This window comes from Chrysemys picta, chromosome 11, assembly GCF_011386835.1.
Source record: "Chrysemys picta bellii isolate R12L10 chromosome 11, ASM1138683v2, whole genome shotgun sequence".
NCBI lineage: Eukaryota > Metazoa > Chordata > Testudines > Emydidae > Chrysemys > Chrysemys picta.
The window spans coordinates 46,100,355-46,659,521 of NC_088801.1; the positions used below are offsets into that span (position 1 = coordinate 46,100,355).

Consider the following 559,167-nt stretch of genomic DNA (forward strand, 5'->3'; position numbering starts at 1 on the left):
ACATTTCTGGCAGGATTCGAGGTGTTGGAATCACCTGAACTAGAGGGATTCAGCATTTACCAAAGTCAAAATTAATATAGACCTTGTGAAAGAGGCTGGGATTGATGAAATCCTTTCACTTTTCAATAGTTAAAAGACAAATTTGGCCCACCAAAGTGCCTCAACTTTTGTCTGAAGGAATCATTTCTCTGGGCACATCAGGCCATGTCTACACTACAGGCTAAATCGGCACTGCTGCAATCCATGCAGCAGTATTGATTTAGTGGGTCTGGTGAAAACACACGAAGTCGATGGCAGAGCACTCTCCTGTCGACTTTTGTACTCCAGCTCCCTGAGAAGAGTAAGGTAAGTTGGCGGGAGAGTGTCTCCCGTCGACACAGCACAGTGTAGACACCACTGTGAGTCGACCTAAGCTACATCGACTTCAGCTATGTAACTTACATAACTGAAGTAGCGTAACTTAGGTCGACTTACAGCTTCAGTATAGAGCAGCCCTCAGTCTCCATTCCCATTCAATTTTCTCTGTTGTCAGTACCTAAGAGCCCAATACTGTATTTGTCATGTACTGAACTTTAAAAATACGTTAATGAGATTTCTGTGCACAGAGGTCTTGCCAGATTGGGCCCTGGGACTGCAACAAGATTCCTGTTTAGTACAAAATATGACATTCATTTGTGATTTGGACTGCTGCTCAGTGGGAGCTCATTGTGGTACCTCCCTCAGATTAATTCACATAAGCCACCAAAGATCTATAAGACAACAATGATTCTCGGTTAGTACTGGATCAGACTAGATTGTAACCTCTCCACTAGAGAAATAGACTGTATGCTGAACTATCCAGTCTCCATTTATAAACATTTTAAAACTACGATATGTACCTGTTAGACTGGAATGTCTCTGATGGAGCTACACCAGTCTGACCAGTAAGTACCTATTATTAAAAAATACATTTGAAAAGCACAGTGACTCCTAAAGGAGTGCTTACATGGGCTATTGTGTAAATAAATCCTTCTTCAGAGATTATTGATCAGTGCAGAAGAGATCATGATGTCATGAAATAAAAGCTTTTATTTCTTGAAGCAGTTAAAAAAAATTCAGTTATATTAGTATTTACTATGGTTGCACTTGAAAGAAGTTACCATGTATCTAATCGGGTTAAAATGATTTTATTCTCTTTAATTGAGAATGCAACATAAACAGTGATACAATTTTCTTCCATCCCCTGTTTTGCACATTCTGCACATTCCAGCCTCTTGCTGGCCAGGAATTGGTCAGAAGTGTGTGTGTGTGGGAGGGAGGGAGAGATTCCAAATCTAACTCTCCCCCCACATCAAGGTCTTCCAGCTAGCTCTCCATCACAGAACATTGTGCCTTTCTGTGCCAGTGGCTCACTCTTAATATGCAAAACGTTTTTGTTCCACTATAGCTCATTCCAGCACTTTCTTATTTTTAATAAAATGTAGAATAGATATGAATTGCACAATATTGTTGCATGCATCTTTTATTTATATAATACTTGCGAAGTTACATTTAATGTGGTGATTCTCCACCCTCCCTGGCTTTTTGTATATGATAATATGATACCTCTGCTGATGCCATTAAATCAACTCTATCATCACATCTGGAATTTCCTATACTTCCCATGAAAGAAAAGTATTAATTTTAATTTTAGAGATGAGTCAGACACAAGATGGAATTGGCATAGAATGGAAAGGTAAATATAGCTGATACCACCTTTTTATAGCTAACATTGAGTATGTGCAGCCAGTAAGGCAATTTCAGATGATGGCCAAGGGACTGATCTTATGAGCACACCCAACTCCGGTTGACTTCACTTGGGACTGTGAGTAGTCCACAATTCTCAGGAATGTTTTTAAAGTTATGCCTATGTCAGGATATCCAGCCAACAGATTTCTAAAAAAAAATTTCAGGAAATACAGGGTGATATCCTGGTTAGAACACAGCCCTGGATTTCCTGGTTCTGTTCCTGCCTCTGCCTTTGGGACAATTCACTTAACCACAGTGGAATATATAAAACCAGGCTACTGATATCTACCTCACAGGCATGTTGTTGTAAGGCTTAATTCATTGAAGTCTGTCAGTTTTGCCATTAACTTCAAGGGGTGCAGAGGTGGGATTCATCATATTGCTAAAGTGCTCTGAGATCCTCCTATGAAAGGTGCAATAAAAGGGCAATGTATTCTTAGGGCAAATAATTATCTTGATTTCTCTTTATCTTCCACATATAGTTTCAAGTAGGTTCTTTGTTACCCATGTGGAGCAATACCAGAAATTAATAAATCAGAGCAGTAATTATCTTTATATATGAAAGGATGTAGTTAATACTTAAAACCTAAGAATTTTGTAATTAAGCCTACAAAGCAAAGTGCTTTACAATCCTACATATTTATCAGGAAACAATTAAAAACAGTAGTTTTTTAATTAATGGTTAATTAATTAAAAAAAATTAACCACTTAAAAAAATGGTTCTTGCAGCACACATACCAAGCAAATGACTTGCCTTTCCTTAGTATTTTGTATTCCTTAGTATTCTCCCTCTGTAACATATGGATTATAGAACTCTACAGAATACTGTGTGTGGGTGCATTAACAAGGTATTATACTAGACTGGCAGCCTCATAAGTACAGGTATCCAGATAACCAATTACACTGAGAAAACTTATTGGAGATTGGGAGATGAAACAGAAATAGAACCTCAAATTAAGAGGAAAGACAGCTAAGTGAAAGCAAGAGACATAAAAAATAAGAAAAAGAAAAGACCAAGAAAATAATTTTCAGAAAAGATTGACCGTGTTGAGGAAAGTAAAAAAGAATAATTTGGGATCTGACAACGTTGAAATGAACCATATTGGCTTAGTTTCCTTCTGCCTGCAACTTCTTTCTTATACATCTTTCTTGGCAGAGATCATAATGTCCTCAGAAATTACAGCTATCTGCTGACATGAGTGCATTTACATTTAGGGAGATTGAAAGCCTCTTTTACTCTCTCTTTCTTTATGGTATTTGTTTTATTACATTGCTGTGTGCTGGTCTTAGCTTTTTCTATCTGATCTGGTGGTGCAGCTGTAATCCACTTGAATACAGATATCCGGCTCTTCCTTTAGAAACTTCCTTTTCAAACAAGCGATGCTATAGTTCTTGTAAACGCCCTGAAGGAAGTGGGTTTTTTCCTCCTTCCTCCTCCAGCCAGAGGTCCTAGAAATACAAACCATTTTCTTAAAACCAAGAAAAATTCGATTAGAAAATAGCCCTACAAGTTCTACTGTTTTGAATGATAATGCATTGTTTTCCTATCTTATAAAAAAAAGTGCTTGTCATTAATCCACTGAAACAATTTGCTAGAAAAGCCATAGAGACTGTCCCCTAACACTTAAATTTGTTAGAGCGAAACTGGCAGATTATTTTCCATCCACTCTTCTCCATATATTTGAGAGAGAACATCTGTCTTACAATACTGACAGATCCAGCTCAGGCATGCTTCTCTGCTCTGGTTAGGGGAAGAGGTAGGTATACTCCGAATGTGATTATCCTTTTGCTTTCAGCTTTTATTTTAAAAGCGAACTTCAATAGCTAGAAGAAATTAACATATACATTTTTATTATAATATTTTTATAGTGTCTAAAGGTGTAGTAGGTATTTCATATAATGCAAAGAAAGATGCAGTGTGTGTCTCAACAATACAATTATCAGATTAGGCTGTTGCTGATTGTGATGATTCAATGAAGGTGGTTTTTAAAAAAATATGTACTCCAAAAAGATAACGATGACAGAGGTATAAAATGGTGGGTATTCTCTACTTGCTAATTGTGGACATTCTGAAACAGGGGAGTTTTCATGAGGGCCTCAAAAGATCAGTGGTGGCCTGGCAGACCAAAGTGAGTGAGGGTTTTCAAAGCACAGGGAGCAGTATGGAGATGCTTGTGGGAGAAAGATGCCAATTTCTCATACATCTTTGACAGAGTGGAGTGGCCAGGGCAATGTGACAAGGGATAAGGCTGAAGAAATTAGGAGGATCCGTTATGTATGAGTGTGAGAATCAGAACAAGATGTCCTAAATTTTGACCTGATAGAGAAGAGGAGAGATCAAAAAAGAGGTGATGTGGTCTGAGTGACAGGTTAGAATGGTATTCTCTCTGTCTCTGAGTTCTGATTACAAAACCAATAAGATATGTGAAAACTTGTTTTTGAATTATGTGGCAACTTAATTCATCCCTTGTTTAACTGTGTGAAGCTTGGACTTCAAGGAAGTTACCGTTGCTTACACAGGGATGAATTTGACCCTATAATGTAACAGAATGCTGTTCGCTGAAAATTGACTGTTAAATTATGATTTGAATACTTAAAACAATTTTGAAAAAAGTATGTCTGATTTTAAAAATCCATATAACTGATAGGATTTTATTAGTTAAAAAGATGTTCTTTAACTTATAACTGAAAATCACTTGTGTTTATTTTTTAAATGAAAAATTCTGCTGTTATATCCAAAATATAGATTATTACTTAAAGTAATCAATCAATCAAAAAATTCACCTAGCTATTTGCCTTTGGAAAATATCTACTGCATATAGGACCTGATCCTGCAATCATTAATCAGATGAAGTCAGAGAATGCAAAACTGGGTCCATAAACTGGGTCCATAAGTAGTACTGACTTGCCATAATGATTTTTGACTCCATAAAGCTATTGTATGAGCTACAGTTCAAATGCTCTCTGAGTATTTGTTGACAGAACAGACAAGCCATTATAGATAATCAAGCTAGTAATTTGTCAGTTATGGACTCTAAGTATGTATTGACATTATGGACTTGTAAGAATTTTCATGCTGATGATCTGTTACAAACTCGGATGTGTGTGTTACTTCATGGAAGCTATTGTCTTCCCAAAAAAGTGTAACAATTGTGATTTTCCACATTTCCCAGTGATTTTGTAACATCTCATATGATATTGCAATCTCAATGATTCATTTTTGAAACAAAGTGTATCTCCAAAATACACTAAAGTAATGTTATGCTTGTTCCTTATTAACAAAATCAAGGAAAATCAGATTTAAGGCCCTGATCCTTCAAATACTACTGGTGGGTGATTTTACTCAAGTGTCTAGTCTTATGCACATGTGTGTTTGCAGGATCGGGGCCTTAGCCTGTATCCATCAACTCATCTCCTTGTTCTACTTAAGTCACAGAACAATGCATGATGGCTATATTAGCTGAGCAAAACAGATGACAGAAGCCTATAATGTCGTTGCAGTTATCTGGATTTTGATGATTAAAAGAGAATTTCCAAATGTAGCTTTGGTTGTGTCAGGCTGCTTTTTTATGTCTTTTTATAATAAATAGCCCAATCTCAAAACATAAATAGGCTATTGTGATAAAATATTTTAAAAAAAAATTAGATTAGATACACCTTCACTTCAATTTTTTTTTTTTGTTTTTAATCACAGTACATTGAAAAATGAAGATTTACCCTTCTTCCCCCTCTCCCCAATGGTTTATAGCATAAGGGGAAAATAATCTTAGAAAGACATATATACAGTATCAGATGCAATGGGGACTGAAACTTGTTTTATTCATGGAAAAAAGACACTTTAGCTTTAAAAAAAAAATAGAAACTTCTAGAAAGGTGAAAATGAGAAATGAGACCATATTGCTATGATCTCTCAACTACAGCAGGAAATATGTTTGTTTATCATGACCCTGATACTTCCATAGGCAGATTAGTTTTTAAATAAAAGGTCTCTATTCTGTTTGTCTACAAAAACTAAAACCAGGGTTGATGACAGGCCTGCCACACTTGTATTTACAGAGGACCCTGGCCTCAGGAGATCGTTCCTATCAACACTGAGAGGTCTAGCCCCTCTTTCTGAAGGTATCTGTGGGACAGACCTGGTTTTTAAAAAGTTTTTCTGATGATTCTCACCTCTCCTGGCTGCTGCTGCTGCTTTTACAGCCATGCCCTGTTTTAATCAGGGGTGGATTCTTGAGCTTTTCTGAGTAGTTAATCTCCCAATGTTCTGATCTTGCACATTTTGTTAAAATACCAGGGGCAGGAGGTGGGGACTTGGATGTATTTGTGCCAGCCCTAAGCACTTCCCACTATGGAAGGTAATTCCCTAAGCTCTCTAGTGGAACATGGATAATAGGGGCTAGCATGGACTCGATGACCTTTCAAGGTCCCTTCCAGTTCTAGGAGATAGGATATCTCCATTAATTATTAATTATTATTATTATTATATCCAGGGTCTAAAATACGACTCTTTAGAAATCTGAACATTTTAGGCTCTGACTCTGCCATGAGTTCCGTATAGATGGACCACTATAAAAACCAGTGAGGCTTCACACAGGTGCAACAGTTTACCCACAGGGATCCAATTGCCGGATAATGATATACCAGCGTAGTCCTTAGGAGTTTTACCATTAACTTTAATGGAGCCAGGATTTCACCCCTAAAGCCCTTCACATTCTCTGGTATGTGCAGTGACTTCTTAGGCACTGGTTTGTTCCCGGACATTGAGTCTCCATTCTTCCCAGATTATATTGTTTGTTGGATTTTCAGGAAACACTAGATGCTTTAATCTTCCTAGAAGCAAATTTAAGGATTATAAAGACTTCAAGTGAATTTAAATAAGATTTTAAAAGGCTTCCTCGCTCTCGCCAGTATTCCTGTGCTAAGTCAGAAAGAGGATTACTAAAGTTTAGACTCTTAGAAATGAAAGTTTTGAGTATGGTGGACTCGGCATGACCACTATTGCTCTTCTTACTCCCCAGGACTAAATTTACCTATGAAAAATCACACAGCTTTTTATGTGGAGTCACTGCCCCATCTATGTTGTGTCTTATCTTCAACTACATTGTGCTTTTAGATGGAAGGGGTGGGAAGAAGGAAACATTACTGGGCTAATGGCTTGTCACCTCTCTGGTAAGAAAACGAGAGTGATCTATAGCCTCCACAGTGTTAGCTCTGGGAAGATGGGGTCAAGCCTCTTCACCTAAACTCAGGACTACTTTCCTGATTTCAGCAGACATAACCGAGCTACTGTTAAAACAGATTCAAACTACTTTATAATGTAATATAACCTAGATTGTTAGCTCTTTGGGGCCAGGTGCTCTCTTTTTGTTCTGTGTTTGTCAGTCTAAGCACAATGGGACCCTCCCTGGTCCATGACATGATAATAGAAATTAATAATAATACCTTCAGAATGCTGAATGTTCTCGTCTTTCTCTTCCTATCATCCACCTCTCCCTTTCCCTTTATCCTTTCTTCCTTCCTCTGTATGTTTTCCACACTCACTTTTCTACACTCTCTTATTCATTCGCTCTTCTCTAGCTAGTTCTCTAAGCCATGTTTCCCGGTGTGCCCTTTCTCACTCTTTATTTGAGCTCTTAATATCTTCTGCCTGTCCTCTCCCCAGCCTCCCTCTTGATGTGTTTGTGAGCTGGACCAGCTCACCCTCCCAAGCAGGTGCGGACAATGTGGTGTGAGAGCGGATGGGCTGCCACGAGCCTTTTTAGTGGGTTCAGTAAACTTTTGCTCCCCAGCAAGATCGCGTCGATTTTCCAATTGCTCCTTTTCCTGCTCCGTTAGGGACACCCCACTCCCCCGTTTAAAAATCCACTGGCACTGCAGGAGGATTTTACTGTGGATTTCAAGGAGACCGACAACAATCGCCCCCCCCCCATGTCTTTTATCTGCACTGTCATCTGCCCACTAGCCTCTAGACACGCCACTGGGGGGAGCGGGTGACTGGCTACCCTGGCCCCAGGGGGGAGATGCAGAAAGGGGAAGCCGGTCCCTGCAGCAGGACGCTCCCCCGCGTGCAGCCGGCTGTGCCCGGGCAGGAGGAGAACGCGCGGCTTTGCTTGGGTCCCATCACGTGGGCAGCAAACTTTTCTCCCAGCAGCGGTATGAGGAAGTTCAGAGGGACGCTGCTGCAATCTCCAGCCTAGGCGGGTGAATCCTCCTCCCCCGGGCCCGCTATGTGAGTATGGCTCACCCCGCAGCAAGCGGCTCCTCTCCCCCCGGCACGCAGGGTGGCTGCGGGGCTTGGCTTGGTCCTCCCCGGGACCCCGCCGCTGGCTGCGGGGCAGGGGCCCGATCCGGCCCCGCAGACTGCTGCCCACTCCCCAGGGAGGGAAGCGGTTTGAGGAACACCCCGATGGATTAAGTTCTCGGGTTGCCGTTCGGCTCCCACGGCTCGGGCGGGCGCCTCCCGGTTTGTTGGTTACTTTTTGCTGCGGCCGCTCGAGCTGCACTCCCGGCTGGAAGCCGCACTTGGGGGGGAGCGGAGGTGACGGTCTCCAGCTGTGGGGAGGCGTGGGAGGGGAGCGAGCTGCAGCGAAGCCCGGGCGGCCGGGGGCGGCCAAACGTAGAATCGTTTTCAGGGCGGACCTGGAGGCCGCTCCAGTGTTGCAACAGTGAGCGAGGCGAGAGTCGCCTGTGCGCGCGGGGCCGGCCGGGGGCGATGCTGAGCGCGGGGCGCGCCGGGCTGCTGCTCCTCTGCCGCGGCGGCGCTGCCGGAGCCTGGGGCGGACGTTAGGTGACTCGGGCGCTGCTGCTGGTTCCCAGCTGGGCTGCGCGGGAGCCCGTCCCGCGGGCTGCAGCCGGCGCCTCGCGTGGGAAACTCGCTGCCGCCCTCACTTCCCGTCCCGCGAGTCTGAGCCGGGCTCCGCGCGCTCAACCCGGCTCGCGTGTGCCTGGCAGGTTGCGTTGCTGCGGTCGCCTTGTGAAGTGAAGCTGCAGGAGCCGCGGTCCTGATGGAGGAGCCGCCGGGGGCAGAGGAGTGGCCGGGGGCTAGCCAGAAGAGAAAGGCCTGGGCTAAGAGCAGAGACTCCTGGCAGGCATCCGAGGCGGAGGATCTCTCGGCAGAAGCAGCTGAGCTGGCCCGGCAGGAGGACCATCTCACCGTCGGAAAACTGCTCCTGGCTGCAGAAGGAGGTCTGTCCTGTCCGGTTGTCTCCACTAAGGCAGGGAAGGGGGGAAATCAGTGATTGGAATCGCCCCGTTCATTAGCCCTGCTTGATGAACGCATTACGGGGTTGCACCATATGTGAGACATGCAGGCTGTGTTTAAAAGTATTTTTAATTCTCATATTTTTGGCCTGCCGTTGAGTTTATTCTTATTTCTTTTGTTTATTATTGTCTTTTTTGTTGTTGCTCTTGTCAGCAGTCTTGTTTGTGTGGCAGTAGTGTAAGTGGTGTTTAAAAGGCACCATTCGTCTTTCTTCATGAGACGTCTGGAATGCACAGAGCATCAATTACAACTCTGTTTTTCTACCTCCTTCCCTTTCTTTTCTCCCAAAGGTAATATTCCAAACGAAAAGATCGCCATATGGCTTAAAGATTGCAGGTAAGTACTTCTGCAAACCAGAAGTTCCAGTACTGCTCTAAATAGTTACATATGTCTAAGTAGTAGTGTCCACAATTCTTTATTAGCTAAAGGACCTGAACTTACAACCTCTACTTATGTGAATGTGAGTTGAAGGATTGGGCTCTCAAAGCATGTAGGAGGTGAGAAAAATTAGTTATTAGTTTTACTTTCACCTCTCTCTGTAGTGTGCTTTCTCTTATTAGGGAACAGTTGAAGTTCTTCTTTGAGAATAAATGTACCATTAATAAGTTACTAGAGTAGTAATGCATGTATTAGTGTGGCTGTCTGGCAAACAGTTGATTTCTCCCCCCCCCCAATCTTCTCTCTGTCATGTAACAGTGGTAAAGCATTACAGAGTCACTTTCTTCTAATACTGAGCCAAGACTAAGGAAAACAGTGTTATGCCTAAATCTACTCTCTCTCTCTCCCTGATTGACTGCAGGGCTCTTCTTAAAACCTTCCCTATCCTCATCTTGACTGGCTTCCTGTTACACTTCTAAGGAAACAGTGCACAGCCCTTTATCTCCTCCCCTTTATTACTAAACATTTAGCAACAGATTGAGTCATCAGCTTTACCATTCTCCCACATATAGTCACCTTCTGGCCCTGAGGATCCTTTTTCTCTGATTAGATGTATTTAATCTCAAATAGATAGACTCCTGTCCATTAGGCTTGGACTTCCCTAAAGGATTATCTCTAGGACCCTATCAAATTCACACCATGAAAAAGGCATCATGGACCATGAAATCTGGTCCTTTGTGTACTTTTACCCTATACTATACAGATTTCATGGGTAAACTAGTGGGTATACTATACAGATTTCATGGGAAACTAGTGTTTCTCAAACTGGGGGTCCCAGCACAAACAAAGGTTGTGGGGCTGTCACAAGGCTATTGTAGGGGGGTCATGGTATTGCCACCTTTACTTCTGCGGTGGCTTCAGGGCTGGGTGGCTGGAGAGTGGAGGATGCTGGCTAGCTACCCAGCTTGAAAGCAGCACCTGAGCCGGCAACAGCGCAGAAGTAATGGTAGCAATATCCTGCCATGACACCCTTATTTCTGCGCTACTGCTGGTAGTGGTGCTGTCTTCAGAGCTGGGCTCCCAGCCTGCAGCTGTAGAGCTTCCTGAAGTTGGGGGCGGTTCCTGGAAGTGTCTGACCTGGCCCTGGGAGCGGCCCCTGCAGGGGAAGAGGAAGTCCCATCCCTCACTAGCCCGGCAAGGACCAGCAGCTGGAACCTGGCATACAGTAGGAGTCCTTGGCCTTGGGCCCCCAGCCTTGTCCCGTCCTGGTGCTCAGGGGTTAAACAGACCTTGGGTTGGCTGTGTGTGTAGAGAGGGCGACCACAGACTCCCGTAACTACATACCATGCCACCCTCATTTTTGCACTGCTACTGGTGGCGGTGCTGCCCTCAGAGCTGGGTGCCTGGCCAGCAGACGCTCATGTCCAGCTGCCCAGCTCTGACGGCAATGCTGCCACCAGCAACAGCGCAGAAGTAAGGGTGGCAATATTGTGACTCCTCTACAATAGCCTTCTAACCCCCTCTCCCCGTGACTTCCTTTTGGGTTGGGAAACCCAGGGTTACAACACAGTGAAATTTACAGTTTTTAAAATTCTATGACCATGAAATTGACCAAACTCAACTGTGAATTTGGTAGGGCCCTAATTATGTCCCTTCACTAAGACTGTAATGAATACCACTGTTGCTATTGTCACAAAACAGTTCAGTTGGATTTAGAAAAAGCTTTTTCTTCAGTCTCCACCATATAGTATTTTGGGGTTCAGCTGTAGCCAGTGACAATAGCTGATCTTGTCCAATATTTTTCTTCTTTCAATTTTATCAGGGATAGTTGTCCTTGTTTAAGGTTAGGTGAGCTTTTGGTGGCATCCCAATAGTTAAAGAAAGTTTAGGACCTCCTATATTTATCTTTCACTGTCATCCTTTAGACATAGCAGTTTATGGTGAAAATTTACTTTAAAGGATGGCAGTGCTAGTCTGATTTGTTGACCCAGTGAGCAACTCGGCTGGGCTTACTCTAGAGACTGATGAATGTGTTACCGTACAGCTCAGCAGAGCTAATATAGTGTCTTTGTTGTAGAAGTCTCTGTACAGTCTAGGTCACCTGTTCCGTTGTGGGAGGAGAGGGCTGGTGACATACTCTATCCCAAAAACTTGGAATTCACGTCTGACAAATTGTGGTCCATTGTCAGTGACTATTTTTTTTTCAGCCTGCCAAAATGAGAGAAGATGCCTTAACTTTTATATGACCTAATTACTTGTGGGTCTTGTAAGAAATAGAATTTCAACAAATCTTGGTAAATAGTCAGTGGCTACCAAATCAGTATGTTCCTTTTCTTGACACCTGTGCTAAACTAGAAGCTTTACTAGAATGGGCGGGGGGGAGAGGGAGGGAGATTCTTCCTAAAGCTAGTCTGTCTCTATTCACAGAGTTTCTGTCTAGAATCTTCTCCTTTCTTAGCTTCTTGGTACAGGTTTAAAGGAATTGTACATATATTCATACAGTGACAATATGCACACTTAATAACTAAAGTCACAAATCTATATAATAATAATAATAATAAAATTGAATATCATGCGGGATAGAAGACTTATGAAGCAGTAGTGTCTGTTGATTAGATCAGAGTATTGGAAGCCAGAATTCCTGGCTTTCGTTCACGCCATTGCTACTGACTGACTGCGTGACCTTGAGCAAGCCACATAAATAGGTGTTTTCCTTATTTTACAGCTGAGGAAAGCAAGGCACAAAAAGGTTGATTAACAGGGATGTTGCAAGGTTTAGTTAATGGATGTTTGTAAAGCCCTCTGTGATCCTTGCATAAAAGATCCTGTACAAGTGTAAATGTACTGTTTGTAAATGTTGTTGCTGACCAGTTCTATACTTTATACTAAAAAAATAAATTTGCCTCTGTTGTAGAGTTGGCAAATCCTACTTTGACACTGTTCCTTTAGTTTTCATGTATTACATAAAAATGTTGCACACTCTGTAGTCTTAAATGCATAGACATTCCACCCTGGGACTTAGTGATATCCACACACTATTCAAACTTTGCTCTTGTGGCTGGCTTTTGCAAAGCTCATGTGATTTGTTAATATCAGTGGTTCTCTGAGATGGAAATACAGTCCATCCTGCATCCATTGAAGTCAATGGGAAAAACTCCCACTGACTTCATTGGAGCAGGATCAGTCCAGTAGGCATTTAGGATCTGATTCTGTGATGTGCTGAGTGCCAACAACTACCAGTAATGTCTGTGGGAGCCGGGAATTCTCAGCACTTTGGATAAGTGCTCAGCTCCTCATTGGATTATACTCTCAAGACCAGGGCTTTGGAGTGGAGCCCAGAGCTGGAGCAGCTCCGGAGCAGTGAAGCTGCAGGTTTTTGCCTGGAGCTGGAGCGGAGCCGGAGCACAGCTCCAAAGCCCTGCTCAAGACTATAGGTAGTACACAGTTAAATTTGTATGTAAAATGTATATTTTTGTCTATTATAGGTGGTGTGAGAGAATAATCTAATTTACTTTTTGACAAGGCATCTGCTACTCTCTCTCTGCGTACGTGCATGCATAATCAAAGTTCTTCTAGCCCTTGATGATCCTTGGTGGTTTTCCTCTTTTTCTGTCCACATTGCTGGTTAAAGACAATATCAAAAATCTTGAACATATTTTACATTGTATTGTTAAAAATAACACCTACATTACAGGTACTATCTTCCTGGATTGTAACTGCATTTCTTGTAACAATCTAATGCACTTTTCACTATACTGTTGCATAATCTGGACTTCTCCAAGTGTGTACAACAAAAATAGACTGATTTTATTTCTGTTTCTAGTCAATTACATGTCCTGGCTCTCAGGAGTTAGCAAAATGCCTTGTTGTTTGGCGTGTAAAAACACCAAAAATACTTTCCCCATAGGAATGAATGAATACATTTCTATTGTTTTTAGGTTTATATGACATTTTAGAAAATGTAAATGTAGGATCAAACTTGATTGGCCAGTCTTACTTTCAGTTTTGCAGTGGTATTAGTTCAAGTGAAGTGGCATCAACATTCTTGGTAATGAGCTCTGCTTGTAAGATTTATTTGTTTCAAAAGACTATCCACAATGTTGTAGTTGTAAAGAAAATGGACTTACTAGATGGCTATTTCTGTGGTATGCATTAGCAGTTTGGGACTGTAACCACTCCACATTGAAATTTCTCATCTGTCGTACAGTAGTTCATGGCTATGCAGAAGTCTCCACATAACTCCAGGCTCCACTATTTATATAAATATATATATTTTACCTCTGTTTAGCTATTGGGGTAGAAAAGCACTCATCACATTATGGCAATATTCATAGAGGCCTAAGAAACATCCCACTTCTGCTCCATTTCATGGAATTATCACCCCTGTAGGAAAGTCTTCCTTCATTTCTCTCAATTTTGCCAGTGTTTTGAAATGATTAAAAGAGTTTAGTGCATTTACTAAGGCTGTTTAAGATAAAGGTAAAAAATCATCTGTTTGCCCATCTTACATTGAAACAGAAAGGAGGAAATCCTCCATTTGAACTCAAGGATGGTTTTTATTTTTTGAATTTGAGTGTTTTGTTTGGCCAAAATGTCTTCTGTAATAACAACAACATAGTTTACTCTGTTGGAAAGTGTTTAGGAACTTTCTCATGTAGAATATTCAGGAAAGAGGAGGTTTTGAAATGTGACGAGAAGATATTTTTTGTTTTGAGTTTTTGAGGCACAGTGGACACACTATTTAATTGCACTCTGGCTGCCAAACTATGATTTTTAACAGCCAAAGTTTTAACTGCTTCTAAAACACAATGCAAGATCTTCATTAATTGTTAAAGTTTTCCTACAATAACCAATACCGGGTCAAACAAACCCAACAGAAATTTTCTACAACATGGGGAAGATGAAAAGCAGAATTCTCAGTGAAGTCCACTATGGGCACACCCATGTGTATCTAATCTATCTGATCAGTACATAGAGCCTTCAGCGATGGGCACTATGGGTGGAAAGAGGGGGGTAAATGTTTGGGGAGGTGTTGAGTAGCAGATCCCAGAGAATCCAGCATGGCATGCCCCCCACTCTTCCTGACTGTACCTAGAATGTTTGGGAGATGTCTTGTCATCTCTCTGAGGGATCTAACTCACGTTGGTTCCTTGATTCCAGTGCAAGTCAAGACTTTTATGAAGCCCTGCATTCCAGATTGTCTTTGATTTTCCATTTGTCCTTGCCCTATCTGCTCCACACTCGTGCTACTTTACTTAGGGCTGTGAAAGCAGGCAGCTTCTTCAGAGTCTGCCGTAGCTGTATGGTATCCACCCCCAGTGTACAGTGTGCCTTTTCTTGAGTATGAGGATATATTGAAAGATCTCTAAAATCTCCTGTTTAGCAGCATAATGTACTTGAAAGCAAACCTGAATCAGCTGACTTATGAGCCATGCTGCTGAAAATATTCCCTTAAAAACATATCCCAGTTGCTTTGCTGTTGTTCAAAGGGCTTCCATCGTTCTTATGCTCTTCTCTTTTTAAATGTACAATTTTTCAATGGAATGGACTATAAAGTGGTTGTGTATGTGTAGAAATTCAAGCAGGGATGCAGACAGATTGCTTGCCAAAGTTTCTTTTCTAGTAGCTGTTAACAGGCTGCCGAGGTGACAGGCTTAATTTTTGAGGGAGAATGCCAGTTTTGCTGCTTGCTTTTTACCATTCTCTGCCAGCCAGTGCATGCACACTACTGGCGTCAACTGAGGAAGTTGCTGCCAGCAACTTTGTCTAGCTAAAAAATAAGACATGCTGAAGTGGCCGCCAAGGAAGGAGAGGGAGAATAGAAATGTAGCCATTAAAACCGGGATATAAACAATAGGCATGGTTGTTAATTCAGAACATAAGACTTGCTGTAACTTGAATAGATTTAATAAAAAACCTAGTCACTTGAAGCCCTATTTATTCCCATGAGAGACCCAAAATTCCAGGAGATTTTAGTTTCTAAAGGCTTATTCTGTCACCTAGCTGAGTGAATATCACTCATACTGTCATTATTTTAATTGGCATGTCACTGTAACAAGTTATTTTTAAAGAGTCATTGTCAAAGCTTTGTGGCTTATTCCATATCAAAGGGCAACGTGTAGCAACGGTAAACTGTTCCAGAGGAACAATTTGCATTGTAAAATAAAGGGTGTGTTAGGAAACAAATACATGCTTTTCATTCCAGAATTTAGTTTTGGAACCAGAACAAATACTGTATCATGTCTTTGTTTATTTCATAGTAACTTTGGGCATTTTTCTCTGCTTGTCTAATGAAAAACCTTCACATGCCCATATATGAAGTATTCATGATGTAAACACTTAAGTCATCTGATTTGTCTTTCTTTAATCATATTTTACTTTATTTTGTGTCTTGGGTTTGTACCAAGCTGCTTTACTGCATAGCAGGTTCTTGTTAACCATTGTTTGTCTACATTAGTGGAAGCTCTGCATTAATATTTGGTCTGTTTAAAGAGCTTATGCACTGAATTAGTTTACACAAGATGAGTAATACTAACTCCATTAGGGTCCAATCCTGCTGTCAGTGGGAGTTTTGCTGTTGACTTCAAAGACCGCAGGATTGGGCCCTTCAACAAGCCTCTTTCCATTCTTGAAATAGTGATTACATCTGCCCTAGAACAAAAGTTAAAGAATTTGATCCAGTATCCGAGCTAGCAAATGTCTTGACAGATATTTTAGGTCTCAGATTGTTCTTGTTTCTGATTAGACTTTGTATTATTATTATTATTATTTATTACTATTACTTATTTTTTGTATTACAGTAGTGCCTGGTGGTCCTAGTCATGGACCAGGACCCCATTGTATTGCGCCTAATACAAACACAGAACAAAAAGACAGTCACTGACCAAAAGAATTTATAATCTGCGGGGAGAAGGGGAAGGGATGTGTGTGTGTGTGTGTGTGTGTGTGTGTGTCTGCCTTTCATTCCCGTACTCACCTATCCTTAGGGTTTCAGTGTAGGAAAAACAGGTGTCAACTTTTAAAGTGTAAATGAGTTTAAAATGAATTCACTCCTGCATAGTGCCACCCCCAGCGCTCCCTATTCATTCTTGTTGGTAGTGTGGGCACAATATAACACATAATATTTTCTTTGACAACCTACAGAATGCCTGTGGCCTTCTTAACTTTTGCCTTAATCCTGATTCCTGTGTTAGTGTTCATAGGTGTGAGTGCTGCCAGTTTTATCGACCTGTTTTTTTCACAAGTGTTTATTCAGGGGGTTGGGGATTGTTTAGTAAGTTATTGTCAGTCCCTATGCGTTTGTGCAGGCTTTCTGGGGGAGGAAGGCGGAAGGAGGCACAACTGCTGTTATCACAAGCTGGTTATAGCTCTTAAAGAAGGACATGAAGAAGCAACATTTTAAACTAGCGTTAACCTTTTCTGTGGTTTCAGAACGCCTCTGGGAGCCTCCCTGGATGAGCAAAGCAATCCTACATTGAAGGGTAAGAAAAAGATCTGTGCTCTTGGATAGTTGCTTTTATTATGAACTTTTCTGCTTTCTTAGTTTATGCTTTTAAAATCAATGTATGTTAGCCAGATGCATATGTTATGGCTATCTTGATCTTGCTAAGATATTAGTATTCCTATGCAGTTGAGGGAGAAGTTTAGGGGAGGGGGAAAGGGTCAGAATTTTTTTTCAAGAGCTGAAGTCTTTAAAAAGACTACTTCTGTGCTTCAGCTTATATATAAATGCAAAATCTCTGCAGAAGCAGTGTATGTGTGTGTGCGTGTGCATGTGTGTTTAGGAAAGGGGAAGCTAGTTAATGCACAGTCTTAGAACTAGGTCAGCTTTCGTGCTGTCTTTCTTTGCTAGCTCTAACTGAAATAGCCACACCTGAAAAAATTACTATCTGAGCAGGACAAAATTTGAAAGTTCAAAGTACAACAAGAATCTGCAGGTAGTTGCAGAGCATATAAAAAGAACTCTCAGTATATACTGGTGGAAGAAAGGGGATGACTGGACTAATTTATTAACCCTGAAGCTCTGTGGTAAAATGTCTGGAGTGTAACTTAACATCCAGTGTAGGGTACTTACATTAGGTATGATACTAGGGGGTAGGTAGTTATGATTAATTAGCTTGCAATTTGACATGGAGTTGTTCTTCATCTGGCCCCTCTAATAGCTTTAGAGCCCCCTCTCACTCTTTTATCTCTTCTTTTAAAATAATCTTTTTTGTGATGTGAATAGTAACTTCAAAATACCATAGGCTTCATCTGTACATTATCAGAGTGTAAATGATAAAAGATCTGTAAAGATGTTTTGAGTAAATCCTACAGCATTAACTCTAAGTGTTTAAACTAAAAATATTGTATGAGCTTTTGGAAAGAAAACATTACAGCACTATATAGGCGTTGAACTGCCAAATGTACATTTTCAGGCATGCTGGTGAGAAATGGAGGAAGTTTTGAAGATGACTTATCCCTGGGAGCGGAAGGTGGGTGTGGCAGGGTTATTTGACTATTAAAGCAAGTTTTTATTATTATTATTATTTAAGTAACATTCAAGAGTTTGAATTTATTTTGAAAAGTCAGTATTTCCAATCTGGTCGAAGCCTGATGGTAAAGCTGTCTGGAAAGCAAGAGGGAAGATGAGACATTTTTGGGTTTTTTGCAACAAACCTATTTATGTATTTTCTTTCATCAAAACTTTATTTCTTTATTTTTGTCAACTTGTTGTGACCTGGCCTTTCTGCAGGGCAGAGCCAGCCTTGAAAGGGGCCTGTGTAATGAAGGGAGCAGGTGTCTGCTGCTACTTCATGTGCTTTGGTGCAAACAGCAATGAAACAGTCCAAAATACTGGTGGAAGGAGTGCAAGCAATGAGAAAAATGACTGCGTTAATGCTTGTGCTCTCTTCGTATGGGCCAGATATGGAGGTCAGAGACGTGTGCCAGTTCCATTGAAACCAGTGGGAGTGGCATGCGAGGGTTTTCTGACGGCCAAATTTGGCCTCAAGTGTTCAGCTAATAGCTGATAGTTAAGGAGGAAGGAAAGAGAAAGAATTAAATAAACCTGGAAATAAAAACTGGTAGATAAGTGTTTAAACCAACACCCACCAAACAAAATAAAGCAAAGGGGAAGGCGGTTTAGATTTTCTGTCTGTTATGACACTTTTCCCCCTTGTATCTCCAGCTGTTGCTTTACTGTTTGTTCTGCTTGTTCCCACTAGTTCTTCTTTCCCCCTCTTTCTTTTGGAGGAGGAAGAGAGGTGGCCCCTCAGAGCAGGCTTTTTATTTTATTTTATTTTATTTAACCTCTTGACCTCAAAAATGGTGGCCTGCACAGCCTTTTGGTGATTTGAATGTTTTAAATTGCCAGAGAGATCCCCAGCTGAGTAGCTGATCTGCATTGAGGGTCCAGTGCTGAGATCTGCCAAACGTGCTCAAGTTCCATACGTGCAGAGGGTGATCAGCACTTCATAGACTGGGTTCTGCTTGTCCAGCTATCCTGTGCGTACATGCAGGATCAGGGGCATACAATAAGTTGACAACAATTTTTGCAATTCTAAAAAGTGTTTGAGAAATGTCAGATCTGATCTGGTATAAAAGCCCAATCCTGTTCTTATTGGAGTCAATCAGAGTCTTGCCATCAACACCACAGAAGGAGAGTTGGGCCTTGAAGGAGGAAATCATTCTCTTTTTTTTTCTTTTTTTTTTTTTAAGTCTTTTAAAAATAACGAGGAAAGCAATTTATTGACAGTTGACTTGATGTGATTAATTTAGTCCATATCACTTACTGACTTAGAGTAAGTGGGATTAAAAAGATTCCTCCTAATAGACTTTTCATTTGTTATACCGCCTGCCATACAAAGGACTTGTTAGAGAAGTGTTTTCCCTTTGTTTTAAATAACAATCCAAGCTCTGGTCATATGACTGAAAGGGAAAAGGACAAAGCTGTTAGAGCTGGCTGAAAAATTTCAAACGTCAAAATTTTCTGAAGGTGGCAGGCAGAAAAAATGGAAACATATTTTTCAAAAAACTTTTGATCAGCTCTAAAAGGGTAGATATGGTTAATTGTGTGTGTGTATGATTTTCTTATAAACACATACCCTGAATACAATAGATTAAAATCTTAGTGTAACAAAAAGATAGAATCAACTAACACCTATTATTACAAATGTGTATACATACTGATTGTACACTTTTATGTGTAAAGAATGGACTCTGGGAGGTGGAGTGGCATCTACAAACATATGTTGTTGGAGTCATATGTTGTTGGCTACCATTTCTTATAAATTATAAGTGCTGTTTTGCCAAAGAGCTTTATGTACAATTAATTCCTTTATTTTCCTGCAGCTAATCATCTACATCAAAGTGATGCAAAAATGGAAACATGGTAAGTATCTCATTTTTGTTTTGTTTTAGGGAAATATTGAAATAAAATGATATGAACTATGAGGTAAAGGTAAACGAGGCAGTCCCAGTACTAAAACCATTCCATGCAGAAGAGTTTATTCCTACAAAGAAGACGTCACTAATAATATGGGGAAAAAAGACTTTAATACTCGCAAAAATGTATTCCATAAATATGTTCCTTTACTTCTATCACATTTAATCTGGAGTTTCAAGTAAAAGGGGGAAATCTCTGAACACAAAGCAACACTTCTGCAAGAGATAAGTGGCTTACTTCAGTTCCCTCACCCGCCACTCAAATGCCCGATCTATTTCTGGACAGTGTCAGGGGAAAACCGCTCCTTGTTTCAACCTTTGAGATGGAAGCTTGGCTAGAAAAAGCCTCTTTTTTGGGGAGTAAGGGGGGCAGGTGACTGTACTGGGAGAAAGCCTCTAGGGAATGGCCTCCTACTTACCCCCAGAGTAATGCTCTAAGTGCAGTCAGAGCCCAGCTACACAACAAGTAGACTCAGGCTACATCTACGCTACAGCCGGGATTGACGCTCTGAGATTGATCCACTGGCGGTCGATTTAGCGGGTCTAGTGAAGATCCGCCAGATTGACAGCAGATTGCTCTCCAGTCGACCCTGTACTCTACCCCTGATGAGAAGAGTAAGACAAATCAGCGGGAAGATTTCTCCTGTTGACATCCCGGGGTAACTCGACCTAAGGTACGTCAACTCCAGCTACGTTATTCATGTAGCTGGAGTTGCGTAGTGTAGGTCTACTTCCCGAGGTAGTGTAGACATAGCCTAAGACCTTTTGCTACTTCATCTCAGTTAGGCCCAGTAACATCCCTTATATAAATGGACCCAGCTGCTCTGTGTTCCCTTAGCTCCTGAGGTGACTATTCTGCCAGATTGCTTGCAAGTGAAACTCCCATTGTCTAATGGTTAAAAATCTACATTTCTAAAAAGGGTGGTGATGCTGATGCAGGGAAAGTAATTTAGTCTGTACGACACTGGAAAATGCTGAGCCAGCACCAGTTGCTGGGGATGTAGGGAGGAGATAGTCTGGGACTGGGGAGGAGAAATAAGGGTGGAAGTCTTGGTTCGAGCTAGTCCCATTCCATTTCCCCCAATTTGGAAGCACAACCAATTCCCAGGCTTGTCTGGGAGGCTTCCCCTGCTTCATGCAGCTCGTGGACCGCAATCCATGCCTTGCACCAGGAAGCAGCAGGGGTTAGGCAGTTGGAATCAGCATCTGAGAGGTGAGGTAACACAAGCAGCAAGCCGAGGCCAGTTCCAGTGTGAAGAGGCGGTCCCATGGGGGAGGTAAGAGAGTGGAGAACATAAGCCTACTGAAGTAAGAGATACTTTTGACACTTCTGGGTGGGCTTAAAGGAGGGTGAGAGCAGGAAGGGAGATGGGACTGTTTTGTAGGAGATTGCAGTGGTGTTTTATCAGTTTGTATCTCTTGCTTTAGGATTCTCAGGGTGTATATACCTTTTTTATTAAGGGGCTAAGGATTAATTATTTCAGTGTATTTATAAAATGAGACCTAGCTACTGTAAACCAGATAATACTGAACAGGAAAAGAAATTCTCTGAGAGTGGAGATTTAGGTTTTCCTTAAAGACTGAGAATTGAATCACTGCAAGGAACCAGTTCATCATGTCAGTATTGTCCATTTGTATGACAGCAATGGTATGTTGGCTAAGGAGAGGAGACATCAGTTCCACCAGAAGGGGAGAAGTATGAATTCCACTGGTTCTGGGAGAAGCAGTGCGACGGTTTCAAGGTAAAAGAACTATACTTTGGAGGATATGGCAAAGTTCAGTGGGATTTATCATTCTTTTTCTTCCAATAGTTACTTCTTCTATCCCTAAAATAGATGGACTTGGCTTGATTTATATGTATTATTGTGCTTAGTAGCAAAAGAGGGATTATTAATTTGGTTATTTGAAAGAACTTGACATTTCTTTCCAGTTGTGGCTCTCAGAAAATAAGGACACTTCGGCCAGAACCCTGGAAATGCCTGAACTTTAGAAGCATTTCAGATTTCAAGACCTTTGGGTTAAGGGTTGGATTTATAAATAAATATATAAAACATTTGGATCTGAACATTGACTGGGTTCATCTCTCTAATGGCTTGAACAGAAATGCCAGGTGAAACACCTCCAAAACTTGTGACTTGGGCCCATTGCACTAAGCTGCAGGAGACACAATTTCAGTAGGGCACAGATTGGGGGGCTGAAATAGCAACCAGACTGAAGGGATCATGTCCTGAAGAGAGCCATTGTGTAGAAAAATCTCTTGTTTTTCATTTGTCTAGTGTTTCTGAATTACTGGATCTTTATGAGGAAGACCCTGAAGAAGTACTCTATAACCTTGGATTTGGAAGAGATGAACCAGATATTGCTTCTAAAATCCCACCAAGATTTTTTAATTCATCATCGTTTGCCAGAGGGATTGATATCAAAGTGTTTTTGAATGCCCAAATGCAGCGCATGGAAGTGGAAAATCCAAATTTTGCTTTAACAAGTAAGTATACTTTTAAAGTGAAGGTTGAGTTAAGCTTTTAAAATTTTGTAAACAACCAGAAAAGGGAACCCATAGACCGGTATTCTGTAACGCTTTTATAGTCTCAGGGCCCAATTTTGGTCCTATTGAGACTCAACAGTAAAACTCCAGTTTAATTGTAACTATTCCAAGATGTGATGTGTACGTGTTTGGGCAGGTTTTTGGGGTGGGGAAGGAAGGTGCCCCATCATTATCCTTCACCTTCTGAGTTGTATGTTGGTCTTTTTGTGAGTCTCTTTCATTTCAATTTTAAAGCCCTGAAACAAGCTACAACAAAAACATTCTAAGAGCCTTTTCTTGTCCTGTAGATACTTAAGGTGAGATTTTAAAAAGTGCTCTGTGTTGACCTAATTCTGTTCCCATTGAAGGCAGTGGTAAAACTCCTATTGACTTCACTGGCAGCACAGTTAGGCCAAAGCTGAGCCTTCTGAGAACCCCGCCATTGGTGTGCAGCGCATCAAAATAGTATTGAAAGAGGGTGGGGAAAATAGAGTAATTGAGGCACTCTATTACAGCAGTACTTGGAGTGGGAAAAGCTGACTAAGTGTTGTCAGTATTCACAATTTTATTTTACCTGTGTTTCTGTACTTAATGTATTTATAAGGGCTCTCCCTACCTTTCTCTTTGTGCAGTTATAAAGTGCTCTTACAAACTTCCAATTGTTAAGGGTCAAGGGATCACTTGTGGTTTTCAGTACAAGGCAGCATTATAACTCTTGAGAGTCCTTGATAATTTCAGAAAGAGGCATGTCGGGGTTGCCCTTTTATAATATCATGAAGACAGCCTATATTTCTAGGTAACTCTTAATGTTCTTAAACTAGCATTTACATACCATGTCATACAAAGAATCAATACCTCTTTATACCACAAGACTCTAAATTTAATGTGTAGAGGCCAAGCTTATACATAAATAAAATATTGTCTATACATTTTTAAAATTTTGACCTTAGAAATCAGCTTTGATATAAGTGTGTATTATAATACATTCCTAACGTGTTGCTAATATACTCTTGAAATCATATATCAGGACAGGTGATCTCACTTTTACGAAAGTCTCAGAACATAGACCTGAATAAAAATGGATGATCATAAAGATGAGGGTTCACAACATCCAAAGTGAATTTTGATGTTAATTTTAGATAAGGGAGAGAGATGTTCTTTGGATAATGCAGATATTTGGGGTTCAGAAATCTGGCTTTACCTGTGCACTGTAAGTTGTGGTTGTTTTGTTTACTCATTCCAGAGAGAAGAATTAGTTGCAAGTCCTAAGACATTCTTAGTTAGACTGTACAAATATTAGACACAATACCATCAATTGTTCTCTCAAAAATTTAACTTGTGCTTTGTTCTTGTGCTTCAGGTCGTTTTCGTCAGATTGAAGTGCTTACTACTGTGGCCAATGCTTTTTCTTCCTTATATTCCCAAGTTTCTGGGACTCCTTTGCAGAAAATTGGCAGCATGAATTCAGTGTCTTCCAACAAAGAGACCTCCAACCCTGCTCCTTTAAATCGAAGCAATACTGCAAGTCGTTTAATGAAGACCCTATCAAAACTCAGTCTGTGTATACCCCAGCAGGCAGGCGAAAGTAGCAGCTGCACAACTCCCCCAGCTGTTGAAAAAGGGAAAATGTCACCTGACCAAGAGACTGAAGAAAAAGATGTAAAAAATGAATCTAAATTACCAAAACACTTAAAAAAGAAAGATTCTCCATCTCTGGCTACAGTAAAAGAGGAGATACCTAGTAATCAGACCAATATTATAGACATACTTAATGACACAACTCTTTCTGCTGGAATTAGTGACAAACAAGGAACTCAGGATGATAATGTGCCTCATACAGATGAACAAAAGAATGACTCTCCAAGTCACCAGAATAGATTGTCTGAAGAATCTGGTATTGTGGACTCCTCCAATCTGAGTAGCGATGCTAATATATCTACGAATAATGAGCTTGAAAATAGCACTGAGCTGCAAAATCCATCTACATCAACTCCAGATAAAGAACCTTGTGCTCCCATAGCATCTCCATCCATAACTATTCTAAAGCTACCGCAGAAGGACTCCTTTGAGATGGAAGAGGTAGGTGGAAAGAAATGACCTTATTTTGCACCGAGTTGACATAACCTTTGTTGTTCCCTACACTGACACAGGAAACATTGAGACAAGACAGTCCTTAAACCAAACAAACCCAAAAGGCTGGTAAAATAGAAGGTTGTTTGACGTGCAGCTCCATGCCAGGAAAATATATTCTTTTAAACTGATTTTTGATTTTGCATGCAGTGTTTTTGTGGGTGTTTTTAGCTAAGCTTCTAGTTTTTCCTCTATCATTTTAATTACTGTTTTTCTTTTAAAAAGGCTAACTTCTTTAAAAAAATCTAATTTTCTCTCTATTTAGTAACCACTTACAATTTGAGTAGTAGTATCAGTTTAAAGCTGAACTGAAATAGATATTAAAAAAACGCCTAAAAATTGTTAGCTATTATACCCTTCAACAGAATACATAGGTTAGAAAAATGGTCTGAAACAGTAAGGCAAAAACCTCAGCTGGTATAAGCTGACATAGCTCCATTGATGTCAATGAAACTAGACTGACTTACAGCAGGCCTGGTTTTAGCCTAGTTCCTCCATTTATTTGCCTGCTGTGATTTGAGTTAGTTGTTCTGAGTTTGCTCTACTAGTAGTGGAAGCAACATAGCTCCCTGCTCTGCTGAGTGTTAGTGATATCACGTGTTCTAGGAGAGTTAGGAACATTAGCTTACATCTTAACAGGCGATAAAACCTTTCACTTCCATGTTAGTGAAATGATCTTTTTTACATTTTGGAAAGGGAGAACTGCTCACAGTAATTAGAGGTTGCAGAATCCCATTAGGTCATCTCACTCAGTGGTTCTCAACCTTTTTTCATTTGCGGACACCTAACAATTTTGAATAGAGGTGCAGACTCTTTTGGAAATCTTAGACATAGTCTGTGGTCCCCCAGGGGGCTGCACACCACAGGTTGAAAACCACTGTTCTATGGTAACAGCAGTCTTTCGCGGACCCCTTAGTTGTCGTCTGAGGACCCCCAGAGGTCTGCAGACCGTAGGTTGAAAGCCACTGATCTAACTCACTCTCCACCGTGCAGGAATTTCCCCTCCAATATAGTCTACAGTGGTCTGTCAGGTGACCCTTTTAAATGCCCCAGAATGATGGGGCCCGCACCATTTTCCTCAGGAGACTATTCTAATGGATTTCACTGTTGGGAAGTGACTTTTTCTGATAATCAATTTAAATTGTCTTTATTTTTCATTTCTTTGAATTCAGGTAGCTTGCAGTCCCTGGCAAAGCTTACCACTTCTGCATTCCAAACAATTCCTTCCTGTCAGAAAGAACTAGATGGTTTATTCTCTGACCGGACTGTATACTTTTTGGATCAAGTCCTTTAACTCATAACTTACAGGCCCCCAAAGTTTCCACTTACAAATTCCTCAAGAAAAATATTGCTTGATTACCAAATTTTCATTTAGTATGATCTAAAAATGATGCCGTATAATGAAGTATCCTGCCTCCAGCAGTGGACTAGTCCCTTTATTACCCCCATAAAAACTCTAGCAAAATATTTCAGTGATGGTTGTCCTGGAGGGATATTCTGTCCCAGTTCCCTGTATGTGGTCTTTTAGACTCATGAGGTTTGTGTTGTAATCCAGTGAATGCAGAAACTAATCATCACACTGGAGATAACAATACTGCATGGACTTCCTACTCATACTAGTAATTATAAGATTTGTCTACTGAGTTATGGATTAACAGATGTTTTGTGAGAGCTTTTCAGTGGACACTGTCAAGTAGCTTAGTCTCCAAATTTGACCTATTTTAAGTTGTCATTTCTAGTGACGATGAAAATCCTTCAGAATTTAAATGTAATATCTTTGTTGATGTGATTTAAAAAAACAAACAAACAAAAAATCTCCCATCCTCTGGATTGAAAAACACAAACAGCATATAACAAGGATTGTGTGTCTTCTTTTCAAGTAGGACTTAACAAATTCTATGTCTGCTGCTATGTTGGCACTGGAAAAGCGTGAAGCTTTTGTAACATAACCAAGGAAAACTTGGCCGTTGTTAGGTTTTATTACACAAATGAAGATCAGATTGTATTCGCAAATCTGAGATGATTTTTTTTTTCTTTTGCAATTCTGGGCCAATATAGGAGGATAGGGTGAAATGACACAAAACTTGGTGTCTTCCACTGAATTTTCCTTTGAGTTGGACTCGAAGGAAAACATGACCCAAAACTGAAAAAGGGACAGCTAAAACCTCTGCAACCCAAAACTGATGAGTTTGTGCAGCTCTAGTTAACATTGCAACCTGTGTCACCAGTGCATAAACACAGCTGTTTTAGCATGATGAAGTACAATGTAGGATGGGGTTGTGGTGAGTTTTTGTTTATACAGTAAGAGTATATACATTTCAACTGCTTTCTAATCCCCAGGAGGGATTCTTATTTTTCTTCAGCAAATCTGAACGTTATCTGGTAGTTTTAATTTTATTTTCCTGCATTTTAAAGAGGGTACAATGAACAATAAACAATATTAGAAGCAATGAAAATAACTCTTCACCCACTGTTTCCTAAGCTTTGTTTGGAATGTATTCCTACACATAAGAAAGATGACAAATCTATTAAGGAAGCTCTTCCCATGCTTTCTAATGCTTAGTTGGTCAGCTCCATTAGGAATGCTGTCGCTGTAAAGCTAGCCAGAGTGGGAGTTTTTCAGAGCAGGATTTCCCTCAAGCAACCTCTCTTCAGTTTGCCAATTAGATTCACTAAGGTCTGTCTCATGCTTCAATATTGGCTAAAGAGGTTGGAAGGAGTAATGGGCTTGTTTTGCGAGGCAGCACACTTGGATTGCAAACACAACTCTGATCCAGTAGCACAGCCAAGGTCAGGAGGTGGAAGGCATTTAAGATGAAAAGGAGATTGGCAGTTGAAAGGCAGAGCCTAGCCATCAGAAACAAAGAGAGGGAAAGAGAACCAAGATGTCTTTCCTGGAAGACCAGTGCAATCAAAGGGCCTGTAAGACTGACTTTTGTCAATTTTTTAAAAAAAAGTAAACCAATTTAATTAAAATATTTATTTCCTGCTATGTAACTTGTCTTAAACAAGTAGCTGTGTTTTGCAAAATACCAGGAATTGTGTTGAATCAGTCTTACTCTTTCTTTGAGGGGGTGGAATCGGGGCCCATGATGCTAGATTTAGGCTTCTACTATGCTAGGGGCACATGCAACAAAAGTCCTTGCTACAAAGAATTTATTATCTAAGTACGGATTATACCTAATCAAAGTATAAAATGAGAGATAACAGGTGGATAAAACCAAGAGACGAGTAAGAGTGAGGTTGGTTATGATTAGTGCAGTAAACAGCAGCCATGCCTTACATGCATTACTGCAATGTCCCTCACTCAAACCGTTCTGGATGTTCCCTCCCATAGAGGTTAGACTGTTCGAAAGGATTGCTGAGCTCTGCTTCAGTGAATCACTTCTCATTCCCAAAGCTGCCAAGAAAGATACTAGAAATGATCAGTTACTGATAATTAATAACTGGTAGCTGATTGTGAGCTAATTGAGCCCAATGAGTTTTGAAGAAATAGCTTTTCTTGTATCTCATTCTCATGGTCTTATAACTGGAATTTTACAAACTGCCTTTCCAGCAGATGAAAACATCAGCTATTGTGCAAGTTGTGTTGCATTCATTTTTTCCTATAAGGCACTCTTTAAAACACTTCATATCTAAATTTTAAATGGCATTGTTCAGTTTAAAGTAAATAGAGTTGCACTTGCTTACATTGGGGTTAAAGTGGCCTAAAATTTTGCTGAGCAAAAATATTAAATGCACAGGACTTGGACCTGCAGTCCTCAGGCAAGAAGTCATGTCGTGAGCTGAATAAAGCATTTTAGGTCCCGTGCTGCATTGAAGATGCTCAGCAGTCTTCAGATCTTAAGATCTTTGACAAAGGTAGAACAAAGTGTTTTGAATCTTTTTTTTCCCCTGAAGCACATTATATCTTTGATATAATTTATCAGTTTCTGTTTTCTCATAAGTAAAGCTCAAACTGCTCCTGCTTGTTTAATTTGTGTCCTATGTTATTTTAAATGCTATAATTAAGCAAAGAGCCAGTCTTTCACCTCATGCTTTGAGAAATCTCCATGTTCCTTTTAAGAAGTCCTTTTGACACTGGAAGTTTCCATTTTAATAAATTGGAGTTTCATAAGACATGCTCTGATTTTAATAGAAAACAGAAACAAGGCAATTTTATCAGTACTTAACATCTTAAGTCTCCACGTCAAACTGTGAAAGTTGAGAAGTGGGTGAACTCGGGTCAAGTGCGAACAAAGATCTCCTTTATTTAAAAAAGACACTTCAGTGGCTGACTTTTTTTTCCCCCAGTAAAATATAATATAAATATTTCAATGTGGAATATCATGAGTTAAAGTAATCTGTGAAACTATAAAGGAATCAAATGCTCTTCAAAAAAAAATTGTTTTCTCTTCTTGGCACTCTTATTTCCAACATGGTGCAACAGTGATAGCAGAGATTATAGCTTGAATACGTTAAAATGTAACTATTTTAGTTACTGAAGAATATATAGTAGCTTCTGTGATCATATTATTATCTTTTTCATTCTAAGATTTATTTTTTTTCCTCTTGACGTTGCAGCTGGATGTACTTTAGACAGCCATAAATTCTCTTAGTGATGTGGTCATGGATTCTACCCAGCCAACTTAATTAACAAATAGAGGAAAGTTGTTCTTTGAGGAATTGATTATAGCAGGAGATTGCAATCCCAATTCCTCATTTAAGGACAACTAGAGGATTTGAAAATTCCTCCCAAGGATGAGTTCCTTTGGAATCGCTACTTTACTCTAACTAATCTTTTGTGGAATAGTTTGTGTGGTAATTTTAAATATGTTATATCCATTTTCATATTACAGCCTGAACTTCTTTTTCAGTAGCCTGTATTTTGAGAAGACGATTATTTTACCTCTTGGGACAGTCTACACAGTCAGGAGGAACAGATCTGATGCTGTTCTTAATGTAGAGTTTAATCCCATTTGAAGTCAGTAGGAGCTGCTATCTTTTTCCCACTGAAGTCAAGGGCAGACCCATAGACTGAGTACTTCCTGAATCTCCTGTACTTGAGAAAATGTATTTAGCATTTTGCTTTATTCTTGCAGCAAAGATCATGTCAGTGTAAATATATTTTTTGCTTTTGACAAACACATTTCAAAAATGAGCAAAATGCCAATTTGTATGTGAAATATGGGTGGATATATATGTATTTAGCTGAATCTAGCTACAGATGCAGTTGGAAGTTTCTCTCCTTGTTAATTTTGAATTTAGTTAAACTAGTACATTAGTGTGGGTTTTTATTTTTACAGTCTAGCCTTGCATGCGAACTAATGGATCTTTTGTTACATACAAAAAAGAAAATGTATTAGGGCTTTCAAACAAAACAAAGGCCTTTCTGTTGAGATTTTAAACATATTCTTTTCATTGTTTGAACGGTCGTCTGAGAACTGTTTACTTAACAATAAGTTTTACTGTTTTGCAAAAGGACTAAGCAGTAGGATTAATTTTCCATGGTATGTAATTTGAAGTTTCCCATTTGGAATCTTCATGATTTACAACACGCTATCTTCCATTTTATGTGCTGGGAAACACAAGAAGCATTTCTACAAATAATAATCTAGCTAAGTATGGCTGCAATCCCAACAGGAGCTGAACTCTTCCTAAGAAGAACTCATTAAACTCATGTTGCAGTGAAATACTCATCACCTTGCAAGATGACACTAGGCAGTGTGTTTACTTCAAGATGGCCACTTGTTTCACTACTCTAAATGTATTTTATTCACACATCATGCTTCTTATTCATGCAAGGGACTAAAAATAACTGCATTTCCCAATGGGGATGAAATAATGTGAATGGAAAGAGCAATTTACCATGGTAAAGATAGAATTACATTACTATTTTAGTCTTATGTCAAAGACTAATAAGATTCTCAATATTGACAGAATATTGTCACAGGATGGTGACCTAGTGTTTATGGGAATTAATGTAAGGTGAGGCAGAGGCATTATTTTGCAAAACTGGAGGCATTGTTACAGTTATCTTAAATGCTAAATTAAGAATATTTTAATTTGCAAGATAAGATACATTAGAATAACTGTTTCTACCTGTCATTGCAGACCTGGTGGATAAAAAAAGATTGCCTGAAACTGTATATACTGTACACAATCTGAGGTGCAGGAACACGTTCCACTGGTATAACTAAATCTACAAATCTCCTCTCCTCTAGATTCAAAGCACAGAGGGAGAAACACCACATGTTCCAACTTCTTACCAGTTACACTTGAACAAATCAAGAAGAGGTGAGTAGACTTCCAGTTCTCGAAGCCAGTGCAATCCTAAGAGTGTCTCTGAATCTTGAAGCGCTGACTCGGGGATTTAAAACTACTTAAGTAGTAATCCTTCCCCCCCCCCCCCCCCAAAAAAAAGCGGAGGGGGGGAGGGGGAGGGAATGCTTTTCAACTAAGTTTAAAATCACAGAAGAAAATTGCAAAGTGGCACCCTAAAATTACAGGAGATGAGGCAGCTCTATAACCTCAATTAATGTTATGACTTTTGTACCATTCATGATGGTGCAGCGAAACTGAAATGATAATTCAGGTTGTAGGGTTTTTCCTATCCAGATCTTGTAATTTAAGATTCCCATTTAAATTAAAATTATATTGTTTTAAACCTAAATTGTATGGTATTTCCAGCTTTTTACTATTTGCTATGCTACAGCTGCATTTTGACTACACAAAGGGCCAAAATGAATGCACTAGGTGGAAGTCCTAGTTCTTCAGATGGCAAACTCCCTGAACCGGATTATGTAGCAAATTTGTTGCACGCTTTCATCTTGAATGACGTTATTTTATATTTTGGGCGGGGAGAAGGGCAAGGCAGAGGTTTAAATTCATTTTATCATTGTTATTGCTTCTCATGAAAAGCTGGCAAATGAAGTTTAGTCTCCAGCTGATGCATGTGTAACTAATGAAAGACTAGACCCTGATGTATTAAGTGAATGGTTCTTTTAGGGACTGTATATATGGACACCTGATCACGCCCCAGCAAAAGCTAAAGAGAGACAGAAATCTGTTTAAAGCAACAATTTAAGAGATTAACAAATTTAAGTTGTATAAAATGAGGTGGTCTTCTAACAGCTGTAGACGTGCATTCAGTATGTTTGAGGATACCTTGAAGTGAACTCTGAAGATTGAAAACCTAATAAGAATGGTTTCCTGTATAGGTACTGCAGTATTTCCCATAATACATGTTCAGTTGCATTGACTACTACTCCTCCGTTGTGAAAGGTAGGACAGGAAGAGAGAAGGTGACAGAAGTTCTGTCAGTAACCAACCTTTTCACAGCATCCCCATCTTGATTGATTTTTTCCTCAGGATTGTACACATGTATGGTATACCTGTCTTTAGGTACATTTGATATTTGTCCCCAGGTAAAAAGCTCTGTGCAGTTTGTATGGTAAAAATCTGATTTTTTGAAAGGGTTTCCTGTTTGTCAGGTCTTTACCAACATTGAAGGAAGTTCAAAGCCTTGGGTACCTGCACTTTTTCCACCCAAAACAAAGTCTTCTATTTCTAACTAAAGGTGTGTTATATAGACCTCCACCCACCTCAGGAAAAAAAAACGTGCCCAAAGCCCTGCATAAACTTGGTGCTCATGAAAGGTGCCAGACAGCCCTGGCAATGAAAAACTTCTGCATAGCCACAGAACTGGTATAATTGGCAACAGCAGTACATGCTTTCCCATATTGCCCCTCCACTGTGCTTCAACTCAGTTCTGGGAACACCTGCATAGAAGTGAAAGAATGGTGAATTTTCCAAGCCTATGCACATTATCGGCTGAATCTACCAAGAAGGGTGCTAATTGTGATGGGGACAGCTACTATCTGCTAGAAAGTAGTCTGAGCCCAAATATTTATTTCACATAGGACACAAAATAACTGCCAAACCACAGCAGACTTTGTGTCATTATCGTACTGCAAGCCATGTACTTCCCTGTTTTGTTAAACATTTACCTTTCTTGATCGTTGGGTCAGTTCTATTTATCTTCTCTATTACAATGTTAGCAAAACTGTCACCTAAACATAAAAGTTGAGACTATTCCCAAACATTAGTTTCTTAGTGTAAGAATCTTACAAGACCATACCAATTTAGTGAAGCTCCAAGAAGAGAAGCATTTTAGGTGACTAGTGATTTTTGGGTGCTCAAATTGAGACAAGGGGTCTGATTTCAGAGGGCAAGTGCTCAATAAATATGGAGGCACCAAAAACTACTAGTTGTGTTGGAAAAAATCTTGGCTACTGTTTCTGAACAAGAGTCGTAGCCTTGCTAGGGATCCCTTAACTCAGTTCAGCTCTGAGTGGAAACCCTAATTGGTGTTACAACGTATTTGCTGTTAAGTATTTTAACATACACTAACCTGTTTCAGTGGCATGGTTCTATTATACATAAGGACCCAAACCAGAAATACATATTTCACATGCACTCTTCACAGATGCAGGCCTGTGTCTGTTTTTGGAAGGATATTTCACTATCCACACCAGAGTGGTGCTGTTCAGAACCGAATGTTATGAATTTATGGGATATAAAAGGAGAAGATACTTATAATGACATTGTACTTCTAAAAGGAGGACTGTGGCTGCTTTCTCTGACTTGTTTGTTGTACTTTGCAAAACATTTTTAAGAGGGTCTGCAGTAAAATGTACAATATTTAAACTAAAATGGGTGGTTATTTTTCTCTCCATTGAAATAGGCTGGAGATTATTAAAACATGCCTAAGCAATGCTGAGTTCTACAGCAGCCAGTGTCACCCATTAGCACACATTTTTCATTTTTAAATTAATGTTTTTTTAAAGTGACTTGCAAATTATTAAGAACATGAGAACGGCCATACTGGGTCAGACCTAAGGTCCATCTAGCCCAGTATCCTGTCTTCTGATAGTGGCCAATGCCAGGTGCCCCAGAGGGAATGAACAGAACAGGTAATCATCAGGTGATCCATTCCTTTTTGCCCATTTCCAGCTTCTGGCAAACAGAGGCTAGGGACACCATCCCTCCCCCCCCCCATCCTGGCTAATAGCCATTGATGGACCTATCCTCCATGAATTTATTTAGTTCTTTTTTTGAATCCTGTTATAGTCTTGGCCTTCACAACATCTTCTGGCAAGGAGTTCCACAGGTTGACTGTGCATTGTGTGAAAAAATACTTCCTTTTGTTTGTTTTTAAACCTGCTGCCTATTAATTTAATTTGGTGACCCCTAGTTCTTGTGTTATGAGAAGGAGTAAATAACACTTCCTTATTTACTTTCTCCACACCAGTCATGATTTTATAGACCTCTATCATATCCCCCCATAGTCTTCTCTTTTTCAAGCTGAAAAGTCCCAGTCTTATTAATCTCTCCTCACATGGCAGCCATTCCATACCCCTAATAATTTTTGTTGCCCTTTTCGGAACCTTTTCCAATTCCAATATATCTTTTTTTGAGATGTGGCAATCACATCTGCATACAGAATTCAAGATTTGGGCTTACCATGGATTTATATAGAGGCAATATGATATTTTCTGTCTTATTATCTATCCCTTTTTTAATGATTCCCAACATTGTGTTCGCTTTTTTGACGGCCGCTGCACATTGATGTTTTTAGAGAACTATCCACAATGACTCCAAGATCTTTTTCTTGAGTGGTAACAACTAATTTAGACCCCATCATTTTATATGTATAGTTGGGATTATGTTTTCCAATGTGCACTACTTTGCATTTATCAACATTTAATTTCATCTGCCATTTTGTTGCCCAGTCACCCAGTTTTGAGAGATTCCTTTTGTAGCTCTTCGCAGTCTGCCTGGGACTTAACTATCCTGAGTGCTGTTGTGTTGTGTTGTGTTGTGTTGTTTTGCTATTAGTGTTTGTCAAACACTGCATTGAGACTGCTAAGTATCCCTTAACATGGTAAGACCAGCTTGCTGTACTTTTTAGGTCATGTCTTGTAAATGGCACTGAACTAGTTTATCCAGTATGCTCAGAACTGGCATTTGTTATTACATAACTCAAATGTAGCTATGTTTTGCTTGTGGGGTTTTTGTAGGAAGACTGTAGAGAGAAATGAAGAGCTTCAGTTGCTTTGTGCTGTAAACATAAAGTGCTGCTAAATGTCCAGTATAAAAAGTTATTGCAAAGTTAGATGGAAGGAAGCTTTTGTTAGCTGGAAAACAAAGTTCTTCATTTAATGATGACTTGCATTTATGCAACAGCGACTTCTTTCCGGCACCTTCTGAATAGAGCTTCACAAATACAGGCTGTACATCTGTGGTGTAAAAGACATAGCCCTATGTTTTCAGTGTCTAGTGATTTTTGAATACCCAGCTTGTGGTTCCTTAGGAGTGCCTGACTTTCAGAAGTTGAGCAGCCAGCTGCCAAAAATCAGACCCCTTCAAGATGTCTCAAGTTTGGTAGGCAAAATCAGGAGTCACTCTTGAAAATGAAAGCTATAGTAATGGGCTAGTATTACACATTACTGGCAACACCACCGTTAATTCCAGTTGATATTTACTGCTCCAGGTAGGGCAGGTGGGAGTGTACACACATGTACGTATCTCTGTACATATCTACAGAAAGAGGCCTGAAATTAGCCAGATATTTGGGGGGGTTCACGCTCATGCCCTCCACATGCTGTGATGCCCCTTCACTTTTCTTGAGGGAAGACTTGTCAGGGCTTATTGTAGCCGTGTCCTCTGCTGTCACGGTTTTGTTACAGACAGTGATCTGATCTCCTCTCCCAGGCTGCGTTCTCCACTGGCAACTATTACAGGAAGTGTTAGAAGTATGCGCAGAGCACAAAAGCATTTGGAAAGAGGGTGGTCATTTTATTTGTGCACATATATTCCACAACAGCCTTTGGAGTTGATCCTGCTGAAATGTATCTTGAAAGGGCTTTCAGTTCATTACCTAAATCACTCGCATCAATATCGCGCATATCATCATGTGTCAACACTGTCTCTAGTGTCCTGCATTGCTGATGTAGGTCTTCTTCAGGTATAGTGAGGAGTTTTGGAATATCATACGACATCCCAAATATACTGCTGTGTTCCTTGAGCTGCATGAAACGTTCTTCAACTGACTGTATTGCACAGTCTAGCACCTGGTTAAAGAATTCAACTTTGAATTGTTGTTTGGGGTCTCTTATGGGATTATCCCGTGCCTCATAATCAAAATGTCCTCTTCGGTGACTCTTGTATTCTTGAATGGGTGGGAAAATAGCTTCGGTGTGAAGCTTCTGTGCACTCTTCAAAACGTTTTGAAATCCCTCATCCTACCAGTAAGACTGTAGGTATGACATTGCTTTGTCCAGTTGTTCCATTGCTCTAGATATATCAAGGTCAACACCTTGGAGTCTCTTGCTTACAACATTTATTTCAAACAGTATGTCCTGCCACAACACTAAGACACACAGAAATTTGAAGTTATGTATGTTACTGGTGATTCCATTTCACTCTGCCACTGTTCTCCCACAAACAGTTCCTGTCATACCATTATCCTTTATAATGGCAACTATGGCATCATCTATCTTCCCAATTTGGTGTTTGATAGGCTTTATCGCCTCCACTCTACTTTCCCATCGTGTGGCACTCAGTGGTTTCAGTGTCAGAAAGGATGTTCTCAGATGTTGCTTCAAAATTTGCCATCAATGAGTCGATGCAGAGAAAAATACATAGATGCTTTGAATTACATTAAAAAATTCAGCAACCTCACTAGAAGCTGATGCTGCATCACTGACCCCCAACTTCAATGAATGAGAACTGCATGGGGAAAAAAAGCTCGAGGGTTTAACTCTCGGATCTGTGTTTGCACTCCTCTGTTCCTTCCTTTCATGTTAGCACCATTATCGTAGCCCTGACCTCTCAGGTCAGCTATCACAATTCCCATATCTTCCAGTTTTTTAAGAAGCACATTTGTCATACCAGCTCCTGTAGTATCATCAATGTCAATGAAAACTAGAAAATGCTCTGACAGTCACCATTACAGGGACATTTTCACTAGGTTTTGTTGTTGTTACAAAACGCACCATTAAAGTCATTTGTTCCGTATGGCTGATGTCAGGTGTTCAGTCCAGAATAACAGAGTAATATCTTGCCGACTTCAGATCTGCCACAGTCTTCTGTTTGACTTTTGTTGCCAGTAACTGTATGATCTCATTTTGAATTGTTTTTCCAAGATAGTGGTGTATGTACATTTCTTGGGTGGGAACTCTTCTTAGATGCTCCTGGAGTACAGCGTCAAACTCAGCCATCAGTTCCACAGTTTTAAGGAAGTTTCCATTGTTTGGCACATAGAGCTGATCTGAAGTGCCACGCAGTACTAGGTTTTGGGTAGCAAGGATTCTCACAATGGCAATGAGCCTTTTCATAACATTTTGCCAGTAAAGAGACTCTGATGCAATCTTCTCTTGATGCTGATCATCTATGGTGGCCTTTAACCTTAGTCTTCATCTCAAGCTCTTTCCATCTATGGAATGCTCTCTGGTGATTTGCTGCCTTCTCATGGCATGCCAGATTTTTCCAGTCCTTTGTTCCTGTAGAACCCACTGTGGCTGGAACATTAGATTGGAAGAGTTTGCAACAAAAACAGTATGCAGCATTCTGGGTTTTTGAGTACATAAGCCATGGCCTCTCCACTTTGTCACCATTGGGGATTTCACACCAGTATTGTGTTGGATGGAAACTTCTATTTTCATTGTCTTTGGGGAACATGAAGTTTTTCACTTGCTGTGGCCCATGCAGTACAAGGAAGTCCCTCAAGCTACTGATCAAGTGGGTCCACAGTCCTGGATCATCTAGACCAGTGGTTCTCAAACTAGGGCCGCCGCTTGTTCAGGGAAAGCCCCTGGCGGGACTGGCCAGTTTGTTTACCTGCCATGTCCACAGGTTCGGCCGATCGCAGCTCCCAGTGGCTGCGGTTCGCTGCTTCAGGCCAATGGGGGCCACGGGAAGCAGTGGCCAGTACGTCCCTTGGCCCACGCCGCTTCCTGCAGCTCCCATTCGCCTGGAGTGGCAAACCGAGGCCACTGGGAGCTGCGATAGGCCGAACGTGCGGCCGCGGCCGGTAAACAAACCGACCTGGCCCGCCAAGGGCTTTCCCTGAACAAGCGGCGGCCCTAGTTTGAGAACCACTGATCTAGACTTAAGGAACTAAACTCAGCAGCAGCTGTTTCTTGCACCTCCACCACACTCTTCTGATCATTTTTCTTCAGGAATGTGCATGGTTACATCCATTTGAGCTGGAGATATGGATGCTGCAGTAGCTGCCAGGTCACTTGCACTCTGACTAACTGGAAGATCAGGCATCTCCTCACCACTCACATCCTCACTGGGCCTGGAAGGCTCACGTGAAGATTTGTGTCTGTGTATCTCAGGAGAGCTCCTTCCTGCTTAAATAGAAAAGCTTCCTTTGTTTGCTTTCTTTTTTCACTCATGACTGCTGTTCTGTGCCAGCTAAAGTGGCTCTCTTCACTCAATTGAAGGGGACAAATAAGCAGGCTGGTAGCAGGGCCTGAGTGAGGGACGATATCAGCGTCTTAAAGGCCTAACTGTCTCCTACTACTTCAGTTGACTGCCTGTTCTCCTCAAGTGGGTTCAGGGAAGCAGCAGAAAACAGGAAGGTCCCTGAGAAGCTGGTGTTAATCAGTCCAGGCTCCTGGAGGTGCTAGAGAGGTACATAAGAGGCGGCTCCTCTCTCTCTCCCTGCAGCTCCTGCTGTTTTCTGTTATTCCCTCTCACCTTTTCTCCTGGCTGCCTGTTATGTCTCTTGTGCCCTCCTTCCTCCAGCACAGCACTCCACCATCTCTGTGCATCTGGAGCAGAGAGAATACATATGCACCAGCAGCAGCCATAATTTTCTACACTCTGGGTCCTAGTGGCGCTCCCTTCCCCCACAGTCTGGCACCTGAGGCAGCTGCCTTAGTTCGCCTCATGGTAAGGCCAGCTCTGTACTGAGGTGAGAGTACTCTTAGGTCCCCATAACTAGGCACCTCCCACCCAGATCTGGAATACTGATATAAAAGCTTATTGCATTTGGGTTCATTAGTATCCATAATGCAAAACATTGCAGCAAATAACCCAAATATTGCTAGATGTTAATGAACAGATTCAATGCACTTCTTCCTCTTTTCTCTACCAGAAGCACAAACTCAGGCAGATGATAGCAGAAACACTATTCCGATATTTAGGTAAGCTGCCTTTAGTTGACTGGAATGTTGGAATGATGAGAATCCTACTTGGTTGAGAGCTAAGTAGGGTAAAGTAGAGTATAGTTAGTTATTCCACTATTTGTTAATTACCGTGCCATGCACCCATCAAATGCAGACATGCTTATAAATCGGGGACTCCTATATTCTCTTTTCTTCAGAGTTTTGTCAGCCTAAATGTTTTTGAATGCATAAATTCCACTGGCATATTTTGAATATTTTAATGGTTTAATTGGTTGTGTTTTTTAGTATCACACCTACCACGCAGCGCAGGGAGAGTGCATTCATTCCTTTCCTAGTTTAGTTGGACCTTGTGTTAACTGTTCCACTTTATCTGTTCATCTTGGTTGGCTGCTGCTCTTCCCAGTTTCCCTTTCATAATCCCCTTATGGCCTCTTGCAATCTACTGGGGAAGAGGTCCTTGTCAGACTTTTTGACGAGATGATGCTTATGGTACAGTGCAAACAGTGGAGATGCAATGGGCTTGATTGACTTCCTCTGGCTGGTACAAATTACACCAATCTAAATGTATGGGAGGCCACTGAACCCAGAGGCCACTGAACACTGGGTGAACTGCCATGCTCCCTGGTGTTCTGTGATGGAAGGTAGCTTTAAATTAAGCTTTATAACAGAGGCAGTGCACATTTTCCACATCCAGGCATGCCCTTCATAAGCTAGCACTGCCCTTTTTGGGGGCTGAGTTGGACACCTGCAGTCCGATTGTGGAATGTGGGTTGTAGGCACCTTATAAGATTGTCCCTCTTCCAGGAAAACTCACCACTGCCTGGGGTCGGTGCCATTTTATCCATAATTTATCTAGCTCAGTGTGTCCTTTGCACCTCTTTCTAACCTGTATGAGCCAAACATGTGCTCCAAAATGTTGGAAAGGGAGGAGAGTCTCTGAATCTGTATCCGAAACCCATATGCAGTTGTGTGGAGGATACTATTGTATATCTGCATAGCCCAGCATAGTAGCTGATACATTATTTTGACTCCATAATAGAAATATTAACTCCAATACTAAAGGAATATCAACAGCACTCTTTCTTAATACCTTTACTGCATACACAGTATGGCAGATGGGTGTTTTTGGTACATAAAGGGAATATAGATAAGGTGTGGTGTTTTAGTGTAAGGAAAAGTAGGGTAGGAGCACTGATTCACACTTGGATAAAAGTTATCCTGTCTATTAAAAATGCCTTGCCTGATTAACCTCAAAATGTCCTCCCAAAATTAAATAAATCTGTGAAATTGTTAACACAGGTGAAATTTGGAAAAGAGGTGTGTTTCCCCCCCCCCCCCCAAAGTAGTAGTTGCTGAGGGATGTTGAGGCAGATGCAAAAATGTGACACAACAGAAAGCGAATTAAATTACTAACTGGCTTTAGCAATGTGCCCCTCTAGTAAGCAGAATTAGGCTTTGAGGGTCATAAAGATTTATTGTCATGAGAAGTAAATATTCTTGAGAGGCAATAAAACTTCATGAAACAAGAAACCAGTTCACATATTGGTGAATGTCTTTATCTGAAATATTAGGAATCAATGCACTATATCTCTGAAGGTCATAAGCAGCTTTATAAGAACGGCCATACTGGGCCAGACCAATGGTCTATCTAGCCCAGTATCCTGTCTCCTGACAAAAAGAACAGGAGTACTTGTGGCACCTTAGAGGCTAACAAATTTATTAGAGCATAAGCTTTTGTGGACTACAGCCCACTTCTTCGGATGCATATATGCATATGTGCCACAAGTACTCCTGTTCTTTTTGCGGATACAGACTAACACGGCTGCTACTCTGAAACCTGTCTCCTGACAATGGCCAATGCCAGGTGCTTCAGAGGGAATGAACAGAACAGGCAATCATCAAGTGATCCATCCCCTGTTGCCCATTCCCATCTTCTAGCAACAGAGGCTAGGGACACTTCAGAGCATGGTTTCGCATCCGCACCCATCCTGGCTAATAGCCATTGATGGACCTATCCTCCATTAATTTATCTCGTTAATTTTTGCACCTGTTGTTGTCTTGGCCTTCACACATCCCCTGGCAAAGAGTACTGTGTAGGTTAACTGTGCATTGTGTGAAGAGATACTTCCTCTTGTTTCTTTTAAAGCTGCTGCCCATTAATTTCATTTGGTGACCCCTAGTTCTTGTGTTATGAGAAGGAGTAAATAACACTTCCTTATTTACTTTCTTCACACCAGTTATAATTTTATAGACCTCCATCATACCCCCCCCCCCCGTCATCTCTTTTCCAAGCTGAAAAGTCCCAGTTTTATTAATATCTCTTCATATGGAAGTTGTTCAATGCCCCTAATCATTTTTGTTGCCCTTTTCTGTACCTTTTCCAATTCCAGTATATCTTTTTTGATATGGGGCAAACAGAACTGCATGCAGTATTCAAGGTGTGGGCGTACCATGGATTTATATAGAGGCAATATATTTTCTGTCTTATCTATGCCTTTCCTAATGATTCCCAACATTGTTAGCTTTTTTGCCTGATGCTGCACATTGCACTGATGTTTTCAGAGAACTATCCACAATGACTCCAAGATCTCTTTCTTGAGTGGTAACAGCTAATTTAGACCCCATCATTTTATATGTATAGTTGGGATTGTTTTCCAATGTGCATTGCTTTGCATTTATCAACATTGTATTTCATCTGCCATTTTGTTGCCCAGTCACCCAGTTTTGTGAGATCCCTTTGTAACTCTTCGCAGTCTGCTTTGGATTTAACTATCTTGACTATAGTCAATCAGGATGCTTCATTTGCATATGGAGTCTGATTTGATGTATATTTTCTCTTGTAGGCAACAATGAATAATAGTTATTGTTAGCTAACTAGTCTTGTGTAATTATGTTTCAGCATGTTTTGAACACTGTTTTACAGATAGAAGAATGCAGGAGCATTCCTTCCTTACTGAATGTTTTGGGGAAAATATGTCAATTAGCAATACTGCTGTCTGGTCCTGCAAAAAGTTTTTACTATATATGTATTATATATGTCTACATCTTAGGAAGCATGACTTCATAGATGTATAAAGTTCTGTACTATAGAAGTGTTATTGTGAAATGTACAATGGGTGTCTGCTGCAAAACTTGCAGTTATAAGTTACTACTCCCCTCTTTGTATACATCTTATCTGAACCAGGAAGACTTCATTGTAATCTTACATTTTTAAGATTAGATAGCATGATTCCATGCAACAATAAAAGACAGATTTTGTATTGTGTCTTTTATAGCTTTAAAAAAGTGTAATTAGATGGTAACTTGAGGGAACTTTAAAAGAAAGTTTTAACTGTATCCTGGACTCAAAGAGAGCTCAATCCAATTCTGAACAAAGTCAACTGAGAGTCTTTCTGTTGTCTTTGGGAGTTGGGTTGGGTTTTCTGTCCTGAGGTGGCAAGTAGTTCATCATTCCTGGGTAAGGTGGTTACCAAGTTAACAGGGAGTGCCTTTGGGTTGTGCAGATGTTGTAGGAACTGTGTGAAACATTTGATGCAAAAGTAAAAAAAGCATTTCGCCTGTTTTCTAGTTCATGGAGCTTCTGTGCACATGCTGTTGTGTTTAGTTATTTATTTTTGCATTAGTAAAATTTTGGTTAAAATTAGTATAAAATATTGTGCTTGTTTGGGCATCCAGCAGTTTAGAAGCTGCTTTCATAATGTGTTTTAGTGTTGTTTTCAACTGGATTTTGTTCTACGATGGCAGTTGAATAGTTGAAGTCACAGGGGGTGAGATTCTGTTCTCTACCTCCTAAGGGTTCATCTACGCTGGAATAAAAGACTCATGGCATGGTCATGGCTGGCTCAGGTCAGCTGACTTGGGCTTGGACTGTGGGGATAAAAATTGCTGTGTAGATGTTTGGGCTTGGACTGGAGCCTAGGCTTTGGGAGCCAGCCCCTCATGGGGTCTGAGAGTTCACGCCCAAATATTTACACAGCAATTTTACAGCTCCGCAGTCCAAGTCCCGCAAGCCTGAGGCAGCTGACCCAGGCCAGCCACCAGTGTTTTATTGCTGTGTAGACAATACCTGAAGAAGCACGGTACTGAACTCTCAGCCCATGGGACAGCGTAGGAGCTATAGTATATTAAGGCACACTTGCACATCCTGGATTTCTCCAAGGGCTAAAGAGGCCTATGGGCCTGCCTAAGTTACAGTGGTCTCTTCAGAATGCCCACTGGGCACTGTTGCTACCTGAAATTTCTGTAGTATCTCATGCTGCAAGCCTGCAGTCAGCATCTGCCCCCAAAACATCTCAACTGCTAGGGCTTGTGAAGGTATCCTTGGCAAGCAGCCTTATGGCTGCCTTTGCAGTTCCTGCACCCGGAGAATCTTTCCATGGGTGGAACCAGGGCTTTTAGAACCCCCTTTATGCTATTCCAGCCCTCTTACCTAGAGCAAAAGAAATGGGGATGAGGCAAGGGAACAGGGATGAGGATCTCACTCTTTGTGCTTAGACTGATCTCCTAAATGTCATGTTTTCTGGGGCATTTTCTCAGACTACATTTTGCATGTGCACTCTGAGCCTGTCAGGGATAAAAACAAAATCTAATGTCTCTGACAACCACTTGCAAAGGCCGTGTGTGTGTGTGTGTGTGTGTGTGTGTGTGTGTGTGGCCTTTTCTGATCCTTGCTGTAATGTGAAGTTATGACTGCTTATTGCCCTCAGCTCCCTGCAGTCTGGTCTAGACTGGGAGATAGGCTGGCAGAGGCTAGTGGTCTCATGTGGTGTCCCCCTTCCCCCCTCACTGGAGGAAGGAACAGACCTGCCATCTGCTGCAGCTGTTGGGTGGGAGGGGGGAAGTGCAGCAAACCACTGGAGCACTAACTGCATGTGTATCTGAGTGGCCACTGGCTCAGCTTTGGGGAAGGAACCTTGGAGGAAGTAAGGGGTTAGTAGCAGCAGCATAATGCATTTTTCTCTCCCCACCCTCGAACACATGTAAGAGAAATGTAAAAGATGGCCAGTATCCCACGGCTAGTCAACATTTCCCAAGTAGGACATTTTGAGAGAGCCTTTTGTACTTTCTCATGATTCAAAGCAACCCCCGACGACCCCCCTCCCCCCCAAAAAAAACCCACACGCCCCCAAATTTTGCTTTTTGTGATGCATGATTTGGAAACGGGACCATTCTGTTTCCAGTTTTCAAAGGCATCTGTTGTCTTGGTATCTCAGCATAGCATAGACTTTGATTTAAAAGTCTCCGTATATAAACTTTGTCACAGTTCCCTTCTCTGTGGTCCAGCAAGGACACCCGCTCTAGGCTCCTGGCTCCTTAGCCATCACCTCCCTTGGGCAGAAACCTGCATCTTTCTTCCTCCTGATTGGGGTGTGAAGGCTGCACAGTTCTCTGGCTACCCTGTGATATTCCCAGCAAGCCAGAATGCCTAGACAGGACAGGCTCCCCAACTCCAACAAGGGCTCTGTCAGGAGTTAGTCTTTCAGACCCCACAAAGGGTTTTTTCTGTGGCTTACCAGCTCAGAATAAGCACACCCATGAATAGATTAGTCTTTCCTTTAGACAGTTTGAGCCTTTGATCTTGAAATTCCATAATAGGCAGACAGTGATCCTCTCCTCAGGGCATAGCTTCAAAAGGCTGGGTTTTTGCATAACCAGAGGATGGTGGGGAATTTGCAGTCACCTCCCTCTAGAAATTCCCAAGAAAAGCACTTGACCCTGTTTGTCCCCAAAACCCATTCTTGTCTGGCACATTGTTCAATATCTTTTGACATTTATACCACTTCCCAGGGTTCACACCCCATCTCCCTCCTAGAGAGATTAAATACAATCCAAGCCCACAATGGTACATAAACCATTCATTTAATACAATGGACCCCAAAAGAGAATTACATTTAATTCAATTAAATCTCCCAAGGATATTGCAGGAAATTTGCCAAATCTGTCTCAAACATCTTATAGTCTCCTTGTTATTTTCCTTTACAGACCATCTGTTCCGAACTGCTAGTCAGCATTCTGATAGCAGTGGCTTTGCTGAAGATTCGTCTACAGATTGCTGTTCGCTTCAGGTAAGCTGCTCGTTGATTCTAGCACAATGAGTTCCTGGCCCATGACTAGGGATTTGAGGGTATATCTACACAGCTCACGGCAGTGAGCCTCCAAGCCTGGGTCAGCAGACTTGGACTTGTGGAGCTCACTAAAAATAGCTGTGTAGGTAGGCATTGTGGCTTGGGCTCTGAAGGCTAGGGAAGGGGATGCCTACACAGCTATTTTTCGTGCCGTAGTGCGAGCCCAAGTCTGTTGAGCCAAGCTGGGAAGCTCACTGCTGTGGGCTGCCGCTAGCTGTGTCGATGTATTGTGGTTGGAGAAGTAGCTGATTATTGTGATACTGTTTTTGTTTTGTTTATCAGTCCTGGATCCTGACAGGATTTTCCATTTCAGGACTGGACTTGTCTGGTCTCCCTTTGTAGCTTTGCATCGACTTTTTAAAGTCTTCTAGATGGATGATCTGACCTGAATGATTTGAGACTTGGAATAAGCTTTAAGTTCAATATTTCCTGTTCACTGATTTTTGGTAAACCTTTGCTCACTGGCTGAGCCTTTAAAACTGCTTCCTCTTCTTTCATAATATCCAGTGAGCAAAGATTAATATAAATGGGACAATACGTTTTTTCTGCTAATCATTCAGTTTTCATATATTGATGTCTGTTTTTCCCCCTCACTGGGGTAAATCAAGAGTAAATTGACTGAAGTCAATGCTTTTATGTTAGAGTAAGAGTAGAATCATTCCCTGATCCGTGCTGGTCTTCAAACTAGTTATAAAACCTGTCTAAGGTCCCATGTACTCTGCTAAATAAAACCATAAATTCTTAGTGGCTTAGATAGGCCCCAGTAATGATGGTTGTCTGTGTTCATTAGGAAAACACACTATATTTTTATTGCAATTTTACTTGTTTTAATGGGTACATCAAGAAATTATGGTGAACAAGGCAGTATTGGTTTGTGCTATGGAATATTTAGACTGTTGTCTTCATGGTTTCATTTCAACCAAGTACATAGTTGAATGAAAAAATGTGGGTGAGTGGTTAGGCTAATATAAGAAGAAAGTGAGAGCTTGGCAGCTAGGGGAGAGGACTTGGGAAAAAGTCTCAAGGAATAAAAATGGGTATAGATTGTTTTCTAAAATCATGGTAAATTAGTGCCATCTACTGTTAAATAACTTACTCTAACAGCTCCTTTGAAATACAAGAGCAAACTGAAAAAATTGGAGCTGCCAATACATCTCCCACTCCTCCAAATTCTAAAATAAAGATTTCTGAAGCAGATGTTGTGTTCTTTTGGGTTGTTTTGAAGGGGGATATCAAGGATTTCCTCTATCAAGGGGAAATTGGAGGAATTCTCCCTCCAACAATTTTGAGATTGTGGCGATGACTTGTGGATGAATAAGGTATAACAGTACCCAGACAGCTCTGTAAACTTTGTAAATTACATTAGTTTACATGAGGTATTTCACTAAAATATTAACATCTTTTGGAGGTGGGAAAACATTGGACATGCTAATTTCCTTTGGCATTCCATGTTACTTCAGCCTTCCAAACTTATTTGTGATAGTTGTGCAGTGTTAACAGAAGCAACAAAGAGATTAATACCTATGAGTATGAAGCTCATGGCTGAAAATTTTGTTCAGGGCGAAGTAGAGATGGAGATTATTGCCTAATATACTCCATAAATGATCTAGTAAGAGTAAACAAATTGATAGAATCTTTACGGTGATGCAGAGCAATAGAAATTAGAGATGGAATAAACTTCCTGGATCTTCTAATGCCACTGCCATGGCAAGCCCCTGATTGTACCCTATGCACATTTGTCCTAATATCTTGTCCAATCTAGCTTTTAAATGTAGAAGCCCCATTGTCTGGTATCACTTCCCCAGGGGAACCATTCTACAGTCGAATAGAACTCACCCTCAGGAAACTTTTCCTGCTATTCCTTTTTATTATTTTTGTTTATATTACAGTAGTGTCCAAAGGTCCTAGTTAGGATTGGGAGCCCCCATTGTACCTATGCTCTGTTCAAATGCACATGCAGAGACAGATCCTGCCATGAAAAGCTTACAATCTAATTTAAGACAGGACTCAAAAGTGAGCATGATTGAACAGTGGGAGAGAGAGGAAGGCAGGATAACAGTGGTAAATTCCCAAGAGTTACATAGGCTAGCACAGGGGTGGGGCCACATCTGGGCATGAAAATTGTATGGTGGGCCATGAATGCTCACGAAATTGGGGGTTGGGGTGTGGGAAGGGGTGAGGGCTCCGGCTGGAGGTGCGGGCTCTGGGGTGGGGCAGGGATGAGGAGTTTGGGGTGCAGAAGGAAGCTGGGGGTGGAGCAGAGGGATTTGGAGTATGGGAAGGGGCTCCGGGCTGAGGCAAGGGGTTGGGGAGTGGCATGGGGCACGGGCTCTGGACTGGGGGTGTGGGTTCCAGGGTGGGGGCAGAAATGAGGGGTTCTGGGTGCAGGAGGGGGCTCCGGGCTGGAGCAGGATGTTGGGGTGTGTGGTAGGGGTGAGGGCTCCGGCTGGGGGTGTGGGCTCTGGGGTGGGGCTGGGGATGAGGGGTTTGGGGTGCAGGAGGGTGTTCCCGGCTGGGATCGAAGAGTTTGGAGGGTGGGAAGGGGATCAGGGCTGGAGGGCAGAGTGCAGGCTCCAGGCAGCACTTAATGGAAGCAGCAGCATGTCCCCCCTCTGGCTTCTATGCGGAGGTGCGGCACTGGCTAGGCAGCTCTGCGCACCACCCCGTGAGCAGGCGCCACCCCTGCAGCTCCCATTGGCCAGGAACAACGGCCAATAGAAGCTGCAATGCCAGCGCTTGGGCTGGGGGCAGCATGCAGAGCCCCCTGGCTGCCCCTACGTGTAGGAGCCGGAGGGGAGACATGCCACTGCTTCCGGGAGTTATGCGGAGCGGGGCAAGCCCACGACCCCACTCCCCGGCTGGAGCGGGGTAAGCCCCTAACCCTGTTCCAGGGAGTTCCAGGGTCGGATTAAAAGGTCTGATGGGCCGGACACGGCCCATGGCCCACAGTTTGCCCACCACTGAGCTAGTAACGTGGAACTTGATGATTCCAAGTCATGTAACAGTACTGGGATTTTGTGTGTGTTTTTAAATAAATGAAATATGTGTTCAGCCTAAATTTTCCCATTCTTAATTTCATCCCATACCTGGAAGTGACACCAAGTGCACTAATCTAATAATTCCTCTCACTCCTTGGTGTTCACCCCTTCTATATACCTAGATATTTCCAAGACAATTATCACCTTAATGTATTGGTGTTGAATAAGAACCTTCAGATACTGGTGATATCATATCTGGACACCGCGTTCCCCCTTATTCATCATCTACCCAAAATATATATATTTGCTATGTTCTAATATATTTCTTTATAAGTCCCTGAAGCCCTCAAATTACTTTGCTCTTTCTCTCTGATCTACTTCCATTTTATCTTTCTGGCAATGAGGTATCTAGAATGGAACCTAATATTATAAAGTTGTATAGAAAGGACCCTGGATCACATGCTTTGTAACATGTATTTTATTGTATTTGCCTTGGCCTGTTTCAGTGTCCCATCTCATTACATATTCCTATTTAACTTTCCCTCCAATATACTTCTTTCAGCATTAGAGATTCCCAGATTTCTCTCTCCCATTGAATACCTGTATTTAGGATTATTTTCCCCCAGAAGTATGGACTTTCTCTGTTGCTAGCCTGAATTTTATTAAGGTAGAAGTTGTATTCTTAGTGTTCTCTCACTTCCTTTGGCATTTCTCCCATCTCTGCTTTGCCTTTCACAGGTTCATGGCATGGGAAGCAGCGCTGACAGCTGTGACAGTGAAACAACAGTGAAGTCGCTTGGTGAGGAGATTAAGACGCCAATAGCCAAAGAACAGACGAATTTCAATAAGTTTGAGGAAAAGGAATTTCTCCTCACAGAAGTGGAAGTACCTTCTAAGAACAGAACAGGAGATGTTGAGAAAATCGTGGAATGTATATCTGATGAGAGCCAAGGTAGTAAAAGCAAGCAGACTCCGACCTCAGATACGGATCAGGGGGATTTCAGTACAGAAAGTGAAGAGGTTTCCATTCAGCAGAAGGAATCTGAATTACTAGAAGAAGAAGGCAGTGATGAGAGTGATCTGGACAAGAGCAGTGAATGCGAGTTTCCTCAGTACCAAACACACCATATTCTCAGATCAATGGCATCCATTGAAAGCAGCAGTTCATCATCTTCCCCTGTGGATAGGGTTAATGTTGCTTTGCAAAGAGCCCAGACGAAGATCAGCAGCACTTCTGATTCCAGACTAGGGCGCACTTTACTCACGTCAAAAGATTTCCTCCTGTTAAAGCAGAGGCACCAGTTTGCTGGATCAGGTTATCCTCTGAGGCGGTCCCAATCCCTCCCTACTACATTACTGAATCCTGTGAGAGTTGTGTCTTCTGTAAATGTCCGGTTATCTCCAGGAAAAGAGACTTTGTGCAGTCCCCCTTCTTTCACCTACAAGTATACACCCGAAGGGGAAGAGAAACTGGTGGATGAGGACAAGAAATCAGTGACCGAGACAAATGACAGTACACCTACATGTAAATCCACGCTGTTCATTGCCCCTTCATCCATGAAAAAAGAAACTTCCCAGAGTGAGCTGAACAGGTCGGTGGATGAATCCAGTCAGAGCAGACTACAGAGCTGCCCATTGTCCATACCAGCACACATATCTCAGTCAACATGTTCTCTGCACTCTATTCCTTCTGATTGGCAAGACAGGCCTTTGTGTGAACATATGAGAACACTGAGCAACCATAGCATCCCAAGCGTCTCAGGATCTTCCTGCAGTGCACTAGCTTCTGTTTTTGGATGCCCCTACTCCCCAAGGCATGCTGGATATCCTCATCGGCCTCATGCTATTAACCCACCCTCTACTGTTGAAATGCAGTTGCGCAGAGTCCTGCATGATATCCGCAACTCTCTGCAGAATCTCTCTCAGGTAAGAGGAAACCAAATTCAGAGCTGCAGTCAAAAGGGGGTTTTTTTGGTTGGTGTTGCTGTTGAAGTCAATGCAAAATGTTAATCTAGTCTTAAATGTGATCTGGATTTATCCCATGTGTGTTCTGTCAAATAAATCAAGTTGTAACATGATGACTCCAAAATGTGACATTTTGTGCAGGGTTAATTTGATGTTAATTATGAGCTTCTGCATAAGATCATCTCTCCAACCACCAAGTGGCTTTGCTTTTACTGGCTTTCCTTAATGCAATTGACACAATGATGATTGTACTTTGTGAAATTGTGGAAAAAATGAACTGTGTTGTCTAACTTAGACTTGCTCAGATTTTTTTTTTACACGTTATTGTCCTCACCTTCAAGGATCTGCTTAATTCCCTCTTCTCCACTCCATGCCTTCAGTTAGCCAACGTTTTCTTTTTTACATTCTCCATCCTTTCTGCCCTACCAGCCTCAATACCCCATTAGTCCCTGTATCCCACAAACATCTTTATCTGTCCATTTGTGCCATCCCTGTACATGGAACACTGTTCCATTCCCCAGCTGATCCACAACATGCTTCACTCTTTCCATTCAAGTCCCTGGTTAAGACCCACTTTTGCCATAATGCATACGTGAAACTAGCCAGCTTGGACATCTGATTACTCAGAATAAATACATTAAAATGTAAAATCCACTCTTTACCAAGTTATGCCAGGCACTAGCCTTTCCTGATTAATCTCATAGTTTTATTGATATCCTTCCTTCTCCACCTTCTCTCTGGCTTGATATCCTCTTAGCTGGCTAATTTTGGCTCTGATCCTGTATGCTGCTCTGCCTGGGCATATGGGTCTACGTGGTCAGAGCAGTTGCAAGATCAGGATGTTGGAGCCCAATCCTGTCATGTGATGTTTGTGGGTGGATTCCTATGCCCTTGTGGAGCCCCATTCATTTTGATGGGTTTGATGCGGGGCAGGACATCAACTTGCACGCACACTGTTGCAGGTCCAGGACCTCAGTCTGTATGCTTTTGTGGTGTTTGCCACTTGTCAAAATTTAGCATTCAGTCTTGGCATAGGGCTGACTATACTGACTTTGAAACCACTGGGACTGCTTAGGGCTCTAGGCACTGTGCTGGTAGTAAGTGTTTTCAGACTCTGACCTCATGTCTAGATTGAGAATTTTACAAGGAAATTCCTTCCAGTGGAAGCATGTATAGACAAGGCTATGGAAACTTTACAGTCTTTTCACCATCATGTTAACTAAACTTGGTGAAGAAGAAGCCACTCGATCCATGTCTGTAGCAGGATTCTTACTGGTGAGAACACCAGGTCAGCTGATGGAAATGAGCATTGGTGGGAATAATTTTTGTAAAATATCCTAATGTAGACAGAGCCTGACACCCACACATCCCAATCCCGCACCAAGCATATTCTCAGCCAGGTCAGAGTCTCTATCCTGTTTACTACATTTCACTCCATCAGTATTATTACCGGAGATGTTTGCATGATAATTTATCTGCTTTTCTTTATTCTTTGTACAAAGTTGTCCTCTGTCATATGACAAGCAATTGCTGCAAAGATGACTGAAAAGTTCCAAACACTAGATTGCAACTTCAGGTCAGGGATAAAGAAGAACAGATAAATTCCCAGAGGGTGGGGAAGAGAGGGACTAAAACCTTATAAAGCTCATGTTTAAGCAAACCTCCTCTTACAGTGTATTTCAATTTTTTTATGGCATGTCAGTTGCCCTTTGAACTCTCTCAGAATTACATTGGACAAACCACATTTTTCTCAAATATTTCAGCTATGTGCAATTGTTTTCAACTGCAACATGTGTGTACGTGTAACACTTTGCAAATTCTGCCTTGCTGCACCATTCCTGGATACAGCAAAACAAAGAGAAGCAGTTTTCTGAAAAATTATGAAGGCAGGGACCTTTGGATGCAGGCAACAGATTTACATAAAATACAAAAAGGGCAAATCTGCACAGTAAAGGTGTATGTGACCATGAGGTGAAAGTGGTGCCCTGTTTTTGTTTGTTTATACAAATCCTTTTAGCAGTCCTAGAGGTGGTGGTTGCTTGTATTCCATTTTTATGTTGCATTAGCAGGGTAGTCAGAATTACTGAAATGTCAAAGACGTTAAACAAATGGTATAGGCCCAAACATATCCTTCTTTCCTGTTTCCTCCAGCCGACATGATAACTTCTAAATGGTTATTTTTCTATCTCAAGTTTTAATTCAATGCTTTGCTGGTACTGAGCCTACAGGAGAGCATGCTTCAATGATGTCCTGTCTCCCTTCTCTGTGAAGGCTGTTCTGCATGCCCCTCCTCACATCAAAACCCCCTCTCCTCCTAATTATATCCATTGTAGAGCACATACTGCCACCAACGCGTTATTGTTTGACTGGTGCTGCATGTTTTAGTTTCCTTATCAAACTTCGCACAGCTGACCTTCTCTTCTAGGGTTCTGTACTGCTGCCCGTCACCGTAGTGTCTGAGTGCATGAGGATTGATTTGTAAAATGGTCTTATTGGCTTTTTCAATTACAGTGGTTTGTCTTTTTATTTATTTATTTATTTATTTATTTATTTATTTATTTTAGTACCCTGCGATGAGAGGACACGATCTTGCTGTTGGCTCCTACAGTACTCACAGATCATCCATTCTACCTCTGTATGAAGTAAGGGACAGTACATTTGTTTTTATTAGTAACTAGTAATATTTCAGTAGTACCCGGAATGTGCTGTGTACTGTACAGACACAAGTCACCAGGGCCTGATGAAATACATCCTAGAATACTCAAGGAGCTGAGTGAAGAAATATCTGAGCCATAAGTGATTATCTTTAAAAATCATGGAAGATGGATGAAAGTCCAGAGGACTGGAAAAGGGCAAATATAGTGCCAATCTGTCAAAAGGGAAATAAGGACAATCCCGAGTAGTTATAGACCAGTCAGCTTAACTTCAGTACCTGGAAAGATAATCAAGCAAATAATTAAGCAATCAATTTGCAGACACCTAGAAGATAATAAGGTGATAAGTAACAATCAGCATGGATATGTCGAGAACATATTGTGTCAAACCAACTTAATTGCTTTCTTTGACAGGGTAACAAGCCTTGTGGATAGTGAGGAAGCAATAGATGTGGTATATCTTGGCTTTAGCAAGGCTTTTGATACTGTCTTGCATGACCTTATCATAAACAAAGTAGGGAAATACAATCTAGATGGAGCTACTATAAGCTGGTTGGAAAATCATTCCCAGAGGGTAGTTATCAGTGGTTCACAATCAAGCTGGAAGGGGCTATCGAGTAGGGTTCTGTAGGGATTGGTCCTTGATCCGGTTCTGTTCAATATCTTCATCAGTGATTTCGATAATGCCATAACATTTGTGGATAATACCGAGCTGGGAGGGGTTACAAATGCCTTCAAGGATAGGATTAAAATTCAAAATGATCTGGACAAACTGGAGAAATGGTCTGAAGTAAACAGGATGAAAGTCCATAAAGACAAATGCAAAGTACTCCACTTAGGAAGGAACAATCAGTTGCACACATACAAATTGGGAAATGACTGCCTAGGAAGGAGTACTGCGGAAAGGGATCTGGGGGTCATATGGATCACAAGTTAAATATAAGTCAACAGTGTGACACTGTTGCAAAAAAAGCAAACATCATTCTGGGATGTATTAGCAAGAGTGTTGTAAGCAAGACACAAGAAGTAATTCTTCCCCCCTGCACCGCTCTGATTAGGCCTCAACTGGAGTATTGTGTCCAGTTCTAGGCACCAAGTTTCAGGAAGATGTGGACAAATTGGAGAAAGTCCATAGAAGAGCAACAAAAATTATTAAAGGTCTAGAAAACATGACCTATGAGGGAAGATTGAAAAAATTGGGTTTTAGTCTGGAGAAGAGAAGACTGAGAGGGGACATGATAACAGTTTTTCAAATAAGGCCCCAATCTCACAAACACTCATGTATGTAATATTTTAAAAACGAGTAGTCTTACTCATGAGTGGAACTAACTTCATGTTGAAAGTTATTGATAGGAGTGAGTGTCTGCAGGGTAAGACACTAAAAGTTAAGCCCAAATCTCCGTAGTTTTTTAAACTGGCTGCTTTTTCTGTGTCTTAACTACTTCAGCCTGTGACTCCAGTCATGTAATCTGTGAGTGGGCCTTTGTGTGAAAGTCAGTGGAGCTCTGCATGCGGGTGGAGGTCCACTTGTGTGGACCCAATTGTAGGATCGGGGCCTATAAACAAAATTCTGTGTTTGACACTTCTTGTTCATACCTTTCTAGAATACTTTCCAGGAACTACAGGTTGTGAGGCGGAGTCTAAACTTGTTTAGAACACAAATGATGGATTTGGAATTGACTATGTTACGTCAGCAAACAACAGTTTATCAGCACATGAGTGAAGAAGAAAGGTAAATGTCATTGTGTATGGTTTTCTTTTTAAAAAAAGAGAGAAAATAAGCACATATCTAAACTTATTTGGTCCAACAAAAATTATTATATAAGGGACCTGCTCCTGTTCCCATTCAAGTTAAAGGCAATTTGCTCATTGACTTGCCATTCAGCAGGACGAGGCCTGAATTTTCTCTCACATTTTGGTTACTATCTCCCCCCAGCTGCAACGTGCAGTTTAAAAATGGCACTCATTATTTTGGCTATGTTTAACTCCTCTGACCATGGATTTCAGTAAGAGCTTCATCCAGATGATCTGGAACAGTTTTAAATATTGCTCATCTACTTCTTACATTTAAAGCAGCTCTTGACTTGCCTAATTCAAAACTAATTAAATTCACAAGCAGTTTGCCTGTTCATAATGGCCTCTTGACCCTGTGCTACCACTGCTTGTGAAGAGAGAACAAGGCAGGAGAAATAAATTTTGATCATGATGTTGCTGTTGATTTTCTTTAAATGGATTCATTTTAAAATTTTAGAAATGTATATAAATGTCTAAACTCCATATGCTTGACTATATTGAATTTAATTTTAAACTTGTGGAACACATTCCCTGTTATGCAGAAAAGGAATGTGGCAACCAACCCCCTTCCCTTTTACAGACAGCCACTGACATAAGTTTTCTCTTTGAACATATCCCCTCCACCCTACCCCACCTCCTTAAAAAGAGATGGAGTTCACCTTTTGCTCCCTTCCCCTTCACTAATGCTCAGGTGGCAGCAGGTTTCTTGTGAAAGAGCATCATTCAGTCCTGAGGTACACCATGGACTCTGTTGTCCTTGCTGCCACGGTGCTTCATAGAATGTGATGGATTATGGCTCTTTGCTAACAGAATACTGTTGTTCTTTATAATTTACTTGCATATAGATACGAAGCTGATCAGCTCCAGAGTTTGAGAAAATCGGTCCGCATGGAGCTACAGGAGCTAGAAATGCAGTTAGAGGAACGTCTACTTGCTCTGGAGGAACAGCTTAGAACTTTACATACGTCTTCACCTTACAGACCTCAGACGCTCACAGTGCGTGTTGCTCTGCAATAAGTATTCAGATATCTGAGCAGCTTGTTTACTTTAATTGCATGCTGAAGTAAGCCATAAGGTCTCCCTTACAGTGCAGAAAACACCAACTTGGAAATCAAAATAGTCTCCAACCAAAGCTTTGAATATTTTCCTTGACTAGTTGGGAAAATAATTTGTTGAATCTTGGAGATGTGTTTTTAATTTAGTGCAAAAGTGACACTTCATTGTTTTCTGTCAGGGGGTCTTTCAAATGTGAAGAGGAAGTCCAAGCTCAGGGAAAACAAACTAAAATACAGTGTTCCCCACTTTGATGCTAAACTGTTTACACCTAGCTGTGCAGATCTTGTTCTCTCACCCTGGGATTTCACACCTCTTTTCTTCTGCCTTTCTTCTCTTTCTCCTGTTTTCTTCAATCCCCACCCAAGAAATCTACCTAGGCTCCCACAACCTTAACCATCATGCATCACTGCAGCTCTAGGGCCTGGAGGTGTTCCCTCAGGAGCTCATCCATGCTGCTCCTTTTGCTAGCCAAAGGTCATTGTAGAGAGCTACAGGAGGTGGAAATGCCTCAAATAGGTCGAATGTGCTACCTCCAGTGTTGCCTACCCAGTGAATGAAGGACTGGACATAGATCCAAATTCGTCTCTGCTTTTCATTGTCCCATCTTTCTTCAGGTTTCCTTCGCCTTCTCTGTCTCTGCTTTGCTTCCTTTTTTTTGCTCCTCTTTTGCTACCACCCTACAAATTATGTATGTGCCCCTGCTAAACAATTAAGGAAGCACTAGTAACACAAACATTCCCCTAGGAAAGAAAAGAGACATACACGTGTGTATGTCAGTGGAGTAGGAGAGAAACCATTTTATGTCTCTTCTTTTTTTCCCCCCTCTCCTTCTTCCACCACCCTCTCAACAAAGTACTGCTCTTGTGTGTCTGCTTCTGCCGCTCCATCTCAGACCATGGCACTGATGAGAATGACATAGTCTCTGACCATTTCTCTTACCTCTCCCAGCCAATATTGTTATAGAAGTTCTGTGTGCAGGAGCAGGAGGGACACAGGCCAGATCCTCCTCTGTGGGACTCTGTCACGGAGAAATGTTTGAAGTGCAGGAAGAACAGCAAAATCTGAGATTACTGTGATCCAAAGCCAAATTTAAAGTCTTGGAGTATTATAAATATACATATATTTTAAAACCTCTCATAGAAAAAGGCCTGCTTCTAAAATGACTGAAATAGACCCTATTTGACCAGCTGATTTCCATGTCCTGATTTCCATGTTTTTACTTCTTCAGAATGTTTCCTACTACACAATATATTATTTATTAACATTTGACAGCTTAAAAAACCAAACCTCAACACACTAATTTTGCTTACTATTCCAGGGCATGTATGGTAGCAGAAGCACTGATAATCTATCATGCCTTTCTCCACTGAACGTAATGGAACCAGTAAGTAATTTTGTTTTAAACATTGTTAGAAAAGGCTTTCTTAGGAAAGGCGGGACAGGTTTAGTATTTATTAGAGGCCTGATCCTGCAAGCACTTACCCAGGTGAGTAGTCCTGTTGAAAACAGTGACACTGCTCACGTGATCAAAGAAACCCATATACATAAGTATTTGCATGATCTAGTTTATGTTTTAGGAGACGTGTGGAGGGCAGGTGTTGCTTGGGACTGGTTGGCTATTGTTGGTACGTGGTGAGGTTGTTGCAGTACTTCTCAGTACTGGTCAGTTATTTGCAGTTCCAGGAGCTGTGGATAAGTACCTTTTTGTCATTAATTTATTTAGATTTAGACAAATAGAACTATAACAGACTTCATAAAAAAAGCTGGCCAGAATTTGCAGAAACACAGGCAGCTTTCAGTTGCTTTACTAGGGGGAGAAACAATTCAAGACTTAGGGATCGTTTTCATCAGCTTTGACTGGGTGCATCCATTGTTACAAAAGTCAGTGGTTTGCAGCACTGCAGTCATTTTTATTTAATTTGGCTTTAAATAAAAGATTATTCCTTATGATCCTTGGTTGCAGTCACAAAGGCAAAGCATATACATATCATGGAATGACTAAGTGACTGAATACATAAGAAAAATAGGGAGAGTCCTGTCTGCACATGACTTATATGCTTCTGCAGAACAGTGTGAATTTGCTTTGGCCGTGAGGTGCACAGGCAAAGCACCACGGAGTACCATTTTTCTAGCTGTTGTCATCTTAAGTCATTATAGAAAATACAAGGGGAAATAAGGGAAACTGGTTTCTTTACACTCCTAGGTCTCTGAACTTATTCGAGAGCAGTCGTTTCTGAAGTCAGAGTTGGGACTGGGATTGGGAGAGTTTGGTTTGGAAACTCTTCCAGCAGAAGGATCAGAGTCAGTGTTCTCTCATGGAAACTCGGATTCTTCTTCGGTGTGCTCCAGTCACACAAGTAGAAAAGCTGCTGTAAATTCATCTGAGCTGACTGGAAAATCCAAGACCCAAAGCAAGAGGTTATACCGAGCATGTGTTGCCTTAACGCCCACCCCGCCGGCAAGAGCAGGCACTGAGCAGCAAGCTGAGTGCTCTGAGGAGTCTGGAGACTCCAGATCAGAGGTGGAACAAAAACCTGAAAAAGTCCCTCTTGTGCCTTCAGTTGATGACATTCACAGAAGTGTGGAGAACGAGGAGCTGCAGCAAGTCATACGGGAGGTGAGAAAAGATGGTCAGTCTACTGGGGTCCTGGATTTTTAAAATGTTGCTTAATTGAGGTTGTAGTTGTACTGCACTTAACTCTTTGATACTGAGAAGCAGGATCCTCTCCCCCTGCCCTCCCTGCAAACTCACTGGAGCCTGCAGCAGTGGACCTGCTGTCAGCCACCGATGGGTTGAACCATAATTGTTTGTTATATCTGAGCAAAACAGTTAGCACATAAAGGATAACTGGTTAGTACCATGGGGATGGTAGGGAAGAGCCCTCCAGCGCCTCTGCTTGGTAGCATGAAAGCATATCAGACTTCAAACTAAAATTACACTGGAAGGTGTTTCTCTCTGAAGTTCATCTGGCGGTAAGGGCTATTTGGGGTTAATTTATTGATGAAACATTGTATACAAAAGGTCTCCACAGTAAATTTTAAGGAGATTACTCGCCACCTCTTTCCCTGCCCCTCCCCCCAAATCATTGCTGGTTCTAGGAGTTTGACTGGAGTGAGCCATGGTCAGAACAGAAGTGACTCCAGCTCTTCTGAACCACTATAGTGATCCTTATCTGTGTGTATGTATTTGGACCCGTTATCTGCTGTCTGTGAAAGAAAGGGGGGGTTGGTTGCTACATTCTTCTGCAGGTTTGGTTTTAAAATAGGACAGTGACACATTTTCTTAATTGCATGTAACTGACCATGATAATTTAAACTTCATGACACCCAAAATACCAGGGAAAAGGAAATCAAAGATTTTTCTCCTGGAAGTTCTCCTGTGAGAATGTGGACTTTTCGCTCTGTGCACTGAGCACAGGAATGGGAACCAGAAAGTTTTAATCCCAGCTCTGAAAATGACTCACTGGCCTTCAGCAGGTCACTTAAGGCTCAATTGTGGCTTTGCCGTGAACCCTGAGAAAGGGCAGCGTGCAGTTGTGCTGTCCCAGGAGCACACCACGACCAAATTGTGACTCTCTGAGCCTCAGTCTAATACCTGGCCCCAAGTTGCTCCAGGATGTTGGGGGTGGGCAAGTAGTCTGATCCAGCTCTATACATAGTACAGTTGTACAAATTATTTTCTCTGGCAGGCCAGTTTATCTCCCTCTACCTGTGTGGAAGAAAAAGTAGCAGCCCTAGGGAGATTGCCTTCTACCACCCTCCTTCCCCTGTGTTGCCACCCACAGTGCAGATAGCCTATATAAGTAGGAATAAGGGGGGGCCTCATGCTCCTTTTATCCTCCCTGCTCCCTCCCAAAGTCTAGTAGCATAGCTAGGATTGCAGTGTGACCCCACTTCTCTGTCTGTTTCTCCACCTGTAAAATGGGAATATTATTTACTTGCCTGCTTCATAATGGTGGTGTGAAGGATATTTAATATTTGCACAGTGCTTTGAAGATGTAAAGCGATCTAACAGTGCTAAGTTCTGAGCTCCCTCAGTTCTCCACAAAAGTACTGAAACTTTGTGCTCTGGTAGAAAAACTAAACAATGAAAATAAAAAATTCTTGAAGTTTTCAAACACCCAGATTTTTTCTGTGCCATTAAACTTAGATGGGTAGGAATGCTTACACTGTAAAATGGAGCACAGAATGGTAAATAATATGATACAAGTTCTTGAGAGCATGACTTCTAGTTTGAGAAGAGACTGAAGGAATTTAATCTGTTTAGATCTGGGTAACTGCCTAACTAGACAAAGAAAAGAGAGAGAAAACTGCAGTACAATGACTGGACACCATGGTTAAAACTGATTGAAGTACTAATGTTACAGCAGGATACATCTAGCTTGGCTATTATGGAAAACACTTGGCAGTGTAGTCAAACAAACGGGTCCAGCTTTCAATACCCATGCTCACCTTACACCATGAGTAGCCCACTGAAGTAACTGGGACTATTTGTAAAGTGTGACCCTATGCAATGTGTGTAAGGGTTTCCCAATGTGGCTGTTAGTGAGGTACACCTGGAGTGATTGCATCATTGTTTCTGTGATCAGCACTAAGTAGACATTCGCTATCTGCCATTGCACTGGAGGGGGAGGAGGGGTTTGAGATTCCACCATTTACCCCTCCACATAGAATAGAAAGTAACTGAAGTGACTGTGTGGTAAATGGTTTTGTTTGTTTGTTTGTTTGTTTTAATGGCATCCAGTAGAGTAGCTCAAGGAAAGGTGAGAGAAGTTCCAGAAATTGCCTACTTGATTCAGGTGACGTGACCAGGTAGACCAAGACATCCCAAATTCTCCTATTCTCTGATCTGTTTCCTTTTAATCCCTTTTGAAGAGCCTCTTGCTACTTGTGCTATTTGCTGAGGCCATTTCATGACATGTTCAAGAGATCTCTCTCTTGCAGCCCATTTTACCATTCTACATTGGTCTTCCAAAGAAGTCCTAATGTTGCATTTGTGACATCTCTATGGTTCTTTTGGCAACAGACTGTAATGTCATATGTGGGATTACGGAGTCAAAGTATGCTGTTATTTCAGGAAATGTTCTTTTCAAATTTACTTCAGTGTGAAAGTTTCTCTTTAAACCTTTTAGGTGCTAGCAAATAAAAAAAGATGTGCACTCTGAAGAGAGATTCATGACATTTGTCTGAGTTTTCTGAGGCTTCTGTACAATCAGTGCAATAGCCTTTTAGCCCCAAAGACTGGGATTCAAATATGTTGACTTAGTTGACCTGGACTCACTCCACAGGTGATGTTTGAACACATAACTTAGGCTTGGTCTACACTACTCCCCTAATTCGAACTAAGGTACGCAACTTCAGCTACGTGAATAACGTAGCTGAAGTCGAAGTACCTTAGTTTGAACTTACCTTGGTCCAGACTCGGCAGGCAGGCTCCCCCGTCGACTCCGCGGTACTCCTCTCGCCGAGCTGGAGTACCGCAGTCGACGGCGAGCACTTCCGGGTTCGACTTATCGTGACCAGACTAGACGCGATAAGTCGAACCCAGAAGTTCGATTTCCAGCCATCGAACTAGCGGGTAAGTGTAGCCAAGGCCTAAGTTGCCACACAGTTTAACTGTTCTAGCAGCCTACTCAGGAGAGATTCAGGCCCAAAATAGGAACTGTTTTGAAGGTCAGGATTTAAGTGAATTGGCATAGGGGTGTCTGGAAGTTGTTTGCAGAGTCTGTAAATGCTACTGAATACTATTCCTGAGAATCTTTCCATTTCATAAGCATTAAAATTACCACAAACTGAAGTGTGTCATCCTTGTGTAACTCCATTGTTAGCACTGGAATTCTTTTTTTTTTTTTTTTTTTTTTTTTTTTGGAGAAGGAAAGGAAATCTATTAGTATGCATTCTTGATATATGCCTTCACAAATCCTAAACCCCATTGTTTATTAAATAATGCCTCCCCTTCTGTATAGCCACATGATCTCATGCTGGGGAAGGAGAAAGTATGTAGTGCTTAAGAATATGCTTGGGTGGACTGTGGTGTATGGGAGCTTTGACCAATAACTATTTACTGGTTTAAAAAAAAAACAAAAACCAAAACCTTAACTGCTAGCTCTCAGAGTAAATGAACTCACTCCCACAGAAGGGAATTCAGCAATGTTAAATGTCAAAGTACTGGACACTGCTCGTTTTGTTTGATGAAAGTACAGTCTTGCCTCCATTGAAATATCACATACAATGCTTGCTTCTTGACTCTTAGATCACAGCATTGCAAGAAGTGCAACTGGGTCCTTTATTATTCTGCATGTTGTTTAACAAAATTAAAGAAGCTGGTTTTTAGGATGGTGATTATTTGACCATACCCTGGTGTGGGAGAATCTTAATGAAATTGTACTTTAATGAAGTTTATGACATCCTATAAGCACCCTTTTTGAATGAATGGAATATTAGTACATTAGCTGGCTCAAGGAATTGACTGGTTATGTGAGATGGATTCTTTCCCTTCTGTGTCTCCTGTTTAAATCCAGCTCAGTTTGGTAGTGACCAAAAACTGTTGCAACCTTTTAGCTATTCGGTAACTTGTGAGAGACAAATATGGTTACCTCAGTACACCGCTACCTCGATATAATGCCCCCCGATATAACACGAATTCGGATATGACGCGGTAAAGCAGTGCTCTGGTGGATCAAAGCAAGTTCAATATAACGCAGTTTCACCTATAATGCGGTAAGATTTTTTTGGCTCCCGAGGACCGCGTTATATCTGGGTAGAGGTGTACATAAAAATGTACATAGAAATGCAAGGCTAGGAGGGACCTACACTTTCCTTCATCTTTCTTTTATTCCTAATGTATTTATAGAATATCTTCTTTTTGCCTTTTATGTCCTTCATAACTCATGTAACTCATTTTGTGCTATAGCCTGTCTGATTCTGTCCCTACATGCTTGCGTATTATATCATATAAAATTGTCACTACTATTGGTACTAGTGAGTAGTCTCAGTAAAGGCACCAAGCGATTAACTGGCATGGAGACTAAGCCTTTCAGTCTTTAAAGGATGTTCTTCCAGGACAGGGTTACAGGGCAGTGGGGGGAAGCTTCTATTCATATTCTACATCTTCTGTAGATAAATGGAAGACTTTAATCTGCCAGGGTTGTCAGTTTGGCACTTGTCACACCAGCAAGAAATTCATTGTTAACTGGTGGTTGCTTTTAGAGGGTGAGGGGGAATTAATACTTTATAAATGACCCACCTCCCTGGCAGGATCCTAGGACACAGGTCCTGAATTTTAGCTGACCCAAAACAGATTTCTTTATGGATGGAAAGGGGACTATGGCTCAGACCCGAGTCAGGGACTGGGGTAAGTGTGACGTGTAGACGTACCCCTAGGGGTCTGAAAGATGAGAGGTTGATTGCTTGAAAACACTGGGATTGAAATGGCATCCCTGGCAGTCTGGAAGAGGGGCCTATGGAAGGGAGTAGGGGATAAATACAAAGGGAGTATTGGGATGCAATGAAGGAAATAAATATTGATGGAAGCTGAAACAGGGTTCTACAGAGCCTCGAAGATGAGGACCAGGAGATTAAACTTGATGCAGAAGGCAAGAGGAAGGTGAGTGGAAAGTTAATCTTATAGCTGAGGCACTGATTAGGGACTCAGGAGATCTGGATTTAGTTCCCCACTGTGCTGCAGACTCGGGGCAAGTCTCTCCATGTCTCTGTTCCCCATCTGTAAAATGGTGACAATACTGCCCTTTCTCACAGGGTAAATATGCTAATGACTGTGAGGCACTCAGACATCAGGAAGTCGGGGAAAGTCATAAGGTGAAAGGTCAGTAATTGGGAGGGAATTTAGTTAAAGAGGGATGGAGAGACACCTCAGGATCAGAGACTGGAACTAAGGTAGAGGAGCTGAGAGTAGCAGTCGCTCTTTGTTAGGTGTCCATGTCTTATCAGTAAACGTCAAATGTTGTTTCAAACAAGTGCTTCTGGTTTGTTTTTATTTTTATTTCCTTTAAGGACATAATCAGGAGTAATTTAGGGAATCGCTCACATTCAGGGAAGTGTGGTGATGTGCAATCCTCAAGCACTATATTGATGAGCTTTAAGCTGGGGATCTCAGTGATTTACAACTGTTAGCAAATGTAGCCCCTGGGAGGTGGATACGTTTTATTATCCCAGTTGGGGGAGACAGGACTAGCATGATATGCCAAGGTCACACAGGAAGCCTGTGGCAGAGTTAGGATTAGAACAGGAAAAGCCTGACTCCCAGTCCTATTCCTTACCACAAGACCATCTTTCCTCCTAGCCCGTTAGCTGTGCTAATTTGGGCAGGCTTTATCAGTTTATTTTCGAAATCAGCCTTTATTTTTATTTACCCTATTAGAGAGAGGGCACAGAATGTATATTTTGGAATGCACCCTGGGACCCATATTACTATAGAAGAAAAATGGCTAGAAGTGCAGTGTGTCCTATTCTGACAGCTGTAACTGTAGTCAAGGGAACCTCAGTGTTAGTAGCACACTGGCCCTAGACAGCCATTTACCTACTGTGCCTTCCCCACCAAGTTTAACATGTGTGCATCTGATTACCTGAAGGAAGAGAGACTCTAAAACCAGACGGGCACCTATCAGATTAACAGCTGCCCCAAATTCTGGTGTGTGTTTGCGTGCACATATCTCTGTGAGGTTTGTGGTTATTAGTGACGCTGCCCTGTGAAGGTTTTACTAATCGATGAGTAGAGTTTTTCTGTCTTACCAGTTAACAATGCACAAAGTCGGCAAACTGTCCCGATGAAAAACTATTCCTGAATAATATTTTTAGGGCCTGCATTTCTGCTTGGCATGGATTGCTAATCAAGTTATGCGCTTTTGCCACTAACGGTTCAAGACTTGAATTATTACCAAAGAAGAACAAGAGATAAGTAGTCTTGGGATAGCCTTGCTGACTTGGTCACTTAATCTCCTTAGCATGCAAGGAAAAAGGACACTGTATTCCTTAAGAGAGAGAAGAAGAATTTTGAGACAGTAATAGTGAGCTTTACCTTGAAAGGGTTAGACAAACATCACAACACCCCTAGCAGGTCGGCTTAAGCAAATGTTGCCCCCACTTAAGGATGGGGGATCACGGAGAGATTCTGAAACTAACAAAGTCAGGATTAGGGATTTTCCAGGCTTCTAATTCATATTCATTAAAACGAAACTACACAAACTCTACCACATTTGAAAAGAATATTTATCAACCTACAATATGAACAGTTTTTTTTAAGTCTAGGATTTACTAATCATGCCAGGAAGTGGTGTGGTTTTGTGTTTTAAAAAAAAATAAGAAATAACTCCTTTTTATTCTGACTGAGATGGAATATATTGGTAATGTTACTGACAGGTGATATCCTTTGATTTCTAATAGCCTTCATTCCTCTACCAGGATTTGATGGTCCTTTCCTATTTTATACTCATGCCACACATCAAATCTGTTAAGTGCAACAAAGGCGAAGAGCATCTAAATCTGCCTTGGCTCGTGAAGTTCTCCCAGACTTGCTAGTAGCTCATCATTTCTTTTTCTTCATGTCAGATCAGTGCAATACACTGCTGTAGTGCCACCTTGTCTGCTGCTTTTTCTTTACTGAAGCCTGTAGCGATCTGTTCATTCTCTGCTCCTCCCCATCTCCAACTAGGATCTTACTTGAATTAAATCACCTTTAAATTTTTATATGTAAGCCTAATTAACAGATTTTAATAGAAATTATGTGAAATAGCCTTTGCCAGCATAAGTAGTATTCCAATGGCAAACTGGTAACGTGAGTGGGCAGGTGTTTTTCTGCTAAAAAATAAACCCTCATGAATATTGTAAATTTGTTTCCTTGATTTGTATTAAATCGTGGTCCTATCCAAAATCCCACCCACCATTTAGATGAACTGCTTAATGAATTGGAGTGGGGATCGGGGATAGAGATGTCTTTAGGTCCTGCGGACCTTCTCCAGAGATCTATTCACACTGTAAAGGTTGCTCCATTTAGGGTGTTTTCAGTGCATATTTGCTAAAATTCTGTTCTCACAATTGTAGGTGGTCAGCATTTTATCAGTTTTTAACCTAAAACTGGTAACCCTAGATATAAACAAATATAAATATAAACAGTCTGGAAAGCTATTTAGTTTACGACGCCATGATTTTTCAGAGTCTTTAAATTCAGATAGTCTTAATTTGCAATAGAGACTCTTTTCCATCTGTATTTTTTAAAACATTCATTGCTACTATGACTCCTAGGACATGCAGCTAATATCTAATATGTCTACTATACTGTGCAATTTTACCCTCTGCAGAGTTGTGTATAACTTAATGACCTTATAACTCCATTTAATCTTTTTTTTAGATCAAAGAATCTATTGTTGGTGAAATCAGACGGGAAATAGTAAGTGGATTGTTAGCAGCTGTATCATCCCCAAGTAGATCTGCTAATGCAAAGCAAGATATGCAGCCATGAAACAGGTACTACAGGTAATTATTATGAATTTTGTGGATTGATTAATTTAACTTACTGAAACGGAACAACTGGCTGCAGAAGAATTTTTCATTGTATAGAATATTTGTATTTGAAAGAGTTAGATTCACTTTTAAGGATTCTTGCATAGTTAAAATATAAAAGCCTTTTATACAGCCACAAGAAAGTCAAGTCTTACATTGCTCTTCTCCCCTGAAACCTAAACTACATCAGCTCTGTTGAAGTTTAATTAAAATTAATGAAAGATGTATGCCTAAATCTGTTAGATGGCTTTGAAAACTCCAGCCATCTGACAGTGATGGCCCTTAAACCTGCCAATTTTACTTAATATGTAACATCCTTACTTCAGGATCTACAGTGCTCCCCTATGTAGCTGTATTTTCACTGTAGAGCTTATCTTGGATACTGCAAATATCAAGGCTATCTAAATAAAAATACATGTTTAGTTATCTAAGCAACTGGCAAGTTTTAAAGGGACAACCCTGTGTCACGCTCCTTCATGAATCTAGTCTTGCTCTTAAATGGTAGATGTTTCATTGCCTTTTCTTTCTCCAAAGTGTAGGCATGTGGACCAGCAAAGCTGTGGAATTCTGCTCTTGGATGACGTACACTGGTGACAGCATAAAATTATGTACTTGGGCTTCACTACAGCTGCTGAGATAGGCTACTGTATACAATGCTTAGTTCTATGATGCATTCCTTATTATTTCTTCTTGAGTCCATATATAATGATTTAGACACTCTGCTTAGTTTACTACTTTCCATAAACCATCCAGAAAAGTATGGCCCTTTGAAAGACCTAATATTTATTTGTATGTCCCTATTGTTAATTTGTGTGTAGTTTATTTCTTTGTGGAGAGGTGTGTCATGAAACTTAATCTAACCAATTTATAAATAACATACATATTCAGCCTAGCTTTTTTTAATAAAAAACACTGACCTCTATGAGGTATTTACTGTGCAATAACTGATTCACTTTGAGAGCTTGAAACAACCAATAATTGTTTCCACTGCTGTTACTTAGTGCCACTTCAAAAGAAAAAAAAATTCTGTTGTAAAAATTTCTAGGAATTCTTGGGGAGGTTACTATTAGCAGAGTGGTAGAATGATATGAGGTTACCTAAAACTACTTAAAGTTCTTACACTGAAAGCTTTATCTTTGTGCAGAAGATAACTTTAATTTTATTTTGCTTCCTTACTAGTCCTCCCACTCCTTGGAAATGTGCCTTATGTTAAACATTGTCTAGGTGTATGTGTTGACTACTTCTCGGTTATATCAAGAGAAGTTCTTTACTGTCTTTTATTAAACAAAATACAATAAAAAGACTGCTCTTGGAAAAGTAATGGGGATGTGTGACTTGGAGTGGGTGGGTGACCTTGGTTGTATTATGGGGAGATTAAAGTCAATTAACCCCCCCACCACCACCCCTCATTGGTTGTATTGTAGCTTAAGCCAATGCAAATGTATTTGTTCCAATGGATAAAATTGGAAGTAAATGGGGTTCATATATGGGGTGTTTTTGTGTGTGTGTGTGTGTGTGTGTGTGGTCAGACAGAAATTTAGTGGGTGTGTAACACAATGTCTGAATGTTGCTGGGATTCTCTTTTGTGCCTTTGTCATTTCCAGCTATTAAAAATGTTTATATTGTGTCAAAGTCTCAATCAAAGAATACTTAAGGTATAACAATATTCTATAAAAAGGCTTATCTGAAAGATTTATAAATGTGTTTGGAAGACACAGCTAAGGGCTGATTTCTAAAAACAGGAATTAAACCAATAAAGTATTTATTTTGCCTACATACCTGTCTTTGCCAGTGTTTTTTTACATTGATGCAGTCGGGTATATTTTTTCATGACATTTTGTGCATTCTACTTTTTTGCTTAAAAATATCAATTTTAGATCAAATGACAGTCCTCCTTAGAAAATGAGGACATGTGGACCAGAAGAGTAGCATAACAATGGATAACTTAAGTCTGGGGGCTGCAGAAGGCCTCATATGCTGAATTTACCGGACACTTAAGAAATGCGTGAGGTAAATCTAAGGGCACCAAGAACAAGATTTTAAAAGAAGTTCCTCACCCTGCAATTCCCATTTGCTCTCAATGGAAACTGCTGGGGGCTAAGCTTTTTTGAAATTTGGCCCTACTTATGGATGCAGAGCATTCTTGAAAAGCCCCCCTAGATGTTACATGTTGAAATATAAATGGGTTTGCATAAATGCTGCCGAAGGGAGTTAGCGTAAGGATATAACTTGCAGTAAGGGGGCTCTGCTTTAATTCATAACCTGCATGCCCAAATACTCTATTTATATTTCAAAACTCCATCCCAAAGAACATCCAGCCAGAGCTTTGTGCACCCTTGATGTCAGTTTAAAAACACAAGAAAGTAAATTTACCCAAGCAATCGGAATAGAAGTGGACCACCTTCTTCCCCTTCCCTGCATCACTCCAACTACATCTGACTATTCAGTAGACCCAATATAAATTAAAATTCCCACATCACACTCTTCCCCCAAACCAAATTCCCACCCCCAGCTGCACCAATCTCTTTCCAATGCTGCTTAAATGGCAGCATGCCTGGAATGTCAACAAGTTTGAGCTATTTCAGACCAGGGTGGAGGAGAGTGCTCCAAAGGAAAGGGGCTCTCAGAACATTCTGCCAGCAGCCCCCTCGCTTGGTAGGACAGTGTGATCTCTGCTGTGGGAGCAGGTCAAGGAGAGAGTGCTGGTCCTTCAGCTAGGAAGAACCCAGACTACTTAGGGTTTGTAGGTCAGCACCTATACGAACGTGGGATCTCACGCGTATAGAATGTGCTGTTTAATATTTGCTGGAAGAAAGTACCAATTTTTCATTCTGTTGACAGAAGCCAGATTAGTGAGGTTCTGGTGCAATTTAAAATAGATATACTATACTAAACTACACAAAAACTAACAGACAAGTAAACTGCTCAGCTGCCTATAATCCTGATGGTACTGCCTTGAGTACAGGGGACTGGACTAGAAGACCTCTTGAGGTCCCTTCCAGTCCTATGTTCCAAAAAAAATCTAGATTAATTCATGGAGGATAGGTCCATCAATGGCTATTAGCCAGGATGGGCAAGGATGGTGTCCCTAACCTCTGTTTGCCAGAAGCTGGGAATGGACAACAGGGGATGGAACATTTGATGATTACCTGTTCTGTTCATTCCCTTTGGGGCACTTGGCATTGGTCACTGTTGGAAGACAGGATACTGGGCTAGATGGACCTTTGGTCTGACCCAGTATGGCCATTCTTATGTTCTTATGATTCTATGAACTTCACCCTCTTTTAGGGCTATTGATCATTTAATGTTTTCCAGTTCAATGGAGTTTTTTAATAGTCATAAAACTCACCACTGCTGTCACACAAATTAATCCTAACTCGTGTATCAATTTTTTCTGACAACTTCTGCATATGTCTTAAAAACAGCTGTCATTTATTACAGGAAACATCCTTTGCTTTGGTGCATTACCCAGTGGTAATGCCACTTCAAATGTAATGAAAAACCCTAACTTTATGAGGGAGGATGCATGTTATTTTGTCTAAATGATTGAAATAGCTCCCATTCATCACAAATCGATGTTGTCTTTTCCTGCCAGTCTCACAATCTGATATGAATCATGTGCTGAGTGACACAATTGTATTAATGGTTAGTGAATTTTCACCAGTTAAATTCACTGTGAATAAATTTGTAATAACTATCAAAGATCATTTCCAAAGCTTCCCTGTGATAGTGGAGTGATGACTGCTAGTCAGCAGAGAAATAAAACCAAGGGCTAATTTTTGCAAAACCACCTTAGGGATTTGGATGGGAACTGGGCAGCTGAATTTGTAAGGTGACTGCAAATCTTGGCCAAGAACTTTAGAGCACAGCAACTGCTACAGACTGGCGAGTGCTAGTGAAAAGACTATCTTAAGGCATAGCCATGATAGGTTAGGGCCCCAGCTTCTGGAGTCACCGAGTTACATCAGAATCTTGTCTTCCATTTTAATAAAGTATGTTTCTAGCCCTCTTGGTTGCAAAAGCTTTAAGACGTGACCAGAGATCAATTGATGCAATGATGTATGTCTGAGTATTCAAACAGCCAGAAACAATAGCTCAAAAAGATGTGAACTGTCCTGGGTCTGTCTTCTCTGGGATGTTAAAAACCAAGACCCAGTGCTTGGGGAGTACTGCCAACACCAATCCAGCAGAGGAGACTGTGTGTGGCCAGAGGAGGAAGAGGAAGCTGGACTTAGCCGCCCCCACCCCACAAGTAGCTATATCTGAGGTAAACACTGCGAGGGGCTGTCTACTGACATTTCTGGTGCCTCTCTGTGCGGGAGAGGAGGTGCCCCTGATGCTGCTAAGTGGGGGAAGAGGAGCCTGCTGCTGTTTCTGCCATTGCTTATAGTGGGAAGACTGTGCCATTCTGTTGCACCCCACTATGCCCAAAGAGAAGTGGTGGCAGGCTCCTCAGCAGCTTAGTGGTAGGTTCTTTTGTGGGCTGGCTCTTAATACTGTAGAGTTGGACACAATGAGAGGCAGGGCCAAAAGAGGTGCCCCATGTCATGATGTGTCTAGAAGCCTGGGTTGCTTTAAGCCAATCCTGGTTGGTGTCTCTTCTGACAAGAGAAATTAACTTAGATCCTCAGTGTCCTAGTTCAGCCATTGACAAGTGCGAATCAATTTAGCCTTCTGGGGCATGGTCTGTCTCTTCCAATGGCTTTTGTGAACTGCCAATCAAATGGCTACTGCTCAAAAATCTACAGCTGGTCAAAACATTTTTGATTAAATGAAATTAATCTAAATGTGTGATTTCATTGAAACATAATGAAATTTCCATTGGGATGGTGTTTGAGATTCAGGGCTCTCTGGTCACTGCTGACCAATTCCAATAAAAAAAACTAGGTTTTTCAGGCTAAAATCATCCATTTCAATGCAATTCTGTTTGGAGAAAACTTTTGAAAGCTTTTGTTTCATTCCAATGTGGAATAAGAACAAATTTTGAAACTGCAAAAGTTGGCACAAAATGGCACTGTCCTCATCCAGCTGTCTAGAGTACAATATAACATGTATAGTTTTGTCTATTGTTTTCAGCACTCTAAGCAAGCAAAACAACAAACAAAACGATAGCATAATATTGGACCCCCAGTGAAAGCTGACAACCAGGTTTTACTCCAGATTGACATTGGTATAATGGAATTCAGAATATGGCCCTTAGAATGTAACTCAATCCAGTTAACAGTGTAAAATAAACCCCAGCCACAGTAGTGTAATGGTAAGCACCATGGCATCATTTTAAAAAGAGGAGGAGCAAGGAGTTGGCAGTCTGAAAGTAATTATTTGCTGCTTCCCTAAAAATGAGTTTATTTTTCAAAATGTTGCTGCTATCCCGAAGTGTCTTGCTATGACTCATTTGTGTATTCTGCAGTTATTCTGTTTTATTTTTCTATAAAAATACACAGTCATTTCCATGCTTTTATCTGGACATAGTAGAGGAACGGAAAATGGTTTGGGAGGGAAATATCTTGTGCTGGAGATTAGACAGTGACTAGGCTAATTCTAGTTTAAGAACAACCTATTTTAAATATGTGTAATTAACACAAGGCTTGCCTTTTTCTTTGCAGTGGACAAATGCTTACCTACACAAGCATACCTTCATATGCTGACACTCTGATCATGACAAAATACAAACAATGTAGCTGATTTATTCTTCTTAGAGAGTGCAGCAAGTGTTTGTAAAACTGCACCCATTCACAAACAAAGACTGGTACCATGAAAAGCAGAGCAAGGAGATGTGATTTTCATAGCAATGTTTAAAACTCTTGGGTTTTGAATTTTGTAAAGCTCTAGAATTTGAATTGGGGAGAAGAGCTGGGTTGATTGTAGTACATGCTTTTCATTACAGTTAATGGGAATATAGGCTATTAAAAACTGGCAAGTAATGTTGCTAAGAGTTTGGGATTTCTGCCTCCATTCTTCAAATTTCTTCCAAACTGTACAGGCCCACAGCTTGAGACTTGATCCTGCACGTTGTAGGTGAGGAGCATGAATACATTTTAAAAAAACAATACAGCAGCCTGGAAGTGCTGTCTTGTCAGAGTCAAATGGAACTGAGATCTCAAAAGTTCCAATGGTTTTTAAATGGCTTCAGAATTTGGTACCCTATTGTTTGTAGACTGTATATTCCAGTTTAAACTCTGAAATTGTGGTACTTTCTCCCTTGTAATATTTATTTGCCTGTTGTATTTTAACCTTAATATCCTAAAAAAAAAAAAAAAAAATTGAAAATAACAACGGGAGCTTAGTTTTGTATCTTCATTGTTTAACATAAAGAGACCATGTAAAATTGTGTATTAATGATTTAGTATGGACTGGAGGTAATATGACTTCATTTTAAGTCTGCATTGACTGTCAACGTGGGTTTTGTTTAGTGGAAAATACATTAGGTTTACTATTTTCTCACTAATGGACCGAAATCTATCATGATTTCCTGCTGAAATAAATATACAAAACTAAATTACCAATATGTTAATCTCTGCAATGTTGAAATATAGTCCATAGTAGACATGAGTCTTTTGGTTGCCTAATGAGTCTGCATCTCGTTTATCTAGCTCATTTCCTATAACCTGGCCTTGCTGATTCTACAGACAACAGCAGAAAGCATCTATCAGTAAATGTTTGTATATTACCTGACAGCCTGGTGAGCTGTTAATCCCAGTAAAATGACTTTAATTTAAAAACATAATTGATAATTAAGAATTGATACTAACATAACTGTAAAGCTGATTATTATTTGTACTCTCCTAGGTATTATTCACCTTCACCCAAAGACATTTAATAAGTAGAAATAGTAGTTTATGAAATGAAATTTCTATTAGGCTAACACATGAATCCATGTACTCATGTGGCACACAGGTATGTGTGAACACTGTAGTATAATGGAGAAATACTGGAGAAGGAAAGACGTGTTTCAGGAGAGACCCAACCAAGCTGCTACTGGACAAACAAAAGCCTCTTGGCATGTTACACTGGCCTCTGTGTATGCTCAATACAGATTTCTGTCCTACAACTTTGCCGGCCTGCTGCAGCATTTATTGCTGCCAAAACAGATGCCATCTGCTCTACATTCTCACTTCTTCAGAGTTTAAATCCTTTGTTTTTTCCACAGTGTTTCCAAAGTGTGATTGGGAACAAGCCTGAGTGTTTAGCTTTTATTTTTTTTAATATATTTGTGTCTGTTTAGTGATTATGAAAATGCCAGATTGAGAGCTCTGAAGTATGAAATCTGTTTATTCACCAGCCAGGTACAACATAGGTAGCAGTACAGCAGGCTTTCCTGCCCCATGCTGCCAACATGTCCCCACACCTAGAGGGATCATCTGTAGGGGTGAGTACGTAATTTATTCTCCATGTTCAGTCCCTAGCTAACAAAGGAGGGGGTTGTGTTGTGGCTATCCAGGCATTAAAGTAAGGCTCCAGACTCATATCACAGGAACATTTCTTTATTTGTTAATACAATGTTTGGATGAGTCATTAGAATAGGACACAAGGAGAGAGAGAGCATAAGGCTTTACAAAGCCAGCATAGGCCCTAGCCAAATGCCCCCAAACCTCCTATGGTGGGAGTTTGCAGCTGTGCAAAATGGCTACAGCTTTCCATGCACTGGGGAGCTGCATTAGGGGTCCAACATGGACCCAAAGTGGATAGTTCTAGGTATGACGAGAGCGTGGTCAGAGTACGTGACTAGGAAACGGATTCACCACCTCTTTGCAAGGGCTCCCACTAATGGAGCTGCTACCAAGCTACAAAGCTGTCCTCTGACCAGAAGCCCGAGAGAAGGTAAGTGCAAACAACACCCGCCCTTCCTTAAGCTGAATCCTCCCTGCAGAACAAAAGACCTTGGAGGTTCACAGAAGTGTAACTTACACTTCCCTGCATTGGTTTCAGAGAAATTGGATCATGCTCCCTGGAGGTGAAGCCTTGAGGACTGTAATTTTCAAAGTGGTCCTTGCTGGTGCCACTTACATGGGGCTCCGACAGCCAGAGAGAGCCCCTCCTCCGCTTCCCCTGCAGCAGAGATCACTCCCTCCCTCCCTGCATTCGCAGATTGCCTCCGGCAGTCTGGAGCTCCTCCCCCGCTCCTCCTCCATTGCTGCCCCGCCTGCCGGGACGAACGGCTCAGGCCGTTCCTGAGCAAGTTCACAGAGACGTTAGGCGAAGGCCAACAACAAGGGGGCCAGGGGTTCGGAGAAGGGGCAGGGAGGTTTTGGAGGGGGCAGTCAAGAGACGGGAGGGTCGGGAGTTCAGGGGGGAGTGGATAAGGTTTTGGGCAGTCAGGGTACAGGTAGGGGGTAGGGTCCTGGGGGGCAGTTAGGGTGGGGGGGTCTTAGGAGGGGGCAGTTAGGGGACAAGGAACAGGGAGGCTTAGGTAGGGGGTGGGGTTCTGGAGGGCAATTAGGAGCAGGGGTCCCAGGAGGGGGCAGTCAGGGGACAAGGAGCAGGGGGCTGTTTGGGAGTTCTGGGGGGGGCTGTCAGGGGGCAGGGGTGGGGTGAGGGATCGGAGCAGTCAGGGGACATGGAGCAGAGGGGTTTAGATGGGTCGGGAGCTCTGAGGGGGGCTGTCAGGGGGTAGGGAGTGGTTGGATGGGGCGTGGGAGTCCCAGGGGTCTGTCTGGGGGTGGGGGTATGGATAAGGGTTGGGGCAGTCAGGGTACAGGTAAGGGGTAGGGTCCTAGGGGGCCAGTTAGGATGGGAGGAGGGTATCAGGAGGGGGCAGTCAGGGGACAAGAGGCAGGGAGGCTTAGGTAGGGGGTGGAGTTGTGGGGGGCAGTTAGGGGCAGGGGTCCCAGGAGGGGGCAGTCAGGGGACAAAGAGCGGGGGGAGGGTTGGTTGTTCTGAGGGGGGCGGGAAGTGGGAGGGGCAGGGGCGGGACTAGGACAGGGCGGGGGCGGGGTTAGGGCGGGGCTCCTCCCATCTTTTTTGCTTGCTGAAATATGGTAACCCTACAAAAAAGTCACATCCAGTATGCAGGTTCACAGCCTCAGTGCAGACAGGGAAATATCCTTAAACTAAATGGTGATTTTTGATTATTGCAAATTTGTTTTTTCTTTTCCTGGCAGTTTTAGCTGAATCATGAAGGAAACTAAAACAGTAAACAGCAAAGTGTAGCTTGAGTACTAAAAACAGCAGTCAGCTGATGAGCTAAAAGATTGGGCAGTGCTTACCTATACTTTCAGCTATACTCCAGGATACCATGCAGGCCATAGAAAATGCAAGTCCTCTTTGTGTGGAGACTAAGGGCCTGCCTGTGATCTCACTGACAGTGCTATAAATTACGGGTAACACATGAAGCCAAGGGGTTACACAGGTATATAAGAGCTCAGAGTCAGGTCTCCCTACTGTTTTGAATGCTGGTATGAATGTTTCCTTTTGATAAACTCTATGCTAACTGGCTTAGGGCTGCTATTGTATGTTCTTTTTCTTGAAAACCCCACTAAGGTCCATTTAAACTCTTAATTTATAACAAACACATTATGCTGCAACATGCAATAAACCTAGATCCTAAGAATAAGCTTAGAGAGAGGGAGCACTACACTGGAAAATTACTGAAGGGGTGTGATAGGGGAAAATGGCAATATCATATTTAGGTAAGAGGTTTGAGTCATTTAGATGATAATAATTTTGAGATGTGGTCAAAACCCCCAAAATGTACTTGACAAATTTACTTCACCAGGAGAGATGAACACAGACCTCAGGCTCTGTTGCTCACTTCTCCTTCAGTCTCACAAATGTAACTGATTGGCCTTTTTTTAAAGTGAACATAGAAATTGCCATACTGAATCAGATTGGTCTCCTGCAGCGGCCCCTATCAGACGTTAGAAGATACTAGATCTCTCTTACTGTCATTCTGAATGCCAGTGTTTTTAAAAATGAAATAGTGGTTTATCAGATATCGGGGTGTGTTGGTTAATCACAGGATAACTGTGAGCCACCTATGTGATGCAGCTGCAAAAAAGGCAAATGCAATCCGAGCATGATTAAGGAAAGGCATTTCCAGTAGAGAGAGAGAAGTATTAATGCCTTAATACAAGGCACTGGCATGACCTCATTTGCAATACTGTGTACAGTTCTGTGTTCATGTTCAAGAAAGTTTAATTCAAATGGAACAAGTACAGAGAAGAGCTACTAGGGTGGTTAGTTGAATGGGGAGGGGTCTATATTATGAGAGGAGAGTGGAAGAATTTGCCTTGTTTAGCCCAGGAAAACAAAGACTCACAGGGGATTTGATTGCTGTCTATAAAGACGTGTGTGTGCATGTGCGTGTGTCTGTGTGTAAACACCAGAGGAGGGTGAAAAGCTATTTAAGTTAAAGGACAATGTTGTCCCAAAAACACATGAGTACAAACTGGTCATGAATAAGTTCAGGCTGGAAATTAGAAGGAGGTTTCTAGACATCAGAGGAGTGAGGCTTAATAGATTCCAAGGCCAAATGGAACCATTGTGATCATCTGGTTTGGCCTCCTATATAACACATGTCATAGAACTTCCCAAAATAGAACAGTCTCCCTATAGGAGTTTTGGGGGCAAACAACTTACTTAGTTTTAAGAAAGAGATGGACAAATTTATGAGTGGAATTGTTTGATGGGGTTGCTTGTGATGATGGGGAAGGACTGGGCAGCCCTGGAGGTCCCTTCTCATTCATGTCTGATATTCCTAAACTCTTATGATTCAGGGCTTCAGGGGTTGGCTTCAGGGGTTAGCGAGGAAGTTTTCCCCCCCAGTGTATTCTGGGTTTTTTGTCTCCTTCCTATGAAGCATCAAGAGATGGCCACAGATGGAGATGGGACACTAGGCGGGGAGGCCCAGGGCTCTGAGGTGGCTCTGAGCATTCTCTCTCTCGGATGTTTGGCTGGCTTGTTCTTATTCACATTCTATGGGTTTATGGCCCAGATCCACAAAGGTATTTAGGCTTGAAATCAATGGAAGTTAGGAGTCTAAATACCTTTGTGGAACTGAATGCCATATATGGGGTCAGAATGGAATTTTCCTCCAGATGAGATTGGTAATGTGTGACCCTTAGAACTCCTCAATGCCAACAGGTAAAGGGGATTACAAGAATCCCCTGATTCTGGCATGTACATTCTAGTTCACGAAAGAAGGGGCCATGTGAGGTCTTTAATAAAAGCTTATGTCATATTGATCCTCATAATTGTCACGTGATGTGTGTACAGATATACACAGCTCCTTAAATATATGAACTGCCTGTCACCAACCAAAGAGGAAAACAGCTTTCTTCCATGTAGGTGGTAAGAAATGGCAATTTCTGACAAATGCTAATCATGATCCCTCAATGGCTCTTTGTCAACACCTGTTGTAAACTGCAACCACTTAGTATGTTTTTAAACATGACTTGTCCCTGTCTACACTAGGTGCAGATTGGAATCTAGCAGAGTGCTAATTAAAATGTGTTATTTACCATGTTTGCTAACATTTTCACATTGTAGATAAAGCCATGCTCAGAAACTCCTGTAATACCTGCATATTATAAAGTGGAGTTTCTGCTGTCATTGTGAATTGCCTTGATTTCATTAACCTTCCAATCAACCACGTATATTCTTGCTCCTATATTGTTTCTAGGGAACTCATGCCTACTTACCTAACAAATGTGAGTATTTGTCTATATAATAATAGCTAGCACTTTTAATCAGTAGATCTCAAAATACTTCACAATCTTTAATGTATGTATCCTCACAACAACACTGTGAGGAAGGGAAGTACTGTTATCCCCATTTTTGAGATGGAAAACTGAGGCACGGAGAGACTAAGTGACTTGCCCAAGGTCATGCAAGAAGAGCAGGGAATTGAACCCATTTTTAATTAATGCCCTAACCACTGGGGCCTCCATCATTACTTTCCTGCTTGAGGTAAAAATCTAAATACATGGCCAAGGTATGCAGTTACTGCATTGTCACTTCAATACATCTAAGCCAAACAGATGGTCCATTCCTGACTTTCTGATTTACAATTGTGTTTAAGGATAGTATGGTTTTTGGTTACTTCTAGTTCTCTTCATATTTTCTGTATGTTCTAACTCTGCTCCATTGAAATCAATAGTAACATGCCCATTGACTTACATAGGAATAGAGTTAGGCTAATGAAGCATGCTTTTGAAATTCCCAGCTGTGGTGTTAAAACCCACTATCACAGCTCCAAGCACCTCTAAATTTTGGTGATGTTCAAATGCAGCTGAACTCTACAGCTTCCCGCATCTCTATTTCAGTCCATTACCTCAGATCTGAATGCTGTTAAACTAGGGGAAAGTTTGCAGTACAGACCTACCTTTGGTTAAAAATTAAATTCCTTTAATCCTTGGCTTGAACTAAATTGTTTCCTCACTTCATCTTGCACGGTCACTCTCCTTCCTTATCCAAATCTTCACTGTCACTCCATGTAACTAATCTAACTGTCCTTCATTCATTCTCAAGCCCTAAATTACATTAATCTTCATCGTAGCTAAAGTTGTTCCAGTATATCTCTGTGCCTGTCTGTCTTCTTTAAACTGTTGTTCATTCCTCATCTCACTCGCTCTTTCTCCCTAGTTGGTGGCTACATGCCACAGAAGACTGACTGCATCATTTTCAGCTGCAGGCTCACACCCACTCCTTTGCTCCATGACCTGTCAGTGGGAGGCTCTGGCCATAGCTGCAGTTTTTAGCCCAGGAAACATTGCAGCAGCTGCAGCACACCTCCATTCAGAGGTCACATAATCCAAGCAAAGTGGATAGCTCTGGTCACTGATTTCTGAATATGCTCCTCTACTGTTTTTGTATGCTGGTGAAATGCAGAGTAAAAACAAATTAGATTCACAAGGAATTATTATTGCTATTATTTATCAAGCTCCTGCTAGATGCAAGGTGCTCTGTAAGCGTAGAGGAAGGCACAGTCCTCGCTCCAAAGAGCGTACAATCCGAAAGCTGAGACTAACAATATGGGGCTAGCCCACATAATCCATCAGCTAAAGGTTCAGGATCAAAGAAGTGGAGCTGTTTACGTAGAATTATCACTGAAAAGCTTCCTGGGAGAAGCATGTTTTAAAGAGGGATGCACAAGAAGAGGGAGGCATTCTGTAACTAGTATAAAAGAGATGGAATTATTGCATCCCACCCAGCACTATTGCTACCTCCACCCCCAAAATCGCAAAACTTCCCGATTTGTGTTCATCAATAATTAAGGACCCATCAGCAATACTCAGAGGGAGCTTACGTTGCATTTTTGAGCAGCCAGTTAGTAATGTACCGTGGATAGATCCTCTTTTTCAAATCCCAGGACACCAGGCCATGCAAGGCTAGTATTGCATTTTCAATTAGCTTCTGAGTGAATGCTTGGCATATGTAGAAGTGACCTGCTACACAATTAGATTATTGTTCTTTCAGCTTTGTGTGGAGAGGATCTGAAGGATTGGAAGGAGGGGGGGAAAAGAGCCAGCCAGAGGCATCACTGTGGATATGGAATAAGGGATTGCTCAGCTCCTGCAGATTCACTTGCTAACTCGGGAGTTACAGCTGTTATTAGGAAGCATTCAGTGTGGCTTTAGGGAGTGCGCCAGGGGATAATCACTTAAACGACTCTCTGATTTCTTGTAGTCTGGGCTCTTTTCTCTTCTGAGTCTCCTCATCATTATTATGGAGCCAAACAGTCCTAAAAAGATCCAATTTGCTGTGCCACTATTTCAGAGTCAAATAGATCCTGAAGCAGCTGAACAGGTAAGGAAGACAGATATCTTTCACTACTTGGGGGACTGGGTGTGGGATGAGAATAGGTAATATTCATGGCCTAAATTCTTCTCCAGTTTACGCTGGTGTAAATTTAGATTAAATCCATGGAAATCAATGTAGTTATGCTGGAATAGCCAATATAACACGGGGCAGGATTTGTCCTATTGTGAGAATGCACATTTTAACTCTCACAGGTTTTTCTAAGTATATATTAGCTGTCTGACTTTATTCTTTTAACATGTTTTGCACAAGAGATAAGCACACTTTATCTGAATACATAATTTCAAGCTGAATCAATATGGGAAAATTAGCTGAAATGTATTGTTTCATATACACCAAAATATACATTTTATAATTTGTATTGAAGGGAAATATTGCAGAGCCTGGTTAGGAGATAGCCCACTTGCAATTTATTTTGGAGTTGGAGCAACTCATTTAAATGTTACAAGATAGTAACTTACTGAGTTATTCCCCCACATTTTAAGAATTCTTTACATCACTGTTACTGTTTGCTAAGTATTTCATGCATAGGTATGTGGATGTGGCTATATGTGTGACTATATATACATACGCACACTCAAAAATATAGATATGCAGTACATATATATATATGACAGACGAATCTGACTCGCCTGTAAATTTATATACTGTCCAATCCTGCATTTCTTACCAGCTGACCTCTCATTAGTTATATCTATCTATCTATCTATATATAGATATATAGATGTGTAGAGCTACTTCTATATATAAGGAATGATAACCATAAAATCTTAGAAGACAGAGGTGGATAATACCTGTTAGTTGGTCTAGTCCATCATTGTTACTATATCATTGTTCCCTGTTGTACATTTACTGTTGTTTTGATACGTCTAGTTTTAAATGATACCAAAGATGTAATAGGGCTTTGACAATTCCACTGTAGAGTGATGGCAGTGTAATCGTTTACATCTGGAGGACAGACATCTTTTTCCTTATCTGCTGATGTAATGTCTCCTAAGGGGAGGCGGGCTTTGCCAGGAAGAGATGAGTTGTTGTTGGCAGCCATGGAGAAAGGGGAGATGGGGAAGGGGGGGTACAAAGAACTTCTTGCAGCCTTCAACCTGCCCAGAGATGGTTTTACTAAAATATATTTATAATTTTGAGAATGATCCTTCTATTAACTTTTGCAAGACCTGGCCCACCACCTTTTGAAACCAATGAAAGTTATTGCCTTCAAGGACTGCAGAATTGGGCTCGTAATTAAATCCCTATGGGCTATAAAATATTATGAGCCAAGTTCTGCCCTACATTTATGGGAAGCCCTTTTGATTATGTTGCACTTTTAATTTATGGGCTAGGTGCTCTATAGTTTTATTTTAGATGTTTGAAGAAATTACATCAATACAATCTGGAGTAAATGTCTGAACCTGACTGAGTTACTGTGGATTTCCCCCACTGAGAGCAGAATTGGTCCCTAGATATCCACAGATGTTGCCTAAGCAATTAAAAAAGGGCCAACACGTTGACAGAGAGATTGTCTCAAAATGGTGTCTGGGTTAAATATTCTTGCGCATACTATTATATTCTGCTGCATAAGTGCCAATAGCCTGGGGGCTGTGATATAAAGTTTAGAAAAGCTTTCTTCACAAATATGGCCATTATTGGAGACTATTCCAACATCATGTTAGTTAATTGTCTAACATTCCTATTGGATGTTAATGGAACCATAAAACCACGAGCGAACTTGTGAAGATTTTAAATAAAAAGAAACCCATACAATGGCGATTCACATTTACATATATAAACAGCTGCCATATAGCATGCTTAAGAAATTTCCGTTTGGAAATATTAATAAAAGGGTTTTTTTTTAATTGCTTGGAAATAGATTGATAGGAATTTTTTTAATGTTCCTGTATTCACTGACATTATTTATCTAGTTATTATTTCTTTGCTCTGCTTATATGCTTCACAGTCAGAGCAACGTCAATGATAGAAAGAGAGATTTAAAAAAGATATTTCAGTTAATCATTGTTGGTGATAACTATGGTAGTGCTAGAAATCCATGCTCACATAGCAACTTAAGAACAACAAGGAGTCTGGTGGCACCTTAAAGCCCAAATAAATCTGTTAGTTTTTAAGGTGCCACCAGACTCCTTGTTGTTTTTGTAGATACAGACTAACACGGCTACCCCCTGATACCTGATAGCAACTTAAGTTCTTTCCCAGAAGTACAGATAAGGGGTTATGTTTTCAAAAGGACCTCAGACTATGTCTATGCTGCAAATCACTTGTGGTGGCAGGGCCTGTGTAGCTGCATAACACAGTGAAAAGCAGACTTTGTCCACACTGCAGTGTGGAACTACGCACATCAGTGAAAAACTCTGATGGGGAAGGCAGGGGGGAAAGGCTTGGCAGCTGCTGGAGCCTTTCCCTGCTGCCTTCCCTCTGCCAGAGCCTTTCCCCACTCCCAGAGCCTTTCCTTGTGGCCTGCAAAAACTCCAGCAGAAGGGATGCAGCAGGACACTATACTGGTACAAATAGTTGTGTAGATGGGAGAGTTATTTGGTGAGTAGAGAGTCGTGCCTGAACCCATAGGGTTCAGGCATGGCATATCTTTATTCTACTTGCCTAACCAGTGCCTCATCATCTACACTCTCTTTATACCCATGCTAGTGGGGTATGTACTGCCTGTACTCTACATGCTGCTGAAAGGAGTGTGTAGCATGGACATACCTTAAGTGACTCAGGTGACTTGGTCTTTCCCTGGGGTTTATACTCCTAAATCACATAGGGATTTTTGAAAATCCTACCCAGTGACACTGATCCTGCAGTATGTTGTACCTGAATTGATTCTGATCATTATTACACTCACAGTTATTAAGACAATATTTTGAAAGCTGTTTTCTGTGTGCCTACTTTTGCCATTGACATTGTTCAATAAGACTCCTGACGACTTGTACTTTGTTTTGGATGTAGGGTGGTGGGTATCTTTAATGACTCTGCTTGGGCCTGTGTTTTTCACAGATCAGGAAAAGAAGGCCCACACCAGCATCACTAGTTATTATGAATGAACACTCACCCCCAGGTAAGTAAAAATGTATCTTCTAAATCACAAGACTGGTGTATGGGAACAAAAGGCCTGTCTTTTGCAATATGGTTTTAGGAAATAAGTGCATTCAAAGAAAAGAAAATCAGCATTAAGTTCACAGCACTAAATGCCAGATCATGGGCCATACATTTGTTCACGGAAAAGAACTATGAATCTATACAAATCCTGTATAGCATAACTCCCATTGACTTCAGTAGGGCCAGCAATCCATCCTACATGTGAATCTCCTTGATGTACATGGAATGAGGGCTCAGTTGCTTCTGGGCATTGGGGGTGGTCCCAGCTGCCCCTTCCACACACCCTCTCCTTCACCAATGGGATGTTGTGGGGGAATCTGTGGAGTTAAGTTAAACTAACAGAGTTCTTGGTCCTCCAGTTCCTAGAGGGAACCAGGTCAGTTGCAGTGCAGAACTTTAAAACTAGGGGCTTCCGGGTAGGAGGGCCATTCTCTAGTTCTCTGCTGAAGCATATAGTGTCTGTTCTCTCTCTGCTCTGATAACAAAATCTTTGTGGGGCTTGTGCTCTCACCAAAGACTCCCCTCAGAAGTTTTCCTGGGAGAGTTCATGATGATTTGGGGTCAGGACATGCTTAGTCACATATCTATGCCTCCACAAGGCTGCTAAAGCAAATCTGGAGTTTCTAGACCAAGCCATTTTGGAGACACAATGAGCTAAAGAAAGCACTAGAATTATTTTTAAAGAGTAAATCTCAGAAAAATCTTCAAAATATCATAATTTAAAACCCTTTATCTGTTTTTATTTAACCAAACTTCCCTGAAAAATAGCCTTGGGGTGAGATGCAGCATGCACAATTTCAGGATAATCAGTTTCTTTTCTCCTCTGAGGTGGGGATTGAAAATCAAGCTTATAATGGAGAGCTACCAAACTATGGAGAGATTAGTACCACTCCATAATAAAGGCCTGTCAATAGAGTGAGTGATCCAAGATTAGCTCAGTTTACTGTTACTGTGCCATTCATGTAATGCAGTTGACAAATTTCCCAATCAGTTTTCACTACTGCTCTTTTAAAAGCTTTTTTGAAAGACTCCAGTCCATTTACAAAAGTTCATTTCCAAATTTCTATAAATGTAACTTTGCATTATTCCTGCTGACAAATTTTATGCTGCAATTTACAGATTAGTTTTATATAGGCGTGTGTTTAATTTTCCATTTAATGACAGAGGGCCCAGTTACCATCTTTGCTAACAATGAATAGTTCTTTACTCTGTAAGAAATCCCACTGATCTCAATAGAACTATCTGGGGGTCTGGAACTACTCGACATGAATAAGGGTAGCAGAATTGGGCCCATGCGTAACATATATACAAGAAAAAGAAATGGTTCTCCTAAAAGTGATACCTGGCTTCTAGTGAGCTATAATTCCACCTCCTGCAATGCCATTTCTGGAGATAACACTTCGTGAGTAAGTAGCAAATTAGTCCCAATATAAATAAGGATAATAACAGATCCTCTATACCAGGGGTCGGCAACCTACGGCATGTCGTGCCAATTTTGAGTGGCACGATGCCTGCCCGGTGAGAGGAGGAGGAGGAGGGGCTGGAAAGCGCCACTCTGGGGGAAGAAGCGGGGGAGAGGGGAAGCTTGGCTGCCACAGGACCAAGCTTCTGCCTCCTGCCCCGGCAGGGGAGAGCGGCCCCCTGCCCCACTCACCCCCCCCCCCCCACCGCTCTCCCCTGCGGGGGCAGGAGGCAGAAGCTTGGTCCTGCGGCAGCCAAGCTTCCCCACTTCCCCGCTTCTTCTCATAGCGTGGTGCATTCCGACCCCTCCTCCTCCCTCTCCCTCTCCCTGCCGGCGATGGCCCTTGTGAGGGGGAGGGGGAGCAGAGCAGAGCGGCAGCATGCACACAGCTCCGTAGAGGAGGCAGAGAGAGGTAGGGATGGGCCTTGGGGAAGGGGGTGGAACAGGGCATATCCCTCCCAGCCCCCTGCCATGAGCCGCTCAGGGCAGGGAGCACCCCCACGAGCCGAGCACCCCAGCCCTCTGCCCTGACCTCCCCCCCACACACTCAGCCTTCTGCCCTGCACCTCCACACACACCCCAGCCCTCTGCCCTGACCTCAAGTCACCCCCAACACCCAGCCCTCTGCCCTGCACCCCCCACACCCCCAAGCCCTCTGCCCTGAAACCCCCACACACCCAGCCTTCTGCCCTGCATCTCCACACCCCCCAGCCCTCTGCCCTGACTTCGAGTCGCCCCCAACACCCAGCCATCTGCCCTGCACCCCCACACCCCCCAGCCCTCTGCCTTGAACCCCCCCACACACCCAGCCTTCTGCCCTGCACCCCCTACACCCCCCAGCCCTCTGCCCTGAACCCCCCCAACACCCAGCCTTCTGCCCAGTACCCCCCCACACCCCCAGCCCTCTGCCCTTACCCCTGAACCCCCCACACATCCAGCCTTCTGCCCTGCACCCCCACACCCACCAGCCTTCTGCCCTGACCCCTGAATCCCCCCCACACACCCAGCCTTCTGCCCTGCACCCTCTGCCCTGACCCCTGAACCCCCCCCCCCAGGTCTGGGGTCCCAGCTGCTGGCCCGTTGCCAGCCGGCGTCCCGGCCACAGGCCCTGCTCAGCCCGCTGCAGGCCTAGGTGAACAGAACCCCAGGCTGGAAGCGGGCTGAGTAGGCTGGCAGCGTAAGATCAGCATTTTAATTTAATTTTAAATGAAGTTTCTTAAACATTTTGAAAACCTTGTTTACTTTACATACAACAATAGTTTAGTTATATAATATAGACTTAGAGAGAGACACCTTCTAAAATATGTGAACATGTATTACAGGCACGCAAAACCTTAAATTAAAGTGAATAAATGAAGACTCGGCACACCACTTCTGAAAGGTTGCCTACCCCTGCTCTATACCAACTGGGATCATAAAGGCCATAGTTCTGGCCACTGGTTCTACAATCCACAGGGTAGGAGGAGCAAATAAGAACCTAATCAAAGATCAATGGGTATTCTCCTCTCTGGAACCACACAAATGAATTGGTGGGAAGGGTTTGTTAGACAAATTTAGACAAACATGGAATCATAAGAGTCTAGAAAAAAAGCAGCTGGATCTCTTTTCACTTTTTGTGTTACCAGTCCCCTGAATATTATTTCCTATTTTAAATGGAGGGAAATCGCCTTGAGCACGTTTTAAAAATAATTCAGATTTGTTCTCATTGCCCTAATAGGTTGTTTGGTTTCTATACTTAGAATTTTTTTCCTTAGAGACTAGCTCTATCTCGGTTCTTTTAGGGTTCAATCTTTCAAGGTTCTGAGCACTTCCTGAGAGGTGCTGAGCACCTTCAGTTCCCATTAACATCAATGGTAGTTGAGGGATGATCCTTCCAGAGCTGTACACATAGGGATTAAAGCCAGAATACGTTGGCTGCACAGCTCATAGTAGCCACACTACACAGAAGGATCTGGCTCTCAGTCTCTAACCTTTCCCTAACTCAGTGGCACACACCACATCAGGGTTGCTAGGCCTTAATTTAAAACAAACTCACCTTGACTGCTGTTCCATATTGCAGTTCGTTCTAAATAGGCTCGTATTTCCTTTTGTAAACAGAGCCCTGTTGCAGCACTAAATCAAAAACAAACAGAGACTAAAGACACCTCTCTGATTTACAGAAATTTTTATTGTAAACAAATTGGTGCATGCCTGTTATCTCTCTTCATACAATGCTTACAATACAACTCCACATAAATCATTTTTATTACTATTTAGTACTGCAGCAAGTATCAGTGAAATGTTAACCATGCCATGGAAAGAACATTGACACATTCAAATAATTGGTACATGAGATCATAGCACTTGGCTCATTCTTTGGTTAAAGTGGGCATGTATCTTATTTATTTCTGAATTTTTTGCAAAGTTAGAATTATTTTCAAAAATGAAGTCTTAAAGCTTTGCCAGAAACGGTATGTCTTGGTAAAATTGTGTGTGTGTGTGAATATATTTACATGTGAATGCTTGATGTGTGCACGTGTATAGTGGTGTGTGTGCACATGTGTATGATTTATGTATGTGTGTTTGCGTATATATATATATAGAGAGAGAGAGACTTCTTATATATACGGATGTGAGTGTGTATATGTGCAATTGTACATCCCCTCCCTCCTTATTTTTATATAGAAGCTTCACTATTTGGTTTGGGGGAAGGGTGCTTCTAAGGATTAGGTGTTCAGATTTGGATGTGCTTTTAAAGGTTGAGATGCCTCAACAAAGTTTATTCAGACTTTCAACCCCTTGAAAAAAATGAGGTATAAATCTTGTAAGAACAGGCTCTCCTGCACGATTTCTGGTGTATCTGCTCCCAGAGGCAGCTGATCAGAGCACAGCTTTTGTGGTATTTTGGCATGTCTTGTTGCAGCCCCTTCTGGAAACTAGAGAGAAACAAAACTTATTTGAACCTTGCCGAACTTTATAATAAATTCAATCTGAGTTGTGCTGTACAAATGGTTCAAGGTCAGAATGGCTTTTTTCTTTCCTGAGCCATTTCATCCATCCCTTATGTCTCCTACAAATTCCAGTACAAAACCAGGAATCTATCTGCACTGACGTAAGTAGAGGTCATCCTGCTTTCAGGATAAATAATTTTGAACTAATGGTACTTTCTCAGAAACTATAAGACAAGTCTGTTTGGCTTCCTCAAAATTTACATCAAAGGAGACTGAACACCATACCACACTAAATGATTTAAAGGCTGTTTGTGGATCTGGCTTCAAGAGATACATACAGCATAGGGGAGCATTGATTTGTGTATTTCCCCCTGCACATAGTGTTGGAACCATCAGATGGCCACATATAACTGCAGTAATAATTTGCAAAGGAGAAGATTTAAATTCTCAACAGCTACAGAACTTCCTGTAGAGGACAAAACATCACTTTAAAACAAAATGAAAGTTAAAAAAAACCCCACTCAGCATCATCTACATCCATCCTGGAGACATCTTTTTGATGGGGGGCATTCTGCCAATATTATGACTGTGATGGGAAGTTACCAATAATAAACCCAAATTGACCTATGGCTTCAAAGGAGTTACGTTTTTCATTGACACCAGCTGAGGATCTGGCACATTATTGTATTTATTATGCATTTAAATGTATTTTTGTTTTTAATTTTGGGATAAATGTGATGTTTATGAAAGCAAAGAGCTAATGCCACTGGAGAGAGCTATGCACAATATAGGCCAGTCCTATGCAAAGTTTCCTTCACAGCTAAACTCCCTTTGCTGACATCAGAATTTCAGCCTCCAAAGTTTTCTCCTTTGTTATATATAGTTGACATATTTTGTATGGTTGTAGTTAGATGTTTACAGCTGCTAACAGTGTTGGGTTTTTTTTTCACCATATACTTTGAATGTCAGTATTATAATTATTCTTTTAGTTGCCTCTCTCCATAATTTTGAAACTCTATTTAGATGTTCCACAGTCTACACAGGAGCAGGGTCCCTATGGTTGTAGTACATGGGACATAACCATCCTCTCACAACTGGCTCTGTCCTCAGATCCACTTCCTCCCCTCCTTTCCCCACTTCAGAGCATGTCTCTGGGGACAGCTTGGCTTCCTTGCAAGCTATCCCCATTAGTGTCTACCCTCAGTCCTGCTCTTTCCTTGCTAGTGAGGCTCCTGGAAGGGGGCCGGAGGGCTATGAGAATCACATCAGTTTAGGTTCAATACACATTTAAGAGCCCAGGCTGACAATCTTTTATTGATTCTTAGTATTAATTATTTACCTTATTATTTTATTACTAAACATCGTATTCTTTCTTTGAAATACATTTTTAGCATAAAATTAATTAAAAAAGAAAAAGGGAGCTATGGAATATGCTGCAGTGAAAATAAAATGATACTGTCCAAGCAATTCAGGCCCTGATTCAGCTAAACACTTCAAGAGGTACCTAAGTGCTTCACTGAACGGAGAGGGATTTTAGCATGTGCTTACAGTTAAACACACACTCAAGTACTTTGCTAAATTAGGGCCTCAGCTGAGATTAGGCACAGCTCTCTTGATTCTTCTTTGGGTATCTTGTGACAATGTTGCTGAAAGCAACAGAAACCAGAACCTACCCTCCCTGTATACAACCTGCTTTAACAACCAGGGCATAATCATGAACTATTCTCTACTTATCATGCCCGGGCTGTTAAAAAGCAGAATAAATCACTGCCGTTTGAAATGAAAATATACCAAAGCTGCGTACTAGCAGAGTGTCATGTTGCAATGGCTCAGGAAAAAGCTGGTAACTATGGGGGAAAAATGACTCTTCATGGCAAAACCATTTCAGATCACAGCTCAGATTTATATTTATTGAGATTCACTTTGATCAGAATATGACACCTATTTCTTTGTGTACTGGCTTTGTCTCTGAGTCACTATAACATCAAATGGTCTGCCGGCACAATCTGCCCAGGTTGTGTCCAAAGTGTGTAGGGAGTTTGAAGCCATGCTAGGAATTGGGAGTCCTACTGGATCCTAAAGCCTTCAACATAACTCTAAATATTCAGGTAAAAATCTCCCTTTCTAAACTCTTTTTGTTTCCTGTTTCTAAATCTTTTTTCCTCTGTTGCACTTCTGGGTTTCTTAGCCCTGCATGTGAATGCTACTCAGGGCTCGAAATGAGGGACTATGTAGTACCACAACATGCTAGCACCTCCCGTAACCTGTCGTCTTGTTCTCCAGGACCTCTGTTTTCATTTAAAAACAAATATAAGTCTGTGGTTCTGATTGTTGCAAAGATAACTTCAGAAATGGGAACCAAGAGCAAACCCATGTAACCCATGTAAACCCGTCTGCCTGAGTTTTCAGAGAGTCTGAAACAATAGCTCTGAGGTGTGGGGAAAAAACCCATTCATCTCAGTAGATGTTAAATCAGAGGCCAGTGATGATACTTTACATGTCAACATTGCTAACTATTTCACTGCTCATCAAAGTGTGTAAGAAAGCGGAGGAAGTATACTGTACTACTCTGAAGATGCATGTCATTTACTCTGAGTGACAGCTCAACTCATTTTGGCATCGGGAGTGGCTTGGGTTTGGGAAAACACTAGCCCTTATCGGCTCAATCAAGAAGGAGCCAAGCAGAGCCCAACAGGACATCTGAGCCCCAGCAAAGGGAAACCATACCTGAGGAGCCAAGCAGAGATCTTGGGTATATTTTAACTTCTCACAGGGGATCTCAAACTCCAGGAGGCTAGCAGAGTCCAGCTGAGGGCCTGTTATTATATTTTGAACATCTGTGCAATCTACTGAAAGAGATGTCTCACTTTTGCTTCCCAAATAGGTGGAGCTTATTTTGTGGGTGGACCTTGCAAGAATACTTCTATCTTATTCCTTTTTTTCCAGTATGACCCCTGATGCTAATTCCTAGGGATGGACAGACGTCCGTCTCTCTGGCAAAGTCCCATTTGTCACATGTGGAAGTCTGGGAACTGCTATCTGATGAGCCATTAAAAATATGCACTATATCCCAAATGTCCCAGCAAAAACAATTGGTTCACTGGGCTAAATTAGGTCACATTCTGAGAATTGTGTGGAAAGCAACCAGTCCCCCACCCATACAAAGGGATCATCCTCTACTCCATAACCATAGGAGCCTCAGTCCAGGCCCATCTCTCCCTCACACTGAAAATGCTGGGTAATGGTGTAACACGGGTCGGCAACGTTTGGCACGCGGCTCGCCAGGGTAAGCACCCTAGCGGGCCGGGCCAGTTTATTTACCTGCTGACGTGGCAGGTTCGGTCGATCGCGGCCCCCACTGGCTGCGGTTCGCCGTCCCGGGCCAATGGGGGCGGCGGGAAGCGGCGGCCAGCACATCCCTCGGCCCGCGCCGCTTCCCGCCGCCCCCATTGGCCCGGGACGGCGAACCGCGGCGAGTGGGGTCCGCGATCGGCCGAACCTGCCGCGTCAGCAGGTAAATAAACTGGCCCGGCCCACTAGGGTGCTTATCCTGGCGAGCCGCGTGCCGAACGTTGCCGACCCCTGGTGTAGCATTATAGCTGTTGTGACTCCTCTGGCTTCTCCTAAGAAAAGAGACGAGAGTGAGTTCCCTGTCCCTCTGGAGTAGCTCTGCATGTTCCATCTGCTAAGAACCCTTTCAGAATAGATGCTAGCTACTAGAGCAGGTAGAGAAGTAAATTTTTTCCCCTGTGACAATTTTTTTTTTTTGTCTGAATTTGTGCGTGGTGGTGGTGGTGGTGGTTTTGTGAGTTAGCATCTGTTGGGCCTTAGCCAGATTCTCCTTCAGATGGCCCCTTTCCCCCAATTAATTCTCAAGTTGAGCACACTAAGCAGGCCAGCCTTCCCCTGCTGGTGTCTGCCCTGCTATGAGGAAGGAGGCAGCATATATGATGGTCCCCTTCTCTCAGATTATCCCCAACTGGTTGAGTGAGAGAGGAGCCTTGCCCCACCCATTCTGCAAGGCTTCTGGCCCTAGGCTCTTAAAGACATAGTGATTAGCTTTCCTCCCAGCACTATTCATTCCTGGACAACTTTATCTCTACCAATATCTCCTAGGTCCATGTATATATATCAGACCTTTCAACATCTTAAAGGGCCGTGCCACATGACGGGGTGGGCTGATCCCTAGGTACCACTACCCTTAAGGGACAGACTACCCCATCACACCTACCTATTACAAAAAATGGACTAATATTTATTAGATTACACATTTTAATAAATGGATTTAGTTTGTCGAATATCGTTTAAATTTCACCTTAGACAAAATATGTAGCAGTAAATAAGAACTGTGTCAGGTGCCCTGTGGGAGACAGACATCATGTATATTTGTATGCAGTTATAAGGCCAGTCCTACAGTCCTTATTCAGGTAAAACTCTCACTGAAACCTAAATAAGGACTGAAATCTTGGGCCCACAATTTGTGCTCTGACATTTTTTCAAATGTATGCAGTGTTGCTGTAGCCGTGTGGGTCCCAGGATATTGGAGAGACAAGGTAGGTGAGGGAATATCTTTTATTGGACCAACTTCTGTTGGTGAGAGAGAGAAGCTTTTGAGCTTACCCAGCAATAGACTTCTGGCTGCCTAGGCCCTAACTTCTCACTGTTCAGGAAGCTGAAAATGAGTAAGCCAATAACAGCTGTTTTCAATTGCAAATTTGAGCTTCTAACTTGGTTATAAAATACTCAGAAAAGCAGTAAATCACTAAAAACTGCCATTAACAACTACTGTTTACTTTATTTTTTTATTTAAGTCAGAGCAATTGGCTTTGCTCTATGCTATATGTGAATACCATTTAAGTTGGCTCTGCTTTCAGTTTAACTCTGTGACTTTAGGAACAGATGAAAAGAGCAATGAAAATGAACAGTTCCCCCTCCCTCCCCCCCCCACCCCCCATTGCTAATAGTGGTGCATTTCCAATCATGTTAGCAATACTAGGAGCACTGGTACAGATACGGCATTGGCAGCCACTGCTGGTTTTACAACTGTGTCGTGCAGACCTGTTTTAGCAGGGCCGGGTGGCACAGTGACATTGGTGAAAACTAGAGAAGAACAAATATATGTCAAAGGGATTTTCAGAATGAAGAAGAAAAATCCTACAGTTGAGAATATCCTACTGTTAGTGCACTTGTATAGCTACTTCTAATAGGAGCAAAATGTTCACAGTGGTAAAATGTCCCATTTCCCTATCTATGTATTAGATGACAGCTTATGTTCAGATTACTTACCTGACCCTTATACTATGCAAGGCTTTGTTAAGCAAGTAATCAGTGGGACAACCCATAGAGGAAGATCCAATTCAATGTAAGGGTGACAGAATCTGGCTCTTACAAAACAGCTCCGCAATGCTTTCCAACAAATTCAGGAAAGCTGCATTTGAGCTGGGTTTAGTACAGCCCAGAAAGGAAATATTTCTAAACAGCTAACGCGTTCCAAACATTAGCAACAAAGCGCCGGCATGAAAAGCTTTCTCTTTGCTGAGTACTTGTGCAAAAGCAGACGCTCCCAGAGTTACACGTGCAGGAAGTACATTCAATCTTTTGATGAGAGTGAGGATTTTATACTTCTGGCACATTTTCTGCTCCGTGGCAAACACAGGGAGGCGATTTGCATTTGGGATGAGTGAGCCACAGCAGCAGTTGAATTTTGGACCATCACAGGGGGGCTCAGTTACCATGGTGTTGGGTGCAGTGTAAGTAGCTGCTAGTTAAGTAAGATATTACAGAAGCTATTTTAAATGTCCCCCTTTGCTGATCTCAAGAGTGGATTTAACCTTCAAGAATATTGCATTGGATTCTCTTTTGCAGTCACAGGGCCTGACCCAACTCCTACTGAGCTCAATGGAATTTGAGTCTGACCCTCAAAACATTGCCTGGGTGTTTGCCAGGAAGTACATGCAATGACAAATGGAAATAAAGACAGAGGCTAGCTGTGCTCTGATGCTTCAGTGATGGCTTCTGTAGAAGTGAGGTTTGACATCTCAGCAGGGCTACCTCTCTGAAATCAAAAGTAAGTGGGTCCCCCTCACCCTTGAATTTTTATAGAGTTTTGTCAAATGTAATTACCCAGTGGCTGGCTGGCTGGCTGCTTGTGGAAGCCTTAGTGCCTCTTACTGACTTATCCTCAATTTCAATGTATAGCCTGTAATTTACTTATCTTTCTTAGTAATTGGGTGAGGGAAGCTCCAATACCTCCGTATTATTCCTTGAGATCACAAATGGATTAGTTCGGAATGTAAACGTGGCTTTTTAGCCTTTATGGAACACGTATCATTGGGTTCATTATTTATATAGTAAAAAGTCTGCTGTTTGTGCTGAAGATGAGAAGGAGACCAGGGCCTCAGATCCTCAGCTGCATCACAGCCACTTTGCACAACTCCAGCACCACAACTAGCAACTTAACTGGCCCAGGGAAGAGCCCTGTGTAGAGGGATCCTTGGAGGGCATAGAGCCAGTATAATGCCTCCTATGCCGTCCTTGAAGGTGGTGTACAGGGCATGATGGGTAGCTGCTGTAACACTCCTTTGCAGTGACAGGTAGCCAGTATACAGCTTTCTCTGACTTGCATGGGGGGCTGGCTCAGCACACAGCCCCAGGATAGCTTAATGCTGCCTTTGCACTCCTCTCCTGAGATGCAGTGTGTGTGCCTCTGCTGAGCCGAGGCTCAGGTCCAAGATCTTTGCCTAAAAGAGCTTCTAATCTAAGTTTCTGAACCTTGCTGGGTATACAACACAATATCTCTGTTGAGAAGTGACATGCCCTCAAATCATCACTGGGCCTGTATAAAAGTGGGGCATTGATAGGAGGGAGTGAAACAAATGATGCATACATGCAAAAGATTATGGTAGACCTTACTGCTTCATCTAATTCCTACTGCACAACATTGTCTGATGGTAACTAGAGGCCATATTTCTTCTTATCAGCTCTATAATGCTGGTGTCCATTCCATGCGTCCATTCCATCCGTGTCCCAGGGTACAGGGATGCCTTACTGCAGCACTGAACTCGGACAGAATATCTGTGGAGGTCCTTCCCTTGAGTGCAGAAGTTCAGAGGAGGCTCCTCCAACAGCAGCGATAGATGCTCCAGTAGAAAAGCAAACACACGCTCCTTGCACCGAGCATGCACACTCCTCCGTAGCTCTCATCCTCCTCAACCAGGCCTTAAACACCCTTTGAACACCAGCTCTTCTTGAATACAATCTAAAGGCCAAACCCCGAGAGATGCTGAAAACCTGCAACTCCCACCAACTGCACTGAGTGTGCAAGTACCTAGCACCTCTCAGGATTAGTCCCTTCATGTGTCACTAAAAATAAAGTATCAAATATCAAAGCTATTCACACTCGTATATCGAGTGACCTCTCCTGGCTGATTCAGACCCTTCCCATATGCACAATCATGCTACGAAGTGTGGCCTGATTTGATCTCAAAACTGTAATACAGATCTCTGTGTGTCTTGTAACTTCAAGAAGAAAGCATGTGATTTATTTTTCTGTTTATTTTTAATCAGTTCCCATCAGTTAAGTCATCTCAACCTCACACAGCCATGAAATATGGGATCTCGGCAATAGTTCAAAGCCTATTGGAGATAGAAAAGAGGAGAGATCTTTGCGGAGGGCCAAAGCCCAAGTGATGCATTGAGGTCAAGGAGCTCAACTGCGTCCCCCAAGTCTGAGTAACAGAAAGCAAGATTGGACCCTAATGCTCTCAGCAGTGATAACTAATGTGACTAACGAACACTGGACAAAGCTGGAGGTGGATATTCAATTGTTATATGCAGCTTGGAATTTCATTGTAGTTTTATAACTCACCTGATACAAGAAAGGAAACAATATCTCATGACATAGGCAAGTAGCTTACATGCTGAATTTGCAAATTGTGAATTTTACTGTGAAATATACAATATACTTTCAGTGAATATTTGAGCTCAAATACTTTTTGAAAGTATTTATGTTGTTAAAGCTGGGCTGATTGGGAATGAACACACAGAGGTGGTGAGCATGGGCCAATCAGAATTCACTTCTTAATCTAAATGAGCATTCATGGACATTTTTATCACTATTTGCTCAACTGTAATGATTAACTAAAGCTTATACTAGCAATCAAAATTTTGTCATAGGAACAGTTTGCATGACACGTGACACTTTTTAACCTGATTTTTGATGGTGGTAGCTGGATGTAGTCATTAACTGTGTAGTCCAACACTCCCACCCCAGTAGACATGCACTCAAACCAGCCCCCAGCTCTGAAAAATGTTTGCAGTCTCTGGGGAGGGGAAGTCTGGAATCCAAGCCTATTTCTGAATCCAAATTTTGCAGCTAACTGCGAACTATGTAAAGGGCTGACCCAAACCCTCAGAACCAACATGCATGTTTGGGTGCTATCATGCAGATCTGAAATTTCTGTTTCTGGTAAGTGTCGTGACGCTGTCTGTTCGCACTTTGATTGGCTTCAACGCAAATGGAGCTATCGGAAAGTAAAGGAAATAATTTTAGAACTGAACCTTGTACCCTTCGTTTGTTTTCCTCAATCTTATACAACAGCACCATAGAAACAGCCTTCTTCAATCCTAGGGGATTATTTGCATGCCATTTTTTAATATATATGGCTTCATATTACAACTCTCCAGCTGCTTTATAATTTAGTGTCAGGGACTGATGATCTTTGACTATTTATTTCTGTTATCATCTGGGTGCATTATTAACATGACTAATAGCAGTGTCATTTCAGAGAGATAACAGTAGCATGCACAGTGACAGAACAGTGGCAGGGGTGAGAAAGTTACTTTGATAACAACCATTCACCTCTTTACCCTCACAGAATTTAATATTTTATCCCAAGATCCTAGGAGAATCCTAATTGATTTCAAAGGGGACTTCTACAACAAAAAAGGGATGGTACAATATGGCCTAGCTGTAACTAGCTAGCTCTTCTAATCAAAGTATTTGTATTATATTTAGTGCGTAACTAGGCACTCACGGATACCATGGTGACAAGTGCAGAATAAAACCGCAGATAGGTAGATAATGTGGATAAATGACCAGCTTTTAGCATTAACCTCGGTTTTTGTACTTTAGGAATCAGTCAAGACAGATCCATTTGTTGAGCTTCCTGAGAGAAAGATTGTGTTTTTTATATACATTAACAGTACTTGAAGCTAGGCTTTGAAATAAATGGAGAGTAGGAATTTAATACAGCTGAATTAAATTCAGAGACTCTGGACAAAAATGTAAAATTGCCTGATGATAAAACTTGCCATCAGCTATACAGGACCAGATGCTTGGCTGTGGCTGAGGAATGCAGAGTGCAACTCAGGAGGTGACAGGACACATATGCAAAGATGATGTATTATTGACCTTTGCACCCCCTGATCCTGCACTGGCTGTAACCTGGTCTGGTCTCCCAGTGCAAATTAGAGCAGCCTGGATGCTAGGTCACAACACTATGCCAGCCAAGCCTCCAGCTGCCACATTCAGGGCTGCTTTGGAGCAAGGTTAGGGCTTGTGTCTATCAGATACTGCTCCGATTTCCACCCCTAGCTGTTCACACATCTCCTCCAGTATTCTTTTACTGCAAATAGCTTCAGCATTGAAAACAATAGAACAGAGTGTGACGAAGACTGCATAGAGGTTCTGTTATTACCCTTGTTTTGTGTTTTCATTAATGTTTGGAATGCACCCGTGCTATAACTAATCAACAAGTGCCTCACTATTCTAGAGCTTACCTTACCAAAATGTATTTTTGAAAGCCTGTGAGTGGTGCTAGGAATCTTAATGTGCTTTCAGAAAGACACGTCCTTTATTGAGGGTCATATTCCCCACTCTGTTATCACAAGCAGAGAAGAGGCAGGCTCAATAGAACCTTCTAGGGAGGACCTAGTCAGGTGAAGAGTCAATTAAGGCAGGGAGCTCCATGATACATTCCACTCTTACCCTGATCCCGTGGAAGCCTCTCAGTAGGAACCGTTCAGTGACATAGGAAAGACTGGTTCAGCATGTTGCAAGCATTGCTTGTGAACCTTGCTGAGGTCCTGTCACTTACTGTATATCTGCGCTGCAATAGAGGTGTTATTGCAGCTTTGGGTAGGTATACCCACATTAGCTTTAATCTAACTAGTGTGGATAAAAATAGCAGTGAAGATGTGATAGCATGGGCTTCAGTTAGGACTGTACAAGCACGCCAAGGACACTGGACACATACTCACACAGCTGTTAGCCTGTGCTGAAGTCTGTGCTGCTGCATCTTTACGGCTATTTTTGTGTGAAGAGGTTGGCTGATGGAGTCACAGCGCTATTGATCCGACCTTTCTCTAGGCTTGGCTAAGCCCAGCCTGTAGATACATCTCTTTGGGAATGCAGATGGAGCTCTCATGGGTGTAGTTCAATAGCATTCTGGGGATGAGGATCCAATGGGCAAGAGATCTACACCAATCCTGTTGTCTATTGGCACTTTCTGAATCCCTGGGATGGCCATGTGGAAAGGATTTGTTGAACACTTTTAGGAAAAGGCTTGTAGCGAGATCATTTGTCCAGTCAGTAGGTCTAGTGGTCTGGTCCTCCGACTCTAATCTCTCTTTCGGTTCAATGTGTTCTAGACCTACTGGATGGGGTCTATCTGGGTTGCCTTCCTTGCCAGTAACTTATAGTCCTGCCTGTCCCAGGGCTAGGAGTAGGGCAATCAGTGATGGGTAGGGGGACCAGGTCCTCCTGCTCCACCGGGTCACAGCCCAGGCCCCTGAAAGTGAAACAGCATGTGATGGCCTGGGTTCAGCCCACCGCCTGCTCATCTTCCCCTGGGCTACTGCCTACCATACCCGATGCCTCCATTTGGGGCATGCCTGCCATTGGGTAGAGTCTTTTGCTTCACATTCCCACAATCTAGGGGCTGATGCAGGTGACCCTTTGGTGCTCCTTACATGGTTCTTCTTCCCCTCCTGCTGCATAGCAGTGCTACTAAAGGAAATGGCTTCTCTTTCCCCATCTTGCCTGGACTGCTGGAGTTCTTGTTATATTGACCTTTTCCCCAGGAGCATGCTTGGCAGTGCCTGAGGGGAGGAACTTTCCTTGCCCAGTACTGCTCCAACCCTTCCCCATCTCAGCCTTAATGTGGGGTCTGTAAACCCCATCACAGGACACTAGACTCTTTTGCTGGTTATATCTTGCAAAAATACATATTGTGCAATTTCCATAGGGTTTGTCTTGAAGTAATCTGTTGATGTCACTAAATAGTTTTAAATCTATTCATTACTGGAATGGTGAGAGCTACTTCTTGATGATCTAGAAACTGATCTAGGAAAACATAAACCATGGGCCACCTTGATTACATCAAACTCATTAGCACTACAAAAGTGATTTTTCCTTCCTTCCTTGTCAACTGTTGAGAATAGCCCACTTCCACCTTGATTGAATTGGCTCGTTAACACTGAACCTCCCACTTGATAAGGCAACTCCCATCTTTTCATATGCTGTCTATTTATACCCTACTGTATTTTCCACTCCATGCATCTGATGAATTTTAAATAGGATATCTCCATTAATTTATTTTATCTCCTAGAACTGGAAAGGACCTTGAAAGGTCATCAAGTCTAGCCCCCTGCCTTCAGTAGCAGGACTAAGTACTGATTTTTGCCCCAGATCCCTAAGTGGCCCCCTCAAGGATTGAACTCACAACGCTGGGTGTAGCAGGCCAATGTGCAAACCACTGAGCTATCTCTTCCCCCTGTGGCATTTAGCCCATGAAAGCTTATGTCCAAATAAATGTGTTAGTCTCTAAGGTGCCACAAGGACTCCTCGTTGTTTTTGCTGATACAGAATAACATGGCTATCACTCTGTAACCTATAAACCATCCTGAATCTCAACCCAAATCTTAAAAATCTTGACCCAGACATTCTGAGGTTCACCAAGCATTAATTTTGATCATCTTCATGTAACACACAGTAGGTCAAAGAGATATATGTGCTTAGATAACCCACTGTCAAGAACCCAGAAATGTCAATGTCAGTGTGTGATTTAGGAATGAATAAATATAGCATATCATGTTAGTGGAGTGGGACAACTCATTCCATGTGAATCACAGTGACATGTTCCTGCTCATGTTGTTACAGATGCCGGCATAAAGAAATACAGGGTCATTTCTGAAGCATAACCTTTCCAATCTCTGGTATTAGTGAGATTAGTCAAGATTCAATCTTAGGAAATCACAGACTGTTTTAGTTTAAATTAACAGATTAACGTCTTGTCATTTCCTAAATCCATCCAGTTTGGTCACGTTCATATTGCCAATGGGATTATGGAGCCTCAACTTGTTGACTCTGAACACACCTACATACAGAAATGAGAAATTAATTTAAGTAACTTACATTTCTCTCCTCTTTCTGTAGCAGGAACCTCAAAGCCAAAGAGTTTTACTAGTAAGAACTTGCTTGGTGCATTGTTGATACAGGCATTTGAGGAGCTTAATGTGCAAAATTTATTATCATAAGAATTGAGAGAGTAGCTGGCAAGGGCTAGCTATAAAATGAGTTGTTACTGGAATACTTGTAGTATTATTTAAAAAGGAGGAAAGGTACAAAAGTTCCAATAATGGCTAAAGCTCAAACCACTGGCTATTGTTATGATATGTATTTGTTTTCTTTTTCCACAGCAAATTCTCATCTCTCTCCAAAATATATAATGTTCTGTTATTCAGCTTCAAATGTATTTTTTATGGTTCTATGAGCCATAGTATGATGTGAACAATTTTGACTTTTTTTGTTTTTTTAGTTTAGAGGTTGGAATACTCATACAGTTCAGAGAAAAGAATGAAATAGCTCACAATGATGGTTATTACAGCTGTGACTCCAATACAAAGATTGCCAGCCCTGTGCCAATTGTAAGCCATTTTTCATCACAATTGATTCTTGTATACTATGCTGCTAGGAAATGGTTCAAAATGTACATCGTGGGGTCCAGCTGGTATGGTATTTATGTTAGCAATTCATTTTTTTGTGTTGCCTCACTGGTATTTATATATATATTTCAAACTGCCTATAAGACATTTAAATTAGATCCAACAGAAGATCTTTTTCTTTAAAGTAAGCAGTGTGGAAAGGATTAACTATTATTATTATTTCATTATTATAACTGAGCACATAACTCTGAGGGAATAATTTTTCAGTTAGTTCAGCCTCTTTTGAAAAAAATATTGATTATCAAAAATATTACAGTTTTCTCGCATGGGTTCATTATTAAAAATTATTTGTTGCAATGGATTCATTTATTTACAATTATTTCATGGTTCACAAGCCACTAGTTTAATAAGCAAAATTTGAAGGTCAAGCTGTGTCAATGTTTTGACTGGTCACATTGATCTCATGGTGGTGTTTCTGGTCCCTGAATATAACTCTTAGAATCAGGAATCCAGTGTGATTTTTTTAAAAGATTAAAATCTGTTTCTGAGAATAGTCTCTAGTAGTCACTTAGGGTATGTCTTCACTGCAATTAAAAACCTGTGGCTAACCCGTGCCAGTGGACTCGGGCTTGTGGGGTTGTTTCATTGCAGGGTAGACTCCTGGGCTTGGGTTGCAGCCCATGCTCTGGGACCCTCCCACCATGCAGGGTCCTAGAGCCCAAGCCTGGAAGAGTCCTGCAGGCTAAGCCCCGGTGAGTTTTTAGTTACAGTGTAGACATACCCTTCAACTGACAATGGTCCCAGCACAGGTTGTAGAATATCAGCCTTGATGATCACCATGCAGCTCACACCCCATTTCCCTCATGTGCAGCCTAGGGTATCTGTCATATGCAGGTGAAATTATACAGCCTTGTTGCATGTGTGGTTGTTTTCTAATTGAACGTAATGCATGGTAGCTGCTGCTGCTCCTGCACATTCCAGAGCCAAACGGGGCTCTATGCAATATAACCATTATGACTGACTGACTTGTCCTCATGGTCCATACATAAATTCACTTTCAGATGCCATACTCTGTCTTGGCTTGTTCTCCTTGCACCTGGCCTTAACACATTGCCTAGTCTCTATGATCTTCTTCACCCCTCCAAGGTTGTCTCTTGCTCCTCCTTGGCTCTATAGTCCTGCCTGGAACAGATAATTAAAGCACACTAGCAATTTGACTTCCTCTACTGGCCCAAAGCTGGCATTCTTCCCCTGCACAGCAGGAAGTCAATGGCAATATACATCAACTACATAAGATATGCTGATTACCTAGTTTGCATTGCTTTGAATATGGAAGAACTTCAGAACTTGCTTATTGCTGTGAACAGTGTCAATAAGAAATATGGAATGACGATCAATGTTAGAAAGGCAAAAGGTATGAAACAGTGATGCATAAGGTGGGCAACACCTATACCTTGATGATGGAACAAGTGAATGGAACAAGTGAATAAGTTCCCCTATTTGGGGAGTCTAACAATAGACAGAAGATGCGATGAAGAAATCAAGTGAAGAATTCATCTTGCAAAAAATGTTTTCAACAACTTTCAAATACTTCTGTGTTGTCAAATGCTAAAACTGCACATAGACATCTCTCCTGTAGGGATGTGAGAGCTGGACACTTCAAAAGGACACGAGAGAAGACTCAGAGCTTTTAAGTTTTGGTTTTATTGAATGTTAAAAACTACGAATGAAGAGGTGATGAGAAGGATGAATTTAAAAGAGCATAATTACACACGACCCTAAGTAAAAGAATAATATCTTTTTGTGGACACATAGCTCATCGATTGCAGAGCAACTCACTTCCAGCATTCAAACTACCAAACAAGATTGCAGGAAAACCAGGAAGAGGGAGGTAGGACAGCCAGTTATGTTACAAACATCATCTGATTGACTGGTAGCCAAAGGAGAGTGGAAGTTTTATAACTCTGACATGACTGTGGGAGATAGACATTGGTGGTCGACATCCTCCTCATTGGAGACATCACTTGAAGAAGACTGCTTGGAGCTAGAGCTGGGACATTTCTCATACAGTGCTTTTTTCGGTGAAATTAAAATTGCAGATTAGGCAACACCAAAATGTTCTTTGAATTTATGTCAATTTTGCCAAATTGTTTGGTCAAAACAAACAAAATGGAACATTTCCTTTTGACGTTTTCATTGTTTGTTTCAAAATTTCCTTTAATTTTATTTTTAAAGTGCTTAGAAATGGCCAAAATCAAAACTAAATATTTAAATTTTGTTGAAACAAAGCATTGTGTTTGGCCCAAAACAATTTTTTTTAACTTTTCAGTTTTCCAAAAATTTCTAAGAATGTTATTTTTGGTTCACCCCAAAACAAATTTTGTTTTAGATTTTTTTGGATTTTTCAGCAAACTGAAAAATCCGTTATTCACCCAGTTCTACTTGGAGTTCCCTAAAAGCTAACCTCAAAAACATTGAAGATGCTCTAATTTTCTGTTATAACTCAATCCACAAGGTACAAAACATTTCTAAGGATTCTCTGATGATGGTTGATGTTCATTATCTCAAATGAATGTTCATAAATAAGCATATAAAAGGGAAGACATAGGTCAATATATAAGTTTTTGAGTCAGGCTGTCTCTAAATAGTAGCCAAACTACAGGCTAATAAGCCTGGGAAATAAGATGCTAAGATAAAGAAGAATCAGTTTCAGCAGTTTCCTGCAATTAGTTACATGTATTCTTTTTTAGGTGCATGAATTAACCTGGATCTTTCAAGTTAAGTGAATACTAATGTTACATCAGGGGTGAAAGTAACTTAAAGGACTTACTGGTGCGCCGGAGTCCTGAGCAGGAGGCATGGCCTCAACTGGAAAAGGCGGGGCCTTTACATCAAGATTTAAAGGCCCAGGGCTGCGGCTGCGGCTGGGAGCCCCGAGCCCTTTAAAGCACCCCCAGAGCTACCAGCTGCAGAGACAGCTGGGACCCCAGGGCTCCAGCAGGGGGGCTTGGGCGGTGCTTGGGCGGTGCAGCTGGAGCTCCTGGGCCTTTAAATCTTGATTTAAGGGGCTTGGGTATTTAAAGGCCCTGCTTCTTCAGGTCGAGGACACGCCCCCTGCTCAGGACTCCGACGTACCAGTAAGTCCTTTAAGTTACTTTCACCCCAATGTAATATTAGTATTTACTTAACTTGAAAGATCCAGGTTAATTCATGAACCTAAAGAAGAATACATGTAACTAATTGCAGGAATACATGTAACTAAATCGCCACCAGAGCCCTGCTGCCACTACCCCGGGGCTCCGGCAGCGGGGCTCGGGCAGCACTTTAAAGGGCCTGGAACTCCCCACAGCGGCCGGAGCCCTGGGCCCTTTAAATCACTGCCGGAGCCCTGCCGCTGCTACCCCAGGGCTCCGGCAGCAGGGCTCAGGCGGTGATTTAAAGGGCCCAGGGCTCTGGCCGCTGCAGGGAGCCCCAGGCCCTTTAAATCACCAGCCTGGGGAAGCTGTACCAGCTTACTTTCCCCTCTGTGTTACATCATTATTTAGTCAGCCTTACTCAAGCTCAGTAGAAGTTTTCCTGATTAAACACTCAGTTGGAAGCTGCTAAGAGAGTGGTCATAGAAAAGCCAAAATCTTACTTCAGTGAAAAGATGAATGATCTATTCATGCTTCAATTACAGTTGGATATATAGGCCAAGATTTTCAGATGTAGTAGCCTGCATTTAGGCTCCTAAATCTTGGCCAAGACACTAATTACTGACTAATGAACATTCATGGCATGGTAATGTCTCTCTCCTTAGAGGTTTAGGGCCACATTAATACTCAGGTAAGGTGTGCATTACACCAGATGTGATTCCATTCATTGAAACGGGCCTACTTGTGCAGTAATGTAATATTCAGAAAATTAGAATCTAGTCCATAATTAGTAGAATTCAACAATATAGACCTAGGCACAGCTTGAATACCTTGACCTCTCAAAGTGCTTTATTATACAGAACTGATGAACATCTGTCATTTGGTAGACACCCAGCTATCATTCCATGCCAGCATACTCCATAACAGCTTTCCTGATACTGAAGTCAAGTTTCTTGTTGGTGGTTTTCTGCAGAGTAGTTTGGCGGTATAGAAATCTATTCCTCTGATAAGTCAAAACCACAAGACAAACCTGTTATCAGAAACACTTAAACAGTCTTCTTAAACATGGTTTTAACAGTAAAGGTTGCCAAAGAAACATGCATTTTGCTCTCTGTAATTTAGATTTCATACTGAAATTTCAGTAAAATGCATGTCCCTAATTTGCCAAAGCACTTAAGCACCTGCTTAAATTTAAGTATACGTGCAAATACTTTCCTGAATGAAGATCCTTCCCTGCATTTGCTGTGGTTAGAATATACTCAATTTAACTAGTAAAATACCACCCAAGGGCCAGATTCTGTCACTTTTACTCTCACTGAGTCGAAGATTCATAGATTTTTATGGACACTGTGATTAGCTATAAAATTTCCTTTAGTAATTACTGCATCAAGTCCAAGCAGTGAAATCAGTAGGACTAGTTGTGGAATAAAGTCCTAGTCAATGTGAGTAAAGGTGGAAAAATCTGTCCCTAAATGTTTAGATTAGATATAGATAGGAAGAAACATAACCTTATTTATGGAGCTATAGCTCTGTGTTTTACTGTATGTTTAGTACCATATACATTATGCTTTACAAAGATCAGTAATGAAATGATTCAGTGAACGAGAATAATAGATGAATAAAAGGTTAGGAATAAATCCTTCTTCTAAAAGGGCATGTACAAAACCACATAATAAATATATCCCAGAGGAAAAACTTGAAATGACAAGTCCACACATCTGCTAATCCATTAATTTAGTGCAAAGTTTAGGTATCTTTAAGGTTTATCTAGCATTCAGACTCTAGAACAGAGTGTCCAGGGTGGAGAGATCAGAACTCTGTAAAAAAACATTAAAACATCAAAGGGATTTTCAGTCCAACACAAAGTTAGAAGGAAATTAACAGTAACAGTTGTTGGCTATATTCCATCTTCAGATATAAATGTTGTGGCATGCACAATATTTTTAATCAGAGCTGTACCTTCATATTGTATATGAAGAGTTGGACAGAACTTCTTACAAAAATGTGATTTAATCTAGGGGGTGAAAAAATAAATTTAAAAATAAGCACACCCATTATATATCTACAAGGTGTTCTGCCAATGAGCTAGCTTGATTAACTAAATGCTACAATGCCCCTTAAAGAAACATTTTAAATTCCATACATATAAAACTCATATGGATTAATCTAGGGAAATGGAATCCTTGCACTTCTGTAGGTCTAGGGACTTTTCTGTAGCAACCTGCACGGAACTTGAAGGGAGCAGCACAGGCTGTAGAATGGAAGGGTCTAGGGACAGAGGCAGGAAGTCATTCTGTGAGCATATAGCTGCAATTGAAGCATCCCTGTAAACAGTTCTCTAAAGAAAGAGCCAGTTTCATTTTACAAGCATGAAGTCCTTATGTGTTATTATCCAGCACATGGGACACAAAACACTTTCTTACACTGGATGAAATCCTGACTATTGAAGTCAATAGCAAAGCTTCCATTGACTTTGGGGAAGCCAAGATTTCATTTATATTTATATGTTTATATTTCTTGCTCCCCTCACATGGGCAGGGAGCAGAGAATTCTTGTTTGTTTGTTTTTGTTTTGCTGATGCAGGCCTTAAGTGCCAGTCTCTTTCTTAAGCTTTTCTAGGTATTCAAGATGCAATAGACATTGGTACGGAGTTGGCATATGTGAAACATTGAGGGGCTATGATTAAACTTAACTTTTGTTGTGTTGGAAACAGGAAAAATGTGTTTGTCTCTAAACTGATATTCTTTCAGAATGAAATAATTAGACAGCTATACAGCAACTCTCTGTTAGACATTGAAATGCACCTTCTGTACACAGTGACATCTTGTGGTTTTCTCATGGACTTCTCCCTTCTGTAAGTCTGAAGAATTCTCTTTACTTGACCAATTGCAAATTCTGTGGGAGGAAGTTTCTCTCTAAATTATGCCTGATGTTTCAATGAATTATTTAGCCGTGATAATTTATTTCTGCTAGTAAGACATTTTAAACTGTATCCTGCACACAGCATGATAGTTAGAGACATGAAAAGAAAAACACTTTCACTTATTCCAGTTTCACTCATTTATCACTCGCTAACTGAAAGGCAATTGCCTTTATTTCACACCGAGGGAGATTGTGGTGCTAAGAGGCCTTAAATTCAAATTAACAGTGTTTACATTGTGACTTAAAGCCAATCTCTACATCAATTATTACAACAGGAGATTTATTTTAAAATAGTGTCTCCCCTCACCCCCCAAGTTGAACTCTTCCTCTCATAAGAATTACCAAGCCTGTAATTGCTCCCATATGACTGATTAGTGACTTTATGTCAGGAGACTGCTCTTATATTTGAAAAATCTTCTAAAGATACAAGCTTTGCCAACAGTCTTTCTGAATGAGGCTCATTCTATTGTAATTAGAGCTGACCAAAAATTGGCAAAAATAAAACTGAAAACATTCCATCAATTGTTTTTGCCATTTTTTGTGAGAAATTTTTATTACGATTTTTGTTGCCATTTCAATTTTTTTTTGACTAACTCCAATTCTGATGCACATCTGTTAAGCATCCTAGAGGACTCTATGACCCCAGTGTTCATAGTCTTAATAATCCTTAAAACAAACTTTCTGCTGTTTTGAGCAGAGACTAAAAAATGTTGCCCCTTGCTCTCCTCTACTTGAGAGCCAAAATCTAGCTCTTCCCCCTCTGATCTAAAGTAAATTAAAAAACTTATATTTAAAACAATGAGCAGATAGAGGGGGTGAAACCCTGATCCTACCACATAGAAACATTTGGTAAAAGGCTGGCCTATCAGTTTAAAGAGATTAACAAGGGAAGAGTTGGATTACCAGCAGAGGGGGTCACAAAGTGGGCAAGAGAGACCACCAGAAGATTCTCACTGTTATATCACCATTTCTCTCCATGTTTAGGACTCCAAGCCTCCCACCTCTAGAGGGACTGAATGAGGTATATCACTGGGACTACTTGTATGAGTATATGCTCGCCAATGCCAGTAGGGATTGCTCAACATAAGTTCAGTGCAAAGCAAGGTCTTTCCTGTACCAATGCATGTATGTGTGCGTGCTTCCTGACTGTGCATTTTTAAGAAACTCTTAATGTACAAAGTGGTTAGTAAAATAGGTAAAACACAGAAGTTGTGCGTAGGCTGTAGAGTACAATCTAGAGTGTCCAGGATGGTAGGTAGACTCTTGGGGTGGCATTAAGTAGATGGCAAAACATAAAGAAGTGGAGAGGAGAGTGAAAAAGCCCAGGGTCAAATGCTCATTTTAGTTACACCAGAAGAAATCTGAGGTAATTCCACTGATTATGGGAATTATCCTGGATTTACTCCAGTGTAACGGATCAAAGTTTGGCCCATCTGGGGAAGAATTAGAAGATGACAACAAAAAGCACAGAAAGAAGATGACATTTTTGTACCTATTATAATAAGTCATCTGTGTGTGTGTGGGGGGGGGGTAAACTGTGGGCCTGATTCACCACTGTGATATTCCAGTTTTATGCCAGTGTAACTCCATTGATTTCCATGAGCTACGCTAAAATAGAGCTGGAATAACACAGTGGTGAACCAGGCACTATGACTTCTTTCTGAGGGTCTCATTTTATAAATAAATGCATCAAGATTTACTTTTGAGATTTAAGATGGCTCCATATTCCCTTGAGGAAAATTACAGTCTCAGTATGTACGTCTTACGGGAATGTTGATCCTTGTAAATTATGAAAGAGGGTTTCGTTTCATGTCCAGAATTATTATGCAGTCATCAGAATTATTATGGGTCGCTAGGTATTGCTGCCCCTCTTATGCAGCCAGCACTCCTACCAGATTTTGTAGTGAGACTCGCTCCCATGGGGCTGTCTTTGCAGCAGACACTAGCATGTCTAGAGGAAATGGCTCTATTGTATTTTTTTGTTTTAAAGTTCATTTTAAAAATTGCTATTAGATGGGATTTATTCTAACAAAGAGCATGGTTGCTCCTGGTTGGCACTGCTAATGTTTACTCCTTAATCACTGATGCCGGAAATGCAGAACTAGGCAAACATGATCAGGCTAATTTATCTGGAGGTAAAGCTTTTAAATGGGCAACCAGCTGATCCATTTGACCTATGGCATTCCTGGTGTTAATGGGTCTTAGAAACCACCTGGCAGGGATAAAAAGCCAGGAGGTTCTGGAGTTATATGCTGTACAAAGTGGGGCTGTGCTGAGGTTGATTAGGTTTGGGGACACTTCAGCCAACTGTGTTTGGGCTGGTGTCTGTTGTGCAGAGTAATATGTAAATATTAGAGCTAAATTAACAATACACCAGGGCACATCCATTTCTCTCACATACAGCCTGAGTCATCAGGCTATATGATGGAGAAGTGCAGGTAGACTAGGGAAATGAAATCTAGCCTCCAGCCTGGGATTAGGGCATGAGATCGCAATGCAGAGCCCCTCCATGCCACTTGATCTGTGCCAACTCAGATTCAAGGGTCCATCCCCTGGCCTGCCCCTGTGCAGCCCTCCACAGTAGCTTATGTCAGACTTTCAATGGAGGCCCCTTCCTCAGTATTCAAGGAGTGTGCTAGCACCATTACGTTGCAGCTCTTCCTGCAGGTCCCAACAGTTTTTGCCTTATGGAAAAGTCTTACAGAATTTAATAGAAAATTGTACATTTTTTCAATCGGCTTTTGGACCATCCGAAATTATTGAAGAGAGAATTCTATCCCTGGCGTAGAATTCTATAATATGGTAAAAACTGTGTAGAAAGAGTGTAATTCTCTGTGGGCTGGTAACGGGGGTATTTCAGTTTTATGCTGAAATCAACCCCATTGAAGTTACATTGACATAAAGCTGGAGAATCCTCTCCTACAAGTAGTAAATTCTGTAAAACACAGGTAGATGTCTGTGGGTTCAGGAGTAGGGGGTCTAGTTTAAATACATTACTTTACAGCAGTGCCTGGATTTAATTTGAGTCATTAAGTATGTTGTAACTATTTTTATTTTAAGTAAGGCATTCAGAGGCCTTGGTACCTAATACATAAGGAATATTTATTATTATTTATTTTAGAACAGGCAGCCTCGTCACTAGCTTAGAAAATCCATGGCATGTAACTTTGTATTAGATTCTAGTGTCATGACTTTTTTAAAGGCCACAAACAGTGATATACTTTATTCAATTTATTAAAGCAATACTGATTAAGGCCCTGACCCTGGAAAGTGATAAATCCTTGCGGAATCTCATTGGTTCCAGCGGGGCTCAGTACAGGCGTAAGTGTTCATACAAGTCAAGCTCTTTGCAGGATAAAGGCCTAAAAATGACAGGCAAAATGGGTGACTTAGTTCTTAGCATTAATCAGCCAACTGTGCCACTATGTTACTTACTCTGTTCTCTCAGATTAACATTATTATGCTCTAGAAATCCCTTGTGCACACAAGGCATTGATCCATTCAGTCTATCCTAGCCTAAACTCCAGGAGCTCCATTGGTGAAGGTGCCTGACTCAACACGCTACAGTAGGTTTCATATGCTACTAACCTACCAACAGCACATTGTAGAAGAAGCCAGGGAAGAATGGCCTGGGCTGGTGCTTCTACCCTATTTTTTATTAATATTTCCTGTACAAATCGTGTTATTAGGGTTCCCTGTAAGACCAAGCAATAATTTAGATGCTGATTAGAGTATGAAATACAGTGGAACTGTAAAATACTTACTCTCTTGTCAGCCCTAGAATAACGGCGGAAAAAACTGCCTCCAGCTACACTTACCCTGGCAGCTGGGATACTGTAGTTTAATGAGGCACTTTTTCAGTGCAGAGGTTTACAGAGGCACACACTAATGCTCAGCAGGATTGGCCGTATTTCTTAGTAATTAAATGAAATTACATACGCCTCAGCAGTAGAGTTTTCCTGGAGAGACATAGACAAAAGGAAACCAGACAATTCACTTTGTCAAAGTGTTTCACATGTTTGCCTGACTAGATATTTTTCAATTTCTTAGCTCAGTCACGCAACAAGATAGCTTGAGAAGTGGTTAGAGCAGTGTGGAAAATCCTCACTACAGGATAAAAGCAGAGAATGTAACGTTTTTGAAATTGGCTTGATTTTTTTGTTGTGTGGAAAATAAAGGGGGGCAGAAAATAAATAATACTAAGACATTGAATTTCTAAGCTACATTCCATCTGAAATGCTTTCTGAACACCAGTTAATGTAGCTGCATAACATCCCCTCGAAACAGGTAGGTAGGTATCACTCATTGAGGAGGAAACTGAGGCACACAAAGGAAAGCGAACATTTTCCGAAAATTGCACATTCATCTGCTCCCATAGATGGCACAAGAAATTACCAATTATGTCAGAAACTAGTCATTTGCTCATGCAGTTACTGAGATTATATGTTTAACTGCAGCTATTGTCTGTACAATTTCGGTGCACAATTGCAGATGCAGTTTTCTGAAAACATGGGCCTAAGGGACTTTCATAAAGTTACACAGAAAATCCAAACAGAGCATGTCCACTGAGTGCCTGAATCAAGGCCTTCCATGTACCCTAGTGAAAAAAGTTTCCTTTGCCTCATTCACACCCCAAGATGGTCATATTGACATACAGAACTAAGAAGAACTGAATCTTTTTTTTTTCCACCTAAGAAAATGATAAAATTTCAGCACAAGTCAAATTCACAGACATCAGCATTTGGTCCATTTATTTCACATAAAAATAACCAATTCATATTTGCTGATAGACATGGCATTATTTTGCTAGAAAGAAATTTTGACATGTGAATATTAATGAAACAAAAACTGGTTGAACGAGTTTCCAGGAGTAGTAACCTTTGATTTCTCTCTAGTTTAAGCTTTAAAATCCCTTCCAATGTAACGTTTCACATAATAAGCCAGATTCCTGGCTCTGTTCCACCTGCTTTGCTTGTTCCAGTGTCACAAAGTAGCAGAGCTGGCACTAGGCATAAGCAGACTATACAATTGCTTAGGGCTCTGAGCAGCTCAAGGGGGGCCCCTATTAATTATTAGTATGTGTTGTGTGTGTATATGGGGGAGGGAGTATTTCTGCTGAGGGCCCCCAATGGGCTAGCACCGGCATTGCAAAGAAGCCAGAAACCCTCCAGCTGATGATTCTCCCAGCCCTATTGAAAAGCGGGCATATCTGGAGGAGGATCGAAGGACGGCACCACAGACTGGTGGCTGAGCCTCTTGTCCATGTGGCAGTGGAGGGATGTGCATGTAAAAAGGGCTTGAGGGATGCTCCAGACCATTAGCACCATATCCATTGTGCACCCAAACCAGCCATCAGCTATCCAGACCCATTTCCCTGGGGCTCCATCACTTTGTTTAGCTCCACTGTGTCTTTTCTTGCAGAAGTAGTGTATACAGGCACTTCTCACTGCATGGACAGTGAAAAGGGAAAAGCCAAGACCAAAATGGAGGGGTAGTGCAGTAGGAATGCAGCTGCTTCAGAAGCAAACAGACAGACGATTGGAGCTGCTCAGAAAATTTTCCTGTGGACAATTTTGACCTTTTAGTGAAAACAAAAAACAAAACAAAACAAAATTCAGCCCAAAAGTGAAAGGTTTTGTTTTTCAGCCTAAAAGTGCTTTATTTTCCACTTCGTTTCACTCTTTCACGCCTTTCCTTTTTCTAATGGGAAAAGGGTGTTGAAATTAAAAAAGTAAGAGAGTACGATTTTAATCTCCAAAGTAAAACAAATGAACCCAACCAAAATTAAATGAAAATTTTTGAAATATGAAAATTTTTCACTGGGGGTGAACTAGTGAAACCAGCTCAACTCCTGAGTCCCTGTCCAGTGTCATAATAGCAAATTTATCCTTCCTCTCTGCTATTTTATAAACAGTTGGGCTGCCCAGGCTGAACCCAGGGCAGAAATTGATCCTTTGTTGTACAGGAATATTGCAAGGGGCAAGGTTGCTGGGAGAGTCTAGTGTGACCCAATTGTGCCTCCTAGTGGAGTAGAGTGAACTGCAGGGTTTTTTCTGAGCACACACACACATTTCTCAGCAATTGTACCTGCCACTCACTGAGCTTTTTCTGTGCTGGCAACTGCTCTCTGCAACCTGTTCTGCCTTCCCTGTGCCCAACTGAAAACTGGAGCAGAGGTTTTTATTTGTTCTTACGACTGGAGGAGGAAGCAGATTACTTAGTCTGACGAGATATGATTTTGCAGGATGACTCCATTGGGAAGCCCACTGGTGAGATCAGAGGCCAAGTCATTTAAAATATGTCACCTTGTGCCCTGCACAGTTGCCATGAGTGCATTTAAGTCTATCCGATGGGAGAAGAAGGAAGGGAGGCAGATGTGTAATGCTCATGTTTCCTGTCTCCATTCTCATTCTAAAGAGACCACATTGCTCTCTGCACAATATGGTCATATTTCTTTGCAAAACTAATAGGGATTTGCTGGGAAACTGATAATCAAATAGAGCTGTGGTCGTTCTGACTGCCACCCAGAGCATGGCCAGCTTCTGACTTCTTTTATAACAGGGTGACTCTGGTGTAACTCAACTAACTGCATGCTGATGTGGGTATGAGGATATGTCTGTGCTAACAAGCATTATAAATTGATCTGCACTGAAGACTTTCAGTAAAAGAATGTGTCTCCCTCCATTTTGCAGAAATGTCACTGGGCCAAATCTTGCACCTTTCCCTCAAATGCCAGTGAAAGTGAGTGGGAGTTTGCAATGAGCAAGACTCTGATCCTGAAATGGGATCTGGGCAGCCAGACTCCTGTATCTGGCTGGACCTCCCTTGATTTCAATGGAGCTCCACAAAGTGCAGAGATCTACCTCCATGAATTTCACTTCAGGATCAGGCCTCATGTAAGACTGTTATTTATGTAGATAGACTGATAAAAGTGCCCATCCCAGGGCTTCAGGATTGAGCCCTGGGTTTATAAAAATGGAACACTGCTCTTTCTGAAACCACTGAGCAAAGTGAAGCCCTATATTTGAAGTCTTTGTTTACTCTGCCAGAGACTGAGCTTTACTTAATTCACATGGATTTAGAATCCCTTGAGCTTCAAATGTTATTAAGAGTCGACAAACTTTTCCCACCTTTCTTCAGCACAGGTGTGGTAAAATCAAATCAAACCTTCACCACTAATTTCGAGTGCATCTGCTTTAAAATATCTTGGGTACATACAAGTCTGTTCCCAGCTATCCAAATCCATTTCTAATATGCCACATTAAAATCCAGTATGGAAAAATGCCATATGTTCAGATTTAAAATGTAATAAAATGATGTATAGTTGTATGATGGAAGAACATGGAGTGATACAAAAAATACTTACAAATAACAGAGTGTGATGAAATCTGTAAGGGAAATTATAGCAGGTGTAAATAGCCTGAATTTCAATTCATAAAAGTCTGGCCAAAATAATTTTCATTCTTAATGAGGTAATTGTCAGGGTATTAAATGTGAGTCCAAATAAATGTCTCTTTTTCTGTATAATCATAACAGACCTTGGGTGCAATCCTGGCCCCACTGTAGTTTTGTCATTAACCTCAGTGGGACCAGGATTTCTCCTTTCATTATTAATCAGCTCCAATATTTATGACTTGTTTTAAATCATTCCTTGAACTCTCTCAAGGGGAGATAGCACCCAAAGAGCAATTTAGTAATGATATCAAGCTACCCACTCTTAACTGAGTTCATGGGGATTTAGCAATTAATACCAAGTCACCATAACAACCCACAATATATTGAATTCTGTCATTCACTTGGCTTTTTATTAAGGAGACAGAGATGCCTGGTTCAGTTAGTTCACAAAGATCATACTCTTCCCCTTCCTGCTTGCCTTTTCTTCCATTTCTCTAATGACTCGGGTCTTTTCTGTATGGGGGAATTTCCTGACAGGACTATACCAGCATAATTGTACCACTATAGTTACACCAGTAAAATTCACCATGTAGACACTCTTAATCGGGACGACAAGTGCCTTCTTCCCAATACCGCTTCTACTGCTTTCAAAGCAACACAAGCTAACTCAGAAAAAGGCACTCATTCTTAAATCAACTGTCTCCATGTAGGTATAACTATAGCACTATAATTACACGGGTATACTTCTGCTGGTTAATTTCCCCATGTAGATAGCCCTCAGTTGTTAGTTCACTCCACTTCACTCTCCACTCTTTGCTGTTCTTTCTCACCAAAAAAATCCATCCTTTCACCCCTGGCTCACTCTCACTGTCCACTTCCTCTGCTCCTAGTGTCATGCAGCTGAACACATTTGTGGGAAATCCAAACACAATGTGGACATCAGGCTGCATGTTGACCAGGCCTTATCCGCTCGTCCCTCTACTACCTCTACTATACATTTGTTTTCCCCTTCTTCAGATCTTCCGTATTCCTTGCCAAACAGCTCCATTTCTCCAGCTGCATTGATTCTTTCACCCACAACTCCAGCCTCTTTCCTATACCTTCAGCATCCCCATAATATCTTCTGCCCCATCCTTCCTCTCTGAGTACAATCTCACTGACTGAGATTGACCAGATCCATTGTAACTTCTCTCCCCCCCGCCCCTTTTTTCTCCCTTACACAAGGGCTAAAGTTTATGGTCTACTCTCTTCCACCAAACTGTCCATCTGTCCCATTGATCTCAACTCCTCCTGGCAACTAATCTCCATCACCACTGCCTCTCCAACCATCGCTCCCTCTTCTTTCTTCCCTTCACCTCTCAACTCATTGAATGCACTGTTTGTAACTGCTGCTCCAAGCCTGTCTCCTTTAGCTCTAAGCTGGATCACCTCCTTTCTGTTTCCTGATCTCCCCACTCTACTGAAATTGCAAACACAATCAGTCATATGATTTCAGTGACTTAATTAAAAAATAATTGAATGGATTTTGTTCATTCCCAGATTTTCACAGAGGTGCAATGCTGGATATTTGGTGCTGATTGCATTAGAGCAACTTAAGTGGCTTTTTCTAAACCCACACATGGTCAAATCCTGTTCATGTTTCTGACTTCAGTGTAAGTGCTACTGTGAGTAAGGTGAACAGGCTGGTTTAGCAGCAATGTCCATTGCTGATAGGTGTAATGTGACCCTGCTGAAAAGAACGGCAAAACTGCAGGCTCTGTTGAGTAGAGCTGTGCAACCTTAAGTAATGAAACTTGAAACCAGACAAAATTTTACTGATTGCAGGTTTTGTTCCCAGCCCAAGGTTCAGCTCAAGTTTTGTTGCGAAATTCACAATCCTGAGCAGATTTAAGATGGAATGTCACCAAACTCAGCTTTCACTGACCTTTGTTCTGAGCTTTGGATTAATTCAAACTCCAGCTCAAAATGAAACATGGGGTCCTGATCATGAAAATCCTTGACACTCTCAATTCCCATTGAAATCAAATGTCTCTCTTACCCACATTAATGATTTCCTATTTAGTGATTCAATCTTTAGCTCTCCAAGTGCTTTACGAAGAAGTGTAAATATCACTATCCCCATTTTATAGATAGTTAACTGAAAAATAACTTACCCAGGTCACACAACCGGCCAATGGCAGGAACAGGCCCCATGACTCTAAGCCTAGCACCCTATCTGCTGGCCCAAGGCTGCCCCCTTCTTTAGTAATGAACTCTAATATTTAGGGCCTGTTTTAATTCACCCTTTATACAGTGGAATATCAGTACTTTTAATGCATGTCTTATGCAGTCATATGTGGAGGAATTGCAATTAATCAGTTAATGTTTGTGCGGTTCTCAGATACCAAAGAGATGAGCACCATAGAAAACACTACAAATAAATTAATTAAATATATTCTTCCTGGCTCTGATACAATAATCTCTCTCTCACTGGACCCTATTTTCTCTTCAGGTATGCATGCACAAATTCACCAAACTTTAGTGGGAAGTGCACAGGGGCATCTTAGGATGGAAGATCTTAGGGTGGGGCCCATGTGTCATTTTGGTGAGAGATTTGTTGCACTATATTTTAATGTCACTTTATTTTAGAGCTCTATAATTATGTGGCATCAAAGGTCTTGCCCAGTAGATAGTGTAGTAATTGGCGAATCATCCTTGAGGATTGACGACTTACTTTTTGACCAATTGATTGCAACTAGGTGTTAGGATGCAATTGACCTCCTATCCCAGGCACAGCATTGTACAGTGTAACAGATAAATTATAGGAGGTATTTACTTTCTTTAGAAGTACTAAATTTAGGTCATTGATGGAGACAGTGTATACCATGTAAATTAACCAACAGCACTATGTAATAACAAGAAACACTCTGTGGTCACTTCTGACCCTAAACCAGTGTGCTATCATGAAACTTTTAAACTGTAAATTTAGAAATAATTATATTTAGAATTGCTAATTTTATGTATAATTATATGGTACTCTTCAGTGATGTCATTTTGCTGTTATATTAACAATTTAACAGCTTGTAGCTGGTATGAATGATTATTAATTAATTTCTATTTGTACCCATAAACTACTAGGTGTTTTGCAAACATAAAAGAAGGTGAAGTTCCTGTCCCAAGGGCTTGCAATCTAAGGGACAGATTTTCAAAAGAGCTCATCATCGCCTATTGTTCTGAACAGGAGCTGTTGAGTGCCGAGTACTTCTGGAAATCTGGCCAAAGCACTTATATGTTTAGAGGGTGTTGATCTCTTTGACCTACAGGACAGACAAAGGCTAGGTGAAACTTGTAAATCAGTGGAGTTATTCCTTATTTACAGTGGAAATACTATTGAGATCAGAATACAGTCCACAATATTTACCCTGGAAAAAACAAGTTTTTGGTACTCCCTTTTCTCTAATTGAATCTTTTCCCTTTTATAGAAATAGATGAGAAGAGAAAGAACAACTCACAAGGAGAAGTAAGTTAGTTACATTTTTTGAATAGTGGGCTATTGTTTAACAACCATTTTGAAATATATTAATTCTTGTTTTGCTGGTTTATACAATTGTTTATATTATCCGGCTTCCGTAACTGACACAGCTTTTAATGGATGAAGCTTCTAGATAAATGGCTTTGTACAAATACCTGTTGCTCCTTTAGTTCTGGTCAATTTCTCCATTAGTCTCTATTCAGGTTAATGAGCACAACAAACGTCATTCAGTAGTACAGGGGAGATTAGGGATTGCAAGCTTCCTTTCTAATTCTGTATGAAGGCCAGAACTAGTGCTCACTGAAATCAATTAATCTTTCCATTGACTTCAGTGGACGTTAGCTCAAGTATTACGTTTGCAATGAAGTCTAAGGTTAGTTCCCCCAGTCCCATATCTCTCTCCCCAAACTCTCCCACCTCCCTTCAATCTCTTTCTCTTGTTCTGGTGTTTTAAGGAGGCAAGCACTGCTTTAAATAGCAATGGGCAGTATTGTTTCAGACTTAGATCCAAATACAGACTTCTGAAGCCTTGCTGTGGTGAGGATCAACGGCATGTCACACACTGAGTGTCAATAGCTCTCTTTGAATACAACAAATGTTTTATTCATAAACAGCATCTTTCCATCCGTTATGATACAATAGGATAATAGTATTGGCCATATTTATGTGAAAGTGTTTTTCCTAAGAGCCAACTTAAATTAATGTCTGTTGAAAGACTAGATCTGTTAGAAAATACACTGACAGTGTACTAATCTCAAACACGCAGAGAAACATAAAGAGGCCTTTCAAGTGAATATTTAAGAAAATGATGAATTTCCATTGCATCACTATGATAAAATACAATAGGAAATTGATAAGATGAAAGAATAGTTCTCTTAGGCCTTGTCTACCCCGTTTTTGTACCTCTATAATTGTTTTGGTCAGTGATGTGACATTTTATGAAACTATTATACCTTGTACAACTCCTAATATAGATGTAGTTATGCCATTTAAAGGGGGCTTATACCAGTATAGCTTAGTCCCCTTCCCATACAGAATAAAATAGATGGTTATAGACACTTTTATACCTGTATAATTACATCCACACAATAGCTTTAGCTATTCAGGTATAGTTACATATTAGTTAGATACTGGTATAGTACAACCTTTGAGTGTAGACAAGGCCTTAGTGTTGTACCAAACTTAAATGTGTCAGCAGAATTCCCTTACATCAAGCCCAACTAAAAGCATATAATTTGAATGTTTAAACTATTTATTATTTTAGGAGAGTTTCAATAAGAACATAAGAACAGCCATACTGGGTCAGACCAATGGTCCTTCTAGCCCAGTATCCTGTCTTCCAACAGTGGCCAATGCCAGATGATTCAGAAGGGATGAACAAAATAGGACAACTATTGAGTGAGCCATCCCCTGTTGTCCAGTCCCAGCTTCTAGCAGTCAGAGGCTTAAGGAAATCCAAAGCATGGGATTGCATCCCTGATTTTCTTGGCTAATAGCCATTGCTGGACCTATCCTCCATTAACTTATCTAATTATTTTTTTAATCCAGTTATACTTTTATCCTTCACAACATTCCCGGCAATGAGTTTGACTGTGCATTGTGTGAAGAAATACTTTCTTTTGTTTGTTTTAAATCTGCTGCCTAATAATTTCATTGCATGACCTCTGATTCTTGTGTTATGTGAAGGGGTAAATAATACTTCCTTATGCATTTTCTTCACTACATTCATGATTTTAGAGACATCTATCATATTGCCCCTTAGTTGTCTTTTTTCCAAGATGAAGAGTCCCAATCTTTTAAATTTCTCCTCATATGGAAGTTGTTCCATACCCCTAATCATTTTTGTTGCCCTTCTCTGTACCTTTTCCAATTCTAATATATCTTTTTTGAGATGATACAACCAGAATTGCACACAGTATTCAAGATGTGGACATACCATGGATTTATATGGTGGCATTATCATATTTACTGTGTTTTTATCTATCCCTTTCCTAAAGGTTCCTATCATACTGTTAGATTTTTTTACTTCCACTGCACATTGAGTGGATGTTTTCAGAGAACTATCCAAAATGACTCCAAGATATTTCTTGAGGGGTAACAGCTAATTTGGACCCCATCATTCTGTATGTATAATTGGGATTATATTTTCCAATGTGCATTACTTTGCATTTCTCAACACAGAATTTCATCTGCCATTTTGTTGCCCAGTCACCCAGTGACAATCAGTTGGAAAAAAAGAGGTCTCGACAGTTTGATTGTGCACTTTTATGAATGTCAGTATTTCTTTAATTATTCTAGAATTGAACATGTGAAAATTACTTTTTTGGAGGCTTTTTTCTTTTGGATTATCACTTCTACTATCTATTTATTTATTTGGTTGCACTATGTCTTTTACTGAATGATGATGAAAATAAACCTTTCATTCTTTCAATTCATGTAAATTTATATTTCCCATATGGGTAGCAATTTTATATGGAATGTTAGTTGTATACGATACTTTATTTTAATGCTGAAAAACACTTCTTTATATCCAGGCTTGTTTTAAAACAAAGTTGGGCTTATTTTACGCAAGAACCAAAAGAACTGCCTGAGGCCTTGTCTATACTACCGGGGTAAGTTGACCCAAGTTATGTGGCGTAGGCCGACTTACCGCAGTGTCTACACCATGTTGTGTAGACCGAAGGTGCTCTCCCATCAACTTCCCTTATTCTTCTCATAGAGATGGAGTACTGGAGTCGACCAGAGAGTGCTCTGCCATTGATTTAGTGGGTCTTCATTAGACCCGCTAAATCAACGCCCGCTGCATCAATTGCAGCAGTGCCAGTCGGTAAGTGTAGACAAGGTCTTAGACACAACTCTTTGTATCTAATCATGGCTTTTCATATAGGTAGGTGGCATCCCAGGAACTGGGATCTGATTCATACAACATGCCTTCTTTATGAAGAACTCTTACCATTGATACAGTTACCTTTGTGAATTCTGAGCAATTGTACGGTGTAAAGGTGCTTTAGTTCTGGATAGCAACAAAGGCTACAAAGTTTGTAGATGTAGGTGGGTATGTATTCAGATTCTGGAGGTTACTTCAGACCCATATCTACTGTAGGGTTGGCTGCGATCAGGTGAAAGGGGAACAATATATATTCCACAAGGCAAGAAAAGTGTTCCCAAAATTGCAAATCTCCCAGTTTGTTTTCCAAGTAACATGGATATTTCTCTATTAGAAGTGCAAATGCCTTATTCAAGAGGGCGTGCTACATGAAATATTACTGTAACACACGTGAAGCATATCCGGAATAATCACACCACCATATTAAATAATAATTGTCTGGACTGTCTACCACTGACTGAAGCAGAACTAATAGGAACTCAGAGGGAAAACAGGGCTATGTGAACAATACAAGCCATGTTGGGAAAAGAGGCAATGTAGAAAGACTGAATAACTGATAACTAGCAGACTTGATTCCCCCCACCTCCCCAGGAAATGGTCTGACATGGTTTGACACTTTCCTTCTATGTTTATTTAACCTCTTTCTCTTATTCCTAGTCACAGAATGCCTCCCCTAAGCAGAGGAAGCAGAGTGTGTACGCTCCTCCTGCCATCAAAGGTACTGTTCAGGTACTGTTTCTTGTTATGCTAATGCATGTTTTGTTTCTGCCCACTGATTTTCCACCATCTCTCTAGAATAAAAATCAACAACTAGATAAACAATGAGTACATTTGCCCATGGATAACTCAACCCAGGAATGGTTGGTTGCTTTAATTCTTATCTACCTGTGCATCTTATCTATGCATTTTCATACTTTGAATTAATTTCCCTCCACTTTTTCCTCTTGAGGTATCCTAGCAGCACTGGTATAAAGCAGTCATTACTTCTCAACTTCTAAATGCTATCACCAGCCTGTGGTAACACGTGCTTAGATCCCAATCGTTCAGACCAGTACTTATGCTTTAAATGGAACTACTTGCATGAGTAAGTGTTTGCAGGATCTGGCTCATACAGTTCACTCATTCTTATTTAGAGCATTCCTTGGTGTTGTATCTTGCCTTTTGGGCATCTGCTAAAAGGATGGAAGGCCAAAGCTGCACACTGACGATCTGATCCTATGAGGTATAGAGCTCTTAGGCTGATATCATGAGGAATTGAGAATTCTCAGCATCTCCTGGGAGGGGGTTGGCCCAGATTCTCTAATATATTTAGGTGTCTAACTCCCATTGATTTCAAGTGAAGTTAACCCTAAATACCTTTAAGGATCTAGTCCTTAGAGATTTTCAGAATTTGGACCTGAATATGAGCAACAGGAGTGGAAGTAGTGATCAGGACTCGTGAACTTAGCCATGGTTTCTGAAATGATGCTGAACAGTGTTTGTCCTTGGCCACATTTGCAGCTAAGTATGTTCAGAACTCACTTTCACCTTTGATTGACACTTATTGCCAGCACTGGGTCATTTTCATAGTGCAGGCAAGGGTCCATTCTTGCAAGGTAGAAAATGTCTCCTGCCAGGTGCTGAGTGTCCTCAACTACTATTGCTTCTAATAAATGTAAGTGATCACATAGTAAAGAAGTAGAATGACTTTAAGTTAGCACTATTTCCTATAAAGCTACTAAATAATTATGAAATACCCCATACTATAATATGGTAGTTTAGCCTATAACCCAGGTACACATAACTTGTTCCATAATTTGAAATCTCCAGCTCTGCTCACAGTAGTAGCTATAATGATATTACCCATGTGCATGGGAATTATGTACCACGTTGGGGGTAATTATTTACTGCTATGGTTAAAATTTCATTTACTGGATATTAGAAATATATTGCTCTATCCAATTATATTGATTCTCTAAAAGAAACAGTCTCGGTATGGGAATAATGTCTATTAACCTCACATTGTCTTGCTGTACACTAAGTTCAAACTAAAAGCTGTGTAAAAAAGTTCTGGGTGTATGCAAAAGTTCAATTTCTGTATTTCCTCATGATGATCTTGGTTGTCATAGGCCCACAAGCTTTAATATCCTCTTGGGGTATCAGGTTCATTTAGAAACTAGACTTGCTTACTCGTTCTTTAGGATAGATGTAGGAATGGCTAATTTCTATTGAGATCCTCACTGCAGAGTGACAGATTTTCTAGTTAAAAATTATACGGTTTTCTCTGAGGTAGAAGAGCTCACAGCTGGGCTGAAATGGTTTGTAAATAAAACAAAGCAAAACACCACACGGCCACAAAGTTATCCCTAGATACTACAGACCAGATACTGCTCCCAGTCACATCCCTGTGAACCTGAACAACTTATCAAGTAAATGAATTACTTTAATGTGAACCAAGAATCTTTTAGTTCATGCACCCAATGTTCAAACAGGGGAGTTACAGTGCAGCACTTTGGTGTGCACTGCTCTTCACACCTGAATAGTCCAAACAGTGGGGCAGCATAGAATCATAGAACCATGGGGATAGAAGGGACTGCAAGAGTCATCTAGTCTAACCTCCTCCCAAGATGCAGGATTTGTTGGGTCTCAACCATCCAAAGACAGATGGTTATTCAGCCTCCTTTTGAAAACCTCTACTGAAGGAACTTCCATGAACTCCCTGTTCCATGGTTCTATTGTTCTTACAGTTAGGAACTTTTTCCTGAGATTTAATCTACATCTGCTTTGCTGTACTTTGAACCCATTGCCTCTTGTCCTGCCCTCCGTGGCAACAATGAACAACTTTTCTCCATCTTTTTTATGGCAACCTTTCAAGTATTTGAATACTGCTATCATGTTCCCCCTTAATCACCTCTTTTCCAAACTCCTCTTTTCAAGTTCTTCAGCCTTTGCTCATATGGCTTGCATTCTGTCCCTTTGATCATCTTTGTTGCTTGCCTCTGGATCCTTTCAAGTTTCTTCACATCCTTTCTATATATTGGTGACCAAAATTAGCTGCGGCCTAACCAGTGCCAAGTAGAGCAGTACTATCACCTCCCGTGACTTGCACGCTATGCCTCTATTAATGCAACCTAAAATTGCATTTGCCTTTTTTTTTTTTTTTTTTTGCAACAGCATCGCACCGTTGACTCTTGTTGAGGTTGTGATCCACCACAACTCCCAGATCCTTCTCAGCAATGCTGCTGCCAAACCAGTTATCCCCCATTCTGTATTTGTGCATTTGGTTTTTTTTCCCCTAAGTGTAGCACCTTACATTTATATTTATTGAATTTCATTTTATTGTCTATAGCCCAACTCTCCAATTTATCAAGATCCCTTTGAATTTTAGCTCTATCCTCCAAAGTGTTTGCAACCTCCTCCCCCCGCTCCCCTGAGCTTTGTGTCATTTGCAAATTTGATCAGCATGCTCTCTATTCCTACATCCAGGTCATTAATAAAGATGTTAAATAACACCAGACCCAAAACAGATCCCTGTGCAACCCCACTTGAGACCTCCCTCCAATCTGATACCATTCCATTGATAGTTATTTGTTTGTGGTTGTTTAACCAATTATGTATCCATGTAATGGTAGTTCCACAGAGCCTGCATTTCTCCAGCTTACTTATCAGAATGTCATGTGAGACTATGTCAAAAGCCTTGCTAAAGTCCAAGTATATTAGGTCCACTGCATTCCCCCCATCCACCAAACCAGTTACTCTGTCAAAGATGGAAATCAAGCTGGTTTGGTATGATTTGTAAATCCATGCTGGCTGCTAATGATTACCCTTTCTTCATCCCAAATTGAATGTTTTATACATTGCTCTAATAGCTTCCCAGGTATTGAGGTCAGGCTGACTGGTCTTTACTTCCCCAACTCCTCCTTTCCCCCCTTTTTAAAGACGGGCACTCCATTAGGCCTTCTCCTTCCAGGACTTCTCCTGTCATACATGAGTTTGCAAATATTATTGCCGGTGGCTCTGAGATTTCTTCAGCTAATTCCTTCAGCACTCTGGGGTGAATAGCATCAGGCCCTGTTGACTTGAATTTGTTCAAATTAGTCAGACAATCTCTGATTTGTTGTTTTACTTATCCTGATCTGCATCCCTTCCTCTTTATTGCCTATGGTAACTTCACTAGTGATCCGGTCACGTATTATTTCTTGTGAGAAGACTGAAACAAAGTAGGCATTGAGCAGCTCTGCCTTCCTATCATCTTCTGTTACCAGCTCATCTTCTCCAGTGAGCAGCAGGCCTACACCATCAATGATCTTTCGTTTTTGTCTGACATATTTGTAGAACCCCTTCTTGTTGTGTCTAACATTTATTGCCAGCTGTAACTCATTCTTTGTCTTGGCTTTCCGGATTTTGTCCCAACACGCTTGCGTTATTCCCATGTATACTTCCTTGGTGACATGCCCCTCCTTCCATTTCCTGTATGTATCCCTTTAGGTTTTTAGATAGCTAAAAAGCTACTTTTGCAGCCAGATTGGCCTCCTGTGGCTCTTATCTTTCCTCTGCATAGGAATTGCTTGATGATGAGCCTCTAATATTACATCTTTTAGGAACTGCCAGCCCCTTCGACTCCTTTTCTTCCTAATTGGTCTTTCCATGCCTACTATTTCTGTGAGTTGGTTGAAATCCGCCTTTCTGAAGTCCAATGTCCTTGTTCTGCTGTTTCATGTCCTCTTTTCCATAGGATCTTGAATTCCATCAAATCATGATCACTTCCTCCCAAGTTCCTGACCACCTTCACATTTGCATTAATTTATCCCTGTTGGTCAACACCAGATCCAAAATGGATGACCCCCTGTTGTTTCCTCAACTTTCTGAATCAGAAAATTGTCCCCTACACAAGCTGAGAACTTGCAGCACAAATTATGCTTTGCTGTAATAGTCTTCCAACAGATATCGGAGAAGTTAAATTTCCCCATTAATACTAGCTTATGTGTGTTAGCTAATCTTGTTACCTGCTTTTGAATGCCCCATTCACTTCCTTTTCTTGATTTGGTGGTCTATAATAGACCTCCACCATAACAAGAACAGGAGTACTTGTGGCACCTTAGAGACTAACAAATTTATTAGAGCATAAGCTTTCGTGGACTGCAGTCCACTTCTTCGGATGCATATGAAGAAGTGGGCTGCAGTCCACGAAAGCTTATGCTCTAATAAATTTGTTAGTCTCTAAGGTGCCACAAGTACTCCTGTTCTTTTTGCAGATACAGATTAACACGGCTGCTACTCTGAAACCTCTCCACCATAACATCGCTACTACTATTTTCTCTTTTTATCCTCACCCTAAACTCTCAGTAGGTCTGCCACTCACTTCCTCTTGGACCTGAGAGCAAGTGTTTACATTCTTGACATACAGCATGATGCCTCCTCCTTTTTCCCCATACTTATCCTTCTGGAACAAACTATATCCCTCAGTGCTGGTACTTCAATCATGGAAGTAGTCATATTAAGTCATAATTGTCTTCATATACCATGACTATTTTACTGTCTTCTTGTTTTTCTTCTTGCCTCTTTAATGCAGTTGTGGTTCCTAGTCCCTTTTCCAGAATTTAGCCCCTTCCCCTTGACTTCATTGCTTGAGCCTAGATGCACATTGGATGGATTTTTGTCACCATCCTCCATAAGACCTAGTTTATAGCTCTTCTTATCAGGTTATCCAGACGATGTCCAAAGATGCCCTTCCCAGTATTTGATAGATGGATCCCATCCCAGCACAGTAATCCTCTTTCCTGGAACATTAGCTCATTGTTGAAGACACCAAAGCCCTCTCACCAATGCCACCTGTGTAGTCATGCTTTTACTTCCACGATTTAATAGTCCCTTCCCAGGCCTTTTCCTTCAACAGGGAGCATGGATGAGAATACCACTTGTGCCCCAAATTCTCCGTCTTCTCAGAACCATGTAATCTGTAGTGATCCGCTCAAGGTCATTCTTGGCAGTATTGTTGGTGCTCCTGTGGATAAGTAGGAAGCGGTAGTGGTATGAGGGCTTGATGAGGCTTGGCAGACTCTCCATCACATTCTGAATTCTAGCTCCAAGCAAGCAGCACACTTCTCAGGATTCCTGGTCCGGACGGCAGATTGATGACTCTGTCCCTCGTAGGAGGGAGTCCCTAACCACCACTACCTGTCTCCTCCTCTTGGGAGTGGTGGTCGTGGAACTCCCATTCCTAGGACAATGCATCCTATGCCATCCGGTTGACAGTCTCCTTCTGACCCCTAGCCTCAGATGACTCTTCCAAGGCACTCTCAGCAGTAGTACCTGTGCAGAGAGCCTGAATGCAGGTGCTTACGTCTATCTGTGTTGTGGGTATACTGATTCTCTTCTTCCTTCTTCTGGAGGTCATGTGCTGCCAATTTTCTTCCCAGTTCTTCAGTTCCCCCTGCACTACCCTCTCTGATTTTTTGGCACGCTCTACCCAGAGTACCAAATCCTGACTTCTGTCCAGGAAGTCTTCATTTTCTCTCATGCAACGCAGAGTCGAGACTTGAACCTCCAGTCCTTTAACCTTCTTCCAGTACAGAGACCTGCTTCGTACAGACCCTGTCGCTTCTATCCTCCAGGAGAAAGACAAACATGGCACATCCTGTGCAGGTCACAACAGCTAATCCCTCACTATCCATATTTTCTTCCTTGTAATGTATCAAGAGCCTGATCAGACAATGTATTTACTGTTCCCAAAAGCCTGAATTCAAATTCTCTGTGGAAACTCTCCTTAGGTGACCTCTCAGGCAAACTCCCTCTGTTTACTTCTCCTTCTGTTCGCTGCTCAGTAGGTTCACCATTGGCTGCCTTTTTATAAGGCTGCTGGCTCAAAGCAGTTGCCCCCGCTCAAAGCCTCCCTTGCTTCACACTTCAATCAACCACTCCAAGCCCATGTAGCCTAGATTACTCCAGATTTACAATGGTGTATATGATGACAAAATATGACCCAACTTGCTTAATATTTGCCACTAATAGGAAAACTCATAGGACACAAATCCATTCATGTCTTCCTCTGTTCATTTGTTATGACAACATGCATGTTATTTAGTATCGGCAAAGGGAGTAAAAAGCAAAGAAGTATAATAAAAATGGATATTGAAATACATAGGCCTATGAAAGGCAGAATTCTGTAAAGAGCTAGGAATAATTTAGATTGTTCTGTTTTAGAAGCTGTTAAAGATCCTTTTTAGCAACGTGTTGATAATATTAGGGCCCATAACTATAAATTACTCTCAAAACATTTGCACGTTTTGCTTTCCACTGGGACCAGTTTATTAATTTGTTCTCCAATTGACTTAGAAAATCTACTTCACAATGCAAAAGAGAATGAGATTTTGGATGCTGGACTACCCACAAAAGGCCGCTGGACACAGTCTGCTCTATATTCTCTATTGCTGTTATTAATGAATAATCTTGGGAGATGGGACAGGAATACATTCTGTACCTTCACATTCCGAGATGAGGATAGTAATAAATCTCAGTTCCTTCCCCAAGCCTTAAAATAGCACTACTACTGGAAAAGAGCAATAAACACTACCATTTGCTATATTGCACTGGCGTTTTAACATTGACTTCTCAGATAACCCCAAGCCCACAATAATTATGCAAACATATGAGTGCAAAGGCTGGAAGCACAGTGCAGCAGTAGACACTGAGGCACTGTGAGAAAGATATATTGTAATGGAGGGTAGGATTTATCTTGTGTCTTCAATAGAAAAGTGTCCTAAAGAAACAACAGAGAAGAACCCAAGAAGATTTATACTTAAGTCTGACTCAAGACCTCTAATTTGTTTCCTTGGGCTATTTTTTTTTTTGCAAGCCCCTCAGTGTATCTCTAGCAAGTTTCTTGAAATGAATATGAAATTCCAAGACAGAGAGAGATTACTAATGTACTGATTTCATGACATTTAATGGAGTGGGCATTTAGGGCTGCAGTTGAAGGGAGAGAAAACAAGAGTAAATTAAGTTGAGACAAGATGGATGAGGTAGTATCTTTTACTGGACCAACATCGGTTGGTGAGGGAGACACTAGCTTTCAAGCCACACATAGCTCTTCTTCAGGTTTGGGAAAGGTACTCCAAGTGCCACAGCTAAATGCAAAATGGAAAAGATTGTTTAGCAGATGTAGTTAACACATTTTTAGAGAACATTCAAGATGGTTAACACCTCTGAAGTCGTAGGACAAAAAGAGGGGTTAGTGGGTTACAGATTGTAGTAATAAGTCATAAATCCAGTGTCTCTGTTCAGTCCATCATTGTCACTGTCTAGCAGAGTTATTAATTTAAGCTTCCAGGCTTTGAAAGTATTCGGCAGGTTTCCTTTAAAGATGAGGACTGATAGGTCAGACACTGAGTGATCGCTTTGTGAAAAGACCAATAGAAATTGGTCTAATAAAAGATACTACCTCACCTACCTTGTCTCTCTGACATCCTGGGACTGCCACGGCTACAACTACACTGCATACAGTAAATTAAGTTGTCCTTTGTGATACCAAATTAAAACATATTGTTAATTTATTAGATTAAAAAGATGGTAAGCAAAAGGTACCTCAGGCAACAGTAACTTGTGATCAATAGGCCATGCAGCATCCTGGTTAAACTATAGCAGAAGTTGCAGGAGCCCAAAGGGCCCACCTATCAGTGCTGATGTGTTGGGATCATCATGGACTACATCCAGCTCATGACGGTTAAGTGGGGCCTCACTTGCTGCCTGCAGCAGGTACCTAAATTGCACTACACAGCTTTTCCAGTATGGCTTCTGTGGATTTTGGCTCTGTCCGGTTATTGGCTCCACTGTACCCACTGTAGTCTGTAAATTGCAACATGCTGGTTTGTGAGTTGTGACAAATTCCAAAATTATATGATGGTACAACTGACAGGTTCATTATTTGCAAATATTTGTGTATATTTTGGCTTCTTCTGGATATTTTTTCCTAAATGAAAGAGCATCAAAGAGCCTCTAGGGTAGGAAATAGCTGACTCATCCTAGGTTGTGAGGTTTTGTTTTTTGCTTTTTACTGGAATGCAGTATGATGGAAAAATCAATGTGAGTGCTATTGATTTAAGAAGATATCTGCAGAGTGAATCAGACAGCAGACCAGATAACAGTTCCGTACGCTATCCTCGTTAGTATTATATTACTGTGCTTAATGGACGTCAAGAGACATTTTCCATTTTGCTGTCGAAAATGTCTCTCTTTTTTTCGCCTCTCCTTTGACGGTTGCTAATTCAGTGCTAATACTGTAGTTTATATGTTTAGCAATTCAGACTCTGAAGACACTGTTCCTGTTGCACCAAATTGTGTTTTACCTGAATATTTTCAGCATGTTATAGTTTTACTTTATCTCGACACATCATTCTTTTGATATATCCACCACTTCCCCTTCCTAACTCATAATACTACCAATAATGAATAATATACTGCAAACAGGGAAGGGTGAAATTGTTTTGTCTAATTTCAAACCCACTCATAGCATGGGCCAAATCCTCAGATGACATAAATCAACATAGCTCCCTTGACTTCAGAAGACCTGTATGGATTTACACCTGATAAGGATCTGGTCCTCTGTGTTCAAAAGTCCACTGATTTTTTATTAATTATTATTGTTTACTGATTTATTTATTTATTAAATGTATTTGCCCAACTCCACTTACACTCCTGCCTATCTCCCCCAACCAGCACCCTCCCACACACCGCACACACCTCACTCACTCCTGGGCCCTCTTCTCCCCACTCTGCATGCTGCTCCCACTCTCTACACTCACATACACACCAGTCCTGATCCCCCCCACATCTACTCCCTTCATTCTTGAGCCCTGTCTGTTCACATCCGCAGGGTTGCATCTTCCTGTGATGAACAGGATACTGGCAGCCAGAGAGAGGGTTCTGGACTAAGTGGACCATAGGTCTGATCCAATATGGCAAAGTCACAGGGTGGCTGGCCCTTAAGAAGAGATGAGTCTCAGCCCCACCTGTGACATCACCAACTTTCCTTGACAGGTAGGAAAAGGCAGATGGTCATGTGACCCAATCAGGCCTCTGGGGTAGATAACGGAGATGCCTGGGAGAGACTTTGGGTGAAGCAGAGGACAGAGCTGGAGGACCCGCAGGAAGTAGGAAGGCAGGGGACACACTAGAGGGGACAGGTCAGGGGAGGAAGGACTGAGGTGGGGTGACCTGACCTCCAACCTGTGGAGGAAGGCTAGACGATCACACAAGAGCAGAGAAGCCCTCAAGCAAAGGATTTTATTATGAAGGTTTTGTTTTGAGTTTTGTTTCTTAAAAGACTGTGTTGCCAGTCTGGTTGGAACTGATGGAGGGCAATTTAAAGGGATTAAGGAGAAACTGAGCGCAAGCCCTGCGTAATTATGTAGCCAAGAGGGAAGGGATTGGGCCTTCCACCAGAAACTGGTATAACGATTCAATAAATTAGACCCTAGGTATCTTGTTTTAAATACTTTGGATTGTGGAAAGTCTCTGGGAGACCTAAGAGGGTGCTGAGGGTAGTGTGCCTGCACAGCTACCTCATGCCATGAGTGGTGCTCTGGAGATGGTGACCGTACTACAGGTAACCATGGGCCAGATTTTTAATAGTATTTAGGGGCCTAGCTCCTATTGAAATGTCCCTGTTTGGGTCCTGCTGGTCCCACTGAATGACCCAGTATTGCTTGGGTCCTGCTCCCCACATCTGCCAATCCACTCTTCTCCCTGTAGGATCTCACAGTATAGAAAAGCAAGGAAGGATCTTCATTTCCCTTTGGCATGGGCTCAGGGTCTGCCAGGAACCAAAAGGAGAGGAGAAGTATTGTTCTCCACCCCTCCCTGCCTCTCTAAATCCAAATCAGGGAGAGCTAAAGTGATCCAGGAGCTATATTGGGAGATCTAAATTTGCCCTTCCCAGGAAAGGGAAGCAAGTGGGAATGTGAGTCTTTAGGGTATCTTCACACTCCTGCCTGTGGGCAGAGGAAAGGGGGCCATTGGGAACCACATGGGACATTCTTCCTCCTCCTCTTGAACCACAGAGAAGTCATAGGTGGTAATGGTGTTCCCATATGGGTAGGGACGTCTGTGGGAAGAGACTTTAAGCTGCCAGTGCAGATGGCAGACTGCACTTACCCATGCAGTAATGCTCCCTTAGTGCATCTTACCAATGTAGAACGAAAAGAGCACATGTACAGTCTTAGGGCTGCTATGTGTGACTGCTCATCCCCACACCTGACTCTACACCCAGCTAGGCTTCCCTTTACCTAGAGAAATGGGTGTGGCTTTGTACGAGTCCTCCCCGAAAGGAAACCTGGGTTTAAATGACGGGAAATATTGTGTGAGGTGTTCACAAACCCCAGACTCACCAGAGTTCACCTATCTCTGTTATCTACAGTCTATCGTTATCAGTACTACCAGCCATTTAAACACCAAAAAGCCCTTCCATTCTACAAGATCCCAAAGCACTATACAGACTTCACCAACGATGGGTCAAATTATGGCTAACCTGTGTGGATATGCTAGAGGGTCAGGACAATAGGAATTCTTCATTTGCTCTGATGCTCCCGCCCAAGAAACTACCATAGGATCTGATCCAAAAGCAATTGAAGTCAATGCAAAAATTCCCACTAACTTCCGGATCAAGCCTATAGAGTTGCTCTTTTTGTTTGCTGAGTCATCATTGCCATTAGCCATCAACAACCCAAAATTAATCTCTTTACGCAGAGTCAGAAGGTGACTTTGGCTCCATTGTCCCTCTTTGAGTTTTATGGCAGCTCAGGTTTTATTCCTCTATACACAGCACTGGTTAGTGTGACAGGTTTTCATGGTTTCATTAAAAACTCCAGGAAAATAGTTGATTTAATTACCCCTTTTAATGTATTTTTGGTTTGCTTAGGAATAAAGGTATGTTCTAGAGATGGACCCAAGCTACTAGGTTTCTAACTGGATTGACTCTGAACTTTCTCAAAGCCATGGGATGTTTAGAGATAGGATTTTGGTTTGGCCTATTATAGATCTAGGATCCCTTTGTGACGTCTGGCATCAGAGCCATATTTGAACTCTTCCAGTTCAAGCGGTGTTCAGCAGAGCTGGTTGAAAACTTTTAGTCTAAACAGTTTTCCATAAGAAAATGCAGTTTTGATTAAACCCAAAAGACCCTGTGAAATTGTACTGATTTTTGACAAAATCTCAGTTTGAAAAAAAATCATCTGAAACATGTCAAAACACAACATTTCAGGAAGTTGGAAATGGAAACTTCTCCATTTCAAAATGGCTTTGTTAAAAAATTCACTTTATATACACACACACACACACACACACACACACACACACACACACACACATATATATATAAACTTCAAAAATGGTTGAAATCAAAACACATTTTGAATGTACTGATTAGAAACAATTTTTCCCTTTTGAATTTCTCTGCAAAAATTTTCAAAATTTTGGCATTTTTGTCCAGATTCAGGATTTTTTTAAAAAATTGAAATTTTCCAGAGGACAGAAAATCTGTTTTCCATCAAGTTCTAGTGTTCAGATACAGGGAGTTGATGCATGAACAGCTCTAGCATTTACAGTGATGGTTGACTGAGCTCATTTTGTGAAATTCCTGCTTGCTCTTTCCTCTAAAGGAACCAACATGCAGCATAAATCATTAAAAACATGATGTCCCTCCTGAAATATGTTATTTATTAGAAGCAATTAATACAATATGTTGCCACGAGCCAAATCTGGAACCCGTTAGGCCAACTGGAAGGTGACTGATGCATCTCATTACTTTGTGACTGCAGGTTAACAAGTTATGTGGATGTGGCCTGGCTAGATGGTTGGGACTGCTCTGCAAAGGCTTCAGTGGCCTAAGTAGTGTCCACCGGCCCTTACCTAACCCTCTTATGGAGCAGGTGGTGAATGGGAAGAGCCATGTTACAGTAGCAGCATCCCTCTCTTAGCTCACTGACCCCTCACTTCCTGCATGCTGCTGCTGCTGTACCACTTGCATTGCCTTCCACACCCAGTCCCCTCCCTTTGTGCAACCGCATTACCCTGATTCAGCTCTGGGGCTCTCCATGGCAACAGAAGAGGAGGCAAGGATTTGCCTTGCTGTGCTGGGATTGGTGTGCCTCACTCACTTAATATTAATGCACTGTGGCACTGCACCATCAGCGTGCTGTGTTTCTTCATGTGTGTAACTTCCTGTGATGCCAGTGTGAGCTACATATGTAAATCCTGAAGCACCGAGAGAGGAGAATTCACCCTGTAGTCTTGTACCTTTATGGGGTTTTCTTTTGCTAAGTGAGCAGCTTAAGTGTATCACAAAATGTATATTCAGATTTAGTTTCAATGAGTCTGATGTTATTTTGGCTCACACTCCCATACCTGCTTTGGGTTTGTTTATGTTCATCATCAGTGTTTCACTCAGAATGCACAAGAACCATGGTGCACATTTCTCACTGCACCACGGCCTTGTCCAAGCTTCCCTGAGAAATCCCATCTAATGTACTGGAACAAGCAACCGAGCTTCCTCTAATGCTATTATAGCAAATGACAGGATGTTCCTGTGTATTCTTTGTAAAGATGCTACACCTCCGGTGTCCTTGTTCTCCCCCTCCCCCTGTCCCAACTTGCAGGAGAATGACTCAAAGATACAATTAAAAATAATTTGAGTTAAATTAATTAGTGAGTCACTGAATTAGTGAACGGGCTACATTACCACCTCAAGTTCAATTGGCAGCCACCACTCTGCTTCTGGCTGCAAAATTGGCAGACACTGCTGTAGCCTGTATTTAATTTCCGACCATTGGCAGCCTTGAGCACATTTCATTTCACACAGCTGGCAGCTTCTGCTTCAAAATGGCTCCGGCCTTGGCTGCAATAAATACCAAGTTACTGTTAGAACGAGGTGTTCAGTTGAGATTAAGCTTGATATCTGTGATACAGCAAAATGAGGATGTTTGTGTTAGCTTGCTATCTGCCTCTATTACCTGGCATGTGGATATAAAAAAGATTGTACCGTTTACTACTATCAGTCCCTAAACTTCCATAGGTAGTTTAAGGGCCTAATCCAATGCACACTGTAGTCGATGGGAATCTTCAGCTCAGCTGTAAATCCACAAGACTGGTACTTTCGCAGATAATAACAGCTAATGTGGTTTCTTTTCAACTGTGTAACTTTACTCTTTGCTAGAAGGAGGATAAGTTTTAAAAAAAATGTTTGTCTACACATCAGCATTTACAGCTTGTGAATAATTAACATTATTGAGTATTCGTTATCTGAGACCTAGAGAAACAATGTAAACACTACTGTGACATTATTTGCTTGTAAGCAGTAAACAGCAACATTAAAAAAGTAACTTTTTCCAGAGGTAATGGCATAAGAATTAAAATGTGGGAGAGTCAGTACTTTATTTAATATATAAACTAGAAAGTGCAGGAAGAACTGGCTGTGTTGTTCTAGTTACTTGGGGTATGTCTGGCGGGTAGGGTTCGATGTATGGGGGGATCGATTTATTGCATCTATTCCTGAATCGATGCCTGTACTCCACCTCGACAGGAGGAGTAAGCGGAGTCGACGGGGGAGCCATGGTGGTTGATTCGACGCCGTGAGGACGGCCAGATAAGTCGAACTAAGATACTTCGATTTCAGCTACGTGAATAGCGTAGTTGAAGTTGCATATCTTAGTTCAAACCTCCCCCCACTAGTGTAGCCCAGGCCTTGGTCGTGAAATGTACAGAACTTACAAATTCCAAGAACTTTTGCAATGTTACAAAATTAATTAATTAAAAATTTGTTCAAGAGCTCAATTAAAACAGCTTGTGAACAAAAGGTGATCTTTCTGTATAAGAAGATGTAACAGACTCCACTGCAGCCACTCATTTGGCAAGATTACACTGGTCTACAATTTTTGAGAAGTCGTCTGCTTCAGAGATAAAATGCGCTATTTATTATGTATTTTGATGGGCTGAATTCAAATATGACAATTAAAACAACTGATTGGCTACTGTTTCTAAGATATTTAAGTTTTTACATTTTATGTCTATGTATATTGTGTAGATAGTAGAGTTTTAATCATAAATTGTAAACCTAGGTCTTTTCATGTGTTTATGGTTGCTTTACATGATAATATTTCACCTGTCCTGTTTATGTAACACTTTAAAAATCAGCAAAAGGGTTATATAAATACAATTTATTATGAAACAAAAGGCAAAAAACTATTATGTACATAGTTTAGTCCTATTCAGTGTCTACTCGGCGCTTCTTGGCTTGTCTCTTGTATTCATTAAATGGAGCATCTCTTGTCACTGTCCAGCAATAGTCTGCAAGCATTGATGGGCTCCATTTGCCCTGATAGCGTTTCTCCATTGTTGCAATGTCCTGGTGAAATGGCTCGCCATGCTCGTCGCTCACTGCTCTGCAGTTCGGTGGGAAAAAAATCTAGATGAGAGTGCAAAAAATGTATCTTGTGTGACATGTTGCAACCAAGGCTTTTGTATGCCTTGAGGAGGTTTTCCACCAACAACCTGTAGTTATCTGCCTTGTTGTTTCCGAGAAAATTTATTGCCACTAACTGGAAGGCTTTCCATGCCGTCTTTTCCTTGCCACGCAGTGCATGGTCAAATGCATCATCTCAAAGAAGTTCACGAATCTGAGGACCAACAAAGACACCTTCCTTTATCTTAGCTTCACTTAACCTTGGAAATTTTCTACGGAGGTACTTGAAAGCTGCTTGTGTTTTGTCAATGGCCTTGACAAAGTTCTTCATCAGACCCAGCTTGATGTGTAAGGGTGGTAACAAAATCTTCCTTGATTCAACAAGTGGTGGATGCTGAACACTTTTCCTCCCAGGCTCCAATGACTGTCGGAGTAGCCAATCTTTCTTGATGTAGTGGGAATCTCTTGCACGACTATCCCATTCGCAGAGAAAACAGCAGTACTTTGTGTATCCAGTCTGCAGACCAAGCAAGAGAGCAACAACCTTCAAATCACCACAAAGCTGCCACTGATGTTGGTCATAGTTTATGTACCTCAAAAGTTGTTTCATGTTGTCATAGGTTTCCTTCATATGGACTGCATGACCAACTGGAATTGATGGCAAAGCATTGCCATTATGCAGTAAAACAGCTTTAAGACTCGTCTTCGATGAATCAATGAACAGTCTCCACTCATCTGGATCGTGAACAGAGTTGAGAGCTGCCATCACACCATCGATGTTGTTGCAGGCTACAAGATCACCTTCCATAAAGAAGAATGGGACAAGATCCTTTTGACGGTCACGGAACATGGAAACCCTAACATCACCTGCCAGGAGATTCCACTGCTGTAGTCTGGAGCCTAACAGCTCTGCCTTACTCTTGGGTAGTTCCAAATCCCTGACAAGGTCATTCAGTTCACCTTGTGTTATGAGGTGTGGTTCAGAGGAGGAGGATGGGAGAAAATGTGGATCCTGTGACATTGATGGTTCAGGACCAGAAGTTTCATCCTCTTCCTCTTTCTCGTCTGACTCAAGTGAGAATGATTCTGGTGCATCCGGAACCGGCAGTCCTTCTCCGTGGGGTACTGGGAGCTGATGGAATGTTTGGATAATGCACAGTCCACTTTTTCTTCTTTGACACACCTTTCCCAACTGGAGGCACCATGCAGAAGTAACAATTGCTGGTATGATCTGTTGGCTCTCTCCAAATCATTGGCACTGCAAAAGGCATAGATTTCCTTTTCCTATTCAACCACTGGTGAAGATTTGTTGCACAAGTGTTGCAGCATATGTGTGGGGCCCACCTCTTGCCCTGATCTCCAATTTTGCAGCCAAAATAAAGGTGATAGGCTTTCTTAACCATAGTGGTTATACTGCGCTTTTGTGATGCAAAAGTCACTTCACCACAAACATAGCAGAAGTAATCTGCACTGTTCACACAAGTATGAGGCATCTCTGCTCACTTTGGCTAAACAGAAATGTGTCCCTTTGCAAAATCAAACACCGACAAATAAGAGAGCACGACACTGTATGATTTCTAGAGCTGATATAGGGCAATTTGTTCAGCAGAGTGATGTAAGCTTCGTTATGATTGCATCATCCATGATATGATGCAATTCATATCATGTATGATGCAATTCCAGCTTCAGATTGCATCATTCATTATTTTGCCTAAAAAGCAAGTACTGTCCAAACTCAGTCATAGATTTATTCATAGATCCAATCAAAGATGTATTTTAGTCATTTCTGGTTTAAATTGAGATCCCTTCCCTTTATAACTGACCCAATAGCATATCTTGAAAACTAGAGCCCATCAACAATTTTAAGCATCATTTTCATTCTCAGTGACCCAGAATTAGTAAAGTTTGACTACATTTATTTCAGAAGCATTTTGGCCGTAGAGCAGAGTTATTAATCTTTATTTCCTGTCATCAATCATCTGACTAAGGTCAAAGGTTAATATCCATATTACATGACAGACGCCAGTATCCCCTGACTCCAGTGATAACTTGCTTTACAAGCACTATGTGGGTAAGCTTTTCAGTGATTTACGAGTTCATCTCATTTAAAATAACTCCTAGTCCCTTAGGTGTTTTTGAAAATCCCTCCCCCCCCATATATAGATCTATATAGAGTTTTATTTTAATTGTGGAAATCTCCAGTTTCCAAAAGTAAAACTGTGTAAAGACAACTTGGAAATCGTGAGTACTGTCTAAGGACCATATTGAGCTTTGTATGCTCCCTGTTACATCAACTTTTGTTGAGTGCATGTGTGCAGTGAGTGACAGAGCAAAATTGCCCCAGTTAAGAGTGTAACCTTAGTAAGGCTTTTAAGTAGCTCGCTCTCTCTTTCTTTTAAGAAAACATACCTTTAAACCCAGTCCTTCAACTTTTAATGTCAACTTCATTAACTTCATTTGGGATCAGGATTAGGGCCTTCTAAAAAAACCCAATGATTTTGAGGCAGGGCTTTTGAAAAAGTGTGTTTCACATAAGAAACTGTCATGACTCCATGTAAATAGTCATGTGAGTATGTACAGCAGGAGACAGTGATGGGGTTCTTCTGTACAACTTGAATAAAACCAAGCAGGATTCCAGAGAGGAGTTGATGTCCGTTATATTGTTCTTTCTGGAATGGTGCCTCAAGATTATTTATCTTGATTTTTCCCATCTGGTTTCTCTCTGATCTGAGCAAGTGTCCAAGTTAAATACTAGGCTTGTGATTGTTCTAGCTTTCGAGGGCTACGTCTACACTACATACCACTGATGGCGATGTGCAGTGTAGCTATCTGCAGCAGTGAAAAGTAGGCTGCCTCCACATTGTCCAGGAAGGTGTGGTTATCCAGGAACCCTATGAACCCTACATAGCTATCAACTCTATGAACCCTACAGTAGCTCAATTTTTCCAGTAATGACAAATTGAGCAAAGCCTGCATGGCCCATAAAAAAAGGTTTAAATTCTTCTAAATTTCCCTTTATCATCTACTATTCCCTATCCTGCTCTTTTTTTCCTGAGAGAGTCTAAGTGCCTGTGGCTTTTCCCAGTGAACCATCAGAATACTGTGTGAATTATATGGCCAATCACAATGAACCAGTGCAGCTTGACTATGAATCCTGAAAATGACCTGTTTGTGATCAAGCTGCTGAGTAAATATTTTTTTCAGAAAGGTGAGTAATGACTAATTTCAAGGAAGTTGTGAACTCATGACTATCCAGAAGCAGAAAAAGAGGCTAGATTGTTTGCTGTAAATACTTCACTCACCTCTAATGTTCACCTTTGCTAGGCACTGGGGGCACAGGAAGAAGTCTATGCAAGCGGAGTGCTGAGGCTGATGAGGTGAAATCTAGCCCAGGGCCAAGATACAGGACACTGTTCAGTTGAAGGTTTCACCAGGGTTATTCCAATTGACAGGAATAGCAACTTCTTGACTATATAAGACACCTAACTGTCTGTAAGGTACTTGGATCTGAGCACCTCATAATCATTGTAATATATTTATTAGAGCTGGTTGGAAACTTTTCAATCAAACCTCTTTCTGCAGAAAAATGCAGTTTAGTGAAAACCTAAATGTTCTATGGAAATGTATTGATTTCAACAGTCCAGATTGGAATTGAGAGACCTCTCAGATTAACTAATAGTTTTGTGATTAGAGCACTCATCAGGGATCGGGGAGAGCTAAGTTTAAGACCCCGCTCGGAATCAGGCAGACCAGGGACTTGATCCTGAGTCTCCAAGATCCCAGCCCTCACCATCAGGCTCTTCTAGGAGGTGTCTCTGCCAGAACTTTTTTGAAAAGCATTGTTTTCATTCTGCACTAGAACAAAACCACATTTTGAAACTTGTACATTTTTTGAAAAACAGAATTGTTGTTTTCCAGCCAACCCTAGTATTTATCATCACAACCCCCCTGTGAAAGAGGGCAGCAATATCCCCACTTTACAGATGGGGAACTGATGCACTGAGAAACTCTGGGCAGGTCTACACTAGAAGTGCTAAATTGGGGCATCTGCAGCGCATCTGGTGAAGATGCTCTATGCTGACGGGAGAGCGTCTCCTGTCAGCATAATTACTCCACCACAGCAAGAGGCAGAAGCTATGTTGGCGGGAGAGTGTGGTGTGGACAGCGCTTAGGTCGCTGTAACTTGTGTTGCTGGGGGGGGGGAGGGGTTGGTTTGTCTTTTTCACACCCCTGAGTAACATAAATTAGATTGACTTAAGCAGTAATGTAGGCCTGCCCTATGTAACTTGTTCAAGTTCACACAGGAAGTCTGTAGTACAGCAGGGACTTAAATCTGTGTTTCCCAGATGCAAGGTCAGCACCCTAACCATTATCCCTTCTCCCTGACACCACGTCTGAAGCCAGATAGATGCCATTCTCCGTCTGGGGGGGAGACCAGGCTATGATTGATTGTTATGAATATGAAAAGCTGAAGTATAAACATGAAATGCTTTTTAAGTTACCAAAATGTTTTTTGGCATCAATGCTCCCCCTAGTGGCTCTTACGTGGTTTTTATTATTATTATTTCTGATCAGTTACTAAATTCAATTTGTAAAGGAATCATAGTAACAATTTTAAAGCATAGAAAAGAAGAGTTATAACAGAAAAGAGAGAAGTGATTTTAAAGACTACAGAACTGCTTTGTCTGATGTCTCAACATTATCTTGTCTAGTTTGACAGCAATTACTAATCACTTACACATAACTATTTCCCCAAGTCCTAGGAATATTTGGGTCCTGGGATATGGGTCAAGCTCATTTCTAATTAGAACCTTGTTAAGTATAACAGAGTTCAAACCCAGCTGCAGACAGTACAGTTCTCATATCAGTGTGTTCAGGGTCTGAAAAATCTGGGTGTGTTTGCAGGTGCACTGAATTTTTGTTTTTATGCTTTGCAGAGAAAACTAGTAAACTGATATTTGCTCACACAGGTTGCTGTTTGTTTTTACCTGAAAAATTCAGTATAATCCACAGTGGTTTCTTTCAGGCTCTAGCTATTAATGTAAGTGCCAAATAATGTGTTTCCACAATTAAATTCTGGTTGTTCTGAGTGCTGCTGCAGGGTATTTTGCTACCTTAGGCCAACTGGAAAATGTATGTCTCTCACAGCATTCAGTCACCCACACTATAAAGAGTCATTACAGATTTTGCTCCCCCTAATGTTTTGCTGCCCTTGGCAACTTGCCTGCTCAATCTGTACAGTAGAGTGGGACCTGGTTGTATCCAGTGCAGTTCAAATACTTGGTAGCTATGGTATTTTCTGATGCTTGAATAGTAAGGTGATATGCTTTAAGGAAAATTGACTTGAATGTCTGTTTCAGGTAAGTAAAACCATTGATATTAAAACAATAGCACCAACCCAGCATGTTTTTGTTTGATGTATTTTCATTTGATTGAAGTATGCATTACTTTTACTTTCTTAGTACACTTCTGGAAAACCTGTATCTTATAGCAAAGTGGTCCTATGCCCTAGCTAAATTTAAGTCAACACTTCAGTTGCTAACCCTGTAAATATAGGAGGAAGAAAATAGGGCTGGTTAAAGTGCTGACTTGACAAAATCAAAGCATTTCACAGGAACATGCCTATTCCATCAAAACTCTCAACAGAAGCCAGGCATGGACACACCTGGTTGCCTGCCAGGCAGCAGGGCTGCCCAACTCCTTGGCTTTGTGGGCTCCCAGACAGCCCAACTGGTAGGCTACTTGGGCAACTGTGCATTCCACCTCCTTGGGATTTGCAGCTCCCAACTCTGCCCAGGTCCCTGGCAGCTTACGTGGCCCTGGTCTGTCTGGCTCTCTTGGCTGGTTGGCTTCGCAGCTTCCTGGGCTATTCTGCTCCCCACCTGTCAAGGTTTCTGTACTACCTGGCCTCTGCAGAGCTCTAGAAAAGAACGTAAACCTAGTTTTCACAGCTGGGCAGGAGAATCATCATGGAAACAGAAAGTATTTTTAAACTGACGATGGGAGGCTTGATTCTTATGCTGATATATATTCCAAGACTCATAATACTTATTCCCAGGCTGTGACATTAACATAAAGCCTTGGTGCAGAACCACACCAGCCCCAGGGGAGCTTTGGGAAGCAGTATCCCTTAAGAAGAGCTCTTGTGGAGTTTAGAAGCATTCAGTAATCTGTGCTGTTTCTTTACGTCTGTAGCAGGAAGCCATGCAGATGTGGAATTTTCTGGGCAGAAGCTCAACAGGGAATCAGAGAAGCTTTGTAGATTACCGTTTTCCTAGAGTGAGCTCCCTCAATGGCCAGCCAGCCATTGGACTGCCTTGTCCCTATCCTTTTGAGAAGCTTAGTTCTCATGGGGCACTAGCTTGTCTATTGAGGTAGTTCTAAGTCTCAGGTTGTGGCCAGCCTCTCTGCAGCAAATAAGGAGGAAGTTCCTTGTATCCTATTTCCCTTTTTGAACTCACAATTGGGCCTTTCTTTTCTGATATACGCATCATCATCATTAATAATAATAGCACCTCACTCTGAAGGATACCAAAGCCCTTCACAAATTGTTTACATAAATAAATCTAACACTTCCAAGGAGGGCAGCAGCGAAGAGGCCATTTGACACACAAATGGGGGTGCTGAGCCGACAGGAAGGGAAAATGTTAGTCCAGGCTATTGTGGCTAACTGCTGCTGTTTTAAAAAAGAAAAAAATATCATGAGATTTTCAGTGTTCATGGAAAGCAGGATATTGTTTGCTTTCCCCTCCCCCACATCCACTAGGAACTGATATAATACCCAATTTATCTATGTCACGTGGTTGAAGGCTTGGCCTCTCTGAGATTTGACTCCATGCTTGCAGGCAATCAGGATAATTCAAAACTGATGTGTACACTGCTTAGTCTTTCAATGCTGCTTCTAAGATTGTTATGGTTACTGAACAAGATCAGTATATCCAATGATCATTCATGCGAGATTCTGTTAGGCAATAGGGCTGTACCTGCCTGTAATGAGGGCTGAATTTAAAAACAATGGGGTTGCAGAGGTGTCGCTGAGGAACAATAGGATTGAGCAGGTGTTAGGGAGAGTTTAATTTAGCCTACAGAACCTTTATTACTGGTGATGGAGGAAATTACTGCCTAGCAAAGCAGGCAGAAAGATTTGCAATTTAACTTGCAAATACAGCAACTTCCTTATAAATATGAATGATCTCAGGCCTGGTTAAGACATGAGGAGCTTGCATTAAACAATTACATTGTTTGTATTTAAACATATTCAAACAGATGGAGACACCGCAGCCACTAATATAGTCTGTTTTGCCCCCTGCTGTCTGGAATTCTGCCTTTCAAAATGGAGGATGACCTCCAGTTTCTGCCACCAGACCCACAGCCTTATATAACAGTAGCAGCTCCCCACACACACACAAAAAGGTGTGTTCTTAACATGGGTCCATTGTAATCATCAGCAGGACTTGAATGTGGGCCTATAGGGCTACCAAGCAACCAACATCCCCACACTGCCACCCAGCAGCAGCTGTAACTTGTCTGCTCCCTGTGACCACAATCCTCAGAGCCTGCCCACCATGGGAAGTTCCACCTCAAGATATCTGACTGACAATTGTCTTGGTGATCCCTGATTCGCTCCTTGATCCTAAATATAACCATGGGGTGTAACAGGAAGTGGCCAGGCAACAGTGTGGATTCCTATTTAGCTGTGATGACTGCCATGCTCCTGAAATTGACTCAGAGACTCTCGCTAGGATTCTAACTCTCAGGATCCCAACACAGCTCCAGGTACCTGATATTGACCTTCAGCCTGATTCTTGACTTTGACTCCAGCTTGACCCTCAGCTTGACTGTTTAACCCTGACATTGGCTTTAACTCCTGCCTTCAGATCCTACCACTAGTCCTGCCTACCTTTGCCCAGGATCCTGACATAGAATCATAGAATATCAGGGTTGGAAGGGACCTCAGGAGGTCATCTAGTCCAACCCCCTGCTCAAAGCAGGACCAATCCCCAACTAAATCATCCCACATAGGGAACCCTGTTAGCGAACATAGGTTAAAATAGCAGTGAAGAGGCAGCAATTCAAGTTATCAGCTTGAGTTAACCCCAGGTTCCTGTGTCTTCACTACAATTTTTAACTCCAGTTAGCTAGTGTGGGTAGCTAACCCAAGTTAAGAACATGCTCTTTCTTTGCATTGTAGGCATACGTCAGTCAGCAGCTGGGTGATGCAGCATCTTTAGCTGACAGTGATTAGGATTTCTCTAATGCAAATCCAGGATGTATTAGCATTTAGCACGAAGAAAGCCTTATCCTCAGTACTGAGGGGTTAATAAAACCATGATGGCTGGCTTTGCCCTTGTAACGATAACCTAGAATACCTGGAATAGTTCAGTAGACCTGGTTAACTCGGATTGTAAACTGTGGTTTGGCTAAGTAGAATATCAGTTACAGAGAGGAGAGGAGAAACATTCAAGCATATGTTCATCTGGAGTCAGATTATTCTGAAATGGATCCGAGCTGTTTAGATGATCTCAACAAACCCCAGACAAGTAAGTAGTGAAAATTAAAAGACTTGCTCTTCCTGGCAGATTTCTGCTTAGGTACAAAAACTACAACTACAGTAAGTATATTGTAAAGAAAATGGCATGCGCCTGCTACTTGAAGACCACCCAAACCACAGGTGTAATGTGGATAATTTGACTGCAGATATATTTGCAAGCTGGCCCATCAATTTTGTTTCCAATTGCCACACTGATTGCCTCATTTGTTACATATGTAGAAAAGAGCACATCCCCCCTGTTACTGATTTATCAATGTCTGATTGTGTGAGTACCAAGAATGGTGTTTCTCCTTTGCCATCACATCCTTGATAGCAACATTATAATAAAGATAATCATCCTTGCTCACTGAAGGTCTGAGCAGCAAATTTAACAGCTAAGCACAAACAATTCAGATTTTTGACATAAGACAAGTAAACTGGATCAATTAATCTGAAACTCGCAGTACATGGGATTTGCAGAAGATGAAAGCAGTTAGCTTATTGACTGAACACATATTTGAATTTTCTAGTGAAGATTTTGGTGCCACTTTGGGTTTAAAAAGTCCACCTTACCAAAGTGCTTTCTGACTACTCCTGCTGAATTCAGGAAGAATGAGTTTCTTTTCTAAAGAGACCAACCTCAGACGTTGTGTGGCCAGGGCAGTAATGATAGCTTTAGAGCTCCCATTAATGAATCTTGTTGATGTACCTCACGATGCAGAAGAAAAATGGTCTTTTTGGTCACTTTGCTCAAAACACTGTGGAGAACCTGTGCTAGAAGTTGTGGAAAGTAAGGCAAAGATGGGGAAAAATAAAAAGAATGAAGGCAAATGAAAAGACCAAGCCCAAGAGAAGGAAAAGGGGAAGGATAATGCCCATGAAAAGAACAGCAAAGGAGAAAATGAAGAAAGCCAAGAAGAAGGATTTTGATGCCATGCAGAAACTTGGGGAAGCTGAGAGAGGAGTTAGAATAGTAAAAGCTCTACTGAAGAAGACATGCAGGGGAAAGAGAGGTCTCATCTTCAATTATTCTCTGCCTCCCCATGTATCTCTCTCTCTCTCTGTCCCTCTCCTCAGCTGCCTATTGCCTTCCTGTCAAATACTTTCTGAACTCAAGATGTGGCAATTCCTTTCCTCCCCTGTTTGAGGTTTCACAGCCTCTGGCATATGCCAGGAAGTGAGATGGTAGCGTCACAGTGCAACTTTCCAAGAAGAGGACAGCAGTTGGGGAATTCCAGCTGCATTGTGAACCGCAGACACTGGAATCGGATTTGCCCACCAAAGGGGGATTGAGAAGAGCTCATCAAAAAAATTTTCAGTGGAACAGTTTTCCATTAAAAATGCAAGCTACACAGAAAGTGCAATGTTTTATGGGACTGTGACAATTTCAGCAGGAAAAGGTCAAATCCCTTCAGTAAATTTCAATTTGATGTTTATATTAAAGTATTAATTTTAATATATTATATCAGACGTAGCCAAACTTACTGACCTTCTGAGCCACATATGATAATTTTCAGAAGTTTGAGAGCCCCGACCAGGCATGCCTCGCAGAGTAGAAGCCACGACCCTCCCATTCCCGCAGGGCAGAAGCCCCTAGCCCCACCACCTCACCGGAGGGCAGAAGACCCAAGCTCCCCCCTCCCCTCCAAGTTTGGTAGTTGGATAATGGTGGGGGGGGGGTCCGTGAGCCACACTATACTGTAAAAGGCTCGTGAGCCATGGTTTGGCCATGCCTGTATTATATGTGACACATACCATACATACATTTTATAGAAGTCTAAATGCATTGAATCAACATAACATTGAAAAGAAATATTCTGACACTATCAAAACCAAACACTTCAGTGGTCCTGAATTGACATTTTTTTTTATTTTGATTTCACAGGGAATTTTAAAATTTTGTTTTTCATTCTTGAATAGAAGGGTTTTTTTCTGACTATCCTGTAGAATGGAAATACCAGCTCTAGAATTGAGGATGACACATGGATTGGTGGGCCAGCTTTGTGCATGTGGTATGAAGTCCCTGGAAAAGTGGAGCTCTGTGCAGCTGCAAAAAACGGAGTCCTCGGACTGCCATATCATTTTTTATGAGCACTATGTGCACTTTTAAAATCCAGATGCCCCATCTGATACGGTACACTAACAGTGTTGTGCATTGCCACAGATGTCACCTCCATGGGGACAGCAAAAGAAAAGACACTTAGTGTTACTTTTATACAAAGTCTGTTATTATTAGAATTAGGGGAATATTTGAGGTTTATTTTTCACTTCAGAATGAAACAAAGATTTCACATTCAGAGCTCTTAAATAATTCTGCACTAAATTACAGCCATGTTACCCCATTGAAGTCAATGGGACTCCAGTGGGCATTCAGCACATTGTATGTTTCAGCAAAACATCTGTATAGAAAAGGGCCCCAACCCAAACTTTTGGTGAAATTTGGATCCAGATTCTGATCCAGATCAGAACTTAACAACTGCCCCTGTTTAATGAGCTGAACCAAACCTCAGTTTATAAGCAGTCTTTAATTTAGAGAGAGTTTGAATTTGGCTCCGGACTTTGCGGTGTAAGTCCATCTCTGCAACTTCACCAGAGTTTCTCAGTGTGTAAATCAGTGCAAAAACTGTCCCTGTGTATAATAGTTTTAGCCTAAAGTTCAAACTCCTCCATATTCCTAGTCTTTCCTTTTCCTACATAGCCTGGGCCAAATTCTGCCTTCGGTGTAACCTTATTGAAGCTAGTGGGGTTGTATGGGGTGAAAATCTTCACAATATTTGTCTCCCTGAGAATAAAAGATTTGCCTGTGTGCAAACATAGCTATCAGGAGAGAGTCCCTGTAACAGGGTGGCTGGCCCATTAAAAGAAACTGGCTCAGCTCTCCTGCACCAGTCCAGATGCTGCCAATGAGGTCAAGTAAGAGGGCAAGGGGGAGCTATAAAAGATGAGAGTGAGAGCCCACTTGGTCAGTCAGGAAGAGCAGGAGATGAGTGTGGCCAGAAAGAGGAGGTGGTTCCTGGGAAAGGTCTGAAGGCAGGACAGTAGCAAGAGGGGTTTGCTGGCTGGTGTCCCCAAGCCAGAGAGCTGACGGTTGGAGGAACAGCAACAGTGGGTGAGTCCTGCTAGCTCTATATGGGAGAGCTGGATCCAAGGGCCAGAGAGGGCTGAAGAAAGGAGGGGCAGTGGAGGGGCTTACCACCTAGCAGCTCCTTGCCGGAGAGCTGGGCCCCAGAGAAACCAAGAGAGGCTCCGAGCAGTGATGCCGTGGGGGTTCCTGTTGCGAAAAGCGAGGCTGTGCCCCAGCAGGTAGGGGCAGAGGAACAAAATAGGACTGATAAGGAGTATGGTGGAAGACTCTGGACTGGTGATTAAAGCCCCTGGACAAATACTTGATAGTGGGGTTTTTTTGACAGTTGTGAGACTGACAGTCATCTGATTGTAAATAGTTTTGTCTTTAAAGGTAGTTAAAAGACCTTGGGTAGATTCACAAAGGGATTTAGGTGCCTACCTGCCACTTCAGGTGCATATGTCCAAAACTTGAACACAAAGAGAGGTTTCCCAGTTGTCAACCCCAAGTGGAGATAAATACCTCCCTCTGCCTGGAATTAGGCACCTAACTTCCTTTGAGGGGTGGAGCTTAGGCCTCTACCCTTCCTCAGCATTGCCTACTGGCTAGCTTAGGTGCTCCCTACTCAGTGTGCTGGCTTTTTTGAATTCCATTTCTGCCCCAGGAATTGAATAGGGAGCCTGGGCACCTAACTAAGAGCAGAGGATTTCACTGGGCAACAGAGCACCTAAAGTTAAACATTGAAATGCAGAACTGAAAGGCTTGTCTGCATGGTCAGATAGTGTGCGGTAACCAGGATGTAAATCTATAGCACCTTAGCCTGCCATGCATTAACTGGCCATGTGGATCCTGCTGCCCTGTACTAAAAGGTCTGTAGCAGAATCTAGAGGGCCAGTTCATATGCAGCAGGCTAGAGCACTGTACAGTCACACCCGTGGCTTGCTCTGTGGACAAGCCCTATGTCTCCTCTGTGGATTTAGTCCCTTGATTTTCTTATTCTTAAAGGTTAACACGTCACAAAGTGAACAATTGGTCTTAGAACATCTCCGCTCATAGGTGCAATTCCGATTATGTACTTAGCATGATTTTCAGCGTCCCTGTGGGCACAGCACCTTTGAGAAGCTGTCTCTACTGATTTAATTTAAGCACACTAGCTGTCAGCTATTATGCGATTATGGGTAACTGAGATGACAAAACGTCAGCCAGAAAACTCCAACTCACACGCAAACCCAGACATCCAACCTCTGCTGCCGACCTCTCAAGCAAGTGCCTGTAAAGAGTAAAGAGATGAGTGTTGCACATATATGAGAAACTATCATATATGTGCAAGGTCTAGTTGAAGTTGTTGGAATATTGGCCCGAGAACCTTCTTACATAAAGATCAGTTGAGAACTGGGTCTTGCTTTCAGCAGGCTAAATTGAAGGCAAGTGGAGCGTATTATAAGCTGAAACATCTATTTGGCTGACTGCGGGGGCTTCTGCTTATTATCTGACGTCTTAAGACTGGCTGACTTGTGCAGTGGGAAGGCTAGTGGGGGTGTTAGGGAATCAGCAAAATGAGATGTTTACATACTAGTAAGAGCTGCTTGGAGCTATGAAAGCCTTAACTTTTACACTTTTAGAGGCTGTCAGGGAGAGATGTATACTAGTCAGTAACAAGGTAAACTGACCTCAATCTCTAGTACATGCTTTATTCAATCTGTGGAGGATTTACAACAGCATTTTTGTGTTGAGGCTGCTGCTTTGTGCTAATCATATCATGCTAATGCTGCTTAAAGAAACATTTAAATGCAGGGAGAGGAAAGGGAATAGAAAGTGCAACTTGAGAGAATAAAATGGAAAACAGCCAAACACGTGTAATGTGCATGTATTGGCCACTTATATTGCTGGTTGTGGCAGCAATGACGAGGGGCATATTGATTTTAGTGAGGGGAGGATTAAGCCCAGATTTTTGTAATTTAAGACTTAACAGGAGCTAAGTGGGCAGTTTGGTGACACTTAACAGGCATTTAGCAAATGAGTTCATTCCTGTTGCATGATTGCTGAATGACCATTTGTGATGGTTTATGGGGTTATGGTGCACTGCTGGGTATGGTGATGATATTCTAGAGATGCTACTCCAGCTGTGACCCACATAAAACTGTCATGTTTGCCAGTAGTTTATTTTATTTGTTTATTGTCGCTGTATATAACACAGTGGTGGACGAAATAGAAAGCTTAGATTGTGTTACTGAATAATTTCTTTTGGTTGCATGACTTCATTTCTTCCCCATGCACCTGTGGATAGACAGGGAACAACCACCCCATATTATACTAACCCTACATTTTTTTTGTCACTGAATTACAATGCACTAAAACATTAACATGCTTAAAGCTGGCACTCTTTCCTTATCCACTGTTGTAAACTCTTGTTGGTAATAATGCCATGGAATCCATAGCACGTGCTGTAATCTGTAGGCACACCAACACCTGTTAAGGAATGAGCCTTAAGTTTGCATTTCCTTAATTACTTTAAATCAGAATGACCATAATGCAGGTTTTGTATGCAGGGCCGATGAGGGTGGGGGGGGGGAAGCCAGTACAAATTACCGGGGCCCAGCAGTCCGGAAGGGGGCCCGGGGCCCCGCTTCCTCCACCCCTCTCGTCACCTTACCGGGGTCCGGAAGGGAGCCCGGGGCCCGGCTTCCCCTCCCCCCTCTCGTCGGCCCTGTTTAGCCGGTCCGCCCTTGCTGGGGGGCCCGAAAAAAAATTTTCACTGGGGCCCGAACCTGCTCTCGGCAGCCCTGTTTGTATGTCAATGAACCACACAGTTGTGCCTTTTAACTCTAATTTTGGGGCCCGATGCATTGTTAGCATCGTCTTTGATATTTTACACAGATTTATTGTAAGTAAACTGCAGCTGTTTGAAATCGATTTCTAATTGTAACTGAAAATTAAAATCAAGTACTGTATAGACTTCATCCTCTTTCCAGTGAAGAAAATGACAAAACTCCCATTGACCTCAATAGGAGCTGGCTCAAGCCCTGTATTTTAAACAGTGTAACAACCCTGGTTGTGTTCATGCAGCCCATTGACTCACTCGAGTAAGGGTGGCATGACTACGGTCTGCATCATGGGCCAAAACCTGAAGTTCTTGATTATTACAGTACTTTGTCCTTTCTCAGGCAAAACTCCCATTGACTCAGCGGGCCAAAGCTAGCAGGAGGGACATATCTTATTTAGGGTTCAATTGTGATACCACCATAGAGCACAGAGTAGGAGATGATGTGATATTGCCCTGCCTCTAGGAGAGCTCCTGGAAGCATTGTGCTTTAGACAGCTACACTGCCTTCAGGAGCATCTGCGGAGCACATCTGCTGTGCCTGCCTTGAAGAAGGGCCCATGTGTGCTTCCCCAGAATGGGGCCAACTCTGCCTGGCACAGAAAGTGAGTAGGGGCATAAGCACACAACCTGTGAGGCATCAGATGCTGGCAGTGGCACTAGACTCAAGCCATCCTTGTACTCAGAGGAGGAAGGGAGGGCACAAGGGGAAGTTCCTTTAGCGTCCTCCCTTCACACCTGCACAGTTATAACCTGGCACTCAGCACTGAGTCAATCTCCCATTGACTATGCTACCCTCAACTGAGCTCTGACTACAGTGGCAGTTTGCCTGAACAAGGCGATTAAGTGAAAATGAATAAACCTTGCAGAACAATCCCTTGATACAGATTGCAAGTCACTTATGCAAAGGGAAAAGAAGAAAGCCCAAAATAGGCACTTGGGAAACTCTATCACTTCCCTTCTTGCTGCCTGATTTACTGTTTTACAACTGCCTGGGTCTCTTTCTTCAGTACATCTTAAACTATTTAAGGACTTAATATAGCTAGGATAAAACTTAAACTGTTTAGTCAGAGGAGTTTTGATTAATAAGGTTAAAGGGCTTAGGGTATATTTTTCCACTGTGGTGTGTGGGAAATTAACTAAACATTTTCCATGAACCATAATGAGATGAGAGTTGTGCTTCTTAAATCTTTGTCATATGAAAAAAATTAAGTACAATAATGCATATTTGGCATCTAAATTATATTGAACCTGGCCAACATATACAGTGTAATATAGCCTACAGTGTGTGTATGTATGTATGTAAAATATTTGGAAGAGTAGACAAGTATATGGAACTATTATGAATTTTATGTATGTGGAATTAAAATGATTTCCAATGTGTTATAGGGATTTTATTGGAATGTGAAATTGGGACTTTTTTGCACATCACGTATATTTTACATTTATATACAGAACATTTGAATCTTTGTTTAAAAAATAATTCAATGATGTACATCATGCTGAAAATGCTTCCACTCTCTGAAAAATTAAAATAAACAGTGCCAACTGTTTGGCCAGTAGCATTGACTTTCTGGGACAGCATCTTGGCTGGTGTCACTGTCATAGGTCTATTGATTTCATTGAAGCTGAGTTCAATGGAGTTATGCCAATATACACCAGCTGAGCATCTGCCCCTATATGCTTGCTGACCTTTAGAGGAGTAGTGGAAATGAACTGAACCACCAGGTAGCTGAAGGCAGTAATCCACACATTATCTCTTCCTGAATTCTTACTGGAGTAGGGCGAATGGACGATAGTTAAGCAGCAAGAGCTGGAGCCTACAGGCTGCTGAGCTGAGGAAAGATGTGGAGAGGGAGCGTGCTTGTCGCATGCTTTGCACCTGTGAAAGGAGGCTTGTATATAGTGGGCCTGATCCCGTAAAATGCTGAGTGCCATCAACTTTCACTGAAGTCAACAACAGAGGAAGGTGTTTTACACCTGGCACGATTGGGCCTGGTGTACAGAAATGTGCAGCAGGTTGAGCAACGTGACTAACCTCTGTACCTAAGAAGGTGTAGCCAGGACAGAGATGCTTGAGCACAGTCGAGTGACAGCACTGCTATGCTTAGCCACCATTTTGTAGACGTTTCAGTCACTCCTCCTGCCAATCCGGAGTAATGGCTCATTCATGTGTGCCTAAGAGGTGCACTTAGTAGAAACTGAAAACAAGGGCAGCTGTGAGGGGCTTGGTCCTGACCATAGCCCAGAAATGCACTTGATGATCGTAAGAAAGCAATAGCTCTCCTAGTGAGAGGCTCCGTGTCTCCTGCCCTATGCTGGGTACAGTTCCTGCAGGCCCCCACCACACTGCAGCACCCGCTCCTCCCAACTTACTGGATCGCAGCTTTCAAAACACCATGTATAGCAGCCCTCAGCATTGTTCCCCCTCATCTGACCCCGGCAAGACAGAGGCCTAAGAGATTGAGTTTGCTGCTGGGTTAATACACCTCTACCTCGATATAACGCTGTCCTGGGGGGCCAAAACATCTTACCGCGTTATAGGTGAAACTGCGTTATATCAAACTTGCTTTGCTCCGCCGGAGTGCGCAGCCCCGCCCCCCCGGAGCACTGTTTTACCGCGTTATATCAGAATTCGTGTTATATCGGGTCGCATTATATTGGGGTAGAGGTGTATATGCTTGGGTCTAAAAGCTGAGCTCTATCAGTGCATGTAAACAGCCTCACATGCTGCTTCAAGTGTCATCTCGTGATTAGAAAACAGTTTAAAAAATACAAATAAGGGAACTAATGGTCTGATCCTACAAGAACTCCCAGTGCAGTTCACTCATTAAAGTAGAAGGGCATTGTGGGTATGTGGAGCTCTTAGCAGATGAAGCCCTAAGTCAACTTTCACAGCCTTTAATAAAACCCAACTATTTCTGATATTTTTCATTTTCTAATATAATTTTGTTTAAAATATCCATGCAGGTTGTGCATTAATGGTTCAGAACAGATCTTTGTATAGAGATGTCAACATTTTCCAAAGGCACGTGTGCTTTTGTGACCGTCCATTTCTCAGTGCTCTACCTCAAACACCACAAAGGGGCCTAATTTTCAGAAAGTGCAGCACACTGACCCTCTGAAAATCAGGCCTAAAAGGGGACTCAGGGAGGGCAGCAAAAATTAGCCATTTTGGAAAACTTAGGTTGAGACATTTTGTCAAGTCCTGAAGGTTTGTCACTTTTATTGTGTATATACACATAACAGAGCAAAAAGCAATTTCTTTCATAACAGGAGTGCGTAGGTTTTTGTTTTTATTACTATGTTTTTAAATCTGTTACATCTGCAGGCAGTGAACAGGCAGATTCTATTAAATGTAATGGTAATCACCACTCCTCAGGCACCATACAGCAGCAGAGAGTAACTGAGGCAGATGATCAGCTTATGAAACCAAGGCGGAAAGATACACCATTTCAGCACCAAGCACCGTTTGTTCCAGGTAGGGCGCTTCAAGATGGACAATAGACTTTTAGATAGAGAAAGCCTTATCCAAATTCTCATTGACATTGATGAGCCTTTCTTTTGACTTTTATGGGAGTTGGAATAGGCACTACGAAATGAAGACTAAGAATGTAATGGGGCTTTTGTGTGAGTTTCTGTTGCTGGGCCTTTCTGAGAGGAATGAGGGATGTGCCACGTTGGCATTCAGGTGTTGCGATGCTCCCGCCCGCCCCTCCCCTCCTTTCCCAGTGTAAACCATTTGTGTTCTCCTGTTCGTGGATACTGCGTGGTACTTGGGGGTAGGAGTGTGGGATACAAATCTTTGGCAAGGTATGAGGGGCCAGATCCTTACCTGGTGTAAATTGGCATAGTTTCACTGAAGTCAGTAGAGTGATGCCAATTTATGACAGCGGAGGACCTGGCCCATTCTTTCTCTAGACTGGTATTCAGAGGGGTGGAATGAACCCAGAGACCAAGTACATCACCACTATGAGGCACTTGGTGTTCACTGTGCTCCCAAGACTCATTCCTTGGCCACGTGGTATCCATTTTAATTTTCTTTTATAAACTGTGTTTAAAAAACTCATGCACACAAACACACACTCACACACACAAAACCTCCACTTCTGAGACACGAAGTGGCACCATGTGAATGAGCATGCTCCAGCCAATATAATGATGTATAAAACTGAGTTTATTACTAATAAGGGACTTGATCGTGTGTGTGTGTATATTCTTTGAACATATTGGTAACTAGCCCTCTGAAGATCTATTAAAACATAGAAAATCAAAAAGATTAAGATGATATTTCTAGAACACTTGTTTTTCTGTCTCTAAATTATTTTCCATAAAACAGAAGCGTCTTCTATTCAGATACTAGAAATCCTAATTCCTGTTGGAACACTAGAAATCCCATTGTACTACTGGCATCAGTTGCGTCCTGTGCAATCATGTAGTGGAATAAAGGGATGTAATTCCAACAGCCTTTGGGCGTCCATGCAGAACTGTCTTGGATTGCAACCCCGGGCACAGAAGGTTGGGGAGAAAAGTGGCAGGGCACGCCAGAGGGGGTAGCCTCGTTGGAAGCAGTACATTGTTTCCACGTGGGGAAGAGTTACTTTCAAGAGGGGAAGCAAAGAAGGAGTTGTGACTCTCTTTCAGTGTTCCCCTTGACGTGGCCAGCTACACACCACCTCATGCTCAGAGCTGAGTTTAAAGGCTCCACTTAGCCCTATTTGACATTGGACCAAGTCAGTTAACCTGTGTGTGCCTCAGTTTTCTTCCTGTATTGTTCACTATGCTGTACAGAAGTGCCTGCCTTAATTGTAAGTTATTTTATTTTAGGGGTCAGAGCAAACCTCAGCTGTACACTGTGGTGGAGATATGGGGCCATTTTTTTAAGCAAAATAAAATAAGAAAATGAATTCCACATCCTTCAAAGGCATCAATGAGTTGTGTCATGTGTGCTCCATTTGCCTCAAATAACCATTGTTTTTGTCAAAAATAAATGAACTAACATATTAAAAAGTGATTTTGGGGGTGCCTCCATTTTTGAATGTCCAACTAGAGACAATTTAAAGAAACGTGATTTTTCAAAGGACTGAGCATCTGCCCTCTGAAAATTTTGGCCACTTCAAAATGTCTCATGTTGGGGATTCAAATCAGTAGTCGTTTCTGAAAATCTTGGCCTGCGTGTTTCTCGTAGAGATGGGCCCAAACCCAAAACTTCATATCCAAACACCCCTCTATACACTAGGGCGTTCAAAACACGAACTCAGATCTAAATCTGAGTTTTGCAAATAGCCATTATATGTCTAATGTGCCACAGTGTAATCCAAACATGTCTGGGCTTTGTGGGTGGGGACTGGGGAGGAGGCAGGGTACACAATGTTAATTCAGGCTCACATTATTAAATCAGTCCCAGATCTTATCTCCAATTTTTAGAACAGATGTAATTACAGTAACATTTGGTAATTTCACATCTTGTGCTACCGATTAACCTTCTAAACTGGTGTTTTGATCAGGTGGATAAAAGCAAAAGTCAAGCTGTTGATTAACCACCGCAGATTTTATGATGTGACCATGGAAATGTCATAAAGTTGCTTCATTTGCGCTCATAAATTATCAGGAATCCACAAATATGCTTTGAGGCAGTGATTTCATCTAAAATGCATTACCAGTTCAAAGTGTATTAGTGCACGCTTGCTGCAAATGGTTTGGCATTCCGTCTTTTTTCATCAGCATTAATTGGATTAAATTATCTGCAGTGAAATCTGAGCCTTTGATTAACACTTCTTGGCCTGATGGGGTTAAGAAAGCAAGACAAGAAAAAGGGAAGGCTCCAGGTAAAATAAAAAGCAGTGCTTATGCGGTCTTTCTTTTAGCGTGGGCTAGAGAATGAGTTTGAGCAAAGTAATTTTAAAGCACAGCCGCCTAAAGACACCAACTGATTGTTGGGTTGGGGAAGCAGGAGAGAAATAAGGGGCAAGGGAAATCAGAACGACAAGTGGAACTGAGAAGTAGTGCTGTAGAACTGATGGTGGAAGAGCAAAACCACCTACAAGAAGTGAGGTTTCAGAGTAGAATTTAAAACCTGAGCACAGGGACTGCGGAGTAGCAAATGAACAGAGCAAATGCAATGGAGCAAGAAGAGTGTGAACAGAGTGACCTTAGGGCATCCAGAGTAGAAGCAGAACAGAACATCCTCTGAGTAAGCAACCTCAGGGCAGAGTGTCAACAGAGCAAAGAGTGAGAGGGGTGAAGCAAACTGAGAAGTGGCTCAGGGCAGAGCATATTGTGAAAGCAAAATAACCTTAGGGCAGAATATAAGCAGAACTGATCGAGAGCATGAGTGTAAAGATGAACTCACAAGATTATTTGCAGTCTGAAAAAACAGATATTTGGGGGCAAGGGAGACTCATTTATGGATCAGCACTCAGACATATCGCATTACAATTATTATTATGAAATCTATAACTGTATATGTTGATCTTAGCTCTCTCACATGTACAGAGCAACATCTGCTGCCTAGAATTTTGCCCATTACATTAATATTGTATTGTTTTTTTCTGAGTGATATTTTAGAGTCTATATTTGTGGTTTGACCTTGGTAAACTCTTGTATTGATGGATATAGATAAACCCTGAACAGCAGCTGCTCTTGTACCTCTTTCTTACTATTAAAAAAGGGCACCGGGTATGGCGTACATTGCTAATGTAACATGCATTAGGATCAGAATGAGAGAGGATAAGAAGAGTTTAGTTTTGTCTTTCCAGTTTTGTTTTCTACTTAATTAACACGGCTATGGAATCAGTTGTGAAGACTGTGATGGTGACCAAGGTTACAAAACTTTTATCTTAGTATCACGGAATAGATGATTGTTTAGTAAACAATTTAGATACTTCTAAATAAAAGGGTATTGGGTACAGATATGGGCACAACTCAGAGATTGGCCCAACTAGTTCAGAAAACTTAAAGTGCATTATCTCTAGCAATGTAGGATATTATTTTATTATCTGCTTATCGCTGGCTTACTGCTGAGTCAGCTAGTTCAAACCACATAATCTAAAAAGCCCTAGAAAGTGAACTTGGAGAGGCTTTAAAGGCTGTCTGTCTGTCTGTCATAGTATCTCTTTGGCCTTGTCATAACATTTTGTACCATTGCTGCCACTATGGGGAATGTTGGGAGATCTTAGAGGTCTAGCGTAGGCACAGCTTTGTGACTTCCTGCATTTTTGCAGTCACGGATGTTCATTGCAGATTAGGTGAAAAAGCTAGAATTTTGTCCTGGTGGATTAAGCGGCTCCACCATGTGGTGCTTTAGAAGCATCCTAAGACAGTAAAGAAGTCATGTAACTTCCATCAAGGCTGAACAACAACAACAAAAGCTTTCACCTCTGAAAATACACAACAACATGAAAGCAAAAAGTCCCAGTTAAGTGAATTTATTTCTTTAAACATTTGTAAACATTTATTGGGGTGCAACAATCCCAAACTTTTCCCAACAATATCTGGCTCGCTTATGTAAGTTAATGCTGACAATGTCAGTAGGACTTTTGCCTGCTTATGGACTGCCCGGTGTCAGAATTGTTGTGAGTAAGCAGTGGGCCAGTTAGCTGCTGGACACTGGTGGTTTCTGTGTTGCAGCAAGAAAATCTGACACCCAGTGCATAGAGTATAACTTGGGGCATGGGAGGGGGAAGCAGCTGTTTATTAAACATGGTTAGATGTTATCAGGTGTTTCGCCATCTGCACATCGTTACACTCTAGGTTGTTTTACTTCGTAGCTAGGTGACACGTTCCGTAATACCACTGATCATATGGGCTTGCCTTCATTTTGGAAAACTGCAGTGCAATAGTTTGGAGCTTACTGTGTAATATGATGAGGCTTGTGACAAAGGTGATGGTGGGCTGTAGGTCGGGGAGATCAGTACATAACACTGATTGTTTCCTTACGAAAAACACAGGTTTACATGAGAAACAAAAAGTTCAGTGTGCAATGCTCACTCAATAGCGTAACTCCCACTTTGGAATTGCACCCTAAAAAATAAACTTCACTCTTACCAAAATGTCATTCCATGGAACTACATCATACTGGTCTTATGTCCTGTGTCCTCCCCTTTAGCCGTAGCTCTTGTTTCATCTCCTAAAAAACCCCAACTCTTCAATATGAAATATTCTGGCTCCTAGCAATTTCTGATTGATCTTTTTATTTCGTGTTCATTAAACAGGTACAGCAAATGTGCATATATAGCTTCTCCAGTGAGAAACAACAAGAGATGAATTTGCAGAGCCATCACATTGTTTTGAGTTGAATGCTCATAAACCTACATTTGTGGGGAATTAGAACACAAGTATTTCTCTTCTTTAAAGCCATTACCTAAAGCACTTGTCCCTGTTGTATGTGGGCACCCAAAATATTTGGTTGTTTTTTTTTCCACTTCTCACAGTTATGCAGTCTGATGCAAGTGGTTTAAAACATACTAGATAAAGCAGAACTGCGTTGAAGGAGCTGGATTAATTTTGGGCATTTTTAGACGTGCTGTGATGCTGCTAAGCCAGTGAAGAGGCCCATAATTTGCCTGCTTGATTTAAATCTGAATAACTGTTTGCCAGTGATTTGGGTGCTGTAATTCTTGACAGTAACAGGAGATGACAACACAGTATGGAGCACTGATTGACAATATTAGAGACAGGGCTGACAGCACTGCCTATTAAGGTTTCCTGACACCCCTTACAAGACCCTGTTTTAAGTTGTTTACAACTTTGCCAAATTTTAACTTTTGGGGATAATTTTTTTTTTCATGTCGAGTGTCTGCCTCACGCTGATCATTTTGGAACAATTTCAGCTAAAAAGGTTTAGTTGTTTCTCAGAACGATGCTGGGAGGAAATACATTGTTTTGCAAGGCTAGAAAATTCTTCTCTTTGGGAGACTGTTTTAATCCATGTGTTAGAGCAGGGGCTTGAAATTTGGCAAGGGGATGGCCTTTGTGTCAGGGATATGCCTCTTGCTTTTCCTGTGAAATTAAGCCCACACTTGGCCAATTTATAACCTCTTTGAAAAATCTTTTTGCACATGCTCAGTAGAGACATTTTACAGTTTAGTAATTAATATCTTCAAAGATTCCACTGAGCATGCGCTATCTCCTCACAGTTCCTATGTATTACAAGAGGAGGGTCTGGTGAGACTGGGACTGGTGTGGGGCGAGAGAGAAACTGTGATGGGGAGTTGGTGGGGAGAAGTAGGAACCAGGAAGGGAGACCGGGCCTGGTTGGACAGGGGACTGGGTGCTAGGGGGAGACTGGAACTGCCCGGGCATGGAGACTGGGACTGGGGAGAGAGTGGAACTCAGATGGGGAGCTTGGAGGAGGAAACTTAGGCCTGGCTGTGCAAGGAGATTGGGATGAAAAGCCTAAAGAGTGGAGATTGGGCCTGGTTAGATAAGGAGAATGGGACTGGGGCTAGGAGTCAGGGGTGGGGAAGAGGCAGGACAGGGACAGGTTGGAGTGGATGAAGCAGAAGGGATCAAACTTGGAAGGAACAGGCAGAGGACATGGAGAACACTCTATGTCACAGCCTGCAACTGAACTCAAGACTTCTGAGTCTCACCCTTCCTCAGTTGTCAGCAAATATCTGTGACACTCACTGCCAAATGATGTGTCCCATCTACCTCTAGTGCTGGTCCGCATAGAGGATAAGAACCTACTATTGCTATCAGTAACTATTTGAGCTCAAGTGACAGAGGTCGGTATGGTAGATCTAATGGTTCCAACCCTGCTGATGAACGTAGGTGGTCAATTTGATGCCACGTTATATTTATTTTTTTCTGGCTTTTTAAAAAAACCATAGGAAATTACCCTCAAAAATTACATTAAAAAGTCAATCACTAAAAAAATTAGGAAATGTCAGACTTAAGGTTGCCTGTGAAATCTGAATATTTACCTATACAGGATTGAGTGCACATGATTATCAGGTTCAGAACCATGGGCTAGATTCTGATCTCAGGTATGCCCTGTATAGTCCACTGAAATTAATAAAGTTACTCCAGATTTCTGTCAATGTAAGTGTGACAAGTATCTGTCCCCATGTTTTTTAAGGAGGCAAATTACCATAACTGTGTTTCTCATAGAACACATTAGGTTATTGAAACTGAATAAGTGCCATTGACTGTAATTGGCTGCTCTTCATGCAACCCATACAAATTTAACCCTTACGCTTCAGAAAAACAACCACTCTAGTGTAGTAATAGACTAGAACTGGTTGGTTTCATATAGTACCACATGCTAAGAGAATTACCATGACATTGTCTGCCATTGTTGATGGATAGAGCTGGGCAGAAACTGGATTTTTAATTTCTCAGGGAATACCACAATGTCACATTTTTTTCTGTTATGAAACTGAACAAATGTAAAAAATTAAGTTTCCTGCCAAATGAAATTCTGGGGAAAAAATAATTTGGGGTCCATTTAAACATTTTGTTTTGATAATAGTGAACCATTTCATTCTGATTTTGATTTTTTTTAAATATATATATATATATATATATATATATATATATTCTAGTATGTAATATAAAATAAGATTGAAATGAAAAGTCATTTTGAAAAAGAAAATCTAAATGTTCCATTCTGACCTTATCAAAACACTTTTTAAAAAAAAAGTTTTCCTTTGAAACAAAATTTTCATTGAAATTGACACATTTCTGCAAAACATTTTGCTTTTGATAAATCAGAATTTTCCATTGGAAAAAACGTTCCATCAGAAACTTTCCAACCAGCTCTATGGCACTGACAATACTACTAGGCTTTTGTGAGCTGCTCTCTTTCACTTTGGTATCTCTGGCATGTGTGACAGGGCACACTCTGGATTGCCACATGCTATGAAAGGGAAATCAAGTCCCAGCTTGGAATAGAAGCAGTGACAGATTAAGGGTAAAGCACTAGAGCTCGCCTTTCTGCGCCTCATATTGTCAAAGGGTCTCAGTATGAAGCTTTTCCATTGTGACACAAATACTGATCTGAGCCTATTATAGGCTTAATACATCCCTTTGATAGAGTTCATTATGCTCCACCAAGTTTTATATGACAATAGCCAAGATTTTCAGAAGTGACTAGGCATTTGGGGACTTTTTGTTTTGTTTTGTTTTTTGTGGGAGGGGGACACTTCCATTTTTGGGTGTCCAGCTTGAGCCATTGATTTTCAGAAGGCAGGTCCTTAACACTTTCTGAAAAGTGTCCCCTTTTAGGTGTCTCAAGCTTGGGTGCCAAAAAATTGAGGAAAATCTTGTGAGTTCTTCAGAGGGCACTTCAGAAAATCTTGGCCTCTAAGGCTATGTCTATACTTACGATGATGTGTGGAGTACAGACCCTGCATGGGTATAAATAGCAGCATAGACCGAGGCATTGCTCAGCCAAGTAGTGTACAGACACACAAGAACCTTAGGGTATATACCCTACATGCCCAAGCAGTGCCTCCCACATCTGCAGTGCTATTTTTAGCAGTGTAACACCTTGCTGCCTCACCCTTATCAGCTCCTTTCACTGCTGCCTGAAGCTACGCAGTCCAGTGTGTAGCTACACATCTCCTACATGCGGCTGCCAGCGTAGACAAGGTCTAAAGCTTATAACAATGGGATGTCTACAAATCAGACACGGTTATTTTGGGATGCTGAGGTGGCAAATGAAAGTATGCATGACTAGTACGGAAAAACACATTTGTGCTCTTGGAACAACTGCTGAAGAAAATTTTGTTTAAGCAAACATTTTATTCTTTGTATCACTGCCGGTCATGTCAGTTTTGATTATTGGTTACATGTCTGCATGGCAAGTGAGTTAGACTAAGTCAGAAACTAAATACAGTCCCAGCCATATAGTGACTACACATTGTGGGCTGTGGAGGTGGTGCTGAGACCTGGTCATAGAGGCCTTTTATGTTTGTTTTGGACCAGGAGTAATTTCAGAGATGAATAATCGGCATGAAATTTGAGGTCACATTTTCCCCCTTTGACTAAAACAATGGGAGGGCTGGGTTTTCAAGCTAGTCTCAAAACTAAATCACAGCACTATGAGGGTTATTGACTCTTCTTGCCTGGGTTCTACCTGCTACAGAGACACAATAAACTCCAATGTTCTTACTCCCTGTGGTCTCAAATCTGCAAGTCCACTCAATCTATTCTCCATGAGGCATGTCAGGTGCCTCATTCCCCACATGGTGTCACCCATCTTTGCTCCTACCGTACCGTCTGTTTGGCCAATCCTGTGCTGTTTGAGAAACCTCTGACTAGCTGTAGCAGCTGCCCTGCTGTTTACAAAATTCTTCTTAAGCGATCAGTGGAGCAGATATTAATTTGAAAGTGAGGTGATTAGGTTGTATGTGAAGATTGGCCTGGTGGTTTGATGGGATGCTTACTTAGTAAATTCCCTCTCAGGCAGCTACTGGTGCTCATCAGATGCTGGGTCGTGCAAAACTAGCGATAACAACATAATATAGTAACCAGCAGTCGGGGAAACAGAAGGAATAACAGCACATTGGGTGCACTACTCACCTTTAGAATTGTGCTTTAATTCATTGATCCCAGAACTGCCAGTGTCAAACCTTTCTAGCACAGAGGCTAGATACAAGGAAGAGCCAGGGACTGCTATGTTTACATTTTTGGAGGGGTATTTGTGGGCCTACCAAATTTCCCAGGGTGAACCATCATCTCATTGTTTTGTGGCTGAGCGGAATGCTATCCACTTCACATTTGCCTTTGTATTCACCCCCAGGGTATTTTAACAGTGGACAAAGTGTGCTTTGCTGATAGTCTAGGAAGGGCTCTGTGAACGTTTCAGGTGAAAGGTGCTATTTAGAAGACATGAAATCAATCGGAATGTGATTTATCCAGTTTTTGTTTCCCAAAGCATGCTTTGGGTTGTATTCAGATATGACTAATGATAAAGCACGTCACTAGGACCATAGCGTGCAAAAGTCCATTGCAAAACTCCTGTTGACTTGCCTGGAAGTGACACATTTGTAGCAGTGGCAAGATGCAGTTCCCAGAGTAGTTATGTTCTAGTTTTGTGGATGTTGCAAGGGATGAGTAACCTGTACAATCTTCTAATTAATTTACACAAAAGGTGAATTCATTTAGGAGAGGGGCCTGAGACCAAGAGTACAAGATTCGGGCTCTGTGTCTGCACTGCGTCTCTTCTCCAAGAGATGCGTTTCAGAGCTCGCAATTAGACAGATGTTCTAAATTCCGATGGTCAAAAACCCACAGCCATCTGCCATTATTTTAGCTTTTCAGGTGCTTAACTTGAGTGAGTGTGATATTGCTAGTCCAATCCAGGGGTGCTGTTGGGAATCCTGGAATGGAAGGAAATACGGTTCTATCACAAAAGGTGTAATATGTAATGCTTGTATGAATTGAAAGGTTATGAAAGACAGCACCAATGAGGTCACTTAAAAAAACTTTCCATTGTTTAGTGGGATTTTTGATTTAAACAGCCAGTCTGATTTGAATAAATGTGTCTTTAAATACGATCTTTATATTTGCAGGGGTTAAACATCTGAAAAGTCAGAATGACTCAGCATTCCCAGAGGAGGAAGAGGGTGTCAATGAAAGAGAAGAAGAATGGGACCATTAATTAGCATTGGGCTTGTGTAAGAAAGGTTATTGTGAATAACTGAACTGCTAAACTTTCCATACTTAACGTGGAATTCCATTGCTTGTGTTTCTGAAACATTCTTCATCGCACCACTCCAGGCACACATAGCAGGATGCTTTCCGGGGAGCATTCCTTGACTGGATTTTACAGCACTCTGCAAACTTGTCCTGTGATACTTGTAACTGAAGATAAACATTTATTTTACAGTCATTTTTCTTTCCTTTTTTATGACTTAAAAATGTAATTGGCAAACATGTTAGTAATCTAATTTCAGTACTGCCAGAGCTTAATTACTGAATGTGATCTGTACTCCAAGACTTATTGTAAATAGTACCAATTTAAAAGTTACAAATAAATACTAAATTCATTTAGACATGATTTTATGTCGTGCTGTGCTTCTGTCTAACTTGAAGAGAAATTTTTAGGTAAGGTGAGTCTTTAGACCAGGAGCATCTTTTCGCATATTAGGGTTACACTTAGTAACATACTTCAAACCCAAGCTAAAGCAGAGATGCCTGCTTAATTCTGCACTGCATTAGTTCTTTGTAGTTTTCAGTGTATGTACTGCATATAACAGTTCACCACTTCTTGCTTTCCATAAAGGTATGTATCTGATACTGCGCAGTCATTCAGTGATACATTAACTGATTTTTCCTTTTTACTACTGAAGACAATCATATGAGAACATTAGGAAAATCTTTGATTTGGTGGAGACTGGCTGCCTCAAAATATTGGCGATAGGCTGCAGAACCTTTCCACTCTAAGAGAGCTGGTTCAATTTTGGCGTGGTTCAATAGTGCTGTTACCATTTGACAGCTCATGTCAAGTTCTGTGAGTGCTGAACATCAGGAAAGCTTATGAAGGAGCAGAAAATGAGATGGGGTGGACAAATCATACTTCTTTAAAGTTGTATTTAACATATTGTTCCCTATTTTTAATGGTCCATCTTTAAACCAAGGACAATCTTTCACAACCTGTAGAACTGTGGTAGCTAAGGTTGTCCTTGGTATAAAGACTCATTTTGAATTTAGCCTTTCATCCCCTTGAGTCCCACTTGATAAGCCAAGCTACTGAAAGTAGATGGACAGGAAAACACAGACTCTTTTGTCAATGCCTTGAGTGCTCATTTGGCTCACATGTAAGCAGACGCTGTGCTGAGAAGACCTAGCATTCATAGGGTCTGTAACAAGTGTTTCTTTGTTTGGCAGCCATATCTTTCTCTGTATATGAGTATATCTGTATATGAGTTCTTTATTGCAGCTCCAGTCACAGACATTCCAAGTGATATTTATGGCTATAATTGAATGAAGAGCTGACTAATAGAAGAAATCTTCAGTTGTGCTGTAGACACAGTGCTAAACTGAGGTTTCTTTATAATACAACCAAAGAGGAAGCTTCCCTTCATAAAATATTTGAATGAAAAAAAGTTGAGGCATTGGCCTGGAACCAAGAAGAGGTGGGTTCATTTCTCAGCACTGCCACAGATTTTGGGTGTGACCAACTTATTTACTTTGGGCAACTCACTTAATCATTCTGTGCCCCAGTTTGCCATCTGTGACATGGCGCTAATTTCTTTCTTCCACCACTTATTTGTCTTGCTGCTTTAGATTTTAAGCTTTTCAGGATATGGATTGGCTTTTAGTGCCTATGTACAGCATGTAGAACAGGGGTGCTGGAACAATTTTTATAAACCCATTGAACCAAACAGTAAGCCCTGTATATGAGGGAAATCGCTTCAAGCCAGGAGATGCTGCCGCACCCCCATCATCCCTATTTCCAGCACCTATGTGTAGCACATTAGGCAGCTAACAGTTTATATCAATTAACTAGGAAACGCAGAATCATGCTTCAGTAACGCCATTACATACATAAGACTTAAGATAATAATTACACTTGTGTATATATACAGCTTATTAGAGTGCATCAGAACTAGTATAGGTGCGTATTGTCACTAGAGCTGACCACAGAAAGACACTGCTGTTTTGTGGCAACTCTCAACATTTCAAAACCTTTAGAACAGTGGTCCACAAAATTTCAGGGTCGTGCCTTCCTCCTTACCCATGTCTGTGCCTCTTCCCCGCTGCCCTGGGAGCCAGGGCCAGGAGCAGGGCTGTGGCTCCAAGGAGGAGGGGGGAGAAGGTGGGTCAAGGCCATGCCTGCAGCTGGGGGCGGGTCTGAGGCTGGGAATGGAGCTGCGGCCAGGGGCTGAGCCTGGGGGTGGGGCTGGGGCCGGTAGTGAAGCCCTGGCTGGGGCAAAGGCAGGGACAGGGATGGGGATGCAGCTGGGGGGCAGAGTGGGGCTTGTGGCGCTCCCTCCCTGACCTCTATTGGGGCTGGCCTGGACTTGCCATCCCCCCACCCCCAATGTCCCTCCACGCCTCCCCTAGGGGGCTGTGCCCTCACAGTTTGGGGACCACTCCTTTAGAATGTTTTCACAAAACTGGAAATGTTCATTTTTGGATCAAAATCTAAGGGGAGTGGAGGCAGGGGAGTGTGTAGTGGTCCCAGGTTCAAGTCTCTACTTCCCTTCCTGATTCAGAGCAGAGCTTTTCATCCCAGATCACTCCAAATCTGCCAGAGCTTGAACCTGTGTCTCTCACATCCTAGGCCAGTACAGTGAATACCAGGCACTAGAGCATAAGTCTCTGGCTCTCTTCCCCTTGCCCCACAACAAACTTTGTGATAACACAGCATGTTTTGAGAAAACACGTGTTCTAACAGTGCTAACTGTTGCCCAACTTTCTCTCTCAAGCATTGCCCTTGTCCTCTCCCCAAGTGTAATTACACCCTCTCCTTACCAAGTCCTATCTCTCACCAACTAGAATTGCTTCCTATTCCTATTGTCATCTTAGTTTGCAAGGCCCACATGGTAGCCTAGACGGCATAGTCTTTGTGATGAGATTTTTCTGATTGGTAGGTACTGCAGCATATTCTGGGTCCTACCAAAATTAAAAAAAAAAAATAATCCCAACTGCCCTGCCTCAGTTTCTTTTCTGTGCTGTAACTAGTTAGATGGGGCTAAAATACTGATACACTCCAGAAAGCTTTCTGGGATATGTTGGCACTGCTGCCAATAGGTAGCAGCTAGAAAGAAGCCCTGGAGTTTTGCTGACTGGTGAAGCTGCAGGCAGGGAGACACTAGCAAATAAACACAACTAAACAGCAAGAAAGGGTGATGCGCAGTGTTTGTGCATTTCAGTAGGGCAAGCACAGGTTTGGTTGCTCCCCCCATCTCCCCCGGCCTCTGCCAATGGTGTCTGTATAGTTTTTCCCTTTGAGTGGGACAGATTTGTTTCAGGGCCCTCACAAAACTGGAATGACAACATATTTTCCTACTTATTAGTTATGCAACCTTTACTGTATTTGCAGTGTGCTGTAAGCACTAGGATCAAAGCGGTAAGACACATAGACGTGCGCACTGAAATGTGACTACCCCTTTCAAATCCATGAATCATTTGCAGAGGCAGGGGAGCAATTGTTCTCCAACGCTTGATTTGGGAACGGGGACGGCTTGAAAAACCAAGCTACTCTGTGACATAAGCCAGATTTTAAAGGGCCAGAAACAATGGTTCCTCCTGAGTTATCAAAGGCGCTATCAAATTTCCCAATCCCAAGAGATGCCCGCAGGAGGAATTTAGTGGGAGAAAGGCTTCTCTGCCTCTCCACTACATCTCAGAAAGAAGCAGGAAGCAGAAGTGGACCTTCTGGCTGCTCTCCTGAGAGCCCAGATAAGGGATTACCAGTCACTCTCAGAAGACATCAGACCTGGGCGGCAAGTTGCAGGTCCTCCCACAGAAAGAGCATGTTAGATAAGGGGAAGGGCTAAAGAGATGGGAATTTGTATGAGGAGAGAGGCCTAGAGGGTAAATTGTGAGGAGCAAGACAGAAGTGATTTGGGAGAAGCTCCACAGTAGGATATGATCTTCAGTTACCACGCTATTTGGATACATCGCTGAATGAAACCCTTATTGGTTCCCCCCCCCCCCCCCCGACCCCATCTCTAAATGTTGCCACTGTGTTTCATCATTTTTAAAAGCCTCTTTCTTTTCTTTCCTGAACCAGCAACAGGCTGGCGCCTCCTGCCAAAAGCCTCATCTTGCCCGTGGTCATTACTCAGACTCCCCCCAGCATTATTGGGGCGGGGGGGAGGAATGCCCAGCTACAGGGCTACACACAGCTTTTTAGATACGGATCAAGTCAAAATAGGAAAGTTAAGCCCATCCCAGTCACTCTGTGTCCCCCCTTGTGCCACATAGCCTAAGAGGAGATCAAACCTAGAATATGCTCGTAAATGTGCAGCCCGCAATCATAGAGAAGCTTGTCAAGAGCCAAAGTGGGAAACATTGCTGTAAACTGGGGTGAAACTCATGAGGGAAATGACTGCAGTCGCAGACAGCGGCCAGGTGCTCAGCTGTTGTAGACTGGCACATCTTCATTGGCTTCAGTGGAACTATGCCAGCTTAGTGCCAGCGCCCTTGCTTTTAGAGCTGTGTGTTAAAAGAACTGGGTAATTTTACCACCATTAATGCCACTTTGGAGTTCTGCTATTAAAGGTAACAATACAAGTAATTAAACTACATGCTTCAAAGCATACAATGGTCCTCTCTAGGGGTTATCCTTCTGCACAGACACACACCATATCCAGTATTGCACACATGGCTGGATGGAGTTAGGGAGGGGGCGTTTTGCATGCCTCTGAAATGTCAGATGTTGGAGACAGGACACAGGCATGGCTGGATCAAGGATTTAGTTTGGGACAACTGGGCTGTTCCTTTGTTCCTATGCACTTAAAAATATTAATCATTCTACTTAGCACTCATATAGTCTTTTTCATCTGAGGAGCTTCCAGACAGAGCAGGGGCCCTGATTCACTGCAGAGAAGAGCCCAATATTGCAGCCTACTGGCACGGCCAGTAATACAGAAAAATATGTGGGCAGCTGAATGTACAGAGGCATCAGAACTCAAAGAGCAACAGGTGCAAGTCCATTTCCTGTATACATACACTAGAGCAGTGGTTCCCAAACTTGTTCCACCGCTTGTGGAGGGAAAGCCCCTGGTGGGCCGGGCTGGTTTGTTTACCTGCCGCATCCACAGGTTCGGCCGATCACGGCTCCCGCTGGCTGCGGTTTGCTGCTCCAGGCCAATGGGAGCCGCTGGAAGTGGCGGCCAGTACGTCCCTTGGCCCGCGCTGCTTCCAGCAGCTCCCATTGGCCTGGAGCAGCGAACCTTGGCCTGCAGGAGCCTGCGTACGCAGCAGGTAAACAAATCGGCCCGGCCCGCCAGAGGCTTTCCCTGCACAAGCGGTGGAACAAGTTTGGGAGCCACTGCACTAGAACAAGGCGGTAATTTCAAGTAGCTATTTTAGTTTGGGGGAGGGAGAGCATTTGTTACTCTGATCAAAAAATGTACAAAGGCCCTATTTTCTTCAATTGTCCGAGTGTCTTTTGAAGATTAGGCAATGTCCTTTCCTAGATTAAGTGGCTGAAGTCAGTAAAAATGGAAAGGAGTGTTAGTTTCACAGCTAACATGAAAAGCATGGAATAAAAAAATTCCATGGCTTTACATAATGAGCGAATGAGTGAGGGGAAAGGAGATTGAGTAAGCAGGTAAACAGTTGCACAGCATAGGTGTGTGCACGGGGTGTGCCCGGGCACACCCTAATGCCCATGGGTCAGATCCGGATCTGGCCCCTCAGGGCTTTGGATCCGGCCCGTGGGATTTGCCCCCCGTGGTGCTGCAGGCCCCGTGCTGCTTTCAGAAGCAGCCATCAGGGCACCATGTCTCTGGGGCCAGGGGGGTTGCTCCAGGCATCGCCTCCCAAAGCTCCGATTGGCCGGGAACGGGGAACCGCGGCCAATGGGAACTTCAGGGGAGGTACCTGGAGGCCTGGCAAGGGCAGCGTGCAGAGCCCTGTGCCGCCCCTCCCCTCCCCGGGGCTGCACGGGGACGTGGTGAGCGGCGCGGCATGGGGCCCTGGCAGGCAGGGAGTGTGGCTGCGGGTAAGTGGCGCCGGGTCGGAGCCCGCACCCCTCCTGCACCCCCCCCCCACCCTGAGCCCCTGGCCTGCACCCTGTTGAGCTGGGCTCCCCTTTCCCAAGGCCAGGCTGGCTGCTCTAACAGCCCCATGTGCTCGATGGCAGTCTCCCACCCAGCAGCACCAACACAGCCGCTTAAGGTGGCCCGCGGGGGTGCTGCCACAGCCTCCCCCACAGGCAACTGCCCCCTCCAGCGCCCGGGGCCCCAAACCCGCCTGCTGCTCCCCGCGCTGGCCAAGGGCCCAGGCACCACCCGGGGGGGGGGGTCAGGCCGCCCCTGAGCCCAGCCCACCTTAAGTGGGGCCCGGGAGCCAGCAGGCCCGGGGCAGGGGGCAAGCCCGGTCCACAGGCCTCCCCCCCCCCGCAGCCCAGCTGCGAGCTCAGCTCCCCAGCGCTGTTTGGGGGCTCCGGCCTGGCACCCTCGGCCTTGAGTCCAGCCCTGGGAGCAGCCCGGCCCCTCTGCGATCCACCCCGGCCCTGCTGCGATCCGCCCCGGCTGCCTCTGCCCGGCCTGGCTCCAAGCGCCCAGCCCGCCCCCTCTGCCTGGCCCCCAAGCCTGCCTGCCGGGACGGGGGAGCCCAGATCCCCAGCCTCGGGCCTGCCTGCAAACAGCCTACCCTCCTGCCCCACAACTCCCTGCCCTGAGCCCCCTGCCTGCACTTCGCACCCCAACCCCCTGCCCCACAACTCCCTGCCCTGAGCCCCCTGCCTGCACCCTGTCCCCCAATTCCGTGCCCTGAGCCCCCTGCCTGCACCTTGCACCCCAACCCCCAGCCCCACAACTCCCTGCCTGCACCCTATACCCCTCCTGCACCCCAACTCCCTGTCCTAAGACCCCTGCCACACCCTGCACCCCAATCCCCTGCCCTGAGCCCCCTCCTGCACCCTGACCCCCTTCCCTGAGCCCCCTCATACACCCCACACCCCTCCTCTGTCCCAATCCCTTGCCCTGAGCCCCTTCCTGCACACTGCACCCCTCCTAAACCCCAGTCCCCTGCCACACCCTGCACCCCAACCCCCTTTCCTGAGCCCCCTCATACACTCCACACCCCTCCTCTGCCCCAATCCCTTGCCCGAGCCCCTTCCTGCACACGGCACCCCCTCCCACACCCCGCCCTTTATGATGTTCGCCTTTAAAAAAAAAATTCCCTGGGTGCACACCCTAATGAAATGTGCTGCGCATGCCTATGTTGCACAGACTAGGAGGGTCTTAAGTGAATAGCACAAGAGGCAGGTAGCGATTAAAGCATCTGTTGTGGTATGTCCCCCTCCAAAGAACACCATCCTCCCAATTTCAAGTGCTTCCTCCCAGGAGCTCCCCACAGGTTTTGGAGGAGCTGGAAGGTGGGTGCAACATTTGCAGGCCAGGATGCCTCTCAAGGTGTATTTTCTTCAGTCTACTGCTGTGCCAAGTCGGAAGCCTGAATTTGGCCTTCTGTATTTAGAAAGAAAGCAAAAAGAAAATAAACTGATTTCCTTTTCAGTGTACTCTATCCACATCTTCCAGTATCCCTTAACTCATTATTCACAACACAGTTTATAGGCTTTGCTATTTTTACATTACCCAGTCCTGCTCCCTTGTTACGTAACACTTAACACCCCCCCAACCCCACCCCTTTAGAGAGAGATTTACTGAGGCAAACAAATTCTTTAGGAAAATTCCACTGCTTGGCCTACAGCCTGGTATGTGGTGTTTATTCTCCAGGTACAAAACCAGATAATATTTCAATAGAACTAAAGCCTAAAGATCTGTGCAGTAAGGGCAAGACCTATAGTTCTTGTTAAGACATAATTCCCACTAAAGGCAAAGGAACTTTGCCTGAGAACGGCTCCAGGATTTGGCCATTGGTGTATTTTCTCTTGGGAAAACCAGATTCATAATGTAAGCAGTGCTGGAACACTTTCTGCAATGCTGCTATCAATTTATGCATTCAAAGTGGGGGCTATTCTCCAGCAATTGCCTCTATTTGCCCTTTAATAGGTGCTATAAAAAAACCCCTAAGAAAGATTAAAAGGACACACATCTCCCTACCCACCACCTTTCCACAATAATTTATGTCATTATTAGTCTATTAATGTAAGTGAAAATACTCTTGACTTTACTAGCGCCCCACTGAAGAGCATCAATATTTCTTGGAGACCATCTACATTAGGCAAAATGCCCATCTCACTAGCCACAGTGTGTCTTTGATGGGTCCAGGAGCAATGGATCAGAGGGTGGGGGGATCTCAAGCAGATGTGGCTGGCACAGTGCTACAGCCTCTCCCACTCCTGCTGGCCTATACCATGTGGGAGGGGGAGGATGATGTGTCTTTTGTGTTTCCTTCCCCCATGTTGTGAGGCCAAAGGGGGATATCTCATACAGCATCCAGGTACTGAAACTTGTTCTGCTCCCTCCTGCTGCCATTGGACAGTAGGGAGTCATGATGGGCCAGCTGATTCGCTCTCACCTGCTGGGACTAGGGAAGTTTGCTTCTGCTGACTGCTGACAGGTAGCCATTTTGGGCTCTCTTCCAGCCCTACCCATGCCTCGTTGCTGGATCTCCTATGATGCAGAGGACGAGGCTGGTCACCAAATTTATTTGGGGTTTGCAAGGGATTTTTCCATAGGGTGAAGCTGGCAAACTGCTGCCTGGGCTATTCACCTTCTCTCTGGCATCTGAGAGGTCGCTTCTGGAGAGGTTTAAATTACATTCTCACAACTAAAGAGGCTCTGATGCGAGGTCGCTGTAGCCCAATGGCATGCTGAGGCATGGAACCAGAGCACAACATTGGACAGTGAAGGGTTTACCTGCCTGCCTTGCACAGCGAGTGGCTCTTTCATCCCCTCTGGCCTATCTCGTGTGTGGAGAAGGTTGGAATTCTGGTTTCCAGGCAGAATTCCTCGGCAGGGCTGAGAGGATACAGGGGGTATTGCCCTCCTACCTGTCTTCAGATTTGTAGAACTCGGGGGGCATTGATGCCTAGTTGAAATCCATCCTACAACAGCCCTGCCAGATACTTCAGGGAGTGATTCCTGGCTGGTTGCTTTAATAAAGTTGCAGTCTCCACATTTAATCATACTATAGCCTACATGTCTCATTGTTTGTATGCCTGCAGCAAAATACTAGCTTCCTGCCTACCTCAAAAGCACCTCAAGCCCAGGTCTTTGATCTAGGCGAGCGATGGTTAGTGCAGGTCCAGAGAGAGGAGCATTATAGATTTTCAGATATTTCTTGATCCCAAAGCCTGAGGCTGGCTGCTCTAACACCTCACTCTCCCTGGCCATTGCTGGCTTCTCAGGATAGCCACAGTGGAGAGGCTTTCCTGCCCAGGCCTGCGACATAAGGGAAATCCCCAGCTTCCACTTTATGCTCGTAGCCTAGCTCCGTGGTACCAAGAGAGTGGAGCAAAGCAGATGGTGGGAGGGACATAGTGTGGTCCCACATGTCCATACTGAGTCCATGCATTGCTAGCAGTAGCGGGTTCACTCCATCTTGGAAGTCTTTACCCTGCCTCGACCTGCAGCTGTGCATTGTTAGACTAGTGCCCAGTCAGAGAGTATGGGAACACACATGCCTTTTAGCTGCACTGGTGTAACAGGCACTCTCAATTCTATTGCACGTTGCTGTGCCCTGCCTCTCAGTGACCACTGTGAGCTCAGTCCACTGCCACTCTCCCTTCTTGACAGTCCTAACAGTAGCTCAGGCATTTACTTAGCTGATCTCAGCTGGGCCTGGAACTCCCATGGTTGCCTTCAGTGCCCATTAACTTTACTGACATCACAAGCATAAAAAAGTCCAATAGGAAAAATTCAAGTGATCACAGGGGTGAGCACTTTGTTACTAGGGGGAATCTTCATCCTGGAGTTGGCTCAGTAGCATCTGCCAAGCTATAGGCACCCCAGAAAGAGAGAGCAGGAAAAGGCACAGTACTGAAATGACATCACAGGTACAAATGTGTTCACTAGGCAAAGCGACCTCCTGATCCCCAGCTGCGGATTATGGGATAACTAAATCTCAAACCACAAATTTACTGTCCCATGATACTTCACACAATGTTTGTTTCCCTTCACTTTTAGGAGGAATAATACAGACCACTTGATGGATGACACTGCCAGAGGTCGGCAGGAAGGCCGACCCTAAGTGCAGTGACTCTCCTGGAGCACCCAACTCCCTCTGGGCACTGGCCCAGACCACGTCTGCTTCGCGGTCTTTGAGAAAACAAGAGAGAAACCTGTCAGCTCAGCTGAAAAACAATAGAATTCAAACCCCATAAAAATGGGCCATCTTTGAATGAAGAAAAAGCCCACTCTCACCTGCCAACTCAACAAGCAGGAAAGGTCGTTTTTGCTGTTGTAGTCTAGTGCATAAATGTCATTTTAAATCCTGAATATCAATTGAATCCTATCGTACTTTTCTACTTTTTCAGGCTCCAGAGAGCTGCAGATTATGGGATAAGTGACTCAGGCATCCCACAACGGAACAGCTGGAGAGAGTGGTATGAGGAAGGGGCATTCCCGTTTTCCAAAGACCTGTGTTTTTACTGTGCAGTTTTGTACCACTAGAAGGACAAATAGTACATCGTTTGTCTGCAGTTGTGCACTTACCTAGTCTAGACTGACCCTTAGTGGTAAACTGGAAATATCAGCACAGTTCAAATTTCAAAACAGTGCTTTTCCATAATCTAATTATTTGGAAAGGGGTAGATACATATGCTGTATGTCACAGTACATGTAAATAGTCCCTGTAACTGTCAGAAGTATAAATAATACCAGTGCTATCAAAATAATGATTACATGTGAAGAATGCAAAATGAAAATTGTGATGTCAAGACACACTATATTACAAGGAACAAATAAGAAGCCTGTATTGGGCACTAACAAATACCTCAAGCTAACTATGGAATATGTATTAATTAGGTCTCCAAAATACCATCTTTCTGAAAAGCAGCGTATGTGTAATATTCCAACTTATTAATCAAAGCAATGGGACAATGTGAAATCTGCAAAAAATGAATGGATTGCAGATGATTGCCTACCTCTTTAATAATGACAGAGGAACACACCAGCTTCAAATGCCAGTGACTCTCAGTCTTCTTTTTTTAAGCAGCCCATATTTTCAGTTCTCAAGGCAGTGAGGTAGATATGTTGGTTTCTTATTGCATTTTTTCCTGCAGCATTAATTCAATTGATGTTCTTCCCTAATCATGCTAATTATACTGCCATATGTTGCTCTCATCCTTCTTTTTCTGTCCTAATGGGACATAGATTCCCTCTTTTAAATATGTAATTTATTTAGTACATGTATTGAGGGTTTTAACATTATATGAGTCTTTTAATTGCTTTTTTAAACACTCAGCAGACTGAATATTAAAAAATTGACATGAAGGTCAATTATAAATAATATTTGAATTGCATGTGTGGGGTTTTGTCTTTTTCTGTAAATCTCTAATTTGGAAGCATCAAGTTTATAGGAATTATTCACATGACAACACACACAGAATCATAGAAATGTAGGGCTGGAATAGCATTTGAGAGGTTATCTAGTCCATCTCCTAGTACATAGGCCATCCCTGACCTGTGTTTGTCAAACCTATTGTTAAAAACCTTCAGTTACGGTGATTCCACAACCTACTTTGGTAACTTATTCCAGTACTTAAATATCCTTATAGTTAGAAAGTTTTCCCTGACATCACATTTAAATCTCCCTTGCTGCAAACTAAGCCAATTACTTCTGGTCCTACCTACACTGGACATGGAGAACAACTGATCCCCATCCTCTTTATAAACAGCCCTTAACATACTGGAGACCATTATCAGGTCCCCATTCAGTCTTCGTTCTCAAGAAGAAAGACAAAGAAATACAGAAAAAGAAAGACCCACTCGAGACCAATTCCATCTGTTTAATAGCACCCTCCATTTAACTCCCCATTTTTCTGCTCTAACAAAAGCTACCTTATAAAAGCTATGGTGCTTACTGGTGCTATAATGCAGATGCATATTGCCTAAAACAGATATTTTCTAGATCAATAAAAATGTACTTGCTGTAAAAGATAAACACTAATATTCAAATGAGATAAAGGTAATCTGAATAGCTCTATTTGTATAGAGCTGTTTAGGTTTCCCAATTAACAGCCCAAGCCCATGAAGTGCAGAGTACACCCATCAATAGGGTAGTTGAATGTGACTTGATGTCATGCAGTGCCTCTCACCAGCCATTAGTACCTCACAGGACTGGCCATACTAGTATAGAAAATAACCAATAATATAATCGAATAATAGAGAAAGTCAATAGGATGAACACATCCTTCGTATCGTATCACTGGCTGCAATAATGTTAGCTCAAGGATGAATTTGACCTCTTGTGTTCTTGAATTTGGCCCAGGAGATCAATCCATTTATTCTTCAAGTAATAAAATAATTTACATTTTTATGGGATTTGAAATGATTGCTCATGACATTCTGAGTAGAGGTAAACTGAAAAAAAATCTGAATATATATATATATATATATATATATATATATATTGGGTTGACCCCTAATGGAATTTTTAAATTTTTCTTTCTGAAATGAAAAACTTGAAAAAAATTCAACTGGGGTTGAATGAAAAGTTTTGTTGGACCCGAAACTAATTTTTGTGGTTATAGTTTTTTAGTTATGTTTAGGGTTTTTTTTATACTTTTTGTTTAAATAAATGTAGATACGTTTTGACACAAGCCATCATTTTTAAGCAAAAAAAAAAAAAAAAAAATCAAAACATTTTGTTAGCCCATAAGACCAGCAATGCTGGGTCAGATCTATCATTCCTCTAGGGATCAAGAGCACAAGTGATATTTAAAAGACAAAAGCAGCTTTATCAGCATCTCCTGTTTTTCCAACCCCTTTATGTTTTCTTTCCGTTTTGTCAGTCTTTATGCATCACTTGAATATTAATTAGTTAATTACATCACTTGAGTAAATGACAGGTGGTAATGAACTAAAATGTGGGCTATTTGATCTCTGTTGGAGGGCTGTAGTGTTGGCCAAGCTCTTCTGATGGCAGCATCAGTTTCATTGGAATAAAGATACTATAACCAAAGTAGCTGCCTAATCAAAATCAGAACTTTTTTGCAAGGGTGTTCAGCCTAAAATGACTAAGGTGCCGGTCCTGCAATGATTTACACACATATTTAACTTTATGAACATGAATAGTTTGATTGACCTCAGTAGGATGTAAGATGACTCACATGTGAAAGATTTTGTAGGGTCAGAGCCTAAGTAATTACAACTCTTCACTCATACCAGATTCAGCACACTTAGGCATGAGAAAAGCACCTTTACAATGTTGTTTTGAGCCCTGCTAAATAAATAAATGAGCAGGAAAGTTAAATCAAATCCCAGAGAAATGAAATGTCCCAAATATTTTTCCCATAATGCAGCTTATATAAAGCAGCTATACATTTTTAAAATGTTGTTTTACTTAAAAATAAATTAAAGCCACCACATTCCATCAGAGGTCAATATTTTACTTAGCTTGGTTTTCTAAGGATGTGATTTTTAAAAGTCAATGGGAGTTCAAAGTCAGTGGGAGTCGGATGCCTAAATCCTTTAGGTGCATTTGAAAATCCCAGTGTAAAACATGACAAGTCAAATTTTGCCCTCAGCTAAATCAGTGTAAATCCAAATCCTGACTTACCCTTTTGGTGTCTATGGAATTCTACAGGATTTACACCCACAGAAGTGAAAACAGATTTTGGCTTAACACTGTTGCATGGGTTCCATCTGATAATATTAATTAAATACCAAATGGCACATTAGCTATAAGGACCCTCAGAAAAAGAATTAGATAGGACACTTACATACTGTGATTTTACTTGAAAGTTGCAGTTGAACATTTGTTTTGTATTTAATTCTCTCTCTTGCTGTCATTGGCTATCACTACACACCAATATTCAATTAAAATACACGACTAAATATCTATTGTTAAACCCTTACCACTGAAGTCTTGAATATCATTGTTTATTTTAAATTATTTATTATTTCTATAGTGCCTTGCATGGCATTTTACAACCTTACAAAAAGACAAGAAACCTGCCCTGTGGAGCTCACAGTCTAAAGTAGACATAGTCCAGACAAATAAAGAGGGATGGGATATAATAGAGAAAATCTGTTGATTTTGTTTATCTCCCCTTGTAAATTTCATATTGATTTCAATGGGAGTTGGATGGGAACCAGGTATTCTGATCTATAGTCCATAGCAGTCAATGAGAGACTTTCCATCTACTTCAATAGGCTTTGGATTAAGCCCTTTGCTCCAGATGTGGGTGCAATCTTGCAAACCCTTACTCACCCTAATAGCCCCATTGACTTCTATGGAACCAATCACCTTGGTCAGGGTTTGCAAGATCCCATGTTTAGCTGGTTATGTTTTCCTTAATGTGAGTAATATTTAGGGGGACAAGCCCAAGTCTGAACATAAATGCAAAGGTTAACTGTGGCAGGCCAGCTAAAAAAACTTAATTTCAAGATGGCCTCGAGGAGAGCAAAATTGCTTGGCAAATAGGAGGCGGCATGAAAAAAGTGCAGAGTCACAAAAGGGAGAAGGATTTGGTAAAATCCATTTATGCTGTGTCATTTTTTCCAAAGACAATCCATATGCAAATGATCAAACATGCTTCAGTAAAGCAAAATTGTATTGATACTCAAATGTTTCACAATCCTTGCCCTCAAATATGATTTATTTAGCAATATTATCATAGGAAATACAGACACGTACAGCAGAATAAAAACACAAGAGTTGTAGGTTGAGAATTAAATAAAAATACTGGCTAAATCATAATCCATAACTATATTACAGGATATATTCGTCAGATAATTCCAGATAAAAATACAAAATGAAACTTTTGAGGACTATGCCTATCTATGGTGCTCTGGGAGTGCATTTCCATAGTGCAGTGGTTCCAACCTTTTCTCTGCTGCGGCACATCTTGATACCTTGTTATTTTGAGGCACACCACCATATTGTCTCCAAATGAACTCACCCTCTTATCCCCTCGGTTTAAGCAGTTTACCACCCTTGCCATTTACAGTCTGTACAATACAGTTAATGATGCTAGAATCTAACATCATTAACAGTATTGCACAGACTGTGACAAGTATTTTCAGTTGACTCACACCAGCAAGACCCCAGTTCTGCCCCACCCCCACCCAGGCCCCACCAGTTCTGCTCCCCATCTCCCCAGCCCCCACCTCACACCAATTCTGCCTTCCCAGATCCCCCATCCAGCCCCGCCCGCCAGATCCTCCACCCCAACAGTTATGCCCCCCCAGCTCCCCCAACCCCACCCCCCAGTTCAGCCCCCCATCTCTGCTCCTCCTGGTGTTCTTCCCCCCTTCCAACCCTGGAGTGCTGCAGCAGGGTTCACACTCCACTTGCAAACTGGGGTGGGTGGCTCCAGGGGCCCTTCCCCCCACACTCAGCCAGCGGCTGCAGTAAGGAGTGGGAGGGACAGAGGAGCTGACCCGTTGCTCCCAGGTGGGGAGGAGGGAGGGAGATTGAGCTCTGATTGGTTGCTTTGCCTCTGGAGGAGGCAGGGCAGTGAGGCAGATGGCCAATGAGAAGGTGGCTTCCCCCTTTCTTTCTCCCTCCTCCGCTACCCCTCCACAAGAGTCAAATTTGCTATCTTAACCTCGCTTTGGGGAATGGAATGTGACACATGCATAATATTTGAAAGGAGCTTTTTCCCAGACAGCAAACTTACAGAATGCGATCCAGCTCTGACGCTAATTAAAATACATGGGAAGGTTTTTTGTTCTTACATGGAGTTTTTCAAAAAATTCTGTGGCACACCTGTTCAGGCCTGACAGCACACCAGTTGAGAAACACTGCCCTAATGCTCATGGGGAGATGCATACACAAACCCCATTCCTTATGGCCCCAAGCAATAGTGTGTTAGTGCATCCTCAAATGTTTAAGGGGGAAATTCATCCTCCTACAGAGGCCTCAGCACAAGGTCTATACACCATTTAAGTCCCCCTTATGCTATATTTTGAATCAGTTGGCGCATAGGTCTCAAGTTGGTTCTCTCCAGTGAGGTAAATTTCACCTCTATAGATAACCCAGGATGTGGGTCAAACACTGGCACAATCTTACTGCAAAGAAAGAAAGAAACTTAACTGATGTTAATTAGAAGACATACTTGAGAAAATGGTGTATCCTTCTTCACTATTTCAATGCAGTCCATCACAGTGCTTAAAAATTTAATACAAACTGGCAAGTCAGGTTATTTATACAGAAGACACATTTGCAGATTAATGATCCAGTCATGGAAGGTGCCAAATACCTCCTATGAGGTGTATAGCTCGCTTACCTCCCAGCCAAGGAGTTGCGGTTGCTCAATATGAGTGGAGCGTGCTGAACACCTCACACAAGGCACACAGTGCCTTGCAGATTCTGGAGTGAATTCTTCTGGTAAATACATTTTCAGTAACAAATGTCTGCTGTGTGTAAATCACTACTGCAAATAGATATAGCAGAGAGGTCAAATTAATTCTGAAAAAAGGCAAACGTTGAAATGTGTGGGTCAAACTTTTCATGCATTTGTGCAAAGCTTTTAGTCTCTGTGAATCATGAACAGCACGTTTGGAAAACACTGGTACTCTCTCGTAACACTAAGATTTCATTGACTTCATTTGCAAAGATGCCAAGCATCTGCAGCTCCTACCAACTTCAGTGTGAGCTGCGGATGCTCAGCACATCTGAAAAATCTAGCCCCCTGTTTTTCCACACGGCAAAAATCCCAAAGTTCTGACTCCACTCTTACTGAGGCAAATCTTCATTGAATTCAAAGGAAGCTTTGCCACAGTACCTAGTCGGCTCAGAATCTACAAAATTACTTCTGATATGACCATACTGTCTTTTCCGTTGTCAGAATGGCTCTACGGAACCATCAGATTATTTATAGTATATTATAAGAGGAGGTGAAAACCATTCAATGAAAGAATGAGGCGGTACAATTGAGTGATCCAGGTAACTAATGATCTGCCCAAACTCTAGCAGAGTATATATAAATCCTTAACTCAGCAAAAACAAAAAACAAAAAAAACACCCCCACCCCGCAAAAAAACAGTTATGTTATAATGTATATAATACAATTTCATGTTAACATTTCATTTGTTATTTGCACTGTACAGAAAGTCCATGCTATATACAAGCTCTGGACCAGATTCAAAAACATTTTAAATGCACTTTTTACACCCTCTATGCACAAATATTTCTTAAATTAAAACTATGCACACTAAATATGCATAGTGAATATATGGCTTATGTGTTGAATGACATGAGTTCCGCCTTTTGGTAGTCCTTTAACCCCAATATCGAGAGTTTGAAATATACCCAGTTCAATCACAATTGCCCAGGTGTGTGCAGGCCAAAAAAGAGGCAGAGTCAACAAATATAGACACATAAGTGAGAATCGACATAATTGTGATTATTGCATTAGTCCTTATTCAACCTGGGTGAAATTCACCCATGCTGAGGACCAGTATGAGGCCTATGCTCCACTTTAGTCCCATTTAGGATCCCAAAATAAACAGCACAGGTCTTATTTTGGTCATCTAAACAGGAGTGAATTTCACACCCACTGAATAATGTTGTGAAAGGGGCTATTGGCTGCTTATGAAGGGTTGTTGGTCAAGGAGGTCACCACCCAAAGGCCTGTTAAAGGAGTATTGTAAGTTTAATGGCCTAAGCCACCTGGTCAGAACATGCAACCCAGAGGGCAGTGGGAGCTACAGGGTTTCCCTTTAGATTCCAGATGCCGGGGTGAGCAGTTGATTGCAGGCTATGTGGGTTAGCGGGAGTGAGCCAGGAGAAGTAGTCATGTGTGACCCTGGAAGGAAGCTGAGGCAGGGAGGGAGCCACTCCTTGGGCACTGTGCTGGCTGGAAACTAACTGCCTGATTGCTATACGTTTCTACTGCTGCTCGGGGAAACAGGATTGTGTGAATATTTATGTAAATAAACCAAATACAGCATGGATTATCCTGACTCCATGTCACCGAGTTTTCATATGAACAGAATCACCCACAAGGCCCCAAATTTTCCCTTCCTGCTCAGTCTAAGGGGCTACAATACCATCTGCAGACTATTTATACATGGTTTTGCTTAAGTGAAGCCAAAGTGTCACTTGAACATTCTTGTATCTATTTCCTCTGCCCTGATCTCGAACAATATACACCTAACTCCATGGCAGGCATGACTTCACTGCCAAGGTCTTACTGAACACCATAGGACATGGTATTAGAACATTTTGATCTTAGCATTGACAATTATTTAACAGGTTTTCAATCGATATTTCAAAGGCTGGTTTCATTAAACACCAAGTTTTCTCCAAATTGCAGCCACAGCATCAGGATACATGGATTGTTCACATGGGCTGCTTAGTACAACACTAACATTTCTCTGTACAGTCTACATTCTAATTTGTTTCCAAAGATTTTAAGAAATCTGACAAGTGGGACTTAAATATCATTTTGCAGTGTGAATGCATAAACAATTGTCTGTGCCAGTTTCAGTTTGGCTTTCCATTTCCGTTGGATGTAGATCAAGGTTACCAGCAGTTTTACAGCAAACCAGTGCAAATGATAAGTGCCTTATATATTAACACGTATCTCATGCTCATTTGGCAACGACTGGTTTCAGTGATGCAAATAAAATGAAGTCCAAGTTTTGGCTGAAAAAGTACTCTGGCTAGGTTTAAGAAGGCAAAATAGAAGAGGAAATAAACCAGTTACAAATGCATCTGAAACCTTGAGAGTTATTAAGTGCCTCGAGTTACCAGCTCAGGATTTTATGGTTTTTAACTATCATTATTTTGTCCAATGGTTGTCCATAAAAATGGCATGGTCCGAGAACGAGTACATAGAGGAGATGATAGCCTCACAGAAAGCTGAATTAGGAACTTGTAGTGCTGTTCTGTTTTTCCTGCAAACAGAATTAAAATGAAAATACATGATGTGACATATGCTCTACCATGAAACTTCAAGTATTTACAATTCTTATAGTGATACATTTCAGATAGATTATTTAGCCTGGAAAAGAGAAGAATTCAAAGAAACTTAAGGTACGGTTTTAATCAGTCTTTCCCTCTTCTACTCTGTCCCACTTCTTAAGGAGATGCTGTAGCGTCAGTTGGCCCCACAAATTAGTAAAAAAACCTACAAGTAACAGAAATGTTTCTATGTTTTTTTTAAAATGCCACTGGAAATAATTTTTCTAATACTACAAATCAATTAATATCCCCCTGCAATGCTTACAACCAAAACTTACAGAATTATGACATGGTAAAAATGGTAAAATTACCTCTCATGACTAAAATGTCAGAAGCCTTTAAGAAGTAGCAAATCTAGTTGTGTATCACAGCATGTTTTTGTTCAGTGGCTTTTATTATATCTTCTGATTTTTGACAGTGTTTAGGCTCACCTGAAAAACACACAAATGGGAATGTACCTTAAGACATTAATCAACTCAACAGAATGTGCTTACGTTTTCATACATAATATGAACCTGTCTTGTGGATAACACATTGTAGTATTACATCTGAGTAGGACATTTTTCCTTCTTTTTCCAAAGGTTGCCTATCTTATACTTACATTTCAATCATTACTTCCTTTTCAGAGTGAATATGTGGGATTGAGTTTAATCATTTTCATTTACTCATGTAGAAAGACACAGAATGAAAGCACTGGATCAGAACATTAATTGAGACAAATATAAAGCAATTTTTATTAGTCTATTGTTAATGAAGCATTAGAAAAAAGATAAATATATTTTCTGTACAAATTTCAACTGCTTCTTGGGGGGACTTCACCCCTCCGAAGATGGCTACTTAAATTCACTTTGGGGGTGAGTTTTACCTGGAAAAAGAATGATACTGTAAATTTGCAATCGAAGCCTAATTTTAAGAGTTCCATTTGTCCAGTCTGCTAACTGAAACAATACCACGTGACTTATGTATTAATTCAAAACTAAGCAACACAGCTTGAATTTCAGTTCTTGAATAGTCACAATTAACAGTATTTAGATCACAAAAATTATTTGTGAATATTTTTGAATATAGAAAATTAAAAACTGTGGACAATTTGCCACTACAGAAAGAGGTGAAATATGTCAAATACATTGAATATAAGTTTGCTGCTCAGTTCTAAACAATCAAATGCATGTTGTGGTCACTAATTTGCACCAATAAAACCTACAGCCGGTTTGCAGATTGTGGAGGAAGGAAAGCAAGGAAAAACAGAAGGACAGGGAAGTAGAGGGAAAACAGATGGGGAGATAGAGAAAGGCAGGGGAAGATGTTTGAAAGAGGAAGGAAGCACTATTAGAAGCTAAGAATTAAAGTAGAGGAAGAGTTTTTAAAGGAGGACAAACAATAGTTTGTAAGTGGGAGGAAACAAAAGGAAGAGGAATTTAGCTTGAAAACAGAATGATTAGTAGAGAAGTGTCCGAGGAAGAGTATACCAAAGAGGGAAGGAGATGGAAGAGGAGAAAAAGCATTGAATTCACTATGGGTTTGAAATCTTAGTGCCACTGAAGACAGTGGTAGTTTTGCCATTTACTTCAGTGGGGCCAGGATTTCACCCCTGCTCTCAGTCCCTTGCAGTTTCACATATCTGAACGCCATGCTCTAGTATTTGGAAAGCTAGGTCAGCCCCCCTCTGCCTGCCTTTCTAAAGATGTTTATCAGAGCTGTGTGAAGGATGGAAGTTCCATTTCGCAAAGGATTTCAAGATTTCTGAATCTGGCCTCATTCTAAACTGAAATAAAAACTGAGAATTTCAAAATTTTCCATGAAGTAAAATTCTGAAAAGAAATGTTCATTTTGGGTCACACAACCTATTTCAGTTTGATTTCAACTTTTTATAGTTCATATTATACGCTATAATGAAAAATTAAAAAAAAAAGTTTCAGAACAAGAAATTGAAATGTTTGTTCCTACAATCTCAAAATGGGACAGCTGGACATAGTTGGAACTTCTCCCCTCCATTTTCCCTTCCAAGTTGAATTCCAGCAAAGTTGATCTGATTTTGTGAAATGTTTTGATTTTGATGGAACTGCATATTCCAAAGGAGTATGGGTCAGGCAAGGTTTCTCTGAGCAGCATTTTGATCAAAGCTCAATTGCTTTGTTCTTTGATCTTACCTTATTCTTTATGCACATCAGCATATGTTTTTCTCCTAATTATGATTTAAGGGTCAGTGCCCTGATTCAGCATTGCTTTGCACCCTGTTTAGCCCCTTACACCAGCATCAAAGTAGATTAAAATACTACCAAATACCCCTTTGCACTGATGTAAATAATTACACCTGGTGCAAGGAAAAGTATGAAATGGGGTTCAGGAATCTACCATGTCTCCTTTGACTGACACTTATATGCCAGAGAGTGATCAACTGATGTAATCTGAGCCAACATAAATTATATTGCCACATTGCTGATTTGGATTTTCCTGCTGCTATTCTATCTGGTTATGCTCCAGGAGGCTTTGAGTGATCAATTGATACTGCCCATGTGTGTTTTATACTACTGGTAGTTACTGGATAGTCCTCTACTGTCACAGAGATTGATGCTATAGTCAGTCATTTTTAATCACAGATTCACTGGCTTCTTAAATGTTGGTATTTCTTGACACATTAAGGATAAGTTGTTTTTCAGGAGGTGTTTCCTTGGAAACTTTTGATGGTCAGTTTTGCATGAATGCTGGCCTGAGCAGGAATCAGGTTTGGTTAATGAACTAGGAGTGCCCTCAAGAGTTAAATCTCAGAGTAGGTGCTAGGACAGCAGATCCCAAGTTTTGCCATCGCATGCACCTCCTCTTAGTAGATATAGGGTGTCAAGGACCATCCCCCCTCTCTGTGTGCAGGCATGGTGACACCACCTTGCCCTGCATTTACAATCCCTTCACATCTTTGTAGCGACTGCAGTAGTTGCTTACTCATTTCCATTAGGAAAATTATGTATTTTAGTTGTCTTTAAAGCATTGTGTTTTATCCTATTAAAAAAATTAATCATGCTGTCTCCCTTTGCTCGTCATTTACTCTCCCCTCACATCTGTTCTGGTCTTCTCAGCATAAAACAAGAAGCCCCTGTGCCATCTCTCCACAGAGCACCAGCAAGTGCTCCATAGACCACTGTTTGGAAACTGTTGGCATGGGAGCTGGCACTTGGTGGGCAGATACTATGGTGATGGGTAGCACATTAGTACATGCAAAAATGTCTGAGAAACTGAGAGATGCTTGTTGGAGCAACTAACTCTGGGTTGGATCAGAAGCCAAATTTGCCCAGGAATGAAAAGAAAAAGGCTATAATCACCCAGGAGAGATAAGCCCTCCCTGCTAGCACACCCAAAGGAGGTGGTCCCAGAAGTGCAAAGGGAACACTAGGGTGGTGCACACCCATCCAAAAGGAGCATGTCAGTGTGGGTGGGGGCATAGTCAGGGCCCCACTCTGCATACAAAATGGCTGGTAACTTAAAGGCCATCACCGGAGAGAAGGGGTGTACCTTTTACCCAGGGGTCCCAAGAACCATGGTGGAGTTTGCCTCCTTCATCTTTTCTGGAGGCATTATACCTCCCTGTGATAAAAAGGCATAATGTGGTACAAACTGATCACCAGTCCATTCTCTCCCTATACTCCTCTCCCCAACACTGCACTGGCTTTAAGAGCCAAACCTTACCCCATATTCTAGGGCACCGGGGTTACAGATATATGGTAGACATTCCTTGCTTGAATAAGTAGAAGCTAGTCCAGCCCCAAAAAGGCCAGTTCACACCAGAACAGTAGCTTTTACACAATCATGTCCCCCAACATAAAAGACCCCTAATATCTAAAAACACTTTCCATTATTCACATGTTACAGAGGAGAGATGCCTTTGCACAATTTGTGCCAGTGTAGTCAGATGAAACCCATGCCCAAGAGTCCAAGCAGAATGTATATTCTTTTTCTTACTTATTTCCATTGGGTTAGCAATATGTGTTTTTGCTCTGCAGCTTAAGAGGTTTCAGTAAATGGTACAACTGAATCTGTGCACATGTGCCTAACTTTAAATGAGCAACTGTACTATTTATAAGTAGCAGTTCTCAAATTGCTTTTCCTTGCATGAGAGATATGCATGGGTACTCTGGAAGCACATTGGAATTAGCAGATGAAATGAACACTCTCTTCCCAGTTCAGAGTGAGGATGTTGATAGTGCCCTACTATAATGTCTCTCTTGTTTGCTGAGTGTTACTACATCACTTCTACACCAGACACTTGCTCTCACTGTATCGAAGACCCAACCCTTTGGGTATCACAGATAAACTGCACGGTTCTATGGACTTTTATTGTAAATGTGATGAGAGCACCATTTACTCTCTGGAAGTCTCAGCTGAAGAGCGAAATAGTGTTTGCTTTCTTGAAAATGAATGGCAAAATGTATGAACAAGGCATAGTGATGTTCAGAGATCATTCCATTATTTATACCAAGGTCCTAAGAATTGTAATATATACAGGGAATTTTATTATTCCACAACCAACTTGCTTTAGATAGTTTATGTTTTTCATAGAGCACCAGGCCTCTGTAGAACCAATTGCTCATGATCTCTTTCATTGTATTCTATAGTCATCTTCTCAGCATATTTTGGTTTGCTTTCTCTATACTAGCTGATGCCCTTTATCCTGAAGGATCCAGGCTATTTTAAAGACTGTGAGGACAGTTTTTTTAAACTAGGTGACTATCATATGATAACCATTTACCCTTTTGGCTATTCACATCAACACAAGACATCTGTAACAAGGTGGGAGAGTATCTGTTGATCCATGTTGTCAGCAGGTGCTAGGGACCCTGCCTAAAGCTCTTGATGTTCTACAGACTCATTGCATCAGATATGGCAATGTGCAAAGTTCTTATTCCATGTTTAGGAGAAGAGGTGATTTAATGGAAAATGGCATCTTCTTAAAATACATTGGTATAACAGCTTCAGATCCTTTGCTCCAATAGTATAAGAGGCAGGAAATGCCTGAAGGATGTTAAGCACTAGTATAGAATTCATCTCTCGTTATATGTTCATCTGCATTTTTTTCTATTTTTAAAATCCCAAACAAACCCTGTTCTATAGAAATATTTACAGAATTTTATGAAAATATAAAATACTAGTTCTTATACAGAGCATAAAACCTTGAGTGGACTTACAGGACAAATGTATTTAAGGGTATTCCATCCAACTCTTTCCTTTACCACAGCACTTTTTAAGTCATTTTTAGTTTTACATTGTGTATAGTCTCCTTTTTTGCACAGCAAGTGTGGTTTCCTCTCAATGGTTATATAAAGCAAAGGTTCTGTCACTCTGTCTGTATCCCTCTGTTGTCTCATTTTGTACTAAGATGGTAAGATCTATGATGCATGGACTCTCTTTTCATTCTGTGTTTGTGCAGCACCTAGCACAATGAGGTCTATGACTGGGACTTCTAGGCACTATGGGAATACAAATAATAATAATGTGTTCTTCTTTGTTATTGATGGTTAGATAGTAAAGACAATGAATACCATGGCAAGTTTACAAGTTTTACATTGTTAAGTTAAATGAAAAAGTACTTGCTGCCTTATGAGGAGGATGGATGGATGGATACCATGTTCAATGGTAACAACAGATACTTGAGAAGATTGAAACTATATTTCACTTTCACTGCTGGCATAATTTATTCATTCATGACTCCCTGGAGCCCTCAACAGGTAGCTTTTCTCAACTACCTCGGTTTTCACTTCTATGGTCACCTGTTCCTGCTCACAGAGATCCCATTGTCCTCTTCCACATCTGACTCTTAATTAACTCATTGACTTGCTTTTCCCTCAACCCTCCCTTTCCACCCAAGGAGAAAACATTTTTAGCAGGAAGCAAATATTGATTCTTTTGATGGCATGGCGTGCCTTACAATCACGTTTGTCCAGTGGGACTAAAGAGTTTACATGAGCTGCAGGAGGAAACAACACAACTGTCTTCCTTTCTCTTTGGTACACTCTGTAATTCTATTCTGTACTCAAACATTATTTGTCTCTTGCACTTTTGTCACCTAAGAGTGTACAAAAGTCAGCATGATACACCACAAACTGCAATAAACACTTGTTCTGTACTGCTGTGACTTATATCTTACTATTTGACTGACACTTGCACTAATACCAGTAACTTGGACATGATTACAGCTGGCTGGAAAACAGAATTTCCATCCCAGGGAAATTCAGATATATTGACATTAGTTTTACATTCTGAATTGGGAGGAAAAGTCAGAATATCAAAAATTTTCACAGAACTAAATGTTCCAAAAAATTGCAGTTCGGAAATGTGAAAGCAAGAGGTGTATATATTTTGACTCAAACATTTTAAAATAAAACACATTGTTTTGAATTGTTATTTTGACTTAAAATGACATTTTTAAGGCAACCATTTCAAAACAAAATTTTCATTTAGTTTCAAAATTTCATCTTAAAAGAAATGTTTTTGTTTTGACTATCTGAATAGAAAATTAAAATATTTTGACAAAACTGGCATTTTCCCAAGAAAACATAGACTTTGATGAAACCACATTTTCCAGTGAGGAAAATTTTCAATAAACTCTAGATATGATATACACCAAGAAAGTGGAAAATGAGTTGCTTTAGAAAGTTGTTCATTTGCCCACTTAAAATAGTCTTGATGATGGATTATATTAGTTTATATAGCGAATCAATTTCTAAAAGACTTTTTTGTAAAGGATTACGCTATCTCCTCCCTTTTAAATGGTTACATTTTGTATTCCATTAAGGCAGTGGTTCTTAACCTGGGGTGCACGCACCTCCTAGGGGTGCAAGATACCCTTTCTGGGGGTGCGAGACAGGGCCAGTTTTGGCTTTTTTGCCGCCCCAGGCAAAAAAGCCTCCCGCCACCCCCATCCCCCCCCGCCAGCGCGGCAGGGGAGGGCGCCGAGCCCAGCCGCGGGCCGCTCTCCCCAACCGGCCAGAGCGCTGTGGGGAGGGCGGCGAGCCCGCCGCGGCTCCGCTGGCAGCTGGAGCCCCGGGAAGAGGGCGCAGAGCCCGGCCGGGGCTCCGCTCTCCCCGGCGTCCAGAGCGCCGGGAGGAGGGCGGAGAGCCCAGCCAGGGCTCCGCTCTCCCCGGCGGCCGGAGCGCCGGGGGGAGGGCAGAGAGCCCGGCCGGGGCTCTGCTCCCCCCGGTGGCTGGAGCGCTGGGGGGAGGGCGGCGAGCCCGCCGTGGCTCCGCTGGTGGCCGGAGCCCCGGGAGGAGGATGGAGAGCCCGGCCGGGGCTCCGCTCTCCCCGGCGGCTGGAGGCGGCTAGCACGCCACGGCTCTGCTCTCCCCGGCGGCCAGAGCGCCAGGGGAGAGCGGCGAGCCCACTGCAGCTCCGCTCTCCCCGGCGGTCGGAGCCGGAGCGCCGCGCCGCCCCACTCCAGGTGCCGCCCCACGCACAAGCTTGGTGGGCTGGTGCCTGGAGCCGGCCCTCGTGCGAGACATGCCAGATTTTTTTAGAAGGTAAATCATTGAAAACATAAATTAAGCACAAGCACATAAGTACAACTACTTTGTTTCATCACACCTATGTATTTATTAACATTATACATTTTTAACGATTACTGTAATATACAAACAAAAATATATCTAGGTTTAAGGGGTGTGATAACATATTTTTTAGGTTTACGGGGTGCGAGAACATATTTTGTTTTTTGATAACGGGGGTGAGAACATATTTTGAGAACCAAAGGGGTGCAGGCTGCAGTAAAGGTTAAGAACCACTGCCTTAAGGCTTCCTTCTAGAATCACTTAGCACAATTTTAATCAACAATGCTTTGAAATACAACAGTGACCCAACACATTGTGGGTATTATAGATCAAGCTTTTATTTTATTTTATATTTTTGCGCTAAATACTTGGTTAGAGGGTGTGACAGGATAAGTAATTCACCCCAGTTAGAATGGATTTATTGTAGGCTGGTCTACTAGTTTTAATGTGCAGAGGTTATTTGAAATTATGATAGTTTTGAAATGGAAATGCAAAGTATTTTATTTTTAAGGCTGGGATTTCCCTTTGGTATTGGATGTTGCAAATTCATTTAATCTTAATTTAATTGCGCAGACTGGAGTTTTGCACATTGCCTATTTTCTGGATAGCAGAATGTTATCCAGAAAATAACAATGTTACACACAATGTTACACACTCTATGTGGGTAAGTACACAGGTAACATCATTCTTTAATTCTCAAAGGGCGGGGTCTGCCTCTTGCTATGTGTTTGTGCAATGCGTAGCACAAGGGAGCCATGACCTCAGTTGGGGCTTCCAGACACTACTGTAATGCAATTAACAACAATATAAATGTAAAATTAGACTGCTACAAAGAAATTCAAACCTGGGTTTATTTAATTCTATCATCTATGGCACCTCTGTAGGTATATAACTGACTTCAGCTAATCTCAGTAAAATGTAATATGTTTTCCACATCGCAATAGCGATTAGCAAAGAACTTCATGTAGAAACTTTTTGACCTGCTATAGCACACTGCTAAACTCTACCAGATTAAAAGGAGCTGTAACATCCAAGCACGGTGACTAAGGCTTTGTCTACACTGCCCCACAGTTCAGAAAAAGGGGGTGTTAATAAGCTGCACTGTAGCTCCCCCATGTGGGCACGAACTTAAAGGTCCCTAAAAGGACTACATTAGTGCAAACTAGGGACCTTTAAATTCATGTCCACAGTGTTCACATGGGGGAATTACAGCGCAGCACTTTAGTGTGTACTGCAATTCATACCCTCATAATCCAAATTGTAGAGCAGTGTAGACATGGCCTTAGTCAAGAATTACACCAGATCCCTCCTGTTTATTAGATTCACAAAACTGAAAATATTGGAATTGGCCAGGAAAATTTCTAAACTACAAATGGTAGAGTCAGATTGATTTACTGTTGAGATCAGAACAACTGCCCATAGTAAAGAAAGACTAAAGGAGGTGCTGAAGTGATTTCTTTCCCAAACTAATGGTTTAGTAGGTGTATCAAACACATTTCTGAAGTGAGAATGGCAGTCAAAATACCTAACCTGCTGAATCTGCAGGCTACTCAGTCTGGGCAGAACCAATTCATTTTATATCTGGCAAACAGTGGTTGTAACTGACTGGAACAGTTTGTACTTCTGATAGATTTTAATTCTTGGTTTCCTTTTCGAAAGAAAAAATATAAATATGAAATATTAAATGTACCAAATAAATCAGACTACCATGATCAGAAAACAAATAAAATTCAAATACTACCTAGGGTGAAAACATCCTTTAACTTCAATCCAGCCGGGAGCTCACCCACAGAATATACATTATCTGACTTCAGCCTTTGATAGCTTGCTTAAGGCAACAAGAATATTTCGTATAACTTAGTAATTTCTGATAAAGTTAATGGGAACTGAGCATCCAAATGCATTATGAGCCTTGAAAATCTCACTCGTTTTCTTGATTTATTCACTAATCTCAAATAGGCACACAAACATTAGATCCATTTGAAACAGATAGTGCTGTCGAATTATGGATTTCCTTCTATTTCATATGTGACTTTACTTTAATGATTTGCTAATATCCAATATTCCTTCTTAATTAAGAAAATTAGAAACTCTCCATTCCATAGTGTGATTTGTATCTATGTTGGAAAATGGAGGCAAGCAATCACTGAAGCAGATGGTTGAGACTAAATTCAACATCGATCAATGAAAGGAAGTCTCACAGTATGATGCCTGCAGCTGATCACTCATTAAACTTGGATACAAAAATGCCTCCTATACAAATAAATAAATAAATAAATAAATAAATGCATTTAAAAAAAAATTTAAGCTACAGCTAAATGCAGTTTAAGTGACTGTCCAGATTCCTTATAATGTATCATCCTACTGCATAATCTCGTGGCCCAGTTAGTCTGAAAATAGCTCTAGATGCACATTCTAGATGCACAAAAGACAAATCAGAGTAATCTAGATTGTAAGATCCTGGGAGCAGGGAACTTGTTTTATAGCTGTATAAAATGATGTTTCCACCAGTAGCTCAATATGAATTAATGAATAAATAAGCAAACACATTCATACAGTGTATCAGGCCCACAGACATGGCCATGGGGGGGAAAGGGGACAATTGCCCAGGGGCCCAGGTGATTTAAAAGGGCTCGGGGGCCCCCAGCCACCGCTGGCACAGCTGGGCTAAGGTAGGCTTCCTGCCTGCCCTTGCTCTGTGCCACTCCCGGAAGGGGCTGGCATGTCCCTGCGGGCCTTGGGGGCAGTGGCAGGGGGTGTCTGCCAGCTGCCCCCACCCCAAGCGCTGTCTCCACAGCTCCCATTGACCAGGAACCGCTGGGCCTCCCACCTAGGAGCCGCTGCAAGAGGGATGTATCGGTCGCTTTCGGGAGCTGCCTGAGGTAAGCGCCGCCCCCCCCCCACTCCTGCACCCTAACCCCCTGCACCAGCCCAGAACCCACACCCCAGACCCAAGCTCCCTCCTAGAGCCTGACCCCATAATCCTTCCCGCACCCAAACTCCCTCCCAGAGCCTGCACCCCGCACCCTAATCCCCTGCCCTAGCCTGGTGAAAGTGAGTGAAGGTGGGGGAAAGTGAGTGACGGAGGGAGGGGGAATGGAGTGAACAGGGGGGAGGGCCTCAGAGAAGGGGCGGGCCAGGGATGTGGTCTCAGGGAGGGGGTGGGGCAAAGGGCTTTGGGTTGGCGCAATTAGACAGTTGGCAAGCCTACCAGGTGGGCATGTGGAAGCCCTGGCCATGCTGGAAGAGTGTGCCCAGCAGCGCAGCCAGCAGCTCGCTGGGCACCAGCTAGTACAGGTGCAGTACTGCCCAAATGTCAGGCGGACCATGTCCGCACAGCTTGTGCATGTGTGGGGGCCCATTGACTGTTCTGCCAGGGGGCCCGGAATTGCTGTCGGCCGGCCTGCATTGTATCTGGGATGAATAGTTTCAAATGAAGTAGAAGTTAGTTTCAGAACTCAGAATGGCACCAAAATAATTATAGTTAGCATGTTGTCTTTCAACAGCATGCCCAGCAATGAGCAATACCCTTTATATGTTCCCATCATTGCTAACGGGATGACGATTAACTGTTGGTGGCAGTCTTGGATATGAGCCCTTTTCCATTTCACTTAGTTGCCAAAGTCACCTTCATAGCAATTCAGCTATTATCTCAAAATCTGTAGTGAATCTAACATACTATGGTTGAGCCTCCTGTAGCAGCAGCACTAGCCCTGATGTTTGCTCCAGCCAGACATTTAACTGTGAAGGCTCAGGTGCATCACTGTTAGATAAATTAGAGGAGACACAATTGATGTTTTGGACCATAAATCAATCTCTGGAGGTGACCTGGACCTTAAAAAGGTGGAGTGATTACTGCTGCTACAGTCTAATAATAGGATAAGTTAAACCTGCTACTGCCATGACAGACTTTAGGCTTACAAGTCCCTACCTTGTATGTGGGGGAGGCGGGGCAGAGGGAGAAGGGAGCAAGCGGGTCCATGAAATGGAGTGGGGTAACATATTCCTCCCTCAGAACAAGGGGAAAGTAGGGGATGAATTGTAGCGTTCAGAGCCCCAATTCATTCTCTAGTGTCTCCTGGGGCAATGCAGTCACGTGTTGCCTCTTACTCAGGATGGATTGAGAACACGCAATCTAGCCCATCATAAGCCCTTGAGCTTGTGGGGGTGTAGGTGTGGGGAAGGATGTACAATACACCAGGAGAGAGAGTTGGATCTTCATGGCTCATGCAAAGATGTGAAGGATCCTCAGCCCACAAGGAGGAGTTAGAGGTAAGACTTTCTTCTCAACATCCCATTCTTTTAAAGCTTACTTTATCATCAATTTCAGTAGGATTTGTAAGTTAAAATGGAATATCACACAGTACCTTCCTTCTACTTAGATCAAGTTCCACCGTCACTTGGACACCTTGACACTGGTGATCATATGATCACCAGAGTGCAGACCACAGCCTATGTCAATAAAACCCTTTTCATTTTCATCATATTGCATCATCATGGGTCTTTGACTATTCCATCCCCTTCCCCCTCAACATTCCAAATTTTCACCTTTCTTGTTAATGAAATGGCAACTTTTTATACTTATTTTAATGATCAAATTACACCTGCTTAAAGTGATCAAAATAAATGGGGGAAGTTGTATTCATTTTTATTACAAATTATTTGATTCATGAAGTTCTGATCATAAGTGCCTACAATAAGTGAGAAGCCTTGTAATAGCCAAAGCAGAATTACCTAGTCAAAAAGAAAATGACAAGCGGTTTCTACAGAGTTCATGTAATTTCCCAGTAACTTAAACTTCTATAGTTGCAAATACATATCTAAAATAATTTTGAAATTATGAGTTCAACTGTCATATTTTTGGTATTTTAAGCCAAATAAGTTACTATTAAATATCAAATACTTAATATCAAAAAGGTTAAATTTATTCAGGTCAAATGTTTTTTATTTGATGACACTTCAGTTTCTACATATGCCTGAGGAAGGGCCATTCCTAAACTGCAGGCTCGAACAACTACTTAATTGGACATTTTATGGATATCAAAGCTTAATAGGGATGTAACAGACACGGCGGCAGCTCCACCCTGCACCACTTCGTTAGACTGATGTGTGTTTTGTGATGAGATATTACCATTCAATGGGTCAGTGGGCTGTGTTTCTTGCTGTGCCTCGGTGGGATCTTTCTGGTTTGGATCAGAGTTAGTGAATTTCTCCGAGCTGGATGCGCTAGGAGGACAGTCGAAAGTTATAACTTGTAGGACGAAGGAACTGGGAGTGGAGCTTCTTGGTAAAGGCGTGTCATCACTTCCCTGACTACTCTCATTTTGTGTCCTGGTTGTTTCCTCCTGTAATTGTGCATCTGCAGGTTTTCTGCTTTGGTCTTTTTGCTGTTCACCAACATTTCTCACAAGTTCTTCTACAGAAAGGGAACAAAATATGTAAATTAGATATGAAATATATGCTGCAGTTGCTTTGATTTCTTAGCAATGGCTGTGTCCTAGAGCTGGACTTGGAAACATTGTGCACATGGGAATTCTTTGTCACTTTTAGTGTTAATACATGTGCACTGGTTTGTTTAAAGTGGATTAAGTTCTGATCTCAGTTACACAGGTGCAACAGAAGTGGTGGTGACTGGATTTGGTGTTTGATCTTTAATCAGTACTTCCATCTGCAGCTGGAGTGGCAAGCATTCCAGGAAAAGCCATGTGCACATGGGAAGGGAAAGGGTGGAAACAGGATGAGATCACTGCCGAGTGCTGTTCCATTTAGCAATGCTGTTTATGGCAGCAATGCTAGAGGGAGCAGAGCTCAGGAGCTCCCGAGACAGGTAGACAGGGAGGGCCTTGCAGAAAGAAGGGAGTGAAGAGAGCTGTGGCAGCTCTGGAGGAGAAGAAATGAACCCTGGAGGGAGGAAGAGGATATCAGAGCAAAAGAAAGAGAACCCAGGATGGAGAGAGCTTTAGGAGGTTACACATTTGTGCTACAACAATAACAGCAGCAACAGTGGGGAGGGGACAAATCTCAAAGAAATAGTACTTCAGAGGGACAGACAGTGAGGGAAGGGAGAGACTGATCCAGGAGGCCAAAGCTCAGTTGCAAGAAGAGAACTGGAGGTAGAGAAAGAAAGGTTGGGGGGATGGCACGGAACTGAGAAAAGGGAAGTTCAGGAGGACATAATTTGAGTGCGGGAGAGAGAGTTTGGTAGGAGGAGCTGGAGGATAGAAAGAGCAGGGGATGGAGAAGACTTGTATGGGAGGGGATAGAGAGCACACTTTGGTGGTGGGGATGGAAGGGTTGACAAGAAGAGGGCCAAATGGCAGATGATGGCTGTTTTCCCTGTTATTAGAACACCTGCCTTTTCCTATCTCTTAGGTTCAGCTTTCAGATCCCTTGATACTCCCATGACAGATATAAAATATCCCCAGTTTTATAAAACGATGAGCATTAGAATTTGAACTGTAACTCCACAAACTCTCTGGGGATTATTGTGTGATTTCCCAAGCCCCCAGTTTTCACTGCTATTAAAGGAGGAAAGCAGGCCCAACAATATTGTTCCTGTTCTGCTAGCATGATATTGCTAGCTTGACTGAGAACAAACTTCAGTTCTGTGAATGTCCAACCTAAATCCAGGCCAAAACTGATCATGTAGTATTATGGAGAGGTAGAAGCATCTCGGCAGCACAGGTTGTAACCACATTACCATTCTAAGCAGAATTTATCCCCTCCATACTACTCTCCTGAATCCTCAGGGCATGTACTTTTGGACAGCAATTTGGCCTAGGAGGTGGGAGGTAGAAGAAACATTCCCTCTAAATCTGAGACAAGTTCACTAAATGTTTCTAATATATGGAAGCTTGGACAATTAGGTGCTTTCCCTTCTTTGTCAGTTCTTATGATTTTTTTAGCCAGTTATAGCTTTAAAAAAGGGAGGAACTTCACATTTGGTTTATTGATCCAAACTGCTTACAAACATTAGAGAAACAGGAAATTTCTCCTGGATTCTATAACTGAGGGGACTTTTGATCTCTTCATAGCTATTACTTCCTCTAGGGACCTGCTACAGAACTGCTAGGCAGAACTGGCTGCGTTAAAAGACATTACAAAATCTGTAGGTGTAGTTTGGAAGATATTTTCATGCAGTTCTACCAAGTTGTATTAATTAAAGCAGATGTCATTCATGGAATAATCTACCTACGGCTTTTGTCCCAAAGAAACTAATTTACATATCATATTTGCTGGTGAATATATGCTTCCATATGGTAGAGCTACAAGCATTTTCCTTGACTTTATCAGAAAGTCAAGGAAATTCCAAGGCAAAAAACCAATGTTTAAGTTGTATCACTAAATTGAATTAAAAGAATCTTGAACTATAAAACAAAACAGAAAATGGAAAGAATGGAAATTATAAATTAACGTAATACTTAAAAAATTAAAATAAAAAAGCTATTAGAAAGTATGTACCATTTTAACATCATTCAAACAATCTTAGCCTGTCCTCACTGTGAACAAACAGTAACTGGGGATAATCCTCTGTTTATAACTAGGGCTGTCAAGTGATTAAAAACATTAATCACAATTAATCGCATGATTAAAAAAATAATCTTGATTAATCGCACTGTTAATAATGGAATACCATTTATTTAAATATTTTTGATGTTTTCTACATTTTCAAATATATTGATTTCAATTACAACACAGAATACAAAGTGTTCAGTGCTCACTTTATATTTATTTTTTATTACAAATAATTGCTCTGTAAAAAACAAAATAGTATTTTTCAATTCACCTAATACAAGTACTGTAGTGCAATCTCTTTATCATGAAAGTTGAACTTATAAATGTAGAATTATGTACAAAAAAACTGCATTCAAAAACAAAACAATATAAATCTTTAGAGCCTACAAGTCCACTCAGTCCTACTACTTGTTCAGCCAATCGATCAAACAAGTTTGTTTATATTTGTAGGAGATAATCCTGCCCTCTTCTTGTTTACATCACATGAAAGTGAGAACAGGCATTCACATGACACTGTTGTAGCCAGTGTCGCAAGATATTTACATACCAGATGTGTTAAAGATTCATATGTCCCTTCATGCTTCAACCACCATCCCAGAGGACATACATTTATGCTGATGAAGGGTTCAGCTTGATAACAATCCAAAGCAGTGCGGACTGACACATGTTCATTTTCATTATCTGAGTTGATTTTCTTTTTTAGTGGTTCGGATTCTGTAGTTTCCGCATCAGAGTGTTGCTCTTTTAAGACTTTTGAAAGCATGCTCCACACCTCCCCTCTCTCAGATTTTGGATGGCACTTCAGATTCTTAAACCTTGGCTCGAGTGCTGTAGCTCTCTTTAGAAATCTCACATTGGTACCTTCTTTGAGTTTTGTCAAATTTGCAGTGTAAAGTGTTCTTAAAATCAACAACATGTGCTGGGTCATCATCCGAGACTAGTATAACATAAAATATATGGCAGAATGCGGGTAAAACACAGCAGGACACATACAATTATCCCCCCAAGGAGTTCAGTCACTAAGTAATTATCCTTTTTTTTATTATTTTATTTAACGAGCATCATCAGCATGGAAGCATGTCCTCTGGAATGGTGGCCGAAGCACGAAGGGGCATACAAATGTTTAGCATATCTGGCACATAAATACCTTGCAATGCAGCTACAAAAATGCCATGCGAATGCCTGTTCGTACTTTCAGGTGACATTGTAAATAAGAAGCGGGCAGCATTATCTCCTGTAAATGTAAACAAACTTGTTTCTCTTTGCGATTGGCTGAACAAGAAGTAGGACTGAGTGGACTTGTAGGCGCTAAAGTTTTACATTGTTTTGTTTTTTAGTTGAGTTATGTAACAAAAAAATCTACATTTGTAAGTTTCATTTTCACAATAAAGAGATCGCATGACTGTACTTGTATGAGGTGAATTGAAAAATACTATTTCTTTTGTTTATCATTTTTACAGTGCAAATACATGTAATGAAAAATAATAAAATAAAGTGATCATTATACACTTTGTATTCTGTGTTGTAATTGAAATCAATATATTTAAAAATGTAGAAAAACATCCAAAATATTTAATACATTTCAATTGGTATTCTACTGTTTAACAGTGTAATTAAAACTGTGATTAATCATGATTAATTTTTTTAATCACGATTAATTTTTTTGAGTTAATTGTGTGAGTTAACTGTGATGAATTGACAGCCCTATTTATAACAAAGTATGGGAGCAGAGTTAAGGTTAAGTGTTCTTAAAAATACATTTCAATACTTTCCATTTTTAAGTTCACATTAATCTAAGATTTCTAGTTTTGAGGATGTTATATTCCAATATTATTTTAAGACGTTTCCCATTTAAATTTCTACTACTCTAAAGAAGGAATACTTTTTCTACTGAGGGTTAAGAAAGTTTTCTGCCGGGAAAAAGATGAAATGCAGTTTTTGCAGACCTGAGATGGTATTTCAGGAAAACTTCAGAACAGAATTTTATTTTGCTATGGTACAACTGACGGCTGTACTGCTCAAGTTCACATCAGAAGTAAATCTTTTGAAATATTCTCACATCTCTAGATCTTTTGAAATATTGTCACCTCCAATACTCTCACACATCTCAGTCTGTACAATGAAAAATTGAGCATCTTAAAATTGGTCTTGGAAAAAAGTCATTTATGTTCTTCCAAAACTTGGGCTGACAAAGGAAAATTAGCATTTTCATCTGAATAGTACTGAAGGCCTGTTCTAGATTATTATTGTACTGGGCCCTTCTTTCTAAAAGTGCCTCTGACTGGTTGAGATCATTTATCTATTTAGCTAAATGTTTACACCATGCTCATCACAGGTTGAGTGAGTGCCTATGATAGGACAGCTAGTGTGTGGCTGTTTACCTCTGTTACTAATGGCTTGTCTACACGCAGACGTTACCTAGTTTTATACCGATTTAAGATTGTCCACATGCCACCTTAATTAAATTGGGGAAACATCACTCACTGGTGTAACTTTGTGCGTAGACCAGGCCGAACAGATGTTGGTAAATTGGAATATGGGAAAACTTATTATTTTCAATTCTAGGAATGTGAACATACAGTGGAATTTTGGATACTGTGCAGCAAAAACTGTAGGTAAATGTTGGACTTTCTATGGCAACCACTGTATGTCTGCTCAGGCTGATAGCCAGAACAAGTCTGGTATTCTTATCTCAACAAGCATAAAATTATTTGATTATCACCACAAATTGTTTGGGTTCTGACTGTACTATTACCCATTAGCAGCTAACTTGCTAACTTAACTTACACAGTAAATTTGATAGGAACGGGACTGTAACTAATGGCAGAACTACCATTGGCTTCAGTGACACCTAGAGCAAGCTGATAGCATATCCATCCCTGCAAAGCCTGAGTGTGCTACATGTATTTTTTCCACCAAGATTTATGCTACAACTATTGCTTAATCAGTCTTGAAATCTGAATAGTGATTACCATTCCACAGTGATAAAATCTCCATGTCACTCTTAGTTAAATCTGCCTGAAAAAAAGAAAAGTTAGTGGTGTGTTCTTGAAAAGTTTTAGCAGGGTAATCACAGGGATGGGTTAATGGTTGGGATTCAGGATAGTCAGGTATATATTCCTCAATGATGATATCATCGCTCTCATTAGGACCCAGACTCCTTGTTCTTGGTATCATGTCTCTCATCTCTTGTATATCTGACTCTGTGTCCCGACCCTCCTTACTCCATGCAGGTTCATTCCCTATGAAATCCTCTGCAAAACAGGAATAGAAAGAGAGAAATAAAACTAGGAATTCTTAGCTGATAGAATAGCTCAGCTGTTCATGGGTTATGTTGTGTGCTAGATAGAAAATATCCATAACAATTAAAAACATATCCCTTTATTATATAAGAGCTATATATTATATTGGGGGACTAGCAAGAAAATATGATCTGTGGTATCTGCTGCATGCTGCTGGTACCCAGCTCACTGACTCTGCCTTGTCCGATCCCAGTGCTATGATGGATGTAGTGGTTTCTAAATGAGGATGGGGCTGGGACTGGGGCTATTGGGTGACTCAACCCAGACAAGACCGAGGTAGCATTGGTACTAGGACAAGAGAAGTAGGCTGACCCACTATATCTTCAGGGAGGATACTGCAACCTCTAAAATGGGTTGTTTTGAAAATAAGATATTAAAACATCCCAACCGGTTTTCAATTAAATTGCACAGTGTTTTATCAAGGGCCTTCACTTAAATGAAGCTGGCAGCAGACTCACCTATTGCTGGTTACAGCAAAAGGAACCCTTAGCCCAATCCTTTATTGAAGGTCATTAATCCCAGAGGTAAAAATAGGCTGTAACTTGGCTATTTCACTGAAATCTTGCAACTTCATTCTTGCATTGGTGTTCGCAGTGAGTAGAAGCAGTCAACTCACTTGATCATTGTGGAGGAATCAAAAGAATCAACAAGTATTACAGACCATCTGGCATCCTACTCTGCTCTTAAAGCAAAGCTATAGGAAAATATGAATTCCCTTCAGAAGCTAGATCCCTCCAGGAACTAATACCCACTCACATTTATGCAGAAACACAACATCTGTCTCTAGCTTTATTAGCATTCGATCCATGTGGGAATGTGGTTAATGACTATGGATTACCATATGATTCTGTGGTCTCCATAATATCACTGTCCTGTGGCTGTAGAAGCTCTGAGTCTGCATTATAAACTAAAAAGTTGATTTCCATTGGCTCAGCTGTGTTACTATCAGGGTACTGTAGTACAGAACCAGTGGGAACATTTGGTAATGGAGTTGAGACAGGACAGGATTTACTAGACAGTACAAAATCTTCTCTACGTCTTGATGCTTTCTCCTGTATTCCTACATCTGCTCTTTTACTGTCTTGGGCTTTACTTCTGTTACTTTCTTTTCCTGATAGGTCTGTAGGAAGGTGAATGAAAGAGAGAAGTAAACTTGTAACCACTCATCTGTAGAATAATTGTCTTATATGTATAAGATGCATTTCTGGTTCAAGTTACTGTACCGTTAGAGTGTCTACTAACAAATGTTGGTGAGTGCATAAGGGGAAAATAAAAAATTTAAATTGCAGTAAAGCAGTACATCAAGATGCAGCCTACACTGCAACTACTTACAGATAATTAAAATTCTATAGTGCAAAACTCCAATAAATAAAATCTTTGATGAATCGAATTATTGTTTCTTTACTTATAGATAAACTAAAATAATGAAATTTGTTTACGTAATATCACTGAAGCAATTTAAAGCTAATAGTTTACCAAATTGGAGAGAGAAAACAAATCTATCTTCAGTATGAACAATATCTATTAATGTCCCTCCTGACCTCTATCAATCGGAAGGGAACCGGGTTTACAGTTGGTCTCTACAAAACCTTGCATATTTATGTTTTATCTTTCTAGAATCACCATTGCGTGGGCTCACATTTTTTGCAGGCCTCCGAACAGCTGTATGTCAAAAATTTGTGAACTAGAATCATCACTGTCAATATGACAAATGTCTTACTAGAACAGAGAAAAGCTATAGATGTTTGCATTAATGACATTTTTATTAACATATTTTTTCTTGAAATTACATCACAGTGAATCACCTCCACTCAACTTCTCCATGACAGATAACATGAAGCTCGTGGCCAAGTAAAACATTTTTTTAGGAAACCTACAACTCCATTCTAGGGTCTTCATATTCCTCTTCTCCATACAGTTCTGTCTTTTGGGCTCACAAAAACTTGCCATTGTCTACACAAACCCCATGGAAACTGGTGGTTAGGAGGTCTGTGAAACTTGAACTGATTAACTACAACCTCATGTCTGCCAATGGTCAATTAATACTTTCTGCAAACTTTTTTTACTTGTTATGGATAAGAGCAAATTAGATAGATAGATGGATAGCTCTTGTCCATGGTATATTTTAATAATCTGGCCCACATTAATTAAAGAACATTGGACAAAACAATGGAATTTTCTAGGACAGTCCCTAGTAAAATTTCCAAGAAAAACTCCAATGACATTTCTGCAAATGGGTGCAAACACTTGAAACCCAAACTTTGTCTATGGTTTGGTGAAACGATTTGACATAGGTACAATAGTTGTGTTTGAACACAGTCTTCTTCAAAATTCAGGGCCTGTACACCCGTGCAAACTGGTTCTGATAAGGAAAAAGAATCCCTGGAAACAACTATATCACTTCTATGTAGTTAGTTTGTCCACAAGTAATTTATCTGGTATACAAAAAAGGCCTATTTCCAAATTGTTTTAAAAATTGTTTTTTTTTTCAAATTGTGATTTATTATCGTAACATACTTAATAAATACACAGCCAAAATACTTAAAAAAATTAAATAATATTTTTTAACAAACTGCAACATCCTCCATTGCCACTGAGATTCTAATCCTATTATCCCACAATCAAAGCAATTCTGATGGAAGTGTTGACTTGCACTGCTGTCAAACATGAAGAAAGGTGAGAAAAATACCTACAACAATTCTTTCCGACAGAAATCACTGAAATGACATTGCAAGCAATAACATAATATTCTCTCTATGTAGGCTGACCAATAAGTAATTCTATATGCTATATATTCATACAAAATGAAAATCAAGGGATAAATCATAAGACATAAAGTAAATTCCAGAGGAATTTAACCTAACAAGCTTAATTTCCTGAAAGTATATCATAGTGCAGTCATTCTGACTGACTTTCTGCCACTTTTAATGCTAGCAATAAATGTCAGTATCTCATAGCTATTTATAGCTTCCCACTTCCAGGTTATGAAACAAGTTTAATCACAGTATATGACATCACAAATGCCATAAATTCAACTGCAACCTGCGTAAGCCATGGTGCTTTCGATGTCACAGCATAGCATTATATATTTAGGGATACCTTCAGTAAGCCTGGAAGTTCCAAGGATTTCATAGACGGACAAAATATTTGTTAAGGGTTAGTTAACACTTATTTGCGTATTGAATGCCCTCCGAGTTTGGTTATCATTATTATTTATTACTCTAGCACCGCAGGCAGAGACTCCCATTGCACTAGATGCTGTACAGACACAGAACAAAAATCCAGTCCCAGTCTCAAGTAGTTTACGATCTGAGAATAGACAAAAGACAATAAATGGATACAAATACACCCCCGGGTGAGTACAAGAAAACAAGAAGACACATTGGTCCATGTGATGGGCTGTGGTCTCAGCACCCCAGCAACCTAACTATTGTCAAGTTTTCTGTAGGAATCATGTCAAAGGAGAGTTTTGAGGAGGGTTTTGGAGGAGAATAATGACTTTGTTTTTTGGATGTTTACAGGGAGCTTGTCCCATGCGTGAGGAGCAGCTTGATTAACAGAGGCATTCAGCACAGAAAGCTGGGCTTAATTCTGCTTTTATTTTTGCTTTACTTTTGAGTTTTAAAGTGGCAGTTGATTAAAAAGCCCAAGCAGCTCATAATAATTTATAAAGTAGAAGAAATATTTAATAAGGAGCATATCTGGGAAATAGTTGTCTGTTGCCACATAATTATGCATATGGAATGGTATATTTTCCAGTTTAATAACAATGATCTATAAATTATGGTTTACAACACTCAGAATGACAATGGACATGTCTATAACCTGTCAGCAAAGATCACACAGGGCAGGTTTCCTCTAGGATGGCAAAGAGATGTTAAAAAACACTCCTCATAATCAAGCTAACAGGATGGTCAAATGAGAATCATTAATAACAGATTAATAATTTTGCTGAGATCATTATTAGGGCTGCTTGATGAAAATTTTCCATGAAAACTGATTTTTATAGAAAATTGGGTTTTTAACCAACTAAATTTTTTCACAATAAAGGTCTGCTTTGTGAAGAAAATTTTGATTTTTTTTTTAAACAAAATGAATGTCCAAAAATTTAAAAGCTTTTGGTTTTCAGTTTTCATCTGAAAACCAAAATATTTCAGCTGAAAATTTTCCATTTGGATACGTGGCTATAGTGTCTCATGGGAGTTGAGTCTGATTGCCTCATGTTCCTACTTGCTTTTATGGGCTGGGCTTCTGTACCTCAAAGTAGCACCCTGGAGCCCCCATATTCACCATGGCGATGTTACTATGCCATATTTTGTACAAAATATAGTCTCGATCTGTTGAACAATAATATCCTGTTGGACTGTATGTACTATCATTGTATGTGAAATTATGAAGAATTACTATGTGTTACTGAAATATGTTGCGAGGTTGGGAACACCCACAACCAATCTTTCAGTTACAACAAAACTGTAGCAATCAATAGCCAGGCAGCGTTAATGGCTCATCAACACACAATCCACTATCCTAAAGTCTTCTTGGAGAAAAAAAAAAGGACAAAAAAAAAAAAAAAAAGCTGTTTTGCAGGTGCTGGGGGAATTAGCAGGCCCTGGCTGTGCCATGGCCACTGCCCCCCCCCCCCCCCAGGGCCCCGGGCACATGTGGCACGTCCCGCCACCCCGTGGGGAAGGAGCCGCTGGAGCGAGAGGCGCGGGGTTCCGGACCCCGGCAGCAGCGAGGGAGAGCGGCTTAGGGCCGCGCAAGTGGCCACATAAAGTTTATCAGCTGGGGGGGGACCCCGGCGGCTCCTCACCCTGCCCTGTAGGGGGTAGCATCCCCGCCCCGCGCCAGCATGTGTCGCCGGCTGCCGCAGGCCAGGTAAGGAGCCGAGCCCCTCCCTCCCCCCTCGCCCTGGCTCCTCAGCTGAGCGGCATTCCTCCTCCCTCCAGGGTTGCAGCTGGAATGCCAGCGCAAGCCTGGAGGGAGGGGGTGGTGGTCGGCTTCCAGTTCCTGGAGCTGGTGAGTACGGGCACCGGGCAGGCAAAGGGGGCTGGCAAGGGGGCTGCTCGGCTGCTCCCCCAGGAGGGCGACGGGGGGGGGGGCTCAGCTGAGGAGCCAGGACCAGGGGGGAGGGGGCAACTTAGCTCCTTACCTGGCCTGCGGTGGTCGGCGCAACATGCTGGCACGGGGCGGGGATGCTACCCCCCTACAGGGGGGAGGAGCCGGCCAGGTTCCGCTCCAAGCCGATAAACTTTACATGGCCACTCGTGCGGCCCCGAGCCGCTCTCCCTCGCTGCTGCCAGGGTCCGGAGCCCCCCTGTCTACCTCCTGGGAGAGCAGTCCCCTTGCCTGCCTGGTGCCCATACTCACCAGCTCCAGGAACTGGAAGCCAGCCACCACCCCCACCCTCCAGGCTTGCCCCGCCATTACAGCAGCAAGCCTTGGAGGGAGGAGGAATGCCACATGCTTGGGGAAGAGGCGGGGCCAGGGCAGGGATTTGGAGAGGGAGCCAATGGGGGAAGGAGGGGGCGGAGTCGGGGGGGGCGAGAGCCCTTCCGGGAGGGCAAAATTGCTTGTTTGTCCAGTGTCCTGACCGCACATCGGTCGGGACGCGGGACAAACAAGCAAAAATCGGGACAGTCCCGATAAAATCGGGACATCTGGTCACCCTAGGGCTGCCTAACCCCCCACATAGAATTATAGGACTGGAAGGGACCTTGAGAGGTCATCTAGTCCAGTGGTTCTCAAAGCCAGTCTGCTGCTTGTTCAGGGAAAGCCCCTGGCAGGCCGGGCCGGTTTGTTTACCTGCCACGTCCGCAGGTTCAGCCAATCGCAGCTCCCACTGGCCGCAGTTCTCCGATCCAGGCCAATAGGGGCTGCGGGAAGTGGCGCGGGCCAAGGGATGTGCTGACCGCCGCCCCCATTGGCCTGGATCGGAGAACTGCGGCCAGTGGGAGCTGCGATTGGCTGAACCTGCGGACGCGGCAGGTAAACAAACCGGCCCGGCCCGCCAGGGGCTTTCCCTGAACAAGCAGCGGACCAGCTTTGAGAACCACTGATCTAGTCCAGTCCCCTGGATCACATCAAAGATCTTTCCAGCAAGCTGGAAGAAAATATAAGCGAGAGACAGTGGCATCATCACTTGGCCTCTCTCCAGCCCAGCCCCTGACTCAACACCTGGAGGAATATCTGGAGGACAAAGACTTTGAACTGGAAGGTAGTCCCGGTCTGTGTATTGAGGGTCTGTAACCTTCTTGTACCATCTGTCAGGGTAAGACACTGCTTGATTCAAATTGTGTTTAGTTTGTAGAACTTAGGCTGCACATTTATTTTTATTTCTTACGTAACCAACTTTGATCTCTACGCTTGCTACTTACAATAACTTAAAATCCATCTTTCTGTCGTTAATAAACCTATTTTACCTAAAACAGTGTGTTTTGGCTGAAGTGCTTGGGAAATCTCAGCTTCGTTTACAAAGGCTAGTGTTTGTGCACTCCACATTGAGGGAATGGAGAACTGAATAATGAACTTACACTGGCCAGGCTTCTGACCAGTGCAAGACAGTACAGTTCTGAGGTAAAAGACTGGGGAGCTGGGGGGAATTGGCTGGAGTCTCTCTATTGTTGGTTCATGAGTGGCTAGGAGAGCATTCATGTAACTCAGTTGAGTGTGTCCCTGCCCATGGATGGCTCTGTAAGTGCAGTATCTGCCAGAGGTATATAACTTGACATCAGCATCACAGTGTGAGGACCAGCCCAGGTTGGTGGGACGGAGGGCTCAGCTTTCTCACAGTGCAGGTTGCACCCCAGGGACTCCTTCAGAGCTTCTCAACCAGACTTTATCTCCCACAATACAGGATGGTCATGGAACTCCCATGACACACCACTTTCTCTCACCAATGATGCATTGTGTACCCTATGGAGAATAATGGGAGCACGGAGCACCCAAGTTACAACTCCCATGAGGCAGCATGCCATTATTTCAAAATCAAAATATTTCAGTTTTCATTTTTTTTGCTGAAAAGCCAATTGTCTGTGAGGGGGGAAAAAAGCATTTTCTGACCAGTTCTAATTACTATACAACATCTTTTGTGAACAATTATCACGTCTTGATACTTCCATTTCAATGACATTGTCCTTCTTTTAAAATAATATGTCTTCTAGCTACTGTTTTCTATATAATCATATTTTATAGAATATATTTTCTTAATTAAAGTACAGGAATGTAGGAAATAAGGCACTACTTCAGTGGAAGTACACACTGTGGAGTATGAATTGAAACCTCCAACAATTCAGTAGCATGCATGGCAGAGGAGTGTTTCTTAAAAAAAATTAGAGTAGACTGATAGAGTTCAGTGGAGTTACACCATCAGGGAATCTGGACCAACATGTTAATTTAGTGTCCATAAAAGACTGAATTCCTTGGAGAATGAAGTCTTCCGTCCTCCACTGCAAAGGAACTATACTAAGACTGGCAGCTGTGCAAAGTTCCCTGTACTGCCGAACTCATGTTCCTTACTCTGATCAGTTCATTCAGAAGGTGTGAAACAGCAGCATGCTGCAGTAGAGAAGACACTGAACCGGATCTATTCCAAATTCTTCCATTGACTCACTATGTGACCGAAGGCAAGTCGCTTAACCTCACTGTGCCTCAGTTTGCTATCTGCACAATGCAGATAATTGTTTGCAGTGATGGTCTCAAGATATCAGAGACAGAAGTTGGGTGAGGTAATACCTTTCATTGGATCAACTTTTATTGGTGAAAGAGACAAGCTCGGTGTAGCTCAAAAACTTGTCTTTCACTAACAGAAGTTGGTCCAATAAAAGATATCACCTCACCTATCTTTCCCTTCAGATGCAGATAATGATACTTAAGCACCATTGTGCTTTTTGATCTAGGGATGAAAAGTGCTATGCAGGTGCTAGGTATGATTATTTTTGTGGAACTGTATATTCAGTTGAAAATAACCGATTCCACCAATCACTGACCGTTTTTACTAATAAGCCTTAAATCCAAAAACCTTAAAAGGAAAAATGTCAACTTACAATTTACTTTTTATGTGAAAACCTCTGTGTTTCAACTTCTTTGTCCTGAGGAAAGCTACATTATATGAGCGATCTTATTTAGTAGTTTTAACCTTTTGTCATAACATTTGTGTTATAGCGTGCTTTCTCAATAGATCAATAACTCCCAGTCCCTAAAATCAATTTAGAGATTATTTACTCTAACGAAGCAACCTATAAAACTTGTCGGGGTGTCTTTACAGTCAAATTGTTATCGAGTATCACCGCTGCAATTATCAGCTGCCATCACTGCTATCTGTTGAAATATGCACAAGATTGAACAGTCTCTATTATAAAAGTGCTGAAGTGAACAAAGACAGATTATATAGTTACTAGGGGTTTGGAATATTAATTAAACATCAGGACTTTCAAATTAGAATCCCAGATGTTTGATCATTATGATAATCCACTGTTAACTGCATCCCCTTAAAGGCCTCAAAAACATTCCACTAATCCTCCAGTGATGAAAGGTTGAAGACCCTTAGGCTATAGAGCACTGAGCTCCTATGCCATCAATTATACAAGACATGGCCCTTTTAGCAAAATAGAGTCATTCATGTAGTGGGCCTTCTGTTAAGGAAGCTCTTGAACAATTGTCTAAGTAGGTTGTGTGTAAACACTTTCCTTACCAACAGGGGTCCTTTGCAAGATAAAACACTTTGCTTTCCACACAAGCTGTTTACTCTGAATCAATATTCTAGAGAGTTAGTAACTATCTCTTCACAATGGGGCAGCGCAAACAGCCCTGACTACGGATAGATCTTCATGCAAGCTGCCCATGACAACACCACCACCCACTGGGCCTGGATACCCTGCTCTGTTCTGCCCAGCCCAGGTACGCAAGGGACACTATCAGCCCCAAAACCTGGGCAGAGTTGCATCCCAGCAAGTGCTATAGTTTTCAAGATAACGTATCAGCCTGGTAGAGGGCAAGAGTTCAACTCCTACTCAGGAATTTTTAATTTCCTTCCTTTTTTAAAATTTAATTTAATTTGTACCTGTTTGTTATTATTTTTAAGAGAGGCCATTCCTCCCAAGCCCATGGAACTGAGTTGGCAGTGTGGAAAGCAGTGTCCTGTGTGTGCAGTCTACAGGCAGGAGTGCAGACGACCCTTTTCAGCAGCAGACGTGCTACTGTCACAGTCAACTTGGGAAGCACGTATGAAGATCTCTGCTAACAGCAGGAATGGCTGCTAGCACAGATCTTCCATGATAATAGATATAGTCTTCTTACATCCAGCTCTTTATGGTTTCTAATAAATTATCCAGCTGAGAAGGACAGTGGCAATGGAACACCCCTGTTGCCTGCTAGTGATTTACTGACAGTATTTCCTTCCTCACTACATGCTAAAGTTAATATATGGATAAGACTCAACTTCAGTAGTAAACCCAGAGCAACCTCAGAACTTCACAAGAAGCAACAGAGATAGAGACAGCAGCATAAGATCTAAAAGTGCCATAGATCACACCACAAACAGCAGAAGTTTGAAGAATGCAGGTAGACCTTTAACTAGGCCGAGGTTGAGGTAAAAGAAGACGCGTCTGAATAGTCACCTAAAGCTCAAGTCAAACTTGTGTGGAGTCTGAAAGGAATTTAGTTAACTTTTTTTTTCTTTTTTCCCCACACAACTGTCCTTCTGGATTCCAGGCAAGTACAATGGGCCCAACCCAACTCGCACTGAAGTCAACAGACAAACTTACATTCACTCCAATGGGGCTTGTCTGGGGCCTAAATGAGTAGCATCAAAGCACTATTTTATGATACTATAACTGCTTGTGACATTTGCAGCCCAACCAGAAGCAGAAAATATTGGAAGAATGAATGACATGTGGCAGATGTTGGTTACATCTCTTAATGCCCTCATGGAATGTGCTTAGATACTACAGTGAGGAAAGCAATATAATAACCTGTGTAAAGCAGAAGTCTCACAAGAAAGCTAGTTCTTGCAAGATTTTTGAGTCTGGTTTTGGAGGCCCAAGAGCACCATGTAAGTTGACTTGGTTCTTTTCTTTGGTGCTTGAGATGGGGTGTGCACCCCACATCAGCCCTGGTAAGGTAAATGAGGGTTTGAGAGGCCAGTTAGGTCACCTGGCATCACAGGAGAGAAGAAGGGCCAGGGCCAACGGATAATGAAGCCCAGCTGGGAAAGGGTTGGGAAAGCACTACAAAACCAGGAGGCTGAAAGCAGAATGGGGTTACAGGGACAGTTACAGTGAAGCCTCCAGGAACAAGGAGGAAGTCCAGGGGAAGAGTAAGTCCTGGGATATTGTCCAGGAATAGCCCAAGGAGGGGCTGAATATTGTCCAGAGAAGGTGTCTGGACAGTGGTCCTGTAGGACTTCATAATCCCAGAAGGGGTGGACTAAACAGTGACCTGGCCAGAGGGCCAAGTTACCAAAAGAAAGATCATCACAGAGTGAGCAATGAGCAGCAAGAGGGATGCACCAATGATGCAAAGGATTCCCAAACCTAAATGCAAGGAGAAGCACTAGCGGTAAGTGGTAACCCCCTTGCAGTAACTTTCACTTGTGTACCAGAATTTAAGCTTCCATTTTAAAAACATTAAGTCCCCAACCCTTACAGCTGTGAAGATAACCCTGAGCAGTGCAAAGGGTTTGGACTATAAAGCAAAATCTGGTCAATGGTCTTTAAACACCTTTTCTCTCCTCTAAAGAGAAAGAAAATAGGGCCTTTAAACTGTCTGCAAGCAAAATAGCACCAACCCCTCCCCCCCCCTGAGATTTATGCTGAAGATATTAGCACTGCCTCTGCGAGGAGCCAAACCTCTCCAATAAAGCCATTACATGCTCATTTCCCATTCCCCTTGCTGCTAGCTTGCACTTCCTTTTTATGTGGCTCCAGGCTGGAGACTCAGGTTCTAGCTGTTTTGCAGTTCTGCTGGGTAACCCTTGCCTCTTTCTGTATAGCACCCCAAGGTTATCTAACCCAGATACCCTCTTGCCCTTTCCAAGATGCAGATGGATACTATAGCCTGTCACAACAGCTACCAATCCTCATCATGGAATCAAGTATATCATGTTCAACCATCTAACATGTATCCACTTTGTGCCTACCAATACACAACATGAGACTCAGCGGACCCATATGTTTTCTACAAATGTTACAGTGAAACTCCAGTACACATTTCAATAGACTAAGCACTCTATTGAGATGACATTTGCAGGGTGTTTATTCATAGTAGTAGTTAGTAAATATCATGAGCCATTTCAGTTTACTTAAATTCCCTGTAAACTTGGCTTAAGGACCATGCATGCTAAACTGTCAATTTCTGTTCAGAAGGATTAAAGTGCATGATAGCACAGATGGTGTTCAGCTGAGAGGTTTCGATTTCAGCCTATCCGAAGAAGTAGTGACATGTAAGCATGTAATTGTTCAAAGCAGAGGTAGAAGCCATAAAAAGAGTATTCAGAGGCTTGGTTACAAATACTAAGGGCTTTTATGACTTCAGTATTGTGGCACAAGTACTGTTCCAATACGACATTCTTCCTATATAGGGCACCTTTAATATTTATCTGCTACAATTCTTAGATAGTGAACTACACCCCTGTGCAGAAGGCCAGCATAAGATATATAGACCATTAAATTCCCATTTAAACAGTTCAGGCCTTAAAAAGGCCTTGTGCTGCCACTCTGCACAGAGGAATTCCAGCCAGAAACAGTAATAGGTATACTCCAAAATATGTTAAATCTAAGCCCATATACATGTTTACTGAGTATGACTCATTCATTCATAGTTTGTAATATTCTTTCTTAATTTTATTTTTAAAAAGGTGAACAGAGACAATGACTGCAACACTCAAACATAATAACTGATTTAATAGCTCTGTAATGCAATCTAATTCCAAATATGCTTAGCAAAACAAGTAAGCAAGAAAACAAACTTCCAACCCTCAGACAGGACGAAAGATTACAAAAACAGGGCACAATACCTTCTCAACTGGGGAGACCATGCTATATATTAAACATCAGATTATCAAACAGACAACAACCATAACCACCTCAGCATGAAACTGAGTAGTGAACGATGACCCCAATCACAGCATAATGAGGATTCTGCATATAGTTCAAACTGAAACAGTTCAGCAAATCTATTCATAAATCTGTTTAGCCTTTTACATATGACTTCTGCATATCTAGCTATTTTTAATGAACTGTTACTCCAGTGATTTATAATGAAGAGGCTTTTTTCTATGATCAGAATAACCTTGCAGCAGAGTGGCTCTAAGGAGCGTAGCTTATTGTAGTGACAAGCTGTACTAGGAAGGTACTCTAGCCCAAATACATTATGTCTGATTCAAATTCCACCTTGAGCTCATCTGTCAAAACAGCATTTATTCCGGAGAAGACAACTAATCAAAACTGAAGAACCATTGGCTAATCCTATAACTGAGTGACTTATTTTTTTACACTTTCAGCAGACAGCTAAAGGGTCATTTTTCAACCTTGTTGGGGTCTGGTGCATTCTGTGACTGCCCAGATGTTTAGATCTATAGATCCACTTAAATGATTTTTAGAGTGGTATCCCAAGTAGACTGAAATACTACATTTTGCTTCCCACAACAAACAAAGCCACTTTTAATCCTGCATCTTTACTTCTAAGTTTCTTAAGATTTATAGCCTGATCCTCCATTACTTTGAGCACAAAGCTTCCATTAACATTGTGGCCCTGTTAAATATAATCACATCGTTGTAACAATCTGCAATAAAAAATTTTGGACAATGGAGTACCAAGGTACGCAGCACATTTCCTATACTGCAGCTTATAAAAGTCTTCCCAATTCATATTTAATCTTGCCATGGCAGTCACAGACTACTTTGAACCTGTGATTTTGGCTAATACAGTATGTATTCAAAGTGGACAGCAGTCTGAACGTTATAATTGAATGTAGGACATTGCATAATTTCCCCTCCCCCTCAGCCCTTTTCTAAATGGCACCTTCTGAAGAAGTGGCTGTTGAAGCACAGTGCTTTACTATGGAGTGTCTGGCATTTCTTCTCCTCCCCCGCTCACACAAATCTATTTGTGTTTCACAGGACAAAACAAACAAACAGGATTAGTATTGCACAGAAAGAATTGCAAACATATGTAATAAGCTGAAAAGCGAAGCCACCACTGCAAACATTATAAATAAGAAATATGCACGTAAGATAAAATGAACATGTGCTGTAGGTAGAGGAGGGTTTCGGGAATAACTTAGAGGCTATTCCCCATGGGTTTATCGTACCTTGCACAGCTAACTCTTTCCATCTTTCTTTGTTTTCTTGAATGATCTGCACCAAGTTGTCCTTAAAGCTTGATAGGTCTACCGTTGCTAAAGAATTGTCTGTGGAAGTCCCTCCAGCACTTGTAGTACTTTTAACACTGGGTCTTCTTTGTACATCAGCATTGCTTACTGCTCCCAAGCTATGCTGGCTAGAGAAATAAGAAAACTCTACATTATGAAAAGAGTTGAGGGTCTCCATTACATAAAAATAGCTCGTTCACATTGATTCCTTAGGATCTATATGTAAATCACTAACTAGAAAACTGGCCTTAGTCAAGGAAAGTATAAGACACATTTCCTTATGAAATAAGTTGTTTCCTGTGAACAATTCTTAATGCAACATTTTAAGGAAATTACTACGAAAACGGAGCAGTGCTCCAACCTCCTGGCTAAGTACTTGGAAGAATTTTAACATACCAAGTTTGGTAGCACCTTTCTCTTCAACCCTTTGAAATGAGTGGGGCTGTTCTGGAGAGACATCTGTTGCTGATCCATGCCGGAAAAGCAATACATAACAGAGCAAATTCTGCTTTCAGATGCATGTGGTTGGCTCCAATTGCAAACATACCACAGGAGCTCTGTGCATGTTATCTAAAGGCAGGATTTGGTTCATTACCTTCAACCCCACTGCTTCAAAACACACCAGTAAAGCAGGACTAAGTGTTAAGAAATGTGTTGAAATATTAACATCAAAATTTGGCATTATCTGCCACGCAACAGTTAGTGCATCAGGTCAGAGAGTGTGTGTGTGTGTACATGTGAGAAATTGATATATTCAAAATTAATTCTTTTAACACCAAAGGGTGGGGCCTATTTTGTGGCCATGCCCCAACTCATGTCATACCAGTTTTTGTTTTCCACATAATGCTGCTTGCCTAATATGATCTCAAAGATTTAGCACAAAAGAGTAAATGCCTGTATGCACATAAATGGGCTCCAATTTTCCCAGCAAAGAAAAAGTACAGTTACAAGTAACATTTCATTGAAAGTATAAGTACAGTGTAAGGAACTGCAAATTAGAACTTCCCTGTGCCCCAGAGGTGTTAAATGGAAAGGACATGGTGTATTTCTAATGTTTTTTTCAGTCAACAACTTAAAATGTACTCCATATGTAATGCCGACAGATCCCGGTCGTCGGCGGGTGGGATCGAACCTGGGACCTCTGGTTGCATGAGCCTCTACTGCATGAGCTAAAAACCAACTGACTGTTAGCTAAAGCTGTAGAAAAGACTCATTTTCTCTCTCTCTTTAAGTGGTCTCAGTGCCACTAGATAGGACAGAACACCACACCCAGAAGGTGTATGGGCTACACATACATTAGTGGTTTCCAGCTACTGGTATATGTGCATCAATGCTGGTACAGACTTCAGTGTATAATATTCTAGGCTCCCCATTCCTTCTATAGGGCCTTCTTCTGCATCCCTTATTTAAGCCAATCTCCCTTTGCAGTTAGTGGGAGTTTTGTGCAAACAAGGCCTGCCGGATCAGGTGCCTAATGTTGAACCTCTGTGCAAGCCCCAGTAGAATGCCTCTGCTCACCTCTCATTCAGCTATGCTCACTAATGTGAAACTGGGGTTTGAAGCTGCCTGAACTCCAATTGGAGTAAAAGTGAGCAGTTAAATAGTAGGTGACCCCACCAATGTCTTAGTCTAGCACAGTTGCCCAAAGTGGTTGGGAACACTGCCCGCAACAGAAACGCACAAAGAATAAGTTAAACCTAAAAAAGCAGGTATAGCCACATCATTCTGACACTACCAAATCTAACCAATACACTAAGGAATTATTGCACTGCAGGGTTTTTATAGTGGTATGCTACAGGGAAGGGTTAAATCCACACATTAAAAAGAAAATGTGATAATAGACACTTCCTGGGTTTTGCTTTAAGAAGAAATGGCCCAGTATCTTTTATGATGGAAGCGAACCAGCAAACATTTTCTTTTTGTATGTCCAGAAGAAAATTCAACTTCAAGTCCTTAGAGGTGGGTACTTTGTTCTTTATTGTGTTTTTTGCCCTTCCAGGCACATAGTGTCCTTGTCCAGTACAGGACATAGTAGACAGCTGCAATTACAAGATATTGCCACTAGGTGGTAACACAGTATAACTATTCACATCAGACGTCTGCAAATATGAACAGATTAGAAAATAATTATGCTGCTGTTGCTAATGCTTAGTTACAAAGAAACACAAAGTAAAAGGAGAAAATGTTCAAACCTGGGTGCCCCAAAGGCAGAACTTTCAGACTTTGAAGCTTCCTCTATAAGAGGAATAATAATTTTCTCCATTGAGTCCGTTAGAAGAGAAAACGTGGGCTCTACTATGAAATCAATGAAACCTGAAAAGCAGAACGAGATTAATTCAGGTTGTACACTTTTCTGGGTCTCAAAGCCAACGACTAGTCTCTGTCTTTATTCACAAACTGGCTCCAACTTCAGAAACCACAGATTAGCAGAGAGAAAGCAAAGGGGTGGCCGTGTTAGTCTGGATCTGTAAAAGCAGCAAAGAGTCCTGTGGCACCTTATAGACTAACATACGTATTGGAGCATGAGCTTTCGTGGGTGAATACCCTCTTCTTCGGATGCATGTAGTGGAAATTTCATACCTACCCCTGGAAATTTCCACTACATGCATCCGAAGAAGTGGGTATTCACCCACGAAAGCTCATGCTTCTATACGTCTGTTAGTCTATAAGGTGCCACAGGACTCTTTGCTGCTTCTAAAGAGAAATGTCACCCAATGATATCCATAATGTCTGATCAAGTCAGAAAAAATTGGACTTCTAGGTTTTAATATCAGGATAATATTCTGAATACAAATGCAATCCAGATTCAATATACTTGAGATCATTTTTCTCTCTCAGTGTAATTTCCATAGTTATTAGTCTGCTGAGGAAAACAAAAATACACCTGGAGAGGTACAGAAGTAACTAAATGCTAAAATTTACAGTTTTTCACTCCTGTCTTCACTGAACCCTGTGCATTTCACAATAAGCTTTTCATTGGAGATTGGGATTAATTACTGAATAAAAGGGAAGCCATGACAGAGCCAATGGGCAAGAAGTCAGTCTACCAATGTTACCATTCAGCGCCTCATGCCAATGAGTCAATATTCCAAATTGCTGTTTATTATTCTGTGGAAGTAAAGTGTTATTTCACAGTGTGTAGGAGTGTTCTGTCAAATCAGTGAAGAGAACAAGTAATATCCCTGGGAGACAGCATTCATCCCACAGCTCTAAGATGTCAGCACTGAACAATGTATTTTACATTTTAAAGTGCTCATCAAGGTAGAGAATGACATAGCTAGAGAGAATAGGCATTATCCTCTGCTGAGCACTTAACAGACAAAATTTAGGTAGAACATGAGATTTGCTATGGATTTCACACTTTAACTAATGTGCCACAGCACAAAGGTGAGCAACAGGTATAAGCTCAAGTACATTGCCACTTGAGTGTGGCTGGAAATGGAATGGGAGATGTATTAAATTACAAGATAATACTGGAGGATACTGTTCAGTTCAAGGATATGACATCTTAACATATAGGGTCTCCCAGTCCCAGGATTATTTGAGGGTGGGGGGGACACGTTGACATTTGTGAAAGGCACTTTTCAAGGCATACTTTCCTCAGCAAACTTTTAGAGTTCATACCTGTTATTGGCCCCATAAAACTTTAAAGTAATTATTTTTATCCCTATTTTACAGATGATGGGGAAAGGCAAGGGCCTGCATTTCACCTTTGAAAAATCAGGCCCTAATTCGCTGTCCCAAGGCTACACATTAAGGCTCTTTACTTTGAATGTAGGCTCTTCAGGGACGATACTATCTTTTCTTTAGGTGTTTATACGAGATCATGATCTTTGATTGGGGCCCTTAAGTGGTACTGAAATACAAATGATTATTATCTAATCACAATAGGTCCTAACCAGGCAAACACCTACAGTAACTCCTCACTTAACGTCCTAATTACGTTATTGAAAAATGCAACTTTAAGCAAAACGATGTTAAATGACTCCAATATCCCCATAAAAATTAATGTAAATAGGGGAGCTTAGGTTCCAGAAAATTTTTTTCCCGAGACAAAAGACATTATATACATACACTGTATACGTTTTAAATAATTTTAAGCAAACAATTTAATACTGCACTCACCAGTGATGATTGTAAAGTTTGGTTGAGGCAGGGGTGTAGCAGGGTTGGGGTGCGGGGGCTTGCCCCGCTCCGCCCACTGGGCGTTCCAGCTGGAGAATGGTGTCGGGGCGCCAGGGCTTGCCCACTCTGCCCACCCAGCATTCCAGCCAGGGAGCGGGCAAGCCCCGGCACCTCGACCCCGCTCCCCGGCGGGGGGGGGGGGGGGGAAGGGGGCGGGGAGTCAAACAGCGTTATAAGGGAACATTGCAGGACTTTAAAGGGGTATGCCAAGAGCTTGTTTGAAGGGCCTTTTGAAAACAGTGAGTTACTTGTATCCAGCCAGCTTGACTCTATGGGTATATCTATGCTGCGATAGGGATGGTCTCAGAGCCTGGCCTGAGCCTGAATGTCTACACTGCAATTTTATAGCCCAAGTCAGCTGACCCAGGCCAGCCACAGGGTACATCTGCACTGCAATAAGACCTTTGTGACTCTGAGTAGGTGACAACTTCTCCATGCTTTGCATTACCAAATTCTAAAATGTCTATAGTAATAGCTGGACCCCAAGAGTGCAGATTTCCAGTACCCTGATCTAACCACTAAACATACTGTCCCATATGCCATGTTGAAAGAGCTTAATGTCCCTTTTGACAACAGCATGTCACTAGTGTAATATGCTCTGATTTCTGTAAGTAAATGTGTAAGAAGAAATGTGTTGTTTATAGTAGTATCTACAGCTTTTTGAAAACATTGTGTGCAGTGTGAGAATGGAGGATGACAACACTACATGCTCCTACATTTATGAGAAAAAGAAAACAGCACTGATCATTACCTATTTGGGACTGAGCCACCATGGTAGATTTGCGGTCACAGAGTGGGGAAAATGGTAGCCCTAAAGCAGCCTCCTTGTCTCCCTGGAAAAAGCAATGTTTCATATTATAAGTATACATATACAAAGGAGAAAGCCTGAACACTGCTCTCTGACCAATTACTTCTACAATTCACTTCTTTTCCTAAATTAAAACAAGCTGTGGGTAAAATAAATCTAATATTTTTTTTAAATGAAAAAGAGAGAAGAAAAGGAAAAGTCAGCATTATAACTTAATTTTAATAATTTGCATTGAAAAGAATATGCTGAAAGCAAAGATCTTGTCAAGACCAAAGCATCTGCCACTGTGACTTAGTATTTGTCAGGGAAGGAAAATAAAAAGCATGTTTTATAAGGAGACCTTCTGCAGCCTCACAGCTTGGACTTGGAGCACCCAGACATCATTCAACTTAACTTCTCTTGAAGAGACAGTGGGGGAGAGAAGGGGAAGCCGACCATTCTGATATTTTCCCAACTATATAACTACATTTAAGAATACAGGGATCTCCACATCTGCCTGGAAATTCATTGATAAATTTGTAATTGTAGAATTAAGTCCTTTTGCAGGTGCCTTTAAAATATAGACCTTTGATATTCTTATCATTTAGCACTGAATGATAATAAGGAGCGGATGTAAGAAAAACATAGAAAAATAATTTCAATATAACTGCTTAAAAACAGCCTCACAGATAGAAGAATGTGCTTCAATTAGAAATGGAGGGTTTCACCACTTCTTCCCTTAAAGTCCAATTGAATTCCACACCTAAGTGAAGCTATGGATAGATATCTAGAGCTGGAGGAAGAAAGAGAGAAAATATAAAAAAATCTATCGGTGGCCATACATATAGAATGGGCCCAGAGAGAAAGAAAAGAGACAGAGGACCAAATTATGGCTGACCTTGTGCTTTATGCCTGAAATGGGTAGAGTGCCCAGAGACCCCTTCCCTCACCCTGCCCTCATAGAAGGTACCCATAATTTGACTATAGGGAACAGAAGAGAGCAGGAGCAGGTAGTATTACCAAAAGGAGCTAATGGTCCCCAGAAGTGAACGACATGAATATAAATGAAGGCGATCCACTGATTTCATCTAGCTGAGGATTTGGTTCCATGGGCTTCTACTGCACTAAAGGTTTTATTAAAAAAAAATTGAGCTAACCAACCTGGCTTTGCTTTCATGGCTTAAGATCAGGGCCGGCACAACCTATTAGGTGACCTAGGTGGTCGCCTAGGGCGCTAGCATTTGGGGGGCGGCATTTTCTTCAGTGGCAACTGTGGCGGCCGGAGCTTCAGCCTCCCTGGTTGTCGTCGGCATTTAAGCAGAGGGAGCTGGGGCAGGGAGGCGCGGGGAGGGCTGCCTCCAGCAAGTAACAGGGGGGGGGGTGGCACGCAGGGGAACTCCCCGCCCCAGCTCACCTCTGCTCCGCTCCTCCCCTGAGAACGCCGCCCCGCTCTGCTTCTCTCCCTCCCAGGCTTGCAAGCCTGGGAGGCGTGAGAAGTGGAGCAGCGACGGCGTGCTCGGGAAGGAGGCAGAGCAGAGGTGAGCTGGGGTGGGGAGCTGCCACAGGGGGGGCACCTCAGGGTGGAGGGGGGAAGCTGCCATGGGGGGGGCACCTCAGGGCGGGGGGGGGGGGGGTTGGGAGTTGCCGCAGGGCTCGGGGAGCGGGGAGGGCGCAAGGTAGAAGTTTCGTCTAGGGCGCGAAACATCCTTGCACTGGCCCTGCTTAAGATGCCTCTAGAACTCCTCATTGGAATTGTGGCCTGAATATCTAACATCAGGAGCATATTACTTACATTAACATTGTTTTTTTTTTGCCAGGATAAAATAACATTGCATTTGAGAACTCAAAAGTCAGGAAATTCCATGCAAGAGTTAAAATCACAGAACTAAAAATCTAAAAACTTAACTCTCTTGAGCTTATGCCTTAAAATACTTCTTTACTGGATTATGTATTTTTGACATTTCATACAATATATAATGAAAACTGTAATTTCTTATGCAATTTATATATTGTAAATTGCAGTACATGACACAGCCTTAAGATTTGACATGATCTTTAATTCTCATGAGCTATAAAAGTTAAGTACGCTAAGTTTGAAGAAAATCAATTAAACGACTTAAAAATTATTATTTGAAAGTTGAAATTTTATTTGCTTGTTTTTAAATAAACTCAAACCTAGAGCAGAATGCTGTCAGGGCTGGGTGGTTGTTTGAGGGACCTCAGCTTTATGTTTCTTTATCATTATGCATTTGAGATGGGTGGGTGTGGTTTGTGTTTGTTTTTTTTTAAGTGAAAACAACTTTTTTTATGATAATGTTCTAAGGCTTTGCCCTTGAAATTATTACTGATACGTATTTTAAATCTTAGTGCCAGTTGAATAAAGTTTTCTGTCTAAGATAATGTCCATTTTCCATCTGTGCCCACTTTTAAAACTGCATATTAAAAACTGCTATGTTCTCAGAAACTCTCAGTTTCTGCTGCTTTTGTCTGCATTGCAGGGTAAGCAGGTAAATGACATTTTTTTTAAATTTAAGTTCCAAAGCCTTGAAATGTCTTTATCATACTTAGTTCTTCTAACATGAACATTGTTTTACTATTTGGAAATTAACCTTTTTGACTGACCAACGTAGTACAGAATGCAACAAACATACAATAAGTAAGTTTCCAATTCCTTGTCAGTCCTAATGTATCAACATCATTATTATCACATATTTTATAAGACAGGTTGGTTAACAGACATCAAGCTGGATGTCAGAGCTCAAGCTCTTCATATTACATTTCAAGTACTGCTTTTATTACATCCATTTAATTTATCAAACCAGTTTCAGTTAAAACAAAGTATTAAGCCTTCACGTGAAACTCAAACTGAATCTTGTTCAGAAACTGTAAGTTTAAGTTTTATTTTATTACTTTTTTTTTTTATGGCTTTGCACTTTCTGGCTTTGGCCGAGACCAGAACCAGACAAACCAAACTAGTGTGAAATAGCTATTATCATCTAATTCCCAGTCTGGATGGAAAAAGGAAATGCAATTCCAGCACATTTTCTACTTTGCATGGGCTCTGAGTTCAGCTAAATGTTATAACCCGATCCTGCAGTTCTTATACAGGCACCGAAGTCAATGGGTGGGAGTTTGGGCTGTATACAGACTGCAAGACTAGACACTCCCCGTATTTCTCCCCTTCCCTCCCTCCCCTCTCGACTGCTTGTCTGCAACGTATTTTAGAAGCTTTGGAGATTCATCTCTCACGAACATTAACCAGAACTGTTCATATTAGAGATATGTGCAGCTTATATCCTGTCTCGACTGACCCCTTCCAGGTTAATGTAGGACTACTCCTGTTTGAAAGCCACAAAATACAACATAGCAAAAGGACAATCTAGATGGGCCAGGCAGCCAATATCTATCTTTCCTTCTGTGCTTTGTCAAAGATGTAATTACTGAAGGTGCTATGATATTACCTAAATTAGGTTTTGATCAGGTTTTTTTATGGCTCTTTTTGTGACAACATTGCTGCTTCTCTCTGGGCCACTAGGTCCAATTTTAATTTAATCATTGTTGTTTTAAAGCTTTGTCCATGGCCCAGACTCACAAGGATGGGCGCTATATCCCAAATACAGGGGGATAGTTGCTTTAGTTACTTTGCTGACTCAGGAAGACACTGAAGTATCTATATGCTCAACTTTCTTTTCCTTTTGTAAGGATATATTTTAATTTAAAATAATTATGGTGCTCTAAAATGAACTATTCAAATGCTGTACAGAACAGTGGGGAAATGCCTCTTACCCCTTTGGTGATCACCTTATGCCCACCCCACTAAAAGCTACCCATTTAAAAGCAAGTTAATTTCAATGTTAATCTCTTCCTAAGAAGTGTCTAGAATATTCTACCAAGTGCTATTTCTCCCATAGTGCTTTAATACTGAGGGCATAGCATAGTTGCATAGACTAAAATTGAGCATTAGGAAAATACAGGAGACAGCAAAATGCATTTTTCTAAAATGTCCCCACCAGGGCCGGCTCTAGGGTTTTTGCCGCCCCAAGCAGCCAAAAAAAAAAGCTGTGATCGTGATCTGCAGCACTTCCGCCGCCACTCTACTGCTGCCACTTCATTCTTCAGCGGCAATTCGGCGGCAGGTCCTTCCCGCTGAGAGGGACCAAAGGACCCGCTGCTGAAGAGCCAGACGTGCCGCCCCCTTCCATGTGCCGCCCCAAGCACCAGCTTGCCATGCTGGTGCCCGGAGCCGGCCCTGGTCCCCACTATAAAATTACCTATTTTTCCCATTCCACTATTGCTTCTTTTGTTACCATTTTAAGGGCCCATATCAAAATGATGCTCAATATTGAGATAAATAAAAAGGAGGGGTTAGAATATATTTTTCTCTTATTTCAAGCAATTTCTAAATCCCGAACACAACAGAAAGCAAAAATCACTCACTCAAAGTTAATTGGTAAAGTGATCACAGGTGGTCTTTTTATCGAGACAAACCCTGTTTTTCACATGATGTCCTAGGATCCTAGACAATTCTTGAAAGACACCTGAAATGTCCTGGTTTTTTCATTTCACCACTTGAAATGTTTGCTTTTCTCCCCTAACTACACAATGTTTGCTCAGTGGTATTGCTAGACAGTAGAATTTGCTCTGCATTTACAAGCAAGGAGTGTTTGGAGTGACTAGAAAGCTAGAAACAAAGTAAACATTGTCAAAGCCCTTCCTCTTTACTTAAAATTAGCATTAATTGCACTTGCTCAGTGATTCAAGATAAACTCATTGTTTGTTACTAGAAAAGATTCTCCACTCTGTGAAATAAACATGTTGCTATTGAATCAGAAGTTGGCAATAGTACACCACACATTTTTTTAAAAGTGCATTTTGTCTTTTGTACGACTATTTCACCACCACAAAAAATACTGCCACATTGCTGTTTCACTGTGTTTGATTCCAAAATTATGGCCACATTATCAATAGAAAGACTCCCATTGACTTGAGTGGTCTCCAGATCAGCCCACATTGGGCATGAAAGGAAAATTCCATCATCCCTATGTGGGATACGCACTAGCTCACAACAAGGGAGAAAGGGAAGACTTATGTAATATGATATGGATACAACATTCATCTGCCTTCTTTGCTGAACACACATCCTTCACATATCCAGGTACTCCCTCCTACCCAATGCCTCTTTTTAGTTCAGAGTGTATACAGATCTCTGTCTAAAGAATGAAATCAGCTTGACAAATTATAATACTTTTAGAGAAGAAAAAAAGCTAAAGCTTTGGAGCCTGCCATCAGCTGAAATTGATATTAACCAACATCCTATTCATCTTACTCACATGAGTAGTTGTACTGAAGACAGTGGGACTACTTCTGAGAGTAAGGCAAGCACGATTCTGATCACTCTACTAAACGATAACTGACAGTATTCTCGCAGGTGGAATTATAAAATATCTAACAGTGTAACTAATACTTTAACTATGTTAACAGATTTTGAAAATGGCACCTGTCGAAAAAATTCTTCCATCAGTGCCGTTGTCCACCGGTAGTGCAGTTCCCAAGATTTTGCTGGATGGCTTATGTCTGCTGCATGTAGAATCAAAGACATGGCTTTGGCTTTGTCTATCCTGTCAAATCAAGGACATGCTCCAATTATCTCAGAACAAAAGCAACTATTTAAAGTCTTTTCTTGTGCATGAACTCATTTAAAACTTCTAAAGAACAGAATGGAAAATAACCTACCCCTCTGTCTGCTGCAGAGTATGTCGCATTGTTTTAATTTGCTGGAAATGTCCTGACATATCTGTTGACAAGACCATCTCAATGACCAGGCTACGCAGTTCCCTAAAAGCAATCAAAAGCAAAGTTACTAATTACAATTCATTTATTCTGTTTACGGAACATTTGCTTGAGAAGCACTGGTTAATTCATATCTTTCTAAACAAAAATGAACACTTTTTTTAATTAAAAAAAGCACTTCAAGACATGATTAGCAACTGGAACCTTATGTCCCTAAGGGGATTCTGTGGCAGCAGCATACTTCACAAAATCAGCTCTGCAATTATTATTTCAGAGTCGTGCTGTTTTGTGATTCCTCTTTTCTAGTGCATAAACTATAATTAAGTGCAATCCTGGCTATAACTCTTCTGCTTATTTCACCCCAGTACTAGGATCATTACATTCAGAAAGAGGTGGGACCAATTAGACCGTTGGGTCCACTACAACAGCAGGAGGATATAAACTTCCAACTTAGTGTACAACAGATACAACACTAATATTAGCTAATATCAGGAGCCATTTACGAGACCAAGAAGTGTCAAGTCTAAAATGTTCCTCTTTATTCTTTTCCACTTTTTCAAGTTTGGTCAGAACAGCACCAGTGTCCAATACCCCATGAGCTTAACACTATGGACCAAAGTGGTACAAATTAGAACAGTTCTACATTTTATCTACAGCTTGTACATATTTCTTTCAAAGACAAAGGTTTGTCTGTCAACCTTCTATTCAATAAACACATATATGCATATATAGTATAAATCATTAACTCCCATCACTAGCAATTGCTGATTTGGTAACAAGTGCTTCTTCATTCACTGACTTATTGACATGCTCTATACATACCCCATTAGGGTGAAAGGGAGCTGCAGGTAGGTAGGAGGATGTAGGGGAGAATACATAACCTTAAATGTGTGTTTATGAAGCATGCAACCTTATGCATACTTCTGTGATCTTAAAATTCTTTCTTCCGTAATACTGAGACCTTGGACTCTACTGCTAATCACTGATAATGCAGCTTATGAAGGGCCCAGTATCAGACCTTTCAGTGGGAACTCACTGTTGAAAAACAGCAGCGTCAATTAGATCAAAGACATGTAGGAGATGGTATGACACTACACCCCATATTTATCATGGGGGTACGATTATGATATGATTATGATGTAATCAGTGGGAAATTATGATTTGCTGAATATGATTATCCTATTTGTATCCATGTATCCTTTTTGGATCTGAAGTTATGAATATTGACTATGTATCTGAGTTTCAAATGTGGTTACACCTGGGTGACATCCATTACGCAAAATGCTTTCTGCTTAGACAGCTGGTGGGGAAGGGCCTATTCAGGGTAATGGGCCATTAGGAAAAACAATAGGCCTTAGGACAGGGGTTCCCAAGCTTGGTTTGCGGCTTGTTCAGGGTAAGCCCTTGGCGGGCCGCGAGACACTTTGTTTACCTGAACGTCCACAGGTACGGCTGCTCGCAGCTCCCGGTGCCCGCGGTTCGCTGTTCCCGGCCAATGGGAGCTGTGGGAAGTGGTGCGGGCGGGGCCACTGCTTTCCGCAGATTCCATTGGCCGGGAATGGCAAACTGCAGCCACTGGGAGCTGCGAGCAGCCGTATCAGGTAAACAAAGCATCTCGCGGCCTCCAGGGGCTCACCCTGAACAAGCCGCAAACCAAGTTTGGGAACCCCTGCCTTACGAGAAGCTTATCTCCCACCTGGTGAGCCTTCCTGAGATCGCTCCAGACAGCCTGTAAATAATGGCTACTATGACTCAGCAGGGCATGCAAGGGTATGTGACCAGACCACATAACACTGATCTCCATTTTGGGTACCTGTCTTTTTCCACAAACTGGGCTGGGAACTGTTTTTTGGAACAAAGGGTTCCCAACATAGGCAGGGAGTGACATCATCTATTGTTCTTCACTCCCCCACAACTCAACACCTGGAGAAGCTCTGAAAGAAAAGGACTTGGAATGGGGGTGGGGATCCCAAGTTGCAAAGCAAGTGCAGCTTGTGCCTTGAGAATCTGCAAGCCTGCTTGTATCATCAGTCAGGGTGAGAAATTGCTAATTCATATCCAATCTTTCTAGTATTATTAGGCTTAGTTTGCGGTTTTGTTTATTTACTAGGTAATCTGCTTTGATCTGTTTGCTATCACTTAAAATCTGTCTTTTTGTAGTTAATAAACTTTGTTTTAATCTAAACCAGTGTGCCTTTGAACTGAAGTGTCTGGGGAAAATCTCAGCTTGGTTTAACAGAAGTGTACTGTGCATATTCCTCTCCACATTGAGGGAGAGGAGAACTGAGTAATAAATTCGTACTGGTCGGGGTTTTGACCAGGGCAGGATGGCACAGCTATGGGATCCTAGACTGGGAAGCTGGGGGTTATCTTGGCTGTAGCCTCTCTATTGTTGGTTCATGCAGCGGCTGGCCCAAAGCCTGCACGCAACTGCAGTTGGGTGTGTTCCTCCCTGTGTGAATGCTGGTGGGAGTGTAGGACCGGGAGCGGTCTATAGCCAGTTACAGCAGCACAGTCGGGAGGGCTCTCAGTTACTACAGAGAATTCTTTCCCAGGTGTCTGCCTGGTGGGTCTTTCCAACATGCTCAGGGTCTAACTCATCGCCATACATGTGGTTGGGAAGAAATTTTCCCCAGGTGAGATTGGCAGAGACCCTGTGGGTTGGATTTTTTTTTACCTTCTTCTGCAGCATGGGGCACAGGTTACTTGCAGGTTTCAACTACTGTAAATGGTGGATTCCCTGTATCTTGAAGTCTTTAAACCATGATTTGAGGACTTGAGTAACTCAGCCAGCAGTTAGGAGTCTATTACAGGAGTGGGTAGGTGAGGTTCTGTGGCCTGCAATGTGGAAGAGGTCAGACTAGATGATGATGGCCCCTTGTGACCTTAAAGTCTGAGTCTGTGAGTAAAATGTGGTATTCAGGGGGTTCTAGAACAAACCTTGTTAAACATTAGTGTGAAATTCTATGTTTATGCTTTTAAGATATGAGTTAATTACAATTCTGTTTAGAGGAGATGTGATGGTTTATTAAAAGTTTTGAGACTGAGCTCCCTCAACAGTAGGTTTAAGCTGGTGTCACTCATTAATTTCAATGGATTTACTACTGATTTGCACTGGTGTAACTGAGTGGAGATTCAGGCATTCCCTTTGTTATTCAAATAATGATGTGCAACCATGGCAACCTTGCCTGACCTTGTGATATGACACTAATTAACCTGCATCCCAACTGTTCCTCCTGCACATTGCTTTGAACTTGTACCCTTCAAATGAAGCAAGTCAATTTTTGTAAGAAACAGGCAGAAGTTGCATGGAAACTGAGGGGTTTATATTAGTTACACTCTACTGTTTTGGGGGGAAATAGGAAAGAAAAAAAACCTAACACAAACCTGAAACAAACTTCTACTCCCTGTTTCTACAGATTTTTCTTTCCTTTGAACTTGCAATTCTTGAGATCACTTTTAAGAGTAATCCCTGAGCCCCCGCTCAGCACAAGGCCCTATCCCCTGCTCGTCCTCTTTCCCTCAAGGCTTGTCCCTGGCCAGACTGGAAGCCTGAGCTAGGCCGTGGTAAGGGCTGCCCAGGGGGTCTGGACCACTGTGGGGAGCCCCAGACCCTCCCCTTGCCTTGGGTGGAACATCCAAGGAGGTGGGTATACAGGCTGGAGGTTGCTCTCGGGCACCCCAGCCCCCTGCCCAGGGCAGGTGGAAGGGCCAGGGCTCCCTGGGTGGTTCTTACCACAGCCTGGCTCTGGCTTCCAGCCAGGCCAGGGGGCGAGGCCTCGTGGGGAAGAGGAGGACCAGGGGGTGGAGGATTGAGGGAAGAGGAGGGGCAAGAGGTGAGGCCATGGAGGGGGTGGGGTTCCTGCATGTGTCCTGTGTTTGCTTTTTGAAAAGGTGGTCACCCTACCCGACACCCAGAGGTTGCAGGACAAGATGTCTACCACTGCCAGCAAAGACCACAGGGCACCCATTTGCCAGCACTGCTGCTGCTGTGTGAGCCACTTAGAAGAGTACCCCTGTACTGCTGGGGAGCTGGAAGCATGGCGGATCAAAGGATAATGGCTAGTGTGGAAAGGGAGACCAAATTCTGCTCACAATAATACCTGCACAATCCAATTGTCTTCGAGGAGTTGCATGATGTGAGAGCACAATTTAGTCCACCATGTACATAAAGCTGCAGTACTGGCCCAGACAGAAGCCTCTCTGTGTAACATCTTCTTAATTTGCATGTATTCGTTTATTTCCTCTTTGAAAGGAGGGTGAAAGGATTGCTGGATTGTTTGGGGAGGGGAGGTAGGTAAGGGAGAAGAGTATGGAAAGAATGGATTTTGTGTGGGGGTGGGTGGGTGAGGTTTGGTTGAGGGAAAGAGTGAGGAATGACTATACTACTTGGGGAATGTCACATGTATTAACCTCTGACAAAGCCCTTGTTACAATGTTGGCAGCACTTCACTGATTCAGACCCAAACCTTGTGTTTAAAGTTAATTGAGGCCGACAATTTATTAGCACATTCTCCCTGATGTTAAGAGGTAGAAAAAATGGTAATGCAAAAAAAAAAAAAAATCTCAATCACTTTTCTTTATCTTGATGAAATAATTAGCAAAGCCATAGTTTAACCAGGCATGGGCATTAAAAAAAATCAGTACAACTGAAGAAAACAGGTCTGACAGTACTTAAGAAATGAATCAGACAGGAAGTGTGTTGAAAAAGTCGAACAAATTATCATTTCAATTTACTGCCAATTTGCTTTATTGTAAGCTTCAAAGCTATTTTAATGGCATGAATTTCAATAAAGAGAATCAAAAAAAGTTCATTCTATTAATAATTAAAAAAACTGAAGTGCTTCTTTCAAGTGGCTAAATGGATTTTCCACTGTGCTATTGAACCACTGCAAACAATAACAGGGAAACAAGAATATTTTTGAACTTACAAAATGAATACCAGGCGATCATAATTTTCCAACCTGACCCTCAAAATGAGGTCAACCAGTTCCACAAATTGAGTGGGTATTCAAATCAATACTTAGGCACGCACAGATTTATTAGAGGTACCAATATTAAGTGCTGATTTATGTGACCAAATAGAGAATTGGGTGCCCTACTTTAGCTCAGGTAAGTAAATCCATTTATTCATGTTTGAGTATCGGTGATAACATAGCAGAATTTTCAGAAGTCTTCACAATTAATGATATCTACCTACATGTAGAGGCTTCCTGCCTCTATTAAATAAATATATTATACTCTCATTAAGGGGCCAAATTTCTGCCCCCTATGGCTGCCATGCTTGCTGACTTCACGTGGGTTGGACGAGTATAACAGAGAGCACAATCTGGGCGCTGTGTAACCATTCCATATAAAGAAATTCTGATACAAATATCTATACTAAAATACAGAATAGGTCATAATAAAAGGTATTTCAATAGCTAGTGCAAGCACAATTGGAGAATAGTTGAACAACTTCTGAAAGAGCATACTAAATTACCACTAAAGCAAAGAGAAATGTAAGAGGAAGAGACAGAGAGCACCACTGAAAGAGAGGTGCCACTTTGTGTACAGTCCAGCATAAAAAAGAAGGAAAGTCAGTATGAAGATTGATCAGTCTTGGTAGAAAAGACTATTTTAGAAATACATGTATATGCTACAAAAACTACACTATTACAGTCCAGATCCTGAGACCTGCTCTGCTCCAGTCTCCCAGCAGCGTGGAGCTCACAGATCTGGGCACTGGAGGCTTCTCCCAGCACTGGGAAATCCTCTGCTGTCATAGGGACTCCTGTTCTGTTCCTATCTCCCCTCCCCCAGCCACCTGAGGAAGGAGGAGTGGCTGGGATGCACTGGGTCCTGTTGATCCCAGGCTGCTAGTGTGGCCTCTGGGGGCAGCTGGGTGTAGATTCAGTCAGTGCCCAAATTGCACTGATTTATGTTGGGGACTAGTCCTTGATGACCCCAAGATCAGGGAAGCTGGACCAGATTCTAGTCCTATATATCTTAAGGCACTTGGATAACATGTTAATGAGTGTGACAAACATCTAGCTAGGAAAAAATATCTATGGAAAAAAATAAAGAGAAAAAGTTTAACTACTGACTCCACACCTCCATGTAAGTGGTATAAAGATTCAGAATCTTTCACCCTCTAAGTGACACAAACTGCTGGGGATTGAAAGGTATCAGCACCTGAAAGTTATCTGCTGGCTCTTCTAGGTCCCCAAAACACTATCACTTTCTTCATACTCAGTGGCAGTCTAAGCAAAGGAATCACAGAGATGGAACTATCCTTTCAATCCTCAGAAGGTAGAAGCCTCCAGAACAATGTTAAGTCATACTGGTAGAGGCAGTGTGGGTAAGAGAATACTCTCATAGCGCAAATTTAAAATCAGTTTTCAGAGCTATTGATCCAGAACTAAATTCATTTAAAGAATTTAAGGACAATGAATGAGAGTAAGTGTGCCCTGAAAAAAAAATAAAGTCAAAAACATGTAGCAGTCTGCCTCAATCGTAGAGATGAAAAAAATATTTTATGTATGAGGTGTGCTGCAACAATTAAGGGTAATTAATGGATTAAAAAGCAATAGGTTTTAACTCCCTGTATTGTTAAATATTAACACCCTGATTGTCTATAAGCCAGTTTTACATATTCCATCTCTGAATTCAGCTACATGCAACTGAATTGTCTAACGATGGTCTGATTCCAAAGAGGAAATAAACGAATACATGCAAACAAGAAGGTGTTATACAAAGAGGCTTCTGTCTGGGCCAGTACTGCAGCTTTATGTACATGATGGGCCAAATTTGCAACTCCTCTGAAGACAATTGGATTGTGCAGGTTCAGTATTATTGTGAGCAGAATTTGGCGCTCTGTCTTTAGGGACACCATTCCCAGAAGCACACCTGCCAGTAACACTGCAATACAGCTATTGGTTAGATATTTTAGGGGTACTTGAATGATAACAGCTCTACCAATAGTAACACAGGAAGGCTTGTGATTTGAGTTCTTTGCATGCACTGTTGTACACCATAGCAACTTTCTTAATAATGGAAGACCTCAAGGCAGTCTCAACAATTATCATTTATGATATTGTGGCTCAAGTTATTGTGAAATGTCAATTACGATTCTGATCATCTTTTTTAATGCCCACTTAAGTTCCAATTGCTCTTACATGCTTCCTTTCCAAGGCTTCTTCAGTTTCAGCTAGAACTCAAAGGGCATGTCTACACTTCAGGCTAGTGGTATGATTCTCAGCTTCAGGAGACATACTTGCTCTAGCTCTCAGAATTAGCGTGCTAAAAATAGAACATAGCCATGAAAGTGGGATGGAATCGTTGCCTTTAGTACATGCTTAGGGTCTTGGATGGGTACATACACGGAGTGGCTAGCCCATTGTGCTGCCAGGACTACATTCTATTTTAGTGCACTAGCTCAAAGAGAGTTAACATGAGTATGTCACCTCCAATTCAAAGTGTACATATATCCAAAATGAGGTGCAAAGGAGAAGACCTACCCTTTTTATTTATTGGAATAATCCTTAATGTCCCAATAGATCTTACCTCCAGTCATCTTTGGTTAAATTTGCCAGAATGTTCATCTCTTCCTCTTGCATAAGTCTGTAAGCAGCACTCACATGATGATTTTCAAGAACAGAACGATCATTGTACAAAATTGCAACGTCTGACCTAGGTATAAAAAATGTGTGATTAGCAACAGGACACTGATGTTAGCATAATAGAGAGAAAGGGGCTCTGTTGCCATTAAAGGGTCTGTTGATTTAGTTTGACATGATATTTATTTCGTCCTAGAAGATAAAGATCTGAAAAGAAAACCTCACAGATAATGCCTCATAATAAAAAAAAAGTGCAGCTATGCCGGTAATTGAACTTACTTGCCATATTAGCTACTGTAAAGGGCAAGGACCAGATTTTGAATGTATCATTGTTTTCTCTTTATAATATGTAATTAATACATCAGAGAAATTAATTTGTGAGGAAAATCCTGAAAAAATGAAATTAAGAAAAAAATAATATCCTCAAACAATATTACTCCTTCTTCCACCTGTCTCACAAGCGTTTGGACCAGGTACATCCAGTGGTATCAAAGGGGCCTTCTTTCATGTTTGTACCTGTTACATCATTTAGCAATAAAACAGCTAATTCATGAGGTATACAAGATAAGGGTCCAATCCTATAGTATTTACACAAAGAAAACTTTCATTGAATTTAAAGGCAGTTTTGCCTGAGTCCTAAGAAAAGATTGCAAAATCAGGCTCGCTCTGACTAAAAAAAATTATAATAATACAACGTATATGATATTATATGTGGGGCAAGGAGTGAGATCTGTACTTCAAGTTGTCTGACAGTTCCCACTATAAAACCCTGTTTTCAATTGCTTATAACTTTCTTGAATTTCAACCATTTGGGCTAAATCCATGCTAGATATCTACCTCAGGCTGATTTTATTTTAGAATGAGGAGTTAGGAAGAGGTGGGGGGAATTTCAGCAAAAATGGTTCCGGTATTTCTCAGAATGGAGTTAGGGGAAATATATGTTCCTCCCATGTGAAAAAATTCTAAACACCATTTCACAGAGAAGTTCTTGAGCCTCCATGCTTTGGAGTGGGGATTTGAAATGTGCCAGATGGGGGTAACCTTGATGTAAGGGGTTTGACCTGTGGAAATCAATCTGAATTTGACCAAGTTATTAGCCTCTGAAAATCTCAGTTCACACATGATCTGTAGAGACTTTTTAGAGTTTAGCAGTTACATTCACTGAAGATTCCACCCATGATAAGCATGCTCCAGTCCAGGGTTATAGTGCCCAAGCAGGCCTCTTCCTGCAATTGCTCCTCCCAGCTGCTTGGGGCAGCTATGGCACCAGGGATGAGAACTGATCTTTCTTTTAATGTCAATGCCCTCCTCCCCCCAAGCTGGTGCCACAGAGTTCCTGTGTGATGTCGGGCAAGTCATTTAAACCAAACTTTTTGCAAGTGGCTTCTGTGTGTTCTCCATTTTCTGGAAGCTCAACCTGAGATGTGCACAGGGGCCTGTACTCTTAAGTTGACTATTCCTCTCATCTCCACTTATGGAGGGCCTTAAAAACCAACTTTGTTGGGGAATTATGATGCCAGTTGGGCTAGAAGGAATATGCCCTTGCCATCAGGGCTGCCTCCTTGTCATTTCCTGGGACTCCAGAAACCACGAGGACACTGCTGGGACTTCATCCCATTCCTGAAAGGTGTCCTGACCAGACCAGACCAGACCAGACAGAGGGAACCTCATAACATTGCTACCTCTCCTGGCTTTGGCTAAATCCTGAACACCAACAGGAATAGAGGGTCCTGTGGCACCTTTAAGACTTAACAGAAGTATTGGAGCATAAGCTTTCGTGGGTGAATGCCCACTTCATCAGACGCATTCACCCACGAAAGCTTATGCTCCAATACTTCTGTTAGTCTTAAAGGTGCCACAGGACCTCTGTTGCTTTTTACAGATTCAGACTAACACGGCTACCCCTCTGACACTTGATACCAACAGGAATGAGACTTGGGTTCCTGCTGTCACCTCCTCCCTCAAGTGTCATTTTCCCTTCCCACCTTATTTATTCTCTTTCCTCTCTTTCTCTCTTTTTTGCCTTCTGTTTTAGAAGTGTCCTGCTTAGCCGGCCAAGACTGCATATTTTGCTTTGAGTCTGTGATTAGAGGCAGCTAAAAGCAATGCCTTAAACTGCCTGATGCTAGCTCAGATTTGCCAGGTCTCAGACAGAAGCTGCATTCTCTAACTTTATTATTCATTTCTGTCTTCTCTTGTGTGTGTTTGGTGTGTTTTGTCTTTAAAAAAAAAGACTGGATTGGATTCAGCAGCAGCAGCTCCAGCCAATCTGAACGAAATGTTTGAATAGTGGGTAGTGAATAAGGCCTGGGGCCGCATGTTGAATGACTAAGGATAAAATTAAGTATTTTGTAGCTGCTCATTCACAGTGCAACATCCATCCTGTGCACTGAATGAGGAAGGTGTCCTATGGAAAAAATAGTATATGTGATCATATAATTAATTAGCAACTGTATCATAATGAATAAAGGGGCTGAATTAAGGTTGCACAAGCAACCATAATTCTGGCATTTCCCAAATTTTGAATGCTTGACTTTGAAACTTGACCATTCCTTTATTGTAGTGTTTTTGAATGTCATACTATATCAAATAAGAGGAGAGGTACTAATCTAGCAAGCAGAAGTACTCAAAATCAAGCTATTCAAACTACTCATGTGCAGTAGAAGATAATATTGTAATGCATTCACCAACAGGGGGAGCTTTGCGACTGAAAAGTTGATAAATAATATGTAGCTTCTATTCTGAGAAAGGTCTGCTTTGATTACCTTGTATAAAGAGAGCTCTAAATATTATTTTTAAAGAGTTATGACCAGTGGCGGCTCTATGTATTTTGGCGACCCAAGCACGGCAGTGAGGCAGCCTTGGGCGGCATGCCTGCGGGTGGTCCACCTGTCCCGCACCTTCGGCGTACCCGTCGCTGAATTGCTGCCAAAGCCACAGGACCAGCAGACCTCCCGCAGACATGCCGCCCAAGGCAGCCTGACTGCCGCCCTCATGGCGACCAGCAGGCCGCCCCCGCAGCTTGCCACCCCAGGCACGCGCTTGGTGCGCTGGTGCCTGGAGCCACCCCTGGTTATGACCTTGCTATCACTAGTTATCATTAGTGGTAATTTGTTAAGTCACAACAGTGTGCTTGACAATATGACCTCTTCCTGCATCCCAACTATTTCTGATTTGGGGACAATTTATACCTTCAAGTTAGTGGCACTGCTATGGGTACCCACATGGCCCCACAATATGCCAACATTTTTATGGCTGACTTAGAAAAACGCTTCCTCAGCTCTTGTCCCCTAGCACCCCTACTCTACTTGCAGTACATTGATGACATCTTCATCATCTGGACCCATGGGAAGGAGGCCCTTGAGGAATTCACCAGGATTTCAACAATTTCCACCCCACCATCATCTTCAGCCTGGACCAGTCCACACAAGAGATCCACTTTCTGGACACTACTGTGCAAATAAGCAATGGTCACATAAACACCACCCTATATCGGAAACCTACTGACCGCTATACTTACCTACATGCCTCCAGCTTTCATCCAGACGACATCACACAATCCATTGTCTACAGCCAAGCTCTAAGACACAATCGCATTTGCTCCAATCCCTCAGACAGAGACAAACACCTACAGGATCTCTATCAAGCATTTTTAAAACTACAATACCCACCTGGTGAAGTGAAGAAACAGATTGACAGAGCCAGAAGGGTACCCAGAAGTCACCTACTACAGGACAGACCCAACAAAGAAAGTAACTGAACACCACTAGCCGTCACCTACAGCCCCCAACTAAAACCTCTGTAACGCATCGTCAGGGATCTACAACCTATCCTGAAGGATGATCCCTCCCTCTCACAGACCTTGGGAGACAGGCCAGTCCTCACTTACAGACAGCCTCCCAACCTGAAGCAAATACTCACCAGCAACTACACACCCCACAACAAAAACACTAACCCAGGAACCAATCCCTGCAACAAACCCCATTGCCAACTCTGTCCACATATCTATTCAAGGAACACCATCATAGGACCTAACCACATCAGCAACACCATCAGGGGCTGGTTCACCTGCACATCTACCAATGTGATATATACCATCATGTGCCAGCAATGCCCCTCTGCCATGTACATTGGCCAAACCTGACAGTCTCTATGCAAAAAAATAAATGGACACAAATCAGACATCAAGAATTGTGACACATTCAAAAACTAGTAGGAGAGCACTTCAATCTCCCTGGACACTCAGTAACAGACTTAAAAGTGGCAATTCTTCAACAACAAAACTTCAAAAACAGATTTCAATGAGAAACTGCAGAACTGGAATTAATTTGCAAACTGGACACCATCAAATTAAGCCTGAATAAAGACTGGGAGTGGATGGGTCACTACAAAGTGTAATTTTCCCTCTCCTGATACTCATACCTTCTTGTCAACTGTTGGAAATGGGCGACGTCCACCTTGATTACATTGGCATCCTTAGCAGTACAAAAGTAATTTCCCCTCTCTTGATATTCACCCCTTCTTGTCAACTGTTGAGAATAGGCCACTGCCACCTTAATTGAATTGGCCTCATTAGCACTGACCCCCCACTTGTAAGGCAACTCCCATCTTTTCATGTGCTGTGATATATATATATATATATACTGCTTACTGTATTTTTCACTCCATGCATCTGATGAAGTGGTTTTTAACCCATGACAAATTATGCCCAAATAAATTTGTTAGTCTCTAAGGTGCCACAAGGACTCCTCATTGTTTTTGCTGATACAGACTAACACGGCGACCCCTCTGAAACCTGTTCTAAAGTGCTTTGTGATGATTTCACTACTCAGCTAGCTCTGCTGTTAGTTAGGTGGAAATGTACCCTTGAAACAATGAGTACTATTAAAAAATTCAAACTAACCACTCACGTGTATGGTATGGTACCAGGGAAACTACAGAAGTAAAGCAGGATTGGAAAGTTTGTTTATTAAGTGAACAAAGCATATCCTATCTAAATAATGGCAGTGTTTCTGTCCAGTCTCTTATTAATATGGGAAAATCTATGATTTGCCAATCAGGTATTTTGGTGAAGCACACTTTTTTTGATCCACATAGCTAATCATGGTTGTTTTTAATCAGTGCAGAAATTTGACATGACTCTGAGGGCAATTTCTTCTACCTTTTTGAAGCAATAGAAACATGGATGAAAGGCGAATAGCTCTCTTTTTTTAGGGTCAGATTCAATATGTACTAGTAAGTACTTAACTGTAAAACTCAGAGTTTAACAGCTTAATTTATTTTCCACTTTTGCAGTATTTCAAACCAAAATATAAAAGCCTAAAATAGAAAAGCAGTTTAAACTTAGAACAACTGATTGAAGTGATACAACAATTTATTTTTAGCCGGACTGTGTGAATGCACCAGTATATTGAAAAGGAAAGGGCTTTTGCTGATAATCTAGCTGCAGACATGGAATTTGTTCATCATCAGATTTATCAAACCATATGTCCCAAAGTACATGAACTGATTAACCTGTATGCAGTCCTTACAGCGTTTAAAGCGTACCACTGGCAGGCAGTATAACCTCAGGTAAGTGGAAGAACTTCTGTTCTCGTTTATGAAGAGAGGTTTTCTTGCCAAAATAATTGTTCAGTATTTCAGTACGGCTGAGGAGGGGGTGCAAAGGTACTTGATGAGCCACTCTGCACTAGACTGATCCCTAGTTCCACAATCTAACTCTCATTCAAGGGTGGGGCATTGTGTCCCAATGATGCCTGGCTGCTCTAACTCATACCGACTGTATCTATGGGCAAGGGGTCATTATGGAAGCCAGTGATATCTGACGTACGGAGTCCTGCCCACACCTCTTTCCCAAACTTCAGTGATAGAGACAGCACCACCAGATGTTCCCCTACTCTGGGCAATCTCAGGGCAGCAGTGGGTCAGGATCTGCCCTACAGTATTTAAAGAAAAAAAGATAGCTTTTTCTATAGTTAAAACAAAGCAATCCCTGCCCAACATACTTTTAAATGATATAGTCATTTCAGCAAAAATATACTTAAGTCAATTATTAATTATTATTAAATGTCTCCATATGCCATATCATGAGAGGCCCAACCCCACCCGCACTTCTGGATTAAGGAAGAAAGGGCATGCTATGCGTTTTATACCTTTTTTTCTACTGCAATAGCATTAAATTTCCACTTACAGTGTTTTTCATTTGTAGCTCTCAAAACATTTTTAAAAGCTGGGTAAATATCACCCCCATTTTACAGGGAGGGAACTTGAGGGAAAGAGACTTTCATAGCAAGGCAGTGGCAGCGCCCAGACAAGAACACAGGGCTTCTGATTCTCAGTCCAGTGCTCTCTCCATTGGACTACACAGTACACAGTATAGATGCTCTCAAAATAGGCAGAGAAAGGCACCTCAGACTCCCCCCACCCCCACCCCCACCCGTCTAACTGCCATTTGTGTCTTTGAAAATGTCCTCCTGTCCCAAGGATCTTGCAACTTAATACAAACAAATACGACACCCCAAATAACAGTTCAGGTGGGTTTGGAGACATTGCTGGAGGGGAAGCAGCATTTAAGGAGGGATATGGAGGACAGCAGGGAGGGTGTCTGGGGACTGGGAGGCCGACTTCAAATAGATGACCTAATGGGATACTATAAGAAGGTACTAAGCCAGAAATAAAATGAGTGGGTACAAAGGATAATGAGAAGAGAGAACGCTCAGAAATATTCTGTACAACTGGCATCCTTGTCAGTCAGTGTTCCAAGCATTTTGCCATGACATCTCACATATCAATGAGTGACCAACGTGAAGATTTCACTTTAAAGATATGCGACCAGATCCTGTGATCCTTATTCTCACATGTTGTCCTTGCTCACATGAGTAATCTCATTAGCTGTATCAAAGCCAAGGAGGCTACTCACATGAGCAAGGATGACATAGGTAAGTAAGGGCTGCAAAGCTGACTGCCGTCTGTGTCCAAAGAAGTAAAACATTTTAGGAAGCAGAACTTTAATGTTCACAGCCAGGCCAACTTTTGAGAAATTGCTGGTCAGGTGAAGCATTTCCCGCTGAATGAGTGCCAAGAATCTCCTCTTCAATGTACTAAGGTACTATCTTGACCACAGCCAGTGGCACTGAGCCTTGCAGCTGTGATCCATAGGGTATGAACCTCAGATCTATGCCACTAAACTGCCTTCCTTTTTCTCCTAGATCGTGCTGCAACAGCTGCACTCAGACAAGCTATCACAAGATGAAGCACACTTACCTTGTCTGGATATGGAAATTGTTTGTGGTCCCAGTATGCTCATAATCATGGACTGCAGCTGCGAAGATCATAGCTAAAATTTCCAGTTCTGTGAGCCAGTGCTAGTGAATAAAAGCAAAAACCAGTCACATTTTGTACAACAACTTAACTGTGATATTACATTATTGAAAATGTTTCTACATGTAGCTTAATTAAACCTTACTTTTCTTTTTCTACTGAGTCATAAAATCTTGAACATTGCTAAATACTGTACACTACAAGAGTCTCCTTCAGCTTCTGTTGACTTCATTGGGACCAGGATGGACCATTTATGTGCAACAGCAAAGTAAAACTTGTATGTTAAAAAAATTAAGTAAATTGTTATTATTTGATAAAAGCTTGTGTGATAAATTTGGCAGAGGTTTTGAACATGAGGTCTTTTGTCAGCCAGCCAATGTTTGTCTCTTGCGAAATTAATTACACGTAAAACTTAGTATTAAGTTACAATTGTAATTTCCCACTTATTGTAAGATCTGACCCTCAGACGAACAACGCACAGTGTTTTTCCAAGTACATCATCAACATTAAACATAGACTTTACCAATCCTGCAATATGGAAACTGGGTTATTTTTTTCTTCTTATAGTTAAATTACTGCCATTTTAGAAGAGTAGTTTTGCATAAAACTGAGGTCTGCTTGGTACACTTGTGACACAATTTTATATTTTTTTTACTTGCTATCTGATACTATTCCATGCTGCTGCATTTCTAAAGACACATGATACGAGTTCTATTGTCTTGCATAACACATTTACTCAGTCTAGATGACATATATTCCATCTAAGAGTGAACCCAGTACAAATCTAGTAACAACCACAAATTAACCACACATAGTCATATGCCTGGTTTTGCCGAAAATGTCTTACGCCCATTTTGTAATTTTCATTAAATTGAAGGTCTCTTTGGATTTGATACATACCATACTCACCCACCCACTATCATGATTATTATTATGGCACCAGGTTCATATCATACAAGGTACAAGTGCAACAAGGAGTCTGGTGGCACCTTAAAGACTAACAGATTTATTTGGGCATAAGCTTTTGTGAGTTAAAACCTCACTTCTTCGGATGCAAATTATTATGGTGTTACACAGGACAAGGAATAGCTATGAAGCCTAGGAGTGTGGGACAGAACTCAATACACCCAAGTGCATTCTGGGTACTGATATGCAAATACCCAATAGCAAGGATTCTAATGTGCAATGTATTCCTCTGTCCAGCGTTCAGAGATATACTCTGGGTATCATTGAACTCTGTAGGCTGAAGTCAAATTTCAGTATTAGGGCTTTCTTCTTCTAGTCTTCATATTTATATAGTGGTAATAGTTTGCTAGGCTCTTTACAGGCATGTATTAACTAATCACTCAGGGTGAGACTTGAAGTCATTGCTCCCAGTGACACCAGTGGGAATTGTGTCTAAGAAAAGACTGCAGAATTTGACCCTCACTTTGTAAGAAGCACTATAGTTAACATTTACAGTATTAAAATTAAATGCCTGATACTTTAGACACTTTTCTAGAAAGAAAATCAAAATTGCCTAGAATACTAAGACCAAATTCTACATTGTCATTGGGCTTGATCCTTTTCCCATTGCCAATCAATGAGGAAATATCAGGCACCTATATTACAGGTAACCCCAGTGATTTAAACTGTGTACAATGTGTATATCAGGGCATAACTTGAAAACCCGTAGAGCCAACTGTAAACTTGCCATTTTCACAAGTGCTTTGTACTCTACTGTCTTACAAACAGAAGTCATACAATATATTATTACCACTTCCGTCCTCGTTCTCTGTCTTTTAAAACACAATGTTCACACTCAGGACTAAACAGTGTCCCGAAAGGTAATTGACAGATGAAACATGAATTCTGAGTCAGGACTAACAAGTGTCTAACTAGCCAAATTTGTAGTGTGGAGATTCCTTACTGAAGCCATGTCAAAGGGCAATAGTATAAACATTGCAAGTTAGGATGAGTGTATGTACCTGCTTCAGCTGCCAAAGGCAAGACAAACGGAAGCATTGGGACATTGTAGCAGTACAAAGCAATCTCCTGGCTGCCACAGGCTCTATGAGGAGCAAGTGAGCTCAGGGTGTTCAAGGGTGTAAGGATAAGGCCTTTTCCTGTAGCCATATTGTAAGGCCTAAAGCCTAAGTCCTTTGTCTGCAGCCATATTAGGAGAGCAGCAGTCATTAGATGAGAAGCAGGAAGTAACATCCTCACATTCCATCTAAATTACATTAAAACATTGTAATATCAGGCTGTTGAGAAGGAGATCCATCCTAATAGTACCCACCATCACCAGATAAAGAAACAGATCTTAAGCTGGTTAAAGAAAATTTAGTGTGATAGCATTCTGTCTGGCAAGAAACCAGTTATCAAAAGTTGTGGTTGTGAAATCCCCATTTCTTTATTGCTTTGTCTTTATGGTCCCCGCTTCTCTATTGTTTGACTGTATGATCTCTGTCTCATTCTTCGATTGTTTCTGTCTGTTACATAATTAATTTTGCTAGGTGTAAATCAATTACGGTGGTGGGGTAGGATTGGTTGGAGAATTTTGTTACCGTATGTTAGGATTGGTTAGTAAAATTTTAGTATAATGATTGGTTAAGGTACAGTTAAGCAGGACTCATGTTTCACTATATAAACTGGGGTCCAAAAGGAAGTTCTTTGGGAACCAACTCCAGGACACAACCCTATCAGAGCTGCCAGACCTCAGAACTCTGCCAATGACACTGTGCAGAAACTGGAGTCCCCCAGTTGGACCTGATCCTGACTGACCATCAAGAAAAGTTCGTCTGTTTTATTGGGACTGGGAGTGGTGAGCACTGTATGTGTAGTGTGGGCTGGTTTTGATGATTGTTAATAGATAGAGGATCAGGATAAGGATATTACTGTGTAAACTCTTTCATTGGTAAAAGGTCCTGCAAACCTGCACAAAATTATGCCCTGAGCCTAGGAATTGAGTAAGGGTGGGTACTTAAATTGACAGGGATATGCCTGAGCCCTAGGAACAGGGTAAGGGTGGGTGCCTAATTTAAGAGGGTTATGCCTTGAACCCTAGGAACTTGGTGTAATGGGGCGGGACTCACCCCTGCGGCGCCTCCTGCTGGTCCTCCAGAGAATTAGCTCTTCCAGCCTCCGGCACGCCCTCTGCAGGCCAGTGTCCCGCTTGCCGCTGGGCCCGAGTCCCTCCTGGACCCCGGTGCCCCTTTCAGGCTGGGGTGCTGCCCCTGGCAGTACCCCCACAGTCTCAGGGTCTCCCCATCCAAGGGAACCCCAACCCTCTATCCCCACCTCTCCTCAGTCATGGGCTACTGACAGTCACCATCTAGCCCCCGCTCACTGGGGCAGACTGCAGTGTAAAAGCCACTCATCATAGACAAGGGGGTTTTGGACCTGCTGCCTCTGCCTATTTGTGGGTTGCCCCCTGCAACCCCACTACCTAATTGGCCTTCCATTAGGCCACAGCCTTGGGGGTTTCCAGGCCAGAGCTCCCCAGCTCCCTTGACCTTCCCCCAGCCCTGCTCCACTCCAGGTACCTTCTCTCAGCTCCCTGCAGCCAGGTCCCTCCCTCTCGAAGCTAGAGAGAGTCTCTCTCTGGCTTCTGGCCCCAGCCCTCTTATAAAGGCCAGTTGGGCCCTCATTAAGCCAGCCTCGGCCTGATTGGGGCATGGCCCCAAGCTGAGGCTGCTTTCCCCTATCAGCCCTGCTTTTCCTTCCCTGCCACAGCCCTCTCCCCGGGCTGTTTTAAGCCTTTTAAGGCAGGAGCGGGTGACCACTTCGCTACACTTGGTAAAGGTGGGTGACCCTAGAGTGTGTGAGTAGTAGAGAATTTTGTGCGGGTAACAAGGGATGCACTGGTTCCGTGCAGTCCCTTACCTGCAGAGCCCTCAGCAGAGATTAAAGCTGCAAAACCTTCAGGGTAAGGGGCTGGTAATAGAAACAACACTTGCCCATCCTTGTGGATGTATACCCCTCTAGGTCACTAGGACACTCTAATCACTTCCAGGGATGATCAAGGGAAAATTAAGAGAAGACTCTCTCTAAAGCCTTTTTGGTTATGTAGGGAGAATCATCCGCATATTATAACCCATTTTCCTTCGCTGAGTTCTAAGAAGAAAGGAAAATGAATAGGCTGCCTCATCCACATGTTCAATGTCTACTTCTAAACTACACTATTGTTCCCTGGGGAGAGAATCCCCCATGGCTAGAAACGGCCCCACACCCAGAACCCCAGATCCTGATTGAGATTTGTATCACAGTATGCATCTCAAATCTGTCTGCAGAATGGATCACACACCAAATCTAAGTATCAGAAATTTGAGAAAGCTCTCATTTAGATTGAGTGTCCCCAATTTTGGTTGTGATTATAGCTGTGATTTTCATGCAACCTCTATAGAGACATGCGGTTCAGAGCCAGTTCCCGAGTTTGGGCCCATCTCTAGATAAAGCCCCCTTTAAAATTATTGACATCTGTAGCACCAGTAAGCCTGCATATAGATACCCATGTAGATACCTATATAACGGTGAGTTTGAGAAACTAAAGTGACTGAGTTCTGTAGTACTTCTTACCATGATACCAGTATGAAGCATTATGTAATGCACAGTTTGAGTAACATCAGCTGCATGGATCAGATTGTGGTATGGATTTTTGTACTTGCTGTAACCAACCTCCAAAGCTTCTGCAAATGAAATAAGACTGGGCACAGGGATCTGTGAGAAGCAAACATTAGAATAATAAGCTATGTTTCTCTTGCAACAGCTACAAAGTCAATGGTGTAATAAATAAAACATAAATTAACACACAGTGCAACTCTGATACACCAGTTCACAAATATCAAGGTGATGGGACAAATTACTAAAATGTAAAGGACTAGAACCTGATCTGCACTGAAGGAATTCACAGACTGCTCTGCTCCTGTTCCCCTTAGGAGACACATTCCTCTGCTTACACTACGTGCAATGTGGGACTAGCATATAAGGGGGAATGGACTGTACCCAGAAAGGTGCAGTAGGGGAGCACTCCCCGTGAATGCCTAGGAACTCATGAGGCATTCATGTAACAAAGGTATGACACATAGGATTACTAATAGAAGATTGATCTTTATATCCTGGCCCCAATCACCTAACCAGGAGGTCAGGGTTACAAATGGTGTTCCCTGACTTCAATAGCCTCACGCTCCCTCAATGTGGGCCTCACACTGTGCACAAGGAAGGACTGTGAAGTACATGCACAATCTAGCTCTATATTTTTTTAGGCAGTTAAATAATAAGTTTTTCCTAAGACAAGACTCCTAGCGATTTTGTGTGATAAACTGAAAACTGGGTTTCCACAATGACAGTGAAACTTGAGTTCAATATCATAAAAATGATAAATAATAAAGTATTGCGCACTTTGATAGCACTCTCTAGGTGAGCATCTCAAAGTGCTTTACAAATATGAAATAGTTAAGTCATACAATATCCCTCAGACAGCACTGTAATGTATCTTCCTCTAGGGTGGCACGTGGCAGGTGTTTAACACTATGCCATTAAAACAATTTAGAACAGGAAGAGGAAGTGAAAAATATAGTACTCAGCTGAAATCCTAGTGAGGATTTAGGTCCACAGATTGTGATCTAAGCTATCTCAAGTGCTCAGGACCAAAGTTTGTGTGTCTACCAGCACAGTGTCTCCTTCCCAAGTCTGGGACATGGGCTCGGTACTAACTCATAAGGAAGCAAGCTACCTGTGCACTTTTTGCATCACTCTGCTGTGCACTGGGGACCTCCCATCCAAAAAGCTGAAGGCCTGCTTAGCTTTCAATCTTTGTCAGGATCTCAACAGCAGCAGAATGACTATAGACAACATTAGGTGGAACTTTATTGTTATTACAATGAATATAGTCTGATGTCCTGTATGTGATGTCTTTTAAACATTGCAATTCTGTACTTCATTTGTTCAATAAAATATAATTTTAAACATAATCCCATTTTTTAATATTTTAGTCTTATTTTTATATTTGAATTTTGTGTGATGCTTCTGACCTTGAAACGGCTTATAAGGTCATATCTGGTGAACAGCTCATACATCATGAATTTCAGACTGTGCTCTCCACTTGCTTCATTTAGGGCAAACACATCAAATGACCATTTATCAACATCCTGCAGATTAAAAAAAATAACACTTTCATATGTTTAAATAGGTCCCAGCTAATACATGGAAAAGTTTAAAACAATATCTATTTCCCCAAAGTAACAGGTTCCTTTTACTTCATGTTATTCATACTAATGGTTATTCTAATACTAATAATAAACCTAGTTAGGAAAATTATTAGAAAAAAAACTTGTATCCTGAGTTATATAATTGTAGGATAAACTGCTAGCTGTTTTGTATGCTCACAGTCTAAGGCCCTGATCTTTTAAACACACAAATAGCTTTACACACATAAATTGTTCCACACAGAGTTCAGTGGAACTACTTGTGTGCTCTTTTGCATAGACTATGTCATAAATACTTTAAGAAAATCATGGTAAACACTATAACATTTGTCTTTTATGGAAACAGGTTACATACTACCTTCTTGCTTAAGAAATAGTATTGTCGATTGTATGTTGTAGCTATATACAACATGATTACTCTTCCCCCCCATCCCAAAAGAGTAAAGACACGCTGCTCTCTGAGACACTGGATTTCTATTATAATTTGGCGCTGATAAAATCATGACAGGTAAATTTTATAAAGCAATTTTCTACTCAAATTTATCCTCTTGCTCTAATGATATCTAAATGAAATCATAATGAAATTGAGGTATAATAAATATAATCATATGCTATTTATGAATTTTTCAATATGGCTTTTATCTCTTATGCATATTCATTTCTACAGTACCATATAGGGCCATAATACTTTCAGAAAAAGCACCCTAATTTCATCCTAAAAAAATAATTAGCACACATACAAATATATTAAATTACACAATGATTGAACTGATTTCACCTTAAATGTTACTATCACTTCTGCTGGGTATGCCAAACCAACCATGTTAGAGGTCCTTCGGTACATCCTAAAAGAACAAATGCATTATTTATTAGGTGGTACTTATGCCATTTTAAAACATTTCTTTTTTCAGTTTCTCTTTTATAATTTCTGAATTAAGGGCCTAATCCAAAACCCATTTAACTCAGTTGGAGTCTTTCTATGAGCTTCATGGGCTTTGAAGAAGGATCCTGTGTACTACAAAGTGTGACTTTCTGGTCTAATAATACATTGCTAGGAATACTTCTTGCTCCTCTAAGTAATTGTTGTAGCTATTCATATCACTTAATGTGAATAAAGAAAATATGCTATTTTAGTTTAGTATTGTCATCAGTACCATTACCACAGATTCACCTGCTTTGTCTCCTAACAAAAGGATGGCCTACATGTGGGCCTCAGGTATTAAAATATTCAGGCACAGATCCTCAGCTGGTGTAAGACGGTGCTGCTCAATTAATTTTAGTATGAAACCATGAGTATCAAATATAACTAAATTAACTGTTTTATTACTTAAGTAAATGTGGAGTTGCCAAAGATAGATCATTTAAATTGTTTGGAATAGAGATTTGGATACACAACTATCTCTGACCCATTGGAATACAATTTATATAATGTAAAAAAAGCAACTATAGACCTGAGACTATGGCTTATTCACCAAAAGACACTTTTGCAAATATTCTGGTCCACACATAAGTAATGGTCCTCATAAATGCTGTTGGAAATGTAACTCCCTTTGTGCTACTTTAGCCCATATATTTTGGCAGCCCTCCTGTATCAAGAATTTCTGATGGGAGGTGTGTGTGTCAAAGGACCAATTTCATATTGGATGCTAAGTTGGAGTTTAATTGAAGTTTCACTCTTGGATATATTCCTGATACCTGGAAATTACCTGGTAACAAGGCAGCGTGGTTCCAGAGTGCAGCTTTGGCTGCAAAAAAATGAATCCTGCAAAAATGGAAAAGTTAATCCCCACCAAATATTGATGCCTAGCTCAGGGATATGGCTGATGTCGCAGCGAATGAACAACTGGCATTTCGCAGAAAGGGAAAGCCGGAAAAATTCAAAGCAATTTGGGCTGACTTTTAGAGGTCTATGATTAATGTAGACCCTGAAGATAGTTATGTCACTTCCCTCCCCTCCCTTTTTCCTAACCTTCTTTATTTACTTTGGGTATTCTGATCAATCTGGTATTTTGGTATATTTGTTGTATTTGAAAAAAACAATACAAAATCATAAATAAAAAAGTAAATGTTGAGTCTTTGGCACATTTTGGTGTAGGTAGGTCTAAGTCATGGAGTTTGGGTCCAGAACTTTCCGAAATTCAAGAGGATTGGTATCTAGGGGTTTCATTTAGAACTCAGGACAGACCATTAGAGAGATGGGGCGAGGATGGCATTCAGATGTAGCTCTGAACTTTCCCAGATATTTGGTTCAGGCTCATCTCCAATTTTGGTATGCATTCTGGCCCCACTTGTTGGATAGCACCACTGTGGTTAAACATGTTATCTGCTATCACACTAAAATCCACAATCACCTTTCTACAAATATCCCAGCCTGTACAGCATGTACGATGCTTCGAAATTTTGGCTTTTCTTCGGGTCTCCTTTTCGTCATCCCCATTTTCCTCGTGAAGGTAGAAGCCAGCCAGTCCCGTACTTCCAGTGGGACTGAATCGGATTGGATGTCAGAAAGTTCATCTTCAGTATCCAAAAGTCTCCTACAAAAGATATGAATAACTGAGAATCAGGCAAACTGAAGCAACGAGGTGGGAGTAAGTGACCAGCTGATAACATACAGTTTTAATGGCAGTTAGACTAGTTTGTAACATTGTCTCTGGGTCACTAAATGCTTACCCTGCTCATGGGGGAAGGGCTTTGATAGGGCTTGGAGCACTGGAAACACCCTTTGGGGTGGGGGAGGATGGGAGGGAAGGAGGAAGGGGGCAAGGGAGCTCAACAGGGAGCAGTTGTGACAGCATTCTACATGCCTCCTATTCCTTCCTTCCTTCCACCCATCTTTGCCATCAGCATGTGGGAACAGCTTCTAATCTCACCTCTTTCCCCCACCTCTCACCCCGTTCGCTTCCTACACTGTAGGGTGTGGGAAGATCACATGCTGTCCAACCCACCACATCTGGTTTTTGGTGTTTAAGTTACAATTCTTGCAAGTGCGGCAGGTTCCAGTGTGGTTGGTGGGTTAGGTAGGGTCTGACTGAGGTCTCTATGACTTAGTCGGCTGCTTAGGCATTGGTCTGTATAGGCCAGTAAAGAAGGAAGTTTGAGGGCAGGCCAGGTACAGTGGCTGGGTGCACAGTAACTTGAATGCAATGGTCATACCCATCTGCTGGGAGTGTGTGCAGGGTTTGCAGTCCCAACCATTTACAGAAAAGTCCAACAGAATGTCATAGCAAATGGAAATTTTTCTGTAGATTTTTTGAACCATCAAAACCTGGCAAGGTGGGCATTTGCCTCTATGTCTAGAACAGCTTGTGCCTCTCCTCATTTCATCTCTCCAACCTCAAGCATGGAAGAGGGAAGATTATTGAGAGTCTGGCATAAAATAGAGCGTCCACGTTTGACTATATTATGGTGCCTGTGTTTCATTGTTTCTGGGTCCATTTCAAAAAAAAGTTTTCCTTTCTGTACCGGAGTGATAACTGTCTAAAAGCTCTAGACACAATACTATGCCTCTAGAAAGTCAACATTTTTTCCTCAGAACATCTGAACAATTTCAAACTACTACAGCTCTGAGTGTGGCATCTGTTGGTAATAGCACAAAAATTGCACATCCATTATGCATCATTAACAAATTACTCAAGAATTATATAAATGACTGATGAAGCTAAATTTGGAATATTTGCTGTGCACAGGTCTGAACAACCTATTATAAGGGAAAAAACAGTAGTGGTGGAAAAGGTGTTGTACCACAAAGGATAACAATAACTTGGGCACTCAAGGCTCTCAGTTAATCAAAAAGGTTAGAAAAGGTAATCCTATGTTCTTTAAAAAAAGATATAGGAAATGAGGTTCGCTGGGATAGCAGAGTTGGGTTGGAACCAGAAAGAGTTTCCCTTGCTTGTGTCTTCAGGGGAAGCCAGTGATTAAGAACCTGGGATTAATCCCAGCTTCACACTGCCTCCAGTTAGGGCTGGTCTTCACTATGGGGTGATCGATGCATCAGGGATCGATTTAGCAGGTCTAGTGAAGACCCGCTAACTCAATGGCAGAGCGCTCTCCAGTCGACTCCAGTACTCCAGCTCCCCGAGAAGAGTAAGGGAATTCGACCGGAGCGCATCTCCCGTTGACGCAGCGCAGTGAAGACACCGTTGTAAATTGACCTAAGCTACGTCGACTCCAGCTACGTTATTCACATAACTGGAGTACTGTAATTTAGGTCAACTTGCCCCCATCGTGAAGACAAGCCCGTAGGCACCTAAATCCAGCTCAGCATCTCTGAAAGTAACAGATGCCTCAATATGGATTTTGCTATATGCACACGTATGAATATTTAGGCCCTAACTTTCTGTGCCTCCATTTCCATATCTGTAAAATAGGGATGATAATACTTACCTACCTCTCACACAGGGCTGACCTTAGGCATGGGCAAATTGGATGAAAACCCAGGGAGCCTTTATAAACGGGGCGCCTCTGGAACAGGTGTGCCCCTCCCCCTGGCCCTGGGTTGAAGGCACAAATTGATCTTGTTCCCCAAATTTAAACTACAGTGTAATCCACATAAATCCTCAATAGTTCACCTTTATTATAAAACATCTTTGGGGCGATTGCAATGTTTATAATCCTATTTGGCATTTGATATATGTATTATCTAACCAGGGAAAAAATCTTATAATCCCTCAATCATTTTATAAGTGTTCAAAATATTTCTCAAATGGGATGCAATTCACCTGCAATGTAACAGTTGTAGAAGGTACTTCAGTATAACACAATCTTAAACTGCATGGGAATTAGACTGCTGCAGAACAGGCACACACCCATGTATGGTGCAGCTGGTCCTTTGTTTTTGGTTTTTATTTTGTTTAAAGTTTCCTGGGAATCAGTAAAAACTAAAATGAAGAGCCAGCAGCCAGAGTGGTGAGGGCTACCTGGTATGCACGGAAGATGATGGCGGAGTTGGGGTAATGTGGGTCTTCCGTTCTTTGCAGGCTTGTCACTGCAGTGGTCAAGTGGTCTCTGCTGCCAGACCCCAACTCCTTGCCCATCCTGCTCCGCCACGATGCAGCAGCAGCTGCCAATGGAAATTACCTGAGGCGGGACCAGGTCAGGAGAGTGCAAGCGTTTTCAAAATTTGGGTTAAAAAAGTGGGTAAAACCTGACTGTTTTTTCAAAACCTGGAAATTTTTCTGGGAAATTTGGTAAAAACCAAAAATGAAGAGTTTTGTGTATAGGCTAGTGCAGAAGAGTTTGAGAGCAGGCCAGGAGCATGGTGGGTGGGAGCACATTAACTTGAAACCAATGGCCAGAGCCATGTATTGAGAGTGTCCAGGGTATGGAGTCCTCATCCTTTACCCAGAAGTCCTATCGAATTTCATAGAAAATAACTTTTCTATAGATTTTTGGACCATCAAAAGCTATTGAATTTAATACTTAATTTTGTACCTGCTATAGAATTCTTATGGATAGCCCCCAAATCCTATATTCTCTATTAAAGTCTACAGAGTTAGAAAGTAATTTCTCTAGAACCCTCTTGGCTTGAGTCCTCTGGGTTTCATTCATATTAACTTTTCCAGTCCTTTTCCACAATGGATTCCAGCCCAAGGAATGGTGAAGCCGCATTAAAAGGGCTCCTCCAGGCTGGATAATTGAATACTTTCCAAATTCTTCATAGCCACCACATAGAAACCCATTTTCTCTGACATTGTGAGTGGGATGGGGGAGCTTGCTATTTTTCATCTGAAAGGAGATTAAAAACTAGAAACTGGTTATAAATTTAATTTTCTCTGGCCATTTTTACTATTCCCTCACTAAGATAGGGCCTAGTCTGCCTGTGATGGATGTTAACTGGAATTTCTATATAAACACAGAGCAGGAACAGGAGAAAATTGCCTTTTTAACCAAGTTGTTTCTTTTTACTGTATAGTTTCCCCCTCCTTCTTTCAAGGCACATTCCCGCAATTCTCATGGGACCCCTTCATGAGAGATACCCGGGTGGCAATTTACATGCAAGAGACAGTTTGACGGTACACCTAAACTGCATGCTTGTTTTGGAGGCATGTTAAGTACATACCTGCTCTCAGGATGGGTATAAACAGCAGCGTAAGCAATGAGGCACAGCTTAGGCAAGTAGAGTAAGGACACACCTGAAGGGAGTGAGTATATAGGTGAGTAAATACCATTCACACTCTACTCACCCCAAGCTGTGCCTCCCTATCTACACTGCTATTTTTAGTGTAGATAGGGAGGCAGCTGTGGTTTAGCTGTGTGGGGCTGTGCTGCCTCCCGGTGCTGGTGCCTTTCCCCACTGCAGGAAAAGACTCCCCCCAGCGGGGAAAGGCTCTGGAACAGGGGAGACAGAGGGAAAAGGCTCTGCCAGCTCCCTGTTGCTCGAGCCTTTCCCTGCAGCAGCGAAAGGCTCTGGCAGGGAGATGCTGAAGCCCTTCCAGACTGCCAGCCCTTTGCCAGAGCCTTTCACTGACACATGTAGCTACACTCCAAAGTGTGAATGCAGTCTGCTTTTCACTGTAGCATGTAGATACCTAGACCTTACACGCTGCCACCAGTGGCGTGTAGAGTAAACATATCCTAAATGGCTCTCATTCCTGCTTAACAAACTAGGAAACCAATTGCTGCAATACAGACATTGTACAGTGGGCCAGATCCTCAGCTATTATAAATTGGTACAGCTCCCTTCCTGGGATATCTAAGAGGACAGTAAAATATCAGTAAGTTTTCCTAATGCATTATTAGTTTCTTTAAAGAACCCAACTGAATGAACATTTTAAACGAGTGTTTTGAAAGGCATCAGTCATTCATATATATGTTACCTTCAATATCTACCATTACTGTCTGGAGTTCCTCTCCTCCAATTCCATCCTAAACCCCTCTCCAATCATGCTTTCACCCATTGCACTCAACCGAAACTGCTCTTGTCAAAGTCTCCAAAGGCCTCTTCCTAACCAAAAAGGAGGGCAACAAAAATGATTAAGGGGCTGGAGCACATGACTTATGAGGAGAGGCTGAGGGAATTGAGATTGTTTAGTCTGCAGAAGAGAAGAATGAGGGGGGATTTGATAGCTGTTTTCAACTACCTGAAAGGGGGTTCCAAAGAGGATGGATCTAGACTGTTTTCAGTGTTACCAGATGACAGAACAAGGAGTAATGGTTTCAAGTTGCAGTGGGGGAGGTTTAGGTTGGATATTAGGAAAAACTTTTTCACTGGGAGGGTGGTGAAGCACTGGAATGGGTTACCTAGGGAGGTGGTGGAATCTCCTTCCTTAGAAGTTTTTAAGGTCAGGCTTGACAGAGCCCTGGCTGGGATGATTTAGTTGGGGATTGGTCCTGCTTTGAGCAGGGGTTGGACTAGATGACCTCCTGTGGTCCCTTCCAACCCTGAGATTCTATGAAAGTTCAGAACCAGTAATTTGCTCTGTCAGCTGCCTTTGACACCATTAACCATGTTCTTTTTGAAATCTTGTGCTCCCTTGACTTCCATGGCTCTGTCCTCTCTTCATTCTTCTCCGACCTCTCTAATCCCTTCTTCAGCAGGTCCCCTTGGAGGATCTTCTTCATCTGCCCTCCAACTTTCTGTGAGGGTTCACAGGGTTCTATCCTTGGTCCTCTTTTCTTCTCCTTCTAAATCTTACTTATGAGTAATCTCATCTGCAAACATAAATTCAACTACCATCTTCTACGCTGTTGACTCAAAGATCTACCTCTCTACTCCAGACCTGTCTTTCCATCCAAACCAGGATCTTAGCCAAACTTTTTGACATCTCCTCATGGATCTAGCTGTCAACTCAACATGGCTAAAACAGAGCTCTTAAACTTTCCTCCCAAGCTCTTCCCCAACTCCTTTCTCAGCCACTGTGACCACCACAGGCCTGTAATCTAGGCATCATCTTCAACTCCGACCTCTCAACAGATCCTCACACCCAGGCTTTGCCTAAATCTTACATTTTTTTTCCTGCAGAACATGTCTAAGGTGTGGCCTTTCATATCTAATCACACAGCTAAAACTCCTCCAGGCTGTCATTGTCTTGCACCTGACCAGGACAATGATGGTGATGATGAAATGCTAAGGGAGATTAGAGAGGCTATCAAAATAAAGAACTCAATAATAGTGGGGGATTTCAATTATCCCCATATTGACTGGGAACATGTCACCTCAGGATGAAATGCAGAGACAAAATTTCTCAATACTTTAAATGACTGCTTCTTGGAGCAGCTGGTACAGGAACCCACAAGGGGAGAGGCAATGCTAGATTTAGTCCTGAGTGGAGCGTAGGAGCTGGTCCAAGAGGTAACTATAACAGGACCGCTTGGAAATAGTGACCATAATATAATAACATTTAACATCCCGGTGGTGGGAAGAACATCTCAACAGCCCAACACTGTGGCATTTAATTTCAAAAAGGGGAACTATGCAAAAATGAGGGGGTTAAACAGAAATTAAAAGGTACAGTGACTAAAGTGAAATCCCTTCAAGCTGCATGGACGCCTTTTAAACACACCATAATAGAGGCCCAACTTAAATGGGCCCAACTTACCGCAAATTAAGAAACACAGTAAAAGAACTAAAAAAGAGCCACTGTGGCTTAACCACCATGTAAAAGGAGCAGTGAGAGATAAAAAGGCATCTTTTAAAAAGTGGAAGTCAAATCCTAGTGAGGTAAATAGAAAGGCGCATAAACACTGCCAAATTAAGTGTAAAAATGTAATAAGAAAAGCCAAAAAGGAGTTTGAAGAACGGCTAGCCAAAAACTCAAAAGTTAATAACAAAATGTTTTTTAAGTACATCAGAAGCAGGAAGTCTGCTAATCAACCAGTAGGGCCCCTGGATGATCGAGATACAAAAGGAGCGCTTAAAGACGATAAAATCATTGCGGAGAAACTAAATGGATTCTTTGCTTCAATCTTCACGGATGAGGATGTTAGGGAGATTCCCAAACCTGAGCCAGCTTTTGTAGGTGACAAATCTGAGGAACTGTCACAGACTGAAGTGTCACTAGAGGAGGTTTTGGAATTAATTGATAAACTCAACATTAACAAGTCACCGGGACCAGATGGCATTCACCCAAGAGTTCTGAAAGAACTCAAATGTGAAGTTGTGGAACTATTAACTATGGTTTTTAACCTGTCCTTTAAATCGGCTTCTGTACCCAATGACTGGAAGATAGCTAATGTAACGCCAATATTTAAAAAGGGCTCTAGAGGTGATCCTGGCAATTACAGACCGGTAAGTCTAAGATCAGTACCGGGCAAATTAGTTGAAACAATAGAAAGAATAAAATTGTCAGACACATAGAAGAACATAAATTGTTGGGCAAAAGTCATCATGGTTTCTGTAAAGGGAAATCATATCTTATTAATCTATTAGAGTTCTTTGAAAGGGTCAACAAACATGTGGACAAGGGGGATCCAGTGGACATAGTGTACTTAGATTTCCAGAAAGCCTTTGACAAGGTCCCTCGCCAAAGGCTCTTACGTAAATTAAGTTGTCATGGGATAAAAAGGAAGGTCCTTTCATGGATTGAGAACTGGTTAAAAGACAGGGAACAAAGGGTAGGAATAAATGGTAAATTCTCAGAATGGAGAGGGGTGACTAGTGGTGTTCCCCAAGGGTCAGTCCTAAGACCAATCCTATTCAACTTATTCATAAATGATCTGGAGAAAGGGGTAAAAAGTGAGGTGGCAAAGTTTGCAGATGATACTAAACTGCTCAAGATAGTTAAGACCAAAGCAGACTGTGAAGAACTTCAAAAAGATCTCACCAAACTAAGTGATTGGGCAACAAAATGGCAAATGAAATTTAATGTGGATAAGTGTAAAGTAACACACTGGAAAAAATAACCGCAACTATACATACAATATGATGGGGGCTAATTTAGCTACAACAAATCAGGAAAAAGATCTTGGCGTCATCATGGATAGTTCTCTGAAGACATCCATGCAGTGTGCAGGGGTAGTCAAAAAAGCAAACAGGATGTTAGGAATCATTAAAAAGGGGATAGAGAATAAGATGGAGAATATATTATTGCCCTTATATAAATCGATGGTACGCCCACATCTTGAATACTGCATACAGATGTGGTCTCCTCATCTCAAAAAAGATATACTGGCACTAGAAAAGGTTCATAGAAGGGCAACTAAAATGATTAGGGGTTTGGATAGGGTCCCATATGAGGAGAGATTAAAGAGGCTAGGACTTTTCAGCTTGGAAAAGAGAAAACTAAGGGGGGATATGATAGAGGTATATAAAATCATGAGTGATGTGGAGAAAGTAAATAAGGAAAAGTAATACAAGAACTAGGGGCCACCAAATGAAATTAATGGGCAGCAAGTTTAAAACAAATAAAAGGAAGTTCTTCACACAGCGCACAGTCAACTTGTGGAACTCCTTGCCTGAGGAGGTTGTGAAGGCTAGGACTATAACAGCGTTTAAAAGAGAACTGGATAAATTCATGGAGGTTAAGTCCATTAATGGCTATTAGCCAGGTTGAGTAAGGAATGGTGTCCCTAGCCTGTGTTTGTCAGATGGTGGAGATGGATGGCAGGAGAGAGATCACTTGATCATTACCTGTTAGGTTCACTCCCTCTGGGGCACCTGGCATTGGCCACTGTCGGTAGACAGGATACTGGGGTAGCTGGACCTTTGGTCTGACCCAGTACGGCCATTCTTATGTTCTTATATCTCAATTATTGCAACATACTTTTCTTTGACCTTGACAATCTTGAACCACTCATATCCATTCAGAAAGCTGCTGCAAAGATCATATCCCTAGCCCATCACTTTGACCATGTCACACCTCTCTCTGAATCTTTTCATTGGCTCCCCCATCTCTAACACATCAAACATAAGCTACTTATCTTCCCTGTTAACACTTTTCATAGTCTATGCCCACCCTATCTCTCATTTACTATCAAGATGTTAACTCCTGCCTCTGATTGGTGCAGTCTCCCTTGCCCACTTGTTAAATTTTCAAACAAGCACCTTTGTGCTTTTTCCTGTGCTGCTCCTCTTGGTAGGGAGGAACTCCCTGTAAACATCTGCAAAGCTACTTCATTATCCTCCTTCAAATTGCTCCTTAAAAACTCTCCTTTGCTGTAATGCCTATAAAAACAAACAAACAAAACCTTGATAATGTTTAGGTTACTGGTGCATTTGATACCACTGCCTATCATGCTAACTCATATTATTTCATTGTTTCCTTGTACTCCCATCAATCTGCATCAATCTGTCATCTCTTGACTTATTCTTAGGGCTTGTCTTCACTACCCGCCTGGATTGACGGGTAGAAATTGATCTCTTGGGGATCGATTTATCGTGTCTCGTCGGGATGCGATAATCGATCCCCAAATCGACGCGTGTACTCCACCAGCCCAGGTAGGAGTAAGCGCCGTCGGCAGGGGAGCCGCAGCGGTGGATTTGCCGCCGTCCTCACAGTGGGGTAAGTCGGATCAGATACGTCAAATTAAGCTACGCTGTTCCCGTAGCTGAATTTGCATATCTGAAATCGATCCCCCCCGTAGTGTAGACATAGCCTTAGATTGTAAGCTCTTTGGGGCAGAGATATTTTTTGTTCTTTGTTTGTATAGCACCTAATATAGTGGGGTCCTGGTCTCTGAGGAGGGTCTTCCCTCCTATGTTCTATGGTAATAGCAAGTAGTTTCATTCATATTTCTATATATATACATTAATATCCTTAATTTATTTGTCTTATGATTTGTTACAGCTTATGTTACTTGTATTCTAGCCCAAAACTGAAACAAAAGTAAAAGAAAAACAAAAACAAAATTAAAAGTTTCTCAGCAGTATAAATCTTTGAAGCTCAGACTGCCTTTTCTTCACCCACATCCATTTTAATATAATAATAATAAATAATATCATACATCCTTCACTCCAAAGGCCCCCAAAGTGTTTTCCAAGCTGTTTATACAAGGATCACTCTCCCACCACTAAAAAGCTGTCACCTAGAGGATGATGATAACACTGAATTACTGTGCACAGCAACACTACTCAAATGTTAAGAGGGATCTTCAATAGCCACAAATGGTTAGGTTGAAGTCAATGGGAGTCTTAATTTTAGGCCTTATCTTAAACATATAATCTTCAGCAAAGCTGTATGCTTTATCACCATGTTGAGGCATTTGTTCAGTACCAACCATACAATTTTATTTTGGATATCATCTTTCATACAAAGATTCCCTGAGAAGTGAAAGAGCTACAGCTATATCAACACCATTTCCTGCAACAAAAATACTAATACTAATATAAATGGACTCTTTATTATGTCTGAAGGTTTTTGCCTTTGTTTACAAAAACACTTCTCTTCTCTCAGACTTTACAGGCAACCATGTGAGTTGAAGTGCGTGCTCTGAGGAAATAAGCCACAGAACTACATGTGGCACAAACTAACAATATCAACTGTGATTACAACTGGTGCTGGGCACAACTTTTGGGACTAAACTTTTTGTCAGCCCAAAAATGCAGATTCTGGTCAACCAAAATATTTTGCAAATGTGTATCTAATTTGTCAAATTGCTTCAGCTGAAAAAAAACCTCCCAAACAGGAAAAATTCTGAAAAAAATCTAAATGTTTTGTTTGACATTTTCAAAATGAATTTTTGTTTTTAAGTAAAAAATATTTTTAAAAAACCCCTCACAAACAAAACAAAACATTTCATTTCACATTGGACAAAGTGTTTTGTTTGAGCTGAAACCATTTTTTTGTTTGCTTTTCAGTTGACAGAAAAAAATGATTTTTTTTTGTTTCAAGTTGGCCCTAAACTTCCTCTCCCCCCTTCACCTCAGTTCACCCTCTGAAACAAAAATTTGGTTATTCACAAAGCTGTAATTACAGCAGTACATGCACTACAAACTGTTTTTTTCTAAGTGTTTGAGAGAGACACCTAAGACTTTGGGGAAATAAGGTTTTGTAGAGTAGGGAATTGTGCAGATTGTACATTGGTGATGGAAATATGAATGGCCTTTGGTTAAATTCATTAATGATTATGAGGCACTGAGGTACTACAGTAAAGAGAGCCATATAAGAATCTAGATACCTAGCTGACTGGATATACTGATAAATAAACAAACATATACATTTGAGTTAACCCAAGGAAAACTAAATAAGTTACATACTGCACAATAGAAGTAGGTAGCCTTACTCTAACAAGTAGATTATTCATTGTAATTCACCTATACCTATTACATAAAATACACAACCCTTGTCTAATAAAACCTGTTATTTTTGTCTACTTCCAAATCTATTCACTAGGTCATGCTAATGAACGATATCTAATTACATTTATATAGGTAAATACCCTACCATTAGTTAGTTATAGGACTCTGGAAATGTATATGCTATAACATACAGATCTTATGACTCGTGAATATGCATTAAAGTAAACATTTCACTTCACTTTCACAGTACAGACATTTATGAACATTGAAAATTGCCCAAATTGAAACATACTTCCCAAGTCATAAAAATCTCATTAAAGCATATTATAAACAACTTTAGATTGTCTTAAGTATTATTCACAAAATGCACTTAAGTACAAATGTGATTTAATTGGGATACAAGGAACAACCGAACAGACGTGTGCATCAACTAGAAATATTAATATAGTACTTACATAACAGTGGATGAAATTTTCTTTTTGACCTTCTGGCTGTCCGTTTTTGATTTGGCTGAGCTGCAATTTGTTTTGATACCAATTTTGTCTTTTTTATCCTGGGTCATTTTGTAGCTGCTTTTTGTTCCCTAACCCACTGCAGTAAATCACTACATTAAATATATTAAGTAAATTGTACGGCCCCTTCTCCTAAGTACAGGTCATTCTTACTATTACTACTGTTGCTCTGAACACAGCAGTAACAACAACAGTGCGGTTCTAGAGCAGCTGTATTATGAGGTCACTCTGATGTAATTACTGATCACTGTAATGTAATCGCTGATCTATGTAATCTTTATGGTATACCCATGTGGATGGCATCATTTAACATACAAAAAATTCACACTAAAGAGCATTTTTACTTGTAATCTCCAATTACACTGGTCTACCATTTTTGAGAAGTCGTCTGCTTCAGAGATAAAATATGCTATTTATTATGTATTTTGATGTGCTGAATTCAAATATGACAATTAAAACAACTGATTGGCTACTGTTTCTAAGATACTTAAGTTTTTACATTTTATGTCTATGTATATTGTGTAGATAGTAGAGTTTTAATCATAAATTGTAAACCTAGGTCTTTTCATGTGTTTATGGTTGCTTTACATGATAATATTTCACCTGTCCTGTTTATGTAACGCTTTAAAAATCAGCAAAAGGGTTATATAAATAAAATTAATTATGAAACAAAAGGCAAAAAACTATAATGTACATAGTTTAGTCCTATTCAGTGTCTACTCGGCGCTTCTTGGCTTGTCTCTTGTATTCATTAAATGGAGCATCTCTTGTCACTGTCCAGCAATAGTCTGCAAGCATTGATGGGCTCCATTTGCCCTGATAGCGTTTCTCCATTGTTGCAATGTCCTGTGAAATCGCTCGCTGCTCCGCAGTTCGGTGGAAAAAAATCTAGATGAGAGTGCAAAAAATGTATCTTTAGTGACATGTTGCAACCAAGGCTTTTGTATGTCTTGAGGAGGTTTTCCACCAACAACCTGTAGTTGTCTGCCTTGTTGTTTCCGAGAAAATTTATTGCCACTAACTGGAAGGCTTTCCATGCCATCTTTTCCTTGCCACGCAGTGCATGGTCAAATGCATCATCTCGAAGAAGTTCACGAATCTGAGGACCAACAAAGACACCTTCCTTTATCTCAGCTTCACTTAACCTTGGAAATTTTCCACGGAGGTACTTGAAAGCTGCTTGTGTTTTGTCAATGGCCTTGACAAAGTTCTTCATCAGACCCAGCTTGATGTGTAAGGGTGGTAACAAAATCTTCCTTGATTCAACAAGTGGTGGATGCTGAACACTTTTCCTCCCAGGCTCCAATGACTGTCGGAGTGGCCAATCTTTCTTGATGTAGTGGGAATCTCTTGCACGACTATCCCATTCGCAGAGAAAACAGCAGTACTTTGTGTATCCAGTCTGCAGACCAAGCAAGAGAGCAACAACCTTCAAATCACCACAAAGCTGCCACTGATGTTGGTCAGAGTTTATGCACCTCAAAAGCTGTTTCATGTTGTCATAGGTTTCCTTCATATGGACTGCATGACCAACTGGAATTGATGGCAAAGCATTGCCATTATGCAGTAAAACAGCTTTAAGACTCGTCTTCGATGAATCAATGAACAGTCTCCACTCATCTGGATTGTGAACGATGTTGAGGGCTGCCATCACACCATCGATGTTGTTGCAGGCTACAAGATCACCTTCCATGAAGAAGAATGGGACAAGATCCTTTTGACGGTCATGGAACATGGAAACCCTAACATCACCTGCCAGGAGATTCCACTGCTGTAGTTTGGAGCCCAACAGCTCTGCCTTACTCTTGGGTAGTTCCAAATCCCTGACAAGGTCATTCAGTTCACCTTGTGTTATGAGGTGTGGTTCAGAGGAGGAGGATGGGAGAAAATGTGGGTCCTGTGACATTGATGGTTCAGGACCAGAAGTTTCATCCTCTTCCTCTTCCTCGTCTGACTCAAGCGAGAATGATTCTGGTGCATCAGGAACCGGCAGTCCTTCTCCGTGGGGTACTGGGAGCTGATGGAATGTTTGGATAATGCACAGTCCACTTTTTCTTCTTCGACACACCTTTCCCAACTGGAGGCACCATGCAGAAGTAACAATTGCTGGTATGATCTGTTGGCACTCTCCAAATCATTGGCACTGCAAAAGGCATAGATTTCCTTTTCCTGTTCAACCACTGGCGAAGATTTTTTGCACAAGTGTTGCAGCATATGTATGGGTCCCACCTCTTGTCCTGATCTCTAATTTTGCAGCCAAAATAAAGGTGATAGGCTTTCTTAACCATAGTGGTTATACTGCGCTTTTGTGATGCAAAAGTCACTTCACCACAAACATAGCAGAAGTTATCTGCACTGTTCACACAAGTACGAGGCATCTCTGCTCACTTTGGCTAAACAGAAATGTGTCCCTTTGCAAAATCAAACACTGACAAATAAGAGAGCATGACACTGTATGATTTCTAGAGCTGATATAGGGCAATTTGTTCAGCAGAGTGATGTAAGCTTCGTTATGATTGCATCATCCATGACTTCTAGGAATAACATGATGCAATTCATATCATGTATGATGCAATACCAGCTTCAGATTGCATCATTCATTGTTTTGCCTGAAAAGCAAGTGCTGTCCAAACCCAGTCATAGATTTATTCATAGATCCAGTCAAAGATGTATTTTAGTCATTTCTGGTTTAAATTGAGATCCCTTCCCTTTATAACTCACTTATCCTCCGCCATTCCCAAGTCGAGGGTCGTATATATTGACCCAATATCATATCTTGAAAACTAGAGCCAATCAACAATTTTAAGCATCATTTTCGTTCTCAGTGACCCAGAATTAGTAAAGTTTGACTACATTTATTTCAGAAGCATTTTGGCTGTCAGAGCAGTGTTACCTATACACTTCAAATCTCCATTTCCTTACAAAACTTCAATAAAAGAACAAGGAATTATTGATTTTTTCCAATGAAAGTTATTACTGTCCAGATAAGCGGAACTCATGTTAATTAAGACCAGGATTGGCTATATATTAATTGGAAAGCCTCACGGACATTCATATTATTTCCCCTTCTTGATACTCCTGCACATTTAACAGTTACATTTGACACACAGGCCTTGTCTATTCTAGGGAATTTACCTGCTGCTGAGAGATCGAGTACAGCTGAACTAATGCTGAACAGGGTTTAATTGCAAGTAGTGGAGCAAGAGGAAGGACTGTTCAGTGGTTAGGGCACCAGATTACAACTTTGGAGACTTGGGTTCAAGAGCCTGCTCCACCACAGACTTCCTGTATTACTCTAGGCAAGTCAGTGTCTATCTGTACCTTAGTTTCCCATCTGTACAATGAGGATAATAGTATTCCACTACCTCACAGAGAGATTTAAGACTCAGACACACACATGAAAGATTATAATGGGGCCATCTAAGTATTTAACACCTTTGCCGCAAATATGGTTAAACACTGCAGGTGAAGAGAGCACGCCAGCCAGATCTGCCTCCAAACCCGTCTCCCTGTAGGATTTAAGCATGATTTCTTAAGTCATGCTAAACACAGTTTGCCCTGGTTTACACTTGCAGCTAAACTGTGTTTAGCATCAGTTCAGCTGTACCTGTGACTTTCTCCTGCAGGTTGTTCAGCAGGAGGCCCTCGGTGTAATGCAAAATTCAGAATTGCCAGATAGTAACTTTATACATAAGACTACTTCAAAGACATTATGCGTGTTGGAGATGAAAGATCTTTCAACTAAGCTAGAAGTACAATCCCTTGAAAAGACAACATCAAACTAGTACAGTATCATCACATACAATAGTACCTACAATCAAAGAAAACATGAAGAACTGGGCAACACTGAGAACAGAACCATGGAACTGTATCATACGCACAACAAAATGAGGAAATAGAAAACCTCAGTTGTACTAGAGTTGTCGAGATCAAAGAGCTTAAAGCAAAAGATTTTTTCATGGTCTGATTCTGAAGGAGTTAAGACATTATATAAATAATAAGCAGGAAAAAACAGAACCAGCATTAATCCCTAGAGCTGTCAACTTTATTCTCAACACCCCTGCAGTCACAAGAGAAGACAGAGACAAAGAAATATTATTCAGAATGAATTCTAGGAGACAGGATTCAAAGCACATGGCTTAGCTATGTGTGTGCAAAAAGAGTATTTACAAAGTGGAGATAGAAAGAAGTAATGACTGTTAAAAGAAAAGATTAAGACAGAACATAGGTTTTGTGAGTTAAAATTTGGCAGGACTTTGTGCATCTGTTCCTAATTTCCTGAAAAAAATCTCCTTTGGGGCTGAAACTTTCCAGGTTCATTCACAAAGTAGAGGTGATGACTTTCATTTGTTTTGATTTGAGGAAAATCCTTGCAGCTGTTTTTGAGTTACTGGAAAGTGAAAGGGGAAAACACTACTACTACAAAAATTGTTTTTAGACTTTTTTCACTTATCAATAACTCAAAGTTACTCAGGAAAAACCTCCACATTTTGCTTGGAACAAGTGAGGACCAGCAGGGCCGGCTCTAGGATTTTTGCCACCCAAAGCAAAAACCATTTTGGCCGCCCTCGGGTCTTTAATTACCCCACCCCCGGCCCCGCCTCAACTCCGCCCCTTCCCCAAATCCCCAGCCCTGCCTCCTCCCCCCAGGCTCTCAAGCCTAGGAGGAAGGGAGGGGGAGCAGCGGCGTGCGAAACAGCTGTTTCGCGCGCTGCGGCCGCTCGGGATCTCCCCCTCCCTCCCAGGTTTGAGAGCCTGGGAGGGAGGGCGAGTAGCGGCGCGCGAATCAGCTGTTTCGCGTGCCTTGGCAGCAGCAGCGGCGGTGAGCTAGGGCGGCCGGGGCACATTTTTAGGGGCGGCATTCTGGCGCCGGCCATGCCGCCCCTAAAAATGTGCCACCCCAAGCACCAGCTTGTTTTGCTGGTGCCTAGAGCTGGCCCTGAGGACCAGGCTCTTTACTACTTATGAAAAGAAAAAAAAATTACAAATCAGAAAGTTAGATCAAACTGAACAATCACTTCTGAGCATGTTTGTTTAAAATTTTCATTTCACGTTCATTTAAAATCATGCTAAAAATTAGCTGATCTTAATGAAAGCCTTAGGCTTTTTTGGGGGGGTTGTGTGTATGTTTACACATGTGCATGCTACTTTCCTGGCCTCAAAGACCCAGAGACTGATGCTGGGATGATCTGCAGGAGAGTGACCATAAAACATGCATCATCAACCTCCATATTAAGGCTCAGATTCTGCAAGCATACACACATTACTTAAGGAGACATGTGAGAAGACCCTTGAGTAGAACCAGGCAAACGAAGTTTGTTGGCAATTTTGAAAAGTTGAAAAAAAAAATAGTTTCAGGTCAGACCAAAAACAATTTTTGAAATTTTCAGAAAATCAAAAAGTAAAAAAGTAAATATATATATATGAAATATTTTGTTTTGATTTCAACCACTTATATGTTTCTGAACTTTAAAAAAAAATAAATTAAAGAAAATTTTGAAATGAAAAGTTGTTTCATAGAAAAAAATCAAAACATTTTGATTTTTTCTTAATTTATTATTCTTTCCCCCCTTAAATAGCCAACTTGGTGACATCATAATGATTCTCAAAACATTTCATTGTTGCCAAATATGCATTTTTCATGGAAAAAAAAGTTTTGGCCCAAAATTTTTCCCCAGCTGTACCCTTGACTTTGCTCAATGGGAATACTCATATGCATAAGCATTTGCAGAATAGGGAATCAAATGTCTCACTGTTTCAGTTATGCAACTGTCTTGTAAAGTCAGCCTTGCAGAAAAATGTATCCAGTCAAATAACTGCAGCACCCAGCCCTCAGCTCCCTTCTATCCTGTTCACCTCACTAAGTTGTTTACTCTGCTCCCCAGAATCCTATAAATATCTGGGAGGTGTGAACTTCAAAGCCTAGTTGAAATTATTTAAATTTTAGTATGCATGGACAGGTATTTTCTCTACTTAAAAACTAAACAATATGAAAAACTAACCAAAAATCCCCTATATTAATGTAACATTAAATTAGCTAAACACAAAAAGTCAGGAAATGCTAAATCCAAGATTTATTTTATTGATGTAACATTAATTCTTTGGCACTGCACATATATATTATCTTATATTAAATATATCTAGTATGTGGAATGTGGGTGTGTTAAGATTTTGCATTTAATTATATTCATTCCCTGGGTGGCACTCCCATTGACAGTAGTGGGAATGATGTGCAAAAACTGAGTATAGAATATGGCCCAGAGCACTTAAAACGTACTGTAAAACTGAGAGACAAATTAATATTGTACTTAGAATAACTAACAACTTGATCTATTTGTCATGGTAGAATGCTTTTTACAGAGTGTAACTCTTCAAACTCCAAGTATTGCTAATTTCCAGCCTTTTCATTTAATTAGAATTTTAAATATAATAATGGAATAGTCAGAAGTGCATTTCTTCTCCCTTAGGAATACATAAAATGTACTATGGAGGAGAGGAGAGATAAGAAAATGAGTCCAAATTTAAACCACTTAAAATTATCTGATGGTGAAAAAATAAACTCTTACTGCTGATCTGTCATACCGCCTGTGAAGATACTGAAGTTCTAATTCAACAAAATATATTTTGTGGCTTCCACAGCACCCAATGTTATATATAGTGGGGGGAAATTGGCTCTTCAACTCAGTCAACTGATTAAGCCAGGAATCAACCCCTGGAAACAGTTTATAAAATAAAGTGCTTTTCATACAGAGAACTGAAGAACCCACGGGAAGATAGTACTTATAGTCCAAAAGGCCAATTCATTCACATTTTTAACCACCATCCATGACCTTTCATAAATTTTACTGGCTTAACTGTTCTCTCCCTAAATTAACTTACACAGTTGTATCCAATTCTCGAATACTTCATATCTGCCTCCTCTAGGTCCCTATCCTAGGTCAACTGAAAAACTCTCATTTACTTCCATTGAAGTTGGATCAAATACAACAGTGGTTGAGGTCCATCTTGAGCAAAAATAGGACTTTCTTGCCCAAGCAAAAAACGTATCAGTCTTACAGGGAAGAGTCCACCTCCATATTAGCCTCTCAAGGGTATTAAGGTGCATGCTTAGAAGAGTTGTCCTGACATTATTGGCAGTAACTTAATTGCAATAAATGGTAAAGACGATATGGAGAACTACAGGCACTGTGGTGATAGAGTAGTGGTGGGACACAAAATGTCTAATTCTGGATTTCATTGCTACAGAAGTTAGTGAAAAATGACCCTCCCTCTTTCAGCCGCCTTTTCTGTTCAGAAGTGTAGATCTATAGCCCAAATTTTCCCAACGGCCCAGGAGGGTTGTATCTGGTGTCTGGCCCAGGGCCATCTCTGATTAAAAAGCTCATTTCACAGAAGATAAGGCTGAAGGTTTCCAAAATGCAAATATTTGAATGTTCTATCAAACTGCCTTTTTTTGACTCCCACAAGATTTTGGAAAGAAGGGAAGACAAGGAAGATCTTTGGAGGCAGTATGCAAGGGTGGTGAGAGGAGAACAGGTAAGTGAAAGATATTATAAAAGAGACTGAGGGTTATTTTTAATTAGGACAAGACTGAAAAATCTAAAAAATCGGTAATAATGTTCAGTTAGTAAAAATCAGTAACTACTTGAAAATGGCATGATCAGTTTACTAAACATCGTATATGAACTGGGAGGAGAGGAGGGAAATTTGCTGAATTTTAGCCAAAATCCCATAGATTTGCAGTTATTTTAGAGGTGTTTCATATCCCCAGTAATTGTGCTAAACTCACCTTTCAGAAAAACCTGCAGCTTATTACAAAAGATCTTTTAAAAAGGGTTGGGTTTTTTTTATTTTTTTGTAAAGCTAAGAAGGCTTGAAAGCTTTTTGACAACACAAGGTTCTTTAATAGCAGTGTTCACAGAAGTATCTTTTGTGAATTCTCTTGATGGATGCACAGAATCATTTTCTTTGAATGAAGCACTTATGGCTGGCAAGGCTACTTCTGGTAGAATACATTCAACCATGTCACATGATGGAGCCTGACTGAGAATAGTACTGTGAAGTCATGGCAAACTCAGCTGAACTGTAGTTTCAAATTACATTATCAAACTTAAGTAGATCAACATTTTAATTTTTTGTTTATGGAATCATCACATTCTATTACCCATCTGTCAGGTCCAAGTACAAAGAGGAGTCATCTAGTTTATATTTCGCCATTTGGACAATAAATGCCAGACCGGGCGTCCTTCCCTCAGTGGACTCACAGTAAACATCTGTTTCAGATATTTGCTCATCCTTGTTGAAATCTCAGATAGATTTATTTCTCTAGGTATTTCATAATTTAAAACACAATTTGCTTGAATATATTACCCATCTCCTCTAAAATGAATTGTGTCACCTGCTGAACACTCACCCTTCTTATTTTCCATGGATAGGTACTGCGCCATGTAATACACATTGTTTTCTTGATTTAGAAATGAATGACTTAATCGGTCAACCTATTGGGGTGGAGGGATTGGGGCAGTATCATTTTTAAATTTAAATGAATATCTAAATCTATTTTAGATATTAAGATTTCACCAATCCTGCAAAGAGATATACTAATGTAGATCACTATACTGATGACCTCATAGAGGGTTCAGTACCAGCACATCTGTTTTTGCATGGTCAGGACCTAAGAGTCTATGAAAATGCATCACTTTGTTTTCAGGATAAAATCAGTTGTTTTATAGCTTAGAGAGTCAACTGGACTTCACAATTTATATGTTCTGTGAAAATAGAGACTGTAAATGCCCCATAATATCAGGTGATGAACTAGAGCTGTGCAGATTTTTCAGTTCATTAGCAGTTTTGAAAAGGTTTTTAAAAAATTGTTTCAGGTTGGCCTGAAAACAAAAATTTTCAAAAATTTCTGCAAATAAGAAGGCTAAAAGTTTAATTTCAGGTTGAAAGAAAATATTTCTTTTAGACAAAAATCAAAATGTTTCGTTTTGATTTTTAACATTTTTAACACTTCTGATTTTTACAAAAAAAGGGAAATTTTGAAAATTAAAATGATTTCATACAAAAAAATTAAATGTTGCATTTTCAAAATGCCAAAAGTTTGACTTTTTTCAGCTTTTGTTTTTTTCAAAATGAACAAGTTTGATGAAACCAACAAATTCGAAAAACATTTTAGAGTCAGCAAATCTGCATTTTTCATCGAAAAAGGTTTTGGTCAAAAAAATTTCACTCAGCACTATGATGAACTCCTCCTATGAGGTGCTTTCAATAGGAGCTTAGGACCTCAGAGGAGGAAATAAAATAAAAATTTCAGCAAAAGTCTTCACTGAACCTTGTTACTCAAACAAACACTGGTGACATAGGAATGCAAAATTATGCATGTAGGTGTCTAACTTTAGGTAAACAAAACGTAACATTTTATTTTGAGTCAAACAAAACATTTATTAAAAGAAAAAATTCCTCACAGATTTCCACCACAACATTTGTTGAAATATATATCTATATTTCAACAAAACATGAAACAGAATGAACTTCCCGAACACCATAATGAGCTTCAACAATGGAACCCTACAGACAACTATATACAAAAAATCCACAGATCGCCACACTGACCTTCACAGATCCCATAAACATCCCAAACACACTAAGAAATCTGTTATCTACAGTGAGGTCCTCAGATAGCAGAGAATGTTCTCTAAGGAGAAAGTCTTGGATACACGCCGTCACCCACTTCAAGCCACCTCCACCAAACAAGGACACTCCACTAGAGAAGTAGATCACATCATGGAACAGGCCATCCAAATACCCTGAGAGAACCTGCTTCAATACAGAAAAAAACTCTTCAACTTCGCACCTCTAGTTGTAACCTACCACTCCAAACTGGAAACCATGTGGGGTATCATTAAACAATAACAACCCATACTTGATGGGAACCACATCCTGAAAGAAATCTTTCCCAAACACCTTCTTCTGGCCTTCAAAGAATATCCCTCCCACACACCTCGCTAACACCATCATCAGAAGCAAGCTCCCGACAGCTCAGCATACACCAACTAAAAGCAGCACCAGACTCTGCCAGAACATATGCAAAACCTGTAAACATATCTCCAGTGCTACAATGAACAATACTTTCCATAACACACCTTTCAAGATCCTTGGATTCTACATATGCTTATCACAACATATCGTATATGTCATCCATTGCACTAAATGCCCCAACAACTATGGGAGTGAAACCAATCACTATACTCGCACAGAACTATGATAAGCCAAAATCATTATATCATCCATTGGCAAACACTTTTCACAAAATGACCACTCCACATCTGAGCTCTCAGTCCTCATCCCCCAAGGAAACCTGCACAAACACCTTCAAAAGACAAGCCTGGAAGGTTAAATTCATAACTTTGCTAGACATTAAAAATCATGATCTTAATAAAGACACTGGATTTATGGCTTATTACCACAATCTGAAACCCACTAACCTCCCTTCTTTGTCCTATTATTGCAGGAATGTTAACAGACCACTTCACTTTGAATGATCCCATAGAATGTGTGTTAACTACTTATGCTAAACAAGCTGTTCAACCTTGTATTTAGCTGGGACACAGAGTACCTTTCCCAGACCTGAAGAAGAGCTCTGAGTAGTTCGAAAGCTTGTTTCTCTCACCCACCGAAGTTGGTCCAATAAAAGGTATCACCACACCCACCTTTTCTCTCTAACTTTAGATTCTTCAGTTACAAGAAACTGGCCACAGTAATTAAGGCAGCCATGCTTTACAGAGAGAGGGATGTGGAAAATAATATCAGTAAAAGGCACAGGAGCTCCACCGAGGGTAGGGGTGACAAATGTGACTCCAAGTCATCTTTGTAGTTGTCTCATCCAGGTTAGCCTCTCCATTCAGCTTTTTGTGCAATCTGGAGCAGCTCCAGGGCTGCTCTGAGTTGAACTAGATGCAATGGACACAAAGGGGCTGTTATAGTAGCAGGGGATCATAGGAGCACAGAGCAGCTCTAGGCCAACACACCCCATCCCCGGGGCTAAAGACTGCCAGAGAGTTGGTCTAGAGCAGGCTATACTGGCTGTACTGCACCTGGGGATCCCTCTGATTCTGGTTGTTTCAGCTGATGTTATGCTCCATTTGCCCTGCTGCAGCAGTTCAAGAAACCCTTGCATGGGGCACGATCTGGCCCAAAAATTATATAAAAGCTGAAAAAATTCTGAAATATTTTTTCTGTAATATATGTGGCATATTCAGACTGCATGACTGCGTGGTGGTATACAGATTTTACCACCACCTGGTTGGGATGGAATGCAGTAACTCACGTATGCCTCCACCACCCGTGAGAGATGTGATCACATCCCAAACTCTTATTTCACTTTAGCTTCAAATTTTAAGATTTTAAAAAATGATTAGGATGATAGCTGCATCACCTGTTAATGTGCAGGTGGTTGAAAGTGGGTGGTAAGTGCATTCAGTTACCAAAAATATACATTGAACATTTATGACCCAGGGTGGTTGTTACAGCACTAATCACAAAGTGTGTGACATTATTGCCCTTCATTTCTTCAGGCTCATCTGTATTATTAATTTTAACACCGACCTTCTTTTCAGAAGGGAATGTGTGCAAGATTATTTAGTATATCACTGAGTTATCCTGCATTATTTCAAGACCTCTAAAGCACATAGTGATTCCATCTTTAGTTATAACTGTAGCAAGCAACTGTCAGTTCTCAGCTTCAAAATACAAAAACTTATGTATGTAGTTCCTTTCATAGAAAGAACCAACAGCGCCCAAACTAATTACTAACTACATGCAAACTAACCTACTACTTCATCCACCTCTGAAACACAGACACCTCTGAGGTAAAAGGTCTTAGAGATTGCAACCTTCAAAAGGACACTAGACAACAATTCAACACAAAGTCAAGAATAATTTATTCAACTGAAGCCACTGGGTTAGACAGGCAGAATAGAATGTATTTATTTACAGGCATTTCTATGGCTCCCATTGTAGTAGAATCTGAAAACAATGTGGAATTCAGCTAGAACACCAGGATTATCTCTGGTCTTGCAAAACATGTCATGGATCTAGTAGTAAGGACTAGAGCCAGGTGAATAATGATTTTTCATTTTGGTGGCTGAACCAAAAAAATAAGCCGCAACCCTGAACGACATAAATTATATCAACCTAAGTGCCGGTGTAGACAGCGCAATATCAGCACGAGCTTCTCCCACCGACATAGCTACCACCACTGGCAGAGGCAGGTATTATTAAGCCGACAAGAGAACTCTCTTCTATCGACTTTCAGTGTCTCTGCCACAAGTGATGTACCTGCGCTGCTGTAAGTGCTGTAGTGCAGATGTAGCCTTAGTGGGTGGGATTGGGAAGGTGAATGGAAAGTTAAGTTGTAAACAGAGGCATAACAAGCAGTATGCTGGAGTCAGAATGTCTGTGCTAGCTAAGATAAGCAGGAACTCCTTAATGCTAGGCAGGGCCGCCCAGAGGATTCAGGGAGCCTGGGGCAAAGCGGGAGAGCTTGTACTCACTGGGCGGCACTCTGAGTCTGCGGCGGCAGCATTTCAGCGGTGGGGAGGCCCTTCAGTCACTCCGTGTCTTCAGCAGCACTGAAGTGGCCCCCCCCCCCCGCTGCCGAAATGCCGCCAAAGACCTGGAGCGACTGAAGTGCCCCCGACGACGACGACTCAGAACGCCGCCGGGTGAGGAAAGGGATTCTCAACCACGGCTCGCGGGGCGGCCCAAATTGCCCCACTTGCCCCCCCCCGGGCGACCCTGATGCTAGGGATAATGGACAACAAACCTGGAATGTAAAGATCAGACTCCACATGGAAAATACATGGGCAGAGCATGCTGTGCAGGGATTCGTTCCTTTAAAGTAACCAAGCCAGTCCCAAACCGTGTGATGCAATGTATAGTAAATGCAATGTACTGTGAAAATATATATAAAGAGGTTTTCTGTCTACCTTTGGATGTGTGGTACGTCCTATATCCACCACCTACGCTTAAGTCTGATCACCTCAGTATAGCTTTACTGTATGCCAAATAAAGGAACTTTAGTGACAAAATCTGGATTCGAACTGAGTTTTTAGATCCCAGAGAACTGGATGAAGTATTCTCCCACAATTGGAAAAGATGTTCTGGATAAGCCAAGTGGAAAAGGTCTCAGATGGAATCCCAGCAAAAACATGTTTTAATGGCAGCAGAATCAGATCCTATGTCTTCCCTGAAAAATAAAGTCTCCAGTGCTCCCTCACGCTCTCCTGGGGCATTGGTTAAGTACTAACCAAGAGAGACCTCACGAATAACCAGCACTACTTTTTGTAGCGCCTGAGGCCTGTTTAACATGAGACATGTGTTGACATCAGAGTACAAAATGGCAATTTCATGGGAGCATTGTTGAATTTGTATTCTCAGCAGATAATTAAGACTGCAACTCTTTTATTCAATTACTGACCTTTTCATTTCTCATTAAAAAAGAAACTTTTTCAGCAACTTCTAATGATCAAGAATAGCAAAAATCAGCAAACTTAAACAGGTATCACTACAAAATGATGGTGACTTTAAGAAACTTACTTTCATTGTTATGCTTTTCATTTCCCATTTGGATATTAAAAGAGTAACATAGGAATATTTAAAATTGAGTGGCAGACTACGAAACTCATAATAAACCAGCTTTCCTATCATGCACATGTCCTTGACACATTCTGACTTCTTTTTGCTTTAAGATTTCTCACTCACTCAGGAACTGTCAAAAGCCTCCTTTGAAGATTGAAGGCTTCAGCTTTTTTAATGAGACATTTACAATGACTGCCCAAAAGGAAAACATAATTTCACATCGCTCTGGAAGGCTTTCCCAACTGCCAGGCTACTTTCTAAGATGATTACCTTCAGCACTTCGTAAATGAAGTTGTTAGCATATTCCTTGGAAAAGGATAGTAAAATCTTAAAAGGAATAATTTTCTACAACATTCTCAGATGATATGATAGAGTGTAGAGCAACACATAACCAGACGGAAGGAAAACAGGAGAACCTGAAAGATTTCCTTCTTACTGTATTAAACAGCTTAATTCTAAACCCGAGTTTCAATATGCATTGCATCCTGTAAATAAACCAACAAGGCTCTGGCAATTTTACTTACGGAAATATACATCCAACTTTTCTGTGCAGACCCAGTCTTCTCCTCTGACTCGAATGAAGTATAATGTACAAATATTGATAGCAATAGCTCCTTAAGTCATAGCATAAACAGGCTGGCAGTATTAATCCAAAACACCCCATCCTGTTAGCATGTGTTGATTCTGCTTGGAAAGGATTGGGTGGGTTTTGCTGGCTTATGTAACAGGTGGCTTATTACCGCATTTGGATATGAGAGGTAAGAGTGGCTCTTACAGAGGATATAGGGTGTGGGATGAGCAGTCTGGAGGGAGGAACCCTAGGAGCAGTGAAGTCTTGGACAAAAAGTTTGCACTGAACCTTATGGGGCTTATCTTGTAATGTGTAGCACACAGGAGGAATATCGGGCATGCAGAGCCCCACTGATTTCAGTTGTGCTCTGTGTAAGAGCAGCAGGTTGACTACATGTTACATAGTTGCAGGATCAAGGCCTACATTATTTTATTGTAAGTTTTTCTGTTAATAAATGAAATGCCAGGAAGGGACTGAGTTTGGATTCAACACAACGTGTATGAAAACAGGCTGATAAAGGTACCTGCTGACAAATAGCCACTAAGTAAAGTAGTGCTAATTAAAGAACACTCTGCTGCAGTCCTTAAGTAAGCAAATCTCTTGCTGAAGTCAATTTGAGTTTTGCATTATTAAGAAATGTATATTCCGGCTCAAAATATCTGCGACTAAATGCTTCCAGAGTACTATGAGGAGGAGGGATTAACCCATCCTTTGATGATCTAGGCTATTATTTTTAATCTACTAATAGATAAATGTAATTCCATTCCAAATTTTCATTGGAGAAACGCTGTGTGGAACAAAGCACCTGCTTTCCTCTTGGATGGGTAGTAACTGTGACCACACACAATTATTTCTTCCTACTTCATTCACTGGGACTAAATATTTTATCATTCCTGCCAAATGACAGATTTCCTCCCCAAAGACTGGAGAGAATTTGTCTATGGATTATACCTAAAAACTTTATACTGGGGATTTGGAACAGAGTTTACCATTAAGGCTGATTAAAATGCAGTTACCTTTTCTGCATTACCCCTGGCAGAGTGCTATGTAAAAGAGCTAGTATTATTATGCATACATTATAATGGAGATTTCAGTTCCCTGTGCTGAACAATAGCTCTTTTAATTTCCAAATTGATTTCAGTGGTGCAGAATCAAGACTTTAAGGAGCACCAGAGAGAATATTTTGTAAATATAAGGCTGTGAACTGACTCAGGGTTGGGCAGCAGATTGTGTACCCATCATGGGTCAAACTGTCTCTGTCTCTCTCTCTCACACACGCAATAAGTAAACAAATAACAAATGATTAAAAGTACATTTCATTTTTAAAATTATTTCCGTTTTTATTATTTAACAAGCTACTAGTAACATAGATAAGTAAAGCTGTTATATGTATTTGTTTGCGTATAATACAAAATACTGGTAGGGCCACTTTACAGCTGGGTATCCATTTATAAAAGGGAATGCTGCCAGAACTTAGTGGGTTTGTGAACTGAGGTCAGCACTCATTTTGAAGTTGCATTTGAGAATAAAAATTATCAGTAGAGTAAAAAAGAAAGAAAAATATCTCGGGTTTCTTTCAATTTTGTGCTGTGAAAAATGAGATTACCCTACAGGGAATTGTTTTAAGAATAAATGTTGCTTTGCATAAGGTAAGAGAAGAGCGAAAAGTCCTTTATTCAAAGATTTAGTTACAGTTCGTGAAAATATTTTAATAGTCTCAGGACATAAAACTAGTCTCCTTAGGAAAGTAGCCTGTGGGGAATGGGAATTTTCCAAACCAGTGTGAAATTACATATGTTTGTTCTTATTTGGGCAATCAAAATAAGCCTGCTAGCCCCCTAATGGTGACTAACTCATTTGAGGATTTGCTCACACTAAGGGTACGTCTATACTTACCTCCGGGTTCAGCGGTAAGCAATCGATCTTCTGGGATCGATTTATCGCGTCTTGTCTAGACGCGATAAATCGATCCCGGAAGTGCTCACCGTCGACGCCGGTACTCCTGCTCCGCGAGAGGAGTACGCGGAGTCGAGGGGGGGCCTGCCTGCCGCGTGTGGACCTGCGGTAAGTACCTTGTAGTTCGAACTAAGGTACTTCGACTTCAGCTACGTTATTCACGTAGCTGAAGTTGCGTATCTTAGTTCGAACTGGGGGGTTAGTGTGGACCAGCCCTAAATGTAATGCACCTGTTCCATCCACAGAATATGTTTGTGTGGCATTTTATCCTGCTGTTTGTATGAAATTCTACCTGCTGGCTATCATGGGCGCTTAGACCTGTTCAGTAATGTCCTTCCACCCAAAGCCATAAAAGCCTGGATATTTCATTATAATGGCTCTGTTCATATCCGCACAGTACCCCATGTTTGAGAGGAGCCAAAACTCACATTATGTACATAGTCATGGAACTGGGTTAGGAATGGTACATCCCTCTAACCACAGTGTTTGAGAAGTGGATGGAGAGAATACTTTCCCCGCACCAGCAGTGCTTTATGCCTTTGTCTACAGCTGACTATGCTGAAATCTATTTAACATATCTCCCATTATTACTAATGGGAATTACATGGGTTTTTTTGGCCATGTAGCAATAGAAGAACCAATCACTATGAACTGCATGGTCCCTTTTGAAGTAAAACGGTAAAGAACATTCTAAAGGTTCCTGGGGAAGTGAACTGTGCAGGCAATCATGAGAAAATAATTGTTTATAACTGGCAGTGGACACGGCATACTGGAGAGATTTAAAAAACAAAATTTTCTGTCCTGGGGAAAATGAGCAGCATTGCAATATTACAGCAACTATTACAGGGGTTCTCAAACTGGGGGTCGGGACCCCTCAGGGGGTCACAAGGTTATTACATGGGGGGTTGCGAGCTGTCAGCCTCCACCCTAAACCCTGCTTTGCCTCCAACATTTATAATAGTGTTAAATATAAAAGGTGTTTTTAATTTATAAGGGGGGCTGCACTCAGTGGCTTGCTATGTGAAAGGGGTCACCAGTACAAAAGTTTGAGAACCACTGATTTATTATCAGGAAAGGCACAATCCAAAGAAATGTGCAGCATACTTTTCTGAGGGCTTGTTCACCTGAGGAACCCCCCAGGCTAAAGGGTGTGATTTTTAAACAGCCTTCATTAAACCAAAAGCCTTGAGTGGACACTCAGTTCACTTTAAAGCAGGTTTATTTTGGTTTAGCTTTAGTCAATTAGGAACTGATTTAAGATAAAATGTCCACAATGGGGTTTGCACCAGTTTAACTAAATCGGGATAAAATGAATTAAATTAAACTGGTGTAGCTTTCTCATGTAGACAAGGCCTGAGCCTCAAGCCTTCTACCTTAGCATCTTTGCAGATGGTTGGTCAGTAGTAGCTCTAGGGTCAGCATTTCAGGTTGGGCACTGGAACTTGTCTTAGCTCTGTATATGCTCATTACATCTCCAAGTCAGCTAAATATTTAAGCACATACCTAACTTAAAAGCACAATGTTCCTTAGAGCACATGGACAGAGGTCAACGAGATTCCTAATGTGCTTTACGTTATGTCCTGTGCTTAAGTAACTTGCTGAACTGGGGACATTCAGGACACTTTTGAAAGTGTCTCTCAGGGCTATCTAATGGCGGACAGCAACAGAGGGTCCTGTGGCACCTTTGAGACTAACAGAAGTATTGGGAGCATAAGCTTTCGTGGGTAAGAACCTCACTTCTTCAGATGCAAGCACATAATGGTGGACAGGCTACTCAGTAAAGTTCTTCTGGTGCTGCAGCTTTGCAACTCCTTACAGGAATATGCACATGCTAAGGACAGGAATAGGGCACTGCAGCAGCTGATCCTGCCTGGCTCCTTCTGATGCAAGAATTAGTCTGTGATGTGAACTACTGTGAATGGTGCACAGACTGCTGCTGAAGGTCAATTTATTTTGCAGTGATTTCATTTTCTCATTTTTCAGAGTGGCGCGAGCCCCACAATCCCCCCATGGGAGAGCCTTCAAAATTATAGATGCTTGGTATGTGAAGGTTTCACATTAAAGGAAAGGGAACAGAAATACGACATGAGTATTTCCATCCATCTTTCTAAATGTAGAAGCTATTCTATTCTATAAAGGTTCTAATGCTACACTCATCACCATAGTATCTGAGCGCCTTCCAATAGCGCACTAAGCACACTGAGATGAGTTAGGTCCTTGAAATGATTATTAAAAGGTCAGGCATTCTTAAATTGAATAAGGAAACAGGAGCAGACACATATTGGACATCCAAACAATATTGGAGAAGCTTTGACAGGCATTCTTGGAAGCACATTCAGTTCAGGAGAAAACTTTAAAAGGTCAGCACGGTGAAATATAAGACCTAGGGAAACACCAGAAAGTTGCCTTATAGTTAGTTTAACTTCAATTACAGGCCAAGTCTTAGAATTATTTGAAGAAATCAAATATAGGAATATTTAGAATTTACAGCCTCATTAAAGTCAAACCATTTAAAAAAATAATTGCAAGTAATAGTTCTAGTAACAATCATCAAGTTTTTATATTTGTAAAAAATAGAATAAAACAAATCCTAGTTTTTCATAAAGCTCTTTATTGTGGGCCAGATTATGAGTCTCAGATTTAGCTTCATTAGCATTTCACTTGACAACAACTCTCCTTCTCTTCAACAGACATGTTCGTGCTGTAAAGTACCCCTCACAATGATGAAGAGTATCAGAATCTGGCTGCTGGATTTTTCAGTTACACCCATTCATAAATTCTCATGATATAGGATTGTGCTTCACCTACTTTCCCATTGAAGTAAATGGGAACTGAGCAAGCTCTCCAGAAGGTGACATTTGATCCCCTGAATCTTAAATTCCTTCGCTTACTCTTAAGCCACAAGAGCCATATTCTATCCTTATGTCTTCTGCTGAGCACTAGCTGATGTCAGCTGGAATTAAGAGCAAACACCAATGGTAGAATATAAGTCCCCATCATGAAACTCTTGTTTTTCCCCCTTGAAGACTTACCTGGTTTCATCAATATAAACTGCTTCCAACACAGATGCTGCATATTCAATATTCTTTTTTAAATCCACCACATTAACATCACCTTTCTCCAGTTGCTTGACCAGGCATCTTAATCTGTAAAAAAAAAAATATATATATAAACATCATTGTATGTTCTGGGATTCATAAAAATCTAGTAACTATTTTAGTAGCTGTATTCTATTTGGAGTTTAGGAAATAATACAGTTGTCCACAGTGCAAGCAGGAAACCTTTATCTTGTCTCTTTTCTATTAAAAAGCACCTGTTTTTAGAACACAGATAGTAGTACTGAGCAGTGCATTTTTACAACTTTATGAAATTGTAACATATTAAGATGAGATAATTAAGATAACTTCAGTAAAATCAGAGGAGCTCAATAATTATTAGCACAAATATATTTTTTTAAAAAATATGATTATAGCTATGAAGGTTGTATCTCTAATTTATACATAACTAACGATATTAGCAAGAAGTTGATTTAGTTCTAAAAACTGCCTTTAAAAACAATCATCTGTCAACAAGATGCAGTGAAATGTTAGTCATAGCTTCAAATCCTGTTTTCATTTTTATTTTCTCCTCCAATACATTTTAGCCTCAGATTTTGCTTTTGTTATTAAACTAAAGTTAAGCTCTATTGCTTTCATTTGTTTAGAGAGGATTCATTGTTTTTGCCAGATGCAAGGTGGTAACTATAGCATTAGAAAAATCCAAACATATTCCCCTGTGTGTTTTTTGGTATTGGTTTTGAGAACATGCTTATGCATTATAAACGTGGATACGCCCAAAAGTTAAATGCTTCCATTTAAGTGTCCAGGGCAATCAATTTATGCTACTAAGCTATTAGATCATCAGATTCCACCCATTCCCATTGATGGGGGAAACTCAGTTCTGAGCTTGCTTAAGTTAACCATATAAAGCAATGAAACTTCAGTCCTATCAATGACAGTTCACTGTTGTCCCAGACATACAGGAAGAAAAGTAAGAACAAGGGATGTAGTTTAATTAGGCCACAACTTTATTAACTGAACTCCTCTGAGAACTACCTGGCAATAACTTGTACACTACATGTCATCATTCCTTCCTTAATCATTTGCACCTATTGGGTGAAGGCTGTTATCAGGGCTCCCCTTTCCCCCAGCTGTCCCCAGACTGTTGCTGGGATCCCACCACACTCCCTTCATATAAGGGTAAAGGGACTTGTCTCCTCACAGTGCCAGATATTAGAAGCCCTAACCCTGTTCCCCAGATTCTTTAGGGAATGCCTTCCCCTAAGTCCACTTCCCATTCCAGTTTATCAGGGAACTGGACCCACTATGGAATGAGTACCTGCACTGGGCACCTGCCAAGTTGTGACAATTTGAACCATTCCTCCTAACCTATCTAGGCAAGTCCTGGAGCTGTTGTGGGGAAGGTGAAAACAAAACAAAAAATCCTGCTCCAGCCAATCTGGAAGTGAGGGGAAAATTCCTTACTAGTCTCCAAAGAGGTGATTGGTGGCTTGGCCACAGGAGATCACAAAAATCTGGCCCACTGCAATCCCATGCATGGGAGCAACTGATATGGGAGAGGACTCTGTCTGGCAGAACAGGACATATATGGTCCACAGAGAACCACGGGCTTACCTGAGCTCCTCCTTCCAGCCCGTAGCTCAGAGGATGCCCCCTCCCCAGCCCCAAAGAGGTAGTGAACCATTAAAGGAGCCATAATCCTTTTCTTCCTACTTGACTAGACAAAACCGTTGAGACTAATGGGGAAAAATTAATCCCCTGAAAAAAGTTGTACAAGTTTTTCAAAGATGCATTTTCCTTTTTTGAATACGGCAATTTATTTTCTTTCAATGCTGAAGTGAACCACAGGATTATATGACATGACAAAAGCATATCTTTAAAATGAAATATGCCAATTCATTCCTTTTAATATAATTTTATTAAAACTATTATCTTGACTTTTTTCAAGCTAATGTAGAAGTGCAAGCTTTTGGCTGAAGAAGTGCATTAAAATCTCCCTTCAGAAATAATTTCATATTTGTGCCCCTTTTGTGAAAAAGTAGTTATATTTCCTATCCCTGTGGTTCCAATGAGACATTAAGATAAAGGTTAATTAATTAAATGTAATGTGGAGCCAACGTCCATTCATTATGATTTTTATTAGACCTGTACTCACTATTGGATCACTCTTGATTACAATTTATGGACTTAAAATTAAAATGCTATTTGCAGCAAAACTCTTACAATAAATGTAAAGTATAAAAGCACCATATTATCATCACCAGCATCGTGGTTCAGGCATGGACCAGGACTGCATTGTGCTACGCGCGCTACAGACACAGAACAAAAAGACAGTCTCTGTCTCAAAGAGTTTACAATCCAAGTAATCAACCATAGAAACCAAGCTATTTCCCCTCTATATTGTTCTGACATGAGTACAGATATGTCCTGGTCTCAGCTAGGGTTGCCAATCCTCCAGGGTTGTCCTGGAGTCTCCAGAAATTAAAGATTATTCTTTAACTAAAAAGGATGTCATGTGATGAAATCTCCCAGAATATGTCCAACCAAAATTGGTAACCCTAGTCTCAGCCTTCCTTGCAGAAAGCAGGCCCTTGGGGATATTCTTGATAAGCAATGTTTTTAAAGGACCAGTACTGCTCCGCTGAAGTCATCAACAGTTGTGCGACTGATGTCAATAACAGCTGGAGCAGGCTACATGTTCGCCTGCAGCTCTTTGCGGAAGTAGATATTAACCACCTGCATTTTTTAAACTGGCTTCACAAGGATTCTGAGGTTAGGTCAGGATTGCCTTCAGGGGTTGCTGATTTTTCAGCAAAAACAGTCTGGCATTCATAAACTGTTGATTTACATCATGTGTGGATACCAGAATTTTTGAGGTTCATGACACATCTGGGTTTTCAATCTGTTTCACACCAGGGTAACCCCCTTGATTTCAACTCCTGATTTACATTTGGGTAAGTAAGAGCAGAATCAGGCCCAATGTTATGTACTGTAACATATATATATAATGTGATACTCTGTTGTACCAAACTAGTCTTTTACACCCTTCCCCCGAAAATTAAAGTGATCAGTTCTGACTTCACCAACATTACAAGAAAATGAACAGCTCAGTTAGGTTTAAATTATTTCAGCTCTGTCTGCAGCTATCTGGATAGATCAGTCCAGGGCCATATATAAATACATACATATTTTAATGCCCCAATGCCTTCCACCTGTTCCTGGTTGGAATACTGAAATCTGCTTTCTTTTGCACTTGCATTTCTATTAGCTGAGTGGGTGGTTTAATTTTTTTTATCTCAAGTACAGATTCTAATTTAGAGTAGAAAAAGCAAAAAATTAAACCTTAAGTAATAAACCACTAGGAGATCCATTACACTTTCCCAAAAGACATGAAGTCATAACTAGTTCAGGCAGAATGATGTGCAGTGAGCCCACTTTAACCTTCACAGCTCGGAAGGGACTCTGTATAAATTAGTAATAATCAGGGCACACACTAGACCAAATTCTGCCCCGCTATAAGCAGCTGCAACTCCTCAGAAGCTAATGGAATTGTGCCTCACTACACAAGAGATTAATTTGTATGTATGTATGTATGTATGTATAAAGAAGGGAAAGAAGAGTCAAAATAACAGTGCTATATTATTTAAATAACTGATACGCAGTTTGACTTGCTTATTTGTTCAAGTAAAGAATAAATATCTAGAAGCAGAAGCTCATGTAGTTAAATGGATGTTAGTAATCTGCAGGAAGCGACTGAGTGGCTCTTATTATTGAAAGAGAATCATCATATGCCAAAGTACCAAGCACTTATAGTTCATCAGTATGTGTTTACTCAAACATTTTAAAGAGTTCCCTGCTGTATTTTAATGAGTGCAGGGGGCACAGAGCATCAGTGAAGATATAAATATGGGGCTTTATTAAAGACCCTGAGATGGAGAACTTAAAAGAACATGAAAAATCACATTTGTTTGATTTTTTTTTACCACTATAATTACAAGGAATCCCTAAAATTACTCTAATAGAAACTTAATAAGAAATAATGTTCTTCTGTCTCTCTCCCCACTTCCCCCCCCCCCCCCACTCTGTTTATTTTGTGCACTTGTCAGCCCTTTGCATATTGTCAGTTTCATGGTTTTGCTGAGGGAAAGGTGCACATGTCACCTAGACTAACATGATGACAATGACTCTCGTGGACTGCTGGTCTGGGGAGCTCACTCTGGTTCTGCAAAAGGGTCTTCCTCAGTAAAAGCAGCAGAAAAGCTTGGGTCAGAAGAGTCTCCTTTTCCTATGATCTCCACAAGGAGCTGGGGAATAGCAGGTGCTGTAATAGCCTTCTGGATGAGCCCCCTTTCTTCACACATTAGAATCTTGCATAGGAGTAGAGAGAACGAGAAGCTTGGTGGGGCAGGGAATCCCCTCCATGGAGGCTGGCGAATAACTAAAACCTGGAGAACCAAGGGAGAGTAGTTCTTTCCTCCTCAGTGCCCTGCACAGAACAGGGAAGCAATGGAAACCTGGAGAGTTTCCACCCCAGGCCTCAGTAAGGGGCCAAAGGCCCATGGCAATAGGGTGATAGGAACAGTGAGGGGGATGATTCTTCCCTCACGGGAGTCCTCTACAAGTCCACGGAGGAGTTTGAAAGATAAGAGACTTTACCTCAACACTTGATGCTGCCTGCTGAAGAGACAAGCAGGAAGATGCACAGAGTGAGAGGGCGGGGCCTGAGCACCTTTTGTGGTATTTCTCTCAGACCCGCCCTGTAGAAAAATACCCTTACAAAACAGAAAAACCCTTAAAACTTCTTTTGGAAAAGGAATTTTAAAATACAGACAGAATCTGGGGGGTAGGGAACTGTGTACCAGGACGGGAAGTGTGGGAATGCAGCCTGAGGGAAGGTGTGATATTTTGTGTGTCCTTCACTGCGGGAAGGGAAGGGAATGACACAATTTAGGTGCTCTTCAAAATGTGCTCCACACTGCAGCCCCTAGCCTTCCCTGTAAGAAACCTGTTCTAGCTAAAAATCACCCTACTGAGAGAATACATTGGGCACTGCTTCTACTCTCCCAATTCCTGATCTGACATGGGCAGGACTTAGCCCATACAGGACAAACAGAAACAGGAGACATAATGTCTTTTTATTATTGTTACAACTAAACCATCATATCTGCAGTTATAGTGGCATACTGCTATAGTCACATGAAGTGTTGGAATGAGAAATCAGCATTCCATTTTCAAATGAACCTTGTCTGGTGCCAAGTTCATCCTCATCATAAAAACGGGGCATGGGTTTTCTGAAAGAAAAAATCCTATTGTCCTATTCTGAAAGTTAAAGATTAGGAAATAAAATCCAAATGAGTGTCTATAATTTAAAGAGATGCTTTACAGGCAGAATGACAAAACATCTAATTTAAAACCTGCATTATTTTTGTATTTTTGGCTCTTATGCAGAAAATATACAGTAGCCAGCCCAGGGTCACGAAGGTGATGGGGAGATAACCGCAAACAGTTCAATAGGACGGCAAATACAATGAATGACTGTGATCTGATTGTGTGAATAACTAAAAGAGACTACAGTCAAATGTAAACATGAAAATTATCAGACCAGTAGGTGGAAAGTCCTCTTTCAACTCAGATTAGCAGAGGAAATGATAGGAATAGTGTTCTTTTTTAAGTCATCTTAATTAACTGGTCATTTACCCATTGAACTGTATATCACAGAAGATAACCTAGCAATGGAAGCTTTAGAAGTAAAGCCTTTCAAGCCAGAGAAGCATGGTGTGTGGGCTGAGGGAAGAGAAGAAATGAAGACCAACACAAGGTGCACATGTTTAGGGGGAGCTGCTTGAGACATTGTGTCTGAACTAGGTGTGGTTCCTGGGGGAGAACTGGCTGCTGCTGCACCCTCTTAGAGAGTGCAGAACCAGATCTGCGGCTGTTTCACAGGACCACCAAGAACCACCCCTCCTATCGCAGGTCTGGATAGGGCACAACATTACCACAGTACCTGCCAACTGTACTGTAGGGCTAACCCCTTAGGACTAGGAATGTTTCTGGCCCCGGCACAGAGGCATAAAGGGGAAGGAGGCAGTTCTTGTGCTCTCTTCCTCCCTTGTGGAAACATAATCTGTCTGACAGCACTACGTATGCTCTCAAATTACTTTAAAGATTTCCCCATTTGGATCCTCACACAAATGCTAGTAAAACCAGGGCAATTCAGTTTAAAAGCACAGAATCTGATTTAGGCCACAGTCCTGAAAAGTGAAAGCTGTGGGTTGATCTCTGCACTCACTTGGAGCCCCACTGAAGTCAATGCTGCTCTTTGCAAGATCAGGGCTTTGGACTGTAAGTTCTAGGCCAGGGACTGTGTCATCCCGTGTTTCTGACAGTGGTGAACTCACTGTGTTCAACAAATAAATATCAATAATTGTTTTTTTCTTGACACTGTCTCCACTATTTCTCCACCTCCTTTCTTTTCCTGTATTATTCTATCCCTTCTTCCCCTTTATTTTCATTTTCTCATTCCTTCTTTCTAATCTTCCTTAGTATTTTCTTCCTCTTCTCCCTTTTCTTCTGTCTTCTCACTCTTTTCTAACCATCCCTGTGTCTCTCTTCTAATTTTCACTTTTGAACTTCTCAGCCTCTCCTTAACCACTGCACCTCAATCTCTCCTTCATCCATACCACACTCTACCCTGTACACCACTCACAAATGCTGCTGCCCCGTCATTCACATACAGACACGCAGAGAGGCCTCCCACATGGAGACGGAGATGGACCTAGATGTCCACACAGATGTCTATCCTCCACTCCCCCTCCAAGAGATCCTGTTCCCCACAATGAAAACCAGTAACTTAGAGATGCCTGCATCCTCATCCCTTCCCAGCCCCCCTGCCGCCACCACCCTTTGCACATACAGAGTATCTGCCTAACACTAATATCACAAGGTCTAGGGGCAGGGACTCTCTTTTTTCCCCTCAGACGAGATTGGCACACCACTGACAATACTTCATGTTGTGGTTCTCCAGTAGGCCAAGCTGGCTCAATACTTGGTCTGCCATGTGCACTGCTCCCTCAGTGTTTGAATTTGTTATGTTGCCATGGCATGCCCTGTAGGGAATCTCAGATCACAGCATAGAATGTTAAATTAAAAATACAATAGGCAGCAGAGGTGAGCAAGGTCAAGCCCTCCTAGTATCCCCCATCCTAGCTCCTAGCCCCACTCTTTTCCACTGGTGCATCCCACCCCACATAGATGGATCTAAATTTTGTTGAGGCATGCCAAGATTGGATATGGATTAATGCTTAAATTGCCACCCAGTGGAGGGGTTCTATGGGGAGCCTATAAATCCTGGGGCCTTCTGGGAAATCTGCCTGTCAGCCACATTGACCCTACAATATAATATTACAAAGATAGCAGTGTATTGAAACAGTTTGCCTTCTTCAACAGGGTTACTAGCCTAGTGGATGGGAGGGAAGCAGTAGACAGGATATATCTTGATTTCAGTAAGGCTCCGACATGGTCCCACTAGCATTCTCATAAGCAAACTAGGGAAATGTGATCTAGATGAAATTACTATAAGGTGGGTGCACAACTGGTTGAAAGACTGCACTCAGAATAGTTTGCTGTCAAACTGGGAGCATGTATCTAGTGGGATCTCACAGAGGTCTGTCCTGGGTCCAGTACAATTCAATATTTTCATTAATGACTTTGGGAATGAAGTGGAGAGTATGCTTATAAAATTTGTGAATGATGACACCAAGCTAGAAGGCAAATTGGAGAATTGGTCTGAAAACAAGATGATGAAATTCAATAAAGACAAGTGCAAAGTACTCCACTTAGGAAGAAGAAAATCAAATGCACAAATACAAAATGGAGAATAACTGCCTAGGCAGTCATACTGCTGAAAAGGATCAGTTGGTTATAGTGGGTCACAAATTGATTACAAGTCAACAATGTAATGCAGCTAAGAAAAAGGCTAATATTCTGGGGTGTATTAACAGGAGTGTTGTATGTAAGACACAGGAGGTAACTGTGTCACTCTGTTTGGCCCTGGTTAGGCCTCAGCCTGAGTACTGTGTCCATGATTGGGTGCTGCGATAAGAAAGATGTGTGTGACAAAGTGGAGAGAGTCCAGAGGAGAGCAACAAAAATGAGAAAACCTGACCTATGAGAAAAGGTTAAAGAAACTGGGGATGTTTAGTCTTGAGAAAAGAAGACTGGGGGGAGGGGGAGGGGATGAAAACATTCTTCAAATATATTAAGGGCTGTTACAAAAAGGGGGGTGGTGATCAATTGTTCTTCATGTCTACTGAAGGTAGGATAAGTAGTAATAAGCTTACTCTGTAGCAAGGGAGATTTAGGTTAGATATTAGGGGAAACTTTCTTACTATAAAGATAGCTAAGCTCTGGAGTAGGCTTCCAAGGTGGAATCTCTATTTCTGGAGGTTTTTAAGTCCAGGTTAGACAAACATCTTTTCAGGGATGGTCAAGGTATACTTAGTCCTGCCACAGTGCAGGGGACTGGACAAGATGACCTCTTGACATCTCTTCCAGCCTGATATTTCTATGAATTAGAATCATGGCTCATATTTGTGTAGGGAAGGTAGAGCCAGACAGAAGCTTCAGCTGTTGACAGTATGCCACAAGGCAACGTCTAAGAGATTCAGAATGGGCCAGGCAATCACAAAAGGACAGAGGATGTACAATTAAATGATAACAAGTGGGTACTGATGGCACTTTTGTCTCCTGCATTAAGAAGCCTGGTGGAGTGTGTGGAGCTGATTCAGAGCAGGCAGAGTAGGACACTCCATAGGGAAAATCTGTCTGATTATAATTACCTGGAACACAGCAAAGGTTACAGAATGATTTCCCTCAGCAGCCAAACTAATTAAATGGGTGAGCATGGCATGTGAACTGTCAGTAGATAGTTACTCAATGTTGCCTAAAAGCAAAATATCCACAGAGATTAAGGCAGAAGAGCTGACAGATTTAGTAGAGAGATCAAATGCTTGAGGTAACAGTAAATATGCCAATTAATGAGACAAAGTAACAAGTAGTTACAACACACTTGGCCCAAAACATCAAGAAACAAAGGAAATTATAGGAACAAAGAGGAAAGTTCCTAAACTGAATGATTGTTCCAGTTGTACTGGATTTTTTTCCTCTGTTAACAGAGTTAGTTTGCCTTTGAATTAAGTGTGGTAAATGGAAAGGAAATATGAGACAAATCATTAGGCAAATACACAGACATGAATGCAGTTACCTCTTTCTCAGAGGTGGAGATTTATGGCCAGCGAACTGCATTGCTAACAAATAACAAACAATAATGATAATAAAACTGAAGGAAGGGGGCCATAGTAATAAAATAAGAAAAATGAATTATTATGAAATTAGGACAAAAAAGGAGGCAGAGTTATTGATGCATCATGCAAAAGAAATTCTTGGCTAGATTTGTGGACAACAAAGCATTATCTTCTTAGGAGAATCAGTAACCTCCTTCCAAAACTAGCAATTGTGGTTTGCAAGGATGAATCTGGATGAGGAGGACATCTGCAATTGGTAAACTGTGTGGGAAGAGACCCCCTCTTGCGGCACATTTTGTTCGACTGAAGTTGGGTGCTTGCTGAGCACCAGTACCATGGCTGGGTAACAAGCTTAACCTACCAATAGGCAACTTAGACAAAGGGAAACTGGGGTTTATTATTATCATTTAACACTTCTACTGCAGTAATTCCCAGGACTAGTTGAGATAATCCTTGTGTGCAAAATGTATGAATCCTTTGAAAAATAAAATTGGTAAATACTTCTTTGTTTAGTGGAGTAAGGGCACTTGCTAATGTTTATTTTAGTGTATAATTGCATGTTTTATTTAGAAATTTTAATATTGAGCTACTGTCTAGAAAAGTAAATAACCTCTCATAACTATGAAAATATGGGTATTTGATCCCTTCAAAGGAACTTTTAAAGACCTAAAAAGGGAATAATCTGCATCTTAGAATTGAAAGTTGGGGGAGGAGGGTAGCTATTCTGATAATGTGGTTAGTGATGATTTGTTCTTTACAAGTCTCTAGTAACTTTAGTAAGATTGTAATTTTCCTCAAATTGCCTAGCCCTCAAATTGGAAACCAATTTTACCACCTGTAGGCGACACTTGCAATAACCTGTAAAATAATATTCACAATTGACAGAACCCATGACTCACCCAATAATTCCCCAACTTCCAAAGGCAGCAAATATATCATTATTCAAAACATTGCCACCATGAGCAAGGGGTCAATGTCCCATCAGTTATAAGAACTCACCATCCCACTGCACTAAAAAAATTGTTTCAAACAATCCCCTGTCCCCCCGCAAAACAAACCCAAGATGGCTGAACCCATATCAGTTCTGAGCTCAGGTAGCTGCACAAAATACTTCAGGCATTTAGAGGAGAACCAAGAAATAGGACTATAATAACCCAATATCAGAACAGTCATACCAGCTAAACAAATTAGCCTATTTCTCTTTTGACTTCTAAAATTCCCTATAAAAATAATCTTTTCCTCCCTCCCACAAGTGTCTCAAAAACAGCTGAACTTTATACTTTACTAGGAGGAATATCTATTTATTATTTAATTGCATTCCTAAAACAACAAAAGGCACATATCTGAATAGTATGGTGCTTCTGACAAAAATACAAAAATACCATACATCGAAAAATATCAGAGGAACAGAAATCATATAGCACATAGTACTAAACAACCAGATAGTGCGCCTACACACAAAACCTGAATTCCCTACTTTCTTTAGTCATCATTGCTAAAAATAATATTATTTGTGTCTAAAAATCTTTTTGCATCTTAACAAAAGAAATAATGGCCTTATGGATGTTTTTGCTGGATGCAAAATAAATATTGCACGTGAAAAATGAAGACCAGAGATGTACTGTATCACAGTGGTTCTCAAACTGTGGGTTGGGACCCCAAAGTGGGTCATGACCCCATTTTAATGGGGTTGCCAGGGCTGGCGTTAGACTGGCTGGGGCCCAGGGCCAAAGCCGAAGCCTGAGCCCCACCATCCGGGACTCAGGCTTTGGCCTCAGCCCAGGGCAGTGGTGCTTAGGTTACAGGCCTCCGGCCCAGGGATGAAGCCCTTGGGCTTTGGCTTTTCGCTCCCCTGCCCAGGGTGGTGGAGTTTGGGTTTTGCCCGCCCACCCCCACCCCGGAGCAGCAGGGCTCGGGAAGGCTCAGGCTTCAATCCCCCCTCCTGGGGCCGTGTAGTAATTTTTGTTGTCAGAAGGAGGTGGTGGTACAATGAAGTTTGAGAATCACTCCTGTATCATATAAAACGATGCAATGTCAGGCCTGATCACATACCTGGATGAGAGACCTCAAAGAAAGATCAAGGAAATGCTAATATAGATTCAGTAGATGTGTGTTTTCCTTTTGAGTCAGTATTAAACTAATGTCTCAGAATAGCATTAATAGTGCCTAGGCTACGACACGGCCAGATAACATAGCTTCAAGCACGTTAGCCTTGCAGGGCTTTTCAATCATGTTAAGCTACCAAGACAGAAAAACATCCATTTTGACAGTCAAGACAAGGCCTGTATGTCAATGGCAGAGCCAGACTAAGATCTCCTGATTCTTACTCCACTGTCCCAACTTGAAAAACACTCTTTTCTTACTGATTATCTCACATTTTCTTTCTATTTTTTGGGCAGCATCTCCCACTGTCTCCTGATACTATGAAATGCAAGAAGGATATTTCTTAACATGTAAAAAATATCACATTTTAAGGGCAGCAAATGGGTTTTGTGATATTATTTTTGAGGCTCTCCTCTAACTGAGCATATGCTCAGGAAACATTGTTGTTGCTAAGGGTTTCAAGAATCACATCTATTTCACTGTTATTTTAAGCACCACCAGTGGTACACTCTGATCTGTAATTATGATTCAGTCATTAGGAAATAAATATTCAATATGCTGTAAATTCAGCTGATGTTCTGATATACTGAAACTACCCCATACTGGAGGATTAAACTGCAAATTTTGGCCTCTGCAGATACATATTATACACCAAAATCTACATTTTGATAGAGACAAAGAAGACTATTTTGGTGGTGGGAGTAAGGTGGGTGTGAGAAGATTGAGTAGATTTGAGCAAAATTAAGTGGTTTTGTTTCACAGAGGGATTGTGCAAATTCTTTGTGTGGCTTCATTTCACATGCATCGATCATATGGGTTTCCACAGTGCCTAATTCCATAGTATCTAACACTAATGTATTTAGCATCACTTGGGTTTCACTTAACATTTGGGTTTCAAACATATAGGAAAACTTAAAGCAATACTCAGTCAAAACTTCTGAGATTTTTTTATTATTGGGCTGAAACCATGCAAAACCACAAAATTTTAAATGATTTCCATGTGAGACCATAAACAGACCCAAGCCCTACAAAATATTTGTGAACTTTGGCAAAATTCTCAACTAACCTGGTCCAAGTGTTTGTAATGAAAACCAGGTGAGTTTTGCCAAGTTTCAAGTTTCGTTAGAAAAGTTTCCAATAGCTCTGATAAGGATCAATCAGCACATGATTGTTGATGCAATGTTGCAAGAAGCTAATTTGATTCCTCCACGGAAATAGGCTTTTCAGGTCCACGCCTAGTTGAGAGACCCCACACATCAGATTGTTTAGTTTATTTGTATTTATTAAGACTTTTTTCCCAGTTGCGTCTATTCAGTCCTCTGGGTACATGAAACATTTATAATACAAAAGTTAAAACATCTCAACTTAACCATAAAAACAACAGGCATCCTAAGGAAAAAACCTCCCCAGTCTCCCACGCCCTCTGCATTAATGATGGAAAACACCAGATTATTACAATGTTCCATTTAACCAATAGCTGAATGCTCTATTGGCACGACAGGATTTTTGCCAAGTGCCTTCTGAAACACAAAGGGTTTCATTACATACTGAAGATAATCTATGAAAACAGCCCCCTCTCCCTGACAGCAAAGGTGTGCATCTGCTTCAGAATGAAAGGGACATGGTAGGGACATGACAGGACACAATTCCCATCCTACTGCTCTCTAATCCCATACTATGAACACAATGCAGAGTATGTCCAGCTATACAAGGTGAACCAGACAATTGCTGAGAGATCCACATTGTCAGAGTGGCCTTGAATTCCTGGAGTGAACTACACGAGGCACCATCCCTCTGGACATTTAAGCTATTTCATGTACTGTGTGCTTGATGACAACACGAGAGGGCACCATGCTTGCAAAACTCAATTGACTCTTTATTAAAAGAACTATTTATAGAGATGCAGCCAGCATTCTAGCCATGTGCACACAGACTGACTTCCTGGTGCCTCCTCCAAAAACTCGTCCCCCTTTTGCAACTTGTGCTCCGCCCTCCAAGTTCCAGGCAGGTTGCTACATAAGTCACCATGAATAATTTAGATTATCTCAAAGCACCACTGAGAGCAGCTTTACCAACTCAAGCAAGGATACTATGGTGCAAGTGAGGTGATTTATGCACTAATATTAGTTCTATCTTCATCCTGTGACAGGACTCACATATCAAATGGACACAATATCAAAATGGATCTGGGAGATCTCCTGAATTTAAAATCAGATGTCAACAACTCAGCCATATCAGCTCTTCAGCACACTCAGTTCTTGTTGAGAGAAGTGCCCTGAGGTCATCTGAGTTAATAAGAGCCTTCCAGCATCATCAAGGCCATATTAGTTGACACATGGAAAGTCAGGAGCCTCATCCAGAATCAAATCATAGATGGAAGAACTGGTCAGGAATTTTTTGACAAAATATTGTTCACTGTTTGCAGGAAAGGGTCAGTTTCAAGTAACTTTTCAACTTGTAAAAATTATGAAAAAGTTTGAAATTATCAAAATATTGTTTTGACCTTTTCTAAATAAAATAAATCCAATTTTCTGGTTCAAAACAACTTTTCATTTCAAAATTTAAGTGAAGTATAGTGAAACAGTTTAAAAATAAAAAATGATCAAAATCAAAACAAAACATTCAGAAATTATTAAAACAAATGTTTTAATTGACCCAAACTGATTTTTTTTCTTCAGATTTTTGAGAAATTTAAGATTTCTATTTCTCATCCTGACTTGGAACAGGAACATTTTGAGATACCTCAAATTTTCCTGGGACATGAAACACATTTCCTGCCCAGCTCTAACAGATGGTAACAGTTTTATTATCTACCTTGCATTAAACAAGATTAATCTAAAAGTATGATCTCTTAAAAAGACATCATCCCGCACCCCTCTAAACACCCTATTCATAGCCAATAAGATAGAAATTAAATGTACATTTGTCTCACATCTTCCCCTTTGCCTATGTATCTAGTCTTTCCCTGCTCATCATAACAGGGATCATAGGATTCAAGCCTCCATGAGTATTCTCTTTCTCCCATTCAATTGCCATACTCCCACCTAACAGCCGTGTGAGCAAATTAAAGACAGATAAGGTAAAATCTGTAATACTGACTTATAAATTGCAGATTATCTCTTTATTGGCTTTCACTGTTTTTTTAACTGCAGATATAAATCCAAATTCATCCCAGATGTAATACTACTGACATCACTGAAGTTACTCCAGTGTTTAATTTGGCCCATAACAGTCCCTTCTGCATACTGCACATTATAGAGACAGAGAGATTGATTTTTTAAAATGGGTGGAAATTGCCAAATATGTGCAGAATATTTATATGTCAAAGTTTTCATTAGAATTTAGCTAACTTCACTATTAAAAACAAGCTGAAAATTAAATGTAAAATATCCAGCTTGTCAAAAATCATGCCTGAACAAGATGAAAAACTTTTCAGGAAGGTTTAAACTCACATTGAAGTTAATCTAACAAACACACCAAACTGCATGCATCCCTTATTCCCCATTGCCACTTTAGCAGCTTTAAAAGCTCCATTTTTGCTTCAAACAGGTTTTTGATCACTGTGTTCTAAATCTTCTAAAACAGCCACTTGGATTTCTTCCTCTCCTTGACAAGATCTGGGACGTGTGTAGACTCTCAGGATTCCTGCAAGATGGATCTTATGGGGCCTGCATACCCATCATATTTTTGAGAACACCAGCACAGTAAAATGATGAATGGGTTGATATATTATTGAACATACATAGTACAGTGAGCTGCTGACCCACATTATACCATTAGCTCACATAATCTGCTATCCTTCCTTCAGCAGAGGCAAGTGACACGGCCAAACAACATTAAACCAGGCAGATAACAATGTTTAACTTGACTAGCAGGGTCTCTTAGAAGTTAATATTTCTATGTACCATAAACATGGTTTTTAAATGACACAAATAAGTACTATGATGAAGCAGAGTTACACTCAGTATGGACTACCACTTGCGTCTGAACAGCTCAATTACTATTAGCTCTTGTATCCTAACAATTCAATTAGATGATCACCTCATCTCACGGAAAAACCTGTGGCCAGAAAATGGAAAGCTCAAATACATTCCCTCACAGAGATCTCCCTCACATCACCTTGTCAGAGGACAGGACTTACCCTTCTCACAAGGAATGCACCAGGCAGCCTGTGGAATAAGCCCCCAAACCTGGCGAATCCATGGAAAACTGTGTGAAGCCACCTACACAATACAGAGAATATGCACCTCTTCACTGGCTCTGGTCCCTAATGGCCCGTCTCCCATACAGCGCTGCCAGAAAAAAATTCCTGTCACGACTATGTTTGGAACTCATGGAAAGGACAATATACTCTTGGGCTATATTATCTTTTTTGACCAATTTCTGTAGTACTGGAATGGGGAGGGGATGATGTGTTCCCTTCCCCCATCCATAGCCCATACATTCCTCTCCCTTGCCCACTATCTCTCCTCTCTTCTTCCCCAACACCAGGCAAGGGTGATAATTCTTTTACAGGGATGGCTGAGCCACCTCCTTCCATGTGCAGAGTCCATTCCATGCCTAGATCTAAGGGTGAGACAGTCTGGGTTGGTATATTTTTGTCTAAAACTCATGCTTTGACAGTTTCGTGCTACAAAGGAGCAAGTTCTCTTTGCTTCCCTCAGAGAGAGCTATCACATTAAAAGTCACTTGGTGTTCATTTTGTTAAATACTTCACCAGTCAGAACTGGAAGCCTTGTTAGGAAATTACTTTAATCAGTAATAATAATAATGAAATAACGTGGTGTCTCTTTGCTTTTTAAAGCCTTTTTTGTGATTACTAAGGTCAGATTGATAAGTGTGGCATGTTGAAAATGAAGTCCCTGTCAAATAATCAAAGGACACTACTGTCTATGACATTTAGTAAACTCGCGTTTGCTCTTTAATAAAATAACTCATGAGCAAACAACTTTGCTTCACTAAAATTAAAATAAGTACTATTTTTGTCATAAATTCTCCATGCACTTTGATTGCAATATATACCAGAGATCAATTAGTTAGATTTGTGGGGGAAGAGTGAATAACTTTTATAGCCAATGACAGAATACCCTTCCTTAAGGGCACAAAACAACATACATAAATAAAGTTGTATATTTGCAGTAGCCATGACTTTTGTGACAAAAATATGTGATAGGTGTTTCCCTTCCCCTCCCTAATAAGCAGTCAAAGTCTTCATAACACAGGTGTCTGCTGCAGAGATCCAGTAACAGGATCAGTACCCTAATGAGCAAGATTCCACCACAAATATTTTCAAATTAGGATATCTATGCCCCATATAAGGCCCATTGACATCAATGGGAATCATTCCATTGACTTCAATGGGCACTGAATCAAGCTGAGTCTAGTTGAGTATGGCAGGGTCATCTGGGTTTTTGAATGGTTTAAAACGATAAGTTAATTATTACTATGGTTGTTGCTGTTTAAAATATTTTTATTGGAACAAGATTCTCCCTTCACTCCAGTAGTAGTGGAGTGCAGTTTGGAAGCAGAATGTCCTGAACTGTAAAATAGCAAGCTCTTCAAAGCATGGACCATGTCTCCAGATGTGTCTGTATAGTACACAGCTCCAGTCTTGAAAAGATTTACAGAAGTGCTGGACTTTTAGCACATGAATAGTTACAGTGACTTCAGGGGGATTGAAATTTTTGTACGTCTTGTCTTTGCACGACTGGGGCCTTGACTAGGATCTTCGGGTGCTATTGAAATAGAAATAATTGTGTAATTGTGTGCTATTACTTTGAAAAAATAGTGTCTAAGTATATAGCCACTGGATATTTTTCTCCTTCCCACTTCCACCAAAACACACACCTATACCTCTCAGTGGTGCAGGGTAAAAGTTCAATGGAAATGGCAAAAGCAACCTAGTTAAAATAATACACAGTAGAAAGGAAGATACAGATACAGATAAAAGAGGCAAATACCCCCATGTTCACTAGCTGGCTAACTTACTTAATGCAAAGAGTAATTACGATCCGTCTGAGCCCTGAGTCATATTTTTGGTTTAGAAAAGGTTGTTTTAAAATTGAGTCTCAATTTTCCAAAAACATATGATTTTTAAATAGCCATTACAGTAACAGAAAGTAAAAGTTATGTGATATTAACTATTGGCTAAGGATGGGTTAACTATTTTTTGAACGGTATTTCAAAATGTGTCAAAAAGCATCAGGAGCAGTGGACACAGTCTCCTTTTGAAGGGATAAGTGTATAAATCGAAAGAAATAAAAACATTTGCATTATGAACTATCATGTTCTGTGGCATAAAGTACTAAAAACAGGAATTTGCTGAAGTGGCCTGGAAAAAAATGTTACCAAATTCATTCCTGTGTTCTTTTATTCTGAAAAATTGTCCTGAAAAATTAATAAACAGCTTCAAGCAAATCTGTTTTCACTAAGGAACAGATTTTTTCTTCAAAAGGCTGAACAAAACACAAATGCACCAGCACAACAGCAGTAATAATTACAGTACAATTTTGCAGTAAAATCATTGCCATCTCAGTGAGACTGTAGGAAGAATATAATGCATGTAATGTATATAGCAACTTAAACACATGAATAGGCTTTTATTTAAAATTGTAATACTGAAATTAAAATGAATAAAGAAAAAATAGGAGATGCTAGAATTCAATAGGCTACTTGTGTAAATCTAGCTTCTGGTATTGTAAATTGTTAAAAATAAATGTTCTGCTGAAGAACTGCCAAATCAAAAATGCTTAAAAGCAGTGCTTTGGTAATGAGAAATAGAACCATTAAGGAATAAAACACACCCAGGAGCTGTATAAATGTGTAAAACAAGAATCAATTAAATGAAGACTCCTCTATATCACCATACCATGATCTGCATGGAGCATCAAACAAGGTAAAATGTAAAATTAACATTATAAATTATATGCAAAACTGATTTCACGTACTAGCATTTACTGTACATAGTTTGCAATCAGGGATATTGTTTATTTGTGAGGGTAGTCCCACTGAAGTCAAATGAGACCCATGCCGTTTACTGGGTGTGTCAATTTTTTTGGAGAAGTCTGTAAGAACAGACTAGGCTTTGACTGATCTGCACAGATATTAGAGATCCCATAGCCACTTTTGTAAGAGTAGAGAGTCGTCTTGGTGTCACTGGGCATAATTTTCCTTCTATTATTACACATAATTGCTGCCTTTCAAATTAGAGCTAACTGCATTTCAGCGATGATATGTATGTATATGGGGCCAATTCTGCAAAACACTTGCTACTGTGGTGGTAGCAAAATCAAGCAAAACCTGTTGAGCACAGGAAGAGGGCCATAGCAGTCATGTGGCACGTTCCTGCCTTATCTCACATCCTATGGAATTCCCAGAACCCCAGACTAAAGGGTTCAGGCTCTATAGGTGTGGAGGGTGAGCCAGAGTAGAAGTCAAGGAATGGCCATTCCGCAGCCACTGGAGATTCCCCTGACTCGGTCATCACTATCTGCAGCAGAGTCCCCCCTTCATACACTGAAACCGACCTGATGGGAGTTTCAGAACATTGGCCAGAAGGGAACCAATGGAGCATAACTCTAGACAAATTCTTTTTATCATGAATGGAAGACTATAGCAGAAAAGTCAGCAATGGCCAAAGTGTTAAATGCCTTTCTTGTTTCAGTGTTCACCAAAAAAAAGTTAGCAGTGATCAGACGATTAACCAAGAACAGCAGTGTAAATGGGGGAAGATCTGAGGCTAAAATAAGGAACAAACAAAGTTAAGAATTACTCAGAAAAGTTAGATGTCTTCAAGTCAGCAGTCTTGATGAAATACTTTGAACCAGGCTGAAGAGACCTTTGAACCATTAGCAATTATTTTTGAGAACTCATGGAGGACGGGAGAGATCTCAGAGGAGTGGGAAAGGGCAAACATGGTACCTATCTATAAAAGGGAAATAAGGACAACCCAGGAAATTATACACCTTAATTTTGGTACACAAAAAGATAATAGAGCAAATAATCAAACAATCAATTGGTAAGAAGATAATAAGAGATAAGTAACAGTCAACATGGATTTGTCAAGAACAAATCATGTCTAATTAACCTACTCTCCTTCTTTGAGAGAGTAATAAATATTGTGGAGGGGGGCAGAAAGTGGTAGATATGATATATATTGATGTTAGTAAGGCTTTAGATACTGTCTCATATGACAACAACAAGGAGTCTGGTGGCACCTTAAAGGCTAACAGGTTTATTTGTGGCTTAAGCTTTCATGGGTAAAAACCTCACTTCTTCGGATGCATAGAAGATCTATACATAGATCTATACATAGATCTTCTATGCATCTGAAGAAGTGAGGTTTTTACCCACGAAAGCTTATGCCCAAATAAATCTGTTATTCTTTAAGGTGCCACCAGACTCCTTGTTGTTTTTGTAGACACAGACTAACACGGCTACCCCCTGATACTTGTCTCATATGACCGTCTCATAAACAAACTAGGGAATCTACTATAAGCTGGGTGCACAACTGGTTGGAAAAACCATTCCCAGCGAGCTGATATCAATGGTTCACAATCAAGTTGGAAGGGCATATCGAGTGGGGCCCTGCAGGGATTTGTCCTGGGTCCATTTCTAGTCAATATCCTCAAAAACGATTTGGACAATGGTATAGAGAGCACACTTATAAAGTGTGTGGATGATACCAAGCTGGGAGGAGTTGCAAGCACTTGCAGGACAGGTTTAGAATTTTAAATTATCTAGACAAACTGGAGAAATGGTCTGAAATCAACAGAATGAAATTCAGTAAGGACAAATACAAAGTACTATACTTAGGAAGGAACAATCAATTGCACAAATACAAAATGGGAAATCATTTCTTAGGAAAGTACTGCAGAAAAGGATCTAGAGGTTATAGTGGATCACAAACTAAATATGAGTCAATAATGTAACACTGTTGCAAAAAAAGCAAACATCATTCTGGGATGTATTAGCAGAGGCGTAAGCAAATTACAAGAAGTAATTTTTCCACTTCTACTCAGCACTGATAAGGTCTCAACTGTGTCCAGTTCTAGACACCAGACTTCAGAAAATATACAGACAAGTTGTAAAAAGTCCAGTGGAGAGCAACAAAAGTGATTAAAGGCCTAGAAAACATGACCTACAAGGAGGTCTGGAGAACAGAAGACTGAGGGAGGACATGATAACAGCCTTCAAATAGGTAAAAGCTTGTTATAAAGAAGAGAGTGATCAATTGTTCTCCTTATTCACGGAGGGCAGAACAAGAAGCAATGGGCTTAAATGGCCAACGGGACCCTCCTGCCCGGCCCCTGAGCTTCTGCCTCGGGAGGCTAGCCCCCAGCCCCTCCCTTGCTGTTCCCCCTCCCCCGCAGCCTCAGCTCGCCCCGCCGGCAGCGCAATGCTCTGGGCGGCAGGGCTGAGAGCTCCTGGGATAGCGCAGCTGCAGAGCCCGGTCTGACCCGGTGCTCTGTGCTGCACAGCAGTGCTCCAGGCAGCGCGCTAAGCGGGCAGGGAGCAAGGGGGGGGTGGATAGAGGACAGAGGAGTTCAGGGGGATGGTCAGGGGGCAGGGGTGTGGATAGGGGTCGGGTGGTCAGAGGGAAGGGAACAGGAGGAGTTGAAAGGGGGCAGGGGTCCCGGGGGGGCAGTCAGGAAGGAGGGGAGGGGTTGTATGGGGTGGCAGAGGGCAGTCAGGGGTAGGGGTTCCAGGGCCAGTCAGGGGACAGGGAGCGGGGGGTGGATGGGGCAGGGGTCCCGGGGGGCTGTCAGGGAACAGGGTGGGTTGGATGGGATAGGAGTCCCGGGGGTGGGGGGAAGGGGTCAGGAGGCGAGAAGCAGGGGAGGGGCGGATGGGGGGAGGACCGGCCCATGCCCCTCTCCCCTAACCGGCCCTCCATACAATTTCCAAAACCCGATGCAGCCCTCAGGCCAAAAAGTTTGCCTGCCCCTGGTCTAGAGAATACTTAGTTCTGACTCAATGCAGGGGACTGGACTAGATAACTTATCAAGGTCCCTTCCTACATTTCTATTTTTCTGTGAAGGAGGGCACTCCTCTCAATGTATGTCTTATGATTGCCTAGAGCAAAGAACTCAGGACATACGTGAGTTTGGGTCTCTTCCCCTATGCCTTCTGCAAAAGGTTTTAAAGTCTATCTCTTGTGAGAACTGCTAATTGCAATTACTGCTAAAATTTTCTTAGCTAATCTGCACACAAAGTGTTAAATCAACTTCATTCGCAACCTACTCTTTAAAAACATGCTGCTGCTCTTTTTTGAGGGTCCCAATTATACATGTGCTCCATGTTTGTGATACGGGATTTCCAAAAGGTGGTGAAGTTTGTTTCAGAACTTGTATTTTTAGCCCAAAGTGTAATTTTGTCTTATATTGCTACACTGAGCCAATTTAGTAAGTACAAACTGTAATTTAAAAGGATAAGATTAATCTCTTGATCCTTTTCGTACATGTAGCCAATTGGGATTTGTCTGGCTACATAGGTTTCACACCTATTTCAGCTAAATCGGCAATCAGAATTCAGTACCTAGCAGTCAAAGGCATCATAACTGATTTATGACAATGCCTGGAAGATTGAGGCTCAGAAACCAATGCATAGATTACACTGACTCATAAATGTCATTTTTTTGCATTTGTGACAGCTGATAACATTTTACTTAACTTTTTCAGATCACACAACAACAGAATAGAATTCACTTCTACAAACCAGAGATCGTGTAGTTACAGCATTTTCTGGAATGTGCCATGCCTCTCCGAGAAGATGAAAGCATGCTTCACAGAGGGCCTGATTCTCCACTCCAGTACACTGAATGCATGCAGCTAGATCACCACTAACTTCAATGGTGTTACACCAGCACAAAACTGGTATAATCAAGTGGAGGATCAGACTCCAAATTTCTTGCGGAGACATTCCATATGGGCTGTGTCATAAGAAAGCTAAGGCAATAATATACCATCAAAAGGCCACGCAACATATCAAGAAATGTGCCAACATTTACTCCAGGATAATTGACCATTGTGTATTCCACTGCATTTAATGATCCAAAACAATGAGCATGTTAAAAAAGGCAATTTAGAAATTAGGAATACTTGAATCTTCCCAGAACTGATAAACTCACACATGGAAGTTCAGAAGTAGGTCAGAGGCAAAGCAAACACCTACTTGTGTCTTGACCGTTAAAGTTGATAATAATTTTCTAACAATTTTTAATAGGCATCAAGAGCCAGACTGGTATAAATCTGGAGTCAGTCCACTGGAGTCAATTTAGCTCCATATGCCACACTGTCAATTGAGAGTCAGCTGGTATAAAATCGATGCAACTCCATGTGCAATATTCATAGGGTTATTAATTTACAGAATGTCCTAGATTTCAAGTTTACGGATGACACAAAGTTGGGAGGTATTGCCAATTCGGAGAAGGATCCTGCAGGGAGATTTGGATGACCTTGTAAACTGGAGTAATAGTAATAGGATGAAATTTAATAATGAGAAGTGTAAGGTTATGCATTTAAGGATGACTAACAAGAATTTTAGTCATAAGCTGGGTTGGAAGTAATGGAAGAGGAGAAGGACCTCGGAGTCCTGGTTGATCGCAGAATGACTATGAGTCAGCAATGTGACGTGGCCGTGAAAAAAGCTAATGCGGTCTTGGGATGCATTAGGCGAAGTATTTCTAGTAGGGATAAGGAGGTACTGGTTCCGTTATACAAGGCCCTGGTGAGACCTCATTTGGAGTACTGTGTGCAGTTCTGGTCTCCCATGTTTAAAAAGGATGAATTCAAACTGGAACGGGTACAGAGAAGGGCCACTAGGATGATCCGAGGAATGGAAAACCTGTCGTATGAAAGGAGACTCGAGGAGCTCAGTTTGTTTACCTTAACCAAAAGAAGGCTGAGGGGGGATATGATTGCTCTCTTTAAATATATCAGAGGAATAAATACCAGAGAGGGAGAGGAATTATTTCAGCTCAGTACTAATGTGGACACGAGAACAAATGGATATAAACTGGCCGTCGGGAAGTCTAGGCTTGAAATTAGACGAAGATTTCTAACCATCAGAGGGGTGAAGTTCTGGAACAGCCTTCCGAGGGAAACAGTGGGGGCGAAAGACCTCTCTGGCTTTAAGATTAAGCTTGATAAGTTTATGGAGGGGATGGTTTGATGGGATAACGTGATTTTAGTCAATAGGTCAATAACGTGCCATCGCTGGTAATTAGTAGCAATGGTCAATGATGGGATATTAAGTTACTACAGAGAACTTTTTCCGGAGGGTCTGGCTGGAGAATCTTGCCCGCATGCTTGGGGTTCAGCTAATCGCCATATTTGGGGTCGGGAAGGAATTTTCCTCCAGGGTAGACTGGCAGAGGCCCTGGAGGTTTTTCGCCTTCCTCCACAGCATGGGGCAGGGGTCGCTTGCTGGAGGATTCTCTGCAACTTGAAGTCTTTAAATCATGATTTGGGGACTTCAACAGCTGAGTCAAGGGAGAGAATTATTCCAGGAGTGGGTGGGTCAGCTTTTGTGGCCTGCATCATGCGGGAGGTCAGACTAGATGATCATAATGGTCCCTTCTGACCTTAAAGTCTATGAGTCTGTCAGTCTATAATATAGAAAGTAAGTTATTGAACAAGGTTTTACTAGTTGTTCCTTACTATGTTCCTATGGCAAAAATGCTCTCATTTTATCTGACAGGTTGATTGTCTCACTCAGTCCCTAAATGATGCACCTACAAACTACAGCTCTACTGTGACATTAAGCAGAATCCCCGATTGACTGCAAAATTAACCAAATAACCAAGTGCATCAGGCTATATTTAAATTACTTGTGCAACTGTCTGTAATTATTTAGTCATTTTCACCACAAAATAAATGAAAGCACAAAAAGCATTTTCAATAGAAAAAACAGAATGGACCTTTAGGTACTCAGAGCTATACAAACCATTTTCAAAAACTTTTACTAAGCTTAAATGTTATTCTGAAGATCTGTGCATCTCTGGATATCTGAACTATTCAACCTAATGTTTGTTCAACTTCCCCTTGTGCATCCTTCTAAGGACTTGAAATCTGCCTAGAAACTTGACCTCTGGAAAGCTCAGCCTCTGGGATCCTGACTAACAGGTTTGCGGCATAATTATGCTTTTTTTGGTAATAGTTTTACTGAATAAACTGTTATCCTTCAGTCTCTGCAAAATCATCAAATTCATTCCAAGTAGGAACTAGGTTAGGTTTGAATTGCAAAAGAGGAAAGCTAGTGAAGGTCTTGATTCTATCTCATGAAGAAATTGCTTTTTAAATATTTCCTTTAAAATCTTGGATTGTATGTGGATTTAGAAATAGCCTTGTGCGTTTAATAAATACAAGATACACAGTCCAAATAATCCGTAAAAAGGATTTGCAAGAGAGATTAAAATAGTATAACTAGATAAAATGTGGCAGGCAAAACATTCCTCGAATAAACATTTTTCTTTCCCATTGCTTTTCAAAATCCATTATACCAGACATTTATTATTGTGACCTTCATTTTTGACATCCTGTCTGAGTACTGTAATCACAGCTACATTGTTCACTTTATACTAAAGATTAATACAGCTCAGAGAAGAGGGGTGATAGTCCACCTAAGACAAAAACAAGCTAACAATGGACAATTTTAACACTGGGGTAATCCAAGTCTTGATTCAGGAAAGCACTTAAGTATATGCTTAAAATTAATGCTTTCCTGAACCAGGGCCTTGGACAGGTACAAAGGAAAAACATACAAAAACCAGATGCTGGTTTAAAATTTGCGGCAAATCAGCATTTTTCAAACACCCTCCCGCCCCCAAAAAAGCAGTTTGTAAGTATTCTGTTATCAGTGGCCCATGACTCTCATCTTTAACACCAATATTTAAATTCTCTTCTCTTCTCTCTGCATATGTATTGCATTCCTCACTGGATAAACTGTGAGGCTGAGAAAGAAACTGAGCAAAATGTTGAATGTGGTTTTGCCTATGAGTCCTTCTCCAGCACAGGGCATAAGCATGCACTTTGCTTTAATGGGACTATTCGGGTTCTGATAGTTAGGCACCTGTTTGAAATTCTTTGCTGGATTGCGATCAGGATGAATAGTTCCCACTTAACACTCTACCTTTAATATTATATGATAGTATAGAAAGAAGCCACATTATAGTGAGATTATACTCTGGAATGAGATTTTGAAAATGACATTGATTCAGATGGGTTTCTGTGCTAAGCCATTATCCACCTTTTACAGATCTCCCCACTGCGATCTAGGTCAACCAAAAATTGACCCTTTGCTATCATAGCACCTGGCTATTCTATCGGCTTATATGACTCCCAACACCACTGGAGACCTGAGGATGCTCAAATGCTATTTGTTCACCCCCTTTACATCCACCTCCACCCATTATTAACTCCTTGTAACATGAGTAATTGTAATCAGATCGTTGGCCAGTATTTTAGACCTTACTTTTCCCCCCTTCCATTTTTTACTTACCAATTTTCTCTTGCTAGACCTTCTCTCTCCCCCTTCCTCTCCATTTTCATCTGTATAACTTTAACAGGGAGATTTCCATTATACTATAGTATATATTTTTAGATCTAGGGCCAGCTCTGATGTGCATCTATGCTCATGTGCATCCATTTAAATTAATGGAGATATGCCAGTTTATAAGGATCTTAGCCCCCACATTTTTTTTTATGCTCCACTGTGCCCTTAGTGTCTGGTTGGTGGTATATGGATTGGAGTTAAAAATAAATGTTATTGTTCATTAGTAGTAGTACTACTGGAAATGCAATTGCCTGAAGAATTGTAAACAAAGGCAAACAATAAAAGCAATGTATCAAGTTTGGGGAAAGAGGGGCATCATTTAATGGTATATTGCAGGGAATGGGGATAGGACCTTGTTTCATCTTCTAGTGAATCAGAAAGAGAAAGCAAGAGTAAGAAGCATATTAGTGAAATATGAAGATGATGATAAACTGGAAGTAGTTGCAAATAATAGCAAGAACACAGAAATAATATAGAAAGATTAGAAACGTGGGCAGAAATTTTAGAACATGAGATTCAATTGTGAAAAACACAAGCAAGTCCTAGCTAAGGCAATGAAAGGAAGAAAAATGCAAAGTATGACTGCATAGAGACATTACATCCTGGGGCAGAGAGGCAATAATGTGTCTCAGCTTTGGAGTGATTGCACCCAAAATACTGCCTTAATTCCCTGGCTATATATTGACAGGTGGGAACGAGTTCACAGAAAAGCAAGTAAAATAATCAAGGGGCTAAAGGGAAAGGGGTTCCCGGGGAAAGGTTACAAGAATGAAAAATGGACAATTTGGCGACAGCCAAAATAGGGTAGAGCCTACAAGGATTTGAAAGGTAGTGACAAATTATTTAGGGTAAGACATGGAGATATAAACTAGGAGTGATGGGATAAAATTAAGAGAGGGGACGTTTATGCTGAATATCAGGTTAGGGTTTCCATCATTTTCCGTGGGAGATTATTGCACAGCTTGTCACTTGTGACATTTAAAATATAGACTAGACAAAAACAGTAGAAATTGTATGGTAGGGGACAATTCTGCACTGACAGAGATGTACTAAACAGCCCGTACTAGGACTTGTCCATGTCAAACCTATATGATTTATAATCTCTTACCACTACAGAACTCATTCTGATTGCTGAAGAGAGACACTAATGGTACTATGGAAACTGTTGCTTCAACAGTGGCAATAATGGAACACATCTCACAGACTGTTTGTGAATCCCTAACCTTGTACTATACATGAAAATTGTCAATGCATTTCTAAAGAGCTCTCTGTATAATAAATATTGTTCAACATGCTTTGTAGTGAAAGCATTTTTATATATGGTAGAGTACATAATGGCACATTAGCCTTGGCCTAGAAAGAACTGTATTTTGCTTCTTTATGTCATCACATCTGGGAGAAACTGTAAGTGTTGGGCCAGACACTTGGCAAGTGTAAACTTTCATAGCTCCATTAACTTTAATGGAGCATCACCAATTTAAACCAACCAAGGATCTGGCCTATCACCATTAAGTTTCCTTAGCAGCACTGAAATACTACAATATAAGGCAATGAAAAGTCCCAAATAAATGAAAGGACTGGGAAAGAGTTGGTATACAGCTGAAAGGTCAGTATTGAATTGCTTTCCCAACACTAAAAGTAAATGTTAGGATTATCATAAGAACAGGACTCAAGATATCATTGCATTGACTAACCCAGTCACTCTTCGTTATGCTACTTTTCATTTGTATACAGCACTTTAAAGAACCTGGTTCTTCTCTTTGCTAGACTAGTTGTAAACTGGTGTAATTCCACTGAAGTCAATGGTGTGTCAATCTAAAACTACTGTTCCCAGGTAGGAACTGGACCGTCAATCCATATAAAGCACTTATATCCCATTTACTCGATCCTTATACAGACAAAACTCTCTGTGAAATCAGTGGGAGCATTACCTGAATAGGGAGTGCAAAACTGGGTCTTTAGCATTGACTTTAATAAGCATGTACTCGTGGAAGAGAGTTAGCATAATTTATTTGTACAGTAAATTTATATGTTAGGACTATAAAAGTATTTTAATTCCTTTAAAGATATTGCGGTGTGTTTCTGATTTGAACTGTATGAACAAGGCCAAATTTAGGTGTAGCATAAACGGTGGTGTAAGTTATACATAGGCAAACTGGTTGTCCTATTCTCTCCTCTATTATACAGGCTCAATTCCTATTTAAATGAATGTGAATTGCAGCTATGCAGCACAGAGGGAACTGGACCTTTACATTAGTATACATGGGCAAGGGCAGCTAAGCCGGCATCTGGAAATGTTAATTACTCCCCTGGGAGTTTTACCGTTGATGTCAATGGATCTAGGATTTCAATCCTGTATTCCTGCTGCTGTCCTCCATTGGGTTCCTGCTGGAAAGTCACCTTTAACCCCCACTGGAACTGCATCGGACCCCCAGTAACAGTAGCCTCTACAGCTGCACAATTCCAGCCTGTCTGACTATGGTGCGTCCACTTTTTCTGCCACAGTGGCCCCCACACATCCCATTCTTGGTGTAACAGAGATTCCAGCTCCTTTGTACCATCACAACTATCTAGCCATCTAGGTAGGCATATGGCTCCCACTACCATAGTATTTGAGTACCTCCCAAGTATTTCAAAATAGAAATAACAGCAGTGATGTCTCACTCTCTATTTCTCAGACTTGAGGTGAAATAACTTGTTTAGTACGTAGGTTTTTGCTAGTTTTTTTTTTATGGTTGTCTAGATACATATGGACGTGTGTTGTGTGAATATGCGTGTGCACACATGTGCATGAAGAAAACAATAAAGCTAAATCAAAATTTGCATTTAGCTGTGTGGTTATTCTTCTGACTACCAGGAGTGAGTTCCATAGGAATGGTTCAGTACATTTTAGGATAAGAAAGCATCATACAAGTATATATTTACCTCCATATAAGATTATTTCACAAGGATGGTTTTCCTTCATCTCCAATAGCACAACTAATCACACAGGGTCAAATATTCAGATCACTTCAAGTACATATGTAAAAAAAAAGGATAATTTTATCCTGTTCCATATACCTAATCTGAGACTATAGAAATGTATAATGAATAATCTACACTGAGTGAGCAATAAATATAGAGAATCAGAAACTCATGAGTATTATTATATGGACCTCAGTTCACTTGTTTGATATTATCCTGCCTGAATGCACAGAGTGAGGCTATGGGGGAGGAGAGGGGAGGGAACAAAGAGGAAATGAAACAATAGCAAAAATAAAGGGTACAGTCCGAAGAATACCAAGAATCCTTATGGGAACAAGGTGGGGAGCTATGAATTGGAGAATGCCCCTGCTTGATTCCAGCCAGGCTGGCAAGCCTTACTTTCCCCAGGCCTGTGCCCATTACAGGACTGCAGACTGGAAAAGGGAGGTGGGCTGTGAGAGTTGCTGGGGGCTGTCCAAGAAGTGTCAATGAGTGCTGACAGGGATAAAAGAAATAAAAAGAGAGAGACATGCTTCAGCAGGGAATTCTGCTTCTCTCTAGCTAGAGAAGGAGGTAACTGGGCTGTTAACGGATCTTACCAAAGCTTTCCAGAGAAGGTGAAGGATTAGGCAGGGGAACTGTGTGTCTAACCCTTTATTGTTTTAATCGTAGTCTCTGATTGCTATGTACCGTGGGGTTGAATGAATACATAATGCTTTGTTTTGAAGAAACTGTTTTTGAGTCATTTTAATCAGCTGCTGTCACAGGCTCCCAGAGGGAAAGTGCTTGCAGGTACCAAACCCGGTTACCCCCCACACCCAGTGAGCGTGTGGGTGGACCTGCTTCTGTTCCATTCTGAGAGAGGTAACGGTAGCAACCCTGTCCCCAGAGGGATGCACGTGAGAGGGACTAAAGGATGCAGCTTGCCCTGTAGCTGTGACACATTGTATTAATTTATGCCAATTAATAGGATCATAACTAAAGATGGGTGTGAACTGCACGATTCAGATTTGGATCTCACATCCCTAAAAGCAGAGGGGTGTCTGATCTGTAGCTTTGATTCAGCCCATCCCGAGCCATGGGATCAGCTGTGTAATTCAGAGAAGGGTTCAGCTTCCGAAACCCTAGTACAATCCAAAGTTTAGAGTTATTTGGCATCAGGGTTTTGGGCCCCATCTCAAATTATGATCAAACATGTATGATACATGGTTTTCAGCATTTCCCAAGACTGAAGTGGGATCAGTTGTTGCTTATTCCATAGCAGAAAATAACTAAAACCAGAGTCAGATTAATGAACAGTCTAAACCTTAAAAAAATCTTCAAAATGTATAGAAATGCTATAAACTTTTAATGGAATTTCTGTAGTTATGAACAAAATGGCTGCCAATTGGCTGAAGCCCAAAAATCTTTTTCGCTGCATCTGTCAGAATGTGGCTATGTGAGCAACTGTGACGCTACCGCAACAATAACCATCAGACAAAATGATGTCTTCAGTCCATTAACAGAGCAGAAAATCATCAGAACATTCCATAAGTTTGGCATATTTTCTTATTTAATAAATAATATTGATAATAAATGCTTTGATTTTTAGTATTTATCTAGCAGACAAGACACCATTGTATTGTTACATTGGTCTTTTCCATTGTTTTTGTTTATTAATTTGATGTTGATCATCACTGAACTTTGGAAAAAGTGTATTCTAGCTAACAGCCTGAAGTTAGCCATTTTGGATTAAGATTTAAACTAGATGCATAAACAATGACTTCAAAATAATAATCAGAGTACATGAAAAGCTTAGGCAACAGTTTATGTACTGGGTAAATTTTGAAAGCCAGTGTAAACAGTAGATACTCTATGGCAAAGCTACTTTAAATTACTCAATGAGCTAACCTCAGATGACAATCTGATTCACTGTGGATACTGCTGTAATGTTTAAAAGTCAAAGAAATGCAGGAATTGGCCTGCCTTTTAAAAAAGCCTAATCTAGGTCATATAACAAGTGAGTTGTTACAGGATTTAATCCTGATTCAACTTCTTTTGCTTTCCTTTTGTGAAACATTTTTTTTTAGTCTGCATCCAATGACAAAATATTAGCAACATTTAAGCATCATCATAATGAATTGTACAAAGTTATTTCTATATAATGACTTTTAAAAAATTAAATACTGAATTGTAATTAAATTTGTCATTTACAGGATGAAGCAGCTATGGAAGACAATACAAATTGAAGATAAATGGGAAAGGGAGGGGGTAAAGCACTTATAAGCCTGGAATTCTCCATAGAGTTAAGCCTTGATGTATACCCCTTTCTTTTAGGCTATCATGTCTGAGGTTCCGTGTCCACTGATCACTCTTGCCTATCTCACCTTAACTATTTATGTTCCTTGAGTCTTAATCAAGTTCATTCAGAAAAGAAAGCTTAATGCTCCTGATTGTTCAGTTATATCTTTATTCAACACCAGTTCCTCTACTCTGGCCCACACAACTGTCTCTACAGGAACAAAGCATTACATTATCAATTGCCCAAAGGGTTTCTGCCATATATAAATGAACACATAGGAAAACTAAGCAATTCTGCACCAAGGACATTTTTTTAAAGCCTTTGGATTAATTGGTGGTGTTAACTAAACATCACATTTGCACAATCTCTCACACTATCTGAGTGTGTGGCCTGGGAACAGTCAATAGTGTAAGTCATTCACACAACAGTGGGCTACCTTGATTTTGTTCTAGCAGTGTGCTATCAGACTGCTTTTTCCTTCAACATTCAGTACATTTGGGGATAAGAATACATCACATAGCTACAGTTTTTCTCTGTTCCAATTGTTTACCCTCATGTACTTCTGCAATTCACCTTACAGTACATGATTTGTTATATAATTTACAGGTAAACCTCTAATTAACAAGAATCTTTGCTATTCTTTAAACCTAGTATGAGAATATTCCACTGGATTATGAATGATGCTCACGTCGAGCTATAAATGCTATGGTATACAGCAGTATACATGCACGTTACTAATTTCGTTTAATTAGAGATGGGTCTCAGCTGCAAAATCAGATCTAGATTTCAAACCTCTAAAGGTGCAAATGTTTGATTTGCGGCTTTGATTTAACCCATCATAGTTATGGGTTATATGTGTATTGCAGATATAGAATCAGGGTTAAATTCTGAAACCTTCCCTCTCCCCAAAGTTTTAAGTTGTCTAGAGACAGAATTTGGGAATTAATGATTATGATGAATCAGTTAAGTCAACATTGCAAAGATTAAAAGGTCCCGTTAGGCCCCAAGTTAATGTTTTTGTTTTTTGACAGTTAAATTATTTATCATTAGAGAGTAAACAAAAACAAAAACAAAAACCCAGAAGTTTGTTTGGAAGATCACATAGTAGCTGTGTGACATTTGGAACTTTTTGTGGGAATGTATCAGTTTTCTAGATGAAATGTTCCTGCTCAAACATGGAATTCCTGTTGGGGGTGTGGGGCAAGAGAGAGGCCAGGAGACAGAGAGGGACAGACAGAGACAGATCCTAGAATAGCCAGTGTTTATAGCATTTACCTGAGATAGAGCAGACCCAGGTTCAAGTCCTTGCTCTGCTGGATTAGCTCTCCAGCTCCCTGAATATTTAATAATTCACTGATTGAGAGCAGGGAGGTGAACCTCGGGCTCCCATATCTCAGGTGAGTGCCCAGGCTACTGGCTGTTCTGTAGGATCTCTTGTTTCTTTGAGAAAATGTTTGAAAGGTCCCAGTTTCATTCTGAAGTGGAATGAAAACAAATTCCCACACTTTGAAATTTTCTGTGAACCAGAATTTTTGTTTTCTAGCCAACCCTCGTTTCTAACACAGCCTGGATGATTTAACTTCATTGAAAGAATATCATGCAGAAAAATCAAAGTTGTCATAAAAAGGCAGTGAAATCATAGAAATGTAGTGCTCAGGAAGTCATCAAATCCAGCCCCCTTTGCTGAGGCAGGACCATCCTTGACAAGTGATCATCTACCCTATTCTTAACACCCTTCAATGATAGGGACTCCACAATCTCTCTTGGGAGCCTTTTCCAGAGCTTAACTACCCTATAGTTAGAAAGTTTTTCCTAATATCGATGCTAAATCTCTCTTGCTGCAGATTAAGCCCTTTATTTCTTGTTCTAGCTTTAGTGGACATGGAGAACAATTGATCACTGTCCTCTTTATAACAGCCCTTAACATATTTGAAGGCTTATCAGGTCCCCCCTCAGTCTTCTTTTCTCAAGAGTAAACATGCCCAAGGTTTTGTTTGTTTTTTTAGACTTTCCTCATAGGTCAGGTTTTCTAAACCTTTTTCATTTTTGTTGTTCTCCTGTGGACTCTCTCCAGTTTGTCCGCAAGTTTCCTAAAATGTGGTGCTCAGAACTGGACACAACTAGGGTCTCAGTGTCAAGGACAACTACCTCCCATGTCTTACATATGGCAATCCTCTTAATGCGCCCCAGAATGATATTAGTCTTTTTGCAACGGCCTTACATTGTTCCACAAAATTATTTGCACCTGCAATTTTGTTGACACGAAACCTTGAGGCAAGATGGAACCTCTTTGAAAATCATGGCCATAAATTTGTAAGAACTGTAAGTGCAAAATATTAGTAGGGCGAGTAACACTTTTACTTAACAAGCTCTTTTGTACAGCAGATACCAGCTGTATAAGTAGCTATGGTACAAGCCCCATGTCAGCAGGCTTGAACCCTGAAATTTGGGCTGAAGGACTAGAGGTAATAATATAAGAATCTTGTATACATGAAATAAAACATTGACTGGACTACTGACATTTTGTTATATAATTTTCTGTGTCTCTGAAATTATTGAGTTAATTCCAATCTTTAAAGAGAATACATGAATTCCTCTTCCCTCTGCTTTATTCCTCAGAACCAGGGTGGGCATTCTGGGTGGTCAGTTCCTGTTCCAATGTAGTTATTTTTTGCAGTAACCCATGGTCTTCTGAACTCTAGGACAGAGCAATAATATCCCCAAGAATAAGTGAGTTAACCCTCAGTTCAGAGGTTGGAAGTTAATCTCCCAGTGGGCCTAACCTTTCAAGAACAGTGTCTACTTTTTGCATCTGCCATCAGCTAAAGGTACAAATGAAAGAATGTAAATTCTAACTACTCAATTTAAAGGCGCAAACTCTAAGCCCTAAACCTACAATGAGATCTGCTGCCACAGGCAGACTCTTGACCCATTTGGATTGAATTGGAGAGATCTTGGTTAAATACATTTATAGGCTGATTGGAATTATATACTGTACACTCCATGCTCCAGGATCAGGCCCCAAATCTGGGGAACTAAATTTATAGAGCTTCTGCCTTGATTTTGCTACAGAATTATTGTAATGCCATAAATGAAGCCAAGAGGAAAACATGTTATCTTTCACAAAAGGAGTAAGGGACTGATTGATCCTGCAAGGCTTCCAGGCACATTTAATGAAAGTAATCCATATATTCCTTTCATTGAATGGGTGAAATTAATAGCATCTTACGACTTTTGAGTTCTTCTGTAATATCCTTTACAACACTCAATTCTACACATGAAAGGCCTGCTCTCTTCTTTAAATATTACCATGATATTTTCTTTCAATCCTCCTGCCCCCTCCAATATTTTCTTGCAGTGAATAATCACTTTCAAGATTTTAAGTTGTCTTTTTGAATCTCCTTAGCACTTCCCCAACCCCACTTTTTTAAACTTTGGCACTATTCCAAAATATATCAACTCATAAATCATATTTAAGCAGAAAAATCTTTAAACAGTATTTTGCAGACCTACATCAGTCAGTGAACATGGAAACTTTTCAGTTATAAATAGGATTATAGGAACTTTAGAAAAGTAATTTAAGAGGTTTTCCAGACCTTTCAGTGTTTTGAGTTTTAAAAAAAACCCATATAAATATATCAAGATTATCCTATCCACACTGCCTATGGAATCTATTTAATATATTAGTCATTGTATAGAAACAAATGCTCATTTTTTAAAGTATAAACACTGTTGTACTTTGTAACTTATCTTTTTTTAGTATATTTCCATTGTTATTAATAAAATTACATCTATGTAGCCTTTGTACTGTAGGATCAGAGGGTTTGATCCTCTTACTGATTGGAATTTTCTCACAGATTTCAATGAGAGCAGGATTGGGTTCACAATTACGGTTATAAGTTTTTTGGTTTAGCTGCCAACCTTAACGACCATTCTAAATCTAGAAATGAGAATGCCCATTTGTTTAACTCTCTTCTCAATAATTGTATTACACTAATATGTCACAGTAGTTTGTTCTCATCGTCCCTTTTATGCTTAGGTGAGATACAATATCATTATTAACATTTGTATATAGTGCCATAGGTATGCATGGCCCTGTATGTAGTGAGTAAAGGCTCAGGGTTTAACTCTCTGTTGCCTTGTACCTCACCATGACTTACATCAGTAGAAGGTGAATTCAAATTGGGTGCATAATGCTACTAGAATGGAAGCATTTTACACCCACTTTCTAGGTGTCTACAAGCAACTGCAGCACAGTGGAGAATTAGGCCCAAAGAACTTGATCCTCAACTGCACCAAGCTCTTAAGCCATGTTTCCAATAGAGATTTTTACATTAATAAATAATAATAATATATGGAGATATACCTATCTCATAGAACTGGAAGTGACCCTGAAAGGTCATCAAGTCCAGCCCCCTGCCTTCACTAGCAGGACCAAGTACTGATTTTGCCTCAGATCCCTAATTGGCCCCTCAAGGATTGAACTCAAAACCCTGGGTTTAGCAGGCCAGCTGGATATACATAGAATGCATCAAAAGAGCCACACTTACCATCTGTCAATCAAAAAACCCATATCGACCTCATTAAAAGCCAGTGCATATAGATAAAACCAGTCAGGTCATCCTCAGCTAAAAATCAAATTTGACTCAGAAAAGGTTTCTACTAGAAGAACATTTGAATTATCATTTCCTGTTCTATTATTTGTTTTCTTTGGTCAGTCCCCAGGTGCACAGAAATATTTTCAAAGTCGTGTTTATCATTTAAACATGAAAATGCTGGAAAGCTGCAAACTGGCAGGCTTCTTTAGCAGGAAGTAGTGGATTTGCTTAATGTCATTCTGGCACACAAAACATAAATCTGGCCTTAGTGGGAGATGCTATATAGTCTAGTCCTTTACTGTTCCTTTCACAAGTTGTACACTTTCTGATTTGGCAGAACATCTTTCAGTTTTTGAAGTGTAACTCTGCCTGCATGAATTTACACGTTCACATCTAGATGATGGAGTCTCCCATCAAGTTCAGCTGATGAGCTACAGTCACTTGGGTTCGGAAATGAGACCAAAAACCAATTCTGGACCTGCAGCTTATCCACAAGTGCCACAGATGAAGACAATTGTAGATGAATGTGCACTGCTTTTAGCTTTACGCCTCACACATCTCTCAGATTTCAGCAATCCCGTGAGCTCTTAAAAGCTTTCAGTCCGAGGTGGCAGCGCTGCAGCCATCAAATCTTATCAGGGGCTAAGAGCTCCCAGGTGTTGAGGTCAACACTGCGAGACTGGAGGTTAGACTTGAGAGTCTCTTTGTAACATTAGATAATAGCTGCAGAAATGTTGTGCTATCACTCTTCCTTTAGGACTGCCTGCAGCTCAGAGTTTCAACAGTACATCTTTCAGCAAGGTTTGCCTAGAAGCACAGCTGCTGCACACCTCAAACTAGAAAGCATTAAAAGTTTGACTGTGCACACCTTACCCACATTAGTGAGCAATTACGCACATGAGTAGTCCCACTGGCTTCAAGATACTGAGATAAACATGCCCATAGATGTGAGTGTGGGTTGTACAATAGAGCCCAAGAGAGTTTCATTTCTGTGTTATTGTTACAGATACTCAAATATACATATAAAAAAATCAGTTAAATCCCAAAACAGGGATAAAGCAGATATTTGCTTCTCAACCAGACATTCTGGGTCACAGTCAATCCCCACATCAACGAAACCTCATTCAAGATAAATAGGAAAGGGGTTAGATTTCTTTAAAGTTAAGAAAGACTGTGCAATGGTGCTGTTGCAGCAGCTTGAAAAACAAAAGGGGAGTCTGGTAAACGCACTGGCTGGAGACAGGAAAACATGTGAGAAGATACTGCGTGCTTTTGAAATGGTAGAAAGATTTCCATTAGGCTAGTTTAATAAGGCACATGCCTGACCAGTCTTCCATAATACATTGCAACCAGCTTCAACAAATGGAGCCTGACTCTCCACTCTCTTACACCAGTTTTAGACCACGAACTTCAATCTGAAACCAGCGTAACCGAGTGGAAAATCACACCCATACGACATAGCGGGCCTGAAACTTATTTACAGTAGGACCCTTTTAAGGCCTCTTTATACTGCCAGAGCAACTTTAAGTCTAAAGTAGAATGTCCAGTCAGACCTTTCTATGCATTATGGCTGTGTCCGAGATCTGACATTGGTATTTTTAGTCAGAAACCACAGGATTTTTAAAATAGCTTAAAATACACGACTACAATGGAAAGAGAAAAATAGAGCAACCAAGATACTTTAATGTCAAACTAACCCTCAGAGAGAGAAGAGGTGTTTGTGGCTCGCAACTAGGGACCCAGCAATAGAGTTAACTGATTATTAGCAGAATGCCCTAGCAGTGTTCACTGCACGTGCTTCCTACATACCTTTCAGCCAAGAATTCAACAGGACCATAGGAAGTAGCTCTACCAGATGATGCAAAAGGAATTATTTCTCTAGCCAGGCTGAGAGGAGTTATGCTAAACTTAACTGGAACTGCAACTGGAAATTGCTATTTACATAATTTACAGGATATAAGTTGTATACTATGCCTAGCACAGTGGGGTCCTGTTCAGGGTCATTAGATGCTACTACAATACAAATGGGCGTTTTATGTTTGTGGAGTTTTACAAAGTTCTCCAGAGTCTATTATATTCTTCATAAGCCTAGGTAGGCATTTTTACCTAATAAAGAGGCACAATATCTAGCTCCATGAGCATCTGACTTTTCAGAGACGTAAGAAATCTGGTTGTGCAAATACACATGCATGCATGGACACATGCCTATTGTATATACACTCCAGTATTCCTGTTACCTGGAGGGAATGAGATTTGTTAACACAGTGATAAGTAGAAAATGAATATATTCAAACTATGAATAATTAGATTATTAGCTATGTGCATTCATGATTTTATATTGTTTTGATGTTATTTTAACTTACCACACATTTCAATGAAACATCAAACAGATTTATAAATAAATGTTGACTAAACCTTTCATTCATGTTAAGCCAGCCCATGAACTTCATTAGTATTTCAGGCTTTCTACATGCAACAAGAAATATGGACAAATTCTGAATGTTGTGTAGGTGACTGTCATGACGTGTCCATTTTACGCAAGGCAGAGCAGATTAACCTAGGTCAATTAACCTTATATGTTGCACCTGGCAGAGAGCCATGGCTCAATAAAGCCTAAAGAAAGATGAAGATCAGCTGGGAAGGAGCTGGCTGGGCCTGTATAAAGGAATGAAGCTGCTAAGCCAAGGGGCCTGCAGGAATAGTAGCCTGCAGTCACTTGCGGAAGAAGGGAGGTTTGTTTGGGGTGACAGAGTTTGGCAAGGAGGCAAAGAATGGAGGTACTCTTGAGTTACTCCCTGGGAAGAGGGAGTTTGGGCTGGTACGTCAGGGGTTGGCAAGGAAAAAATAGAGAAGGGAAGTAGGAAGGCGTCAAGGGAAATAGTGACAGGGTCTGGGAGCAAGCACACTATAGTTGCTGGACATGGGCTCTCCTTCAGGTGCAACATATAAGGTTAATTGACCTAATTAGAACCCAGAGTGGTGGACGGGTCAGGTTTTCCTGCCAGCTGCTGGCACAGGATGTGATCTTGGATCAGAAGACTGGACTGGCATGTGAATGGCCGATCCAGTGGAACTTTGAAACCTTAGAGTGGGAGGACTATACAGTGACTGGGCTGGAGGGCTGAGTCACACAGGGGGAGGAGAACTGCGAGTCTTGGAGAGTGAGAAGGAACACAGTATGAACTGTCAGAAGGGGGCGGGGGAATGTGTCAGGCCTAAAAGGAGCTAATCCCCAGATGTGGCCACAAAGCGGTGCCCCAGCAAGGAGCGAACCCCATTACAATGACAGTACTTCCACTCTTCCATTGCCATTTCCCTAACAGTGTAAAAACTAGAACCACCAGCTTCTGCTGTTCTAGAAAATGTTCAGCTGTGAGAAAATACTTGACTGCTCTTCTGGCTCAGGGCACCATTATTGCTACATAAGAAAAGTAAAAGCAATTTAAATAAACAAATCTGTCTCCAACTTGCCCAAGAGTGATTGAGTACACAGTACAACTCCATCAAGTTAGACTATTAGGAAATATTAAAGCTATTTCTCACAAGGACACCATCAGATTAGATGAAGCATCAGTGGGGCATACCAGCAGACCATAGCATCAGCAATAGTACATACCCTTGTACCATATATGGAGAAAAGATTGCACTGTAGACAAATGCCAAGGCCATGTAAGTGGTTCATACCAGCAGAATCAAGAGACACACCATATAAGAAGTCAAACCACTTATGTGCTCTCTTCCTGTTACTTTGGGTTCATTCTGAGACTTCTTAAAACAAATTCCTCACCCAACTGAGTTTTAGGAGTTGGGTATCTGAATCACGACTCAACCCTGCAAACCAAGAAGTCTTCTACACTCAAAATCCAGTGCCCAAAATCCTCATTCAACTTAACCCACTGAACTCAAACAGTACAGGAAGACACAACTGAAACTACCTCGAATAGCTCATTAATTTCAAACTTTAAGCAAGAGATATCAGGCCTGATTCTGATCTCTCTCATGCCAGTGTCAGTCAGGAGTAAAATTAAAATTAGGCTCATTACAAAGAGCCTGAAAGATAAACACGGAAGTGGTGATTGCTTATTTTTGTAATTATTTGAGAGTTGACTTCACAGTCAGCTTTTCACCTGTGAGTGATAAATATGCTGGTGAAATGGGTTCCTGGCTTAGCATATTTTAACTGCAAGGCTAATTATACTATTAGAAGTTTCCCAACTGCAACTGAAAAAATGCACTGGGAGCTATATCAGGATACAAAACCTGTGATGCAATGGAAAATACCACTATATGGTACTGTTCTAACAAAGCAGGCTATGTTATCATTACAAATATAGTCCATCGTGACAGCATAGTGGATGTTGCACCAAGAATAAAGCATTCCCATCAGTCCAAAAGCCTTGTAATCTTAATTTTACAAGATTCCAGTGGTTTTATCTAAACTTGGATATTGCTATATTTACCAGTGTCTCTTACCCAAGTGCTTTAGAAAAAGGTTGACTGTGTGCTTTGAATAGACACAAGAAACCATGCAGGACCAAACTATTTCTTGGTATAGCCTGTGATTTGTTTTACACAGACTGCCAGTTGAAAAGAAAAGGGAAGCCAGGGTTACCAGGCTATTATTTCTTTCTGATACGGTCCTGCCTCAGCACCCAACTTAAACTTAATTTTATAGTGGTTCTCTAGCAGTTCAATGACCTCTGAAGGAAAGATCCTTGTGTAGCAATGCCTCTCAGAATGCATTTGCAGCTCAGAAATTAGAAAAGCATCATCCCTCAAACAATAATTCCTGTTGCACCAAATAAGAAAGAACTTTTTTCATTTAAAAAGTGCCACATAACTTCATACAGGTCTAAATAGGAAACAGTTTATAGCTTTGCTTTCTTGTGTCAGAATGCATCCAGTCTTTAATTACAACTTGGTTGTTTTGATTATTCATTTGGCACTATTAAGGGACACACACGTTCAATCTTAAAGTCAAAGCAAAGAATAAGCTACGTTGTAGAAAGGTTCCAAGGACCCCAGGTTCTCTACATGTTCTTACTAAAGAAAAAGCCTTGGAAAGGTCACAAATTAATCCTGCTATGGCCTGGCACACAAGTGGCAGCCTCTGTTTAACTACTGGTGCACTACTACTTTTTTTGTTCCTTTTGTTTTCTCATAATACATAAGTTGTTGGGCATGAGAGACAAATAGTGAGATAAAATTCAATGAGCTAAAAGAAATTATACAAGAATTAGGGGTTCCCCTAAATAAAAAAAAACTTACTAGAAAATGCCAGGTTTTCAATAAAAGATTCTAATGCAAAAGGCTTTACTAGCTTCTCTCTGAAATTTGCAAATTACACATTGTAGGATATTTACATTATTTTCATAACTAAATCTTGACCAAAAATAACATACTAGTGTCAATAATAAATAGTTCTTTTCATTTTGTAATGATGAAGGGGTTGTGAGTGGTTATTACAAACATGACATAGCAATATTTAGATAAACTTTCCTAATCTATTTCCCTTTGTATTGTTGGAAGCCTTCCAAAAATAATTTCATAAAGAATATTTGAGTCATAGGACATCTTGTTTGGCAATTCACCTGTGGCCATGCACGTATAAAATAGTTTAGTACCAATGTGTACAATTTTCTATCAATCTGACAATGCATATATTATGCCTTAATACACATTTTCTCCTTAAAAAATACTATACTAAATACGGTATCATGAAATAACATGTTTCTTATGTTTCATAATAATTTTTTTGCTGAATGGTCATTTATAGTGGAAAGTAAATGTTAATAGAGATATCAGAGACCCTAAAACTCCAAGTTAACCTGGAATAAATCCCTGAAACGCACCAATAGGTTGGCAAGCTCCTACCCCTGCTTCAAACAACAAACCTAAAGCCCCCTCCACACACACACACACACACACACTTCCTACACATCAGGTTCCAGGACATACCTCTAACCTTAAGCAGTCTTCTAGTGAGATGGCTCAATAGCTTAAACCTTCTTGATTCTGACTTCTTCTAGAGACTACAATATGGGGGTAAGTAAGAAGTGGCAGGAAAACTCTCCTTCAGAGTGCCTGCCTACACTAGGAGAGCTTTTACCAATATAGGAATACTAATATATTATACCAGCAAAGCGCTACTAGTGTGGATATAGCTACACCAGGAAAGCTTGTACCAGTAGAGTAAAACCACCCCCCACAAGCAAAACAAGTGTTACCAGTGAATCTGCAGCACTGCCAAGATACCTGTGCTTGTATTAGGGACGTCTGCCTAGCTTTGTTGGTCAGAGTTCACACCTCTTTACACCCCCTACTGACATAGCTATGTCTGCAGAAGACCTGGCCTGAGAAGAGTCTTTCCAGGAATAACCCCAGGAGGTATCACAATAGAGGGTTGCAAGCAACTAAATCAGTGCCCCAGAAGTCGATACACCCTGGGCAACAGCATCATCAGTGCTCAGAATTTTATTGCAGAGCAAGCCACCACCAAGCCTAGTTTTGCCTGTTTCCAGATTTCACTGTGGTAGATGAGGACAGCTTAAGTGGGAGAATCCTACATTAATGTCACTGAAACTTAATGATAGTTTCTCTCCCTTGAATCAATTTTTTAAAGTACATCTTTTCAGAACATTTTTAGGTAGGGTTACCATATTTCAGCAAGCAAAAAAGAGGACGGGAGGAGCCCCGCCCTAGCCCCGCCCCTGTCATGCCCTAGCCCCGCCCCTGCCCCACCCACTTCCCACCCCCCTCAGAACCCTCAACCCTCCCCCCAGCTCCTTGTCCCCTGACTGCCCTCTCCTGGGACCCCTGCTCCTAACTGCCCCCCAGGACTTTACCCCCTACCTAAGCCTCCCTGTTACTTATCCCCTAACTGCCCCCTCCTAAGACCCCCCCAAATGCCCCCCAGGACCCTACCCCCTACCTGTACCCTGACTGCCCAAAACCTTATCCACACTCCCAGAAAGCCCCCCCCCCGAACTCCCGACACCCCCCCCCCGTCTCTTGACTGCCCCCTCCAGAACCTCCCTGCCCCTTCTCCGACCCCCTGGCCCCCTTGTTGTTGGCCTTTCTTCACCTAACGTCTTGGTGAACTTGCTCAGGAACTGCCTGAGCCGCTGGGCAGCAGCGGGGGAGGAGCTCCAGACTGCCGGAGCCGATCTGCGTTGCAGGGAGGGAGGGAGGGAGGGAGTGAGTGAGCTATGCTGCAGGGGGAGGAGGGATTCCCTCTCGCTGTCGGAGCCCCATGTAAGTGGCACCATCCGGCTGCCCTGTTAGCCGCGGGTGCTCTGCATGGGGGGAAGGCGGGGGGAGTCCGGACATTAACAAATTCCCCCCGGACGCTATTTTTAGTTCAAAAATCCGGACGTGTCCGGGGGAATCCGGACGAATGGTAACCCTATTTTTAGGATCACCTCCTGCCTGTATCAAAGCACTCATATTTTGCACATTTGGTTTAGAGCCTTTCATCCCAATGGATCCCAAAGTGCTTTGCAAAATGTCACGAAACCCTTATTAAACTATACAAAGTTAGAGTCAAAAGTAAACCTATCAAGTGTTCTAATATTTGTCAAAAGCAAATTTCAAACTATATTTTTGTTCGAAAAATTCAAAGTTTGCACTGGGTTGGTAAGTCACATGGTATTATTTTCTGTTTTCTGGTTGGATGGCGTAGGTAACTGATCAAAACAGAGCAAGCTATAAATATTGCAATCAAATATGTGATTTACATAGTAATGTATGTAAACTAACATGGACTTAGTTAGTCAAGATACTTCAATTCATAAGATAATGTGAATTGCAAATTGTATATTTGATTGTAATATTTATAACTCAGATGAAGAATTATTCAATTCAGAAATTTGCAAATTATTTCTAGTACCAAATCCATTTAAGAATTTTTATACTGATTTGCATAACACTGGCAAACAAAAGTAAGTGACAATTGCCAATTTTTTCTGCTCTAAAACTTCATATTCATAGCAATATTTCTGGTCACCATTAAAGTGGTACTATCTGAAGGAACAACTGTCAAGGAACTCTTAGCAACACTACACGATTGAACACAAGAAGTGAAGAATATCATTTGTAACTGCAATGCAAGTTCTTTCAATCAGGGACTGTCTTTGTGTGTGTTTGTACAGGACATAGAATGATGGAGCCCTGATCCTCACTGGGGCCTCTGTAATATAAATGTAAGATAAAATAACGGTAAGAATTAAATAGGTAGGCAACATATTTTAATATACCATCAAGCTGGTATTTGGCCAGGGTACTGGTGTTACATACCTTATTTTTGCAAAAATGTGTAACAGGAAATAATGAAGATCTTGTTTACCTCTTATTTCATAAATGACATTTTCAGTAGGACAGTGTCCCTCATGCCAGGCTGGGACACTAGTTTGGTGCTAACACACAGGGAAGAAGGGTCAAGTACTAAATCAAAAACACATTTTTTTTAAAATGGGGAAATGTCATTCAGAGGGTGTGTTTCTAGTTGGATCCTTCAGATACAAATTCTTGGCCCTATGCTATTTAATATTTTTATGAATGAGCTGGAAGAAAACAAAATCATTACTAATTGTTTGCAGATAACACAGATTGGGGCACGTGGTAAATGACAGGTCGTGAATAGAGAGCGGTCAAGATCACTTAGTGAACTGGATGCAATATGCGTTTTGGTGTGGCCAAATATAAGATCATACATCCAGGAACAAATAATGTAGAAATTACTTACAGGATTGGGCCGTCACGGAGGATAATCAGCTGAACATGTGCTCCTAGTGCAATGCTGTGGTTAAATGGGCTAATGTGATCTTTGGATGTATAAACGGGACTAGATCAAGTAGGGATAGGGAGGTTATATTAGCTCTACTTGGCAAATGCTATTGGAATATTATGTCCAGTTCTGTTGTCCACACTTCAAGAAGGAGGTTTAAAAATTGGGGTTGGTTCAGAGAAATTCCCCAAGAATGATTAAAGGGTTAGAAAACATGCCTTGCATTAGTGTTCATAATTTGTTTTACCGTAGCTCCTAGAGAGGGACTCAAATAATTCAATGTAAGGAAAATTGTACAGGGTGTTTTGATCAAAACTGTACATTCCTATATGGGGAACAAAAACTTGATAAAGGGCTCTTCAATCTAGCAGACAAAAAAGTACAATAAAATTCTGTGGCTGGAAGTTGAAGGTAGAAATTCAGACAAGAAATTTGGCACAATTTATTTAAATACAGTGAAGGTAATTAACCACTGGAACAACCTCCCAAGGGGTGTAGTGGATTCTCCATCAGTGGAAATTGTTAAATCAAGACTGGATATTTTTCTAAAAGATATGCTGTAGTTCAAACAGAGCTATTGGACTTGAAACAGAAATTCATTCAAGGAAGTCCTCTACCAGTGTTATGCAGAATGTCAGATTAGTCAATCACAATCCCTTCTGACCCTAAAAATCTTGGAATTTATTAACTAAAACTTCACAAGGAATCTCATTTAAAGAAGACAATTACCCCTAATGTCAGGGGTTGAGAGTTCTAGAATGACAGACAGAACCCCAATATCTAAAAAGCAGAGTTGAGGAAAAAACTATTTTAGCTTTGCTCACTCTGAAATGTTCATGACATTTTATTTCAGATCTCAGCAGATTTACACGATTTGTTAATTTCCTTCAATCTTGCAAAATTATCATTGAATTAATTTAAGCTGTGCACACCAAAAAAATTATCCATTCTTGTTTTAAAAAAACAAAACAAAACACTAAGGGCTGGTCCACACTAACCCCCCAGTTCAAACTAAGATACGTAACTTCAGCTACGTGAATAACGTAGCTGAAGTCGAAGAATCTTAGTTCGAACTACAAGGTACTTACCGCGGGTCCACACGCAGCAGGCAGGCTCCCCCGTTGACTCCGCGTACTCCTCTCGCGGAGCAGGAGTACCAGTGTCGACAGCGAGCACTTCTGGGATCGATTTATCGCGTCTAGACAAGATGCGATAAATCGATCCCAGAAGATCGATTGCTTACCACCGAACCCGGAGGTAAGTATAGACGTACCCTTAGTCTTGCAAGTTTCTGATGCACTTGCATTTATGCAACCAAAGCAGCTTTCTATGCTGGTAAGACGCCAAGGAAGAAAGGCCTTGTTTTTTGCCTGCAAAGCTTTCTACCCCGTGGAAAACCCAAAATATTTCAGTAATAATTGAAAATGTTTCACTTTTCTCCTGTCTAGAAAAGGCACAATTCCATGACTTTTCAGGGGTTCTGAATGAGACTTCTTCATGTTGCCCAAGGAATAACTCATCAGCGTGTTGTGTCCATTTACCCTAATACCTATCTAGCAGTATTGTCCAACTCCTGATCGCACCATTTTGTTTTGCCTGCCCCTCCAGTTTCACAGTGCAGAGGTGCAGTTGTCATTGTCAATTCTACTGTTTTCTAATAAACAGTGCTAAGGCATAGTTAATTTTCTGTTTATTTTTTTAAGTTCATAAATAGGTTTTCATATTTTGAGCAACTTTCTAGACATTCAAAACCGTTCCAAGATTTACTTCTATAGCGCACGAACCAAATTTGTTAAGTAGAAATAAAATGATTTTGAAAGCTGCTGGGAAACGGGCCATATTTAATACAGTGCTACAAAATTTGTGGGAAGAAGAATGCCTGTTTTCTGTCAGAGGATGAGTGGCACTATATCACAAAATGAATGGATGATGTTTCCCAGGTACTTACCTATCATCATTTACTACCTATTTCAGTTTAGTTCTCAAACACATGGTTTTAAAACTTTTATTTTGCTTTTGGAGTTTTGAATATCAGCCACAGAAACCTCGTACTGTAACAAAGGAGTTGTTGAAGAAATGGGGTTTGATCAATTAACTGCCCTTTTCCTTTGGACTGTGAACTAACAATTTATGCCAAGGCATTGCAGCCTGATCTTCCTTCTAACTCTGACTCTAATGGAGATATATATATTTTACTTTGCTAAAGCACAAAGTAGGTTGTAAAAGTTGATGAACCTGAAGCAAAACATTTCAATGTTTCCAGTTCCGTTAGAAACAAATCCTGAGTGGAGTGCCTGTCTCAAGTAGTTAAGCTAATGCTGAGCAGATGAATGAATCCCCTCCCCCAGCCTTTGGTACTGATTATGGAGCCACTGCTAGACGAAGTGCAGTAGAACCTCAGAGTTATGAACACCTCCAGAATAGATGTTGTCCATACCTCTGAACAAAACGTTATGGTGGTTCTTTCAAAAGTTTACAACTGAATATTGACTTAATACAGCTTTGAAACTTTACTATGCAGAAGAAAAATGTGGCTTTCCCTTTTTATTTTGTAGTTTACGTTTAACACTGTACTGTACTTTTTTTCTTTCTCTTTCTTTCTTTCTTGTGTTTGTGTGTCTGATGCTTCTTGATTATGTACTTCCAGTTTCAAATGAGGTGCGTGGATGGCTGGTCAGTTCTAGGGTTACCATTCATCCGGATTCTCCCAGACATGTCCAGCTTTTTAGGTTAAAAATAGCGTCCGGGGGGGAATTTGTAAATATCTTAAAATGTCCGGCATTCTCCCCCCCTGCAGAGCACGGCGCGGGTGATAGGGCGGCCGTCTGGACTGAGCCACCGGCATGGTGCTCCAGCAGCCAGAGCCTCTCCTCCCCTTCTCCCCTCCTTTCCCCTGCAGCTTCAAATCACTGGCCAGGCAGCCTCCGGCAGCTCTAGAGCTCCTGCCGCCTCCTCCTCCTCCTCCCACTCCCCTGCTGCCCAGTGTGCCGCTCCCTGGGGAGAGCCGGGGCATGGCTGTTCTAACTTGCTTTTGCAGGGGGGAGAGAATCACCCCGCAGCAGGGAAAACAGAGAGTTTAGCTCCTGTCTGGAGCCCAGGTGTCCGTTTCCTCGCGGGGCGCTGGTCGTGCCCTTGCTGGAACGGAGCGGGGGCCAGGGGAGGGTGACTGCGGGGTACTTGACCAATGGAAAGGACGCCTGGCAGCAGTAGCCATGCCCAGGCTGGTGCTGGGCGCTGGGGGATAGATTTTGGGGAAGATTTAAAAAAAACAAAGCCCCAGACAGTTGATGGTTAGAGGCCTTGGGGGGTCCCCCCCATTAATGTCTTCTGAAGTCTCCCCACCCCCAGGCCCTCTGAGCAAGTTGTGGCTGTGTGCAGATGCTCCCTGGAGTGTGCTGCGGAGCAGCACGGTAAGGGATCCAGGGAGTTGGAGAAGGGGCAGGAGGGTTCTGGAGGGGGCAGTCAAGGGACAGGGAGTAGGAGGGGTTGGATGGGCATGGGAGTCCCGGGGGTCTGTCTGGGGGCGGGGATGTGGATAAGGGTCGGGGCAGTCAGGGGACAGGTAGGGGGTAAGGTCCTAGGGGGGCAGTTAGGGTGGGGGGGGTCTCAGGAGGGGGCAGTCAGGGGACAAGGAGCGGGGGGGGGTTGGGATTCTGAGGGGGGCAGTCAGGGAGCGGGAAGTGGGAGGGAGTGGATGGGGGCAGGGTGGGGGCGGGGCTAAGGCGGGGCTCTCCCCCCCCATCCTATTTTTTGATTGTTGAAATATGATAACCCTAGTCAGTTCGTAACTCTGGTGTTCGTAACTCTGAGGTTCTCCTGTAGCTTCCAAAAGCCTTTATGTGGTTCCCCACTTCCCAAAGGTGGAGAGGAGAATCTGATCACAAGTGCTCTGGCCTCACTCTGCCTAACTCAGTTCACCCAAGCTCCACTGCCCCACAAGAGATGCAAACACCCTGTGTGACCATTTCCAACATCCATTTGCCCACTTGAACAACTGATCTGCAGTGATGATTTTCTGGTGGAAAAACTGGATCAACTGCTAACTTAGCCTCTGACTCAGCAAGGTACTTAAGTATATGCATTACTTTAAGCACATGAGCAGTCCCATCTAAATCAATGTGGCGGCTCATGTGGTTAAACTTCATAGATTTTCATATCAGAAGGGATTTCTATGATCATCTCATCTAACCTCCTGCATAACAAGCAAGGACTATAAATATCACCCAGCAATTCCTGCATCAACTCCACAACTTCTGGCTGAGCTACAGCATATCTTTTAGAAAGACATCTAAAACATATTTAAAGAGGTCATGGAATGGAGAATCCACCACATCCCTAAGTAAAGTTGTGGACTTGCTTAAGTACATTGCTGAAAGAAGGGCGGTAACTGAGCTTTTAAATCACTTAGCTGCTTTAAAAATCCCATATTCAAATACTGCAGTTTTACAGTAAATCTCCTATCTCAGATCACGTATCTTTAAAAGAAAGATTAAAAAAATCTGTTGGAAAAAAACAGTTCATTTATAGGTTCTATTATGTGCAAACTAGTAATTAAACACAATGTTCTCTTCCTATGGACAAGCATTCTCCTGATTCTTACATGGAAGAGAACTACAAGAATTCTAGGTACTGCTTCATTACTCCACAAGAAGCCCCAGCAATGCCAAACTTACTGCAAAATTCTAACCTTGGACACATGTGGGCAGCTCTCATTAAAGTCAATGGCAGCTGCCTGTATGAATCCAAGGGCAGACTATGGCCCTAATGTGACCTTAATGCTCACAAGATTTTGTCAACAACTCTGCTAAGTTTATGACAAGCACTTACCATTCTCTACAACCTTTTGCAAACAAAGTCATTATGTTTTACCAGCAAACAAAGAATAAATGATTAACCAGACTTAAATTTACCCCAAGGAAGTTTCTCGGGCTCAGATTATCAGCCAGCATCAAGTCAGACTCTAAATTTGGAATGCAAATTGTGTGCACAAATGAGGCAGTCAACCAACCAACTGTCCTATTTGTATATGCTAATACTCCCTTTTCCATTTCAAATACACATATACTTTTTTGGATGCAAGTTTAGAAGCTGTTACTAAAAATTTGCCCCAATTTATTTATCAGGATATTTGTTACTATCTTTCTGAAGTTTTAAAGCACTCTCTTGATCTGCCTGAGTGATACCAACTACTTTTAATTATAGGTAAGCTGTTATTGGAACTGCACATTGGATAAGAGCACTTTATATTCCACTAAAAGACAGGCAGTGAAGTCTTATGAATATAAAGTACTTAAACTCAGATACAGAAACCCCTTCTCTGAAGTTAATGTTGTAATAAAGCAGGGGTCGGCAACCTTTCAGGAGTGGTGTGCAGTCTCTTCATTAATTCACTCTTGATTTAAGATTTCGCATGCCAGTAATACATTTTAACATTTTTAGAAGGTCTCTTTCTATAGATCTATAATATATAACTAAACTATTGTTGTATGTAAAGTAAATAAGGTTTTTAAAATGTTTAAGAAGTTTCATTTAAAATTAAATTAAAATGCAGAGCCCCCCAGACCGGTGGCCAGGACCAAGGCAGTGTAAGTGCCACTGAAAATCAGCTTGCGTGCCGTCTTTGGCACGCATGCCATAGGTTGCCGACCGCTGTAATAATGTAATAGATTGTCTGTGCTCTCTCTTATTCCATGTGTCACTTTTCAGTGCCATTTCTGCTGCTGTACAGCACTCTGTTGAATAAATTGCAGGGTATATAATGGATGTCTAGTTCTTCTAGTCACTTTGCAACATTTTTAGTTTTTTGTGGAAAGATTTCAAAGATGTAGTTGCGGAAGGTTAAAGATGTTTAATAGCTTTTTTTAAAGTTCCTGTGTTGCATGAGAAAAAAAACTGATGTACATACATCATACTGCAGAATCTTGGTAACTTTACTTCCAAGAAAAACAGAATTACAAACATTGAATCTATCTCCCCTTGTAAGTATGCTCACACTTCTTATCAAACTGTCTGTACTGGGCTATCTTGATTATCACTTAAAAAGTTTTTTTTCTCTTAATTAATTGGCCTCTCAGAGTTGGTAAGACAACTCCCACCTGTTTATGCTCTCTGTATGTGTGTATATATATCTCCTCAATATATGTTCCATTCTATATGCATCCGAAGAAGTGGGCTGTAGTCCACGAAAGCTTATGCTCTAATAAATTTGTTAGTCTCTAAGGTGCCACAAGTACTCCTGTTCTTCTTTTTGCGGATACAGACTAACACGGCTGCTACTCTGAAAGAAAAACAGAGGTACTATGCTTCCCAAGAATTATAGTATTGTAGACATAAAGGGCATTGTATTGTTAAGCATTTCACTGATTAGAATATGACATATCAGTTTAGCTGTATTTGTGCTCATGTTTGTATTATTTCTATAGAACCAAAGTAATTCTTGGTGCTTATAAACATATAGGTCATAGAATATCAGGGTTGGAAGGGACCACAGGAGATCATCTAGTCCAACCCCCTGCTCAAAGCAGGACCAATCCCCAGACAGATTTTTGCCCCTGTTTACGACTTATATGTAAACTGAAGTAAATACATTTGTTTGTTTAGGACAGACCTGTTTAACAACTTCTGCCTAGTCAGGGCTATGTGGATTTGAACATGTGCTAACATCATCATCAAAGGGGAATTCATAACTTTACTTATAATGTGACAGGTTTCAGAGTGTTAGTCTGTATCAGCAAAAACAACGAGGAGTCCTTGTGGCACCTTAGAGACTAACAATTGTATTAGGGCATAAGCTTTCGTGGACTATAACCCACTTCATCAGATGCATGGAGTGGAAAATACAGTAGGCAGGTATAAATACACAGCACATGAGAAGATGGGAGTTGCCTTACCAAGTGGGGAGGTCAGTGCTAACAAGGCCTCCTTCCCATGGGTCCAGATGACGATGTCATCAATGTAGTGCAAGTAGAGTAGTGGTGCTAGGGGACGAGAGCTGAGGAAGCATTGTTCTAAGTCAGCCATAAAAATGTTGGCATACTGTGGGGCCATATGGGTACCCATAGGAGTGGCACTGACTTGAAGGTATGAATAGTCCCCAAATCTGGACCCATAGGAAGGAGGCCCTTGAATTCCACCAGGATTTCAACAATTTCCACCCCACCATCAACCTCAGCCTGGACCAGTCCACACAAGAAATCCACTTCCTGGACACTACTGTGCAAATAAGCGATGGTCACATAAACACCACCCTATACTGGAAACCTACTGAATACTATACTTACTTTCATGCCTCCAGCTTTCATCTGAACCACATCACACAATCCATTGTCTACAGCCAAGCCCTAAGATACAACCACATTTCCTCCAATCCCTCAGACAGAGACAAACACCTACAGGATCTCTATCAAGCGTTCTTAAAACTACAATACCCACCTGGTGAAGTGAAGAAACAGATTGAAAGTCAGAAGGGTACCCAGAAGTCACCTATTACAGGATAGGCCCAACAAAGAAAGTATCAGAACGCCACTAGCCATCACCTACAGCCCCCAGCTAAAACCTTTCCAGCGCATCATCAAGGATCTACAACCTATCCTGAAGGACGATCCCTCACTCTCACACACCTTGGGAGACAGGCCAGTCCTCACTTACAGATAGCCCCAGAACATGAAGCAAATACTCACCAGCAACTACATACCACACAACAAAAACACTAACCCAGGAACCAATCCCTGCAACAAACCGCGTTGCCAACTCTGTCCGCATATCTAACCCAGGGACACCATCATAGGACATAACCACATCAGCCACGCCATCAGGGGCTGGTTCACCTGCACATCTACCAATGTGATATATGCCATCATGTGCCAGCGATGCCCCTTTGCCATGTACATTGGCCAAACCTGACAGTCTCTACGCAAAAGAATAAATGGACACAAATCAGACATTAAGAATTGTGACACATTCAAAAACAAGTAGGAGAGCACTTCAATCTCCCTGGACACTCAGTAACAGACTTAAAAGTGGCAATTCTCCAACAACAAAAACTTCAAAAACAGACTTCAACGAGAAACTGCAGAACTGGAATTAATTTGCAAACCATCACATTAGGCCTGAATAACCACTGGGAGTGGCAAGGGTCACTACAAAAAATAATTTTCCCTGTGTTGATATTCACCCCTTCTTGTCAACTGTTGGAAATGGGCCACATCCACCCTAATTGAATTGGCCTTGTTAGCACTGACCCCCCACTCAGTAAGGCAACTGCCATCTTTTCATGTGCTGTGTGTTTATATCTGCCTATTGTATTTTCCACTACATGCATCTGATGAAGTGGGTTATAGCCCAAGAAAGCTTATGCCCTAATAAATTTTTTAGTCTCTAAGGTGCCACAAGGACTCTTTGTTGTTTTTACTTATAATGTTGCTACATACATTTCACTATGATACTATTGACTATACGACTATAGGGTACGACTATAGGGTGCTTTCAGTCACACCTGGTTAATGTTAGCATTTTAAAAACTAGCTGATAATGCATTGTATGAATTGATAGAATGCTGGCTATTAAGTTTTATCTAATTTAACCCCATTGCACCAAAAAAACAACAACTTGTTTTCATGTATGCAGTGTTGTTGTAGCTATGCTGGTCCCACATATTAGAGAGACAAGGTGGGTGAGGTAATATCTTTTATTGGACCAACTTCTGCTGGTGAGAAAGACAAGCTTTTGTGCTTCCACAAAGCTTTTCTTCAGGTCATTGGTTTTCCTGCTCATATATTTGAAACCTCATTAAGTAGATCATGTAATTTAAAAGGAAAGGGGAACAATCCAAGTATAGGAAATAACATGCCTTTATTCTACTCACAAAACTACTTGTTCCTAAATTCAAAGGCTCTCATTACTTTTAAATCATCTTAATAGAGGGATAAATAAACTTGATTACTGTATTCTAGTTATGGGGAGTCCATGATCTGCCTTGGCAGCTTCTCTTAATTGCCTAATATTTCTTATACTTCTAATGTATTTCATCATATTTATATTATCCATGGTGCAGCATTCATTCACTGGATGGAGGATAATTTATTTGTCTTTTTTAATCACATCTTTGTAGACAAGTCTCCCTTTCAATTTCTTTTCTCTAGCTGAGCATTTATTTTAACTTTTCTCCTCACATCCTATTTTTCAAACAAGTTATGTTATTGCTCTCTCCTGAACTTTGTCTTTTCTTCTTTTTTTTAAGTAGCCCCTAAAACAATTACTCATTAGCTTTTTTTGAGATAGCTTCATTTTATTCAATTGTTTAGCCTTTGCTGTGGCTCTGAGGGTTAATATTTCCTGTAAGATAAATTACAAAATATGGTAACTATCAAAATTCCTCGTGCTCTGTTTTTCCATCACTCAAAAACAGTCTCTGAGAGCCTAATAATGTCACAATTTTGCATCATCTTATTTTACTTCATTATTATATAAAAATATGTTGCAAAACATATTCATTTTGCAGTGTGGTATTTCAGTATAATGACATTGTGTTGGTTTGAGATGACTTTCAAAGCAATTCTGTTTGCAACATATAAGGCCACCCATTGAAAGCAAAAGGATTACACACATTTCAGGATGGGCAGCCACCATAGTTTTTCTGCTGCCTAGTTAATATTCACTGTATTTTATTTGGTGAATTTTATTATTCCTTTGCCTGTGAATAACTGTGTTTTGGATCAGATTTTAAAGAGTTCAGGACATTTCTCCAAAATTCTATCCTATTCGAAGAATCCATAAGTATTCTTAGTATTATCTGAATTTGATTAACTTTTCCTTTGACTTCACTACTATTTAATATTTTTATAATCATAGAGGATGAAGAATGTACCCTGTTGAACCTTACTGAACACATCGTAGACATTGAACAATACTCAGTGTTCAGTTTATTTTTAGCTAATCATTCATCCATCAAATACAAATCTCACTAATTTCCCTGAGACTTGTGCAAAATTCTATAAATTGCCTTACCAAAAGCTGAGATATAAGTCATTGCATTTTCCTTTATCCACCAAGGATCAAGTTCAGGAAAGCATCCCTATCGATAGAACTTAAACACGTGGTTAAAGTTAAGCACACACTTAAATGCCTTCCTGAATAGGACAGATTTAAGCACACTCTTAAGCGATTTCCTGAAATGAGGCCTAAGCTGGCTATAATAAAAAGAAAGAAAATAAGGCCCTGAACCTAAAAGCACTTCAGCTCTTAACTAATATACAAGAGAATTTAAATGGTTGACTATTACTTCTTCAGTAGGACTACTCACATGTGTAAGGATTTGCATCACTGAGGACTAAAGTTCACCTTATTTATCACATGATGCCTGTTTATCACATTAAGGATTATGATTAATATTTTCCTTCAGGTGCTTATAAACAGACTGATTTTATTACATGTTCTGCTAAAAAGTCATAGTAAGTCACATGTAGAAGAACCGCTGAGAGTTATATTGAGCATTTGGATTTTGGCCCTCCCCTCAGGGTCTGAGAGGAGCAGAGATCTCCCTTCCCTGAGGTCTTTGAGACTAGGCTCAGCTAGCCCTGTTCCTTTCTCCCCTAGAACTTCCTTCCTATGCCTCTTTATCACTCTTGAGCGGATGGGCTAATTCGCTGGTTGGCTCTTCCAACCTGCCAGCCTGATTAAAGGCAATTAGATAATCAGCTTTCTTGAGGAGTGTGGGGGAGCTAATGGATGTCATTGATCAGAGTGCAGGCTCGCATATTAACTCCCTGCACTCTGTCACCGGCTTGCTCCTCAGCAGGGAACCAATACTTCGCTATAATTCTTTACTGGGCATAGCATATTCCTTCCCCTGTGCCAACAGATCTCCACTGGCCAGCACATATAGGGCAGAGTCACCCTACCCACCTAGATGGGAAGTCCCCACTGACTGCTGAGGATTTCACTACCCTCCCCAAATGATCCTTCCCCTATCTGCATGCTTGTGTCATAGGAGATAGAGGGGAGAATACAGAACATGCAACCTCTACTCTCCCCTCTCTCTTTACCTAAGGCTTGGGAGCCCATACACAGCTTCACAAGGGTGTGGTGGGTTGTTCCCCCCACTTATTCTGCTGCTTAGCAGGCCCAGACTGGCCCTGGATGCTGATATACGGTTTGACTTTTATTCTGATCAGCCTAAGAGATCTTAATTTGCTTCAGCCACAGGTTAAGTATTGGCACGTCTCTTTATTCTTAATGTTTACCTAGTTATTCTGTCCTCAGTGGCCCCTGCCTCACAGAAAGTCCTTGTACTTGGCACACTGCCACATGATGCCTGCTACAACGGGTTTCCCTCCTATGGAATCCTTCAATTCCAAGCATTTCATAACAAGATTGAGGTCATGATCTAGCCACCATCTAGTTTTTCCTCCCCTAAGGGGACTAATATGTCTAATTTAGTTAAAGTAAACCAAAGCTTTCTTTGTAAAGGTCAGAGTCAGCATCAGAACAGGTTGCAGCCATCCTGGCTATGCAGAATGTGAACCAGAACCTCATCCCATCCATCCAGAAGGAAATGAGGACATTCTGGGGGTCTAGAGGAGTAAGGATGGATTTATGACTTATAAGGGGAAGAATTTTCACACACTGAGGGTCCAAAAGGTGAAATGTGTTTAGCACATGAAAGTATGGAGGAGGCAGGAATAACCATATACTGTGGAGGCAGAAAGTGTAGGTGGTTTCAGACCTTAATTGGAGAGAAGATGTTTAGAGAATTGGGGATAAAAATTGGACTTCTTGAATTTTAGCATCAAGCAAAGGGTCAGAAGAGAATTGGTTAATGGGCAAGGAGGGCATTGTGTTTGTGTGTAAAAATATGAAGCATTACAATAATGAAAACAGAAAGTCCCATAAATCTGAGTTCACGTGTGTGGGCCCCAAAGCTGTGGAAACAATGTATTTCCACAGCCTGGGCAGCCAAACTGGCAGAGCATCAGTGCAGGGAGACTCCACATCTCCATGGACACAACAAAGGAAACCTTCAGCATGGTTTCCATGGGGATGATTTAAATGTGGGCGTGTTAGGGGTGAGGCCAGTGGGTTTATGCGGAGCCTGTATTACCTTGGACAAAAACAGGTCAGAGAGGAGCAGCGTGATATTTGCCTATATCCACCAGATTCAGAAGCTGGGCAGGTGGCTGGGCTTTGCTCCCATTTTAAGGGCCAGGAGTCCATTCTCCAGCTCCTTTGGAACTTCACATAACCAAGACCCTTTTCCTCAGGCTCTCCTTTCTTGTCAAAGATCAGACCCTTTACAATTACAATAAGGATATGTAGATATAGAAGTAGTTCAAATGTATCAATGACAGTTCCAAATCAGCCGGTCAGGATGGAATTAGCAAACAAGCTTGCCATACTACTGACAAATATATATCTTTTTTAAAATCATGAACTAGGAGGGTAATGAAGGACCAAAGAAAAGCAAACATAATACTGATTTTTTTAAATAAAAGGAGGCAATAGAATGAATGGTTGATAACTGACAACATCACTAAGTTCTAATCCTACTAAAGCAGAACATGCATTAAAAGGAAACAAACAACATTAACTCTTGATTGTCTTTTTGACAGAATTGCACAACTAATGGATGAAGGGAATACAGTAGATGTTACATAACTGGATTTCAGAAAAGCTTTGGATACTGTCCCATTAAATCATACTTGAAAATTTAATTCTAATAGGAAGATAGTTGTGTGGACTGAAAACTGGCTGAAAAAACAAAATTGTGTCAAGATTGGGGTCAGGTGTCTTCTATGCTGGCTGTACATTTTGGGAAACATATTTAACATTTTCATTAATGATGTGGAAGGCAGCACATTAATGAAATCTGCACATTACAAAGAGCTGTAAACGCTAGTCAGGACAGAAAAATACCGGTAATAAAAGAGGCCTAGAGAGGAATTGGAAACGTGGTTGTAAAACAACAAAATGAAATTCCTTCTCAACATTGCAGGTTAGCACAACTGTGAGAAAAATGATTCACAATATACCTATACTCGGTGGGATAGAATCAGTCACTCTGAGATAGGGGGTCAGAGAGAGAAGTAAGACAGGAATTCACAATGTGATATGGCTAAAAAAGGTCAATGCAATTTTGGACTGAATACACAGAGGCACCATGTCTCAGGGCACAGAGAGAGCAGCGCATTTAATGATGCCGGTGCAATCAAACCTGGGATACTCTATTCAGTACTAGCCACCATGTAGCCATACCGATATGGACAAAGCAGAGGCTGTTCAGAGAGGAGCAACAAGAATGATTTATGAGAAAAAAAATTAAACTACGTAGATATAGCTTGATGGAGATATAGGTCTATAAATATTTGAAAGATATAAACACAAACGAAGAATAGTTATTTAGTATGATACCCTGACATTAATGGAATAAAATGAAGAACAGAAAAATTTAAGATGAATATCAGGATAAACTTCCTGGCAGTGAAATGCATTAGGCTGCAGAACAATATCCCTGGGGAAGTGGTGGAATCCACATAGCTTAAAACTAGACTAGACAATACTCAAAATGTAGTTTGGCGAATACTCCTGCACTGGCCTGGGAAATAGCTGACTGACCCAATGTATATGACAGGAATATATAGTTCCCAGACTATACAGTACATAAAAATGATCATGTTACTATGATCGGGTAAATGAACCAATAAAGATATCTGTCTCCATTTTCACAAATGCTAGCAAATAAAAATAGTTGTGCAACTGGAGAATAACCAGGTTCCAAAAAAGTTTTCACTTAGGTGGTCATATTTTACCCTTAGATATTCACCTGGAACTTCCAAAGGGTTGTGAATGAATGTATTACTCCTGAGGGAATTCTGCACCAAAAAATTAAAAAGCCTGCATACAATATTTCAAAATTCTGCAAAATTCTGCACGTTATTTGCCAAAATAACAATATAATCACACCAATTCCAATTATTTTGGTAATTTATTTCAAAATACCTGTCAACAAGTATATCTGCAACAATACAGACAAAAAAAGATTCCGGAAATGTTTTTTTGATAAAATAGATTCCTTACGAGGCATATTAATACAGAACTTTGAGTAATAGTTCATTTAAACTACAATACAGAAATGTATTTCCCACACCCCTCAGAAGCAGTGCAAAGGATTGGGGGAATCAGGGGTAATGGAGGAGCTGAGAGAGAGACGTTATTGCTGGGAAGGAACCTGGAAGTGATCCTGGAGGGTTGTTGGGTGTGAGTGGGAAAAGTATGGAACAGGTTTTTTTGTGGGGAGGGGGAGGAGGGAATGTTAGGGAGTTGGGGAGCCTCTCCCACACAGACCCTGATTGACCCCTAGCCTCTCCCATTCAGTCAGGTACATCTGCACCTGTCCCCGTGTGTTCTTGCACCTCTCCTCCCCCTTGTCCCCATGTGGTCCCTGCAGCCCCATTCCCATTCAGCCCTACTAGCTCCTGAGCCCAAGCCAGTCTGTCCCCCCACTAGCCTTTCTGAACCCCAGTCTGTGATCCTCCAGCAGCCCTGTGTATCCCACTCTGTCCCTCCCGTGCCTCCTCATCTGGCCCCACTGTGAGGAATGCAACCTCTCCACCAGCTGGCTACCCTTTCTTCTGGTGCCACAGCAACCCCTGGTGGGCAAAGGGTGTAACTACAGCGCCTCTCCAGCAGAATCTATATTTGGGGAGGGGGAATCTCTGGGAGACAAATTCAGCAAATGCGCAGTGGTGCAGAATTCCCCCAGGAGTAATGTATCCCAGCAAAACTTGACCCATAGTTTCTAAGGTACTATTTGTTCATGTTTTAGGGGAGGACTGAGCATATGGGGCTTTGGATGAAGTAGGCAGTGCTGTGCTCTGCTGATTTGAATTACTACGGGGTAAATTAATTAATTTTATTGCAAGATGTTGCCAAGTCCTATGTGGGCTGTGAGTTTACATAATTTTTGTGGTATCTAGAGTTTTCATATAGGTGTGTCTGTGTGTTTATAATCTAAATAGATGTTTGTAATAAAGTAGATGGGAAAATATCCTTTATTTTAAATTTGGCAGTATCCCTTTACATATTTCTTCTTAATAACGTGCCAGAACTTTTAAGAAGCATCATGATACTCATTCCTTTCTGCAAACACAGTTTTCTTTGTAAACAGAACATTTTAAGTCTACTGCCAAACTCGCCCCTTGGTTAACACCCATTCAAATCCCACCAACGTCAATGAGAGTGCACAGGGGTAACCGTAGACAGAATTTGAACATTAGCATTTGGCTTTAATTCATCAGAAAATTCTTATATTAATGTAATGTATATTATTGTACTAGTCTTTGTTTTATTAAACAAATTCAGAATGGCTCAATAAAAGTTACAAAGTTAACTAAAAAGCAACAGAGGGTCCTGTGGCACCTTTGAGACTAACAGAAGTATTGGGAGCATAAGCTTTCGTGGGTAAGAACCTCACTTCTTCAGATGCAAGTAATGGAAATCTCCAGAGGCAGGTATAAATCAGTATGGAGATAACGAGGTTAGTTCAATCAGGGAGGGTGAGGTGCTCTGCTAGCAGTTGAGGTGTGAACACATCTTCATCATCTGGACCCATGAACATCTTCACATTTTTTTGACATCTTCATCATCTGGACCCATGGGAAGGAGACCCTGGAAGAATTCCACCATTATTTCAACAGTTTCCACCCCACCATCAACCTCAGCCTGGACCAATCTACACGGGAGGTCCACTTCCTAGACACCACCGTACAAATAAGCGATGGCCACATTAACACCACCCTATACCGAAAACCCACCGACCGCTATGCCTACCTTCATGCCTCCAGCTTCCACCCCGGTCACACCACACAATCCATCGTCTACAGCCAAGCACTGAGGTACAATCGCATCTGCTCCAACCCCTCAGACAGAGACCAACACCTACAAGATCTTCACCAAGCATTCTCAAAACTACGATACCCACACAAGGAAATAAAGAAACAAATCAAAAGAGCCAGACATGTACCCAGAAGCTTCCTGCTACAAGATAGGCCCAGAAGAGAAACCAACAGAACTCCACTGGCCATCACCTACAGTCCTCAGAGTTAAACCTCTCCAAAGCATCATCAGTGATCTACAACCCATCCTGGACAATGATCCCTCACTTTCACAGACCTTGGGAGGCAGGCCAGTCCTTGCCCACAGACAACCTGCCAACCTTAAGCATATTCTCACCAGCAACCACGCACCGCACCATAACAACTCTAACTCAGGAACCAACCCATGCAACAAACCTCGATGCCAACTCTGCCCACATATCTACACCAGCAACACCATCACAGGACCTACCCAGATCAGCTACAACATCACCGGCTCATTCACCTGCACGTCCACCAATGTTATATATGCCATCATATGCCAGCAATGCCCCTCTGCTATGTACATTGGCCAAGCTGGACAGTCACTACGCAAGCGGATAAATGGACACAAGTCAGATATCAGGAATGGCAATATACAAAAACCTGTAGGAGAACACTTCAACCTCCCTGGCCACACAATAGCAGATGTAAAGGTAGCCATCTTACAGCAAAAAAACTTCAGGACCAGACTCCAAAGAGAAACTGCTGAGCTCCAGTTCATTTGCAAATTTGACACCATCAGATCAGGATTAAACAAAGACTGTGAATGGCTATCCAACTACAGAAGCAGTTTCTCCTCCCTTGGTGTTCACACCTCAACTGCTAGCAGAGCACCTCACCCTCCCTGATTGAACTAACCTCGTTATCTCCATACCGATTTATACCTGCCTCTGGAGATTTCCATTACTTGCATCTGAAGAAGTGAGGTTCTTACCCACGAAAGCTTATGCTCCCAATACTTCTGTTAGTCTCAAAGGTGCCACAGGACACTCTGTTGCTTTTTACAGATTCAGACTAACACGGCTACCCCTCTGATGAAAGTTAACTAATTTATACTTGCTGAATACACTTCATTCTGATTTGCTCTTTGAACTAATTGCAAAGAAATAAAACCTACCTTAAGTCCTCTAAACTTAACTGCCCAGAGCAAAGTTGTTTTTCTGCTGTTTACATCACAAAGCAACAAAAGTTAATATCACCTACTAACTAATCTTTCTAATGTGGAAAATGTTGCTTTCCGAAATTAGGTTGTTTATTCAGGTTTAGTCACAAAAAGCTCATATTGGCTTGAAAAACTGATCAGATTTGGCAAAATATTTGAAAAGGAATTTAGTAACCATCTTGAAACAACACGGCATAGAGAACAAGCCATATAACAGAAATATTTATTCATATAATAAAGATATCTAATATGTAACAGCTGTTCATTCTGAGGACAGTCAGAGGTCAGAGTTTGATTGTAATAAGTTTAAAACCATCCTACTGAACGCTGAGGTGCAGAGACAGCTTTATGGTGCTGTGGAAAACGTAACTGTGAGAAAGGGCTAATAAATCCAAGGAACCCAGGAGGCTTATTTGTACAAGGGAAGCTTTGCTAGTGCTGCTATTAAGGATGCATCATGGTTTTCCCTGTTCTGTGGCGTATATTTCCAGTATACCATGCAAAACTTTATTCAGCTAAAGAAGTATGGGTATCAAAATCAAAAAGGAATATGAATGCTCATCAACTGAAAGACATCCTTGCATTGTTTTGTCCTCAAATAGACATGTAACAAGTGATCTATTTTCCAGTGTATTAAATTTCCTTAACTTTTGTAAGGGAAATCTGTGCAAAGGGCCAGTATAAGCTAAAATTTTGTGGGTTTACATGGGATTTAAGTGATAATTAAGCTCTCTTTACAAGAGAGAATTTTACCCTAATTGAGTGCTGTATACAATTACACATAATTAAATAAACTAGGAGTATTAAATTTGTGACACTCAGGAATGAGAAACAATATTCCCAGAGCATGCTGAACATAGATAAGAGGGCTACCCACAGTTTAAATTATTCTTGAGCTAAACATACCGTAGGCCCTACTATTGGGACTACCATGTGTCTAGGTGAATGCTTGCATAGAAAGGTAGAGCTACCAATTCAGGGTCAAATCCGGCACTCCTTGCTCACTCAAAACTCCTTTCACTTCACTGGTTGTTCTGCTTTAGTAAGGCTGCAGTCCCTGCTAAGCCAGCAAAATACCAGAGGCTATTTCTTACCAAATCCATGCATTCACAGTAGCATACAACTAGCCTTCAACGAATATTTTTTTCACAACCCAACATGAGCATCCAACTAATGCACTAGACAAACACCTTTCTTCGCACACTGGGAATTATTGCACATATTTAGAGTAAAAGTCACACAGGATTTCAGTACCTTGCAAACTCACAGGACGGTTCAAGTTCATGCAGGGGGTAGCAATTTTATTGTTCTGACTCATGGTCCATGTGGTCTGATAATACCAGCATCTTTACCATCTCCCCCCCCTCCTTTCAGAAACCACCTCATATACACTATATACCCAGAGGGATCACATTTCTGTTTACTTCCAGCAACAGCCCTGATATTACCATAGTCTTTATTCAGCACTCACTGCTCTTCTTTACACAAATGTTCAGAGAGAAAAAGCCAAAAAAGTTAGCTGCAGATAGTGCACTGATATCTTAAAAAGGTCCACGGGCATATACTTGGGGTCCATGGCAGAAGATCACTCATAAGAGTTCTTTTCTCATCGTGATTTTACTTGAGTAATCTGTACGAATGAATCTACAGTGAGGGGCAGAGCACAACTTGATAAGGAATGTGTTAATACTAATTTTAGCTCCCCTCACCCAGGTTTATGGGTAGGTAGTTTAACCTACCACTAGAGAAGTGAAAAGCACTAATACAAACTTATGATTTCAGGTTTGTTTACCTATGCTCTGACCATCTAATAAACCATTTCTGAATGAAAATAAGAACATCACAACAAATACAATGGACAGACAAGGAAGATTGGAAATGCAAAAAAAGACTTGGTAAATAAACATTGTAAGAGAAGAAAAATTACATTAGAGAAAAAGAATGTAAAATAGCTACAATATTAAGATGTTAAATTTGGAGGAGTTTGGAATAAAGCATAATAAAACAGATAATTGATTAACTTCAGTGGGATTAAAGGGGAATTTTCAAAGTTACTATAACTCACAAAATCATTAGAAAAAAAATCAGCTTTTGGTTTGTATTTGTCATTATCTTCCTTTTTAAAAAACTGGGTTTGTAATATTTTTTTTCCCTAAGAACTTTTCTATTAAATTTAGTAGAATGGCTGAGTGGCAACATTGTGACCTTCAAAGGTGTTTTGGAGTGAAGGTAAATTCTCAAGTTACCCTCATTGCACCTATCTGCTCCATCCTGGGGAAGACTCAAAACTGCTGACTGGCCCAGCATGGAAAACCATTCTCTGTATACCATTTCCCATGTGACTGTTTTTCACCTGGGCATGCACCAGTGATCATACACAAAGACACTGCCCTCGGTTTGTTTAAGGAGGCTTGCACAGCACTACAAGCAGCTTGAGAATGTTATTTAAACTGTGATGTGACCCTCACTTTCTAAAATAAATAGCGGTTTAAAGATAAATATCAGTTACAAGCTAATAGTGTGCATGGAAGGATGCCACTCTGATGGCATTTGTAGGACACATTTTAAGCCAAAACACACACATTGTGTAGATCACAATGTTTAAGATCGTTTAATGTAGATTTCTGTGCCAAAGTATTCAATAACCGGCTCATTATTATTTTCAGTGTGACTTTAGTGCTCATGCGAAGTGCCCAAGTGACAGCCCCCGCCCCCAAATGAAATCCAATATGTGGGCCTTGTCCTGCACTATTAGAGTCAATGGGAGCCAGATAAGGACCTTTAGCACAGAACAGATACAGTGCTTCAAGCTTCTCTCCATGATGCTCCACCAATGTGCTATGAACCTAACCCAGAGGGACCACATCTAGAAATAAGTGGATAGTTCACCCTCCAGGCCTATTCAGCCACAAGTCTTTCAGCTGAATATGTCAACAAGGCTGTCCTGGCAATTAGCCTCTATTAGATGAAATGCTAATGCTACTACATGATTTGTTGAGCTGTATGCAAGTTAGAAAAAATGTTACAGTAATTATACTCTGTCTTAGTTACTACAAAGGCTAAGTCTCCTACACTATCTTGGCACAATCAAACTTGGAAACTTTGAACAATTAACAGGTACCATATATAAGTGCTAAACAATAATCCAGTTTCCTAAAGGTCAGACTATTCCTGTAAATGGCCTGATTTCAGATTACTCTATAAACTAATAACCAGTCTATGAAAGCCTTTTATGAAACAGCCCAATCTGGGGCTTGTGGTTACTTTATGGGGCAAGGAGAAGCATTTAAGTAAGGTTTTTTTACAAAAAAAAAAAAAAAGTAACATGATTTAAACAAAACTCTAGGATGATCATCAACTGCACTATGTCAGACAGAAATGAGTTCCCGGCGTCCATGGCTCACATGCCTAAGTTCATATCCCTTTTCTATTATTAGCCTTTTTATTTTAAAATCCCCTCCCCCACATCAATCAGAAACTGCTGTGATGTCATTTTGTGAAGTAATTTTTTGTTGGACTTACACATCAAGATAGTAACTGAGTAATTATTAATCATATACTATGGCAGACACACTTTAGGCAATTGAGAATAAAAATCCAAACCGTCAAGAAAAGTAACAGGGAAAAGGTTACAAAAGGCATTTTCCCATGAGCTTCTTTTTCCCTGCATTCTATAAACCTCCTCATCTGAGAAAATTCAGATGGTCACATCACATGAAAAAACTACCCAGTAAAGAGGGGGTAGGATAGTCTGCAGCTTTGCCAAGCAATTACACTGTTTATACATCCTTGTTCCCCTGGTGATGGTACTGTACTCTTATACAGGTTTTAGTAGCTCTCTATACTGCTCTTGGGGAGTGAGCAAAAAGGGAGCTAGTACAAATGTTTCTGGAAAAAATACTGCAGGGAAAATTAACTATTTCAAACTGCTTTTCTGTCTCATTGCCGGTAAATTAGCTATTACTTACTCTGCTCCACAGTAGCAAATTCAGGATGCATTTTCCATACTTCCCTTTTCTCGCTTTTACAGCAAACATTACAATGCCCTTTTTAGGCATGATCATGACAGATTGTGGAAATATTTAATGGTACTGGTTTGTCTTTCACACCTTCCTGTAATTCAATAGATTTTTTTATTCAAAGAAAACCTAGAAGATTTGTACTGGTGCATGTTTAACTGCTAGATTATTGGAGCTGTACAAGCCAGTAGCTCATTCTGAAGCAACAAGAAAAATAATTTCAGCTAAGGGCTCAGCTTTAACCCTTTTGGACTATTAGCTAACTACAGGATATTGTATGTGTAGCTGTCAGAAGAAACCCTGTTTAACTGCAGAGTTGATGAAATTGTGCTGACCTCAAAAGAATATATATAAAGAAAGACTTCTTTGCCCTTAATTTTTTATGCCTATGTAAATAAATCCCAGGACATGTTAAGAATTCTCAGCAGAAAAAAATCTTGCAACCCTATTTAAGTTTAGTTTGAGACCTCTGAATTTAGCATTGAGTTCAGGTTTGCAGGAATAGGAAATCTCAAAACAGAATTGCTAACAACACCAATAAAGAGCACAGTGGGGCTGTTTTGGTGCCTCTGTATAGGGAAAGTACTGCATCCCCAGGATGGAGCATGCTGAACTGCTCTGTGGGTCACATGTGCAGTCCCCAATCAGCACACTGGAGTGGTGAGGGCATGGAGCACGCTCAGTGCAGGTGGACTCTTCAGAGAATTTAGCTACTACTTTTCACAAGTCTCTGTTGAACATGTGTGAACTGAATTTTTTTTTTTTTTTTTTTTTTTAGAGTTTATAACTGCAAGATTTGAATGAATCTTCATGAGGCTGGTAAAATAAATCTCTGACAAAAATGTGTCCCCCTGCCAAATTTCAAGCCCCTGCTCCAAAGCCCACAGATGCTAACACTTCTTAAATAAAAGGTCACCAGATTTTTTTTTTAAACATTGCAAAAAGCCAACACTTTCCCCTAGCCTCATTCTCAGAAATGACTTAACTGTTTTGGCTGAAACTCCCCTCCCCCACAAAATTCATCCTGAGTCAGACACCTCGCATGAAAAATCTCAACTCAAACACTTTGCCAAATTTAAAGTTATAAGCAACTGAAAAAAAGGTCTTTACAATGAAAAGTCTCACGTAACCTTAACTAAAGGTGTTGCAACCTGCATCATCTCTAATAAATATATAGAGAGCTTCTGGGTTTACTAATTTCATTTTTGGGGAAAGGGTATTTTTAGCTTTTTTTTTTTTTTATTTCTACATAGGTGTCCAAAAATCAGGGAGGAGGGAGTTGGGGCTTTCAGATACTGTACTGAGATTTTTTTCCACATACTTCTTTTTGAAATAGGATCTACTTTAATTTTTATTCTATGTAAAATTAACATACACGTCCTTTTTAAAGCTTTGGACCCTTGTTATTAAACCCCTAGTTTTGTGCGTTTATTCCCTAGTGGGCTTTAACATAGTATTGTTTCCAACAGCACTACCGTAAAGCACACTATGGAACCTTTCGTGAACACCACCAGGGTCTACACAGACAGTTAATACACAACACGCTAGTGCAATTTAGAAAGATCACACCCCTATATTCCACATTACTGCTTCACATAGACAAGGCCTTAGATACTAGCCCAGGAGCAGGGTCATCACTTATATAAATGAACTGCACTGGGAAAGAGGTGAAGACAATACTAATTGAGTAATCATATCTGGTGGTTATTGAATAAACACAAATTTGTTTTTATTTTCTCCCCCCACCTCCAAAGAGAAAGGTGTTTTATCAGTTAAAATCAGAAACCCTCAATTATAAAGTGACTGAGTTTTGTCCTGATTTCCCACTTGGCTCACATTTTCACCATGGAGCTCAGTCTGCATGTAACAGCTCATTCTCCCTACCATGTAGCCATGCAGCATGAGCAGAAAACATCACACTAGCATTAGATGGAACACAGTCATGATAGTTGGGTTCCTCTGTGGCAGCAGGTTCGCACCGTTATTTCAGTGGGCGCTGACCTCACATTCAAGAAGTATGATCCACAGGAAATGTACTTGCTCAAAATTAAGATATTTTTCCTCTCAGTTTTAGAGCATCATTTCCTCCTAACTGCTTTTCCTATGTTATTGCAGCCCACATTCAGACTAACAATTTGTTTCTGGAAATGCTCTCCAGGCTGAAGTTTTTATGGTGAAATGTTTTGACTGGAAGGCAGAGCAGTTATCATGAAACCAGAAGGGAGAGAGCAGTCTGCACATCCCATAAATGAACTGAGGCTTTCCTGGCCCCACTGATCACTCTCTATCACGCAAGAAGTTACTAGAGTTGGCACGTTTCATGAACAGTGAAAAAGGAAACTCTAAAATATCTACTGACCATTTAAACACTCAGAAGGAAGGGACAGAGTTAAGAAGGTAGGAAAAGACTTAGATATGAGGTCACTTTTATTTATTTCTTTTGAATTACACATGTAGTCATAGAATCATAGAATATCAGGGTTGGAAGGGACCTCAGGAGGTCATCTAGTCCAATCCCCTGCTCAAAGCAGGACCAATCCCAGATTTTCGCCCCAATCCCTAAATGGCCCCCTCAAGGATTGAACTCACAACCCTAGGTTTAGCAGGCCAATGCTCAAACCACTGAGCTATCCTTCCTCCCTTTGCCCTTTGCCACTGGTTCTCAAAATTTTACACAGTAACCCCATGTTACAACAAAAATGCTTTGGAATTCCCTTCCCATCTACCTTTCAAAAAGGAAGGGTGGCTGCCACCCCCTGGACCTGTTTGAAACTAGAGTGAGTTTGAAATTGTTAAAAAAAAAACTTGATTTAAAAACGTGGACTTTTGCAAATAATTTCCAACCAGATCTATTTTTGGCCATGCCAGGGGCCCATGACGCCCAGGCTGAGAACCCAAGCTCTATCTACTCCCACCAGAGTCTTCCTGGTTCTTCACAATTACAGCAGACCCCAAAGATGGTAAATTACTGTTATTTCAGAAAGGAGTATGGAAGCAAGTTCCACAGCTCAGGGGCCAGCCCTCACAGGGAATACTCTGCCAGTTGCCCAATTTCTTATACAAGTAGAGCTCCAACTCAGGCACCCCTATAGACCTCAAGCAGGATCAGGGAAAGAGGTGGTCTTTCAGGTAAGTAGATCCCAGGTCATTTATGGCTGTTTGGTCAAAAACAACATCTTAAATTCTTCTGGGTATATATTTATTTCCTATGGGGATCAGTGCTTTCACTCTTGGTGAATAGGATACCAACTCCTGTAACTTGCTGGACCTTTGATCTGTTGCTTCTCAATGTTTTAGGTCATCAAATGTGTATTACTAATGTTGTGCCTATGAGAATACCTTCAGTTACCTCCACCTGGAAACTCAAGAATAAAGTAACATGTAAACACCTCTGAGAATCTTGTGTCCCTCAGGTGTGCATTCTGCTGGCTACATGGTCCATATTCCTGACTTCACTGGCAGCTAATAAGGTGTTTTTCAGCATCCTAGACTGGGTTACAACCAGTGCTGTAATCGCAATATAGTCAATTTTAGAGGGGAATTTTCCAAAGGTGTTTAAGGGATTCCCTTAGCCTCTTTTGAAAAATGCAATCCTAACTGACCTCTCTGCTTTTGGGTAGAGTGGGAATTTGGGGGTTTACTGGTTGAAGTTTAGCACCCAAAGTGGAAAGTGACAACAAAATTTGTCTGGTTACTTTTGGTGTGAAACTCTGTGCACATTTCTAAGCCTGACTTACAATTTTCTAGCTGCTTTTAGCCCGTCCTTCCAGTTTTAAGTCTCAGGTTGAGGTTGATTTATTTTTCTAGAACTAGTAGTAAAAAGCACAGGAATCTCAACACATATCGGAGACCTTATAATCCTGTCAATTGTGCGTACACAATTCCCACGTATACAATTAATAATTCCATACACAACTGACAGAATACAAATGACTTTTTTCAGGTTTCCACCAAAAATTAGGAACACCCAAGTCTTATAGCATGAAAACTGAATTCAAAAAGACTTTTAAACTATGAATTTTTTAATTTCCATATGCTTCATACAAACTCATTTTGCAAAATTTCACAGGTACAAGATTCTCCTAGCTAAAAATGAAAACTTTAGTGACAGCTAATGCAAATATTTTCACAATTTTGCATAACCCTAATTTTCCATCATGAATGTTGCTGGGATTAAAAAAAAATCACAAGTCAAAGACCTCAGCCTACAATTGACAATATGCAAGAAGACTGCTTTGTATACCTGGAGCTATATGAAAATAAACTAGGCTCTACACAGGAGCTGCAGACCACTTGCCTGCTGCCAATTGTAGGATCAAGGCCTAAAATGAAAAGTCCTTTTTTCCACAAAGCACTTGATCCAAGGATAGGAATTCTTTATATTTTGTCACTTAAATACATGATATGGTGATATTCCTCTGTTTTGATTTCACAGGTGGTATTTCTTGAAAGATGTTTGATCTGTCTACCTAGTTCAGAGTTTGAGTCTGCACAGAAATATTGCTTTCTTAATGTTAACATGCAAGGAGCAGCCTTTGTAATCTTTTTGCCAGATGCATTCCTTGCCCAATGGTATCTATACTGTTAGTATCTGAGACCATGGAATAGGGATATGCCTTTGATTCTGAAAAAAGATGAAAATGTTCATATGCATCCCACATACTCCATGATGGTATTCCTCTCTCACTTGATACCATATCATGAAGTCTGATGTTCCAGTCGTCTGACCTCCATTCTAGAAGGATTTCTGCAGATTCTGACCTCTGCTTGCAAGAGGCTGAGGGCTGAAAATTATATTCTTCGTATGAAAGTAAACAATGATCTAGCAGGTCTTTACCACTCCAATGATATATTAAAGCTAGTACAGCAAGGTTGACAGGCTGTGTATCACAGGGCATTCTCTAGAGTCTATAATATCCAAACCTTTGGGATATTTCTGTTAAAATCATCAATCAGAATAGACAATCTTTAAATTGTTATCATTAGGCTTCAGAGTTATGGCCAGAGACTTTTGGAGGCTATAGAGATAAGGAGACTAGAAAACTCCTATATGTGCCAGATAAATGGAAGGGATGGAACAGGTGTAGAAGATCACAGAAAACTATTCTGCACATAACTTTTGAAGGCTCATATCTCTGTGCAAGGCTAAGATGGCTCTAGGCTTAGAGATTGAATCAAGAAATGGCTTCAATAAATGTCAAACTACTTTCAAATACATAAGAATATTACACTTCAGTGGGGAGCTTTGTTTTACAGCTTACGTGGGTGAGGGCCTTTGCCTCAAGGTTTTTCCACTGATAGCTTCTGCAGAATGATCTTTTCTGTTTATTTACTTGCCAACAAATGTTCAGATAATATGAGTGATTATGTCAAACAGAGCGAATAACGTAAGTGTTGTCTGATCAACAATTCAGAGACTTTCAAGGGGACAAAAATGTTCAAGCCACAACACAATGAAGCAGAAGCTGAAGCTCAGGTGCCATAGAATTGACTGACTTACTGTACAATGTTCCAACCCTGGCTTCATAAAGGAAATATACTGAATTTCTATCAATGCTTACCGAGTGACACAGATCCAGAGTTTTGTAAGGGGGCTGCTTTTTATGCAAACCTCTTTGGTAGTACTTATACTGTATTTATGCCAAGACCTTTATTATGAAAATGAACAAATCAAAAGCCTACAGTTGCCTAACAACTGTATACCATAATGCGGTGAGAAACAATCCTTTTGGCCATGCAACGCATGATAAAGGTATAACTTGATATGAGAGAAGGCATACCAGTCTCTTAGTCCCCAATTCAGTAAAACACGAATCCTATTGAAATCAGTGGGGCTACTCATATGCTTAAATACGCATTTAAGTGCCTTGATGAATCAAGCCATTATATAGTCATCATAATATCTAAATGACACTTTCTATTGAAAGTCCTTGCCTTGTTGTCCTTAAACCATGTTTTGTAAAGTGCTGTGTATTCTTACAGAACTCTAAGAATCTTTCACGCGCCGAATATAATTCAATACTGATGTTATGTTAAACAGCTAGGGCCCAATGGCTCTTGGCTACTTGCCTGCATGGCCCCTAAGTTATACGAAGATTCTGCATTACTGCTTGCCACTCACTGAGCTCACTATCCCTCAAGAAGGGAAACCCTTGGACTCCCACATAATGCAAATTGGTAGACCAGTATCAGTAAAGGAAAAATGGGCCCATCTTCTCATTGTGGTACTGTTGTCCCTAGTGGTAACTTGTCAACCAGACCTTAGCCATTGAGTGCAGAAGAAGGGTGGTTGGAGATTTAGGGAGCAGGGAGATGCTGAACCTCCCTATTGGCAGGTTTATTCAGGATTTTGTTGTTTGGGACTATCCTTTGCCATGACCTGTGACAGAGTGACTTAGAATTCAAAAAACCTTCTTGGCGCTACATGGTGACAAATTAAAAATGAAGCAAGATAGCTATAAAAATCATCGCTAACCTATTAAATGTGACTGAACTAAGATTGGTCACCTAAAATACTGGCATTAAAAAGACCTTCAAGACTGCATCTAGAAAACTCAAAGAAATAAGGTGGAAATTTACCATTGAGCTAGAATGTAGAGACTACATTCAGACAATAAGGAAAGGTTATCTGCTCAAAGTATTTGCCAGAATGGAATTCTGTATGACAAAGTAGCAGGAGGAGGGGAAGGAACCTGCAAAAGCATCAGTGACACAAGAATACAAGTTCGGGGGGGAGAGGGAAATATTAATGGGACTTTTGTTCCTAAGCCACTTAGGTCTTTTGAAAAACCCACCCTAAGCCTCGAAGACCGTATAAGCTATTCTTTTTACATTGTAATATATAAACATTCTTCTTTGCTATAATGAAAGTGGACAACTTGCATGAACACAGTTTTTATATGAACAGAACATAGCTGTATGACGGAACAGTTGAAATGACTGCGAGCCAGGAGCTGGAAGTGACTGATTTGTGGACAGGAAGCTTTGAACTCTGATAAACAATGTGGAAACAGCTACTACTGTGTGCATGTGGGCCAGGAAAAAGGGGAGAAAGAATTTCCTGTCTTATTTTGTTTACAATATTTATAGCAGCCCAGTTGGGATGCATCCAAATCTCGATGCTGACAACAGGGAAAGCTGTTTTTTTCAGATTTAAATACAGCAGCTATGGAAAGTCTAAGTTGTGTCTTTCTTCTGTGTCTTTCTCATCTTCCTGTGATGACTGAGTGGGGAGTATGTGAAAGAGAAGGAGCAATCCTTATATAGTGCTGAAGAGTAGAAATGTACAATGATCCAGCATACTCTGGGTGATTCTAGTAATGTATGTGCCCCATGATGTTAGAGCATTTTTGAAGGATTTTTTTAAAATTATACTTACAAGTAGGGTGACCAGACAGCAAATGTGAAAAATCGGGACAGGGGCTAGGGGGTAATAGGAGCCTATATAAGAAAAAGACCCAAAAATCGGGACTGTCCCTATAAAATCAGGACATCTGGTCACCCTACTTACAAGAGTCCTGTTTGTCCAGCTCAGCACCCTTGTGAGGTTGTAGCGTGCACTAATAAACCCATTTTGTGCATATTAAAAGGCTCAGGCCCTGAGGTGGATTAAAAGAGAGAAAAAGGACGCCTTAATTAACAAAATATGAGGCAATAGATCTAAACACTGGTTTGGATTCTGTGCTGTTCGTCCTGGGAGGTGTGCCACAGAGCGAGCAGCCCAGAGGGAGATGGCTCAAAGGAGGCTGTAAGCACCTTTTGTGCTGTGCAAATTCTGGCGAGAGGCTTGAATGGAGGGAGTTCACAGAAGATCAACAAAAGAGGGATTGGGAGACTCGGAGGGGGTAGGGGGGGAACAATTAAGTATGTACAGTTTTGGTTAAATCATGACAAAAGAGGATGGGAGTATAACAGTCTTCGAGTACCTGAAGAGTGTAAACATCAAGGTGGAAGAATTATTAAGGGGTCCAACCAGCAGTAACAATGAAATTAAGAAATGAAAAATTTTGGCTGAAAATTGAAAAGAATCTTCCTGAGTCTCCGGAAGGAATGGATGGCAATCACATTGCTTAGGCTATTTAAAACTAAATTGGGCAAGCCACTAGAAAAATGTGCATCAGGGAAAAATCCTGTATTAGCAAGGTGCTGGCCTAGATGATCTAATAGGCCTCTTTTGCTAACTCCTAGGATTTTATGACTCAGTACCTGATAGTTAAAACAACTACTTATTTAGTCAACACAGATTAGACAAGGTCTATTTTTAAACAGTTCACTGCACATAGCAGCACACTACTCTCCACACTGCTAGTCAGCCCTCACCTCACCTCACTCCTGTCCTGTGTCAAGTGTAGCTCAGCCAGAATAGAGAGCTGGAGAATAAAGTCAGAGTGTAGCAGGAAGTTCTTGTCCTAAAAGCTGGCCATGCTTATGGAGCCCAGCAGCAGGTGTTTTAACCACCATGTCACCTACACCCGAGCTGGGAAATACAGTGGCTGAAGTCACAGCAGTCAACCTACACTAGTACACAGAGCATTGATGCCCCCATGGAACTGCACTGGTAGCAGTGCAATGGAGGAGAAATAGAAATGCTACTAAAGTGAAAATTACAGGACCTTTAAATTGGGCAGGTAAACAGGAGCAGAAGGGAGTTTTGGCAGGAACAGCAGCAGATGCTGTGCTGGAGATAAAAGGACTTGGTGAGTTGTGTGTTTGGTCTGGTCTGTTTGTTCTCCATGAGGGGCAGGTGGAGGGGCTTTTGGGCCCATGAACAGGCCAAGTGAAACAGGTCTGTAAATTTGTGTCTGTGGAGACTACGTGTCTGGAACCCTTGGGTCTGTGATCAATCCCAGATTTTGAAATCTGAGTGGTTAATCCCTCCCTGTTAGCAAGGGGGTAGAGCTAAATAGCAAGGTTTAGTATAGAAGGCCATTACCAAATGAACTCTTCAGTAGGGCAACAGCAGTGGCAAATGGGAGTTTTGGGGGCAGTTTAGAGAGGGAGAGGCTCTCTGTAGAAATAAGAAATTAAAGAATTAGAGTCAGCTAAAGTTTGGTTAAGAAAAATATGTGTTGTAAAGAAAGGCACTGACTAGGAAGTAGACGAAAGGCCTTAGAAATAATAAATTATACGGTCAAAAGGAATGAAGTAGGGCAAGTTTCTAAAAAGAAGGCCTCTGACTGACAGGGGTGACTGTAGATGGTTTTAAATAATACAAAGAGAATCTGTCTTAAAATGAGCCAACATGGCCCTTGACAGCCCATACACCAGTGTTAAAGCCTATGTGAACTCAGGTGCAAAGGAAAAACGTTTGGGCAGCAAGAAGGTGGGGAGAAAAGGCCTTGGAAAGAAAGGCTGTTGTAAATCTTATCTGGATTAAGACTGGAAATAGGGGTGAACAGTCTCAAGTTGTTTTTTTAGCTAACGTCAGTAATTGATGATGACAGCACTTGTTCGTTAAAGGGTATAAAAAGTAAACTCTTAAAGAGTTCATTGCTAATACTTGCCTGAACACATTGAAGCCAACCAATATGGGTCTAAGCATCTCTTGGTTTAGCCCATTTGTAAGTATCTTGATCAAATGCTTATAAAAAGTTTTATTACTGTAATGGGTGCAGTAAATTGCTTATTATTTAGGCTTTATAAGCATTTTACAGCAATTGTATGAATACCATTTGGCATCTGGATTTCATAAAGGAATTTATGGTTAAATTAGTGTTTGGTGGTTTCCCGTATCAATATTAATAATTTCAAGTATTATAAATAATTCCAACACTCTCTCTCTAGGTAGAGTTCTACATTCAATATAATTATGGCCAGCAAAAGGAACAGTGGTTGTGACATGTTTTCTTTCCTGTCAAAAGCCAGGAGGGATTTCCACTCTATGAACTGCAAGTTGGTGGCTGTGCTAGAAGAAAAGATTCATGGTTTGCAAAAGACCAAGTACTGATGCAGCAAAGCATCAGAGAGGTTAAGGATTACCTGGACAACCAAATTCAGGAAGCATCACCTCTCCTGATTCAAGAAAGAAAAGAACTGGTGACCAAGGAATCAAAGAATGTAGAAACTGTCGAGAAGGATGGGCAGTTTGTAGCCATCTGAAGAAAGGACCAATTGCATCCTATGCTGCTAGAGGCAGAAGACGATGGGCAGGCTGTGACCAAAGAGAAGAGAACCAGAAAAAATTCCACAGCACTGGAAATATTCAATCATTATGAAGTTCTCAGCATGGAAATATTGCTGAAAATCCAGCTGGTCAAATGGAACAAACCTGCATATAATGTTCCTGAGGATGACTGCTCAGGTCAACTATAGCAGTGGTCCTCAACCAGGGCTCTAGGGCCCGAGCAGATTTCAGGGGGTCCATCAAGCAGGGCCAACATTAGACTTGCTAGTGCCCAAGGCAGAAAGTCAAAGCCCAACCACATGGGGCTGAAGAGCCCCAAACCCCACCACCCAGGGCTAAAGCCAAAGCCTCAGCAACTTAGCTTCACAGGGGCCCCCAGTGACATGAGGCTCCAGGCAATTGCCCTGCTTGCTATCCCCTAACACTGGCCCTAGCTTTGATACGCAGAAAGCCAGTTGTTTTGGCACAAATGGGCCGTGGAGTTGGGGGGGCCTCAGAAAGAAAAAGGTTGAGAACCCCAGGACTACAGGATGGTGTGTTGTCCTCCCCAAGCCAAGGCACAAGGTGTGACTACAAAATCAAATGAGTTTCTAAATTAGTCAGGAAAGGATTCACTATTGATGGCACATATTGGCACTAAGGAAACTGCTTCACATGATACGTCACAGATTATAGCGGACTTCCAACAACTAGGAAGGGTGCTGAAGGAGACAAACGTCCAAGTGATCTTCTTGGAGATCCGTCCTGTCCTGCAAGCAATGGAAGACAGAAAGCAGAAGATTCTGGAAGCAAACCGTAATCTTGGTAAATGGTCTAAGGCTTTGATTTTGTGGTACACTGGTCCAATTTCTGTAGAGAGAGGGAATTGTACAGTTTGGACTGCCTCTATCTCAGCAGAAAGGGAATGAATTTTTTAGAGGATAAGCTGACTTGGCTAGTCAGGAGAACGTTAACAGCAAAAGGGCTAAATGAGGGAATAAATGAACACAAACATTAAGATGTCAAGAACAAAATTAATCAAGGCATATGAAAAGACAAAAATCTTTAATTGTCTGCACATCAATGTTAAGAACCTGGGTAATTACCAAAAGGAATTGGAATTGCTCATTTATGAGCATAAATTTGATTTAGTTGGCATTACTGAAACATGGTGGGAAAAGTCACATGTTTGGAATGTTAAAATAACTGGTTATAACCTATTAAGGAAAGCTTGAGTAGGCAAAAGAGGAAAGAAAGAGTGGCACGCTGTCAAAAATGGTATTATCTCTTTCTGTGTCTTTCACTGAAAACTCAGGAGAAATTATTGTGAATATTTGTGTATGAATGTTCTAACAGACAAAGTACCATATGGGGTACTAGTTGGTGTCTGCTACAGATAACCAGATCACACAAGGGAGCAGGATGACTGGCTCCTTAAATACCTACATATAATGTGTACGAAAAACTGCATAATCTGGGTGACACGTGCTGGAGGCCTCAAGATGCCAGTAGTAAAAATTCCTAAAAATTATAGTTGATAATATCATAGGTGCCGACTCCATGGGTGTTCCAGGGCTGGAGCACCCATGGGGGAAAAAATGGTGGGTGCTGATCACCCACTGGCAGCCCCACCCTCCTGGTCCCCCAGTGCCTCCAGCCTGCCGGTGGGCCCCATGGATCAGTACCTCCGCCTCCCTCCCTTCACCTCCTGCCCGCTGCAATCAGCTGTTTTGCGGCATGCAGGAGGCTGAGAGGGAGGGGGGAGGAGTGACGATGTGGCGCGTTCGGGGGCGGAACTGGATTGGAAGAGGCAGGGCGGGGGGTGGAGTGGGGCAGGAAGAGGTGGGGCAGGGTTGGAGGAGGGCAGGGCCTTGGAGGAAGGGGTGGAACGGGGGCGAGAAGAGATGAGGTGTGGGTGGGGCCTTGGGGGAAGGGGTGGAGTGAGGGCGGGGCCTGGGGCAGAGCCAGGGGTCGAGCACCCCCCGGCACTTTAGAGAGACGGTACCTATGGACAATATCCTAACTCAAAAAGTGAGAGACTTCTATATAGACCTCATTGTGATAAAGAGGAATTGATCATAGAACTAAAATTTAGAGATTGCTCAGGTGCAAGTAAACTTTACTTGATTACTGTTCTGGCGGGGGGGGGAATTATATATATATATTGCGCTGTTTAGGACATAACAGTAATCAAAGCAGCATAAAATGAGGAATTCCAATTTAACAGGGCCACTTTCACAAAGCTGAAAACAACTATAAACCAAATGAATTGGGAGAAAGAAATTAAACAGAAAAATGTAAATGATAACTGGGAGCTGTTGAAGAATTATACTAGATGCCCAAAAATCCTCAAACTCACAAATTAAGAAAGATGGCTCAGCTGCTTAAAAAAATAGTCTGGTTTAGAGCGGAAGTGAACACATCAATATAACATAAGTGAGGAAAAAAGGAACCTGCTAGTAATAAATGTAAGTTATAAGCTAGAAAATGAAGAAAATTTATAAGGGAAGCAGTAGGACACACACAAAATCCATGGTTAGCAGTAAAGACAATAAGGAGTTTTTCAAGTATATCAGGAACAAAAAGAATCCTAACAATCACATTGGTCCACTACTAGATTGATATGGTACAATTGTCGTTAATAATGCAGAAAAGGCAGAAATGTTCAACTATTTCTATTCTGTATTTGGGGAAAAGTCAGATGACTTATTCAGGTCATATAATACTGGAAGAAAGTTAATGGCATCCCAGTGTTTAAAAAGGGTAAACAGGAGGACCTACGTAATTGTAGGCATGTCAACCTAACTTCAATCCCAGGCAAAATAATGAAACTGCTGATTCATTCACAGAATAGTTCCATTAACTTCAGTGAGACGTCAGTGAATATGGACTACTCATGCGAATAAGACTTTGCAGGATCATGCCTTTACTTCATAGATAGTCTAACAAATTGGTACCTCCCTAGGAAAAAAAAGTCGCACCTTGGGCATAATGAAATCAGTCTTTCTTGCTAAATAAATTTGCAAGCTTAAACAAATGAATAGTTGGCAGTTTTATAAGGAGGCCTCATGTGGCAGTTCTGAACATCTGTGCTGCAGTTTAGTAGGTACACATTAATGGATCTGTTCAGGATAGCGAAGATTAGTAGTTGCAGTTCATCTACTTACTCTTTATTCTATGAATATTCACGAGGGAGTGCTAATAAAGAAAGCACACTTTCATGAAAAGAACAGTTGTGCTTTATAGGAACACTGTCAGGATAGAAATAATGTATTTTAACACTCCTCGGCATGAGTTACCACCACCTCAGGTTATTTAAACAGAGTTTTACAATCTAACTTTTTTTTAAACTGTTCATGCTGTGTGTTTACTTATTTGGATTTCATTCTGCTTCAAAGTGAAACTAGACTGGTTTGTTTAGCATCAATTTCTGGGAGATGTCTTATTCTCACCATGCATTATTACCGCATTTCTCTGTTTGCAAGATAATTGTTAAATGCCACCAAAAAGCTATTCTATTTGAAGTTGCAAACAGCTACCATTAATATTTCTATTAACACTAGGGGCAAAATTCTCCAAGATACCCATGGCAGATTTTGATTCTAATGGTTCTTTTTCTGTACAGATGTGATAGACGCATGTACATGTACACAGGTTGTCAAAGCTGCCTAAAGAACTGGCTGTCCAATTTCTATTTAAATTAATGGGAACTGGGTGTCCAAATTCCTTTAACAACCTTGAAAATCCCAGCCATTGACTAAACTATCAAATTGAGATTGAACAAACAGATGTACAGAGACTTTTGTCCTAGTTAGAGTGATTTTTGTTAAAATGAAACCTAAACTTTGGGCTTGGATTACTTGACAGTCCCCCCTTAACACCTTGTCAAACACCTGGCTAAAATAAACAGAATGCTGGACTTTAGGACCCAATCTGATTCCTATTGAAGTCAGTAGGAAAACTGCCACTTACTTCAATGGAAATGGCACCAGGCCCTCAGATGATAACATTATCCTAAAGGATAAGGAAATAGAAGTCTGGCTAGGAGTAGGTCAACCGTTTTGGTCAACCACCATGAGTGTTAGCCAGTACACAAATATACATGGGGAATAAATATATTTAACTGAACAAAAGGTCAGTCAATTCAGCTGAGATAGGCACAAATCAACCCCTGTATGCAAACACTACAGAAATTTGCAGTGTTAGACATCTGGATCAGAATCAAAATTATCCGATTCAAGATCTGCAATTAAGTACAAGTACAGTAACTCCTCACTTAAAGTCGTCCCGGTTAACGTTGTTTCATTGTTACGTTGCTGATCAATTAGAGAACATGCTCGTTTAAAGTTGTGCAATGCTCCCTTCTAACGTCGTTTGGCAGCCACCTGCTTTGTCCACTGCTTGCAGGAAGAACAGCCCATTGCAGCTAGCTGGTGGGGGCTTGGAACCGGCAGCCCCCCTATCAGGGTGGACCGGCAGCCCCCCTATCAGCTCCCCGTTCCCCTAAGTTCCCTGTGCAGCAGGTGCCCAGCAGGCTATCAATTGCCAGCAGTTCAGCTGTCCCTCCCCGCACTGCCTTGTGCTGCTCCTGCCTTGGAGCTGCTCCCCTAGACTCCTGCTTGCTGTGTGTGGGCAGGGGAGGAAGAGGGAGGCTGTCAGGATGTCCCCCTCCCCCCAGCTCCTGCACCCCACTTACCCCATCTTCCATAGAATGGGGGGGCACACGACAGGGTTCAGGACGGAGGGAGCTTGCTAGCAGCAGCTGCGAGTCTCAGCAAGCTGATCTAATTAACAAGGCAGTGTACTTAAGAGTAGGGTCAGTGTACTTAAAGGGTTAATGCGCATCTCTCTCTCTCACACACACACGGTGTGTGTCTCTGTCTCTGTCTGCAATGCTGTCTCCCCTCCCTCCATTCCTGCTGCCTTGTAGTGTGAGAGTTAATCATTGAGGGCTCCGCCAATTGCTAGTTCATCATTTAGCAGTAAGGCATTCCCTGGGGAATATCCCACCCTCTGACTCCTCCACCTCAACCAAGCTTCACAATCATCATCACTGTACCAGTATTAAATTGTGTGTTTAAAACTTACACTGTGTGTGCGTGTGTGTGTGTATTATATAATTAGTCTTTTGTCTGGTGAAAAAAAATTCCCTGGAACCTAAGCCCCTCATTTACATTAATTCTTATGGGGAAATTGAATTTGCTTAACATCGTTTCGCTTAAAGTCACATTTTTCAGAAACATAACTACAACGTTAAGTGAGGAGTTACTGTATGAAACATGGACTCTTCAGAAATTCTTTAATTGTTGATTTGGTTTAATTTTATATTAGGCTATGGACTCATTAAAGCCATTCTTACATTCTAAAAAGGGGAAGGAGAGACTTGGAGGTGTATTTCCCTTCCCCCCCCCCCCCCCCCCATGGAAAGGGAAAGGTAATCAATGATACCTTTTATTTTAGGCCCTTGAGGAGCAATCATTCCACCTACATTAGCCATTGTTGAAATTATTTAAAAGCTGCATGCACCTATTGTAACACTGCACCCCATATATGTCATAGTAATATTATTATAATATGGCTATGGAATAATTATGATGTATTTTGTACAAGATAGGTCATGTGAGGCATCACTGGAAAAGTTATGATTTGCTGAATATGATTATCCTATTTGTATGCATTTATTGTTTTTTATCTGAAGTTATGAATATTGACTAGGGATCTGTATTTCAAATAGGCTTACTCTGGAAAACACCCACAGCCAGCCTTTCAGGTACAACAATGAAGAAGCCAGACAGCGCTAATGGCCCATCAGCAAAGACAATGGACTGTGGAATAGTTTAACTTTCCTGTGGGCGTTTTGGTCAGCCTGTAAGCAATGACTGCTATAACACTGCAAGGTCATGTGACCAGACCACATGTCTCTGGACTCCATCTTGGGATGTAAGTATTTTTCCACAAACCGGTCTGAGAACCAAGTTTTGAAACAAAGGGTTCCTGCCATATGCTAAAACTATATAAGGCAGGGAGTGACATCATCTGTGGTTCTTCACTCCCCACACAAGAAGACTCCTGGAAAGTCCTGAGGAAAAAAGACTGAACTGTGGGAAATGCTGGACCCAGGCTAAAGGGATTTCTATCCTGTGTATGAAAGACCCGGGGTTTCCAAGCTGTAAATAAAGTGAAGCTTGCCCCTTAAGAATCTTCAGCCAGCTTGTATCATCTCTCAGAGTGAGAATCTGCTAGTTCATATCCTATCTTTCTAGTATTTTAGACTTAGTTTGTGTTTTGTTTATTTACTAGGTAATCTGCTTTGATCTGTTTGCTATCACTTATAATCACTTAAAATCTATGTTTTGTAGTTCATAAACTTATTTTATGTTTTAATCCAAACAAGTGAGCTTTGACTGGAGTGCATGGGGAAAATCTCTGCTTGGTTACCACAAATGTGCATTGTTCTCTTCACATTGAGGGAGAGGCGGACCAGGTATTAAACCAGGGGTAGGCAACCTATGGCACGCGAGCTGATTTTCAGTGGCACTCACACTGCCTGGATCCTGGCCACCAGTCCAGGGGGCTCTGCATTTTAATTTAATTTTAAATTAAGCTTCTTAAACATTTTAAAAACCTTATTTACTTTACCTACAACAATAGTTTAGCTATATATTATAGACTTATAGAAAGAGACCTTCTAAAAACGTTAAAATGTATTACTGGCACATGAAACCTTAAATTAGAGTGAATAAATGAAGACTCAGCACACCACTTCTGAAAGGTTGCCGACCCCTGTATTAAACCCATATACTGGCCAGATTTGACCAGGGCAGGATGACATTGCCCTAGGGTCCCAGGCTGGGAAGCTGGTGGTTAGAGAGCCTGCATGTAACTGCAGCTGGGTGTGTCCCTACCTGTATGAAAGCTAGTGAAAGTGCAGAATGTCACAGCAGCACAGTGTGAGAGGGAGTCCAGGCTGGTGGGTCAGATGGCTCAGTGGCACCCCAGTTCCAGGTGGCACCCCAGGGGGAACCCGTCACACTTATAAATATCAATTTGTGGCTTAACTTTTTCTCCCCCCAAACTGGTAGAAAAATACTAACTACTTAGCCGTCTCAGTTATATAAATAGGGTTGTGTTTTGTTTTGATTTTTTGAGCCATGCCACCAATGTCTTAATTCATAAAGCATTGAAGAAGCCATTAGTTCTGGTTCACAGTAATGGTTAAATAATTCAGAGTAATCAACTATTACCAACAATAAAGGCTAACTGTAATATGCTACCTTTTTATACCCATGCATCCTACCTGCTTTGGGTAAAAATGTGACAAGTCAAATTACACACAGAGCCCTGAAAAAACACGTAGCTGGTTTTCAATTTAGAGGTCAGCATATTGTTCTGACACATTCACAGCTTTAGGCAAGGTTTTTCAAAGCATGAGGGTTAATAATTCAAGAAACAACCATTTAGCACCACGTTTTTCACCTTCAGCATGACCAGGAGCCCAAACCTAGTGGATCAAGAAGTACAAATGACTTTCCATACTGTGTTTGTGTAATAACAACCACCCATCAGTTTGGCATGGGTGGAACACAGATACTGAGAACCTGAAAGGGGAAAGTAGAATGAAAGCATGATACTGAATTAATGTCTTCATCTTGGTAATCTTGCAAATTTGGAAGCAGGGCAAGAACCAACGTCACAGGTGATCAGGGAAAAGCTTTACTTTTAAAGTGTTTGTGAACTGATGGAAAGTTAAAGCTGGTTCTTTGTGTAGATGTCACAATTCAACTTGGAGTAAATTTAAGGAGTCAGAAGCTCTTGACAAAAAACATACAGATGAATTACCAAACCTATAAAGGTCAGCGGGAGAGTGACTAAATTACTAATCTAGTTTCAGTCTCACTCTTTTTCATAACAACCCATCAAGATAAAGTTCACCAATGATGTAATGTCACACAGAATGGCAGAAACACATACAATTGGTCACAAGAATTACTATAGGTACAAAGAGTGTTTCACTACTGTCACTGTGCAACTTACTGTACATATCGATAACACGAAGAAATTAACACATTCATAAAAATATATATATGGTATCATGTGAGGGTCAGGATTCTTATAGAAACATTACTGACCATTTGCTAATTAATGTGTCAGTTTACCCAAACACTTGGTTTACCTTTCCACCATGATCACAACCACCCCTTCATCTTTCCTTGTCACCACCTCCACGCCTGTGGACCTATCCTCTCCAGCTCATACCATTTTCCTCTTCTAGCTCTTTTCTCCTCTGAACAACACTGCACCAAACTCTTCCCATCCATGTAGCCATCATCTCTGCCCTCCTCATCCTTCCCAACCACCTTCCCATCTGATTTTGACTCCTAGCTTTCCCCAATCAACATCAACTTCAGTTTCTATAGTGATACTCCATCTGACTGCTTAGTCTCCTGCTTCTTCATCCTCATCTGCCCACTTAACCATCAATACCGAGTTCACTCTTCAACCCACCAAAATGACCACTTTCTTGACCTTGCCTTCACTAAATACTCAAAAGTCTCCCAATACCAGTTTCCTCAGTCCTACAGCACTACCTGTCTGTCTTTTCCACCAAGCACTTTTGTGATCGTCAATCTATGTCCCTGACTTCTCTGCCACTCTCAACCTCCTCTTCCATGCTTTCCCCCCCACTCAACTAAGTTGTCTACTCACTCCACTCCACTGTCCAAATCATGCCGGACTCTTTTGCCCCTCTCTCCCACAGCAATGTCTACCCCCACAACCTCAGTTCACCCCTCCCCCCAGCATCCATTTCCTTTGCTCTTGCAAGACAATCTGAGCGCCTCTCAAAAAAAAGACTCCATGACCAAAACAGATTTCTTACACTACCAAATGATTTTCTCCTTCATCTGTTCTGCCATCCTCTTCATCAAGCACTACTTATCCATTCCTTTTGAATCCCACACCACAGTCCCAGCAGTTTATTCACTCCTTTTGACTCCCTCCAAAAATCCTTCCCCGGTGCCCTCCATGAGCAGGATATTGCCAACCTTTCCCCTCCACAAATCACTCTCATTCGCCACTCATCACTCTCTCTTCTCCCTTTTCCTGTCTCATTGAAAGTTCTTGCCTCCTTTCCTCCTCCACCCTCGACACTTGCCACAGCAACCTAACCCCCTCCCACCTTGTGATCGTCCTGGCCACAACTCAATGCCTTCTTCACATTCATTAACCTTTCACACTCCTCAGGCTCCTTCCCATCATAATACAAGTAGACTATTGCCTTCCCCATTCTAAGAACACCCAGCTTTGAATCCCCCTGTATTTCCATCTACTGACTAACCTCTCCCTTCCCCTCCCAACCCACTGAACAAGCTGTCTATAACCACCGCCTTGAGTCCCTCTCCTCCAATCAAGATTTCTTAGATTGGAAGCTCTTTGGGCCAGGTATCTTTTATTCTGTGTTTGTAGAGCACTTAGCAGGGTAAGGCTTCAATTCTGATTGAGGCCCCTCTAGATGCTAGCATAGCAGGAATAACTCATAACATTAAATGTCAGATACTTGTTTGTTATACTGTAATAAGCTACAAAACTAATAACTTTACTAAAGGCCTTTTAAAATGATTTATAAGTATCCATTCTGAAGAAGTCACATGGCAATATTCGGTGATGGTTTATTCTAGAAGGAATATCACTTGTACACAGGGCCGGCCCAAGCAGCCCCAAAAAAAAAAAAAAAAGCCACTATTGCGATCTGCGGCACTTCCACCGCCACTCTACTGTTGCCGCTCCATTCTTCAATGGCAATTCGGCAGCAGGTCCTTCCCGCTAGAAGGACCGAGGGACCCGCCGCTGAATTGCCCCCGAAGAGCCGGATGTGCCGCCCCCTTCCATGTGCCGTCCCAAGCACCAGCTTGCTACACTGGTGCCTGGAGCCGGCCCTGCTTGTACAAATATATAATCAACAAATCATTTTGTCATGACTGCAGCTCCTCTTTGCATTCATGTATCCCAATATTCCTCACTTATTCACGGAATATACTAAATTTCAAAAGTGTACAATGAAGTAATGGAAAATATTTTTCTTTCTATGTGTAACATTTGCATCTTGTTAAAGCAATAAATGTTAAATGTCTGGAATTTCAAAACCTTTTGCTGCTGTTGTTCTTGTTTTTCACCTCTTCCTACAAATGCTGAAATTCTGGTTCTCAGCCTCTGAATTCAGTAAGATTACCACAGCAGGCCACTAAATCAAATCATGATATTTCCAGTGCACCTATATTTCCAATGCACAGCATAACTATGAATTAAAGAGATTCTATTCCTTTAATACTATTTTTGCATACTAGCAACTTAGCTTAGAAAATCAGACCTATGTTGATTTCAAATCACATAAAAGAAGACAGACACCTCTTTAATATTCATTAATCCTGCTATAACAAAGGTCACACCAGCTAGATCTGGTATTAAATGTCAGCCTTAGCATATACAGTTGTCTATCATGATCAAATTATTTAAATTCACAGCTTTTGGATGAATTCTAAATTATACTCAAGAGCAGAACTAAGTAAATATTATTGTATTGTTACAACAGTCACAAAGCTTTCTGCAAGCAGTTTCCTGGTCTCTTTATTGACTCTGCACATTTTCTTGGTAACTGTCAGTATTTCTTCACAGGCACCATATTCATATTAAAATGCTTAGTAGCATTTAAATTCCTTTTAAACAGCAGTTTTCTATGTCTATCTTTACTTGCTTAAAAAAAGTACATTTAATATGGTTCCCATTCTTAGGTGACTAGACAGCTTGTGTCATTTTTTCCATTATTAGGTTTTATAATGTACATAAAAGGAGAAATATTTGAGAATAAAAAATGTACATTTGTGAGCATGAACTGCTTTAATGGAAAATTAAACAGCATTTCAAGAGAGAGCTCAAGATTTCCATAGCATTCAGTGCTAAATAGAACGTTGGCTTGGATCTCTCTTTGTTATTCCCTCCTGGCTTGCAAATGAATTTAATGACCTTATCTGATGAGTTCTTTAAGGTTCAGCCAAACATTTCATATACACAAAGTACATTGAAACATTGAGTCCAGGAAAGAAAACTGAAACAAGTATTTGAAATTCAGTGTTGAGGCTGAACCATATCCATACCACTGACTTCTAGATTCTAGACATACCATGCTTGCATACTGCTGCCATACATACTGTAAAATTTCCAAAGGTATTAAGAGCAAATCCTGCAATCTACTCAGGAGATAGTACCCAGATCACAATGGATCTAGTGTGATCCTATTGCATGGAGGTCTGTGGGGTCATCTTCTGCTCCAAAGAAATTTAAGGAGATAGAAGCCAGCAGGGGGAGAAAGATGGACTTTGGGGTCTGTGAAGCCCATGGTCACAGGACCCCTATGACTTAAGGGATCTAAAACCCTGACTGCATTCAAAAATATAAGAGAAGGGACTTTCCCACTGCAGGAGGCCAGAGGAAAATTCTCATGGTGCAGGCATTGTGTAGGACAGCCTACAGCTGCCATACACAATCCCTCTTGCAAGCGCCATCTGCTCTGATCCCTCACTCTCTCCTTCCCTCATGAAAAACAACTAACGGTGCCTGGGCAGCTGTATCTTACCTCCACTTTTTTTGATGAGCAGCAGCACTTGTACTTTGCCTTCTTTTTACCTCCAACTGAGGCATAACCTGGCCTTTTTGTGAGGGACCCTCCCAGTCTGGACCACTGACCTGCATCAGGGCTGGCTGCTTTCCAGCCTGTGTGACCAGTCCTGTCTGTGTCTCCTAATGCTAAACCTAGTTCCTATTTTAATTAACTACCATCACTGGTACTGACAGCTTGATTTGAACCAGATAAAATATGACAGGCAAAATTGTCTGGAAAAACCGATTTTGTGTGTATTCGGATATTAATTATTCCTGAGGAAATGGCATATTTTCGGTCAATTTCATGAGAAAATTTTTAAAATTATAGGTATGCATAAAATAATCCTAAAAAGTTTCTTTAAACTTTCAATGGAGATGCTCAGATTTGAACTAAAGAATGAACTTTAGCAATGTAAACAAATCTAGTGTGAATCACTGCATGCCCATCTATTCTCACTTAGCCGCTTCTCTTCCCATGTCTACTTTCTGAACTGAAATCAGATCAGTTCTTGGGTTTAGGTAAAGGTAAAAGAAAGTAATTTAATTTAGACACCATTTCATTTAAATCAGTTTTTCCTCACAAAAATAACTGAAAATCTATTTGTTCACTTTACCCTGGCATGATTAAGGAGTTGTATACGAACATTTGGACAACTGTGTCAATATACCTAAATAGTTTTAAGATAGAAAAGCAAATTATGATATTCCCTCCTTCACATGTCTTTAACTGCTCTTGCATCTATCTCCTTTCAATCTCTGTACAGAACAAACATACTCTTATATTCGGTCTTCTTAATGGCATTGCCTTGGACCCACATATTTCAATTACTGCCCTGTCTTTCCTTTCCTACAAAATACTTGAGCATGCCATCTGCCCTCACTATCCAGACTTCCTCTGCCTCCTCTCACTGGGATCTCCTATGGACTGCCTTCCACTAAAGCTGCCCTGACTATGTTTCTAAGGGCCTCCTTACTGAGTCAAAGCACATTTCTATTCTTATAAAACTTGATTCTGATCTCACAGTTGTGAGAATCGGGACTTGAAATCAATGGAGTTACAGGGCTGATCACAGGCCTAAGAGTCCCAGTCATATGGTCTCCACAGAGACACAACCTTACAAGACACCTCTCTCTTGGCCTGCTCGGGGGCCCAAAAGCCCAGCCACATGGCACTCGCTGAAAACACACAGACCAAATGCAACACACAACTCACAAAATCCTTTTATCTCCAGCACAGGATCCGGAGCTGCTCTCTCCAAAACTCCCATTCACCGTCCATCTCTCATTTGGAAAATCCTCATCCTCTCTTCCCCCTCATTTCTACTGATAAACCTCAAAAGTTCTGTCCTTGTCCTCTGTCTAATCCCCTCCCCCCCCTTTGTGTAACCTCCTCTGCTTTCATGGGTTTACCTATCATTTTTCTGCCACTGACTGCCAAATCAACCTCTCAACTCCTTATCTCTGTCCCTTTGACCAACCTCACATCTCCAGCTCTCTTAGACATCTCCTTCTGCATATCCCATCAGCGTTTCAAGTTCAGTCTATCGGAAACAAAAATTATTCTCCTTCCTTCTCTATCATTATTCACTAGAGACTCACACACTTCACTGCTTCTGGAGCCCAAGCTCATTGCACTCACAATGGGCTCCTTCCATTCCTCTATTCCCAGCACAAGATTCTGGTGTGCCATCTTCCCCAAACCTGCTCTAGTTCAGGGACTCCCTACAATGTCCCCAGTACCCTCCTTCAGACCTAAGGCTCTGCATACCCACCCATGCCAGGATCCCCCATTCTCATCCCCCATGCCGGGGCTCTGTGTGTGTTTTCATTCCCCCTCTCTTCCCTATGTAAGGGTCTCTGTATCCCCCATTCTCACCTCCCCCATACCAGTCTCCCCAATTCTTCCCCCTTCAAAGACCCTGTCTTGCCCTGGATTGGAAGGCTTGGGCAGAAAGCTGGTGCCCTTTCAGCATGTAGGTTTTTGGGAAGCGAGGGATGCTAGTAGAGATGAATGAATAAAGTTTCATTCCCTCTCCTCTCCATCTAGTTTCCCCTTCTGGCTGACAACCCACCCCACAACTGTTAGGCATCTCTCAGGAGGGAGAGCAAGGAATATTTTTTTAATTGCTAAGGCATGTTATACATGTTCCCTATGTGCTACCCTTCCATTTCCTTCTATTTCAGGGACATATCTAAATATGTAAACTGTTAAAATTATATAATTTGTAACTTGTTAAAGTATTTATTGTCTTGCTGACTGGGAGATGAGTCATTCGGGGCATTAACATTTTAAACTCAAGTGGGACAATGGGTAGAGTTGAAATGGGTTCTTGTGCAGGAAGGCTCCATGTGTCCTTCACGTCTCCCTTCCGGTTTTCTGATTAGTGATTTTGGTGACAGAGTTCTGCCCATTGAGGCCTCAGACATTCCCTTGTGTTTTAAAATTGATCAGATTAAGTTTTCAGTTGTCCACACTACATGAAGACAAACAGAGAAATGCCATCAAGTTGAGTGCAGGGCCTTGCTTCGCTCGGCCAATGACTCCAATCTTCGCCTCTTCTCCTAGGCTCACAGCCTCAGTGCTATTTTCAAACCCATTTTCTCCATCTCACTCCTAAACTCTGTTCCCACATAACCAGCACATTCAGCCTCACCTTCTACAACCATCATCATCTTGCTGCCACCTGCATCTCGACTTTCCTTTCCTTCTACTGCCCCACCCCATCTGGCTCTCTATACTGCTCACAGACCTCTTTCCTTTTGCTCCCGCCACATTCTTCTCCCAGTCTTATCTTCACACCTTTCTTTTCATGCTGCCCCTGTGCATGGAGATGTTTCTCTCCCTCCTCTTTCAACTTCTTCCCATAACCCACTTCTTCCATGAAGACTCCCCAGGTTAGTCTCCTCACCTTTCCTGCCTTCTGAAGTAACCATTTAATGAAATGTCATTTTAAAAATTAAGTGTTAAACAATACGCTGCTCAATAACTTTGGGTTCAGATATCAGTGATCCTGTTGTACTCACACAGGAGCATAAGGGACTGTGAACCCCCACCTTATACCCTGCACAATCTTCTTGGGGTCACTACTCCCCACCATGAGCAAGCAGGTTCCCAGGAGCCTTAAGCTCCACCCCACCCAACACACTGGTCAGCAGAGCTGAGGCGGTGCAAGATGTGGAGTAAGATGTGCCCTGTAAAAGGCTGCAGTAAAATAGTTTCCCATTAAAGCAAGGAGCACAAGTTGTGATTTCTGAAGCAGTGCACGTACACTCAGGACTAGAAGCAAAGGGTGCTTCTAGATCCCAGGGAATAAATAATCACTTTGTTAAGTGAATGTACTACATTCATGTACAGTTAGCAACTAACTGATCACTAGCAATAATGGCAGATAATGTACATTTGTATTAGTTACAGTACATAATTCCATATGAACCTGTTAAATCTGTAGCACATCTACTTATTAATGACATACTGTGAGGATGAGGAGGATAACAGTTTGGACACATTTGAAGACAACTGTTTAAGTGAAGAGGATAAATAACCCATTTTAACAAGCACTCTCTGAATTGCTCTAAAATCTTTTCCTTTTCTAGGCTGTTTACTTAAACAGTAAATGATTCCATTTTGACTACCTCGGCTCTTTAAATGATGTTCTTCCTGAGTGGGTAGGGTGGTACTGATGCATTTACCCTAGGTTAGAAGTTAGCTAAAGAGATGTTCTGTGAGATGAATAGTTATTTACACAAGAAAATATTTTGACATCAGCCCACTTCAATATTATATTCTAATAATGGGAAAATATCATGTGACATGATAAAGCCACCATACATAAGTGAATTGCTTCCTTGTTATTGTCAACCACTTTATAGGACTCTGATTTGGCATCTTTTCCACGGACTTTTGATTAAAAAGGTGCCAACTCTTGGTATACTCCTGACAAATATTAACAAACCAATAGGTCCTGATTCAGGAAAGCATCCCTATTTAGCACATGCTTAAGTACTGTTCTGAACTGGAGCCACAGGGAACTAGAGATCTTGACCCACAAATAGAACAATTTTAATAAATAAGATTGAGCATTCATGCTTTCCCACATGGGTGGGTACACTTGCCTGTAGTAAAACTGTTGAGTATTTTGAGCTTCAAGAAACAGCAAAGAGCCATGTAAGGGCATTACATCGCTGGCTTGAAAGGAGAGTTATTTTTTGCTAGAAAATAAATTTTAGTATATTGTTTAAGGGGGAAAAGGAAAGACTTTGCCAACAAATACGGTCTGAAAGAAAGCATGCAGTCTCTATAGTTTATTACAGTGCAGTTAAGTGAAACAAACCAAAAGCTACTTTATTAGCTTATAAATTGCAACACTATAAATATTTTCTAAAAACCAAAAACTGTACAGAAATCTGGAGGATATAACTGTCACCTCAGTGTACGGCTTTAGTGGAATTGCCTACCTACACATGGCTGAGGTAAAAATCCCCATTGATTAGCTTCCACCCTGGAACAGCAGAGAGGTTTGGTACCCAATTTTTGAAGCTGATTTTAGCTACTCATGAAAATACCCAGGCAGGATTCTGCAAAATAATGAGCCTGCTAAACTCAGAGTTTTCTTGTTCTTTTGGCAGCTTTGGGGGATTTGGACTGGGTATTTGAACTGGGAAGAGAAGTTAGAGACTCCAGCTATTTCCTAATCTAATTAATTTGTTTATAATATGTACACAATTCCTATTTACACAGAGCAGAGGTGACAGAAACAACAAGACTACAAGCAGGTAATTCCACCTGCAGAAGCCACAGACAAGACATTGCTGTGCCTGGCCCTGTAGCTGGAAAAATCAGCTCCCTTTCTAACCCTCTTTGATTTTCTCCTGCTTTCAGGATGATGTCCCCATGTCTGTCTGTCCCTGGTACTCTCTGGAAAAAATCCCTCAGTCCAAAGCACAACAGGGCTTCTGCTTACAGATGAGGCCCTATAGGCATCACCGCGATACAAGTAACAAATATGACAAAGGGCTTGAGCTGGCTTCTGTGCGAGTTTCCATCCAGAAAAAAGAGTGCGCGCTTGACCAAAACAATAGCCATATGGGGAGATTTTGAAAGGCACACACAAAGGGCAGCTAGGTGCCCAACCCCCAGGTTAGGCATCTAATTCCCATCTGTGCTTTTGAAAATCTCCTCTCACTGACAATGGGGCTCTAGCCAGCCCTAGTGGAATCCTTTGGGCGAGGGTCTCTGAGTCAGATACTCTGCTAATGTCAATTAGCACAGCTTCATGGAAATCAATGGAGCTACACAGTTTACACCAGTTGACGGGCTATGTTGAGGCTACCTGTGTTTAATCTATGGAGAGTTTCATATCAAGTAGTTATTATTATTACCAATAGCAGTAAATCATTTTGTTTAAAAAATAGTTTGTTGTTCATACATCGTTATATTGGCTGAGGAAACATGCTGTGTTTTTGAAAACGAAAGCTGAGACATTAAGATCTGACCAGTCAAATTGCATTATGTGATGTTGCCTTATAGAATAGAATGGGGTTGTCTGGCAGAGCAGGTATCCAGGGCACAAACTGTATATAATCAGATTTTAAAAGGTAAACACTTCAGAAAATTGGCTTTGACAAGAATAATCATAAGGGTCTTTTCTTTTTCCTTTTTTTAAAGAAATGCTTTATTGCCTCTACTATATGAAATTTTTTCCATAGGTAAATTTCAAAGGGCTGGGCATCTTAAAGTCTACCTCATGTGGCTGTTATTTGACTGCATGCCAAGCCATTTAGTATCTCTAATGAGGAATCACTATTTACAAGTGAAAAATTAAGACTCATCCATTTATTTTGGAATATTACCACCTTAACTTCAAAATTACATTCACTTAGTATAAAATACATGCCTAATCTGTGCCTGCAAATTCCATGTGCAAGACATAGACTGACATACACCCAAAGCTACTGGTATACACATGAACATAATCCACCATCTATATTGCAACTACACCTCTACCCCGATATAACGCTGTCCTCGGGAGCCAAAAAAACTTACCGTGTTATAGGTGAAACCGTGTTATATCGAACTTGCTTTGATCCGCCAGAGTGCGCAGCCCCGCCAACCCCCCCAGAGCACTGCTTTACCGCGTTATATCAGAATTCATGTTATATCAGGTCGCGTTATATCGGGGTAGAGGTGTAATATCTAAAAAGCTGCTAGAAGCTAGGGATAGGTAACCTAGCTGCTCCATTCTTATCTTTGAACTTTCCCTGCACTATTAGCATTATTGAAGCAGAACCAAATGTGCAGAATATTTTTTTTTCTCAGTGTCCCACAAAAAGGACATACTGCATGCTCTCAATCAAACTTGTTGAGATTTTGTCCAATCTCATGCAATTACAAAATTTATGCTATCAGACCAACTGCACCAATGCTTTTGTTGTTTGGTTTGTCCATCAGTGCCATTTTAAGTGCAAGCTTTGTCTTTTCATGGAAGGCCAGTGAGTGGGAAGTATTTTCTTATCTCTGATAAATTATTGGTCTGAATTCCTTTCATCCTCTGTAAAACAGAAGTAAGTTACCAGCAAGGATGGTTATGTATAGCATGTGTGTCAACAGTTCATCAATGGCATTCCATTCAACTCAATGACTGTCCCTCTGTCTTATACATACGACCCAGGAAAAGTCTTGTGAGTGGATACAAGACCATTGTAATAAAAAAAGCAAACAGGGTGATTTGAATATTGGGGGAGAGCATGGCTTAGCAAAGCATGGCACTCTGGAGTTCTATATTCTATCACTGATTCTCTGTGTTATCTTGGGCAAGTCCATTAGCCCCCCTGCCTCAGTTTCCTCACACGTATTTACCTACCTCACAAACATACCATGAGAATTAATACTGGCAAGATGCTCTGAAATCCTGGTATGAAGGGGTCCAATATGCGCAAAACATATTTTATTCTTCAGTTTAAAAATCTTAATCAAGTGGGATAGTCTCTCTTTACAAAGCCAGAAGTGGTTTGGATCCAGCTAGCTCTTATCCAAAATACTAAAATTGGAGGGAGGTTTTTTTTTTGGGGGGGGGGGGGGGAAAGACAAACGGTTTTGGTGTTGGCCTATCTCTGACCATGACAGACGAGAATAGGCGGCTAAAGGATTAAGTTCTGCTGGTGTCTCAAGTATTGAAGCCAAAGTCAAGATTACAGGTTTGAACCATGGCCCAGTAATTCGGGCACTAGCCTGGCACTTGGGAGACCTGGGGTCAAGTTCCTGCTCCACTGCAGACTTCTTGTGTGACCTGGAGTCTGTCATCTAGGGAAGTGAGGCACAGAGAGACTCTGTAAAATGAGGATAAGAGCACTTCCACACCTCAGAGGGGTGTTTGTGGAGAACTACATTAAAGATTGTCAAATGCTCTGATACTACAGCCATATAAGTATTTTACATAGAAATAATGGTCTTTCCTGAGCTTATACATCAATGGTTAAGGAAGCTATCTGCCCTGAAATAGCATTAACATTTAGAATTTTGTAAAGTTTGAGGCTCGTCTGTATCTGAAAGTGGTGTATTGGAGCAGAGAAATGCTTTCTAACAGACTGCCCACCTTTGAACGTCCAATTGCATTGCCTGGTAGACAGCTTGTCTGCTGGATCCTGACCAACTGCTGAATTCAAGTCCCCTGACCACTAGGTAGAAATTTAAGGTCAGCAGCAAATGTGATCTAGTTGGGAAGCTACTCTGCAATGAGTCTTTAAAATTAGGTGGATTGTGGATTCAAAGAGATGAAGATGAGTACTACTAAAAGATAACAGTAAAGAGGAGCCATGCATAGGAAAGAGGAGCGAGTCTCAAAAATTTATCATCAGTTTCAGATAAGCAGCCAACTTTTGGGACACTTCCAAACCTTCTGCATAGACTCATCCCCACCATTGCACCCTGATCAGATACATCGGTAGGAAAATATATTATCTAATTATTGGTGGAAGAAAGACTAGATGTTTGTAGGCTCAGGCCATTCAGTTCAGAGTAAACATCCAAAGCACTGATGCTTTTCTAGGGAGAAAAGCAGAGTTTATAGTTAAGGTATTGAAATGGGTACCAGCAAACATGGGTTCTAGTCCCAGCTCAGACACAACTTCCTCTGTCACTGAACCTCCCTGTGTTTCAGTTTCCTCATCTGTATAATTGGAATAGTATTAGTCAGGCTCTCTGGGATGTGGGTATGTGTGGGAGGCATTGGGGTAGAGAGAGAAGTGTTGTAAAGATAAAGCATTTGTATTTTAAAAACACACTTAAATCCTTGGATCTAAGGTACTATATATCAAATGCAAATTCTTATTTATTACCCAACCTCCTTTATTCTGGAAGTCTCACAAGATCAAAGTTTCTTTGAAAGAATTTATTTCAGAAAGCATGGAGATACCAAAGGAACAATATCTCCCATGGTACTGTGATCCTTCTGCTCCCAGTCTCAGGCAGGACCAGGAAAGCCAGAGTCACGTGAAGAAGAAGAAAAAAAAAAAAGGTAAATGGTTTCCAACTGGGGAAAGGATTAGCTTCAATGCACGCTTTGAGCAAAAATTTGGGTTGGTTTATATTTTCATTAAAATGACAGAAATTTGAGAATAAAAATACCTATTAGGTCATTTACTCCATGCCCATGCCAGCACTGAATTTATTCCCTACATGTATTTTATAAGGCTTTTTTCCAGTCCAGTTTTAAAAGTTGCAGCTATGGGGACCCAACTGCTTTTCTTGGGAAAGTTGATTTTGATTATTACCTGAAGTAATTCACCCACCCTACATGCACAAGATGTAGCAGATTTAGTAATAAATACTGAACGTCCCTGTAATGAATATTAGTATAAAAATAATGCATATCCAAGCCATGAGTTTTGTTATTTAAATTCCTTGTTCTGTTTATCAAATTGTTTTAATATTATGGGATAGGTGAATCTCAAAATATTTGGAAATTTGGTTTGGATAAGACTGCAAAATTTTGGAGGCTTATCTGAATGTCTTAGGTCTCGAAAGCTGTGTGGAATTTTTAAAGAGCTCTCCCACACATGCACATATATAAAAAATATTTGGTACTTTCCATTTCTGGCCCAGCTAGAGAGGACCACAAGACCAGCCTCTCTCTCATTTTAGTATCAAATGTGTGAAAATGAACTTGAAATTCTATTTCCTATTTATTTGTAGGCTTTAAGATGCATCAAGACCTCTAGAAGATATAATTCTCCTCTCTTATCCTGCTCAGAGTGTTATTTGTCATAAGGAATTAGTGACTGAAGGTTATTTGGGGGGCAAATATTCAATTTTATTCTTATTTTTAGCAGAACTGGTTTGTCCAGCCTTGTTTAACATTAATGTAATTGTACATCCATTGTGAATGCAACTTTAGTTAATAAGGAAAGTGTTTCATATGCACTTGTTAAGATCAACTATAGCTTTCAACAGTGGTGATTTGTATGTATTTTAAAGTGTCTGATAAAAATGAGAGACACAACATAGCCAGATAATACAATTTTTGTATTAATGGGGCTGATAGATCAACATGTTTTGAGGGGGAAAGTCTTTGAATGAATGATTAAGCTACCAACTTTATAGTCTGTACCTAACCAAAACCATCTAATCTGTACTGAAATACCTGTTTTAAAAACTATGGTCTAACACGTCACAGTTCTGGTGTACACGTACTTTGTTTCACAAGACAAATGGTTCCCAAATTTTGAAGGAAAATAAACACAACAAAAAAACCCAAAGTTTAATAAATTTATAATTTTGCTAGAAATCGTCTCTATAAAGGCACTGAATTTATGGCTTATTACAACAAACAGTAACCCAATAACCCTCTTTTTTGTACTATGACTACAGGGGTTTTAACTGGCCACTTCAGCTTGAATGGTCCCTTAGTTTAGTACAAGTAGTTAGCACATATTCTATCTGCTAAATCTTGAATTTGGCTGTGACACTCTTAGTACCTTTCCCAGACCTGAAGAAGAGCTCTGTGTAGCTTGAAAGCTTGTCTCTCTCTCTCACCAACAGAAGTTGGTCCAATAAAAGATATAACCTCATCCACCCTATCTTCCTAATATCCTGGGACCAACATAGCTACAATATTTCATATGATAACATCTTTATTTACTGCACATGCCGATTTTTATGTTGCAAGGAGATTTTGTTCCTGTTTGGTCTTGACTGAGGGAACACTTAAATTTCTGTAGTATATACAGAGTTCCTGTGACTGAGAAATAATTGCTACTCAGTGAAATCTTAGGGTGCCGTCCATGTTAGGGTTTTTTAGTTCTACGGCCCTGAAGTTGCCAGCAGTAGCAATTAGCTGTTCATCATTTAGAACAAATTTGGGGGAATGGGTTTGAGTAGAAATACTGAATAATAAAAGTAAAAAGTAATCAATAGAAATACTCTGTCCGTTTAGCATTTACTCCCAGAAGATGCTTTGGGAAAAATTCCATGAAGTAGCTACAGTAAACTATATGTCTCTGACTTAGCTACACCAGCTTTGATCTCTGGCAGCAATTAAAGTCATCACAGAAGTGCTCTGAACATACCAGGAAAATATACTCATTCACCCATGACTATAATTGCTTCAAAAGAGAGTGAAGAATGTGTGTTTTAGACAACATTTGTCAAAGCTTATTGGATAATTACTGAGCATCTTAAAAATAATTATAGATGTATGAACAGATATATACTTGCCTGAAATTATTAATTTGAATGGAAAGGTGTCACATTAAGAAAATATTACACATTGTTTAATCTTCAGTCAAAACCTTTTTACATTAAAAATATTTGTCTTTGATCAAATAAATGCAACATATTCAGTTTTAGTCATCATGAATATTGTGTGGCAAATCCACAAAATCCAAGTTATTCAAGTTTACGGGTGATATTCCAGCTATTTAATTTACACAATGCCTTAGAATGTTCTGATTTTCTGCTGGTATCATATTCTAAAGATTCCATCCCCTTCCTTCCCCCCAATATTTAAACAACAACAGTAGAAAATCCTGGTACAAGTACTTGTCTGAATTTCCTCTGAAGCTCAGACACCAATTATTATTGCATTTGCATAGTTTATGACACCATTAAATTACAACCCTGTACATGCTATAGGGCCATCTATAATCTTATATTTATCTAGCATATCAACACTCTGGCTACAATACCCTATCGATGTCATCATATTCCATCCAGTAGGATTGAGAGCTGTCTTTAGGGTGTCAGTAGTAATAAACAAAAGCGTGAACTATTGTAGCTTTATTTGCTTTTTACAGCCATGAATCCCTGTTCAAAGCAGTAGAAAAATGCTATTCCCATGCCAGTTCACTAGCTTTCAAGCTAGACGAGTCAAGAAGATAGGGGATTTTTGGAGTATATGATGATGTTAGCCAGATCTACACCAAAGGACCTTTACAACTAATTAAATATACCAGAAATCAGAAAGTAAAGAGATAAAATAAAAACAATCTCCTAAATTACCAGGATATTTCATAGATTAAAATATACATAGAAAAGATCACACAAAACACAAAACTAATTCTGATTCATTAATCTATCTCCTTCCCCATCTGAATAATTATTCCTATGAGGTAGCTATAAAATGCATAGTTTAATCACATGTAGAACTTGGCTTTAAGTCCCTGTGAGCAAGCTACTTCACTCTAAAAGGTGTCTCATTTCCAGCATGAAAATTCTGCCATTCAGACATAATCAGCCAAACCAAGCAAGAACAATGTTCTGCATTTAAAAGGCTTAATAATTCAGAAAACATTCAGAGACTGCAGAGGTTTAGTAAATAAAAAAAGTTTTTCAAGTGTCGTGCCTCTTTCACAAGGAAAATCTCAAAAAAAAACCTTGAAAAAGTTGATGAAGTTAAAAAAAAAAAAAACTTCCACAAAGTTTCAATATAAGCTGAAAGAACAATTCCAAGTTACTAAAGCATCTAATGTTTTAGTGGGACACACCAAGTTAAACTTGAGGCTCAATCCATTGAACTATTTTCTTTGTTTCTGTATATTTATTAACTTAAGTTAATAAATAAGCATGTAGGGGGAAAGTCTGGAACATTTCAGTTCAATGTAACAAGAGCATCACTTACCTAAAAATAGGTCTTTGGAGATGCTTTTTCTTGATTGTAACACAATCATCCATTTAAAGGGGGGGGAATGACTTCTTCCTGAAAATAACTCCAAAAAACCCAGCGAGTAATCTGGAAACTTGTTCTTAGCTACTGTGCTGCAGAGAGCACACAGAATGATTTTTTGGTGCTGGGGAAAGACTCCCTCCCTCTCTCTGACAGTTGAGCAAAAAAGGGCCATAGAGGCCACATAAGACAGGCACGTCTGTGCACTACCAAACCATGCAGGCTATGCAAAAACACTGGAGTCAAGTTGATCGAAGCAGGGAATTGTACTGGATTCCTTTCAGCTGTGGAAAGAAAATGTGAAACTTTGCCAAGTGTTACCCAGGTAAAAATGTGTTAGAGTATTCCAGCCATGAGAACACTTCTTGCACATGCTGGTCAAAGTCTTAAATGCAGTCTCTCTCTCTCTCTCTCTCTCTCTCAAACACGCTGTTCCGAGGCTCAACTTTTTCTTCAAAATAAAAGTTGTGCAGCTGCCTCAACATTCCCATGCGAGTACCTTCAGAAAGTTTGTTCTGCTAAAAGAACTGTATACAAATTAATGAAGACTGATGGATCTCGTTTGTGGGGCTGGCTCCACTTCAAGAGATCGTAATTATTTTACAATCTGGCTTTTATTCACTCTGAATGATGTGTGGATAATAACTATGCAAATTGAAGCACTACTCATAATTTTTGGCACTCGTGACCTAATAACCTACAATTGGCTGAAGCAGAGTATGGTGTTTGCAGCTGGTGGAACCATTACTACACAGAACCAGACCTTCCCTACGTGAGCGAGGAAAAGAAAGAATGCTGAGTTCAGTTGACTACACTAATGCACCACCACTGTATGTACCAAAAGACTTCAGAGGATTCAAACAGATGAAACAAGATGCTAGGAGCTGACTGACATCAAACTAGCATAAATCAGGAGGAACTTAAACGGTGGTAATGCAATTAAACTGGGGTAAGTGATATGGTAAAGAGGCCACAAAGAAAGCCATTGTAATTTTATTTTTTGTGACCTTAAGATTGATATCACACATGATTAAATTATACAATGTAACAAAACCAAATTAAATCAGGAAGGTGCCATAAATACAGCAGCACAACCAAATAGCAGGATAAGTCATGCCGAGATGTGTCCTAGATTTTTTTTAAAATGTTTAGGTTAAAAAAAAAAAACACGTTGCATGTTAAAAATTATGAATTCTGCAAAATTCCCATGAAAGAACAATACATATAATTGATTTATTTCCCATTGACTTTTCATGGCATTTAGGCACCTAGCTACCATGAGTGCCTTTGAAAATCTCCTCCTAGATTGGATATTTCTTGTTTATAAAGCAGATCAGTAGTGTGAGGTGGGTTGGCCGGGGAACACACAGAAACTGATCCCCTCACTATGAAAGATTCTGTTTCTGCGTTAGCTGAATAATTTAAGCAGCAAATTTCTCTTATATGGAGAAAACCTAAGAGTATCTGCTGAGATCTTGGTCAGTCTTGCAGCCATCTAAAAAGATCATACAGATGGCTCTTTCCAGTCATTCACCGTAATGCAGTATTTTCTCCTATAGTTAGACCCAGATGTAGAGAGGCGTATGGAATCCTCGGAGATCAACTAGACACCCTGTAACTTTGCATTAAAATCCAGCTCCCTAAAATTCTCCCCCAACAGCTATAGCCCTGGACCACCCTGTCGGGGACAGGGTCACATTATGGAGAGGGATTCATTTCAGATGGAATGAGTATAATTTACTTGTGAAATGCCTGTGTGGCTTAGAAAAGAATTATGCCAAAATGAGTTCATTCCCCAACCCCAACAACATGTGTGGAGGAACTTCAATGAGATCAGAGAAGGGATAGATTGTCACCAGAGTGGCAGGGTCATCCTCCAAGCTCAGCAACTCCCACCTGCATCCCTCAGGTAAGGTTGGCCAAAAAATGTGTCAAAAATATTTGACAGAAAATTTAGATTTTGATTTAAAAACATCTTTCATAAGAACTGTCTGCTTTCCATGGAAAATTTAAACTTTGTGGGTGGATTAAATAATAAATATTATTGTTATTATTAATAAATACAATAAAAATAATAGAGGAATATCCAAAACCCAAAAAGTTTCAATTTGAAAATGCCACTCTGATGCCTCATGGAAGTTATAGTTCAACTGCCTCATGTTACCATTCTCCTCTATGCAATGACCTCATCTCCCATGATTCATCACAGACAGGGACTCCCTTTGTGCAATCCAAAGCCTCACCAAGAGAGGAGACCGTGGTGTATCATCAGAGATGTAGTCCTGCTAGGAAACCAAACCCATAGGGGAGAATGGGGACATGAGGCACCTTGGTAACATTTCCAAATTGTTTCAGTTTTCATTTCAAAGTTTTTGACAAAGATGTTCAGTTTTTTTTATTTTTCACCGAAAAGTCTAAATTTTCCACAGGGGAAAAGCCCCGAAATATTTTCTGACCAGCTCTATCCATTAGGTTTTATACTCCCTCACCTACCTACTACCACATAATTAGATGCAAAAATTTGGATTTAGCTACTTAACTAGAAGCATCTGCATTTGACATTTTGGGCTTTAATCCATTGAGTGTCATAGTTTTTGTTTAGCATCCATAGGAATTTACAGGTGTTAAAAACTTCCCCATATTGTTCACTAATAGATATAATTGGAATTAGATTTTTTTAAAGTCTATTTTCTGGAATAATTAACAATAGCAATGGATTTTTACACTCATCTTTAAAAAAAGCCCACATGTCTGAAATAGAAAAGATTTAAATGAGATTTATTACGAGAATACCATCTCATTTTTCACTTCAGTACTTTGCCACAGATTCTGTTTAATCAGTGTATAGCGGAAGTCAGTCTTTAATACGTAAATGAAAAAAATATTAGAATAGTCAATCAGCGGTACTGTACCTTGCACAGCCTTTAGCAAATGTGTAGGTGGATATGCCATGTGCACAGGGAGTGAAATTCACTCCACCTGCACAAAGCCTGAGTATTCGACTTCTATGTGGGGAAGGAAATATGGAGGAGCTAGGGAGGTGAAACTCACCTACCCAATCTAGGGTCACCGTATGGGGCTGCCTTGCTGTACTTGAGCTAGAATAGTAGTCACAGCCTGTCCTCGCTAGTTGCGCTGGGCTCATGGGATACATTAGGATCCATAGCCCCTCGGCTGGCCTGCTCCGAGACATCCCCCAGACTGTACCTAACTGGTCCTTCTGCACTGACGTTGCATAGCCATGCAGCTGGTTGTCCTCTGGCACAGCCCCCTTGTAAAGTTTAAGTGACATGGGGGACTTTGTGCTAGCCCTGCATGCCAAGGGTAAATTTTATTCCAAGTGCACATACTCAACATGACATTTGCTATATCGCACTACTGTCCATAAATGTTTTAGGAATTCAGTTATAGCTACCCATATTCCTCAATAGGATTCATCAAGCCACAGATCGGATTCATGATGTTTTATCACCCAACAGCTCTACTATGTTTGCATTAAGCTTATAGTACTCAAAGTACACACATGTGTAGGACATCCTCAATTTATTTCTGTGTGTTGATGTTAGCAAATGGAAAAAGACATTCTGAAACTTAACCTAATGACCTCCCCAACTTTGCGCAACTAGGCAGTACGGTAGATAGGTGTGACTCATCCAGGCTCTGGATAGAAAAGTTTGCAAACTACTTACGATTGCAGTATATGTGGTAAAGGTGTCTAAGATCTGGCTTTCTTTTTCACCTTTCATAAATATGAATTATACAATTCTCACTCACAGACACACAGACAGAGCCGAGGCTTACATCAAAGCCATCACGTAAGACATTTAATTTCCCTGCTAAGACTTTCCTGCTCATACAGGAGCACAGCGGCTTTGGTTTATGGGATTTCAAAACCCTTTATTCTTGTTTTTTGTTTCAGATTTGCATAAGCCTAAATATTCAAAGCAAAGCTCCACAAAAATTGGTGCAACTATTTCATAATGAGACCTGTGAACTTGGCTTTTACATCCTCGTGAGCTCCTTGCTGCCACCTTGTGTGGAAGGAACCTGACATTCTGCAAGCCTGCCCCATCATCCTAACTGTGGGGCTGTTTGGGGAACAGGAAGTCATCATCTACCATACTCTGGAGGAGAGGGGAATGACAAAGTGGCTCCCTGGGATCCCCAAGTGCCAAAGGCAAGAATCTTTGGGTGGGAAGGTGAGACTGGGACCTGGAGCCCAAAACCAGAGTCACCAGATGGTGATATTACAGTCTTACCTACTATATCTATTTAACAGACTGCATAGGCAGTCAGAGGAATGCCTGTAATTTTGTGGTTCAGTTCTTTTTAGAAGAGGCGCATACACAAGTAAAGTCTATTTACCATCCCAACCTATCTCATGCTCAGCCAGTTCTTAGGTGTAGAGCTGGTGAAAATTTACTCCAGCAAGGAAAACCACATTATTATATGATCAGGAAGCCTGTAAGTGCAGAAGCAGCCTGAGAAAAAGGCAAGTGGCCATGATTATGCTGTTTGACGGTGGCCAGTTACCCAGGATGAACTGGGAAAGGATGAACCTTCCTAATGGGGGGCAGAAGTTCTGAGAGCATGCAGCAGTCCTTTTAAAGTGCTCCCTTAAATCCAGAGATCAGGGGAAACAATGCAATTAGCTGCTAATGTGGGTCCGGGAGAAAGCTAGATACATTTTAATACATATATTGTAATAGACCAAGTGGTCTATCAGTCAATTTGATAAATGTACCTACTCAAAAGCTAAATCAACGCCCACAATATGTCATTTTCTAACAAAAATGCAAGGTTCAAGCTTTCAGCCACTTTTGCCTCTCCTGGAGTCTAGGGCTGCTAGAGCTCAAGATTGAATTAACAGTGAAAATGTCTCACACCCACCACCAATATATTGCTTGTTTTTGGAGTCAAACAACTTGGTGTTAACAGGCACTGCAACGTGCAGGGACAAGCAGGACTCAAACTGACTGTAATCAGCCATGGCAAAAGACAGAGGCACCATCAGTGTCTCTCTGAATTTCAAGTTATTCATGCTGGGAATGACAGTGAGAAACAACCAAGTTCTATTGTATCTAGTACCAACTAGCCAAAAAGACACAGTAACATTTTTTGGTGTCTAGGCAACTTAGTCTAGGTCCCTTTTACTTTTTTCTTTCTTTCTGTGGGAAAGAGACCCTTTTGAAAAATTTACCCATAAGGAAAAACGTATCAAGTACTAGGTCATGGATTAAAGCAGTTTCTTGGAGAACACAACAAATACTACAATCAACACACTTCAAAGCTGGGCCACATCTACACTTTACAACCATTGTTACTACCCACCCACCCACCCTGAACAAGGCAAGAATAAGAATTTCTCCCAGTGGTTTCTTGCCAGTCTATATCATGATACATTATAGATTCTTTCAAGTGAGCAAAGCTCACTGAAAATCTTTTGATATCTTGAACCAGAACAGCATTCTTTTCCAATCAATATTTGTCTGTCTTCAAACTAACTACATACCACTGTACTCAACAATGGATAACGATAGTCTATTCATTTCCTTGGAACCCACCTGCAACTTGCTGTAGGACCCAATCTTGTTCCTGTCTGATCACGAGGGCCATTGAAAGGTGGTGTATGTTGGGTGCCAAAAGCCTGTTAGAGTTAGCTGCAATTATGTGGTAATGAGGAGCGGTGGCCCAGATTCCAGGGCAATACGCTGTAAAATATGCACAGTTTATGCTCCTGCTGACGCCAGTGAAGATGGACTATTGGCTATTGAAGTCAGTCACTTGTCAGTGTGAATAACTTTTCTGAAGAACATTTTCATTACTTTATTTTTATTTATTAGGATTTTGTCAGTTTTCATTAGGATTTTATACTTGGCATTTTTAGTGGTGAGGAAAAGTAAGGGGAGGGAAGGGTTGGAGGGGAGAGACAGCGGGAAAGAGAAAATTCCTTTGGGATTTAGGATGCTAAAATAGTTCTGGGATACACAAGTCAAAACTTGGCATTCCTGGCTCTGAGCCAGTGCAATATTATTATTGGCCATGGTGGACAAAATTTCAGTCTTTACTGGAATACATTATAATTGTTTTGCCATATGCTTTCTAAATGCAGACATATAATGATGTCTGTATACTGAACATTATAACTTCGGAGTAAAGATGACGTCATCTTGTTAAAGGGTCAGAAAATATCCTTGATTCAGTACAGACAGGCTACAGAATATGAAGTTAAAATAATGCTAATAATAAAGATACTGATTACAACATAAAATGACAGTATCACTATGTAATACCATTTTTGAAAGAACAAAGAATTTAAGGGTCCCTCCCAGAGGTAATATTGACACATACTATTCATCTAATGACAGAGGGGGGAAACGGCCATATTGCACAGAAATAACCTTTTCAATAACAGCCAAATGCTAATGAATCTAAAGGGAAGAAGGCAAAATTAAAGAGAAGAAATTGATGTGTTACTACTGTGTATGGTGTCCCGCAATCACAGTACATAGTTTCTGCCCCTTTTACAGTGGTCACCATTTGAAAAACTAGCCAGCTGCTACTACCAACAATAATGGGCATAGCGTTTACCGCTGTGAGCTGCTCCAGCTCTTTTTGATGGGCTAGATTGAGATATTAAGCACCATACTAGCTAAGTATTTGTACAATTTGGGTTCATAGGTAACTAAATAGCTACCTCAGTATTTACAAAAGCAACAGAGGGTCCTGTGGCACCTTTGAGACTAACAGAAGTACTGGGAGCATAAGCTTTCGTGGGTAAGAACCTCACTTCTTCAGATGCAAGTGCATCTGAAAAAGTGAGGTTCTTACCCACGAAAGCTTATGCTCCCAGTACTTCTGTTAGTCTCAAAGGTGCCACAGGACCCTCTGTTGCTTTTTACAGATTCAGACTAACACGGCTACCCCTCTGATACTCAGTATTTACAGTATTCCCTTTAGTAAATAAGGAAATTTAAGTAACACTGCCAGTCCTAACACATATTTAAGGCAAAACTGGCTAGCTTTTCAGGGTAACTACAGTACAAAACATTCTACAGTGCATTTGGCAAAACACAATAAAACAGATCAGATCATGACTGATGTGTGACAGACAAGCAAAGACCAAAAGACTGTCCAGCATCACAAAAAACCACTGGGTTAAATCACTATGAAAAAACAAAGTTAGTTACGAAAAATGAGAACGCCAAGAACTCCCACCTCAAGCATTAAGTTAGAAAGCAAAGAAATGTGAGTCAGTTCACGTACATTGGTAGTCACTTGCAAGCCAATGGAGATGTCCATAAGAAAATAATGTCACAAATTAGCAAGGCAGTAGCCTATCTTAGACAAGATTATGGTTACTGAAAAATCTACAGTTTAAAGACTAAACGACAAATCTTCAACTAAATTGTTATTTCCATCTTAATATAGTGATGAGAAAGCTGGAAATCCACTAAAGGGACAGCTAGACATCAAGAGGCTTTCAAAAGCAAATACCTCAGGAAAGCCCTAGGTAAGAAATGGAATGAAATTATAACAAAATGCCAAGATGCGTCAGAAAGTTCAATGACCCCTTATCTCCACAGTTATCCAGAAAAGAAGATGGAAATATTGGGGATACATTAAGAATGAAGCCGGAGCATGTGCCATGGCATCTGGAAGAACATGCAAAAGGGGCTGGCAGGAGGAATTCCTCCATCGAGCAGTATTCAGAGGGGAAAACCACTTATGGGACTTAACATAGAAGACAAGCAAAAAGCAGCTCAGGAAAAATCTTTGGAGGAGCCTTGTTGGTTCTATAAGCAACATTTGTTGGTGCAGAAAGGATTCAGATTCAGAGATCAGTGACGCTAGCACCAAACCAAATTATAGGGTCTCGCTTTTAAACAAAGTTGAGAGTCCTCTTTCACATCAGTTCTCACTCTACTTGGCAGGAGTTCCCAGCTGGAACACCTATATCACTTGTCTTATCAAGTCCATAGATTATTATCCTTAACCAAGGGTCCAAATCTTTCAGCCCATGGCTGTAATTGAGAGGGAAGTTATGCCTGAAGTAGGAACTTCAGGTAAAGGATATTAAACAATCCGTTATATCACAGTGATGCCATAGCAAGTGACATGGGAGAATTACATAATCCTTTCTTTTTAGTGGTACATGAAAAATTCAAAGCACAGGAAAGTATATCTAACATTTTAGACAATTTCTCTTCAGATAACTTGCTATAGGATCTTATTCCACCGCTTGATTTGAGACTAACAAACATTTTTAGAGCCAACAATCACTGCCTCAAATTTTTAAAAAAATGCATCTGTGACCCATCTGGGACTAATCTGAGTTTCACTGGATAAAATTTCTGCACAGATACTGAAAAGTTCTGCTTTTAATCATCAAATTTCCAGCATCTAGTTGACAAACATGGGAGATAGCTGGAAAAGTACCAGAGAACAGATGATGATCTGAGAGTTGCTGCTAGTGTCTTTTCGGGCAACTCTTTGTTCTTTGGCCCCGCTGCCACTACCAAGGAATGGCAATCAAAAAAGAAACAGCAGCAGAAACTCTAAAGGTGAATGAGCCTTCTAGTGAAACTCACTCTCTGGAACAGCATCACTAAGAACAAACATCAGAGCATTGTCACCTTGCTTGTTTCTAAAAATTAATTTAGACACCTTGAAAGCTGCCATTGCTACTTTTTGCAGGCCTATGAATAGTGGTAAATTGACACAAAGGGTCCAACCCCCACCCTCAGATATGTGATATAACCATAAATGAACATAAATCCAGTGCGTGATTATGAAATCTGTACGTATATCAACATTTTGATCACACCCATCTTTCTATTCAAAAGTATTCTTAAGACATATTGAACACTAATGATTTTAAAAATAATTTCTCTATCTTGGCTCTTGCATGGGCCCCGTGGTTGGTTCCCAAATGCAAGCACTGTGCAGATTTTACATCTTTCATTTTACATTTGAAATAATATATCACTTTTGTTGTATTAACAAGTCACCACCTCCTACCTCTTATTCAAATCTCTTTAAAGCCCACTTCTGTCATGTTGCCAATAAGAAGTGATCTTGGAATAATTGTGGGTGACAACAACTGGTATTCTCTCTTGGGTTTTCAGGTGCATTTATTGTGTCCCTTTAAGCCTTGATCTTGCAAATGACTGCATGTGGGCAGATCCCATCACCATCTGTAGGATCAGGTCCTTAGTCTGTAGGATCAGGCCCTTGAGAGCAGGGACTGGATCTATTTTTGTACAGTATACCGCACTGGATACACTGTCCACATTAAATAAGTTATTGGAAATCATTAGTGTGAATTTGTTCTGCTAAATTTGAGTAAGTATTCTTAATTTCAGTGGACCTAGGTCTCAGTTACACTAAGGCCCCTTTATATTACTCTGGTAGCATGTGTTTTTACCCATTTTACAACTCCCTTAACACTACTGAATGGGGTGAAGGGGCCTTAGTGTAAGTGAGAATCAGGTCCTGCAGCTTCCAAACCCAAGTGATATTTACATAGTATATTCAGACAGCCTTCCATTATTACAAAAATTGCTTTTAAATATCAAGATTTCATGCAAGAACTCAATGGTGGTAATTATCACTTAACGCTTACCCTTCCAGATCTCTTTCCCCAAACTTGCAATCTCTAAAACAGTGCATGCACAGTGGTAAGTTGCCAACATTTTAACAAGGGGCTCCCTCAAATGTTTTCCACCTAATTTGGTGATACATCTGTATAAAACAAACCTTCTACCTTCCAAAACCATCTATTAATACAATTCACATTCTGAACTTCTCCTCACCCCCACAAAAATAATTCATCTAGCAGTTCTATAGTCCTCCCCAAATTCAACAGTCTTTCCAGCCCCCTCCTTTGTGACAGTGTTTTCTGCTCCTCGGCGCATCCCTATCTGGCAGTTGTTCTTAACAGTAGCAGCACTGGTGACAGGTAGGCACCATGCAACCTCTGATGACAGTGGTGTTGCCAGGTGACCCATCCTGCTATGGGGTGGTTGATTGGATAGCAGGCTCCTCTGGTGTGGGTTTGGGAATCCCTTAGGAATGGCTCCCCTTTTATTCCTGAAGTGCGCAAGTCTCCCTATCTGCTTTTGTGGAGGAGCAAGTATCCCTTGGCACATAGGAAAAGGAAGGCTAGGATGAGATGGTTTCACCTGGCTGGTGTGGGGGTTCTAGGGCAGGTAATGGGTTTCTAGGCTCCCTCCCATTTCTTCAGATTCCAAGCAGGATGGAGAGGGACAGGCAGTCACTAGCTGGGGAAAGCGGCAGGCTGCAATCTCAGTAGAACTCTCACTCAATGCAATAAAGCTCAGCCCCATACCTTCCATATGCTGGAGCAGCTGCTGGATGAGGGGGGACTACAGGGTGCACTCCTAAAAGTGCAGCTAGGCACAGAAGAAAAGTTCCCCTTGTAGTAGCTGCCATGTCTGCATCAATGGTGGGAGTGCCTACTGCCTGAGTAAGCAACAACCAGCCCAGTTCCAGCCTCAGAGAGGAACAATAATTTTAACAAGCAGGGCAGGCCTCTGCGCTGTGTGTTCCAATGGCTGGCATCTCCTCCCTCAACATAACTAATTGCTGTCCACCATGATCAGACCATGCACAGAGCTATCTTGAGGATTAGGGTGAAGGTGCGAGACAACTGTTTGGAATATATCTCAAACTTAATTGACTAACATAAAAATATGGTCGTGAGTGAAGGGGGAGGGGAAATCTTCAGGATTCTCCAGCCTCCTGCTGCAGAAATGGAGCCTCGCTGCTTCTTATCGTCAGTCCTCCCAAAAGGATTATATTTTCAGGCTACCTTCACAAGGAAAAGGCCTAGAATCTTCCTTGAAATGAAGGCTGATATTTCTCCATCCTGGAGACCCCAGGGAAGCTCTCTCATGAAAGGGTTCCAGCTGACCATGCTTGTGTTCATCACCGATGAGTTCCTTAGGACAAATTCCTAAACTCTGTCCAGGATCAGTACTTCCCGGGTCTAATCAATCATTTTAGTGCATCAGTGCACAAAAAACAGGCCCTAACTCTCCCCTTTTTGAGACGGTTCGAACATTTGCAAGCAATGAAAAATAAAAAAGGACCTGACCAGAGAAAGTTAAACATACCAAACATGTTTCAGTTTATAAACAATGAATGAGTCATTGTTTCCTTCATGCTCTCCACTTGGATTTCTTGCTCGTTTTTCCCCTCTTGGAAATCTTTGTTCATTCATATTTTCAGAATCACATTTCAGAAAATCAATGTCTGCATTGTTTTAACCACACACTGAATGGGATTACTTAAATGAGCAGATTTCATAGCTTCTGGAAGAGAGCATGCTGTACCAGCACCCCTCTATGATGCAGGCTAATTAAGCTTGTTCTTGTCTCCTGCAGCTTTTAATGTGGGTACAATATAATTGGTTTTATTACTCATACTTTTATTTTTCATATGAATTTAGTGCTCGTATAAATTGTTAGATTGACAGTCTCGGAGAATGGAGACTTTTGCTTATCCGGCAAACAGGTACACAGTAACAGTGCAAACTTTTCTACATGGCCCATCAACATGCTTCGTCCCTAGTGCAGGACAACATTTTTCTGACAGTTTTCCCATCAATAAACAGACTTTAAAAAAAAAAAAAAGTTTTAATGAAAAAATAAGAACTTTATTCACAACAAAATTTTGATCAAAACTTTATTGACATTTTTATCAAAATCACTGGAAATTCTTCATTTACCAAAAACCCATTTTTCAGTAAGAAAACAAGTTTCTGTATCTGAAAAATGATGATGATGATTTTAAAACCAATTTTAATACACATTTATTTTTAACCAACTTCTTAAAATCAGAGTGATAAATGTCCAGCAACAAATGGGTTCATTGCAAACCCTACAAAAATGAACTGTGGAATGGTTAAAATTCCTAGTCCTCCACAGTTACCAGAGTAGACCAGTATACATCTTATGCCAGGGAGCTTAATAAATGGAAGCATTTCCCAGTCAGGGAGTTCTCGTTGTACTGCTTAATGCATGGCTCTGTGTGTTTATGTCCTCACACTACATGGTGTCAGAAATGAGTGAATCCCTTCTTCTAAAGAAAGAATAAGGAAGAGAGACCTCCAGACTGCCAGACTGGTGAGTGGGAAAATGGAAAAATCAGGGAGACGACCTATGAAAATGGCAGCAGGAAGGAGGCAGAGCCCTGTCTCAATGCAGCAATGGAGCCCATAATGCAAGTGACTCTGTTAAAGAAGTTTGATTTTGACAACTCAGACAGCTGGCCTTGGTGAATCCAGAGATTTCAACAATTCTGTATGGCTTCTGGCTTAATACAAAAAGGACCAGACACCAGGTAAATGCCATGATATATGCCATGAGCGATGCTGATGCTGACGACATCTGTGCTGTACCTCTCACTGAGGAGGGAAAATAATACACCAAAGTGAAAGAAGCAGGGCATGAGCACAACAACTATCTGTATGGTGGACCAGTTTGAGTAGGTTATAGAATTGCTGATCCTCCACAGTTACTAGAGAGGACCAGGGTATGTTTTGCATGGAGAGCTTAATAAATTAGAGGAACTTCCCAGTCCAGGAGTTTGTTAGGTATTGCTATGTTCTTTGTGCTTATGTCCCCACTCTACAGGAACCAATTTTGAAAAGTTTTATTAAAATAATTTTTCCCATTTTGCAGGCAACTCTACTCATATCCAACTGGGAAGGACTCACCTTCTGGGGATGAGATGGTAGGTCAGGCTTCGTGCCTATTCAATTCCACTCTCTCGCTCTCTGCTGAAACTGACAACGATGCCAAATAGCGTCAGTTGTGATGGTACTGGATTATGAGAGGTGGACACTTTTGGATTATGGATCAGAATTGACAATCCAAATTTATATAATATAAACCATTGAACTCCCTTTGATGTGATGTCAGATGTGAACCTTTAGCCTGGAGATGAAAGAATTACCAATCTCGTGAGTTTCCTAAATCCTCCTTGTTAGACAGATTTAAAATATTATGCACTTACGTTTAAAAAAAAATTGTAACAAAACCAAAAATTGCCATTGAATTTTTGCCCCTATATCGGTTACTTTGGCATCAGCTGCAACTTTGATAGATGTATTTTATTTACTAGTTTTCTTTCCTGCTTCTATCCATAATACACTTGGCACTAGTAACTAGTCCATTAGACATCTCACTTTCACAGGCACCAGATTCATCCCTCCAAAAATGTTTCAAGATAGAAAGTATGTAATATTAAAGAGAGAAGTCTCAGTTAAACTTCTTTTGTTATTAAAATTGTCATAAAACAGGTGGGACCTGATGAGACTAATTTGAAATTAATGATGTAAATAACCAAGCAGTGGATTTTTCATGATCTTGAGGCTGAAATCATTAAGCACAGAAATATGTATATTCATTAATGCTACTCTGACATCATCCTGGCAATAGAAACCACAAATTAAATTAACACACATCCAAGATAATAATATCCAGTCCAGTCAAACAATGAATACTACTAATGAATATATGATAAATTGATAATTTTTGCTCGAGCCTCGAAGTTGTTCCTTGGAAAATGTCAAGCATTTTGTGGTTCTGAAATTACCAGGTGATTGTCAGGAAGAAACAAGTTGGCTTGTTTTATTTTTATTTTTGCCAAGACAGCATTTAACTGTTTGTGAAATAAACGAGCACAGTACCTATCAGATACAGCACCATGTCTAAACTGATCTATAACAACTAAAGCTGGGTGATCACAATCACATTTACAGAAGCATTACCTGGGATATGAAAAGGAATCTCTGTTGGCCTTGAACTTATCCCTTCTTACTAATATGCATGAGCATTTGTAGCAGAGTGCTTCGTACAAGTTATGCTTATGCATTATGGCAAGAGAAACAATACTGTCTGGTTTACATGCCTGGTCACAACCAACCAATACAGCTCCAATTTGGAATACTGAGCATCAGACACTTGCAGTCAGCTGTTGCATTTAATCCCCTCTCCACCACCACCTTGCGCACACACTAATTCACAAAGCACACACTGCTCATGGATATTTAAGGTCTGAGTGCAAGCCCCTTACTCATATAACTAGTCCCATTGAAGTCAGTGGGAGTAATTTTGTGATGAAAGGGTTGACAGTCTGGCCCTTACGAAGATAGACAGACAGACAAATTTCAGGTCACTTCAAAAGGTTTTTTTTTTCTCTTAATTAATTGGCCTCTCAGAGTTGGTAAGACAACTCCCACCTGTTTATGCTCTCTGTATGTGTGTATATATATCTCCTCAATATATGTTCCATTCTATATGCATCCGAAGAAGTGGGCTGTAGTCCACGAAAGCTTATGCTCTAATAAATTTGTTAGTCTCTAAGGTGCCACACGTACTCCTGTTCTTCTTTAGACAGACAAATGAAGCAGCTAAAATTATTAGTTATTTGTAGCAAACTGTTCACTCTGCTTTAATGACATCCATCTATTTGTTATCCTTAACTAATCAGAACATCTTTATAGAGAAGAACATACATGGGCTTGCATTAGGAATGAGCCATTCCCATTCTTTTAGAGAAAAAGGTTTTAATGAGTCTTGCAATGAAGCTACTAGTATAGGCCAGCCCCCATTGTCATCACAATGTGATCTAGCACACTATTTAGCACGGTATCTACTCTAAGTCTCACAGTTAGACGACATCTCTAAAGCCTGGGTTAGATGATTCAATGGTTAAGACACATTAGCGCTTTCTACATTAGCGCTTCCATCACCACATTGGTGCTAGTGCTACAATGGGAGATTTCCCCAAAACTGTCAATGTAGACAGAGACCATGATAGCAGCTCCTGCTGTGAATATTAGTTTCAACCAAAGACTTGTTTCTAGCTCACCACAAGATGGTGGGAGACTGACCTAAACTGACTAGTTTCAAAACTTACTGCATGTCAGAGGACTCATAGGATCTTATCTCATTCACCCGTGTCACTCCTCCCCCCATATTCCCTTACAAATAAGGTTCCAGTTAGAGATGGTCCAAATTGTAACGTTTTTATCCACATCTGAATTTCCAGGGATATTTGAGTCTGGAGTTTGGGGTTCAGCTGCAAAGTTTGGGGAATTTCATATCCAGAATCTCTGGGTATTCAGATCCAGAGCTTTGGTTCAAGTCCATCTGTAATAGGAACAATATTTCTGTTTAGCAATGATTTCAACCATTTGTTACCATGGGATACAACTGAATGAGCTTGCGTTTGGTATCAAATAGATAGAGTAGTGGTGGAAGCACTTGGGGACCATTCTGAGCCAAAGATGCAAAAAATTAACCAGAGGATACATGAATGGGAACAAGCTGGAGAATTTTCCATGAGTGGAAACAAGGGTTGAACATTTTACTGCTGCATCACATCCAGCATCTGTTAGCCTAGGGGCCAAAAGGCAAGAATACCCACATGAATGTGCATTCTTGGCTCATGGCATGAAATAATATGCCAGCTAGCTCAGGGAAATATTTTAAAATAAACCATATTACTGGGGAAATGAAAATCTCCTGAAGTTAGATCAGATTAAGAACTTGTTAAGAGCAAATCTGATTTATTCATTTTAATGGCATTGTATGTGTGCGGTGTGTTTTGGTATGTTTGATCTAAACAAATAAATCCAAGAGTTTCCATAAAACTGTGCTTTGGCAATTATAACTACCCAATTAGAGCGGCATTAAGTTAACATTGCTGCAGCTGCATGAAAAAACAAATCTAAAGCTGGGAGACATAATAAGATATCGTATTTTCCAGAAGAAATATAACTAAGCTAGAAGACATTCAAAAGCCTAAATAATGTACTTTTTGCTTGTTGTCATTTCAGGAAGATGATAGGAAGTGTCAATAGTACATCAGTCACAACATCCAAGACACTAGCAGTCTTCTGGTTTTGTCTACAAATAATGGGCTTGATAGTGCCTGTAATGCACAGCCACGCATCCCGAGAGCAGCAGAGTCATTCTAGTGGAACACAAGATACTCCCCAGTGCATAGGGAGAATGCACCCAGCAAGCACTCTGCCTGGACTACAGCCTGCTCTGCTCCTGCACTAGTTCTGCTTAGAGGACCATGATCCCAGCCCTCCCTTTTCTCTTTGGTGCTCAGTGTGTCCTTGGGGAGTAGGGAGAGAGCAGGGACTAGAATTCCACCTGCTCCTTACATGGACCACACAAGGTGGGGACAGGAGAGGGAATCATTGGGCCCTTCCCACCTGCATAAGGGGCAGGCTGAACCTGAAGCAATGTTTTTTTATTGCAGTGTGTTTTTGTAGAGATTCATTCGAAGGATTTAGAGCAGAGGTGGCCAACCTGTGGCTCCGGAGCCGCATGCAGCTCTTCAGAGGTTAATATGCAGCTCCTTGCATAGGCGCTGACTCCGGGGCTGGAGCTACAGGCGCCAACTTTCCAATGTGCTACAGGGTGCTCACTGCTCAACCCCTGGCTCTGCCCCAGCCCCCAACCTCACTTCACCCCTTCCCCTAAGGCCCCCGCCTAGGGTGACCAGACGTCCCGATTTTATCGGGACTGTCCCGATATTTCCTTGTTTGTCCCGCGTCCCGACCGACATGCGGTCGGGACACTGGACAAACAAGGAAATGCCCCGGAGCCTAGAGCCCGGAAGTGCTCGCACACACCCCCCGCCCCGACTCCGCCCCCTCCTCCCCCGATTGGCTCCCTCCCCGAATCCCCGCCTCTTCCCCGGGCTCACCATTCCCCCTCCCTCCACAAGCGCTGGAGGGAGGCCCGGGAGACGCAGGGGAAGCGCGGGGCCGGGGTGAGTAACAGTCCGGCCTGGCCCCGAGCAGGCAGGACTCAGTTGGGTGGTTGGGAGAGGAGGGGGGCGGCCCGCGCGTCCCCCCGCGTCCCGATATTTGTCTTGGGTGATCTGGTCACCCTACCCCCGCCCCTTCTTGAGTCTGCCGTGCCCCACCCCCTGAGCCTCCTACACACCACAAAGCAGCTGATTGCGGCGGGCGGGAGGTGAGGGATGGAGGGTTAGGTGCTGACTGGCGGTGCTGCTGGCGGGTGGGAGACACTGGGGCATGGGGGGAGCTGACAGGGAGCTGCTGACAGGTTACTGTGGCTCTTTGGCAATGCACATTGGTAAATTCTGGCTCCTTCTCAGGCTCAGGTTGGCCACCCCTGATTTAGAGAATAAGCTGTTTCCAGGCAGATTGTGTAAATGATTCCGATTGCATAATTAATTAAGGGAAGGTAGGAGGAGCAGTGAGAAACACAGAGCTCTAATTTCTCATCCCCTCCCACAATTCCTTGAAGCTTAGTGCTGGACTTTCTCTGTGTAAGCTTAATAAAGCCCATGTAAATTAACCCATCTGTTAGACTGACACTATTTCATAGATTCCTAGAGTCCAAGGCCAGAAGAGACCATTGGGACAATCGAGTCTGATGTCCTGTGTAACACGAGCCACAGAACTTCCCCAAAAATAATTCCTAGAGCAATGCTTTCTGAAAAGCATCCAATCTGGATTTAAAGATTGTCAGTGCTTGTGAATCCACCACAACCCTTGGTAAATTGTTCCAATAGTTAATTCCTCTCACCATTAAAAACGTACATCATATTTCCAGTCTGAATTGGTCTAGCTTCAACTTCTAGCCATTGGATGTGTTATACCTTTCTCTGCTAGATTGAAGAGGCCATTATTAAATATTTGTTCCTTATGTAGGCATTTACTGACTGTAATCAAGTCATCCCTTAGCCTTCTCTTTGTTAAGCTAAATAGATTAAGCTCCTTGAATCTATCACTTTAAGGCATGTTTTCTAACCCTTTAATCATTCTCATGGCTCTTCTCTGAACCATCTCCAATTTATCAGTATTCTTCTTGAACTGTTAACACCAGAACTGTATGTAGTATTCCAGCAGCTGTTCTAAGTGCCAAATACAGAGGTACAATAACCTCTCTACGCCTACTCGAGATTCCTGTTTATCCGTCCAAGCATTGCATTCGCCCTTTTGGCCACCGTGTCTCATGATCAGCTGATTATCCACCAAGAACCCCAGACTTTTTCAGAGTAACTGCTTCCCAAGATAGATTCCCCCATCCCATACATATGGCCTACATTCTTTGTTCCCAGATGTATACATTTACATTTAGCCATATTAAAATGTATATTGTTTGCCTGAGCCCAGCTTACTAAGAGGCCCAGATAGCTCTCTCAGTCACCTGTCTTCTTCAGTTTCTACCACGCCCCTGATTTTTGTGGTAGAAAAAAAATCACCTGCGAACTTTATCAGTGATGATTTTGTGTTTGTTTTCCTCCAAGCCATTAATAAAAATATTAAGTAGTGCAGGGCCAAGAACGGATCCCTGCGGGACTCCACTAGGAGCACACGTGTTCAATAATGATTGTGTGTTTACAATTATATTTTTGGACCTAGCAGTTAGCCAGTTTTTAATCCATTTAAAATGTGCCATATTAATCTTTCTAATTTTTTAATCAAAATATAATACAGTACCAAGTCAAATACCTTAAAGAAGTCAAAGTATATTACAGCAACGCTATTACCTTTATCAACTAAACTTGTGATATAATTAAAAACAATATCAAGTTAGTATGACAGTATCTATTTTCCATGAAATTATGTCGATTGGCATTAATTATCCTTTAATTCTTTATTAATCGAGTCCTGTATTGTTAGGGGGCTTATTTCTTCACCCTCTCACTTCCCTGGTCCTTCTTGCATGAACAGAGAGCAACAATACCCGAAGTCCAAAGGTGCAAACAATTCAATGTTTATTGGGGTGAACTTCCAGCAAGCATGATTCCAGTTTCCTTCCTTAGTGTCCCCCTTCCCATCTCTGATACCACAGAGCCTTGCCTGTGTCCCTGTTCCCATTTCCCCCCCCTTATCAAAACATGATCCCAATTCCCCCACTCCCAGTCCCTGTTCCCATTCCCCCCGCTTACTTTCTGATTGACTGCAGACTATATAGTAAAACTTGAGTTCTGCTTAGCTATACCTTAACCATCATTTTAATGAAATTTAACTAACCAGTCCTGACACATTGTAACATGGTTATTTAACCAATTATATCCCACCACCTTAATTGCTTTACACCCAACAAAATTAATTATACAGCAGACAGAAATAATCACAGAACCAGATTATTCAGACAAACAATAGGGAAGTTGAGACTACAGTAATAGAACAATACAGAAATGAGGATTTCACATCCCAGCAATTGATAACTGAGTTCTTGCCAGACAGGATGCTATCAAACTAAGCTTCCTTTTACATCTTCTAGGCCAGGGGTCGGCAACGTTCGGCACGCGGCTCGCCAGGGTAAGCACCCTGGCGGGCCGGGCCAGTTTTATTTACCTGCTGATGCGGCAGGTTCAGCCGATCGTGGCCCCCACTGGCCGCGGTTCGCCATCCCGGGCCAATGGGGGCGGCGAGAAGCCGCGGCCAGCACATCGCTCACCCACGCCGCTTCCCGCCGCCCCCATTGGCCCGGGACAGCAAACCGCGGCCAGTGGGGGCCGCAATCGGCCGAACCTGCCGCGTCAGCAGGTAAATAAAACTGGCCCAGCCCACCAGGGTGCTTACCCTGGCGAGCCGCGCGCCGAATGTTGCCGCCCCCTGTTCTAGGCTCTTCCCTTTCTCTGGAGGTGATAGGAATATCAGGACAGGATTGTATTCCTAACAGCCCAATAGCACCTTATTTCAATGTGACTAGTTTGGAATGTGAGGATGTGACCATACACTTCCCAGTTTATGGCTGGCCTCTGCTGCTTAGCCAAAGGCCTTAGCCTAAGAACCAGGCCTCAGACTGTCACAGTAAGAGAAGGCCCTTACACAGACAGACAGTGATTTTGATTCTTTCTTTTATACCTCTATAACTAGCTAAGTGATAAGAATACACCTAAATTCTTAAAGTATAGGCCTTTACAGACAGGCCTGATTATCTATATCCTAACATGTATCAGCCACTCCATTATCTTGCCTGGGACTGACGTCAGACTGACAGGCCTATAATTACCCAGATCATCCCATTTACCCTTTTTAAAAATTGGCACAAAATCAGCTTTTCTTCCAGTCTTTGAAACTGCCCTGGTGTTCCAACACTTCTTGGGGTGAGAGGGTCACCATTAACAACCCAACGAGTTCCTCGGTCAACATGTTTAAAACTCTTGGATGCAAGTTAGAATATTTGAAGAAACCCTTAAAATTGTAGAGATTACAGAGATCTAGCACACCATGGCTGGGGTGAATGCAAGACTGGCTAAATTTCCTGTTTACACAGACTCTTACGACCTTGCTCTCTATCCCTTAGTGGCAGCGCTAAACATTCACAGCTAACAACATAATAGGTATCTTAGATGAAATTTGCAAGATGTTAAAGACCATCTCAGGAAATTAAGAGTATGTTGATTTTGATATGGTCTAGAATGTGAGACTTTCTTCTGCAAGTTCATGTAACGAAGAAAGAACTTTAAGCATTTAAATAGTGGGTAAAATGAAATGATCATTTTATAATTAATGACTACATGACAGGTACTAAAAATATAATTGCTCACTTATCAGCCTCTCTCACAAAGCAGCTGGGACATTTATGAAACTGGGTTTCTCACTGACTTGTGAGAACTCTGTATAAGCAAGCCTGTGCCCACACTGCTTGTCTGTAAAGTGTCATTTAACTACAGAATTCTTCGCACTTGGAGCAATGCAGTGGAGAAATGGATAATTAAAAACCAGATTAGTTATATGAATTCACGTATTAGATTCCTTTACCTCCCAGAAAGTGTTGTGAAGAATGAGATTGCATGAACCACTGAAAAACTGTATGATTCACTGAGGCATTCCACATAAATGTATAGCTTAAGGATAAGTGAAAGAGGTGAGAGCTAGTCTTGGCTAGGGCTGTTTTAGCACAGCAATTTTTAGAAAAAAAATCAGAGGCTGGCCATGGAGACAGGCGTAAGACCAATAGAAATAAAATAAGGATACATTGTGAAAAATAGAAAATTAGGAATAAAAAACATTCTAGCACAAATCACTTTGCTTATGCTAATAAGGCAGAGATTTAAACACAACAGGAATCATAACAGATATGTCCTTAGAAGCTCTAGTTTTCTTTCTAAAAAACTTTATTTAAAAAAAGGAGGGGACAAATATCACCCCTAGAGATGATCTGGCTCTCATGGAAAAAAAAGGTTTATTGGTCTGGGTCTTCATGTAGCACTGACAGAGAGAATGACTGTTTGTCAACTGTATTGAAATGGAATAGCCTCGGCCAATCACAGCACAGGCATGCTGTACCACTACTGACTCAGAATTATACAATGGTTTTCAGTAACTGTGGAGCAGGATGTGTCACTATTCTCAGAACTCTGGGCATGCAGTATCCCCACAAACATAGCCACCTAATCCTCTCATTTCAATCCGTTTGGCAGAAAAAAAGAAAACCTTCACATCTAAGAGTCTGGCTAGAACAGTAAACTGGATTGCGATTGGCCTACTGGGTGATGTTGGGCAAGTCATGTCTCCCCTGTGCCTCAATTTCCCCACCTGCAAAAATGGGGAGAATGACACTGACCCTCCTTGGTGAAGATCTTTGAGATTAGAAGATGAAAAGCTCTATATTGGAGGTAAGTATTAATACTGGCAATAGTCAGCAGTGAGTCATACTTCAGTTCCAACTAAACTAGTGTTAAATATTATTTGCTTGCTAGTGTAGACGAGGCAAAGTCATTTTCACTACCATTTCAGAATTTGTCTTTGAAACCATCTGGTTCACAAGCTGGAAATACAAGCTGGAAGGATATCATTACTGTTCTTCTTTGACCAATAACTCATACACATACCTCTCATTGGTGGCACCTGAATGTGAGCATGCTTGGATTTTAGCTTCACAATGACTCCACCTTTTACTGTGAATACTGCACATAACCTTGGATGCATGAGCTGTGCCAATGGTGAAAGTTACACACTTCTCAGAAAGTGCTCCTCTCACTTTTGCTACCAAATGCAAGTGGCTTTTCCAATAGGTTAACAGGATAGCAATCCTGACTTTTCTCTCCTCAAACTGGAAATAGTGTCAACTGGACATAGCACTGGACTGGGACACAAGAAACTGGGGTCTATTCTTGTCCCTTCCACTAGCCTGTTGGGTGATCTTGGGCAAGTCACTTCCCCTCTGTCCCTCAGTTTCCACATCTCTTAAAATGGGGATAATGTTACTGACCTCCTCTGTAAGTGTTTTGAGATCTACTGATTAAAAATGCTTTACACGAAGTAGGTAGTCTTATTTTCCACTTGTTCCAGGAGACTATATTCTCTCTTTCATTTCAGTGCTGACTTACCAGACCGTTGCCCTTTACTTTAATTATGAGTTTGCCTTCTGCAGTAAAGTTGCCTACTGCTTCTGCAGTAAAATTCTTATAGTACTCCTCTTTTCCCTCCTGGTTAGCTATCAGTTTCCCTTGCTTCATATTGATTTTGTCATCTTGTGGATACATGCCTTATTATTTTTCAGTAGCTACTTTAATAAATATGGCACTGCTTCAACATAAATGTTGGGAATTGCTTTTCAAGTGACAATAGGCACTAGATGGACATCAAATTATCCTCAGCATTTTTGCTTTGCTCCCAAACTCACACCTTTTGGCATGCTGCAGCAACATCCTATTGGTACGTTGATCCTAGAACATCATGAGAGATGCAGGTGGTTCCTGTCACTCCATCACTCAGACTCTTGACAGATTTTGAGTCTGCATAATATTGCTTGATGAATTGTATTATGTGATCTATGCAGGCAAAGGAAAGTTTAGGTTCTGCCAGTATGCTGGCAAACCCCGCCTCTGATACCACAGCAATTTATTCGGAGTCTGTAATGCAAACACAGATCTGCAGATTACACTAAGAGAAACTGAAGGACCAAGAGAATTCACAGCAGACGACCACTGTACTTAACCATGCTGGCTTACTGAGCTATGGTTTCAGAGTATTTCATTTCCTTATGACCAGCAAGCTTTTCAAATAGAAAAGTGCCTTGTGAATGGCTGAGGTAGTGCTGCCTTTAGATGGGGTGACATCACATGTTGATAAATGCTCGTAATGCAAATGTCTGATTACCACTGAGACAGTTTTGCTGAGTTCAGATAATAGCCTGCTTGTTTTGCATTGTATGTCACACAGAATACTGTAAGGTAAAGATGCATGCTGACTGCTTGGATTCATGCTCAGATGAAGTTACAGCAAAGTGTAGAGAGACTTGATCCAATGCCAACTGGAGTCAACATATGGATTTTTCAATGTACTTGAATTCAGGCCCTAAATGAGCAACTCAACATCCATAGATGTCACTGGTGAGCAGTTTTGCATCAGTTTAGTGAAAACATAACCTATTACAGTTTATAGACTTTGGGGGGATATTATATTTTAATCTGAAAGAATTTGTGTTATTTATTTCTCTCTCTATTGAGAATTGGACTCAGTCAAGGCCACAATTTCCAAACTTGAGTTCTTAAAGAAAATAAAAATGTTTTCCTAAAACTCAGAAGAACAAATCCAGCTCCAGAGTGACTCCATCAGCTTCTATGAAGCTGCATCTACTTACACCAGGGTGAAATCTTATCCCACTGAAGTCAACGGGAATTTTGCCATTTTGTTCAGACCACCAAGATTTCGCCCCAGAACTGATTCCGGGGCAGATGCTAGATTTGGGCCTGCGTGTGTCTGTATTTTTTAAAAAATGCTCTGCCCACTCTCTACTCATGTTTCATCCTATTTTTGCAATGGACTCTCCTATCTCCCCCTCTCTGCTCCTTTCCCACATTCTTGTTTAAGTAGCATGTGAAACCAATAAATGTGAGTTAGAATCAAAATGTTCAAACATCTGAACGCGGGCAAAACAGGTTGCCCTCTCCAGTTAGCACTGCAACATTTCAAGATAAGCAGCATTATAATATAAATTGATGCAGTGAAAAACATCTTTTTTGTTTCAGCTGCTTATGTAGGAAAATAAAGGACCCTTTGCTGTGGAGCATGGAGCGTGAGAAGGGAAATAGTACTATAATTTCAAAAGCCAGCCTCTCACAGGTTGCCACAAGTAGTAATCAAGGACATAACTAGTCTTTCATTCTGCAAAATTATGTAGGAACACGGCAACTGTTCAGAAGTCTTCCCACTCATATACTTACTCTAATGCAGAATTAATGCATTTTAGAAAGGTTATTTTCTTTATCATTTTGGGCTATTTTGAAGTTTACAAAGGACAAACATGCAGGAGGCTAAAGTGAAACGCATATGTACAGAATATCCACTTATTTAAATTTCCCTATGTAAAACTATTGCAAGTGAAAGAAAAGCTTTTCCTAAGCTCAGAATCATCCTGGCCAGTAGAGACAATATAATATTCATTCTAAAGCACCAGCCTGTCTTGGAATGCTGTTTTGTTTTATCGAAAATAAACAAATGTAGCAGCATAGCACTAATTAGATGGGAGGGATTAACGGGGTTAGGCCACCAGTCTGTCCCCCTAATCCTGAGGAGCGCTAATCCTGTGCCCACTTATCCCTGTCCATCCCTCCCTACTGCCTGCCTCCCCCACACATACAAGTTGAGTATTTCCCTGTTGTGACATTCTCCAGGATATAATCTGGGCCAATGAACAGCTGTGTCCCCTTAGTTCTCCAACCTGGGGTGCCTTTTACACTGCTTCGCTGTGAGAGCATCCACTTCTGGCCTGCTCACACGCAGCCTCCAGCATGAAAATTACTCCCAGCTATACTGCAAGAGTACTTTAGCCAGTCCCCCACCCCTTAAATTACACTGCAGAGCAACACCAGCAAATTCCTAGTCCCAGACTTTCTCCAGAAATGTGCGTCTTGTACTTGCCATCTCTTTCCTTCTGGACAATGCAAGCTCATAGAAAGTCTCATAGACTTTAAGGTCAGAAGGGAGCATTGTGATCATCTAGTCTGACCTGCACATTGCAGGCCACAGAATCTCACCCACCCACTCCTGTAACAGACCCTTAACCTCTGGCTCAGTTACTAAAGTCCTCAAACCATGGTTTAAAGACAAAGAATCCACCATTTACACTAAATCTGCAAGTGACCTATGCCACATTCTACAGAGGAAGGTGAAAACCCCCCAGGGTCTCTGCCAATCTGACTGGGGAGAACATTCCTTTCCAACCCCAAATATGGCAATCAGTTAGACTCTGAGCATGTGGGCAAGACCTACTAGTCAGATACCTGGGGAAGAATTTTCTGTAGTAACTCAGAACCCTCCCCATCTAGTGTCCCATCACCAGCCATTGGGGATTTTTGCTACTGTCAGTTGCCGATGGGCCACACACCATTATAGGCAGTCCCATCACACCATCCCTTCCATAAACTTACCAAGCTCAGTCTTGAAGCCAGTTAGGTTTTTTGCCCCCACTGCTCCTCTTGGAAGGCTGTTCCAGAACTTCACTCCTCTGATGGTTAGAAAGCTTTGTCTAATTTCAAGCCTAAACTTGAAGGACGGTTTATATCCATTTGTTCTTGTGTCCACATTGGCACTTAATTAAAATAACACCTCGCCCTCCTTGGTGTTTATCCCTGTGATGTATTTACAGAGAGCAATCACATCTCCCCTCAGTCTTCTTTTGGTTAGGCTAAACAAGCCAAGCTCTTTGAGTCTCCTCTCAATGTAGGTTTTCCATTCCTTGGATCATCCTAGTAGCCCTTCTCTGCACCCATTTAGTTTAAATTCATCTTTCTTAAACATGGGAGACCAGAATTGCACACAGTATTACAGATGAGGTCTCACCAGTGCCTTGTATAATGATACTAACACTTCCCTGTCTCTACAGGAAATACCTCACCTGATGCATCCTAGGAGTGTATTAGCCTTTTTCAAGGCCACATCAAATGGATGGCTCATAGTCCTCCTGTGATCAACTAATATACCCAGGTCTTTCTCTTCCTCTGTCACTTCCAACTGATATGTCCCCAGCTTATAGCAAAAACTCTTCTTGTTAGTCCCTAACCTTGCACTATTAAATTTTATCCCATTTCTATTACTCCAGTTTACAAGGTTATCCAGATCTTCTTGTATGATAGTCCAGCGCTCCTCCATATTGGCAATACCTCCCAACTTTGTGTCATCTGCAAATTTTATTAGCACACACTCACTTTTTGTGCCAAGTCAGTAATAAAAATGTTAAATAAGATTGGTCCCAAGACTGATCCCTGACTAACTCCACTAGTAACCTCCCCCCGAGTCTGACAGTTCACCTTTCATTATGACCCATTGTAGTTGCCCCTTTAACCAGTTCCTTATCCACATTTCTGTTCTCATACTAATCCCCTTCTTCTCCAATGTAACTAATACTTTCCCATATAGAACTATATTAAATGCTTTACTGAAATTCAGGTTGATTAGCTCTACTGCATTTCCTTTGTCTAAAAAAATCAGTTATCTTCTCAAAGAAAATCAGGTTGGTCTGGCATGATCTACCTTTTGTAAAATCATGTTGTATTTTATCCCAATTACCATTCACATCTATGTCCTTAACTATTTTCTCTTTCAAAATTTGTTCCAAGATTTTGCATGCAATTGAGGTCAAACTAACAGGCCTGTAGTTTCCTGGATCACTTTTTTCCCGTTCTTCAAAAACAGAAACTATATTAGCAATTCTCCAGTCATAGGGTACAACCCCAGAGTTTACAGATTCATTAAAAATCCTTGCTATTGGACTTGCAATTTCATGTGCCAGATCCTTGGATGGGGATTATCTGGGCCCCCCGATTTAGTCCCATTATGCTGTTTGAGTTTGACTTCCACCTCGGATGTGGTAATTTCTACCTCCATATCCTTGTTGCCATTAGCAACCCTGCCACTACCCCTAAACTCTTCATTAGCCTCATTAAAGACTGGGGCACAGTATTTGTTTAGGTGTTGGGCCATGCCTAAATAATCTTTAATCTCCACCCCCCCGTCAGTGTTTAGCGGTCTCACTTCTTTCCTGGTTTTCTTATTTATATGGCTATAGAACCTTTAACCATTGGTTTTAATTCCCTTTGCAAGATTCAACTCTGCTTGGCTTTTGGCAGTTCTCACTTTATCCCTACACTTTCTGACCTTCAAGAGGCAGCTATCTTGCTGATTCCTTCCATCTTCCATTCCTTGTAGGCTGATTTCTCTTAATCACCTGTTTGAGATGCTTGCTCATCCAGCTTGGTCTGCAACCCTTCCTTGGGATTTTTCCCTCCTGCTTGGGATGCAGGCTTCAGATAGCATCTGCAGCTTTGACAAAGTAATTCCAAGCCTCCTCCACATTCAAATTCTTCAGTTCTTCAGTCCAGTCCACTTCCCTAACTAATTCTCTTAATTTTTTTTTATAGTTAGCTCTTTTGAAATCAAGGATCCTTGTTGCAGATCTGTTTTTGTTTATTCTTCCATTTAGTTTAAACTGAATTAGCTCATGATCACTCAAACCAAGGTTGTCCTTTACAACCAGTTCTTCTATGAGATCCTCACTAGTCACCAATACCAAATCTAAAATGGCATCACCTCTTGTTGGTTCAGCAACTGTTTGGTGAAGAAATCTGTCAGCTATCACATGCAGGAAAACCTGGGCCCTACTATTATTAGTAGCATTTGTCCTCCAATCTACATCTTGGAAGTCTTTCATAATCACGCAATTCACAGCAGTATTTATTTCATTAAAAATATTAAATATCCAGGTGGTCTGTAGCGCACCCCAAGCACTATATCAGGGGAACCTCTAGTAGCTTTCTTTCCCAAAGTGATTTTGCTTCAAACAGACTGTCTTATCCATTCCATCACTTCTAATTTCTTTACAGTCCACCTCATTATTAATATACAATGCTACTCTACCACCTTTGCCTTTATTTCTGTCTTTCCTGAACAGCACATGTCCTTCAATACCTGTACTCCAGTCAGGACTACTATTCCACCATGTTTCTGTCATCTCTATAATATCTGGTTTCACAAATCCTGTTAACCTCAAGTGAAGTTCCTCAAACACTTCAATCCAAACACACACTGGTTTAGATAAAACAACAACAAAAACACCTGTACCAGTCCCCCACTAGAAAGGGTGTGCTGTGGTGGTGTGTGGCAGAGTAGAGTTACATCACAACTCATCCTCCACTGACCTAATGTCACACAGAGATCTTTACCTGGCCAGGCAGCATGGGACCAGGGACCTACAACTGACTCCCCAGTGTGTATGAGCAGAGTCTAGACAATGTGAAGAATCTTGCCCTCGGACCCCCCAATAGTACATGGGGAAGTAATAGCATTTAAATTATTCTAATTTTAAAAAATTCACAGAGGTGGCAAATGTAACACTATTTACATGATATTTTCTTGATGCACTATAGGGTAGCGAAGCTGCCCATTTATTAAGTGTATTGCAGTAGCATCTAAGAACCCCAGTCATGACTCAGTACCCCATAGTGCTAAATGCTGTATAAATAGAGAACAAAGAGCTAGTCCCTTCCCCAAAGAGCTTCAAATATAAGTAAGTTACCATCTGAGGAATAGATATATTTAGTTTTCACCAGGTCTGAATTTGACCCTAAACATGGAATTACTTGTGTAATTGTTCACTTATAACAAGAATCTGTAACTTTTTTTTTAAAACAAGAGTCACAATATAGAGAAGATGTAGACATATCTGGTTAAAAAAGCACACCTGTTCTCATTTATTTATAGTCAATTACTAATGAATTGACTAAAACAAGGTAAGAAACCCAGCAACTTGGTTTATCAGATGTAATCCTTGTTTCACCAGAATCCAGAGATGCCATTCCAAGCAGGGGGTAAAAAGATCTACCAGCAGACAGAAGACCAAAAAATTGGTTGTCAGCTTGCAATAAAGTCCAAGCGGGTGAGGAGACTAGCTTACTTCCTATCTCCTTGCAAGTCCCCTAACCTTTACAATACACAGCTTCTAAAGAAAAGTAACTTTTTTTCTTGCCAGTCGTTCTTAGACAGGCAGTACTCAGACTTGGAAATCACGACTGCTTCCTGTTTTAATTGCACACCTGTGCTTGTTAATTTTCAGTGTGTATTTTCCTGCATTTACAGTAATATTTAGCACATTTTAAGGCGCAGATAGATAATGAATGATGATTGCACTGATAATTATGCTTGCTAGGAAGTGATGAGTCATTCTATACTCTCTTGCAGGACTTATTTTAAAATTAAAAGGCTGGAGTCTATCCATAACTTATTGGGACATTTCCCAACCCCTTGTAGAATATTTTATTAGGCCAACGGCTAAGACCACCAAGAGGAGCAGCCAATGGTGATACAAGCTTCATTTAACAGTGCCAGCAAAGGTGGATATTAACTCTCCAGCATAGAAAATAACAACAGTGGCATTGCACAAGAAGTCGAAGACAACTCAGGAAAAGAAGTTAAATACCTGTCCAACAGAGATATGAACTGGGAAGAGATCCAGAGAACCACCCAGCTGCATAAACCAAAGGAACTGCAGAACTCATTGAAGACTCCAGGAATCAAGGAAGAAGAAAGAACTCCTGCATCACTACATTACAGGAGGAAATGGAGAGCAACAACCTGGGTTTATTCTTTGAGATGCAGACTTCACTGAAGTTAACTGTGCTATACCAGTTTACACAAATTGAAGAGCTGGCCCATAATTTAATTTTTATTTATAATCATGGGAATCATAGGACTGGAAGGGACCTCAAGAGGTCATCTAGTTCAGTCCCCTGCACTCATGGCAGGACTAGGTATTACCTAGATCATTCCTGACAGGCGTTTGTCAAACCTGCTCTTAATCTCCAATGATGGAGATTCCACAACCTCCCTATGCAATTTATTCCAGAGCTTAACCACCCTGACAGGAATTTTTTCTTAATGTCCAACCTAAATCTCCCTTACTGCAATTTAAACCCATTGCTTCTTGTCCTATCCACAGATGCTAAGAACAATAATTTTTCTCCCTCCTCCTTGTAACAACCTTTTATGTACTTGAAAACTGTTATGTCCCCTCTCAGTCTTCTCTTTTTCCAGACTAAACAAACCCAATATTTTCAATCTTCCCTCATAGATGATGTTTTCTAGGCCTTTAATAATTTTTGTTGATCTTCTCTGGACTTTCTTCAATTTGTCCACATCTTTCCTGAAATGTGGCACCCAGAACTAGACACAATACTCCAGCTGAGGCCTAATCAGTGCAGAGTAGAGCGGAAGAATTACAAAACTCCTGCTAATACATCCCAGAATGATGTTCACCTTTTTTTTGCAAAAGTGTTACACTGTTGACTCATATTTAGCTTGTGGTCCACTATGACTCCCAGATCCCTTTCCGCTGTACTCATTCCTAGGCAGTCATTTCCCATGTTATATGTGTGCAACTGATTGTTACTTCCTAAGTGGAGTACTTTGCGTTTGTCCTTATTGAATTTCATCCTATTTACTTCAGACCATTTCTCCAGTTTGTCCAGATCATAGAATCATAGATTATAGGACTGGAAGGGACCTCGAGAGGTCATCGAGTCCAGTCCCCTGCCCGCATGGCAGGACCAAATACTGTCTAGACCATCCCTGATAGACATTTATCTAACCTACTCTTAAATATCTCCAGAGACGGAGATTCCACAACCTCCCTAGGCAATTTTTGGATCATTTGGAATTTTAATCCTATCCTCCAAAGCATTTGCAACCCCTCCCAGCATGGTATCATCTGCAAACTTTATAAGTGTACGCTCTATGCCATTACCTAAATCATTGATGAAGATATTGAATAGAACCGGACCCCAAACTGATTCCTGCGGGACCCCACTCGTTATGCCCTTCCAGCATGACTGTGAACCACTGATAAGTACTCTCTAGGAACAGTTTTCCCAGAGAATCTACCTCTCATCTACACTAGTGGTTTTGGGTGGGATTTTCTAAAGTGTTTAAGAGTTATTTACCTAAGTCCTACTAAAAAACTTTGGAAGGTAGTGCCTACACAGCATTAAAATACCATCAAAAAATCCCAGCATTTATTTGAGTTTCACATAGAGCTTCGCTTAAAGCCTAGACAGACACATCCTGTCCCTTCTGAGTACAGATTCTCATACAGTCATGCTGCTTTGCTGCTGCTAAGTAAAGCAATAAAATCACATTTAGAGACTTTGATTTCAAATAATGAAATCCAAGAAAAGACATTGTAAGTTATTTACCCATGGGCACACCCATCCAGGTATTGAACATCTCTCTCCTACTTCCCCTAAGAATTCTTTGTCTTTTCAAGCTCTCTCCTTGTGGCCTTTCAGCACTGATGATCACATGGGCACCATAAGAAGTTTGGATAACTTTTGCTTTGACTATTTTGCCTTTCATGTTTTGCAGTAGGCACTGAAAAAAACTCTTAGAGGTTTCAAACTAGCATATAGTCTTGTTTTGAGTTTTCCATACACTAATCTGACATGAATAGACTAAAGTTCAAGCAGCTGTTACTGACCCTAACAAGGAAGGATAGAAAACTACAATACAAATCTTTCCATGAAATGATTGCTTGGATTGTCAGTGAGGGCTAAATAAAGTGAGGTTTTAATGCCACTAGGTTTTCATGTAAATTGCTCGGAACGTATCATATTTAAATTCAGATCATTTGGAATTTCTAATTTTATGTCAGTGAGTCATGATCAGACAAATCAACACTACTAGTAGTGAAATCTAAAAATTTAACTAACATGCTAGCAACTAAATATGTGGCACGACTGGTGAATAAGCTGACAGAGCTCTCAATATGTCTTTAGTTATTTTAATGTAAATAAAAGTCCCTACAAGATATGAGTGCCTGGGTTGTGGACACAACAATTATTTAGTTGTTTGATTATCTCTTTTCTCTGCAAAGAAAGTTTTTTCCTAAGATTCTCATTAACATGATATAAAAACTGATGTCTATTTGAAATGTGAAGATATCGAATTGGTTTTCCTTCTGCAGTTGTCACACCTCATGAGAATGAACAAAGTTTTTTTGGTTTGGTGGGGTTTTGTTTTGGTTCAGAGTGCTTGCATTAGTATGTTTCCTGTGTTTCATGGAACAGATTTTCTATCCAGCAGGCTAACAGCAACCTTTTCTTTAATTTAATCCAACATTGGTAACTACATTTCTTCAGTGTTTTTGGATACCTAATCAATTCTATGACTGTACTGTAGGCTTTATTTAGAATACAAACATTTCCTGTCTGAATATATCAATACTTACAAGATTACTGTACAACACTACTTAATTATACGCTCCTGGACTTAATATCACCCTATAGTTAAAAACTTATCATATTGTTCTATTTGGGTCCTAAACTGTCACATAGTGTTGTTAAATACTGATTGTATTTCACCACAGAGGACAGATTTCAGTAGTGAGTGAACTAATCCATAGCTTTCTTCAGTACTACATCTATACACATATATACATAAAACACAAGGTACAGACAATAATAGGTTTCTCTTCCCCCACCAGCTGAGGTTAAAAAACAGAAAATGTAAGAGGAAGTGTTTATGGGTATGGTGCTCCTTACAGCCAATTCTATTGTGTGCACGCACACACCCACACACCAAATAAGACAATCAAGTGAAAAGTTTCAAGTTTAAGCACTCCAGAGTCAGGAAATACTAAAATTCCTAAGCACGTGCACTTCTTGCTGCACCAAACATCCAACAGGTCTGGATCCATGCCCATACACAGCAGAAAAAGCTCCATACGAAGAAAACAAACCTGGCACTAAAACAGAGAAGCATAAAGCATAACATGCATGAGTATCCCCCCCAAAAAACAAACAAAACAAAAGAAGTTGCCTATCAAGACCTGGAAAATAGCAACATCTAGTAGACTAACCATTTATAGAAGTATTTAAACACAAAGTTTAGATGATATGGTTGGCTCACTAACCACATATCAAGTGCAGTGATTATATAATTAACATGCACACAATGGCATGTTTCTAAAGTAATTTTTAACATTAAATTGTAACTTAGTTTCCAGTACTTTAAGAAAAAAGTAACTCACATGCAGTCCCTCCGGTTAATCAAGCAACTCCCAGTTGCCATTAGTGTGCATACAAGTTGCCATAGTCAAAATGTTAAATGCATATTAACTTTTGAGATAGGTTTCAGCTTCTATACTATATTTTCTGTTTTCCTGCTATTTATTGCTAGGAGCCACCAATGCTGCCTAGCTTCTGTGAACTGATGTGAACAAAGGCCAAAGTGAACATAAATAATATGTATTTTAAAGTCTTATCTGCCTTATAGGTATATGAATCTGGATGTGTTCAGCCATCTAGATGTACTGTGGGTAGACTGAGCGAGCAATGCCACAGCATCTAATGGATGATTCTTGTCTTTTATTATTCTCGTATAACAGGAAGGGACCCATATATTGCTTTTCCTACAGAGTATCACAGATTCAATTGTCGTCGATGTATTTAACCTCAGTTTACTGTGGCTACTTAACTGGTAATGTGGAAAAATGGTAGCCGCCTCAAGTTTAGTAGATAATTTCAAGGACAAAAAATACTCATCTTACTATGCTAAGGGAAAACCTTTTCCAATCTTGAACATATGTTGAATACAGCTGGATACAGAAAAAATACTTTAAAATTAAACACTCTTATTTCATCAGCCAAAAGTAAAGTGTAGTTATATAAGACTCAAAAGAGGAGATAACTTTCGGCAGATACATGAAAACAGCATGCTTATCATGGCATTTACGCCTACTTGAATGTTCATCTGGAAGAGAGTCATACTGACAGTTTATCACATGCAACCATCACTGTTCAGAACACAAAAGTTAATATTAAGAGCTAGATTATAATGATCTCCACATCTACATAGGTATGCAAAGAGCGGGGGTGCAAGCTTGTTGAGCTCCCACACAAAATCCCTCCCCCCCTTCTGAGGCTCCATTTTATTAAAAGGTAAGATAAATTATGCCAAAACAACACTACATAAGCCCCAACTTAGGCCTTCCTCCAAGGTCTGGTTGCTGCCAGGGTTTCTTTCTTCAGGACCAGACCTTTGTTTCCTTGCCCAGGGAGCTACTTCCATCTTCCTATGTGATGGAGTTTAATAAGCCACAATTGTCACAATGAATCAACAGTAATTTACATGCAGCTCCTTGCATGGAACCTGGGCAGATCCTGTTAACTGAGCAAGGTCTGAGTAGAAGAAAAGACAAAAAATCTCCTGCTTCACACTTCACAGGGCTAGTGACAACCACTGTGCAAAGTCAGTACCAACAGTTACAGTTGCTTCACTTGAGCTTACTGACCCAGAGAGCATGTATGCATAATCTTTCCAACTCCTCAGCATTCCCCCAGGCCGTATTGGATCCAATACTAGGTACCGTGATGTGATAAGCAGGATGCCTGCTCCCACAGCATGCACAATGGTAGGATAAGAATATGAATCCAGTTTTAGCAGAGGCAAGATGAGCTTGATTAAAAGACAAAGTACAGATGCAACTAGGGATCCAATCTTTATTTCACAAAACACACTCTAATCTTCTTATTCACTGTCAGGAATCACTTGTGCCTCTAATGCAGTCTATTTACATACATTACCATTAAGATGTCTTAGCCTGTAATTGTTTTATTACATCCCTTTAAACTTTATTACTGTAAATTATAAGTTTCCTCTGGTTATTCAGCTCAGCACGCTGTTCAGATGATGACACCGTCAAAGTTGCTCCCTCGTTCAGCAGTATGAGAATGGCTCAGTCACTAGAGTCCTCGTGCTGTGCCTGTAATGACATCAGCTGATGTGGTGCTCACAACTTCATTTCAGTTTCATCAATGCCTGGCCAGAAAAGTATTGCCTGCTACAATACCACCTCTCCACGCCATTTAAAAACAGTTCTATACAACTTTTATTACATGATTACCCATCTGTAGAAATTATAACAACTCCCATTAAGTGCAGTGGAGCTAGATTTTCGCCTATGAAGGTTGTGGCAGTTGCCTGACTCTCATGAGTTTCTACAGTTGTCAAGGAGAGCAAACGTCTGATTTATAATAGTTTGTAGTTAAGCAATTGAAAAAAAAGTCATGTGTAGTTGATTCTGTTACTGACTCCTGGGCTTAGCTGCTATTAGCTAATACTTCTCTCAGCTCACGTTGTCCTGCCAAACTGGCTCCCTTGCATGCAATACTACTGTTAGATTATTCAAATTTTACCTTTTGAAACTTCACTCTCCCTAAACTTTAAACATAACTTTTCTTCCCTCACCTGGTTCTACCTCTTAATTTTTTCTCCCTAAACTAATGTAAGAAAACGGACTCATTTCCTCTTGCCGGATGTGGAGAATCACCTCCATATACTTTGCAACATCGCTTCTGAAGATGCCTTCTAAATCCTGTAACTCAAAAGTTCATCAATACTCTCATCCCTCCTACAATCTTCTCTAGAGAAAATGTTGATTGCAGCAAAATTATTTTTCATCTGCCTCCAACAGCCACCCACAGAATTTCCCAAAGGAACAATTAACACTCCTCCAATCTCACTCTTCCCGTGAGCTTCTTGGGGGTCGGCCTCTAATCCCACTCACTCTCAAGAAATAAGCCCTCTACCGAACCTAGCAGTTTGATAATTTATCACCAAACACGCTCTTCAAGCCACGGGGTAGATGCAAAGACCGTTATGTACCGCACCAGGTAGCTTGAACTATGGAACTTTATCCGCTTCAACACTGATCACAAAGAACGGATACCTCCTGCTCCCTAACATATTTAACTTACTGTTTCCTGCTCGATTTATAAAAAATATCCTCCCGTGCTGCACCATAGCAATGCACTAGCCAGCTCAGTCTTCTGCATCTCCAGCTTTCTTTTGTGTTAGATTTTCATATCTGCCCAAATCCTGCCAAATGGCTCATATTAAAGTGTGGGTTCTTGAAAAGTATTATTTCCTTCCTTCCAGCAGGGTCTATAGTCCAGTCACAGACAGAGTGGCAAAAGTGCTTAGGTGCTACAATGATGCACACTTAAGGAAAAGTAGGAATTTCTGCCTCTGTTACACCTGTGCAATCTTATCTTCAGTAGTCTTGCACAAGTGATCAGGACATGCAAATGAACAAGGACAGACACAGTGATGGATTTAAGGGGCAGACCAAAACTTTATTAAACTTAACATCAGGGAAGGGGTGCAATTTTCCCCATCTCCACCCACCAGACTGTTAAGTGGGTCCAGTGTGGGGTTTACAGGGCTATCACATAGCTCATAACTCACGGTAGACTCTCCCTGGCCTACCCCTAGGAATCAGCATTCAGCTTGCTTGGCTGAATTCTCTTATCCTTCCCTCTTTGGTATCTTCTGTCTCCTTCACAGGGGGTCTCAGTCGGTGATGGCTTCTCCTTTACCTGTAGCTCAAGGTCCATTAGTGAAACCTGCACAACACTTTCAAAAGATGAGCCTGGGAGCTTAAATTCATAACTTTGCTAGTTACTAAAAAATCATGGACTGAACAGACACACTGGATTTATGCCTTATTACAACAAATCTGGTAACCCGCTAACCCTCTCCCTCCCGCCCCACTTCCCCCCCTGACTGGAGACATGTTAATGGCCCACTTCACTTTCAATGCTCCCTTGAAATATGCATTAACTACTTATGTTAAACAATATGTTCCACCTTGTATTTAGCTGCACAACCCTGACCTGAAGAAGAGCTCTGTATAAGCTCGAAAGCTTGTCTCTCTCACCAACAGAAGTTGATCCAATAGCTGATATCACCTCACCCACCTTGTCTCTCTACTATTACATTTGTAAGTCCTATCCCTATTTAACCTGTGAGTCCATGATGCTGTGAGGTAGGCAAAAAAACCTAATGAGCCTGAGCCAATTTGGCCTCAATGAGGAAAAAAAAAAAAAGTCCACCTGATCCTAAAACAGGCCATTGGTCAGACCCATAATATCCTAATACTACAGTTCCTATAGCATATAGCTATGGAAAGGGAGGGTGGTTTCAGCTAAAAAGGAGCAACAGGGAGAAAGGCAAATCTGCTCCCATTTCCCTCTGGCTGGCCAATAGGCAGAAGAGCACCCATAGCGAGTCAGGGGGAAGGAACCTACCCACATGTACAGTCCCACTTTATTCTACAGCTGTCCAGCACCTTGAGGATCCAGATAAAATCTTCCACCTCTTAGGTTGGGTGGTTGGCAACTGAGGACAGAATTTGGTCCTGCAAAGTCTTGTCATTTGGAAGCTGTAGCAGGTGGAGATAGTTAGACACTAAACTCACAAATGAAGTGATACTGGATTATTATTAATCCATCAATCGTTGTTGGTACTACTGTAGCACCCAGGAGCCCCAGTCATGGACCAATGCCCTATTGTGTTGGATGCTCTGCAAAACAGAACAAAAAGATGATTCCTGCCCCTCAAAGAGTTTACACAGCTTGGGCGCAAGGGACCCTTTTACTCTAACTTGGTTTTTCTTCTAATTTGGATCTACTTGAAGTCACTGTAGTTAAATTAAAAAACTGGTTGACTGGATTTTGATACACAGAACAAGTGAGAGAACTCTAACAAGTGCTCCAAGTGAGCGCCTCATCTGCTCAGCATGGCATCAAGGTTAATACCCTGCATAAGCATTAACATAAATTGCATCTTGCAGCTCAGTTATGCTCAATCCATACTACAGATTCTTTTTAGTTTATACAGAGACTTTTTCAGACTATTTTACAGAAGATAGGATTTTAAGGCTTAAATTTCAATTACATAGATTCCTGTTGAGTATCGAGATTTACAAAGCTTATTGAGACAAAGGCATTTAGCATAGCTTAGCCTAGTCTCTTTTTTCCTGTCTTTGGTGCCTACTAATAAAAAGGAATAATAATTCTATTATTATGCAGATCAGAAGCAATCCAGTAAATTATTAAGAATTGCTCCTATCAAGATCATCTTTTTAGGTTTCCTATCTAACGAAGTATTTGGAGGTACTGTCACATACGAATCCATATGAAACCATCAAGATATGCACATGTCACCGGATAACCATATGGCTAGGTTATTATAACCCCTCTACTGCTACACTCCGCCCACTTCCAAATTGTTTTGGTAGACTCACTTTTTATCTAAAGTCTTGATTGTAACCTCTTTAGGGCAAGGACCAATCTTTTACTTGTTATTTGTTATTCTGCTAGGTACTTTACCAAATAAATCTCAGTACTCAAGAGGTCCAGTACCTGAAGTCACTATTGCTAGTTACTCATATCATACTGTAACACAATCTGTGGCTGGACACTTTCAAATATCCAATCACCAATTAAAGTGCACGCACGTCTGTTGTGTCAGCTATAGAACTCGGACCCTCTACTCCGAAATAACAGGCCCTACACCACCAGTAGTAAAAAGTTCTATACCAGGGTCGGCACCTTTCAGAAGTGGCCAAGTATTCATTTATTCACTGTAATTTAAGGTTTCGCATGCCAGTAATACATTTTGACATTTTTAGAAGGTGTCTCTCTATAAGTCTATATTATAAAACTAACCTATTGTTGTATGTAAAGTAAATAAGGTTTTTAAAATGTTTAAGAAGCTTAATTTAAAATTAAATTAAAATGCAGATCTTATCAGTTTAGTGTGATCCTTGCCCTTGCTTTTCCTTGCTGAGTTTTCCAATGTCTGGCATGTATTTGGATACTTTAAGCTGCACACAGGTTTCTGAGTGATCAGTTGTTAACCACTCTGAACGTTGGTGGAGCTGGGCCCCCGGGCCCTGAATATTCCTGGAGCCCAGGCACCACGGGGCCATACAACTCACTGCTCCTGCCTTCCTCTGCTACAGGCTTCCTTTGCGACCTTGGGCCAGTCACTCAGCCTGTTTGGATATGTCTGCGCTGCAATAAATGGGCAGCAGCTGGCTCTGGCTTGCGGGGCTGAAAAGAGTGATGTAGATGCTGAGGCTCTGAGATCCCAGAAAGGGTCTCGCAGCATCTACATTGCTAACTTTAGCCCTGCAAGCCCGAGTCAGCTGAGCCAGACTGAGACTTGGTGCGGTGAGTTTTTTATCATGGCGTGGAGGTCTCCTTTGTGCCTTAGTTTTCCTTCTGTACAATGGGAACAACTGCTCTGCCCCGTATGGCTGCCAGGAGGGTAAGTGTCTTAAAAATAGTGAATTGCTCAGCTACTGCAGTGATGGGGGCCAGATAAGCCAGAGAGTCCAGAGCCAGACTGGACCACCAGCTTATTTAGCCTGGTCTCCTGCATGTCATAAGTCATCAGCAACTGAAATTAGACCAGGTGTAACAGCCAAAGCTACAGAAGGAAGTTACAAGATTGCACAGTGCACTGCAAAAAATGGAGAACCATTTACAGACGGAACCCCAGGCCGGCAGCAGAGTGCCACTGAAAATCAGCTCGCGTGCCACCTTTGGCATGCGTGCCATAGGTTGCTGACCCCTGTTCTATACCATCTATGTATCAACCACTAGATGGAGACATGATGCACACTTGAGCAGATTTGATGTTCCATCCAGCTCTCACTTGAGGCCTGATCCAATGCCTACGTTAGTCAGTAGAAAGAGTCCCCCTAAATACAATGGAAATAGGATCAGACCCTCAGAGTCCAGCTGCTTATACTTGGCTTCATTCACAATTGTCAATGCTAAGAAAACATTTCCAAGAGAAATGTATGCAACTATGCTGGGGTTGGGTTGCACACAATGGTAAATTTTTGTACTTTACAAGCATTTTGAATTATTGACACAACAGCCCTCTGAAGTGCAGAAGGTGAGCCTTATAATTTCTATTTTACCAACGGAACAAATGAATCCCATTCTGTCAACTTTGTGCTTAGTCTACTAGGACCACATAACATCTCAAACTAGAGTTACTCCTCCTCTGTGGTCAGCCAGCTCAGCTGCATACAGTCTACTGATCTGAAGCTTGGATTTGCCTGCAATACACACAAACAACACTGGACGTCCTGGGTAGCATGACCCTTCTTAATCGGATGTTTCTGGGGTCCTTCCTAAAAGATGAAAGGTATGTAGGCATGGGTGACATGGTAGATGTGTTGAAAGGAAACTGTAAATAATCAGTGGCATCTGGAAGCAGGGCTGGCTCCAGGTCCCAGCGCAGGAAGCAGGTGCTTGGGGTGGCCAATGGAAAGGGGCAGCACGTCCAGGTCTTCGGCAGCAAGTCCCTCAGTCCCTCTCAGAGGGGAAGACTGGCCACCGAATTGCCGCCAAAGAATGAAGAGGCACGGTAGAGCAGCCACCGAAGTGCCGCCGATCGCGGCTTTATCTTTTTTTTTTCTTTGCCGCTTGGGGCGGCAAAAAAGCTGGAGCTGGCCCTGTCTGGAAGAAGACAGCTACGAAACTTTACACTCCAGTGTAAAGTGAATCGCTAGGCATATGTCCACTGGTAATAACCTTTAGTGACAATTCTGTTCAGGCTTTCTTTCCCAATTAGCTGACCTATATTTGTTTTAAACATATCCCAACATTTTCTACATCTCAAAGATTAGCCTTATTTCTATTTAAAAAAAAAGTCATGTTGTGTTCCAAATTCCTATAAGTCCTATTTTTCCTGTTGCATAGAGGTACCTATGGTAACATCCAGGAATTACTGTAAACCAGCAAAACCTGCATGTTTCCCTGAGCCCTGATGACATTTGTTTACCCACAATGCCATGATGTGGAAGTACTAATTCAGCTGCACAAGGTAATTCATATTCCCTCTGTCCCTTTCCTGGAGGGAGAACCAGCTTTGCCAACACACAATGACATGACAAAGGCCATGTAAATCAGTGCAAACTCTGAAAATTAAGCACTTATTCCCAGACGGATACTTTCACATGTCCATGCTCTTTCTCTCTCTGGACAATAGATATTAGTGGCAGAAACACTGCAGTGTTCATGCTGCTTGAGCAGAAAGAGCTATTTAAATGTTTCAGAAGCAGCTTGATCTGCTACAAACGTAGATAGCACAGCAATGTTGCCATAGTGAACCACACTGGAGCAGGAGCCCAGACTCAGGAGAACAGGATGATGGCCAAAGCTATACCAAAATAGAAGGATTGCAGCAGAGTTGATCTAGTATTCTGCACCGTAGTATAGAAACGATCATTGTATTTGTGGCTTTATAAAGAGCAGGACAGCTACCACTGGCCAGCATTTTTAATGAAGATCCTGTCTGAGCAAGAGCAAGCTCCATCACTTAGAATACAAAGTATAGGAATATGAACTGAATATTAAGAGCTTTTTAGGGAAAAGTTAGGCAGTGACAATGTTAATATAAATCTAAGTGAGAAGTACCTTAGCTACCAAAGAAAGACTCTCCAGTCAAGATATTCCCAAATCCTTATGCTAATGAATGGATAGTGAAGATTGGTGATTGATATCACTACATTTGGTTTCAGCATAGCAGTTTACTGCTATATCAGTCCAGGGTGCTTGTAATCGTCCCAAGAACTCATTTCTCCATGCTGAAGTGACTAAACACACAGTGGATGTAAGATGCTTATTACAGAAAAAGAAGAGGATGAGGATCTCTTACTTTTGATGGTTTTCCCCCCAAACGTTAAATGTGTGACTTAATTATTTTAATATTAAACCAAAAAAACCCATAGTTCACAACCTTTACATGAAGTAAATGCTTTTATGAAAGAAGCAGAAGAGGAAAACAGTTTATCTGCTGCTTTCTGCTTGAGAGTCATATTCTGGGAGTGGTACCAGAATGTCTTGTTCTATTTATATGGAAAAAACCTCTGGTAAGACAATTCTGAATTAAGCTAGCACGGTGTTGAGCAAATGTAAAGACACTGGTCTTTGAATCAGAGTCTTTCATTATTTCAACTGCATCGAGGGGCCAGGAGAAAAAAATCGAATGTTTTCCTAACAAAACCTCAGCATTGGCAATGGTCTTGTTGGTATTTCTGATACAATTTCCTTTTGTTTGTTAGGCCTTGTCTATATGGGAAAGTTTTTTTAGTATAATCTAAGGTGCAAATTTAAAATTTATATAGTTATACCTTCATAAAGCTCCTTGTTTATACACTAATATTCCAATACGAGTGCTTTTTTTGGTTTAGCTTATTTTCTTTAGGAAGGAGTTTTGCTAAATCAAAAAAAAATTAAAAAAAAATAAAGCCACTCTTATGCCAAAATGTCCACACAGGGAGTTCTATAAGAGATTCTTTAAATATATTACGAGCAAGAGAAAGACAAAGGAAATCATAGGTCCTCTACTTAGCAGGTATGGAGTACTAATAACTGTAACATCAAGGCGGCTGAGGTGTTTAATGCTTCAGTCTTCACTAAAAGGGTAACAGTGACCAAACTTTCAATACTATTCACAGCAGCAGGCGCAAGGGGGAAAGAACGAAAGCTAAAATAGGAAAAGAACAAGTTACCGCTAATTTATCTAAATATTCTTTGTTTCAAGTTGGAAGATCCTAATGATATTCATCCTAGGGTATTTAAGGAAGTAGCTGAAGTAATCTCAGAACCATTAGCAAGTATCTTCAAGAACTCATGGAGGACTGAGAAGGGCAAACAAATATAGTACCTAACCTTTAAAAGGAGAACGAATGAGAACCCTGGAAGTATAGATTGGTCAGCCTAACTTTAGTACCTGGAAATATGCTGGAACAAATTATTAAACAATCAAGTTGTAAGAATGTAGAGGAAAATAAGATTATAAATAATAGCCAGTATGGGTTTGTCAAGAACAAATCATGCCAAACCCACCTAATTTCCTTCTTTGACAGGGTTACTGACTTAGTGGATGTATAGGAAGCAGTATATGGGATCTTGATTTTAGGAAGGCTTTTGACTCAGCCCCATGTGACATTCTCATAAGCAAGCCAGGGAAACATCGTCTAAATGAATTTACTATAAGGTGGGCACAACTTGTTGAAAGACAGTACTCAGAGTAGTTATCAATGGTTTGCTGTCAACCTGGTAGGGCATATCTAATGAAGTCCTGCAGGGGTCAGTCTTGGTTCTGCTACTATTCAATATTTTCATTAATGACTTGGATAATGGAGTGGAAACTAAGCATATAAGATCTGCAGTTGACACTGAGCTGGGAGGAGTTTCAAGCACTTTGGAGGTCAGGATTAGAATTCAAAATGACCCTGACAAATTGGAGAATTGGTCTGAAATGAACAAGATGAAATTCAGTACAGACAAGTGCAAAGTACTACACTTAGTAAGGAAAAAAAGTCAAATGACAACTACAAAATAGGAAACAGCTGGCTAGGTGGTAGTACTACTGAAAAGGATCTGGAGGTTATAGTGAATCACAAATTGATACGAGTCAACAATGTGATGCAATGGCAAAAAAGGCTAAAGAAGGGTGTATTAACAGCGGTATCATATGTAAGACAGAAGAGGTAATTGTCCTGCTCTATTCGGCACTGGCGATGCCTCAGCTGGAGTATTGTGTCAAAATCTGGAAACCACTTTTTAGGAAAGATGTGGACAAACTGGAGAGCATCAAGAACAGAGCAACAAAAATGGTGAACAGTTTAGAAAACCTGACCTATGAGGAGAGATTACAAGAACTGGGTATATTTAGTGTGGAGAAAAGATGACTGCTATCGGGTCCCTCTTCAGTCTTCAAATATATTAAGGGCTGTTATAAAGAAGACTGAGATCAATTGTTCTCCATGTCCACTGAAGGTAGGGCAAAGAAGTGATGGGCTTAAACTGCAGCAAGGGAGATTTAGGTTAGATATTAGGAAACACTTTCTAATTTAAGAAGGGCAGTTAAACTATGGATTAGGCTTCCCAGGGAGATTGTGGAATCCCCATCGTAGGAGATTTTTAGGAACAGGTTAGACAAACACCAATCAGAGATGGTCTAGTTCACCTGGTCGTGCCTCAGCCGAGGGGGCTGGACCTGATGACTTTAAGGTTCCTTCAGCCCTACATTTCTATGCTCACCATATCAGTATAATTACACCACTTCAGGGCTTTAGAACTACCTGACACATTTTCCCCAACATAGTACATTGTCTTTCATGTCCATGTGTAGAATGTGTCTTACTGAGTGCAATGAGGTTGTATCGTGAAAATGAGGGCAGAATTTGGTCCTAGATGTGTAAGGGTAGGAAATATGATGGAACAATCAGAGGGTAATAACTGGAAAATTCAAAATAACACTTTGCCCAGAAATACATTTCCCTTTATCAAGGCAAAATAGTTTTTAAAACCCTTTGTCTTATCAGGAGAGCCTATCTAAGTTCATTTAAGAGACAAGTGATTGAAAATAAGGTTCTCTCACATTTCTATTTTTTTAGTTACAGATATCTAGAAGAGCTCAAAGAAAAACATTTAAGTTATATTACCATCAACTTACTTGTATGAGGCGGCTTTGTGTTTTTGACTAAAATCAGGAGGCATTATAAAGACTAAAGTGGTGCCAGAAAGGGCTGCAGGAAAGAATAGGAGAGCAGTATGATCCATCAGATAAAGCGTAAGACTGGGAGTAAGGAGACCGGATTTCTAATAGCAGTTCTGCCACTGACCTGCTGTGTGATCTTGTACAAGTTATTTCATTTCTGTGCTTTACTTCCTCATTTGAAAAGTGGAGGGTACTTATATTTTCTCACTTTTGTAAAGTGCTTTGAGAGATACAGATGAAAAATGTAATGTAAATATAAATTTTATTATGACTCAAAATAAATGAATGGCAAACTGGGCTAACATCACTCCCATGTGGGCCAGGACCCCATTAACTCATCTAGTGGCAAGACTAGAGCCTAAAAGTCACTAAGTGGCAATAATCCCAAATCTCACGTGTGGTCAGAAGCAAATTCTTACTGGTGCCAATTAGTGCTCCCATGTTGTTTCTACCTGCAGCCAAATGGAACTCAGAAAGGTGCAAAATTGTTTCCTTCCTTTGAAAACAGACTCCAAGAAATCACTTGAAATCTCCCCCTACCAGCTGAGCAGCCCATTGATAAATAAGAATGGAACCAACATCAGCAGCAACAGAAATTGGAAAATTAAAATGTAATCCATTTGGCCAAATGATCATAACAGGCAGTGACGGATAAAACCAAACCAAATTCTAGTGCATTCATAAAATATCATCATCCAATAAACTTGTAAAATCTGGTTCTGATCTCACTTTTACCCTGATATAACCTGATAGCCTTCAGTTACACTGGCATAAGTGAGACCAGAACCATGTCATCAGTGCTTTTAACATGAAGATTTAATTAAATTATGTACTTGATGCAGACATTAGTAAGTGAGGTTCTATAGCCTATGTTATGCTAAACTAGACAATGATAGTGGTGCCTTTAGGCCTTAAAATCCATTATAGTTTCTCTCATTTAAAACAGCTTTTTACTCATGTCAGCAAGGGTGTTGCTCAAAGGTGATGGTTTACTGAAGCAATAAATAGATTACCACAATCCGGTTTTCTATCAGATTTCTCAAGTGCAGTCTCATGAAGTTTGACATCATCAGCTTCACTAGACTGTGGCATAAGATCCCAGCAGAGCAAAGCTATCAGGTTACCCATCTACATGCACTCTAACAATAAATTAATGCAGTTGACTAAACCTCTGAGTAGAACACAGAGCCAGACCATGAAGCATTTTTGCTGATACACATAATTGCTTTACATACGCAGCATCTTGAGGGATTCATCAACTAATACTCAAAAGTGATGCATCATGTGGCTGTTTCTGTGCTCATGCCCACTTAAAAAGCTGGCAGCAGCCCGACACATGGTAGTCTGCCAATTTCAGCAGAGCATAGGTACCCCCTAAAAATTGAATTAATATACCCTGCATAAGGTAGAAAAATTACACTTCTGAGCCAAGAGGATCCTCTTGATAGTGAACATTATCAAATAATGGAAACAAGCTTCATTATGAGAGATCTCATCTGTTGTCACTTTTGGGCATTACACCATTGTAATAAGCCTTTATGCTGTATATTTCCAGTCTATTTCACCAGTGAAGATGCTGCATGTGAAGATGGAAAGTTGCAACTCATTAGGAGGCATGATCGTATTATTCCAAGCCTTTAAAACTTCACTTATTCCTTCAAGGTCTCCTTCATTGAAGCTGAAGCCATAAAATGAAGACGTTTTGTTTGTTTGTTTTTTTAAACTTTCCTTGGTAAAGCAAACCTATGAATCTTGAGAATACAGTTCAGGTCTTGGTGAAAACACAAATATGCATAAAGTGTCAAGTTCCATAAGCAACAAGTCCCAAGATGTTGGCCGGATAACAGCATGATTTAAGGACTCTGCAACTCTTGAGTCCTCATCTTAAAGGAAAGAGGAAGGTGCTCTTTTTGTGCTGATGAAGACATTCTGAGTTAGCATTCCATGCCAGAAGGTCTTTGCAGAGATTTGTAGAAGATGGCATGCAGTCATCAGCCAGTCATCCAACTCCTACTTGTTGCTTTGGTCTTTGGCTGCAATGTTTATTAAATACATTATGCCAAGTGAGATTGGCACCAACAGAGACTGAAGCTATCAAATGGATTCGTTGACACTACTACTTTCACCATGTGCTAGGGGATGTGATTCCTACACTCATGTAACATTGATTGTGCACTAGCCTAAACAGGACACATACAAACAATACAATGCCACAGTATGATAAAGAACGACAGAGAATGAAATTTGTAATGCCTTGGCTTTCTGAAGTGAAGATCTTCTGTAGCAGAATATTAGAACACACACACACACACACACACACACACACACACACACAGGTGGTAACAGTGAGAATGAGAAGCTATAAGTGTGAATATGATCCCTTCTACATGAGCACCTCATTCTAAGCATGATAAACATGCATGATCCTGAGTAACCTAGTATATATATATCCCAAAAGTGTGTTGCTGTTTGTTGCGAATGAGTAAACAATCATATTCTGTGAGGTATATGCTCCATGAAGAATGCATTAACATGAAAGGAAGTTCTATGCAATGTTAGAGGGTAAAATATAGCCTTGTCGTAGAACTAAACAGGGGTACAATAGGAGAAGATAGCCTGTGTCATGTATGTCTTAACTAGAGCTAGGGAAACCTGAGTATGACCCAAGGGAGTAAGAAAATATAGAAACGGGTGACAGGAAAGCCTCAGATTGATCATACAGGATGTACCCACCTGAGCCTAACAAACTATAACCTCAGTTTTCTAGAAGGAGACAACATAAAAACCCTTAAACATGTTTGTTGTTATCTAATTTAAGCACATCTAATAGCACTGCTCTAACATGTTAATGTTAGCAGGATAGGCAAGTCTCCAGTTAAATTATGTACACACACTTTCTGTCAGGTGCTCTCATCTCCCATCAAAAAAAAAAAAAGTCAAGGCAGGCCAAGGTTTGGTATCTGTCTTTTATACGCAAAACTTAATCTCATATCTAATATAAATGCCATCAAAGCAAGCACTGAAGTATTTCAACTAGAGCTAGACATCTTTATTCTTAATGCTTAAAAAAACATGAATTGACTAGGGATGAAACTGATCCCAGTTTTCCCAAAGTTTAGAGGGGTTTGGATACAGGTTTTGGAATAGGACATTACAGAGATAAGAGCTAGTTAGAAAGTTTGGATTTAGCTACAAACTTCCCTAAGTGTATCCTAATATTTTGGCTAGGGCCCATCTGTAGAGCAGACAAGCAACTGTGGCTCTGTTAGCCTACAAACACAGCCCTCCTTTTTCCCTCATCTGGCATGTGGACATATCACTGTTCCCCTCAGCCCATGTGCCTTTTACATCTTTACACAATATGTGAGCCACCTTCCATGCACAGTAGTGGGGAGAGGGGTCCCCATTCATGCCCCATGGCATACCAAAGGATATAACCAAAGCTAGAAGTAACATATTTGTAGCCAAGGAATGTGTGTATTGGTGGGGGGTTACAAATCCAGAATTAGGTGTCATCGGTCCTGTGCCCTCGCTGTCTGGCATCTATAAAAATGTAAATTCTGATTAACTGGCTTTATATTTATTACCAATCTTTTCCTACCTACTATATTAAAGTTTGTCTGACATAACTCACCCAACAACAAATTAATTGTATGAGCTGCTCACAGTTTTATTTGTTACACAGCCAGGAAGCTAATTATGCAAGTTCAGAAGCATATGGAGCCCAAACATATTAACCCTTTTATGCAAGAATTCATATGCATTATATTCATTTGTCTGTTGTTGGCGGCATAGAGAAATTCCAGGATTCAAATGAACACAGAATCACTTTTCAATGTGCAATTCATATTAACTGCACGATTCAAAACAAATTATTTTAACTACTACTATCTAATAACTTCCAGTTTATTAGGGGAAACAATTGCACCTATCACTGATCTGTTTAAATGCATACTTTATAAAAAGTCTCGTTGTGGCATGTAATCAACTGATTTTTTCACGAGGGTATTTTTAGAAAGAGCAATTAATATTAAAATCAGTCTGTTTAGAATTCATTAAAAAGGAGATGGAATTCTAAAGCATGCTGTTTCTCACAAATAGTGCAATTGATCTACCCATAAAGTGGGTACTTAGGTTGCACAAAAGGTTAAGTATGAAACATTCCAAACATTTTAAAATGCACCTAAGTCAGAAAACAACTGTAGCCACTTCTAAATTACATTTCCCACTTATTTCCTACCATATACTTTATTTACAGTTTTACTTCCTGAGAGGCCTCAAGAGATGACCAGCTTGTTTCCATGAAGGTCTCAGATGACAGCAGTTATGTAGTCTTATTACAGCATATTTCAGTGCAACACAAACAATATGATTGGGGACAGTCGAAAGAAGCAAACATATACACCAAATGTTAGTGCTCTCGCTCAGGAGTGTATGTCCAATGCCTGCTTCTTAACTGTATTTGTATCCAAATCCGGAACTCCACAGAAAAAGAACATTAGTTCTTAGGCCCCTAAAATAATCAGTATATTGTGTTTTATGTATATAAGCTTAGTAGTCTCACTCTAGACCCTATTTTCTCAAAATAAATTAATAGTGTCTGCTCAATAGGCCTAGGAGTGAAATAAATGGGGATTGCTAGTTATGACAGAGATGTACATTTGAAGAACTGTGTTGGGAAAGGCACATGGCTATGCTTGATTCCAAGCATTGCTAATAGGTCCTGCTCCCACTGACTGTGAAGTCAATGACAAAGCTCACAATGTGTAGGATCAAACCCTTAGTCTCCTCATCTGACGACTCTCTGAATTTGAACTATTTTTGAGTTAAGACATGGGTCAGCTCGACAGCCCTGGAGACTGGTCTCCCATTTTACCAGAGAACAGGAATGGCACAGGCAGTGGCAGAGGAAACTTTACATAATGGCTCAACAAAAGATGAAGCACCTCCAGGGGTAGAGAGAGGCATTCAAATCTCAGTGGCCTATTCAGTCCTTAGCCTAGCCGCTGAGACTGACCAGGGTGATAGTTAGAGCTGATGATAATTACTTTCCAACAGAAACCTGACTTTCCATGGGAAAATTTTGTGTAGGAAAATAATTCCCATCTCTACAGCTCCCCAACTCCTCAACAACCTGCCTATTGGGAGACCTCAGAGCTGGGGCTACAAGGCTTTTGGGCAGCTCATAAGGTGGACTGCCCTGGAGCCAGAGCTCACAGTCCCTCAGCAGTCTGGAAGCCCTGTCTCCCAAGCCCCAAGCTCTCCACACAGCAGGCTGCCAGAGCCCTCGACACCTTGGGGAGCCTCAAAAACATGTTGAATAGGTCAAAACAATGTGTCATTTTAATTTTTTCATAAAAAGATTTTGGGATTCCACTGGAAATTTCAGAATTTGGATTATTTGTCTCATTTCAGAATGATTTTCTTGTATAATTTCAGAATTGCCTGTGGAATGGGAATTTCAGTTTCCACACAGGTCTAGTGGAGTTAAGTGGCATGGCGCTTATTGTGATTTGGTTATCTGTGCACTAAGATCTGAACGGATGCTGCTAACAGGTGAAAGATTCCAAGACTCTCTAAAGGGGCAAATGCTTGCAACTCCCAACTCCATCTGAGATCAATGACAGAGAGAAAAGGGTGGTTGCCCCTCAACTATCTCAATCTAGAATAGTCTGGGTTATGAAATACAGAGCATATTCACATACAGCTACAGGAAGAAGGAAGAGTCATACAGTCTTCCGTCCTTTTTATAAAAACAATTTAAAAATAGAGAGGTGAGAGAACATTTCACTAAGGAAACAAACCATTCAAAACAAAGAGATGAAAGTGCAGGAAAAGTAATGTTTGATACGGATTCCTCAATTCGCTCTGCAGAGTGAAACAACAGTAAGACCTACAATGGCTTCGCCTCCTTTGAATTCTCACACGCCGTGATGTATTTCAATACAGTGTATGAACAAGAAAAGAAAAGTAAATACTGCTTTGCAGTCTGTTTCTTTAGTGTCTTCAGGCATAAATCACTCCAGCAGTGAACCGTTCCGATGTTACTGCCTCCAAACCCACTATATATCAGGGAAATACATACCAATGAAATGTCCAAATAATATTTATAGAGGCTACTTGTTTTCCTGGGGTCGCCAAAAGTCTGCAAATAGGTTGGGTCAAATAAACTGTAGCCAATGACAAATAATGGATAAGGGAGCAGGAGTACTTACATAGGAGAAAAATCGTCCTTTAGACCTGTTAAAAAACACTGCACCAAAGAACACATGCATTATGCTTGGATGGTCGCTACTGAGCTAGACCTGAAACTCTACCATGTCTCAACAGGTCTCACTAGAAATAAGCAAGCTTCCACTGCTGAAAAGAGTCATTCAACGAACAACAAAACTGGCCACAAAATGTATTGGATGGATTATATTCAACCAGCGCTGCTGCTGTTCTCTTTTCAGGGATAGCACTGGCAAGCTACTGGGAAGAGTCCAGCCAATTGCTGCATATTATGATTATGAACACTTCTACACAGAGGGTGTAATCAGCTCTATACATAAGGCCTGAGCTACAGCCCACTCAAGTCTTTGGTTCCTTTATTTATATCGCTTCCTGGCCGGGAGTGATGAGAATTTGTTGTGAGATTGTCATGAAGGAGTGCATTTTGAGAGGATGTTTATATAGATTCATTAGTCCTATCAGAAAGTTACTTCAGAAACAGTAGCCTGATGCTTATTTTTCCGGTCTCCATAAGCAATATTTAAAGATATACTGGCAAAGTTGAGAGGTCTGAAATTAGACCAACTTGCCATGGTTTGCTGGTCCAGGAACACATTGTGCCATTCCTTTGCTGTGTCTTCCTGCTTCATTTTTGTGAGCAGGAAGGATATTGGATTTTAGAAGACTCACGCTCTCATAAGAACTTATAAGACAAAGAAATCTTATATCATTGGGCTTTATTTAAAAAATCCCTTTAAAGACTGGAGATATAAATGCCCCCTCAAGCATGTATTAGTTTAGATTCCAGCTACTTTCTTTTTCCACTAGCTATCCCGGCCCTGAGTTGTTCTGAACTCAGTGATATTTGCAGTCCTGTAGGTGAAGTCAGGGTTGCCCTTTCTTTTGTATCAGCTAATGCAATAAATATTCATGGAAGTTGTGCAGTGTTTTCAGGAATTACATCACAGCTGACTGGTTTACACTATGACTCTAAGCCCAAGTGTTATTCTCTCTGTTTCACAAATGTTTCACAAATGTGGAAACAGAATCAGATGTGTCAAATGCTTTCCCTGAGACCACACAGGGTATGTCTACACAGCCTGTGGGAACACACTTCCCAGCCTGGGTCAACAGACCTCATGCTTTAAAAACAGCTGTGTAGACAGAGCTTTGAAGTTGCAGCTCAGACTCTGATGCCTAGGGAGTTGGGTGGGCTTCAGAGCCTGGCTGAGCCACAACTCCAATGCACTGTCTACACAGCTATTTTTACAGCATTCCCGCAAGCCCCGCTCACCAAAGTCTGGGTGGGGAGGCTCGCCGCCATACACTGTATACATATACCTGTAGTGACTCAATGTCAGAGTCTAGATTAAGCCTCAGGGTTGTCTGGCTTCTGGTGGTGTACTCAGACCCTTAGGCAATAGAGTATCAGCTGTGAGTATTCTTCATTGTATTCAGGAAGAATGAAAATTCTAGTGGCATCCACAGAAACAACATAGCAGTTTAGGTGACAAACTACTTGACTTACACACTGTATAATTTAGTTTACAGGCCAAAATTCCTAAAGGTGCTTCAGTTTATCTTTAAGAGTCAGTTCATTAGGAATTACTATGTTCTATTAGATGCTAAATCCTGCATGCAGCCCTAGTCATTTGGTGATCATTATTGAATGGCTGCAGCAGTAGCAATCGAAATAGTGCAGCTAGCTTTACATTCTTCCCCACTACCAGAGCTGATGTCAGCAATAGGCTGGGCTGGGTGGAAATAGTAATAGGAGCACTGCTAACTCTCAGTTCACTTTTAAAGTCTAGTTTGAATATTACAGCACCATCTATGGTTATAAACCCAGTTTGGGTAAATCTGAGATTAGGCCTCTGTTAAGGGGTGCATGCACCTTTAGAGAACCCCTTGTGTCAGTGCATAATTTCACTGCATTCTGGGCTGCAGCACCTCCTGCAGGCTGTATGCCTCTTACCGGGTCTTCCATGGCTCAGCTCTGTGGCCAAGTCACTTAAAGTTCAAACCCTGGGCTACTCAAATTCCAGGTGATGTAAACAGAAGATCTTTCATCTCTCCTGAGCTGGACTCACAGCTCTTTCTCACACACACACACACACGCTTTGCCATCGGGAGTCCTAATGCAACAGCAACTGGTGTTCCACCCCTGCTGGGCTTTTTCTTTTAGTCCCTGTTTCTTGTATGCCCTGTCTCAGGAGCCTAAACTGCTCCCTGTGGGTCTCTTTTGTTCCCTGTTCCCTTTTTGAACACCAGGCCCAGGACTTCCTTCCTGGACGCCTGACCCCTTGCTCCAGGGACCATCACAGGAATTAGCACTATTTCTGTGGCTCAACTCACTAGCTACAGTCAGACCCATACAGCTGGGCCTCTCCCAAGGCACACCACCAGTTCTCCTCTCTGAGCCAACAACCAGAGGTCCCCTATTGTCTCTCTTCCCCCCGGGTCTCTCTCAGTTTTTCTTCTGGGCTCCCTCAGTTATCTCAAAGTCCTAACTCAGGGCTCTTCCCATACAGGAGTCTGCACTTCTTCCTGGAGGCTCTTACACAGCTTATATACCACGGTCTTCACCACCAATAGAACTCTCATCATCCTGGGATTCCCCTTCCTATCTTGTGCAAGCAGGAAGCTGACCAGTCAGCTGCTCCCTGGCTAGTTGGCTAAAGAGCCTCCACCTGGAGCACCTTCGTGCTCCCAGGTGTAGTTTACATAGCCGTCATAGGCTAGTTAGGCCTTGGTTCTCCCTGGCAGCCTCTCCTTCATAAAAATGATTTCAAAGTCTGTTTTAATTATAACTTCAAGTGGATATCCAAAACATTTAGGTACTTAATCATTTGCATTTCTTTAAGTCTATCTGCTCTGTATAAATTGGATTGTTTCAGGAGCAGCTGTAAAGCAAGAATGATTGCTATCGAATATTCTGCCATCATCTGTTTTAGCACTAATTAGTGGGGGTGGGGAATGAATGGATTACCTAAAACTTATCTAACACCTGAAAATGATCCTTTACATTATACTGCATAAAAAAAATGAAAAATATCTACCAAGCATTCTCCAAACAAATTAAATTTCATAGCATGAAATCCCCTATAGGAAAATACAGTGGCAGCCTTGATTACTCCAAGCTACCAAATAGCTACAGAGTTCATTTGTATTCATCAGTGACTTCAACATTTTGGGACATTTTTACTTCAATGGAGTTACACAAATCTACATCAGCCAAGAATCTGGCCCATTAAATCAAGTTCCTTGTTTCCACCCTAGACATTTGCATGGTTTCTCTACTGAATTGATAGGATCTAGCCCATGAAAAACAAGGAGATGTGGATGATTGATATACACACACACACACACATTATATATATATTTTGCTATGTGCAACTTAGAGTGAGCTGGTATATAGAGGAACCAATATATTTTAAGGAAATAAATTACAAATGTTTGAAAAATACATGATAAGCTTATTTAAGGGATATTCTCCCACTCAATATTATATTTGTGCCAAAAGTTTATATGGTACAAAATCTTACATTTGTACAAACAGCATAGGATTCTTTGCTTCATTACTGGTAAAAAATACATGGATTCTACAAGGGGCGTGCATCCGGCGAAGTGGGTATTCATCCATGAAACCTTATACTCCAATACGTCTGTTAGTCTATAAGATGCCACAGGACTCTTTGTTGCTTTTTACAGATCCAGACTAACACGGCTACCCCTCTGATACAAGGGGCACAGACATCAAAAGAAAAAAGGTTCCTTAAAATAAGGACAAATGGTTACCCTATTGGATACAAAGTAATATATTTAAGCATTGTTAAATGGTACCTTATTAGGGTTCTGTTTTCTGGTGTGTTTTTTTCTGGGGGCAGGGGGAAAGGAATATTATATTTGCTTATGTAACTAAATAACATACGATGGGAAGCTCCTACTTACCCAGGCAGAGCTGGATTAATGCAAGGGCTTTAGGGGCTGCAGCCCAGGGTCTCAGGCAAAGGGGGCCCCCGGTGCAGCAGGGCTCAGGCAAGCTGCCTGCATGCCATGGCCCCACGCCACTCCCGGAAGTGGCTGGCTGCTGGCATGTCTCTGGCACAAGGGGTGGGAGGAGGAGGCATCGCGCGCTGCCCCCATCCCCAGCACCATCCCTGCAGCTCCCATTGGCCGGGAACCAATGGGAGCTGTGGGGGCAGCACTTACAGGTGCGGGCAGTGAAGGAGACATGCTGTTCCCCTCCCTGCAGGGGCGCACAGATACGTGCCAGCAGCTGGCAGCTTCCAGGAGCAGCATGGGGCTATGGCAGTCAGTCTGCCTGCCTGAACTCTGCTGCATCGCCGGCCGGCCGGCCAGGAGCTGCCTGTGGTAAGCGCCTCCTGGTCGGAGCCTTCACCTCACACCCCCTCCTTCACCTCAACCCCCTACCCCAGGTCAGAATCCCCTCCTACACCCAAACTCCCTCCCAGACCCCTCACCTCTCCTGCATCCCAACACTCTGCCCCAGCCTGGAACCCCCTCCTGCACCCAAACTGCCTTCCAGAAAGACACTAATATAACAGCTGTTCTAAGGTAAGAAGTAGGCTATTTTGTATTAACAACTATATTTTACATGTTTTAAGACTGAATTGTAACCACAGAACAGCCTTATGTTAATTAAAAGGCAAGTTTAGTATAGCGTTAATAGCCTCGATGCCATAATTGTGATCATTTTCTTCTAATTAGGAAGAAGACTTATATACAGGGGCCCCACAAAATCTAAGAGCCCCGGGCCCACAGGAGAGTTAATCCAGCCCTGTACCCAAGTATGTAAATTGTGTTCTACAGCTCTCTGTAGTAGAGTTACTGCCAGAACCAGAGGCTTCTTATACAAGGGGGAAGGTTAATGTGAACTCTAGCCAATGGCTTTTGGGGAAATGCAGTTTAATAACTAAGTGACCATTTTGTTGTAGACATTTTATTGACTAAAGTAAAGAATGTGGTTTTACCAAAGGAATTTTATATTAAAGGGTTTGTATTAAACAGTCTGCAGCACCTGCAAGTTAAGTTGAGGGGGAAGTGGTCATATGACGAAGGAGAATATAATTATTCCTATAAAGAGGGCAGAGTTACACAGACAAGGAAACATCTTTTAGTAGAGTTTAGAAATTGCTAAATCTAATGTGGAAGCAAGTAGAAGTCTGAGCTTAGCAGAAAACTGTAGGTAATTGATTTTATTGCTAGTTTATATTATGAATTAGTCCTCAACTCTTTAATTTATTTAGATATTTAGATATTTGTTCTTTGTAATAATTTTGAAATAAAAAGACATGTTTAAATACAATCCCTCCATATATCTTCAAGAAAATATCCCTTACAATATGTCACTTTGCTTACGCTCTACGGTCCAGTAATACATAAAAATTGGAACGATGTGACCTATATATAGGCCTGAAAATGGCATTCCTAGGCGTAGTGTAGGAATGTTACAAAGTAGGGCTCTAACTCTGCAATTTTACAACCAATTTCAATAGAGTCCTCTACACAATCCATCCATCCATTGTAAATTGTAGGGTTCCATCTTAACCTATCCATCAAAACCAGTTTTGACTTGTGGCAATACTCAATGTGAACTAGAACAGGTAACTATGCCTCCTGTACATTACAATAGGTGAATTGTTTTTTTAATGGCAAAAGAATATTATTGTCATAATACGACTAAGCCAGGACTCCAGTTCCTCTACAGTGCTAACATGGTTATGCAACTGAAGTACTAAAACATCTACAGTGACTGAAAAAAAAAATCATGTTTGTAGGTTACAAAGCTATCCACATAAAAAGTCTTGCTTAACCAATGGACATAGCAACATTTTATTTTAACCTTCAGAAATCAAAAGAACAAGTTCATGATTTATAATGGAAAAATCTCTCACTGTAACTGCAGACTTAATGGGATGAATGTCATTCTAGGTATATTATTATAAAATGTCCTCAATTTTTCTGTTCTCGTCAAACATTATATTTGACACGTAACAGGTTTAATTTTACTTCAATTCCATTTAGCTTTAGTTCTAATGAAAACTTGAGACTACCTAATGATGTTTTTGATTTTCCTTTAAAGGGTTTTTTTTTTTACATTAGAAAAGAAGCAGCAATTTAGATTGCCACTTAAGTTTTGTATCCATTTGCCAATACTGTAGAAGTTACACATTAAATAAGATTTTTCTATAGCTAGGTAGTTTTATCATGTCCATCCACCTTCCAGACTATCTTCTTTCTTCTGCTTATGACAGCAATAATTGCAGTAGCAGTAGTCTAGACTTTCTTGAACTTTCTTGGATCAAGCATGTGGAGCAGAAGAAACTAACAAATTTAAGCACCAAATGCAGTATAAAGTAAAAATGTGTACAGAAAACTAAGAAAAACAAAGGAAAGATGACTGGGTTTATTTGTTAGTTATGATACAAGAAAGAAGTTATGGGTTTGATGCTAGAATCATTGGGTGAAGTTCCATAGCCTTTATAGGAGGTCAGACAAGGTGAACACACTGGTCCCTTCTAGCCTTAAAAATGTATGACGATTATTCTCCTTTAAAATGTTCTCCACTGGTAATTAACCAAAAACTGAGGAAGGCAATTGTCTATATTCTTTTAAATATTTCCATTAATTAATGACTGAAGAGCAGATTCACCCCTGCACTGATGCCAGCACTAGCAGAGGGAAGACCGTTTTGCCTCCCCTAATCTAAAACAATTACAGGTTGCATAATATAAATAATTCTAGTTAGATACGAACCCTAACCATACCCCTGAATTCAATCCCTCCCAAATTTTTAGATTCCACAGTTCTAGCACAATGAAGAGAGGCCAAATATTCCTATATGAAAGGTAAATTCTTTCCTGATGTATGAGCTTCCAGTTCTCTGAGTGGAACTTGCTCCTAACACTAAGATATAGGGTTTTTTTGGTAAATGATGCTTGTATAAAACTGCGGGTTCAGACGGGCTGCATGAGCTCTACCAGCAGCGTCAGAGACTTCTGCTACTATTCCTTTAAGTGCAGTTTGTGTAAGGAGTGAATAATTAAAGGAATAATTTGGCTCATTTATTATTTGTTTTATTAACTGAGATACCAGCTTGTTTTGTCTTCTCCCTGAAGTACCAACACATTTGGAGTTCACACTTTTAGTATTCAAAGTGTCTTAATTCAAGGAACAGCAGCTCAGGTCAAGACACTCCTATTCCAGGAAGGTAGTATTGTGAACCCTATCACCTATGAACTCAGAATCGAGTATTATGCAATCATTCATTTGGGGCAAATCTGGCCCTCTTCTCCACTGCCACAGAAGGCCAGCACCTTGCCAGCAGTTTCCATGCACAAGCAATGCAGATGGATTTGGGGTAGCCAGGCAGAGGTGCACGCCCTCTGCACAGCCTGCAGATCAGCTCTCTGGTGACTCCAGGGCCACATGGATCATATGGAGATGGGGCATGGCCAAAGGTTTCAATGTTGTTAAATCTCCAGGGCTCCACCACAGAAGAAGTGTATTAGGGCAGTATTAGGGTTGCTACAGCCTGCAAAGCCATTCTATTCCCTGGAAGGAAAAAACTCCTTTTGTCCCACCACATCCATAATGCCCAAACCAGTTATTCTGTTTGGATTCTGGGCTGATGACTTGCATGTTAATACTTAGTCAAACAATTACATTTGCTGATACTTCCAAAATATTGTTTTGCAGAGGACCCTCCACTGATAATCAAAAGGCAGATGGTTTCAGACTGAACTAAGGTGTTTCATCTTGGAATAATCCACAGAACTACATATATAATGCTTATATTTGAAATGCTGACAGAAAAAAAAACAAGCCAGCTATGCATACAGATGCAGCATGCAGCTATTAAACACAACCTAGCTTATTATTATTGAAATTAAATACAACAAAATAAAACTCATATGAAACTCAAAGATTAATTTGAGCCAGTTTGCAGGCCAGAGAAATCCTCATTGTCTCCTCACAAGTGACAATGAAAGCCTTATTGAAACCGCAGTTTTAAACTGATGAAACTGAGATAAAGTCATGGGCTTTGTTGAGCTCCCCGGGGTAAAATTCTGTTCTGGACTCACAAGCATAGCTCCCATCACCTTCAATGAGAACCGTCCATGGACAAGTAATGGTGGAATTTACTTTAGCGTTCTGTTCATTTCCCTTAACAGACACCATCTTGTATTTCACCTATGAAAAGTCAATTCCCTTAGCTAATTAGTAATTAATTTAAACATAGAGATTCTTCTTCGGAACCGCGATACATGTTGCAGTCCTGCCCCACTCACCCCATTCCTGGAAAAACACACACTTGTTTTAATACCACTGTGTGCGCACTGAAATCAGTCCCTTTCCTCACTATTTCCTGCTTTGAATAAATATGGTCTTTAAAGAGCTCCCCTGAAACAATTAACATTTTAGACTCAATTCATTCAATATTCTTTGTAATATTCACAATCTCAATGAAATCATAGGAGAGGCTGAGGAAAATGCTCAGCTGGTTCTATCTGTCAAAATAATATTTTTTCATTTTAGAATACTGTAAAATGTTTTAGCTTTAACAAGTCCTATAGGAGGAACAACGTTTATGGGGTTGGCTCCTACTTACAATATGGGCATATTGTGATTTTCAGATTCCTTTTGGGTTTGATAAGCCTCAAACTCCTTGCATTGCTTTACATACTCTCAAAGAAATTAACCTTATTGCTTTGATATGCGGTATAGAGTGAGGCTGTTTTTTATTACATTAATTAGTTATAATAAAACTGACCCAATTTACTAATTAGAGACAGTTGAAAGAAAACATTTTAATCTAGGAGGCTAGTGATTGCAGAGAACCTTACAAATACTAGGTCAACTTAGAGTCTACACCAATGGCAGTCCCTATAAAGACTGGTGGTGGTCTCCAGTGATAGAAACTCCATCAGGTGAGGTTGTGGCACAAAAAATGGCTGAAACAACTCTACCACCAGGGCACTCGCTGGAATTAACAGGGGCCAGCACTGTCCCAAAAGCATGCAGAGTTAGACAGAGTGGCCAAAGAATTCAGTTCATGTAACCAACTGTCTTTGCCAGCTGGTTTCTTAAAGCGCCCTGATCACAACTTAAAGCGGACTTCCACTGAAGGAACACTACAGGCAAGCAGGTGGTAAAAACTCTCCTTCCCACACTGCAGGAATCCCCACCCTGGGCACAGGAAGCCTGGTAATTTATACCTTCCTGTACTGCATCTAATCCTCTAAATGCTGTAATGTACCATAGGTTTTAAATTAAAATCAATAATGTTCCTTCTGCTATTTACAGACTAGATCACATCTGTTGCATAGCCTTTCAAACTCAGCACTTCAAACCTCCCCATCCAAAGGCTAATGCTGTTCCCTTGCTCCCAAAACACTAAAGAGGGAAACTGTTATTTAAGTAACGTACATATCTGAGAGTAACATATATACTGACATTAGCCTTTAGAGCAACAGCCATTCTAAATAAACTATTAAAGTTTTGTGGCTTTAGGAACACACTGGCTAATGGATTTAGTCTTCGGCATTTAAATTGCCTGCATGTTGTAGATGTTAGCTTAGTGACTATATAAGCCTCTAAGTGTTTAAAAAAAGAAATCTATGCAAGACAGGAATCATACAGCATCCCTATGAATATCGAAGACCCTCTCAATATAGGCTAATCCACCTGCACACTCAAGCAGTGTGAATTACAGCTAATTTGAGTACCTCAGACAGCTATATACTTACCTAAATGTACCACCATTTCCAGGGGAACAAGTACCAGCTCCAAAGGGAACCATTTCTAACGGTGACATAGCTATAGAAATGCTGATTCTGAAGATAGTACATGCAAAATAATGTCACAGCGAAGTGGGTAGTCAGATGCAAGAGGTTACCTGCATTTGGATTTGGGCAATAGTTATTTTACTGCCCATGTGTCTCTTAAACAAGGTGACTGAATCTAATAACTACCATATATTTTAAAAAGACATTTCATTCTGATATTAAATACTAGTAACTGCTTATAAAATAATTTTCCCCTGTATTGATTAGTCACATTCAAAAGCAACAGATCTGTCCCAGGAAACAGCACAAAAACAAGGAGAGGATCTACTCACATTCCTTTGAGCCGTTGCCACATTTTCTCAGTGTGTCCTCCTATTTGGTACTTTAAAGAGGTGCCTTCCAGTTCCCGGGCTGTTTCAGTAGCTCTAGACCCCATGGTAATTGTCCTACAGCAATACAGTTACAGTCAGGCTCAGCAGCAAGTAAAAGCATTCCTTAGTCCACTACAAACGTCAGAGGATCCACACGTTATACAGTAGCAGCTCTCATCTAGCAAAACATTTCAGAATTACAAAGCTAAGGAAAGCTTCTGGCTGAATTGCTATTCACTTTGATAGACAAATCCACTCTCTTTCTCCCCCTAAGCATACAGCACTATAAACAGCTCTTCTGACCTCACAAGTCTACTCCATACATGTGAGCCAGCTACTATACTACTCACTGACTGACTGCTCAAGCTCTTTCCCCATGCACTTCATTTGTTGTAGGGAGATGCACTGAAGCACAAAAGCTTCCTTAAAACGTATTAGCATTCATTGCCATGCAGGATAAATGTGAATGACTTTAGCAGTCCAGAAGAAAAAAAATTTTTTTTTTTTTTTTGCTGTGCAGGTCGGAGAAGCAAGCTGCAATAGGAAAGCAGATGGTAGAAACCAATATCAGCTGCACCACCGTACGAAATGAATGCCTGCTTAAATGCCAGAGCTTTTGTCTCTTTAGATGATCCTGAATTGGTCTTCAATGAATAAATATCTACCAGCCTCTTAACAACATAACTGAACAAACGTTAAGTTGGGACTCTAAGACATGTATAAATCCCTTCAGAAGAGTAATCAGAGAGCTCTACAGGTTGTTATTGAAGGAATATGCTGTAATCATGACTATTCACCTTCTCCTAGCAACTCCACACAGTAGGCAACTGTCAATTTAACTGGTGGAAAATGCAGCAGCTGCAAGACAGCCTGCTCAATGAATCCTTTGGGACAATAGCTTGCGTGTGTCAAAATCTGATGCTGAACTGTTTGTGCATGCCAGAGAAAAAATTAAGTGCATGTAAAGACCAAAAGGAATGAGAACTAAGTGGTCTGCCAGCCATGCAGCAGATTGCCAGCTCTATCTCTACAGCGCAGACCCATGCGTTTAGTTGCACAGCCAAAGCTGCTGTTTCAATAGAACTGGGGTTAGTTCTGCATCGGTATATTTCATTGCTTGCTCAACTGTGTTTGCAGAGCTTTTCAAAATTTGATCTTCATTTTATAAACATCTTCCTTCTTGTTTTGTGAACAGACAAAGATCTGCAACTCTGGAGGAAGATCCAAATAGTCCCAGATACCACTAGCTTGTCTATACGTCAGTTTCAACCATAGAGCATTGTGAATGTTTAAAAGTAACAAAGATGTGAGGTTATGCGAGATCTCCATCTGAAATGGCTGGCAGAGATGGGTGAAAATGCCAAGGAAAAAGAAAAAGATCACAGTAATTCACTGTCACTGAAGTTCCCCTATCCATTTCCCCTTATTTTCTCATAAGTTTCCTAATATTAGGATGATTTCCTCTCCATTAAAATACATTTTTAATATCCCCTTTATGTCCTATTAATCTCTATTCTGTGTTGGCTCCTCCTCTGTCTTCACTGATTTCTATCAGAGAGATCATTAGCTGATGCATTTCATATCTTTCCAAAGGTTTCACCTCTCACTTGCACTGGTTTTAAACTGGTGTCATTACACTGACTTCACTAGACGTATTCCTGATTCACAGAGGCATAAGAGAGAAAGAGGAATAGGCCCATAGATTTCAATGGGGCTTTTTAAAAAAAGTCAGTGTGTGATCCACACCTCCCCTAACTTTTGCTTGCAATGAAGAGAGTCATGTGACAAAACTGAAGAACCACAGAAACAATCACTTTCTTTAAACACAGTACAAGGTACTTCATTAGATTAAGGAAGACAGTAGGAGCTGTAATGCTGTCCTTCTTTTGCTGCTGCACTGAAGAACTTCTTCCTAGAAACCTCCCAGTCCTGTTCTGCATAGCATCTTGATACAGTTTTAAAGAAATAGTAGACATATCCTCACAGGGAGTAACATATATGAATCACTAGCACTAATGTGAATTCTTCCCTGCCCCCTACCTCTCACTCCCCCGCATCTGAAGCAATGCAAAGAAAATAATTATGTATTCATACAATCCTCCAGGGACAGAGGGAAATTTTAAGCCCCTATTTTCCTCATAAGGCATTCTCTGCCCCTGTAGTATGATTCTGTGATGGAAAATAGTGCCAGCTCCAAGTGGCAGTAGCACCATGTTTAAGCTGTTCTTTCCCCCCCAAGGGAACAGAAGGAGTGGTTAAGAATATCACTTTTAATATTCTGAAGAGGAGGAAATGTTGCTTGTTCTTCAGGTATTACGCTCCAGTTGCTCCCCTCAGGTAGGGCTGAGATTATGTGCAACCAAGACAATACTGTTATACATTGGGAAACTGCATTGAAGCTGGTGGGTGTAACAGCTGCCTTTCATTCAAGATGAGTGTAAAAAGCAATTGAGTTCCTTTGTGAAACCAGATGGCTGCAGCAATAGGAACACCTCACAGATGCATGGCAAGGCTTGAGTAGAATTTGAACCATGTGGCCCAAAGGAGTTTCTCTGAGGACTGATATAGCAAACACAGGGGCTACAAGATTGATTGGTGGAGTTGTGAATGTTTGTGTGAGAGAGAGAGAGAAGCATCAAGAAACACACAGAAGCCGACACAAAGAAGATAGTAGAAAGCCAACTCAAGCACTGAGTGTGGGGTCCAGAGAAAAGCTAAAGAAACAGCTTTTGGGTCAAAGTGATGTTGAAAGAGGCTTAGAACTGTGAGCAAAACAAACCACTTACTTGTTTAATTCCTACTGTGTTCAGGGAAACAGGACTGTATACATTCTTTCTAAATAAACAGGATTGGATCACAGATATCTGACTCCATTACCAAAACTTGGAGCCAGGCACAGAGGGGTAAACAGGTATTCTTCACCCACTATTTCCACTTTCAGGAAGACGGGTAGGAGTCAGGATGGATGGAGAACAGACAGAACCTTAGCTCTGCCCCCATCAACCTGCCAGTCAGGAGGACAGCAATAAAATTACAACCTCCCTCCCTGATCAGGTGAGAAATTATGGCTGCCTGGGCTGCTCCCTTACTGTGGGCTGTGTTCTAGGTAAAATCTAGCCTAAACTAGTTCCAAATACTAACCAGTGGGCAATTATTTTAAGAACAGGCATTTACCCAAACGGATGGCAGCTGAACTGATGAGTGGTTTTTTTAAATGTAAAGTAATAGATGTTTTTCTCTGGCCTCTCCATGTTCTTGTTCTGGATTACTTGTGTCATGCTCTCAGCTTGCTAGGTTTTAGAGCCCATTCTCCTCTCTCTCTTTAAAAACAAAAACAAAAACACAATCTTTTCATCCCTTGCCTGCATCTTTTTAAAGTTTAGGTTTATATTTCTGGGTTAATCTGATATCTATTCATTCAAGACAAGTCTCTGGTTATTAGGCAAAACTCTAGTGATTCAGTTTGGAGATTTTAAAATTTCTTTTGCACCCTGCTCTATCCCCCTACCTAAGGCCTGATAAAATTGTCACTGTGCCACTTAATCCTCAAACAAGTACTTAAATCAGACGCTGAAATATAACATGGTATGCCCTCCCCCCTCTCACCTCCCTCCCCCCCCCCCCCCCCCCCCCCGATTCAAAGTGCATCCTTTCCTTAAGAATAAATGGAATGTTGGCTTTAGGAAAGAAAGACACAGTGTCTTAATATACAGTTAAAAGGGCAACATCCTTCCTTGTACTATGAACATTGAATAATAATAAAAGTTTAAAAATCCACTTTAAAAACAGGGAAAAGCCTGCAACTAGACGGATTAGAGAACTGGCCACTGGAATAGGATAAGAGCTAACACAGGTTTTGATGAGGAGGATTAGAGATTTATTTTAGATAAATCCTTTACTCCTGAAAGGAAACAAAACATGCCACATTATTCACTATTCTGTTCAGTACCTGCAGATCAACACTGGTGCAGGAAGAGAAAGTAACAAGAGACTTGAAGAACTGATTTCTCATACTCTCATTATCGCTCATCTTTTCAAATCTTACGATGCAACCTTCCCTAATCAGGAGAACTGCAGGAGAGACAGGAACTAATTGAGGAATTTGAAGTCACTGAAGTTAGCAAGGCTTTCACTGCAGCGAGAAAAGGCTCTGGCGAGGGGCGCTGCCTCCCTCCACCAGAGTCTTTCAACTATATACGCAGTGTGGATGCAGCCAGCTTTTCACTGCGGCCTGTAGCTGCACATACCCTACATGCTGCCACCAGTGGTGTGCAGTGTAGATGTAACCTAGGGCAATGCCTAAACTTAGGGCTGGTTTACACTACAAAGTTAAGCTGACCCAACTACATCACTCACGGCTGTGAAAAATTTCCAGGGGATTTTTGTCAGGCCGTCTTCTCCACACACTCTTCTTTCTCCTTCTGCCTGTATCCTGGTTTTGTAATCACATACAATGGCTTTCATCATAAACAAAATCCATGGTTCACCTGCTTGCCCCACATGTGCTTCCTCTGAACTGATGTAAAGGGATGGTTGAGATAAGAGAAGAGCATCTAGTCTTAAAGTGCACAGACCTAATGTAAAATTGCAAAACTGGCACTGGCAAACTAGCCATGTTACAATAATTTGCGATTTGCGCAGACTGTCTACAGAATAGATTTTGTCACTGGCAATAGAACTAAGTTACAGCAACTTGATGGATTTACATAGATGGCCCACTCAGTAAACTGGCACTGATTAAACTAACTAGCTAAAAGAGTTGGGACTGATACAGACTCTCAAGCAGACTGGCACAGACCAGATGACCTAGATAAAGGGAATCAAAAGGAAATATACTTTTGGTCTTTAAATAAAAAAAAGAAAAAAAAACTTTTGCATTTTCTTTTCCTCCACAGCAGTGGGCTGTTTGATATAGTTCTTGCTAGTAACCATGTGCATTATGTCCCCAGAGGTTTAAATACAGTATTGAAAAATAACCTCCTGTTCATACACTACTTGCGTTGAGGGTTCACTAGTCTCATAGGCATTAAGGACTTGGGGCTAGATTTACAAAGGTATTTAGGAATCTAAGGATGCAGGTAACAGCCTAGTGGGATTCACGAAAGCTTCTAAGCAGGCTAGGCACTTAACTCATTGAAATCAACAGGAGTTAGGTGTTTATGTGATTTAGGCACTTTACAGACCATTTGGGAAGGGCATAGGGATAGGTTACAATAGCCAAGTCTAGAGGAAATGCGGGCACTATTGTGGAAGTGGTGATAAGCAGATTATACATGTAGAAGATGTGGAAAGACACGAATTCAAGGTAAGAGATAATTGAAGATTTCAGATGGAGATAAATTGAAATTGAGTGAAGGAGAAAGAGAGGAGTAGAGTAGAGCTTCACCTACTCTTCATCCCTCTTCACTCTCCTATTCTTCATCCCTTCCTCCCCTCCAAAAATAAATCTCCTCTATGCCTTCGAGACATTTAACTGAAATAAATAAGAAGGAAACAATACATTTTTGGTCAGACAAGCAGAAGATGACTAGGCAGAATCATTAAGGTATTTGGAGCAGATACATGGATCACTGGCCCAAGAAATTCATGAAGGAATGAGAAAGGTCACGCATCTGAAAGATTTGGGGGTTAACATCTTTATTTAAAAAGCATGTGTGCTTAGTACAGTAGCTGTGGAAGTACAGGAGGAAGGACTCAAGAAGCAAATACTACTTTTGGGGAACATCATTAGTTTTGGAAACTCTGCCAGCACTGCACTGGATGTGAAATGTATTACACAACTTCAAAATTACCATAGAGAGAGAGGATCAGAGGTATAACCTTGTGCTCTACAAATACACAATTTACTATTCAGTGACAGGATACACAGGAACAGAATAACTGTTCTGGGTTTCACTGTGTCTCTTTTCAGCTTCCACAAACTGTCTGTATCAATTGATAAAAGTCTCTTCCATCAACCTCCTTAGGTGTTTTCATACAGCCATTATGGAGTAAATGATACTCTTACCTGACCCCTTCTGACTAATAAAGTACCTTAAAACCCCCACATCAATCTAGACACTCCAGAGCCATGACTGACATTTCAATAGGACCTGTGAAAAAACTAATTGCCAAGTTATCGCTCTCAGCCTAGAACAGCATAGGGGAAATGCAGGGAAGGAATATGCGAAAGGTATTAAGAATTCTGGGTTTGACACAGTGACTGCCAGCTTCTCCCACTAAACCAAGAAAAGGTTAAGGAGATAACTAGTTGACTGTGGTGAGACATGGACATAGGAAGTAGCATGAAATGTTGTTCTAGCTAACAATTGTTGAAATAGCTTCATTAGACATTCACTTTGAATGGCTCAAAGGAAACAAGAAAATGTTCCCTCTAGCTGTACAGTATTTCCACAAGGACCATGGCAACAAGAAAAAGCTCCTTGATATTTATAAAAGGCTATAATGGAACAGATGCCATTGGGGGGGGGGGAGAGAAATCTCTTCACCATCACACAAGGGATTTAAATTAGAAAATGTGTCCACCAATGCAGCCTTAACATAGCTTTTTCCCACCCACCCTGCACCACCACTGTAAAAAAAAAAAAAAAATTTATTCCTGCCCTTTGATTCCTATCTTTTAACCAGTTACTAACCCATTGAGCCTTCAGAAAGCCAAGGGCTTTCTGAATATCCAAGCACACTATATCCACTCTTTTACCCTTATCCACAGGTTTGCTGACCACCTCAAAGAATTCTCATAGATTAGTGAGGCATGATTTCCCCTTACAAAGCCATGTTGACTCTTCTCCCAACATCTGTGTCTGATAATTCTGTTCTTTTCTATCGTTTCAACCAGTTCGCCTGGTACTGAAGTTCGGCTTACTGGCCTGTAATTGCCAGGATCACCTCTGGATTCTTTTTATAACAATTGGCATTACATTACCTATCTATCAGTCATCTGATTTAAGCAATAGGTTACATACCAGAGTTAGTAGTTCTGCAATTTCGTATTTGAGTTTCTTCAGAACTCGAGTAAATACCATCTGGTCCTGGTGACTTATTACAGTTTAATTTATCAATTCATTCCAAAACCTCCTCTATTGACACCTCGATCTGGGACAGTCGCTCAGATTTGTTACCTAATGGTTTGGATGTGGGAATCTCCCTCACATCCCCTGCAGTAAGGACTAATGCAAAGAATTCATTTAGCTTGTCTGCAGTGGCCTTGTTTTCCTTGAGTATTCCTTTAGCATCTTTATCATCCAGTGGTCCCTCTGGTTGTTTGGCAGGCTTCCCTCTTCAGAGGCACTTTAAAAAAAAATTACTGTTAGTTTGTGTGTGTTTTGCTTGTTGCCCCTCGAAGTCTTTTTTGGCCTGCCTAATTATAACTGTACACTTTACTAGCTGGAGTTTATGCTCCTTTCTGTTTTCTTCAGTAGGATTTGACTTCCAGTTTATAAAAGGTTGTCTGTCTCTAACTGCCTTTTTTACTCTGTTTAGCCATGGTGGCATTTTTTGTCCTTTTACTGTTTATTAATTATTATTATTAGGGGTATATATTTAGCTTGAGCTTCTATTACAGTGGTTTAAAAAAAAAGTTTCCATGCAGCTTGCAGGAATTTCACTTTTGTGACTGTTCCTTTTAATTTCCATTTAACAGGTCTCCCCAGTTTTTAATAGTTCCCCTTTTTGGAGTTACAGGCTACTGTGGTGGGGTTTTTTGGTAGCCTCTCTAATCTCCCTGAGCATTTCACAATCACCATCACCATTCTGGTGGTCGGTAATATATTCTGACCACTATACTATTATTATTCAAGCATGAAATTTCTATCCATAGATATTTCATGGGACAGTTTGATTCTTTTAAGATTTTTACAATATTTGAGTCTATGCTTTCTTTCACATATAGTGCCCACCAACATGACCTACTTTGTCATTCCTATGTATTTTGGACTCTGCTATTACTGTGTCCCATTGATTATTATAATTCCATCAACTTTGTGATGCTTATTATATTAATATTCTCATTTAATACCAGGCACCCACCATAATATCTAGATGTCATGCATTTGTATACAAGCACTTATAAAATTCATCAGTATTTAGTTGTCTGACTTCATGTGATGTAATCAAATGGGACTCTTTCATTTGAACGGTTTCTCTTCAGCCCGTGTGTACTTTTTCAACTTCTATCCTCTACTCTTTACTAACATATAGAACATCCCCTTTAATAAATCCTCCCCAAGGGATGTGTCTATCCAAATGTTGAGGTCCTCCGCACCTGTTGGCTTTCCACCAGCACTTAGTTTTAAAACCTCTCTACGACCTTTCTCAATTTTACATGCCAGCAATCTGTTCTGTAGGTGGAGCCCACCATTCCTGTCTAGGCTCCTCCTTTCCAAACACATCCCCTAGTTCCTAATAAACCTAAATCCCTCTTCCGGATACTATTGTCTCATCCACACAATGTGGTCCTGCAGTTCTGCCTGTCTGACCGGCCCTGCACGAGGAACTGGAAGCATTTCAGAGACTGCTACTATGGAGGTCCTGGACTTCAATCTCTTATGTAGCAAGAGATCCTAAAGGTATTAGGGATCAAAGCATGGCAGGCTAGAGCCTCGTTAGGAAGCTCTCAGCATCGCCTAATAGGCCACTAGGCTCAGCACACAGCACCCCAAAAGTGACCACAATATAACCTACAAGCAGGCACACAGCAAGGAAGCAAACACAAATGAACAAACAGGGACTTCCCTATCATACCTCCAGGAATGTTTTGTATAGCTGTGAATGACATACAGTATCACATGGGTACCTTGAGAATGATGTACATCAAATAGTGCTTTCCATACCCGACCACCGTCTTCACCCATGTGTTGGGGGGGGGGATTGGGGGGGGGCATTTTATTTTTGTTTTTTTTAGGGCTGTCAAGCAATTAAAAAAAATAATCAATTAATCACACTGTTAAACAATAATAGAATACCATTTATTTAAATATATTTGGATGTTTTCTACATTTTCAAATATATTGATTTCAATTGTACCAGAATACAAAGTGTACAGTGCTCACTTTATTTTTCAATTCACATAATACAAGTACTGTAGTGCAATCTCTATCATGAAAGCTTAACTTACAAATGTAGAATTATGTACAAAAAACAACTGCATTCAAAAATAAAACAATGTAAAACTTTAGAGCCTACAAGTCCACTCAGTCCTACTTCTTGTTCAGGCAATTGCTCAGACAAACAAGTTTGTTTATATTTGCAGGAGATAATGCTGCCCTCTTCTTGTTCATAATGTCACCTGAAAGCGAGAACAGGTATTCACATGGCACTGTCATAGCCGGCGTTGCAAGATATTTACATGCCAGATGCGCTAAAGATTCATATGTCCCTTCATGCTTCAACCACCATTCCAGAGGACATGCGTCCTTGCTGATGACAGGTTCTGCTCGATAACAATACAAAGCAGTGCAGACTGACATGTTCATTTTCATCATCTGAATCAGATGCCACCAGCAGAAGGTTGATTTTCTTTTTTGGTGGTTTGGGTTCTGTAGTTTCCACATTGGAGTGTTGCTCTTTTAAGACTTCTGAAAGCATGCTCCACACCTCATCCCTCTCAGATTTTGGAAGGCATTTCAGATTCTGAAACCTCGGATCGAGTGCTGTAGCTATTTTTAGAAATCTCACATTGGTACCTTTTTCGCGTTTTGTCAAATCTGCAGCGAAAGTATTCTTAAAATGAACAACATGTGCTGAGTCATTATCCGAGACTAGTACAACATGAAATATATGACAGAATGCGGGTAAAATATATCCGGATATATACAATTCTCCCCCAAGGAGTTCAGTCACAAATTTAATTAACACATTATTTTTTTAAATGAGCGGCATCAGCATGGAAGCATGTCCTCTGGAATGGTAGCCGAAGCATGAAGGGGCATACAAATGTTTTGCATATCTGGCACTTGCAATGTCAGCCACAAAAGTCCCATGCAAATGCTTGTTCTCACTTTTGGTGACATTGTGAATAAGAAGTGGGCAGCATTATCTCCCGTAAATGTAAACAAACTTGTTTGTTTTAGCGATTGGCTGAACGAGAAGTAGGACTGAGTAGACTTGTAGGCTCTAAATTTTTGCATTGTTTTGTTTTTGAGTGCAATTATGTAACAAAAAAAAAAAAAGCTACATTTGTAAGTTGCACTTTCATGATAAAGAGATTGCACTACAGTACTTGTATGAGATTAATTGAAAAAAAACTCTTCTTATTTTTACAGTGCAAATGTCTGTAATCAAATATAATAATATAAAGTGAGCAGTGTACACTTTGTATTGTGTGTTGTAACTGAAATCAATATATTTGAAAATGTAGAAAAACATCCAAAAATATTTAATAAATTTCAATTGGTATTCTATTGTTTAACAATGTTATTAAAACTGCGATTAATCACAATTAATTTTTTAATTGCGATTAAAAAAAATTAATCACGTGAGTTAACTGCAATTAATCAACAGCCGTAATTTTTTGTTTGTTTTTAAGGAGAACGAAGTGGTCATGACCTCCTTAATCCAATAACTACAAATATTAGAGGCAAAATTTACAATTAGGAACAATGTGTTGTACCTGCAAGATATGGGACTTGTGGGAGGAAATAGCTACAGTAATTAACATCAAATGGATGACTGTGTAAGTAAAAATGCAGTTACGTGCACAATGGGTGGCTTGTACATATTTAGTGGACCCAACTACAAATCTGGCCCTGAATATTCTTTCAGCTTAATGTGGAAACAGTCAATCATGATTACATCTGCAATTGTGTGTTCAGTACTTCTAGGATAACAAAAGCTAGGGGAAAATGAAAAGAAGAGTCTTGCAATTAGAGTGACCAGACAGCAAATGTGAAAAATTGGGATAGAGGGTGGGAAGTAATAGGAGCCTATATAAGAAAAAGACCCAAAAATCGGGACTGTCCCTATAAAATCAGTACATCTGGTCACCCTACTTGCAACCCTATCAGATTTGTATAACCATGGACTTTGGATCCTGTACACTCCAAATTCTAGTATTTTTCCATCAAAGTTTTAATGCGTATTTGCATATTCTAACAAAGACATGTACATGTAGGTAAATCCTGAGCAGCTGAGCTGAACCCCAATTCCTGGATCTGAATTTTAGATCAGCTAAATTTGGCTCTATCTCCAGTGTTACCAAGCTGAGCCCAGCTTCTTCTTCCTCCCCGGCCTCCACATATGTGCCGCAGGGAAAGAGCAAACTGGTAGCTGCCTTCAGCAGCTTCTCTTGAAGCTGTCAGTTCTGGCTGAGTGCCTGACCTCCCGCCAAGGGATAGGTGGGTTCCTTGTGTATGCCAGCCCAAAATGTCACTCTCTCTCTCTAATTGGAACATGTGGAATGGAGGTTTATTCAGCAGTGACTGGCTGGAAAGCCATCAGGGAAGCCAGGAATGTAAGAGCCAATAAATAAGATAAATGAGTTAGGTTCTAAAACTTACATTTTCACTTTGTGGGTTTTTTCTTTTGACAACTATTTAATTAAAGATAAAAGTTATTGCATGGCACTAGAACAAATGAACAGAGTAACAGAATTAACATTGCCACAGACTTCAGAGTTTCTTGCCACAGGAGCTCTGCACCATTGGTAACTTTATGGATCTAGCCAATGCAGTTTTCTAGAGTCACCAGTAATCTTGTCCTGCCTAAATCTTTATAGGACATTTTATACGCAAATGAGTCAGAGCCTCCTGTCAGAAAAAACACCATACACCTCGCACTGAATGTGCTTTACACCAACCTATTTTTAATGGTGTGGTTCCCTATGGGCCAAATTCTACTCTCAGATGGATATAAACCCAGAGTTACTCTACTGACTTCAGTTGGCACAATATATAGTTATTGTCAAAGGGCAGTACTGAGCGACGGCTCTTACACACTTCGTACGGTGCTCAGGAAGCAAACCTCCAAGGCACTCTGCAGTCTAAATTTTGCAGGAAGGGCCCAAAAGAACCACTGCTCCATGCAATGGAGTGGGGGCTTGGTGAAGAGACAGACCGTTTTTCCTCTTCACCCACAGAAGAGTAGTCACACCCTTCCTGTCCCAGCTCACCAGATGAGGAGATGCGGCTGTGACAGCAGACCAAACATCCCTCTCTCCCTTATCTAGCTGGAGAGTTGTAGAGGTGGTAGGGTGGGTAGAAGCGAAGTTCCGGGCTAGAAGACACAGCCATGGACTGTACTTTCCTCCTTGCCCATCTGCTAGGGGACCTGCCGCAGATATAAAAACCACTACATCTCTCTTGGATTCCAGAGGAAGAGGTAAGGCCAACCAGCAAGGGAACCACCACTCCACAGGAGAAGCAGCAGCAGTGGTGGCAATAGTGGCTGGGACCCCACCCTTCCCCGAGTGCCAGAAGTGCAATGGCAGCTGGTTGAGCCCCTCCTCCCCCACAGCAGGAGCGGGCACTAAAGAGGGAAACCCTGGCCCACCAGAGGAGTAACTCCAGCATTAGCCCCAGGCAGCTGTGATGGTTACCTAGCCCTCAGCCTGAGTCACTTCCCTCATCTTGGGTGTATCATTGCTAAGGGAAGGGGCCTGGTCTGGGCAACTGGAGGGGGCAGGGGTCTACTCTCCTTCTCTTCTTCCTCTGTGGTTTTAGTGGGTGGGGTGAGCAGCAGCTGCTGCTTTCTTCAAAACATCCTCCCTCTTCTGGAGCCGATAGCCTCCTGAATGCCATCTGTTTTTCCAGAATGTATGTTTTAACATCACAGGGATATCATGAAATAATTTCCCAGACTGGAGACGTACGTACAAGCCAATTGAGCGCTGCACATTACCCCTGTGCTCTGCTCCCTACACTGGTTCTCCATAGATCAAATAATTCAAAGGCTCACTGTTAACCTTCAAGGCCCTCCATGGAATCAGCCCAAGATATCAGAGAACCTCTTTCCACAACCACCATCTCCCCCCGAAAGCTACTTCCTCAAGAACTATGATGTGGTCAGCTTCAAAGGCGAAGCTTGTAAGTGTGGGGGAGACAGGTCATTTTTGGCAACAGCGCCAAGGGTTTGGAACTCAGCCTTCACAGGATGAGATAAGAATGGACGCAAATCTCACAGCCTTCGGAACAAAGTCACTTCCTGGACTTATGTTCCACAGACAATTCAGAAAATCAAAGAGGAGGAATAAAAAAAAAAGAAAGAAATGAAGAGGAGAAGGAAGAAAGACAACCGGCCTTCTGTGATTTAATAGTGTCTTCTATCTTGGCAGCACCCAAGACACTGTGGTGACAGGTACCACTATAAGAACATTATATCCTACTTAGATAAATACTGCAGACTCAGCAGTGAATTTAGGTGGCCTGTGTATACCAGCACATTTTTACTATTAGCCCTTCCGGTTATAATTCATCTATAGTATATTTGATTTATTCTATATGTTTGATAAAAATGACTTCTGGGGACATTGCTCACCATACACAGTGCAGAACAAGATAATACAAATGTGCCTCTTAGGTGGTAGAAAAAAATATATAAACTATTTTACTGTACATTGAGTCATACAATTATATATCATGTAATGTAAAATAAAATGCATATGTTATGTACATACAAGGAGGCAGGGATAATGGCCACAAATCCTGAATGTGTAACTTTAGCTTTTGCATCTGCTGACTTTTCATTTCTTAACTGTGCTATATTAATGTTCTCCAAAAGTCATGGTAAAGGGATAAGGGGGATTTTATGGAATACTGATCTAGTACATTATGTGACTCGAGACTGGAGTATGCAAAACATAATCTGACTCAAAATCAGTCTATGTACCAAGGAAATGTACAGGGACTTGCTGTGTAGCCTGAGGTTTAAGAGACCCTTCCCATAATACATTCTGCATTATAATCTTAATTCCTCTCACATGAACTTTGGCATCTGGTTTTTAAACATCTTAAAAGATGACTAGAGTATTAAAACTGATACTTAAAACTGGCAGCACATTGAAAAATGAGTCCAACAGGCTATAGTGCACAAAGATTAAGGACAAGAGAGCAAAATTCAGCTGACCTGATTAGATGTTTAATATCATTGGACCATGCTGTAAGTTCACCTAAAGTGTAAGGGTGAAATTTAGGCAAGTTTTAGAGACAAACTGATAAAATGTAACCCAGGTCAAAGATTCTTTATGACAGTTTATGATTTGAATACAAGGGTACTAACATACTGCCTAAAAGGAAATGTGTGAATTTGGTTAAAAAGATAAACCTAAGAAAAGCAAATTTTAGTTTAAAATATTTCAAATCACTTGGAATAAGGGATTTTGGAAACTTAATTTAATGGTCATGCGTAACTAATTAGTAGTATATTAACTACTCAGGAAATACATAGTATACATGTACATCGCAGACTGACTTTCTGTGGTGATAATTATAACTATTCCCATTTACAGGCAGAAAAACAGACAGAAAATAATGCAGGTTATTGGTAAAGCAGTGCATTAGCAATGAAGTCAGATCTTGGGGCACGGGTTCGATGAGTAAATGGAAAATGCCAGTAGGACTGAGGATATCCAGGATAAGAGGAGAAACGTAGAAGACTTCCATTCTCTTTTCCCAGCACCCTGAGCTTGTTCCCTCCCTTAAGCACTTTTGGGCTTCTCCTCTACATTCAACTGTCTTCTTGGAAAGTTTCTATCACTGGGTGCTGTTCCACTGATACTAGCAATGATGGGAGTGCTAGGGAAACCAGGCACTGGCATCTGCCAGCATTTTAACCCTTGTGTTATCTTGCTCTGCTTTGAACAGGGTTAAATGACACAATGGTTATAGTGATTGAGGTCAGTAGTCACTAGCACACCCACCATTATTACATTTAGTGAAGCTGCACTGGGAATGACATTTTAAGAAAAAGAGCCTCTTGTAGACAAAGCCTATTCCTCCTACATCAGTAGGGCACCATTCTTGGCCTATCTATTTTTGTATTCTATAGGTGTGGTTATTAGACACTACAATCGGGTATCCATTTCTTGGTAAATAATTCCTGCCCGCATTAATCTCCATCAAGGTGATTTCAGGCTACAGTTGTCAAAATTATGTGGATGAAAACCTGCCTTTAATTACTAAGGAATAGCTAGAGATGAATTTAGAGAGGAACTATGTCAGTTAGTATGATCTCTGGTGACATGAGGAATGAATTCTTGGTTGCAAAATACAAATGATGTTGAGCACATCCTCACTTTTTTCTCAGTCACCTCAGATTAGAAAATAGCTGTCTTAATTAGCTTTAGTTTGGGTTGGTCAAATGTGTCTCATGAAGAAGAGGATGGCAGGAGGATCAAACAGAGAAGCAAAAGTAACAGGGCAATGTAGGACAACGCATAACAAATATGAGGCTGCTCAGTACCTCACAGGAGCAAGCCCCCGCTTGGTAAGGCCAATTTTTCACTTTTCTTCATAAAGTCTATGTAATTATTTTTATGAGGAGGGAAGGAGTTTGGAATATTTCTCTAAAATGCCAGTAACCCAGCACACAAATAACTGAATGACTTTCAGTTCCAACTCTCCAAAGAGTGTTTGTAAAGTACAATAATCAATAGATTTTAAAGCAAGATGGGACCATTGTGATCATCTCATCTGACCTCCTGCATAACATGGGACATAGGACTTCCTTGAATTAATTTCCTGCTTCAAATCCAATACCTTTGGTTGAACTATAGTGTATAATTTTAGAAAAATATTCAGCTCAATTTAAAAGTTCACAGTGATGGAGAATCCACCACACCACTTGGTAAACTATACCAAAGGTTAATGATCCTCACCTAAAAGTTTGCACCTTGTTTCTAATCTGAATTTGTCTAGCCTCAGCTTCCAGACATTGGATGTTGTTAAACCTTTGTCCTCTATTATCCAATTTCTGTTCCCCATGTAGGTACTTCTAGACTGTGATCAAATCACTGTTTGATAAGCTAAAGAGATAGGAGCTCCTTGAGTTTTTAACAATAAGGCATGTTTTCCAATCTTTCAATAAGATCAAAAATGATTTTCTAAATTAAAAAAAAAATAAGTTGACTGTGAAACTAGTTTGGTTGTCTCATTTGAGTGTCCAGTGGACAAGCCTAAATATCACAAAAAAAAAAACATCATCGCCATTGGAATTAGCTGGAATGTAGATTATTTAGAGATGGTTTTTCCAGAACAGAATTTAGGCACGTTTCTGTGACAAAGTAGGAAAGCTTACAATGCTGCTTTTTACGCTGTAACTGTTCTGCAGGGAGAGAACTTCTTTCTCCAGGGAGGTGAGTTCATCACCTTTTACAAAACACTACATTCACACAAAAGGAATTTATTTCAAAAAGCTAATTATGGTTACCAAAATTATCACATCTGTTAGGTTCAACTGGGCAACTCTTACTCAGTGGTGAGCATATAATAATATTCAAGGAAACTACTTGTATAAGTGCTAACAAATGTCTACCCTTGATTGTCTAGAGGTAGACAATCAAGCTGCGTGTCAAACTAATATTCTGAACTATATTGCAAGTAGTAACTAGGTGGTGAGTAACCAGTGACTTGCCTTATGTTCAGAACTACCATCGTTTTTTCATACAGCTAGAACCATTTCAGTATAATGTTTGATGCTGAAATGGTTCAACTACTACAGTAGATGTCTAAATACTAAATGAGAAAAGGTGAAACTGTACATGGATCTCATTTTTAGAGATCTGGTTTTCTTTCAGATAAAGGAATCAAGTTTGCACATACTGAAAACATTGACATGCTCCTTTGATCATATCGACAAGATTTTAGAGGCATATTTTTGAGCCAACCAAATTATTGCCAATTTATATAGCAACAGAATTATTATTAATAATGGCAGACAGTTGTCAGTACCTCAAATTGTCATGTAACCTGTCCTTTAGGGAACTGTGCTTTATAACACGGACAGAAAATTATTTACTACACTGTGATGGAAAGATGCCTGGAGGAAAATGTGACATTTCATAAAAGTCATATTTTTACTAGATCAGCGTTTACCGTAGAGTCCAACAAACATGATTAAATTCTATTGAAGCTTCTGAGACGGTGCAAAAGTTTGATTCGTTATTTACATTTGCTTAGGCTTTATTTTGAGCTACAAAATTTTCCACTAAGACTCAGTTCAGTCCGTATGAGCATTAATCAAGTTTCTACTCAAGACTAACTTTTATCCTCAAATTTAAAGAACATCCAACAACTATTGGTGGGGGTGAGAATCTATTTTGTCCAGTTTTAAATTTTTCTCCTTACCTAAACCTAAATTATATGTTATTAATATGGCCCAAATTATTTAAAATACTTATACATTAGCTAAGTTAATTTAATAAATTAGAAATAGGTTGCATACACACACACACACAAACACACACACACAAAGACAAAAAGTCATGTGTCCATGTTGATTCGATTGGATCTGTCAGCAGCCTTTGACACAATTAACTGAAAGATTTGGTCGATCTGTGTCTCTGGATCCTGCCTAGGACAGACAATGTTACTCAGGTGGTTCTAATCTTTTCTTTCTAAGGGTGTTATCCTGTTCCCATTGAGGTCAAAGGAATAGGATTGGGAACACAGAGGATAGTTTCTTCCTTGTGGGATTTCCCTCATGTGAAGATCCACAAGGATATATTCTGTACGCCCTACTGTTGAAAGTATATATGAAGGTGTTGGGGTAGACAGTGAAATGAGAGAGCACACACTCCGTCATCATGAGCTTTTGCGAACAGGGGCTGCTAACAGGGAGTTTCGCAAGGGAGTTTGGAAGGGAGCAGGAAGGGGGCGAGGGTCCCTTGCCGGTTCTATCTGTTTTCCCTTTATTCCCCTTAATACTTATAAACCGACTACATTCAAAACTTCTTGCTTAAACAACCCTTTCAGCGGACAGGGGGCTGCAGACAGGAGTGTGACAGAGGGAGGCTTACGATGGTTAGGAAGACCCGCAACACCTGTGCCAGCACTGCTTCTGTCTCCTCCACCTGTGCCTGTAGCCAGACAGAGCACCTGAGCATGGATGCTTCTACCCAGATCCTGGTGTGGTTTTGCAGAGACTGTAACTTGCAATTTCCACTTATATCCAGGCTGGGGGGACCATCCAATGTGAGAGGTGCCTGCTGGTGGAATCTCTCAGGCAGCAGGTGGGAGAGCTACAGGAGGAGGTGGCTAGGTTGAGGAGCAATTCCTCGACAGTGTCCATGTGGAGACAGCTGAGGTAGCTGTCCCAGTACACAGGACTGCTGATACACCACTGCTGGAGGAGGAGATGGCTCAGGGTGGACACTGGCAGCTGGTTACTTCTGGCAGCAGGCAGTGCTCCACCCCTGCTCTGAACCCTCCCGCCATGGTAATAGGTAACTGTTATGCTCTTCTTGATACAGGAAAGAAGGAATCACTCCCTACAGTAAAGGAGGAGAAGCCTCGTACCCCTAAGGCTGGGAGGTCTGCTGCCACCACTGCGAATAGGAAGCGTAGGGTAGTGGTGGTCGGAGACTCTCTGCTGAGGGGGACGGAGGCGCCCATCTGTCGCCCTGACATTTCATCTCAGGAGGTATGCTGCCTGCCGGGAGCCCGTATCCGAGACGTTACAGAGGCATTGTCGAGGATTATCCAGCCCTCTGACTACTACCCCATGCTACTCATCCATGTGGGCACAAATGATACTGCGCGGTGTGACACTGAGCGGATCAAGAGTGACTACAGGGCTCTGGGAGTACGGGTGAAGGAGTTTGGAGCGCAGGTGGTATTCTCTTCAATTCTTCCTGTCAAAGGTAGGGGCCCGGGCAGAGACAGATGCATCATGGAGGTGAATGCCTGGCTGCGAAGATGGTGTCGCCAGGAGGGCTTTGGCTTCCTAGACCACGGGATGCTATTCGAGGAAGGACTGCTAGGCAGAGATGGCGTTCACCTTTCGAGGAGAGGAAAGACCCTATTTGGACACAGACTGGCTAACTTAGTGAGGAGGGCTTTAAACTAGGTTCGACGGGGACAGGTGAGCAAAGCCCACAGGTAAGTGGGGAACATGGAGACCGGGGAGATGGGTCGGAAACGAGAGGGAGTGTGGGCTATATTGTCAGAGAGAAAGGAGGGTCAGGACAAAACTGGGAGGAAAGATCAAACCAGTATCTTAGATGCCTATACACAAATGCGAGAAGTATGGGCAATAAGCAGGAAGAACTGGAAGTGCTAATAAATAAATACAACTATGACATTGTTGGCATCACTGAAACTTGGTGGGATAATACACATGATTGGAATGTTGGTGTGGATGGGTACAGCTTGCTCAGGAAGGATAGACAGGGGAAAAAGGGAGGAGGTGTTGCCTTATATATTAAAAATGTACACACTTGGACTGAGGTAGAGATGGACATAGGAGACGGAAGTGTTGAGAGTCTCTGGGTTAGGCTAAAAGGGGTAAAAAACAAGGGAGATGTCATGCTAGGAGTCTACTACAGGCCACCTAACCAGGTGGAAGAGGTGGATGAGGCTTTTTTTAAGCAACTAACAAAATCATCCAAAGCCCAAGATTTGGTGGTGATGGGGGACTTCAACTATCTGGATATATGTTGGGAAAATAACACAGCGGGGCACAGACTATCCAACAAATTCTTGGACTGCATTGGAGACAACTTTTTATTTCAGAAGGTTGAAAAAGCTACTAGGGGGGAAGCTGTTCTAGACTTGATTTTAACAAATAGGGAGGAACTCGTTGAGAATTTGAAAGTAGAAGGCAGCCTGGGTGAAAGTGATCATGAAATCATAGAGTTGGCAATTCTAAGGAAGGGTAGAAGGGAGAACAGCAAAATAGAGACAATGGATTTCAGGAAGGCAGATTTTGGTAAGCTCAGAGAGCTGATAGGTAAGGTCCCATGGAAATCAAGACTGATGGGAAAAACAACTGAGGAGAGTTGGCAGTTTTTCAAAGGGACACTATTAAGAGCCCAAAAGCAAGCTATTCCGCTGGTTAGGAAAGATAGAAAATGTGGCAAAAGACCACCTTGGCTTAACCATGAGATCTTGCATGATCTAAAAAATAAAAAGGAGTCATATAAAAAATGGAAACTGGGAGAAGATTACAAAGGATGAATATAGGCAAACAACACAGGAATGCAGGGGCAAGATTAGAAAGGCAAAGGCACAAAATGAGCTCAGACTAGCTATGGGAATAAAGGGAAACAAGAAGACTTTTTATCAATACATTAGAAGCAAGAGTAAGACCAAAGACAGGGTAGGCCCACTGCTTAGTGAAGAGGGAGAAACAGTAACAGGAAACTTGGAAATGGCAGAGATGCTTAATGACTTCTTTGTTTCGGTCTTCACCGAGAAGGCTGAAGGAATGCCTAACATAGTGAATGCTAATGGGAAGGGGGTAGGTTTAGCAGATAAAATAAAAAAGAACAAGTTAAAAATCACTTAGAAAAGTTAAATGCCTGCAAGTCACCAGGGCCTGATGAAATGCATCCTAGAATACTCAAGGAGCTAATAGAGGAGGTATCTGAGCCTCTAGCTATTATCTTTGGAAAATCATGGGAGACGGGAGAGATTCCAGAAGACTGGAAAAGGGCAAATATAGTGCCCATCTATAAAAAGGGAAATCAAAACAACCCAGGAAACTACAGACCAGTTAGTTTAACTTCTGTGCCAGGGAAGATAATGGAGCAAGTAATTAAGGAAATCATCTGCAAACACTTGGAAGGTGGTAAGGTGATAGGGAACAGCCAGCATGGATTTGTGAAGAACAAATCATGTCAAACCAATCTGATAGCTTTCTTTGATAGGATAACGAGCCTTGTGGATAAGGGTGAAGCTGGGGATGTGATATACCTAGACTTTAGTAAGGCATTTGATACGGTCTCGCATGATATTCTTATCGATAAACTAGGCAAATACAATTTAGATGGGGCTACTATAAGGTGGGTGCATAACTGGCTGGATAACCGTACTCAGAGAGTTGTTATTAATGGTTCCCAATCCTGCTGGAAAGGCATAATGAGTGGGGTACCGCAGGGGTCTGTTTTGGGACCGGCGCTGTTCAATATCTTCATCAACGACTTAGATATTGGCATAGAAAGTACGCTTATTAAGTTTGCGGATGATACCAAACTGGGAGGGATTGCAACTGCTTTGGAGGACAGGGTCATAATTCAAAATGATCTGGACAAATTGGAGAAATGGGCTGAGGTAAACAGGATGAAGTTTAACAAAGACAAATGCAAAGTGCTCCACTTAGGAAGGAAAAATCAGTTTCACACATACAGAATGGGAAGAGACTGTCTAGGAAGGAGTACGGCAGAAAGGGATCTAGGGGTTATAGTGGACCACAAGCTAAATATGAGTCAACAGTGTGATGCTGTTGCAAAAAAAGCAAACATGATTCTGGGATGTATTAACAGGTGTGTTGTGAGCAAGACACGAGAAGTCATTCTTCCGCTCTACTCTGCTCTGGTTAGGCCTCAGCTGGAGTATTGTGTCCAGTTCTGGGCACCGCATTTTAAAAAAGATGTGGAGAAATTGGAAAGGGTCCAGAGAAGAGCAACAAGAATGATTAAAGGTCTTGAGAACATGACCTATGAAGGAAGGCTGAAAGAATTGGGTTTGTTTAGTTTGGAAAAGAGAAGACTGAGAGGGGACATGATAGCAGTTTTCAGGTATTTAAAAGGGTGTCATAAGGAGGAGGGAGAAAACTTGTTCACCTTAGCCTCTAAGGATAGGACCAGAAGCAATGGGTTTAAACTGCAGCAAGGGAGGTCTAGGTTGGACATTAGGAAAAAGTTCCTAACTGTCAGGGTGGTTAAACACTGGAATAAATTGCCTAGGGAGGTTGTGGAATCTCCATCTCTGGAGATATTTAAGAGTAGGTTAGATAAATGTCTATCAGGGATGGTCTAGACGGTATTTGGTCCTGCCATGCGGGCAGGGGACTGGACTCGATGACCTCTCGAGGTCCCTTCCAGTCCTAGAATCTATGAATCTATGAATCAAATCCAGATTGTGCAGCAAGCTGCTAGCCAAGATAGGGACTTGGTTGGGAGCAAGCTGGCTGAAGCCAAATTTAGTTAAATGCCATAGGTTGGGGAAAGCATCTTTAAGATAAGGAAAGAGGGTGTTTGCCTCCCCTATTGAAGAGTTTGGTCACCTTTGTCCAGGGAGGACCTCACTATCATTACTGGCTCATAGCATATAGACGGACATGCCATAGTCAGTTCATATAGAACCAGAGCAGTCTCCAAAATCAAGACATTTAAGCCCTACACCTTTGCTCATGATAGTTCTCCAGGAAAAGGTATTTTTCTTTTTAGTATGTATGATGCTTCTTGCACTAGCAGCCATGAGGAGAGTGACATATTAATTGCTATGCTGAGCCTGTGCCACTAAGGAATCATTGGGGTGGTCCTCTCATTGCTGGTTATGTGGGTTTAGGACACAAAGTGAAGAGTCACCAAGTGGTTGAACTGCACTGGAGGATTTGTACCAGTGTATTTATATAAATCTTACTGATTTATATAAAAGAACAAAACACCTTTTCATTAGGCCTTGATTATATCTAGTTATTCCATTGCTTATTGGTGATGCAAAAACCTCCAAATGTTCGGTCCGAATAAGCTTCCAGAAGTTTAGATACTTATCTGAACAACTCTGAAAATCTAGAAATTGAGCTCTGAATTACCTAAATAAATGGCCTGCTCTTTGATTGCAGGTTTCAGGGACATCCCTCCCAGGAGTCTGCTAATGGCAGTTTCCCAGTTCTAGTCACTTAGCTCCCTTCCTAGAGCAATAGCCCCAGAGTTGCCTCCCTGAGCACCTGGCCACTTTCTTGTGGTGAGTCCTTAGAGTGTTAGCTCCTCTCTACAATAGCTTCTTTCCCAGGTGCAGCCTGTTCCAACCACTCTCCTCTTTGCCTGGCCTCTAGAGCCCTGAATAGGTGCAGGTGTAGCCCAGCCCCTTTTAATTGGCTGGATTCAGCTCATCTGCTGTGATACAGGGGAGCTGGGCCCAGTCTACTCACAGGGACCAGCTACCCAGTGACAGGTCTGTCTGTAGGCACACTCTCTGAGTGTGGACCCAGGGTCTAACACTACCTTCTGAGAACTGGAACTCACTGTCCAGATACCTATGCCTTCTAGGCTCAGCACTTCAGATTTCCCCGCACTTACACGTACCCTTTCCCAGAACTCCATCCCAAAGGTGTGACGCTTCCAGTTCACTGTTTAACTCTCTCCAGAGGCAAACAGTAGATTGTGAACCATTTAACATAGAGATACTTTGCACAGAATCAGAAGTATCACTGCTCTTTTAGTTAATCATATAAAAGCACAAGAAAGTGCAGATCAATTAGAAAACAACAAACATCCTAAAAGCAGTGCCCCTTTCTAGATCACCCTCCGTTGGGGATCATCTGGGCTCAGGAAGGCAAGCAGGGCTTCCTGCCTCATACAGCCTGTACGTACTGAATGCTTCTCTCTCCTCCACAGCTGGAGGCAAAATGGTCAAAAATCCCAGATAGGTCAATTCCTCCCTATTTATACCTTTCGTTCCCTTTGTCAGGTATTGTCCTTCCAGCCTCTCCACATGATCAGAAACCCCTGCCAGGTGATTTTGTTGCCAAGGTGACCTCTCCTCTGCTAAATCAATTTTGCTAGTTGGGAGCCAGTTTAGAGTGTTACATTTCAGTGGTTGAGCATTTTATATCAACAGCCCTCTTTTGTTATTCTTTTGCCACCAGCCTTTGGAATTTCAGGACAACATGGAAGTAAACAGACCACAGAGAAGGCAAAAGGCTGCACATTCAAATGGTGTTTGCATCTTGGTAAAGATACAGAATTCATAACCTCACACAGGATACATAAATTGTACAGAGATTCCCAAATTGTTGTCATTGCCATTCATTATTTTGTATACAAAAAGTGTATAGATTATTTTAATCAGCATAGGAACAGAAACAATCAGAACAATCAGATCCATGGTGACTACAACAGACCTAGTAAACGTTTATGGAAAAATGGTCACAAGTCCTTTTTCTACATATATTATCCAACCTGTTAACTTTTTCCTCACATACAGATTAACATCTATAAACTGCACAGAAAACAAACAGTTTGTTTAAAAATATACAACAACAATTATTCCTGGCCCCATTGAAGTCACTGGCAAAACTCTTATTGACTTCAGAGTGGTTAGGATATCACCCCAAGAAAATACATCTCCTTTACCCTCACTTTTTATAAATATTAACTAGAAGATATCAACAAACAGCGACTGGTCCTTTCCAACTGTTATTAGTCTTTGTGATACATTTATTAACTGGGCTACAAGACTTTCTATGGTTCCCAAGTCATCTATGCTTTCAATGATCATGGTTCCTACTATTTTAGTAAAGGCACCTGACAAAGAATTACTACAACTACTAAGATACTGTAGTTGAGATTCCATTTTGTTCACTAAATAAAGCCATTTATGGAATAGTCCACCATATGCAAACCATTCTGATGTGTACACATTTGTTAATGAGTACGTAAACTTTGTCTATGGTGATAACACTTGCGTATTCATTTTTTAGCTAGACAAATTGATACCCACTGCTCAACATGTTCTTAGAATTCAGTCTTTTTCAGGTTTCTATATAATACACCATACATCTTTGCACACAAGTTCACTTTGCATTCCAACAAACCTTTATGGAAACTAAACTGCGTGAGTCAAACTGTATTGTCAAATCCAATTCCCAGTCCTCCCATATTCTTATCTCAAAGGCATATAGAAGGCTATGAAATTAGCAGTACAAAAATCAATTATGATTTCAACTTCACGATACAGTGTTGTAGCTGAACTTCTAATGGGTCATTATGGAGCGTAAAGAATCACATTTTTCTGAATTACTGACATATGCTGCGGAGAAATTCAGAAAACAATATACTTTTCTAGTTTTATTCAAACAAAACAGGAGTTATCAAAAGAAGTTTTTGCTTAATAGAGGAAGATGCATTTATTATTTGAAAAATGCTAAACATATTCAGGAAAATATTTAAACAGTACCTGATGAAGATATCAGTGTCCCGGTGAAAGTAATTAAAGAACGCTACACTTTCCGTGTGAAACAAAACTGGTGAATTTGGCGATTTTTTTAAATTTGAGAAATCTAAAAGGTTACCATTGACAAGTGCAAACTTCTTCTTTCTCCAGCTAGATCATTACAATCTACCGAGCATAAGCATTAGCACCTTACTGCATCGTCCCTGGAGCAGCGCAAGAGAGAGACCGACTCAGAAAGTCACAAGCTGCTTCCCAGCCTCCCAGCTGCTCCAGGAAGGAAGTACCTGAGCCAAGTCTATATTCGGTGCTGCGTCCTTCCATTAGTGTGGCCATGTAGTTATACTGGCCGGCACATTGAAGGGGGAGGGATGTGACATTTCATCCTACCCTCTTCCACCTGCCTGTCCAGTGGAGAAAACAATACTCTGAGGACCCTGCTTCACCCTACTCCATTGTGCAACCCAGGCCAATATTTGAAGCAAAACTTGGGATGCAGCAGAAAATAAATCAAAAAGGAGACAATCATCCCTGTGCAGGTGGCTAGCAGAAGGCCTTTGCAGCACTTCACTTCTATTTTAAGTAGTTTGGTAGTGCAGAGGCCTCATGCAGGCACACTATACAAGATGAGTTTCGCCCAAGGTGTTGATAACTTGTAATAGCATCTTTGTGAATACAGCCTACTCCCCTATCATCTGCAGTTTTCCTTTCATACTGCCATCAGAGTGCTTTGAAGAGGGTTGGAGCTTTTATAGCAAGATGGGATGACTGCAAAAGAAAGTTCTTGAAATTAGAAAAGGTAACGTGTGTTCTCTTTTTCTTCTGGAGGGATGCTCAAAGAAGAGTAGAGGGGATAGGAATAGGAATAAATGGCTAGTACTTTAAAACTTCTATTGCATTTTAGACTGCACCCAATTAGTGTAAAAATGCAGAAAGATGCTTTACGTTGTAGAAAGGATTTGGTGCCTGACTTGCTTTTCTGGGAGTTGGCAAGAGGCTTTTGCCAGAGCCCAGAAAACAGAATCCAAGATTGAAAGAAAAGAGAATCAAACAAAAAACATGGAGAAAAACCAAACAGTTTTTCCCAGTGCACTGACTAGTGCTACTCAAGGTCACTAGACTGAGAAACAGAAGAATATAAACATGTGGAACATGACAGAAAGGAGGCATATTATATCTGGCTTCAAAACCAAGAACAACATAACTTTCATTTTTCTAAATAATAAGAAAGCAAAGCAGTCTTTATGAGTCACTTCAGAGATGAGAAAAGATTAATCTCAGCAGGAACCTTTTTCTTAATATCTTTTTTAGCACCGATAAGTAGCACAGATGGTTCAAGAGGCAATGGGTCAGATCATGGGGGTTGAGCCCTGGAGAGCAGTGGGAGAAGGACGCACAGGGGAGATAAAAGTGGCCTTTGCAGTTTCTGATTTGAAGCCTTTTGCGCCATTGGCCCCTTGTGAGCAAATGTCCCTATGGTGAGAATAAAGGGATAAATACAGTGCAAAAAATCCTGATTCCTTTCCTCTGTCCACACCCACTGCACCAGCCGGGAGGGGTGTGGCAGCCTGTATGCCTCTAACACTGGTGCAAAGCTGCTGCACCACACTGGCCCATTATTATTATTACCTTCATGCTTCTAACCATTAAGTCTAAAGCAAGCAAAAAATTCCATGATGTGTTGGAACTTCATATTTACAAATGTCACCTACTTAAGGTTCTTAAAAAATTACCTGGTCCTTGAAATCAATGAAGCTTCATGTAATCTCCAGTTCAGCATCAGGGTTTATAACTGTGGAACTCATTGCTGCAATATAGAAGTGAGGTAATTAACTTAGTAAGAGCTTTAAAAGATGTTATAAATAATAATGGCTATTTTATTACATTACATTAGATAGGGAAACAGTAAAAAGAACTAGTAAGTCTCATGCTTTAGAGCTTAAATCCCTTGTTATAGCAAAACAGAACCGGCCAGGTATGTGTGATACGGGCCACTACAGGAGACTGAACTAGATGAACCCTTGTCTATTGTGTGATGGGAAACAATATCTTCATACGTCAGTATTTAGAGATTCCTGTGCTGTCTTTGGCTTTTTGAAGAGTCACAGTATTTACTGAAGTGCAATAGCAACTATGCTCCCTGTCCTTCCCTTTACCCAGAGGTGCTGGAACTAAGGGTGCTGGGGGTACTGCCGCACCCCAGGGCTTGAAGTGGTTTCTATCATATACAGGGTTTAAAGTTTGGGTCAATGGCTCCCAACACCCCCACTATAAAAATTGTTCCAGTACCCCTGCCTTTACCATCACCCCTCCAAAATATATATAAAAAAGACAGCTATGATAGTAACAAAGGACATAGATTAAGATCTACAAATTATATCCAGATTATGCATCATATTCATGTGTAATCATATGACAGACACAACAGGGTGGATTTAATGTACAATAACCCAAAGTATAACAGTTCATTCAGCCTAAGCAAAGGCTGAGAGCATTAGAAATCTGAAGGCTTGGAAGAATTATCTGCTTTGTTTTTAAAAACACATTTAAAAGTGAAGAGACTAACAAATTGAATCTGTTATATCTGATGACATTCCTGGGCATTGATTCAAACTCTAAATTTAATTTCAATAAAGCCCTAGTCAAAGTAATGCCTTCCCTGGATTCAAAGCCATTTGACTCACACATTATCTACTGAAGACAATAAAAAGTAACTTAACTAAACAAGGTTTCTGTGAACATGTCTTCATATTTAAGGTATATGAATATGCATGTTAAAGAGGTTTGCTATAACATTCCAGGACACTTCATGTAATTTAATATTAAGGTACTCTATGTCCTTAAAAAAGAATAGACTTGAGATTCCTTTGTAACACAATTTATTCTATTCGATATATGAATGCCATATGCACCATTGGCAATTTCTGATATATATAAATTATGAAGGAACATTTTTCTTTTAATTTAAGGGATCTGTACGATCTAGTGCAGTGGTAGATACCTGCATTAGACTCCTTCCCGCAGCTCCCATTGGCCAGGAACGGTGAACCGTGGCCACTGGGAGCCACCAGCAGCTATGTCTGTGGAAGGTTGATGTAAACAAACTGTCTTGCGGCCCACCAGCAGTTTACCCTGGCAGACCACATGAGGCCCTTGGGCTGCAGGTTGCCCACCACTGATCTAGTGGTTAAAGCACAGACCTGGGAAACTGGAGATCTGAGTTATATTTTGGCCTCTGCCACAGATGCTGTGACCTTAGGCAAGTTTTTTAATTTGTGACAAAGCTATCAGGAGTATTAGATAGAAGTTAGTTATATATCAATAGAAACTGGAAGAGATAAACAGTATACAACTTATCCAAAGCTCCTGAATTTGTGAAATTTCACTGGAAGCATCATGAGAGCAGGCTTTCTTGTAAGATTTCTGGCACTTCCAGTTCTGTACAGAAAGATGAAATGAAAGCACACTTAGCTGAGCATTTTACGATTTCAAAAGAGATTTGATTTGAGTTTAGTGAAGATTTTGAAAGGTGCCTCCAAAATTGCAAGCACACCCATTTGCAAAATCCACTATTTGCAAGGCCAAACTTGTATTTGCTTAGGCATTCAGACACTTTTAAATGGGTGCCTGCATGCAAGGGGCCCATTTAGCCTGATGAATGCAATTTTTTTATATTTACTTTTATTTCCATCTATTAAAAAAAAGCACCCGAGACTATAGGTGCCTTTGAATCAATCATTACGTAGCTAAATATAAAAACTAACTTCAAGAAAAGAAAAATGAAGTAATTCCCCAAAGCATATGAAAATAAAATTCTTCCCTGCATCCCAGCCCATATCCCAGTCTGCCCAAACTTTCCTTTGGCCTTCCCATCAGAACAGAGCTCCATATCAGAATATCCCATAGCTCACTCTTCTGAGAGATGGGACAGCCCCTGCTCAAAGCCCCCACCCCCACACTAGGCAAAGGGGAGAACTGAGTTCAGGTCATCCCCATCCCAGCTGAGTTCTCTAATCATTGGGCTACAAGTTATAAGGTGGGCACCACTTCTTCCTCCTTTGTCCAGATTTTCAATGAGACACAAGCCAGTAGGCAGCCTCTGTGCATACCTACTGGATCGGGCCCTGCAGGCCAGATAGGCAGGGGAAGGTGCAACTCTCCCGTTTGTGGATTGTGCAAGGGCATATGCAGGAGATAGATGGCCAGGCTCCTAGAAGGCACATGTCCACTGTGCGTGCCTAGAGGCAGAAATTTAGGCACCTAGGAACTTTTAGAATGAAAATGTAGGTGCTCAATGAGTTTAGGCACCCACAGGATTAGACAGCAGCCAAGTGGTGTACTTAGATGCCTAAGCACATTTGTGGATCTGGGCCCAAGCACCTAAGGTGATTTCAACTGCAGCAATATCACTCAGGCAGCCACCAGGAGCAAAACTGGCCAGGGCCCTCAGGGCAAGTAGTTGAGGTAAGAAGAGAACAATACCATTACATCCTTGATTAACTGAATATCGCAAATGTATTACTTATATTGCTCCTTGCAAACACATCTGAGTAGTTAAAATATGTTTACAATCACAAATGGATATTATAGAAAATCTAAAGGATATAAAATAGAAACAGTAGCATTCCCCACCTGCCTCCCACCCACCATAGAACATGAATAAACCTGAAAACTATTTTACTATCAAAGCTTCTAGGCTTTTGTTTTGAAAAAATATAACTCTGAGAAAGCAAACAAGAACAATTACTTGTTGCAGCAAAATAAATGCCCTCTATCATGAGTGCTGCCTCTGAAACTTATCATCAGATATAAGCATCGTCAGCAATCCAGCCATCCATACAGAGTCTATCTTTATGCTCCAGTACATTTCTTCACAGCCTCCCTCTCCCACTTCTTAATAAACCAAGCGGCGGGGGGGGGGGGAGGGAGTTGAGGAGGGGGAGCACTTCTCTTCAGTCATGCCCTCTGCCAGCAGCAGCACTAATGAGCTTTTATTAAATATATGTTTTATATTTCCTCATAAAGAGATTGGGAAAGTTAACATCAATAATTTTCTAACTCAGATTGAACTTCAAAAGCAATCCTGATCTGCCTGTTCAGAATTGTTTTAACTGGGTTATAAGTCTTTGCTGAAGGCAAAAAACACAAGAAAGCCTTCTTTCTTCTAAACTATTTTTCAGATAACAGACCCCAGCCATGTCAGATGTGAAACAACTGATTTAATTTGTTTTAAAAAGTTATTCTTTCATGGATTTTAAAATGACAAAATACCCATCTTTTTAAAGAGTTTGCCAGACATTGTTTTTCTGGCAGATCCAAGATTTGTAAGTGTGTCTTGTTACATGATGAAAGCCAGGGGCAGAGCCAAAGGGACAGAATAGTAGGCCATAAATGGACAAGTTAAACAAGGCAGTTAACTTCACTTCCATCCGTAATTTAGATCACGCTGGTACATCTGTTATCCCTAGTTCCGGGCACGAGTTAGGAAACGGTCTTATTTAACTCTTTCCACAATGTGGCTATTTTATTATTATCCTGTCTCTCTGGAGGAGAAATTCTTTTTCCTAACTTGACTCTTTATAAATATGGTGTGTTTGGGATCAGATAGTCTAGACCAGGAATAGTCAATTATTTTTTGTCAAGGTCCAAATTTCTTGGTCAAGGTACAGACTCCAAATTAAAAACCCGGCAACAATAACGATAGATATAATTAATAATAATAATACTCAAATAAAAAGATTTTGGGGTCCGTTCAAAAGCGTCTGGTGGTCCAGATTTGGCTCATGGTCTGCCTATTGATTACCCTCGATATACATACAAATATAAGCCAATATGGTTGGTTACAGATGTAGATATGGTATGGGAACTGTGGAAGACAGAACTAATGACTGACCACCTTCTTTGTCCCTTTGGTATGTTGCCATGAGTGAAACAAGGCCTATGCACCACTTATAGTCCACTTCAATCCTAAACTGAAAGCTGCACAAGGGTGAGTTTCACCTAGAAATGGTGGGAAGCGTTTCATTAAAAATAAATAAATAAATAAATAAATAAAAATTAATGAAAAATGTCTTGTCAACCAAAAATTATGGTTTTTTCATGAAAACTTTTAAATTTGGGTCAGAATTTTCTGGTTTTTCATTGAAGTCCCCACATATTTTTAATTTTCAGGGTTTTTTAAACCAAAATATTTCTGTCATTTAAACAGAGATTTCTCTCAGGAAAAACAATATTTTTTTCAAGATTTCCTACACAAAAAAAGCAATTGGCAGTTTTCAAACAGCTCTAGTTTCACCTTGTGTGATCAATAAAATGTCTGATAACATGATGAAAATAGCAGCTCTTGTAATGTTCGTGCAACAAGAATATGTTAAATGAATAAAGTGCAAACAAAAAAGGCCTAATCAAAACAAAATATCCATCCAGGCCAACCGGAACTATGAAACAGAATCTTCCCAGACATGCTGAAGAGCTCATATGAAAACAACAGGAAATAGATCAATAAAACAGAAAAACAAAACACTTTTTCTGAGAGCAATAATGCTTAGGTAATTCTTCACAATATTATTCTCACTATCAGTCAATCCCCAATATCCATGATTCAAAATAGAAGAACTACCACAGAGTCTAATATTTCAGTCTGAAGAGAAAGAGCCAGACAAAGCAATCATTGCTCTTGAAATGAGCAGAGTTCCTCATCAAGCTGTGCATTCCAGTCAACAACTGCCCCAGACCGATGTCAGGTATGAATAATAATGACAGACCTACATGACTGCTGGTTACATAAAAGAAATTAAGTCTATTCAACTCTCTCCTTATTACCCTTTTATTTTTGGTGCATTGCATATGACTACGTATAGTGTTTGATCCTGCAGGAAGATGATCTCTCTGGCCCCGAACCAGCAAAGCACTTAAGCACGTGAATTTGTTTGTGAGAAGTTAAATGCTCAGTCCAGAAAAAGACTAGTGCAGTTTTGTTGCTTATAATTTTACTTGTATTCGGGGAGAATGTGCAGTGGTTTTAGAATTCCTGGTGCTCCAGAGTTAACAGAGAGATCCAGGCAATGATGCAGCAGGAAGCTTGATAAACATCGGAACTTCCTCAAGCGTTCTCTAGTTGCTGCTTACAGTTCGGCTGTTTGTGTTCATGTCCTCACACAGCAAAGAGTGTCCCCTCTGAATCAAAAAAAAATGTAAAAGAGAATAATATGGCCAAAGATATTTTGGAAATATTTTTTAACTGCTAAACCAGACAAACATCATGAAAATTTGCATATGTTAAACATTGAATTTCAGAAATAAGTGCTGAAAACTACAACTAAGGCCCCAGTTCTTCAAGGTACTTAAGCATGTGCATAACCTGAAGCACGTGAACAGCATATTGAAGTCAATGAGCATGCTTGCATGCCTAAGGTTAGACCCATGTTTAAATATCTTGCTGAATTGGGGCCTACATAACTATGGATACTTTTATATAGCCTGATTTTCAGAAGTGCCAAGACACTTTCTTTGTTGGAAGTTGTGAGTGCTGGGCACCTCTGAAAATCAGACCATTGGTATTTCAGTAATTAGGATTGAGTATAATAGTAATAGTATTAATTTGCCAGAGAACCACAAAAACTACAAGACAAAAAAGTATAGGAATTATTTGGTTTGGTTTGTTTGTGCATTGGCCATGTCAGTTTGAAAAAAAGTTATAAAAAGTCAGCCTCATAACCTTTATTGTAGATAGCTTGTTCTCCTTTTGGAATGAATGTTTAATGATCAAAGGCACTTGTGTAAGGGTTTAGAAACACTCTAAGTAGGCAAATAATTTGGCATAAATACACATCAGGTGGGATTTCTGCAACACTGTTCAGAGGGGGCAAGGGGAGAAGGTTACCTTGAAGATCACTTGGAAGTTCCTTCAGCTAGCAGAGAAGGTAGCAGACTTTTTCTCACTGATACTGGTCCTGAGCATGTTACAGCCACATTCTACATGCTTTGCTAATTCCTGTTTGTTCTCAGAGAAATTTACAGGAACAAACCATCCCGATGTGTAGAAAGAATAGTAAATATGGCAGGCGACCAGCTTGGCTAAACAGTGAAATCCTTGCTGATCTTAAATGCAAAAAAGAAGCTTACAAGAAGTGGAAGATTGGACAAATGACCAGGGAGGAGTATAAAAATATTGCTCAGGCATGCAGGAGTGAAATCAGGAAGGCCAAATCACACTTGGAGTTGCAGCTAGCAAGAGATGTTAAGAGTAACAAGAAGGGTTTCTTCAGGTATGTTAGCAACAAGAAGAAAGTCAAGGAAAGTGTGGGCCCCTTACTGAATGAGGGAGGCAACCTAGTGACCGAGGATGTGGAAAAAGCTAATGTACTCAATGCTTTTTTTGCCTCTGTCTTCACGAACAAGGTCAGCTCCCAGACTGCTGCACTGGGCAGCACAATATGGGGAGAAGATGACCAGCCCTCTGTGGAGAAATAAGTGGTTCGGGACTATTTAGAAAAACTGGACGTGCACAAGTCCATGGGGCCGGATGCGCTGCATCCGAGGGTGCTAAAGGAGTTGGCGGGTGAGATTGCAGAGCCATTAGCCATTATTTTTGAAAACTCATGGAGATCGGGGGAGGTCCCGGATGACTGGAAAAAGGCTAATGTAGTGCCCATCTTTAAAAAAGGGAAGAAGGAGGATCCGGGGAACTACAGGCCAGTCAGCCTCACCTCAGTCCCTGGAAAAATCATGGAGCAGGTCCTCAAGGAATCAATTATGAAACACTTAGAGGAGAGGAAAGTGATCAGGAACAGTCAGCATGGATTCACGAAGGGGAAGTCGTGCCTGACTAACCTAATTGCCTTCTATGATGAGATAACTGGCTCTGTGGATGAGGGGAAAGCAGTGGATGTTATTCCTTGACTTTAGCAAAGCTTTTGATACGGTCTCCCACAGTATTCTTGCCGCCAAGTTAAAGAAGTATGGGCTGGATGAATGGACTGTAAGGTGGATAGAAAGCTGGCTAGATCGTCGGGCTCAACGGGTAGTGATCAATGGCTCCATGTCTAGTTGGCAGCTGATTTCAAGCAGAGTGCCCCAAGGGTCGGTCCTGGGGCCGGTTTTGTTTAATATCTTTATTAATGATCTGGAGGATGGTGTGGACTGCACTCTCAGCAAGTTTGCAGATGACACTAAACTAGGAGGCGTGGTAGATACACTAGAGGGTAGGGATCGGATACAGAGGGACCTAGACAAATTAGAGGATTGGGCCAAAAAAAACCTGATGAGGTTCAACAAGGACAAGTGCAGAGTCCTGCACTTAGGACGGAAGAATCCCATGCACTGCTACAGACTAGGGACCGAATGGCTAGGTAGCAGTTCTGCAGAAAAGGACCTAGGGGTCACAGTGGACGAGAAGCTGGATATGAGTCAACAGTGTGCTCTTGTTGCCAAGAAGGCTAATAGCATTTTGGGCTGTATAAGTAGGGGCATTGCCAGCAGATCGAGGAACGTGATCGTTCCCCTTTATTCGACATTGGTGAGGCCTCATCTGGAATACTGTGTCCAGTTTTGGGCCCCACACTACAAGAAGGATGTGGAAAAATTTGGAGAGAGTCCAGCGGAGGGCAACAAAAATGATTAGGGGTCTGGAGCACATGACTTATGAGGAGAGGCTGAGGGAACTGGGATTGTTTAGTCTCCAGAAGAGAAGAATGAGGGGGGATTTGATAGCACACAAAAATGTATTCATTGTATACATTTTTATTAGGTCCATTTTCTATTATGGTATATATTTCGGCACGTTAAAGTGTCTATTCTTTTCTATGTTTATTCCTCTATGAGATATTCATTTTAGGGTATGTCTTCACAACAGAGAAAAACCTGTGGCTGGCCCAGGCCAGCCAACTCCAGCTCTGCGGGGTGAGAGGGTCCCAGAGCTTGGGCTCCAGCCTGAGTCCAGAAGCCTACACAGCAATGAAACAACCTCGGAGCCAGAACCCCACAAGCTTAAGTTGGCTGGCACAGGCCAGCCACAGGTTTTTCTCTGTTGTGCAAACACATACCTTAAGACACCATTGTACAGTACTTCCAGATAGGGCTTATTTTGGTGCATAGAAAATACATTGTCTTAACAAGTAAGAAGTAACTGTAAAAGAAATAACTGGGTTCCTTTGTATAAGCTACTTACAGTTAAGTGGCTATAGAGGAGGATACAACAGCATTTCCTTTTTTAAACATTCGTTAGAGTAAAACGATTTTGGCAGGTGGATTGCACTTTTGATTCAACAGTTACTGAACCATAGGAATAAACTTCAGCCTTTACTTTTAAGGTCATATAGCTTATATCTTTTTCTATTATTAAAGAAAGGGTATTTAAAGGAAGAGTACAGTTTTCCTTTGTGCATCACTTCTCATCAATTCGTGCAGTCATCTCAGATTTATTCCTATGAGTGACATCTGATGTATTACATAAGAATGGCCATACTGGGTCAGACCAATGGTCCATCTAGCCAGGTATTCAGTCTTCCGACGGTGGCCAGTGTGAGATGTCTCAAAAGGAATGAATGGAACAGGGCAATTTATCAAGTGATCCATCCCCTGTCATCCAGACCCAGCCTCTAGCAGTCAGATGTTTAGGGACACCCAGAGCATGGAGTGGCATCCCTGACCATCTTGGCTAATGGCCATTGCTGGACCTATCCTCTATGAAGATATCCGATTCTTTTTTACCCCATTATACTTTTGGCCTTCACAACATCCCCTGGCAATGAGTTCCACAATGATAAATCCTGATCTGATGGTGTCAAATTTACAGTCACTACACAAGAGGATAAATGGACACAAGTCAGATATCAGGAATGGCAATATACAAAAACCTGTAGGAGAACACTTCAACCTCCCTGGCCACACAATAGCAGATGTAAAGGTAGCCATCTTACAGCAAAAAAACTTCAGGACCAGACTCCAAAGAGAAACTGCTGAGCTCCAGTTCATTTGCAAATTTGACACCATCAGATCAGGATTAAACAAAGACTGTGAATGGCTATCCAACTACAGAAGCAGTTTCTCCTCCCTTGGTGTTCACACCTCAACTGCTAGCAGAGCACCTCACCCTCCCTGATTGAACTAACCTCGTTATCTCCATACTGATTTATACCTGCCTCTGGAGATTTCCATTACTTGCATCTGAAGAAGTGAGGTTCTTACCCACGAAAGCTTATGCTCCCAATACTTCTGTTAGTCTCAAAGGTGCCACAGGACCCTCTGTTGCTTTTTACAGATTCAGACTAACACGGCTACCCCTCTGATACTTTCAGAAGTGGTGTGCCGAGTCTTCATTTATTTACTTTAATTTAAGGTTTCATGTGCTGGTAATACATTTTAACGTTTTTTAGACGGTCTCTCTCTATAAGTCTATATATAATATAACTAAACTACTGTTGTATGTAAAGTAAACAAGGTTTTAAAAATGTTTAAGAAGCTTCATTTAAAATTAAATTAAAATGCTAATCTTAAGCCGCCGGCCCTGCTCAGCCCGCTGCCAGCCTGTGGTTCCAGTCTCCTAGGCCGGCAGAGGGCTGAGCGGGGCCTGCGACCAGGACCCCGGCTGGCAAGGGGCCGCAGCCAGAACCCCAGGTTGGCAGCAGGCTGAGCGGGGCCGGCGGCTGGGACCCCGGCTGGCAAGGGGCTGGCAGCCAGAACCCCAGGTTGGCAGCAGGCTGAGCGGGGCCAGGAGCCGGGACCCCAGACCAGCGGCAGGCTGAGCGGGGCTGGCACCCCAGACCAGCAGCGGGCTGAGCGGCACTGCACATAAGTCTGTCTAGATGTCTCAAGAGGTTCTCAGCCTTTGCATCGGGTCAACAATTCACCATGCATTTCTCCTGTTCATCACAAACCCAATCATCTATATTTTTAATAATCAAATCCCCCATTACTATCATCTGTCTCTTCCTAATAACTGGGTGCTGGAACTAGGGGTGCAGAGGGTGCTGCTGCACCCTCTGGCTTGAAGTGGTTTCCATTATATACAGGGTTTACAGTTTGGTTCAATGGCTCGCTGCATCCTCACTATAAAAATTGTTCCAGCACCCTGGGTTCCTCCCTTTGTGGGGGGAACCTCCATGCAAGAAGATACCACGACATCAACTGGATGGAGGGTCTCAACTATAGGATCATTTCCTTCTGGTCCAGCTTGATGTTCTCCTTCCCCAAGATTTTCATCCTCCTCAACAGCATAGAGTCTGTCCAATTGGGGATGGGACCACTCTACCGTGTCCCAGAAAATCACATCTATGTACCTCTCTGCCCCCCTTAGTTCCTCCAGTTCAGCCACTCTGGTCTGAAGAGCCCATACTATGGACTTGTCTACACTGGCAAGCTGTGTTGCCAAAAACTGCCTTTTGGCGACAAAACAGCAAGAGCATACAATGGGACTTTTGTTGCGATAAACGCCCAGTTTTGGCGACAAAAAACATCCACCCCTACAAGAAACTTTTGTTTTTTCCCCTTCCTTTATTGTCAACAAAGAGCTGGTGTAGATACTGCTGATTGTTTTGTCGACAGAACTGGCTTCCGCCTGTATCCCACAATGCTTGCCCTGATTGCTCTGCTCTCTGCTTCCCTGCAGGCATGTGCCCCTCTGCTTTTAAAGCTCCGGAAAGTATCTGTGTGCTGCTCCCTTTGGGGAACAAACAAAGAGCAAATCATTGGACTGCTCCTGTTCTGCCCGGCACTAGGAACACAGCAGCAGGGGGACAGACTGCTGTGCTGCTTTGACATTCCTCAGCACTGAGAGCTCACGGAGCTACAAATGATGCTGTTCTTGGCAGCTGAGGGGGCTGTGGGAGAACTCAGAGAGAATCCCAAGCTGCACAACGATCAGCTCTTCCTTCCCACAACACTGCACTGTGGGATACATACCCATGGTGCATTGCTCACCCTGTTGATGATGGTGTCCCCAGTGTGGACATGATCTGTCGACAGAAGGAGCAAGTGTGAACACCCTTTGGAGATTTTTGCTTTGTCAACAAAACTTGGTAGTGTAGACAAGCCCCTAGTCTCTGAGGGACATAAGTTGCTTGCACACACATGCCACCAAGGCAGGTAATCCTACATGCTGCATTCAATGCAATATACTGGTTACTGCCCACACTGCTGTGGGACTTCTGCCTGCATTATTTCTGCCAAATGTTGCTAGGTTGATTTTTTTGTTTGTTCTTTGTGCGTATGGGGGACGGGCTGGGTTATTGGCCTAAATTTAAAGAATGTTTATTAGGTATATTTGGCTCCCACACTCCCTCACAAAACTCCCATTTGCAGCTCCTGTTCACTAAAATAACTTGCTTTGCATTATGTGACTGAATATAAAAGGGAAGAGAGTGTTGATTTCAAAGAAGGGCAGCCATTACAGTGAAGATTCCTTCCAAATAAAAATAGAGTCGTAGGCAACGGAAGGAAACTGAATTTTTGAAAATTGTGTCTATTTCTTGAAATATGGGCATTGAAAATGCAGACTTTCAGAACTTTTTCATGACAGTTAGTATATGATTCTGTAAGCATGAAATATTCTAATTCAGATAAGTCTGACTAGGAGCTGGTGGAATAATTTATTGAATAAGTATTGTGATATTTTGAGAATGAATTGTCTGATTTTATTTGAATTCACTCAGCTCTATTAAAGTTCCCAAGGGATTCTATTGAAAAATTGTATTGGTGAGGCTTACTTGTGAAATGGACAACATCCAAAAATTATGCCTCAGTAAATTGGACATAGTGGTTGCCAGACACAAACTGACTAATCCTGCTGTCTGATGCACTCTTATTTTCAACTCCATCTTTAAGATGTACATCTTTCTAGGACCTAAGTAAATTCAATTCGGTATCTAGCCAAAATTGTTATTCCAAAAGGCCTGTTGTGGCCACAGGAGCTATTTTCCGCTTCTTGACTATTTCAGCATCATTTGGATCTTTACTCTGTTAAAAATGACATCTTCTGAAGGGTATTTGAGTAATGGACAAAGAGGAAGAGTGGTGCTGAGGTAGAGACTGGACTGGGAATCAGGCTATAATGTAGGTGTAGCGGGGTGGTTACCCACTCCTGCCCTGAGGGGTTTAAAACAGCCCTGGAGGAGGGCTGTGGAAGGGCAGGATGCCTGGATTGATTGGGAGGAAGCAGGCTCAGCTGCGGCCATGCCCCAATCAGGGCCCAGCTGGCCCTATAAAGGTTTGAGCCAGGAGCTCAAGCAGACAGTCTCTCTGTGTTCAGAGAGAGAAGGGCCTGGCTGCAGGGAGCTTAACTAAGTGCCTAGAGTGGAGCAGGGCTGGAGAAAGGCCTAGGAAAGCCCCAGGCTGCAGGCCTGGTAAGGCCTATTAGGTACTGGGTTGCAGGGGCAGCCCATGGGTAGGCAGAGGCAGCAGATCTGAACCCCTTTGCCTGTGATGAGTGGCTGATACTGCAGTCTGCCCCAGTGAACGGGGGCTAGATGGAGAGTGGGCAGTAGCCAAGACTGAGGTTAAGTGGGGATAGTGGGTGGGGGTTCCCCTGGGAGGGGGCGACCCAGAACTGTGGGGGTACTGCCAGGGGGCAGCACCCAGAGAAAGAGGCACCGGGGTCCTGGGAGGGACATGGGGCCAGTGGCAAGGAGGATCACCAGCCTGCAGAGGGCGCTCCAAGGCTGGCAGAGCTAATTCCTGAGGACAATCAGCAGGAGGCACCGCAGGGGTGAGTCTGAATTGTTGCAGTAGGTTATATTCCTAGTGCTGCCTGTGTGACCTTGAGTAACTCACTTAACTCCTGGGTGCAGCTCAGATTCCCTATCTACGTAGGAATGTGAAAAGTGTCATGTCAGTTTCTTCTTTTTGTTTAAAAAGCCTCCACAGTTTACTATTTTCAATCATCCACTCATTACTACTTCTCAGAGGAGAAGACAAGAGAGCAGGGGGCTTGAAGTTACAGCCCTTCTAACAGAGAAGCAGTAAGTATTATTCCATAGTGAAATCTTTCATACAGTCTCATTATCAGACTTATGACAATGAAAGCACATCCGATGTCAATTAAAGATAATTCACCTTCAGATTACTCACCAAGCTTTTCCAGGCACCTATCTAGGTCTTTTGTACACCATCTGCGTTTCTCCAAGGGACTTCTTCTGTGACACAAATCCAATATTTTCTGGAACATCCAAATGGTCACATACTTTTGATGACTCCAAATTGTAAACTATACATTATGCATGGTTTCATATAAAGGTTTACAGAGAGGATCTGGAAATCTTCCATCTGAGACTCATATAAACACTGGCTGTTCCTGGAACTATTTAAAAAAGTTATTTCCCTTCTTCCTCACAGAAAAATAAGGCTGGAGCATTTCACTAATCTCACCTGATAAAACATTTGCAGGAGGGATTCAGTCACTCATGGACAATCCTGTAAGATAACCTTATGTCATCCTGTACTGTGGACTGCTGCAGCAAAACATTTCTCTAAACCCATCACCTACAAGTACCAATGGAAAACTTAAGTGCCAAGTCATCTTCATCTAAACATTTAACGGTTATGTTATCTGGTGAAAAGGGGTACGTTCAGCTGGAGCTATTACAGTATGTTTGGACTCCTAGCAATGCTTGGTTTCTTTTTAACCAAATAAAGTGCGTTATTCATACTCTATCAATGCAATGATGACAACAGCTTTTGTGATGTAGTTTTAAAGTATCTTTGTTCCATGTCTTACATGGGCCTTCAAAAAGTGCTAACAAAATCAAAATCTGAGGCAAATGTTTTTGCAAGTCCAGTTTGAATGGTTTTGGATGTGATATCTTTCTTCTCGTTTTCTGCATTAGTCCCAGATGGCCCCTTCACCTCTATTTCTTTATCACCGCCTCTTCCCCACTAATCACCTCAGTATAGATCTAGGCCAGGCCGGAATAGACCAGACTTGAGGATTCCGGAATGTTAGATAAGCATCCAGACTCTGGGCTGCAAAAGTCAGCTCAGATTTTCTTTGTTCACGATTGAAATGCAACTCAAAGCTCCCTCAAGTTTAACCTAGGAGACCTCCACCCTATCCTGATAAAACTGAATGAGGTAAAATATTACATACTAGTTATTGTCATTGGTAATATTGCACCCTGACACCCTGCATAGTTGAGACTGATCAAGGTACTCGGTCAAGAAGAAACAGTCAGCGTCTTTATCTGGTTCCAAAGTCACATAACACTGATGATAATAGTATGCGCTCCAAGGCTGATGTACAAGGGGGGGGGGGTTCCCCAGATGAGATCCAAGGCTGTTCCCATAGCCCTCTCCATAAGGCATTTCCTGTGGTGGAGAGTCTGGTTCTCTCAAGTATGGGCAGGAAAAGACGCAGATACTGCACCTGGATGCAATGTAGGCTTCCCCCAAGCAGTATAAATAGCACTGGTGCTCATCACTGATGGAAAAAGAGCAGGGGCAGGAAGCACAGGTTTTGAACCCTGGCATATTTGGCATAAGCCAGAACCCAGGCCTGAGTACTGGGGTGGGGGTGGGAAAGGGGAGTTCAGCAGGAAACACCACCAAAGCAGCATCCCAAGTCTTGAATCTGCTATGAAGAAGGAAAATCAAACAAACAAAAATAATAAATCTAAGCTACGAATAATACTAAGGATATTTTTGTAAAGTTTTGGGAAGTGTGTCACTAGGATGATAGGAGAGTAGAAGCTCCAACTCGGCCCATGTGGCGGTGTAAACAAACTGGAGATGCTAGTTGCCTACCGCGCCCTTTATCACCTCGAGCGAAACCATGAGGCAGCATAGGGCACATGCACAGATTGTCAAACAGTACTACTTTCATAAGCTTCGGCTCCAGGCGCATGCGCATAACCCTCAGTGGAATACAATAGGGACCACTCGAAAAAGAAATAACCCTTTTCAGCAGTTTTAAACCTACTGAAAAGGAGTCTACATCTTTGGAATTTGATAATCCAGGTAAATCACAAAGACAAAACTCTCCTGAAGATTAGAATTTGAAGTGATATGGGTAAGTGGCCAAGTCCATGACATGCCTAAAATCTATCATCTGTTACATATTTTTCTGGTCAACATTGGTTTACACAGAAAATAAAGGCAAGAGAGGGGAAAGGTGAGGATGTGTGTACTGTTCCTTTCAGTCTACATCAGGAACCTACACAGAAGGAGGTAGGTAAGGTTCTAGACAGTGACTTTACAGTGAAGCAGAGAAACGGGTTTTAGGACCAGTACAGTTTTCCATAAAGGGTCTTGTTTAGTGTTAGAATAAAGCAACTCTTGTGGGGGAGAGGGGGTCTTTACCATTGGCTTATGACTGTTTTAGTTAGTTATTTAAAATGAATTGACTCCTTTTTGACCCAAGTAGCTAGTCAAAATTCAGGGCCCTGGGATGTTCCAGTTGGGAGTAGAAATTGACAATGGAGTCAGGTATTTTCTCTGATGCAATTTTGTTTATTTACAAGGAATGTACACAATTCTGTTTCTCTGACTGCAGGAGGAACCCAAGGCAAAGGGGTAGTTTCTTAGCTTTCATGCTCAAGCGTTTTTTCAGTCAGCACCCCAAACCCAGAACTTCTCTAGGGTGACCTTGCTTACACTGCTCAGCAAATACCCCTCCATCCAAACCTCCTGGGTGGATTCATGTAGCCTTTTGTTTTAGGTGAGGGATTGTGATTGGCATATCCTTACAGTTATGTTAGTTGAGGGATGTGTTCACATCCACCAATCTCAATGGAGGTTTGAACTCAACCCATAACAAGATTTCACCCAGCTCACAACAGGATCATTGCATGAAGCTCACTAAAAATAAAAATCAACCCACAGAAAAACCCTTGATCCAAAAATCCCCAAATTCTGGACCAAGATCTAAATGTGGTGGCTTTATAGTTCATCTTCAATTGCTAAAGCACAAAAAAGTAGCAACTCATGGATTCAAGACACAAGGAAATTGGGTAAACTCAACTTGCCAAACTGGCTCTGAGTTGAGTGTCTAGCAAAAACCCTGGTAACTCACTTACTTGTATTTGATTTGGCAATTAAAATCTACTATCTATCATCAGCAGTGCATATGTAAAATACATCAAGTGCCGGGGATCACTTTTTCCCCTTAATTTGTTCAAATTCCACTTGCATTTCCTTGCTTTCCTCTTTAACACCAAGAGCTCCACAAGGTCACCAGACAAGACATCAGCGCTGATTTTTAAGACAACCAAAGCATTTTCTTTCCTTGAATATTCCTTAGATGCAGAAGCTGTTTTTCCCCCTACGGTCTCCATAGATACGGTAAGTCTTGTTATTAACCAGAGTGATAGCCTGTAAATTACAAAGAAAATACATCACCAGTACTCAATTAATATTCCATCCTATTCCTGTTTACACAATAGTACCACTTTCATTCTATTTAACAATGGATGGTTGGGGATGGAGCAATTAAGGCATTGTCAATAAACACTGCTTTCTAAATGGAGATTTTCACACTGTGATTCAAAGACAAAAGCCTAGAAGGTCAGATATCAAATAATATTACTACTGCTTAATGCGCTGAGCAAAGCAAACAATTACTGCTTGGGGGGGGGGGGGGGAATGCTTGTCTGGAGACTGAATTAAAGCATCATTTTATCTGAGCATTTAACTAAATTGAATTTTAATCCAGAAAACCTAACCAACCAAAGCAGTCCACATTTCAGGAAAGAAGAGCCCATTATTCCATCTTCAAATTATGTGAACCATCTTTGGAACTATGCATCCAAATTAAAAAAGACTAAAGAATCCCCAAGGCTCTTTTCTTAAGAGCAAAATAGATGAGCTAATAACTGTCACTGGTTTAAAATTTATGGGCCCAACACTAGCATTCTAGGCTATGTGTAACTCAGACCCCGTTTAACTGTTTTCACATATATTAAAGGATTTGAATATTTCTGAACATGTGACATGGAGCTTTTTTTAACCTCATCCACAAACATTTAGACTAAGGCCTAGTCTAAACTACAAAGTTAGTTGACATAAGTCAACTTGTCAAGCTAGCTGTGCATGTGTCGACACCAAAATTTCGTCTCACACTGATGTAAGCGCCCAATTACAGTGATGCAATAACACCTCCTCAAATGGCACAGAGCCATGGTTGACCTATTTAGGTTCACACAGACCGACCTACTTAGGTTCACTGTATTATTTATGTGGACCGTAACAATCTTCAGTAGCTGTCCCGCACTGCCCCTGCCTCTGAGACAATGGCAACTCCATTCACAATTTTGAACTCCACTGCCCAGGGAGTAACAAAGACCTGAAGCTCCCTCCCTACCCCCCCCCACCCCCCCACACACTTAAACCCTCCTGTGTTTTTGAAATGTCTTTTCCTGATTGCCCATCTTAGTGTGTACACCTAGCAGCTCAACTTGATGTGAACACAACAGCAAAATGAGGACAGACAAACACATGGAATTAAGCAGTAGGGTGCAATTTTATTATACTTTAACACAGGGGAGAGGTGCTACGTCCCCATCACCCATACTCCCCTATACCAGGCATTTAATTGGTTGCAGTGAGGGGTTTAAGGGCTCCTTACCATATAACCAATAATATGGGATAGGCTCAACTCAGCCTACTCCCAGGACTCCACTCAGTCTGAGTCCTAGCACCAGGGCTGGCTCTAGGCACCAGTAAAACAAGCTGGTGCTTGGGGCGGCACATTTTTAGGGGCAGCATAGCCAGCGCCAGAATGCCGCCTCTAAAAATGTGCACTGGCCACCCTAGCTCACCTCCGCTGCTGGCGCTCGCGTGCCGCTGCTCCCCCTCTCTCCCAGGCTCTCAAACCTGGGAGGGAGGGGGAGATCCCGAGCGGCCGCGGCGCGCAAAACAGCTGATTCGCATGCCGCTGCTCCCCCTCCCTCCCAGGTTTGAGAGCCTGGGAGGGAGGGGGAGACCCCGAGTGGCCACGGCGCACGCGCTGCTTCTTCCTCTCCCTCCCTCCCTCCCTCCTAGGCTTGAGAGCCTGGGGGGAGGAGGCAGGGCTGGGGATTTGGGGAAGGGGTGGAGCTGAGGTGGGGCCGTGGGTGGGGTAAGAAAAAAATGGGGGGGGGGACGGCCAAAATTGTTTCTGCTTGGGGCGGCAAAAATCCTAGAGCCGGCCCTGCCTAGCACCCTCCCCCCAGGAAGGGGAGAAAGGGTGCAGCAGACTGGGGTCCTCAACCTGCGAGGGCCACAAGATCTGACCTCAGCCCCTGAAGGCCACAAGGTCTCACCCCATCACATGAGCCCAAGGACCACTACCAAAATCCCTCTGGGAACTCTTTATTTTATTCTCTTAACCGCACTGGAAATCAGCCACAAGTTACGATGAACAACCAACAATAAGCCAGTACCTCCATTAAGTACTGAGCGCATTCCTACTCAAGCCACTGTGGCTTGAAGGTGCTGCAAGGAAGGCAAAAAAACCCTCCCTGGTTCTCTACCATTTGTCCCCTGGGAGAAAAAATTTCTTCCTGACCCTCTAAACAAGTGATCAGCTAGATCTACAGCATCTGTCTGGCTGGGTCCCATTCCTAATTCAGGTGGGTTAGTGTGGGCTGCTGGAGCAGAGCTAAAGAGGTTCCTAATGGCCCCTGCACTGGGCTAAATCCTGGGAGCTGGGGAATGCTGGCCAATCAGCACCTCTCTCCCACAGCTGACCAATGGGTGCTAGAGACTCCCAGGGGGAGGAGCTACCTACTTGCCTGTTGGTGAGTGTCTCCATCCTTTGCTACTGGGACTATTCCCCTTTTACTGCTGGCCTCATCAAGTTCCCCCACCCACTGATGTGGGTGAATCCATCCATGCCGGCTCTATGCACACAGAGCTACTAGATGCACTCCTGCCTGGAGCAGGCAAAACATCTTGGATATCCCCACCTGTCAGAAAGAGAGGCTGGGCAAGCACAGATATGTAAAAGCTAGTGATGCTGAAACAGGGACACAGCAGGGAGGAGCAGCGCTGCCATGTGAAAGCAAAGGCGCTTCAGAGATACCAGAGCTTCGAGGAAGGGTGACAAGAAATCTGGTGCTGCCCCACACATCTGCCCCTTTTACAACAGACTGCATGCCATATATGTCCGTGACCTCACTAACACCTGGCTTACAACTGTGGACTTTTGCAGGAACCTCAAGCAGAAACTTCTTGTGTGAACAGCAAGGAGGAGAAGGGGGTGAGGGAGAGACAAACCACGCTGAGAGCCAGGAGCTGCTTAAAATTCCACCAGAGTCCTGCCAGTCCTAGCAGGGGAGTGCAGATGAGCCTGCTGATGAAGGGTAAGGGAGCTCGGGTAAACATGTACATGGTTTATTCCTTAATTTTTTAAAAAAGAATTGTTGCCCCAAACCCCATCTCCTTCCCTCTGCCTTTCTTCTCCAATAAAAAAAATTGTACCCATCCCATCTGTAAGCTTAAAGAACAAAGGCATAGACTTTTCATTGCTTATTTTACAGGTTAGGGGGGGAAATTAAATAGCAGTATGGCAGTCTGATTACATAATCCACATTAGTGTCCTGTGCTCGGATGGATGTAGATCAAACAGAGACACAGCATCCACTTTTCCATTCTTTGGTTTGTTCAGCAAGGCGGGGGGGGACCATGAGGTGTGCTTTTTTTTTTTTTTTTAATCTTGATAAGAATGTCCCTTTTGTCTTCTTGAGAGATCTCGATGAAACTTTTAGGAACATACTCTGCAATCCTCTCCTGAATGTTTCTAGGACTAGCAGCCTTCTTTCTTCCACTCCTGATACGAGACTTTCCTATGCCAATCTGTGAGGAGTTTGGCTGGCACCATTGCAGTAAAGAATCTAGCAGGATACAGGCCTAAGTGGCTTCAGGATGCCAGTAGCAGCTGGGTTCTCTGTGCCTTTGTCACCCGCAGGAGTGAGAGATCACCCAAAATCTCCACCTCTGTCCAAATACTGCCAATATTCATTGCACTTTCCTTATACTCATACCTGCAGAGGGGTGCCCAGCATTTACAGGTGCCATGCAACAGAACACCTGCCCTTCCCCACGAGACTAGCCTGATTTGGTTTGCGCTGCAGAGCAGCGCAGTACTAAGGTATTCCAAAGCTAAAGTCACAATGAGTAAGTTTTATTTAAAGTATTTACAAGTATGATGTAGGGGAATTTGGACACTTATCTTTTCCCTTTCCACTGTGACTGTAAATATAATGCTCTTTCTCTGTTTTAATCAGCAGTCTCCGGCCTGGGGGCCTTGAGAGGTTCCCGCTCCATGCCTGCTGAATATCTAACCCTGCTCGGGAGGAAAAAGAAGAGGACTAGGACCATGAACAAGGACAAGAGGCCTTGGACCATGAACACAGAGCTTAGAGAGACAATATGACCATGACGTAGGAGAAGGACCAATAATGGAAAGAGCAGTTGCTGCAGGAGAGGTGACAGGACTAAGAGGCACATTGGAAAATGCACCAGGACATTGTAGGTTTGCAATAAACTCATATGTTGCAGAGCATTATTGACCTACCTGCCCAAAGACCCTGGACTCAGAAGCCTTTCCAATCCTTGGAGAACATCATGGCTGGTGATCCCTATGGCCCCAACATACCAGGTGGCAGCATGGTGTACATCCATAACCCTTCCACTCCATGCTGGGGGACAAAAAGGAGAAAAACAGCTACATATATCCGTTGGTATGTGTAGCTACAACCTACTATGTTGCAATAGGTTTAAATACATGACCATAAATGTTCAATTCCATTTTTACTTGTGGTTTTAGAGTATGGTTCACCCTGTTACCATGCTGGTAAAAGATTTTTAACCTGGTGTGTTTCTTTGCACACAATAAAGTTCTATTTTTGGAAACTCAGTGTCTTTATTAGTTTATACCAAGCAATACACTATTCATAGCAGGAGGCAATTACCCATCACTATTTAATCTTCATACACAAGAGATGCTATTTTCATAAAAACAGACAACCCTACTGTGCCAGATTGTTAAAATGTTTTTAAGGCATCCCTCAGCTGGATAGCTCAATGGTTGGCTCTTCTAATAGTCCTTGTGTCTGGCTAATCAAATTCCATCGACAGCCAGTCCCCCCAGGTCCCTCCACCATGGTGGTAGCTCTTCCTCTTTTGCCTCCTAGATATAATGCAATACACAACATGCAGCTATAACCATGATGATGTTTGGATCTTAGCAAGACAATCTACTGAGTAAACAGCTCCAGAATCCCTTCAATCTACCAAAAGCACATTCAACCGGCATTCTGCACCTGCTGAACCTGTAGCTGAATCCTTCTTTAGTGCTGTTGAGGTTGCTAGTGTATGGCTTTACGAGCCAGGGGAACAAATGGTTAGCTGGGTCTCCCGGAATCACTACTGGCATTTCAGTATCGCCAACAGTAATCTGCTGGTTGGTAAGAATGTCTCTGCTTGCAGCTTTTTGAAAACTGCTGTGTTCTTAAAGATGTGAGCATCATCCACTTTCCCTGACCAGCCCACTCGGATATCAGTGACATGTCCCCGGCCATCCACTGGCACTTGCACAACCATAGAAAAGTAGCCCTTTTGGTTGTGGCATGGTGGGCTGATGCCAGAATAGGGAAGTGTGCACCATTTATCACCCCACTGCGTTCCGGAACCCCACTGCTGCAAATCCAGCCACAATTTCTTGTATATTACCAAGACTCTCAGTTCTATGTAGCAGGAGACACTTAGTGGCCTTACACACTTGGATGACAACCGCCAACACTGGATTTTCCAACTCCAAACCGATTGCCCATTGACCAATAGCAATCCAGTATTGCAAGCTTCTAGAGCATGATCACCACTCACTTCTCATTTTGGTGTCCCTGTGCTGGAGATCTGGGTGAGCTCAGCACAAGATCCTGGAACGTGGCCTTTAACATCCAGAAGTTCTTAGGCACTGCTAGTGAATTCCAATTCTGCATTATAATATGGTCCCATCAGTCAGTGCTCATTTCTTGGGCCCAGAAGCATTGATCCACTGTGTGGAGTTGTGGAGCAGCAACCTGGCATTTTTTTCTGCTGTATCCATCATCATCATCCAGTTATTGCGCTTGAACATCTCCCCATCTTCTTCATTGCAGTCCCAGTTGTAGCAGTACTCATTCACATCCTGCAAATACAGGAGAATGGTGCATCCTGTTTTAGCAATCCTCATGAGACTTGCACTGAACTGTGAGGGGTCTGTGCTTCTGAAAAGCGTGAGACTGGGGGAATTTTTTTTTTTAAATGACATGAAAATTTGGGATGGTTGGAACTTAACCCCTAGTTCCCAGAAATCTCTGAGCAAATCTCTGGTGTCCCACAAAGCATTGAGAAAATGTCACACAAGACATTAAACCAGATAGCGGCACCACATTTTGCATTGATGCTAGCACTCATGGTGAGAAAGCACAGTGCTGATACAAGCATCCATGCGCCTGAGTGATATACAAAAGTTAGCAGCTGTACGATGATGTAATTTATGTCAACTGCTCTTTGTAGCATAGACATTGCCTGACGTTTTGAAAGGCACATAAAAGAGCTAGGTGCCCAACTCCCATTGAATTTAGGCCCTTTTTGAAAATTCAAGCTTTCATTAATTAGGTTATTAAACTATTTTAATTCACTAATGTCATAAAATATTGATTCAGGGCCTAGATGGCCAGACTGCAGGTGCAGACCCCTCCATGGTTACAGCAAGAACTGGACAGAAACTACTTTGGGACCAGTCAAATTCTGTTGAGAGAGTGACAGTTCTATGGGGGCATAAATACCTTTAATGGAGATGGCAGATGCTCTACAAACACACACACACACAGCACCAAAGGAGGGTGGATCTCTCTGGAGCACTCCCAGTTATTAGGAATAGCTGAGAGAATCACAAGCCTAGCTCTATCTCAGACCCCATGTTTCATAGCAGAGTTTGGTCAGGTGACATACCTTTCCATCAGGTATAGTTTACTTTGGAAGAGTCCCCTTCCCATTCTTTCATAATGTAAAATACCTGAAGAAGGCATTGCCAATTTTTAATTTTTTCTATTTGTGTTAAGCCTTAAACTTAGGAGAAATCCCTCACTGCTACTTCACCTCATTCTCCACCAGACTGTGCTCCAGGACCATCAAGAAACAAACATCCCACAGAGAACACTACATGTGTACTGTCAGGGACTATTCTGCCGGTTTACAGCTGGTGCTAGCACCACCCCCCTGGGCTCGGTGCTGCTTCCCATCACTCATCAGGGGTCTTTGGAAGCAAACTGTACACTGCCCTAACTTACACTGGGAGCCGGCAGGCTCCTGAATAGCTCCAAAATGCTGGTGGTTGAAAGGTGGCTTTGGAACACAAAAGTGACACGGCCACCGTGGCCCTTCCCATCCATCTCTGCACCCAATGCAGGGACAGGGCAACAGATAATTGGACCCATAGAAAATAAACATGTATCCAAAACCCAGAGACTTCATATGCAAAAGTGAGCCTGGCTACATTTGCTTTGGGAATAACTGAGTTTCCTAATGTTTGTGTGGTTAAAATCTCAACCATGTTATACTGACAGTTGTTTTCATTTAAATTTCTCTCTAAATGGGTCCACCACCAGTGGGCAGATATTACTATGGTAACTAAGCACAAATGGAGGAACTGCTCTGCAAGTTGTTAGGCAACACTACGCTATCAGCTGCTGATGTTGTTTAAGTCTATTGTATAGTTCATGCTAGCTGGAGTCATCTAATTAGACAAAAAAGAAAGCACTTGATTGGGAAAACGATGCTGGAGACAGGCTGTCTTTGAGGGGGGGGAAAGAAATTTAAGAAGAATGACAATAAAGAACCAACAAGATGGAATAAAACAGACGGGTGGCTTTTTTCCCTTTAGAAAGATGATAATAAAAACAATATTTTAGTAAATCAGTTTCTAAAGTGCCAGGTGTGAGGAAAATCAAAAGGTAATGCTTTATCTAAATGAATAGAAGATCACATTACAGAATCTTAAACTGTGTCTGAATGTATAATTAAGGGGGATTCACCTGCCATATTCACCTGTTTGATCCAGGCCAGCCTAATAGTTTTAACCTTGACAAATCTGGTGGCCTCAGAATTTAAACCAAGAATTTAATGGAGGTGTAGACTAGCATTTCATGATATGCTCCTTAGGGGTGGTCCCTCCAGGCGGGGAACTAAAGCATGTTGTCAGAGAAGTGTGGATAAGTTTGCACTGCTGCTGTCTGTGCTGTGCTTGTTCGGAGGAAAAATCCAGCGCTTCCCCAGCCTGTCATTTTGGCACTATGAGCATTAAACTCAAACCAATGTTTTAAAGCAAGAACTGGTCAGTCAACAATCAGCTATGAGTTAATACAGTGTTCTTGCATCTGTCTTTCACATTATGAACCTAGTATATGGTTGTGGGTATTGGTGAATGAAAGAGACAGTAAGAACACCGTTTAAGAAGCATTTGGTTTATAGTCTTCAACATCAAAAACATTCATTCGGCACACAAAGGGGATCCACTGTTCCTTGAGCAGTACTATGAAAATAAGCAATAATTGGCTGTTGTCAAGAGGAAATGGCTGGAAGCCAACATCACACTGATTGTTGGAATAGTTCCACCTCTAAGAATCTAATCTGAAATGAGGAAGAAAATGCAGCTTCCTTATATCACTGGTCCTCATATGCAAGATGAGAACAGCCAGTGACCCATCTGGAACATTGCGCTCCAAAACTAAAACATTCTACAAATGTAATGGTGTGCCACACAGCCAGGATGTCTCCAAGCCTACTGTGGCTAAAATTTTCCAGAGGTCACCTCTCTTTTTGAGTGCCTTTTTTCTTGAGATGCACCAATTCAGACATCTTAAGCCTGACGGACATCTTAAACCAAGTGAAGACAATGGGAATTGCAGCTGCTCAACACTGTACTCAAAAATCTGAGGAGTAGAAATTAGTTCAGTTAGGACAGTTCTGAATTTTTTGTCCTAGACTTAGGGCTTGTCTACACAGCCCCACAGTTTGCATAGTGTGCACTAATATACTACTCCATAACTCCTCTGTGCAGACACTGCCTGCACAAATGAAAAAAGTACCTAGTTTGCATTAATGTAGTCTGCTTTCACACAGGTATCTTTAGGTTTGTGCCAGCTGCGTCCACACAGGGGAGTTAAAGTGTAACACGCTAGTGCATGCTGCAATTCATACCTTTGTAGTTCATATTGCAGGTTGTATAGACATGGTCTTAGTCTCTTTATCGATTATAACTGACTGCCCTCTAACTGTCCACACAAAGTTACAATTCTGATGTACTGTTTGCATTGTCTGGATTCCCCAGCACTAGTTTCTTTTTTAAATCTCCCTTCCACTGACAAGCCTACTGATTGCACTCAAAACAGTGATAACTTCTTTGAATCTGCACTACCTTTCAGAAGCATCTCCTCATCTTCACTGACAGATATAGCCCCATAGGTGATAAGTGGGCAGGTATTCTTCCTTGAGGGGCCAAAGCACATTGATCTGGGCCACATGTCTGACAGTCATCCAGCTATTGGTTAGTATCTACTGCTTAGGGTGACCATATTTCCCCCAAGGGAAAATGGGACATGTGGGGCTAGCCTAAGATCGTTCCCCTGCTCAGGGTTGGCCTGAGCTGCTTCTCTGAGCCCTCCTCCTACCTCTTCCCCACCCCCTACGCAGGGCTGGCATCACCACTCACCCCCCGCATGTTCCTCTACACTCCACTTTGACAAAAGTGGGCATTTGTCCTGTTGGCTCTTGCCAACTGATTAAGGGGACAAATGCCCACTTTTGCCAAAAAAGTCAGGTCGGCCAGGACAGGGTTTTAAAAAGGGACTGTCCTGGCCAAAGTGGGATGTATGGTCACCCTATCATTGCTCCCTTGGAAGTGGTCTGCTGCCAGTGACCTCACCCACCTTGTCTTTCTATTATCTTGGGATCAACACAACTACAACAACACTGCATACAGTTAAGTTCATCAGCATTCATCCCACCCTTCCTTGTTAGAAAATTCAGATGTGGCTATTTGGAATGGGGGATTAGTGACATTACTGCAAGATCCCTAAGTAGGCTCATTCATCCCATCACACTTCTTTATAAAATTGCATATAAAGCACAGATAAAGGCCAACATGTCCCCTCTATTTTTGAGCTTCTGTTCTATTCTGGAAAGTGAACGTGTCCCAAAGACCTGGAAAAAGACTTCAGCTACCTCTCCACTTAATAATAATAATAATAATAATAATAAAAATAAAAAAATAAAAAAAAGCAGCCCTGGCAAATCATGCTGAACTAGACAAGGGCTTGCAGTGTATAAATCTCAACCTTTAGCATCAGACTTCACTCTAGATATAGTGTTTATTGCTCTTCTATTAGATGTTAATACATGCATGCTCACTAACAATAACTAAATCATGAAGAAGTTATCTTGGTTATCAATGCACAGGAAGCCAAAAATTGGGAAGATTCTGGTTCCATTCCTTTATGATTTCTTCTAACACCACAAATGAGACAGAGAAAAAATTGTGTAAATGAATCTTCTCAAACTAAAACAATGTTTAGGCTAGCTAACTGTGTTGCATTCCGTCTGGAGTTCAAAGAGAGTTCAGGAAGATCCACTTGTGTAGCTTGTTTCTGAAGAATCTCCAAATTGTCTTTTTACATGTGTACTTGAACTTGGCAGCTGGTGCTGCAGAAAATCTAAGTGATGAATGAAGGATGGTGTACAGAGTGTGTGTGTGTGTGTGTGTGTGTGTGTGTGTGTGTGTGTGTGTGTGTGTGTGTGTGTGTGTGTGTGATGAAGTTTAAGTTTACCAGCTTCTCCTGGAGTTTTCCCCCCACTGAAATGAAGCATGAATGATTCAAGTTCATAGGTTCTCAGACTTTCCCATTTGCAGACTTTTTCATATGAGGAAGAGAGCTACTCTCATTAAACTCCCCTTATACTCCCTTTTCCAGCAGCACATATGGCATTTGGTTTTCATATCGTTTTTATTCTACAGACCACCACAAAGGACTCCAAGACAATGTGCCCATTCCTCCACCCACTAAAGTCAATAGCAAATCTCTCCTTGAGTTCGGTGGCATCAGCCTATTTAATTATTATTTCTGTATTGTTGAATTTTATGGAACTATTACTGCCAGAAAAATATGAACATGTGTCATGCTTGCAGCTGTAATCTCCCAGACTGGTAGCACATCAGGGGATGCTTCAACCAATCTCAGTCCTTTGGTGACAATAGTGGGAACACAACTCAAGTGGTTTTTGGAATATGAAATTTTAAAGTTAAGTATTTTATGTTTAATTTCATCTTTGGCAAGCAAGGCTTTGGTGCAGTGTGCAAATTTTGGAAGAAGAGGAGCTGCACCATATATGGGATCTGAACTACAGCAGATTTATAGCAAAGAGCTTTGGCATTAGGCAGTATGTATTTTGTGAACAGAGATTAAGCTTCGCTTTGACTTCATGGCCATAATTCTTTGAGGCACTAGCTGATTATTGAACACAGTTGACCATAAACATGCAAAAGTGATGCTTTTGGTACCATATCTGGAAACAGCAAAATGGGAGACTCTTTCATCTGGTGACTTAGATTCCATGCAGCTCATTCTCTCTTATGCCAAGACCTTTTATGCCATTCTGGCAGTGTCAAGCCCTGGGGAAAGGCATGGAGTTGGAGGAGAAGAAACGGCTAAAGTGCTGTTGCTTTCTAGCTATTGTCAGTCAATAGAATGACTCTTCAGGCAATTGACAGCCAGTCCATGAATTAGAGATGCCCTAAGGCTCCTAAAATTTACACTGGAACCGGAGCTGAAAACATGAGGAAGCATAAAAGGTGCCCAGAAACGATCTTCTCTTTTGTCTCTTTTGCTGAGATTTGTGGACTAACGCCCACTGTTTGGCATAGTCCTTTACAAAAATGCAATTAAGGCTTTGGAGCCTTTTCCTTGTTTCTTTGCTGCAGACACCAATAGTGGATTGGGGATCAATGCTTTAATGCTGCCTTTCCTACCTGTTCTTTGTAGATGAAAGCAATACTTGTAATCTTCCCTGACTTAACCATAACCTTTGATTGTGCCGTTTTGTCCTGTTTACATCTCATCTATCAACTGCATGTTGCTATGGTTGCAGCTACGTGCACATTGTTTTATTGATTATGTCAGCCTTGGAATGTTTCTATTCCACTCCGTTAATGTCTGGAGCAGACATTCTCTTGCGGGGACCTTATAGACTGATTTACACTCCACTGCAAGGCTAGAATTGTTTCCTCTTACAGCTCAGAACTGCATTCTTCATTACTACTGCAAGGATGTGTCTTATATTTGTAACCTCAAATTATTTAATATCTCAATTATGAAAAGAAATTAACCCAGAGAGTTCAGTATGTAGCACTTTGCATATTACATAACATAAGACACCTCAGTTTAGGAAAGTTAGAAGGTTTACTCCTTTCTGAGCTGCTGGGTGTTACAAGCATTGAACTCTCATACACACAATTATTGAGAAGAAGAGAGAAAGATTAGTTTGTAATTAGGACAGCTTCAGGCACAGACTGAATCAGCAATGGCTTGCAGTGCCACATTTTAATGGGGGTGCAGTGGTTTTCAACCAGGGGTTTGTGTACCGCTGGGGGTACACAAAGGTCTTCCAGGGGGTATATCAACCCATCTAGATATTTGCCTAGTTTTACAACAGACTACATAAAAAGCATACAGACAATTATTGCTCTATATGTGATACACTGAAACGTAAGCACAATATTTCTATTCCAGTTGATTTATTTTATAATTATATGGTAAAAATGAGAAAGTGAGCAATTTTTCAGTAGTAGTGTGTTGTGACACTTTTGTATTTTTATGTCTGATTTTGTAAGCAAGTAGTTTTTAAGTGAGGTGAAACTTCAGGGTACACAAGACAAATGAGACTCCTCAAAGGGGTACAGTAGTCTGGAAAGGTTGAGAGCCACTGCTCTAGTGGAATTCCAGTTCAGGAAAAAAACCTGCCAGCCAGAAGAGCTGCGTGTTCTAGCCACCCATTATCCAGGGGGGTAAAGGAAAGCTGGTGTACTGGAATGGTTGAAAGTGCCAGAAACTCCACTCATTTTCTCTTTAAAAAGAGCTTACAAAGTGAAGTATCGGTTGTGTTGCTTTCTTCATCTGCTGTTTTGTCGGTTTACACAGGGCCGGTGCAAGGATGTTTCGCGCCCTAGGCTAAACTTCCACCTTGCGCCCTCCCCCGTCCCCGAGCCCTGCGGCAGTTCACCACCACCCCCCTCCGCCCAGAGGCCCACCCCCTGCGGCAGCTCCCCAACCCCCCCGCCCTGACACCCCTTCCCCCCCGTGGTAGCTCCCCACCGCCCCCAGCCCAGGGAGCTGTGCGGCAGCTCCCCACCCCAGTTCACCTCTGCTCCACCTCCTCCCCGAGCCCTGAGGCAGCTCGCCACTCCCCCCCGCCCAGAGGCCCACCCCCCTGCGGCAGCTCGCCACCCACCCCCACGGCAGCTCCCCACCCCCCCCCAGCCCGGGGAGCCGTGCGGCAGCTCCCCACCCCACCTCTGCCCTGAGGCACACCCCCGCCCCCGTGGCAGCTTCCCCCCCACCCAGGGAGCCGTGCGGCAGCTCCACACCCCAGCTCACCTCTGCTCCGCCTCCTCCCCGAGCACGCCGTCGCTGCTCCACTTCTCCCTTCTCCCAGGCTTGCGGCGCCAATCAGCTGTTTGGCGCCGCAAGCCTGGGAGGGAGAGAAGCAGAGCAGGGTGGCGTGCTCAGGGGAGGAGGCGGAGCAGAGGTGAGCTAGGGCGGGGAGTTCCCCTGCGTGCCGCCCCCCCCCCTCACTTGCTGCAGATGGCCCTCCCCCCGCCCCCCTGCCCCAGCTCCCTCCACTTAAATGCCGACGATGACCGGGGTGGCCGAAGATCCGGCTGCTGCGGTTGCCGCCGAAGAAAATGCCACCCCCCAAATGCTAGTGCCCTAGGCTACCGCTTAGGTCGCCTAATAAGTTGCACCGGCCCTGAGTTTACAGGCTGTATTTTTGAAAAATTGTAATAAAGTATAATCAACATGAACTGACCAAAACACATACAATTATAATATTATATATATATAAATAAATAAATAAAATCTTCCCAACTACATTACCCCCTGAGCTCTTCACCCACTTTATAAAGTTCTTTGCACCACAACAGAAGCAGCTGCATTTCTTTCCTCTGTGTTGCCTGTAGCTGTCTGTTTATCGCTTTTTTTGGTCTATTTCTATTTCTAATAATGTTCTGACAAAGATGGAAACATTTGGAAAATAAAGCAGAGTCAAATGCTTACGCTTGTCACCCCTGTGACTTTTTTCGTGCCCACTGATCTCAATTTACTTTCATATGCCTTGATCCAAGAGAGTGCTTAAGTACCTTAGTAATCCCATTGAAGTAAGTGGGACTAGTTACACATATGCTTAAGTGCTTTGCTGGATCATGTCCATAGAAACCAACATGCATGAAACAGATATAATCTTCTCTAGAGAAGATTAAGTACAATATTGAATTAATGTGAAGGACCATAGTGAATCAAACTTCTTGAAAATACCAGGCACAGGAATAAAAGTAAACAATGCAGTTCACCCTACCACGTGCAAACTCCAAGAAATTGCAGTCCCATCTGCAGCAAATCAGATAAAACCTCCAACGTGTCCATGCTTCCCTGGCCAAGATCAACACTGAGGAAGTTTGGATTCCAGGAATCAATAGCAGACTTGAGAACATGCCAAGTGGTGCAGGCTGCACCTCCATTGAGTTTACAGGAAAACATGATGTTGAAAATGAACAGTAAATAGCCATCCTCCTCAGTCTATTCCTACACTTAATCTTCAAAAACTCTGCATCCAACACAAGAGCTTTGTAAAGTCTGTAAAAAAAAAATCACTGAAATATTTCAGAAAACCTCTTTTTAAGACTTCACTCATTAAGCTGTTGAAAAATTGATTTAAATTTCAACTATATTTATCCCCAGTCATTGCATAAGAGACTGGCTCTTTTCATACAAAGGACTGACGACCCTACAGTATTGGACGCAAGAAATAAACCAGCAATCACTAAAAAGCAAATGAATGTATAACCCCATCTATGCCCCAACCTTTCATCGTCAACTCTTTTGTTTGTGTGTTTGCATGTTTAATATAGCAACAGAATGAACATCTTTCAAGGTGAGGTTTCTATTCCTCATTGAGTGACAATGTTCCGTGTACATTCATATGATTCAAGATAATCTCCCTGCAGCAGTGTTAACCAAAACACTCATTACGCGAGTGTGGTTAAATCTCTTTATGCTGCAACAAAAGTGTGTCCCCAGTCAATTTAGTTGCAAGTTCAGTGAGATTTTTATCCAAGTGGCAATGGATTTTTATCTTTAATTAATGGGTTTGTAAAAAAAAAAAAAAAAAAAAAGAAAGGATGACATGCAGGCAGTTCTTTCCTTAAAGGACTATGTTGGTACACTATCATTTGTAGAATTGGTCAAAACAAAGATTTTTCTAAACAAATGGAAGAGGCAGGAGCTAAGAAGATGAAGAGAGATACAATTCTTAGCCCAGTTATGATACCTGTATCAGGACTTACCCAGTCTGGTTTCAGGCCCGGACCCTGTCTCAGTTTACCTTACAGCTCTCAGCAAACAAGCCACCCTCAACTGTTTTCACAATACAGCTCCTTTTCTGGGTGTGGTTCACTATCATAAAAACACTCAAAAACCTTCCAGCCCTCTTCCTCAAGCTCAATTAGTCTTTTAGGTTTACAAATTACAATGTGCTTCAGTATCCATCTAGCCCTCCCTCTAGGCTGACAAGTCTTCCCCCTCCTTAAACCCTTTCCTCCAGGCTCACAGTCCTGTGCAGCCCTCCAACCTGTAGCTTCTCACCCAGCAGAACCCTGCTCTGTACAGGTTACTAAGGTGAGGCTTAGCCGTTGACAGGTTCCATCATCTTCCAGAGCAGCTTGCACATATTACATACCCACTTTCCAACAAACTCTTGGACTGAACACAAGCTACCCTTGTATTCCCAACTGGACTATAATCCCGTCATGGGATAACAACCCCTCCCCCGGCATAGGTAATGTTGAGCCCTAACTCTCTGACAGGACCAGCTCACCATGTGACATGACCATTAGACAAAGCTAGAAATCAGACTCAGTCAGAGAAACCGTTGATTTTAAAGCAGTGCTTTTAGCACTGTTGTAGTAGGATTAAGGAGTCTACTGTGGCAGTTAAATCACAGTCCACATTGTGGGACAGGTGACGAGAGCAGAAGAGAGATGGGGGGGGGGAAGTGCTCTGCAGCAGCCGAAGTCCCTTGAGACATTCTGAGCCAAATCCACAAAGGGATTTAGGTGCCTAAATCCCCATTTTAGGCACCACTACAATTCACATATTCTCCATTCAGCTGCAGCCTAACCCTGTAGGTTCCTAAACTCACTCGGTGCCTAAGATTCTGCCTCTGAGCATGTGCACTGATATCTCTCTCATGCTTGAGCCCCAGCGCAATCTTCAAACCAGGAGAAGACAGTGTGCTCCGGCCATCTTCCCCATGGGCCCTGATCCAGAAGGTGTGCTCAGAGCATGCCTAACACCATACAAAATGGCCTTGGAGAGGAAGTGGCAGTGGCCTCCCTTATAATATTTAGCCCAGTGGATGGGGCACTTTCCCAAGATATGAGAGAACCTGGGTCAATTTTCCCCCAGCTCAATGAGAAGAGATTTAAAGAGGAATTCTCCACCTCTTTGGTGAGTGCCCTTGCCACTGGACTATAGATAGGGTGACCAGATAGAAATGTTGAAAAGTCAGGACGGCGATGGGGGGTGGTGATAGGCACCTATATAAAACAAAGCCTCAAATACCGGGACTGTCCCTATACAATCAGGACATCTAGTCACCCTAAGTATAGACTGATTCTCACTCTGTCCCAATTAAAATGTAATTAGTTAATAAAATGGAAGAGCTTCAAGAAGAGAGATTGAGGGAGCCCCATGTCAGAATATTGCATAGTCCAGTGATGAGGTGGGGGACCCCTGGTCTAATGTCTTCTCCTCATCCTGCTGCGGGGTGGGGGGGGAGGGAAATGAACCATGTTCTCTCACTTCCTAGGTGAGTACCCCAACCAGTGGGCTAAAGATTAGAGGGAGCCCTCCACCTCCTGACTTCTCAGCCGTTTTACATGGAAGTAGGCAGGCGCCTAGGCTGTTTCTTGCAAGAAATGGCATAGGCACCTAAGCCACCTGACTGCAGGACTGGGGTTTCCAGTTGTGGATTGCAAGCAGAGAGGCACCTCCTTGCAGCCCAGACTCAAACACCGAACTCCACAAGAGGGACAGTGCTTAGGACACATCCCTCTCATCAAGATCTTCCATGAGCTAGCATAGGCAGCTCCCCGCTAAGTGTGCGGGTTTTGTGGATTGCATTATAAGGCACCTATTTCTCTCCGTTCATTATATAGGGCCTCCAGATGTCTAACTCAGGCTTTGTGGATCACAGTGATTCTCAAGGTGCCTAAAAGTTAGGTGGTGCAACAGCAGGGTCCCTTGGTGGATCTGGGCCTCTGTCTGACTCACCAAGGCGCTGATGTAGCACATATGAGAATGAACACTGCAACTCCATCAGTAGTGTGGCATGAGCCTCCAACCCCTGCACTACCAGTAGAGCTGAGTCTGGTATAGAACTAGGTGGGATCACTTTTGCCTAGTGACCCCTGAGCCGTATAGAGCCACCCCAGGCGCTAAGCTTCCATGCCTTGCACAAAATCTAGCATTGTTGCTCACCCCATTGTAGGAGTGTAAAGCAGGGGGAAGATTCTTGGAACCTTGCTCCCACCCCCATTTCTCTGCTATGCAGAGACAGACACCACCTGGCCCTAATCCGAGTCACACATCTGAATCTCTGGGTTTTAGCAATTTGGCCATTTCAAATGCTAGCCAGGGTGTCTTCAATAAAAAATACAAGGGAAGAGGAAGAAAGTTCTCCAAGTTTCTGCAACATTGCTTATATTCTCATCATGGTAGATGTTAGATATTTTGCTACCAAAGCAAAGAGATTAGTGAAAGGCTTGGTGGGGCTGTTAAATTAGTAGCTTAATGCTGGAAGTTAAATAATCAGCCTTCAGACAGTTTTTGTTTTGTTTTAACTGAAGTAGGAAACCCAAGCAGCTACAAGGGCCCCTGTTCACTCACCTTACCCGTCAGTAGCCTGAGCACAGCATTTGACGTTCTCATCTCCTAATGCAAAGGCTTGAGCATGATGTGAAAACAAAATACAGAGTATGGACTTCCATCAACCTATTCAGTTCAGTTTGTCATACCATTTTCTGCATTGAAGACTGCTCTCTGCTGTCTGTGCATATGACAAAAGGAGGATAGCATCCAATCCAGCATTAAAGCACTGAGGGAATTGGCTCTGAGACTGCAATGTTGGTATAAATTAGCTTCAAGGTGATGTCTAAAAGTGTGAAGCACACCATCAAGCCTGTTCCTACAGACCTAACACCTGAGAGCTCAAGGTTAGTCTCCAAGGCCTTTTAGCCCAGGTGTATTTATTTACTTGGTTTATTCTACAAGCAGCATTAGTCGGGTGCTTTTGTTGACAATTTCTAGACAAAACACCTTTAATTTTTAAAACTATATTGTTCAGGCATACTCAAACACTGCACGTAAATGAATATTAATCCTTTGGGCACCATTTCCTGCTGCAGCCTCTGTGGAGCAGGAGAATACGATCATATTTTTTGAACTCTCAAGTTCAAAGATACTCAAATTCTACAGCCATGAGCACTGCCAGGAAACCTCGATTAGTTAGGCAAAAAATGGCATGTCACTTGCAAGCAGCTAGGTGTGTTTTGCTAGTCTTATCAAGCGCATTTAGGTATCAATGTTTCAGAGTAGCAGCCGTGTTAGTCTGTATCCGCAAAAAGAACAGGAGTACTTGTGGCACCTTAGAGACTAACAAATTTATTAGAGCATAAGTGGGCTGTAGTCCACGAAAGCTTATGCTCTAATAAATTTGTTAGTCTCTAAGGTGCCACAAGTACTCCTGTTCTTTTTAGGTATCAATGAAGTTAAGGTTCCCAAGTGCACTGATACGCAGCAGGAAAACCTGCTGAAGAGGCTGAAAGTTGAACCATAACTGACTTCTGGATGCCAATGCTTTACATTGGTGGTCTTATCAGTGTTATCATGGAATACTCAGGAACAATTCAATGAGATAAACCTGAACATTCATTAGACATTTACTGACTTTTCTCTATTTAAATCAGGTGCATAATATTGCTTTGACTCGAGATGGCTCCAAATTAATCCTAGAATCCAGAAATCTCCAAATCAAAAGAAAGTCTGATTCCAGATTTAGATTCAGACTTTGTGAAGGACCCCTGTTCTCCTAATAGACAGAACACAAACCCCAGAATTGAGCCTCCCTAAACTTTGGGAAAGCTCAGATCTGGAACAAAAATGTGTGGCTCAAGCTCATCCTTACTTTTAACCACATTTTGTGGGGGAATATTGAAAAACCTGATTCATGTCTTAAGAAAGAAGATCTAACAATAATTCTTGAGGACCTCTGTTGATCTGTGACTGGAGTTGAGAAGGAATTCCTGTATCTGCCCTATAATAGGTGTAGTTAGACCAATGCCAGAGACCAGACACTGGACTAGTTGCATCAAGGCACCTCTCCAGTATAGAAGTTGCTATATTCCTGCACACCATATGGTATGTATCACCTACTATAACACATAGTACATTTCACACCAACTAATAATACACAATACATATCACTCCAAACTGTATAATTATGTAGTACCAGTACCTATTACACCTTCAGCTGTATGTAGCATCCCAGTTAATATATAGTATACATTTCCAGACTCTCACCATTTCTATTTGCAATAGATACATATGTCAATATTAAGCTTTAACTATTCAGTGCTGCCTAATATATCCGGTAAAAAGGTGTTGGGGAATGGATTTCCAGAACTGCCCCAGCCACTTCCTACTGAAGATCCAATTTTCCAACTGAACATTAATATTTAAATATATTCTGCAGCAGAAAAGAAATTGCAGGGGTCCACAGCAGTGAAATCTTTAAGGACTGTGTTTTGTTGTGGGTTGGATTTTTTGTTTGGCTGGGGTTTTTGCAACTTATATTACTGGCCAGAGAAAAATGTCATACACTGGTGCATTTATAAGGAGTACTTATACTACTAATGCATGCTTCCATATGGGTCAATGCCCTTTCTTTTTTGTATGGTAACCACTGTATGACTGTTGATAAAAATGTTTGAAAAATACAGTGGGGCTGTGCTCTTGATAACTCTTAGGAAAAAATAAACTGAATCACATGTGACTCATCCACTTTTGTGGTGGCAGGTGTGGAGGAAAGCACTTCTAAAGAAATGGGTGGAGGAAACGCCATTGAACTCTGAGATAGTAGGGCTCCAATTTTGTTGGAATTTATAGGCATGCATTTTCAATACTTCACAATTAATTGTTTGTACACAATAACTACTAAATGCAAACATTTGGGTGAACTGTGTAATCTTGGTTTTGTTGGTCAGAGGCAGTTCACTATTTACTAGGTAACAAAGGCTGTTTCAGTGACCAGAGCATAGAACTAGGAGCCAGGAATTCCGGATTTTACTTTTGAGGACAGATCCTCCTCCTATTGAAGACAACAACAAAACTCTTTAATGGGAGCAGGATTGGGCTGACTTTAGCATGGATTAGTTTCTTTCTAGCCTTGGAAAAGTTCTACACTGAGAATACCCTCCTGTGTGCTTAAACGTCCATCTTATCCTCATTCAGATCCCCCCTCAGGCTTCTCCTCTCTTGTGAGGCAAACCAACACAACCAGTTTCAGTGAAAGAGAAAGATTTAAAATATCAAAATGCCAGATGACCTAAAAAGCCTCTGGTTTTCCCAGTCCATTGTCTGTCCATTTAGACCAGTGGTCTCCAAACTTTTTTGATCGCGCACCCCCATCAGTAAAAAAATTTTGAGCTGCCGAAGCAAAATAAATAAATAAATAAATAACAACCCCCCCACACACCGCTCCTCCTTCCGCGCACCCCCCAAGGATCCTCTTGCGCACCCCACTTTGGAGACCACTGATTTAGACTATAGGCTTCTCAAGTAGGAACACATCTTCCTTTCTGGTTTTTTGCACTGCACTGTCCATGCTTAGATAATTGACTTACTAATAAATGACTCTGTGCAATGATTGCTTTGAAAAGAAATTAAATGTACTGTGCAGGTTAGAGGGTGGTGCGCAGGCAGCCAAAAAGAGAAAAACAAAAGACAGTTGAGTCTATACTGCAATTAAGCAAGCCCCTTGTTTCATGGAGGAAGCTAACTATAAGCATTGAACTGGAGTGGGTTTAGGAAATGAACAGCTGCAGGAGGGGTGCTAAGTTATTTTGTGGTGTAAGTGTGGTAAGGTGGGGGAGAAGGACAGTCAATTAGGTTCCTTAAGAGACAAAGATTGCCACAACCCACTCCGAACGCTTTTAGTCTTTACACTTATTACAGTGCGTAGCGGGTGTTGATATTTTGCATGAAGAAGCCTTCTCTCTACGACACAGGTTTTATAATACAGTGGGAGGGAAGGAGCATGGTTCACTGGATTTTCAAGTGCTCAGCATCCAGAAGCCGGGCTGGATTTCGGAAGAGTTCAGCACCTCGCCGGCTCCAGCACGACACTTATGGCCAGCTTTTTCTGAAAAGCTCAGCGCATTGAACGATTTGCCCTTCTGAAATCTGACCGCTTATTTGGGAGCTGAGCTTGCTTGAAAATCTAGCCCCACTTATGGGTCCTGAGTGCTTCTGAAAAGCTGGCCAGGGGTCTCTGTGCCTCAGTTTCCCCCATCTGTAAAACATGGTTAATTTGATTTCCTTCCTCCATAAAGCTATATATGCTAAACAAGACAAAATTAAGGCGATCTTGGCTCCACTCGCCAATTCAGATCTCCCACTTGAGAGTGAACGAAACCTAGGAGGGGACTAAGCTGACCCGACTGTAAGTGAGACTATTCCTGCAAGACGCCGAGTGACTTCTGAGGTGGAGAAATCAAGGGTGCTTAGCACCTTATAGGATATGACTCTCTGGGCCAAATTCATTATTCGGGAGTAATTCCACTGACTACACAGCCCATTGGCTGTTATTCAGCATTGCTATAAAAAGACTCAGCAGGGGAGCATGATCTCTGCCAAAAAGAAAAACTAGTGAGCATCTTAAAATCTCAAACCGCCACATTGACTGTGGCTACAAAATTGCTCATCAACAAAATACACTACCTTGTGGGGAACTGAAGCTTGGAACTAACTCACTGAGAACCGAGCAGTCTGTCGAACTGTATCCTGACATTGCTGGGGGGGAGGTGAAAAGAAACCTGTTTCTTTTAAACACAGCTTTGCATAGGTACTGGCTTTCAGACCAGGTACCAATAGACACACCAGGATACCAGCACTGGCAGCACTCTGATTACAGCAGAGAGCTAAAACTACCTCAAGATGTTTAATCGGCAGATGGGAACTTAGGTCCTGCTGAAGACAATGGATGTGTAGTTTAATACCCAAATCAGTAGCATTTTTAAGATTGTGGGGTCACATTCTGCACTGATTTACACCCATGCAGTCCTACTGATGCCAGTGGGGTTGCGGAGGATGGAAGTCAGTGTGGAAGCTGGTCCATGGCCTTTTACAAGACCTTCTGACCCACAACAAGAATGACACTGTTGGGTTGGATTTTTAAAATAGAAAAGCATCAGGATTCTCTCTTGATTGGAAAGACACTTAAAATAAAGCCTGCTTTGAAATTGCTCAGCAAAACTTTCAAAACTAATCCAGAAGGGATGGTGCAGTGTCTCTGATGGCATGTAGGAGATCTGGTGCTCAATTCCTAATCTTCAGTGCAGAACCTTTAAGCCAGGGGTTCTCAAACTGGGGGTCGGGACCCCACAGGGGGTTGCAAGGTTATTACATGGGGGGTCATGAGTTGTCAGCCACCACCCCAAACCCTGCTTTGCCGCCAGCATTTATAATGGTGTTAAATATATACATTAAAAATATTTTTATAAGGGGGGGGACACTCAGAGGCTTGCTATGTGAAAGGGGCACCAGTACAAAAGTTTGAGAACCACTGCTTTAAGCCAAAGAAGAGAGAATGCTAAACTCTATGCAGGAGAGAGCCTTACATCATTCAGCAGCAATTCATCTAGTACCCAGGTAGTCAATCTGACTCAGCCATCTGCAGCAGAAGGAAATGGGTGAAGAAAAGATATGCCTGCTCACACCACCAGGGCAAAAGGAGCTGGCTCTTGCTGTCACCAATAGCTGATAATAAGAACTGGCACATCAAAGGCAATTCCCCCACTCTCCATAACCGAACTGCACTTGGTGCAATAAGGTAAAAACTGATCCTAGGTGTCACTTTCTTCAAGTGTCTGCAGTGCCCATCTGTACCACCCCTGCTCTCTGGAAAGTCAATAACCTTTTGACTAAGGTTCCCTTTCAGCCATCCTTCCAGGAGGAGATGGATTTGGAGGGTTGGGAAGAGTTTGATTAGCTGTAGGAGGGTTCACGTAGCTGCTGCTTACTACAGAAGACTAGTTTTCCTGCCATTACCATTCTGCTCAAAATGTCACAGCACCAAACTTTCATTTTTAAAATGATAGCGCAGGGATCGTGATCCCAGATGTGAGCCTTTAAAAGACACAAGATGTTTGTTCAGTTCTGTTTTCAAGCAACAAAGTGTCCTAGGTATTTCACATGCCTGATAGCCTTCAGCAAGAACAAGTAAGGCTGGTCTAGTCCTGTGCTTTAGTCAAAAGGAGTCAAGAGACCTGGTTTTATTGTTGGCTCTTTCAAAAGCTTCCGGTGTGACCTTGAACACCATCAGCGACCCTTTCTCTGCCTCAGTTTCCCTCTCTTTCACAGAGATGTTGTGAGAACGGAATGTTTGTAAAGCACTTTGATATCCTTGGATAAAAGTGCTACTGCATAAAAGTTGAATATTCATACATTGGCTCCATAACAAAAAATGCTCAATAAATCTTTAAAGCTAGTGAAGATGTATAAGAATTTTTTTCAAAAGAAATGTGAGGAATAATTGTTTAAAGATTCCTGGTATCCCAGTAATGATTAGTTTTTCTTTGATATTAACACTTTTCATGTTTTTAAGCTCCACGATGTCATTTTAAAGGCATTACCTAAGTCACAAAACTGTTGTCTTTGGAAAAGCAACTCCTGAAGCAACTGAAATCTGGATCTTTCAGTTCTTTTTCCTCTTTATTCCTTCCAAGAGAGAGAAGTAGTGACCACTCTCTTTTCCCTTTCACTTTAAGATAGCAGGAACTAAATGAGTTAAAATGAAACAGGAGTTTCATTAACAACATGGCATGGATTTGACTGAAGGATACAGACTATGGTAGGTTTCAGAGTAGCAGCCGTGTTAGTCTGTATCCGCAAAAAGAAGAACAGGAGTACTTGTGGCACCTTAGAGACTAACAAATTTATTAGAGCATAAGCTTTCGTGGACTAAGTGGGCTGTAGTCCACAAAAGCTTATGCTCTAATAAATTTGTTAGTCTCTAAGGTGCCACAAGTACTCCTGTTCTTCTTTTTGCAGACTATGGTAGTTGTTTTCTGGAAAATTTTACCCTTCTGTAGCTATCTGGGATGAACTTGTTCTGCTCCGATTAAATGACTCTTGATATGGCCCTAGAAGATTTGGAGAGCGATAGAGGATCTAAGTTCTCCCACTGTTGATGACTCACATCCTATATTTTTTACATAAGATGGCTAGTTCCAGCTATGGTAGAGCCCATTAAAAATTCCTTTCATGAAGAAAAAATGTCAGTTGCCATTCAGGAGCTGATGTAGGAAGTAGGCTAACATGCCATAGAAATTATCAGAGAAAAATACTATAATCACAAAATAGCTGAACACGCCCTTGTGAGCCATCTCTGAGAGAGCAGACAAGTAGTCAGGAATGGGAACTTCCCCTCTGTTTCTGACAAGCTCACTCCACCACAAAGAACAGCACAAATAGCATATATACTCGCAACAGTCAAGCTACTTCTAATTGCCACTCGGAAATGTTGGCCCCAGTTTTGAGCTATGAGTCTCAGGAGGCACTGCCCAAGGATGGGGAGTGGAGAAGGCAGAGGTGGTTTACGTCATGAATTGGGATTCTGGAACTGCTAGGGACTGATTCAGCTCCCTGGGGCTACTGTAACTTATGACAGCCTCACATTATTTTCCATGGAGTGCTCTGCAGCCCGGAATAGCTGGAATACAGACCCTTTTAGCCACTCTTCCTCCTGCCCCAGACACTCCCCTATGGTGTATTGTTGTCTTTGCTGGTTTCAGAGTAGCAGCCGTGTTAGTCTGTATCCACAAAAAGAACAGGAGCACTCGTGGCACCTTAGAGACTAACAAATTTATTTGAGCATAAGCTTTCGTGGGCTACAGTCCACTTCATCGGATGCATAGAATGGAACATATAGTGAGGAGATATATATACATACAGAGAACATGAAAAGGTGGGAGTTGCCAAACCAACTCTAAGAGGCTAATTAATTGAGATGAACTGTTGTCAGCAGGAGGAAAAAAAACTTTTGTAGTGATAATCAAGATAGCCCATTTAAGACAGTTTGACAAGAAGCTGTGAGGATACTTAACATGGGGGAAATAGATTCAATGTGTGTAATAGCTCAGGCTTAAATAGAGACTGGGAATGGCTAAGATGATAGTATCTAGTTTGCATATCAATTCAAGTTCAGCATTTTCTCACTGGAGTCTGTTTTTGACGCTTTTCTGTTGCAAAATTGCCACCTTTAAATCTGTTACTGAATGGCCAGATAGGTTGAAGTGTTCTCCTACTGGTTTTTGAATGTTATGATTCCTGATGTCAGATGTGTCCATTTATTCTTTTGCGTAGAGACTGTCCAGTTTGGCCAATGTACATGGCAGAGGGGCATATATCACATTGGTAGATGTGCAGGTGAATGAGCCCCTGATGGTGTGGCTGGTGTGATTAGGTCCTATGATGGTGTCACTTGAATAGATATGTGGACAGAGTTGGCATCAGGCTTTCTTGCAAGGATAGATTCCTGGGTTAGTGTTTTTGCTGACACTATGCCACCTCTGTGTTGGGAAAATGCCTCAAGTTAGCCATTCACCCTCGTTCCTGTGCCATTGGAGCAGCATAAAAGGACCCCATTTTCTTCGATGTCATCTTAAAAGAAAACACACTTTGAAATCTCTCAGTGACGAACTGTTAAAAAAATCATTGCGCCAGATTCTAATCTCTTTGTCAGTAGTGTAAGATTAAAGTAACTCCTCCGATTTTGCCCTGTGTAAATAGACAGCAGAATGTGACCAAGTGTCCTTCAGTGGGGTTGTCCAGTGCAGTCTATTGTCACTAAAATTGGAACGTAGTAAACTATTCTGTTGTACAATCAGCTTCCAGTGTATCAAAAAGTAAAGATGATCAGCAATTTTTTGACTACATTTTTTTTTCTCAGAAAATGCTGATTTGTCAAGATAGTTTCTCAGGTTCATCCTGGACCTAAGAGAAGGCACTAGCTTAGAACAACCAATAGCCTAAAAGATAGGGCTCTGATCTAAGAGGTGGGAGACCTAGGTTTAAGTCCCTCTGCTACCTGATTTGGAGCAAGTTTCTCATGTATTTGTTCATAAAAAAGAAAAAAAATCAAAATATCTAGTTTTCGTTCCAATGTGGGACAAACCCAAATTTTGAAAGCTCAAAATTTTTTCCACTAAACAGAATTCTTGTTTTCTGGACAGACCCACAAAAAAAGGAATGGACTCTAGGTCACTCTCTTTTTACTATACTGGTGTTGAAGTGCCAACAGGGTCAAAAACTTACTTTTGTGACTAAAGTCAGAATATGAACAATGATCTGTTCAGTAAGATGCTGTTTGTACACAGTCACTTTTCAGATTAGGAACCACACTTAAAAAGGAAGATAGCATAGCAAAAGAGAATCAATAGCCTCAATTTGAGTGCTTAAAAGTTCATTTTTGGAAGTTTTCAGCTGGACCTGGAAAGCAGCCCTGCAATAACCATAGTGCAGAATACCTTCTTTAAAGAGACTGTTACATTAACGCATCTAAACAGTCCTGCTCTGCCAGACACTGTCAATTAAATTATCTTTTACCACAAGGTAATAGATTTTGCAACTCAAGCCATTAGGAAACCAGTTTAAAGAGTCCATACAGGGAAGAGGTTAAAAAAAAAACCAGAAGATTTAATTAAATTCAGATTTACGCATGGTTGTACACACAAAAAATATATATATTAGTGTTTTGAAAAAGCAAATGACAGTCTGTGGGCATTTGGGAGCGCTGTTAATATATATAATTTAAAAAGTAAGTAAATTCTCTCTCTCATATTATATAAAAATAAAAAGAGAGAGAGAGAGAGAGAGAGACTGACTATCATTTGCTTTTTCAAAACCCCATGCAGGGATTGTTATCCTGGGACTATTAGCAGGCAGCATTTATAAAATATAAAAAGTAGAAACTACAAAAATACTAAAGTTTAAAAGCTTAACAATGAAACCCTAGCTGCTGCTGTTGAATTCAGATTGCGAACTGGCTCAGCAAGCAGGATATTAAATAAGAGAACAAACCAATGTCTGGGGATAAGTGCTGCAATGTTTTCAGTGCAAGTGGGAGAATAATTTTTAAATCAGTTCAGTTTTTTCATTGTATCCAGATGTTCAGACCTGTTCATATTTCACTATATGTATGACAGAGCTCCCAAATGCACAATGGAATTAATTTCAGACTTGACCCGCAGCGACAGAGGAATGGTTTATAGAAGCAGAATGGCCCTTTAACAAAATCAGCAAGCAGTACATTTTACAAATGTTGAGCTGCAGTCATGTAGGAAATTGGGTATTTGGAGAATCACATGTAGTACTGACTGATCTATGCCGAGTCATATTCTGCTGTCATTCCATGTGCAGTCAACAGGAAGTTTGACTAAAATCAATGGCTGTGTAGCGGGATGGTTACCCGCTCCAGCCCTGACAGGGTAGAAGCCAGCCCTGGGAGAGGGCTAGGGGCTAGGAGAAAAAGCCCAAGCTGATTGGGGAAGGAGCTACACCTGGGCCAGGCCTCAATCAGCGCAGCTGGGCTTTATAAGAAGGTCAGGGCAGCCAGTAGCTGGCAGAGTCTCTCCTCTAGTGGTGGATAGGGTTACCATATTGCAGTCCTGGAAAGAGGATGCTCCAAGGGGCCCTGGCCCCACCCCAACTCTGCCCCTTCTCCAAAGTCCCCACCCCAACTCCGCCCCCTCCCCAGAATGCTCCGCCCCCCCCTGCTCCTCCCTGCGAATCAAATGTTCGCGGGAAGCCTGAAACAGGTAAGCTGGGGTGGCGGCAAGCTTTGCCTGCAGAGAAGCTGACTATAGAGGTTGCGGGGGGAGCTATGGTGCCAAGCACCCCCCTCACCGGGCCCCCCGGCAGGGGGTGAGGTGACACCCCCCATGTGCCCTGGGCCAGGCTGAGCCCGGGTCCGTGTCCCTTTAAGAGCGGGCCCGGGCTGAGCCGAGCTGGCGGGGGGGTGGCTCCACTCCCCGCTGATGCCGGAGCCTCTGCTCCCCGCTGCAGGCTGATGCCAGAGCCTGGGCTGAGAGCCCTGCTCGTCTCCTGCACCCAGCTCCAGGTGGGGCTTTGCTGCGGCTCTCCCAGTTCCCCAGGGCTGGGCTGCCCCACGGTAGGGGCGGGTTGCTTGAGGCAGGGCAGGACCCGGTGGTGCCGAGGGCTGAACAGGCCCGACAGGGCAGTGCGGGGGCTGCTGGAGGGAGAAGCTGGGGAAGGGGTGGCATGGCCTCAACCCCCTGGGGCTGCCTGCCCCGCGGAGGAGGCAGAGGGGTGCAAGCCGCAGCAGGACCCCAAACCCCAGGGGAGGGGATCTGGGGCCAGCCGGGGGAGGCAGGAACATCCCCGGGGGTGCTGGGCGCGTGCAGGGCAGAGCCCCGGGACAGCCCCAGCCCTGTGGCAGGCAGTGCTGCAGAAGAGCCCACGCCCCGCGGCGGGCAAGGAGAGCCCCAGGCAGGGGGAGCCGGGCTGCCCGCACCCACCTCTTACGGCCGCTCCATGCTGCTCCCGCTACCGCTTTCCGCCAGCACAGCTGCCCTGTCAGCCGCTTTTGGGTCTTTAAATAGCCGTCCAGGGGGAAATCCCGGACATTTTTAGCTTTTGACAAATTCTCCCCGGATGGCTATTTAAAGACCCAAAAGCCGGACATGTCCGGGGAAACCCGGACGTATGGTAACCCTAGTGGTGGAGGGAGATGGGCCTGGCTGCAGGGGAGTAAGAAGGTACCCAGGAGTGAAGCAGGGCTGGGGATGAGCCAGAGGAGCTCCAGTCTGGCAACTCCCCAGGCTGTAGGGCCTAGTTCCAGGCCCACAGAGGTACTGGGTGGTAGAAGGCAGCAGGTCAAATCCCCTTGCCTGTGATGAGTGGCTTTTATACTGCAGTCTGCCCCAGTGAGTGGGCTAGGTTATGACTGGCAGTAGCCCAGACTGAGGCGAGGTGGGGATAGTGGGTGGGGGCTCCCCAGGGAAGGGAGACCCACAGAGATTGTTGGGATATTGCCAGAGGGCAGCACCCCCAGAGAAAACAGGCACTGGAGTCTGGGAGGGACACGGGGGGCCAAGCTGTGGCAGATCACCGGCCTGCAGAGGGCGCTCTGGGCTGGAAATCGAACTAATTCCCTGAGAGCAGCAGGAGGCACCGCAGGGGTGAGTCTGCATGCTTACAGGCAGGATGGTGTGATTCAGTACCCTGGTGGCAAATGTATGTATGGGAGAAATATTGAGATCACTCAAAGTCAGGATATGGACAACATAAATACAATCCAGTATGGGAACTGTAATTATCCTATTACAAGACCCCTTTCACAACAGAAGCAGTAACTTAGGCTTCATACTTTTGGGAGGGGATCATATAACTAGCACTAAAATGGAAGCACATAGGAGAAAATACCCTTCACAGAGGAGAACTATACACTCATACAATATAAACTCTCTCTCCCCATGGTTTGAATGAGAGAACTTATTTCACATTCTTTTTCACCTTGTAGATATCTTAATATTTCGTTAAAAACCCAAACACTTTAGTCCATTACTAAGGTTTGGAATTGTGTGTAATTAATGGGGTATCTGACCATATGTAGCCTATTTCCATTATTATTTTTGCTTATTTGTTTACCCTTAGAAGTTGGACATGTGGAGGAAATGGGGTATTACTGGGCATGAACCACCTATCAAAGAGGATGGCCATTGATCTCTGGCACATGCCTTTGCTTGATCCACTAAAATAACCATTAGAGTTCTGGCCCAATACAAGACCCTAGTGGGAGCGGGTCAGAGTGTAGCCAGGGCTCCGTTTTTCCTAGCATTGGTTTGAAATGATCAACTACAGCAACAATGGTCAAAATATTTTGTTGAGTAATTAGGGTTTTGTACACAGCAGAACAAATGTTTCCCATTATCTCTTAAAGAGAGAATCTGGACAAAAATCCATTCTCCCAGCTGCAAAAACTAAAGCTGTCCTTCCTTATATGTAGTCCTTTGGGTGCAGTATGCCATGTCGGTACAGGAAGGGCAAGTTATAGGAATGAATCGGACTATTATAAACTGGGGAGAATGTGTAAACCATCAGGACTGACATCTCCAGGTAGCTCAGTTCTCACTGAACGTATGAAGCTCGTCTTTGAATTCTTCTGATACTCCTTGGAACCTGGCTACAAAAATGCAGCTAGGGGACAATGTTGCCTGGTTGACCTAAATAAATTTGCTCTTTATTTGTGATATGTTTATTTTAAGTGTGGTACGTATTTGAAATACTAGTTCTGCACCTTTAAGAAATTCAGTCTTTCAGCACAGTGATGAAGAAACTTTACTAATTCAATAAAGCAGATTAGAGGCCTAGCAATTTAAGACTTTCTTTTGCCCCAAATGGCCTTTGTATGTGCTGGCCTGGAGGGATGCCATGAGCCTGATTCTCCTCTGCTACATTGATAGAACTCAGGAGTAGTTCCTCTGAAGGGAATGGGTTGCGCTCCTCAGGCTTGCCAAGCTGCACTCCGCACTGGAGCCGGGGGGGGGGGGGGGTAAATGGGATGGGGGGAAAATCAAGATTTCTCTACTTCATCTTTACAGCTCTTGGATCCTGAAAACAGCCCTTCACGAGAGTCAGGACATGCAGAGCAGGACCGCCTGGGGCGGGGGGGTGTAAGTGAGGCAATTTGCCCCAGGCCCCACAGGGGCCCCCACGAGAATATAGTATTCTATGGTATTGCAACTTTTTTTTTTATGGATGGGGCCCCCAAAATTGCTTTGCCCCAGGCCCCCTGAATTCTCTGGGCAGCCCTGATGCAGACGGGGACATGCAGGAAAGTTAAGGAAAATTGACTTCATACACATAAATTAAAGTGCTTTAACCCTTAGTATGGATGCTCTCATTCAGGAGTAAAGTGGTCTAGGTTCACTGTAACTGAGGCCTGGGCTACACTACAGAGTTAGTGTGTTAACCCACTTGTGCATGTCTACACTTAAGTTTGTCTTCCACCGATGTAAGCACCCCATTACATTGACAAAGTAACACCACCTCCTTGGATGGCATAAATCCAGGGAATATGTAGACACTGCGTTACCTATGTTGACCTTAACAGTCCTCCTGCAGCTGTCCTACAATGCCGGACACTGGCAGCTCTGGTCACATTTGTGAACTCCGCTGCCCAAGAGGTCAAAAATTGGAATAGCCAGAATAGCAAGGGATAGGCTGGGTGCCCACCAGCATCATTATTGGCATTTCAATATCACCAGTGGTAATCCCTAGTTGAGAAAGGAAGTCTCTGCTTGCAGCTTTCTGAACAGACCTGTTTCTCAAAAATACCTGCCTCATGCACCTTCCCTGACCAGCCAATACTGATGTCGGTGAAACATCCCCAATGATCCACCAACACTTGGACAACCATAGAAAAATAGCCTGTCTGTTGATATATGCTGGAACGAGGTGGACAGATGCCAAAATAGGGAAAGCATGCTATTTGTTGTTCTACCTCAGTTCAGGAACTCCTTAGCTGCAAATCCATCCATTATGTCCTGCAACTTGCCATGAGTTACAGTCCTGCAGGAGACGATTAACAGGCCTGCACATTTAACAGTCCCCACAATGGATTTTTCAATTTCAGAATGATTTCCCACTGACCAGTAGCAATCCAGCACTGCAAGTTTCCACAGTGCGACCACCACTCACATCTCCACTGTTAGAGCAGCTGTCATTCTGGTGGCCATGCGGTGGAGAGCTGGAGCCAGCTCAGCACACATTCAAAAATGTGGCTTTTTGCATCCACAATTTCTGCAGCTACTGCTCATATTCCCAAGCCTCCATTATGATGTGATCCAACCAGTCAATACCCATTTCTCAGGCCAAGAAGCGGCATTCTACCATGTGCTGCTGCTCCAAGAATGCCAACATCCTTGAACTGGTTTTTGCTATGTCCCACAGCAATCTGTCCTCCACAAAATCATCACATTCCCTGTGGATGTGGTGGTTCTTGCAGCTCTGCAAATAGTGGAGGATTGTATGTCCTGTGCTACAATACTCATGACAACAGTGCAGAGCTGCACAGGTTCTATGCTTCTGGCAGAGGTGACTAGGTCTATGCAGGTTTGTAGGATTTTTTAAACAAAAGATGTGAACATTGTGGGATATGGATGAGATTATGAAATGGACAAAGTTGCATGCTGGGAACTTGACCCTTAGCTCCAGTCACCTGCACAACTCGTTTCTGCCTGTGTGTCAAAACGTCCCAAAATACAATGCATTGAATGGTGGTGAGTTGCATACTGGGATACCAACCCATTGTGTACCACACTATGCATTGACACAGGTACTCCCGGTGAGCATGTGCAGTGCCTACTCAAGGAACTAAGTATGCACGCACACAAGCGATATATCAACTGCGGCAGTTTTATGCTGATGTAACTTGTGTCAGTCAAAGTTTGTAGTGTAGACATGGCCTTAATTCTCCTTGGAGAGCTTCAACATAGGTAATTTAACACAGCTTAATTTATATGCATTGACGTCACACCTCTAGTTGAGTTGCCTTAGTTTTACATGTCCCATGTAGACAAGCCCTTAGAACAGTATCATGGCTGATCTAACTTGCCCCCAGTTGCCAATGGCCCAAAGGGGGACAGCAGTGCTCCAGTCATGTCTCTTTTCCCCAACCAGGCCCTCCACATGGCGCAGAGAAGCAGGGATGCGACTGAGCTGTCCTCTGGCCAGATTCTTCTGGTGGTGCAAAACAAATCAGCTGCATTGCACTTGGGAATCATGTTTCTCTCCCCCCTCCAGTAGTGGAGAGAACCATGCCTGGACATTATCCATAACCCTTTAGCACTGTTCATTCCATACGAATGTTCATAACCAAACCTATTTGAATTAATTTTATTTTTTTAGTAGGAAATGTTTTACTGAAGTCCAACTGCACATTACAAAATTAGTGGAGGAAAGGAATTCAGACAGTGTAATACGATCCAAAGAAACATTCATATTTATGTATTCTAATTTGTTCTTTATATTGTGTCCTTTTACTGGGTTTGCTCCTGATTCCATTGTCTTCTAGATGTTTGCAGACTTCCCCTCTTCCCCCCATCCAATATTTGTTCTATCCTTTTTCTAGGGATTAAAGTAAAGTTTACCAGATGGTAATTCCTAGGATTTGTTTTTTCCTTCTTAGAATTCAGTATCACATTGGCTTTTTCTCCATTGTTCCCAATTCCCCCCCGCTCGTGGGTCAACTAAATTTGCTAGCTATTTCTCTGAGATGCATATCATCCTGTCTTGCTTTTTATCAACAACTATATTTTATTTCTTCTTGATTATCAATATATATGTTTTCTTTATTAGCTACACAGGGCCATATCTGCTTGCTTTACTCATGTGAGTAATCAGACTCTATTCCTTGCCCAAATTTAGGCCACAATCTTTAAAAAGAAAAAAGTCTGTTTTTAAATTAAGAAAAGCCAATTTCTTATGTACAGAAAAGAAACTAATGTGTAATGTTTTAGCACATAGTAGCTCCCTCCACTACAGCACTCTATATTTATGCTAATGGCATACACATATAATAAATAATGCAATTCCCTCTTTTGAACCAGCTACACAATCAAACTGAAACAATGTATTTGTCTTGAAGAATCCTCAAACAAGTCATTAGCACTGTAGGGTTCTATTCAGACAGCAGTAGGTGATTTCGTAACATCTGTTATCTGTCATTCGTTTGGTGTTATCCTAAATTTTCTCCATGTGTGTTTTGGGCAATTTGTACTCTACATTCCAGTAGATTTGAATTAGCTCTGAAATGCCTTCTTTTTCTGTCTCATATAAGGCTTAGCTCATAATAAGTACAATACTGTCAGATCCTAGGTACATTGCACCTACTTGTGCTGCATTGTTTCAACTACAAAAGCTGAACAAATAGCCCAGAGAGGAACACCCTCATCCAAGGATGATCCTCCAGGGTATACAACCAATGTAAGGGTTTATATGCCACACAGCCTCCTTGCTACAAGCACACTGTGGAAGGAGACTATAGTTAGTACCAGATTCTGCTGCATCTGCCATGGGCTAGGCATGCCTCTCCCTGTGGCCATTACAGTAAATAATCTTCCTTCACCACTGTCAAGCAATGTTTTCTGTCAATTGTCTTCCTGTATAGTGGGTTTGTGAAACATGTTGGGATCTTTGAAGTGAAAGATGCTGTAATAATCTAAAATAGCATTAATAGGAGGATTCATGTAGCTAGCGCTCACTGATTATTATTTTTTTTAATAAAAGTTAGGCACCTAAATTCTCCACTAATGATAGAAGAACAAATCTAATAAAACTATTGCAGTGTCACTACCCACTTCAGTTCTCCGGTCTTCCAAGGATCCCTGCGTAAAAATAATACCTGATATTTCCAAGATAGAAAAGGTATTTTTTTTTAAATGAGGATGTCACAATTCCATCATTATAAATGAGCATTAAAACATAGAAACCCCTTTTTTGAGCACTTTGGAGTTCCCTTTTAATAGGAAATGAGTGATTATGATTATTTACCAAGAGCTAAAACATATGGCATATATCCAGTGCATGGCAATGCAAATGGCATTTTTTAAACAAAAACAGATAATAATCAAGGATCTTCTGGGAAATATTTGTAGTTTACCAATGTTATAACTTCTATAAAGTGGCTGTTAACCATTAATACGATGTTTTGGACATTTTGTTTTGTTATTTCATTGTTCGTTGTTCCTGTCTGTTACAGCAATTCTGCAGTTCTCATAAGAATTACTCAGAGCTTAATCTTTTAATGTCTTTGTTTTCCTCCAGAAACATCTGAACCTTACATAAAACCTAAAAACTGAAAAAGCTGATAATATCTGAAGGTTTGCAGTCTATAAAAAAACAAAAATATGAAGTAATTCATCCTGACATAAGATACATCTAAGATTTACTCCCAAGTGTAGTCAGGATATCTTCTGGAATCAGGGCATCTTAATTGTGTCCGTCTAATCTATAATACATTTCAAAGACAGAAAAATACTCTCTCTTTGTAAAAAGAAGAACAGGAGTACTGTAGTCCACGAAAGCTTATGCTCTAATAAATTTGTTAGTCTCTAAGGTGCCACAAGTACTCCTGTTCTTCTTTTTGCGGATACAGACTAACACGGCTGCTACTCTGAAATCTCTCTTTGTAAAGATGCTGTGTTAATGGATAATGCACATTTCATGTAGATGGGGGATAAATTAGACCATTAATACATATGCCACTTCATATACAGAATTAAAGATTTCTGCTTTTTTAAACAATATAAAAAGTTATACTAACTATTGGACTATAAATATTAGGCCTGTTCTCATTTACCCTAAGTCCCCTTTACATTATGCCTGCTTTCACTGTCTAGGTGGCAAGAGCCAGTCTCACCCTCTAAAAAGAGCTGATTTATGTGCATGGGCAATGCCGATTATGTTATGAGAAGGGATGTTATATAGATTAAGAGAATTATGATTGGGCAAAGAATCAAAAAATCTGGGAGGACTTCTAAACAATAACAGATAACATGATGAAGGAGGAAAAATTTGTCATGTACCCTCACAGTTTGACAGAATGGAAGTACCAAACACCCATATTTTCCCAGTATTTCTCTTGTCTCATCTGTTTTTGCATTTTCTGAAATTGCTTCTTTTCTATCTGTTCTTCCTTTAATTCCAGTACTTCCTAGATTGGATCGTAGGGTAAATTTCACTCCTGTGCTCGGCCCATATTAGGCCAATATGTACCACATAAATCCATCTAAAGATGTGGATCAACTCTATAAAGCAACGGTCCAAATAAAGAACTCTGATCTCCAAGTACATTCCTATGGACAGCTGCTGACTTTAGTGACAAAATTAAGTTTGGTACTTCTTAATACTGTAGAGCCAATACAGCTACAACTGAATGAGCTGAGTTCTCCATCTTGTGCATCAGCAACAGATTTGTTTGGTAAACTTCAATTGTTATACACTCCTACCTCGATATAACGCGACCCGATATAACATGAATTTGGATAGAACGCGGTAGGGCTGCGCACTCCGGGGGGGGGGGGAGGAGTGCTGCGTACTCAGGAGGATCAAAGCAAGTTCAATATAACGCGGTTTCACCTATAACGTGGTAAGATTTTTTGGCTCCCGATGACAGTGTTATATCGAGGTAGAAGTGTACATGCATTTCAAACAATAGGGGGTCACAGGTGTAATCATCCTAATTAGATGTTCAGAAACTTTGTTACTATGATGGGGCATAAAATGGAAAGGGTACAGTTTGACTCTCAGCAGGGACAAGTTTTGCAGACCAGGCAGTTACCAAAAACACCACTACATATATTATTTGTAAACTGAGCACATATGACAATCGTGGAGACACAATACATGTGGAACTTTTTTTTAAAAAGCATCACTTTTCAGGACACACATTAAACCTCTGGACTAGATCCTGTTCCCAGTTGGGTGAATGAAAAACTTTCAATGGCTTACATGAGCAAGACTGGGCCTCTAGAAAGCATCTGACCATTCACCACCTCTCCCTTCACCTCCAAGGCATCACTCCTGGAGCAGGGTGGAGCAAAGGCTCCACAATCTGGTCCATTATTTGTAAGGCAGACAGAGAAAAGGAAGCATAGAAAACAAACAAAAATAAAATACATCCATTAAACAATTAGCCTTGGCAGGTTCTTAGGCTATGTAAGGTGTAATATTCTGCAGGTTCAGCTATATTGCTAACTTTCTCCCACCTTTTGTCTGCCTGGGTCTATTTATCTTGAAGGCACTTTAAGCAGGGACCATTTCTCACTAGGAGTATGTAGAGCAACTAGCACATAAAGTGCCAGTCTTGACTGGGGCCTATAGGTGCCATTTTAGAAAACAAATTATACCACCACAGTTAGGTCTGAATGTTTATGATGATATTCCAGCAGTACTTGGGGCTATGGCCCCATTGCTCTACGCACTGTATAAATATATAATAAAGAGATACTTAAGAGCTTACAATAAAACTGACAGATATTGCAACCACATGCAACCATGTATTTTACATTGAAAGCACAAAAACCTCAAAAAGCCATTATAACTTGATATGGGCCAGATGGTATAAGTTATAGCACATTCACAGCCCTTTGTACCATTACAGGTCACATGTATTCGTGTGTTCCTGGAATCACTAGGGAGTAATCAGTACCATATCCCAAGGCTGGCTTTGAAGCTTGACCTCCTGGGGAATAACCATTTTACCTGTTTTCAAGAGGCTGGGAGACAAAACAAGACTTTGGTATTAAAGGCTGAGTTTAAATAGACTCGGGGTCTTCTTTAGGACCCAGCAAATGGATGGGACCTTTGATTTTAGGGGGTCCCTACCCCTACTGAAGGGTTGGAAGGACTTGGGCCTACACCAGGGCCTCATAGAACTGGTAGGGTATTTCTGGTACATTTAATGTGAGCGTAGAACATTAGTTTTATATCTTCTCTGTCTGCTTTTGAAGCTGAATAAATGTACTGTGTTGAGAAGGAGCTGAGTGGTAATTTGTAATTGCAAGCACACACTGTTCATAGCCCTTGAAGAGGAAGCAAGGTGCAGGTGCTGGCCTTTAGGCAGCCTGGCTTACTCACAGTGAACCACAGGAGACTGCCGCCTAAAACTCCCAGTCAGAAAGGAGCAAGACTCAGGCCCCTGCCCAGAGAAAGATGAAGGCTAGAGGCTTGAGACCTCAGGGGCATTCCTGGAGCAGGCCATAGAGCCCCTCAAATTGTGACAAAGACTATAGAGAACAAGTGGATAAAACAGATGTGGGGAACAGATGAGAATACTATTTTTCATGCTGACCAGTAAAAATCACAAAATTAACTGCCTAATCATCATTGAGATTTTTAATGGGAATTTAATGTAATGGGATCCGGAACAATCGCTGCCTACATGCTTGGAAATCATTGCGATTTTCTTTATTTCTTCAGTACCTGGAAAGATAATGGAGCAAATAATTAAGCAGCCAATTTGCAGACACCTGGAAGTTAATAAGGGAATAAGTAACAGTCAGCATGGATTTGTCAAGAACAAATTGTGTCAAATCAACCTAGTAGCATTCTTTGACAGGGTAACAAGCCTTATGCATGGGGGAAGCAGTAGATGTGATATATCTTGACTTCAGTAAGGATTTTGATACTGTCTCGAACAAACTAGGAAAATACAACCTAGATGGAGCTACTATAAGGTGGGTGCGTAACTGGTTGGAAAATTGTTCCCACAGAGTAGTTATCAGTGGTTCACAGTCAAGCTGGAAGGGCATATCAAGTGGGGTCCTGAAGGGATCAGTTCTGGGGCCAGTTCTGTTCAATATCTTCATCAGTGATTTAGATAATGGCATAGAAAATACATTATAAACTTTGTGGACAATAACAAGCTGCGTGAGGTTGCATGTGCTTTGGAAGATAGGATTAAAATTTAAAATGATCTGGACAAACTGGAGAAATGGTCTGAAGAAGTAAATAAGATGAAATTCAATAAGGATAAATGTAAAGTACTTCACTTGGAAGGAGCAAATCAGTTGCATACATACAAAATGGGAAATGACTGCTTAGGAAGGAGTACTGTGGAAAGAGATCCAGGGGGTTATAGTGGATTGCAAGCCAAATATGAGTCAAAAGTAACAATGTTGCCACACACACACAATCCGATCATCATTCTGGGATACATGCATGCGCACAAAGGAGATCCAGTGGATATAGTGTATTTAGATTTTCAGAAAGCCTTTGACAAGCTCCCTCACGAAAGGCTCTTAAGCAAAATAAGCAGTCATCGGATAAGAGGGAAGGTTCTCTCATGGATTGGTAACTGGTTAAAAGATAGGAAACAAAGGGTCGGAATAAATGGTCAGTTTTCAGAATGGAGAGAGGTAAATAGTGGTGTCCCCCAGGGATCTGTACTGGGCCCAGTCCTATTTAACATATTCATAAACAATCTGGAAAAAGGGGTAAACAGTGAGGTGGCAAAATTTGGAGATGATAAAAAATACTCAAGATAGTTAAGTCCCAGGCAGACTGTGAAGAGTTACAAAAGGATCTCACAAAACTGGGTGACTGGGCAACAAAATGGCAGATGAAATTTAATGTTGATAAATGCAAAGTAATGCAGATTGGAAAACATAATCCTAACTGTACATATACAGTGATGGGGTCTAAATTAGCTCAAGAAAGAGATCTTGGAGTCATTGTTGATAGTTCTCTCAAATCATCCACTCAATGAGCTGAGGCAGTCAAAAAAGCGAACAGAATGTTGGGAATCGTCAAGAAAGGGATAGATAAAAAGACAGAAAATACCATATTGCCTCTATATAAATCCATGGTACGTCCACACCTTGAATACTGAGTGCAGATGTGGTCGCCCCATATCAAAAAAGATATATTGGAATTGGAAAAGGTTCAGAGACAGGCAACAAAAATGATTAGGGGTATAGAACGGCTTCCATATGAGGAGAGATTAATAAGACTGGGAATTTTCAACTTGGAAAAGAGGCAACTAAGGGGGGATATGATAGAGGTCTATAAAATCCTGAGTGGTATAGAGAAAGTAAATAAGGAAGTGTTATTTACTCCTTCTCATAATACAAGAACAAAGGGCCACCAAATGAAATTAATATGTAGCAAGTTTAAAAGAAACACAAGAATGATTTTTTCACGCAACGTACTGTCAACCTCTGGAACGCCTTGCCAGAGGGTGTTGTGAAGGCCAATACTATAACGAGGTTCAAAAGGGAGCTAGATAGATTCATGGAAGATAGACATTGATGGACCTATTAGCCAGGATGGGAAGGAATGGTGTCCCTACCGTCTGTTTGCCAGAAGCTGGGATTGGGTGACAGGGCATGGATCACTTGATGATAACCTGTCTGTTCGTTCTCTTTGGGGCACCTGCCATTGGCCACTGTCAGAGGACAGGATACTGGGATTGATGGACCTTTGGTCTGACCCAGTATGGCCATTCTGATGTTCTTATTAACAGGAGTGTTGTAAGCAGCACGAGAAGTAATTCTTCTGCATTACTCCATGCTGATAAGGCCTCAACTGGAGTACTGTGTCCAGCTGGGCCCTGACTGAGCTTGCTACACCTCTGGTCAGCTACGCCCTCAGTTTCTCTCACTCCTTATCCCATCCACAGCCCTCTCCAGAGCTGCTTTTAACCCCTATTCTACTGGAATAGGGCAGCTGCCTCACTACAGTTGGACATTAGGAAAAACTTCCTAACGGTCAGGGACTGGAATAAATTGCCTAGGGAGGTTGCGGAATCTCAGTCACTGGAGATTTTTAAGAGCAGGCTAGATAAACATCTGTCAGGGATGGTCTAGATAATACTTAGTCCTGCCATGAGTGTAGGGGACTGGACTAGAAGACCTCTTGAGGTTCCTTCCAGTCCTACGATTCTTGGCAAATCTATAGCATTTGGAGCCATTTCCATAGTGCCAGAGCACCTCAAAAATAGTAATGCATTAAACCTCACAAACGTATTAATTTTTGGTTTCAAAATCATTGCTTCTTACCATTGTTGGTTGTATGCACTGTCCTGGAAGAAAGAGGACTATGACCACCTTTACTTCAGACACAGTAGGGCTGGATTAGCAGAGAATCACTTTGACTAGAAGAACTATATCAGTGGTCAGGTGATCCTTTCCCTTGTAATGTGGTAGGAATATCCATTTCATCTGATTTATGATATAAATCTGATTATCCTCACTTTCGTTCTTTTTTTCAGTTTATTGGCCTCAGTTGGATCAACTTTTGTTTCAATGTTTTGGGGGTATTTTAATGTATATTTATTTGCTTAAGAGTATCCTAACCCAAAACACATACCTCCTAGGATATATCCAGTAAAAATGTTGAATATTTATTTGTGCCCATGAGACTATGAGCCTGAACAGCTCATATTAAATGGTTTGTCAAGCTTCATTAGCATTCAGCTTATCCATGTAGAAATTTCTTCTCCTGTGAACACTAATTACATAGCTATTGACGGTACTAGATCTCTTTAGATCATTCTCAGACAACCATGAAACATGGGATAGGTAGTGTGCATACTAAGTAATTCTGATGCATCTTCCAGAGATGCTCGACTTTACTCTCTAAAAAAAATCTGTTTAGATGAAGTTATAATTTACTTGAGATATTTGACATGGCATCAAAATCTCTGGCCTTATACATATAGAAGCCATGGATGTACACCAGCTGCATAGATGGCACAAGGAGAATCAAAACACAATCTTTCCTGCTGCAAAAATACTGCTTCTCGTAAGCTAATGGCATAACCCCAGTCAACATCCAGTAGAGGAAACTTGTAACAAATCCAGGTGTCTGAGATTATAGTTCAAAAAGTCACACATGCACCTGGAGAAGCCGGGTAAGAAATCTTGTCCTTCAGTTCCAAAAATACAGGCTTCTGTACTTGAGATAAAGAAAAGCTTCCTTATATAGAGTCAGTAATAGGTCCCTTATTCTCCCTATGGGCCAGCCACTTGATGGAGACATCACAAACACCCACCCCAAACTATTACGTTATATGATGACTGTCATACGTAAGTGTTCCTGACCCTATGGCAAACCTACACTTCTGCAAAGACAAGGAAGCAGCACCCCAGAGACTGTTGTCCCTCACACATAGGATTTCCAACTTTGTAATGCTCCTTCCCCACCCCTTCCCCCTGAGGATCCACCACTGCCTTATCCCCTCCCTCTCCCCCTGAGGCCCTGCCCCTGTTTGCTCTTCTTCTCCCCTCCCCAGCGCCTCCTCTCCCCCACTTCTGCCCAGGTCAAGAGGGAGTTGCATGCAGAGCCATGGCTGGGAGCTGCAGCCGCCCAACACAGGTAGGATGCAGCCCTGGCTAAGGAGGGGCTGGTGCGGGTGATGACTCAGCGCCTCCCCTGCCCGCACTAACTGGACTGTGCGTGACTGGTCAGTAGATCTGACCGGACACTGTCAGGTCATCTTTTCAACCAGACTTTCCGGTAGAAAACTGGGCCTCTGACCACCCTTCCCCCCCACACACACCACCCTATACTCAATTCCCCAGCATCAGGCCCTTATTTAAGCTTTGTACTTTTATTTAATTAACTTAAAAAAGAAATCAAAACCAGATTATAACTACAAAATACAAACACTAAATAAAAGCTTCAATTACAGTTGCCTTCCTCTAGTTTCCATCTAAACTAAAGACCAAGTCATCAGTTTCTCTCTCAATTTGAACAGTAAATAACTCAGTTAGCCATCCTGGATAAAATGCGTCAACATTTGTTAAGAATGAGGGAGTTATGTGTAGTATCTATTAAGGCTATTGACCTATCGCAGTTAACTCACACGCAGTTAACTCACACTAACTCAAAAAAATGCATCGCGAATAATCACAGTTTTAATCATACTGTTAAACAATAGAATACCAATTGAAATGTATTCAATATTTTTGGATGTTTTTCTACATTTTCAAATATATTGATATCAATTACAACACAGAATACAAAGCATACACTGCTTACATTATTTTATTACAAATATTTGCACTGTAAAAATGATAAAAAACGGTTGTCTGTTTGACATTACACTGACTAACTGCCAGGCAGTAAATCAAAGGAGTTCTGTTAAGAGAGAAACCAAGGGCAAATGAACCAATGGCAAAACATAAGAAATGTGGGGTTATCTAAACTCCTTTGATGAGGATTATAACGATTGGGCCATCAGTTGGGGAGTGACTGACTCCCTCCAGGTTGGTATGGTTTACTCTTCCCTAAGATGACAGCCTAGGATCAAGGAAGATCCTAAACATTAAAAATGTTGGCCTTGGAAAAGAGGAGGGTTGTGTTGTCAGCAGTCAGAGGCTTCCACCCAAACAGACTGATGCACAGATACCGAGAGAGCCTGCTGCAAACAAGACAATCTGTTTCTCCCAGTCAGAGATGAGGGTTAGCTGGGCAGAGAAGAACTTACACCTTAATCTTTCCTAACCAGCTTTTGTAAGTAAGATCCAGGCCTGCTGGCCTTCTGGTCTTTTTAACAAAACCTGTCCCCAAAGGGTGCACTTGAGAGAGACAAAAAAAGGCACCTAAGACATGACTTGCCCAATAAGCATAAAAGTTAGTATCAAAATAAAACACTGTTGCATATGTGATGCAGTCTGTATTTTCAAGGGGATGCATGTGTTTAGAATGATTGTCACTGTCACTTGAAACCATTATTGATCAATGCCAATTTGATGCAATACCAGACAACTGATGTTAAGTTATTCTAATGCAAGCAGTGCCATCTAGTCAATTCCCTAATGCCATCATTTCATAGTCCCTCAAGGTTTTACATAATTTCATAGTCCCTCAAGTTCATGTAGGATTAGTTTTCTGGTACATTTAAAACTAAAACTACTTAAATGTTTTCTAGTATCTTTGTCAGATTTGTGACCAGAAAGAATAAATGAGCAAATATATAGTTGCTATATCCATTTAAAACACATTTTCTATTGTCTGTTTTCCCCGAAGATGGGTAATTTTTTGGTTTACTGTACTAAAGATCAGTCCAAGAAACTGACTTAGCCTTGAGCAGCCTGAAATAGGATTGTTTAAATACTTAATAGCATATGTGTAGGAGACACAGCTATGAAAGTGTATTGTGGTTTTTTTGTTTGTTTGTTTGTTTGTCAGTCAATGGACTGGGTGCAGAACTGAATTTCTTCTTCTATTGCAGGCTGTGAGCAGGGCCGGCTCCAGGCACCAGCCCACCGTGCTTGTGCTTGGGGCGGCACCAGGAGGGGGGCGGCGAGGTGCGTGGCTCTGGCCGCCGGGGAGAGCGGCACCCCGGCCAGGCACTTCGCCCTCCTCCCAGGGCTCCGGCTGCCCTCCCCCCCCGGCGCCCTCCCCCCGGCCGCCGGGGAGAGCGGAGCCCCGGCCGGGGCTCGCCGCCCTCCCCCGGCCGGGGCTGGCCGCCGGGGAGAGTGGAGCCCCGGCCAGGCACTCCGCCCTCCTCCCAGGGCTCCGGCCGCCCTCCCCACGGGGAGGGGCAGCCGGAGGCTCAGAGCCGGCCCTGGCTGTGAGACTTTTCCCACAATGGGTCATTGTTGCATTAGCACTAAAAACAGCCAAGCCAAGAGGCTAGATAGAGCAGCAGACTACTACTATTAGCCTTCAACTCTGCAGACCACGAACGTAAGCCAGCTGTATACCTGGTGTGTGGTAAATTACATTTCATCCTGCTGTCTTTGGGCCAAATCCTTCGTTCTGCTAGAGGTTTACCTAAAGCTCTTACTGATTTTACTGTCCCACTGATGAAGGACTGTGAGATTTGACCCAAGAGTCTACTAAATAATGTGCCATGATTGGCAGTACCAGATTTATCATGGCGCCACTGGTACCAGACCCAGGCTTAAAAGGGGCCCCGGCCCGGCCCATTCTTCTCTGCCCCCTGCCCACCACTCTCTCCTGCGGGGGCAGCAGGCAGAAGCTTTGTCCTGCCGGCTCCTGCTGCAGCAGGGCAGGCTCCGCTGGCAGCCAAGCTCCCCCTCCCCCACGTCTTCCCCGGAGTGTGCCGCGTTCCTCCCCCTCCCCTTCCCAGCGCTTCCCTGGCCGCCAAACAGCTGTTCGCTGGCACGAAGGGGGGGGGAGGAGCGGAGCTGCAGCGTGCTCACCGCTCGGGGGAGGAGACGGAGGGGGTGGAATAGACCTGGACAAGGAGAAGAAGTCTGGAGATAAATGTGAGAAGCGAGGGACATATGCTTTTTTGTTAAAATATTGTTGAAGAAAAAAAATCCAGAATACTTAAATTGTTTTATTTAACTAAAACAACAACATTAAGTGTCTGTCTGGTGATGTTCTCCTAATACAGCATGGCAAAAAAATCCTCCAATTATTAATGATTAACCTGTTGAACTGGAGATATTTATGAAGTCACTGGGAGGTGAACTATCTGCTTCAATTACCTTTGGTAAATGAAATAACCAAACAATCATTCATTTTCTGATATAGCTGTAAAACTCATCTGAAAAGTTTTCAAAATAAATCACTGTTTAAAAATGTATAGTGTGTACCTTCTAAAAATGAAACCTACATCTCTCTCTGAGTTGTGCAGAATATGCACTTTTATGTAGAAAACCATGATTAAATCGAGTCTTCTTGACTAGTGATTTAAATCATGATTTAAATCAAATCCACCCTGCCTGCTGTGCTCTTGCCCCTGACCCCTTCATTCCCCAATGGGGGCCCACAAATATGTTTGGCACCAGGCCCACAAAAAATTAATCCGGGCCTGGTGATTGGTAGATTCTCTAGCCAAGGTTAAGAGGTTTTTGTAGTGTAACTGGAAAAAATTCTCAACCAGCTCAACAGGGTTTTGCTGGAAAATGCTGATTCACTGAACACAAAACGTTTCACAGAAACATATCAGGTTCAACAAACTTTCGATGAACCTCAGCCCCAGTTCCCAAGGAACAGAAACCTGCCTGGTTTCTGCTAGCTCCCCTGGTGGTCTATTGAGGACCCGCAGGGCTTCCAGGCCCCCTGACATGGAGCTGGGAGTCTCAGCTCTAACTAGGGCTTGGCTCCTGGCTCTGTAGGAAAGAGCCTGGAAGCGCTGTACATAGGTGTGCTTGAAAAGGTAGTATGCGGACTCACAGTTCAAAACAGGTCTGCAGAAATATAGCAAAGAGCAACAAAGGGAAAGCAACAGAATGCACAAGACTAGAGTGTGGCCTCTAGCTGATAGAGAAGAAGAGCAGTGGGATAATTTGTGAATTGACAACTGAAGTTTGCATAAATGAAGACTGCTCATATTTCTATTTGATGATCTAAATGGGTGGCTACTGCACATCTACCCTCTCAGCACATTTACTGCTGCAGATGTTCCTGTTACTGCCTCCCCTACATAATGCTAATCTAAGCTGAAGTTTTGAGACCCTCATCTAAGTTTCCCCTTCCTTGCAGATATCTTGGGGCAGTTATTCAATTCTTAAGCAGATAAGACGGATGATAGCAATATAAATGAAGCCTGAACAGAGTGAGTGATTTTGTGGAGCAATAGGGCAAAAACAGAAATTTCCTTGTAGACTTGTACATAAGCAACATCTGCCTGCATTGGTCCAAATCTTGCTTTCTTACTAAGCGTTATTAATGCCAAACTCGCAATGATTTCAATTGTCAGTTCAGTTTTACTACTTAAGTCAATGTCAGAAGTAGGACTAAAAGCTAAAGAAGTTGGAATGATATATCTTTGGTACACAGTGGAGTATTTCGAACACAGTAACTGTGTTCATGTTGATTATAGGGACTTCTTTAGCAAAAACTGAGCGATAGAGAACAAAAATGGAATAAAAACAGTGGACAAATGAAAACAATATTGGACAATTACACATACTACAGTGCAAATGGCTGAAAATTATTAATCTGCAGCTCATAAGGCATATATTATTTTTCATTAGACTGTACTTCTTATATGTGGGAGGTAGGTGGATAAATAGCAGATGTAGCAAAACTTGAGTTACCACTAATGCAGTCTTTGAAAGAATGATTTTAAAGAAATCTTAAAGATTTACAGTGAATACTCGGTACACTTTTTTACTGTATAATGATGTAATCTACATAATTGTTATACTCCTGTAATATTCTTCTGTTCAAAGACATCCAATGCAGTCTCAAAATCAATGTAGGCATTTACCGTAATATGGCATTTAATGGCAAATTCCTCTTCATTTCACTTCCATTCACATTAGCAATAATGCTCTCCTTCCAACCTACTTGCATCCTGCCACACTGACAATTCCACCAAATTAGTGTCATCCCCCTTTTTGCAGCCTCAGATAAACCATAGCGCTTGAAAAACAGCACTTGCTTCTAACTCAAGCTCATCATTCTCAAAATCGACAAAGTCAAATTTAGGAAAATTGAATTGATTCAGCTCCAGGCATCTGCCATGACTAGTCTGACTTGCACCCCAGCATAAGCATAGCAATCTTTCTTCAAAGTAATGGAGCATACATGCATTCTCTTTATAAAGAAAATGTCTTCTCCCCCAGGGGAGCAACTAGCCCTTTCTTTGTATGGTGTTACCATACTGTAACTTATACAGTGTTTAAGACCTGGCATGAGAAAAGAAGAAATTCTGTCTGCAGCTTTCATATAAGTCATATCAGGACACACCATAGGGTAAGAGAAAACTGTCACGGAGTATTGGGGGACTCAGGGCCCTGCACCCCTGGCTTCCTGCGATTCACCATGACTCTCAGCCAGCCAGTAAAGCAGAAGGTTTATTTGGATGACAGGAATACAGTCCAAGACAGGTCTTGCAGGCACAGGCAGCAGGACCCCCTCAGTTAAGTCCAGCTTGGGGTCCCAGGGCATCCCAGCCCACCCCCCTTTGGGGGGGTCAGAGCCATCTCTGCCTCCCAGCCATCTCTCCAGCTCGCTTCCAGCACTCTGCCTTCAGCGACCCCTCCCACCGCCTTTGTCCAGTTTCCCGGGCTAAGGAGTCACCTGGCCTTCAACCCCTTCCTGGGTTCTCATGTTACACACTCAGGTATGCGCCCTCGGGCAGACTCCCATCCTCCAATGCAGACTATCCCAGCCACACTCCCCTGTCAGCATTCACAGACCACAGTGAGAACAGGCCCAGTTCGTCACAAAAACTAAGTGCTTTGGTGAGCAAATCCTTCCAATCAGCAATTGGCCTGAGTTAACTTGTTTGTTGGCTCTTTGAAAAGCATGAGTTGTTGAAGGGAGTGCGGGGGCAGGGAAGTGTCAAAGACAAAACCCCATAACTGTAGGTGAGAAAGAGTTAGAATTAGTCCTCTAGAGAAGGAGAAGAAAGAGTTGAACTGTATTGGCCAAGCTGTATTTCAGGAATCGAAATGCTATCGTCCTGTGACACTTCCCAAAAGGACACACCTCGCTTATGAAGAAGCCTTGTCTGTCCCTGCCGTGGATCAGCTCCCCAACCCCACCAGGCACAGGCAACACAACCACTCCCCTTTCAGCCTATGTAGATTGTGCTGTCCCTCTGCAGGTAAGTGATAGGCATACTCCAACCCCCAAATCCCCTGAGCATCCCCCTGCAGTGTCCAGCCATGGTCCACTGGACACTCAGATTCCCTGCTCCCAAAGGAAAATCCCCACACCCTCACCCCAGCTTATCAATTACACCTTCGACCAAAGTTCCACGCAGCACTTAGATATATTTATAGTAAAAAACAAACAAACGTTTTTTTTAACAAAGAACAGAGATAGCAAGTAGAAATACTGGAAACCAAATCGTACCATGTATTTTAGAACCTAGACTTATTTAACTAAAGCTCACCCCAAAATCCTTCTAGCATTTTTCAGCCAGGCCTGGCTGTGATCCTTTTTCATTAGGCAAGCCGCAAAGACAGCTTGTCTCCTCAGTAAAGGATGCAGGGGGATACCTTTGCCCCCAAAATGTACTCCAACAATCCATTGTCGCTATTCCTAAACAAGTATCAGAGGGGTAGCCGTGTTAGTCTGAATCTGTAAAAAGCAGATCCCTTGCGTCTGATGAAGTGGGCATTCACCCACGAAAACTTATGCTCCAATACTTCTGTTAGTCTTAAAGGTGCCACAGGACCCTCTGTTGCTTATTCCTAAACAGAATCCCCTCCTGTTGGTTTATTTGTTCCTGTAAGTTTCCTCTCTTGAAGATTTCACAAACTCTCAATTAGCATTTTGGCTCTGTATACAAATAGACCTATATTGTAAACCACCTGGACAGGGAGAGAAGCATCTCTTTCCCTCTGCTGGGAAGGAACCAGTCTGAGGTATGTCATTGCCTGGTTACCTGCCTTAACTCCAAGGCTGTGGGAACGATCTCCAGTATAGATCATAACCCCTTAAATATTACCCATACATACATTTCAAAAGGATGATGATGATGACAAGTGGGTTACTGGCTCTCAGAGACTTCACATGTCACCCTTTGGTGAATTATTATGTGTATACCTGACTCAGGGGAGCCCTGTAAAACTTTATGCATTCCCTTGATGCCAGTTGGCAAAGGGCACAGAGGTCCTTGGCTCACATATCCCCAAGCCAAAGAAGTGTCGTGACTGGGCCTATATTCTAAGGATGTTGATTACTTGCAAAGCCACATAAACATTACATATTACAAGACATTTTGTTTCACTATTTCATATCAAAGAAACACAAAATGCTTCTGTGAAAAATGCTTGTGACAGATGAAAATCAGTCTGTCAAATTATGTGTTATATAAAATAGAAACAGTGCTAAAAGGGAATTATGGCAGACAGTGAGGTTTTTCTTTCAACTCCATGCAAGACAATTTCCAGGTCAAAACATGGTTATGTTCAACCTTAAAAGGCTGACAGTTTCGGGGCAAGTAGCGCTTATTGTGGCCAATAAGCAAAGATGGAACAGAGACGGGCGCTGAAAACAATCCTATACCGTATCTACACTGGAAATTTACCCTGATTCCAGCGATTGAGAGCCAGTCACTGATATAAATTGTACTGGTGCAACCTTAAGTGAAGACTCCAAAAACTACAATTTGTAAAAGTGGAGCTTACCCTTACTTGAAACCAGGATAAGATCAACTAGTGCAAATCATAGCTTTCCTTGTCTACACATGGAGTCTTTCACCAGGGTTGTCACATCAGTGGCTACCATCAACTGTAGCATAAGGGCAAAACCCCAGGGCACAGAAGGCCATAGGAGACTCCCTTTCACATTAACAAGTGCGTGTGAGTAGGTCTAAGGAAGCTAGTTGAGAGTAAGGAAATCTTCTTTACACAACCGCTCTGAATTTAGCCCAATTTCTGTCAAATCACAACTGAGCCAATGTGGCAAACTGGAGATTAGGATTAGGAAGGTGATGGGGGTGAATCATTGGAGGATCCTGAACGTAAGGAGTGTGATTTTGTTATTTATAAGTGACATCTCCCTTGCTGAACACTAAAGTCAAGCATAGAAGCATTTGGGGCACTATCCTGAAAGGAATGACCACAAGATCAAGCCAAATATCTGCATAGTCATTAATTCAGATGTACTGAAAATGTCAAAGTTTTACGTGTAGGTAGGATTACAGATGGTTGACTCAATAATGCACCTTGGACTCTAAAAATCACGGAAATCTGCTCAGATCAAAGAGTCATGTTGTTCTTTTAATTTTAAGGCGATGCAGAGTATAAATAGTGTACCCTTAATGAAATTGAATGCTTGCTTTAGAGACCAAAATAGTAGCTATGCAGTCAGTGCTATAACATATTGAAAATGTGATTCATTCCATAGTATTGCTTTCACAGGCATTACACAGATTAATTTTACACTGATTAATATCTCCACTCAGAATATGAAGCACAGAAACTAAAAGGTCTGCAGTTTGCCTATTTTAATTACATTGCCTTTTTGGCATCACATTTCCAAACTGGAACCAATCCTGAATCTCTCTCTCTAGAGCACTACTGTGGCCGAGGATTTATCAGAGAAATTATTGCATCTGATATTCTTTAATTTCAGACCATTTGCACATAACTACAATAAGGATTTTTTTTTAATTCATCATGGTTCTCACAGGAACAATTTAGTTTCTTTATTTCTTCAATAGTTACATTTTTCACATACTTGTACATATCCAAGACTAGTATGTTAATGTATCATGCAGAAAAGGTTAAGCTGAAATATATCCATCTACCATTATAGGCAGGTGGTGGGGGGGAGAGGGAACTTATACTTATCAACACGAACTTTAATGTGGAAAAACTACTGTTTACTTTAAAATGTGAATCCTATGACTTTTTGCCCTTTTTGGAGATATGTGGACTGTTTAAAAGACAAGAACACTTCAGATCCCACGTTTCCCCTACAAAATGTAAATGGGTGTCTGATTTCTGGAAGTTTTACAAACCCCCCCCACCCACACACACACAAGAATCATGCAGAAGTATTTTATTCTTTATTCTTATTCTTTTTACTACTTTTGAATGGTAACATTACCCTCCCTTCCAGTGCTTCGATACAAGGTGAATTTCATAGCATGCATAAAGTTAAAATGATCTTTTATTACTGCACAACTTGTACCGCATAAACCAGAATGAATAAGTATTCACTAATCTTGTAATTGAGATAGGTTCCCATTTGTGCAAATAAAAATCTTGTATCAAAAGTCACAAAACTTGTGATTATACTCCCAAATGCAGATGCTAGATAGCAACTGAAATTTCATTTCACAGGTATTCAACTGTGCATAAGGGTTTAATTAAATCTTTCCAATGCATGACATTATAGATATTCATAATAGTGCCTTTTGATCCCAAAATGTATTATTTTTCCATTTTGCCTTTTTATGGAGGTTTAGTTACATTATACTATTAGACATGAAAACCAGAAGCACAGTTAATAGTATAAATAATCTTACATTTATATAACATCCTCCCTTTGAAAGAAGTCCAAATCTCTCTCTCTCTCTCTCTCTCTCTCTCTCTCTCTCACACACACACACACACACACACTATACAGAGTAAACACTCAAAAAGATATCACTGTGATGCAACTACCTTTGTAGTGGAACATGACAGCTCTCAAATATCACACAGTGTTATTTTGTAGCCTTTTAAGACAGGAAATCAAGATTTCCTCATCCATTTGAAACTGCAGGGAGATTTTAGGTAGGCAGAATACAAATACCTAAATTGCCATGGGACCTAAAATGACCACAGGCTATCAGAAGAACCTCGTGCATCAGAGGGTATCTTCAACAGCATAATTCCTCGTAACACTACATATTTCTTTTCACTCTGACAGTTAAAGTTGGCTGGTGTACAAAACAATTGGAGGGGCTAAAACACTCTCCAGCTCCTTCATATTCTCCCTACCGTACAGAACCTCACCCGTTTCCTTTATCCCTCAGTAAAAAAAGCTCCTTCTCCTGCCTTCTCCCTTCAGCCACTGCACAGACACCCTCCCTACCACTTTCCTTTCTTTATCCATCCAGACTCAAGGAACAATAATCCATCACCTCCCTCCTCACCTGATACACCACACTCAATATTAATGGCAAATTTTTCAAACAAAACTTTGCTTCTGGAAATGAGATTAATACAGGTGCACTAATACAGATACGTACAGGTCTGTCTCATCTTACGCTGGGGTTACATTCCGCAGTCAGCGCGTAAAGCGAAAATCGTGTATAGTCAAAATTACATTGAGTGTAATGGCGGGCGGAATCGCCCCCACTACAGGCAGGGCCAGCTCTGGCTTTTTTGCCGTCCCAAGCAAAAAAAAAAAAAAAAAAAAAAAGGAGGGGGGGGGGGGCAGCCGGAGCGGCGAAGCAATAACGCAGCAACAACAAAAAAACAAAACAAAAAAACTCTGCCAGGGTGCAGAGTGGCCGGAGCGGCAAACCAAAAAAACAAACAACAAAAAACAACTAGGGTGCAAACTTTCGGTGCCACTTATTTGGCAGCTCGCAGCTACCTCCCCCAGCCGTGCTGGCGAGCCTCTGGGCGGGCGGCGGCTGCACTCTGGCTAGCGGGACTCCCTGCGCTGCAGACATGCCCCGAGCAGCGGAGTGCGTGCCCCGGCTAGCGGGGGGAAGAGAGAGAAGGGGGGCGGCCAGGGCTTCCTTCAGCCGGGGCACTCGCCACTTGGCCTCTCCCGCCGCACCGCCTGCCGGGAGGGCTCCACGCCGCTCCCGCCTGCAGGTGAATTGAAAGTTGTCGGTCAGCAGGGAGGGAAGGATGTGGGCTGCCGGGCTTGCTGCAGACCTGGCACCGGCTGGGGCAGACGGAGCATGCAGCCCACTCCCAGCAGGGCGCAGACGCTCTCCTCCTCCGCGCCGCCGCCCCCTACAGTGGCGCACTGAAAGGCGTCAGCGAAACAAACAAACAAAATAAAAACCAGGCAGGTACAGTATTTAAATTATTTTTCCTCTCTTTTAGTTTTTGCCGACCGCGTAAAGCTGAATTTGCGCATGTTAAATGCACATAAGATGCGACAGACCTGTAGTTTCTTTAGAAATCAAAGAGCTGATATAACTTTCCCTTATTCAGCCTTGGTTTGATTGATTTGTAGTATTCTTCAGTACAAGGTACGAATCACTACTCCTAACCTCCTGCCCAGTCTGCCTTTTTGGATGATAAAATGAAAGCTGATAATAGCTAAGTATTGTAGCATTTCTTTTATCCCGATCATTCCACCTGGATCATAAGAACATAGTCTACAGAACATTTTGCATGCCATATACACTAATGGAAAGTGATGACTCCAATGCCGGTTGCCTCTTTCACCCCTTAAGTTACACTGCACTACTTTGTAAACAAAGGACTTCCATAAGAGAAACAGCAATGCTTTTTTCTGTTAAATTAAATGGCAAATCATTAAAACTTATAAATCTAGATAAGTGCAATGGCCTCCAGGGCCGGCTCTAGGCACCAGGCACCCAAGCACATGCTTGGGGCAGCACCTGGTAAGGGGCAGCGGGGGGAGCACGGCGTGGCATTCCGCGGGGGGGGGGGCGCTCCGGCGGCGCAGCGCTGGGGGGGCGGGCTCCGGTTGCGCGGGGCTCGGCGAGGGGGGCGGCGCGGGTGTGGCGCTGGAAGGGGGTTCCGGTGGCGAGCTCCGGCAGCGCGGGGCTCGGCGCTGGGGGGCAGCGCGGGGCTTGGCGCTCGGGGGGGTTGCGGCGCGGGCGCGGCGCTGGAGGGGGTTTCCGGCGGCGCTTGGCAGGGGGCGGGGGCGGGCTCCGGCGGCGGGGGGCGTCGCGGGGCTCGGCGCTCGGAGGGGGGGTTCCGGCGGCGCTCGGCACAGGGGGGGGTGGGCTCCGGCGCTCGGCGGGGGAGGTTCCGGTGGCGCTCAGCGGGGGGCCTGGGGGGCGGCGCTTTTTTTTGCTGCTTGGGGCAGCAAAAAAGCTAGAGCCGGCCCTGATGGCCTCATATCACAGATAGTAAAAAAAAAATTCTCTAAGGAGATGACCTAATGAGGGGATAATAGCTTGTCATTTACTATTACAGTACATTTTATGGTTGTAAAAAAATTCTTAAATATGCTTCTGTCACACTGGTCTGCTAAATACTCAAACACATATCCTAGTCAATTTAAGCACTTCGCTGCTGTTCACCACAGCTGTCACTCAGCTCTTAGACAATGCAGCACACTGGAATGCTAACACTTCAGTAGAACTATACATATGGGGAAAAACACCCAGTGTTGATTGATATTTTTTTTTTTTGCGCGCGCGCATGGCTAATGTGATGTGCACGTATGTTTTAAGGTCATGATGTATTTCCATTTTGTGGTGCATTTACAGTTGTACTGATAATGGATTTTTTTGGCTCACTGGCTGTACCAAAGTTTTTTTTGGGGGGGGGGCGGGGGAGGGAGAGAAGGGATGTTGTGTTGAGCCAAAAATAAAAAATTTGAAAACATTTTAGGAGAACCAAAAAAGTTGGGGGGAAAAATTACTTTCCAGTCACACTAAACATTTCATTCAACCCAAAACTAAATGTTTTGCTTAGTTTGAGCTTTAACTTTTAAAAACATTAAATAAAACTGAAGTAAATTTCAAAACAGACATTTTGAATAAAAAAAAAACCCAAAATATTTCATTTCAAAAATACTAAAAGAAAAAAAAAATCCAGAAAAATAGTTAAAACCACATTCATTTGGCACATTTGACACAAATTTGAAAAGTGTTTGGTTGACATGGATCTGCATTTTTCAGTGGGGTAAAATAAGTTTTCGTAGAAAAATTTTCACCCATGCATTGGCATACCTAATGCAACCAAAATGATGTTTGGTGGCAATATTACTACACTGTGTCGAAATGCTACTTTGTCATGACACAAAATGCTAACAGTGATTACGGGATACAGGATCTCCTTGTAAAAATCAGGATATCATAGAAAGTGCAGGGTACGTGGCAGCCTGTGGCTTTCAACCTACTTAAGTACTTAGTACTCCAGATTCTGACACCTTTATTCAACTTGGGTAGTCCCATATATTTAAATGGGACTTATTTTAGGACTATTAGAATTTGACCCATAATGGTTTTCATTCATGCAGCACTTTACCTGTAATATTTATGACTATAAACTCCATTTTAAAGATGAACAGAAATGAAGCAGAGAAATTACTTGGCTCAAGTCAAACAATAAGACAGAAATGTATATTCTGGTTCCTAGAGTTAGGCAACACTGATAGAGTTTGCATTTCTCTCATCTCAACGCTGCTGGATAATGTGAGACACCTCTTAGAACTTTATAGAAAGTGCTTTCTGTATAAATGCACCTGCCTTAATTTCATTTGCAAGAGAGGTGTTTGGAAGATATACCACTAAAATACATACCATTAACTGAGAAATCAAAGCTACTGTACCCTGGGTCTCAGTGGAAGGGTGGCAAATTTAACTATGCTACAAGTGTCATTGTATTTGTCCTTTCTAAACAAATGCATAATACATTTAATCAAGTAATTATAGATCATGATACTGATCAGTATTATAGAATATTCATTATAAATACAAGACTTCAATTTCTTTTGCAATATAATTGATAGATTTGTAGTCTGACAGAATTATTTGAAGAAACCACAGCATTAACTGTCAAAGATAATTACTGGTACTTGATATTTCTCCTAACCATCTTGGGACATGCAACATTTCCAACAATTATTTCAAGGTCAGAATCAAAAACATGACCTTATTAGGGAACTATTGATTCAACAACTAGACGAAGATGTGCAATTTTGTAAAGTTTTTCCTTAATACTGTATAAATTAACATAATTTTTAATAATGCTTTAGAAAATGGATGGCTGCGTAGTATGGAACTGTCTAATAAGGGTGTGGGAAGTTCAGATAGATGTTAGGATGGGTAACATAGGGTTTGTAGTACATCTGCCAATCAGCACTAAAGAGGTATGAGATACAAATAGCCCAGTTATGAAGTATGTTAAGGTTTAATCTCTTTATACTTGGTCAGCATAAGAAAAAAACCCTGATAATCCAATTTATGGTCTGGTTATTACCATATTTTTATTCTTTGGCAACAGATTTTGAATTCATTTGTTTTAGGAACAGGGACCAAGATTTTCAGAAACTAGTGATTCTGGGTCACCATTTTAGGATGCATAACTTGGGAGACCTTAAAAGGGATATGCTTTCAGAAAATTCAGTACTTTCTGCAAATCTAAGGTGGAATCCAGCCCCCATTAAAATAAATTGACTTCAGTGGGACCAGGATTTCACTCTAGGTTCCTTGAAGAGGTCTCAAGTTGGGAACCCAAAAACTGAGGTATCCAAAAATTACGAGTCACTTTTGAAAATCTTGGCTATATAGATTTCCATATAGAATCAGACTGCTGTTTCAGATTGTCCTGTTTGATGCCTCTCCAGTCGTCAGTTCCTGATGCTTCAGAAGAAGTTAAAACTGCCATAGAGCATATGCACCTAGGTTTTCTTTATGGAACTGATCCCAAGAAATCATGAAGCAGTGGGAGCTGTGGGTGTTCGTGACCTCTCAGGATCCGGCCCTATGTTTTCTTCTTGAATCTAAGAGACAGATGGTTATAAAATAAACAAAACACCGTCAAGTTTTCAAGAGACATAAGGAAACTTACAAGTGGAATGTGGGCCAGGAAAGTACTTTCCACTTCATAGACAATTTGCTTAACACAGTTCTTTACTTGCAAAATTGCCAGTGACACTGCTGCTCTAAATCAAACGAAGCACTAAGGTACCTGGGTGAAGCATTCTATCTGCAAATAAATTCATATGATCGCTTTCTCATTACATTTAGTCCTTAAGAGTTTCACCACTGTATTATGAGTGGAATCATTGTTCACTCCGGCCTATGGTCTCTATAATTGCACTTCCATATTAAAAAAAAAAAAAGGAAATTAGTTTCATTTGGTTTTCTGGCTCTACTATCATCACTCCTGTATTTATATCAGCTTATTCTTTCGGGAGATTTAACATCCAAATTAGTAGCAGAGTGGGTTTTCTTTTCTCTTCTTAGCTAGGCAAATGCAATTTAATCTTAAAACATTCAAATACCTATGATGTTTTAATTGAAGTTTTCTTCACATGCTGCTTAATTATATTGAATTTTACTATCCCAAATTCACTTCAACAGTAGTAAAGCTACACGTTTCAAACTTTATATTAAATAGCAAAGCTACAATAGTATCTAAAAATCCATTCAATGTCATTTTAAAAACTAATGAAACAGAAGTGACATTAAATAACTTTAATTAAACAATGTAGATGTATAGCTGAATAAAATAAATCAATATTATTGATCTGAAATGGATACTTGGCTACAAACGTACAGTAACGACACCAAAGTCAACAGTTAAACTGGACATATGGGACTTCATCAAAGCGTTATCCAGCTAAAATGATATCACTGTTTATATTTTGTTTGAATCAGCTTGAATAGGATATTGTGGTCACAAAACACTAGAGCAGCTCTGAAAATCCATCCAACAGATATCAGTGGTATTGTGTACTAACTAGTATGCTACCTCCACCCCCCACTGAGGCAGAGCTCATTCAGAGGAATTTAAATCCAGCAACTGAGTTCCAAATGTAACAAACTCAAGCCTGTGTAGAATTCATGGTTGCCATATTATTTGGCTGTATAGAATGGACCCTGGACCTTCCGTTTCCAAAACACAGACCTCTGCCACTACAGCTAGAAGCAATTTTCCATCAGCTTATCATTTTTGCAGGCCACCTCTCCTGGGTAACATGATCATACTTATGACCTATTGTTCAGTAGATAAAGGCAATACTGAGTACAAGAGTTAAGGAGTAGCTCTGGGCCCAGAGAGCCCCACCCAGCTGCCCCTGGTGGGCATGTTCACAAGGAACTCAAAAAGGAGCAGCTTAGCTCAGTCTGGGTGGATCAAGCAGGAGAGCAGCGTGTGGTATAGGTTCCTGCTAAGAAGATGCAGAGGCCCCAGGTGGCTGGAACCAGGTCCCAGCAGCAAGCTGCCGCAGGCCCCTCGACCACAGAAGACTGTACCAATGAGCCCTGACTGAGGAAGGAAGGCCCTCCAGACCACACCCTGGGAGGATGCCAAGGGATGCTCAGAAATGACCTTGTAGCACCAGCAGAGGAACTGAAGCCAGCATAGGAAGTGGCCCAGGGAAGGGGCATAGTGGCACATGCCTCCCTAGTCTGTATACTTTGAATTATCTCATTGAGATAATTGGGTTGGAACCTGGTGGAGAAGGGAGGACCCAGGTTCCCCTACCCTGGGCTACTGGCTTTTGCCGGTAGGAGACACGGCTGGGAGTAGACATTGACTCTGGTCATTGGGTGACACTACCAAGAGCAGCCATTGACTCTCACTGTTGGGTGACAGTCTAGAGTACTTCCGGACTGGGACCCAAGACATGCCCCCAACAGATACACATAGGACGGGAGGGGACCTCGAGAGGTCATCTAGTCTGGTCCCCTGCACTTATGGCAGGACTAAGTATTAGACAGGTGTTTGTCTAACCTGCTCTTAAAAATCCCCAATGATGGAGATTCCACAACTTCCCTAAGCAATTTATTCCAGTGCTTAACCACCCTGACAGGAATTTTTTCCGAATGTTCAACCTGAACTATCCTTGCTGCAATTTACTTTGCTTTTTGTCCTATCCTCAAAAGGTTAAGGAGAATAATTTTTCTCCCTCCTCCATGTAACAACCTTTTATGGACTTGAAAACTTATGTCCCCTATCAGTCTTATCTTCTCTAATCTAAACAAACCCAATTTTTTCAAACTTCTCTCATAGGTCACGTTTTCTAGACCTTTAATCATTTTTGTTGCTCTTCTCTGGACTTTCTCCAATTTGTCCACTCTTTCCTCAAAATGTGATGCCCAGAACTGGAGACAATACTCCAGTTGAGGCCTAATCAGCGCAGAGTATAGCGGAAGAATTATGGTACTTCTCATGTCTTGCTTACAACATTTCTGCTAATACAATGATCCCAGAAGGATGTTTGATTTCTTTACAACAGTGTTACATTGTTGAATCATATTTAGCTTGTACTCCACTATGACCCCCAGATCTCTTTCCTTTTTGTTTAATGCACACATTAGTCGGGTCATTTACACTAGGCTTAGGCAAGTATCAGGCAACACAAACCTTTCATGTGCTGTATTAGAAACTGTTCTTTTTAAAATACATAAATGGACTACAAATTCATACAGTGCAAAGTTTATAGAATAGGCTGTGTAAACAAACATGCAAGTATTTAGACTTTAGTGATAAGATTTTAAATCTTATACTCACTTCTGCAAGTTTTCTAACAATTGCTTTTAGCCTAAGACTTTTTTTTTTTAAGTTTAAATGTGTTTTTTAAAATTCAGTCTCTAATAGCTTATTCCTGCAGTTTCAAGAGGTTTCATTCATTCATCATAGCTAATTTATTTCCTTTCACACATTTCTCTACCTAAACAAAAAATGCTAGTGTGGCTGGCATTTCTTTTGCAAAGGCATTGATTCAGTCCAAGGCTATAATTCACTCATCTTTGTTATGTCAAATGGAAGTCAGCAGTTATGCTGTGCAGGGTGTTAATGGAGGGCTTGTCAGTCATTCAAAATATCAAAGAATTTGTTTCTGAAAGTACCTTTTCTAAAGGAGTGCAACTAAACAACATTGTGCATCTGCATAGTAGGGAACACCACAAAATTCTTAAAACTCAACCAGGAGAGGCCTTCCACTTGAAATAGCAATAAAACTGAAAGCCATTGTGATTACAACAGCCAGCGATGTTAGGTTTCAAAAAAATGGTAATGATGAGGGGCACTTTCATTCAAAATGGTTCAGCCGTTCCGTGGACAAGACTAGGGAAGACACATTGTTTTGCCCCTGTTAAAAAATTCTTGACACTTTTTCTTTGAAGTGCTCAAGTGTTCCCATGGCTTTGGAGCAGGGACTTGAAAGTTGCTAAGGACCTGTGTGTCACTGCCTCTTGCTGTCCCAAATTGCTAAGTTACAAGGCTTTGTAAAACTAGGGTTACCATATTTCAACAATCAAAAAAGAGGACGGGAGGAGCCCCGCCCTAGCCCCGCCCCCATCCTGTCCTAGCCCCGCCCCCGTCCTGTCCTAGCCCCGCCCCTGCCCCTTCCACTCCCTCCCACTTCCTGCCCCCTCAGAACCCCCAACCCTCCCCCCCACTCCTTGTCCCCTGATTGCCCCCCAGGACTCCACCCCCTCCCTAAGCCTCCCTGCCTCTTGTCCCCTGACTGCCTCCTCCTGAGACCTTCCCCACATCCTAACTGGCCCCCTAGGACCCTACCCCCTACCTGTCCCCTGACTGCCCCAACCCTTATCCACACCCCCACCCCCTGACAGCCCCCCCCCCAGAACTCCTGACCCATCTAAACCCCTCTGCTCCCTGTCCCCTGACAGCCCCCTCCTGGGACCCCTGCTCCTAACTGCCCTCCAGAACCCCACCCCCTATCTAAGCCTCCCTGTGCCTTGTCCCCTAACTGCCCCCTCCTGAGACCCCCCCACCTGTACCCTGACTGCCCAAAACCTTACACCCCCAACCCCCAGACAGCCCCCCCAGAACTCCCAAACACCCCCCCTGCTCCTTGTCCCCTAACTGCCCCCTCCTGAGACCCCCCCACCTGTACCCTGACTGCCCAAAACCTTACACCCCCAACCCCCAGACAGCCCCCCCCAGAACTCCCAAACACCCCCCGCTCCTTGTCCCCTAACTGCCCCCTCCTGAGACCCCCCACCTGTACTCTGCCCAAAACCTTACACCCCCAACACCCAGACAGCCCCCCCCCAAACTCCCTGACCCATCCAACCCTCCCCCCTGCTCCCTGTCTCTTGATTACCCGCCCCCCCGAACCTCCCTGCCGCTTCTCTGGCCCCCTGCCCCCTTACTGTGCTGCAGAGCAGCGCGCTCGACAGCGGGGGAGGGGAGCAGGCTCGGAGCTCCAGGCGAACGGCCGGTGATCTGTGAGTGCAGGGCGGGGGGAGGGAGGGGGAGGAGGGGAGTGGTGTCAAGTTTCAGGAGACAGGAGGGGGAAGTGCAAGCAGGGCTCTGGCTCTGGCTGTTGGAGCACCGGCTGCTCTGTAAGCCGCGCGCACGCTCTGCATGGGAGGGGGGAGGAGGGGAAGTCCGGACATTGACAAATTCCCCCCGGACGCTATTTTTAACCCGAAAAAGCCGGACATGTCCGGGGGAATCCGAACGAATGGTAACCCTAGTAAAACTGCAATTCACACATGCTCAAGAGACACGACTTTGCTTTTATAGAAACTAAAATCTCAGATTCCATCCTTATTGAATATGCTTTTGCCTCTCAAATTCTAATGCTGAACAGACTGAGCATGCACTATCCCCACAGATCAACGGAGCATGCTTCATCTTATCACAGCTCCTAGTACTGACCAGGCTGTGCACATCATGCCATCCTCACAGAGACTGTGCATGCTCCAATCCCAGGATGTGGGGAGTTGGGGGGGGATGAGATCAGAAAGATTCTCTCTGCAATTGCTACTTTCTGCCGTTCTGGAGCCAAACCACCAGAACTGAGAGCCGGGAGCCTCTCTCTCCTGTGCTCTCAATGATGCCCACTGCTGGTACCCAAGCAGCATGGAGGAGGAAGCCATCTGATTCGAATGCAGAAGGAACAAAAGCCAGTTCAGGGGGGAGGGAAAGGTATAGACTGGGAGTATGGTGAAACTGGGCCTGGAGGAGAGACAAACTGTGACCGGAAATAGGAGGGGTGGAGACTGGGACTTGTTGGCAAAGGAGACTGGGAGCTGTTGGGGGAAAGGGTGAACTGGGACTGGTAAGGCAGCGAAGGAAATGGGTGAGGTCTGCAAGTCTGTTGACTTGTGGGGAGCAGGAACACTTCAATCAAATGCGGACCTGGGGGAGGGAGGGACCTGGGACAAGCTGGACAAGGAGACTGGGACTCGGACTCAGTGGGGGAGGAACAGGAACAGGAGGCGAGGAGAGAGATCTAATAAGGAGCTGCGGTGTGGAAGAAGGTGGTGGTTACTCACCTTGTGCAGTAATTGGAGTTAGACATGTGTGAGTACACCTAGGTGTACTCACACCCCTTGTACCTTTAATTGGAGATTTTTAGTAGTAGTGCCTGTTAGCCCTCACATACACCCTACACTTTCTTGTTCCTCATTGAGGCTATATAGGATCGTGCGGGTGAACCACCCTCAGTTTCTCCTCTACTGTGAAGTCTCCAGAGGAAAACTAAAGCAGAGCAGAAGGAGGGTGGTAGTGGATCACCCACAGGGAAACACATCTCAAAGAACTCCAATTACTGCACAAGGTGAAGAACCTTTCCTTCTTCTCCAAGTAGTGTCCCTATAAGTCCTCCACTTCAGGTGACTATCAAATCATAAGTGCCGAGTTTCTAATCTGCCAGAGGGTGCTCTCCCCCAGTTCCACCCAGGCCCCGCCCCGACTTCACCCCTTCCTCCAATGCCCTGCCCCTGCATGGCTTCTTCCCACGCCCACTCCGCCCTGCCTTTTCCCCACTCAGTTCCACCCTGTCCCCTGAGCGCACTGCACCCTCAGTCCTCCCCCACAGCGCCTCCTGACGCCACAAAACAGCTGTTTTGCAGTGGGACGCACTGATCAGTGGGGCCCACTGGGGGCAGGAGGCACTGGGGGGAGGGAGATCATTGATGGGGGGGGCTGCCAGTGGGTGCTCAGCACCCATGGAGTCAGCACCTATGTACTGAGTAGTACCCCCAGCTGTAGGGGCATGCTTTGGAGCCAAGTCCAAGACTGAAGACAACACAGCATTTTCAATGGCAGCATCTGATCTAGAAGGCTGGAACACTGCATAATGGTTTGAGAAGGTAGACCAATATGGAAACTAAGCTAAGGGCTTGTCTATACTTACGCGCTGGTTCGGCGGCAGGCAATCGAACTTCTGGGTTCGATTTATCGCGTCTTGTCTGGACGCGATAAATCGAACTCAGAAGTGCTCCCCGTCGACTCCGGTAATCCTGCTCGCCGCGAGGAGTACGCGGAGTCGACGGGGGAGCCTGCCTGCCGTGTCTGGACCGCAGTAAGTTCGAACTAAGGTATGTCGACTTCAGCTACGTTATTCACGTAGCTGAAGTTGCGTACCTTAGTTCGATTTGGGGGTTTAGTGTAGACCAAGCCTTAGAGACTTCGAAAGTCAGTGCTCTGTCTCAGGCCGAGGCAGCTGAGAAGGAACAGAGGGCACTTAGCCTGCACAGCCCTATATAGCCTTGATGTGGGGCACAGGGAGTGTAGGGCACATGTGCCAACTGAACACGCATTACTGCCAAGAGTCTCTGATTAAAGACCCAGTGGGTGAGAGTACACAAAGTGGAGTGCCCATAGGGACGTTGCTTGAGGAAGAACTGGGACTGGCTGGGCAAAGAGGCTGGGAAAAGGAGCCAGAGGCACTGGGTTGAGACTGAGATCGGATAAGGACCTCGGAGGGGGATCTGGGAGTAGCTGTGACAGAAAACTGGGGACAAGGAGCTGGGGCAGGAAGAGAAGTAACTGGGACCTCCTGGGCAAGAAGACTGGGACTGGGTGTAAGGAAAGCGAGACCGGGAGTCAGGGAGAGTTGGGGGTCTCAGATAGTGATCTTGGAGGGGGAGACTAGGATTGGCTGGGCAATAAGCCTGGAAATGGGATGAGATGCCTGGGGAGTGGAGACTGGGAAGGCCAAGAGAATAGGACTGGAACAAGAAACTAAAGGTGGAAAACAGACAGGATTTGGACAGGTACAGATTGGATTAGATACAGATGAAGGGATCAAGTGTGGAGGAACAGGCAGAAGACTACATTCCCCTCCAGAGCCTGGAATGGAACCCAAGATTCCTGCGTCTGAGAATTCCTCTGCTTTCAGCAAATTTCAGTAAAACCCACTGACAAAGTGTTCTGTCTCCTCTGGTGCTGGTCCACACGGAGGATGGCAGCCTTCTACTGCTATCAGTTATTCCATTAGCTCAAGTGACAGAGGTCAGTGTTGTGCATCTAAAGATTCCAGCCCTGCTGATGAACCATGTGGGTATCAATGGATAACCACATGGTAGAATTTTTTTCCAGTTTCTTTTTTTTAAAAAACTAGGGAATTACATACAAAATACTATGTTAAAAGGAACATTGCTCTTTGTTCTTATGTCCTTTCTGGCTTTTCCTAACTTTTGAGTGCCTCTTGACTTTGCAAGCCTGCTAAAATATCAAACACACACAGGGCATCAGTGAGTAACAATGGCCAAACTCAAGCAGAGAAGAGTGAGCATTTGTTCCCTCCACATATTTCCCTCTTTACATTCTGACTAATTTTGATTCCAGAGTTACACCAAATGTCCTTACAATGGGAGAGGTCAGCATCAGCCATGAAGTAGAGAATCTACATTAACCAGGCTATCCATTATCCAAAACAAATCTGATAGATATTTTTTGCAGATGCTTTTGTAGAGGCTAAGAAGCACAAAGAATACCTGTCTGGAACAGAGATTATATTACGTGACAAGAGACTTCCATGACTGGGATTTGATTTTTTGTGTTTCATCTTTTCTGGATGATAATGTACTAATATTAGAAACTATTAGTTCTGGTCATTAACACCTGTACACAGACATCTGTAAACAATTTCATAAAAGGGAAATCAATTCTAATGTGAATTTCCTTGTAAGTTAACTAGATGGCATCAGAGCAAACCTAAATATAGCTCAACTAATGGGACCCTGGAGTAAAATCCTTGAGATTGTTTATTCCAAGAAATTCTAATCAAACTTGAAATATTTGGTACTGTTGCTCTCTCCTAATTAAGTTAAACTAATTTTTGCCAATATTAAATTAATTTGCTAATAGGAGACACTTCCGTAGGTGTAGAAGAAACATTAAAATGGATCTATGATAGAGGAAAGCAGTTACTTACTGAATACTGACTTGTAAACAAGTTTTTGATGGATTTAGCTCTACAGTTCATCAATCTGGAGACTAAACATACAGCACAGTTAGGAGACAAATTCCTTCAGCACTAAATCTCTTGTGAATTACTACATTAAACCATCAGTCCACCCAGAAAAATATTGCATTTTAATAATATGTCAAAACAACAAATGTGTACTAATCTCCACTTGTCTACACTGCAATCTGAAGCTATTCTTACCCCAGTGCCTTGAAAGGCGGTGTGTCTAGGGAATTGAGCACAGGGGACCACAGACTAGAAGCTTGGATTCCACTACTGCCCGACACTAACTCTCAACAACAAGTTTGGATGAGTCACTGAAGCGGTCTGCCCCAGGAAAGGACCCAAACTCCAAGAAAGAACTCTCCACCACCGAGAGGTAAAAGGAGTAGAAATAATCAAGCGCTACTGCCACTGCCTGATCACTGCTGTAGACTGCTATAGCGTAATCTGAGGTCTGCACTCCACAGCTCAAATAGACATCTGACCAGCTAGTGAAGAGGCACAGTCAGATTCCTGTCACTACACCACTATTACTTGATGTGCCTGCTGGCACATGGCAGCAGATCCTCAGATAACCATATGTTGTACCTTTCACAAGCACGTGTAAGAGCATGACACAGAGGCTTCCCTCAAAGCTCTGAGGTGTTCTGTCTGCATCTGCTCTGTTCAGGTAGAGTGCCTGATTACCCTCACTTACTACAGCATGGCACCCCCCCCACCCAACCTGCTGTGCCCTGACAGCTCCCCACAGGAGCAAGATCACAATGTGACTTTTACATTGTGCTCACAGCATTGAAATTTCCTTCACTGAGTTCACTTTCCTTCATATCACATCCTACAAGTAATGGTGAGCTAAGTTTGCTTGTACAAATGAAGAAACGTATCAGGTTATGTTTGCAAATAACTGTCCTGTGGTATCCTAACATCTCCTATAGCACAGATGTATCAAAAGAGATTTGACATTAAGTTCATTCTCTAATGCAGCTAGATTAATTTTCTTCATGAAAACATTTTTCCCTTCACTGAGAAATTATGTGATAAGAGCTCCCTCTAGAGTCTTTCCTCTGCTACATATGGCAAAAAATGGAAAACAGTTGCACGGGTCACTTCTTTTCCTTGCCATCTTACACAACTCAGTCTGAAATTATGGCAACCCAGAAGTTACAAGAAATATGTATAGTTGTGAGTGGAATTCTTAGCACTGTGGGCCAATTCTACTTACACAGACCAAATAAAATCAGTGATATTTTATAATATAGATTCAAGTTGCCAAGTTGTGTAAACTTAGTAGTATGGGTGAGGAGGAAGTGGAGTGTTGCCTCTGCCCCTCCACCCAAGGTGCCAACCAGTACAGATAGGGGAATAATCTATGCCAGGAAAATATCAGGCACATCTTATCTCCCCCATAGAGCAAGTGGAGAAGAAGACTGGACTCAATATTTGGTCCCTGGCTTGCACCATGGGAGACGGAAGGGCACAGCTACATGCTGCCTCTTACTCAGGTTAGACTGTATGGTCCTAACCCAGCCATCACTGATTCATTCTAGGGAACAAGTCAAAGCAAAAGAAAGAAGAATTTTAACAGTGAATTGCTTTTCTCTATTTAAGCATAGGTTTTTTTGTTTGTTTGTTTGTTTTAAAACTATACAAAAAAACCTCTTGAATGAATCAACTTCCAGGGAGCAGAGCGAATCTAAAGTTTTCCCAATCTTTTGTTTTTGTGTTATTTTGTACCCCTGTTCATAGAGCAAGACTCTTCTGTATTAACAGAAATAGATTATGTTCCAGGTGTGACAGTCTCTTCCAGAAAGAGGAGTCAGAGTTCTTCATAAACTTGACATTCACAATTATAAGTATGTAATTAAAACATAGCTACACATACTTCAGTTACAATTAGAAATGGACATGTGGGTTAACACCTGTCACAAATGGATGGAATACAATCACAAATATTTCTTATGATGCTTAACTAGACTTAGAATAGTGATATGCCTATTTTCTTTTAAAGTAATTGCACCTTTAAAACGTTAGTCCGACTTTATCAACACAGCATATTGCAGGATTAGGAACCACTAAGAATTTTCTTCAGCAAAGTTTAAGAATAATTTCCCTGAAGATTCCCCCACCCCCACCCCATTGGACATTAATTTCATTTTCCCATTACAACATGCTGGATCCATTACTTTTTCCAGATATTCTGTTCACTCTCTACAAGTGGTGACATGGAAATAACATGATAATGAAACAAAAGTTTGGAGCATAATGGATCTCTGTCCTTCCTACATGATGGGAAGTGAGTGATTTGTGCAGGTAACACCTTCAACCTCTGAAATAAAATAAAGACCTCATTCTTAAAAGCACAATAAATTGACTAGCATCAATCAGGCCAGTGCACTTCCAATGTATATTCTAAATTTCAAAGTCGGCTGGTGTAAGCAGAATCTCAGACAAATTAAAAATATTATTCTTGAAAAGCTTCTTGTTTGTGAGAAGCATTTTCTTTTAGTCAAGTTATTATTGAAACTAGTGAAAATACATTTATTCCATACTATATACTGTTGTCTTTATCCTCAACTGGCTCTCCGACAACAAACATGCTACTGATTTTCACTTCAAGGCTCTTTACCAGTTTATCCTCTTCCCTAGAAGATCTTTCATTCACTATTGAGCTGTTGATGCTTGCCTCAGATTGGTCCATGATACCAGCCTCCGTTGCCCACTTGTTAAATTTTCAAACTAGCACCTTCAGGAGAGTTCCCCATAAACATCCACAAATTGAACACATTTTCCTGCTTCAAAACCCTCCTTTTCAGTGATGCCTAAAAATACGTAATATCTAGGCTGACTATCATGCAGACCATCTCATGGTCTCCTTGTACTCCTTTGTTTTATACTTTGATTATAAACTGCTTGGGGCAGGGGTCATATTTTTGTTGTTTGTACAATATCTAGAACAATAGGGTCCTGGTCCATGACTAGGGCTCATAGGCACAACGTAAGACAAATAAATTATCCTTACAAGCCTTCCTATTTTTACTCCCTATTCCCCAAGCCTGCTACCATACAGTAAAGTATATTTACAAAATACTTTACTATTTGTAGGAAAGAATGATCAGCTATTGCAGACAACATCACATGCAAGCAATATTTCTAGTGCCCAAAAAAGCTTAGTTACCACAAATATTTACATATGCATAACTCAAGTGCTGCTTCTGGAAGCCCTGCTGTGCATAGAATCCTCACAGTCTTCAGCTTTCCTCTGACTCAGGCCCTACATTCCAACTCTGCTCCCCAAATGCTGGGAAGAGAGAGACTTCTTAGCATTCCTGAAAGGTTAACAAATCCAGGCTCTGAGGTACCAAGGAAGGGAAGGAATTCCAAAGTGGAAAAGCCCCAGCGCACAGAGAATGCCCTGCCAGCAGCTCCCTTTCTTTCACATAAAGTCAGTGTGAATACCATGAACAGAATTTACCACTTTAATACACAGTGAGGCCTGGTCTACACTACAAAGTTAGGTCCACATAAGTCACATGCACAAGGAATCGACACAAGATGTCTACACTCAAATTTGTCTCCCACCAACTTAAGCACCCTGTTATGGTGACTTAGTAACACCACTTCCCCAAAAGGCACTGAGCCTTGGTTGACTTACTATGCGACACTGAGTGACCTATGTCAACCCTAACAATCCTCCAGCAATTGCCCCACAATATCCAACAGTGACCACTCTAGTCAAAGTTGTGAACTCCACTGCTCGGGGTCACAGAGATGAGAAGCCACCCTTCTTCCCCCTTGAAAAGCCCCACATATTTTTTAAGTGTCTTTTCCTGATTGCTGAACTTGGCAAGCACACCTAGCAGCAGTTCTTTGTTGCATGCAACTGATCACATTGGCTACATGCTCCTGCCCGGAGTAGACAGGAGGTATTGGGCCTGTTGGGAGAAGAGGCTGTGTAGGAACAGCTACAGTGCAGTTGCTGAAATGTGGACATCTACAAAAATATTGCAATGGGGATGCAGGCAAAGGGGGACAACAGGGATCAGCCACAGTGCCACATGAAAGCAAAGGCACTGCAGCAGGCTTTCTGCAAGACCAAGGGAGGCCACTAATCAATCTAGTGCAGATCTGCAAACCTAATGCTTTTACAATGAGCTATATGCCATATTTGGAGAAGACCCCACCAGCACCCCCAAGTCCATTGTGGCTACCTCAGTGGAGCCTGAAAGAAGCCCCCGCCTCTGAACAATAAGGAAGGAGACATGGTGGGGGAAGGGAGGAGGAGTCCAGCTATACCATGAGCCAGGATCTTTGAGACTATACCAGTATTTAGTCAGTCCCACCAGCTGAGCACAGATGAGCCCAATTCAAGAAGGAACTGTGGGTAAGTGTGTGCATTTCATTCTCCCTTAAAGTGTTTCTGTGTGAAGATGGCAGCCAGCCCAACCCCAAGCTAGCAGGAGACGGGTATCTACTTTCATGGTTTTACTCCTACAAGAAAAGGTAGAGCTACAACAAACAGAGGTAGAGTTGTTATCTGCTTTTCATTTCCCTGTAAGCTTAGGCAGGAAGGGAAGGAGGTGGGGGGCGGGGGGGGAAGATTTGGAACACTTCATTTACATATTACATAGGGATGTCCTTCATATCCTCCTGAGAGATCTTGATGAAACTTTCATAAAAGCACTCTGCAATCCTCTCCCAAAGGTTTCTAGGGGTGGGTTGCTTTATTTTGTCCTCTGTGGTAGAGGACTTTCCCACGCCACTCCGCAATGACTTTGGCAGGCACCAGTGCAGTAAATAGGCTGTGATAAATAAAGTGGGGGGATAGCTTCCTTTGATGGACACCCAGCCAGCCAGTTAGCTTAGGGTTACCATACGTCCGGTTTTTCCCAGACATGTCTGGCTTTTCGGCAATCAAACCCCTGTCCGGGGGGAACTGCCAAAAAGCCGAACATGTCCGGGAAAATGCCGTCCGGGCACTTCCCCTCCCGCGGCTGCTCTGCTCCTCCCCTGACTCTTCGGCTCTGTTTAAGAGCCAAGCGCTACGGGCTTTGGGCAGCCCCCATGCCTCCGGACCCTGCGCCGCCGGAGCCCGGGAGGGGAAGTGCCCGGCCCGGGGCGCAAGGTCCGGAGGCATAGGGGCTGCCCAAAGCCCAAGCGCTACCGGCTTCACGGCCTCCAGACCCTGCACCCCCGGCCAGGCGCTTCCCCTCCCGGACTCCAGCTATGCTGCGGAAGCGCCGGCCGGGGCGCAGGGTCTGGGGGCTGCCTGGCAAACCGTGAAGCCAGTAGCGCTCGGGCAGCCCATTTAGCGTGGCTGTGAGTGGGAGGGAGGAGGGGGCGGAGTTAGGGCGGGGCTGGGGCGGAGTTGGGGCGGAGTTGGGGCGGGGCTGGGGTGGGAAATGGGCGGGGCCAGGGCCCCATGGAGGGTCCTCTTTTTTGTTAAATATGGTAACCCTAAGTTAGCTGTAAAATCCCTCTTGGTGTCTGTTCTTTACCTGAAGGATTTTTTAACCCTTTACAGGTAAAGCAAGTAAAGGGGGGGAAGTGGGCACCTGACCAAAAGAGCCAGTGGGAAGGCTAGAAGTTTTAAATTTGGGAAAGAAACTTTCCCTTTGTCTATTGTTCTCTCTGCTGGAGGGACAGAGCAGCCATGCTATACACAGCTTAAGCCAGGAATGATCATAAAATCAGCAGATCATGCCTAGAACTTCTTATCTGAACTCCAACTGTGTAAGTAGATCAGAATGTTTAGCTAGACACAATCAGGTTTATTTTCTTTATTTTGGCTTGTGGATCTCCGCTGTGCTAACCCCAGATGCTTTTGTTTGCTTGTAACCTTTAAGCTGAACCCCCAAGAAAACTGTTGGGTGCTTAATTTTTATAATGGTTTCTTTTAAGATCTAGCAAAAAGCCTAAGTTCCAGATGTATTTTTTCCTTTTTGTTTTTAATAAAATTTACCTTTAAGAACAGGATTGGATTTTTGGTGTCCTAAGAGGTTTGTGCATGTTGAAATCAGCTAATCAAACCTTTGTTTTTTTTCCCTCAGCTCTTCCCTGGGGGGCGGGGGGTGAGGGTACTCCACAGGGAGGGATTCCCAAGTGCTCCTTCCTGGGTTCAAAGGGTTTTTTTTGCCTTTGGGTGGTGGCAGCATTTACCAAGCTAGCGTCAGAGAGAAGCTGTAACCTTGGGAGTTTAGTACAAGCCTGGAGTGGCCAGTATTATTTTTTAAAATCCTTTCGGCCCCCACTTCTGCACTCGGAGTGGCAGAGTGGGGATTCAGCCTTGACACAGGCTAATGGCATACAGGCCCAGGCAGCTTCAGGATGCCAGCAGCAGCTGTGCTCTGTGTCTTTGTGATCCTCAGAAGCGAGATATCACCACTGCCTATGGAAAATAGACCATTACTTAGTGCCAATGCCCTGTAATCAGATTCACAGAAATAGGAGATGACATTTTATATTTTTATGCAACCAAGTAATTTCCTCTTCGTTTCCCCCATCCCCTTGCCAACAGCAAGCCACACTCATCACAACTGCAACTGGAGAACGGTGCTGTGAAGAGGCACTCCAAAGCTGAAGTGTCAATAAACTTGTTTTATTTAAAACTCTGATTGGAATAAAGGAAGGGAATTCTCAAGCCTCGCTTTTGCTTTCCATTCTGACTGTAAACACAATGATACAGATAAAACAGATAGCTACTGCGGCTTTGAGGGTTCACTGACCTGTAAGGGCCATGGTTGGTGTATGTTTGGCAGAACTGGACTGAAATGAACACTAATGTTTTCTACCTTTCTAACTTTAAAGTTCTGTTCTGTAAATGTTATAAGTTTGCAGTGTATTGGTCTCTAATTGCACATTAATGTTTTGCACTTTTTGGTACTCAATACATTTTTATTTTTTGGAAATAAAAATACCTTTATTACTTTATAACATACTGCAGAATGCCTAGTGCTACTCAGAGCACACATTAATTGTAATAGAACAGGATGACAGAACTCATACGTTTAATGAAAAATAGTAAAATTATAAATGTACCATAATCACTGTATTATTCATAGGTTCATTAAAAGAGTGTGATATTCATAAACATACACCAAGCATGACAGTTCCTAACCACCCCCTCAAAACATCAGGGCACAGATTGAGCACGTAACTGTGGTTGACCATAAAAGTGACTCCTTCAGCCACACAGTTCTGCATTGAGTTCTCCTAATGGCCTCTGTGTCTAGCTATTCAAATTCAGCAGCCAGCCATTCCACCTTCACCCTGGCAGCAACTTCTCCCCCTCTGCCTCACAGATATTATGCAGGACACAACAGGAAGCTATAATCACGGGGTATTTTTCTCACTGAGATCTAAGCATCCCTTTAATCTACCAAAAGCACATCCCACTGTCATTCTGCACCTGAGTAACTGATTCTTTCCCTAGTATTGTCAAGGTGGCTGGTGCACAGCTTTGTCAGCCAGGGGTAAGCTGGGTCCCCAAGATCACAACTGGCATTTCAACATTGCCAGTGGTAATCTGTCAGTTGGGAAAAGTGTCCCTACTTGCACGTTCCTGAACAGACTTGTGTTCTTAAAGAAGCAAGCATCATGCACTTCACAGATATCAATGTGGGCTGGTCAGGGAAGCATTCCCAGTGATCCACTATGGTTATTCAAATGATGGAAGAGCAGCTGTTACTGTTGTTTGTGGCAAGGTGGCTTGGGGTTAAAATAAGGATATGGATGCCATCTAATGCTCCACCAGTCCAGGAAACCCATAGCTGCAAATCTATCCATGATGTCATGTACATTGTTAGAGTCAGTCCTGTGTAGCAGGATACAACTAACAGCCCTACACACTTGCATGACAATAACCCCCTCTGTAGATTTTCCAACTCCAAAATGATTTCCCCCGACTGGTAGCAATCCAGCATTGCAAGCTTCCACAATGTTATTGCCACTCCTTTCTGAGCTGTCAAAGCAGCTCTCATTCTACTGTCCATGCGCTGGAGGGGAAGGGGCAAGCTCCTCAAACTGATCCAGGAACGTGGTCTTTTGCATTGGAAAGTTCTACAACCAGTGCTTGTATTTCCATACCTGCATTTTGATGTGATCCCACCAGTAAGTGCTTGCTTCTTAGGCCCAGAAGCAGCTCTCCACCATCTGCAGCTGCTCCATGAAAGCCACCACCAACTCTTTCCCCCCCATGTCCTTTAGCAATTTGTCCTCAAAAATGTTGTCACATCCCTTGTTGTAGTACTTCCTATGACTATGCCAATACCAGAGGAGAGGATTATTTGTCCTGTATTCACAGTGTTCATGACACTAGTGCAGAATTGTGTGGGCTACATGCTTCTGTCAGTGACAAGTGCTGCATGGGTTTATGGGTTGTTGTTGTTTTTTTTAAAGGTGAGGAAATTATGGGATGGGAATGGTATTATGGGGTGTAGAATGCAGCATGATGGGAACTTGGCCCCTTGCTCCCAGCCCTCCCGGTCTGACTCATGTGTGACCCACAACGCATTGTGAGAATTCCCCAAAAGGCATTGTGTCAGAGGGTTGCCCATGGCACACTGGTATACCTACCAGATGTATGCTGCACTTTGTGTTAACACAAGCACTCCTGGTGAGTACATGCAGCGCTGACAGAAGGGACCAACACACCTGAGCATACACTAACTGCAGTGCCTTTACACTGACATAACTCAAAGTTTGTAGTACAGACATGGCCTTAAAAAGCTAAGTAAGCCTTGATCTGACATGAAACCATTATATGAGGTCATCCTACAAAAAACACATATTCAAGCACATGTGAGAGAATTAAGCAGTCTGAAGCACCATTCATGTGCTACCATTGACTCCCCTGTGAAACGTTTAGATACAGTAGCCGAATAGGAGGCCAAAGACCACAGTCAAGTTCACATTGCAATGATATTTTACTGTTAGTTTTCAATACTAAGTGCACTGAAAAGTAGACATACAGCCCCCATTAACTATAATAGGAGTTGTGCCATGCTAAAAATGTGCCCCTAATGTACTAACTTTTTGGGGGGGAAAAGATTTTAATCACTAATAGGTTATTCTTCTTGTGTTAGGTCTCCCTGATCCAAAAGATGTAATCACTGTATTTACTTCTAATGCTTTACTATTCATAAAAATGAATATTGAAATTAAAGTTGCGTAATCTTAAAGCAATTGGGAAGCTCTTATGGCATTATGGAACAAATGCCAGTCAGCTGAAAACTGCACACATATGTACAATGCATGATGTTTGAAAGTATGCTTCAAATCAGTGACATTCAACATCAACAGGCCTCATGGGACAATTTGCCAATATTAGTCATATTAAAAATGAAACATATTAAGATTATTTGAATGGACATTCAGAATGCTGTATTTCTACATGTTATGACACATTGAATGCAAGTGCACACTAAATTTCTAGAATAGTCAATAGTTTTACTAAATTGCAAGATGCTTATAAAAAGCTAGTTTATTAAAAGTCTTCACAGGCAGTAAAACAGTTATCGAGCTGAAATTGTAAAATAAAGGTTAAGCCTATTTGATGACTCAGAGCACAAGTTAGGAGACTATGGATCATTTTTAACAGGAGAAAAATGGAAAAAACTTTTGAAAGAAAATAGTTTTGACCTTTCTTAAAAAATAAATTGTTAGCATCAGTTTTTTAAATTAATGAGCTACTTCAGCTGGCTATATTTTTTTCTGCTCATTAAAAATATGTGACCATGATTCATATTTAAAATAGCATGCCAAACTTTTGCAGTCAGACTCTTTCAATTATTTCCTTTTGGCAGATAAACAAGGAAATAAAAAAAGTGATTCAAGTAAGTCTCTTCTAAAATTCTCTCCTTACTAAGACTGTAAATACTTGAACAGCAACATTCAACTATTACAGCATAAGGTACAACAATAAACCAGGCTAATACACATGTGTCACAGGGTAAACTACTCACTGCTTGTCTGGCACCTTCTCCTAGTCAGTCTGGGAATTACATCTCAAGGTCAATACCCCTTCCTGTGGTTGCATGCCATCATGCAATCTCTCATTTTCAGTCTACAGTTCTTCTCTCATCCCATGGACCACAGCATCCTCTTCATGACTCATCTCTCCAGCTAGGTCACTCAGCATTTCCCCTTTCCGGGGTACAGTCCTTTAAATTCTCGGTCACTCCCATAGTAACCCAAGCAGTCACCCAGTTCACTACCCTGCTGATGCCTCTTCCCCAGTAGCAGGTAGGGGAACTCAGGGTCACCCTCTACTCTATGTTCCAACCCAGGGACTCTACAACATGCAACTAAGGTCTGTTCTATCCCTAATCTTGCTGCTTACTCCCTGGACTGCTTCCTACCCCAGAACTCCCCCCCTCTCTGGGGTTTGCCTACTCCCGGGGACAATCAAGGACTACTTACCCCTAAACGCACTACCCATCTCCCAGGACACAACTATACACTACAACCCCACAGTCCCTTCGCTGCTATCAGCTCCCTGGCTTTATAGGCTGGGTCTACACTACCCGCCTGAATCGGCGGGTAGAAATCGACCTCTCGGGGATCGATTTATCGCGTCCCGTTGGGACGCGACAATCAATCCCCGAATCGACGCTCTTACTCCACCAGCGGAGGTGGGAGTAAGCGCCGTCGACGGGAAGCCGCAGAGGTCGATTTTGCCACCGTCCTCACAGCAGGGTAAGTCGGCTGCGATACGTCGAATTCAGCTACGCTATTCACGTAGCTGAATTTGCGTATCTTAAATCGACTCCCCCCTGTAGTGTAGATGTAGCCATAGAAGCCCCACCTGTTCCCACACAGGTGAACTTCCCCTAATCAGGACTTTCCTTTCAGCCTAATAGATTAATTGGCCTATCTGGCCTGGCCTCCACTAACTCCTTCAGGGTGAGCATGGGGTGGGCATCCCATCACAATGTGTCATGTCAGTAAAAATAAAGTGTTTTTTCCTCCACAATGCTAATTTAAAAGCAGTTAATCTAATGTAACAGAAACTCATCAAATCTTAAGCAGGTTACAATATAGCTACACTGAGGTTATCTTTAGATAGGGAATAACTGAATTAAAATGATTTATAGTGTGTAATTCTAGTATATCTACTTGCATGTCAAAAGAAGGTAACATTGCCTTTTGAAATCATAAGTTGCAATGGGATGTCAAATCACTACTCCTATTTCTTCAATAGTAAGGTACCAGAAGATAATTCAAGAGGATCAAACTATATGTGGCACAAATAAGTGCTACATACATTAAGCCCTGACTACAGCAGAAAAGGTGCATTTCTACCGCATGAGGTTGGACAAGCATGCAGATCTCTGATGCAGGAATTCTGCATGCTACATGATACAGAGCTGTACTTCACTTGGC

At 41.5% G+C, this 559,167-nt stretch overlaps 3 protein-coding genes and 3 long non-coding RNA genes across 38 annotated transcripts; 4 read left to right on the plus strand and 2 right to left on the minus strand.

Annotated features, from left to right (window-relative positions):
- The first annotated feature begins 3,505 nt into the window (after positions 1–3,505).
- ITPRID2 (ITPR interacting domain containing 2) lies at positions 3,506–67,531 on the plus strand. 10 transcript variants are annotated; one of them, XM_065561924.1, is made up of 19 exons: positions 3,506–3,524; positions 8,719–8,952; positions 9,319–9,364; positions 16,838–16,887; positions 17,824–17,880; positions 19,739–19,778; positions 21,475–21,573; positions 22,108–22,316; positions 23,716–24,434; positions 30,689–30,761; positions 44,648–44,730; positions 48,507–49,694; positions 52,298–52,375; positions 53,992–54,119; positions 55,027–55,177; positions 56,556–56,621; positions 57,441–57,854; positions 65,604–65,728; positions 66,290–67,531. In XM_065561924.1, exons 2-18 carry the CDS (start codon positions 8,772–8,774, stop codon positions 65,712–65,714), a joined length of 3,693 nt encoding a protein of 1,230 aa, XP_065417996.1. In that variant the 5' UTR covers positions 3,506–3,524; positions 8,719–8,771; the 3' UTR covers positions 65,715–65,728; positions 66,290–67,531. The 10 variants fall into 10 exon arrangements, with proteins under 10 accessions (XP_065417996.1, XP_008176524.2, XP_008176525.2 ...); XM_008178302.4 differs by lacking the exon at positions 3,506–3,524 and adding an exon at positions 7,857–7,996; XM_008178303.4 differs by lacking the exon at positions 3,506–3,524 and adding an exon at positions 7,857–7,996 and having other exon boundaries at positions 66,295–67,531.
- A 7,154-nt stretch (positions 67,532–74,685) lies between these two features.
- Positions 74,686–163,657, plus strand: PPP1R1C (protein phosphatase 1 regulatory inhibitor subunit 1C). Of its 5 annotated transcripts, XM_024114786.3 has the most exons (6): positions 74,705–79,501; positions 82,517–82,577; positions 116,868–116,905; positions 120,462–120,522; positions 152,981–153,130; positions 163,170–163,657. In XM_024114786.3, the coding sequence occupies exons 1-6, from the start codon at positions 79,421–79,423 to the stop codon at positions 163,256–163,258; spliced, it is 480 nt and encodes a 159-aa protein (XP_023970554.1). In that variant the 5' UTR covers positions 74,705–79,420; the 3' UTR covers positions 163,259–163,657. The 5 variants fall into 5 exon arrangements, with proteins under 5 accessions (XP_042716592.1, XP_023970554.1, XP_023970556.1 ...); XM_042860658.2 differs by lacking the exon at positions 116,868–116,905 and having other exon boundaries at positions 74,686–79,501; XM_024114788.3 differs by lacking the exon at positions 152,981–153,130 and having other exon boundaries at positions 74,713–79,501; positions 120,462–120,533.
- A 5,506-nt stretch (positions 163,658–169,163) lies between these two features.
- Positions 169,164–174,712, plus strand: LOC112061809 (uncharacterized). Its single transcript, XR_002890407.3, has 3 exons — positions 169,164–169,279; positions 173,376–173,636; positions 173,726–174,712. It is a non-coding gene; the product is annotated as an uncharacterized LOC112061809 (long non-coding RNA).
- Positions 174,713–181,593: 6,881 nt separating this feature from the next.
- PDE1A (phosphodiesterase 1A) lies at positions 181,594–466,118 on the minus strand. 20 transcript variants are annotated; one of them, XM_065561933.1, is made up of 20 exons: positions 465,994–466,118; positions 439,176–439,289; positions 278,798–278,911; positions 256,893–257,012; positions 248,260–248,442; positions 246,687–246,753; positions 245,735–245,851; positions 244,281–244,421; positions 239,667–239,767; positions 232,351–232,476; positions 224,749–224,850; positions 224,513–224,633; positions 218,980–219,061; positions 216,236–216,356; positions 213,984–214,171; positions 201,513–201,794; positions 200,345–200,626; positions 194,989–195,273; positions 182,637–182,756; positions 182,123–182,258 (listed from the first exon to the last, which is right to left on the minus strand). In XM_065561933.1, the coding sequence occupies exons 1-19, from the start codon at positions 466,038–466,040 to the stop codon at positions 182,680–182,682; spliced, it is 2,670 nt and encodes an 889-aa protein (XP_065418005.1). In that variant the 5' UTR covers positions 466,041–466,118; the 3' UTR covers positions 182,123–182,258; positions 182,637–182,679. The 20 variants fall into 20 exon arrangements, with proteins under 20 accessions (XP_065418017.1, XP_065418005.1, XP_042716588.1 ...); XM_042860654.2 differs by lacking the exon at positions 256,893–257,012 and having other exon boundaries at positions 465,994–466,117; XM_065561932.1 differs by lacking the exons at positions 182,123–182,258; positions 182,637–182,756 and having other exon boundaries at positions 194,781–195,273.
- Positions 466,119–478,438: 12,320 nt separating this feature from the next.
- Positions 478,439–486,746, plus strand: LOC135974265 (uncharacterized). The gene is made up of 3 exons (XR_010591483.1): positions 478,439–478,961; positions 485,376–485,526; positions 486,451–486,746. It is a non-coding gene; the product is annotated as an uncharacterized LOC135974265 (long non-coding RNA).
- Positions 481,686–488,348, minus strand: LOC135974264 (uncharacterized). The gene is made up of 3 exons (XR_010591482.1): positions 488,051–488,348; positions 486,741–486,864; positions 481,686–482,557 (listed from the first exon to the last, which is right to left on the minus strand). It is a non-coding gene; the product is annotated as an uncharacterized LOC135974264 (long non-coding RNA).
- Positions 488,349–559,167: the final 70,819 nt, after the last annotated feature.

Excerpts from the sequence above, each read along its gene's own strand:
- ITPRID2 (XM_065561924.1), top strand. The coding sequence starts at position 8,772 with ATGGAGGAGCCGCCGGGGGCAGAGGAGTGGCCGGGGGCTAGCCAGAAG. Across the intron at positions 44,731-48,506 it reads CAGATTGCTGTTCGCTTCAG|GTTCATGGCATGGGAAGCAG; the intron begins GTAAGCTGCTCG and ends TGCCTTTCACAG. Across the intron at positions 52,376-53,991 it reads CCATTCTACCTCTGTATGAA|AATACTTTCCAGGAACTACA; the intron begins GTAAGGGACAGT and ends ATACCTTTCTAG.
- PPP1R1C (XM_024114786.3), top strand. The coding sequence starts at position 79,421 with ATGGAGCCAAACAGTCCTAAAAAGATCCAATTTGCTGTGCCACTATTT. Across the intron at positions 79,502-82,516 it reads ATCCTGAAGCAGCTGAACAG|ATCAGGAAAAGAAGGCCCAC; the intron begins GTAAGGAAGACA and ends TGTTTTTCACAG. Across the intron at positions 116,906-120,461 it reads AGAACAACTCACAAGGAGAA|TCACAGAATGCCTCCCCTAA; the intron begins GTAAGTTAGTTA and ends TCTTATTCCTAG.
- PDE1A (XM_065561932.1), bottom strand. The coding sequence starts at position 466,040 with ATGCTGAACTGGAGATTACATGAAGCTTCATTGATTTCAAGGACCAG. Across the intron at positions 214,172-216,235 it reads TCTGCCTTTGGGGCACCCAG|CCAGCATAGCTTGGGAGCAG; the intron begins GTTTGAACATTT and ends TTATTTCTCTAG. Across the intron at positions 201,795-213,983 it reads GAAAGAGTTAGCTGTGCAAG|ACCTATCAGGAAAAGAAAGT; the intron begins GTACGATAAACC and ends ACCTTCCTACAG.